General features: G+C 43.4%; 3 protein-coding genes across 8 annotated transcripts; 1 reads left to right on the top strand and 2 right to left on the bottom strand.

The window, feature by feature from the left end:
• Positions 1–201,507: 201,507 nt before the first annotated feature.
• On the bottom strand, positions 201,508–246,273 carry qrsl1 (glutaminyl-tRNA amidotransferase subunit QRSL1). The gene is made up of 11 exons (XM_072246126.1): positions 246,166–246,273; positions 244,712–244,871; positions 241,519–241,617; positions 235,618–235,714; positions 234,107–234,277; positions 231,489–231,664; positions 230,337–230,449; positions 215,603–215,795; positions 214,243–214,360; positions 212,695–212,900; positions 201,508–206,162 (listed from the first exon to the last, which is right to left on the bottom strand). Exons 1-11 carry the CDS (start codon positions 246,196–246,198, stop codon positions 205,951–205,953), a joined length of 1,578 nt encoding a protein of 525 aa, XP_072102227.1. The 5' UTR covers positions 246,199–246,273; the 3' UTR covers positions 201,508–205,950.
• Positions 246,250–304,724, top strand: rtn4ip1 (reticulon 4 interacting protein 1). 2 transcript variants are annotated; one of them, XM_072246127.1, is made up of 9 exons: positions 246,302–246,891; positions 250,106–250,257; positions 252,949–253,017; positions 254,648–254,772; positions 266,041–266,089; positions 274,351–274,487; positions 278,238–278,421; positions 285,848–285,940; positions 304,259–304,723. In XM_072246127.1, exons 1-9 carry the CDS (start codon positions 246,618–246,620, stop codon positions 304,370–304,372), a joined length of 1,197 nt encoding a protein of 398 aa, XP_072102228.1. In that variant the 5' UTR covers positions 246,302–246,617; the 3' UTR covers positions 304,373–304,723. The 2 variants fall into 2 exon arrangements, with proteins under 2 accessions (XP_072102229.1, XP_072102228.1); XM_072246128.1 differs by lacking the exon at positions 285,848–285,940 and having other exon boundaries at positions 246,250–246,891; positions 304,259–304,724.
• On the bottom strand, positions 304,369–548,243 carry crybg1a (crystallin beta-gamma domain containing 1a). Of its 5 annotated transcripts, none has more exons than XM_072246122.1 (22): positions 547,812–548,243; positions 464,938–465,103; positions 390,222–392,113; positions 377,010–380,847; positions 375,092–375,136; positions 374,889–375,007; positions 371,840–371,996; positions 367,995–368,134; positions 354,634–354,760; positions 349,770–349,805; positions 347,255–347,403; positions 341,273–341,399; positions 339,733–339,878; positions 331,554–331,680; positions 328,137–328,169; positions 327,760–327,872; positions 323,946–324,075; positions 321,505–321,644; positions 316,531–316,654; positions 309,734–309,892; positions 306,780–306,942; positions 304,369–305,814 (listed from the first exon to the last, which is right to left on the bottom strand). In XM_072246122.1, exons 1-22 carry the CDS (start codon positions 548,057–548,059, stop codon positions 305,750–305,752), a joined length of 8,244 nt encoding a protein of 2,747 aa, XP_072102223.1. In that variant the 5' UTR covers positions 548,060–548,243; the 3' UTR covers positions 304,369–305,749. The 5 variants fall into 5 exon arrangements, with proteins under 5 accessions (XP_072102223.1, XP_072102222.1, XP_072102225.1 ...); XM_072246121.1 differs by having other exon boundaries at positions 304,369–305,795; XM_072246124.1 differs by having other exon boundaries at positions 304,369–305,795; positions 547,817–548,036.
• Positions 548,244–576,716: the final 28,473 nt, after the last annotated feature.

The raw sequence follows: 576,716 nt of genomic DNA, 5'->3' as shown, positions 1-576,716 counted from the left end.
TATTTGTGAGACATGGAGGTACATATTTCAGAGTGCATCATTCCAGACTATGTATAGCACAAACTGAAGACCATCAGAACTCCATGGAGAACGACACAAAAAATTGAAAAGCAGTTACCTGGCACATGGTCACATAGAAGAACAAGCAGAACAGACATCACGTTTGATGCCTGCAACTTGGCATCCAGTACAAAAATTGCCACAGTACAAACTTTACATGAGGCAAACAAGATAGTGCGCAGAATTCAATCTGAAAAAAGTAGTCTTGAAGTTTCACAGCTTGGGAAAGATTGCTCACTGGCACTCGTTGTCTTCAGTGATGTCTCACTTGGATATCTTCCTGATGGAGGAACTTAAGGGGGACATTTTATTGTACTAATGGGAGAAGAGGGAAGATTTTCACCTCTCTATTGGCAATCAAGAAGGATCTGAAGATTTGTACGGAGTATGCTGGCAGGAGAAATCCTTGTAATGTCTGAAGGTATTGACAAAGCTGTTTTTCTGCTCACACTCTAATTTGAGCTTTACCATGGTGACCCAAAGAAGAAGAGTCTACAGATAACTTGTGTCACAGTCAACTACTCTTTGGTTGATGCCATCAAATCCACCAGGTCAGTTGCAGCATCTTCATCTAGAGATAAGCAGCATCAAAGAACTTGTCCAAGCACAGAAAATTCATCACGTGCTATGGTCAACTAAAAAAGGAATGACTATGTGACTGCCCCACAAAGAAGGAAGCACCAGTTCTTGTGTTGTTAAAGAGACTTAGTGAAGACATTTGGTACCTGAGGAATTGTACTAATTTCAAGGGTTAGAATTCATTCCCATATCCTAATGGACATTTGAGTTGTCCTTAACATTTTATCAAATTTAACTTTTTAAATATATACAGAAAAGGAATGGAAGATTGTTGAGTTTGGCTCGTTTGAACTAGTTAAGTGTTTAGTACCCATGCGCACTCTCCATGTTATGCCAGTGTGCGTGGGTGGAGAGGGGGATTTGTGGGATGTAAAGGTGGCGACCCTCAGGTATTGAACTAAGATGTTAAAAGTAAAGTTGTTTAAACAAAAGAAAAACGAGTCTTAGTCGTCTGGGCATTAACAAATGCACGCATTCTAGCCAGTCTGGGTTCCTTGGTAATTGTATTTAACTCCCTTCACTTAATTTCAGTCTTGTCAAATCTTGATTGAAGCAATGACAATGCTTCCCTGCCTCCCTCATGTATCTGTCCAAACGTTGCTAACACATCGGCTTCCACCACCTCCCCTCCCAGTGAACTCCAGACACCTGCCACTCTCTGTACAACAAAACTTACTCCTTTCAACTTTCCCCTTTGAAACTTTCCCTCATCCATATCTTTCCTGTATTTAACATTTCCACCCTGGGAAAAAGACTCCAACTGCCTACACTGTTTACGACTTTTATGATTTTATGTACTTCTCTCAAGTTGCTCCTCAGCCCCCGCTCCAGACAGAGCAATCCAAGTTTGTCTAACTTCTCAGTATAGTTAAGTACAAGTACAGAGTTTCCTGAGATTGATGACATTGTTCGACATGTTATCAAGAAGGTATGTGGCACATTTGGCTTCATCAATCAAGGTATTGATTTCAGGAGCCAGGACTCTCTGTTACAGCTTTGATAAAGTTGACTGTAACAGCACCTCTCACCTCTGTCTTCGGCTTGCTCGAAGATCTGTCTGTCAATCAGTACTGTATGAAAAGGAAGCATCCTTGAATGAAATACTGGCAAAGCCAAATCCACCACAAACAACTTAGCCACGGGAGGGGTGTGGGACAGGTGGCAGAGAAGGAGTGCCAGGGGTGGGGGTGTGTGGAGCAGGTGGAGACACCAGGCAAGGTCATTTGATTCCAAACAAGTGGATTATTGATCATTACAATCCACCCCCTCTCCCTTCCCCTTTTCCCAACCATAATTCCCCTCTCCCTGCCCCCTTCCCGCTCTCAGTCCACAATAGAGACACATATCAGAATCAGGTTTATCTTCATTTACATGTGTCATGAAATTTGTTTTTTTTTGCAGTAGTACAGTACAATTACTACAGTACTGTGCAAAACAGTTGATAAGTTTAAGGGGAACATGAGGGGAAACTTCTTCACTCAGGAGGTGGTGAGAGTGTGGAACGAGCTGCCAGCGCAAGTGGTGCATGCAAGCTTGACTTCAACGTTTAAGAGAAGTTTGGATAGGTACATGGGTGGCAGGCAGGCCGATGGGACCATGCAGTTTAAATGGTTCAGCCCAGACTAGATGGGCTGAAAGGCCCTTTTCTGTGCTGTGCTTTTCTATGACTCTATATGTGCCTAAGGCTTTTGCACAGTACTGCATGTCTCGTTATTGTCTTGTGTCTATATCGGATAAGGTTTAAAGTCTCCTAGAGCTTCATGTACAGCAAGCCCAATGCATTCACAAAGGTGAAGCCACATCACATCAGTGGTGTGAGACCTTCAGAGAACTAATGAGCAATGGGCAACAATGGATGGCTCAAAAATAGGGAGGTGCAGTAATCCTGAGGAGCATGCCCCATGTATATACTGTACAGTGTAATCGGAGGATAAAGAATGAGAAAACAGAATTCTGTACCCAGTAATATTGGGTTGGAGACAGAGAACCCTGAACTCCCACACAACCATATTACAGAAAAGCTAATTCCCTTCAACTCCAATAGTGTTGTTGTATTGAGGCAGTGCTTGGATTGTTCTGTTTCTTGTGCAGGGTAACATAATTAGTGGAAATGTATGCAATTCACAACAACCTACGTTGAGTTGGGGTTTCACTTTAAGTGGTTGGTCTGACAAGATGAAATAATTACGTAAAGAGTTTTTACACCGCTTTGAGTTCAGTGTTTGGGGTTCAATAAATGAGTCCTTATGGTTTTCCTAAATTTAAAACGCCTCTGCTGTTTTATTTGTCAAAACCTGCACCTGATCAAACCTGCGCAATCCTAGTCGCTGCCTCAGTATAGGAAAGTTATGACAACTTTGACCACTTTCCATACAACGAACTAGGATGCTTTTGTTCGAATTGTATTCTTTTATAATTTTGTTCCTGTATAAATTGTTCCTTTTGTGTTCTCGCACTAATTTTGCAGAATGTGTGTTTGTTTTATACTGTTCTTGTGAATGTTGTGCATCGGCTGGCGTGTGCCCGTAACGTTGCTGCCAGTACGTTTATCATTGCCCCCGTTGCATCCGTGTGACAAATAAGCTCAACTTTAACTCCGACTTTTTGCACACCTGGAGAGAATAATAAGGCCAACACCTGTAGCGACTGGAACTCTATGTACGTTGCAGGGTAAGACAATGAGAGTGGTAAAAGAAAATGAGATTGTAATATCTGGAGAGTGAGCTGCTGGTCTCCTCTCTCGTTGTTGCAGGGGTGACCTCTCTCTCCCTCGATGGAGAGGGGGTGGGAGAGTCTGTCTGAGATACCCAGTGCTGGGCTATGGACTGTAGCTTTTTATGGGCTCTAGATCAAGGTGCCTTTCGGGGGCTTTTGCTATTGCTTGCACGGTGGTGGGGAGGGGGAGATTGCTGCTTCTGCTGACACAAGTGTGGTGAGGGGGTTAATCTGCTGATGCTTGTCAGTGGGAATGGGAAGGGGAGGGCTTTGGGATTCTGGTGTCCTACCATTCATTCTATGGCGTTTCTTGCTTTCTGTCTGTGAAGAGTAAGAGTTTAAGGTTATATATTGTAGACATTCTCTGAAATTAAATTGAGTCATCTGAACCATATGAAAATTGAATTGCTATTGTCACATGTACCAAGGTAACTGTTTGGCATGCCATCTATATGTGTTATTTCAACGTAGGTCAGGGTCAGGGACTGTGATAAACTGTCACTTTCTTGACAACTTGTCTAACAATGTCATCGATTTCAGGTTCACTGGCCCTGCCTGAGCAGACTACTGTCCGGGCAGACACGGAGGGAGGGCATCAGGGAGTTTGCAACTTGCAGATTGTGGCTACCTCTGCTGCTTGCATAAGTTGTTGGTTTCAGTGGAACTACTCAAGGAAGAAAAAGGGATTGAGAATGTTTGATGTGTGGATGATGTATTTCAGAAGTACAGTAACTATGACGCCTCGACTAGAGTTGGTGAAAATCTGGAATAGAAACAAAGAGCTGGGTACATTTGTAATAAAAGCATAAAGTTTTGGAAAAACTCAGCAGGTCAGGCAGTATCCGTGGAAGGAGAAATGGATTAACTGTTTGAAGTATAGTCCACTTTTTCTGACTCTTACTGTACTCAGGGCCTTGGTGTCCTCCCACTTCCTGTCCTCGATGTTATCAGTAACATCCTGTATGGTCCTTCACTTTGAACACATAGGTCAAAATTCTCAGTACATCTGGCACATTTTCAAGAAAACTTTGAATCTATTACTATCTGACTGATAACCTCCTTTCTCAATGAAGTTAAATCTATTACTGCCCAAAAGTGTGGCATGGTAGATAGAGAGATAGATAGATAGATATACTTTATTAATCCTGAGGGAAATTTGGTTTCATTACAGCCGCACCAACCGAGAATAGAGCCTAAATATAGCAATACAAAAAATCCCAACAATCAAACAACAGAATGCAAACTATGTCAGATGGAAAATAAGTCCAGGACCAGTCTATTGGCTCAGGGTGTCTGACCCTCCACGGGAGGAGCTGCACGTTCGATGGCCACAGGCAGGAACGACCTTCAATTTGTGGACAAAGCACCTTTAACTCAGCGCATACAGTTCATTAATTCAAGTTATACTACAGATCCTACAAGCAAGACATTGGACTGCTGATGTTTGCCTGATTATTACAAGTTTTTTTTCTTGCAAAACTTTAAAGGTAGATCATTGTGTAATGACAAGTGACAGGTCAGAAGACTGCAAAAAGAAAAGGAAAGAAAAATTAGAGTGAGAAATTTCGAGCCAGAAATTTGAAAATTGATGGTAGGAGTTTAAAAAGAAAATATTTATTGGTACTGATACTCTATAAAGTGTGTCTAAGGAATTAAAAATGGAAAATAAGGAGCTGGCAGATATATTTTGCTTCAGTCTTTAATTCTGTTGGAGCTGTGGATTGAGGTTTCTGATAGGTACAATGGGATCAGTAAAGAAGAGGTTGAGGGTTCTATTTTCCAATATTACCTGGATTTGGGGATATGATACACAGCACTGTACTTAAATTCCCAAAAGGCCTGTGATAAGGTGTCACAAAAATCAGTCATTTTAGAAAATAATAGTTCATGGTGTCGGAAGTAAGAGATTGCCATGATTAGATTGGCTCGCTAACAGAAACTATGGTAAAAGCATTCATCATTAAGGACCCTCATCATCTGGGACATGCCCTCTTCTCATTACTACCATCAGGGAGGAGGTACAGGAGCCTGAAGACTCACACTCAATGTTTTAGGAACAGCTTCTTCCCCTCTGCCATCGAATTTCTGAACTGTTCATGAACACTACCTCACTATTTTGCAATAATTATGACTGTAAGTTGTAACACCTTCACTGTACCACTCCCAAAATAAATCAAACCTGCGCAGGTAATAATAAACCTGATTTACTGGTTGGCTAGATGCCACAGGGGGTTTTACTGGGCCTTAACTATTACAATGTATATTCATGAAGTAGCAGGAGACTCTGAGTGCATGTTTAACAATGCTATTCATTTAGGATGGAATTGTTTAGTTCTCTGGAATGTTGTCTGCCCTAGGAAACCTAGGATAATTAATGCATCAACAGATTCTTAAATCTACTTGAGATGCACTCAGTTTATACTCTGAGAGTCTGGGGTTCTTCGCCAAAAGTGTGACTGCAGCATATTGAGACCCACGTGCAATCTTTGACAAGTTGTGGAAAGCTGATTAAATATATCGTCAGTTAGTAGCTCAGATGCTGGTCTAATTATTTTTTTCGCTTGTGCATAACATATTCACACTTTTTCCGTTTGTCCCTAGGCTTACATATTCTGCTGAACAGATTTAAGCACTGTTATGGCGTGGGGTTCCTTGTTTTTTTGCTTCTAATTGTTTCAATGTTAAGTCGAGTTCTTGAGCTCCTAAAGTATAGGAGTGCATTTTTTTATTGTTCATCTAATTGGGAAAATATTTTCCGTGTGAGGTCAGCCCAACTACCTCCAGCAGCTTCATCAATCACATGAGTCAGATGCGGAAAATGGTTTTCAATAATCGCCCACGGTTGCGCAGAAGAAGCAGTTTACACCTGCAGCCAACCAAACTTACACAACGTTCAATTATGCACTGAGAAGTAGCAGATTCTATTCACTTCACAGAAATGCTTGACAACATCCATATGCTTTAAGGAAGACTTTCATCTTCCCCCTACCTTCTCAGTCTTAAAGAAGGGTCTTAAAGAACGTTGACTATCTATTCACTTGCGTAGATTCTGCCTGACTTGCTGAGTTCCTCCAGTATTTTGTGTGTGTTGCTTTGGATTTCCAGCATGTACAGACTTTCTCATGTGTTTCAAAACCTAGAGTTGACTCTAAATGACATTAATATCACGGAGACAACTCCATCAACTTCCTATAATATCAGCCAGAAAGTTGCTGCTGTATGTCCTGTCCACAAAATGCATTGCAATGATTCTACTGAGTAGAGGCGCAGTGTCCAAAAGAGGGAAATTATTCTGAACTTTGGCTAAATGCTAGCTAGGCTGCAGCTGGACATTGCATTAGGAAGGGCGTGAATGCTCCAGATGAGAGATTTGCTGAACACCTACGTTCTGTCCGCCAGAGCAAGCAGGATCTCCCAGTGGCCACACATTTTAATTCCACATCCCATTCCCATTCTGACATGTCTATCCACGGCCTCCTCTACTGTAAAGATGAAGCCACACTCAGGTTGGAGGAACAACACCTTATATTCCGCTGGGTAACCTCCAACCTGATGGCATGAACATTGACTTCTCTAACTTCCGCTAATGCCCCACCTCCCCCTCGTACCCCATCCGTTATTTATTTATATACACACATTCTTTCTCTCTCCCTCCTTTTTCTCCCTCTGTCCCTCTGAATATACCCCTTGCCCATCCTCTGGGTTTCCCCCAGCCCCCACCTTTTCCTTCTCCCTGGGCCTCCTGCCCCATGATCCTCTCATATCCCTTTTGCCAATCACCTGTCCAGCTCTTGGCTCCATCCCAACCCCTCCTGTCTTCTCCTATCATTTTGGATCTCCCCCTCCCCCTCCAACTTTCAAATCTCTTACTCACTCTTCCTTCAGTTAGTCCTGACGAAGGGTCTCAGCCTGAAACGTCGACAGTACCTCTTCCTAGAGATGCTGCCTGCCCTGCTGCGTTCACCAGCAACTTTGATGTGTGTTGCTTGAATTTCCAGCATCTGCAGAATTCCTCGTGTTTACGTTTTTAATTTCAGCAGAGACGTTTTTTAGTTGAAATGAAGATGAGATATTTGATAGAAATAAAGAGCAGGGCTGGTTTAAACTGGGAAGACAGAAAGATAGTATAAGGACCAGGGATGCTGATTTAAAATTATGAACAAAACGTTCAAGAAGGATGTGAAGAGGCAGGAACTTGAAACTTGAAGACATCCAACTCCTTTTTGAATGCCATTTGAGTATGCAAACTGGCAGGGCTTCATAGCAATATGGAAATGATGAGGAAGGGAGATCAGGCTCAATAGTTCAATAGTTCCATTTGATATCAGAGAAATGTATGCGATATACATTCCGAAATTTCTGTTCTTTGCAGACAGCCACGAAAGCCGAAGAGAGCCCCAAAGAATGAGTGACAGTAAAAACATTAGGACCCCAAAGCCCCTCCCCTTATGGCCCCCTCCCACGTACACGCAGCAGCAAAGTGACAAACCTCCCCCACCCCCACTTACATCAGCAAAAAAAGCACCAGCACCTTCCGCTCACCAAGCAAGCAATAGCAAAGCCCCCAAGAAAGATCATGATCTGCACTATAACAAAAACTAATGCCAACATGACACCAATGTTTAATCCAGGTCTAACAGTGCAAGGCACGGTCACTGATGGCTATTAATCTAAAGAACTGAATCTGTGCTGGCAAAGTGTGGTTACTAATTGGAGGAGTCAGCCACTAATGAGGTACAACAGGCATTGGAGTTTGGCCTGTTCTTTACCATCATTACTAGTAATGTATAGTCAACAGCTAGGCTTCCTTTATCTATCAAACTCTTCAGAAACTTCCGTCAAATTGGTGAGACGAGCACACCTATCTCTGAAGCCATGTTGTGATTATCTGAAAGCCTTTCTCTGTGTATCTAAGTGGGCATAAAATGTAGTTCTAATAGCATTGGGGATTTTATGCACATTTCATTGAAGGGAGCGGCACCAACTGAGAAAGCAGCTGCTGTAAAAGCCAACAGAATGCTAGATTTAGTAAATGGCCTGAAGCAAGGAACGAGGAGGTAACGCTGAACTTTTATAAACACCACTTGCAAGATGACAAAAGAGGTTTGAGCACAGTAGGGCATTGCACCTGATTCCAGTGATGACATTTCAGCAAGTTCACCACAGCCCTGGAGACGGCGCTAAAGAAATTTATCAGAGCTGTACTGGGGTGAGGGACCTCAGTTATATGAACATTTAAGGAAGCCGCAACTGTTCTTGAGCAAAGTTTTCTAAAGGGAGGTACAATACAGGAGCTATAATTGAGTTTAATGTCATTTTCTCAAGCACAGGTGGAATGTAAAAATTAACTTGCAGCAGCATCGCAAGCACAGAACATCAGTTAAGCAGCATTCACAAGGAAAACATAGATTACCGTGGGTTCTAGTTATTTGGGCCAATGGTTAATCAGTGCAGCCGCTTACTTGGGCCAACTCTTAACGAACAAAAACTAATGCAGAAAATAGCAGGTAATTGGACAATCCAGATGGCCATGGCAGATGGTCCGGGTGGACGAGATTTGCAGTGGTTCTGCAACACGACGTGGAGAGCGAAGGGCATGATGACACACAGAAAAAGTCATGGTCATCCACCCCAAACAGGGGAGACCCCAGTTGTGACATCTGCTTGTACCACTGGCCCTGGACCTCCAAGATTGAGGGAGTGAAATTGCTTCAGTGCAATGTCTTTTCCACTTCCCTGTCACCACCATTACAACTACCAGTAGTAATGGTAGTGTTCTTATCTGGTTGAGTGCTTCACTCAAATACATAATTTGTTGCTCATAATTTTTTATACTCTTAAACTATTTCCATGAAAGTTTGGCTAATTGGGGTGGCTGCTTAAAAATGGGCAAAAATATACTGATCCTGCTGCGTCCAAATTAACTGAAATCTACTGTATGTACAATTTTTACAAAAAAGAACATAATTACAACAAAAAAACACTAAGTCCATCTTAGTCCAAAGTGATCACAGTGATTATATAGTTTTTCTAAACTGAAGTTTAGGATTTTGCTAATTGTTTCAAGAACCCAATGGATGAAAGGAAGTAGCTGTTCTTGAACTTGGTGGTTTGTTTGGGACTTTCTGTATCACCTGTCTGCTGTTAGCTGTGAAAAGATGGCATTGCCTGGATGGTGGGGATATTTGATGATAGGTGTGTCCTTCTAGATAAGGCAAATGCACAATCGTCTCCTGCAGAATGGGAATCAAAAACTGGAGGGTGTAGTGTTCATCTTATGTTGTCATTGTATAAGATGTTGGTGAGGTCGCACCCAGAGTACAATGTTCAGTTTTGATCTCCCTGCTACAGCTGCTGACTCTCCGCACCGCCAATCTCCCTCAATGTAGATTGGTATACGTTAACCCTCCTTCCCCTTCCTGAAGTCAATAATCTTCTTTAGTTCTGCTTATGTTGAATGAGAGGTTGTTTTTGTGGCACTGCTCAACCAGGTGACCTATCTTGTTCCTGTAAGCTGGTTCATCCCCACTTGTGGTATGTCAAACAACAATAGTGTCACTGGCAAATTTGAAGAGGATGTTAGAGCTGTGCTTAGTAACACAGTCACGTGTGTGTAGAAAGTAGAACAGAGGGCTAAGCATACAGCCTTGAGATGCACCTGTGTTAATAATCAGCGAAGAGATGATTTTGCTTCCAGTCATCAGTGATAGAGATAATTAAGAATCAGGTTAAAGAGGGAGGTACAGACTTCATGGGGTGGAGTTACATCTCTGTCAAAGGAGGTGTAAGTTGCTCCTTCCCTCCACTAGTCTGCAGGTCACCCTTGGGCAAGGTATAGCACCTTCTTAGTCCCCAGTGAAGGTCACATGAAGCCATGGGAGCAGATGATGAATGGTTGTATGAGCAGCAGGTGCATATCACAAGTCCTGGGTATGCGACCACTGACACCAGGCCGACAACCTCTGAAGAGTATTGATAACGGCTGGCGTCACCCATTTTGTAAAGACACTGCCAGAAGAAGGCAATGGCAAACAACTTCTGTAGAAAATTTGCCATTGAGACCATGATTGCCTATGTCATACGACACGGCACATGATAATGATGATGACAGAGGCCCAGGTCTTGAAGCATGATAATGAGCTTGCGTTGAACGCCAAGATGTAGTCAATGAACAGCATCCTGATGTACAGGTTCCTATTGTTCAGAGTGAAGAGCATCTGCTGTGGCTGTAGGCAAATTGGAGTGGATCCGGGTTGTCTCTGAGGCAAGAGTTGACTTGCACCATATCAAAACTTTCAAAGCACTTCATTCTGGTTGATGTAAGTGCCACTAGAAAGCAGTCATTGAGTTAGGCAGCCATGCTCTACTTCTGCACTGGTACAATGGATGCCTTTCTGAAGCACGCAGAGGCCACAGACCACCAAAGCAAGTGGTTGAATCTGTCCATAAGCTCTTAAGCCTATTGGTGTGCACAGATATATAGTACTCGACCGGGCACATGATTTGGACCAGATGACTTTCGTGGATTTAGCGTCTTAAAGGAAGCCCAGATATCGGCCTCAGAGACTGTAATAATAGGCTCATGTGGGCACGTCGTAGTTCTCCCAATCAAACCTGCATCCGGGAGTGATGGGTTGTTGCTAGTAAAGCTGCCTGATCTCATCATGTAGCAAGTTGTATTGTGCAAGAACTACCACACCTCTCAAGAGTCCATTAGTGATTCCTTTTTAGTACAGAATTCCCTCTTTACACTCACAATGGTCTTCTGGAGGTCGTACTTGGATCTTTTTATATGACTGTGGTTCGCCAGCCCTAAATACCACAGATCTAGCCTTTAGCGGATAATGTATCTCCTGGTTCATGCAGACCTGGAATGTTTTTCTGGGTGCATGCTGGTCCACACGTGTACTGATGAAGTCAGTGTTATATTCACTCACTGTAGGTCTGCTGATGTCCCAGTCCACCAACTCAAAGCAATCTTGAATACACTTCTCCACTTTTCCTCTTCATAGTGCTGCCCTCCTTAGTTTCCATCTGCATGGAGGCAGAGATATGATTGTGTTAGACAGAGACTCCTTCAAGTCAGCCTAACTAGAGTCTCCCGGTGTTCAGAATTCTGCAGCATTTTGACAACGTTTTTCCCTCTGTTACTACAATAAATAATCAGATGATACTTACTTGCTGTGTGTAACCTAAAGCAATTTGTAGTTACGGTCAAGAATGCACCGTTTGAATGTGTAGCTTTTAATAAAGAATTTGATATACACTCACAAGAGAAAATCTGCATATGCTGGAATTTCAGTTCTACTTCCCATTTCCATTCCAACACGTCAGTCCATGATCTCCTCTGCTGCTGTGATGAAGCCACACTCAGGCTGGAGGAGCAACACTTTATGTTCCCTTTGGGTAGCCTCCAACCTGATGGCATGAACATCGATTTCTCAAACTTTCTGTAATTATACCACCCACCCCTTTTCCATTCCCCATCCCCTTTCCCTCTCTCACCTTATCTCCTTGCCTGCCCCTCGCTTCCCTCTGGTGCTCCTACACGTATTTCTTTTTCCCATGGCCTTCTGTCCTCTCCTGTCAGATTCCCCCTTCTCCAGTCCTGTATCTCTTTCACCAATCAACTTCCCAGCTCTTTACTTCACACCCTCCCTCTCTCCTAGTTTCACCTATCACCTACTACCTTGTACTTCTTCCTCCCCTCCCCAACCTTCTTAGTCTGACTTCTCATCACTTTTTTTTCAGCCCAAAATGTCGACAGTTTACTCTTTTCCATAGGTGCTGCCTGGCCTGCTGAGTTCCTCCGACATTTTGTGTGTGTGTTGGTTGGATCAGTATTAGGTACATCTGTACACCTGCTCGTAAGTGCAAATATCTAATCAGCCAATCATGTGGCAGCAACTCAATGCACAAAAGCATGCAGACATGGTCAAGAGGACATTGTTCAAACCAAACATCCGAATGGGGGAAGAAATGTGATCTAAGTGACTTTGACTGTGGAATGGTTGTTGGTGCCAACCGGGGTGTTTTGGGTATCTCAGGCTACGTCCACACTATGCCAGATAATTTTGAAAACGCCGGTTTCAAGTAAAAACGATAGGCGTACACACCAAGCATTTTTCAAAATATCTCTGTCCACATTAGACGGATATTTGGGCGAATCTCCTCCTACTGGACATGCGCAGGACACACAGAAAACAGACGAAGAGGAAACGATATACTTGGTGCGCGTTTGTCCAGTTACAGAGGAGAAAAACTTAAAAGCAATTGCTCTTGGCTCTCGTGCAGGAGCACTTAAAACTAAAAAAAAATAAATACTGGAGCGTATGGAGGCAACCAATAGGGAGTTCACGGACAGTACGACACAGCTGACGACGAACATTGAAAAACTGACTATGTTGCATTAATAGAGCACCTTGCTAAATGTATAAAACACGTCTGCATCAGTGTTATCTTGTATTTCCATACAGAGTTACATTAGGCTGTTACACATCTATTGTTAGAGAAGTACTTGCATAAATAGGTAAACCCCCTTCATACAAGCAAGGACAGAAAACAGGGCAAAGTGAGTATACTTATTTATTCAGTAAGCTATGGGTCAAAGTATTTGGTGAGTACATTTCTAACTCTTCTGGCTTCAGTTTTGCTGCCGTCTGTTCTGAAATAGTTAGGTTCTGTGAAGCACAGAATCAAATATCGCTGTGATGATTGTATGCTCTAGTATCAATTCTTTGGCGACAATAAAGTAGTAATAATAAGAAGAAAACAATGAAATTCTGCGCTGTTGCCACCTGTTCCAGCACGTCATGACAGCGGTTTTAAAAAGCTCTGGTTACCCCGTACACACCGCAACGGATATTAGGCATTTTCAGATTTATTCACTCTGGAGACCATTTCTGAAAACCTCCATTTTCGGGGGCTGAAAATGCCATTTCAGTGTGGACGGAAGGTCAAAACGAAGAGAAAAAGCTTCGTTTTCAAAATTGTCCGGAGTAGTGTGGACGTAGCCTCAGAAAATGCTGCTCTCCTGGGATCTTCACACACAACAGTCTCTAGAGTTTTTACAGAGAATGGTGCGACAAACAAAAACATCCAGTGAGCAGCAGTTCTGTGGACGAAAACGCTTTGTTAATGGGTGAGCTCAGAGGAGAATGGCCTGACAGGAAGGTGACAGTAACTCAAATAACCACACATTACAACAGTTGTGTGCAGAAGAGCATCTCTGAATGCACGACGTTTTAACCTTGAAGTGGATGGGCTACAGCAGCAGAAGACCGCACCAGTTTCCAGTAATGAAGTGTGGCCACTTTATTAGGTACACTGAGTGTATGATACTGCATAGGTGCACATATATATATATATATATATATATATATATAGCTAGGGTGCCTAAGGCTTTTGCACAGTACTGTATACAGTATTTAAAATGAAAACAAGAAGTTCATGACTATTTGGAAAGAACAGAACATTGGGTAGATCTTTGAAATTAGACAAAGATCTTAAAGATTAGCTTTATAAGCCACATGTACATCAAAATATAGAAACATACAGTACAGTGCATCATTTTGTGTCAACGACTAGCACAGTCTGAGGATGTGCTGGGAGTTGTCCATAAGTGTTGCTGTGTTTCTGGCACCAATGCAGCATGCACGTAATTTACTGACTGTAACCCATATGCCTTTGGGACGTGGGAGGGAACTGAGCACCCAGAGGAAACTCAGGTAGTCAAGGGGAGAATATACAAACTCCTTACAGACAGTGGTGGGACTTGAACTCCGGTTGCTGATCACTGGTGCTGTAATAACATCATGCTAACTGCTGTGCTCCTATGCCGCCACTCCCCTTGCTTCCCATATGAAAATACTCTCGACCACGGGTTCCCAATCTGGGGTCCACAGACCAACCGCACCCACCCCTGGCACTCCTTTCCTGCCACCTGTCCACACCCCCCCACCTCCGCGGCACTCTCCCCTCACCATTCCCAACATCTTCTTCTCCCACCAGACTCGCCCTCCACTCCACGTTGACAAATACAGTACTGTGCAAAAGTCTTAGGCACCCTTTGTACACAGAACTGTATGAGCGTCAGAAGGAAAGTCAGAGTATCTGTTATCACATTACTAACCGCACATAGCATAATTTGGCCTCATTATTTCATCCAAGTTCAGTCACTAACTGTACGTATGAAACATATCATTAAATTGTGCTGTGGGCCAGTTGCTGAATGCTTCATTCTTTATATTGCAATTTCAATCTTCTGAACGACAAACAAGCTGCTTTGCTTTTCTATCAGCATAATCGCCATAAACTGAATCAGAGAGAGAAAATCTGGCATTATTGGTGCACCTGAACCTATCTGTCAGAACCATTTCAAAGTCTCACACATACAGTGATCTGCTTCTGATGGACAGTAATTGTTGTAATCTAAAAATAATTCACTGCAACGACCAAGAGTGGGCAATGAAAGCTGAAATGAAATTATTCCCAAAATCAGAAAATAGTGCTACAGATGGGTGATTAACAACTCTCTGTTTTGTGCACCTACAGGTAAGTCAATTTGGAAAATGCAGAATAGATATATCCTGAAGATGAGACAACTGTAATTGACAATGGAGATCAAAGACAGTATAAAAGCAAAAGAGAGGGCATATCACATAGCAAAAATTACTGGGAAGCTTTTAACAATTAACAGAAGGCAATTAAAAAAAAAAACATAAGAAGAGAAAATATAAATATGAAGGCCAAAAATATCCGAGAGAATACCAACAGTTTTTTTAGCTATATAAAGAGTAAAAGAGAGGCTATTGAACCACGGGAATGTGATCCTGGAGAGGTGGTAATGAGGGACAAAGAAATAATGGCTGAATTTAATAATTATTTTACATCACTCTTCACTGTGGAAGACCCTAGATCAATGCCAGAAATTCGAGAGTGTCAGCAGGAGAAGTGAGTGCAGTTGCCATTACTAAGGAGAAGGTGTTTGGGAAGCTGAAAGGACTGAAGGTAAATAAGTCACCTGGACCAGATGGACTGCATCCCAGGGTTCGGAAAGAGGTAGTTGAAGGGGTTATGGACGTATTAATAGTGACCTTTCAAGAATTAATAGATTCCCAAATGGTTCTGGAGCACTGGAAAATCGCAAATGTCACTCACTCTTTGAGAGGTGAGGGAAGCAGAGGAGAGGGATTTATAGGCCAGTTAGCCTGACCTCAGTGGTTGGGAAGATGTTGGAATTCAATATTAAGGATGAAGTTTTGGGGTACTTGGAGGCACAGGATAAAATAGGCCAAAGTCGGTATTAACTCCTTAAGGGGAAGTCTTGCTTGACAGTACAGTGTGAGACTGGGACTGTTTTTTTCACATTATATGTCAACGATTTGGATGATGGAATTGATGGCTTTGTGGCCATGTTTGCTGACAATAGAAGGGTCGGTAGAGGCGTAGGCAGTGCTAAGGAAGCAGGGCACCTGCAGAAGGACTTGAACAGAAAATGGGCAAACAAGGGACAGATGGAGTATAGTTTAGGGAAGTGTATTGTCAAGCACTTTGGTAGAAGGAATAGAGGCAGAGACTATTTTCTAAATAGGAAGAAAAGTCAAAAATCAAAGGTGCGAAGAGACTTGGGAGTCCTCGTGCAGGATTCCTTAATTGTCATTGAGTATATTTAAAGTGGGGATTGATAGGTTCTTGATTAGTCAGGGCATCAAAGGTTACTAGGAGAATCACAAACAGGAAAAAATCTGCAGAGTTGGGAATCAAAGTAATACACACATAATCTCTGTCCGCCAGATAAAGTGGGATCTCCTGGTGGTCACCCATTTCAATTCTACTACCCATTCCCATTCTGATATGTCAGTCCATGGCCTCCTCTACTGTCAACGATGAGGCCACACTCAGGTTGGAGGAGGAACACCTTATATTCCATCTGAGTAGTCGCCAACCTGGGCATGAATCAGAATCAGAATCAGGTTTATTATCACCAGCATGTGACGTGAAATTTGTTAACTTAGCAGCAGCAGTTCAATGCAAAACATAATCTAGCAGAGAGAGAAAATAATAATAATAAAATAATAATAATAAGTAAATAAGTAAACCAATTACAGTATACGTACATTGAATAGATTAAAAATCCTGCAAAAAACAGAAATACTGTATATTAAAAAAGTGAGGTAGTGTCCAAGGGTTCAATGTCCATTTAGGAATCAGATGGCAGAGGGGAAGAAGCTGTTCCTGAATCGCTGAGTGTGTGCCTTCAGGCTTCTGTACCTCCTACCTGATAGTAACAGTGGGAAAAGGGCATGCCCTGGGTGCTGGAGGTCCCTAATAATGGACGCTGCCTTTCTGAGACACCGCTCCCTGAAGATGCCCTGGCTACTTTGTAGGCTAGTACTCAAGATGGAGCTGACTAGATTTACAACTCTCTGAAGCTTCTTTTGGTCCTGTGTAGTAGCCATCCCACCCCTCCATACCAGACAGTGATGCAGCCTGTCAGAATGCTCTCCACGGTACATCTATAGAAGTTTTTGAGTGTATTTGTTGACATACAAAATCTCTTCAAACTCCTAATGAAGTATAGCTGCTGTCTTGTCTTCTTTATAACTGCATCAATATGTTGGGACCAGGTTAGATCCCCAGAGATCTTGACACCCAGGAACTTGAAACTGCTCACTCTCTCCACTTCTGATCCCTCTATGATTATTGGTATGTGTTCTTTCGTCTTACCCTTCCTGAAGTCCACAATCAGCTCTTTCATCTTACTGACATTGAGTGCCAGGTTGTTGCTGCGGCACCGCTCCACTAGTGGGCATATCTCACTCTTGTATGCCCTCTGGTCACCACCTGAGATTCTACCAACAATGGTTGTATCGTCAGCAAACTTATAGATGGTATTTGAGCTATGCCTAGCCACACAGTCATGTGTATATGGAGAGTAGAGCAGTGGGCTAAGCACACACCCCTGAGGTGCTCCAGTGTTGATCGTCAGCGAGGAGGATATGTTATCACCGATCTGCACAGATTGTGGTCTTCCGGTTAGGAAGTCAAGGATCCAATTGCAAAGGGAGGTACAGAGGTCGAGGTTCTGCAGCTTCTCAATCAGGATTTCTTGAACTTATGGCAATTGCCCACCCTTCACCATTCCCCCATTCCCATTTCTCTCTCTCACCTTATCTTGTTACCTGCCTGTCTCCTCCCCCTATCCTTTCTTCCATGGTCTTCTGTCCTCTACCATCATATTCCCCCTTCTCTGGCTCTTTATCTCTTCCACCAATCTCCATACTTTTGCCTATCATCTACTACCTCGTACTTCTTTTACCTCCCTACCCACCTTCTTGCTCTGACTGCTCACCTCTTTTATTCCAGTCCTGATGAAGGGTTTCAGTTTGAAATGTCGACTGTTTAATCCTTACCATAGATGCCGCCCGGCCTGCGAAGTTCCTCCAGCACTTTGCGCGTACTACTGGGGAAGGCAGGAGAATGGGGCTGAGAGACTCAATGGGCCAAGAGGCCTAATTCTTCTCTTATGTCTTACAGTCTAACTCATTGAATACAGCTGCAAAAAGGTAACATGCCATCACCTCTGCTCAGTCAGAGCGCTGCCATGAGCTTAACCTTTCACCAGCCTATCACAGAACCAATTGTGAGGGACTGCAGGATTAATTATTGCCTGAACTGCTTCACTGACTATACCCTGATAAGGGCAAAGCTCCAACAACACTTTGAAGTCACCAGCCTCACCTCTACATCACCACTAGGAAGGACTTGTGCAATGTATTAATATGCGTTTCAGCCTTTTTCTGAAAATGTTTATCCCCACTTGCCAGGTTCTGAACAACTTGTGGTAAAAGTTGAAGAAGATTTAAATGGGAGAGAGGTGTGTGAAGAATGCAATGTGTGGAAATTGCAGTTTAATGCAAAAAAGTGTAATGGCAACGAATTTGGTGAGAAGACAGAGTGCGTGGTATAACAGAAGAAGTTTAATGGATGAACATGTTTCTATGGTCTGTGCCCATGTTTGAGTTTGCATGCACATGCGTGTGCAAGTTTATGTGCATATGCACATATACTGTCCTGAATATGTTAGAATGTAGGATCATGGGCCAAAATACAAAAATAAGTATGTTATGATAAAATATAGTCATCAATTTTGTTCACCAGACTTTTCTCTGTACAACAAGACCTGGACAGACATAATAGAAAGTGGCAAGTAACATTCATGCCACAATAGTGCGGGGCAATTATCATTTCCTAAAGGAAATAATCTGGCTGAGTACGGTATGTATGTTGTCGAATAGCATATCTATCATTGAGGAATCAACTAGCTGGACGACTTCGACCTCTCGCTTCAGCAGTCTGAGGTACCCACCTGCTTCAAGCAGGCTTTCATCATACCATTGCCCAAGGAGAACATGGTAAATTGCCTTAATGGCTAACAAAGAATAACACTTACACTGTGAGGAAGTGCTTTGTGAAGTTGGTCATGAAGCATGTCAACTCCTGCCTCAGTGGTGACCTTCATCTCGCCAACTTGCCTATCATCAAAACAGGTCAACAGTAGCTGCCATTTCATTGGCCCTTCACTCAGCCCTGGAACACCTGGATAGTGAATATTCATACATCAGGATGTTCTTCATTGACTACAGCTCAATATTCAACACTATCATCCCCTCAAGACTCATCACAAAGCTCCAAAATCTGGACATCAATACCACCCGTTGCAACTGGACCCTCAATTTGCTCACCCCAGTTTGTTTGGACTGGCAACAATATCTCTTCCGAAATCACTATCAGCACAGGTACACCACTGGCTGTATGCATAGTCTCCTGCTTTACTGGCTTTACCCGCACACCAATGATTATGTGGCTAAATACAGCTCCGATGCCATATTTAAGTTTGCTGATGATATCACTGTTGTTGGCTGAATGAAAGGTGGTGATGAATGGGCAGGTGGGAGTGGGGGGGAGATTGAAAATCTAGTTGAATGGTGCCACAGCAAACCTGTCACTCTACTTCAGCAAAACCAAAAACCATTGACTACGGGAGGAAGAAGCCAAAGGTCCATGATCCAGTCCTCATCGGGGGATCAGAGCTGGAGGGGGCTAGCTCTCCCGAGAACTTGTCTGAATTCTGTGCCACACTACTGGAAGTGGTGAATCTGTGGAATACTTTGCCGCAGGCAGCTGCCAAGGCCAATACTTTATGTATATTTAAGGTGGAGGTTGATAGATTCTTTATCGGTCAGGGCATGAAGGGATATGGGGAGAAGGCAGGAGATTGGGGGCTGAGAGGAAAATTGGATCAGCCATGATGAAATGGCAGAGCAAACTCAATAGTTGAAGTGCCCTAATTCCGCTCCTATAACTTATGGTCTTATGGTCTTACAGTCTTTCCAGTGAAATATTAAACAGAAGTTGTGTCTGATCTCTCAGGATCATATCTCCAAGGAAACCAAAGCAGCATCCATCATTAAGGACCTCCATCACTCAGAACATGCTCACTTCTCATTGCCACGTCAAGTAGGAAGCACAGGAGCCTGAATACACACACTTAACATTTCAGAAATAGCCTCTTCCTCTCTGCCATTCGATTTCTCTACAGGCAACGAACCTATGAACACATACTCAGTATTTTTTCCTTTTTTCTCTTTTTTTACACGACTTATCAATTTATCTTTATAACTTACTGTAATTTATAGTTTTAACTTTTTTGTATTGCAATGTAGTGCTGCCACAAAACAATAAATTTCATGACATATGCTGATGATATAACGTCTGATTCTGAACCAAAAAAACGATTACCCAGTATTTCGACTGAGTAATTGATTGCTGTGTGTCCTTCCATGCAATATTAACAGCACTTCACAACCAGCGTTTCATTGGCTGTGAACAATGTGGGACAGTTTGTGGTTCCTAAAAGTACGTTATAAATGCAAGCCTTACTGTTATTTAAATTTCATTTCATTTCATTGGAGCTTCAAAACCTCTCTTGTCTTAATGGAGTTTCAATAAACCCTGAATGGCTGGTATAATTGAGTTTTAATATGCATTGTTGAGATACCTTTCCTATATTGCTCCAGCCTGCCTGTCTGTATAATAGCAGATAAGTTTCTTTCATGTGTTGGGTGACATGCTCTCAGAGCTCGGCATAGTCTATACAGATCATCTAAAGAAGGCTTCAGGCAAGCTGGTAAACTCCTGTCAGCCCCAGTGCTCATTAGCTCTTGGAGGGTGATATTCTCCTTTCCCAATGATCTCTGTGATGTCCTTGATAAAAAAATATAAGCTGTCAGCTGAAAGCAAAGGAACATGTAAACTGGGAGACAAACCAGGCACTTCTGATGCATTTTAAAGCAGACCTGATTTAAACAACAGAATAAAGCATTGAGAAGAAGGAAGAAGGAATTTGACTTGAAGCTTATGTACAGCTCAGAGTGAAATTTTTATATTAAAACTGAGATTGAAAACAGCTTGCTGTAAAAGCCTGATTGAGGGATCGATTGTCAAGTGACGCATGATAATTGAGTTCTGGCCCAGTTCAACTCACTGTCATAATTTCACAAAATAAGCTTGGCATTTGATTCCGCTGACTTCCAAGACCAACTTTGATGTCATCTTTTGTTGGAATTGAATAACCATGGCAACTGGAGATGAAATAACAGCTCACTGTGGCAGACAAATCAACACCTTTGAAAGCTGATGTTCCACGTATTCCCTGATTATGGATCTTCACAGTGAAACAAGGCTTTTCTTGGGAGAAGTTTAGCTGTTCAATTTTATATCTCAGATAGTTTTACTACAGTAATATTTCAACCCACTTCCAGGTCATGAATGATAGCCCTGTATCTTATTTGCGTCAGTCTTGTGCATGGAATTACCCATGTGATCAGATCCAAGCCTTATTATTAATAATTCAGCAATGTAACTAAAGATATTTTTATCCCTCTTCAGCAACATTTGAGCCGTTACCTTGGTAACCTGATGCAAATCTTGACCATCCCAGTTTCAGAAATTAGAGTGAGGACTAATGGAGATGGGGAAGGGGTGGGTGAGGACAAAGTGAATCTAATTTGCACTATGCAAAAACTCCTTCTTTTATAGATTATATGAGTCTTTGATTCATTAGTACTTCGTAAATTGACACCTGCACGTGCTTTGGGTTAATAATTCATTTGCTTATAATGTAATTAAAAGTGCCAGTGGGGTTGAGTTTTTGGGTTTTAGGAAAATCAAGAGATATGGGGTTAGTGCAAGAAATTGGTACTAAGCTGTGATCTTAGTGACTAGTGAAAGGACTTTTACTTCTCTTTCTTACATTCTTGGAGAAATGTGAGGGGGATCAGTTTGAGCAGAACCATTCATGAATGAGCTTTGTGCACACAGCTCACGCAAGATCTTGCGTGCTTTTTGAGATGCTGTGGCATTTTGTTTGTTTATTCATTTACTTATTGCAATACAGCATGTAACAGACCTTTCCAGCCGTACTGCCCAGTAGCCCCTGATTTAATTCTAGCCTAATCACGGAACAATTTACAATAACTTGGACTTTGTGAGGAATCTGGAGCTGCTGGAGGAAACCGGCGCAGTCACTGGGAAAATGTACAAACTCCTTAAAGGCAGCTGTGGGATTTGAACCTGGGTTGATGGTACTGTAGAGCGTTGTGCTACTATGCCCCATTTCTGCCTGAGTAACTGTAGAAGTCCCAAGCAAAAGACTACGGATGATATCAGGAAACATGTGACAGTGATGATTCAGCAAAGTTATGGGACCGGGGGATGTTCAAAATTCAATGTAGTTTTATTATCAGTGTGCATGCAGCATACAACCCTGAGGTTTGACTTCTTCAAACAGCCATGAAACAAGGAAACACCATGGAAGTCGTTCAAAGAAAGACATCAACCCTCACCCACTCACGCACAAAAAAAAACAAATCATGCAAACTACAACAAGAAGGGGCGAGCAAAGCACATTATACAAAAATGTAACATCAAAAGAATCCAATTGAATTACGGTCCAATCCGGAAACCGGAGACTCAGAACTTTAGTATTATCCTCTGCCAGTATCGAGGGAGAGAGAGAGAAGTCACTCGAACGCAGGGACCCTCCTTCAGGAGCAGTGAGTGAGGGGAGAGAGAGAGAGGCCACCACATGCAGGCACCTTCCATCAGCAGCAGCGAGCGAGAGGTTGGTAGAAGGTGCTGAATGCTTGACCATCTTTTGCACTTGCCTCGACGTTGCAATCTTCTTGGCCAACGTACTGAAGACCTGTGGACTGGAACCTGCTGGGCCTCTAGCCAGATGTCCCAGTGGAATTGCCATTCCCCACTGCCCCCGTGGTCCACTGTCCTCTCCTGTCAGATTTCTTTTTCCTCAACCCTTTATCTATTCCACCTCGCACCTCCCAGCTTCTCACTTCACCTCCCCCTCCCCACACCCACCTACCTTCCCCCTCACCTGCCTTCACCTATCACCTGCTAGCTTGTACTCCTTCCCTCCCTCCCACCTTCTTACTCTGGCTTCTTCCACCTACCTTTTCAGTCCTGACATGAAATGTCGACTGTTTACCTGGTTTCCCCCGCCATCTGAAGGTAGAGCGTTCCTATGAAATGGTTTGTAAGCCGGAATGTCGTAAAGCGAAGAAGCAATTACCATTTATTTATATGGGAAAATTTTGTGAGCGTTCGCAGACCCAAAAATAACCTACCAAATCATTCCAAATAACACATAAAACCTAAAATAACAGTAACATATAGTAAAAGCGGGAATGATATGATAAATACACAGCCTAGATAGAGTAGAAATACTTTTCCACAATCATTACTGAACTGTTCTCCGGAGTGAAAATCTCACGCAAGCACCGTTGGCAAAAACACGGCGCAAGCGCTCTCCAGTAATCTTTTAGCTATGAAGCTGCCAAATCATACCAAATAACACGTAAAAATACACAGCCCATATAAAGTAGAAATAATGTATGTACAGTGTAGTATCACTTACGGGAATCGGGACAGCGCCGAGCATACTGATGATGGTGTGTTAGACTGAGTCGTCGGAGTTTGGGCGGTGCAGTGGCCCCCCACCCTCCAGGCCACCAACCGATACATTGCTGCGAAGAATACAGGGGTCCAGCGGTAGCCAGGAGGTACACAGCACATTTTTAAGAGAAAAAGCGGAAACAAACATGCTAATTAATTAGGTGCCACCCGTAATTGTCGGCCCAGATCAGTGCCGATTTCCGATTGCGTCGTCTCTGATCTGGGCCGACAATTACGGGTCGGCAGCACCTAATTAATTAGCATGTTTATTTTGGTTTTTTTCTTAAAGATGTGCTGTGTGCCTCCCGGCTACCTTTGCATTCTCCGCGAATCGGTATCTGTCCGTGGCCTGGGGGGTGGGGTGGTGGGACACTGGGGTGTCATCTCGTCGCCTGTTTCCATTAGAGCAGGCAGCTCATCTTCTCCTATGACTGCCCGCCTCGATGTCGAAGGTCGAGGTTCGTCGTCTGCTGTGGCTGATGTGGAAGGCTTGCTTGACTGTTGAGCCTCGCGTATTTTTCTATCACACAGTTCTTTAATAAGGACTCAAACCATCCTGCAAATATCCTCTAAACCGACATACCCTTTCAAAATTAAAGTTGTACTTTATCATTACTCATTCGGTTTCGATTGTTATCCTTTTTTCTTCCAATTGCATCAGCTCTTCATCTATCAGTTCTTGGTGATGGGATGCCAAAACCTGTTCAACATCATCTTCGTCAACTTCCACAAGCCAAACTCACTTTATCCTTACTTCGTTCACCATGATCAAAACACTTAATTATGTCTAGTTTTACCATAAGTGTAACACCCTTATGAGCTCTTTCAGGCTTTTCCGATACCATAGAACTCATCTTGCAAACGGCTGCTCACAGGCTCGTGTTTAAACAATGCCGGCGAGAATCCGGGGGAGAGCGGCTGCTCGGGGCACGCTGCCTTTTATCGCGCGCTGAATTTTTTTTCGTAACAGTGAAAACACCTTCTGAAAGCGAAAATAGGGTACTAATGTAGGTCTTTCGCAACAGTGAGGTTTCGTAAAGCGAACGTTCGAAAAACAGGGGACACCTGTAGTGGAAAGCTTTGCTTTGCAAACCATCCATACAGATCATTTCATTACCACGTTACATCAAAACAGTGCAAGGGTGGGTGGCAGGGTGGAGATACATCTCTACCAAAGGAGGTGGAAGACGCTCCTTCCCTCTGCTAGCCTGCAAGTCACCCTTGGGCAAGGTGTAGCCCCTGCTTAGCCCCCTTCCCCCCATCCCCCCCCCAACAGGGTCACACGAAGCTGTGGAAGCAGGAGATGGATGGTCTTATTAGCAGCTGGTGTGTATCAGTGTATCACAAGTCCTGGTTATGTGACCACTGACACCAGATAGACAATCTCTGATTATCTTCTAAAGACACTGCCCGGAAGAAGGCAACGGCAAACCACTTCTGCAGAAAACTTTGTCAAGTACAATCAGGTACAACAATGATCGCCCACATCATATGACATGGCACATAATAACGATGAGCACAAGGAAAAAGCAATAACAGAGTGCAGAATAAAGTGTTACAGTTACAGAGAAAATGCAGTACAGGGAGTTAAATAGAGTGCAAGGTCATAATATGGTAGATTGTGAGGTGAGGAATCCACCTTACTGCACAAAGTTACTGTTCAAGATTCCTAAATCAGCAGGATAGGAGCTTTCCTTGAGCCAGATGGTGCATGCTTTCATACTTTTACAATCTTTTTCCTGATTGGAGAGGGGAGAAATGCAAATGCCTGGGGTGGGGGGGGGGTCTGTGATTGTTCGAACTGCTCGACCGAGGCAACAAAGAATGTCGGCAAAGTGTTGGGAGGGGAAACTAGATTCTGTGATGTTCTGGGCTGGGTCCGCAATACTGCAGTTCCTTGCAGTCTTGGGCAGAGTAGTTGCAATACGAGCCATGGTCCATCCAGATTGTATGATTTCAATCGTGCATTGATAAAAATCAATAAGGGTCAAAGGGGACAAGCCAAATTTTCTTAGCCTTCTGAAGAAGTAGAGGAGTTGCAAGCTTTCTTGGCCGTGCTTGGACCTGGACACGTTCACCGCTACGTTCTTGAGGCTCTCAACCCTCTCGACCTTGGCACCACTGATGTGAACAGGGGCAAGTACATTGCCCCACTCCCCCCCCCCCACATTTCTGGAAGTCAATGACAGCTCTTTTGCTGACATTGAGGAAAAAGTTAGTGTACTGTGATTCATCATTATGTGAGATTTGGCTCACTGTGGTGGTGTCACTTGTAGATGGAGCTGGGCCAGAACCTAATGGGGAAGACCATAAATAAATGCTTATCTTATTAAGCCCTCGTAAAAACCCCCATGATTTGATTAGGGAAGGAATTCAGGGTTCATCTCCTGCATAGATATACCATTAAAGACATCTTCCTGCCATTAATTCTGTGTGTTTTATGAGTTAATATTCTACGTTTTCTCATCCAGGTGGAGGAAGGTCAGCGGGGTCCTGGTGGGCAAGGGAAATGCTTCAAAGGTGCCATCAAAATCAGCCAGAGGAAATTGAACATCACATCTAAAAGCTGGGAAGACATTGCACTTGATAGATACACCTGGAGGAAATGTGTTCAAGAGGGAGCTCTGTTAAATCAGAGCAACGTCCATTGCACCGCAGAGAACAAGCGGCAACTGTGAAAGGAAAAAATGAACCACTAAAAGACCCAACCTCTAAGTATAGTCATCACTTGTGTACACACTACATCAGAATATGTGGATCCCGGATCAGCCTCTACAGCCACCAGAGGACCCACCAATAGACAACCCCTTAGGGGAACGTCTTTCTCCACTCGAGTGTTCACACTACTACTGCTACAGTTAAGTAAATAAATATAACCACTGAAACTACACTTAATTTTTACTGATATCATTGTGTTAAGCTGTCGGTGTAGAAATATGAATCCATAATCAGTCTGCTGGAGCATTTCACTGGGTCATTAGAGTCCAGGGTTTCCACCCAAGTGTCAAAAATTCCTTTCCTGCCCATTGGTGCTGTTTGACCTGTTAAGTTCTTCAGCAGATTTTTTCATTCACCAGAAGACCTGGTTGAGTTAAAGAGGGTGAACCCTCGCAAGGTAGAAGGTCCCAATGGAGTACCTGGTAAGACTTTGAAAACTTGTGCCAACCAACTAGTAGGTTCAAGGACATTTTCAACCTCTCACCGCTATGGGCGGAAGTTCCCACTTGCTTCAAAAAGGCAATCAATTATACTAGTGCCTAAGAAGAATAATGTGAGCTGCCTTAATGACTATTTCCTGGTAGCACTCACATCGACAGTGATGAAATGCTTTGAGAGGTTGGTTATGACTAGACTGAACTCGTGCCTCAGCAAGGACCAGGACCCATTGCAATTTGCTTATTGCCACAATAGGCCAACAGCAGATGCAATCTCAATGGCTCTTCACACGGCCTTAGACCACCTGGACAATGCAAACACTTACAGTACGTCAGGATGCTGTTCATCGACTATAGCTCAGCATTTAATACTATCATTCCCACAATACTGATGGAGAAGTTACAGAACCTGGGCCTCTGTACCTCCCTCTGCAATTGGATACTTGACTTCCTAACCGGAAGACCACAATCTGTGTGGATTGGTGATAACATCTCCTCCTCGCTGACAATCAACACTGGCACTACTCTCTCTATATCAATGACTGTGTGGCTAGGCATAGCTCAAATACCATCTATAAATTTGCTGATGATACAACCATTGTTGGTAGAATCTCAGGTGGTGATGAGAGGGTGTACAGGAGTGAGATATGCCAACTAGCAGAGTGGTGTTGCAGTAACAACCTGGCACTCAACGTCAGTAAGATGAAAGAGCTGATTGTGGACTTCAGAAAGGGTAAGACGAAGGAACACATACCAATCCTCATAGAGGGATCAGAAGTGGAGAGAGTGAGCAGTTTCAAGTTCTCGGGTGTCAATATCACTGAGGATCTAACCTGGTCCCAACATATCGATGCAGTTATAAAGAAGGCAAGACAGCGACTATACTTCATTAGGAGTTTGAAGAGATTTGGTATGTCAACAAATACACTCAAAAACTTCAATAGATGTACTGTGGAGAGCATTCTGACAGGCTGCATCACTGTCCGGTATGGCGGAGGGGACTACTGCACAGGACTGAAAGAAGCTGCAGAGGGTTGTAAATTTAATTTGCTCCCTCTTGGATACCAGTCTACAAAGTACCCAGGACATCTTCAGGGAGCGGTGTCTCAGAAAGGCAGCACCCAGGGCATGCCCTTTTCTCACTGTTACCATCAGGTAGGAGGTACAGAAGCCTGAAGGCACACACTCAGCAATTCAGGAACAGCTTCTTCCCCTCTACTATCTGATTGCTAAATGGACATTGAACCCGTGAACACCACCTCACTTTTTTAATACATATTATCTCTTTTTTTTGCATAATTTTTAATCTATTCAATATACATATACTGTAATTGATTTAATTAATTATTATTTTTTTTCCCTTCTTCTTCTAATTAAGTATTGCATTGAGCTGCTGCTGCTCGGTTAACAAATTCCATGATACATGCTGGTGATATTAAACCTGATTCTGATTTTAAATTAAGATGTTTTACATTGAATAACTTCAGGTTCCAGTGGTTCAGACACAATCATGTGACACTTCTCAAGCACTTCCTGTTCAAAGTTCATTTATGATCTACTATGTATACTATATAGAACCTTGAGAGTCCTCACCATACTGGCAGCTACAAAACAAAGAAACCCAAAAGAACCCATTAAGAAAAAGTCCATCAAGTACCCAATGCACAGAAAAAAAGCAAATCATGCAAACAACGAAAGTAAGCAAGTAACATTTAGAACTGAATTTCACAAAAGCGAGTCCACACGATGAAGCCAATCACAGCCGATCCAGGAGCCCATTGGTTGCAGGCCACAGCCTCGGTTCAGTGCAGAGACGTGCAAACTTCACCGAGCAGTGAGCTGAACACTGGATCATCGTTCTCTTCTGGTACTAACACTTTGACCTTTTCAATCTGGCCTGACACTTAATTCGGCTAAAGAAAGGGTTAATCCTCACTCTCGGGCCCAGGACCCACTGCATCGATTATAAATATACATTATAAGATTACCAGTAAAGGCTAAATGAATATACATTTGAAATTGTATTTTTACCATACAGCTTACTTGCACATTGAGAAGCAGGTGCAAAGTAAAGCAAATGTTCCGGATACTTCCCTGCTGATTAAAACGATTTAAATATCTTATTTTCCATTTGGGAAGACTTCCTGTTTATTTTAATGACAGAAAGCCATCCCACCCATTTAGTCAGAAACTGCTGTTAAAGGATTGAGATTTAGCACTTACATGAGGGCAGTTAATCTGATTGCAGAAGCAGCAATAGTTCAATTCATTAAAATAAAATGCTGGGAAGAACACTGCTTTATCACAATCATCTCCCACTCTATGAATGAAACTTACTGAAAGTTATTTATATGTTAGGCTGACTTTACCTCCAATTAACGCTGGAATGAAGAGAATGAGTTATTCTCTCAGCTTGAACAAACAGGGCCTCATTTAGATTTGTGTCTTTGATCAAACCTAGTTGAAAATTAACCAAAGGCAAGTGGGCTGTTCTGAGCACTCTCTTTGTATTTTAAGAATTTTGTCATAGATTCATAAGTCCAATAATCTAAACAAAAGCAAACTGTTTGGACGTACCATCGTTATTTGGAAGCATACCACATTCTTTCATCATTATATAATCCAGAACATGGAGATCCCTTGCTTTAGATTCTTTCTGCCGAGGTACAGGTGCATCATAATCTCCACAACAGCAATTGCACTGGTTCAAGAGAGCAGCTCCTCTGTTATGGGTGTGTGAAACGCTGGTCACTCACACATACCTATAAGAGAATGGAAACAATGTCACATTGTCCTTGCCAAAGTTAGAGGTCAAAGTCAACCTGCAGGATTAACTCTATTTAGTGCATTTTTAAAACATTTAGATGCCAACGTGTGCAAACACCAATCAGCTCCCTGATTTAAAACGAGGTAGGTTATCCATTAAATTTTTCATTGTCATGATTAAATGTTTATTGTTCTTCAACAAAGAACAAAGATTAGAAGTACAGTCATAACTCTAACCCAGTAAAAGGATATCTACAATACTGAATCATTTCTCTCTACACCAAAACCAACCCCCGCCCCCCCCATACACCCATTAACTTGCGAAGGGAGCAAATATCTCTCCACTGTTCAAATGGCTGATATGGAAAACGTCAGGAGTAATAAGATGTGATTTTATTAAAACATATAAGATGGGGGTGGGGAGGCAGGTGTGGGGTGGCTAAGGAAATATTAATAATCTGTGTGCCTGGAGAATATTTAATTATTCTCTATCCAAGACAAAGGGCCTTTAAAAAAATTTTTCCCATCTCAGCCTTGAAATCACAGCAGACGACACTTCTGCTTCTCATAAACGGGAGTCAGTCTTCAGTTCTTTGTGCAAATGGCAAGCAATAATCAGTTTGTAGTCAAAAGGACAGCTTTGCAAACAAGCGCTGTCTACAGAATAGACTTGCTTAAGAGACAACGGGTTCTTTAATTTGGCTTGTTTCAAATTAGACATTGCTAGCTAAGTTGTTTAGTTCAAGGACGCTTGCAAAGCAGATTGATGCTATCACATAGCATATCAAGTAGCTGATCTGTTAATAGTCGGAAGGCCTTGGTATGCAAAGAGTCAACTAACTTCACAGCATTAACCGTGGGGACCTGGGATCTCTGTCTCCAGAAGCTTTTAGACCATTTGAGTTAAAAGGTTGGTTGAGGCCCTCTGTTGATCGTGGGCGACCATGAATGTTGCGTCCTAGCCGTCTATGTCAGACACAAGCTAGTAGGCAAGCCAGGGCAGTACGATACGGAGAGCAAGCTATCGTCCATGTGGCAGGCTCCCTCTCTCCACGCATTTGATGAATCCAAAGGAACAACAGAGACCGACAGAGTTTGGCACCAGCAGTATTGCAGGAGTTGCCTGACATCATTGAACTCAACATAATAGTTCGGGACTTCAGCTCCAGGTTATTCCTTGCGGTTTACTCCCAAAGCCTTCCCACCCATGAGTAGGTATAGCTGCAAGACAGTGGAGGCTTGAGATCGGAGTTTTCCTTCTGCCAACCATGACCGATGAACTCCATCTGCCCAAAGCAACTGGTTTTAAGGCGCTTGTAACCTGCCTTGCTCCTTGTAGAAATGGTCCCACCAGGTTTAGTAGCTAAGCCACACATGAAAGCCAGGAGTTGAACTTGGTTTTCAGTGACTACCGTATCTGAGACACAGACCATTGAGAGCATTTAATAGGCAGTGGGAGCTTATCCCCACTATGTTCCCCCGGCTATAACAACCTTAAAAACCAGTCAAAAGGCATCTGAAAAAAATATGACATGTGTGTGAAGTCACCCAAGTGGCAGAAAAACAGTAGAAATGTAGAGAGTGGTCCAGACATTAGGAATGGTCCAAGAACATCAAGAAGAATGACAGAAAGACAGGGTGAATTAGAATCCATTCCTCTTCCCTTGATTTCTGCAACAGACAATTTGTATATCTGCATATTGTGATGTCTTAAGTTTATGTGCCGTGTCGCATGATGTAGGCAATCATGGTTGTACTTGATTGTACTTGGCAAAGTTTTCTGCAGAAGTGGTTTGCCATTGCCTCCTTCTGGACAGTGTCTTTACAAGACATTTATCAATATTCTTCAGAGATTGTCTACCTGGTGTCAGTGATCACATAACCAGGATGTGATATGCACTAGTTGCTCATATGACCATCCACTGCTGGCTCCCATGGCTTCCTGTGACCCTGATCTTGTGAGACCTGCAGGCTAGCAGAGGGAAGGAGCATCTTCCACCTCCTTTGGTAGAGACATATCTCCACCCTGCCAGTCACCCTTGCATGTTTTGATGTAATGTGGTAATGAAATGATCTGCATTAATGGTTTGCAAAGCAAAGCTTTCCACTTTACCTCTGTACATGTCACAATAATAAATCAATTCACCGGTTTAATGGTTCATACTTAATGTCCCAGTAAGGGTGCAGCCTTGAGCCCCACAGTTCACTGCTCACCCCAGCCTGCCGACTAACAGCCCTTGCAGGCAACCACTCCACACAGAGCACGGGCACTTTGCTGTTGGATTTGCACCATCTCTTATCACAACACAAAGGCAGCAATGAGCGTTAGATTAGGATTAGAATTATATACTTTGAATTGAATTGACTTTATTTCTTACATCCTTCATATACAAAAATCTTTACGTTACATCTCTGTCTAAATGAACAATGTGCAATTTATAATAAATATTATGTATGACTGGACAGTCAACATAACATAGAAATACAGCGGTGTCAGTATGAGTTAATCAGTCTGATGGCCTGGTAGAAGAAGTTGTCCCAGAACCTGTCAGTCCTGGCTTTTATGCTGCGGTACTGTTTCCCAGATGGTAGCAGCTGGAACAGTTTGTGGTTGGGGTGACTCAGGTCTCCAATGATCCTTCGGGCCTTTTTTACACACCTGTCTTTGTAAGTGTCCCGAATAGTAGGAGGATCGCATCTACAGACGTGCTGGGCTGTCCGCACGGCTCCCTGCAGAGTCCTGCAATTGAGCGAAGACTGATTCTGTTAGTGGGAACATATCCCGAGCAGTAAGTGAGGTGTAGATGTGGTGGGACGTGGTACAGTGTGCGTTCCACTTTCTGGGAAATTCTAATGCACTGTGATCAGAGTGGCTTTCAGATAATGAACAGTTATCTCTTGTTTAAAGGATTTTATTTATTTATTCATTCCCAGGAAGTGGACGGCACAAGCAAACCAGCAGTTATCATTCATCCATTGACCCTTGAAGTCAGTGGTTCAGTAACATATTTCAGAGGGCAGTGTCAGAAGCACATTAGCAGTAGAGGAGTCACATGCAGACTGGATCAATTGCACATTTCCTTCCTTGAAGAACGTTAATAAATGAGAGCTCAATGGTTTTGTGCCTACCATCATGGACACTGAACTCCTAATCCAGAATTATTTTATTACTTGTATTTTCCCCTGGTGCTTTGAAGGGATTTAGATCTATTGTGGATCAATAGGCCTGTCCTTATTCCAATAATTTAACCATTCCCTGAAGCAAGTGAGAGCAGTTAGTATCCAATAACTTCTGTTACTCCCTATCCTTCTCCTCCAACATGTTCCAGAAATACTACAGTTCTGTGCAAAAGTCCAAGGGCCCATATATATATTCCGGGAGCCAAAGACTTTTGCGCAGTTCTGTATGTTGGCTAAAATAGGGAGGTGGTTGGGAAACAGAAATAAGAATACTTAACCTCACTACTTTTTTTTTCTCTTTTGGCACTACTTATTTAATTTAACTTTAAAAAATATATATACTTCTTACTGTAACTTAGATTTTATTATTATTTATTGCGATGTAACACCAAATTTCGTGACCTATGCCAGTGATGTTAAACCTGATTTTATTTCTGATTGTGGTTCTGATCAGCTCAGTAGTGTTATTTGGTAACTGGAAAGACATTATATACAGTATGGTGCAAAAGTCTCTGGCTCCCTTGCTTTATATACATGTGCCTAAGACATTTGCCCAGTCCTGTATGTAACCCCTGTAAATGCGTCATTATTGGAAACATTCTGCGAGCCCTTTTCTCTTCTAGCTGTCCCTCAGCCAGTTTTCAGCATCTTTTCTGTTTTAACTTCTGCCTGATCTAGCAGCAGATTAGTCTGTTGGGGCAATGTTCATCTCACATATCAAGCCTCTAATGCAGAGGTGCTGCAAATGCAGAAACAGTGCATATCCACAGGAACTAACCACCGCATGCACGCTGGCGAGGCTAATGTTTGTTGCAGGGTTAATGTATGAGCTAGCAATAACATTCAAAGGAAATTGTCCTCTTTTATGCTGAGACCCTAAGCCAGGAGTTCCCAACCCCATGGTTAATGGGAGGGGCCAATTGTTGGGCTCCCCTGACCAGAGTCATTGGTAATTGGCTCATTATTGTCACATGTACCAGAAGGGAACAAACTGAGCAAATACAAAAAGAAAGAAATACTAATAATAAATAAATAAGCAATAAATAAACACAAATAAACTCCTCTCGGACTTCCAGCCGGTTCTAATCGATACCTGTACCTGGCTGGAAGTCCAGGAAGAGTTTATTTGTTACCTGTGCACTAGATCCTCTATCAATAAATAAACCGTGATGGGAAGATTGGAGATAAGGTCACCAGTTCAAAACTGTTGTCTACCAGACAGGCATTGCTTCCAATTCCATGCACCTGGGGATCTGGGGTGGAGGCTGCTGCACAGAATGATGTCCTGTAACAAGTTCCTCAGTTTGTACACGGATCTCCCAGCTGCATGTCACTTCTGCAGGCTGCAGGAGGCTGTGTACCACATGTACATGGAGTGTGCAAGGCTGCAGCCCCTTTTAGCGTGTCTGCGAGGGCTGCTTCTCGCCTTCTGGTTACATTTCCGCCCCACCCTATTTACATACGGTCATCCAATAAGGAGGGGGGCATAGAGGGATGAGGATGTCTTCGTCAACTTGCTCCTGGGACGGGCAAAAACAGCTATCCATGGATCCTGGAAATGGGTGGTGAAGTGATCTACCTGGCAGTGTTTAGAGGATTTAGGGGGTATGGCCGTGCCTGGGTAACCATTGAGAGGGAGCACACACTGTCCACGGCAACCATAGAGGCACTCCAGGACCACTGGGCTCCGCAAAGAGCCCAGTGGTCCTGGAATGGACTACTCTGCAACCCCATCTCCCTCAGATCCCACTGTCAGCTCCTGGGCCCTCAGAGGGTCCATCTTCCTCTCACCCCAACCCTCCCCTCTCCACTGACACCCCCAGCCACCCCCCTCCCCCCTCTGATCCCAGCTCTCATCCATGCCGGGTCTTTACCATCCCCTCCGACCTTCAACTGTCCGAGGCAGAGCGCTCTGTCCTCAATAAGGGCCTCACCTTTGTCCCCCTTTGCCTACACCTCAGCGAGTTCCGCGTTCGCCATGATGCGGAATTCTTCTTCCGCCATCTCCGTCTCCGAGCCTACTTCTTCGGCAAGGACTCTCCCATCCCCACCGATGACCCCTTCTCCCATCTTCAACTCTCCTCCTCTTCATGGACACCCCACTCTGGTTTTCTGCCTGCTCTGGATCTCTTTATTGCTAACTGCCGACGGGACATCAACCGTCCAGACTTCACCGCACCTTGTCCCCATTCCAACCTCACTCCTTCCGAACGCTCTGCTCTCCACTCCCTCCGCACTAATCCTAACCTTACTATAAAACCCGCCGATAAGGGGGGTGCTGTTGTAGTCTGGCGTACTGACCTCTACCTTGCCAAGGCACAGCGACAACTCGCGGATACCTCCTCTTATTTACCCCTCGATCGTGACCCCACTAAGGAGCACCAGGCCATTGTCTCCCACACCATCACCGACTTTATCCGCTCAGGGGATCTCCCATCCACTGCTACCAACCTTATAGTTCCCACACCCCGCACTTCCCATTTCTACCTCCTACCCAAGATCCACAAATCTGCCTGTCCTGGCCGACCTATTGTCTCAGCTTGCTCCTGCCCCACCGAACTCATTTCTGCATACCTCGACACGGTTTTATCCCCCCTTGTTCAATCCCTTCCTACCTATGTTCGTGACACTTCTCACGCTCTTAAACTTTTCGATGATTTTAGGTTCCCTGGCCCCCACCGCTTTATTTTCACCACGGATGTCCAGTCCCTATATACTTCCATCTCCCATCAGGAAGGTCTCAAAGCTCTATGCTTCTTTTTGGACTCCAGACCTAACCAGTTCCCCTCTACCACCACTCTGCTCCGTCTAGCGGAATTAGTCCTTACTCCTAACAATTTCCCCTTTGGCTCCTCCCACTTCCTCCAAACTAAAGGTCTCACTCCATCCTCCCGCCACCCCACTAGGAATAGGGTTCCCCTGGTCCTCACCTACCACCCCACCAGCCTCCGGGTCCAACATAATATTCTCTGTAACTTCCGCCACCTCCAATGGGATCCCACCACTAAACACATCTTTCCCTCCCCCCCCCCGCTTTCCGCAGGGATCGCTCCCTACGCGATTCCCTTGTGCATTCGTACCCCCCATCCCTCCCCATCGATCTCCCTCCTGGCACTTATCCTTGTAAGCGGAACAAGTGCTACACATGCCCTTACACTTCCTCCCTTACCACCATTCCGGGCCCCAGACAGTCCTTCCCGGTGAGGCGACACTTCACCTGTGAGTTGGCTGGGGTGATATTCTGCGTCCGGTGCTCCCGATGTGGCCTTCTATATATTGGCGAGACCCGACGCAGACTGGGAGATCGTTTCACTGAACACCTACGCTCTGTCCGCCAGAGAAAGCAGGATCTCCCAGTGGCCACACATTTTAATTCCACGTCCCATTCCCATTCTGATATGTCTATTCATGGCCTCCTCTACTGTAAAGATGAAGCCACACTCAGGTTGGAGGAACAACACCTTATATTCCATCTGGGTAGCCTCCAACCTGATGGCATGAACATTGACTTCTCAAACTTCCGCTAAATGCCCCATCTCCCCCTCGTACCCCATCTGTTATTTATTTATATACATACATTCTTTTTCTCTCTCTCCTTTTTCTCCCTCTGTCCTTCTCACTATACCCCTTGTCCATCCTCTGGGTTCCCCCCCCCTTTACTTTCTCCCTGGGCCTCCTGTCCCATGATCCTCTCATATCCCTTTTGCCAATCAACTGTCCAGCTCTTGGCTCCATCCTTCCCCCTCCCGTCTTCTCCTATCATTTTGGATCTCCCCTTCCCCCTCCCACTTTCAAATCTCTTACTAGCTCACCTACCTGATGAAGGGTCTCGGCCCGAAAGGTCGACTGTACCTCTTCCTAGAGATGCTGCCTGGCCTGCTGCGTTCACCAGCAATTTTTATATGTGTTGCTTGAAATTCCAGCATCTGCAGAATTCCTTGTGTTTGGGCTCTGCAAAGGATTAGCACCATCATTGATAGAGATGGAAACATTTTAGTTTAATGTCATTTGTCTAGTAGTTGTGTAGTAATTATGTTAGTCACTAATTTGTATATGTTGTAGCAGTGAATTTGTAAAAATGATATTTTGTAAAAAAAATGTGTTGATAAACTTATTGCATTGACTCCTGTATTTTGGCTCAGTTGTGAAAGAAATATTTCATGTTTATGAAGGAGCAGTCTTCCTTCATCATCATGAACAAATGGAAATTTTCAAACACCCACTAAGTGGTGAACAGCTGCTAAGATTTTGATAGTTTATTGTTGTGTATTTAATATGGCAGTCATATTTTTCTGGTAAGATGGTGGCACCTTCGGATACTGGAGTCTCTCAGGGGCCAACCAAAGGTGCCTTTTACTTTGCTGAGTGTGTTTTTTATGATTGCAAGATGGTGCTGGGCTCCAGGAGCTTCGGGTGTTGCGGGTCTACCCATCAGTGAGCTGTTCATTGATTGGAGGAGCCAGCCGGGGTGTCCATGGTGTCGAAGGAGCTGGGCTGAGTTTAGAGGAACAGGCTTGGGTGCAGATCCTGTTGCTGCCGACATGTCATTCAGAGCCTTGGATGACATATACATGTTTTTTTTGCGTGGGTATAATATTTTGCTCACTATTTTCAATATGTTGTGTATATATTGCATCTTGGCCCACAAAGAAAACTATTTTATTTAGCTGTATTCATATATGGATGAATGATAACTAAATTTGAATTTGAATTTGAATTTGAATATTGTTAATATATTGTTTGATGAAGCATTTGCTGTGTCACATACCCCATGACAGGTTAAAGGTTAGATTACATTATTAGATTAGATTAGATTGAGGACACTCAGTCCTCGTTTATTGTCATTTAGAAATGCATGCATTAAAAAATGATACCATGTTCCTCCAGAATGATATCACAAGAAACACAAGACTAACCAAGACTGAAACTGACAAAACCACATAATTATAACATACAGTTACAACAGTGCAAAGCAATACCATAATTGTTCATCTCAGTTTGGCAAAAGAATAAATCAAGGAAGGTAGTGCACCCGTGGCTGACAAGAGAAATTAGGGATAGTATCAATTCCAAAGAAGAAGCATACAAATTAGCCAGAGAAAGTGGCTCACCTGAGGACTGGGAGAAATTCAGATTTCAGCAGAGGAGGACAAAGGGCTTAATTAGGAAGGGGAAAAAAGATTATGAGAGAAAACTGGCAGGGAACATAAAAACGGACTGTAAAAGCTTTTATAGATATGTAAAAAGGAAAAGACTGGTAAAGACAAATGTAGGTCCCCTGCAGACAGAAACAGGTGAATTGATTATGGGGATCAAGGACATGGCAGACCAATTGAATAATTACTTTGGTTCTGTCTTCACTAGGGAGGACATAAATAATCTTCCAGAAATAGTAGGGGACAGAGGGTCCAGTGAGATGGAGGAACTGAGCGAAATACATGTTAGTAGGGAAGTGGTGTTAGGTAAATTGAAAGGATTGAAGGCAGATAAATCCCCAGGGCCAGATGGTCTGCATCCCAGGGTGCTTAAGGAAGTAGCCCAAGAAATAGTGGATGCATTAGTGATAATTCTTCAAAACTCGTTAGATTCTGGACTAGTTCCTGAGGATTGGAGGGTGGCTAATGTAACTCCACTTTTTAAAAAAGGAGGGAGAGAGAAACCGGGGAATTATAGACCGGTTAGCCTAACGTCGGTGGTAGGGAAACTGCTGGAGTCAGTTATCAAGGATGTGATAACAGCACATTTGGAAAGCGGTGAAATGATCGGACAAAGTCAGCATGGATTTGTGAAAGGAAAATCATGTCTGACGAATCTCATAGAATTTTTTGAGGATGTAACTAGTAGAGTGGATAGGGGAGAACCAGTGGATGTGGTATATTTGGATTTTCAGAAGGCTTTTGACAAGGTCCCACACAGGAGATTAGTGTGCAAGCTTAAAGCACACGGTATTGTGGCAAGGTATTGGTGTGGGTGGAGAGTTGGTTAGCAGACAGGAAGCAAAGAGTGGGATTAAACGGGACCTTTTCAGAATGGCAGGCGGTGACTAGTGGGGTACCGCAAGGCTCAGTGCTGGGACCCCAGTTGTTTACAATATATATTAATGACTTGGATGAGGGAATTAAATGCAGCATCTCCAAGTTTGCGGATGACACGAAGCTGGGTGGCAGTGTTAGCTGTGAGGAGGATGCTAAGAGGATGCAGGGTGACTTGGATAGGTTGGGTGAGTGGGCAAATTCATGGCAGATGCAATTTAATGTGGATAAATGTGAAGTTATCCACTTTGGTGGCAAAAATAGGAAAACAGATTATTATCTGAATGGTGGCCGATTAGGAAAAGGGGAGGTGCAACGAGACCTGGGTGTCATTATACACCAGTCATTGAAAGTGGGCATGCAGGTACAGCAGGCGGTGAAAAAGGCGAATGGTATGCTGGCATTTATAGCGAGAGGATTCGAGTACAGGAGCAGGGAGGTACTACTGCAGTTGTACAAGGCCTTGGTGAGACCACACCTGGAGTATTGTGTGCAGTTTTGGTCCCCTAATCTGAGGAAAGACATCCATGCCATAGAGGGAGTACAAAGAAGGTTCACCAGATTGATTCCTGGGATGGCAGGACTTTCATATGATGAAAGACTGGATGAACTGGGCTTGTACTCATTGGAATTTAGAAGATTGAGGGGGGATCTGATTGAAACGTATAAGATCCTAAAGGGATTGGACAGGCTAGATGCAGGAAGATTGTTCCCGTTGTTGGGGAAGTCCAGAACGAGGGGCCACAGTTTGAGGATAGAGGGGAAGCCTTTTAGGACCGAGATTAGGAAAAACTACTTCACACAGAGAGTGGTGAATCTGTGGAATTCTCTGCCACAGGAAACAGTTGAGGCCAGTTCATTGGCTATATTTAAGAGGGAGTTAGATATGGCCCTTGTGGCTATGGGGGTCAGGGGGTATGGAGGGAAGGCTGGGGCGGGGTTCTGAGTTGGATGATCAGCCATGATCATAATAAATGGCGGTGCAGGCTCGAAGGGCCGAATGGCCTACTCCTGCACCTATTTTCTATGTTTCTATGTTTCTATGTAATTTGATAAAGAGCAGACCATGGGCACGGTAAAAAAAAGTCTTGAAGTCCCGATAGCCTCATCATCTCACGCAGTCGGTAGAAGGGAGAAACTCTCCCTGCCATGAACCTCCAAGCGCCGCAAACTTGCCGATGCAGCACCATTGGAAGCACCTGACCGCAGCGGACTCTGAGTTCGTCCGAAAACTTCGAGCCTCCAACATCGAGCACCGAGCACCATTCTCTGCCGAGCACTTCAACCCCGCTCAGGCCGCCGAACAACAAGCAAAGACAAGGACTCGGGGCCTTCCCCTCCAGAGTTTCTGAGTCACACAGAAGCAGCAGCTGCGAAGCAGGCATTTCAGAAGTTTCACCAGATGTTCCTCCATGCTGTCACGTCCGTTTCCATCAAATCAGGATTGTGCACGGCACCCTACTTGACAGATAACAGACATCACCACTGGAGTGGCCACTGCGAGCTGCGTCGCGCCGCCATCTTCTTCTCCCACCGGACGGATCCAGCAGAATTGGAAAACACTTTGAAGTCCAGTATTGCTATTAACTAATTGTATTTATTAGTAACTACACAATACAGTAATATAAATGCAGATATATCAAATAGGTTAGAAATGATTATATATATAAGTAAGTGTGGAAATATATGAAAACCAAGCTTCAAGTCTAGGGGCAAATAGCTAGTCTTACGATGATGAGTAAAGTTCAGTTCAGTTCATGGTATTGAGTTGAGTAGTGATGGAGAGAGAGAGAGAGAGGGAGAGATTTGAGACTTCAGGTGAGCTGACGTCGTCGATCTTCCCGTTGTCCTCCGAAATCCTTTAGAAGTCACCGACTGTGACCACCACAAAGGGGACCGATCTTCTGTGGTGGAATTAACAACTCAGGCGAGGGTTGGACACATGAATAACTCCCCACCAGTCACACCCTTCTCACACTGCTAGAGCCACTGATTGATCCGCCAGATCGATCCTCCAAAACCCACCTTTTCTGTGGGAACAACAAAGCTCATTCAGTGTCCAAAACCATGTGTCTGTCAGTCTATCAGCTGACCTTCTATGTATCTCACCGTGCTGAACACCAGCTGCCCATCAAGTAGCTCCTCCCTTCTCTCTTCCTGCAAACTCGTTCCAGTTGCAGAAAACTAGTAAGAGTCATTTAACAATACTCAGGATTGATCTCAACTCACCCTTTTTCGGGCTACTGAAAGTTTAAACCAGGACCTCACTCACTGGTGTCTTTCATTGATTGAATCCATCTTGACTCCGAGCATGTGTTTCTCTGGGTCTGTAACTGTCCTTGTAAAAAGTAAACATGCTGCAGAGAAGCCATAACATCGATTGTCCATCAAATAACGCCGCCCTCGGTCACCATGGCGACCCACAAGCTGCTCGGTGCCCTCTCTCTCTGAACTCAGCAGAAATCCAAAGTTAGTCTCAGTTTTTTCTCGTGCCTTAAAGTGACAGTCCACAGAAAATATGAACCTTAGGGGTTCATAACACCATTTCAAAGTAGTCTTCGCCTCTCTCTTTCTCTTAATAACAAGGTGTCTGGTGTTGAACAACTCTCTCTCTCTCTCTTTTTAAAGGTATAGTCCATAAAAATATGACCCCTAGGGGTACATAACAGCTGTCATGTGAATAAAGTCACTGCAGAGAAGTACTGGTAGATATAAAGTAGTCTCTTTATTTGACAAAATGAGTCACAGTAGGCATTATATTGAGACACTTTTCAGAGGAGAAGGCCTGCTCAACCCTATGCTACATGACATTTTATGTGTGTAATGCCCTGGGTAAAATTTTTACTGCTATGCTGTGAGGTATTTTTATTTTAGCAGATTTCTGTAAAGTAATGCGTCCTATTAGTAAGAGTGTTTTGGCTTCAGCTAAAGATGAGGAGCCATGTTGCCCAAATTAGGACTGTTGTGTCAGTCAATCAGGACTGCCTGGGTATGTGTTGTAACTTTCTGCCAGTGGGATGTGAGAGAATTCTAGAGAGTTGGGTGGGATAAGATTTCTGAAGGACAGTAGTCTAGTTTGGGGTCTCATGGTGGGAGCTGTGGAGCGGAGCACAAGGGAAGATGCCTCAGAATGCCATTCAAAGTAGAGACCCTGTTGTCAGAAGTGCTTTGTGCAGACAAATGGCTCCAAGGAGGAGGTGCCAGTACTCCTGAGTTAACCAGTTCATTCAAGATGGTCTTTGAGGGAAGTTTAAACCGTGGCTGATGTCTTTCATGAAGAATGTGGGTTCAATGTTTGAGTACAGTGATACATCCAACTACTTGCAAAATGAGCTCCAATCTTTATGTGCACATTTGGACTGGCTTAACTGTAATGGGCCCTTTTCTCCTTCTTTTCTTTTCCTGTTAACTATGTGATAAAGTTGAAAATTGGTAGATATGCTGTCTTTATAATTTTATGCTGGTGTACGATTTGTCATTTCTTGGTAACCGACAACTGTGTGTGAGCAGTATTTACACATTATTTGCTACAATCAATGTGCCTGAATTGGAACATCCCAACTGACCTGTTTGGTGAAACCTGAGATTATACTAACCCTAGACATATATAGTTTATGAAAGGTGGCATTCTCACCGCTGAGTCACGTGGCTGTTAGCAGAGTTGGGTAACGAACTGAGTTTGAATACGCGTCCCGGTGACAGGGTTACTTGTGCTAAAGATCAAAGGGCAATTCCATATTTACAATGCATCCACAATGCTTCCTTTGAACCACACACAAACTTCACAACTCCCACTTTGCTCCCACACCATAAACACCTAAATGTATTTTTATCAGCATTGTCTGGTCTTCCCGTTAACTTGTGACTCATGGCTTTTAGGAACTCATTGTTCAGAGCTACATTTAAAATTTAATTTACAATCTGTATTCATATTTGAAGATTGGTGGCTGAAGTTACTTGCTATATGTACTAACCCCAAAAACACCCTAACAGTTCTCCTGTTGGCCCTCCCCAGACAAAAGTAAATTTGTGACAGAAAACTTGAAGAGGATCTACTCAAATAGGGCAGCAAAAATGCCCTGCTTTGGAATTTCCCAAATTACATTATGTGTACCTACATCTACCCTATCAGCCCTACTGGCTACCTGCAAGATGCTAAGCAGAGAAGTTATTCCAGAAATTTGAACAACAGTCTTTAAAAATGCAGCTTTGTCATTTGTATGGCTGTTGCCTCCTTCCCTGCTGGCCGATTGCAGTTTAATCACTTTCTTTGTCTTCACCCTTCATTCCCAGATAGCTAAAACTCTCACTTTCCAGCGGCACCAGCAAGGTAAATGTATCAGGCTCATAAGCCTTCTCGTTGATGTTCAGGAAGGGGTTGAGGTGGTCTCTATTTGAATGAATGCAAGATATGTCCCCCGTGGTAACCCCTTCTGAACTGTCCAGTCGATCGCTGGCCTGTCTGCTGAAAGGACCCAGCTCATTTGTATTTACTCTGCATTCAGGCTGGAGGTGACTGCCCTCAGATGCCACGTGCAATTTCTTCCCTTTCTCAGTCTGCCATGCCATTGGAGTTGTGGAAGCTGCTGTCTCTGTCGTAACTTAAATCCTTCCCCATCTATTTTCCCCCCATATCTTCTCTATTCTGTGCTAGACAACTAAGCATCTACCTTCAGCAAGCAGCCTTCATTACAGAGTACCATTACTATTACTCATTAACATGCTATTCTTGGCTTCCTGTCACGCTCTCTCAGTGTCCTCTGCCTTTGCGTTTGCTGTTGGTCTGCTTCCATCAACTGCGGTCAGGTCTGGTGTTCATCTCTTAGGTTCTCCGTAATTACATTGTTACTGGGTACACTTGATCCCCCACTTTGTCTGTGGGGGCAATGCTCTTCCCCCCTCTCATCCCAGCTCTCATCCATGCCAGTTGCCGCTGGAACCCCAGTCCCTCCTTTCCTGCAATCCGTTGCCTCTCAGGTCCCACCACCAGCTCTTGGGTCCTCAGAGACTCCATCCTCCTCTCACCCCTCCTTCCCTGAACTCCCCAACCCTCCTCTCTCCTCAGATACTACCAACCCTCTTCCCCCCTCGGATCCCAGCTGTCATCTGTGCCGGGTCCTCTGACCTTTGCAGAACATTCTGTCCTCAGTAAGGGCCTCACCTCTGCCCCCCTGCCCCCATACCTCAGTGAGTTCCACACCCACATGATGCTGAGCTCTTCTTCCGTTGTCTCCGTCTTCGTGCCTACGTCATTGGCAAGGACTCTCCAGCCCGCACCAATAACCCATTCTCCCGTCTTCAGCCGTCCTCCTTTTCCTGGACACCCTTCTCTGGTCTTCTGCCTGATCTGGATCTTTTCATTGCTAACTGCTGATGAGCTATCAACCGTCTTGAGTTTACCACTCCTCTCTCCAATTCTAACCTCACCCCTTCCAAACGCCTTGCTTTCCACTCTCTCTGCACGGATCCTAAGCTCACCATCAAACCTACACTAAAGTGGGAGCGGGGGTGGGGGGTGCTGTAGTAAACTGGTGGACTGGCCTCTACCTTATTGAGGCCAGGAGACAATTGTCAGATGCCTTCTCTTACTTACCCTTTGAACAGGACCCCACTAAGGAGCACCATACCATTGTCTCCCACACCAACACTGACCTTATTAACTTTGGAAATCTCCCATCCACTATCACCAACCTTATAGTTCCCTTACCCTGCACCACCTGTTTCTACCACCGACCCAAGATCCACAAACCTGACTGTCCAGGCAGACCCATTGTTTCTGCTTGTTCCTGCCACACCCAATATGTATCTGCATGCCTTGGCTGTTTTATTCCCCGGTTCAGTGCCTTTCTATCTACATCCATGATACTTCACATGCTCTTGATCTTTTCAATGTCTTCAAGTTCCCTGCCCCCAGTCATCTCATTTTCACTATGGATGTCCTGTCCCGATACAGCTCCAAACCCCATCAGGAAGGCCTCAAAGCTCTTCGTTTCTTTCTGGACACGAAACCCGACCTGTTCCCCTCCACCACCACTCTCCTCAGTCTGGCAGAACTTGTCCTCACTCTCAATGATCTCTCCTTTGGTTCTTCCACTTCCTTCAAACCAAATGTGTAGCAATGGGTACTCACATGGGTGCCAGCCATGTCTGCCTTTTTGTTGGCTATGTGGTACAGTCTACGTTCCAAGCCTACACCGGCATCACTCTGCAACTTTGCCTACACTACATTGACAACAGCATTGGGGCTACTTCCTGCTCCAACGCTGAGCTCAACTTTGCCTCCAACTTCCACCCTGCCCTCAAGTTTACCTGATCTATCCATTTCCGACACCTCCCTCCCCTTTCTTGACCTCTCTGTCTCAATCTCTGGAGGCAGTTTATCTACTGATCTCTTTTATAAACCCACTGATTCTCACAGCTACCTGGACTATGCCTCTTCCCACCCTGGCAATTGCAAAAATGCCATTCCCTCTCTCAGTTCCTCTGTCTCCATCACATCTGCTCTTAGGATGAGGCTTTTCATTCCAGAACTAATGAAATATCCTCCTTCTTCAAAGCAAGGGGTTTTCCTTCTTCCACCTTCAGCTCTGCCCTCACCCGCATCTTTTCCATTTCGCACCTATCTGCCCTCACACCATGCACCCTCCATTCCACCAGGGATAGGGTTCCTCTTGTCCTCACCTACCAGCCCACCAGCCTCCCTCTGTGTCCAGCACATAACTCTCTGTACTTCCACCATCTCCAACGGGATCCCACCACCAAGCACATCTTGTGTACACATCAAGACCTGGGCCTCAATATCACCTTGTGCAATTGGATCCTGGATTTCCTCATTTGTAGACCCCATTCAGTTTGGATTGGCAAAAACATCCTCTACAGAATCTCCATCAGCACAGGAGCACCACAGTGATGTTAACCTAGCCTCCTGCTTTATTTGCTTTACACCTATGACTGTGTGGCTAAGTACTGATCCAACACCATATACAAGTTTGCTGGTGCCACCACTGTTGTTGGCCGTATCAAAGGTGGTGATGAATCAGCATATAGGAGGGAGATTGAAACTTTGGCTGAGTGGTGTAATAACAACAACCTCTCACTCAATGTCAATAGGACTAAGGAGCTAATTGTAGACTTCAGGAGAGGGAAGCCAGAGGTCCATGAGCCAGTAATCATTGGTGGATCAGAGGTGGAGAGGGTCAGTAACTTTAAATTCCTGGTGTCACTATCTCAGAGGACCTGTCCTGGACCCATCACGTAAATATAATTGTGAAGAAAGCACAGCAGTACCTCTACTTCCTCAGGAGTCTGCGGAGGATCAGCATGTTATCAAAAACCATGACAAACTTCTATAGATGTGTGGTGGAAAGTGTGCTGACTGGCTGCACTATGGCCTGATATGGGAACGCTAAAGTCTTTGAGTGGAAAATCCTAGAAAAGGTAATGGATTTGAGCCTGTACATCATAGAAACATTGAAACATAGAAAATAGGTGCAGGAGTAGGCCATTCGGCCCTTCGAGCCTGCACCGCCATTTATTATGATCATGGCTGATCATCCAACTCAGAACCCCGCCCCAGCCTTCCCTCCATACCCCCTGACCCCCGTAGCCACAAGGGCCATATCTAACTCCCTCTTAAATATAGCCAATGAACTGGCCTCAACTGCTTCCTGTGGCAGAGAATTCCACAGATTCACCACTCTCTGTGTGAAGAAGTTTTTCCTAATCTCGGTCCTAAAAGGCTTCCCCTCTATCCTCAAACTGTGGCCCCTCGTTCTGGACTTCCCCAACATCGGGAACAATCTTCCTGCATCTAGCCTGTCCAATCCCTTTAGGATCTTATACGCTTCAATCAGATCCCCCCTCAATCTTCTAAATTCCAACGAGTACAAGCCCAGTTCATCCAGTCTTTCATCATATGAAAGTCCTGCCATCCCAGGAATCATGGGTAAGACCCTCTCAACCATTGAGTATATCTACATGAAATGTTGCCATAGGAAAGCAGCATCCATTATCAGAGATCCTCATCACCCAGGCCATGGTCTTTTCTCACTGCTGCCATCAGGTAGAAGATACAAGAGCCTCAAGATGTGCACCGCCAGGTTCAAAACCATCTGGAGGGTTACGGGCTGAGTGCAGGTCGGTGGGATTAGGTGAGAGTAAGAGTTCGGCACGGACTAGAAGGGCCGAGATGGCCTGTTTCCGTGCTGTAATTGTTACATGGCTATATGGTTATATTTACTACCCCTCAACCGTCAGGCTCCTTAACAAAAGGGGATAACTACACTCAATTAAGGAGTCTTTTATCTTGTTATTTCATGCTCATTATTTGTTGCTATTTATTCACATCTGCATTTCCACAGTTTGTTTACAGTTCTTGATGTTTACAGTTTATGGATCATGCTTACCATTACTGTTCTATAGATCTGCTAAGTACGCCAGCAGAAAAAAAAATCTCCAGGTTGTAGGCAGTAACAGACTATAACTTTTACTTTGAACTTTGAAATCCCGATCCTTTCTGCTTTCAGCTGGGATCGCTCCCTACGCGACTCCCTTGTCCATTCATCCCGCCCCGCTGAGCTCCCTCCTGGCACTTATCCTTGCAAGGGAACAAGTGCCACAGCTGCCCCTACACCTCCTCCCTCACTACCATCCAGGGCCCTAAACAGTCCTTCCAGATGAGGCGACACTTCACCTGTGAGTCTGTTGGGGTCATCTACTGTATCAAGTAATTGCCCCCTCCTTCACCATTTCGCATTCCCATTTTCCTCTCTAACCTTGTCTCCTTACCTGTCCAACATCTCTCTCTAGTGCTCCTCCCCCTTCCCTTTCATCCATGGCCTTCTGTCCACACCCATCAGATTCCCCCTTCTCCAGCCCTTTATCTCTTTCACCAGTCGACTTCCCAGCTCTTTACTTCACCCCTCCTGGTTTCACCTATCACCTACTAAAACCAGAATCAGGTTTGTTAACCGAGCAGAAGCAGAACACTGCAAGACCTTGTGGGCAGGTTTGCTAAAGCTTTTGGGAATGGCTTAACCCAATAATGCAGGGCGATGGGAACCAGTATGACAGAGCTGAGGATGAGCCAGCAGGTTTACAAGTGGACATCGGATGTAATACAAATGTAAGGACGGACAAGCCAATGATTGGGTACAAATGCAGACAGCGCAAAGAGTTAAATTGTACCACAGAGACAAAATTCAACAGGGCAGATAATGCAGGACTGACAGTGCTGTATTTAAATGCGCGTAGTGTTTGGAATAAGGTGGACGAATTCATGGCGCAGTTTGAGATTGGTCGGTTTGACGTTATGGGCATCGCTGAGTCATGGATGAAAGAAGGTCATAGTTGGGAGCTTAACACCAAAGGATATGCTTTATATCTATAGAAGTTTTCTAGTGTTTTAGCTGACAAACCAATCTCTTCAAAACTCCTAATGAAATATAGCCACTGTCTTGCGTTCTTTATAACTGCATCGATATGTTGGGACCAGGTTAGATCCCTAGAGATCTTGACACCCAGGAACTTGAAATTGCTCACTCTCTCCACTTCTGATCCCTCTATGAGGACTGGTTTGTGTTCCCTTATCTTACTCTTCCTGAAGTCCACAACCAGCCCTTTCATCTTACTGGCATTGAGTGCAAGGTTGTTGCTGCGACGCCACTCCACTAGCTGATATATCTCACTCCTGTATGCCCTTTCATCACCCTCTGAGATTCTACCAACAATGGATGTATCATCAGCAAATTTATAGATAGCATTTGAGCTACGCCTAGCCACACAGTCATGGGTATAGAGGGAGTAGAGCAGTGGGCTAAGCACACACCCCTGAGGAGAGCCAGTGTTGATCATCAGTGAGGAGGAGATGTTATCACCAATCCACACAGGTTGTGGTCTTTCGATTAGGAAGTTGAGGATCCAATTGCAGAGGGAAATACAGAGGCCCAGGCTTTGCAGCATATCAATCAGGATTGTGGAAATGATGATGTTAAACGCTGAGCTGTAGTCAATTAACAGCATTCTGACATAGGCGTTTGCATTGTCCAGGTGATCTAAGGCCGAGTGAAGAGCCATTGAGATTGCATCTGTTGTAGACCTACTGTGGCGATAGGCACACTGCAGTGGGTCCAGGTCCTTGCTGAGACAGGAGTTCATTCTAGCCAAGACCAACCTCTCAAAGCATTTCATCAGTGTAGATGTGAGTACTACTGGACAATAGTTGTTAAAGCAGCTCACACTGCTCTTCTTAGGCACTGGTGTAATTGTTGCCTTTTTGAAGCAGGTGGGAATTTCCAACCATGTCAGTGAGAGGTTGAAAGCATCCTTGAATACTCTTGCCAGTTGGGTGGTACAGGTTTCCAGAAGCTTACTAGGTACCCCATCGGGGCCTGTTGCCTTGCGAGGGGTCGCCCTCCTTAAAGACAGCCTAGCGTCAGCCTCTGAGAATGAGATCACAAGGAAATGGCAGACGAGCTGAGCAGGTACTTTGGATCTGTCTTCACTAAGGAAGACACAAACAATCTCCCAGATGTAATAGTGGCCAAAGGACCTAGGGTAATGGATGAATTGAAGGAAATTTATATTAGGCAGGAAATGATGTTAGATAGGCTGTTGGGTCTGAAGGCTGATAAGCTCCCGAGACCTGATGGTCTGCATCCCAGGGTACGTAAGGAGGTGGCTTTAGAAATCATGGACGCATTGGTAATCATTTTCCAATGTTCTATAGGTTCAGGATCAGTTCCTGTGGATTGGAGGGTGGCTAATATTGTCCCTCTCTTCAAGAAGGGAGGGAGAGAGATAACAGGGAATAATAGACCAGTTAGCCTGACGTCTGTGGTGGGAAAGATGGTGGAGTCAATTATAAAAGATGAAATTACTACACATCTGGATAGTAGTAACAGGATTAGTCTGAGTCAGCATGGATTTATGAAGGGGAAATCGTGCTTGACTAATCTTCTGGAATTTTTTGAGGATGTAACTATGAAAATGGACAAGGGAGAGCCAGTGGATGTAGTGTACCTGGACTTTCAGAAAGCCTTTGATTGTCATGGTCCGGTCCATGAAGTCCATATTCTGGTTCACGGTCAGGTCCAATGACCCTTGCTCCAGGTTTTCCTGTCTACCCTGTTTCTGTTCTTTTTGAGCTCTAATTGAGGCAGCTGATGCTCGTTGGGTCTGGCTGCATAAATACCTTCAGAGACCAGGGCGTGGCTGCAGGATTGTTCTTGTCCTACTCCTTGTATCCCTTCCTCTGCCTTCTGTTTCCTTGCCTGAAGCTTTGCCTGTCTTGCCGGTAACTCTCGCCTCGCCTGAAGTTCTCGTTTCGCCTTGTATTGCCTGAAGCCTTGCCTGGTCTTGCTGGTAACTCTCGCTTTGTTCCGCCTTCAGTCTTGTCCTGGAGCCACCCCGTACCTAGCTCCATTCCTGTCCCTTGCCACCGCCGGGTAAGTCAGGTTGTCTTGCCATTACCCTGGGTTGGTTCTGTCCCTTCCAGTCATTTGCCTAAGTCAGGTAAGTCAGACCGTATTGCCGTTACCTACAATTGGTTCTGTCCCTTCCTGTCCCTTGCCTCCGTCGGGTAAGCCAGGCCGTATTGCCATTACCTATGGTTGGTTCTGTCCCTTCCTAACCCTTGCCTCCGTCGGGTAAGCCAGGCCGTATTGCCGTTACCTATGGTTGGTTCTGTCCCCTCCTGTCCCTTGCCTCTGTCGGGTGGTGATCCGCGCCCTGCCCAGGAGTACCGAGTCCTGCCCAGGAGGAGCCTCCAGCCTCCAGCCTCCTGCCAAGCCTCGCCTCAAGTCTCCAGCCTCCTGCCTCCTGCCAAGCCTTGCCTCATCTCCAGCCTCCTGCCTCCTGCCAAGCCTCGCCTCAAGTCTCCAGCCTCCTGCCAAGCCTCGCCTCAAGTCTTCAGCCTCCTGCCTCCTGCCAAGCCTTGCCTGAAGTCCCTAGTCTCAAGTCTGAAGACTCCAGCCTCGTCCTTGCCTAGTTCTGGGGTCCGAGCCAGAGGCAAGACCCAGGTACTGGGTCCTTGTCCAGTCTCTGGCTCGGAGTCCAAGCCCGGGCTCCTAGCTCTCTTGTCCAGTCCTGTTCCGGGTTCCCGGTTTTCGTGTCCATGTCCTTGCCCTCACACCGTATCCTACTCCTATCCCTAGTACTTCAGTGTCTGTGTCTTGCACTTGGGTCCGTTCCCAGCCACCGCCTTATGACATTGATAAAGTCCCACATAGGAGATTAGTGGGCAAAATTAGGGCACATGGCATTGGGGGCAGAGTACTGACATGGATTGAAAATTGGCTGGTTGACAGAAAACAAAGAGTAGCGATTAACGGGTCCCTTTCGGAATGGCAGGCGGTGACCAGTGGGGTATCGCAGGGTTTAGTGCTGGGACCACAGCTGTTTACAATATATATTAATGATTTAGATGAGAGAATTAAAAGTAACATTAGCAAATTTGCCGATGACACAAAGCTAGGTGGCAGTGTGAAATGTGAGGAGGATGTTATGAGAATACAGGATGACTTGGACAGGCTGGGTGAGTGGGCAGATGCATGACAAATGCAGTTTAATTTGGATAAATGTGAGGTTATCCACTTTGGTGGTAAGAATGGGAAGACAGATTATTATCTAAATGGAGTCAAGTTAGGAAAAGGGGAAGTACAATGAGATCTAGGTGTTCTTGTAGATCAGTCACTGAAAGCAAGCATGCAAGTATAGCAGGCAGTGAAGAAAGCTAATGGCATGCTGGCCTTCATAACAAGGGGAATTGAGTATAAGAGCAAAGAGGTCCTTCTGCAGCTGTACAGGGCCCTGGTGAGACCACACCTGGAGTACTGTGTGCAGTTTTGGTCTCCAAATTTGAGGAAGAACATTCTTGCTATTGAGGGAGTGCAGCGTAGGTTCACAAGGTTAATTCCTGGGATGGCGGGACTGTCATATTTCGAAAGATTGGAGCGATTGGGCTTGTATACTCTGAAATTTAGAAGGCTGAGAGGGGATCTTATTGAAACAGATAAGATTATTAAGGGATTGGACACGCTGGAGGCAGGAAGCATGTTCCCACTGATGGGTGAGTCCAGAACCAGAGGCCACAGTTTAAGAATTAGGGGTAGGTCATTTAGAACGGAGTTGAGGAAAAACTTTTTCACCCAGAGAGTGGTGGATATATGGAATGCTCTGCCCAGAAGGCTGTGGAGGCCAAGTCTCTGGATGCTTTCAAAAAAGAGATGGATAGAGCTCTTAAAGATAGCGGAATCAAAGGTTATGGGGATAAGGCAGGAACTGGATACTGATTGTGGATGATCAGCCATAATCACAGTGAACGGCGGTGCTGGCTCAAAGGGCCGAGTGGCCTACTCCTGCACCTATTGTCTATTGTCTATTGGTCACCGGGTGCAGCAGGGATCTTCACTGTTGTAGTTATATTCTCCCTTTCAAAGCTGGCATAGAAGGCGTTGAGTTCATCTGGTAGTGAAGCATCGCTGCCATTCATGCTATTGGGCTTTGCTTTGTAGAAAGTAATGTCTTGCAAATCCTGCCAGAGTTGTCGTACTTCCGATGTCGTCTTCAACCTTGCTCGGAATTGTCTCTGCGCTCATGAAATAGGCCCCTGCAAGTCATACCTTGTTGTCTTGTACAGACCTGGGTCACCAGAGTTAAATGCCACTGACCTAGTCCTCAGCAGATGATGTACTTCATGGTTCATCCACGGCTTTTGGTTTGGGAATGTACAGCAAGTCTTCACATGCACACTCTCATCCAGACAGGTCTTAATGAGTCGGTAACAACTGCGGCGTACTCATCCAGATTCGAAGATGAGTACCTGAATGCAGTCCAGTCCACTGATTCAAAGCAGTCCTGTAGGCACTCCTGTGCTTCCCTTGTCCAAACCTTCTTGGTCCTCACTTCTGGTGCTGCAGTCTTCAGTCTCTGCCTATACTCAGGGAGTCGATGTACAGCCCGGTGATCAGACTTTCTGAAGTATTGGCATGGGGAAGCACGGTAGGCATTCTTGATGGTGGTTTAACAGTGGTCTGGTGTGTTGCTTCCTCTGGTACTACAAGCAATTTCTTGATGGTAATTATTTAGTGACATTTTCAAGCTGGCCTGGTTAAAATTCCACAAAATGATGGTGAGGGTGTCAGGGTATGCTGTTTCATGCATGTTGATCGTATTGCTCAGATCATCCAGAGCCTGTTCGATATTAGCCTGAGGTGGAATATACACTGCTACCAAAATGATCTCAGAAATCTCCTGCAGCAGGTAAAATGGACAGCACTTACTTGTGAGATATTCCAGGTCTAGTGACGTCACTGATACATTTGTGCTCCAAGAGGAGATGATTAGAACTTGTACTTCTTCCTCCCCTTCCCCCCACGTTCTTACCCTGACTTCTCCTCTCTTTCTTTCCAGTCCCGATGAAAGGTCCCAGCCCAAGACGTCAAATGTTTACTCCTTTCCATAGAATCTGCCTGGCCTGCTGAGTTCCTCCAGCATTTTGTATGTGTGCGTCTTTGATTTCCAGCATCTGCAGATTGTCGCTTGTTTGTGAAGGGGGGGAGTCGTACGCTTTAACCTGAGTGCAGTGTTTCCACTTGCTGCCTTGTCGAGTCTGCACACAGACACAAGTGACATTTGTTGAAAGTGCCATCTGTGGTCCTCTCCATCCGGGAGCAAACCCTGCCTTTTAAGGCAGCGCCCTCACCATGAGTTGGTCACCCGGTTGTGGGAGGACTCTCTCCTTTCCCTCCGGCTCTCTCTGATCAGCAATGTGCTGCTATTAATCTGCTTGGTCCCCCATCCCTTGTTTTGCTTGGTCTTGTCTCTCCTCCTTGCTTGGGGCTGCTGTCTCTCCATGGGCCTTGTTAGCTGCTTTGCTGGTCACACACGTTCGTTGTCCCTGTACTTGTACATGTTAGTTCTCTTCTTGAATCTGTGATCTCAGTGTGTCTATTCCCAGGATCGTACAGCAAGGGTAGATCAGTTATTGATACTGATGACCCCAATATCCACTAACAGTTCACATTGCTGGCCCCCTAATAAGCATCTTGTGTACATCCAAGTATGACCAACACTGGCAACCTCACCTGCTCTATAATCTGGTCAGCAGCCAAATCGGAAAGAAAGGGCACAGCTGTGGATTCTGCCTGCTTTGGTGAGTGACTCTCACACTTTCCTCTCTTTTCAGGACACTGTCCCCACCCCTGACCCGAGGAGCCACTGCTGCAACAGGCCATCTCCTTTACCCTCCCACCTCTATTCCAGCGGTTCCTTGCTACGTGCCCTGGCTGCTGGCACACAAAGCAAGTTCTCTGTGATATCACAGCAGCCATGTCCATTACAGCCACTCTACAACTTCTCTTCCCCCTCTGGCCCACAATACTATCGTAGAGAAGTTCAATCCCACCACTATTCCCACATCTAAAACTTCCTGGTGGGCAGAGCTCAGGCATTCCTTCAGCATTTTCAGGAAAACTGGGTCATCCCTCCCTGGATTATCCTACCCTGAATACTCCTCATACACTTGATATTTACGTTCAGCACATTCCATGGCTGGCCACTATTGCTCAGTTGGATTCTCCTAATTTTCCTGACTTGTGCTTTTCAATAACCTTTTCCTGGAGTTGCCTGGCATGTTCTTTTGTCCTCATGGTGTAGTTTTTGCCAGGATACTGACTCACCAGCAGTTCGACCTTCCCAATACAGGTGTATTTTTACTAGAATCAATTGAAACACCTTGACTGTACACAGGTCTCCAAAAACAGATCTCCACTTAACTAATTATGTGACTTCTAAAACCAATTGGCTGCTCTGGTGACGATTTGATGTGTCTTATGCAATCAATTATTTTGTGTTTTATATTTAGATTAGATTAGATTAGATAATGAGGACACGCAGTCCTCTTTTGTTGTCATTTAGTAATGTATGCATTAAGAAATGATACAATGTTCCTCCAGTATGATATCACAGAAACACAAGACAAACCAAAACTGAAAAAACTGAAAAAACCACATAATTATAACATATAGTTACAACAGTGCAAAGCAATATCGTAATTTGGTAAAGAACAGACCATGGGCACAGTAAAAAAAAGTCTCAAAGTCTCTCGAAAGTCCCATCATCTCACGCAGATGGTAGAAGGAAGAAAACTCTCCCTGCCATGAACCTCCAGCGCCGCAAACTTGCCAGTGCAGCACCCTGGAAGCACCCGACCTCAGCCGACTTTTGAGTCCGTCCAAAAACTTTGAGCCTCTGACCAGCCCTCCGACACCGAGCACCGAGCACCATCTCTGCCGAGTGCTTCGATTCCGGCCCCGGCACCAGGCAATAGGCAAAGCCGAGGATTTGGGGCCTTCCCCTCTGGAGATTCTCGATCACACAGTAGCAGCGGAGGTGAAGTGGGCATTTCAGAAGTTTCTCCAGGTGCTCCTCCGTGCTTCTCACGTCTGTCTCCATCAAATCAGGATTGTGCACGGCATCCTACTTACAAATACGATATCATTTCGGAGTGGCCGCGTGCACTGCGTCGCATCGCCATCTTCTCCTCCCCTCATTTGTAATGAATTTAGATCACTTTAAATCATATTTGTAATTAATTTAGATCACTTTATGGAGATCTGTTTTCACATTGACATAAAAGAGTCTTTTCTGTTGATCAGTGTCAAAAATGCCAAATTAAATCCACCGTGATTCAATGTTGTAAAACAATAAAACAGGAAAACTTCCAAGGGGCTGAGTACTTTTTATAGGCACTGTACTTTCCGCATGCCCATGATTGCTGGAGAAAGGTTATCTGACTGTCAATCTCAAAATAATTGGTTCCCAAACAGAAAAAAAATGAATGCCACTGGCCTATAGTAAAAGACGTATGTATCAGCCTGTAAAAACCTGCATTAATGGATTGCAGAACACAATGGGATATCCTTCAACAACTTGTTAAAATTTAACATAGAAATGTGAATGTTTTCCTCGTCTGCCTGGTCACTGCCTAAGCTGTAAATTTCAGACAGGACTTGTGGGATAGGATTCTAACCTTGATGGCGACCTTGCAGATTGTAACACTTTAACCAGGAGGGACACATGGTATAGCATTTAAATTAGTAAACACGTATGCATGGGCTGGTGACTTATTAATGGGTCAGATCACTGGTCGCGCCTGGTACAAGCTAAATTGGGTGCCTTAGCCTGTTTCACTAAAAGTGGTCAGTAGTTAAGCTTTGCCTGTCCAGTGTGTAATTATGGTACCAAGAGTGAAAAGTTGCAATGGGGTTTCTGCCTGTAAGTCTGAGGACATTTCGAGATCGGGGCACATTTCTCCTTTGTGGGCAGCAATGTTATTATTTGCTGCCAGATGAAGTGTGAAGCAGGTCAATTGCAAGGCATTAGGATTGTGGCTCATTAGGAGTTCATAACTTACAACCTAATAAATTAACTGTGCTTTTTGGAATAGTTCCTCAAAATATTCATGGTATTTCTGTGTCTGACCAACATGTTATTGCATTTGTTACATTGATAGCTAGGAGGGCCATTTTGTTGAAGTGGAAGGATACATCAGCTCCCACTTTGTCACAATGGTTCTCTCAAGTGATGCTGTGTCTAAGTTTGGAGAAAATTAGAAGTCAAACCTTTGAACCTTTATTTGATTTTGAGAAAAGATGGGGCTCATTTGCTCGTTATTATCATTTGAGTTATTTGATATAATTTTTCCACGATCTAATTGTAAATTCTTTTAGTATATTTTCTTCTCTTGCTGGCGGTTTGATGTTTATTTTTAGAAACTTTTTGTATGACGCATGGCTCTGGGGTTCTCTTTTTTTCTCACTTTTCCACTCAGTAGGTTTTTTTTTGCTATCACAAAATTTTGTTTTCAATCTTTAAGATGATGGTTTTTTTTTGAGGCATTGTAAGTGTTGTTACTTTGATGTACTCATGTTATTTTTCCTATATATATACACAATAAAAAGATTTGAAAAGAAAAGAAAAAAAAGAAAGAAAGGAGTTCATAACCTTCGGCTCTTTCACTGGAACAAAGTATGCAAATTCAGTGAACGCTCCAGGCTTCATTTAACAGCGTTCTACACCTCTGCATTATTTACCCCGCCTGCATTACCAAGTGGTAGGCATAACAGTGGTTTTGGGGGTTAGCACAAGTAGCAATTAACTATTGAATTGAATTGACTTTATTTCTTACATTCTTCACATACTTGAGGAGTAAAAATCTTTATGTTACGTCTCCATCTAAATATGGAATGTGCAATCATAGTCATTTATAATAATTTATAATAAATAGAACTGTCAATGTAATATAGACTACACTCAAATCAGCGTGAGTTCATCAGTCTGATGGCCAGGTGGAAGAAGCTGTCCCGGAGACTGTTGGCCCTGGCTTTTATGCTGCAGTACCACTTCCCCGATGGTATCAGCTGGAACAGTTTGTGGTTGGGGTGACTTGGGTCCCCAATGATCCTATGGGCTCTTTTTGCACACCTGTCCTTGTAAATGTCCTGAATCATGGGAAGTTCACAACTACAGATGCGCTGGGCTGTCCGCACCACTCTCTGCAGAGTCCTGCGATTAAGGGAAGTACAGTTCCCATACCAGTCAGGATGCTCTCAATTGGTCACTAGCATTCGGATTTGAATATGCATTGAAGATTAAATTTATAATGGATACTAGACAGACCAGGAAGCAGGCACTTAACTAATTGTCTACGTATGCATGAATCCAATCAACATCCTGTTGCATGGATACGACCATAATTAACGCTTATTTTGGGTGTGAACGTGGAAGGATCCAGGCATTTGAAACTGTTCCATCTTTAGTTCAAGAGGGCAATGTAAGTGTCGTTATTTTGAATTGTCCTAAATTTTCTTTGATCATTAGCACATAAAATGTTGGGTAGCGCTGGGCCAGGCAGACCTTTTCCCCAGCAAGGGTCTTCACATGATGTCTGCTGTATCTTGTTTTGCAGAATAAAGAGGCTGCTTCATGTCTACCAGTACTTCTCTCCAGTGACTTCATTCATGAAACAACAGTGGGAAATAGAAGATAAACTGATTCGGACTGTCTGTTCCAAACAATACAAACTTTCTCTGCTATCACCATTGATCCTTTTGATGAAGGGATCGTTTGCTGAGGATGGATTGAGCACATAAGGTTTTTATTCACTGGAGTTTAGAAGAATATGAGCTGATTTCATTGGGATCTTTAAACTTCTGAAGAAGTTTGATGAGGAGGTTGCTGATAGGTTAATTCCCTGATGACGTAATCCAGAAAATAGGCAACATGTTCTGAGTTAAACCTTAGCCAATAGAGATGGGAGGCATTTCTCCTCTCCATCAGCCTTTGGAACTCTCATCTTTGAAGGGTATTAGATATTTCTAAGCTACAGGCACATAGATATGTAGTAAGCAAGGGGGTGAAAAATAACCATATTTAGATGTGTAAGTGGGTTGATTATTATTGAATGGTGGATTAGGCAGTCACCCTGGGGCAAAGTGTAGTACCTGTTTAGCCCCCTGATCAAGGTCACATGAAGCCATGGGAGCAGGTGGTGGATGACCTTGTGAGCAGCTGGTGCATATCACAAGTCCTGGTTATGCGACCACTCACGCCAAGCGGACCATCTCTGATGAGTATTGGTAATGGCTGTGGATTACTCATCTTGTAGAGGCACTAAAGTTACTGCCCAGAAGAAGGTAATGGCAAACCGCTTCTGTAGAATAATTTGCCAGGAATAATCATGGTCAAAGACCATGACTGCCCACATCAAGGCACATAATGGTGCTGATGGTGGATTAGGTGCAAGGGGTTGTGTAGATTGAGCCCCTCTTGTTTCTAATCCATACATTTGCACATATGTATAGTTAGAGAGCGACGAGTCACCAATCAAAATGGAAATTCTTCTTTTGGAGTATTACAAATCTTTAGAATTGTGCTCTGGAGAGCTGTGGAGGGTATAATGGATATATTTAAGACAGACCTTTGATCTCAAGAGGAAATCAAGGATAAGGAAATAGGCAGAAAGCTGGAGCTGAAACACAAATCAGATCAACCATGATCTTATTCAGTGAGGAAGCCGGTCAAGTCAAGTCGATTGTATTGTCATTTCAACCATAACTGCTGGTACAGTACACAGTGAAAATGAAACAATGACCCTGCAGGACCCTGGTGCTACATGAAACAACACAAAACTGCACTAGACTATGTGAGACAACAGAAAACTACATTAGACTTCAGACCTGCACGGGACTACATAAAGTGCACAAAACAGTGCAAGATAGTACAATAATTAATAAACAAGACAATAGACATAGTAAAGGACAAATTACAATATAATAAATGATCTAAATGTAAATGTAAACAATGTAAACAATGTTTTAGCAGGAATTGAGAAAGAAATGAGCAAAAATTGCAAAGGGAGTAGAGTGGTGTTCAGTTGAGTGTGTGTGTGTGTGCAAGGAGCTACTGATTTACTCCTTCTCCCATTGCTTTTGTTCCTATCCATTTAACCTTTGGGTTTTATGCGGCCTGTGAAAACTGGCCCCCTGCAGTTAATAATAAATTTGCTGTCAAAGTTGCGTACAACTTTTAAATGTTTGCGTTTTTTTTTAATTGGATGTTTTTTCCCCACCAGTTGTGGTACCCAGAGCAGAGAGGGGAGGAGCCAAAACTTTTGAAAAGTTTATCTGGTTGACTGAGTTGCCACATACTTTTTTCAATACAAAGAAGGTAGGGTCAGGCAGACTGGACATTGTGCATCTGGGACGGTGAAGGAGTGGCTAAAGTGCTGTTGCAGGAGTGATGGCTCCAGATTTATGGATCATTAGGCTCTCTTTAGAAGATGAAGATACATGGGATCAAAAGTGAATTGCAAAGTTTGGATTCAGAACTGGCTTGCCCATAGAAGACAGAGAGTAGGGCTGGAAAACTGTCGTTCTGGGAGGAGGTCCGTGACCGGTGGTGCTCCGCAGATATTGATGCTGGGACCTCCATTTGAGATTACTCATCAATGATTCAGATGAAAATATAAGTAGATGGATTAAAAAGTTTGCAGACGATGCCTGGATTGCTGGAATTATGGGCAGTATAAAGGACTATTAAAAGAATACTGTAGGATATAGATCAGTTATGGATGTGAGCAGATGGAGTTTAATCTGGGCAGATGTGAGGTTTGGGAGGTCAAATAGGAGGAAGAAGAATACAGTCAATAGTAGTCCCCTCAATAGCATTAAGGTAGAGGGGGATCTTGGGGTTCAGATCTATAGTTCAGTGAAAATTGCTACTTAAGTAGATAAATTGGTACAGGTTGCTTACCTTCATTGTTAAGGGTGTTGAGTAAAAGTCCCAATGTATGGAGCAAGCCAAGTTATTGAAAGGAGAAAACTTACCTCAAACTCCACAAATTAAACACAAGCAGGATTCTCAAGCAATTATAGTGGAGTGAAAAGGTCAGGAATTTCACAACTGTATTCAGCTTTGTAAGCTGGTTACAATTAAACTGAAATCTCTACTGGTAACATTGATTTCATTCTTGAAACCAATGTAGAAACTTGGTTTAAAAAACAAGATATGAGCAGGGATCAAAGTGAGTCGTGGAGGCATCAGCTAACTCAAGTTTAACACCATCCGGGATAAAGCAATCGGGTAGTTTAGCACCTGATCCACGAGCCTTAACCTCATCTTGTGACTTCTGTGCAAATCAAAAACACTCCAATTGCTCAGGCATAGTTTTATAGGTTCTTGGTGATGTATTTTGGGGACAGCTTGGGAAGTTAGAGGTCAGGTTAAGGTAGGGCCAGGGATGAGGGGAATTGGGAGGTCAGGGCCAGTAAATGAAGAATTAGGGGTAGGAGCTGGAGGTTCCAAGATGAAGGCCAACGATCCCCGAAAACAGAGGTCTGAGGGCAGGGGTCGAGGGACAATGAATCTCAGGACTGGGGGTCCGAGGCTGGTCGGCAGGTCCTGAGTTCAAAGCCTCGTGGTTGGTGAGTTTGGAGTTTGGAGGCATGATGTCTGTGTCACCTGGAGGTGGTCTGTCCTGGGGTCGGCAGCCTCTGTGCGTGTGAAAAGGGGTTTGCTTTGCCGTTGGAGCTTGTTGTATGTTGGCTGTACGTTGTTCTGCTGGACGTTAAGGCTCTGCTATGTTGGCACCGGAATGGTTGGTGATACTTGTAGTTTGCTGCAAACGCATACCCAGATTACGTTGGTTGCCCATGCAAATGACACGTTTCTCTGAATGTTTCAATGTACGTGTCATTAATGAATTAAATTAATCTAAGCAATGGCTCATCCAGGCCTCTCCCAAACATGTAGTCTCTGCAACCAAGAACAACCAGGCCACTCCCACAACACCTGCCAAACACATTGTCTCTACAACCAAACACAACCAGGGCTGTTAGAACACATGAACACCACCCCCAGCTAATTTCTCTCCAAGGCGTGCATGTGTGAGGTGAGGTGAGGGCCTCCGTCTGTCAGAGTTGACTATTGGTATTGTGTCCTAGCTGTCCGGATACGCAAGGCTGGGCAGTACGACATGGAGAGAAAGCTGTTGCCCTCCCCACACTGCTGATGAACCCAAGGGAACAGCAGGGACCGATACAGTTTGGTACCAGCAGCATGGCCGGAGTTGCCAGTCAGCGTGGAACTCAAAGTAGGACTGCCTTAGGGACTCCAGCTCCGGACTTTTCCCTCGGGCTTTACTCCCGAAGCCTTCCCCATGAGTGGGTACAGCCACAAGGCCTCGGAGGTTTGAGATCAGCGTTTTCCCGCTCCTAGATGAGCTGCCAATCATGGCTACGAGCCCCATCTGCCCGAAGTGACTGGGTTTAAGGTGCCAGTAACCCGCCTTTGCCCCTTCTCCTGTCAGTAGCAGCAGTTCTATCAGACTTAGTAGCTAAAGCCACACTTGAAGGCCAGGAGCTGGACTTGGTTGTCAGAGGCTATTTGAGGCACACACCATTGGGAGCATTTAATAGGTAGTGGGAGCTTCTCCCCACTACCAACCCCGGTTGTAACAATCTTAATGAACCAAGACATACATGTACCATTTTGGATAATATGTCAACCATCCTTCATTGTCGAAGAGCATAAATTCTGAAACTTCCCATCTTTGGATGTACCTTTGTCAGGGGGCTACAGTAATTCAGAACAGTGGCTCATCATGTCTCAGGGGCAGTAGTTCCTGGTACTAACATTCACTTAAATGAATGAGGTAAAAGAAGTAGGATGCTATAATCAAGAGCACCTGCAAACACTTATGAAAGTCAAAGTGAGTGCTTTATTAAAAACAAACATGATATAATTTGAAACACTAAAAGGTCTTAAATACAAGTAAGGACCAAGCAACACACACAAAAAATGCTAGCCCTGATGAGGGGTCTCAGCCCAAAACGTCGACTGTACCTCTTCCTATAGATGCTGCCTGGCCTGCTGCCTTCACCAGCACTTTTTGTGTGTGTTGCTCGAATTTCCAGCATCTGCACATTTCCTCGTGTTTGCGTTTTTCAAAAAAAAGTAAAGACCAAGGTTGGGTAGAGGAGAACTTCGTCTTCCTGAGTTCCAGACGTGAGATGGACTGAAAAATAAATAATTGCACAAATTGAGTGTTAGTCCTGACCAGAATCAGTGATGAAAAAGATGTTACAGTGAGCAAGATAAGAAAGCATGCATGGTTGGATTTCCCGGTAGAATTGTACAGATGATAAAGCAGGACTTTACAAAAGAGCAAGTAGAGGATGTTCACCCCATATGGAACGCATTGGGTTTCTCCGGGTCCTCCAGTTTCCTCCCAGTGTCCAGAGACATACCGGGGTGGGTTAATTGGTCATTGTAAGTTGTCCTGTGATTAGGTTAGGGTCATTCGGGTTTGTCTGAGGTTGCTGGGGTGGGACTTTTATACGCACCTTTCACACGTTTCAACCCATTCATTTTAATGCTTTGGCAGTCATCTGTGTGTGCATGCTGTTCTTGTTTCCATACTTTGCACACAAGGCTGTAAACTGAGAATTCAAAGAGAAATCTGCTACCTGCGCCTACACTTCTCAGAAATGCTTTTAATTAGCCGATATGGATGGCTCTCAGCGTCCCTGTGTAAGACTATCAATTAGAAAGGTACAAAATGCGGCTAAACGAGGTGAGTTATTCTGCTGCTTGCTTCCCATAGTTCTCCTTGATATCTTCTTCAGTACAGAAATGAAATGCAATCGCAGCCACTTGCAATTAACCCTCTCTATTAAGCAGTTGTCACCTTTGCCTGCCTTTAAGTTTTATTGCATTAAAATGTAGTCTGAATTGTGAATAGTGGAAGTGTTTTATAAATAAGACCTGGTCCACAAAGAGAAGTGGTATTCAATCATACACTCATCAAAAAGGCCGGATGTGCTAATTGGTTGGCAGTCAAGACGTTAATACGAATTTATTAGCCGGTGAATAAAATAAGGGGGCAGGGAGTTCCTTCTCAAGCTCAAGTTTGAGTTCAAGTTTAATAGTCATTCAACCATACATGAATACAGCCAAACAAAACTGCGTTACTCCAGGGCCAAGAGGCAAAGCACGGTAGTGACAGTCATACTCAGCACAAGTCACATATAGCACATATAAAGCAGTAGTAAAATACAGCCACACAACCAGATGTAGTCCATGTCCCTGAGCCCATGACTTGCAGCAGTCGACGGTCGAACAGCTTGTCATCTGCCGAGCGAACACTGGGGGCAGCACTGATTCCAGCATGGGCGCTGTGCCGTGCTGCCTCCGGGACTCTGATGGGACCATCGAATTCGACGTCTTCCCCGGACAGCTGAAAACAGGCGACACCGCGTCTGGAGGCCTGGTCCTCGCTATGACAGAGGCTACTCAACTCCCTCGCCATCTGCCAATGAACCAGTGAAGAGGATCGCTCGCTGTCAGACTGTGCACTTCCTTCACACAATCTCGTTTTGCTGTTCTTGCGTGTATGTTGGTTGTGTGTTGTCCTGCCTCTCCATCGCAGGCAGCATCACGGTCCACACCAAGTCCAGCTCTTTCAGTTTCTCTACCAATTGGAAAAACCTGCAGTACTTTAAGTTCTTAATGCCCAGTAGGGTCTTGCAATCATAAAAAATATATTTAAAAAAGACTAAAACACCTTTGGTTGACCCTATAGAAGCCAATGCCTCCGAGCACACCGCCATCTTACCGGAAGATTAAAGGTAAATAATTATTTAAGCCTAAGGTGTAATACAGTGTCTACTTGTGAGCACAGAATCACATGAAGATGTGCTGTCACCAGGGAGATTAATGAGATGGTGCTGGGTTTCTCTCTGAAAGGATACTTACCCAGTTCAATAGTTCCATTTAATATTAGAGAATGTATACAGTATACAACCCGAAATTCTTTCTCTTCACAGACATCGTCGAAACAGAAAAACCGCAAAGAATGAATGACAGGAAAAAACGTAAGAGCCCCGAAGCTCCCACCCACCTCCCAAGCACAAGCAGCTCCCCTTCTCCCTCCCCCCCACTTATTCTAGCATAAAGCATCAGCATTCCCACCACCCACAATACCAGCAACAGCAAAGCCCCCTAAGAGAGACCATGGTCCACAGTCCATCAGAAACTACATGCTCACTCCAACATTTGTACATCCCACAGTCTCTTTCCTCTCTCTCTCTCTCACTAACAAGGGAGAGACAGATATCACTCCATCCACTGTGAGGGTGGAAACAAACAGTTGCTGTTTCAATGTTACAGTCACAGTCTGAGGCATCCTTTTTTATTTCGAGTTCCTCGACTTGAGAGGTTGGGGGTTGTTTTCTTAGAAACAGGAGCAACTGGAAGGAAGGGATTGAGGCTTATAAAATCAGCAGAGGTGAACATAAAGAGAATATGAAGAACCTATTTCATGCAGCAGAGAAGTCAGTTATGGGGGCCGGCGGTGGTGGAGGGGTTTTCAAAGCAAAATATTGCAAATGCTGGAAAATTGTCATAAAAGTGAAAATGGTGCAAACGTTTAGCAAGCCCGGTAGCATCTGTCTGGGATAGGACCAACAGTTAATGTTTCAGATCAATGAGCTTGCTTTTTCCTGGAGAAATTTGTTTGATTTAACTGGAAAAAGTTGCTAAAGTTTATGTTTCCTCCACTCTTTATCCAGATACTGCTTTCTAAGTAAGCCTTTGGAAAAGTCAAGGCCCTGAAATGGTGACTCTGTTTCTCCCTCTAAGGAGGGGGGTCCAGCCTTTATGTGCCGTTAACTGAGGGGTCTGTAGACCACTGCTCTACAGACACCATCTGACCTGCTGGGTACTTCCGATGTTTTCTGCCATAAACACACTGTCGATGGAAATATTAACATGGTGGTGAGAAATGTTCTTTTACACTGAGGTACTGGAACTCACAGTCAAAAGTCAGAGTCAGAAACTCTCAACACATTTGCAAAACTGTTGGACACGTACTTGAAGTGTTGCAAACTGCGGGGTAACAGACCAAGCAGAATAAATTTAGATAGCTCTTTTCCAGCCGGTCTGGACTCATTACTTTCTTTTAATTGTTGCCTTTTCATCTATTCCAAGCCTTATTTTTGGTTGACCCTGCTTCTGACTTCCCCTCAGGCTCCCATTTCCTTTTCTGGAGGAAGAAACGTGCTGCGGACAATCATGTTGCTACTGGCAATCCATAATCCCATCAACCTGTTCCTGGTGTTCACTAATTTTAAAGAATTGCTTCTTTGTCAAAAGAATTCTCCAAGGGCTGGAAGTTACATTATTATTGTTTCCATCAAATTAACAACATGACTGGTTTTTCAATTTGGCTTTAAGAATGAAAACAGCAATCTTGCAAAGAAGGCACGCGTTCCAGAGACAACGAATAAATCCTACAGATTGCCGGGTGGCAAAAGTAGCCGCACTATTTAACAGAGGATGTATAGAAAATAGGAAAACATGATTTGTGGCAGGGAGACAATTTAAAGACGATCTGAGGGGAAGGATATGTAGATTATACAGCAAGACGAAGTCGTTGAAGTGGGTACCATTACAATCTTTAAAAAACATCTGGATGAGCTCATGACTGGAAAGGTTTAGGTATAGGAAAGTATTTTTCTGGGGCTTTGACCAGTGCCTAATTGGGAGATCAGAAGTTGGAGAGGAAGGTATTTCACCCAGGCTGGCTAATGGAGTATAAAAAGGCGGCAATTTGCAGTTTGTTTGGAGATCTGACCGTTTGGGATTAGCAGGGACAAATTAAGGGAAGGCAGGGACAGGTGCTGCGCCCATTGTCGGAGTGGACACACTTAGAGTGGTGATTTTGAAACTTCACCTCTTCGAGGCTTCAGTCAAAGAAGCCAAGAAAGAAAAGCTGGAGGTAGAATTTCCCCCCACCTTTACATTTGCTCAGCTAGGACAGTAGAGAGGCCAGACAAGGATAGTTCTCTTGCGGGATGTGGGAAGGCAGGGAGACCTCCAGTATCCTTGATGACTACAACTGCGAGAAGTGCATCCAGCTGTAGCTTCTAATAATTAGATTAGATAATGAGGACACGCAGTCCTCTTTTGTTGTCATTTAGTAATGTATGCATTAAGAAATGATACAATGTTCCTCCAGTATGATATCACAGAAACACAAGACAAACCAAGACTGAAAAAACTGACAAAAACCACATAATTATAACATATAGTTACAACAGTGCAAAGCAATATCGTAATTTGATAAAGAGCAAATCATGGGCATGGTAAAAAAAAGCCTCAAAGTCTCTTGAAAGTCCCATCATCTCACGCAAGTGGTAGAAGGAAGAAAAACTCTCCCTGCCATGAACCTCCAGTGCTGCAAACTTGCCGATGCAGCATCCTGGAAGCACCTGACCACAGCCGACTCTTGAGTCTGTCCGGAAACTTCGAGCCGCCGACCAGCCCTCCGACACCGAGCACCGAGCACCATCTCTGCCGAGTGCTTCGACCCTGGCCCTGGCCGCCAAGCAATAGGCAAAGCCAAGGATTTGGGGCCTTCCCCTCTGGAGATTCTCGATCGCACAGTAGCAGCGGCAGCGAAGCGGGCATTTCAGAAGTTTCTCCAGATGTTCCTCTGTGCTTCTCACGTCTGTCTTCAGCAAATCAGGATTGTGCACGGTACCTACTTACAAATACAACATCATTTCGGAGCAGCCGCATGTGCTGCATCGTGCCACTATCTTCTCCTCCCCTCCATGTTAAGGAGCTGGAGCTGGAACTGGGTGAAGTCTGGATCATTCGGGAGGCTGAAGGGGTGATGGATAGGACATATAGAGAGGTGTTTACACCCAAGGTGCAGCACACAGGAAACTGGGTGACAGTCAGGAAGGGGAAAGGGGTTAAGGAGCCAGTGCAGAGAACTCTTGTGGCCATCCCCCTCAACAACAGGTATACCACTTTGGATACTGTGACGGGGGATGACCTACAGAAGAAAGTCACAGCGGTCAGATCTCTGGCACCAAGTCTGGTTCTGTGACTCGGAAGGGAAAGCGGGAGAAGAGGCATTCTGTGATGACAGGGAACTTGTTAGTTAGGGGAACAGAAAGGAGGTTCTGCGGGTGAGAATGAGATCCCCAAATGGCTCCCAGATGCTAGGGTCTGGGAAATCTTGGATCGAGTCCTCAGCATACTCAAATGGGAGGGTGAACAGACAGAGGTTGTGGTCCATGTAGGTACTAATGACTAGGAGTGGCGAGGTTCTGCAGAGAGTGTTCAGGGAGTTAAAGGGTAGGACCTCCAGGGTTGTGAGCTCAGGATTGCTACCCAGGCCACGTGCTAGTGAGGCCAGAACTAGAAAGATTATACAGTTTAACATGTGGCCAAGGAGTTGGTGTAGGAGGGAGGGCATAAGATTTTTGGATCATTGGGCAATCTTCCAGAGAAATCTTACAGAAGGGACAGTTTGCACCTGAACTGGAGGTGTTTCCGTGAGACTTGGTAGAAAGGTATTCTTGATGGCCAAGCCTACTCCGTGGAGATGTTGTCCACCTGGGGGAAAATTTTTCCAGAAGAAAGTATAACCCATTCCTTCCTCTGTTAAAGAGCCTTTATCCAGGAGCCTGGTCTCACTCAGGGCAGCAATGTCGATGTTGTAGCACCTCAGCAGCGATCAAGGCTACTCTCCGGTGAGGTCTGTCAGAGATGCCATACGAGTCCAGGGGAGTCCTTACAATCCATGTTGCCAGTTTTAGGTTATTTTGTTTCTTATTTTGACTGCAGTATGGAATAACCCGATAGGCACGGTAACCTATCCAGGTGAGTGACTGAATGGGCAATTTTTAGGCTACCTTTCCTAGGCCCTTCCCCAATTGGGGTGAGCAGTGCGGTCCCTAAATAGGGCTGCTCAGTCGCACAGGGTTCCGCCGAAAACAGCTGCTAGTGACCAAATACCCTCTGTCAGTGCTGTGCAGGGTTCTGACTAGGAGCTCCCAGTCCATTCGTACCTGCTCCCGTTGCCAGAAACCCCATCGCCTGGACGAACTGCCTGAACTTCCTCCTATCCACGAACCCAGTCTACCACCAACCTTCCAGGAGATTCTATCAGCTGCAGCTGTCCATTCCCTTAAGAACAACAAGTCCCCCGGCCCTGACAGTATCCCAGCTGAGTTACTGAAGAAATGAGGGTACATGTCTATGCACACCCTCTGTCAGTACATCACCAAGGTCTGGACTGATGCGAACATCCCATAGCAATGGAGAAATCATTGTCATTTATAAAAACAAGGGTGACAAGGCCATCTGTGGCAATAATAGGGCATATCACTTCTTTCTGTTGCTGGGAAGGTCCTGGCTAAAGTGATGCTTCAGAGACTCATCAGCAACATCACCGAGTCAATGCTGCCTGAATTGCAGTGTGGATTTAGGAAGAACAGGAGCACTATCGACATGATCTTCACAGCCCGGCAGCTTCAGGAAAAGTGCCGGGAGCAACATCAGGACCTGTTTATGGCCTTTGTCGACCTCTCCAAAGCATTCGACACTGTGCAAAGAGAGCTCTTATGGGATGTCCTCCTCAGGTTTGGCTGTCCTAATAAATTTGTTAACATCTTCCGCCAGTTCCACGATGGGATGACTGCTCGGGTGACCATAGGAGTACAAGAGTCCGAGCCCTTCCTTGTACGCACAGGGGTGAGGCAGGGGTGTGTGCTAGCGCTAGTGCTCTTTAACATCTTCCTCTTATGTGTTAGCAAGCTTCTCCACAACGAGATTGAAGACAACAGCGGTGTGGTAGTGGATGTCAGATTAGATTACAACCTCTTTGACATCAGGAGGCTCCGTGCGACCACCAAACTCCGAAGGGAGTGGGTCCTGGAGCTGCAGTATGCAGACGACTGTTCTTGTGGCCCATACTCCGAAGGATCTCCAGATTGTCCTTGCTGTGGCGGTGAGAGCGTACAGCAGGATGGGGCTGACTGTCAATACCACCTAGACAGAAGTGGTTTGCCAATGGAGTACCAGTGTCCCACCCACTCTACCTGCCTTCATCGTTGGTGATGAAAAGCTGTCGGTAGTGCCATCTTTCAAATATCTGGGGAGCATTCTCTCTGAGGCTAGCGGCATTGACAATGACATCCAAAGCCGCATTAAACAGGCATCAGCTGCCTTTGGGAGACTTTGGCGTAGAATCCTTCAGAATAGGAGCCTTTGTCCCTCCACAAAGGTTGCAGTATTCCAAGCGATCTGTGTCACCACCCTCCTTTGTAGCTGTGAAGCTTGGGTAATCTAAAGCCGTCACATCAAGTCCTAGGAGCGCTTCCACATAAGCTGCTTTCAGCACATCCTGGGAATTACCTGGCGTGAGTGGGTGCCTCACACTGAAATACTTGTAAAGACCAACTGCAGGAGTATTGAGGCCATGATCACCCAGCGTCAGCTGCAGTGGCTGGGGCATGTGATAAGGATGCCCTCATGTCAGCTACCCCGCAGAGTGTTATACAGCCAGCTACATCATGGTCGACGCTCAGCTGGAGGGCCGAAGAAGCGCTATAAGGGTCAGATGAAGAATGCTTTAAGGAAGTGCAAGATCAGACCCGAGGACCTGGAGGATGCTGCTGCTGACCATACCACTTGGCAATAGCTGTGTAGGGACGGGGATCATATTCTGGAGATGGAAAGAACAACCAGAAGACAACAGAAAAGAGCCAGGAGAAACGCAGCCATGGTTACCATCACTACCACCACCACCACTACCACATATACATGTCCCACTTGCAATAGAGCTTGTGGGTCCAGGAGAGGATTGTATAGTCATCACCGTTAAAAGAGTGGACGTCGTCATTGGATTTCGATGGACAACCGAAGAAGAAGAAGGATGTCAGATGTGGAAAGTCCGGGAGACTCCCAGCCTCCCGGATGGCTATGTCTGCAGCAGGTGTGTCGAGCTGCAGCTCCTTAGGGACCGTGTTAGGGAACTGAAGCTGCAGTTCGATGACCTTCGGCTGGTCAGGGAGAGTGAGGATGTGATAGAGAGGAGTTATAGGCAAGACGTCACATGGGGGCCTGGGGAGACAGATAAGTGGATAACAGTCAAGAGAAGGAAGGGCAAGAGTCAGATACTAGAGAGTACATCAGTGGCTGTCCCCCTTACCAATAAATACTCCTGTTTGAGTACTGTTGGGGAGACGGCCTACCTGGGGAAGCAACAGTGGCCACATCTCTGGCACAGAGACTGGCCCTGTGGCTCAGGAGGGTAGGGAAAGGAAGAAGGGAACTCTATAGTTAGGGGGTCAGACAGGTGATTCTGTGGATGCAGGAAAGAAACACAGATGGCTGTTTGGCTCCCAGGTGCCAGTGTCCGGGATGTTTCTGATCGCGTCCACAATATCCTGATGTGGGAAGACAAACAGACAGAGGTCGTGGTACATATTGGTACCTACAACATAGGTAGGAAAAGGGAGGAGGTCCTGAAAACAGACACAGAGAGTTAGGAAGGAAGTTGAGAAGCAGTTCCTCAAAGGTAGTAATCTCAGGATTACTGCCTGTGCCACACGACAGTGAGTATAGGAATAGAGTGAGGTGGAGGATAAATGCGTGGCTGAGGGATTGGAGCAGGGGGCAGGGATTCAGATTTCTGGATCATTGGGAGCTCTTTTGGGGTAGGTACAATCTGTACAAAAAGAATGGGTTGCACTTGAATCCCAGGGGGACCAATATCCTGGGGGAAAGGTTTGCTAAGGCTACTGGGGAGTTTTTAAATGAGAATTGCTGGGCGGATGGGAACCAAACTGAAGTAACGGAGGAAGGGGTGGTTGGCTCACAAATAGAGAAAGCTTGGAGACAGTGCGAGAGGGTGGATAGGCAGGTAATAGAGAAGGGATACGCTCAGACCGATGGTTTGAGATGTGCCTATTTTAAAGCAAGAAGCATCATGAACAAAGCTTTTGAAAATCCAAATACACAACAACCACAGCCTCTCCCTTGTCAATCTTATTCGAGATTACCTCAAAAAATTCCAATAGGTTGGTGAGGCAGGATCTTCCCTTCATGAAACCATGCTGGCTTCGGCCTATCTTGTCATGCACCTCAAGGTATTTCATAACCTCGTCCTTGAGGATTGACTCCAATATCTTTCCAACTACCGATGTCAGACTAATAGGTCTGTAATTTTCTTTTTGCTACCTCCTTCCTTTCTTTATTAGCGGAACTACATTTGTGACCTTCCAGTCCTCCGGAACTATGCCAGAGTCTATTGATTCCTGGAAGATCATTTCCAATGCTTCCACAATCTCCAAAGCTACCTCCTTCAGAACCTTTGGATGCACCTCATCCGGACCGGGAGACTTATCTATTCTTTGTCCACTTAGCTTCCCAAGCACTTTCTCTCTAGTAATCTTGACTGTACCTAATCCTATTCCCTGATACCTCTGGCCATCAGATATATCCAAGCTACCAGCTTATCCAAGGTAGTGAGCTTGCAGGCCTTTGAAAACTGACCAACAATTGCCATGATGATGGTCTTCCTCTTAGATGGCGGAAGACATGTGACAAAGTCCATGGAGATGTGTGCCCATGGTCTGACCAGAACTGGTCAAGGGTGGAGAAGATCTTGAGGTTGGGCATGGGGCTCCTTGTTCACATGCCTGCACATATTGTTGAGCCTCTTTTCATTCTGGGCCACCAATACCTTCTCTTGATGAACTCGAAAGTTCTGGCAATCCTTGGATGAGTGGTCATTCTCGATGTATGTCCCCACTGGAATACCTGGGACCATCCCCTTGCGCCTGGGCTTTGCAAACAAGTTAACCAATTCCCTAACGAACTGGCACTATCACCTTGGTTTGGAGTAAAATGGACGTAGGCTGCTCCCCTCTTTCGGGTTCGTCGAACTGACAAGGCAAAGCATTGGTTATCTGATTCTTTGACCCCTGATCCATAGGTCAGAACAAAGTGAAAATAGTTATAGAAAAGAGACCACCAGGCCTGCCTGGAATTCAGTCTCTTGGCCTCCTGAATATAAGGTTATTATGGTCTGTCCAGGCAATAAAATGGTTCTTGGCCCCCTCAAACCAGTGACGCCATTCCTCCAAGTCCACCTTAACTATGAGTAGTTTCCAACTTCCGATATCATAGTTTCTCTCAGCCAGGGATATCTGTCTGAAGAAAAATGCACATGGGCTCAGTTTACTGTCCTAAGGTGACCAATGAGGCAATTCTGCACCCACTCTGATGGCTGAGGTATGTACCTCCAGGATTAAAAGAAGGTCCGGGCTACGTTTAAGCCATGACGGGAGCTGATGAGAACCATTGGTTGAGCTCTGCCAAAGCAACCTCCACTTCAGTAGTCCAGACAAAAGGGCCTGTGGACTTCTTAGTTAGAGTGGTCAATGAAGCTGCCACTGAGCTGAAGTTCCTGATGAACTTCTGGCAAAAGCTGGCAAATCCCAGGAATCATTGGACTTGTTTGATTCTGGATGGTTGTAGCATCTCTGACTGCCTGAGTCTTGGTAGGGTCCATCTTGAGATTGCCATTTGGAGATGATGAAACCCAAAAATGAAATGGTTGTTGTGTGAAATTCGGATAAAGGCGTACTTATGGGTTGTATCCTGAAGCACGTCATTTATAAAGGCCTACAAAACTGCTGGAACGTTTACGAGACTGAAGGGCATAACCATGTACTCATAGTGCCCCGTCGATGTATTGAATGCAGTTTTCCACTCCTTTAGCGGACCAGATTGTATGCACTCCACAAGTCCATTTTTGTAAATATTCTTGTCCCTTGGAGAATCAGAATCTCGAAGCCAGTATTCATGAGTGGGAGGGGGTAATGATTCTTGGTCCTTAGGGTTGGGAGTTATGACTGCTTCCATCACAGTTCTCCTGATGGCTGTTGCCTCAGGCATTTGGCCAGCCCATGACCTGTCTCACCACAGTAACAGAAGCAGCCCTGACTCTGACACCGAGACTCCTCATTGGCGGAGAGCCTCATGTAGCCAACCTGCATGGGTTCAGCAGATTCCTGAGCAGGAGATGGCCTGGTCCTGGTCTGGCGTGCTGAGCCTACTTCAGCTTCTTGATGTAACCCCACTTACACTCAGCCAGACGATTATCAAGGCGGTTGGACTGCTCGATCAAGACCTCAAAGTCTCCTGCTGGCTCTCCCAAGGCGAGGGCATCCTTCAGTTTGTCCCAGAGTCTATGGCAGTACAGAGTGGCCAAGGCTCCCTGTTCCAGCTACTCTCTTGAGCCAAAGTCCAAAACTCAATAGCGCAGTCGGCCTCTGACTGACGTCTCTGAAGCATCTTCATTAGACAATCCGAATCTTGGCTTGTTCCGGTGGTACAATGGAACATCTTCCTCACGGCCATCATGAACTCCTCCGAATCCGAACAAATCTGTGACTTTCGTTCCCAGTACGTGATGGCCCAGGTGAGGGCTCTCCCGGTCAGGAGAATCACGAAGGCCACTTTTCCCGCACACCAGAAGGAACCGGGACGGCTGGAGTTCGAACACCAATGAGTATTGAGTGAGGAAACGGGAACAAGAACCCAGTTCACCGTCAAATCTCTCCAGGGGTGGAAGATGTCAGGCTCCTCAGAGCGGCCGATAGCCCCACACAGGTGACTCCGTCTTCCTCTTTGTGATAATTGACACACGGCGACCTGGAGGTCGTGTATCTCCAGGCTCTGTCTCGAAATCCTCCCGCTGTGGCTGGCCACAGCTGACGAAAGATTCTGATGCCCCTCTGGGTCCGCATTGGTTCTATCGTGGCGTGACGAGAGACCTTGACGAGGATGGTAGGTCCTGAATGCTGGAGTGTCTGAGGTTAGGATCGAGACATGGTTTGGGACTGAAGTTAGAACTGAGCACTAAACAAGACACTAGATGATAACTCAAGTTGAGCCTACGATTGAGCACTGAACCTCCTTAAATACTGAAAACCTGGCACAAAGACATGGCAGCCAATTAGCAGGATGGTCCTGAATCCTTAAAAGGGCCAGGCCAGCCATCCATACTCTGGAGTCAGTGTCAGAATTGCAGAAGCTGACACGGTCAGGTGTGTATCATGTCACATCTACTTGAAGAATTCCTGTCACTTCTTCCAATGCAGGTGATTCATCCACGAAAGAGGAAAGGTTAGACCAGGAGTGAATTGCATCACCCGCATCCATTAGCTTCATGACCACAGCTTTGATGAAGGCATCATAGTCCCACTGAGCTCCAGCAGAAGCAAGCCTATTATCAGTGCCTTGATGATGTGAAATTTGTTGCTTTGTGACAGCAGTACAGCAAGGAGGCATAGAATTACAATAAATTACAAAAGAATCTGTGCAACTGAAAGGTTAATGAGGTAGTTTTTGTGAGTTCATAGAACCCTTAGACGTATGGTGTCAGTGGGAGAAACAGTTTCTGAACCATTGAGTGATGGTTAAAATGAGAAGAAGGCTGTTATGAGCTCATCGTGCCTGTGTGGGGCACCGGAGAGAGTATTGTGCTCCGAGGTTTATAGACACCTGAACTGGTTAATTGTTGTTTAATGACAGTTTTTTTTATTGTTTAGAGTTCCTTGCGTTTTTCTTGAGTGACTTGGGACATTGCCTCAAGATTCAGGGGAGAAGATTTAGGACGGAGATGAGGAGAAACTGTTTTCCCTAGAGAGTGGTGAATCTGTGGAGTTGTCTGCCCAGGGAAGCAGTTCAGGCTTATTCAGTAAATATATTAAGAAACAGTTAGATAAGTTTTTACATAGAAAGGGAATTAAGGGTTATGGGGAAAAGGCAGGTAGGTGGAGCTGAGTTTACGGACAGATCAGCCATGATCTTATTGAACGGCGGAGCAGGCTCGATGGGCCAGACGGCCTAGTCCTGGTCCTATTTCTTATGTTCTTATGTTCTCATAATGTGGTCTCATGGTACCTTCTGTTTGAGCTTGTTAAGTTTATCTTGTTAATGGTATCATTTAAGATGATGCCTGATTAGCACTACTGGCAGGGTCCTTGTTTTGAGAATGATTAGGCTCAGGATGTCGCTCGGCCGAGCCACCAGTGTTCTGTTGGAGTTGTGAATAAGCTCTTGTCACCTTCTCTATACTGAAGCCTGTCTTTCCCCTGCACTTGGGTTCTGGTACTGCCTGCACACGTCGTGACAGGGCCAGTCCTGGATGGTCAGGGTCCTTAGTGATGAATGCCACCCTCCTGAGGCACCAGCTCTCGAAGCTACCCTCAGTTGTGTAGAGCCTGCGATGGAGATGTCAGAGACTATGACCCTCTGCGGCCTCTTGCAATCCTGTTCCTCGGAGCCCCCATACCAGGTTGCTATGCAACCAGCCAGAAAGCTCTCCACTATACAGGCGTAGCAATCTGCCAGTCTTTGATGACATACCAAATCTCCTCAGACTCCTTAACAGACACTCATATTTTAGGCCAGGGTAGATCCTGTGAGATGTTGACACCCAGAAACTTAAAGCTGCTGACCCTTCAGTGAGAGCTGGCGTTCTCCCAGCTTCCCATTCCACAAGTCCACAGCAAATTCCTTGGCTTTGCTGACGTGCCGATGTTGTGACACCACCCAACCAGCCGATCTCACTCCTGTAGGCTTCCTCATGAGAGCTTACCAACAGCATTAAATTTGTAGACGGTGCTGAGCTGTGCTTAGCCACACAGTCGTGAGTGCAGAGAGGGTAGAGCGATAGGCTAGCAGAAATCCTGGAGGTGTGTCTGGCTTGGTAATCAAATCTGTTCACTCAAGATCATACAGTGTGCTGGAAGAGCTCAGCAGGTCAAGCAGCAGCTGGGAGATAAAAGGAATTCTAGTCATTTCAGGTTGAAACTCTGTACCCGGACTCTATTCTCCCTAAGAACGTGGCGCAAACCGTCGAGTTCCTCCAGCAGGTTGTTTGTTGCCTCAGATTCCAGCATCTGCAGTCTCCTGTGTCCACTAAATCCACTAACTCTTTTTGTAAGGAGGTCCAATTTAAACTGCCCTCCTTTATAATCATGCTTTTCATTGATCTGACTTCAGCAGGAAATAAGCCCTTCAGTGGAAATTGATTATTCCTGAGAAGTATTGACCTGGCAGTTTATTATGCCACTATGCTGCATGTTCACAGAAAATATTTTGTTTGTACACAGCACGCATTGCTACCTCTCAATTCTCTAAACCCCACCCATAATAAATAGATACATGAAGGTTACTGACAAATGAAGCAGAAAACGACTTTTTCAACTTGGGATGTTTTCACAGAAAGCGCCTCACGCTGGCCTGGTGCCAGCTAGACGGTTGAGAGTACACTAGACGTTGCACGATCCTTTTTGAAATCTTTGAAGACCTGATGTAAACGTCAGTATTTGTACAGCAAGCGGACACTATGAAAATATTATTTAGAAATGATGTTTTTCAATTTTTTAATGATTTAGAAACGTAGAAAACCTACAGCACAATACAGGCCGCTCGGCTCACAATGCTGTGCCGAACATGTCCTTACCTTAGAGATTACCCAGGGTTACCCATAGCCCTCTATTTTTCTAAGCTCCATGTACCTATGCAGGAGTCTCTTAAAAGACCCTGTTGTACCTACCTCCCCCACTGTCACCGGCAGCCCATTCCACGCACTCACCACTCTCTGCATAAAAAAAACTTACCCCTGACTTCTCCTCTGTACCTACTTCCAAGCATCTTAAAACTGTGCCCTCTCGTGTTAGCTATTTCAGCCCCAGGAAAAAAAGCTCTGACTATCCACATGATCAATGCTTCTCATCATCTTAGACACCTCAATCAGGTCACTTCTCATCCTCCGTCGCTCCAAGGAGAAAAGGCCGAGTTCACTCAACCTATTCTAGAAACATAGAAACATAGAAAACCTACAGCACAATACAGGCCCTTCGGCCCACTAAGCTGTGCCGAACATGTCCCTACCTTAGAAATTATTAGGCTTACCTATAGCCCTCTATTTTTCTAAGCTCCATGTACCTAATAAGGCTTGCTCCCCAATCCAGGCAACATCCTTGTAAATCTCCTTTGTACCATTTCTATAGTTTCCACATCCTTCCTGTAGTGAGATGACCAGAACTGAGCACAGTACTCCAAGTGGGGTCTGATCAGGGTCCTATACAGCTGCAACATTACCTCTTGGCTCCTAAGTTCAATCCCACGATTGATAAAGGCCAATGCCTTCTTAACTACAGAGTCAACCTGCGCAGCAGCTTTGAGTGTCCTATGGACTCGGACCCCAAGATCCCTCTGATCCTCCACACTGCCAAGAGTCTTACCATTAATACTATATTCTGCCATCATATTTGACCTACCAAAATGAATCACCTCACACTTGTCTGTGTTGAATTCCATCTGCCACTTCTCAGCCCAGTTTTGCATCTGATCAATGTAACCTCTGACAGCCCTCCACACTATCCACAACACCCCCAACCTTTGTGTCATCAGCAGATTTACTAACCCATCCCTCTATTTCCTCATCCAGGTCATTTATAAAAATCACGAAAAGTAGGGGTCCCAGAACAGATCCCTGAGGCACACCACTTGTCACTGACCTCCATGCAGAATATGACCCATCTACAACCACTCTTTGTCTTCTGTGGGCAAGCCAATTCTGGATCCACAAAGCAATGTCCCCTTGGATCCCATGCCTCCTTACTTTCTCAATAAGCCCTGCATGGGATACCTTATCAAATGCCTTGCTGAGATCCATATACACTACATCTACTGCTCTACCTCCATCAATGTGTTTAGCCACATCCTCAAAAAATTCAATCAGGCTCGTAAGGAACAATCTGCCTTTGACAAAGCCATGCTGACTATTCCTAATCATATTATACCTATCTAAATGTTCATAAATCCTGCCTCTCAGGATCTTTTCCATCAACTTACCAACCACTGAAGTAAGACTCACTAGTCTATAATTTCCTGGGCTATCCCTACTCTCTTTTCCTAAATAAGGGAACAACATCCGCAACCCTCCAATCCTCTGGAACCTCTCCTGTCCCCATTGATGATGCAAAGATCATCACCAGAGGCTCAGCAATTTCCTCCCTCGCCTCCCACAGTAGCCTGGGGTATATCTCATCCGGTCCCAGTGACTTATCCAACTGGATGCTTTCCAAAAGCTCCAACATATCCTCTTTCTTAGTATCTATATTCTGAAGGTTTTCAGTCTGCTGTAAGTCATCCCTACAATCACCAAGATCCTTTTCTGTAGTGAATACCGAACCAAATTACTCATTAAGTACCTCTGCTGTCTCCTCTGGTTCCATACACACTTTTCCACTGTCACATTTGATTGGTCCTATTCTCTCACATTTTATCTTCTTACTCTTCACATACTTGCAGAATGCCTTGGGTTTTTCTTTAATCCTGTCCACTTAGGCCTTCTCATGGCACCTTCTGGCTCTCCTAATTTCATTCTTAATCTCCTTCCTGCTAGCCTTATAATCCTCTAGATCTCTATCATTACCTAGTTTTTTGAACCTTTCATAAGCTTTTCTTTTCTTCTTGACTAGATTTACAAGAGCATTGAGGATCCACAACATCAGGCAGGAGATGAAAGCGCTGAAGTCCCAATACAAGGAGGCAGGAGAAGAGGAGCGCATTGGCTTGGCCCAGCTGATGTGCATACCATGAAAGAAGATCAGGGTCCTCCGCTGGGCAGAACGGCATCGGAGGCGGCGGCGTGAAAGGGCTCGAAAACGTGCTGCCTTTATCGCCATCCCCTTCAAGTTCACCAAGAAGTTGCTGGGTGAGAAGCGCAGTGGGAAACTGGCCTGTTCGTAGAAAGACATAGACCGACATCTGAACAAGATATATAAAGGTCCTGAAAGAGAGCAGGAGTTGGGAGAGTGCGACATCCTAATAGACCCACCTGAACCGGATGTGCAGTTCGACATGTCAGAGCTGCAACTAAAGGAAGTCAGAGAGGTCGTCCACAAAGCAAGGGCAAGCTCGGCTACAGGACCAAGCAACACCTCGTACAAAGTGTACAAGAACTGCCCCAAACTCCTGCTGCATCTGTGGAAGATCCTGAGAATCTTCTGGAGAAGGGGGAAGATCCCAGAACAGTGGAGAATGGCTGAAAGGGTGTGGATCCCGAAGGAGGAAAATGCCACCCAGATAGATCAGTATCACATCATCTCCCTGCTGTGTGTCGAGGTGAAGATCTTCTTCAGTGCAGTTTCCAACCAGTTGTGCACCTACCTAGCAAAGAACACCTATATTGATACTTCAGTCCAGAAGGGTGGCATTTCAGGGATGCCGGGCTGTCTGGAGCACATCGGTGTGGTGACACAGCTCATCAGGGAGGCCAGAGAGAACAAGGGCAACCTGTCAGTGTTGTGGTTCGACCTGGCAAATGCATATGGCTCCATTCCGCACAAGCTGGTTCAGCTCACACTGACCAAATATCACGTCCCCAGCAGAATCAGAGACCTTATCGCTGATTATTACAGCAACTTCAGGATGAGGGTCTCTTCAGGAGCAAGTACATCAACCTGGCACAAGGTGGAGGTTGGCATCATCACAGGGTGCACTCACTCAGGGACACTATTCTCCCTAGCCATGAACATGCTCACTAAGTCTGCTGAACCAGAGTGCAGAGGGCCCAGAATGAATTCCGCTCAACGGCAACCACCTATCAGGGCATTCATGGATGACCTCACAGTCACCATAGAATCAGTCCCAGGTTGCCGGAGGATTCTGCAAGGTCTCGAAAAGCTGGTGGAGTGGGCCCGGATGCGTTTCAAACCTGTCAAATCAAGATCGATGGTGCTGAGGAAAGGGAAGGTGGAGAACAAGTTCCGGTTCAGCATCGCAGGCACAGCCATCCCAACCATCACAGAAAAGCCAGTCAAGAGCTTAGGCAAAGTTTTTGACAGCTTTTTAAAGGACACAACATCCATTCAGGCAACCTGCACCGAGTTGGATGGCTGGCTGAAATCTGTGGACAAGTCTGGCCTACCTGGGAAGTTTAAAGCCTGGGTGTATCAGCATGGCATTCTTCCCAGAACCCTGTGGCCCCTCCTCGTCTATGCAGTTCCGATCTCGACAGTCGAAACCTTAGAGAGGAGGGTTAGCAACCATCTCAGGAGATGGCTGGGACTGCCAAAGAGCCTGAGCAGCATCGCACTCTATGGACACCACAACAAACTGCAACTGCCCTTCAAATCCTTGGAGGAAGAATTCAAGGTAACAAGAGCCAGAGAAGTGCTACAGTATAGGGACTCAAGTGACCCAAAGGTGGCTAGAGCAGGGATCCAAGTAAGTACTGGCAGGAAGTGGAGGGCAGATGAAGCTGTTCAGGAGGCAGAGGCGAGGCTGCGTCACAGGAGGCTGGTGGAAGTGGTCATATGAGGCCGAGCTGGGCTAGGATCCTTTCCAACTCCCGAAATGGACACCAGAGGGAAGGAAAGGCATCGTCTAGTTCAGGAGGAGGTGAGAGCAGTAGTGGAGGAGATGAGAGCCTGCAGGGCAGTGGGAATGAAGTAACAGGGAGCTTGGACAAGATGGGAGAATGCAGTTGAGAGGAAAGTGACCTGGGCTGATCTTTGGAAAGCCGAGCCACACTGCATCCAATTTCTCATCCAGGCAGTGTACGATGTGCTTCCAAGCCCATCAAACCTGCACACATGGGGCAAGGCAGAGTCATCTGCGTGCCCACTGTGCTTCAAGTGAGGAACCCTGGAGCACATCCTCAGCGGCTGTGCAAGGGCACTTGCTGAGGGACGGTACAGGTGGAGGGATGATCAGGTTCTGAAGACCATCGCTGAAGCTGTCAGCGCAGGAGTCGAGTGGGCGAAGCGGTCCCGACCCTCCAAGCAGACCATTGCCTTTGTCAGAGCTGGGAGCAGCCAATACCTGCCAAAAGAACATTTGCAGGCATTCTGACCTCTGCAAGGGACTGGCAGCTGTTGGTGGACCTCGAAGGGCAGCTGAAGTTCCCCAACCATATCGCAGCCACCACCCTGCGACCAGACATTGTCCTAGTGTCTGAGTCTACTAAGCAAGTGGTGCTGCTGGAGCTGACAGTCCCATGGGAAGATAGCTTGGAGGAGGCCTTTGAAAGGAAGCTCTCCAAGTACGCGGGACTGGTCAGCAACTGTCAGCAGGCTGGATGGAGAGCGAGGTGTTTCCCAGTGGAGGTTGGTTGTAGGGGATTTGTAGCCCGTTCTTTAGTGAGAGCCTTCAGCATTTTGGGCATCGAGGAAGAGGAGAGCCATCTGCAGTACCACCGATGCAGCAGAGAGGGCCTCAAGATGGCTGTGGCTCAAAGGAGGGGAGCCATGGAGTCATAAGCAACTAGCCATCTGGACACAAGCTGGGGTCTGATCAGCCCCGGCTGGGTCACCTGGAGGAGGTTGTATGATGTTGAAAGACCCGAAACACCCGATGATTCCAGGAACATCACTGAAGATGTGTCCAGAAGCATCAATAGATGTATGTACACAACAGCCTTTGTATACCATGGTTCCTGTACCCTACCATCCTTTCCCTGTCTCATTGGAACGTACTATGCAGAACTCCAGGCAAATATCCCCTGAACATTTGCCACATTTCTTCCGTACATTTCCCTGAGAACATCTGTTCCCAATTTATGTTTCCAAGTTCCTGCCTGATAGCCTCATATTTCCCCTTACTCCAATTAAAGGCTTTTCTAATTCGTCTGTTCCTATCCCTCTCCAATGCTATGGTAAAGGAGATAGAATTGTGATCACTATCTCCAAAATGCTCTCCCACTGAGAGATCTGATGCCTGACCAGGTTCATTTCCCAATACCAGATCAAGTACAGCCTCTCCTCTTGTAGGCTTATCTACATATTGTGTCAAGAAACCTTCCTGAACGCACCTAACAAACTCTACGCCATCTAAAACCCTTGCTCTAGGGAGATGCCAATCAATATTTGTGAAATTAAAATCTCCCACCACAACAACCCTGTTATTATTACACCTTTCCAGAATCTGTCTCCCTATCTGCTCCTCGATGTCCCCATTACTATTGGGAGGTCTATGAAAAACACCCAGTAGAGTTATTGACCCCTTCCTGTTGTTAAGGGCCACCCACAGAGACTCCATAGACAATCCCTCCACGACGTCTACCTTTTCTGCAGCCGTGATACTATGTCTGATCAACAGTGCCACACCCCCACCTCTTTTGCCTCCCTTCCTGTCCTTTCTGAAATACCTAAAGGCTGGCACTCGAAGTAACCATTCCTGCCCCTGAACCATCCAAGTCTCTGTAATGGCCACAACATCATAGTTCCAAGTACTGATCCACACTTTAAGCTCATATGCTTTGCTCTTAATACTCTTTGCATTAAAATAGACACATCTCAAACCTTTGGTCTGAGCACGTCCCTTCTCTATCATCTGCCTATCCTCCCTCTCGCACTGTCTCCAAGCTTTTGCTGTTTGTGAGCCAACCATCTCTTCCTCCGTCTCTTCAGTTCTGTTCCCACGCCCCAGCAATTCTAGTTTAAACTCTCCCCAATAGCTTTAGCAAACCTCCCTGTCAGGATATTGGTCCCCCTGGGATTCAAGTGCAACCCTTCCTTTTTGTACAGGTCACACCTGCCCCAAAAAAGGTCCCAAGGATCCAGAAATTTGAATCCCTGCCCCCTGCTCCAATCCCTCAGCCACGTATTTATCCTCCACCTCGTTCTTTTCCTATACTCACTGTCACATGACACAGGCAGTAATCCTGAGATTACTAGCTTTGAGATCCTGCTTCTCAACTTCCTTCCTAACTCCCTATATTTATATTAGAAAATTTTGAACGTTCTTTTAAAAATGTTTCAGACTAGAGATGCTTTAGGAAAGAGGGGTGCCAGTGGCTATCCTTCTCAAGGAATAGCCAGGGGTACCCCCATGGGCCCAGGCTATGCCTACCTTTTTATTGGCCATGTAGAACAGTCCATGTTCCAAGCCTTCCCCGGTAATGCTCCCTAGCTTTTCTGCAATATATTGACAACTGCATTGGTGCTGTTTCATGCACCCATGCTGAGTTCATCAATTTCATCCACTTTGCCTTCAGCTTCCACCTTGCCCTTAAATTCTACTGGTCCATCTCTGACACCTCTGCCTCCTTTCTCGATCTCTTTGTCTCCATCTCTGGAGACAGAGTGTTAATCAACATCTTTTATAAAGCTGAATCTCATGGCTTCCCGTAAAAATACAATTCCTCTTTCTCATTTCCTTCATTTCCATCTCATCTGTCGCCAGGATGAGGCTTTCCTCTCCAGGATATCAGAGGTGCCCTTCTTTTTCAAAGAAGGGTTTTCCTTCTGCTACCATTGGCACTTCTCTCACCCACGTCTCTTCCATTTCCTGGACATCTGCCCTCATACCATCTTCCTGCCACCTTAACAGGGATAGAGTCCCTCTTGACCTCACCTAACACCCCATGAGCCTTTGCATCTAATACATCATTATCTACAACTACCATCATCTTCATTGGGGTCCCACCACCAAACACATCTTTACTTGCCCCCCTCTCTCAGCTTTCTGCAGGGATCACTCCTTCCATCATCCCTTGTCCATTCGTTCCACCCCAGTAATCCCCCTCTTGGCACACCTCCTTGCAAACGGCAAAAACGCTACACCTCCTCCCTTACCTCCATTCAGGCTGCAAACAGCCCTTCAGCGGCGAGATTGTGGGAGTTGTCCTTCGTGTCCAGTCTCCAGTTGCGTGCAAACAAAAACTTTGTAAACATTTGCTACGTGTTCTTTTCTGATTCAGCTCAGGGGGTACTTTGCATTTGTGTTCACAAAGGAGATGACACACGTGTTCAAGGCCACAAGGAAACACTTTATTAGAAGTAACACAAAGGCAATACAGAAAGAAAACCAAATCTCTACAGCAGGAAGTAGCCTCACAGCAATCAAAATAATACTTATCATCCTCCAAGTGAGCTGATCTGAGGAATGCCGACAGACTTTTTCTTTTTCCCTCTTCCCCTTCCTCCATCTCCCCCTCTCCCCTTCCCCCTCTTCACCCCTCCCCCTCTCCCCCTTCCCCCTCTTCACCCGTCCCCCTCCCCTCCTCTCCCCCTCCCCTCTCCTCCCCTCCCCCCTCCCTCCTCCTCTCCCTCCTCCTCTCCCTCCTCCTCTCCCCCTCTCCCCTCCCCCTCCCCCTCCCTCCTCTTCCCCTCCCTCTACCCCCTCCCCCCTTTGACATCCTCTGACTCTCTTGATGTACTGTTCTCTCTTATCACCCATCAGCAGCCAAGCCCTAGCATAGAGCAAAACTCCCTCCTCTTGCAACAGGAAGTTGCCATGTTTATACCCTTCCAAACCCCTAACACTGGTACGTTTCCACGCATTTGGTACCAGCACCTGCACAGTGACCTCGCCTTCCTGTGAAAAACATGTTTTTCACCCTCTCCCTCTGTTATGGCTATAGACTTGTACTCCCTTGACTTCATCAAAACATTGCCGTGAACTGGCACTCGTGCTTTCCAAAACAATTCCTCTCCAAGCTGACACTCTGTCTTACAGACTCCCATTTTATGTTAGCATATACGAAGGAGAAATCACATTCAACTTTTTCCTTACAATATGGCCTCCTATACACAGTCCCAATGTAAATTGGAGTACAGTTTTATTGAGCACCTCCGCACCTCCACTCCATCTAACAAAAGCAAAATTTCCTGGTAGCCAACCATCTTATTTCCCATTCCCACATGCCAGTCCTCGGTGTCCTCTTCTGCCGCACACGCTGCTCACACGTGCCGACACGGCCACGCCCCCGAGCAACACATCATCAGGTCTGCTGATGACACAACAGTGATGAGACAGCCTACGAGGAGGAGGAGGTGGAAGAGTCCGAGGCAAGATGCCAGGCAAATAACAAGACAAAGGAGATGGTTATCGACTCCAGGAAAACCCACACTACTCACACCCACCACCCCCCACCCCCCGCCTTTACATCGGCCGCACTGCAGTTAAAACTCTGAGCAGCTTCAAACTCCTGGGGGTGCTTGTCACACACAGCCCTCAGGGTCCTGGGAACACAGTCAAGAAGCTCACCGATGCCCCTACTTTCTGAGGAGGCTGAAGAGAGCTGGACTATGCACGTCTTTACTCGCGTCGTTCTACAGGTGCAGAGTACAGAGCATCCTAACAAGCTGCATCACTGCTTGCTACATGAACTGCACAGCGGCAGACAGGAAAGCTCTACAACGAGTAGTCAAAACTGCCCAAGACGTCAGTGGCACCAGCCTACCCGCCATCAAGGATGTATCTGCAGAAAGGTGCTGGAAAAGGGCCAGTAACATCGTGAAGGATCACACACACCCTGCTCATGGACTGTCTGTACCATTCCCATCAGGGAGGAGGCTATGTAGCATCCACACCATGAATACCAGGCTCACAAACAATTACTTTCCCCATGCAGAAAGGCTGATCAACACCTCCACCACTACTCTGTTATTTCCCATTGGTCACCTGACGTACAACCTTTATGGACATACAATCAATCTATGCATATAAGCTATCCTATGTATTGATATTTATTCTGTTTTTATATTATTGCGTTCTTTATCTTTTGTGTTTTTTGTGCTGCATTGTCTCCAGAGTAACGATTATTTTGTTCTCTTTACACTTGTGAACAGGAAATAACATTGAACAATCCTGAAGCTTGAATTAATAGCAAAACAATGAATACATGTAAATAAGTAACAGGACTCATCTTCTTCCTTAAGGAAAGTCCATAATTATTGTCACTAATTAATTAATCAATGATAATCTCTACTCAAAATTGCCTTGACACACAGAGAAATTTTTGGAAGGTTATCATGAATTTAGGCACACACTCAAAAAAAGGTTCAGCACGCCTGTCCAAGCAATAACGTTTTGTATGTAAATCATGACTGGCTGGAAAGATGGTGAATCTACATACTTTCACAAAGGTGGATGTGGAGCCAAGCCTTCAAAGCTAAGCATCTGAATAAGCAAAGGAGGATCATGAAGTTTATTAGTTATTGCACCTGCAAGTCACCCATAATCTCTAAGGCTGAGTTCAAAAGTCAAGAGGTTATGTTGCAACTTTACGAAACTCTGGTTAGGCCACATCTGGAGTATGGCGTACATTTCAAAATAGTCCCGCTATAGGAAAGGTGTTGAGTCTTTGAAGAGGGTGCAGAAGACGCTGCCTGGCTTAGAGGGTATGTGCTGTCACGAGAGTATCACAGTATCAACCCTGTTTCCCAGGATTGAAATCTCTAATACCAGAGGGCATGCTTGTAGCTGAAAGGGGGTAGATTCAAAAGGAGTAAGAGGGGTAAGTATTTTACTCAGAGAATCACGGATGCCTGGAATGTGCTGCCTGGTGTGGTGGTAGAGGCAAATACATAAGAGGCTTTTAAAAGACATTTGGAGAGGCACGTGAATGTAAGGAAGATGGACGGATATGGAAATGGCGTAGGTAGGAGAGATTAGTGTTTAGGGGTTTTTGATTTGCTTTTTAGCTGGTTCAGCACAACATTGTGGGCTGAATGTCCAGTTCATGTTCTGTACTGTTCTATGTTCTATGTTTCCATAAAGTTTTCAAGTTACCTTATCATTAGGTAACTGCTGACAGCTTTCAGGAGCATGGTATCAGTTAAAAATGATAATTGTTTACAGCAGAGATTATCCCTGCAATTAAAATACAATTGTATATAGAAACATAGAAAATAGGTGCAGGAGTAGGCCATTCGGCCCTTCGAGCCTGCACCGCCATTTATTATGATCGTGGCTGATCATCCAACTCAGAACACCGCCCCAGTCTTCCCTCCATACCCCCTGACCCCCGTAGCCACAAGGGCCATATCTAACTCCCTCTTAAATATAGCCAATGAACTGGCCTCAACTGTTTCCTGTGGCAGAGAATTCCACAGATTCACCACTCTCTGTGTGAAGAAGTTATTACCTACAGTCTTTTGTTTGGCTCGTCGGTACAGATTGACAGTCAATGACATTAAATGGTTATATCAGCCTGGTTTTGCAGGTAAAAGTTTGGCCAGCATCCAGCTGTTTCTAGCTGGCTTGGATTAGAACTGAGTATTTTCCTGCACAATACAGACGGATGATGCAGCTGTCGAGTTAAAATAAGATCGTCATGACTGAGAGGAGAACACACGATTTGTTTCACCACCAAGTTTCATGGGCGGCTTCAAGATGCCGCCTCTGATGGGACAGTTTAGTCTGATATTTTATATTTGATGATAATGATAACGCCAAGGAATTTAAAGTTACTGACCCTCTCCACCTCTGACACCTCGATGCGGACTGGCTGATGGACTTTCAGTTTTCTCCTCCTGAAGTCAATAATCAACTCTCTGATGCTGAGTAAGAGGTTGTTGTTATGGAACCATTCAACCACATTTTCAATCTTCCTCCCATACGCTGAGTCTTCACAACCTTAGAGACGTACTTAGTCTCGCAGTCATAAGTATAAAGTGAGTAGAGCAGGGGACTAAGCACCCAGCCCTGTGCTGACAGAGACTGTGGAGGGGATGTTGTTGCCAATGCAGACTGACTGGGATCTTCAAGCAAGGAAATCAAAGATCCATTTGCACAAGGAGCCCTTGAGACCTAGGTCTAGGAGCGTACTGATTAGTGTCAAGGGGATGATAGTGTTGAGTAGATCCGTAGTCAATGAAGATCATCCTGAAGTATGTATCTTCACTGTCCAGATGTTCCAGGTTTGAGTGAAGAGCCAATGAAGTGGTCTTTGCTGATGATCTGTTGTGACAGTAGGCAAAATGGGGTGGATCCAAGATAATCCTCAGGCAGGAGTTGATATCCTCTCAAAGCGCTTCATCACGGTGGATGTAATTGCTACTGGGTGATAGACCTTGAGGCAGGTTACCACATCCTTTCTGGGCACTAGTATGATTGAAACGTCGACTGTACCTCTTCCTAGAGATGCTGCCTGGCCTGCTGCGTTCACCAGCAACTTTGATGTGTGTTGCTTGAGACAGGTGGTTCCTGTTTTCCTTTTTCTTTTTTTTTTCCCATCTCAAAGTATTATGTATGGCATGGTCTATTGACATGGCACACAGACAAAAGCTCTTCACTGTGACTCAGTACATTGGGACAACAATAAACCAGTACCAAGATGGCTTACACCCATCTGGATGAGCCAGGCATCACTATTAGGATTATGTTCTTTGATTTCTCCAATGCTTATAACACCATATGACCTGCTCTACTAGGGAGTAACGTTCACTGAGATGCAGGTGGATGCTCCACTACTGTCCTGGATTACAGACTCCCTGTCCAGACAGCCACGTATGTGAGGTTGCAGAGATGTGAATCGGATACTGCGGTTAGCCGCACAGGGGCACCTCAGGGGACTGTCCTGTCCTCCTTCCTGTTCACCGTCTACACCTTGGAGTTCAGATACAACTCTGAGCTCTGCCACCTGTAGAAGTTTTCAGATGATTAAGCAGTTGCGGGCTGTTTCAGCTGGGGTTAAGAGGCTCAGTACAGAAGAGTGGTGGGCAACTTTGTTGAGTGCTGTGGGCTAAATCACCAGCAGCTCAACATCACTAAGACAAAGGAGATGTTGATGGACTTCAGGAAGGTGAAAATACCCTGCATTCCCATCTCCATCAAGGAAACAGATGTGGAAGTTGTCTGGGACTACAAATACGTGGGAAATCACTTGGACAATAAACTGGACTGGGCTGAAAATACAGGGGCTCTGTACAAGAAGGGACAGAGCTGACTGTACTTCCTGAGGAGGCTCCGGTCATTCAATGTCTGCAGTACTAAGCTGCAGATGTCCTATGACTCAGTGGTGGCCAGCATTCTATTCTACACTGTTGTCTGCTGGGGCGGCAGGGTGAGAGCAGCTGAGGCCAAAATGATCGATAAGCTCGTCAGGAAGGCTGGCTCTGTTCTGGGGATGGAAGTGGATCCCCTGGTGGTTGTGTCTGAGAGAGGATGTGGCAGAAGCTATGGAGCATTATGGGCAATCCCTCTCATCCCCTCCATGACATACCGGACAAACAGAGGAGCATCTTTAGTAACAGACTGACTCCACTGAGGTGCACCACTGAACCCCACAGGAGATCCTTTCTCCCTGTGGCAATGAGACTCCACAACTCCTCCTCCTTAAGTGTATAAGTACATGGTTTCATTACACATCTGTATTTTGCACTATTACTTTTTAATGCACATTTTGTTTTGTTTTTGTACCTCAATGCTTATATTTTGCAATTTAAAGTATACATTTCTGACTAAGCAACCTTTCAAAAATAGTTTCCTTCCAGATGAATAAAGTTTTATCTTATCTCATATCAATACTAAAACTACAAAAAGCAGTGGAGGCCAAGTCACTGAATGTATGTTAAAAAAGTTTCATACAATACTGTGTAGAGGTCTTAAGCACATATATATAGCCAGGGTGCCTGAGATGCTTGCACAGTACTGTAGCAATTTTATGTATTGCACTGTACCTCTGGTACAAAAAAAAAACAAATTTCATGACATCTGTGAGTGATGATAAACCCAATTCCAATATGGATATCTATGGCGGACAGAGAATGGGAAAGGGGAATCATGGTTGGGAAAAGGGGAAGGGAGAGGGGAGGGAGTGGGAAGCACCAGAGAGACATTCTGTAATGATCAATGAACTAATTGTTTGGAATCAAGTGAACCCACCTGGTGTCTCAGGGCTGGGTGTGTCTACACCTGCCCCCGGCACTCCTTCACTGCCACCCCTCCCGCAGCGCTCCACCCTCACCATTTCCAACATCCTTCGCTCCCAACACATTTACAAACTCACTGTCTGCCCCACGTTGACAAATACCGTACTGCGCAAAAGTCTGAGGCACTCTAGCTACGTATATTTGTGCTCAAGACTTTTGCACCAGAACAGCAGATTTCCGAACATATGTTGTCAGAAGGTAGAGGGAATCATAGAGTGTACAGCACAGAGGCAGCCTCCTTGGCCTATGCCATCCACTCCAACCAAGCTGACAGCTTGAGTGAGTTCCATTTCTCTGTGTTAGGCCCATATCCCTCTAACCTTCTCTTATCCATGCATCTGTCCATATGCTTTATAAACATAGAAACATAGAAAATAGGTGCAGGAGTAGGCCATTCGGCCCTTCGAGCCTGCACCGCCATTCATTATGATCATGGCTGATCATCCAACTCAGAACCCCGCCCCAGCCTTCCCTCCATACCCCCTGACCCCCGTAGCCACAAGGGCCATATCTAACTCCCTCTTAAATATAGCCAATGAACTGGCCTCAACTGTTTCCTGTGGCAGAGAATTCCACAGATTCACCACTCTCTGTGTGAAGAAGTTTTTCCTAATCTCGGTCCTAAACGGCTTCCCCTCTATCCTCAAACTGTGGCCCCTCGTTCTGGACTTCTCCAACATTGGGAATAATCTTCCTGCATCTAGCCTGTCCAATCCCTTTAGAATCTTATACGTTTCAATCAGATCCCCCCTCAATCTTCTAAATTCCAATGAGTACAAGCCCAGTTCATCCAGTCTTTCCTCATATGAAAGTCCTGCCATCCCAGGAATCAATCTGGTGAACCTTCTTTGTACTCCCTCTATGGCAAGGATGTCTTTCCTCAGATCAGGGGACCAAAACTGCACACAATACTCCAGGTGTGGTCTCACCAAGGCCTTGTACAACTGCAGTAGTACCTCCCTGCTCCTGTACTCGAATCCTCTTGCTATAAATGCCAGCATACCATTCGCCTTTTTCACCATCTGCTGTACCTGCATGCCCACTTTCAATGACTGGTGTATAATGACACCCAGGTCTCGTTGCACCTCCCCTTTTCCTAATCGGCCACCATTCAGATAATAATCTGTTTTCCTATTTTTGCCACCAAAGTGGATAACTTCACATTTATCCACATTAAATTGCATCTGCCATGAATTTGCCCACTCACCCAACCTATCCAAGTCACTCTGCATCCTCTTAGCATCCTCCTCACAGCTAACACTGCCACCTAGCTTCGTGTCATCCGCAAACTTGGAGAGGCTGCATTTAATTCCCTCATCCAAGTCATTAATATATATTGTAAACAACTGGGGTCCCAGCACTGAGCCTTGCGGTACCCCACTAGTCACCGCCTGCCATTCTGAAAAGGTCCCGTTTATTCCCACTCTTTGCTTCCTGTCTGCTAACCAACTCTCCACCCACACCAATACCTTACCCCCAATACCGTGTGCTTTAAGTTTGCACACTAATCTCCTGTGTGGGACCTTGTCAAAAGCCTTCTGAAAATCCAAATATACCACATCCACAGGTTCTCCCCTATCCACTTTACTAGTTACATCCTCAAAAAATTCTATGAGATTCGTCAGACATGATTTTCCTTTCACAAATCCATGCTGACTTTGTCCGATCATTTCACCGCTTTCCAAATGTGCTGTTATCACATCCTTGATAACTGACTCCAGCAGTTTCCCCACCACCGACGTTAGGCTAATCGGTCTATAATTCCCCGGTTTCTCTCTCCCTCCTTTTTTAAAAAGTGGGGTTACATTAGCCACCCTCCAATCCTCAGGAACTAGTCCAGAATCTAACGAGTTTTGAAAAATTATCACTAATGCATCCACTATTTCTTGGGCTACTTCCTTAAGCACTCTGGGATGCAGACCATCTGGCCCTGGGGATTTATCTGCCTTCAATCCCTTCAATTTACCTAACACCACTTCCCTACTAACATGTATTTCGCTCAGTTCCTCCATCTCACTGGACCCTCTGTCCCCTACTATTTCTGGAAGATTATTCATGTCCTCCTTAGTGAAGACAGAACCAAAGTAATTATTCAATTGGTCTGCCATGTCCTTGCTCCCCATAATCAATTCACCTGTTTCTGTCTGCAGGGGACCTACATTTGTCTTTACCAGTCTTTTCCTTTTTAAATATCTATAAAAGCTTTTACAGTCCGTTTTTATGTTCCCTACCAGTTTTCTCTCATAATCTTTTCTCCCCTTCCTAATTAAGCCCTTTGTCCTCCTCTGCTGAACTCTGAATTTCTCCCAGTCTTCAGGTGAGCCACTTTCTCTGGTTAATTTGTATGCTTCTTCTTTGGAATTGATACTATCCCTAATTTCTCTTGTCAGCCACGGGTGCACTACCTTCCTTGATTTATTCTTTTGCCAAACTGGAATGAACAATTGTTGTAGTTCATCCAGGCAACCTTTAAATGCTTGCCATTGCATATCCACCGTCAATCATTTAAGTGTCATTTGCCAGTCTGTCTTAGCTAATTCACGTCTCATACCTTCAAAGTTACCCCTCTTTAAGTTCAGAACCTTTGTTTCTGAATTAACTATGTCACTCTCCATCTTAATGAAGAATTCCACCATATTATGGTCACTCTTACCCAAGGGGCCTCTCACAACAAGATTGCTAATTAACCCTTCCTCATTGCTCAATACCCAGTCTAGAATAGACTGCTCTCTAGTTGGTTCCTTGACATGTTGGTTCAAAAAACCATCCCGCATACATTCCAAGAAATCCTCTTCCTCAGCACCTTTACCAATTTGGTTCACCCAATCTACATGTAGATTGAAGTCACCCATTATAACTGCTGTTCCTTTATTGCACACATTTCTAATTTCCTGTTTAATACCATCTCCGACCTCACTACTACTGTTAGGTGGCCTGTACACAACTCCCACCAGCGTCTTCTGCCCCTTAGTGTCACGCAGCTCTACCCATATCGATTCCACATCTTCCCGGCTTATGTCCTTCCTTTCTATTGCGTTAATCTCTTCTTTAACCAGCAACGCCACCCCACCTCCCCTTCCTTCATGTCTATCCCTCCTGAATATTGAATATCCCCGAACGTTGAGCTCCCATCCCTGGTCACCCTGGAGCCATGTCTCTGTGATCCCAACTATATCATAATCATTAATAACAATCTGCACTTTCAATTCATCCACCTTATTACGAATGCTCCTTGCATTGACACACAAAGCCTTCAGGCGCTCTTTTACAACTCTCTTAGCCCTTATACAATTATGTTGAAAAGTGGCCCTTTTTGATGCTTGACCTGGATTTGTCGGCCTGCCACTTTTACTTTTCTCCATAGTACTTTTTGCTTCTACCCTCACTTTACACCCCTCTGTCTCTCTGCACTGGTTCCCATCCCCCTGTTGTGAACTAACCTCCTCTCGCCTAGCCTCTTTAATTTGATTCCCACCCCACAACCATTCTAGTTTAAAGTCACCTCAGTAGCCCCCACTAATCTCCCTGCCAGGATATTGGTCCCCCTAGGATTCAAGTGCAACCCGTCCTTTTTGTACAGGTCACGCCTGCGCCAAAAGAGGTCCCAATGATCCAAAAATTTGAATCCCTGCCCCCTGCTCCAATCCCTCAGCCACGCATTTATCCTCCACCTCATCGCATTCCTACTCTCACTGTCGCGTGGCACAGGCAGTAATCCCGAGATTACTACCTTTGCGGTCCTTTTTCTCAACTCCCTTCCTAGCTCCCTATATTCTCCTTTCAGGACCTCATCCCTTTTCCTACCTATGTCATTGGTACCTATATGTACCACGACCTCTGGCTCCTCACCCTCCCACTTCAGGATATCTTGGACATGATCAGAAATATCCCGGACCCTGGCACCAGGATCAAACGATCAGAAATATCCCGGATCCTGGCACCAGGATCAAACTGGACAAAAGCATAACATGCTGGATATGTCCAGCAGGTCAGTTAGCGTCTATAGTAAGAAAAGAAAATTTATGGTCAGCCGAAAGATCCTTCAGATACAGAGCCTTCGACCTGAAAATTTAACTCTCTTCTCCTCCCACAGATGCTGCCCAGCGTACTGAACGTTTCCAACATTTTCTGTTTTTTTTAAAGACTTACAACATCAGGAGTCCTTTTTAAAATTTTCTTTCCACTTTTTGTCATAACTGGGAGAGGAAGAAGAAGCTTATTAGTAGCAGAAAATGTGGCAATGGGGGTGGATAAAACAAAGTAAATTCTGTGGTAAGTTGAGGCCAAGATTGCCGTGGTATTTGACAATGAAGTGTAATGTGTTGCCAATGGCACAGCAGGGTTTACTAATGAAGAGAGAAAAAAGGCAGTAAAAAAATTAACTAATATTGCGCACAGTAAAAAGTAGATTTTTTTGATTCACAGAGGTAGAAAGTTAACTGAAGTTTACATTTTTGGTATTAAATCTGGTAAACTGCCATATGCTCAGACATAAGATGAGGTGTTGTTGCTTGATCCTCATTACAGATAGACAGTTGATTCCAAAGGAAATTACAATGTCACAGTAATTACAAGTGGTAGATATATAAATGATTAGAAGAGGAGTAAGAAAGAATAAAAAACAAGTTACCTCAAACAGCCTAACAGGAGCGGGGGTCATCACTTCCCCAGCTCTGGGTTGACTCATTACAGAGTCTAATGTCCGAGGATAAGAAAGGCCTCATAACACTCTTTGGAGCAGTTCAGTTGTCTTAGTCTATTATTAAAAGTGCTCCTCTGTTCAGCCAAGGTGGCATGTAGAGGGTGAGAAACATTGTTCAGAATTGCAGGATTTTCTGTATGGTCCTTTGTTCTAACACAGCCTCTGGTGTGTCCAGTTTGACTTCGATGACAGAGCAGCCTTTTTAATCAGTTTATTGAGCCTGTTGACATCACCTGTGTTGATGCCACTGCCCCAGCACGCCACTGCATAGAAGATTGTACTGGCGACAACAGACTGGTAGAACGAGAGTCCTACACACTGCAAAGGACCTCAGTCTCCTCAGGAAGTAGAGGTGACTCTGACCCTTCTTGTACACAGCCTCTGTGTTGGTGCTCCACTCAAGTCTGTCATCCAGGTTCACCCCCAGGTACTTGTAGGTCCTCCCCACATCCATGTCCTCATCATCAATAGTAACAGGGAGCAGTGCAGGCTTAGTCTTCCTAAAGTCCATCACCATCTCCTTTGTCTCACTGATGTTGAGCTGCAGATGATTCAGCTTGCACCATTTAACAATGTCCTCACCAGGGCCCTGTGTTCATCATCCCATCCTTCCTTTATACACCCAGCTATTGCTAAATCATCAGAGAATTTCTGCAGATGACATGACTCAGTGTTACAGTATATCTAAAGTCTGAGGTATACAGGGTGAACAGGAAGGGAACCAATACAGTGCCTTGTGGAGCCCAAGTGCTGCTTATAGCCATGTCTGACACACAGCTCTGAAGCTGCACAAACTGTGGTCTGCCACTCAGGTAGTCCATTATCCAGGATACAATGGAAGTGCCAACCTGCATTGAGTGGAGCTTTTCCCCCAGTAATGAGGACTGGGGATTAGAAGGCTAGGGTAGGAGTGTGATGGAGGATTAAAGTGACTGGAACATGAAGTTGAAGGTCATTCCTGCAGACTAAATGCAGGTGCTTCATAAAGAGCTCAGCTCATCTGCCTTTAGTCCTTCCAGCACTGAGAAAGCAACGTTGTTGCTCACCTGGAATGACCAGTTTCTGGTCTAAGATGGCACCTGTGAAACACAGTGAGGACTTACTGGCAGCAAACAAAACTATAAATTATTGTATTCATCACTTTTTCTCAGATACAAAGCTGCAATCAATAACCCGTAGCTTCCCTTTCGGAGCTGAGCTTTTGAACCACCTGTATGACCTGGTGCTTTCGTCAATCAAATGCCTTGAAGGTGCAGGAGGATTGCGGCATGGCGTGTACGCGCCAAGTCAAGGTGGCGGGGCCCCCTGCCCGAGAGCAGGGGAATGAGCCAATGTTTGGCCATTGGTGGAGCGGTCTTGGAGGCAATTCGATCCAGCAGAATCGAGGCGAGGCAGGATAGGGGCGGCTGAGCCTGGGCCCAGGCCCGAGAGCATATTGAAATTTCAGGGCCCAGGTCCGAGAGTGAGAAATGACCTGAAGTTTGGCTGATTTAAGCGCCCTGCCTGATTTAGAAGGCCAGGGTGTCAGGGCCAGAGGAGAGGTTCAGTTCACTGCTCCACGAGGTTTACTCATCTCTGCACTGAACTGAGGCTGTGGCCTGCAACTAGCGGGTTCCTGCATAGGCTGCAGTGATGACTGGATTCGTAGCTGAGGACTCACTTATTTGATCTTCAGTTCTGAATATTATTTGCTTCCTGTTATTATTTGTACAATTTGTTTTATTTCTGCACATTGGGTGTTTGACAGTTTTATTTTTTAACGGGCTCTATTGAGTCTCGTTGTTTTGTGACTGCCTGTAAGGCGGCAAATCTCAAGCTGTATATAGTATACAGGAGTGTTGTTCCTTTCCGCACCTTGTGGTGCTTTGGGAGGCAACCCTGTTGTTTCTTTAGCATTTTTGTCTTTTTTCACAAGGCCAAGTTGCCAGCTCGACACTCAACCCAGATCGGATGAAAAGCGTGCAAGGAGTCGTCCGGATTTGAACCCGGGACCACTCACCCTGAAGTCTGATGCTGATGCCACTACAGCTGACCTATGTAGTATACAGTAGATACTTCTACCTTCCCCTCTATCTTTTCTAAAACATCGAAACCCTGAGACATTATGAACCCATTGCTCTCCCTCTCATTGAGTGGAGTGGATCCTGCCATTTGCCAAGTGTGTCCATATTCTAGACTCAATTTTATCCTAACAACAGGAATTCTGCAGATGCTGGAAATTCAAGCAACACACATCAAAGTTGCTGGTGAACACAGCAGGCCAGGCAGCATCTGTAGGAAGAGGTGCAGTCGATGTTTCAGGCTGAGACCCTTCGTCAGGACTAACTGAAGGAAGAGTGAGTAAGGGATTTGAAAGTTGGAGGGGGAGGGGGAGATCCAAAATGACAGGAGAAGACAGGAGGGGGAGGGATGGAGCCAAGAGCTGGACAGGTGATTGGCAAAAGGGATACGAGAGGATTATGGGACAGGAGGCCCGGGGAGAAAGACAAGGCGGGGGGAAAACCAGAGGATGGGCAAGGAGTATAGTCAGAGGGACAGAGGGAGAAAAAGGAGAGTGAGAGAAAGAATGTGTGTATAAAAATAAATAACAGATGGGGTACGAGGGGGAGGTGGGGCATTAGCGGAAGTTAGAGAAGTCGATGTTCATGCCATCAGGTTGGAGGCTACCCAGACGGAATATAAGATGTTGTTCCTCCAACCTGAGTGTGGCTTCATCTTTACAGTAGAGGAGGCCGTGGATAGACATGTCAGAATGGGAATGGAATGTGGAATTAAAATGTGTGGCCACTGGGAGATCCTGCTTTCTCTGGCGGACAGAGCGTAGGTGTTCAGCAAAGCGGTCTCCCAGTCTGCGTCCGGTCTCGCCAATATATAAAAGGCCACATTGGGAGCACCGGACGCAGTATATCACCCCAGTCGACTCACAGGTGAAGTGTTGCCTCACCTGGAAGGACTGTTTGGGGCCCTGAATGGTGGTAAGGGAGGAAGTGTAAGGGCATGTGTAGCACTTGTTCCGTTTACAAGGATAAGTACCAGGAGGGAGATCAGTGGGAAGGGATGGGGGGGACGAATGGACAAGGGAGTCGCGTAGGGAGCGATCCCTGCAGAAAGCAGAGAGCGGGGGAGGGAAAGATGTGCTTAGTGGTGGGATCCCGTTGGAGGTGGCGGAAGTTACGGAGAATAATATGTTGGACCCGGAGGCTGGTGGGGTGGTAGGTGAGGGCCAGGGGAACCCTATTCCTAGTGTGGTGGCGGGAGGATGGAGTGAGAGCAGATGTGCGTGAAATGGGGGAGATGCATTTGAGAGCAGAGTTGATAGTGGAGGAAGGGAAGCCCCTTCTTTAAAAAAGGAGGACATCTCCCTCGTCCTGGAATGAAAAGCCTCATCCTGAGAGCAGATGCGGCGGAGATGGAGGAATTGCGAGAAGGGGATGGCGTTTTTGCAAGAGACAGGGTGAGAAGAGGAATAGTCCAGATAGCTGTGAGAGTCAGTAGGCTTATAGTAGACATCGGTGGATAAGCTGTCTCTAGAGACAGAGACAGAAAGATCTAGAAAGGGGAGGGAGGTGTCGGAAATGGACCAGGTAAACTTGAGGGCAGTGTGAAAGTTGGAGGCAAAGTTAATAAAGTCAATGAGCTCAGCATGCGTGCAGGAAGCAGCGCCAATGCAGTCGTCGATGTAGCGAAGGAAAAGTGGGGGACAGATATCAAAATAGGCACGGAACATAGATTGTTCCACAAAGCCAACAAAAAGGCAGGCATAGCTAGGACCCATATGGGTGCCCATAACTACACCTTTAGTTTGGAGGAAGTGGGAGGAGACAAAGGAGAAATTATTAAGAGTAAGGACTAGTTCCGCTAGACGAAGCAGAGTGGTGGTAGAGGGGAACTGATTGGGTTCCCCTGGTCCTTACCTACCACCACACCAGCCTCCGGGTCCAACATATTATTCTCCGTAACTTCCGCCACCTCCAACGGGATCCCACCACTAAGCGCATCTTTCCCTCCCCCCCCCGCTTTCTGCAGTGATCACTCCCTACGCGACTCCATTGTCCATTTGTCCCCCCCATCCCTCCCCACTGATCTCCCTTCTGGCACTTATCCTTGTAAGCGGAACAAGTGCTACACATGCCCTTACACTTCCTCCCTTACCAGCATTCAGGGCCTCAGACAATCCTTCCAGGTGAGGCGACACTTCACCTGTGAGTCGGCTGGGGTGATATACTGCGTCCGGTGCTCCCGATGTGGTCTTCTATATATTGGCGAGACCCGACGCAGACTGGGAGACCGCTTTGCTGAACACCTATGCTCTGTCCACCAGAGAAAGCAGGATATCCCAGTGGCCACACATTTTAATTCCACATTCCATTCCCATTCTGACATGTCTATCCACGGCCTCCTCTACTGTAAAGATGAAGCCACACTCAGGTTGGAGGAACAACACCTTATATTCCGTCTGGGTAGCCTCCAACCTGGTGGCATGAACATCGACTTCTCTAACTTCCGCTAATGCCCCACCTCTCCCTCGTACCCCATCTGTTACTTATTTGTATACACACATTCTTTCTCTCACTCTCCTTTTTCTCCCTCTGTCCCTCTGAATATACTCCTTGCCCATCCTCTGGGTCCCCCCCCACTTGTCTTTCTCCCCGGACCTCCTGTCCCATGATCCTCTCATATCCCTTTTGCCAATCACCTGTCCAGCTCTTGGCTCCATCCCTCCCCCTCCTGTCTTCTCCTATCATTTTGGATCTCCCCCTCCCCCTCCCACTTTCAAATCTCTTACTAACTCTTCCTTCAGTTAGTCCTGACGAAGGGTCTCGGCCTGAAACGTCGACTGTACCTCTTCCTAGAGATGCTGCCTGGCCTGCTGCATTCACCAGCAACTTTGATGTTAATTTTATCCTATTTCAATTCTGCAAATAGATTATGGAAAGATGGCAAGATGGTGACATATGATGTCTGCAGATAGACTTAGGCAGATTAGGAGAAATGTGCAAAGAAGTGGCAGATGTAATGTATTGTAGGGAAGTGTATGCTCATGCCCTTTGGTTGAAGGAATAAAGCATAGTGTCTTTTCTAAACAGGAAGAAAATTCAGAAATCAGAGGTGCAAAGGGACTTGGGAGTCCAGGTGCAAGATTCCAGAAAGGTTAACTTGCATGTTGAGGCAGTGGTAAGGAAGGCAATTGCAACGTTAGCATTCATTTGGAGAGGATTAGAATGTAAAAACAGTAAAAATAGGCAGGAGCAAAGTAATAGATATGATGGGGATGGCTAGTTTGAAGCGTATGTATTTTAATGCTAGGGGCAAAGATGATGAGCTTAGAGCATGGATCAGTACAAGGAACTATGATGTTGTGGCCATTACAGAGACTTGGATAAGAGTGGGAGAGCAATGTGTGTATAATATCCCAGGGTCCTGATGTTTTAGAAAAGATGGAGGGGGAGGTAAAAGAGGAGGTGAGGAGTTGCATCACTAATTAGGGACAATATCACAGCTGCATTCAGTGGGGACATGATGGAGGGCTTGTCTACTGAGTCTATATGGGTAGAACTCAAAATTAGGAAGGGTGCAATCACTATGATGGGATTGGTATGACAGACCCCAGCCCCCATAAGCCACCAAGACGTTGAGGAACAGATATGCAGGCAGATTAAGGAAAGGTGTGAAGCAATAGGGTTGGTCATGGGAGACTTTAACTTCCCTGGAATCTTTGGAGTGCCAGAGGCTTAGATGGGGTAGAATTTGTTAGGTGCATCCAGGAAGGTTTCTTGAATCAATATGTGGATGGTCCAACGAGAAGAGGAGCTGTGCTGGACCTAGTGTTGGGTAATGAGCCTGGGCAATTGACCGAACTTTCAGTGGGTTGACAGTTAGGGAACAGTGACCACAACTCCTTAAGTTTTAAGATAGCTATAGACAAGGATAAGTATGGACCTTGTGGGAGAGTATTAAATTGGAACAGTGCAAATTGGGCAGGAACTAGGGATAGTTAATTGGGAACAGTTGTTTTTGGGCAAATCCACATCTGACATGTGGAGCGTGTTTAAAGATCAACTGCACAGAGTATAAGAGTATGTTCCGATCAGAAGGAAGGTCAAAGGTGGCAAGGTAAGAGAACCTTGAATGTTGAGAGAGGGGATGAATTTGGTCAAGGAAAAATGGAAAAGTATGTAAAGCTTTGGACTCTAGGATCAAACAGATCTCTTCAGCATTATAATGAAGCAAAAAAAAGAGCTCAAGAAGGGAATTAAGAAAGACAAGAGTGGCCATGAAAAGTCCTTGGCAAGTAGGATTAAAGAGAATCCCAAGGCATTCTGTACATACATCAAGAGCAATAGGATAATTAGGTAGAGGGTAGGACCACTCGAGGATAAAGGGGGGATCATTTGCTTGGATGCGGAGGATGTGAGTGAAAGCCTTAATGTATACTTTACAATAGCATTTACCAAGAGGAAGGATGTGGAGGACAGGGAGATCTGCGCTGAGCATAATGATATGCTGGGGCATTTTAAAGTCACAGAGCCATAGAAAGGTACAGCACAGAAGCAGGCCCTTCGGCCCATCTAGTCCATGCCAAACCACTTAAGTCTCCTACTGCCATGGGCCAGCATTGGGACCAGAACCCTCCATACCTTACCATCCAATGTACCTATCCAAGCTTCTCTTAAATGTTGAGATCAAGCTCACATGCACCACTTGTGCTGGCAGCTCATTCCACATCCTCATGATCATCCAAGTGAAAAAGTTTCCTCTCATGTTCCCCTTAAACTTTTCTCCTTTCACCCTCAACCCATGACCTCTGTTTGTAGTCCTACCCAACTTCAGTGGAAAAAGCCTGCTTCCATTAACCCTATTTATACCCCTCATAATCTTGAATATTTTGAGGTAAAAGAGGAAGGAGTGTTGTGTTTCTTAAAGAGAGGCAAGAGAAGCAATTATTGGGGCCTTGACCAATACCTTCGTGTCCTCTCTAGCCACAGGTGAAGTTCCAGAGGACTGGCAAGTAGCTAAAGTTCCATTATTCGGGAAGGGAACCAGGGATAACCCTGGAAAGAATAGCCTACTGAGTCTCATATCAGTGGTTGGGAAGATGCTAGAGACAATTCTTAGGGAGAGGATTTATGAGCATTTGGAAAACCATGGCCTAATTAGGGAGAGCCAGCATGGCTTTACGCAGGGCAAGCCACGTCTCACTAACTTGATTGAGTTTTTCGACGAGGTAATGAGGGTGATTGATGAAGGCAGAGCTGTGGTTGTGGTCTACATGGATTTTAGTGAGGTTTTGGACAAGGTCTGTCATGGGAAGCTCATCCGGAAGATTAAGATGCATGGGATCTATGGTAAGTGGCTGTTTGGATTCAGTATTGACAGAAGGTAGTGATTGAAGGGACTTATTCCAGCTGGAAGTCTGTGGTTAGTGGTGGTCTTCAGGGATCTGTACTGGGATCGCTGCTGTTTGTGGTGTATTTTATTCAGCAGTACAGTGCAGAGTAGCCTTCCTAGCCCTTTGAGCCACAATGTGCAACCCCCAACAAATCCAATCAACCCTATCCTAACCACGGGACAATTGACAATGACCAATTAAACTACCCGGTACGTCACTGGAATGTGGGAGGAAACTGGAGCACCCGAGGTGAACACACAGATTCCACGGAGAGGCCGTACAGACTCCTTACGGAATGGCACCAGGATAGAACACTGAACTCCCGAACACACCGAACTGTTACAGGATCGCTCCAACGGCCACGCTCCGTATATAAATGACCCAGATGAAAATGTGGGTAAGTAAGTTTGCAAATGAAATGGAAGTTGGTGATGCTGTGGACAGCGTAGAAGACTGACAAAAAATACAAGAAGATATAAATCAGTTGCAGATATTGGCGGGGAAATGGAAAATGAAGTTTAAGCTGCCCAAATGTGAAGGGCTGCACCTCAGTAGGTCAAATGTAAAGAGAAAGTTCACTATTAAGGCAGAGCCCTTAACAGTGTTGTTGAGCAAAGGGTTCAAGTTCATAGTTCGCTGAAATGGCTACATAGGTTGATAGGCTGTTTCAGATGGCATATAGCATCCTTGCCTTTATTAGCTGAGGCATTGCGTTCAAAAGTGAGGAAGTTATGCTGCAGATTTATAAGACTCTAATTAGGCTGCATCTGGTCGCCCCATTATAGGAAGGATGTCGAGGGTTTGGAGATGGTGCAGAAGAGGTTCACCAGATTGCTGCCTGGATTGGAGGACGTGTGCTATATTGAGAGGTTGAACAAACTTGGGTTGTTTCCTCTGGGGCAGCGGAGGCTGAGGGGAGATCTGATAGAGGTTTACAAGATTATGAGAGGCAGAGATAGAGTAGACAGTTTTTTCCCAAGGATTGAAACGTCTGAGGGGCATGCATTTAAGGTGAGAGGGGGTAATTTCAAAGGAGATGTGAGGAGCAAGTTTTTTTATACAGAGAGTTGTGGGTACCAGGAAAAGCACTCTATGGGGTGGCACTAGAGGCAGGATCATTATAGATTTTTAAGAGATGTTTAGATAGGCACATGAATGTGTCGGGCTTTCACTATACTAGGTGGACTGTTAACTGTTGATCGCTTACTACCAAAATGGCTTCTCTGAAGTGTTATATTAAAATGGCTTCTCGTAATGTTAACTGCTGAGCAAGGGGTTCTCTGTAACTGCAATGTTTGGGTTATACAGGGAGATAATGGTAATTGTATTCGTTTGTTAGCCAATAGAAGTCATGTTCTGTTATCTTGTATATGTGTGCTGAGTTGAGGAGCGCGGACTTTTCCAGGAGACGAGCGAAGAGGACGGACGTGTGAGGAACGGACGGCGGTTCCTGGGCGGCGGACACCGAAGCTCGGGGGTTCGGAGGGTGGCCGGAGTCTTGGAAGGACGTTGTGGATGGAATTGGAGGCGCGAGCTCCAACGTATTAAAATATTATGTGCACGAGACTGATAAGTTACTTATGTGGCGCCTTTTCTTGCAGTTGTTTCTACTAACCCAACACCAAAAATTTGCTATAAAGTATAATTCTTTGCTCGCACTTTGTATATTGTTTCATATTTGTGTCATGGCTGATCATTAGGTGACTCACACCTTATCCACACCAAAGCAATTGTACTGTTTGGCAGGGTTGACTACTATTCACCCTAGGCAATGGGAGGTCAGTGGGGCAAAGACCCTTGTGAGGAAAATGGAAGGATATAGACAATGTGTAGGCAAAATAGATTAGTTTAGTTAGCTATATGCCACACACAAAAATGCTGGAGAAACTTTGCAGGACAGGTGGCATTTATGAAAATGAATAAACAGTAGCTATTTATACAGTAGCCGTGGAACTAAGATGTTGCTGGTGGGCGGCTTCTTTGAGCTCATCTGCGAAACAGCTTAATTTGACACTGCAGTTCTTCACAGCGGGTGAGTTCCTGCTTACTGACCAGCCATTTTTGATAGCTGAACCATCGAACCATCGATATTTTGGGCCGAAACCCTTCATCGGGACTGGAAAGGAAGGGGAAAAACACCAGAATAAAAAGGTGGCGGGAGGGGGAGGACGACAAACTCAACGGTGATAGGGGAAGCTAGGTGGGAGGCAAGATAAAGGGCTGGAGAAGAAGGAATCTGATAGGAGACAGGAGTGGAACGTGGGAGAAAGGGAAGAAGGAGAAGTACCGGGGGAGATGTAGGCAGGTGAGAAGAAGTAAGAGTTCAAGAAGAGGGAAGTGGGAAGGGAAAAGAAAATAAAAAAGTTTTATTTAGCCATTTGATTACTAATTTAATTGGTTCAGCTCAACATTGCGGGCCAAAGGGTGTGTTCCTGTGCAGTACTGTTCCATGATGTTTTTCTTTAAATGGGTTCCATGGTTTTCTTTGTTTTATGGCTGTCTGGGGGGAAGACGAAACTCTAGATTGTATACTGCATACAGACTTTGATAATAAAAGTATTTTGAACTTTGAAAGAAAGGATGTAATGCTAAGGCTTTAGTCAGACCTTACTTGGAGTATTTTTTTGGGTCCCTTACTTAAGAAAGGATGTGCTACATTGGGAAGGGTCCAGAAGCGGTTCACAAGAATGATCCCAGGAATGGAAAGGTTAATGTATGAGTAGCTTTTGATAACTCTGCGTCTGAACTCACTGGAGCTTAGAAGAATCGGGGGTGGGGGGGGGGAGATCTCATTGAAACTTATTGAATATTGAAAGGCCCAGGTAGAGAGGACATGGAGGGTGGACCAGAGGGCACAGCCCCAGAACAGAAGGCTGTCCCTTTAGAACAGGGATGAGGAGGAATTTCTTTAGGTGAATCTGTGGAATTCAATGCCACAGATGGCTGTGGAGGCCAAGTCATTGGGTATATTTAAAATGGAGGTTGGTAGGTTCTGGACTAGTAAGGGTGTCAAAGGTTATGGGGAGAAGGCAGGAGAATGTCATTGAGAGGGATCATAAATCAGCGGTGGTTCAACGGTGGAGCAGAGTCGATGGGCTAAATGGGTGTAATTCTGCTCCCATGTCTTATAGTCTTATGTTTTATATGGAGTTCCTGATTGCAAGCCATTTTAATTCCCCTCCCCTTTTCCATACTGACTTGTCTGCCCTCAGTCTCCTCTGCTACCAGAGTGGGGTCAAATGCAAACTAAAGAAATTGCACCTCGTATTCTACAAGCGAATGGTATGAGTGTTGAATTATTCTCCACTTTCAGGTGACATGTTTTCTTTCTGTCTGTTTCTCTACCTTCCTGATTTACCCATTTTCTCCTGCACACTCCTGACTCTACCTCTTTCCACCTCACAAGCTGTCCATCTTTGGGTTTTCTCACCCACCTCTACCGAACTACATCTGCCCATCAACCCTCTCACTCCGACTTCGCTCTTCCCACCGTTCCTATGCTCAATCTTCCTTTCCCATTATCTACAGCCCTTTGTTGCCTCAACCTAACAGCATCTGTCACTTTTCCTGCCCTTCCCTCCATCTGCAATTCACCCCTCCTCAAATAGATCCACCTACAGCTTGCCATCAAATGCCTGACCCTTCCCCTCACCTCTTTCTACTGGCCATCTCCCCATCTCTCAGCTCAGATGAAGGATCTCAACCCAGAAGAGCACAGGATCCCTCCACAGGGTCCACCAGACCCTGTTTGCTTTCTTTTCCACATTCTAGCATCTACAGTCTCCTTTGTCTCCAGAATCTGTCTGTGTGTGGAAAAGCAAGGGCTGATTAGAGAAAATCAGCATGGCTTTGTGTGTGGGAAATTGTGTTTGACAATTTTGACTGAGCATTTTGAAGAGATAACCAGGGGATTGTTGAGGACAGGGTGGCAGATGTTGCCTACATGGACTTCAGCGAGGCTTTTAGCAAGGTAATGCCTGCTGGGCTGGTGAGGAAGGTTCGAGCACATGGGATCCAGAGTGAGTAGCCAATTGGCTTGGTGGAAAGAATCAGAGAGTGGTAGTGCGGGGCTAGTTCTCAGGTTGGAGGCCTGTGACTAGTGATGTGCTGCAGGACCCGGTGCTGGGCCCCAGATTGTTTGCCTTGTTCATTCATTTTGGGTGAGAATGTAACTAGCATGATTAGCAACTTGCAAATGACAGCAAAAGTGAAAGGCACAACGGAATCTAGTTGAGGGATTCCCAACCTTTTTTATGCCATAGACCCCTACCATTAACTGAGGGGTTGAGAACCCCTGATCTACAGCAACTAGGAAAGTGGGCAAAGGAGTGACAGGTGGAAATTAATTTAGCCAGGTATGGAGTGATGCATTTTAGAAAGTTAAACCCATTCAGGATATAAAGAGTGAATGGCCGTGCCCTGGGGAGTCCGGTAGAACAGAAAGAACTGGAGGCACGTGGTTCCCTGAAAGTGGTGACACAGGCAGGGTGGTGAGGAAGGCTTAGGGTATGTTTGCCTTCATCACTTAGGGAACTGAGTCAAAGGGTTTGGATGCCATGTTACAGCTTTATTAGATGTTGGTGAGATTGCATCTGGAATATTGCGTGCAGGTCATTGTACAGTAAAAATTCACGAGGGTTTCTCTGGGATTCCAGGACTTGAATTATGAAGGGAGACTGGATAGCCTGAGACTGTTTTCCCTGGAGCAGGTGAGGTTGGGGGATAACCTTACAGAGGATCATAAAATCATGAGGGGAATAGATGGCGTAGATGGTCTCAGGATAAGGGATTCTAAAACTAGAGGTCATAAGTTTAAAGTGAGAAAACGATTTAAAGGGATATGCAAGGCAACATTTTTCACAGGGAGTAGTGGGCAGATGGAATGAGCTTCCAGAGGAAATGGTATTTAAAAGACCTTTGGACAGGTAGATGGATAGGAAAGATTTAGAGTGATATAGAACCAGATCAAGAAGGTACCTTGGCTGGCATAGATGAGTTGGGCAGTAGGTCCTCTTTGTGTGCTGTATAACTCTCTAACTCTACGACTCTGCTCTGCTGTCTTCAACCTTTCTGTTCAGTGAGATTTAACCACTGTACTTTGCTGGATTTAACTTGCGTGATCTATAGGATTTAATCTGTGTTAATTGGCTGGATTTATTATGTCTATTTTACTGGATTTAATCCGTGTACTCTGTGGGACTTAGTATGTGTGTTCTGTTGAATTTAAGCTGCATTCCCTGTTGGATTTAACCTGTGTGCCACCCTCTTTCTCAAGAAACTCAAAGATGTCGCTTTACATGTTTTGGAATGAAATAAATGGAAGTCAAGGTTTATATCGTTCAGTGACTTTATGGACTAAACAAAACAATTTGTCAGCTACCGGGAACCAGTGACTGGTTTACCCTTACTCGACATTTGGCACTAGTAATAAAATACACAATGTAATGACCTGTTAGCTAAATTTCAGAAGGGGTCAGTCAATCAAAATGAGAACAGACAGTACTGTACTGCAATGAATAGAATGAAAAGATTGTTTGCTATCCAGAATCTGTAACTTATTAAGAGAATTACGATATTACTATAAAATCTAACATTAAAGTTCAAGGAGTTCACCAACACCACTTTAATTTTTAAAAATATTACACAATGACTTGTTTCCTAAATGTGCTGCATATTGTTATGATGTTGGAAAAGTGGCAGTCAATTCGCAAACAGGGAAGTCCAATTCAAGAAATACGACGCTGGTCCGATTTTAGTAGATATTACTGGAGTCGAATGAGGGAGGTCTTTGGCAGGACACCTGGGGATTAACTTCCTGCATCCACTTCAAGAAAGGACTGTCACCAGCTTCTGCAGGACCATGGCCCGGTGGGGACCAGTGTCACAGAGTCAAAGGTTCACAGTGCATTGATCAGTTTACAATAGAGAACTCAGTTTAGAACAGAGTGTGCAGGCAATTTAAGCTGTAGGAGATCCTCCTGCTACTAGGTTCACAGCCCTCTGCTGGTCAATACTTTGAATATAATCGGTGCAGCAGGTCTAACATTTACTGAGAAAAGATGAGAAGGACATCAATAAGCTATTTTTAAAAGTAGCAACGTTCTTTCATGACTATTTAAATCCAGATTTTCATTTGATTGAGTTGAGATACTTGCCTACTATGGTGGTGTTTGGACTTCAGCCTTCAGGTCAATTGGCCACGTCTCATGCAATTCCAGCTTCCTACCTGCTACAGCTATCTACAAGCTAATTTCACATTATTATTAATTGAAACTACTTTGAACAGGACAAGAAACCTGCGGCCCAGGTCACAATAAAGCGGGGGTGTTGAGTCAGGTGCCATGGTTTATAATTCAGACCCAGAGCTTGTGTTCGTTTAGGCTTCAGTGGAAGTGGGAATGTTTGGAATTTTTTTTTGACGACTGCATTGGGTGTTACTGAGTCCAGGCGAGGCAAAGAATATACAGGCTACAGACTGATGAGAAAAAGGTGCAGGGTAGATCTCAGTAGGGACCGAAATGTTTCAGACACTCTCCATGAGTAGTTGTCTGTGCGAGCAGTGATGCATTTTAGGTTTAAGTCAGCACTGACAGAACCTAAGTACATACCTTGGCTTCAGGAAGAAGATTTATGACAGGTTGAATTTGCCCGTAGAACAAATTAGAAGAAATGAAACACATCAAGTAACTTTAAAGCTTTTATTTTAAACAAAGGCAAGGTGAAACAAGTGTACATTTTATGGAGAAGTTCATTTTTTACCCAGAGAGGATGATTTTAATGAATTGTTTTCATTTCTTCTCAGTTCTCAGGCTGATATTCCTTTGGTACACATTTTACTACTTTTGGGTGAGAAAGCATGCCCTCAGGAACATGGAGTTAGTAGCAGACCACTCAGCCCATTTGGTTCGTGCTTGAACAGTACCAACTAACTTTGCTCCACTTTTTGAGTCTCCCTGACCCAACAAGTGTCTTTAATGTAGATAAACAAATAAGCAAGGTGGGTGAAAAGGGTTCATTTCTGTTCTATATCTCTCTATGACTTTATGCCAAGACCTCAGTCCCTGAAAACTCCAATTGTCTCAACATCACTGACTACTGGGGGAGAAAAAGATTTCCATATTTCTTCTATACTATACCCATGAAAGATGCTTCCTTTTTTCTCCACAAGAATATCTGGTTCTGGTGTCAGGTTCTTGATCCCTGCATCACAGGCCCTCAGTCTGGTCAATGGTTTGAATGCGATCAGACAGCAGGGCTGACATGTGCTGAGGAAAGGTGTGAAGGATACCAATACGCTCCTTTTTTAAAGTGGCAGCCAGCTCTGTCATGGCTCTTTAAATCCAGACATTGTTCGGTTGAATTTGTTATTGTATTTGAACTTCAGCCTTCAGATCAATTGGTCAGGTCTTTGGCTATTGGTCTAACATCTTGCCAAATAGATTTAGATTTGTATCCAAGTTCCTGTTAGATTTGTATCTAACTTCTCAAATAATTTTAATACAAACCTCCAAAGATCATCTGGAGATTGGCTATAATTAAGGAAATTCAAAATATACTGTATGTAACATTGATTAAGACTCCAGGCAACTCTCAGAATTACAATTTTTTTTTGGCAAATCACCTAGAGTGATGTAGAAACCAGGAGATTTGGGGTTTCAGTGATAACCTCTCAGGACAGAGCAGTCTTGGGACAGATACCTGCCAGAGCCCTGAGTGCAGGAAGTCAAGATTCTCTGTCACCTCAGAGTTGGAAAGCAGTAATCTTCCAAAACACTGCCCTTTGAATAATTCACCATAAACACTCACAGGGAGACTGGGGAATAGGACCTAAGGATATGTGTCTTCCCTCTGCTTCTCCCTAAAGCTGGCCAGACACATCTGCCATCACTTGCTCTGTTCCCTAGGTCAAGCATGGGTGTCCAGCGCAGAGTACCAATGGTAACAACAGCAGTGTATCTCATTGCTAGAGATGGTGACCAGCTTCTGAAGCCTTGATTGCCTCTGCCGTGTAGTGCAGGAGTGCTCGCTCAGTAGTTTAGCTGCAGTTTATGGAGTGCACTATATTTGATAACTGTCTCTCACCAGCTGAGGCAATCTATGGCCTTAAGAGGGTAGCTATCGAGGGAAGAGAAGGAATTTAGCACTGAAGCAGTAAGTACATAGAGAGACATTTCTATGTTGATGATGGTTTTAAATCATTTTCTAATGCAGAAGGAGCAATTAAAGCAGGGCAAGACATGTTGGTGCAGTCTAATCTCACACAGCACAAGATCGCATCCGACAGTGTTGAGATCACGCAACATTTCCCATCTGAAGATCTGGCCAAAGGTCTACGGAATCTCAGTCATGGACCAGACCTCGCTCCTATGCAGTGCAGTCTGGGCCTCAGATGGGACCTTGTTACCGACACCTTCTAGGTCACTAATATTGAAAGACCGTTTATGTGTCGTGGTGTGCTATCGAATATCCGCAGTCCATTTGACCCGCTTGGATTTGCTACTCCAGTCAGTATCCAGGGTTGCCTCATGTTAAGAAAGTTGGCCTCAGGCACTTCTGCACGGGATGTCCCACTCCCAGCGAGAACACAAACTGTGGTAGCAGAGCTATTCTTCCCTTTAGGATCTTAAAGGTTTGAAGGTTCCAAGAACCTACACAACAAATCCGCTATCTGCAGCTCAAAGGAAAGAGGTCTGCATCTTCTGGGATGCATCAACTAAAGCTATTGCTGCTGAAGGTCACAGACGCTGCTGGATGTAGTGAAGTTGGATCCATCCTGGGCAAGGTAAAGCTTGCTCCCAAGCCAAAGCTCACTTCAGAGATAATTCACAAGATCATTATTCCAAGTAAACATCATGTCACTTCTCTGCTCATTAGATTAACCACAAGAAGATATACCATCAAGGCTGGCACTTTCAAAGCGAGAATGGTTAAAAGTTGTGTGAAATAAGACTTCTCAAGAGCAGTTTCTAAGATTATCCTAGTTTTGCAAAAGACTTAGTGGAATGATCATTTGACTTTTACTTTCAGTAGTTGAGTTTGACATCCTATGGATGTCACGTGGGATGTGTTCTGGCCTCTAGAGGCCCAGTTTGCTTGGTATGAACATCACTTCCTGTGTGTAAGCTGTTTTTTAATATAATCTCCTGTGTGAGTTAATTTGCATTCGATCTGAAGCCTACAGTGGAAACACATCTATTTCCATTCCATCCTTAATTGCCCTTGAAACAGTAATATTGTTTTACAAGTAAGATCTCATTAAAAACCCAAAAGAAAACTTCAGTCTCAGATGACTTTTGGGAAGGTGTTTAACTCACTGCATCGCTGTGTACATGCACACGAGGGCAGCAGAATGCCCAACGCCCTAATTATCAATTGCGAGTGATTCCACCACACTGTTTGCTCAGCACCAGACAATGCAGAGTGAGGAGAGGAAAACATCTTTGAGTTCTTTCACCCAAAGTGAACTTGTGATTCAAACCCATCGGTTTAGGCCTCTGAGTTGGAAATGAACCAGGGCAGGGTGGAACCTGAAAGTTCTGGTTGTACTATAATTCTAATCAAACCTATTACCAAATTCAAGAACTGTGACTCCACACATCCCTCTGAAACTGGATCCTTGACTTCCTGACCAAGAGACTTGCAATCAGCGGGGAAAAGCAGCAAAAACCTCTGCCACAAATATTCTTTCTACACTGGTGCTCCACAGGGTTGCATCCTCAACCTCCTACTCCACTCCCTGTTGTCCTGTGGGGTGGGGGGCATATTTTCTGGTTGAAAGCCACTTCCGTCGCAATTGGTTACTTTAAAACCTGCGGCTGCTCTTTCCGTTGGCTGTCCTGTGTGCCATGGCGCCTCGGGGATGTAAAGAATAGCATGTGTGAGAGATTCTCTGTCTCCTTTTGTCCCTGGAACCATTGGGAAGGCTCGCTCAGAGCACACTTGTAACCAAGTATTTCTTTATTGAATATTTATTTAGTAGTTTGTGTAATTTGTTGGGACTTAAATTTTGGTCGTTTTTTTTACTGTTTGTAAATAAATGGTTAATATACTTATTCACTATCAGTGTTTTCTGTCTCACTTGCGAACTGCTTCAACGTTACACCTATACCCTCAGGACTGCAGGCCAGATTTTGTTCTAACTCCATCTTCGAGTTTGCAGATGATGTCACCGTCCTGGGCTGCAGCTTTAGTTTAGGAGCCGAGAGGTAATGTTACATGTTATATAGGACCCTGGTTCGACCCCACTTGGAGTATGTGCTTGGTTCTGGTCGCCTCACTACAGGAAGGATGTGGAAGCCATAGAAAGGGTGCAGAGGAGATTTACAGGGGTGTTGCCTGGTTTAGAGGGAATGCCTTATGAGAATAGGTTGAGTGAACTTGGCCTTTTCTCCTTGGAGAGGCGGAGGATGAGAGGTGACGCGATAGAGGTGTATAAGATGGGACGCATTGATCGTGTGGATAGTCAGAGGCTTTTTCCCAGGGCTGAAATGTCTAACATGAGAGGGCACAGGTTTAAGGTGCTTGGAAGTAGGTACAGAGGAGATGTCAGGTATAAGCTTTTTACACAGAGAGTGGTGAATGTGTGGAATGGACTGCTGGCAATGGTGGTGGAGGCAGATACGATAGGGTTGTTTAAGAAAGATCTGGATAGGTATATGGAGCTTAGAAAAATAAAGGGCTATGGGGAAGCTTAGGTAAATTCGTAGGTAAGGACATGTGCAGCACAGCTTTGTGTGCCGGAGGACCTGTACTGTGCTGTAGGCTTTCTATGTTTCTATGTTTCTATCTCAAATAATAATGAGTCACAGCACAGGAAGGAGATAGACAGCTTAGTTAGTTTACTGTCATGACAACAAACACCAAGCCAGCAAAACAAAAGAACTGGCGGTTGACTTCAGAAAGGAGGGCGGTGCACATTCCCCTGTCTGTATGAACCATCCTGAGGTTGAAAGCTACAAGGTCCTAGGAATGAATATCACTAATAACCAGTCTTGGACCAATCATACATACACCATGGCCAAGAAAGCACACCAACAGCACTATTTCCTCGGGAAGCTAAAGAGATCTGGCATGCCCTCACCTCTCCTTACAAATTTTTATTGAAGCACCATTGAAAGTATCCTGCTTGGATGCACCATGGTCTGTTATATCAACTCATAAACACAAGAGATCCAGCAGATACTGGATGTCCGGAGCAACATGCACAAAATGCTGGAGGAGCTCAGCAGGTCAGACAGTATTTATGGACGGGAGTAAACAGTCCATGTTTCTGGCTGAGACCGTTCGTCAGGGCTGGAAGGAAGGGGGAAGAAACCAGGACAAAAAGTGGGGGGGGAGGGGAAGGTGTACAAGATGGCAGGTGATAGGTGAATCCAGGTGAGGGGCATTGTGGGTAGGTGGGGGCTGGTGGGATGAAGTGAGAAGCTGGGAGGCGATAGGTGCCGCCGCTGTTGGTAAGGAGTTTGTACGTTCTCCCCGTGACCGCATGGGTTTCCTCCGGGTGCTCCAGTTTCCTCCCACAGTCCAAAGATGTACTGGTTGATAGGTTAATTGGTCATTGTAAATTGTCCCGTGATTAGGCTAGGATTAAATTGGTTGCTAGGCAGCATGACTCGAAGGGCTGGAAAGGCCTGTTCCATGTTGCATCACAACAAATAAATGAATAAGCAGATAGGTAGATAGATAAGTAAATAGTAGGTAAAGGGCAGAAGAACAAGGAATCTGATAGGAGAGGAGAGTGGATGTTGGGAGAAAGGGAAGGAGGAGGGGCATCTGAGGGAGGAGAAGAGTAAGAGGGGAGTGAGAATGGGGAAATGGGAAAAAGAGAGGTGGGGGGGGGGAGAGAAATGACCAGAAGTCAGAGAAATCGATACTCCTGTAGTCAGGTCGGAGGCACCCAGGAGGTGTTGTTCCTCCAACCTGAGAGTGGCCTCATTGTGGTAGTCATGGAGGCCATGGACTGACATATTGGATTGGGAATGGGAAGTGGAAATAAAGTGGGTGGCCGCGGGAAAAGCTGACTGTTTTGGTGGATGGAGTGAATGTGGAGTGGCAACTGCTCAGACTGTGACTACAAGAAACGGCAGAGTTGTAGACACAGCTCAGCACATCACAGAAACCAGCCACCGCTGAAGGAATTCTCCAGCCGTCCCTGAGTGAACCCTTGCCTACACTTCCTGCTGCCCAAGTAAAGCTGCAGCAAACCAAAGGCTCAACCACCCTGGGCATTCTCTACTCCCCTCTCCCACTGCACAGACCAGATAAAAGCCTGAAGTCACACACCACCAGCATCAGTTCAATTCTCGCTTGACCATACACGAATACTCATGAATGCAGACAAATGAGACAGCGTTACTATGGTGCAAAAGCACCTTGCCAACGGTCAGACATAGTAAGCACACACAAGATCACGATCACGGAATAGGAGCCCCGAGGCCCCACCTCTCCCACTCCACACCCCTCCTGAAGAGACTCCACACGCCACGGCTTCATACATACAAGGCAATAAACACATATAAAATACAATGATGCAGAAATATAGATTTAGATATATAGATAGATAGATGTATACAGATTAGGCCAGACCCCTCCAGCCTACCAATGTCATCTGTTGACTGGCACCCAATGCTTGCTAGGCCACACCATGGGTTTGACGCTCTGTCCTCACATATACAAGCATATATAGAATATTAGTAAAAACACAACGAGACAAATGTGTGTGTGTATATATATATATATATATACGTGTGTGTGTGTGTGTGTGTGTGTAGTCCAGCCCCCTCAGTCCATTTTAAATCTTCATTTGCCACAGAAGTGCTACGCTGACCCCGGTAGAGTGCGATGGCTCCAACGCCTTTCCTCTGACGGCTGAAAAGCAGGCTACCCCACAGCTTGAGGCCCGAGTCCGTTGAGCACCGCTAAAAAGAAATCTGCAGTCGCCCACAACTGAACTTGTCTGCTGTTCCTGTCAAGGACAGTAACAAGGTTATAGAATGACTCACGAGCAAGATAAAATGGACTCTTGACCTCACAGTCCCCCTTTGTTGTGGCCTTGCATCTTATTGTATTGCAGTATTGCATAACTGGATAAACGTTAACATTTCAGTGCTCTGAGGCAGGTTGTCATGCCTAGTTTAGTGTTGGTCAGTATACGCTTCATTCTCGTAAAGGTGTCTTTTGCCATCCCTATTCTTCTTTTGATGTCCAAATTGCACCTGCCAGCTGATGTCACCCAGCTTCCTAAGTAGCAAAGGTTCTGTACTTGTTTTATGTCTTCCCCGTTTATTCTCAGCCTGCAGATAGGATTCTCCTTCTTTTTGGATATCAACATACATTCTATCTTTTTGCAATTGATAGATAGACCCATTTTTGCACTTTCTTCAACAATAATATCAATTAAGTTTTCTAGTTCTTACTCCGTACTTGCAATTAACACAGTGACATATATAAAAACTGATGATAACTTCAATTTGAACTTTGAGCTTGGAACAGTTTACTTTTTTGTTGCAGAGAGACTCAGGGGAGATGTAATACAACACTTGATCGCGTGTTACCTGGGGTTGCTTAGGTGATAATCTATTGGTGAAGTTATCTAGTTGGTAGGTTAATGAAGGATGTTAAAGAGAAAGAGAGAGAACATGAATGAATCAATGTAAGGGCACTGAAATCCCATAGTGTAGGAAATGCCTAGCATATTGGACCATGTCAGGGGACGGCAATGTCAGTTTTCAGGCACCTCCCTATACAGCACATCCAAAATGCTATAACCGTCCATTGAACATCACAAGGTTCCATCTGGGAGTTTGGTCCAAAAGGTTAGAACCAATGGGATACAAGGCAAATTGACAAAATGGATCCACAATTAACTTGTTGATATAAGCAGAGGACTATGGTAGACGATGGTGACTGGGGATGTGTGTTCTGTGGTGTATCACAGGCTGGGTCACTTCCTGCACATCTTATTTGGATATACCCACAGCCCATATATATTTATTTGCTAAGTATAAATTCTGTTTTGAAAATTATCATTGATCCTGCTGTTTATGTTACCCAGGCTTCTTTTGGTGCTGTATTACACAATAGCATGCCATTGAGTACACTTCCTCCTTCCTTCCACCCTGACATCTACATTCTTAAATGTGTCATCCCTCCCGCTCACGGCAACAGTTTCTGTTGCCTTACCCTTAACAACTCATCATTTCCACAAAGCAGGATTTGTCCCAACCCCAAAGAGTCTTGCAGATCATCTGCTCCCAGCAGTTCATAAACTAGAACCACAAACTAGTTTTAGCACAAATACATGTGAACACATTTGTAGCAAATATTTCGTCAGACTTCTCCTTTCACAGAAAATTCATGTACACATGATTTATATGTGAAACTTTTCTACAAGGAAGTTTCTAAGAATTATCTGACACAGTGCGTTTCTGGAAAATCGATATAGGTTTTCCTCAATTAACCCACAGTGTATGTTTCTATCTCAAATTTGCTTCACAGTTGACAACTCATTTCCTTTTTGTCCACCTCAAAATCTTTTACAGAGCACATTTACGTCACCCCCATTTTAGAAACATAGAAACATAGAAACATAGAAAATAGGTGCAGGAAAGGCCATTCGGCCCTTCGAGCCTGCACCGCCATTTATTATGATCATGGCTGATCATCCAACTCAGAACCCCGCCCCAGCCTTCCCTCCATACCCCCTGATCCCCGTAGCCACAAGGGCCATATCTAACTCCCTCTTAAATATAGCCAATGAACTGGCCTCAACTGTTTCCTGTGGCAGAGAATTCCACAGATTCACCACTCTCTGTGTGAAGAAGTTTTTCCTAATCTCGGTCCTAAAAGGCTTCCCCTTTATCCTCAAACTGTGACCCCTTGTTCTGGACTTCTCCAACATCGGGAACAATCTTCCTGCATCTAGCCTATCCAATCCTTTTAGGATTTTATACGTTTCAATCAGATCCCCCCTCAATCTTCTAAATTCCAACAAGTACAAGCCCAGTTCATCCAGTCTTTCTTCATATGAAAGTCCTGCCATCCCAGGAATCAATCTGGTGAACCTTCTTTGTACTCCCTCTATGGCAAGGATGTCTTTCCTCAGATTAGGGGACCAAAACTGCACACAATACTCCAGGTGTAGTCTCACCAAGGCCTTGTACAACTACAGTAGTACCTCCCTGCTCCTGTACTCAAATCCTCTCGCTATAAATGCCAGCATACCATTCGCCTTTTTCACCGCCTGCTGTACCTGCATGCCCACTTTCAATGACTGGTGTATAATGACACCCAGGTCTCGTTGCACCTCCCCTTTTCTTAATCGGCCACCATTCAGATAATAATCTGTTTTCCTATTTTTGCCACCAAAGTGGATAATTTCACATTTATCCACATTAAATTGCATCTGTCATGAATTTGCCCACTCACCCAACCTATCCAAGTCACTCTGCATCCTCTTAGCATCCTCCTCACAGCTAACACTGCCACCCAGCTTCGTGTCATCCGCAAACTTGGAGATGCTGCATTTAATTCCCTCATCCAAGTCATTAATATATATTGTAAACAACTGGGGTCCCAGCACTGAGCCTTGCGGTACCCCACTAGTCACCGCCTGCCATTCTGAAAATGTCCCGTTTATTCCCACTCTTTGCTTCCTGTCTGCTAACCAATTCTCCATCCACATCAATACCTTACCCCCAATACCATGTGCTTTAAGTTTGCACACTAATCTCATGTGTGGGACCTTGTCAAAAGCCTTTTGAAAATCCAAATATACCACATCCACTGGTTCTCCCCTATCCACTCTACTAGTTACATCCTCAAAAAATTCAATGAGATTCATCAGACATGATTTTCCCTTCACAAATCCATGCTGACTTTGTCCGATGATTTCACTGCTTTCCAAATGTGCTGTTATCACATCTTTGATAACTGACTCCAGCAGTTTCCCCACCACCGACGTTAGGCTAACCGGTCTATAATTCCCCGGTTTCTCTCTCCCTCCTTTTTTAAAAAGTGGGGTTACATTAGCCACCCTCCAATCCTCAGGAACTAGTCCAGAATCTAATGAGTTTTGAAGAATTATCACTAATGCATCCACTATTTCTTGGGCTACTTCCTTAAGCACCCTGGGATGCAGACCATCTGGCCCTGGGGATTTATCTGCCTTCAATCCCTTCAATTTACCTAACACCACTTCCCTACTAACAAGTATTTCGCTCAGTTCCTCCATCTCACTGGACCCTCTGTCCCCTACTATTTCTGGAAAATTATTTATGTCCTCCTTAGTGAAGACAGAACCAAAGTAATTATTCAATTGGTCTGCCATGTCCTTGCTCCCCATAATCAATTCACCTGTTTCTGTCTGTAGGGGACCTACATTTGTCTTTACCAGTCTTTTCCTTTTTACATACCTATAAAAGCTTTTACAGTCAGTTTTTATGTTCCCTGCCAGTTTTCTCTCATAATCTTTTTTCCCCTTCCTAATTAAGCCCTTTGTCCTCCTCTGCTGACCTCTGAATTTCTCCCAGTCCTCAGGTGAGCCACTTTCTCTGGCTAATTTGTATGCTGCTTCTTTGGAATTGATACTATCCCTAATTTCTCTTGTCAGCCACGGGTGCACTACCTTTCTTGATTTATTCTTTTGCCAAACTGGGATGAACAATTGTTGTAGTTCATCCATGCAACCTTTAAATGCTTGCCATTGCATATCCACCATCAATCCTTTAAGTGTCATTTGCCAGTCTATCTTAGCTAATTCACGTCTCATACCTTCAAAGTTACCCCCCTTTAAGTTCAGAACCTTTGTTTCTGAATTAACTATGTCACTATCCATCTTAATGAAGAATTCCACCATATTATGGTCACTCTTACCCAAGGGGCCTCTCACGACAAGATTGCTAATTAACCCTTCCTCATTGCTCAAAACCCAGTCCAGAATAGCCTGCTCTCTAGTTGGTTCCTCGACACGTTGGTTCAAAAAACCATCCCGCATACATTCCAAGAAATCCTCTTCCTCAGCACCTTTACCAATTTGGTTCACCCAATCTACATGTAGATTGAAATCACCCATTATAACTGCTGTTCCTTTATTGCACACATTTCTAATTTCCTGTTTAATACCATCTCCGACCTCACTACTACTGTTAGGTGGCCTGTACACAACTCCCACCAGCGTCTTCTGCCCCTTAGTGTTACGCAGCTCTACCCATATCGATTCCACATCTTCCCGGCTTATGTCTTTCCTTTCCATTGCGTTAGTCTCTTCTTTAATCAGCAACGCCACCCCACCTCCCCTCCCTTCATGTCTATCCCTCCTTTTACTTTCTTATATCTGTGGACAGACTGGGGTTCAGCGGGACCATGAAGGGGATGAAGCAGGGCTTAGCCAAGTGGCAGAGGGGTCTGAGTTTCAGGTGGGCACGAGTGATAGACCAGGGGAGACCTCGCCATGTTGACCACAAGTATCCCAAGGAGCGTCTAAACCTGAAGTAGATGATGGGGTAAGGAGGTCTCAAAGAATCAGGAGCCCCCCAGACAGGCTGGCCTATGTAGCACCGGGGGGAACAGAGTGTGGCACCTATTGCCCTGGTGAGCTATGTCACTGCCATTTACACCTGGATTGGACTTCGTGCTTTGTATGAAGGGGTGGCAAATTATCTCAATGTCATGAGGACATGATTAATTTTGGTAGGGGGAGAGCGTAACACCCTGGGAAAGGTTTCACTGCTAATGTAATAGTCTTTCTGTAGAAGCAGTGTTTGGGTTATAGTTAGAGATAATGGGTGCTCTGGAATGTGAGCCATCCAACGAAAAGAGTATGTTTTCTGTGTTGTGTGCCTGAAACCGGTGTGAGCTGGGTCTTTAGTTTGGTGGGATGTGAAGGGAGAAGACGGTGGAGAGAAGAGGTCGTAGGACTGAACCCAGAGCGGGACCATGATCCGATGAATTCCAGGAGATCAAAGGAGGATCGGCGAAGGGGAAATGGTGAGCTCCAACTTGTGCGCATCAGACTGTTCCGTTAAAATGGGCCTTTTTTTTTGTTTTTTCTTTACTAACCCTTTGGTCAAATTAAGAATTATAAAGCTAAATCATTTAATTGTATGTGGAGTGCTGTCTGTAATTTTGTGGTACTGATTTGTAACAGGGTAACGAATCACGCAGCATCCACAGAAACATGGAGTTTCGGGATGGGCTTGCGCCTCAGTCTCACACGCTTGGTGGGGCCGGAGATTCTCTTCCTTTAGAGTTACGCGGCCAACCGAACCAGAGTGTTTTATTACTTCTTAGCTATTTCTGAATGTTTTTTTTGTCTTGTTTATATTCTTTTGTGTTATCCTCCCTAAGTTATTCAGTTGAAATCACACTCTATTTTACTGACTTTATTTGCCTCTGGAGTTTTAAGTTGTTCCGACTTTTCTGTGTGAAAATATCTGAGAGCATTATTGTCTTGTCCTGTTTGCCTCTAATTGAATGCTACTTGATTTGCCAACTTCCTCACTCCCAAATAAGGGACAAAAGTAGCAGTCAAATACGGGACACGTGTTTACCCCGAGAAAGACTATGATGACCATGAGGGCTTGCGGGGGCATGTGTGTGCGCTCATACGTGTTGTTCACATACGTGATGTGTGCATGCATGTACATGTCGATTTTTTTCTACATATAGGTTTTGGCTTAATCTTCCTGTTTCTGTTAAGTGAAACTACACTGCACATACATTATTTCTACTTTATATAGGCTGTGTATTTATCATATAATTCCTGCTTTTACTATATGTTAGTGTTATTTTAGGTTTTATGTGTTATTGGTATGACAACTCATTTCCTTTTGCCCAACCCAAAATTTTTTACAGAGCACATTTACCTTACCCCTATTTTACTTTCTTATATCTGTGGACAGACTGGGGTTCAGCGGGACCATGAAGGGGATGAAGTGGCAGAGGGGTCTGAGTTTCAGGTGGGCACGAGTCATTTACTTTCCAGCCAAGTACCTTTGTCTGTTTATTTATTTATTGAGATACAGTGGAGAGTAAGACCTTCTGGCCCTTTCAGCCACACCACCCAGCAATCCCTGATTTAATTCTGGCCTAATCCCAGGAGAATTTACAATGACCAATTAACCTACAAACTGGTAGGTTTTTGGACAGTGGAGGAAACCAGAGCACCTGGAAGAAACCCATACAGTCACGGGGAGAATGTACAAACTCCTTACAGACAGTGGCGGGAATTTTGATGATTTTACTACCTAATTTTCGTATCAAGCCTTACATTACCATTTGATACTGTGCCTCAATTTCTAGAACTCAATTCAATGTCAGTTTTAATTACTGAACTAAAATCATACTAATGCAGAATCCAGCCTTAGGAAGGTTGGAAAAACTGGAGGGAAATGGGCAGTCAGTGTTATGGATGGAGATCCTTCATCGATCTTGAAGGAAACCTGTCTCTCTGACTGCAGATTTAGAACAGCCCTAGAAAATGGCCACTTGTTGCATTAAAGGCAGACAGACAACCTGGCATTGGCGTGGACTTTGAACTCAATAAAGACTGAGTTCAGCCAGTGTACTCCTCTTTTAGTAAATTATGGGCTTATTGGGGGAGTTGCCAAGCACAGCCTCACATTACTATATATTCAAGGAATGAACGCTTTTAGGCGGAGTTAGAGATTTCCACATCATGTTCTCCAATTTCCTGTCTTCCTCCTTATACTTTGTCTTGTTAAGCAATCCCCTTTTCATCCCTTTTACAGAGGAGGGTTTTTTTTTCTGTGATTAGAGCATCATATACTTGCAATCCTTTAATATTTTATGATTTACAGTCAACAGCTTCATATTAGATCATAATGATCTCAATCCAGAGACTACTCGAGCCCCTGTGGTATCCACTAATCCCAGAAATCCCCCCGTGTACCATGGAGTTAAGCAATCCCTTGGAATTACTTCCACTCCAGTCTCATGTGTTCTAAGGTGGCTAGTGAGACCAATGTGGGAATCCCACAGCATCCAGCAACCTCATGATCTCTGTCACAGAGGCTGATATCCAAACATCCTTCAAAAGGATAAACCCTCACAAGACATCAGGCCCTAACTGTGTACCTGGCAGGGTACCGAAAACCTACACGAATTAACTGGCTGGAGTGTTCAAGGACTTCTTCAACGTTTCACTGCTGCAGGCAGAGGTTCTCATCTGCTTCAAAATGGCAGCAATTATACTGGTGTCCAAGAAGAGCAGGCCGAACTACTTCAGTTACTATCGATCAGTAGCGCTCACATTTACCGTAGTGATGTGGTTCGAGAGATTGGTTATGGCTAGAAATAACCTCTGCCTGAGAAAGAACCCGGAATTACTGCAATTTGTCCACTACTAAAATTGGTCAGCAGCGGACACAATCTCACTTGCTCTCCACTCTGCTTTGGAGCATCTAGGCAATAGCAAAACGTACTATATATCGGGCTGCTGGTTATCAATTACAGCTCAGCGTTCCATACCATGATCCCCATCTATTAATCATCAAGCTTCAAAATCTGGGCCCCTGTACCTCTTTCTGCAACTAGATCCTCAACTTCCTTATCGGAGACCACAGTTAGTACAAGTTGGTAATAGCATCTCCTCTTCACAGACAATCAATGCAGGTGCACTTTAGTGGTGCATGCTTAGCCCACCCCTCTACTTTTTTCACACCCGTGACTGTGTGGCTAGGCACAGCTCAAAGGGCATCTCAAAAATTTGCAGGTGATACAATTGTTGTTGGCAGAATCTCAGATGGTGATAAAGAGTCATACAGGAGTGAGCTAGATCAGCTGATTAAGTGGTGTCGCAACAACCTTGCACTCACCATGAGCAAGACCAAGGAAGTGACTGTGGACTTCAGGAAGGAGAAGTTGAGAGAACACACACCAGCCATCATCGACGGGTCATCGGTGGAAAGTGTGGGCAGTTTCAAGTTCCTATGTGCCAATGTTTCGGTAGATCTATCCTGGGCGCAGGACACTGATGCAATCACAAAGAAGGCATGCTGATGACTTTGTTTTGATAGGAGCTTGAGGAGTTTTGGTACGTCACCAAAGACTTGCAAATGTCTACATGCACAACACGCTGGAGGAACTCAGCAGATCGGGCAGCATCTGTGGAAACGAACAGTCAACGTTTCCGGCCAAGACCCTTCGTCAGGACTGAAGAGGGAGGGGGCAGGGGCCCTATAAAGCAGGTGGGGGGAGGGTGGGAAGGAGAAGGCCGGTAGTTGTCAGGTGAAAAACCAGTAAGGGGAAAGATAAAGGGGTGGGGGAGGGGAAGCAGGGAGGGGATAGGTAGGAAAGGTGAAGAAGGAATAGGGGAAAGCGCAATGGGTAGTAGAAGGAGGCAGAACTAAGAGGGAGGTGATAGGCAGCTGGAGGAGGGGGCAGAGTGAACCTGGGATGGGGGAAGGGAGGGAGAGGGAATTACAGGAAGTTGAGGAATTCAATGTTCATGCCAAGGGGCTGGAGACTACCTAGACGGTATATGAGGTAATGAACCTGGATGCATTCTGACTGTAGGTCAGAAATATACATTCCCCCTTCTTGGCTGTTTCAGTACAGTAAAACCAATGGCATTCAATATGCTATGGTTCAGGTTGTTTGTGGGATTGTTTTCCGAGCCCAGAGGTTTGGTCACAAAAGTTTCATCACCATCTGAGGCGACGTCATCAGTGTCCAATTGAGTGTTGTTTCTGCCGGGTGCACGCGTTTATTTTGGTCCGGCTCGTTGTTCTGGTTGGACTGCTGTCACGCTGGTTGCTCATCTCCATTGGGTCCCAGCCAAGTGGGTAACTGAGTGATCTCCGCTGGCCCGTATATCTGGTTATCGGTCGCTATGAGCGTTTGTTCCTAGGGTGTCTGCAGCTCATCCCTTGGCCCAAATCCTGCCGACGCTTCGGTTGGTAAATTGCATCCAGTTCAATATGCTTGTTCATAGAGACTTCCACTGAGAAGCAAGCTTCTAAAAATTCTTTTGATCTCCTGTTTTGTGCTTCTGCCAGGAGTTTTGTAGTTTCCCAAAAGAACGTGTGTCCTTCTCAGTCTTCATGTACTGAGATGAGTGGCAGAGGATCGTGGCTTCTTATGGCTAGCTGATGTTCGTGTCGTCTCCTGGATAGTTTCCTTCCTGAGTGTCCTACATAGGGTTTGGGGCAGTCTCCACATTGGATTTGGTTCAGGCGTTTATTGTAGGATTAATTTCATCTGGTTGTATCAGCCTGCTCCTGACCGTCAGTAAAGTAGTGCAGCATGTTTTTTTTATCACTATGGAGTAGGAAGATTATCTGTCCCTCTAGATCAGTACTGACTCTCAGCAGACCAATCCCATCAGTCCCTTGTTATTTCCCTGTATCTTATTGTCTCTCACCTGCCTACCATCCTCCTTTCATTCATTTGTCACAGCGGGTTATTTACAGAGGCTGAATAACCTACCAGTTTGCGTTTGGGATGTGGTTGGAAACTGGGATCCACAGGGTCACAGGGAGAAGTTGCGAACTCCCCCCCAGACACTACTGTGGGTCAGGACTGAACCCAGGTCACTGGAGGTGCAAGGAAGCTGCATTACTTTCTGTGCCATGTTGCTAACTGTGCCATCAAGCATCAGTTACTTAGTGAAAACCTGCTAATTGACACTAAGTTTGACCACCCTCTGAACCTTATCGCAGCTTTTGAAATCATAAGACCATACGACATAGGAGAAGACTTAGGCCAGTCAGCCTATCGAGTCTTTACGTCAAGATCATTAATAAGATCTGGGATATCACACAACATGCCGGTGATAATAAGCCTGAATCTGATGACACAACACCCAGTCTAAGATAGCCTTTCCCGAGTAGGCTCTAGCACAAGCTGCTCTAAAAAGCCATCTCATAGGCGTTCAACAAATTTCCTCTCTTGCGATCCGACACCAACCTAATTTTTCCAATCCACTCGCCTATTGAAGTCCCTCATTACAATTGTGTCATTACCCTTTCTTATATGCTTTTCCAATCTCCCTTTGCAGTTTCAACTCTACATCTTGGCTACTATTTGGAGGCCTATACATGATTCCCAAAATGGTTTTTAACCCTTGCTGTTTCTTAACTCCACCCACAAAGATTCCACATTCTCTGATCTTACGTCACCTTTTCCTAAAGATGTAATTCCATCTCTTACCAACAGAGCCACACCACCGCCTATGCCTTCCTGCCTGTCCTTTCAATACAAAGCATATCCTTTGATGTTAAGCTCCCAACTATGGTCTTCTTTCTGCCGTAACAGTGATGCCCACAACGTCATACTGACCAATCTCTAATTGCTCCACGAGTTCATTCACCTTATCCTGAATGCTACACGCGTTTAAGTACAGAACCTTCAGTCCTGCATTCTTTGCCCTTTTGAATTTTGCCTCTGTGGTACAATTGAACTCTTTATTCTGTCTGCATTTGTACCCAATCATTGGCTTGTCCTTCCTTACATTCATGTTATACTCATTATCTACTTGTAAACTGCTGGCTCATCCTCAGCTCTATCATCCTGGTTCTCGTCCCCCTGCTATGTTAGTTTAAACCTCTCCCAACAGCTCTAGTAAATCTGCCTGCAAGAATGCAGGTCCCCCTCAGGTTCAATTGCAACCCATCCCTTTTGTACAGGCCCCACCTGCCCCAGAAAAGGTCCCAATTATTCGGAAATCTGAATCCCTGCCCCCTGCTCCAATTCTTCAGCCACAAATTTATATCTGCCACTTCATTCTATTTCCATCATCACTCTTGTATGGCACAGGCAGCAATCCTGAGATTACTACCTTTGAGGTCTTGCTTCTCAGCTTCTTTCCTAACTTCCCATATTCTTCTTTCAAGAACTCTTCCCTTTTTCTTTGGGGAACAAAAGGTGGGAAAAAGACCCAAATTCCTGAGGTGAGATAAGAATGACAGAGATCTGACACAAAGATTTGTTTGTTCATTATGTGCCTTGTCATATGATGTGACCAGTCATGGTCTTTCCATGATCATGATTGTTCTTGGCAATTTTTTCTATAGAAGTGGTTTGCCATTGTCTTCTTCTGGGCAGAGTCTTTACAAGATTGGTAACCCCAGCCATTATCAATACTCTTCAGAGACTGTCTGCCTGACGTCAGCGGTCACATAATCAGCACATGTGATATGCACCAGCTGCTCATACGACCGTCCACCACCTGCTCCCATGGCTTTGCCTGACCCTGATCATGGCTAAGCAGGTGCTACACCTTGCCGAAAGGTGCCCTGCAGACTAGCAAAGGGAAGAAGAGCCTTACACCTCCTTTGTTAGAGACATATCTCCACCCCGTCTTCCTGACACAAAGATTGTGCTTGATTAAAAATGCCTTTAAGGAACTTTAGTAAGATTGAAAATTGTGGTCCGTGGAAACTCTGCACTGGCTTGCCGGATCTCACACAAAAAGTAGGTGCTGTGATCATTGGAGACCAATTATCCCATTCTCATGCTGTTGGTGTGGACAATGTTCAAGATCTGATTATCTTCAGCTCATGTCCTCTCCACCATGACATCAGAAGTGTGGACGTTGGCTGATAGCTGATCAGTAGCCAGTTCTAATCGTTACTCCTCAGATAACAAAGCAATTCTGCCCACGTTCAGCAAGATCTGCGTGTTGAAGCAGAAGCAGTAGCACCCGAGTGTTGAATATTGAGCACATTCGAGTGCTGAATATTATTTGCAAATAATATAGCAAATACGAACACATGATAATACGAGCAAGAAACAAGACACTAAAGAGACTTCAGTAGCTGGAATTTGGACCAACAATCTGGCGGAGGATTTCAATGGGTTGAGCAGCATCTGTGGGAGAAAAGGAACTGTCCATGTTTCAGGTCAAGCCTTGCATCAGGATAGTTCCTTTCCTGCCACAAACCAGGTGTCGTTCCACACACTGAGGTCCTCCGGCAGATTGGTTGTAGGCTGCCAGATTCCTCAGACTTGCTCTCCCTTTCAAGATCTACATTGGGTTCAACTTTCCTCTTCTATACCAGTTCATATGACCCTGTTTCCCCTAGTCTCTCAATTATTTATCCACCTTCACCTTAAATGGAATTCCAAAGGTTCATCACACTCGGCAAAAAGTCCCTGTCTGATCTCTTTCAGCTAACAAGTGGCTGCTTAAACAGCAAACGTGCACTTAATATCTTTTGGAAAAAGGAAGAGAAGGAAACCAAAGTCCAAACCTAGTTTCTTCTCCACCTTGCTTGGGATGGACCCCATCCTCACCACATTCTACGGAGGTTGTATTGAGAGCATTCTGAGCAGCTGCATCACTGCCCGGTTCGGAAATTGCACCATCTCAGATCGCAAGACCCTGCAGCGGATAGTGAGGTCAGCTGAGAAGATCATTGGGGTCTCCCTTCCCGCCATTACAGACACTTAACACTATACGCTGCATCTGTAAGGCAAACAGCATTATGAAGGACCTCACGCACCCCTCATACAAACTCTTCTCCCTCCTGCCATCTGGCAAAAGGCACCGAAGCATTCGGGCTGTCAAGACCAAACTATGTAATAGTTTCTTCCGCCAAGTCATCAAACTCCTCAATACTCAGAGCCTGGACCCACACCAACCTACTGCCCTCTACTGTGCCTATTGTCTTGTTTATTATTTATTGTAATGCCTGCACTGTTTTGTGCACTTTATGCAGTCCTGGGTAGGTCTGTAGTCTAGTGTAGTTTTGTGTTGTTTTTACATAGTTCAGTGTAGTTTTTGTATTGTTCATGTAGCACCATGGTGCTGAAAAACAATGTCTGGTTTTTACTGTGTACTGTACCAGCAGTTATGGTCGGAATGACAATAAAAAGTGACTTGACTTGACTTGAACAGTGTGCTGCTTTTGTTCGTGGCATAGGAGGATAACCAGTTACCATGGACACTGTCTCTGTTGCTTCCAGACCAAAGCAGATTCAACATATGTGGGATTGCAATGTTCTAGCAGAGATCAGATTGCAGTACCAATGCAGTCATTGTTGTTTTCTACAAACATTTCATCATAATCTTTGAGCAAAGGTTGTCAATAACCCTTGCACCTGAGAAGGATAGCTTGGCTGCACTGAATGGGGCCTAGGTTCACTGGGGGTTGTAAAAGGATTATGTGAAAGATAGTTCCTGCTGTAACAAGGGTGCCTGGTCTCCCAGAGAGTAGTCAGCCTAGTAATTAGGGCAGGATGATGACGAGTGAAACTCGATGCTCTCATCTGATTTACATTCACCATGGGAACAATCAGCATATCTGAGTACACCAGCCATTATTTTGACTCAATAACATTTATCCAATTAAAGAAGTTTATAATCTGTTGAGTATATGGTATTTATAAAGATATTGGTTGACTATTGTTTGCCAATCAACAAGGAACTTCTGTATTTGCACAGGACACCTGTGATACATTTGTGAAGGTCAGTATGCTTTTATGATAATTGGATATCAGTTAGCTTCAGTATAATTACTATCAAAATGTATTAAACTATGATTTTTTTTGCACCCAATCAAATTCCACGTATCTTCTTTAAAGACACCAGGAGTATCTATGAATTCAATAAATCTGAGCAATTTTCAGTGCTTATTGTGATCCTTGGTGTGGTGGGGGCGGGTCACTACCTTTCATGGACATAGTAATTCAGAATATCAGTCATCTGCAACAACTTGATCTAAGAAGTTTAATAGGACAGTGTAGGTGTTCACAAGAGCTCAAAAATTATATGCCAAGGAGTTGTTTCTTTATTTTTCTTCACACTAACCTTTCCCTGACAGCGTTCATTCATTCATTATGTGCCATGTCTTATGACGTGGGTGATCATGGTCTTTCCATGACCATGATAGTTCTTGGAAAGTTTTTTCTACAGAAGTAGTTGGCTGTTACCTTCTTCTGGGCAGTGTCTGCACAAGACGGGTAACTCCAGCCATTATCAACACTCCCCAGGGAATGTCTGCCTGGCGCCAGTGGTCGCATAACCAGGACTTGTGGTATGCATCAGCTTCTCAGACAACCATCCACCACCTGCTCCCATGGCTTCATCGGACCCTGCTCGGTGGGGCTAACCAGGTGCTACACCTTGTCCGAGGGTGACCTGCAGGATAGCAGAAGGAAGGAGCGCCTTTTGCCTCCATTGGTAGAGACGTATCTCCATCCCGCCACCCTCCTGACAGTGTGCTATTCCTAAATAATGATTTACCCCTTCACCAACTAATGTTGGCAGAACATCAGAATGATTGAAAATGCTGAAAGGAAAATTAATCTGCAACGCGCAGCACCCTGTTTTCAACCAAATCTCAATTTGCCGCTCCCCAGCATCTGCGTTACTTGTCCTTGAGTGATGGTTGGGAGCAGGCGAGGAGATAGGTCCCAGAAACCTTTGCAAAGTCCTATCTTTCTGTGGCTAAAATAGGAGTTAGGAGATGATTGGTAGTAATCCCTCTTTGGCTCTATGAGATAATGCAGTAATGACCTATAAAAGCTCCAATCATTAAGTGGTTAAAGTCCAATTTGCATTGAGAGGCCGACATTAGCATGCTCTTTGGGTCTTTATTTCAACTTTAATGTTGGCTCCAACCACACTGGGTGCTAGTTACAGGTGAGGTACAATCCTCTCCTCAGAGCAGTAAGCAGAGATGTTGCTCCATCCATAAGACCATACGACACAGGAGCAGAATTAGGCCATCTGGTCCATGGAGTCTGCTCCACCATTCAATCATGGCTGATCCTTTTTTAATCTCCTCCTCAACCCCAGTTCCCAGCCTTCTCCCCATAACCTTTGATGGCATGTCCAATCAAGAACCTATCCCATATACTGGACAGGCTCAAGGAAATGGAGGAAGGATATCCCTGAGTGTTCTTATCAGTAATATACTCCCAAAATAACGGGTTCCAACAGATTTACTATAGACATTAATTAACCATATATGCAATGGACATAATTATGATAAAGGTTTATGAATATTTGTTGAAACAATCAAAAATGTTACAGATGAAACTCAGTGTACATGTTGTTCAAACCTTATCTCTATCAAAACACTCTTGTTATAACCCAGTCTTATCCCATCCACTTCTGAATGCATGTGTTCATCTGAAGCATTATTCAGCAAATGTGGTGAGGTCTTGGCATTCAAAAGGAATTGAAGGGCAGTACGTCCTTGACACATCCACCTAGAGCTCCGTCGTGGTCCAAATAGAGGCTCTGATGCTGAAACTTGCAGGGAAAATTGCTCCTCTCCAAAGACTAATCCTAACTGGAGTGAAGATGAGCAAGGCCATGATATAATCACTGAGGTTATGGATGTCATAGATACTGACATTTTTGCTAATGTTCATGTTTTTGAAATTTTCAAGAGAAATACTTTTGTTTTAATTCGGCGTTTCCCTATTTTTAACCTACTTGGCCTCCTTGCTGTGCCAAAAGGCAGAGTTAACTATTAATTTTCTTTTTAAAGAGAGGGAAAGGGCAATATGTATTGTTAATTAAATTATGAAACAAAGTTATTTTATCAATTGTTAATTCAGTTCAACATTTGTGTTTGTGAATCTATAGTTTTATGCTTACTGTTCCTGGAAACTGTTCATTACACAGACTGTATGCAAGTTGGAAATACAGCCATGAACCAAGTTCTTACATGGCAGAGACACCTGCAGGTCAGTCACAGCTGTCCAATCCACCCTGTGCATACATGCTTTGCCCGAGTACTGTTTCTCTTGGCACTTTTCTCCCTTGTTTGCTTAATTTTGTTCCCATTGTTTGATGTTGGACTGTTGCAGACCTCAGAGTCTCACACACACACACACACCTTTCAACATCTGCATGCGTAACAGGTGGATGATCTTGCATTAGCTATACATTCGGTTGTCACTAACATCACTGAGCCCACTCTAAACAGGAATGTGATCATGAGCGAAGGCTTCAGGAATTGGGGGTTCGATCTAGATACCAATAAAACAACAGCTCCTGCTTTTGAAATTGGTAACCGAAATGGCAATAAAAAGCTTGAATGCATATTTCCACATCAACAATGTGAAGTGAAAGCAAAGTGGCAGATGCTGGTATGGTGAATTGATCTGAAATTAGTCAAAGCAATCAGCACAATAGGATTGAATTGGCAATACAACCATTATGGTAAGAAACGCAAATTACTTTCATCTCTCCTTCTGTCCGCTCTGGAGCCACACGCATATTCTCCTGTAAGGCAATTTCAGTTCTGCTGAAAAGCCAAATGGGGCTCATGGGAGCTCATAAATAAGATCCAGGCCAGAGCTGTTGATCTCCCACAAGGCTCATGCCCCTTTCTGAATCACTTTGCACAAACCATGGCAGATGCGGCCAACTGGACAAGCGCGTCTCCAATAATTGACTGTGGTGATCAGGAACTGGCCATGGACCACGCTACGCTGCAGCGTACAATTCATCAACGTGAAGGAGGTGATATAATCTGCCTCTGATACAATTACCTGGGTTCAAGATGACAGTGTAAAATTATAGTTGCTGCTCTGCATTTACAGCAGCTCCCAGAGCGATCATTGAAAATTCACTGCTAGTTTGTGCCTTTCTCTGAGTAATGAGTGCATAGCAAACTTTACAGCCTCTCTTCCCCATCTATGCTTCTTTCTGTAGAACATGCTATCAGCTAATTAACACTCTGAAATACATTTTCATAAGTACATTTCAATTAGGTTTTCTCTCTAAACCACCCGCTGCTTTACAGTTCTCTTTGCATCAACCTGCCAAGTCTTAACTTGACACTGGCTAATAAACAAATTCCCCTGCAATATCTTGCTCCTACCAGCCTCAATTCCCCGTAGCTCAGTATACTCACTGGGCCTGTGACTGCTCGCTCCCTGAGGCATCACCTTCGTTGTTCGTAGCACATTTTAATGCTCGCTTCCTACCCTGCTTCTGGCAACCCCTGCCATTCAGTCCCCAGACTCTGTCCCACATCCTGTGAAAAATGCCATGCAGAATGTCCCAGAGAACTGACATAATAAGATTAAAAGATATATAATGATACATTAGCATTATTATCAACAATAATAATATATAAGACAATCCATAAAAACCACCTGGATATAATAATATAGGATAAACAGGCAAGAACAACTTACTTCATAGATAGAGCCATTCCAAACACACATAACATACAAAAATCAGGAGGTGAAAAACACCAGAAATATGCTGAATTAAAAGAGGAAATTGAAAGACTATGGAACATGAACAGGGTATACATTGTCCCAATAGTAATATCTACAACTGGTATCATCTCAAAGGCACTATGCATTAGCATTAAGCAGTTAGGGCTACACAGCAGTATTTATATAAATCTCTAAAAAGCCCCAATTCTAAACGCTGCTAGAATATTCTGAAAGACCTTCATTATGTTGTATGAGCTGATCAGGCTTGAAGATGGGGTTACTTGCTACATATCATCCCATGCAAAGTTGCCTGGGTCCTACTCACGCAAGCAGTCTCCCCAATTTCACAGCTGTTTGCTTTATGTCTGAATCAAGCTTATAAATGTACGAAGTCAAATGTAAGATCTTCACTTGTAAGAAAGCACAACATACACAGAACTGTGGAGCCATAGAGAGGGAAAAACAGTCTCTTTGCCCCAGTGCATTTACCTGAAAAAGGATATCATTCTACCTCCATATCTCTGAGCTATGCTACATCTATTTGTCCAATTAGCTGAGGATTGAAGAGCATTACTTATTAAATTAACAGTTTTTCTTCTCACACTCATTGTGTTTAACTAAACTAACCACTATTCTTGTACAAGTAGGGTAGAAAGACACATTGCTCACTGACATAAAGACAGGAGAGACTGTAGATGCTGAAATCTGGAACATAAAGCCTGATATTTGAAGAGTAGCAACTGTTCCTGAGCTTAGCAGTGCTCATCAGGAACCCCCACCACCCAGGACATGCTCTCTTTTCACTGCTGCCATCAGGATGAAGGTACGGGATCCTCAGAACTCACACCACCAGGTTCAGGAACAGTTACTACCCCTCAACCATCAGGTTCTTGAACCAAAGGGGATAACTTCACCTGCCCCATGACTGAAATGTTCCCACAACCAAAGGAGTCACTTTCAAGGACTCTTCATCTCACGTCCTCAATATACAAGCCTGAGATTCATTTTCTTGCAAGCTTACTCGATAAATCCTAACAGAATAATAACCATAATAAAATCAATGAAAGACCACTCCAACTTGAGTATTCAACCAGTGTGCAAAAGACAAAAAAACTGTGCAGATACAAAAAGAAAATAATAATAATAATAATAAATAAATAAATAAGCAATAAAGATTGGGAACATGAGATGAAGAGTCCATGAAAGTGAGTCCATAGGTTGTGGGAACATTTCATTGATGGGACAAGTGAAGTTGAGTGAAGTTATCCCCTGCCATCAGGAAAATGGAAGTTTTGCACACAGCGAGCGGTTGGTGCTCGGAATATATTACCAGGGTGTTGGTGGAGGTAAATACAATAGAGACATTTAATAGTCTCTTAGGTAGGCACATGCTGTGTTGAAAATGGAGGGATATGTGCAGGAAGAGGGGATTATCATTCCATTTTATTAGCTTGGTTAGTTTGGCAGAACATTGTAAGCTGAAGGGTCTGTCCTGTGTTCCATTGCTCTATGTTGACAGTTGCACTCTCTCTTTTTTTACAGCCAAATCATGAAGTAACTGCTGTAGAAACTCTAAAGCCAGTTTGGGCTTTACGGTTCAGTCTGTCAGTGTTTGATGAATGCCTTCTCTACTCGGAGCGTGACCTGTGAGAACAAATACCGTGATCCCGGTGAGCATCTGCTCGATTTGTTCTCTTACCAACAATGTTATAGTTTTAAAAACAATTGTTCTCCTCTGATGGGGCAGAGTTTCCTTTTAGCATAACAACCATCATGTCCATGTTGGTAAACAGACAGGTGAATGGGAGAGAGAAAGCTAAAGTCACAGTGCATAGAAAAAAAGGTCAGGCACACGCACACACACACACACACACACACACACACACACACAATGACAACAGTCTGGTTTACATCGAACTGCCTGTTGTTCACAGGCAGTTTTCGTTCACAGCATGAGATTTTGCAGATGTTGTCACTTTCGATTAGAGATACAGTGGGAAGCAATTTCACAAGCTGACAGGGGCATTGTGTTGCTGATCTTTTTCTGATCTTGTGCACAGTGGAATTGAAGTCACTGAAACCCACCACTGTGGAATAATCACTATTTAATTAATTAACGGTATCCATCAGAGTTCCCACTGCCATCTGTAACAAGTCTGTACCCCATGACCATGAGGGCATCCTCCCACAGTCCAAGGGTGTAGGTTAATTGGTCATTGTAAATTTTCTTGTGTTTAGGCGCGGGTTAAACTGGGGTTGCTAGGTGGTGTGGCACAAAGGGCCGGAAGGCTCTATTCTACGCTGCGTCTTAATAAATAAATTATTACCGACTGAACATCTCAGAATATTGGTCCAATAGTGTGCACCGTGATCATAGCCAAACTCTCAGCTGCAAACTGAAAAGTTATTCTGCGTGGTACTGATGGAACGACACATGAAACTATTCGCAGGCTCAATTCTGCCTGCCAAAGCTCATTTTTAGCCAATGATTTAACACCTTCAGAGAAGCAGCAGTCAGATGTCTTTTATGGGAGCATGTTGACATGTCCACGTGATTTTCTGTCAGCACTGATTCACCACGTGAGACCTATCATATTCTAATCACAATGCTTCACCAAAGGTGTTTACTAATTCCCATAACAAGGATGACACTCTCAGTGCTTGCCTGCATTATGCTTCCTAGCACTTCTGTCAGTGCTGTGTTTCAGCCTGGGGTTTGATCTGCTACTTTGTCCCAGTTATGCTCACCAACACTGCCAGGCTGGTTTTCGCTGCTTTCTACTTTTCCTGTGCCTTTTGAGGCATCTGAGTTTCTTTTTGACAATTAGAAATCTTACCCTTAGGGGCACCATCTTACAAACGGTCTATGATCACAAAAGCAAATGCTTCATCAGGTTTGCCCACTCATTGCTGGTTAAAGTGTTGACAATTAAATATTACATTCATTCCCTCATCTCTCCCACCCGCCCTTTGCCCTGCCAGAACACCAACAGCTGTGTAATCTCTAAAGAGAAGGATGATTAGGAAATAAATTGACCCTCAACAATTTTGATCTATTTTGCATAGAAAGCATTCCATCGAGATTCATCACGGATAGGTACGGCAACTTCTCTGCCCATCACCACAACAGGACCATTTCTGCTTGGCTGACAGTGACTAGTGGCGTTCTGCAGGGGTCATTTTTCGGACCACTTCTTTTCATGTTTTATATCAGTGATCTGAATGACGGAATTGATGGCTTTATGCCAAGTTTGCAGACGATACAAAGAATGATGGAGGGGCAGGTAGTGATGACGATGCCAGGAGACTGCAGAAGGATTTGGACAGATTAGGAGAATGGGCAAAGAGGTAGCAGATGAAATACAGTGCAAGGAATTGTACCTTCATACACTTTAGTAGAAGGAATAAAGATGTAGACTATTTTCTAAATGGGGAGAAAACTCAGAAATCAGAAGTGTAAATGGACTTGGGAGTCCTCGTACAGGATTTCTTAAAGGTTAACTTGCAGGTTGAGTCAGTGGTAAGGAAGGCAAGTGCAATGTTAGCATTTTCAAGGAGACTAGAAAAGAAAAGCAATGGTGTAATGCCAAGGCTTTATAAGGCATTGGTCAAACTGCACATTGAGTATTGTGACCATTTTGGGCTCCTTATCTAAGAAAGGATGAGCTGGCATTGGAGAGGGTTCAGAGAAGGTTCATGAGAATGATCCCGGGAATGAAAGGGTTAATATACGAGGAGTATTTGATGGCTCTGGGCTTGTACTCACTAGAGTTTAGAAGAATGAGGGGGAATCTTATTGAAACCTATCGAATATTGAAAGACCTGGATAGAGAGGATGTTTCTGTAGTGGAGGAGACTTGGTCCAGAGGAACAGCCTCAGAATACCAACAAGTTCCTTTAGAACAGAGATGAGGAGGAATTTCTTCAGCCAGATGGTGGTAAATCTGTGGAATTCATTGCCACAGATGGCTGTGCAGGCCAAATCTCTGGGTGTATTTAAAGAGTAGGTTAACATAGAACATCATGGACCAGTACAGCACCCGAACAGGCCCCTCAACCCACAATCAGCCAAAAACCTAAAAAGTAAATTTTTAAAAGCCCAAAAACTCATCCCTCCTACCTACACGATGTCCATAGCCCGGGCGATGAAAACTGTATGCAATACTCCAGATGTGGCATAACCAGAGTTTTATAAAGTTGCAACATAACCTCTTGACTTTTGAACTCAATGCCTCGACTAATAAAAGCAAGTATTCCATCAGGCTTCTTAACCACCCCATCGACCTGTGTAACCACTTTCACGGAGCTATGAACTAGGATCTAAGATCGCTCTGCTCAGCAACACTGTTGAGGATCTGGACCTCAATGGTACTGTCTCCTTGCATTTGCCCAACCAAAATGCATTACCTCACATTTATCTGGGCTAAACTCCACCTGTCATTCCTCTGCCCATACGTACAACTGAGCTATATCGCGCTGCATTTTTTGCTAGTCTTCTACACTATCCACAATCCCACCAAGGTTGATAGGTTTTTGATTAGTAATGGCATCAAAGGTTAAGTGGAGAAGGCAGAAGATAGGGCTAAAAGGGATAAGAAACCAGCCAAGATGGAATGGCAGAACAGATTTGATGGGCTGAATGGCATTTCACTCCTATGTCTTATGTCATTATGGTCTAAACTGAAGAGAGTTAGGGACACAGCTCAGCACATCACGGAACCAAAAAAGACAAACATTTTAGAAAGGGATCAGAACTTAACTTTCGGTAACATGGAGACACAATTGAAAAGGGTGATGAATACAAGACTGAAGGTGTTTTCTGTCAACACGCACAGTACATGGAATAAGATAGACAGTCTTGTACAGTTAGAGATTGGCAGGTATGACGTTATGGGTGTAACTGAGCTGTGGCCGAAAGAAGATCATATTTGGAAACTTAACATCTAAGGATATGCATTTTATTGAAAGGACAGACAGACGGGGTGAGGTGGCTCTGTTGGTAAAAAAATTATGCCAAATCCTTAGAAAGAGTTGACATGGGTAGGAAGATGTAGAATCCTTGTGAGTAGAGTTCAGAAACTGCAAGGGTAAAAAGACCCTGATGGGAGTTATATAAAGGCCTCTGAGTAGTAGCCGGGATGTGGGATACAAATTAAAACAAGCTTTAATTTGGATCCCTTTTGAAAGGCATTTCAGAAGGGCAATGGTACAATGGTCATGGGAGATTTCAATATGGAGCTATTTTTGGAAAACCAGGTTGGTGCTTGAATTTGTAGAATGGCTACGAGCAGCTTGTGGTTGAAACCATTAGGGAAAAGGCAGTTCTAGATTGGACGTTGTGCAATGAACCAGATTTGATTCAGAAGCTTAAGGTATAGGAACCCTTAGGAGACAGTGATTATAATGTGATAGAATGCATCCTGCAGTTGGAGAGGGAGAAGTTAAAATCAGATGTATCAGTATTACAGTGGAATGAGGGAACTGCAGAGGTGTGAGAGAAGCGCTGATCAAAATGGATTAGAAGGAATGACAGCAGAGCAGCAATGGCTGGAGTTTCTGGGAACAACTCAGAAGGGGTTGGATAGATTGTCCTAAAGAAGTACCAATTTTCTCGAGGGAGGATGAGGCAATTATGCCTGACAAGGGAAATCTAACGCAGCACGAAAGCGAAAGAGAAGGCATGTAATACAGCAATGATTCATAGGAAGCTAGAGGATTGGGAAGCTTTTAAAAACCAACAGAAAGCGACTAAAAAAGCAATAAGGAGAAAAAAGATGAAATATATAGGTAACCTAGCAAGTAAAATGACAGAGGATACCAGAAGCTTTTTCAGATATATAAAGAGTAAAAGCCAGGCAAGAGTAGATATCGGACTGCTGGAAAGTGATGCTGGAGAGGTAGCAATAGGGGAATAAAGAAATGGCAGACAAATTTAATAAGTATTTTGCATCAGTCTTCATTGTAGAAGACACTGGTAATTTGCCAGAAATTGAATAGTGTCATGGGGCCGTTGCTATCGTAAGTTTTTACAAATAAAACAACGCAGGTGTTTTTTGTTTGAGAAAAACTGTAGCAACTCAATTATTAAACATGAAAAACTGAACACAAAGCACGGTAAAAACCTTTTATGTAATTACCTCATCATGTCAGACCAGCCTCTTAAAGCAATCCCCAACCCAATGTCGGTGGTTGTGGATTCTGTACATCTCCACCAATTACGTTACCCTCCACAGCTACCCACCCCCGCCCCTCAGAGTTCACTAAAACCGAAATTATGAGCCAGTCCGGAGCTCGGAGGAGCTGTCTGGCTCAAGTCCTGTGTTCGATAGGTGGAGGAACAGCAGGTGCCTCTGACTTGTCCAGACTGTGTTGACAATGTTCACGGTCACGTTGCGACGGCAGGGGAATGGTAGCAGAACCCCCCAAATCTTGGTGAGCCGATTTAAGGTGATCTACCAAAACACGTTCAGGTTTACCCCTCCCCCCCACCCCCTTGTCTATGATAAAAGTCTTTTCTCCCCATTCCAAATGTGGAACAGCCATCATAATGGTCCTAAGGGGATGTTGATGTGCATCATGGCAGATTAAAACAAATGAGGGGGAACATAGGTCAACAGGAACACAAGAGTGGTGTAAACCATGATGGGAGGCAGGAATAGGTGCAAAGGAATTGAATTTACTGAGGAGGGTGGAATGCTGTTGAGAGGCTGACCAGGCGGTCGTGGAATAAAATCACCTGGCACATGTAACGGCTGCCTGTATACTAATCCCACCACAGATGTCTGCAGGTCCTCTTTTGGAGCTGTTCTGAGCTCCAAGCAGGACCCACAGGACACGATCATACCAACACTCATCTGTCAGGGAAGCCTTGAGAGCAGCCTTTAAGGAACGGTGAAGCATGCTCAATGGGCCTTTGGATTATGGGTGATTAAACATGGTGTGATGTAGCCTAGCACCAAGGTTCCAGACCATCGCAGCCCAGAGATCTGATATGAATTGGGGACCGTGGTCGGAGGGAAATATCAGATGGGGTGCCAAACGGAGCAACCAGGTGATGAGCACCCGAGCCATGTCTGCAGCCATTGTCACTGCTAGAAGGATGACCTTTGGCCAAATGGACGTGCGATGCACCATGGTAAGGAGGTGCATGAAACCGTGGGGGGGTGGGATGGGGATAAGATCAAACTGTCGCTCAAGCCCCTCAAAAGGTGCCAATGGCATCTGGACAGACAGTTTGTTTTTGCCCACTGGCATTGCACACAAGCTGCAGTCCAATCACACACGTTCTTTTTAAAGCCGTGCCATACAAACCTCCGTGCAAACAGCTTCTGTGAGGCCTTCCTGCCCGGATGTGAGAGGCCATGACTGGAGTTAAAAAACAGTCCTCCTCCAGATTGCGAGCACTATGAGGCGAGGGTGACTGGCTGAAATATCGCACAGGAGAGAAATTCCAACATCCCCGAACTTACTGTCAGCCAACTGTAGGACTGTGACTGCTCTTCAGTAAGCCTGGACCTCTGGGTCAGTACTTTGGTCAGCTGCCATGCTGGCATACTCAATCCTTATATATATGGCCAAAATGGCTGGCAGGAGAGGCAATCAGCCACAGCATTATTTCCCCCCGATATGTTGTATATCCATTGTAAGCTCTGGTATGTAGGGCAGCTGGTGCTGCTGCCATGCAGACCAAGAGTCTGTTATTTTGGCCATCACATGCACGAGATGTTTGTGCTCAATGAATACTGTGAAATGGCGACCCTCTGGAAGAAAAAGAAAATGGTGGACAGCCAGCTAGAGACCGAGAAGCTCACGGTCCAACGTGCTGTACTTCCTTTCGGGGAGACGGAGCTGCCGGCTGAAGGAGGTAAAGGGCTGCCATAGGCCTCCAACCAACTGTCTATGCACAGCACCTGCAGCATAGTCTGGAGCATCCCCACTCTTCTTTACAAAACTGCTCAAGCTCTGGTAGATTGCATGGGGATCATGAGTGAGTCCAGCCACAAATTCTCATTTGAATTGAGGTCTGGACTCTGACTTGGCCACTCCAGGACAATAAATTTGTTGTTTTTAAGCCATTCCTGTGTAGCTTTGGCTTTATGCTAGCGGTCACTGTCTTGCTGGAAAAGAAATCTTCTCCCAAGTTGCAGTTCTCTTGCAGACTGCATCAGGTTTTCCTCCAGGATCTCGCTGTATTTTACTGCACTCATTTTACCCTCTACCTTCACAAGCCTTCCAGGGCCCACTGCAGTGCAACATCCCCACAGCATGATGTAGCCACCACCATGCTTCATGGTAAGGATGGTGCGTTTTTGATGATGTGCGGTGTTTGGCTTATGCCAAACATAGCGTTGAGTCTGATGGCCAAAAAGAACCTTCTTCCAGCTAACTTCAGACTCTCTCACATGCCTTCTGGCAAACTCTAGCTGAGATTTCATATGAGTTTTTTTCAACACTGGCGTTCTCTTTGCCACTCTCCCATAAAGCTGCAACTGATGGGGCACCCAGGCAACAATTGTTGTACGTGCACTTTCTCCCATCTCAGACGCTGAAGCTTGTAACTTCTCCAGAGTTGTCATCGATCTCTTCGTGGTCTCCCTCACTAGTCTCCTTCTTGCACAGTCACTAAGTTTTTGAGAACAACCTGCTTTGGGCAGATTTACAGCTGTGCCATATTCTTTCCATTTCTTTATGACTGACTTAACTGTACTCCAAGGGATAGTCACTGACTTGGAAATTTTCTTGTATCCATCTCCTGACTTGTGCTTTTCAATAACCTTTTTGCAGAGTTGTTTTGGAGTGTTCTTTTGTCTTCATGGTGTAGTTTTTACCAGGATACTGACTCACCAGCAGTCGGACCTTCCAGATACAGGTGTATTTTTACTACAATCATCTGGAACACCTTGACTACATACAGGTAATCTCCATTTAACTAACTGTATGACTTCTAAAACCAACTGGCCACACCAGTGATGATTTGTTGTGTCATATTAAAGGGGGTGAATACTTATGCAATGAATTATTTTGTGTTTTATATTTATAATTAATCTAGATCACTTTGTACAGATCTCTCTTTTCACTTTGGCATGAAAGAGTCCTTTTCTACTGATTACTGTCAAAAAAAAGCCAAATTAAATCCACTGTGTTTCAATGTTGTAGAACAAAAAACATGAAAATTTCCAAGGGGGTAAATACTTTTTATAGGCACTGTATTTCATCCAGGTGAACAAAAAGAAAATATAAGTCTTTTAATATAGATTCCTGTCATAAGGAGGCTGGCTAGGAACGGACCCAAGTGCAAGACACAGACAATGATGTACTAGGGACGGGACTAGGATACGGAGCGATGGCAAGGACATGGACAGGAAAACCAGGAACCTGGAACAGGACTGGACAAGAGCTAGGAGCCTGGGCTTGGACTCCGAGCCAGAGACTGGACGAGGACCCAGTACCTGGGTCTTGCCTCTGGCTCAGACCCCAGAACTCGGCAAGGACGAGGCTTGGCAGGCAGGCAGGATGAGGCTGGAGTCTTCAGGCTTGAGGCTAGAGGCTAGAGGCTTGGCTTGGATGGCAAGAGGCTAGAGGCTAGAGACTTGCCAAGAGGCTAGAGGCTAGAGGCCTGGCAGGAGGCTGGCGTCTTCAGGCCTGAGGCCTGACAGGAGGCCGGAGGCTTGAGGTTAGGCTTGGCAGGAGACCTGAGACTTGAGACTGGAGGCGAGGCTGGAGGCAGGAGACTTGAGGCTCCTCCTGGGCAGGGCGCGGTACACCGGGGCAGGGCGCGGTACTCCTGGGTAGGGCGCAGATCACCACCCGACAGAGGCAAGGGACAGGAAGGGACAGAACCAACCCCAGGTAACGGCAAGATGGCCTGGCTTACCTGGGCGGAGGCAAGGGACAGGAAGGGAGCTAGGTACAGGGTGGCTCCAGGACAAGATCGCAGGCAAGATGAGGCAAGAGTTACTGGCAAGGCAAGGCAAGGCAAGGCAAGGCAAGGCAAGGCAAGGCAAGGCAAGGCTTCAGGCGAGGAAACAGAAGGCAGAGGAAGGGATACAAGCAGTAAGGACAAGAACAATCCTGCAGCCACGCCTGGCTCTCTGAAGGTATTTATGCAGCCAGACCCAACCAGCATCAGCTGCTTCAATTAGCTCAACAAGAGGAGAAACAGGGTAGATAGGACAACCTGGAACAAGGGTTGATCGACCGGACCGTAAACCGGAATACGGACCTCACGGACTGGACCATGACAAGTCCATCAACTGTTACATTTCTGCTACGCTTTTCAAACCAAACAGCATGCACAGAAACTCAAAGAGGCCATAAAGAGTTACCACAGCCATTTTGGTAATGTCCTCAGAGCGTACAGGTACTGGATGGTAGCCCCTAAATAGATCATCTTTGGAAAAAATTAACTTTCCATCTAAACATGCTGAAATGTCCTAATGTGTGGGATCAGGTAATTAACAGCGGTAGTGTCCTCGTTAAGGCATTGGTAATCTCCACAGGGGTGGCAAGCACCATCGGACTTTAGGACCATATGGGGGGGGCAAGCTCAGGAGCAATTGGACAGCCTTTGCGGTTGCCAGCTTTTCTGTGCCCAGTCTACACACGCAGGCATGGACTATGGGAATGTGGTGCTCGACCCCATGTTTTGTGACTGTCATGGAGAATGTGGGCTTGGTGAGGTTTGGGATTTCTCCCAGCAGTCAAGTAAACTCACATGTGGTGGTGTATGTGCTTGACAGAGTCACTGTGGGGGACTTACTGGGGGAGCAGGGTAATGACCCAAAGTCCTTCATATCCACAAGGAGGTAGTTCTTAAGTTCAGCTAATAGTCATTGGGCACACAGGAAATCTGCACTGAGCAGAGGTCTAGCCACTTTAGCCAAGACCAAGTTCCATGTGTAACGTCACCCACTAAAGTGGAGCATCTCCCGTCGTGTCCCGTAAGTCTAGATCTTGTTGCCATTGGCAGCCTCCAGCAAGGTTTCATCACAGACCATGCTGGCAGCACACTTACTTCAGCACCCATGTCACACAGGAAGCATCGCCCTGAAAGGGTGCCCGTTAGGAGCAGTAGGCGACCCTGGCTCCTGGAACCCACAGTGCTTACTGACCTCTCATGTCCCAATGTGCTGGCACTGTCGCAGCTACAAGGCGGTCGCACTACCTAGTGTTTGTACGAAAATGAGCGCAGTAAATACACAGGCCCAGTGTCATCTGTTTCACAACGGCGGGCGTCTCTATGTTGGGAGAGCAACTCTCGCAGCTGTGGAGTTACTGAGCGACACTACCACATAGAAATATTTAGTGATGCTGGTGGAGATCTCTCACAGAGCGAATTGGGCCTTGGCTTGTACAAACCAAGCAACAACATTTTCCTCCTAAGACTCCAGCAGTTTCAAAGTGACCGTGTTGGTGAACATGTTCAATAACTCTGGAATGGTCCTATAGCATCGGGGTCACCAATGTATGTTGTCAGATGTTAACTTTAAGAAAAGCCATAGCAACTCAATAAATTGAACACCAAAAACTGAACACAAAGCAAAGAAAAATCTTTTACATGATTACCTCATCATGTCAGACCAGTCTCTTAAAATGAACCCCAACCCAATGTTGGTGGTTGTGAATTCTGTACGTTTCCACTAACTACATTACCCTACACTATTTCTGAGAAGAAGGTGCTTGGAAAGCTGCAAGGACTGAAAATAGATAAGTCAAACTGGACTAGATGAGCTACACCCCAGTGTACTGAAAGAGAAAGCTGAAGAGATTACGGAGACAGTAATAGTGATCTTTCAAGGATCACTAGATTCTGGAATGGTTCCGGAAGACTGCAAAATTACAAATGTCACTCCACCCTTTAAGAAGGGATGGTGGCAAAAGAAAGGAAACTATAAGTCAGTTACCCTGACTTCACTGGTTGGGAAGATTTTGGAGTCCATTATTAAGGAGGGGGTTTTGGAGGTATATAGTAAAATAGGCCAAATTCATTATGGTTTCCTTAATGGGAATCTTGCCTGACAAATCTGTTGGAATTTTTGAGGAAATAACAGGCAGGATAGAAAAAGGAGAGTCAGTGGATATTATTTACTTGGATTTTTGGAAGGCCTTTGACAAGGTGCCACACATGAGGCTGTTAAACAAGAGCCCATGGTATTACAGGAAAGATTCTAGCATGGATGGAAGATTGGCTGACTGGAAGGAAGTAAAGAGTGGGAATTAATCTGGTTGGCTTCTGGTGTCTAGTGGTGTTTACAGGGGCCTTTATTTGGATTGCTTTTTTCATGTGATATGTCAATGACTTGGATGATGGAATTAACTATAGACAATACAAAGATAGATGGATGGGCAGGCAATATTCAGGAAGCAGGGGCCTACAGAAGGACTTAGACAGATTAGGAGAATTGGCAAAGAAGTGACAAATGGAATACAGTGCCAGGAAGTGTATGGCTATGCCCTTTGGAATAAATGAATAAAGAAATATATGTGTAGTCTATTTTCTAAAGTAGAGAGCAAATTCAGAAATCTGAGGTACAAAGGGACTTAAAAGTCTTCATGTGTGTCTCCCTAAAGGTTAACTTGCAGGTTGGGAGAAAAATGCAATGTTACTATTCATTTCGAGAGGACTAGAATATAAAAGCAAGGATGTGATGCTGAGGCTTTTTAAAGCACTGGTCAGACAGAACATGGACTATAATGTGCAGTTCTGGGCCACCTATCTAAGAAAGAATATGCTGGCACCAGAAAGGATCCAGAGGAGGTTCACGAGAATGACTCCAGGAATGAAAGGGTTAATGTATGAGAAGAGTTTGATGGCTCTGATCCTGTACTCACTGGAGTTTAGAAGAATGCAGAGTGGGGGGTTATTGAAACCTGTCACATATCGAAAGGGCTAGATAGAGTGGACATGGAAAAGATATTTCCTTTAGTGGGGGAGTCTGGGACAAGAGGGCACAGCCTCAGAATAGAAGGAAGTCCCTTTAGAACAGATGAGGAGGAATTTCCTTAGCTTAAGCGTGGTAAATCTGTGCAATTCATTGCCACAGATGGCTCTGAGGGCTAAGTCATTGGATATACTTAAAGTGGATGTTGATGGGGCATCAAATGTTACAGGTACAAAGCAGGAGAATTGGGTTGAGAGGGACAATGAATCACCCATGAAGAAACGGTGAGGCAGACTTCATAGACCAAATAGCCTAAGTCTGCTTCTATATCTTATGGAGACCAGCTCCCACCCATGGACTACAAATATCTCTTGGTGCCTCGGTAAAGCAGTCAGCATAGTCAGCATTCCCCGTGACCCCAGGCATTCCTCCTTCTTCCACTTCCCATCAGGTAGAAGGTACAAAATTCTGAAAGCATATACCACCAGGCTCAAGGATAAGACTATTGAACAGTCTCCTCATATGCTAATATGGATTCTTGACCTCACAACCTCTCCTGTTATAGCCTTCCACTTTACTGTACATCTGCACTGCAATTCTCTACAAGCGTAACATTTTATTCTGCATTCAGTTATTGCTTTCCCTTGTACAGACTCAATGCACTTTGTAATGAAGTGATCTGTATGGATGTCATGAATAAGGAGTTTTCACGGCACCCTCATAAATGTAAGAATAATATACCAATTCTATTCAGTTCATTTCAATTCAATTCAGAAGATTCTTCTCCAGCCACCTCTCTTGATCTGATCAGTGGCATTTCTCCTGCATCTGGTTGATACTTCATATCTGGTTAATCCCTAACCCTTGTCTGCCATCTCTGTAGACAGATTGGTTCATTACTGGTGAGCCCCCGTTGTGATGGGGTGAAGTGTGTGGTTAGTGGGAGATTGTTTTCCCAGCAAAATTCTTGCATTAAGATTTTCCATTTTGTGCTGCACACTACCTGCATATACGAGGGGTGATTGATAAGTTTGTGGCCTAAGGTAGAAGGTGGGGGGAACTCAGACCATGAAAGACCTGCGTCGGGTATTTTCATGCCTTACAAGGTGCAGATTGGAAGTCTGCGTGGGGCGCCACTCCTCGCACAGACTAGAGTCTTGCTCAAGGACACAAACACACTGCCAAAGCTGAGGCTCAAACTAGTGACCTTCAAATCACTAGACGAACGTCTTAACCACTTGGCCACGTGCCCAACACATGGCTATGGTAGAAGGAGATGAGTTATTAACTTCAGTCTTTCTGCATAATCACTCAAAGAGTTGACCTGCACGTAACGAGAGCTGTGTAACTCATCCCCTTCTACCTTAGGCCACGAACCTATCAATCACCCCTGCTGTGGACCACTTCTACAAAGAAGGGATGCGTATGCTCCATGACCGCTGGACTAAGTGTGTACATGTAGCAGGGGACTATGTTGAAAAACAAATGTGCTAGGTCTTCTAAAATTGACTCCTTCTACCTTAGGCCACGAACTTATCAATCACCCCTTTGTACATCAAGAAACGTGAGTTGAAAAATAAACCCCAAAAATCAGCACATAATTTCCATGAAGGACAATTTTTATTCCATGGTGGATTACTGCACACATCATAATATTTGATATTGTATTTATTATCACAGGTTGAGTAACCCTTATTCAAAATTTCAAAATCCAAAATCCTTCACAATCCAAAAATTTTTTGAGCATTGTCACATGATGTCACAAATGGAAAATTTCACAAGGTGCTGGGAACGTTCCCAGGCGATGTGCAGATCTCTAAGCACCACAGAAAGCTCTGAGAAGTGACCTCACATATGTAATGAACAGGTTGATAAAAGATCAAACAACACTGTCTAAAGCAAAAAATGGAGATCTGAATCATATATTGAAAGAGTGGACTCATCTGTGTTGGAGTGAGCATCTGCCACTTAATGCATGTAGATCATGAAACAGCAAAGATCCATCACAATGGACTGAAAATTGAAGGTAAGTGTATATATATTCAGCAGACTGGTTGCAGAAATTTAAAAGACATGGCATTAAATTTTTAAAGATCTGTGATGATAACGTATCTGAGCAGCAGAGAGATGCATTGTTGTGTTTGCCAAGATCATTGCTAATGAAAATCTAACAAGCTGAACGGCTGCATCAGTACGTGTGTGTGATCAGCAAGCATAAGACAAAGACTGCTTACCAGTAGCACATCAATTCAAAGTCGAAATGGTGGTGATCCCAAGCTATCCCATTAAATATTCCAAAATCAAAAAAACCCCTCAAAATCAGAAACACTTCTAGCCCCAAGCATTTCAGATAAGGGGTACTCAACCTGAATCATGATTAATCTGTGAACTTCATGCAAACAAGAAATTCCACTGCACCCTGATAAATCACTGATCCAAATCTGAACCTTTGGGTAGCAAACTGTGAATTCCTTAGAAGTACATTTCTATAATCCAAACTGCTACAACATGGTGGGAGGGCATCACCTGTGCTTATCATAATGACATTTATTGACCTTGTTCACAAATTCTTTGCTGTTGGATTGTTCAGAATGAATGAAAGGAGTCAGATAAATGCAAGTTCCTACTCTTTTTCACACAGCTCAAGCTGATCACAAAAGAACCCTCTGCTCTGGCTCTTGTGAGACGCAAAGTTGTCTCCAATTTTATGGTTCAATTGCGGCTGCTTTTATAATCACAATCCAGATTCCTGCGACTTTCTGAAAGGCTATAGAGACAGACAGCTGCACCACCTGAAGTTACGAGATCATCACATGTATCCCATTCATAAAATCTTGGGCAGATAGGTCACCAGCGGCAACATTCGCTCTGTATGGCATTCCAGATAATATCTCCTTTCTCTGCTTGTGATCCATGCTTTGTTGTAAACATAGCAGGTACCAATGATCCCTTTTCTGTCTACTTATCTGATGAACAGATAAACATTGGAATGAAGGAAATCAGTTTCTATGGCAGCATTTGTCCCCTTGTCAGGGACTCTCTCTCTCTGGCATCTGTCTGAAAATGAACCTTGGTCACATGTTAGAATCAACACTTTTGTCACTAAGCCCAGCAATTTCCACTGCTACCAAGTTTCACTCATCTCCACGTTAACTTTAGGCTTGATGATTCTAAAGCATGTAGCTTGAATCATCCAGAACTGCTACCCACAGCTTGACTTGTAAAGTCTCATTCACTTATTAGTCCATCAGAAACTGCTTGTTCACACCAACATTTCAACATCCCACAGTAACAAGGAAGAGACAGATATCACTCTGTCCACAGCGAGAGCAGAGACAAACAGTCACTGTTCAATGCTACAGTCAGTCTGAAGCGTTGATTTTTTATCAAGTTCCCCGATAAAATCGTAGTCTATATGGATCTCAGCAAGGCATTTGACAAGGTACCCCATGCAAGGCTTATTGAGAAAGTAAGGAGGCATGAGATCCAATGGGACATTGCTTTGTGGATCCAGAACTGGCTTGCCCACAGAAGGCAAAGAGTGGTTGTAGATGGGTCGTATTCTGCATGGAGGCCGGTGACCAGTGGTGTGCCTCAGGGATCTGTTCTGGAATCCTTACTCTTCATAATTTTTATAAATGACCTGGATGAGGAAGTGGAGGGATGGGTTCGTAAGTTTGCTGATGACACAAAGGTTGGGGGTGTTGTGGATAGTCTAGAGGGCTGTCAGAGGTTACAGCGGGACATTGATAGGATGAAAAACTGGGCTGAGAAGTGGCAGATGGAGTTCAACCCAGATAAGTGTGAAGTGGTTCATTTTGGTAGGTCAAATATGATGGCAGAATATAGTATTAATGGTAAGACTCTTGGCAGTGTGGAGGATCAGAGGGATCTTGGGGTCCGAGTCCATAGGACACTCAAAGCTGCTACACAGGTTGACTCTGTGGTTATGAAGGCATACAGTGCATTGGCCTTCATCAATCGTGGAATTGAATTTAGGAGCCGAGAGGTAATGTTGCAGCTATATAGGACCCTAGTCAGACCCCACTTGGAGTACTGTGCTCAGTTCTGGTTGCCTCACTACAGGATGGATATGGAAGCCATAGAAAGGGTGCAGAGGAGATTTACAAGGATGTTGCCTGGAATGGGGAGCATGCCTTATGAAAATAGGTTGAGTGAACTCGGCCTTTTCTCCTTGGAGCGAAGGAGGATGAGAGGTGACCTGATAGAGGTGAATATGATGATGAGAGGCATTGATTGTGTGGATAGTCAGAGGCCTTTTCCCAGGGCTGAAATAGTTGCCACAAAAGGACACAGGTTTAAGGTGCTGGGGAGTAGGTACGGGGAGATGTCAGGGGTAAGTTTTTTACTCAGAGTTGTGAGTGCGTAGAATGGGCTGCTGGCGACAGTGGTGGAGACAGATACGACAGGGTCTTTTAAAAGACTTTTGGATAGGTTCATGGAGCTTAGAAAAATAGAGGGCTATAGGTAAGTCTAGTAATTTCTAAGGTAGGGACATGTTCGGCGCAATTTTGTGGGCCGAAGGGCCTGTATTGTGCTGTAGGTTTTCTTTGTTTCTATGTTTCTATGAGAATCAGCAACAAATTCTCATTCACTGTTGAGAGAGAGAGAGATAGAGCAAGTGTTTGATCACCAAGCGCAGAGGCCTCCGACAGTCGCTCTTGCTGTCTTCGATGTTCCGGCTCCTGATACTTGTCTATTCACAACACCTGCATAGATTCGTGTCCACAAGGTCGTGCAAGGCTGCACCCTGAATGCGCCCGACTTCAACCTGGACATATCGAAAACACGTCCGATTGGTGAGCTCCAAGCACGGGAGCGCACTATCGTGCAGATCCACAGTTTGAGTACCACTGTGAATCAAAGACCCCAATAGGACCCCAGCCACCCTGAAAATGAAAGCAGAGACATTAGAAGAGGAAGAAGTTAACCATTTCACTGATGGGCTGGGAGAAGTTGCCATTTGCCGCCATCTCCAGCTCTACCCCATTTAATCTACTTTCTTAATTAGACTGAAGCAAATCTAATTTTTCATTCTTTATATCAATTGAAGTTACAGTTTAAATCTAATCTGTACAACCAAAGATATGTGTGTGTGTGTGTGTGTGTGTGTGTGTGTGTGTGTGTGTGTGTGTGTGTGTGTGTGTGTGTGTGTGTGTGTGTTGGGGGGATGGGGGTAGCTGAGCAATTCACATCCTCAAATTCTACGTCTGTCCCCTACAGAATTCCTGAGACAACTCTGATGCAAGAATTTGCAAATATATTGAAAAATTAAGTTGCTTTCCTATAACCCCATTAACATCCAGTGTACTTCATTGAGAGGTCCTAAAAAAATAACTCTGACCTACATAAGGAACTACTAAAGATTCAAAGTACATTTATTATGAAAGAATGCAGACAGTATAAAATCCTAAGATTCATCTTTCTGCAGTCAAGCACAAAGGAAAGAAACACCATGGAACCCCTTCAAAGAAAATATCAAAAGCCCAATGCGCAAAAAAAGAGAACAATTCACGCAAGGAACAAAAAAAACAAGCAAATAACACACAGAATACTAAACATCAAACTTCAGGGTCCCTGAAATAGTCCAGGATTGCTGATTTTAGATCAGTTCAGCTCAATTTAGCAGTGTGTTGTTTGTTGACTGCTGGCTGCAGAGCCAGTCTGCCCCAAACAAAATTGTGCAAAAAGAAGCAATCAGAAATCAGAAACATATATAATATGGACTGCAGAGTCGTCTGCAAATGAGTCCAATCAACAAACGGTGCCGATCAAGCCCTGAATGGAAGCTTGGCTGTAAAAGTGCAAGGAAAGTGAAGGCATAGAATCTATAGACTGCAGTATCCAGAGTAAACTACCAATGGGAGAACAATTAAATTTGGGAATAACAAGAGTCAAGAGTTTGAAGAATTAAATGTCATTGATGCTATTTTCTAGTGTTTTCACAGCACTCCCATGACATGATGGTGAATATGAAGAATTTTCAGTGGTAAAATAGCTGTGCATAGAGAAATAATAGAGGATCTTCAATCTGTGAGTTAGTTCAGTTTCACTTTCTCCATTGTTACTGCATGACTTGTTTCTAGCACCATCTATTCATTTTTATTTCAGATCAGAGTCAGATCAAAGTCATAGACAAGTACAGCATAGAGACAGGCCCTTCAGCCCATCTAGTCCATGCTGAACCATTTAAGCTGCCTAGTTCCATTGACCTGCACCAGGACCATGGCCCTCCATGTCCCTACTATCCATGTATCTATCCAAACTTCTCTTTAACGTTGAAATCCAGCTTGCGTTCTCAGGGAGTAAGTCAACTTTTCCATTTTAAATATTTCCAAGATAATTTCGTACCAATCTTCTAATGTAGGTGGTATTGGATTTAGCCATTTTCTAGTGATTGATTTCTTACTTGCCGCTAAGAGGGCCTGTAGCAACTTTATATCTTCCTTCTGTTCAAGGAACAATACATGCCCCAAATAGAGCGTCTCAAAGTTCAGAGGTATCTGGGACCTAAGTACCTTAATTAATGTTCTATGAATACCTTCCCAAAATAGACTTAATTTAGGGCAATCCCAGAAAATATGAAAATGATTAGCCTCCTTGGAGCCGCACCTTCTCCAACACATCACATTTGTATCTTTATATTTTTCCTGATATGGGGTCTTGAAGTATCTTATAATGTTTTTCCAACAATGTTCTCTCCAAGTCAAAGAATTAGTCGAGGACCATTGAAAGCTGCAGATTTTCCCCCAAGCCTCCTCTGAAAGTACCAACCCCGCTTCTTTCTCCCACTTCTCTTTAATATACAACATTTTGGACCAGTGGAAATGGTCCAGAAGGGTTGTGTGGAAACTATTATTACCATTTTTCTTAACAACTAATTTCATTACTTAGCCTAATAGGTTAGATTTACCACAGTACATAATTATCTATTTAAATGTTTATTTTCCTTTTATATCATCTCAATGTGTACTTAAGAATGTATAAATAATTGTAGTTTTATACATATAAAAAAATGGAAAAGGTTATATGTGTGAAAAAAGTACATGATATTTGTGAATTCCTTATCCAAATAAAAATAAAATTAAAAAAAAGAAATCCAGCTTGCATGCACCACTAACAGCATCATCTGCAGTTTCTATGAACTTTTACCCCATTTCCAGTAGAGTATAAAAATTACACAATTATCATTGAATTAAAATTGCATACTAAAGGAAATATACTGCCTATTTTACCTTTTAACACATTGACAGCATCATCCGATCAGTTTCACTCTCCTGCCCTTTATCCATAGTACTGTAAGCTGCTCCTTTATAAATATTTATTCAATTCTCTTTTCTTTCAAAGTTATTATTGTGTCTGTTTCTATCACCCTTCCCTTCAGTGTGTTTCAGATCATAACATCTTGCTGCAGAAACAAAATCTCTCCTCATCTCCTTACTTGCCATTCTCTTTAAAGGCAGTGAAATTTTAATTCCAACCAGGTTTTCAAACTGAAGCAAACTAATGAATTTATCTCAAATTAAATTAGAGTCGAAGGAGCAGAGTAATTGGCAAATACCAACACGTAAAATAATCAAGGGTAGATGTAGTGACTGTCCCAGAGGATTTCATTTACTTTTTCAGTGACTTCTGAAAAGCTGGAAGGTTATTTGTAATCAGAACAGTGGTTCAGTGGGGAACTCGAGCTGCGGCTTTTATGTTGAATAGAATTTGTGTCGCAGCACATTTCACAGGTTTGAGCCTTTGCTGATCAATCTTAGAATGAGCGGCTGTGTCATTTCAGTGTACATTTTAAAATAGGACAATCCTTTTCAAATGTGACGGGATTAAACTGTACAAATACAAAACGATAATACTGCACAGCCAAGATGGATCTCTGATTGTCTGCATTTATTCAGTGGCTGAACCTAACAGGTCACACCCTTTGGGATTCAAGTTCCAATTGGCACGTTATTTGTTTCAATGAAATTAATTTTAACACATTACCAACACAGAAAAACACATTATAAAGTTGGTAGCCACTTAATTTTTGTATGTGCGTAGAAAAGCAAAGGGTGAAACCTCACAAAAATTTCAGACTGCTGCTGCTGTTCCAGGTTTAAATTAGACGAGAGATGAAAATGGGAGCATTGGTGAGAGTGCGTGTGGAGAAACTAGAGAGGATGCAGAAACCATTCACCAGGGTGTTTCCAGGGTTGGAGGGCCTGAGTTATAATGAGAGAATGGGTTTCTCAATGAAGGGGGCTGAGTGGTGACCTTACAGAGAGGTCCATCAAATTATGAGGGTCAGATACAAGGTGTATCCACATAGTCTTTTTCCCCAGAGTAGTTGAGTAACAAAAAAGGGTACGTAGGTAAACAGAGATAGGGGAAAGATTGAAAGTGGAGCAAGGGCAGGCTGTTCACACCGAGAGTGGTGTGCGTATGGAACGAGTTACCAGAGGAAGTGATAGAAGTGGTTTCATTTTCAAATGTTTAAAAGACGTTTCAACAGGCTGTGGGTAGGAAAGATTTGGAGGTTTACTGGTCAAATGGAGGTAAATGGAACTAACTTGGAAAGATGGCTTCCTCGACAAGGATGAGATGAGTTAAAGGGCCTGATTTCATACTGCACAGTTCCAGGGTTAGTGTAAATGGATGCCTGATGTTGTGTGTGGACTTAATGGAGTGAACAGGATGTTTCCGTCCGTTATGGTGAATGTCAGTGCATGCTCGACTCAAGTTGCACGCTGGCAGTTCCCAGCCCAGCCTTATCACCGCCCTTAACAATCGTTCCATTCTTCCTCTTCTATCATGCCCCTAGCTCTCTGATATTCACTAATGGATGAACAAAAAAAAAATCTCAACAAGTTTACAACACTTAATAGGACCTTATTGAATGATAGGAAAGGTTTAGAGAGATGTGGTCAAATCAGGTGGACTGAGGTGAGAATCTTGGGTGAGCATGGACAAGTTGGGCCAAATGGCCTGGTTCTATGCTGCATGACTCGGTGACTGTGTGACTGTAAGAGAACATGGAACAGCACAGCATACTACATGCCCTTCTGCTCACCATGTTGTGCGGCCTTTGAACCCATTCCAATTTCCACTTCACCCCTCCAACCCACATAGCCCTCCATTTTTCTTACATCCATGTCCCTGTATAAAAGTCTCTTAAATGCCCCTGATGCATCTGCCTCGACCACCACCCCTCTGCAGTGTGTTCCATTCACGTAGCCCTCTCAGTGTAAAAATATCTACCTCAGACACTCCTCTAATACGTTCCCCCAATGACCTTAAAATTACATCCTATTGTACAAGGCATTGCCACCCTGAGAGAAAAACACTGGCTGCCAACTCTATCCATGTCTTTTCTCATACCATACACTATACCTCTATCAAGTCACCTTTCACCCTCCGTCACTCCAAAGAGAAAAGCCCGAGCTGGCTCAAACTTTTGTTATAAAACATTCTCTCTCATCCTGACAGGTAACCCTCCTCTGCACCTGCTCCAGAACCTCCATAACCTTCTTATTATGAGGTGACCAGAAATGAACACAAAACTCCAAGTGTGGTCTAACCAGAGTTTTCTAGAGCTGCAGCATTACCTCACGGCTCTTGACTTCAATCTCCCAACTAACGCACCCTATGCCTTCTTAAATCCCCTATCACCTTCCTCAGCAACTTTGAGGGATCAATGGACATGGACCCCATGATCCCTCTTTTCCTCCACACTGCTAAGAGTCCTACCATTAAACATATTCTGTCCTCAAGTTTGATCTTCCAAAGTGTAACATTTCACATGTTTCCAAATTGGATGACATCTGCTTTTCCTTAGCCCAGTTCTGCATCCCATCAAAGTCCCACTGTATCCTACAACAACCTTCTACACTATCCACAACACCACCGACCTTTGTGTCATCTGCAAACAGCACACTATCTTGCAGAACACCACTGGGCATCAGCATCTATGGCAGAATATGTTCTGTCTGCTACCACTCTCTGCCCTGTGAGCAAGCCTATTCTGATTCCATACAGCCAAGTCTCCCTGGACCCTGTGCCTGCAGACTTACTGCATAAGCTTACCATGGGGAACCATGACAAGTGCCTTACTAAAATCCATATACTGGTCTGGTGGTTGTCCATCGTGCCCAACAGTGACAGGAAACCTGTGCAGGAGAGCTCTTAAAGTGGGAAAGCAGTTCCACTGGAGCAGTTCCACTCTCTCGAGCTCAGAAGTCTTCGCCCAGTGGTCTTGTCCAATAGTTTGCCAACCAAACTTTTTAAATCGTGATCGTATTGGAGCCAATGCATTCATTCAGAGGTCATGGGTATATCAGGCAAGACTAGCATTTATTGACCGTTCCTACCCAATCTAATAAAGGTAGCGGGAGGCTGATTTCCTGGGCCCTTGCTGTCCATTTGGTGTTGATTTCCAATGAAGTTGTTACAGAGAGAGCAGCAGGATTTTGTCCCAGCAGTAATTTGAAGTGGCAAGGGATTTCGGGGTGCCTCAGTGTAATATCTGAAAGAAATGTGGAGGCCGTGTTCAGGCTCTGAGAATATCGAAGCAACAGGACCCGGGCCATAGAGCAAGGAACAAGCTGATATTTGGATGATCTAAGTGCTGGGCCAGGTAGATTGAAAAGGCAGGGTGTCGGGACCGGGGGCAAAGGTCCGTGATGTTTACTCTGCTCTTTGCTGCACAGAGACCGATGCTGTGGGCCTGCTTCAGCTACTCCAGGCTACGTACCTGCAGGCTCCGCAAAGTTTACTCCGCTTTGTGAAGAACTGAGGCCGATGCTGTGGGCCTGCTTCAGCTGCTCCGGGCTATGTACCTGCGGGCTCCACGATGCCTGTAAGGAGGCAAATCCCAAGGTTGTATAATGTAGACATACTTTGATACTGAATGTACTTTGAACTTCGATGTTACCTCTGATAATGCAGCACTCACTCTGTACAAAAGGGGTGGTCTAACTTTCATGCTCAACTCCAATTAAGTGGCCTTAAAATAGAAATAGAGATTTAGAGATAGGAGTGCTACCAACTGAGCCGTGACTGGCAGTAAAGATGAGAACATCTCATTTGATTCAATGGAACGACAATTCATTTCCAAGGCTGTTCTTTTCTCCATGAGTCTCCCCCACGCACTCAGTGTTTCTCGGGTTCAAGTTTGTTTGAGCTAACTGAACAGCTGATACTGTCTTCTGCTTCCAAAACTACACTTCAAAAACAAAGAACAATCTGCAATAGTTAATATATTGAAAGTTTTCACAAGTTACTGAAGGCAAATGCAACTTGATTGGAAACGGCTGCAGACTGAATTGTAGATTAGTCCCTGTGTGGGTCTTGATGTAACAGAGAAACAAAAGAAATGTGATTCAATTACATTTGAGAGATGTTACTGTTGTCTCCTGAAAAAATGCTTGAATGAGCCCAGTTCAGGGCCACGGTGACCTGACACCCACTTTGGACATGCCAGAGCAGAACACCAGCAAGAGGCTGAGGTGAGTCATCCTGTGCCTAGCTGGGAAACCATGCTTACTGAGACCCTTGCTCTGAAATCCTGCTCCTGACTGCTTTGTTCTGTAGGCCTGTAGCCTCCCCTGCCCTCTCCACTCTGCTGTCTGCCTAGATGCTGCTCCTCGACAGATGTTTCTGCCCCTCAAGACCAAACAGAACATCTACATGCTTGTAGAATCAAGGAAGAAATTACTTAGTCAAAACACCATCCCAAGTTCAGTTCAGTGAAATGGTCATCAAATGTACCGTTGAACATAACCACTATAGACTTATTCAATTATTTAGAGATACAGAGGTCCTTCTGGCCCTTCGAGCTGTGCTGCCCCGGCACCCCCAGCAACCACAATTTAACCCTAACCTAATCACAGGACAACTTACAATGACCAATTAACCCACCAGGACTGTGGCAGGAAACCAGAGCACCTGGGGTTAACGCACGCATTCCACAGGGAGAACTCCTTACAGTGTATGCCAGGATTGGACTCAGGACTTTTGGCACCCTGAACTGTAACTGCAACAATACTACGATGCCCCATTGTCTAATAGCTCATTAAATCCGAACAGTTACCTTCGTGGAGGAAAGCGCTATTTTTAAGTATTCGTTCTGACACACTGTGATGGTTTGCTATGGCTGGGTTTCAGATCCAATAAATCGTGAGCAAACTTTGCAAACAGTTCGTTATTCTAGCGCAAGGCTCGACAAGGTAGCGCAGAAGGAAAGTAGGATATTGACTATCATTAGCAATGGGATAAAATATAAAAGCTGGGAGTTCATATTAAAACATTGTAAATCACAAACATGATAAAATCTGCAGATGCTGGAAATCCAAAGCAACACATGGAAAATGCTGGAGGTCAGACAGCATCTATGGAAAAGAATTAACGGTTAACGTTTTGGGTCCTGTTGGCCCGAAACGCCGACTGTTTACTCTTTCCCACAGATGCTGCTAGGCCAACTGAGTTCCTCCATCTTGTGCCTGTTGCTTTATAAGATGCCGGTTTGACCACAGTTGTGGTCACTACACTATGGAATTGTACTGGAGATGAGTTGCCTGGATTAACCATTAACCAGCCATTTACAGTAATCCTGCACTAAACTCATTTTTAATGCCCTCCATATTCCATAGTTACAGACATATTAGGAGCAATTTAGAGTGGTGGCAAAGGTTCTGAAGAGAATTATTGGGCTAGAAAAACCTTCGCTATGCTCTATGACCCATCTAACTTTATCATTATTCTGTTAATTATGGGAATTACGATACAACTGAAAGCCTTGCTGAACTAGTTCAGAATCAACCACAGGTTGATAGATAAGCTATTAACCTGCTCATCATTAAGATGTGAGAAATCCCACAATCTCATAGGGAGAGCGTGAAAATTCCACGCAGACAGCATCTGAGGTCAGGAGGAAATTTGGGACTAGAACTGGAGGTCATGGGTTAAGGGTGATAAGTGAAATAAGTAAGGGGAACTACCTTCACTCACAGAGTGGTGAGAGCGTGGAACGAGGGGCCAGTGGATGCCAGCTTGATTTCAACATTTAAGGGACGTTTGGATAACTATGTGGATAGGAGGGATATGCAGGACTATGGTCCAGGTGCAGGTCGATGGGACTAGGCAGAGCAGTAGTTTGGCATGGACTAGATGGGACGAAGGGCCTGTTTCTGTGCTGTAATGCTCCATGACTCTATGGATCTGTGACACAGCAGCTCCGCCACCTATGCCATTGTGTTCTTCAAGGAAGTCTCAGAACTTCAGATTAAGTTATTAGAACTATTCTTTAAGCCCCTAACTGTACATGCAAGTATTGTGAGTGATTTAATAGTTGCCTATGCCTTGACTTCAGCTGATTGAAAAGCTTGTCTCACTGTAGAATCTGAACTAAAATAAGGTTTATTATCACAAAGGTGTATTATGAAATGTGTTGAGTGGCAGCAGCACAGTGCAAGACATACAAGTTACTATAAATTGTAATAAATAATTAGTTCCAAACAGGAAAGATGATGTACTGTTCGTGTGTCTGTGAACCTTTTAGAAAAACTGATGGCAGAGGGGAAGGAGCTGTCCCTAAAACGTTGGGAATGGGTCTTTCGGCTTCTGTACCACCTCCCTGATTGCAGTATCAAGAAGGCACAAAGCTACCTTATTGAATGCACTTTATTTATCCGTGAAACGTAGCATCTGCAGAGAGAAATACAGAGGGAATGTAGTTTTGCAATGACTATCATCACTTTTTCATGGCCTGGGTGCAAATATATAGCTCCAGGACTTGTGTAAACCATCTGGAGCATTCTCCATGTGGATGGCTTGCAAGTGGGATGTGATCAAGACCGATTAGAAAATAAAATCTTTGGCAGTTGACTGATACACAAAATGTCGGAGGAGCCCACCAGGTCAGTCAGCATTTATGGAGAGGAATAAAAAGTTAATGTTTTGGGCCAAGACCCTTCATCAAGACTGGAAAGGAAAGGAGAAGATGTCAGAATAAGAAGGCAGGGGAAGGGGAAGGAGTACAAGATAGGTGAAGCCAGGTGAGGGGCGAGGTGGGTGGGTGGGGGAGGGGAGATGAAGCAAGAAGCAGGGTGATGATAGGTGGAAAAGGGAAAGTGTTGAAGAAAAAGGAGTTTGATAGAAGAGAGTGGACCATGGGAGAAAGGGAGGGAGGAGGGGAAACCAAAGGGTGAAGAGAAGAGAAGGGGTAAGAGGGGAGCCGGAATAGGGAATGGATAAAGAGAGAAGAAGGAAGGAAGAGAAATCAATGTTTATACCATTAGGTTGGAGGCTACCCAGACAGAATATGAGGTGCTGTGTCAGGCCTGCATAGGCAGGCACCTCCCAGTCTCCACCCAGTGAACAGGATTCATCTGCCACTAGTCTCTAATTCCTCACCTGTAACCTATTTAAACCCTGCTGTCATCCATGATCCTTGTTCGCTCATACAAACCAGGCAGCCTCAGCCAGTTACTCCCAGCCTTCACTTACCTTGTTACCTGTGAGTTCAGTATCTGTTCTGTCATATTTTGTGTCCCCTCCTGGCTTGTTATTTTGCAGCGTATCATTGAAGTGATCACTCAGCTAAATTATCTCTGCTGCTCTACCCTTGGGTCAAGCCTCCAGGCAGGATGTGTGAACCTCGATTAACTCGCAGAGTTTGCTCACCTAAACACAAGTACACAACCCAGAAGCAGCAGGAAACCATTGACCATCTGATCACCACTCTCCCTACCAAGCCTACTTCTCACCCCTTCCGCATCACGGCCATTGACGGGCGTCCTTGGGGTATGGGATGGTCGGAGCATGAGCACAGCCTATGCACATGAGCATCGGAGAGCACCAGGATTCCGTCCAATTCCTCTTCATTGACTCATCCGACATTCCGCTTATCTTAGGCTACCCCTGGCTCTCCACTTATAGCCCTCAATTTGCCTGGTCACCCGGTTCTCTGCTCTGTTGGGGACCCACCTGCCCGCAACCTCAATTGACCTTGCCCCGTAAATCTGTGGAGATAAAAGGAACCCTCGACTTCGCCAAACTCACACAGCAATACCATGATCTAATCACTGTCTTCAGTAAAAGGTAAGCCAGCACCCTGCCACCTCACTGCGTGATTGACTAACTCCCGAGCACTTCTCCTCCCCAAGGCCATCTGTTCTTTCACTCCTCTTCTGAGACGCAAACCATGAATGACTATACAGTATAGCAAAGCACTACAGCATGGTTTCACTTGATCATCCTCCTGCTGAGAGCAAACCACCATCAGCGCCTGTTGTAGCATGGATGAAATCAGCGGAGAGACAGAGTCACTGGTAGATACAAAGCAGCTCCTTTATTCGACACAACAAGGTACAGCAGGCATCATACGGGTGGAGACGCTCTCAGTAGAAAGATCTGCTAGCCCAATGTGGGCTTGATATTTATATGCTAAACACAAAAGTCAATCACTACTTACAAAACATCACATCTTCTGACTTCATCCTTTCCTCCTGACGCCAACATGTCTGGGTTGGTACTCACAGCCTTTAGGAATGCAAGACAAATCCACAATACATTTATTTGGTATTTTACATGCTAACATAGAGGAAATTAATATTTATAAAGTATAGATAATACTGTCTTCAAAACTGCAGCATCTGGTCAAACTACGGTGTCCGCAGCGTCTGGCATTCATAGCTTTTGGGAAATGCATTGCTGTGAACTCAATCCACAGTACTTTGTCAAATAGAAGGCTGGTGGCCAGAGTCATTCAAGTGTAAATGAATCAGCTACCCAAAAACTCACTCTAACAGTGCCCAGCCAGTCTACTCTGACCTGGGGTCCATGTCTGGCTGTCCACCCGGAATCTGCCCCTGTGCAGCGACTCCCACAAGCTCTTGTCCCAGTTAATTGGCCCTGCAAGATTACCAGTTGCATGAACCAGTCACTTACTGTCTCCTGCTTCCACCATCCCTCTGGATTACACTTACCTTCTATGTGTCCTGCCTTCATCTTGCTTGTGGATCACTCAATCCATCTGACCCCCTGCACCTTCGGAACCTAGGATGGTGGAACTGTACACGGTTCATCCATTGGTGAATTCACATCTTCGTGGATAGGCAGTGGAGTTCCTGGTTGACTGGGAAAAGTACGCCCTGGAAGAGAGATCCTGAGTGCCGACCAGTCAGATCTTTGATCCGTTGCTCAGATGAGATCCATCGGACCTGCCCAGATTGTCCTGGGCTATCAGGGCCCAATCGCAGAGCAGAGGGGTCCTGTCAGGCCTGCACATGCAGACTTCTCCCAGTTCCCACCCAGCTAACAGGAGTCACTGCCACTTGTTTTCTGCTCATCACCGGCAGCCTATTTAAACCCAGCTCTCTCCCACAATCCTTGTTCACCCATTGAACCAGCCAGTCTCAACCAAAAATTCAGCTACCTCGTTGCCTGTGAGGTTGGTATCTGCCCTCTCTTGCTTTGTGGCTCCTTGTGGCTTGCTACTTCACAATTTATTATTAAAGTTATCCTTCAGCTAATTCGTCTCCACTGATCTGCTTTTGGGTCAAACCTCCTCTACATTCCCTGACATGTTGCTCCTCCAAGCTGAGGGTGACCTCATCGTGGCTATGGACTGACATGTCGGAATGGGAAGTTGAATTAAAAAGGGTGGGCACCAGGAAGTCCTGTCTATTACAGATGGTACAAATGTGCTTGGCAAAGCAGTCCCCGAGTACAAGTCGGGTCTCACTGAAGTAGGGGAGGTCGCACTGCGAGAACCAGAATCAGTAGGTGACCCCCAACAAACTTGCGTGAGAAGCATTGCTTCAGCTGGGAGGACTGTTGGAAGGAGGAGGTTTGGGAGCAGGTGTATCACTAGTCGCACTTGCAGGGAGAAGTGCCAGGAGGAAGATCAGTGGGGAGGGATGAATGGACAAGGGAGTCATGGAGAGCTCGATAACAATAAACTCAACTTGATTTAAAAATCACATTGAAAATGTCGGTATTTTTAGGACTGGAACCATTGTAAGCCAGTTTTGAGTGAGTTAATGAACACAGGAGAGATGAGTCAATGGGTCTTTGTGAGAATTAGGATAGGGTAGCAAAGTTTTGAGTGTTAATACCCTTTTAATTTCTGCAAGATGTCACCTATGAGTTTTAAACTATTCCAGGGATCCAAAGGAACCACATTGATGAGTCAATTCCCTACTTTTACTCATTGGAGAACATACGACATAGGAATAGAATTGGGCTATTTGACCCACCCAGTCTCTCTGCCATTTTACAATGGTTGATTTTTACACCATTTTTCCTGCCTTCTCCCAGTAATCTTTTCACCCATTTACCAATCAAGAATCTATCTTTCTCTGCCTTAAATGCACCCAATTCCTCAGCACTCTGTGGCAACAAATTCCATAGATTCATCATCCTTTGGCTGAAGAAATTTCTCCTAATCTCTGTTCTAAAGAAACTTTTATCCTGAGGCTGCACTTTCAGATCTTAGAATCATCCTCTCCATATCCACTCTATCCAGGCCTTTCAGTATTCAGTAAGTTTCCATGAGATCTTCCCTCATTCTTCTGAAAACCATAAAATGCTCCACACACTTTACTCCTTCATTTCCCAGATCATTCTTGTGAACCTCCTATGGACCCTCTCCAGCTTCCCTAAGAAGCAGAGCCCAAAATTGCTCACAATATTCCAAATATAGTCTGACTATTGCCTTATGAAACCTCAGCATTACATCGTTGCATTTATATTCTGTCCTCTCGAAATCAATGGACACATTGCATTTGCTTTCCTTAACACTGACTCAACCTGTAAGTTAACCTTAAAGGAATCCTCAACTCCGATTTCCAGTCCCTTTGCATCTTTACCCCGCAAGAGTTGTATCTCCATCGACCTAGTACCTCACAGGTATTTTTCACAGTACTGTAGGAGCAGATTTTTTTAGAAAAGGGTTTCTGATTTATTATGAGCATTTTCATATGATCAGTACAACAGATTTTGTTTAATAATGTTAGTGCATTAACTCTATGAACCCTATATGCCTAGATAGCAAAGCCTGTCCGTCATTCATGTCTCCAAACAATACTAACTGCAGAAATTGGTCTGAAACGGGGCAATATAGAAAAATTGTAGAATGCAAAGATCAGAGTACTGTGTGTTGGAAGTGAAACATGCTAACAAAACATGGTACCTGAAACAAGTAAACTAAATTACCCAGGACCATACTAATGAAACAAAAGAACCAAAGGAAATAACTCAGGAGCAGAACACTGATCAAGAGTTGGAGAGAATAAAGGAGGGATTAAAATATTCCAGGGACATTTTGATTGAACTAAGACATCTGTCACAGAACACTTTGAGCCAATGTGCTGGAAAGGTCAACTCTGAACCTTTAGAAATGTACAGTACTGGGCAAAAGTCTTAGGCATATATAGATAGATAGATAGATAGATAGATAGATAGATACATAGGGTGCCTAAGAATTTTGCACAGTAGTGTATTTGTCAATGTGGAGTAGAGAATGAGTTTGTCAATCTGGCGGGAGCAAAGGATGTTAGGAATGGCGAGGGTAGAGTACAGCAGGAGTGGCAGAGGAGTGCTGAGGCGAGCGGTGGCATGGGCACAGGCGCATCCATCATTGGGACACTAGGCAAAGTCATTTGATTCCAGACGATTAGGTTATTGATCATTACAGAATGCACCTCCATTGTTTCCTGCTCCTTCCCTCTCCCTTCCCAATCCCCTCTCCCTGCCCCATTCCTATGCTCAGTCCACAAAAGAGACCCATATCAGAATCAGGTTTATCATCACTCACATATATCATTAAATTTGTTTCTTTTTTTTTTGCAGCAGTAGTACAATGCAATACATGAGCTAATACAGGGAATGTCAGTGAGAACTTCAAAGCGAGAGACCATAACTTTTGAAGTTTTAAGCTTGTAAAGGTGAAGTGCGTTAATAGATCAGAAATTAAGATCCTGAAATGGGAGAAAGTTGATTTCTATATGATAAGACAGCAGCTGAGAAATTGGAGTGGAAGTATTTACTTGTAGGCAAGTCTACAGGCGAGAAGAGGGATTTATCCAAAAGTAAAATGGCGATAATTCAGAATCAAAATCAGGTTTAATATCATCGGCATATGTCGTGAAATTTGTTAACTTCATGGCAGCAGTACAATGAAGTGCATGATAAATATAGAGAAAAAACTGAATTACACTAAGTATAGGCAGTATATGTCTATTAAATAGTTCAGTTAAAATAAGTAATATAAAGAAAAACAGAAATAAATAAGTACTGAGGTAGTGTTCATGGGCTCAATGTCCATTTAGGAATTGGATGACAGAGGGGTAGAAGCTGTTTCTGAATCACTGAGTGTGTGCCTTCAGGCTTCTGTACCTTCATCCCTACAGTAACAATGAGAAGAGGGCATATTCTGGGTGGTGAGGGTTCTTAATAATGGATGCTGCCTTCCTTGAAGATGTCTTGGATACAATGGAGGTTGGTACCCATGATAAAGCTGACTAATTCTACAAACTTCTGTAACTTAATTAAATCTTATGCAGTGTTCCCCCCCCCCACATACCAGATGGTGATGCAGCCTGTCAGAATGCTCTCCACAGTACATTTGTAGAAGTTTTTGAGAGTTTTAGTTGACAAACCAAGTCTCCTCAAACTCCTAATGAAATATAGCCTCTGACTTGCCTTCTTTATAGTTGCATCAATGTGTTGTGTCCAAGTTAGGTTCTCAGAGATATTTTGCACCCAGGAACTTGAAATTGCCCTCTCTCTCTCTACTTCTGATCCCTGTATGAGGATTGGTTTGTGTTCCCTCATCTTACCGTTCCTGAAGTCCACAATCAGCTCTTGGTCTTGCCGACATTGAGTGCAAAGTTGCTGCTGCGATACTACTCAACTAGCTGGCATACCTCGCTATTTTACGCCCTTTCATCACCATCTGAGATTCTGCCAACAATGGTTGTATCATCAGCAAATTTATCGACAGTATTTGAGCTGTGCTTAGCCACACAATCATGGGGTTAGAGAGAGTAGAGCAGTGGCCTAAGCACACACCCTGTGGAGCACCAGTACTAATTGTCAGCGAGGTGGAGATGTTATTTCCAATCCACACAGTTTGTGGTCTTCTGGTTAGGAAGTTGAGGATCCAGTTGCGGAGGGAGGTACAGAGGATTAGGTTCTGTAGCTTATTGATCAGGAATGTTGGAAATATGGTGTTAAACGCTGAGCTATAGTCTAAACAGCATATATAGAGCACAGCAAGTGAAAGAGAGACCATTCCATAGTCATTTGGAGAAGGAGCATGTGGGCATTTGAGGAACAGACAATGACTATTGTTTTTGTTCATTGTTTGTGCTGGACACCTGTAAGTTCCTATAAAGTCAGTAAGTCCCTTGTAATCAATGTACTAGTACCTACAGTAGATTATTATACACTGTCTTCATTATTCATGTACTTACTGTAGGAAGTCCACCCATACCTTCACTTCATGTTTTACAGAGACACTAAAAGGGTGGAAATGTATTTGTAAATTTGATCTGCTGTGTGCTTGCAATGTGTGACTGGCCAAAGTCTGGACCGTGAGCCAGGCAAGCAGCAGGAGCCATTGCTCAGGGGTTCCCAAACCAGGGCCCATGGACTCCTTGCTTGGGCCCATGGCATAAAAAACATTGGGAAGCCCTGGTCCAGAGTATGGGCCCAATGTGTAGCTAGAGCTGCATTTGGAGTTTTGTGGACTGACACAAGCTAAAACTTACATAATTACCTGTGGCGTCACTGCCAGCAACCTAAGTGGCACCAGCTTTTATTACCCACGGTAAGCCCATAACTTGATTTTGACTGCCTGTACACTCAGTCTCCATTTCCTCTGTCAGATCAACACTGACCTGCAGTTTCACAGAGTGGCACTTGTTCGTTACCCGATTATATGTAAAATCGCAGGCTCACAACAAAATGTTCTCAAATGCTCCCACAGTTATATCTGTTATTACCTATTTTAATTTTAATCTGTAATTTACATTGTCAGTGTAAATAACATTATTCTTGAAATCAGATACTGAAAGAATTTACACTCCATTATGATCCAAATCCTCCTTAACATAAGAACAGTCACCTAACTAATGTACTGAACTGTACTGAAATATGCATTTTGTGTTTTCAAGCTTATTTTTGTTGCTGTTTCCATGATTTATGGAAACGTGTGGGGGGTGGGGGTAGGGGGTTTGATGTTTGATGTTTTTCCTTGAACAGGTTGGTTCTATAGTTCTTTTTTGTGTTGTGACCGTCTGTGGGGAAAACAAATTTCAGGGTTTTATACTTCATACATATTGTGATAATAAATATACTTTGAACTACCACCCAATGTGCTTAGCTTTCAATCACCAGCAAACCAGTGGAGACTGTCACTGACTGCGCTATCAAGTGATACTTAACTCACAGACAAGCAGATCACCAGTGGCGACCTTGGCCATTGCCCGGACCATTCAGCTCCAAACCTCATTACAACCTTGATCCATTTTAGAAGCAGAATGAAAGTCACTGCCCTTAACATGAAGGAACTCTGGTAGGATTAAAATCAATGGCCATCACAGAGAAAATACTCCAATAATTGGAGATGTACCTTGCACAAAGGAAGATGATGGCAGGCCCATCGTGCCACTCCCAGGATATCACTGCAGGATTTCCTTAGGTGGAGGCTCATCTTCGGCTACTTCATCAATAACTTCTTTCCCTGAGGTCAGAAGTGGGAATAGTTGCAGACGAGTGCACAATTCCTCTTGCAACCCATCAAATGAAGACAACATGCAGGTGCAAGTGTCAAGAAAAAAAAGTCACAGCAAGCAATGAACATCTACAACATTATGATCACTTTGATCACATTGCACTAAAATGGACCTTGTTTTTTGTGTACTTTCTCTTGTAAAAATTGTTTAACTTGTTTCTCTTGTGGAATGGTGCTGATATGATCTTAAATGCTACTGCAAGTTAAGATTTTCATAGCACCAGTATATATGGGGAATGTCGACTCAGACCATGAGAGGCCTGCGTCAGGCATTTTCATGCCTTACAAGGTGCAGATTGAAAGTCTATGTGGGGCGTCACTCCTCGAACAGACTAGAGCAATGTGTGGTTAAGTGCCTTGCTCAAGGACACAAACACGCTGCCACAGCTGAGGCTCGAACTAGCGACCTTGAGATAACTAGACGAACGCCTTAACCACTTGGCCACGTGTCCAACACAAGTACATATGACACAAATTCATCTTTGACTGTAATCACCCAGCCTTGACATTCGATGGTGAGACCATTGTTGAATCCCACACCATTGATATTCTGGGGGAAAATCAACAACCAGAGACTCAAATGGACCACATAAATGCTCTGATGAGGGGCCAGGTCAGAGGCTGGGTATATCACCTCCTGACACCTCAAAGAGCTTTGATCGGTTGTATCATGGTTTGATATGAGGCGCCAATGCACAGGATTGGAAAAAGTAGCAGAAGGTTATTGACTCAGCAAGTTCCATCATGAATGCTAGAATCCTCACCATTGAGGATATCTTCAAAAGGCATTGCCTCAACAGCATGCCCTCATCTCATTACCGCCAGCAGGGAAGAACTACAGGAACCTGAAGACGTACTCTCAATATATTTGGAAAAGCTTCTTGCCCTCCTCCATCAGATTTTTGAACGGTCCATCAACAGCACCACACTACCTTAAGTATTGTGAGTGGTTTTGGGCCCCTCATCTAAGAAAAGATGTGCTGGTATTGGAGAGAGGGTTCAGAGGAGGTCCAGAAGGATGATTCTGGGAATGAAAGGGTTATCATACGAGGAACGTTTGATAGTTCTGGGTCCATACTCGCTGGAATTTAGAAGAATGAGGAGGGATCTCATTGAAACCTTTCGAGTGTTGAAAGGCTTAGACAGAATAGATGTGGAAAGGATGTTTCCCATGGTAGGGGAGTCTAGGACAAAGAGGGCACAGCCTCAGAATAGAGGGTCGTCCATTTAAAACAGAGATGCAGAGAAATTTCTTTAGCTAGAGGGTAGTGAACTTGTGGAATTTATTACCACAGACAGCTGTGGAGGCTAGATCATTGGGGGTATTTAAGGCAGAGATTGATAGGTTCTTGACTGGACACGGTATCAAAGGTTATGGGGAAAAAAGCTGGGCAATGGGGTTGAGGAGGGGAAAAAATAATCAGCCATGATTAAATGGCAGAGTCAACTTCATGTGCCAAATGGTCTAATTCTGTTCCAACGTCTTATGGTCTTAATGATGCAGGCTGTCGGAGAAACCTATAGAGGTGGATACAATTACAAGGTTTAATAGATATTTGCAAAGTACCTGGCTAGGAATCGTTTAGAGACAAAAGGGCCAAATGCAGATATATGGGACAAGCTCAGATATAATGGACAGGTTAACTGTGCTGTATAACTCTGCAATTCTATGCTAGGAATGTTTGTGTAGGAGAGACTACGATTTTGGTTTACGAATCCTTACACGAGCTTTGTGCAGATCGATGGGACTAGTCAGTTTACGATGAATCGACAAGGACTAGGTGTTCCTGTACTGTAGTTTTCTATGCCTCCATGGATACTGAGCCAGCAATGTGAAAAGATCTCAACACCACTCAGAATAAATCAGCCTGCTTGATAGGCTCCCTGTAGGATTTTGAGAGTAAAGCATGCGAGAGTCGCATTTTGTGAAAAAAAATCATGCAAAAGATGTTTTATTTGCTCAACAAAAGCTGCAGCCTTTTACTTCCATTATGACCAAACCAAAAGCAAGCACATTACACTGACGTCACTGCGTCAGACACAGTTTCTTAAAAGCGAACACAACAACTGAATGACAGCGTTTGTGAAGTACAGTGCCTATGAACAGTGTTCACCCCCCCCCCCTTAGAAGTTTGCATGTTTTACTGTTGTACAATATTGAATCACTGTGGATTTAATTTGGCTTTTTTTCAGACACCAATCAACAGAAAATGACTTTTTTGTGTCAAGGTGAAAACAGATCTCGACAAAGTAATCAAAATTAATTATAAATATGAAACACAAAATAATTGATTGCACAAGTATTCACCCACCCACCTCAAGTCAGTATTTAAAGAAGTCAGCCTTCAGTCTGTGTGAATAGGTCTCTATAAGTTTGCACATTTGGATACTGCAATTTTTCTCCATTCTTCTTTACAAAACTAGTCAAGCTCTGTTAGATTGCATGGGGAACGTGAGTGAACAGCCCTTTTCAAGTCTAGTCACATATCTTTGATTGGATTGAGGTCTGGACTTTGACTTGGCCACTCCAGGACATTAACTTTGTTGTTTTTAAGCCTTTCCTATGTAGCCTTGGCTTTATGCTTGGGGTCATTGCCTTGTTGGAAAGCAAATCTTCTCCCAGGTCACAGCTCTCTTGCAAACTGCATCAGGCTTTCCCTATATTTTGCTGCATTCATTTTACCCTCTCCCTTCACAAGCCTTCCAGGGCCTGCTGCAGTGAAGCATCCCTACAGCATTATATAGCCACCACCATGCTTCACGGTAGGGATGGAGTGATTTTGATGATGTGTGATGTTCGGCTTATGCCAAACATAGTGTTGAGTCTGATGGCCAAAAAGCTCAATTTTGGTTTGATCAGACCATAGAACCTTCTCCCAGCTGACTTCAGAGTCTCCCACATGCCTTCTGTCAAACACTAGCTGGGATTTCATGTGAGTTATTTTCAACAGTGGATTTTTCTTTGCCTCTCTCCCATAAAGCTGTGACTGGTGAAGCACCCGGGCAACAGTTGTTGTATGCACAGTCTCTCCCATTTCAACCACCGAAGCTTATAATTGCTCCAGCGTCATCATAGGTCTCTTGGTGGCCTCCCTCACTAGTCCCCTTCTTGCACGGTCACTCAATTTTTGAGGATGGCCTGCTCTGGACAGATTTACAGCTGTGCCATATTCTTTCCATTACGGTACTCCAAGGGATATTCAGTAACTTGTAAATTTTCTTGTAACCATCTCCTGACTTGTGCTTTTCAACAACCTTTTTGCAGAGTTGTTTGGAGTGTTCTTTTGTCTTCATGGTGTAGTTTTTGCCAAGATACTGACTCACCAGCAGATGGACCTTCCTGATAAAGGTGTATGTTTTTCTGCAATTACTTGAAACACCTTCACTGCACACAGGTGATCTCCATTTAACTAATTATGTGACTTCTAAAACCAATTGACTGCACCAGTGACAATTTGGTGTGTCACGTTAAAGGTGGGTGAACACTTATGCAATCACTTATTTTGTGTTTTATATTTGTGATTAATTTAGATCACTTTGCAGAGATCTGCTTTCACTTTGACATGAAAGAGTCTTTTTCTGTTGATCTGTGTCAAAAAAGCCAAACTAATTTCATTGTGATTCAATGTTGTAAAACAATAAAATATGAAAATTTCCGAGGGGAGAGGCGTGAACACTTTTTTATAGGCACTGTATGTAGAACAGTGCTATTATGAAAAATACGTATAATCTGTCACCCATAATATTACCCTACATCCCTGCCAGCCACATAAACATTCATTTTCACCAGCACGCTGCACAGTGCCTGCGGTGTACGCATCTACAAAATACACAGCATCTTCTCACCCAAAGCCTCCAACTCCTCTGCCAAGGGCCAGGGCAGCAGGTTCACCGAGCATCACCACTGGCAGGTTCCTTTCCAACCTGCTTTGCGCCATGTCTTAGAAATATATCAGCAGCCATTCATCATTGCTGGGTCTGGAGCTTTAACTCCCTGCTCGATCGCACTGTCCGACGGCCTAAAGCAGTTTGAAAGGGAGGCATACAACGGGCTTTCCTCAGGACTACAACAAAATGCTGCTTTCGCCTTGCACCACCTCAGTGCACTGATGTGATTCAATGTTCTGTATGAATGGCAAACAAGATAAAGGTTTGCACTGTATGTTGGTACATTTGGTAATAAGGCAATTTACCACTCTAACTTTTTGTCATTGGCAAACCTATGTTATATCTTGAGCTAACTTACTGCTATAAAAAGAATCCTGCTAACAATATTCTACTAACCTGCAACTGACCTATTTATTCCCACTCATTGGTTACCTACAATTTAACAAAAATATCCTTATGCTAACATACTGTACATTGCTCTCAATACCATGACCCATATTTTCAGAACATCCACATATTTACTCTGCTACTTCCATTCTCAAGCAACTCCAGAGATCTGTAAAACATGACATTCATTTTTTTAAAACTATGTTATTGCTGCATCATTAAGTCAGGGTATCAAGAGTCTTCAGTTATGGTGGCATTTATTTTTCATGGTGAGGTCCAGGTACAATGAAAAATTTACTTGCAGCAGCATCATATGGTATAGGCAATATACAGAATATAAGTTATGCACAATCATAAGTAAAATTGCACCATAGACTAAAAAAAAGACCTTTGGAGTATACGGGCCTCTCCCTCACATGTTCTACCAGTCTGTTGTCACCAGTACAATCTTCGATGCAGTGCTGTGCTGGGGCAATGGCATCAACACAGGTGATGACAACAGACTCAATAAACTGATTAGAAAGGCTGGCTCTGTTACAGGAGTCAAACTGGACACACTGGAGGCTGTGGTAGAGCAAGTGACCCTACGGAAAATCCTGGCAATTCTGGACAATGTTTCTTGCCCTCTGCGTGCCACCTTGGCTGAACAGAGGAGCACTTTTGATTATAGGCTAAGACAACTGTGCCTTTTCCCCATAACCCTTAGTTCCCCTACAATGCAAAAATCTATCCAGCCTTGTCTTAAATATATTTACTGAGGTAGCCTCCACTGCTTCATTGGGCAGAGAATTCCACAGATTCACCACCCTCTGGGAAAAGCTGTTCCTCCTCATCTCCATCCTAAATCTACTCCCCCGAATCTTGAGGCTACGTCCTGTAGCTCTAGTCTCATCTACCAGTGGAAACAACTTTCCTGTCTCTATCTTATCTATCCCTTTCATAATTTTATATGTTTCTATAAGATCTCCTCTCATTCTTCTGAATTTCAGCGAGTACCGTCCCAGGTGACTCAATCTCTCCTCATAGTCTAACCCCCTCATCTCTGGAATCAACCTGGTGAATCTCCTCTGCACCGTCTCCAAAGCCAGTATATCCTTCCTCAAGTAAAGAGATCAGAATTGCTCGGAGTACTCCAGATGTGGCCTCACCAGTACCCTGTACAGTTGCAGCATAACCTCCCTGCTCTTAAATTCAATCCCTCCAGCAATGAAGGCCAACATCCCATTTGCCTTCTTGATAGCCTGCTGCACCTGCAAACCAACCTTTTGTGATTCTTGCACAAGCACTCCCAAGTCCCTCTGCACAGCAGCGTGCTGTAATTTTTTTAACATTTAAATAATAATCTGCTCTTCCAGTATTCCTTCCAAAGTGGATGACATCTCACTTACCAGCATTGTACTCCATCTGCCAGACCTTTGCCCATTCACTTATCCTATCTACATCTCTTTGCAGTCTCCGTATCTTCTGCACAATTTGCTTTTCACAGCAAACTTAGATACACTCTGTCCCCTCTTTCAGATTGTTAATGTGTATCATGAGCAGTTGCAGATCCAGCACTAACCCCTGTGGCACACCGCTCACCACTGATTCCCAACTCTCTGTTTTCTATTAGTCAACCAATCCTCTATCCATGCTAATACATCATCCCAACCCTATGCATCCTTATCTTATGGATAAGTCTTTTATGTGGCGCCTTATCGGACGCCTTCTGGAAATCCAAGTAAATAACGTCCACCTGTTTCCCTCTATCCACTGCACTTGTTATATCCTCAAGGAACTCCAGTAAGTTTGTCAACCAGGAAGGCCTTTGCTGAATCCATTTTGTATCTGCCTGATGAATCTATTTCTTTCCAGATGCCTTGCTATTTCTTTCTTAATGATAGCTTCAAGCATTTCCCCAACTACAGATGTTAAACTAATTGGCTTGTAGTTACCTGCCTTTTGCCTACATCCTTTTTTGAACAGTGCCGTGACATTCGCCATCTTCCAATCCACGGGGACCTGCCCAGAGTCCAGAGAATTTTGGTAAATCATCACCAAAGCCTCTACTATAACTTCTGCCATTTCTTTCAATACCCTGGGATACATTGCATCAGAACCAGGGGACTTATCTACCTTTGGGCCCACAAGTTTGCTCAGCACTACCTCTTTAATGATAGTTATTGTATCAAGGTCTTCACCTCCCATCGCATCCATAACATCGCTCTTTAGCATGTTAGATGTGTCCTCCACATTGAAGACCAACATTTGTAGACTATAAGACACAAGATATAGGAGCAGAATTAGGCCATTCAGCCCACTGAGTCTGCTCTGTGAAGACGTAGGATGAAGAGACTATGGTTGATAAGAGAGATGGAACATTTAGTCAAAAGGAAGAGGGAAGCATACTTCAGGTTTAGGAAGCAAGGATATGACAGGACTCTTGAGAGTTATAAGCTAGCCAGGAAGGAGCTTTAGAAGGGACTTTTCAGAGCTAGAAGGGGACATGAGAAAGCCTTGTTGAGTAGGATTAGGGCTAACCGAAAGGTATTCCACACATACAGTTGTGAAGAACAGGAGGATGACTAGATTTAGGGTAGGACTGATCAGGGATGAAAGAAAACATGTGCCGGGTGTGGATGAGGTAGGGGACATCCTTAATGGATGTTTTGCTTCAGTGTTCTCCAGTGAGTGCGCAATTGACAAAAGTGAGGTCAGCGTAGGACAGGCTAATGTGCTGAAGCATGTTTAGGTTAAGACAGAGTCAGTGTTGGAACATTTGAAAAGCATTAGGATAGATAAGGACACGGGGCTGGACAGAATATATTCCACATTACTTGGGGAATAAAGGAAAGATACGGTTGCTGCATTAGCAATGATCTTTGTGTCCTCATTGAACACAGGCGTGGTACCTAAAGATTGGGAGATTGCAAATGTTATCCATTTGTTCAAGACCTGAGACATGATAGAGGTGTATAAGGTGATAAGTGTCATAGATACAGCAGACAGCCAGCACTTTTTTCCCCGAGGTGGCATTGGCTAACATGAGAAGACATACCTTTAAAGTGATTGGAGGATGATGTCAGAGGAAGTTTTTTTCCACAGAGAGTGGCAAGTGCACGGAGGACACTGCTGGGAGTTGGGCAGAGGCAGATGAATTAGGGACATTTAAGAGACTCTTGAATAGGCACATGGGTGAAAGAAGAAAGGAGAGCTATGTATGAAGGAAGGGTTAGATGGATCTGGGAGTAGGGTGAAAGATTGGTGCAACATTTTGGGCTGAGGAGCCTGTACTGTGCGGTAATGTTCTACAATCTATTAATGACTTAACGTTCTTTATTTTATTAGAGCTTTGATTCCAGCTCAGTTTTACTGCTAAATATTTATTGAGGCCAATCATTTAAACAAACAGCTATTCCTTTGTACTCCATTACAATGGAATACATATGTTGGCTCTGACCATTTTTTATTTTCTTTGCACTCTTCTTATTTGTAGTAGACCTCGCAATGGTTTTACATATTTCCTGCTAATTAACTCTCATAATCTATTTTCTCCCATTCTGTTATTTCACCAGTCCTTCCTAAAACTCTCCCTATCTCACAACCTGCAACTTTACAGCATTACAAGATTCCTATTTTAATCAATTACCAACCTTAACCTCAAAGCAACACACACAAAATGCTGGAGGATCTCAGCAGGTCAGGCAGCAACTATGGAGGGGAATAAAAAGATGATGTTACAGGACGAGCCTCCAAGAGGACCACAACCATGTTGTAGTTAGGAGGCTTGCGTGCCTCAATGACCCGGACAGCTATGTTGGCTGGAGTCAGGGCCTTATGCTTTGGCTTATGTAGGGTCACTCATGCCAATTAGGTCAAAGGGTATAGGTCAGACTATGAGTGGTCCACTGAACTGCCAGGTTTGGAGATTCAGCTCAGGGTTAACAACCTTGACTGGTAAAACAAAGTTGTTACAGAAACAGCGAAAAAGAATCCTTCTACATCTGGGTCTGAGTTTCCACCCGGGACGTGCGTGACTGACAGTAGTGAATCCAAGAGGAAGCTACTGACATGATGAAGGAAGCCCTGAACACCACCTGAGATGGACCTTCATTGCTGCCCCCAAACACCAGCAGCATAACAGGCAGTAAGCAAGGAAGAGGACTAGCTAGGAGGTAATAGGTGAACCCAGGTGGGTGGAAATGGTAAATAGCTGGAGGGGAAGGAATCTGACAGGAAGAAAGAGTGGACAATGGGAGATAGGGAAGAAAGAGGGAGCACCAGGGGGAGGAGAGAGGCGGGTGAAGAGAACAGGCAAGAGACCAGAGTGGGGAATAAAAGAAGAGGGAAGGAGGAGGTGAAAAAACTACTAGAAAGAGAAATCAATTGCCATTGGGTTGGAGGCTACTTAGATGGAATATGAGGTTCTGCTCCTCTACCCAGAGAGTGACCTCAATGTGGCAAAACAGGAGGGCATGGACCAGCTTGTCAGTATGGGAATGGGGAGAGGAATCAAAATGGTTGTCCACTGGGAAATTCCACCTTTGACTGATGGAGTGGAGGTGCTCAACAAAGCAGTCCTCCAATTTATGTCAGATCTCACCAATGTAGGGGAGATCGCATCAGGAGCACTGAATACCAGCAGATTTGCAGGTGAGGTGTTGCCTCACCTGTAAGGACTGCTTGTGACTCTGAGTGGAGGTGGTGAATTTGCAGGTGTAGCATTTCTGCCACTTGCAGCGATATGTGCGGGGGGGTAGATTAGTGGGAAGAGATGAGTGGACAAGGGAACCACAGAGGGAGTGATCCCTGTGGAAAGCAGAGAGTGGGGAAGGGGCAGGTAAAGATGTGCTTGGTGGTAGGATCCCGCTGAAGATGGCAGAATTTGTGGAGAATGATCTGCTGGATATGGAGGCTCATGGGGCGGTGTGTGGGAACAGGAGGAACTCCAATCCTGTTAAGGCAGCAGGAAGATGGGTTAACCACGGGTGTCTGGGAAATGGAGGTGATGCGGGTGAGGGCAGAATCAATGGTGGAGGAAGGGAAACCCCATTCTTTGAAGAAGAGGGGCATCTCTGACAACTTGGAAAGGAAAGACTCATCTTGGAAACAGATGCAGTTCAGACAAAGGAACTGACAAAAGGGAATAGCATTTTACAGGAGACCAGCAGATCGGGCAGCATTTACGGAAAGGAATAAACAGTCAAAGTTTCAAGCAGAGACCCTTCACTTTCCACGTCCATGCTGATCATCAAGTGCCCATCTGTACTGATACCATTTACAAGCACTTGGTCACACATGTCTTTGCCTTGGCAAGTCCAGTGATGGGTCTATTTATTTCCCAAATGTCACGAGACCACTGTTTCACTGCTGCTTGTGTGTTGGGGGGGGGTGCTTTGGGGTTCTAACGTTTAATTGTCATTCATTCTTTGGGGCACTCTTCTGTTTTTGTGGATGTTTGTGAAGAAAAAGAATTTCAGGATGCATAGTATGTGCATTTCTCTGACATTAAATGTACCTATTCAAACTAAAGTAGTTCGAAATTTTAACCACCCTCTGGTGCAAAAATTCTTCTTCACATCCTCCCAAAAAACCTTATCTCACCGTAATCATTTGCCTTCTAGTTTTAGACTTTTCTATTAGAAAATGTTTCTTACTCTCTATCCCCTATGCCCTTAAAATTCTATATAGCACTATCAGATCTCCCCTTGGCCTCCTCTGTCCCATGGAAAACAAACCTAGCCTACTATCCCTCTCTTTAGCAGTGAAACATTCCATCTCAGACAACATCCAGGTGAATCTCTTCTGCACACTCTCCAGTGCAATCACATCCTTCCTATAGTTTGGCAATCCAAACTGTTCACAGAGATTAAGAAACAGGTATTAAAACCTCTTCATCTATTGGCAAACTCTTTGATTTAATTTTCCAACCTCCCTGGCCAATTTGCATTCTTTCCTACACAATTTGCTGGCCCAACTTCAAGGCAGTCTAAAATTCTACTATATTTTGCTGGAACAGCTGTTGGAGGAAAACAAAAACAGAAAATGTTGGCAGCACTTAGTGGGTCAGAAAGAGAAATGGAGCTTATGTTTCAGATTGAAAGTTCCTCATAGAACTGCAGAAGAGAGAAAGCAAGTCAGTTTTAAGCTGGAGAGAGGACAGAGGAGGGGTGGAAAGAATAAATGAAATCTCTTTAATTTCAGTTGAAGGAAAACTCTGATGTTTGCCCTCATGTCTACACCTGAGATGCTGATGGGCTCTTGCTATAAGCAGTATGTTCAGCTGTTTTCCTTTAATAATATTAATGGAGTTAAAGTAAGAATCATAATCAGGTTTATTATCACCAACACACATCCTGAAATTTACTGTATTTTGGAGGTACAATATAATAAATAAAAAATTACTACAATTTATAATAAGAAGTACTCTCTCTCTCTCTCTATATATATATATATATAAATGCAAAAAGAGAGGGAAATAGTGGGTTCATGGATGGTTCAGAAATCTGATGGTGGAGGGCAGGAACCTGTTCCTAAAACATTGAGTGTGTGTCTTCAGGCTATTGTACCACCTCCCTGATGATAATAATGGGAAGAGGTCACGTCCTGGGTGGTGAGGATTCTTAAGGTTGGATGCCGCCTTGTTGAGGCATCATTGTTGGAAGATATCCATGATCATGGGGAGACTAGTGAACATAATGAACTGGCTGAGTTTACAACCCTCAGCAGCTTTTTCTGATCCCGTGTATTGGCATCTCCATATACCAGATGGTGCTGTAACCATTCAGAATTTTCTCCATAGTACATTTGTGGAAATTTGCTACAGTCTTTGTTGAGATATCAAATACTGTTAAGCTCTTAATGAATTATAGCCACTGGCATACCTTCTTTGTAATTCCATCAATATGTTGCCCTCAAGATAGATCTTCACAGATGTTGACACTCAGGAGCTTGAACCTGCTCACTCTCTCCACTGCTGATCCCTGTGTTATTATGTGTGTACATAATGAAGAACTTCAGTTCCCAGTGGTTCACCTGGAAGTGACCATAAGTGACGTTGGTGAACAGACCTGCTCGTGGAGGCTGGAGGTCCAGATTAAAATGTGGTGAAGCTGAAGCCATGACTATAATTTTCTGTGCATAAAATAGTTCCAGCATTTATGCCAAGCCAAGTTAGTCTTTGTTAAAAAACAAACATAACATGGTGACAGAAGTCAGCATGAGGTCTAATTATGAAGCATAACTGAATACAGTGAGCAGCTAAGAAAGAGACACTATTACTGATGGAGAGAAGCTGATGGCAAGCGAACATGCTGTCTTGAAGTTCACCAAAAAATTGACATGCGAGAAGCCCAAAAAGTTCTGTTATGAATAACTTAAGTCCACTAGCACCTATGCAGTTTACTGGCAATCTAGTGGACAATTGGAAACATTTCAAACAGTGATTCAATATACTTTTAATGGCAAGCAGAGCCAGATGTGTGAAGGAGAAAATAAAAGCATTTATCTTTCTACACATAATAGGTGAAAATGCTTTGGACATCTACAACAGCTTTCAAATTTATGAGACAGACTTGACATCGGACACTCTGATGACAAAGTTTGAGGAGTATTTTGTCCCAAGTAAAAACATCATGTTTGAGAGATACAAGTTCTTCTCCAGTGAACAGAAACAAGGTGTTAACTTTGACCTGTACTGTGAGTTTGGAGACTCGAGAGACTCACTAGTCAGAGACAAAATAGTCTGTGGAATCCTAGATAATGGGCTGAGAGAAAGATTGCTCCATTAAATAGATTTAACGTTGGAAAAAGCTGTGAATATGTGTAGGGCAGCAGAGACTACACAAGCACATGCTAAGGAGCTGTACAGAACAGAAACAACAACACATACTGTGAAAACAGAGGGGCAGAGCACAAGGCATTTCACAAAGCAACCGCAAACCAAAGAGAGAGGCTCAAACAGTAAATGCAGCAAATGTGGAGCTAGGCACATGCCAAATAAGTGTCCTGCTTATGGAAAGCCCTGCAATAATTGTGGGAAGACAAATCATTTCACTAAGTTCTGCAAGGCTACCAAGGGAAAGGTGTACACGGTTGCTGAGGAAATGGAGGAAGTTGTTGTAGATTCTCTACAAACTGCGGGTCCTGGTAAAACAGGATGATTGTACCAGTGACTCTGAATGAGATGGTAATTCCATTCAAGCTTGTCACTGGAGCCCAGATGAATCTGTTGTCTATGGATAATTACAAGACTCTCAAAGTAAAGAGCAAGATTTAACCAGTGAAGTTCAAAGTGACTGGCTATGCTGGATAGAAGGTTCCAATAAAAGGAGGCTCTATAGTGACCTTCAAGCACAAGGGGCAGCACCTGAAAGCACTACTACTGTTTTGTAGAAAAGAGAGAACAGCCAATCTTAGGTCTGAGTGCGTGTGAAAAGCACAACCTGGTAAAGAGTTTTCATAGTGGCTTCACAGACCAAAGATGACCATGCAACGCTCAAGGAAGAGTATGCAGATATCTCTGAGGGACTGGGATATTTACCTGAGGTAATTCAAGAGACTCATAACAGCATCCATATGTGGTTGTGCAAGAGAAGCACAAGAACTCCACCTTCCATAGACACCTGTATCAGCTACACCAGCATGAAAGTCGGGATGCCAGTGCCGAACAGAGTGATCATAATAAAGAAGTTGCCAGTCTTGCTTCCACATCATGCAGCTGTGGTCAAAATCTGTTTCTCATCGACTTCCAGTTACAGACTGGAGATCAAAATAATCCCACAATCCTCGGCGAAGTTGAAGAGGAAAAATAAAAAGGAAGATGGGGAGAACACATAATCCCCAATGTCAGAACAACATCACCAGTTCAACATAAACCAACAAGAACAGTTGCTATCTATGAACAGCAGCCAACAGAAGGAGCTCTGTGAATCAGTTGAAACTCGTACAAAGACTCACTGATCACATGGATGTAGTCCCGGGCTCCATTACGAAGCAGGTGGAGCAAACAATGGCCACACAGCAGGAACAAGATCATAGCAAATGAAAGCAAGACGTCTGTGGAAACTGAAAGGGATCATTAAACCACCACAAAGATGGATTGAGAATGGTTGAGTGAATAGGGACTGTATTTGCTTATTACGAATGAAGCTAATATAAATACCGTTGTTGGAAAGCATTATTGTGTCTTGCAGGTAGATGAAGACATACTATTGCATTTGTTTTCTTTAAAAGGGGAGATGTGTTATTACATGTGCACATATTAAAGAACTTCAGTTCCCAGTGTGCCATATGGGTGTTTCACCTGGAACTGGAAGTGACATTGGTGAACAGACATGCTCTTGGTGGCTGGAATTCCGGAGTAAAATGTGATCGAGCTGAAGCCATGACTGTAGTATTCTGTAAATAAAAATAATTCTAACACTGTTAGCCATGCAAGTTTGTCTTTGTTAAAGAACAAATATAACAATCCCTCAATAAGGACTGGTGTGTGTGTTCCCTCAACTTCCCCTTCCTGAAGTCCACAATCAATTCCTTGGTCTTTCTGATGTTGAGCACAATGTTGTTGTTGCAACACCACTCAACAAGTCAATTTATCTCACTCCTATACGCCTCATCATCACCACCTGAGATTCTGCCAACAACACAAAAGGTTGGTTTGCGGGTGCAGCAGGTTATCAAGGCAGCAAATGGAATATTGGTCTTCATTGCTAGAGGGATTGAATTTAAGAGCAGGGAGGTTATGCTGCAACCCTGCAGGGTACTGGTGACACAGCAACTGGAGTACTGTGTGCAGTTTTGGTTGCCTTACTTGAGGAAGGATATACTGGCTTTGGAGGCGGTGTACAGGAGATTCACCAGGTTGATTCCAGAGATGAGGGGGTTAGACTGTGAGGAGAGATTGAGTCACCTGGGACTGTATTCCCTGGAATTCAGAAGAATGAGAGGAGGTCTTATAGAAACATATAAAATTCTGAAAGGGATAGATAAGATAGAGGCAGGAAAGTTGTTTCCACTGGTAGGTGAGATTAGAACTAGGGGACATAACCTCAAGATTCGGGGAAGTAGATTTGAGATGGAGACGAGGAGGAACTGCTTCTTCCAGAGAGTGGTGAATCTGTGGAATTATCTACTCAATGAAGCAGTGGAGGCTATCTCAGCAAATATATTTAAGACAAGGTTGGATAGATTTTTGCATAGTAGGAGAATTAAAGGTTATGGGGAAAAGGCAGGTAGGTGGAGATGAGTTCATGGTCAGATCAGCCATGATCTTATTGAATGGTGCAGCAGGCTCAATGGGCCAGATAGCCTACTCCTGCTTCTATTTCTTATGTTCCTGTACGTTCTTAACAGTGGTGTCAAATTTATAGATGGTGTTTGAGCTGTGCCTAACCCCATAGTCATGCACGTGGAGAAAGTAGAGCAGTGGGCTAAGCACACATCCTTGAAGTGTGACGGTGTGGATTGTCAATGAAGATATGTTATTTCTTATCCGCACTGACTGTTGTCTCTCGATGAGAAAGTCAATGGTTCAATTGCAGAGGTAGGTACAGAAGGCCAGATTTGTAGCTTGTTGATTAGTACTGAGGGGATGATGGTGTTCAATGCTGAGCAGCTTGACAGAAGGTATTGCTGTTACTGTGGTAAACCATATATATATATATGTTGTAACTGGGTTACCTGTCTGGACACACCCCTCTGCTGACTGCCCCTGTGGCTTCTCCAACAGACCCCTGAATAAAGGCGATTTCACCATTGCTCCTCCTCCTCAGTCCAGGGGCAGACACTCAGCATGCTGGAGGTCACATTTTACTGCGAATAAAAGCCTTTCAGTATTTACCTAATTTCCGGACTTTTGGAGTTATTGATGGTGCATCAATTTTACTCACAGTAATTTTAAAGCATGGAACGCACCCTCAGACCCGACAAGTTAGACCTCGACCCGCAAATGCCTGAAGCTGGAAACGCTTCTGAACTCTGGCTGGCCTGCTTCGAATCGTACCTAGAGGTGATTGAAGAGACCGACTTCACAGCGAAGCGCAGAGTTCTACTCTCCAGGGTCAGTCCACGGGTCTACTCGTTGATCAGAGACCAGCCGAGCTACGACAGCGAGATGAGCGCACTAAAAGGACAATACCTGCGGCCGGTAAACACCATCTACATGCAGCATCACATAGTGACTCGGCACCAGCGGCCCGGGGAATCGAGTGCTGAATTTGTCCGGGCACTACAGACGCTCGTGCAGACCTGCGGCTGCCAGAGGCTGATGGTAGGACAGCATGCAGAACTCCTAGTCAGAGACGCCTTCGTCACGGGGACCAGGTCAATGTATGTGCACCAGCGGCTGCTGGAAAAAGCTGATCTTACCTTACGCTCGGCGATCGAGTTGGCCGACACGCTGGAGGCCGCTCTGCACAACTCTGAGGCTCTCCAGGCACGCAATCTCCCGATGGCCTTGTGGGCGCTGCAGACCCCGCAACCCGCCGGCGAATCGACCTTGGCTGCTGCCAGTTGTGAGTCCACAAAGTGCTACTCCTGCGGACTCGAAGCACTCCTGGAAACGAGAAGCTTCCAGCTCCAGCTGCGGAAAGAAGGGTCACTTCACCAAGGTCTGTGAGTCCAAACCGCGAGCAGGATCGAGCAGCACCACGTGCGAGACATGGGGGTCGCCATCTTGCCTGCCGCCATCTTCCCTGCACGCCGCCACCACGTGCGAGACATGGGGGCGGCCATCTTGGTCGGTGCCCCCTCCCATCGCCTACGACCAACGGATGCTCATGGGGCACCCCACCGCGCCAGACCAAGACAGTGACTCAACCCTGGCCTCCGTGACCCTCGATCAAAGCGCCCCCCACCAGTTCGCAAGGTCAATGATGGACATCCTGGTGGACGGGCGCAGGACAAGCTGCCTGTTTGACACGGGCAGCATGGAGAGTTTTATCCACCTGGACGCGGTGCAGCATTGCAGACTCGCGATAGGGCCGGTAAGTCAGAGGGTTGCCATGGCTTCTGGGTCGCATACAACAGACATCCGTGGGGGTTGTGTAGCGATGCTAGTGGTGCAGGGCACAGAATATCGAGACTTTACGTTACCGGTCATGCCTCAACTGTGTGTCCCTGTGCTATTGGGGCTCGACTTCCAGAGCCACCTGAAAAGCGTGACAATGGAGTATGACGGGCCCCTCCCACCAATCACTGTCATAAATCCCCAGTTTTGTAGGGATACGACACATACCCTGTTACTGACCACACACACACACACCGACCCGCACATCCCACCCAACACCATGCCAACAGCCACACTACTGACACCACTTGCAGCCTCTCCACCCTCAAGATCCCTCCCCCACCACTGTTCACCATTCTGACCCCCGACTGTAAACCTGTGGCAACTAAAAGCAGGAGGTACAGTGCGGGGGACAGGGCTTTCATTAAGTCGGAGGTGCAGCGGCTGCTCAGGGAGGGGGTCAATGAGGCAAGCACAAGGACTTGGAGGGCGCAGGTAGTCGTTGTTCAGAATGGGGAGAAAAATAGGATGGTCGTGGACTATAGCCAGACCATCAATAGGGTCACGCAGCTCGACGCGTACCCTCTACCCCGCATCGCGGATATGGTCAATCAGATAGCACAGTACAGGGTGTACTCGACCATAGACCTAAAATTCACTTACCATCAGCTCCCCATCCGCCGGGAGGACCGCCCTTATACCGCCTTCGAGGCGGACGGCAGGCTTTATCACTTCCTGCGCGTCCCCATCAGTGTCACGAATGGTGTATCTGTCTTCCAGAGGGTAATGGACCAGATGGTAGACCAATGCCAACTGAAGGCCACGTTCCCATATCTGGATAACATCACCATCTGTGGTCACGACCGGCAGGATCATGACAACAACCTCCAAAAATTTCTCCAAGCGGCCAAAGCTCTCAATCTCACCTATAACAAGGACAAGTGTGTGTTCGGGACCACCCGACTTGCTATCCTTGGGTGAGTTGTGGAGAATGGAATCATTGGCCCTGACCCCGACCGTATGCGCTCCCTGTTGGAACTCCCTCTTCCCAACACCCTCAGAGCCTTCAAAAGGTGCCTGGGCTTCTTTTCCTATTACGCCCAATGGGTCTCTAACTATGCAGACAAGGCCCTCCCCCGGTCAAGTCCACCACATTCCCCCTCTCAGCTGAGGCCTGTGCGACCTTCAGCCGCATAAAAGGGGACATTGCCAAAGCAGCAATGCATGCGGTGGAAGGCCATTCCCTTCCAAGTAGAGAGTGACGCCTCTGACTTCACACTGGCTGCTACCCTCAACCAGTCGGGAAGACCGGTGGCATTCTTCTCCCGTACCCTTCAAGGCCCTGAAATTCAGCACTCCGGGATGGAGAAAGAGGCCCAGGCCATAGTGGAAGCTTTTAGGCACTGGAGGCACTATCTCGCTGGCAAAAAGTTCACCCTGCTAACTGACCAGCGCTCAGTCGCATTCATGTTTAGTAACCAACAGCAGGGCAAAATCAAAAATGATAAAATTCTGAGGTGGAGAATTGAACTCTCCACCTTCAACTATGACATCATGTACAGGCCTGGGAAGCTCAACGAGCCCTCCGATGCCCTATCCCGGGGAACGTGCACCAGTGCGCAGATCGACCAGCTATACGCCCTACATGTAGATCTTTGCCACCTGGGGGTCACCCGGCTTTTCCACTTCGTGAAAGCCCGGAACCTGCCTTACTCCCTTGAGGAGATCAGGACGATGACCAGGGACTGCCAAGTCTGCGCAGAGTGCAAACCGCACTTCTACCGACCCGAAAGGGCACAACTCATCAAGGCCACCCGCCCCTTTGAGCGACTGAGTGTTGACTTTAAGGGCCCCCTTCCCTCCAGCGACCGCAATGTGTACTTTCTTAACGTTATCGACGAGTACTTGCGGTTCCCCTTCGCCATCCCCTGCCCCGACACCACTACCACATCAGTTATAAAAGCCCTGCGCAAATTCTTCACTCTGTTCGGATACCCATGCTTTATCGACAGTGACAGAGGGTCCTCGTTTATGAGTGACGAGCTGCGCCAATATCTACTGGCTAGGGTATTGCAACTAGTAGGACCATGAGCTATAATCCCTGGGGGAATGGACAGGTGGAGAAGGAGAATGGCACGGTGTGGAAAGCCACACTCTTAGCCCTCAGGTCAAAGGGACTGCCAGTCTCCTGCTGGCAGGAGGTCCCTCCCGAGGCACTCTACTCCATCCGCTCCCTGTTATGCACAGCCACCAATGCTACCCCTCATGAGCGGCTCTTTTCTTTTCCCAGAAAGTCGACCACTGGGACCACCCTACCAACTTGGCTGATGTCCCCGGGGCCAGTGCTGCTCCGGAAACATGCCAGGAGCAATAAATACTCCCCGATGGTCGAGAGGGTTCACTTACTTCATGCCAACCCCCAGTATGCCTACGTGGTTTTACCTGATGGGCAGGAGGACACAGTCTCCATCCGCGACCTGGCGCCCGCAGGAGCTCTGGGCCCCTACCCTGAACACTCCATGGTGACTATTGACCCCATACCCACCAATGTATGTACCCATGAGACACCATGCACTCCAAGCCCTACACAGATACCACACGACACTCCCATACCGGGCGCGACGCACACGCACGAGGGATTACCAACGCCTAACGTGCTGACACCTCAAGTCAGGCCGGAGCCAGCACAACCGCCATCGCCGGTGCTACATAGATCACAGCGATGGACTCGACCGCCTGATAGACTTGACCTGTAAATATACTTGTTTTAAATATTGTCAGTCGCTTCACCCCGTGGGACTCTTTTTAAAAAAGGGAGGGGTGAATGTGGTAAACCATATATATATGTTGTAACAGGGTTACCTGCCTGGACACACCCCTCTGCTGACTGCCCCTGTGGCTCCTCCCACAGAGCCCTGAATAAAGGCGATTTCGCCATTGCTCCTCCCCCTCAGTCCAAGGGCAGACACTCAGCATGCTGGAGGTCACACTTTACTGCGAATAAAAGCCTTTCAGTGTTTACCCTTCTTCCGGCCTTTTGGAGTTTTTGAAGGTGCGTCAGTTACCCAGCTGGTCGATAGGAGAGTGAAGAACCAGTGAGATTGAAGCAGTTGGGAAAATGCAGCAGGTCAAGGCTGAAGTGGCTTATGGAGACCACAGGAGATGGATCCTTCACTCAACTCTACTTGAAGAAGGTGCCAGACACCACAGCTTTGTTTATTCTGCTTTCTATGTCTTCAGCCATCCAGGATGTGAATGTTTATGGAGCATGAGTTGTTTAGTTGTGTACAATTCGCAATCAGTCACAGCAGAATTGCATTCATCTAAACCTATCTGCAGTGTGCTTCTTCTGTTTAGCATCCTTGCTGTTCTGTGCATAGAATCACCTGGCTAGCATCTTATTCTCAGATATACTTGATCTTGCTCTTTGCCTGCAGGTAGACATTACTCATTGTACCAGAATTAGTTCACTGGATTAATGGTACTGGTAGAGTGGGGAATATAGCTCACAGTGAGGTAATAGATTGTGGAGGAACACAACACAATGGAGGGCACTTGTGACGTGAAGGCAGGATTTGGTCCCCACAAGGACTGCTCTTCAATCATGGACACATGCATCTGGGACAAGAAGAGCGGTGAAAGCGAACTTCTTCAGGTTATTACTCTCGAGTTAATTGAAGATACAAAAAAATGCAAATGAAAAAGCAGAATGCTTAGCAGATCATGCAGGTCTCGTGAAAAGTGAAACAGTTAAGGATTCATGCTGAGTGGGTAAGAGATTTGCAAGCACTTCCGCTCAGTTCACCGGGGAACCCTGAGCTTTCAATAGTTTGTCTCGTTAGAGACTCACTTCCACTTCAGTGGACTGACTTGCACTCTGACATTGTGTGCTGTAGCCTAGTGCATTGCAATAATGATGTTCCACAACAGCTTTAAAGCCAGCATTGCATGTTCCGTATGGTGACGTACCAACCTTCCGGACTCAGAGTCATTGAGAGATATGTGACAGCATAACACAGACTATCACAAGAACCATACGCCCCTCCAGTGAACAATGCACCAAGTGCTGGAATAGCTCAGCGGGTCAGACAGCATCTGTGGAGGGAAATGGATAATTGAAGTCCTTCACCTGGTCGAAGTGCTTCATCTGAACTCGAAGAGATGAATCCAGCCTCTGCAGTCTCTTGTGTTTCCTCTCCTTCGCCTCTGTCTCCACTTCCCACTGCCTTAGGACAGCACCCAGCACAATCAAAGCCCCCTCCCATCCTGATCATTCTCACTCCTCCCCACCTTCCATTGGTCTGAAGATACACAAGTTTGAAAACACGCTCGGCCAGATCACGGATAACTGCTTTCTGACTCTAGTAGCACTCTTGAATGGACCTCTTGTATGATAAAGGTGATCTCTTAATCTCTCAGCTTACCTCTTAATGGCCCTTGCACTTCATTCATCTCCCTGCTCTGCACTTCCTCTAAAAATGTAACACTATATTAACTTGTTCATTGCCAAATGTGAAGTCACAATCTGCAATTGCAGAGAAATCAAAAGCTGACCATTCTTGCACCTCATCTTCAGGAAACCTTTCTTCCAGTGGTCGCCAACCTTTTTAAGCCCAAGATCCCCTATCTCGGCCTTAGTGAAAGGCAAGATCGACCTACTAAATCGTTTAGTCACACGCATGCGCACCGGGCAGGAAAGACCGGAAGTAAAACCCTGCAACCCGGAAACAACCTCTCTTTACAAATTGCTTTCCATAGCACAAGTATTGCTATATTACCATTATCTTAATTAGTATTACTTATTTTAATGCTCACATTACAACACCTTTAATTCTATGTTTCATTATTTAATTTTATTTCAACATAAAAAATAAATGAATAAAAATTGACTATTGCACTCAGTGTAATAACTGGGGCTGAATACTTTCTGCTAGTTCCCTGAAATTTGGCTCATAACTACTGACAGCCAGTTTAAGACAGTATGTGAGGTGTCTGTTAATAAGACAGCTCCTGTACTTAGATTTCATAATTTTCATCTGTTGCAGCACAGCGCCCTCACAAACCTCCTGACAGACTGAATATTTGAATGGACAGCTTCCTTTGTTAGACTGAATGTTGAATCTGCCACGTTTTTCAGGTGTTTTGTATTGGTAAGCTGTTACTGAGACACTAGTACAGTATAAGTTTCAGAGGTATGCAAGATAATGACACCACTGTTTTTTGTTTCCCAGTTATTTACATTTGGGGAATGTTGGAATTTAAAGGGGGAGAAGTGTTGTAATGTGAACATTATAAAGATAAGTTAATACAAATTAGATAAAGGTAATATAGCAATACTCCTGCTACGCGGCTACGGAAAGCTGTTTGTAAAGAGTGGCTGCTTCCAGGTTGCGGGGTTTTACATCCGGTGTTTTCTACCGTGGTGCAAGGCGGCCGGGGGGTGCTATACACACATGCACACCAGGCAGAAAGAACGGAACTAAAACCCCGCAACCCGGAAACAATCTCTCTTTACAAACAGCTTTCAGTAGCTGGAGTATTGCTATATTACCATTATCCTAATTAGTATTACTTAATTTTTAATGCTCACATTACAACAGTATTTGTGTATTTATTTATTTTTCAGTTTTTTTCGGGACCTCTTGGGAAAGTCTCAAAGATCGACCGGTTGGTGACCACTATGTTAAAGCTTTTCCCTTTTTATCTCTGAATGTTATTTTGTTCAGCATGACCTCAGAACAAATGACGTTTTCCCTCTGTACCTTGGTACATGTGACAATAAAGAACCAACTACATCACGAAAACGTGCCTTGCAGACCATCGAGTCCATGTCAACCATCAATCGCTCATTTAAAAAAATATATTATTTATTGAGATTCATCATGGAACATGCCCTTCCAGCCCATCAAGTCATGCTTCCCAGCAATCCCCCAATTTAATCCTAGTTTAATCGCAGGACAATTTACAATGACCAACTAACCTACTAAACCAGCAAGTCTTTGGACTGTGGGAGGAAACTGCGGCACCCAGAGGAAACCCACGTGGTCACGGGAAGAACATAAAAAATCCTTACAGGCAGCAGCTGTAAATGAACCCGAGTTGCTGGCAGTGTAAAGCATTGCGCTAGCCACTGTGCTGCCATGCTACCCTCCCACTTCCCCACACTCTGATCAAGTGTCTCCTAGATTGCACCCTTCACCTGAACTCGAGGAGAAGACTTACAGTGGCCAATTAACTTACCAACCCACACATCTTTGGGAAGCCGGCGTTCGACTGAGTGATAAGGCAAAACCCTGGTAAGTGGAGCTTAATGTCGGGCAGTTGAGGTCATGTACTTTGATAATGAGAATAAAAATGCAGATTATTATCTAAAATGGGCAAAAACACATTTCTACTGCTTGAATAAGTTTGCAGGGAGGTCCAAGAAGCATTTGGGAATGCAAATGGCATGCTGGCCTTTACTGCAAAGTGGTTGGAGCTTAAGCAGAGAGGTTTTGTTACAGGTGCACAGTCCACATCTAGATAGATAGATACTTCATTGATCCCAAAGGGATTGCAGTGTTCAGAAGCATTACAAGTGCACAGATATAAATATTAGAAGAGAAGTATAAAGAATACAAAATAAGTTCCCTCAAACAGTCTAACGGGGGGGGGGGGGGGGGTCATCACTTCCCCGGCTATAGGTTAACTCATTATAGACCCTAATGGCTGAGGGTAAGAATGACCTCATATAGCACTCTATGGAGCAGCATAGTTGTCTTAGTCTTTTACTAGAAGTGCTCCTCTATTCAGCCAACGCGGCATGCAGAGGGTGAGAAACATTGTTCAGAATTGCCAGGATTTTCCGTAGGGTCCTTTGTTCTACCACAGCCCCAGTGTGTCCAGTTTGACTCCGATAACAGAGGCAGTGTTTCCAATCAGTTTATTGAGCCTGTTGGCATCACCCGTGTTGATGCCATTATCCCAGCACAGCACAGAAGACTGTACTGGTGACAACAGACTGGTAGAACATGTGAAGAAGAGGCCCGCACACTCCAAAGGACCTCAGTCTCCTCAGGAAGTAGAGGTGACTCTGGCCCTTCTAGTACACAGCGTCTGTGTTGGTGCTCCACCCAAGTCTGTCATCCAAGTGCACCCCCAGGTACTGTGCACCCCACAATTTTTGGCCCTCACATGAAAAAGGATGTTGTTGTTCATCCATTGTTGTTGTCGATGAAGAACTCGACACATCATGATGGTGTCGAGACTAGCGCTTGATTTGGATTTAAGTGAGGGGGAGTTGCACAGCATCAGCCTCACTGTCTCTTCCCAGTTCCCATCTGGATCCAATGGCAAGATAGAAGTCGAGACGGCTGGAGATGGGACAAGGCGCAGTGGATGACCAGGAGGTCTTCTGTGTCGTGTCGTGCTCTACACATTGCACGACGCTTGCAGAGACCACCTTCTTGACCGTTGGACCTTCCATTGGTCTCATCGGCTCAATCTGCCGGAGTCTGTCTTCACCATGCTGGGATAGACAAGAAGTGTTTAAGAAAAAGGATACAATAGCATTGGAGGCAGACCAAAAGAGGTTAATTCCAGTTTAATTCCTAGGATGAGAAGGTTATCCTACCAAGAAAAAGCTAGACAGATTGGGTCTATATTCCATGAGGTTCAGAAGAATGAGAAATGACCTTTTTGAAACATAGGGGAGCCTAAGGGGACGACAGGGTAGATGCTGAGATTAGGGAAGAGTCACAAAGAAGGGGGCACAACTATAAAGTTAGGGCAGTCACTTAAAACTGACATGCATAGTGATTTCTCCTCTCAGAGGATAGTGAATCTCTGGAAATCTGTACAGATCATTAGATCTACTTAACATAAAGATGGAGAAATATTTTAAAGATCAAGGAACTGATGGTTATGTGGGAACTGGCACTAAAGAGAAGTTGAGGCCAGCATAGATCACCATGATCAGGAGGTTGAGGTCAGGACTCATCTGGGTCTCTGCCGTACCACTCTGCTACTCACTCAATATTGGATTCAACAATTTCAGCTAACACGCTTTTTCTGGTTTTATCTGATCTGGTCAGTTCTGTAAAAAGGTTATCCATCTGTAAAACTAACTTAAGCAATGTGAGACCATAAGATGCAGAAGTAGGATTAGGACATAAAATATAGGGGGTAAATTAGGCCATTCAGCACATCAAATCTGATCTGCCATTCAATTATGGCTAATTGGTTCCCAACTCCATTCTCTTGCCTTCTACCTGTAACCCTTAACCCCTTTATTAATCAATAATCTATCAATCTCTGCCTTAAATACTCATAGTAACTTGGCCTCCACAGCCCTTTATGATGATGAATTCCACAGTTTCACCACCCGTTGGATAGAGAAATTCCTACTCATCTCACTTTATTCTGAATCTGTGCCCCTGGCTCCTGGACTCTCCTGCTAATTGTATCATTTCTTAATGCATGTATGCATTTCTAAATGACAATACAAGAGGACTGAGTGTTCTCATAATCTAAAAAATAATGGAAGCTCCTCTTCACATCCACTCTATCTGGGCCCAGATACAGTCAATCAAACAGCACAGCTCAGATCTGCTTTATAAAAGAAAGGGTCGAATAATCTCCACTGGAAATGGTGCTTTGTTCTTTTAGGGTACTAAAGCAAGTAAGCATTCATCCACAGACAGAATCAGCAAGTTTACTGATCTCAGTGGATCAGCCAAACAGATCAGGGATTCATCCACGTTAACTTTCTTCACACTGTTCATCAATGAAGGCCATGATGTACCTTTTAGTTTGGACCAGAGTGTCTGGAATTCTCTTCCTTCTCATTATTGATTTAACAATGCACCTACTTCATTACAGCTGAAAGTAACAACCAGTCAATAGAACAATATATAAAACACAACACTGCTTTCTCAAAAGGAACCTTGTAACTGTTCTAATGTGGATGATTAAGAATCATTTTAAACAGATAAATAATTACTGCTTACTAGAGAAATAGGTTTCAGAATGGTTTCTAAGGTATTGCTATGCATCTCAAGTGCTCTATGGTGATTACTGAAACTCAAGCACCATCAAATCAATGCTTGTATATATTACAAGTTGTACTCTAAATTAATACTAATATATTTGATGAAGCACAGCATTAATGTGCCCTAAGCTAGCCAGTATGTTTGTATAGTATTATTTCATCCACTACATTAAAACTATGATGTAGCATTTGGGGATGGATGCCTTCAGAGGCCTGTCTTTCCTCAGGTGCTCAATTGTTCTCACAGTGGCCTGGCTGACACAAATCCCTTGATCAAGATTACTAAACACAGATGCAGGAAACCTGCAGGCCAGGAAATGTCCTTGGAGAGACAAGCAGAGTTGATATTTCAAGTCAAATATCCTTCAACTGATGGTTGTCACCAATTAAAATGAAGAACCACAAGGAAAACGATCTCCAGATTACTCCCAGTGCCATGTGCTATAACGAGTCCAGGAATAGAAAGATAGGGCAGATGATTGTGTGACTGAGGAGGTGGTGCAAGGGGCAGGAATTCAAGTTCTTGGATCATTGGGATCTCTTCCATCTTCGAGGTGAACCTGTGTAAGAGGGATGCACTTGAACAGTAGAGGTACCAATACTCAGGTGGGAACATTTGCTTTTGCCACCAGGGGGAGTTTAAATTAGATTGGTAGGTCCATGGAATTCAAGAAAGTGAAGCCAGAGAGAAGATTGGGCTACATGCAACAATCAAAGAGTTCAAGCTTAGCAATCAGGATAGCCACATTTACAGTAAAAGGGTAGATAGGAGCCGTGCTTTAAATTGCATCTGTTTCAATGCATATAGCTTGGTGGACAAAATGCAGGCATTGATTGTCTCTAGCAACTGGGATATTGCGTTCATAACAGATACTTGGCCGAGGGAAGAGCAAGACTGGCAGCTCAATGTTCTGAGATACTGATGCTGTAGGAACAAGAAAAAGTGGAAGGTTGTTGCCTTTTTGATTAGAGAGGAGATAGCAGCACTGTGCAAAGATGGTATTCTTGAGGATATTGATGATATCTAATGAGGATATTTGAGTAGAACTTAGAAATAAGAAGGTGATGATCTCACTGGTACTCTATATTATAGCAACCCCCCCCCCCCCAATTTATTCAGTGAGAACTTGAGGAGCAGAAGTGTTAAGCATTTCCGTACAGTTATGAGAATAGTAGGGCAATGCTAGTGTGAGATTTCAATTTCCCCAGTATCAACTGGACCACCCAGAGTGCAAAGGGCCACGATTACATAGAATTTGTGTAGAGCATCCCAGACAACTTTCTCACACAAATTGAGGGGGATTTACTCAGGAAGGAGAATCGCTGGATCTCCTCTGAGAGAATGAGGCAGGCCAAATAAACGAAGTGGCATTTGAGAATTTGCGTCAAGTGATCCAATTCCATTAGTTTAAAAATAGTTATGGAAAAAAATAGAACAGGTCCACAGGTTAAAATCCTGAACTGGAGCAGGGCCAACTTTGAGAGCATCCAGCAGGATCTAGCTAAGGTGAACTGGATGACTCCATTTAAAGGCAAAGGCAAGTGGGAGCCTTTGAAAAGGGTCTTATCAAGAATCTAGGAAACATGTGCCTTTTAGGGTGAGGGATAGACATACCAACTTCAGGGAACCCTTGCTGATGAGAGATAGAGGTTCAGATCATGGAAATGAAGTGAAGTTTTAGGCAGCTGTATACAAAGAATCCCTCGATGAAAAAAGTTTAAGAGCAGGCTTAAGAAGGAAATCAGGAAGAGAGAAAAGAGATTGTAAGGTGAATTTGGTAGGCAGAGTTAAGTATATTCCGAAAGAGGTTCTTCAGTAATATTAATGGTAAAAGGTGACTAGGGAGGGACTGGGTACTCTTGAAAACAATCAGGGCTGCCTATGTGTGGAGTCACAGGAAATGGCTGAGATTTTTAATGTCTGTTTCTCTTTGCTATCTACTAAGGAGAATATCGTGGATATGTGGCTAAAAGGTAGTGAGTTTTTGGGTTGTGTGCATATTACGAGGAAGGAGATATTTGCAGCCTTGAAGCATGTTAAGGTGGACACATCCTCAGGGGGCGACCAAATGCACCTCTGGACCTTATTAGGAGTCTAGGGAAGAAATCACAGATACCCTTATAGAGGTGCTCATTTTGTCGTTAGCCATTGGTGAAGTTCCAGAAGACTGGAGGGCGGCTAATGTTACTCCACTGTTCAAGCTGAGTAGCAAGGACAGCCCAGGGAACTACAGGTTGGTGCATTTTATTTCCGTCATAGGGAAGTTACCGGAAGGAAGATCTACCATCACTTGGATAGTCAAGGCCTGATCAGGAATTGTCAACATAGTTTTGTGCATGGGAAGGCATGTCTGATGCATCTTTTGGAGTTTTTTGAAGAGGTAACAAAGAGGGGATAGATGAAGGTAGGACAGTACATTTGTACATTCAGTGACCACTTTATTAGGTATACTTGTAATGCAGATATCTAATTAACTAATCACGTGGCAGTAACTCAATGCATAAAAGTATGCAGACATGGTCAAGAGGTTCAGTTGTTGTTCAGACCAAACATCAGAATGGGGAAGAAATGCGATCCAAGTGACTCTGACTGTGATATGATTGCTAGTGCCAGATGAGGTTACAATGAATTGCAAAGAGATCTTGATCAGTTAGGGAGATGGGCTGAGAAATGGCAAATAGATTTCAACTTAGAAAGGTATAAAGTGATAAATATTGGACAGGGCACTGGTGAATGTTGTGGAACAGACAGACCTGGGAGTACACGTGTACAGCTTCTGAAAGTGGCCACACAAGTACACAGGTTAGCAAAGTAGGCATTTAGCATTCTGGCCTTCATCAGACAGGGCACCAAGTTTAGGAGCAGGGACATTATGTTGCTGTTCTACAAATCGTTGATGAGGCCATATTGTATCCAGTTTAGATCTCTTATAGGAAAGACGTTGTCAGCTGAAGAGGGTATGGAAGAGATTTATGAGCATGTTCCATGGACTAGAGGGCCTGAGTTATGGGGGGAGGTTGGCCATACTGGATTTTTAGTCCCAAGTGCACAGGAGAATGAGGGGTGACCTTGTATGAGATAATGAGGTCAAAAGTGACATAAAGTAGATAGTCTTTTCCCCAGGTTTTGGAAGCCCAAAACTAGAAGACAAAAATACAAGAGTGGAGGGATATAAAAGAGTTCTGAGACATAACCTCTTTGCACAGAGGGGAGTGAGTACCTGGAATGAGCTGCCAGAGGAATTGATGGAGGTGAGTACAATTCCAACAGTTGGATAGATACATGAAGGGGAAGGGCTTGAAGGGCCATACGCTGAATGTGGACAACTGGGACCAGCAGGAAAAATAATGTGGTCTGCATAGACATAGTGGGCCGAAGGGCCTGTTTCTGTACTGCATTACTCTATGTCAGAAACAGTGGTTTGGATTAGCCTGGACCCAGCCCGCTACCCCTGTCACCTGCCCAGATGCAGGTTCCCTATTGACTGACCCTGTACACGTAAGAGGCATCCTACAAGGCAGAGCAAGCTCTGGGCAGTGGTACACCCTGATATCCTGCCTCTGGAACGTCCAACCAACCTTCACTTTAGAGGTGGTCTGAAATGCCTCTGGTACCAGAAATACACAATGCAGTTCAAATTGATACACAACAAAATTCCTCTAACCTGGCACACGTAGAACATTTCTTTAAGAAAAATGCTCCAGCAAGCTTTAAATTCACTTCTGATAGATGCAGAATAATACTTTTTCCAGTGAACCCAGTAAGTTTCAAGGCAGCATAACTTCATGAGTTTAAAGATGAGAGAAACAGTGGAGGGATGGGAGAACAGGAATCAAAATCAGAATCAGGTTTACCAGCATTTGTCGTGAATTTTGTTAACTTTGCGGCAGCAGTAAAATGCAATACATAATAAGTATAGAAAAATGAATCAGAGCAAGCAAATATATGTATGTTAATAGTCAAATTAAATAAAAAAGTAATGAGGTAGAGTTCAGCCCTTCAGGGTAACAGTGAGCATGGTAAATGTCACTTGATGAGCCACTGGAATTTCTAGAGTCAATAGACAATAGACAATAGGTGCAGGAGGCGGCCATTCGGCCCTTTGAGCCAGCACCACCATTCACTGTGATCATGGCTGATCATCCACAATCAGTACCCCGTTCCTACCTCCTTCCCATATCCCTTGACTCCACTATCTTTAAGAGCTCTATCCAACTCTTTCTTGAAAGCATCCAGAGAATTGGCCTCCACTGCCTTCTGGGGCAGAGCATTCCACAGATCCACAACTCTCTGGGTGAAAAAATTTTTCCTCAACTCCGTTCTAAATGGCCTATCCCTTATTCTTAAACTGTGGCCTCTGGTTCTGGACTCCCCCTACATCAGGAATGTGTTTCCTGCCTCTCGCATGTCCAATCCCTTAATAATCTTATATGTTTCAATCAGATCCCCTCTCATCCTAAATTCCAGTGTATACAAGCCCAGTAGCTCCAATCTTTCAACATGACATTCCTGCCATCCCTGGAATTAACCCAGTGAACCTATGCTGCACCCCCTCCATAGCAAGAATGTCCATCCTCAAATTTGGAGACCAAAACTGCACACAATACTCCAGGTCGGGTCTCACCAGGGCCTTGTACAACTGCAGAAGGACCTCTTTGCTCCTATACTCAACTCCCCTTGTTATGAAGGCCAACATGCCACCAGCTTTCTGCACTGTCTGCTGTACCTGTATGCTTACTTTCAGTGACTGATGAACAAGGACACCCAGATCTCATTGTACTTCCCCTTTTCCTAACTTGACACCATTCAGATAGTAATCTGCCTTCCTGTTCTTGCCACCAAAGTGGATAACCCCACATTTATCCACATTATCTGCATCCGCCCACTCACCCAACCTGTCCAAGTTACCTTGCATTCATTCTCATAACATCCTCCTCACATTTCACACTGTCACCCAGTTTTGTGTCATCTGCAAATTTGCTAATGTTACTTTTAATCCCTTCATCTAAATCATTAATGTATATTGTAAATAGCTGCGGTCCCAGCACTGAGCCTTGCGGTACCCCACTACTCACTGCCTGCCATTCTGAAAAGGACCCATTAATCCCTACTCTACTAAGTCAGACCAGCTCAGCCTGGAACACCGACTGGTTAGTCATTTCCATAGATGGTGTCTGACCTGCTGAGTTCCTCCAGCATTTTGTGTGTGTTTTAGGGGGTTATCAAAGTTTTGCTGTAGATATAAACAGTCATTTAGCTTTGTTTGCCTTCTCTTTACACTCAACTGCTTAGGCATTATGCGATTCTTCTGATTTTTTTTTAAAACAGTATTTAAAAATCAAACAGATAAAGAGACTGCAGATGCTGGAATCTGCAGAAACAATCTGCCTAACGAACTCAGGGAGTTGAGCAGCATCTGTGGGGGGGGTGGGGGAGGAATGGTTAGTGTTTCCGAACCTGATGCAGGGCTTCTAATCTGAAACGGTAACAATTTCTTTCCTCCCTACATATGTTTCAGAATCAGCTGAGTTTCTCCAGCAGATTGTTTGCAGTTGCTGGGATGTATATGTGATGGACTTGGAGCTGCTTTTCGTATGACCGAAACACTGACAAGAGCAACCACTCTGTAAGTCTGCCCGAGTTTGTTTGTAAAATTGTGCTTTAAAAACAACGGTAATGCCCATCCGTATGTACACACCCCATTTCCAGAAAAGTTGGGATATTTTCCAAAATGCAATAAAAACAAAAATCTGTGATATGTTAATTCACGTGAACCTTTATTTAACTGTCAAAAGTACAAAGAAAAGATTTTCATGGTTTTATTGACCAACTTAATTGTATTTTGTAAATATACACAAATTTAGAATTCAACGTCTACAGTATGTAATATTGTGAAAAGATTCAGAGAATTCAGAGGCATCTCAGTGCGTAAAGGGCAAGGTCGGAAACCACCGTAGAATGCGCGTGATCTTCCAGCCCTCAGGCAGCACTGCCTAAGAAACCGTCATGCTACTGTGACAATTATAGCCACCTGGGCTCGGGAGTACTTTGGAAAACCTTCAGAAAACCATTGTCACTCAACACAGTCCGTCGCTGCATCCAGAAATGCAACTTGAAACTGTATTACGCAAGGAGGATCAACTCTATGCAGAAATGCCAGCAAGTTCTCTGGGCCCGAGCTCATCTCAGATGGACTGAAAGACTGCGGAACCGTGTGCTGTGGTCAGATGAGTCCACATTTCAGCTAGTTTTCGGAAAAAACGGGCATCGCGTTCTCCGTGCCAAAGATGAAAGCGAACATCCAGACTGTTATCAGCGAAAGGTGCAAAAGCCAGCTTTTGTGATGGTATGGGGGTGCATCAGTGCCCACGGCACGGGTGAGTTGCATGTATGTGAAGGTACCATTGACTCTGAGGCGTATATTAGGAATTTAGAGAGACGCATGTTGCCATCAAGGCGACGTCTCTTCCCGGGACATCCATGCTTATTTCAGCAGGACAATGCCAGACCACATTCTGCACGGGCTACAACAGCATGGCTTTGTAGACACAGAGTGCATGTGCTTGACTGGCCTGCTGCCAGTCCAGATCTATCTCCTACTGAAAATGTATGGCACATCATGAAGAGGAGAATCAGACAACAGAGACCATGGACTGTTGAGCAGCTGAAGTCTTATATCAAGCAAGAATGGACAAAATTTCCAATTGCAAATCTACTACAATTAGTATCCTCAGTTCCAAAACAATTAAAAAGTGTTATTAAAAGGAAAGGTGATGTAACACAATGGTAAACGTGCCTCTGCCCCAACTTTTGTTGAGTGTGTTGCAGCCATCAAATTCTAAATTTGTGCATGTTTATAAAATACAATTAAGTTGGTCAGTTAAACTATTGAAAATCTTTTCTTTGTACTTTTGTCAGTTAAATAAAGGTTCACGTGAATTAACATATCACAGATTTTTGTTTTTATTGCATTTTGGAAAATATCCCAACTTTTCTGGAAATGGGGTTTGTATAAAGACACTACGTACGTACTTGATTTGTTGCCAAGCTTCTGACAGTTGTTGGTCGCAAGTGATCTTTTCTGGTGTGTTATTGCATACCAGTGTATAATAGCAGATTTTATGCTTGCAGTCAGCTTCCAGATCCAGGTGTAGTGTTCGAAGGGAACTAGTATATTTGAAAGGAAAAAGTTCGAAGGTCTACGTGGAGAAGGCAGGGAATGGGACTGAGAATTTCTCTTACGTAGACCATGGTAGACTCGCCAGATGGGACCTTTCTGCAATGCAACCATTCCATCCATGATTTCAGGAATCTTCAAGTGTCACCATATAGTTACCTTGCATTTTCCTTTATTGGTAAGAACCTGTTTTCTTCCTTCTATTGTACATAGCCTGGATAATCACTCTCCTGAATAAAACTGCAATGATTTTTCTGCCTCTGCCTCTGCCTCTTCTCTTCAAATCCTCACAGACCAAAGTAAACTACCAAAATAGAGTTCAATTTGAAATTCCTCTGCAGGAAATATAACACCTTAAACTTGGATATCCCATTATTAGGTTCAGTCTCTTCCTCAGCTTTGCTGTTGGGGGTGAAGAGGAATAAGAGAAAGAGGGGAAGGAGGGAAAGGCCGATGGGAGGGAGGGAGAGAAGGTGGGGGAGAGAGGGGGAAGAGCAAGGATAGGGAGGACAGAGAGAGAGAGAGAGAGAGAGAAAATGAGAATGAATATGTATGGACACTCCATGGCAAAAATCTCTGCAGAATGAGATGTTTTGGAAAATGTTTCCATTTGTTTTTATGACGGCAGCGTAAGGTTTGAAAAGGTAGATATTTTTTAAAACTGTTAAGCATTAACAAATGTGTAGAACTCCTGTAAATGCTTAACAGTTTTTAAAACTTTTTAGTGGAAGCTTATCAGTTCTTTATTAGTCAGGGCATCAAAGGTTACGGGGAGAAACAATGCCAAAAGGCTTTTGATCAAGTGAAGAATATGCTGACGTCTTTATATCCCATCCACGTTCAAGCAGTGTACTCAGTGCTCTATGGCAGCTAAGAGTCCAAGTAATGCGATCCACAACCGTGGCCTCAGGCTTTCAGATGTTGGAAACAAGTACACAGTTACTTTGCTGGCCCAATCAACCTTCCTTGTCCTGACTGATACCTACTCCAAGCAGTCAGGAGTATTACCTATGAAGTTCTTGACGACAGAGGCCACCATTCAGCAAATGCTGCAGATCTTTAGCCATCTTTGGATGTCAGATGTTTCTGACAATGGCACTCAATTCAATTCACAGCAGTTTGCTGCATTATGACAGAACAGCGGAATTATCCATTCATCCCCAAGCAGAGAGGTTTGTGAATACTTTTAAATGATACTTTATCGTCGCCAAACAATTGGTACTAGAACGTACAATCATCACAGCGATATTTGATTCTGCGCTTCACACTCCCTGGATTACAAATATTAAATATTAAAGATATTAAAAATAGTTAAAATTAGTAAATATTAAAAAAAATTATAAATCATAAATAGAAAATAGAAAAATGGGAAGTAAGGTAGTGCAAAAAAAACTGAGAGGCAGGTCTGGATATTTGGATTGCTTTTGAAGTCAAGAGGGAGCATTGCTCGAGGCTCTCAATACATTTCTGCTGACATTGAATTACAGCCCATCCAGGGTTCCAGGGAAAGTTCCAGCTGAAGTGGTTTTAAGGAGGAAACCGCGCAATGCTACACACACTGCTGCCGTAGTGTCCAGCATCTGAGACAGTAGGTGGTCACGCGCACAAAGGCAGCCACACAGATCTTGGTCGACGGGCGAAGTCATTCAAGCCCAAATCTGCAGTGTGGCCCAGACAGTATTGCAATAGACAAGACCACTTGGATACCAGGCCAGATTGTCAAATGAATGGGTAAAGTCTTCTACTAAGTTGTCATAGATGACATTGGCACATCAACCAGTTGTGGCCACGTGGTCTCCACGGTATAACAGGTTCATCGGGCAGATCATCTAAACACAGAACTGGACCGTTGTCTTCTTCTGGAAGGGTTCTTTTTCGCCCAACCAAACCAACCACCAGCACAGCCGCAAGCAACATCATGACAAGAAAGTGATAGCCTGCAGCCACTACAAAGGGTTGATCGCCAGCACAAGCTGGTTGTTCCAATCCAAATCAACATTCAACTAAAATCCTGTTGGTACTCATCAAGAGGGAGGAGTTATGGCAAGCTGAAACAACCAACGCGTTTTGGTCAACTGACGAACAATCCCAGGTTGACTTTTGCTGATTGATTGTAATTCCTAACAGCATCTCGAAAATTCTTGGGTCAGCTGCTTAAATAGTCGTCTTTAAGATTTTTGTAGCTATGTAGTTTTACTGAATAAATGTTTATTTTCTGTTCGAGCTTTGTTCCATCTCCTGGTTTAGGATCCCATTAGTTATAGGTGAGTGAATACAAAAAAATGCTAACATTTTTTAAAAAGTCTGTCCAACTGCTTTTGCTCAGAGCAAATTTTACAATTGATGGCATGCAAATGAGATGAAACTGAAACTTGAGGAAAAAAATATTAAAATTGGCACAGTTTACACCAACTTTTTCTCGTGCAGTTAAAGGACTAATCACCTTTGAACTTTGGAGCTTAGATTTAAAATACATTGACTGGTTTTACAGTTGACTCAGAGTTACAAGAATTTTAATGTCAAAGTGTGGATAAATTTGAATTAATATCTGCATTTCTGGGATGACTGATTCCAGCTTATCCACTCTGTATAAACATCAACATTCAACTAACTTATGTTGTAATATCAGAAAAATATTTACACAATATACCCTAATGCAAATTTAATTCTTTTTCTTTCTCAATCTTATTAGTTTCATAATAATAGACATACCATGGTAATGGTGCGGTTATTGGGAATACATTGTTATAATTAGCATAAGTAATTATAGAGCCAGTTGACACTTAAATAATAAAACTCCCAATCAAATAGGATACAGATAAACAAGATAAAACAAGGAAAAATATCTAAAATGCAAATTTAATTCATCCATTCAAAATTCTGCTTAGATTGTGGTAAAAAATTAAGAATATTTAGAAATGATTACTTTGTAATTTTTACATTTTTGAAGGATTATTTATACAGTGTCTTTCACAACATAGGATATTCTAAAATACTGTCAAAGTGCAGTGCCTACTGGAGAAAATGCAGAGGTAAATTTGTGCACAACAGGTTCCTGCAAATAACAAGGATATCCAATGGTATATCTGTTTTAACGATATTGACCCGGAGACTGGAGAGAACCCCTCCACTTTTCTGCAATTAAGTGTAAATAATCCTGATTCCTCTGTATAACTGCCCACACCTTTGGCTTGCTCCTTAAATGCCCACCATCTAAAGAGCCAAACTTCAGCCAATTCCATTCACTCAAGGAGCTGACAGCACTTGATACAGACTGCAAAGGCTATGGGATCAGCTAACATCTCAGCTGTAGTACTGAAGGCCTGTGTCTCAGAACTAGCTGCATATTTATCAAGCTAGTTCTGAGGCATGGCATTTATACAATAACATGGAAGATTTCCCATGAATGTCCTAACAAGAAGAAGCAGGGCAATGTCAATTGGCTAATTACAACCTAATCACACCCATTCATCAGCAAAATTTAATTAAAATCTTCTGATTTGTTTCCAATTGTTGTTAATGTTCTTTAAAAGGATTGGGTGCTTTCTCTGTGTATTCAGTCCTTCTGGATGAGAAACTAGTTACTTTCACTCCAGTTCTGAGTACTGGAATACCAGAGTGTGAATTCTTTCATCACAGGACTGTTGTTGTACATCAGCTATCATACTCCTGACGGAGAAAAATCTTGGTCTAAATATTTATGTGGTCTCACACATATATTCACACATTTGAAGCGGAAATACTTTGATGCATAGAGCAGGCATGCAAGATGTTACCCACATCCACTTCTTTCCTGCTTCAGTCTCCCCTTTATGTCAGGATGCTGTTCATTGACTATAGCTCAGCATTTAACACCATCATTCCCACAATACTGATTGAGAAGTTACAGAACCTGGGCCTCCGTACCTCCCTTTGCAATTAGATCCTCAACTTCCAATCTGTACGGATTGGTGATAACATATCATCCTCGTTGACGATCAATACTGTTGCACCTCAGGGGTGTGTGCCTAGTTCACTGCTCTACTCTCTCTATACCCATGACTGTGTGGCTAGGGCATAGGTCAAATACCATCTATAAATTTGCTGATGATACAACCATTGTTGATAGAATTTCAGATGGAGATGAGAGGGTGTACAGGACCGAGATACGCCAACTGGTGGAGTGGTATCACAGCAACAAACTTGCACTCAACGTCAGTAAGACGAAAGAGCTGATTGTGGACTTCAGGAAGGGTAAGATGAAGGAACACATACCAATCCTCATGGGGGATCAGAAGTGGAGAGACTACACAGTTTCAAGATCTCTGAGGACCTAACCTGGTCCCAACATATCAATGCAGTTATAAAGAAGGCAAGACAGCAATTATACTTCATTAGGAGTTTGAAGAGATTTGGTATGTCAACAAATACACTCAAAAACTTCTATAGATGTACCGTGGAGAGCATTCTGACAGGCTGCATCACTGACTGGTACGGGGGGGCTATTGCACAGGACCGAAAGAAGCTGCAGAGGGTTGTAAATTCAGTCAGCTCCATCTTGGGTACTGGCCTACAAAGTACCCAGAACATCTTCAAGGAGCGGTGTCTCAGAAAGGCAGCGTCCATTATTAAGGACTTCCAGCACCCAGGGCATGCCCTTTTCTCACTGTTACCATTAGGTAGGTGGTACAGAAGCCTGAAGGCACACACTCAGCAATTCAGGGACAGCTTCTTCCCCTCTGTCATCCGATTCCTAAATGGACATTGAACCTGTGAACGCTACCTCACTTCCTAAATATATATTATTTCTGTTTTTGCACAATTTATAATCTATTCAATATACGTATACTGTAATTTATTATTATTTTTCTTCTTCTATATTATGTATTGCATTGAACTGCTGCTGCTACATTAACAAATTTCACGACACATGCCAGTGATAATAAACCTGATTCGGATTCAGATTCTCTGCTATCTTCAATCATCTCCTTTACTCTTGCCTGTCAATTCACCCAGTCACCTCTTCCCAGAGTGTGGCCACTCATAACCATTCTCATTCACACTCATCATCATCCAGTCTTATATATTGGTCATAAAATGCTGAGGCATGTGCTGTCTTTCAAAACACTGGGCCTGTGACTCCAGTACTGCCTTTCAAACTTAGGGGGTTAGAATGGAAAATGGTTTGGTTTCCAGGGTCTGCTTTACCAGAAAAAAAACATACACAGCAGAATGAAAGCCCAAAGATCAGTACCATCAGAAATGTGGTGCCAAGAAAAGGGCAAGGAGTTCACTGCTGATAAGTCAGACAAGGCATAACCACTCAGAACCAAAGACGAGTTGATATTTCTTCAGGAATACAAAGCGTCAAAGCCAAATGGAAGCAATGCTTCAATACAACAGTTGAAGGTGTGTCATTGTTGAACCCAACTCATAAGATTTCAAGAAAATGCCCAGAGTTCGCACTGGGATCTTCAAGTTTGTCTCAGGCTTCAATGTGACTTTGGCTGATCATACTGCTCAGATCTCACCTCTTCTTCTGTGTCAGGATTCAAAAAGAGATGGGAGAATTAGGCTATTTGGTCTACTGATTCTGCTCTGCCATTTCATCCTGGCTGATATATTATCCTTCTCAAACCCATTCTCCTGCCTTCTCCCTGTAAACTTTGACACCCTTACTGTCGAAGAACCTACTGACCTCCCCTGTAAATATACACATTGACTTCTAGAGACTTTTTAAAATATACCCAATGACTTCTAGTGACTCTGTTTTAAATATACCCAGTGACTCTAGCTCTGAGTAGTGGAAGATACCCAAGTGGCCTCCACAACTGTATGCACAGATGGACCACACTCTGGCTAAAGAAATTCCTCATCTTTGTACGAAAGGGATGTCCTTCTATTCTGAGGCTGTACCCTCTGTTCTTAGACTCACCTACCACAGGAACTATTCTCTCCACATCCACTTCTCCATTGGCCTCAATGCTCTGATCTTTCAAAAATGTATCCACCTCTTCTCTCAATATCCCCAGTGATCTAGTCTCCACAACTCACCAAAGGAGAGAATCGAGAATTTCCCATTTTGCAAAGAAATTCCTTCAGACCTTAGCTTTAAGAGTCCACCCTGCTTCAAGCCCACCACAAACACTCCACACTCCCAATCTTGTAACCACGTCCTTTCAATCATCCTGAATGTTCTGAAAGGGTACTTCTCAAAAGTCAAGCACAAACTATCCTCCCCACTATTTCATTCTTACAAACAGGCAAGCCACCTATAGCATGACAAATCCTTACTTGTATTCCCTCAAACAGACTGCTTCCCATTGCTTGGTGAATTCTGTTGAAATTGACATGCAGTTTTAGACCATGCAGATTATGAGCCATTATTTCAATGGACTGACATTTAGAAGTACTCTTCTGTTTGAATAGCATGCATTAGTGCATACTACAGGAGAGAGGCCATCTTTTCTTTCTTGTATCAGACTTTTAATCATAATGCCATGAATGCACTTTGAAAATTAAAATGCTCGCTTCTACCATTCCACCAGTGCTCCTATTTTTTTTTAATTGAACAGCATGGCCAGATCAGAGACCATCAGAATTCTTGATAGGGTAGACAGACACAATGGCCATATGGGAATTGGCACTAAATAACTATCTTTCCAGTGATACACAAATCTAAAAAAAAAAGGAGAAGAAAATAATAATCGTGTGCACCCCAGAACTGCTCAGCTGTCGTGATTTAGGCAGGAGTATCGCTTTGACAAAGCTTCCAAAAGAGGAAATAGAAAATAAGCTGATAAAACAGAAAGGTAGAAGTACATCTGGATAAGATGCATTGTACTATTCTTTGATACATTATTAAAATGTATAAGTTCCAGTTTTAGCTTCACAGTTGAAAGTCCTTCCCAAACATTTATGGTTTAAGCCACTGTGCTTTTGGAAAAAATATCAGGAGACACCAACTGAACTCTGAGGTTTAACAAGATCGCTACAATTATTTAACAGTGCCTGGAGATTGAGAAGTGGAAAATTCATTTGTTGTTCAAACCATTTGGCAACAGTCAGTAGTTGCTTATCACAGAAGGCCCGTCCAATGAACTGAAGGCTAAGTGGCAGTCCTCTTCCTGACAATGTGGCAGGTACAGCTATAGCTGGCAAACCTGAAATGAAAAATTATGATAAAGTAAGGTAGAGCTTCCACTAATAGGAAAACAAAGTTGAATTCTGACACAAGACTCTTAAATTCTTTCCCTTCTTTGCTTTGCTATATTCTTGATGATAAAGTCAGTGTGGGTAAAATATACGGAACAGACTGGAAAGGGGATAAGAAAGCTCCTAATTTTCAGACCACAAAAACCATATTCACCACTTAATTAATTTAAATCAGGAAAAATATACCACTCACACTTCTTTTTCACTGGTGGCACAACAGTAAAAATTGCTAACAGTTTCAAACTCCTGCGAGTGCACATCTCCTACAATCTTTCATGGTCCAAAAACACATCCTCCACAGTAAAGAAAGCTCACCAAAGCCTCTACTTTGTGGAGAATGAAGAGAGTTGATCTACGTACATCAATACTCATGACCTTCTACAGATGCGTCACTGACAGCATCCCAACATGCTGCATCACTGTGTGCTACAGAAATTGCACTGTGGTGGACAGAAGAGCTCTACAGTGGGTCATTAAAATTGCAACTCTACATCTACTCTGTACAACCCCGTAAGGATTTTGTACTTTTCAGTGAGATTACTACTCAGTCTTCTAAACTCAAGGAAGTATATATCTCCTGATATGACAAAACCACCATTCCAGGAATCAACCTCACTAAATTTACCAGACTCTTCTATGTAGGGGAAGATTGGACTTCTACACAATATTCTAGTGTTCCGCATATTTGGAGCACAGTGCCTCTATGTATGGATTAAGATCTCCATACTTTTTGACTTTAACTTTTTCACTGGACCTACAAGTTAATTTTTAATTATTATGTTTCTCTGTACATCAACAATGATCAATTGTTCACCATTAAAAAAAATGACTTCTACAGTACTGTGCAAAAGTCTTAGCTTGGTCCAGGTGTCAATTTTAACTGGCATTTTGATGACAAACTCTGCCATCTTCATCGGGCATGATGCCTAGACATGTCTAGGCCAGTGGAATATATACTCAACTCCCGTTGTCTGTCCCTCCTGATTGGTTACTCCTTAACCAATCAGGTTTCCTCTGTCCCACCTTGTTTAAAATCAGATTCCAGTTCTTACTTAGAGTGAGACGTTCGTCTTTGTAGAAATTCTTATTCTCTAGTCTTATTTCAATGGCTTCCTTCACCAAGCGGTCCCAAAAGCCATTGGTATGGCACTGCAGTATTGTGCTGAAGACAATCCTGTGGTCACTGCATGTGCTACATTCCACCGTGCACCCCATCTTGCTGATATACACTGTACCACATTTAGAAGGGATCTTGTAAGCACTAGCCGCCCTGAGTTTTTGACCTGCATAAGCTATAATTTGAGCTTCCTTACAGGTATGTGGATGGTATTTTCTAGTACTTCTTCAGGATTCTGGCGATTTTTCCAGAACCTATGGAAATATAGGGAAGACAAGCAGTAGCAATGGTTCCTCCTTGTTGTTAGTTTTCCTGGTCTTTCTGTCAGTCCTTTTAAAGGTCCAACTGATTTCCTTTGCCTTGTAGCCATTCTGAAAGAACATTGCACGTAATCATCTTATCTCCTCATGTAGACTCTCCGGGTCCGAAATAGCTTTTGCACGGTTAATCAAAGTACAAAGAACCACTCTATGTTGGAGGCGTGATGGTGGCTGTCATTGATGAGGTACAAGTCCGTGCATGTGGGCTACCAATAGATGCCACGTCCGAGGCTACCATCTAGTATGTTCAAGAACAAGAGGCAATCATTCTTCCCCATCGTAAATGTTTGAATGTATACTGTTCAGATGGTCATGGAACTGTTGGAGTGGCTAGAGTCCATGTGGCCACACTACTAAGGGTGATGAACTCAGTATTCTCTCCTCAAAGTCCTCCATGTAGAAATTAGCAATGGTGCCACTCAGTCCAATTGTTCATAGTAGTTCCCCTTACAGAGGAAGTACATCGATATAAAGATGTGTTCAAAAAGGTCAACAATACACTTTAACAAACCTTGATTGCAGGAGGACCAAAGTGTCCTTAATGGGAACCCTTGTGAAAAGGGACACCATGGCAAAACTGATCATTATATCCTCTGGGACTTGTACCTCAACAATGACAGCCACCATCACACCTCCCAATATACAGCAATTCTTTCTTCTTTGATTAACAGTGTGAAAACTCTTTTGGATCCAGAGAGTCTCCACGAGGAAAGAAGATGATTACGCATGACATTCCTACAGAATGGCTTCAAGGCAAAGGAAATCAATCAGGTCCTTAAAAGGGCCAATGCAAAAACCAGGAAACTTAACAACGTGGAGGAGCCTGTTTTTCCTATATTTCCACGGTTTCTGGAAGGATTGCCAGGATCCTGAAGAAATACTGGATTAATACCATCCACAAATTCATAAGGAAGCTCAAGTCACAGCATATGCAGGTCAAAGATGAGCTGGGACTCAGGCTGGCTGGCATTTACAGGATTCCCTGTGAATGTGGAGGAGTGACAGGGCACATGGTGGAAAACCGCATCAAAGAGCATAGGATGTGTATCTGCTTAGGTTACCCAGAGAGAACTGTGGTAGCAGAACATTACATACAAAGTGACCACAGTATGGACTTCGACAGCACAAAACTACCCTGCTGCGCCAATGGCTTTTGGGATCGCCTAGTGAAGGAAGCCATTGAAATAAGACTAGAGAATAAAAGTTCAAACAAAGACAAAGGTCTCGCTCCAAATAAGAACTGGAGTACAATTTTAAACAAGGTGGAGTAACAAAAACCTGACTGGTTGAGGACCAACCAATCAGGAGTGTCAGATGATAGAAGTTGAGCATACATGCAACCAGACTAGACATGACTAGGCATCATCCCTGATGAAGATGGCAGAGCTTATCATCGAAACATTGGTTAAAATCGATATCTGGACCCGGCTGGAAGCCTGAGAAGAGTTTATGTGTCGTATACACCGGGAAAGCACTAGATCCTTTTTCTTAGGCACACACACACACACACACACACACACACACACATATATATAGCTAGAGTTCCTAAGACTTTTGCACAGTACTGTAGTAATTTTATATACGGCACTGTACTGGTGTCAAAAATTTTATGACATATGTGAGTGATGATAAACCTGATTCTGATATGGTCTCCATTGTGGACTGATTATGTAATGATCAATAACCAGTTGTTTGGAATCAAATGACTTTGCCTAGTGTCTCAGGCTGGGTGTGTGTAACCCATGTCACCCCACCGCCCCCTATCTCTGACACTCCTCCTCTGCCACCTGTCCTATGCTCTCCCTACTGAGCTCCATCCTTGCCATTCCCAACATCCTTTGCTCCCACCAGATTTACAAACTTACTGTCCACTCCACATTGACAAAAACAGTCAATACGTGTTTAGTTTCATCTTACAGTAAGACATCATTTGGATGAACAGAAAGGAGCAGAGACCAGCCTGAGGAACAAAACTGGGATCTACTGTCTCCCCTGCTGATGACAGTATAAAGGTAACACCTGCCTATGAGTGCATCAGAGAGAGAGTACATAGGACATTCTCCAGGATGCTACCAAGATTGGAGGGTTTTAGTTATGGGGAAAGATTAGCTAGACTGGGTTTGTTTTTCTGGAGTGAAAGGGCAAGGCTAAGTGATGATCATAGATGATAAAAGATTGAGCGGCATATATAGGGTAGTTAGCATCTTTTCCCCAATATAGGGATATCAAAAGTAGAGGACATACTTTTTAGGAGACTTGAGGACTTTTTTTTAAAAACATAGAGAGTGCTGATAACTGCAAAGCACTGACAGAGGAGGTGGTGGAATCAGATATTATTGCTAAATTTTGGAGGCATTAGGCAGATACTTAAACAGGAAAGACAGAAAGATACAGTCCTAATGTGGACAATAGAATTGGTATAAGTGGGTAAAAAGGTTGGCATAGATATGATGGCTCCTGAATTGGCTGCTGGTTTCGTTTCAGGAGTCACTTTTATGAACTTCAGTTCTGAATACTATTTGCTTACTTTTATTGTTTACACAATAAAAGTACATTGGGTGTTTGGTGGTTTTGTTTTTTTTTTAATGGGCTCTACTGGGATTCTTTGTTTTGTGCCTGCCTGTATACATACATTGATAATAAATGTACTTTAAATTTAACTGAGGGGCCCAATTGTGCGCTGTGTAGCGACGACTATAATTTGAAGACAGTGCTGTCCATGCTGTACTTGGAAGTCCACATTTAATGTTTTCTTTACTTCCTGTGTCTCTAACAGGCTTTGGAATTTTTGAGACTTCGACTCTTCTATTAACTATCCATATAACTTTAAAACAAAATGCTTGGTACCATGGCACAGCAGGCAGTGATGCATCTCACAGCAACCTGGGTTCAATCCTGTCTCTGTGAAGCTTGCATGTTCTCTCTGTGACCTTGTAACTTTTACCTGAGTATCCTTGGTACGCCGCCCCCAAACTAAAACATCCCAAGGACATGTTGATTAGTATTGGATACTGTAAGTTGCCCCTCATGTAGGTGCATTGTAGGAGAAACAGAGGGTGGAAGGAGAATCAGGAGGAGGTCACTGGGAAATAACTGAGGAAACAGGATTGCTCTGAGAGGCAGCACAAGCTGATCAGGCTGAATAGCTTCCTTCTCTGTAATAAGGAAACATGGAAATGTTTCTGTTCTGTAATTCTATCCACATTAAAGCCTGAAATTATGTTGTTACAATTTGAAATTGGGTGGCAGGGTGGAGATACGTCTCTACCAAAGGAGGTGTAAGGCACTCTTCCCTTCGCTAGCCTGCAGGTCACCCTTGGGCAGGGTGTAGCACCTGTTTAGCCCCCTGAAGCCATTGGAGCAGGTGGTGGTTGAGACTACTGACACTAGGTAGGCAGTCTCTAAAGAGTATTGATAATGGCTGGGTCAAAGGCACTGTCCAAAAGAAGGCAATGGCAAACTACTTCTGTAGAAAAATTTGCCAAGAACAATCATGGTCATCATGATCGCCTATGTCAGCAGTCCCCAACCACTGGGCCGCAAAGCAAGTGCTACCGGGCCGTGAGGAAACGATATGATTTGGCGATATGAGTCAGCTGTACCTTTCCTCATTCCCTGTCACGCGCACTGTTGAGCTTAAACGCACGCGAGGTCATTACTCGCACGTCATCCATGTCAGCGTGGGAAGGAGATCAACTCCTCGAGCTTGCAAATGACGACGGGCTGAAAAGTATGTTTGACATAATATCTTGCTGGCATTCTGGATCAAAGTCAAGGCTGAATATCCTGAGGTAGCCACGAAAGCACTGAAAATGTTGCTTCTATTTCCAACATATCTCTGCAATGAATGCAACGAAAACTAAATTGCGGAATAGACTGGACATAAGGAACCCCGTTCGAGTATCTCTGTTTCCCATCACCCTTCGATAGGACCATCTTGTTGCAGGAAAACAAGCCCAGGGCTCCCACTGATTCAGTGATATTGGTGTGTTGCAATGATTTTATATGTTCATATGGGGAAAATATGTGCTGTGTGTTTCATAACCAAACGTTACTTAAAATGTTATGATGCTATTGACTTACTTATATAACCATAAGACAATTATAGCACGGAAACAGGCCATCTCTGCCCCTCTAGTCCGTGCCGAACGCTACTCTCACCTAGTGCCACCGACCTGCACTCAGCACATAACTCTCCGTTCCTTTCCTGTCCATATAGCTATCCAATTTTTCGTTAAATGATAATATCGAACCTGCCTCTACCACTTCTACTGGAAGTTCGTTCAACACTTACTTCAAGCTCCCCTGTCCTCCCTTGATAATTGACTTATCACTATATTCATGCGAGGAAAATATGCGCTGTGTGTTTAATATTAAATTCGTTAGATAAACCCTTTAGAAACGAAATTGAGTGTATTAGCAACTTATCACCTATATTCCGGTCGTGATTAACACCGCCCCCCCCCCCCCCCCACACAGAATCGCCAAAAACGATTTGTAGAGAAAATTCGGCACGTTACATGTACGCGCATGCGCACTGGTGCACACGCATGGCCTCATGGTTATTGTAGTCTTTCTCGGGGTAAACCCAACGTATTTGACTACTACTCTTGTCCGTTGGCAACTCTACCCCGCTCCCCCGGATCGGCCGGTCCGCAAGAATATTGTCAATATTAAACTGGTCCGCAGTGCAAAAAAGGTTGGGGACCCCTGGCCTATGTCATGTGCCACAGCACGTAATGATGACAATGATGGTGATACTGTGAAATACAATGTACAATAACACACTTGAGTTTTGTATTGTGTACAGAATCCATCTAAAGCCATTCCAGTCTAAACCACAGCAATACTTTTAGAATTTCAGCAGGAACGCTCCTTTCTTTGATAGAGATTTTTTTTTCAACTTTGAAAACTTTTACACAAAGAATACTGAAATGTTTCCTGAGAACAGGATTATCGGTAAATACATAACCAAGTAATGAGAGGTATAGTGCAAATACAAAAAAGCTCTCTATTTTCCATTATAAAGGATGCATCGTATACCTGCTAGGTTCACTGGCTGTGTAAAAACATCCTCTTGTGCAGTCCTCGTCCGGTTATCTTCTTTGATAAACTCAAGATATGTGGAGGCATCACTTAGAGTTGTGGGTGTAAGGAGGACATCAACGCCTGATCTGAAAACCTTCAGAAAGTCATTTGCAATAAGGCGTCTCACTTTCTGGGCTTTAACAAAATAGTCATTGTAATTCCTAAGAAAAGACAAAAATAAGGGAAGAAAAATAAAGTATTCATCTTTAGTGTGAAAACAACTAAGAGAGCAGGACAATGTTTTAACAGTAAACATCTTTACAGGAACCAAGTCCTAGATCATTCTTCTCTTATTGATAATGACAAAGCTAAATGGCAGCTAGAAATTGATCAAACTGAGTTAGAGGGCAGGGGAAGGGAGAGGCCTTGGTAAATTTAGTAAGAAGTAATGAACTAAACTCTGTTAATGGCTCATTGTGTGCAAAGGTTTCATTCATAAAAAAACTTCAATAATCCACAGTCTGCCGATTTAGAAATTCCAATGGTTTAGTATCTGATCACTGTGTAAGATCTGCTATATTCCCTTCCATTCACTGAACTCCAGTTTCCACACTCTATTTCCACTCACTGGAGCCACAGATTCCACACTTTCTTTCCCACTCACCAAGCCCCGATGGCCACATCTTACTTCCTCACACCAGGACCTGGGAACTTAACTATTTTTACAATTATTTAAAAAATTCTATTTAGAGTTACATCGCAGAACAGGACCCTCTGGTTCAACAAGTTATGATGCCCAACAACCCACCTATTTAACCCTACAGGACAATTTACAATGACCAATTAACCCACTAACCAGTACGTCTTTGGACTGTGGGAGGAAACCAGAGCATCTGGAGGAAAGCCATTATATACTGGATAACATCTAAAGTAATATCAATTTCTAACATTATGTGATAACTAATAGAAATGACATCCAATAGTTCAGAATAGCTAGTGCAGCATCACCACAGTGCCAAGTTACTGGAATGTATTGTAACATGAATCTTATATGATCAAGAGTGTATAATGGTTGAAGAGATAAACATGAAGCAGCTGCTAAGGTTTTAGATAAAGCCAAAGGCTTAATGTAATATGGCAGAGCCTATTAATGGAAACATCTGTTCATAAGTAAAATGTTGGATTCAATAAAATTAATATGATAGAAAAATCAGTGTATTAGACACAAACTCTGTGCGACTATAGTAAGACAGGTGGGGCAACAAGAATACTTTTCAATGAGTGACTGAACATGTTGAAAACTTAATACTACCTGGTGGCCTTGCTCTAAATTATGTTCCCGCAGTCAAGTCTTTGAGACAAGTGTTCAACCGAAGAAGATTTAACATATAAATTAGGGGCACAGTGCAAATTAAAACATCAGTTTTCATTGAAAGAGAGTGTTCATGAAATGGCATCCAGCGTAATGAATGTGCTTGGAGAGACCCAATACAAGATAAACCGCATTAAAGCCAAGAAAAATATAGTAAACTCAGCACATCAGCTGATTATTCAGTGTCTTACTGTTTTAGAAGAAAGTAATTGCCTGCCAGGATTCTTCCTCGAACCACATCATTAAAGCCTTCATGCCTGGTTGCTGCATACATGGATTCTGTTGAATTTTCCACTTTACTGCGGTGCCCTTTAATTAAAAATATTCTAAATCAATTACAGAGGCTGAATGCCTAAGTATTTCATTTTGTCAAGTTCTAAGAATACCCCAGAAGACTGCATTTAAATTGGAAAGTGAGAAAATAACATTAGTGGATAAGGGACATTATTGGTTTATATTTGTATGTCTGTCCATCATTTCTATATGCTTTCAGAAGTCTATTTTCTAAGATCTGGAATTCTCATTCAAAACCTCTGACTTTCCACCCCTCATTCCTTTAAAACCTGTGTCATTAACTAAGATTTCATTGAGTTTTATTTTGCTTTGATTTTATTTTATCCCTGTGAAGTGCTTTAATATACTTTATGATATTAAGGATGCAGATGAATGCAAGTATTTATTGTAATAGAAGTGCAACATTGAATTACGAACACAGAATATTATATTTCTAACACAGAATAGCCAATTTAACCCAAGTTGTACTATTTAATTTTAGTCTTAAAAAAACACAGAAAATTGATGGGTGAAAAACATTGCGTGCATGTCTTGTAGTTTTCTAGGATTTTCTACATGAATTCACATCACATTTAGCTGTTACTGTTCAAGGTCGTGTTTCAAACTACACAGAGCACACATTCATCACAATCGACCATTTAAGTCAACATATTCACAACCACTTAATTCCTTTGTTTCACTTTTGATTGCCAATGTGATCCGAACCTGCTTTATTTGATTACACCTTTACAACAGCTCCAGAGACCAGATTCCATGTGACTTACTCTATCCCACTGAGATTTGAGCAAGATTGAATTTCATCTTTGTAACTAAATGTATGCCATCTGCTTTACTGCATAATTTTGTACCATTTTATATAGATTTTAAGGTCATTGCAAAGTTATTATCTTTTTAATATCAATTCCCATTTCAGCACATGTACTGTAAATGTTGATTATTTATTTATTTGACATACAGTGTGGAACAGGCCCTTCTGGCTTCATCGCGTTGTGCTGCCCATCAATCCGCAATTTAACCCTAGCCTAAATCATGGGACAATTTACAATGACCAATTAACCTACCAACCGCTATGTCTTTGGACTGCGGGAGGAAACCCACACAGTCACGGGGAGAATGTACAAACTCTTTACAGGCAACGATGGGAAGTGAACCTGGGTCACTGGTACTGTAAAGCATTGTGCTAAGTACACTACCGTGTCCTTAATTGATGCTACCCACTTAATCAATTTCTTGGGTATCCATACAGTAGCCCCATACCATATTCCAGTCCATCGAAGCGAGCCATATTGGATGCTACTTCTGTAGTGCACAGGACATGATAGCATACATTTGAGTATTGGGTGTGAGGAACAGAGACTTCAACAACTCTGGCACCTGCGTTTTCAAACAGCTCAGCTGCCTTTGTCCACACTTTCAATGTTTCACTGGAAAGTCCAGGTGCATGATACTCCTTTTAAAAAAAAAGAAAGGTGTTGATTTAAATAAAAGTCCAATCTCCTGGGTCAGATTAGTGTAACTAAATTACAGGTTTAAAAAAGTTTATATTTAACATTTTCAAAAATAGAGAACCAACTATTGGGAGAGTGTTTTCAAGGTTAATATGTAGCCTGATCCATTCCTGAAGACTTGAGGGGCATTATAACCATAATAAATAAACTGTAAAACTATTTTCAAATCATGGTTTGAGGAAAGTTTTTAAAAAATTTCTCTTATTACATAGGAGTAGTCCCTGGTGGCCCACGAATTTCTTCTCTAATGTGGACAGACAAGCTCTCACTTGGGCTTCCCTCAGTCTCTCCCAAAAGCAGTCTTTCAGAAAAAAAATAATGTGAGAATCAATCAACAGAAGCAGAGCGAAGCAAAAGCAAATGGGGTAGGATCAGATCTGGAGACCATTTAACAACTAATAAAATGGTTCTATGGTGAACCCTGGTGTAGCATCATGCATCTAACCTGAACACAATATTACCTGGCTACTATGCAGCACAGCTTCACAAATTCCAAAACATAGTATTACAATGATCCACACCCATCTACTGCAGAAGTACACATCAGCCAAACTAAAAACATAAAAATGTAAGAAAATAGGAGCCGTCATGGGATACAAAGCCGCACAAATTTGCCCCGCCATTCACTATGACCATGGCCGATATTCCACAAGCCTCATCTCCTCTCTTGTGCCAATTTCCCTTTCCTCTCATTTCTCTGCTTTTTCAAAAAAAAATGTATTTACTTCCTCTTTAAATTTCCTCAATGTTACAGCTGCAATTGCCTGGGCTACAAAATTCCACAGATTCACCATCCTCTGCGTAGAGTTCATACACACCTTAGTTTTAATTGTCTACCCCCTAATTTTATAATTATGCCTCATTTGAGACTTTCCATTAGTAAAAGCATCTATTCTGCCCTGCACCATAAGATCACCCCTCCTACCCACAGGAATATGTAATATAAACCCACTTATTCTCAACACTGCATTGCATACTTACTCCAATGTGGAATAGACATATCTAAACCCAAACTTTATTACATAGCTAACAAGAATGAACCCACTAATAGTTGTGTATAATTAAATACACTCATACGCATTGGCACTGGAGTATCTAACTCAGAAAAGGCATTACACATTCACTGTGTGGCTGAACAGATCCCAACATGACAAATGATATGTATTATATGCTACAATATTGACACAACAACAAAGCACCATTTATTCACAGACATAACAATGCAAACTGATATGACACTAACAATGTCCTCATACAATTACACTGGGTATTATAGCAACACACACCAAAGTTGCTGGTGAACACAGCAGGCCAGGCAGCATCTCTAGGAAGAGGTGCAGTCGACGTTTCAGGCCGAGACCCTTCATCAGGACTAACTGAAGGAAGAGTGAGTAAGAGATTTGAAAGTTGGAGGGGGAGGGGGAGATCCAAAATGGCAGGAGAAGACAGGAGGGGGAGGGATGGAGCCAAGAGCTGGACAGGTGATTGGCAAAAGGGATACGGGAGGATCATGGAGGTCCGGGAAGAAAGACGGGGGGGGGGGGAGGGGAACCCAAAGGATGGGCAAGGGGTATATTCAGAGGGACAGAGGGAGAAAAAGGAGAGTGAGAGAAAGAATGTGTGTATAAAAATAAATAACAGATGGGGTACGAGGGGGAGGTGGGGCATTAGCAGAAGTTAGAGAAGTCGATATTCATACCATCAGGTTGGAGGCTACCCAGACGGAATATAAGATGTTGTTCCTCCAACCTGAGTGTGGCTTCATCTTTACAGTAGAGGAGGCCGTGGATAGACATGTCAGAATGGGAATGGGATGTGGAATTAAAACGTGTGGCCACTGGGAGATCCTGCTTTCTCTGGCGGACAGAGCGTAGGTGTTCAGCAAAGCGGTCTCCCAGTCTGCGTCCGGTCTGGCCAATATATAAAAGGCCACATCGGGAGCACTGGACGCAGTATATCACCCCAGCCAACTCACAGGTGAAGTGTCGCCTCACCTGGAAGGACTGTTTGGGGCCCTGAATGGTGGTAAGGGAGGAAGTGTAAGGGCATGTGTAGCACTTGTTCCGCTTACACGGATAAATGCCAGGAGGGAGATCAGTGGGGAGGGATGGGGGGGGACGAATGGACAAGGGAGTCGCGTAGGGAGCGATCCCTGCGGAAAGCAGAGAGGGGGGGGAGGGAAGGGTGTGCTTAGTGGTGGGATCCCGTTGGAGGTGGTGGAAGTTACGGAGAATAATATGTTGGACCCAGAGGCTGGTGGGGTGGTAGGTGAGGACCAGGGGAACCCTATTCCTAGTGGGGTGGCGGGAGGATAGAGTGAGAGCAGATGTACGTGAAATGGGGGAGATGCATTTAAGAGCAGAGTTGATAGTGGAGGAAGGGAAGCCCCTTTCTTTAAAAAAGGAGGACATCTCCCTCGTCCTAGAATGAAAAGCCTCATCCTGAGAGCAGATGCGGCGGAGGCGGAGGAATTGCGAGAAGGGGATGGCGTTTTTGCAAGAGACAGGGTGAGAAGAGGAATAGTCCAGATAGCTGTGAGAGTCAGTAGGCTTATAGTAGACATCAGTGGATAAGCTGTCTCCAGAGACAGAGACAGAATGATCTAGAAAGGGGAGGGAGGTGTTGGAAATGGACCAGGTAAACTTGAGGGCAGGGTGAAAGTTGGAGGCAAAGTTAATAAAGTCAATGAGCTCTGTATGCGTGCAGGAAGCAGCGCCAATGCAGTCGTCGATGTAGCGAAGGAAAAGTGGAGGACAGATACCAGAATAGGCACGGAACATAGATTGTTCCACAAAGCCAACAAAAAGGCAGGCATAGCTAGCACTTTGGTGGTGCTAATAAAGCAGCGTGTCTACAGCTATACAGTGGCATGCAAAAGTTTGGGCACCCTGGTCAAAATTTCTGTTACTGTGAATAGCTAAGCGAGTAAAAGATGAACTGATTTCCAAAAGGCATAAAGTTAAAGGCAACACATTTCTTTAATATTTTAAGCAAGAAAACTTTTTTATTTCCATGTTTTACAGTTTCAAAATAACAAAAAAGGAAAAGGGCCCGAAGCAAAAGTTTGGGTACCCTGCATGGCAGTACTTAGTAACACCCCCTTTGGCAAGTATCACAGCTTGTAAACACTTTCTGTAGCCAGCTAAGAGTCTTTCAATTCTTGTTTGGGGGATTTTCACCGGTTTTTCCTTGCAAAAGGCTTCTAGTTCTGTGAGATTCTTGGGCCGTCTTGCATGCACTGCTCTTTTGAGGTCTATCCACAGATTCTAGATGATGTTTAGGTCGGGGAACTGTGAAGGCCATGGCAAAACCTTCAGCTTGCGCCTCTTGAGGTAGTCCATTGTGGATTTTGAGGTGTGTTTAGGGCCATTATCCTGTTGTAGAAGCCATCCTCTTTTCATCTTTGGCTTTTTTAAAGATGGTGTGATGTTTGCTTCCAGAATTTGCTGGTATTTAATTGAATTCATTCTTCCCTCTACCAGTAAATGTTCTCCGTGCCACTGGCTGCAACACAAGCCCAAAGCATGATCGATCCACCCCCGTGCTTAACAGTTGGAGAGGTGTTCTTTTGGATCAGCAAATTTGCTGATGATACAAAGATTGGAGGTGCAGTAGACAGTGAGAAAGGTTTTCAGAGCCTGCAGAGGGACTTGGAGCAGCTGGAAAAATGGGCTGAAAAATGGCAGATGGAGTTTAATACAGACAAGTGTGAGGTATTGCACGTTGGAAGGACAAACTAAGGTAGAACATACAGGGTTAATGGTAAGGCACTGAGGAGTGCAGTAGAACAGAGGGATCTGGGAATACAGATACAAAATTCCCTAAAAGTGTCGTCACAGGTAGATAGGGTCGTAAAGAGAGCTTTTGGTACATTGGCCTTTATTAATCAAAGTATTGAGTATAAAAGCTGGAATGTTATGATGAGGTTGTATAAGGCATTGGTGAGGCCGAATCTGGAGTATTGTGTTCAGTTTTGGTCACCAAATTACAGGAAGGATATAAATAAGGTTGAAAGAGTGCAGAGAAGGTTTACAAGGATGTTGCCAGGACTTGAGAAACTCAGTTACAGAGAAAGGTTGAATAGGTTAGGACTTTATTCCCTGGAGCGTAGAAGAATGAGGGGAGATTTGATAGAGGTATATAAAATTATGATGGGTATAGATAGAGTGAATGCAAGCAGGCTTTTTCCACTGAGGCAAGGGGAAAAAAAAACAGAGGACATGGGTTAAGGGTGAGGGGGGAAAGTTTAAAGGGAACATTGGGGGGGCTTCTTCACACAGAGAGTGGTGGGAGTATTGAATGAGCTGCCAGATGAGGTGGTAAATGCGGGTTCTTTTTTAACACTTAAGAACGAATTGGACAGATACATGGATGGGAGGTGTATGGAGGGATATGGTCCGTGTGCAGGTCAGTGGGACTAGGCAGAAAATGGTTCGGCACAGCCAAGAAGGGCCAAAAGGCCCGTTTCTGTGCTGTAGTTTCTATGGTTTTCATGAAATTCTGTACCCTTTTTTCTCCAAACATACCTTTGCTCATTGCAGCCAAAAAGTTCGATTCAAAATGTTCAAAGGAACATCTAAACAAGCCTGACACATTTTGGAAACAAGTCCTGTGGACTGACGAAGTTAAAATAGAACTTTCTGGCCGCAATGAGCAAAGGTATGTTTGGAGAAAAAAGGGTGCAGAATTTCATGAAAAGAACCCCTCTCCAATTGTTAAGCACGGGGGTGCATCGATCATGCTTTGGGCTTGTGTTGCAGCCAGTGGCACGGGGAACATTTACTGGTAGAGGGAAGAATGAATTCAATTAAATACCAGCAAATTCTGGAAGCAAACATCACACCGTTTGTAAAAAAGCCGAGGATGAAAAGAGGATGGCTTCTACAACAGGACAATGATCCTAAGCGCACCTCAAAATCCACAATGGACTACCTCAAGAGGCGCAAGCTGAAGGTTTTGCCATGGCCCTCACAGTCCCCCGACCTAAACACCATGGAGAATCTGTGGATAGACCTCAAAAGAGCAGTGCATGCAAGATGGCCCAAGAATCTCACAGAACTAGAAGCCTTTTGCAAGGAAGAATGAGCGAAAATCCCCCAAACAAGGATTGAAAGACTCTTAGCTGGCTACAAAAAGCATTTACAAGCTGTGATACTTGCCAAAGGGGGTGTTACTAAGTACTGCCATGCAGGGTGCCCAAACTTTTGCTTCGGGCCCTTTTCCTTTTTTGTTATTTTGAAGTTGTAAAAGATGGAAATAAAAAAATTTTCTTTCTTAAAATATTAAAGAAATGTGTCAACTTTAACCTTATGCCTTTTGGAAATCAGGTCATCTTTTACTCCTTTAGCTATTCACAGTAACAGAAATTTTGACCGGGGTGCCCAATCTTTTGCATGCCACTGTATTTGTTCAGCTACTGAACAATGATGAGAAACAAAATGCATAGTCAATCTACTTATTTTAAAATGCACTTAAATTGCTAGTAATAATGATAATTAAACATACCCCCATTCATTCCCACATAATACTGTGAAAACCACATGATGATCATATTCTTGATTAAGGAAGCTCTTGGAACAATATATAATATTTTACTTCTCTCTCAGTAAAGCTAGTAACATGAAAATAAAATCTGTCGTTTGTTTTCTTTTAATAATACTGGAGGGTAATGTTAAAAAAACAAATAAATCCTACAACTAGGTATCAATGGCTGGAACCTTTTTAACCAGATGGTGAATATTTACACGGACAGCAGTTCCATTTCCTGCTGCTGTCATCTGCAATAATTTCAGGCAGCCTGACAATCCCCATTCAGGGCAGGGATGGAATTGCTGGGAGTGTTAATATTTGCACTAAGGAGTTGTAAATATTTGCTGAAGACATTTTGAAAAGCTGTTGAGTTAATTAAGATAAATTATGGTATCAGAATTTAGAAATGTCGAAAGATGAAGGCCATGGGAGATGGGGGAAGTGGTGAAGTGGACACTTCATCAGTTAATTCTGTCAAAAATGTTGTGCAGTTAACTCATATGGGTTTTAGCGCTCTGCATCGTCACAAAAGCATGAGGGCCACTGGCTTCAACACACACAGTGTGATCATACTGCATTCTTTGGACTATCTTCCTGGTACCCATCTGCTGCAGTTCTCACTCACTCTCAGCTCTCCCTCCCTTCACTTGACTCTTTCATTCCAACTCTGCCTTCTTTCCTCTTCAGTATGTGAACTGAAGCAGTATTATTACCCTCCAGTATTACTAAAACAGATGACAGATTTAATTTTCATGTTACTAGCATAAGGAAAGCAACCTGAAGGATAATGGCTGTGTGTATCTCTTTCTCCGTGTAATGTGTGTATATATATATATATCCATAACCATATGTAGATAACGATATACAGCATTGCTGTGTATAAATGTGAGAGATCAGAGTGTGCTTCTTTCAATTCCTCTGTCTTCAGCCTGTCCCACCTCTTTGCTGGTTTCTCCCCAATTGTTCAATTGTCAGCCCTTTTCTTTCTTTTCTTCTCTCTCTCTCTCAAAAACTGATGCCACCGTTTCAGGATTATTTCCAGATTTTCAGTCACTTGAAACCCCAACCATCCAGCTTTATTGCCTGAAGCCTGTGGCCTAACCAACATCATCCAGACCTTTCCCAGAAAACCTCAGGAGTTTATTCAGCTGGCTGCCTGATGCTACCCGATGTCAGCAGATTGTGATCTGCCATTGCTCCAAAAAATGGGCTGGAGGGTGCCCGGATATGAATTCCCAACCAACCGAGGTGGATTCACCTGACCATTATGGTGGGTATGACAATACCTCACCTCCCACACTTCCCTAAACTCACAGGGTCTCTGATTTCTCCACATGGCCCTTAAATTCATGAGCTTACCAACTCTTACACTGCCCCTAAATGCAGACAGTCTCCTGTATCCCATGTGGGCTTCAAATCTTTAGACTGCTATGCTACCTTTTCAACCATGGGCCTGGGTCTTTGCTACTGACTTTCAATCTATCAGCCTGCTTGACCAAAAAATATTTCTTTCCATCAGAATGATGAACCAAATTAAGATGGCAGCTCAAAGGAAGACGACAGCCATCGGAAAAAAAGGGTGACAAGAAAAGGACAGTGTTTGTTGGTAAGTATGAGCTCGATAAGAAGAACTTTGGGAAAGCCCAAGCTCCTTGATCCCACAGCAGTCAGGTACAAAGATGAGTTGATGGTCCTATGCTCCTTAAGGAAAATAAAGCATCACTTCAAGACAGTCCTGAGTTTTGAGGCTCGTAACTGATGCCACTGATGAATCCATCCTCAATGCTCTGAAAGGGAATCTCACATAGGCAACTTCAAAGTGAACCCTCAACAATCTCCAAAGAATATAGAGAAATCATTATGCAAACAAGATCAACAATTCTGCAGGATGAGATGGCATACTAATGCAAGTCTGATGGTACAAAGTACAAAATATGTTCCCACAGGTGCCGTATTACAAAAAACTCCACTGAACTTTAGATCTGCCAACACTGCTACAATCTTTAACAAGGGAGATGTTGGAGTGCAGGAATGATCAAGGTATTGCTTTGCTCTATAGGCCATATTCTCTTAACTATTTATTTTCCTTTGCTAAGTGAATCCTGCCAGAACAACAGTGAGGCTTCAAGACCATCCCATGGGCAACCAACATAACCTTTGTTGCTGCCAAATCTAGGTTAAGTATAGGGAAGAAAGTAAGGACACGTTCATGGCCTTCATTTATTTCACAAAGGTATTTGACTCTGTCTTTCATGAAGATGTGTGGACAGTGCTGGCCAGATCTGACTTCCGCAAAAGTTAGGGCCTCGTCACAATCAGATAAGTGCAAATTTACTGCAATGGATGGAAGTTCTATTGGAATTGGCCTCCAAATGTCGATATGATGTTACTTCAGCGCGTTATCAGTCATTGAGATAAATACTGTTAGGCTCTCTTTAACATCGGGAATAGTGTGACAACACAGATAAAAACTTAGCCAAAAATTAGACACCACATTTCTTGTCAGAGGCAATAATTTTGATTTATAATGAGACGAAAGATGGTCAATAGCAAATCAAACGTGAAGGGCACATTCGTCATGACATTTGTAATTTAATCGCAGAAAAATGGGACAAAGCAAAGTACTGTTAATGGCCCAACATTGTCCTCATCTGAAGTCAGTCCTTCTGGCCTCACTAAAGACGGCCTCTCCACTGCAATTGATTGGCAGCTTTTAAAATTTTCATCCACGAGAATATTGGTGTTCAAGGCATCCTTTACGGATCTTCAATATACCACTGACTGAATGAGGTGCTGAATATTTTTGTACAACATCAAGGGCTGCCAAGTCCATTAAGTCGATGCTTTCTAACGGTTTAATCCCATTCAACCATCAATTTCCCTATAATCTGTTCTCCCCACTTTCCCACCAGATTCTACCATTTATTTATACACTAGGAGTAATTTACAGTGGCCAATTAATTTGTCAATATTTATGTCTTAGGAAACCTTCACAAGGCAGTTACATACTGTATATAGTGCATTATCAGAGTTACATACAGGCCTCCAAACAGTAGCCATTTGTGGGTTAAAAATTACACAGGAGGTAGAAAACCCATTTTAAAAAAGGGCAATGCTATGAAGGCCATGGGAGATTTCAATATGCAGGTAAATTGGGAAAATCAGGTGGGTGCTGGATCACAAGATAAGGAATTCATGGGATGTCTATGAGATAGCTTTTTAGAGCAGCTTGTGGTCAAGCCCAATAGGGAAATTCTGGATTGACTGTTGTGCAACGAAGTACATTTGATTAGGGAGCTTAAGGTAAAGGAACCAGTGATTATAATATGATAGTATTCACCAGTATGAGAGGGAGAATCTAAGATTAGATGTATTGGTATCACAGTTGAGTAAGGGTAAGTTTAGAGGCACGTTGAGGATCTGGCCAAAGTTGATTGGAAGGGATGATGGAGGAGCAACAATGGCTGGAGCTTCTGGGAGTGCTGGGGCGTGACACTTTACAGCTGGCAATAGGGGGCTCAATTCCTACTGCTGTCTGTAAGGTATTTGCATGTTCTGTCTATGACTGCGAGGATTTTCTCCGGGCACTCATTTCCTCCTACATTCCAAATATATACCGGAATGGCTAGAAAGCTAAGGCATGTTATAAGCATGGCAATGTTTTGGGCTGCCCATAGCACAGTTATAGGGAAGTACAGAACAGAAACAGGCCCTTTGGTCCATTTAGTCCATGCCAAAACTATTTAAGCTGCCTACTCCTAATGACCTGCACTAGCACCATACCCCTCCATATCCATGTACCTATCCAAACTTCCCTTAAATGTTGAAATCGAGCTCACATACACCACTTGTGCTTGAAGGTCATTCCACATTCGCATGATCCTCTGGGTGAAGTTTCCCCTCATGTTCCCCTTAAACTTCTCACCTTTCAACCTTAACCCATGACCTCTGAATGGGTCCCACCCATTCTCAGTGGAAAAAGCCTGCATTTGTCAGTATTAAATTCCATCTGCCTTTTTCCAACCCATTTTTCCAGCCGATGCACATCCTTCTGCAAGCCATGATAGCCTTTCTCACTGTTCACTACACCCCCAATCTAGATGTCATCAGCAAATTTGTTGATCTAGTTAACCACATTATTATCCAGATCATTGGTATAGATGACAAACAACAAAGGATCCTGCACTACTTCCTACGGCAGATCACTAGTCAAAGAGGCAACCACCTATTACCACTCTCTGGCTTCTCCCACGAAATCAATGTCTAATCCAATTTACTACCTCATCCTGAATGCTGAGTGACTGAACCTTCTTGACCAGCCTCCCATATGGGACCTTGTCAAATGCCTTACCAAAGTCCATGTAGACAACATCCACTGTCTTGCCTTCATCCACTTTCCTGGTAACTTCCTTGAAAAACTCTAGAACATTGGTTAGACATGACCTACTACACATGAAGCCATGCTGACTATCCTAAACCAGTCCATGTCTATCCAAATACTTATATATCCGGTCCCTGAGAATACCCTCCAATAACTTTCCCACAACTGATGTCAGACTCATTGGTCTATAATTTCCTGGTTTCTGTTCGGAGTCTTTTTTAAACAGCGCAACAACATTGGCTATCCTCCAATCCCCTGGTATCTCTCCTGTCGCTAAGGATGTTTTAAATATCGCTGCTAGAACCTTGGCAACTTCTGCACTTGCTTCCCACAGTGTCCGAGGGAACACCTTGTCAGGTCCTGGGGATTTATCCACCCTGATTTGTCTCAGGGTAATAAACATCTCCTCCTCTGTAATCTGTACAGGGTCCATAAAATTGATGCCACTTTGCCTCACTCTGTATCCCGTCTCCTGAGTAAATGTAGATACAAAGAATGCATCCATGAACTATGTTGGTCGTTGATGCTTTTGGTGTATTTCAGTGTACATTTCAATGTACATATGATAAATAAAGCTAATCTTTAATTAGTAAGACTTTAACTAGTTCATCCCAGTGAAGAAGCATTCTAAAGGATGAGTCAACTGTCACTGACAACAGTGGCCAACGACAGCATAAAAACAATAGAGCCAAAATCAGTGGGAACACAGAGGACTGGGAAACAATTAAAAACCAGCAGAAGGCAACTAAAAGAGCAATAAGGAGAGAAAAGATGAAACTGCTACCAATAATATAACATAGGATACCAAACGTTCTTTTGAGATATATTAAGAGAAAAGGAGAGGCGAGAGTGGATATCAGACCACTGGAAGATGATGCTGGAGAGGTAGTAATGGGGGAACAAAGAAATGACGGACTAACTGAATGACTATTTTGTGTTAGTCTTTACTGTGGAAGACACCAGCAGCTTGCCAGAAATTTCAGAAAAATGTGCAGTCACCATTACCAAGAAGGTGCTTAAGAAGCTGAGAAGTCTGAAGGCAGATAAGACATCTGGACTAAATGGACTACACTCCAGTGTTCTGAAAGAGGCAGCTGAAGAGGTTCTGGAGGCATTAGTGACCTTCCAAGAATCATTAGATCCTTGCAAACTGCAAATGTCACTCCACTCTTTAAGAAGGAAGGGGGACAAAAGACAAGAAATCTTAGGCCAGTTGGTCTAACTTCAGTGGTTGTCAAGATGTTGGAGTCCATTATTAAGGGTGAGGTTTCAGGATACTTGGAGGTACACGGTAAAACAGGCCAAATAGTTTCCTTGGGGGGAAATTTTGCCTGATAAATCTATTGGAATTTTCTGAAGAAATAACAGAAAGGGTAGACAAAGGAGAGTTAATGTATGTCCAAGCAACACACACAAAGTGCTGGAGGAACATAGCAGGCCAGGCAACATCTATGGAAAGGAGTAAACAGTTGCCATCTTGGGCCGAAACCCTTCATCAGGACTGGAGAAAAAAGATGAGAAGTCACACTAAGGAGGTTGGGGGGAGGGGGGGAAGGGAGGATGAAGTACCAGACAGTAGGTAAACACAAAATATTCTGCAGATGTTGGGGTCAAAGCAAAACGCACAAAACGCTAGAGGAACTCAGCAGGTTGGGCAGCATCCATGGAAACAAACAGTCAACATTTCCGGCCAAGACCCTTCGTCAGGACTGAAGAGGGAGGGGGCAGGGACCCTATAAAGAAGGTGGGGGGAGGGTGGGAAGGAGAAGGCTGGTAGGTTCCAGGTGAAAAACCAGTAAGGGGAAAGATAAAGGGGTGGGGCAGGGGAAGCAGGGAGGGGATAGACAGGAAAGGTGAAGAAGGAATAGGGGAAAGCACAATGGGTAGACAGAGGTGGAACCATGAGGGAGGTGATAGGCACCCTGGGGGAGGGGGCAGAGTGAAATTGGGATGGGGGAAGAGAGGGGGAGGGAATTACCAGAAGTTGGAGAATTCAATGTTCATGCCAAGGAGCTGGAGACTACCCAGACGGAATATGAGGTGTTGGTCCTCCAACCTGAGTCTGGCCTCATCATGGCAGTAGAGAATGCCATGTGTGGACACATCTAAATGGGAATGTGAAGCAGGGTTGAAATGGATGGCAACTGGGAGATCCCGTCTGTTGTGGCAGATGGAGCGGAGGTTCCACCTCCTTCTACTATCCATTGTGCTTTCCCCTATTCCTTCTTCACCTTTCCTGCCTATCCCTCCCTGCTTCCCCTCCCCCACCCCTTTATCTTTCCCCTTACTGGTTTTTCACCTGGCACCTACCAGCCTTCTCCTTCCCACCCTCCCCCCACCTTCTTGCTAGGGCCCTTGCCCCCCCCTCTTCAGTCCTGATGAAGGGTCTCGGCCCGAAACGTTGACTGTTCGTTTCCACAGATGCTGCCCGACCTGCTGAGTTCCTCCAACATTTTGTGCGTGTTACAAGACAGTAGGTGATAGGTGTAACTGGGAGAGGGGAAGGGGTGACGTACAGAGCTGGCAAATGGATTGGCGAAAGAGATACAGGGCTGGGGAAGGGGGAACCTGACTGGAGAGGACAGAAAGCCATGGAAGAATGGGAACAAGGATGAGTACCAGAGTGAGGTGAGGGGCAGGTAAGGAGGTAAGGTGAGAGAGGGAAATGGGAAAGAGGAATGGGGGGGAGGCAATTAGTGGAAATTTGAGAAATCTAACTTCATGTCATGAGGTTGGAGGCTACCCAGACGGAATACAAGGTGTTGCTCCTCCAACCTGAGTGTGGCCTCATCATAGCTGGATAGGAGGCCACGGACTGACATATCGGAATGGAAATGGGAATTAAAATGGGTGGCCACTGGGAGATCCCGCAAACACTGGGAATAATAGGGGTCTTCTCTGGTTGGCTGCTGGTGACTGGTCTTGAAGAAGAGTCTTGGCTCAAAATATTGACTGTTTATTAACTTCCATAGATGCTGCCTGACCTGCTGAGTTCCTCCATCATTTTGTGTTTGTCGCTGGTGACTCATGGTGTTGGGCCCTCTGCTGTTCATGTTATATGGTAATGATCTGGATGATAGAATTGCTAGCTCTGTGGCCAAGTTTGCAGACCGTACAAAGATAGGTGGAGAGGCAGGTAGTGTTGAAAAGAGGTTCTAGAGGAAGTTTATCAGAATGATCTCAGGAATGAAAGGGTTAACATACGAGGAGAGTTTGATGGCTCTGGGTTTGTACTTGCTGGAATTTAGAAGAATGAGTGGGTGTCCCATTGAAACTTAATATTGAAAGGTCTAGATAGAGTGGACATGTAGAGGATGTTTCCTATATTGCAGGAGTCTAGGACCAGAGGGCACAGCCTCGGAATAGTCCTGAAAGGTTTGTGCCCAAAATGTTGACTGTGTTTTCCTTTCCATAGATGCTGCCTGACTGGCTGAGTTCCTTCAGTATTTTGTGTGTGTTGCTCAGAATAGAGATGCCCCATTAGAACAAAGGTGAGGAGTAATTTCTTTAGCCAGAGGATGGTGAATCTGTGGAATTCATTGCCACAGACCACTGTGAAGGCCAAGTCATTGGGTATATTTAATTTAATGTTGATAGGATCTTGATTACTAAGGCTGTCACAGGTTATGGTGAGAAAGCAGGAGAATGGTGTTGATAAATCAGCAATGATCAAATGGCCAGGCAGACTCTATGGGCCAAATGGCCTAATTCTTATATCTAAGCAGTCAAAGGGAGAACATACGAACTTCATATAGTCAGCACCCAAGATTGGTAAGGATCCTGGATCACCACAGTGGTGATGCAGTGGTTCTATTAGTAGCTCCACAGTGCAGCCTCCTTTTTAAACCTGTAGGGACCAGAAGAGAAGTTTGCTTGATGGTGAACTTTCACTTAAGACCTGGCTTCAATTCCAATTCATGGTGACAGGAAAGTTTCGTGTCACTGGATGGAATGGAATTAGGCAGCATCCACAAATATGGTGTTATTTCACCTAATACAAATTGGCAATCTACTTCAGAGGGAAATGATTACAACATTTGTAAATTCTCAATGCCTGGTGTCATGCCCGATGCAGGGTCTTAACCTGAAACGCTGACCATCCCTTTGCCTTCATAGAGCCTGAATGATCTGCTGAATTCCTCCAATAGTTTGCTCGTTTTGCTTGTGCTATATTCTATAACCCACAACTGCCTGTAACAAGTTTGTACGTTCTCACCGTGACCACGTGGGTTTCCTCCTGCAGTCCAAAGATGTACTGGTTCATAGATTAATTGGTCACGTAAATTGTTCTGTGAGTGGGCTGGGCTTAAGTTGGGGGTTGTTGGATGGCAAAGCTTTAAGGGCCAGAAGAACCAATTCCACGCTGTAGCTCAATAGGTAAATAAATAAAATTTCTATTACTATGAAATGTTCTGCAAATTTCATGCAATCTTTTCTATCATCCTATTGTAATACCTTCCTTTGATTTGTACTTTGTAGGTGACAAAGTGCCGTGCTGTGAAACAAATTAGCGCTTTTTTTGTTTAATTTCTAACAGTTAATTTACAAAAACCCAAGTATTTATAGGACTCACCTTTGGAATTCCAACACATAGATTTCTTACATCGATCTCATCAGGTAACTCAAAGGGTTTGAATGGATCTTGTACAGTGGTGGAGTCTTTGGGATCATGGCCAGCAAGCACACCTAATGCAAGATTTATAGACAAGTTAATGGAATCATATTCCAATGCCAGCAGTCATACAGTACACACAACAATTAAATGAATAGCTGGGTTTGCAACCCGTAAATATAGAAGACTGCGTCCATTGATCTTATGTCTGAATGCTCCTCACGATTTTACAAACCTCCATGATGCTATTCCTTGGGCTATACTCCAAGGAACAAGTCTCAACCTATCCTGTCTCTCCTTATAACTTAAGCCTTCCAGTCCAGTTAATATTATTCATGAGATGCTGAGATCACTAGCAAGGTATGAAATGAGAAGGAAGTATTCCAGTGACATGATAACTACGTTACTTCCCAACCTTCTGCCTGTTCCATTACCAAGTGAAGTATTACCCTTGGCTTGCAGGGATAAGACATCTGACTTACTCAAACTTATGTGCCATTTTTAAGTAGTTTGTCACCAATCTTCCATTCTAGGCACAACAGGCTTGATACAAACTTAAACTTATAATTTAGGCCAGTAGTTAAACGCAAAGCTGAGGGAATGTTTGCATTTTGGAGTTAAGTATGTGCCTGTCACTCTTATTACACCCCATAAATGCTTGAAAAACAGCAGGGTGCTTAATGTTCCCCTGCATGGAAGATTTATATAACAAACAGTGCAAATGGGATAAATAAATTCAACTCAAGAAACTGGTAATTAAAAAAGTAAACAGATTTAAAAGCAGCACATAGTTTAGTAGCTAGTTTATTTAAGAGTGGAGTAATAACCTTCAAAAGTAACCCATAAAAATTTGATTAAAAGGTTTCCACATTTGGCCATAATTGCACAAATAGGCATATGAGTTGTTTAAAGATGAGAGATTAAATAATTCATATGTTTGCAATCAATCATTTTGTAACATTATTTAATCATAATCAATAAAAATTCATCCAAGCTTTTGAAATGTTATTTCACAGCATTGATTGTGCCTGGCCCACTCTCATTTCATTTCAAAAGTCAGTGAAATAAATACAAACATGAAGAGTGTTTGGAGATGCTAGTTATGTAACCTACCAAATACAGTGCTTACATCGTCTACACATCTGCTCATAATGCCAGGAACATCCATAGAATTGACCAACGGTATGAGGCCATGGCGAGACAGCAATCCGTAAGTACTCTTAAAGCCAACAAGCCCACAATGCGCTGCAGGATTACGCGTGGAACCACCTGTATCTGAACCTAAAGAACTGGAATAAATGTTAGGTGATTAATACTTTGCCTTTTAATTGATTCAATTAATTATATTATTAACCATTCACCATTGAAGAATTTCTGATAAAAGAAAGTAAACTTCAACAAAACTAGTAAATGAGAAAATAAAATAAAACAGATAAAACCAAGTTTTATAAAATTTGTAAAGAGGCCAGAAAAGACTTGAAAATTAGACAATGTATAATTTGAACAACTGTTGGTTCTAACATAGCCTGATCATAATCCTATCAGTGAAACTGCTTAGAGACTACAAACAGGTAGCTCAGGATGGCTATATCATTATGTTATAGTGATAAGGTCTGCTGCATCAATAACTCATTCAATGTGGACAAATAAATATCCATTACATATTCATAGATCTTTCTGGTAAGAATGATATGTGACTTGTAGTGTTGCACACAGTGAGCAATACGGAATGTGACAGGATCAAAGTTATCGAAGATTGCTTATATATGTAAATGGACCACGTAGAAACAAGACAGGTAAATTGGTTTATTATTGTCACATGTACCAAGGTACAGTCTTACATACCACTCATACAGATCAGTTCATTACAACAGTACATTGTACAGATTGTATCAAAAGATACAAAGTAGGCAGAAGGTGGTGGGGTGACTGTTGGTAAAACATGAAATCAAACCCTTTAGAAAGAGGTGACATAGGATAGGAAGATGTAGAGTCCTTGTGAGTAGAGTTAGGAAACTACAAGGATAAAATTCCTCTTGGGAGTTATATACAGACCTCTGAACAGTAGCCAGGATGTGGGATATAAATTACAACAGAAAATAAAAAAGGCATGTACAAAGGACAATGTTACAATAGTTGTGGGAATATGCAGGTAGATTGGGAAAATCAAGTTGGTGCTGGATCCCAAGAGAGGAAATTTGCAGAGGATTGGAGGATACCCAATGCTGTTCCATTGTTTAAAACAGGCTCTAAGATTAAGTCAGGAAATTATAGGCCAGTGAACCTGACATTATTAGTGGGCAAGTCATTGGAAGGTATTCTATGGGTCCGAAAATGGAAGTATTTGGATAGACAGGGACTGATTAGGGATAGCCAATGTGGCTTGTACATGGTTGTTTGTGTCTAATCAATCTCAGAGTTTTTCGAAGAAGGTAAGGCAGTGGAAGTTGCCCACAAGGCACTTGACAAGGTCCTGCACGGGAAATTGATCCAGAAGGTTTGTCACTCGGGACTCAAGGTGCTGTAGTAAATTGCATTTTCAATTGGCTTCTTGGGAGAAGCCAGAGATTGGTGTTAGATAGTTACTTCCCTGACTGGAGGCTTGCGACTATTGGTGTTGTTGTTTGCCCTCAGTCATCTATATCAACGAACTGGAAGATAATGTATACTGGAAGTATGGTAGAACAGAGGAATATGGGAATACAGATCTACAATTCCCTGAAAGTGGTATTACAGGTAGTTAGAGTCATAAAGCCTTCATAATCAAGGTATTGATTACAGGGGCTGGGATGTTATGTTGAAGTTATATAAGAGGTTGGTGAGGCTTAGTTCGGAGTAATGTGTGCAGTTCTGGTCACCTTTTTACATGAAAGATGTCAATAAGATTGAAAGAGTGCAGAGAAAATTTACAAGGATGTTGCCAGGACTTGCAGGAGCTGATTTGCAAGGATAGGTTGAATAGATTAGGACTTTATTCCCTGAAGCACAGAAGAATAAGGGGAGGTGTGATAGAGATATACAAAATTATGGGGGATATAGTTAAGGCAAATGCAAGCAGACTTCTTCCACTGAGGTTGGGTGAGACTAGAACATGGGTTAAGATTGAAAGGTAAAATGTTTAAGGTGAACTTCAGGGGAATTTCTCCACGATGAGGATGGTGGGAGTGTGGAGCAAACTGTCAGCAGAAGTTGTGGACACAGGTTCAATTTCAACATTTAAGAGAAATTAGGATGGAAGTGGTACGGAGGGCTATGGTCCGGGTGCAGATCAATGGGACTAGGCAGATTAATAGTTCGGCATGGACTAGATGGGCTGAAGGGCTTCATAGTGTTCTATGACTTTGTCAAGAGTCACTGAGTGATAGTTACTAAGGGACGTTACCTTGCTTTTCTTAGGTACCAGGAGGACAGTGGTTTCTTAAATAAGGTGGGAAGCTCATACTGAAGCAGGAAGGGATTAGAAATGCCTGCAAATACCCTCACTAGCAGATCTGTGCAGATTAGAAATGTAGCACTGGATAAATGATAAATAAGTCTGCTGCATTCCTAAGCATGCTAATAAAAAACATACTGTAGGTTTAACAGCTGGTCTGGTCAGAAGATTTACTCATTCTGTTTTATTGATGATTTTGAAGTTCTTTTATTTCCAATTTAGCACTGCATTTAAAAATCCACACCTTGATACTGAGGAACAGAAACTCAAGGAAAGAAAGTAATACAGGAATACTCACGCAAAGCATGTCAGTGAAGCAACAGCTGCTGCACTACCACCAGAGCTGCCACCTGCTACCACCCAGTTGGAGTCTTCCACATCACCATCTTCAACATGCCGTTCTCTGTATTGTTCAGAATACCCCCAAGGATTCCTTACTGGCCCATAGATGCTATCGACACTTCCACTCCTAGGAAATTGGAATGATTTACAGTGACAGTATTAGGTGCAGCAGCACATCATAGTTAACACTTCTGTGGTTTATTAAGCCTGGAACCTGTCAATTCCAGCTGAGACATAACAGAATAAATTATAGCTGTAATGATTACAATGTCTTTAGTATAGTTAATCTAATAGATTATATCACAGTCTACAAGAAATGTCTTTGGGGAAAAAAGTTTATGCAGTGACAAGAAGACGATTGCACAAGGTAGATCAGTTGTGAAGTTTCCACAAGCACCACTAGTTTATTCTTGACATCAGAAACCATCTTGATAGGGTTTTAAGAGTATAAAATGTCGCCAGAATACCTATTTCTTAAATATTGTGTAGTCGTATCAAAAAATAGTCTAGGTGAAATGTAATATCAAAAGAGGAACTGTAATCCAAAAGAGGGATATTTTTGTGCATGGTTTTAAGGAACATACAGGTTCATGAAATACTAATCATCATATAACCAAGAGAAAAAGGATAATGTGTGAGTTTATATCTTTGGGCATTGGTTCTTGTTGGCCTAGTGAATTCAAGAAAAATAATTTGTACTTGGATCTTTCATCTGAGTGCCGAAAGCTCTACTGCTGTCTTAAGTTAGCTGCATTAAACATCTCAGTGTTCCTCTGACGAATCTATGCCCTAACTTGAAAGGATCAACACAAAAATTCCAGATGTGAAGCTAATGTAAAATACAAGTCTAGTACTGGTGCCATTGATATTTGACACCAACCCTATCTGCCTATTATGGATGCTGTTCATAATTTTCTGATGAATGTTGCTTAAAGAAATGCTGAGAACAACAGCAGATAAATTCCTGCTCCTGAGGCTGAAATTACAGAGTTAGTAAATTACATTCCAAAAAGTTTCTGCACATTTCTGCCTGCAGGTTAAAGTACAAACTCTTCTCATCATGAATTTAGCTTTCTTCCTGTTACTGGCTTGCTTTCTGAAAGGTTTGCTGGAGAATCACACATACATTGTTATATTCCAAACGGGGAGGGAGGGAACGTCGACTCAGACCATGAGAGGCCTGCGTCGGGCATTTTCATGCCTTACAAGGCGCAGATTGGAAGCCTGTTTGGGGCGCCACTCCTCGCACAGACACTAGAGCAATGTGTGATTAAGTGCCTTGCTGAAGGACACAAACATGTTGCCACAGCTGAGGCTTGAACTAGCAACCTTCAGATCATTAGACGAATGCCTTAACCACTTGGCCACATGTCCAAATGGGAATGCGTGTAAAAAGTTTTGAAAGGAATGGCAAAACATCCTAAAGGAAGCTTTCAGTCAGGTAACCAAGGTGTGAAATCTTCTTACCCCATTGCAAATTCATCGAGATTGGTCTTTCCCATCAAAACAGCACCTTGGTCCAGTAACCGCTGCACTACTGTGGCATTAAAAGGTGGAACATAACCTGGAAGCAACAACATTGCCTTATTAGATACAATATGAGGCTATGCATTACTTGTAAAACTAGAGTGAGTGGAAGCTATAGAATCAAATATAAATGTTTAAAGAATGATTTAAGTCTGTGAACTGCTCTGTTAGTGGAGCAATTGGTGAGCTGATCAAATCTGAATCCATTAAGCTAAAAGCATAAAGCAAAGGTTTAAAAGCTGTAAGAAATGTTGCTGCAATTTGTGAGATGAGTTAATTTGTGTGACTGAAGTCAGATAAAGTCACCTTAACATCAATAGATGTAAAATGAACAGAAAACACCGCCATGTAATGAGAAAGATTAATTAATAGCTAAGGGAACTTGAGGAAATGGTGATCATAACATAGTAAGATTTTTTTATAGAAATTGTAAAGTTCTTTAGTTCGAGTTGCAGCCAGGGTCTCAAAAGCAGTCTATGAGGGGGATGAGGTTTAAGATGGCTTGAGTACACTGGGAATCTGCAGTCAAAAATATTACAGTAAACAAAGAAAAGCTAGTATTAGTTATTGAATAATTAACAAAACATACAAATCCCTTTCAGGCACAAAAACATCTGAAAATTCAGCCATGGGAAATAAGAGAAATTATAAATATCATTACAGTAAAGGAAAACCCTTATAAATGTTCCCCCAAAAAAATACAGCAAGCTTGAAGATCGAGAAAATTTCATAATTCAAGAGAACCAAGGTATTTATGAGTAAAAGGAATGTAGAAATATATCATAACTGAGCAAGAAACATATCATAAGAACTTCTATAGGCATAAAAAAAGGGAAAAAATAAAGTTAATGTGGATTCCCAGGAGCAATTGTATTGGGGAATAAGGAGTTTGCTGAGAATTTGAACAAATGCTTGGTGTTAATCTTTGAAGAAGATAAAGAGATTATCTCTGTAATAGTGGAGCAGCGCAGGTCTAGAGGGAATGAGAGCACAAAGAAACAGGTAGAAAAAAAGATCAGGAATAAGTAGGTCATTTTTGGGTTTAGCAGTTGTAACTAGCAGTGTGCCACAGGATGTGTGCTGAGGCCTCAGCTTTTTAGTCAATGATTTAGATGAAAGGATCAAAGAGAATGCATCCAGATTTACTGATGACAGAAAGACATGTTGAAGTGTGGGAATGAGAAGAGGATGAAGAGAGATTTCATGATGGATGGAGACACATTAAATGCATGAATAAAGACATGGCAGATGAAATACAATGTGGAAAAATGCACGACCATCCACTCTGGTAAAACATTATAGAAGTACTGAGTTTTCTTTGAAAGGTTTGTGGTGTTCAGGGAGATCAGAGTGTCAATGCATATAAGTTATTAAGTTAATATTTAGGTACAGCATGCAAATAGAAATCAAATGGCACGATGATATTTATTGCAATAAGGTTTGAGTATAAGAGTAGGAATCAGGGATGAATTACACAAGACATTGATGGGATTGTGTTGGAAATACCATACATATCCAGCTTTCCTATCTAAGAAAGGTTGTATTTGCAAACGAGGGATTATAGAAAAAGTTCATCAGCTTGAAACATGGAATAGTAGTAAAACGACTAACTAAACAGAATGGCCTTGTACTTTCTTGAGTTTATAAGAATGAATGGAGCTTTACACAGTGTATGAAGGGATAATGCTTCCTTTGGCCATAATGTCTAAAAAGAGGGAGTAGAGACTCAAAATGCAGGGTCAGGAATTCAAAACAGGGTGGAAAAGCAATTGCTTCTCCATGACAATAGTGAATCCTTGTAAATTGTCTACCAAAGATGTTATGGAGACAGTCACTGAGTATATTCAAGAAAAGGCAGGTAGAGTTTTAGATGTTAAGAGAATCAAGGAATAGTAGTAAAGTAGTGCTGTGAAAGATCAACCACCACTTTAATGAATGGAAAGCAGGCACGATGGGAAGAAAGGTCTAATTTTTCTTACTTTCTTAAATCAGTTCCATTAGACAGACAAGCTTTATTTATTTATTTGACATACAGCGCAGAGAAGGCCCTTCCGCCTTCAAGCAGTGATGCTCAGCAATCCCTCAACTTAATCCTAGTCAAATCACGGGACAATTTACAATGACCAATCAACCTACCAACTGGTACATCATTAGAATGTGGGACGAAACCCACACGGTCACTGGGAGAACGTACAAACTCCTTACAGGCAGTGGTTGAAATTGAACTCGGATCACTGGCACTGTACAGCACTGTGCTACCATGCTGCTTAAAATGTACAGTGGCATGCAAAAGTTTGGGCACCCCTGGTCAAAATTTCTGTTACTGTGAATAGCTAAGCGAGTAAAAGATGAACTGATTTCCAAAAGGCATAAAGTTAAAGATACACATTTCTTTAATATTTTAAGCAAGAAAGCTTCTTATTATTTCCATCTTTTACAATTTCAAAATAACAAAAAAGGAAAAGGGCCCGAAGCAAAAGTTTGGGCACCCTGCATGGCAGTACTTAGTAACACCCCCTTTGGCAAGTATCACAGCTTGTAAACGCTTTTTGTAGCCAGCTAAGAGTGCTAGGCCTCCTGTCCCATGATCCTCTCATATCCCTTTTGCCAATCAACTTTCCAGCTCTTAGCTCCATCCCTCCCCCTCCTGTCTTCTCCTATCATTTTGGATCTTCCCCTCCCCCTCCCACTTTCAAATCTCTTACTATCTCTTCTTTCAGTTAATCCTGACAAAGGGTCTCGGCCCAAAACGTCGACTGTACCTCCTCCTATAGATGCTGCCTGGCCTGCTGCATTCACCAGCAATTTTTGTAAGAGTCTTTCAATTCTTGTTTGGGGGAGTTTCGCCCATTCTTGCTTGCAAAGGGCTTCTAGTTCTGTGAGATTCTTGGGCCGTCTTGCATGCACTGCTCTTTTGAGGTCTATCCACAGATTCTTGATGATGTTCAGGTCAGGGGACTGTGAGGGCCATGGCAAAACCTTCAGCTTGCGCCTCTTGAGGTAGTCCATTGTGGATTTTGAGGTGTGTTTAAGATCATTATCCTATTGTAGAAGCCATCCTCTTTTCATCTTCCGCTTTTTTAGAGACAGTGTGATGTTTGCTTCCAGAATTTGCTGGTATTTAATTGAATTCATTCTTCCCTCTACCAGTAAATGTTCCCTGTGCCACTGGCTGCAACACAATCCCAAAGCATCACACGGTCTGTAAAAAAGCTGAAGATGAAAAGAGGATAGCTTCTACAACAGGATAATGACCCTAAACACACCTCAAAATCCACAATGGACTACCTCGAGGCGCAAGCTGAAGGGTTTGCCATGGCTCTCTCAGTCCCCTGACTTAAACATCATTGAGAATCTGTGGATAGGCCTCAAAAGAGCAGTGCATGCAAGATGGCCTAAGAATCTCACAGAAGCCTTTTGCAAGGAAGAATGGGCAGAAATCCCCCAAACAAGAATTGAAGGACTCTTAGCTGGCTACAGAAAGCATTTACAAGCTGTGATACTTGCCAAAGGGGGTGTTACTAAGTACTGCCATGCAGGGTGCCCAACTTTTGCTTCGGGCCCTTTTCCTTTTTTGTTATTTTGAAACTGTAAAAGATGGAAATAAAGATGTTTTCTTGCTTAAAATATTAAAGAAATATGTCACCTTTAACTTTATGCCTTTTGGAAATCAGTTCATCTTTTACTCGCTTAGCTATTCACAATAACAGAAATTCTGACCAGGGGTGCCCAAACTTTTGCATGCCACTGTATAACTTAAAATTTATCATGCTTTCAACATTTCAGTCCATCCTTCTGTTAAACAATCTGTTAACTTGGGATTTATTTAGATTATCTCCACATCTCAGAATATAATTAAAGGAAACTTTCAGCCTACCTTTTAGATTCAGTATTTAAAGTCTAGTATCTCAAGACAGTTGAGAAACAATTCTGAACTCTTAAGTGAAATTACTACAGAATGAATGAGATAGTCACAGGATTTATTTATTGTAGTATATCTGACATATTTTATACTTTGAAAGGCTATGCATTAAGTCATTAGCTAAGCATCAACTTAACTGAATATAGTTCATTGCAGAAAAGGTTAATAACTTGGACTGATAAAGAACTTTATTACAGTTTGAAAAAAGTAATAGCTTCTCACCAGTTCAAAAATTCAGAAATGACTCTAATTTGGTCATATTTAAACTGAGCTCAATCTTAGCTGCATGACAGTGGAGTTCTGCACTAATGATGTTTCTCAGTTATTGGGAGGATCGGGTAACAAAAGGAGAAATTTTCATAATGAATAAAGGCAATGATATTCATTCAGTCTCATTGATAGCCAGCAGCTGTGGGTAAGAACAATGCAAAGCCCAACTATGACACATCCCTCTTCCACTCCCCCCCGCCTCCACCATTTCTTCTGCAAATATTGACTTGCTCATTACTGGTTGGCAGCAGTTTATAAGCACATCTGGAGGGCTATGAAATTTGCCTCAATACCTGAAGTGGTGGGTCGCGGTAGAAAGAAACCAAGCCCAGATTTCTTTTGGAATCAACTGCAGCTATTTTTCAGAATATTTCCAACCTTCCTTCACAATTTTTTTTTAGCTCATATACCAACTATCACTGGGGAACTCTGGGCTTCTGGCAGTAACATTCTTGAATGAGTCACTAGGACTAGTACAGAGTTGACAGATCACATGTGTTAACCCAGGTCTCGGCAATCTACAGTAATTAAATGCTTTCAGGTGTCTGAAATAGCACTTGGTAAGAACTGAAAAGTTTAGAAAACAGATTTAAAAATTACATGCAACAGCTCCTTTCAACATATCTTTAAGTTAGAAATAGAGGGTTGTTTCAAATCCTGGCTCAATGTTTTCTCCTTATTAATCTTGACAGTGTAAAACAGCAGTGCTTTATCCTTCTACAGAATAGAATTCGTCAAATTGGAAGCTGTGAATATTTGTTGGGACATTTGGATCAGGATAATAAACTGCTTAACATTATGAGCTTTTCCATCTCCTGACTGGTTAACACCTGACATTCTGCTCACTGTAGCTCCATAAAGCTGAAGTCACAATGTTTTAAGAAACCAGTAGTTAAGTATAATATTTCCGGAACAATAGCCAAAAAATTCTGTTACTGTTGTTGCGTAAATGAAGTCACTGGAGATAATTGCTGGTAGATACAAACCAGCTTCCTTACTGTTCCAAAACGAGGTACAGCAGGCATCGGTCAAAAGGTCTGGTTGGTCCAAAATGGGGCTCGATCTTTTATGTGCCAAACATTAAAGGACAACTCCATATTTACCATGTATGGACAGTGCCTTCTTTGAAACCACATACAACCTTCACACCTCCTGATTCACATCCCCACCACAGACATACAAATGAATTTTAATCAGCATTGTCTGGACTGGGATTCATAGCTTTTCGGAACCTGCTGTTCAGAGCTGCACTGCAAATTAAAAGCACAATACATTTTCAGATGTGAAGACTGGTAGCCACAGTCAACTGCTAAAGGTACAAGCTCTAAACTGAAAAAGAAAGTCACTCTGACAGTTACAAATATGAATGATGGACTTTGTAGTGTTAAATTGTTAGCTGCAACATTCTGAATAACAGGTAATTTCTAGAAAGCAAATACTGCTCAGTAGAACATTGGTAAATCAAATATAGTAATGTACTAACTCTTAAGGACAGATTGTGAACAGAATATTCAACCACAAAGAATACATAAGACATTGAGGATTACATATCTATTAAAATTGATTCATTGATGCCATATTTTCCTCCCACTGCTTATTTCAATTTGATTGCTTTAAATGGATTCAAACTGACTTTTAAACATCTTTACCTTTTAACATATTTGATGCACATGTCGTCTCAATACCATCAGTGCTGAAGTTATCTTTAACAGCAACTGGAACTCCATCTAATGGACCTAAAGGATTTCCTGAGTGCATATTAATAAATAATGTTAATACGATGAAACACAGATTACCTGGTCAAAAATCATTATTTATCGAAGTTAAGAAACAAATGTTAGAAGATGCCTTAAGCACAATAGCTGAAAGCAGCAGTTCCTTTTTTCCTGACTGATTAGTAGGACGTGGAAACATAGAAAAGTAGGTGATTCAGCCCTTCACAGTTGATGTACTATAAAATACAATAAAAATCCTCTGTTTCAGTACTGTATTCCCGATCTCTGCCCTACCCAAATCTACCTCCTTTTTAAATAAATTCAGAAACATGTGCTCCGCTGCCATCTGTGGTAAAGAATTCCACAGCTTCACCACTCTGAATAAACATTTCCTTCATCTCAGAGCTAAATATCTTACCCAATATCCTAACCCCTATCAGAGGAAACATCCTCCCTGCATTACACCTGCCAGATTTTATATATTGTTCTCCTTACTCAAGAAAGGACTTTTTTTTTTTTACTTCTGAGGGAGTTTAACCAAGCTTGGTTGGACTGATTCCTATGATGCAAAACTGTCATACAAGAGGAGATTTGGTTAACTTTGTGTTCATTAACGTTTAGAAGAATGAAATCAAGTCATCAAGTTTATTTCCACATGCACAAGTAGGTTTTAAATGTGACTGTAGCTCACTGACTTGATTCTTCTACACTTTAATAAACCTATCCAAAGTTAACCAAAACTCTCCCTTTGCAGTTCTCCATCCTATGAATCAGCCTGATCAACCATTGTTAAACTTCCACTGTGGTAAATACATCCTTCTTGGGGAAAGAGAGCAAATCCACACGTTACTCTGGGTGTGGTCCGCCAAGGCTCTGTGCAACAGTATCCTTGCTCCTATACTCAAGATATCATGTAATGAAGGAAAACATCAATTTGCCTTAACTGCATGTTTACTATTAGCAACTGGTGTACGGGGATACTTAGAGCCCCTTGTAGATCAACACTTAACAGTTTATTGGTATTTAAATAATACTCTGCCTTTCCAATATTCCTATTGAAATGAATAAATTCACACTTATCCATGTTATTCTGCATTTGCCAGTTACTCAACTTGTCCAAATTGCCTTGAAGCCTCTTGGATTTTCTTGCAAAATCCCGAACCAGTGTGGCATCATTGGCAAATATAGAAATATATTTAGTTCCCTCATCTAAAAAAAATGATATACTTTGTTAATAGCTGGGGCCCAAATACCAATCACTGCAGTACCCTATTACTAACACCTGTCACCCAAAACTAGTTCCTTTTATTCCTACTCTGAAACTTCTGTCAATAAATTTCAATCATACAAGCATATGACCCCCTCAAAACACAGGCTTTCCTTTGGCACACTAACATTTTAAGTTATAATTTATCTAATGCCTTCTGAAAATTTAAATGTACTACTTAAAGTGGTTTCTAATATATTCTACTAATTACATCCACCTAAAACAATGGTAGATTTGTCAGACACGATTTCTCTATCATAAAATCTATCTTGACTTTATCTAATCCACCTGATGTCCTGTTATCACAATATTTATAATTTTCAACCAGCATTTTTCCCACTTCAAGTTAGCCTTTATTAATTTGTATTTCAGTTTTTCCTCTCTCCTGTCTTAAATATTGGGGTTACATTTTCCACCCTCTACTCTGCAGAAATCCAAGGCAGCTTAGAAGGTGACACCTAATGCATCCATTATTTCTATAGCTACTTTTTTGGATATTTAGGATGCAGATCATCAGCTCATGGTGATTTTTAGTGTGGTTAATTTCTTCAGAACTTTTTTTGACTGATTCTAAGTTCCTTAAATTCTTCCTTTCACTCTTTTCTTGTTTCCTTAATAATTTCTGGGAAGTTACTGGTGTCCTCTTCCGTGAAGACAAATTAAACTATATGGTTAATTGTTCCGCTATTTCTTTATTTCCAATTATAAATTTCCCAATTTCTGACTGCAAGGCACTTGCATCTGTCTCCATAAATCATTTTTTCTCTACACAACTTTATTAAAGCTTTAACAGCCCACTTATGGTTCTAATCACAAACAAGAAAATATGCATTTGCTGGAAATCCAAGCAACACACACAAAATGCTAGAGGAATTCAGCAGGCCAGGCATCTATGGAAGAGTACAGTCAATGTTTCCGGCTGAGACCCTTCAGCAGGACTGGTGAAGGGTCTTGGCTCGAAATGTCGACTGTACTCTTATCCATAGATGCTGCCTGGCCTGCTGAGTTCCTCCAGCATTTTATGTGTGTCACTTATGATTCTAGTAAGTTTATTCTCACATGATCTTTAGTTACTGGCATTCCAGCTTTTTGCTTAAAAGAATGAACAGTTGCGGCTTCAAGCCTCACGACAGGACTGAAGGTTCAAATATAGTTACAGTGAGCACTACATTAGTGGTGCTTCTAAGCTTTGATGAAGTTCTGCCTGCTTTTTCATAAAGATGTGAAAGATAACTGTGTGAATAAAATATTGTGTAGTGTAATTAGAAGATGCTGTTTTTTTTCCCTGTTGCTTCGGTCAACGTTTCTTTTAGAACTAACACTACAAAAAAAAACATTATCCAGTTAATTGTCTCCTGGCACCGTTACACTTGCAAATGAAAAACAGGGCTGTGTTTGAAAAGTAATTAACTCGACTGATCTTCTGACATAAAAGTTACAACACAAAGGAGCTTTTCTCTCTTCTAACATTTCTGCATTTCATCTGTAGTTATTTTAAGAATGTGTAAAATTAGTATTAATGATTGAAGTCTCAATTGCTAGTAAATAAATTGACTAGAAACAAAAGTATCAAATATCCTGATGAAGGATCTCGGCATGAAGTGTTGACTGTTCACTCTTTTCCATAGATGCTGCCCGGCTTACTGAGTTCATCTAGCATTTTGCACATGAACCTTTTACTTTGACAAGCACGGTCACAGAAAACAAAGTGAAAATTAAAATTGCACTCAGTCAAACATCGATAAAGTGAAAGTATGGCTTGTTCCAAAAACATAAGACGGTAAGTTTTGAAAGGTTAAAATTAAGTGTATATAAAAGAAATATTCATGCAATCAAGTTGGGGATAAATTTTGAAATTACCTCTCCGCAGTCTGTTCTCTGCACCTGCAGCCTGTTTCAGGGCTTGCTCCTCAGTGACAGTAATATAGGCATTCAAAACTTTTGTTTTCCTGATTAAAGACAGACATCTCTGGCATAGCTCAGTCGGACTAATTTGCCCTTGCCTTAAAGCCAGGGAAACCTAAAATTTTAATAAGAATACATGTTAATAGGCTACATTAACCTTACATATTAACATGGATAGGATAAGAAAACACCATCTAAAAGCTTAATTTTCCTCTATCCAATAAGGTTTCATAGCAGCCATTTCTCAAAAGGCTTTTATTTAAGTCCCCAGCATTTTGTATATACAAAAAAAATTTTTTGAAGTGGATAATTTTAGATTTCTTAAAAAGGGGGAAATTGGCAATGAGGCCCATCATTTAGACACAGACATAGAAGAGTACAGCACAAGAAAAGGCCATTCAGCCCACAATGTTGTGCCAAACCACCTAGAAAGCAAATTAAAAACACCCAAACACTAACCCCCTTTTACGTATACAATGTCTATATCTCTCCATCTTCCTCTCATCCATGTGCCTATCTAAATGTCTCTGCCTCTACCACCATACCAGGCAGCACATTCCAGGCATCGACCACTCTCTGAGTAAAAAGCTTACCTCTCACAACCCCTTTAAAACCTTCAATGCATACCCTCTGGTGTTAGACATTTCAACTCTCGGAAACCAGATACTCCTTGTCTATCTATCTATTCCAATCATAATCTTATAAACCTCTATCAGATCTCCCCTCAGCCTCCACCTGCTCCGAAGAAAACAACCCAAGGTTATCCAGCCTCTCATGCCAGCGCATGCCTTCTAAACCAGGCAAAACAAGCCCATAACAAATCCAGCAGCTTGTATATTTTGTTGCATAATAACAACCTTGAGTGTACTCAATGATGATGCATTCACATTTCTAAAGGAGAATTCCCAGCCATTTGAAATTTTAAAAAACTGCAGCTCATAACATGAGATGAAGCCTTAAAGAGTTCTAGATTCTCCAGGTAGGAGAAATAACCTTTATGCATCAATCCTGTCAGTTGCTTACAGATTCTTATGCTGCAATGAAATTACACCTGTTTTGTAAACCTCTGCTAGTATGGGCCACTCTCAGTTTCTCATCGAAGGACAATTCCCCAACCCAGAAAGCAAGCAAGTGGAGCAGTACTGCCTTCTGCGGACACAGAACTTGACTCTATGTGATCGCAGACAATTCTGAAAATGGGTACTCATAAAATCTCTGTACAATTGTGGGGGAAGCGTTAGAGGAGGGGACGAGGGCAGGGGAAGTGGGGAGAGATGTTGGACTGGAGGAATACCAGGGCAGTGAGAGATTTTCTCGTTCGGTGTCAGCACGGGGAAACGCAGTTGCTGCGAGCGGCTGAACCAGCCCAGCGACGATTAGGTGAAGAGCGGCGGAGTGTGGACGCTCACCTCCCGCAGATTCCAGCCTCTCATGGTCATCATTCACCTTCTCACCAGCCGGTTACTACGACCGCTGCCATGCAGGTTTTTTTTGTCAGGAACCCGTCAACAACGGCTCTGCTGATTCGACGCGGCCCGTAGGAAGTGGCGTGTGATTGGACGTCTGTTGGAGGTCACTGAGGTCGAGGAAGTGGGTACAGGAAGCTTGGCATTTGGGAAAGTGGTACGACCAAGAGAGATGTAGAAATTATTACTCAGTGTAGACACTAAACACGGTTATCGGCATTGCACTACACTTGGAACTTGTGGGCTTCTGTATCATACGTAAAGTCTGCTGCGAAAGTCTATTATTGGGGATTTCAGTTTAGGAAAAGGATTAGACAAGTGGTTGTGTAAGCGATCATTGGTAAATGAAGGGTTTGATATACCTGTAGTTTCACAGTTTGGTTACGTCCCTCATCATGTTGCATTCTGTGAGGAGAAAAGTTGGTAGTGGATCTTTAGGCACGTCAGCAAGAATCGGAGTAAGTGTTTTAATCCAGGGTTTTTGTAGAAAGATTACCACTTCTTCATGCAAGCAGACAGTAATGCCAGCCTGGGTAATAGATAAATATGGGAATAACAGTATGCTGCGTTTGACAAAAAATTCTCTCTTTCCAATCATACACTACCCCAATGAAGTTATAATAAAAGTTCATGCTTCCAGCTTAAATCCTATTGACATTTCCATGAGAAGTAAGTGCATGTTTTTGTGTGATGTTAAAAATGCTAATTATCTTTAAATGGTTTATGTTACAAATGTGCCTATTATTGTAAATTTGGATATGGGGAAACTTCGAATATTTTGGGGTGGGTCTGTTTTATACTTTTAAAATATTTTAATATTTTGGCAAATCTTGGTAATGTGAGTGGATCCATACAGTATGTGTAAGCAAACCGATGTGTATCAATATAGTTAATGTTTGCCAGTATAATTTGTAAATGATCAATGTTTTTCATGAAGGTGATTGCTGTTGTTATTTTTTCAGTTTCTGTTCTTGTTTGTGGCTTGTTAGGTAAAAAAACAGACAATCCAACAAAGTGTTAAAATAGTGCTTGCAGCTCAGCTTTTCTCTCTCCTTGTCCTCTCATCTCTGCTTGCCACCAAGCCAATTAACTGAACATTAATGAAAGCCTGAGCATGAAGGTAATTTGGGGCTGATGCAATTACTGATGTGTAGGGAGATTGATGGCCCATGGAGTATTGCAAGGATTGGAAAGTGCTGAATTGTAATTGAGTATTTTCATAAAACTGAACTTGTTTCAATTTTTAACATTTCTGAGAGTGGCCGTGTTTTATTGTTATGATAAAAGTCCCTCATTGAGAAATAATCTTTGCCGTAGATTTCTTTTGTCGTCTTCTCCCTAACTCCACACTGCCTTGCCTGATAGGCAAGCAATAATATGATAATGATCACAATTCAGCTGCAGAACTGTTATTAATCTATAAAATAGCTAATATAAATCTGACTGAATATGGTGTATACCTAAGAGAGTACAATATAGTCACAGAATTAAAAAAAAGCAAGGAAACAGGCCTTTCAGCCCATCTGGACCATGCTGGCCACAGCATCCTCCCTGCTAGTCCTGGTTGTATGCACTCAGGTGATAACTCTTGAAGCCTCTCTCCTGCATGGACCTATCCAAATGCTTTCTCAGTGTTGCAGTTGCATCTGCCTCAAACACTTCCTCTGGCAGCTCATCCAAGTACTCACCACCCTCTGTGTAAATAAGTTACCTCTCAGTTCTCTTTTAAATCTCTCCCTTCTTATCTTTTGCCCACCAGTTTTAGACTCCCCAACCCTGAGGAAAAGGCTATGACTGTCCATCTTATGGATACCTTCGTGATTTTATAAACTTCCATGAGGTCACCCCTCATTTTCCTGCCTTCCAGAGAATAAAAACGCAGTGCGGTCAACCTCTCTCAAAAACTCGGACTCCTTTGTAATTCTTTTCTGCTTCCTCTCCAGCTTGACGATATTTATCCTATAACAGAGTGCCAAAACTAGGCACAATCCTTGCAAGTATAACCTCACTAACGACTTGCATAATTACAGCATAAAGTCCCTACTCCTAAACTCATCACCCTGACTGATGAAGACCAGCATGCTTAACACCTTCCTCACCACCTTGAGTATTCACGTGACCACTTTTAGTGAACTGTGCACTTGTACTCCCAGAGTCCCTCCATGACACCTGTCAATGCCCTGCCATACACTCTGCAAGTCCGACCCTGATTTGACTGTCCAAAATGCATTACCTCACATTATTCTAAGCTGAAATCCATTTGCCATTCCTCAGCCCATCTCCCTAACTTATGAAGATCTCTGTATTCATTATAGAGGTCTTCATCATTATCAACAAGATCCCCCTCCCCACATGAATTTAGTATCGTCAACAAACTTGCTAATTTTGCCATGTACGTTCAAATTCAAATGATTACGCACAAAATGAATAACAGCAGTCCCACCACTGACTCCTAAGGGATCCCAATTCTGAATCCACCTGGCCAACTCCCCTGAATCCCATGTGACCTAATCTTCCAGCTCAACCTGACCTACAGGACCTTGTCAAAGACCTTACTGAAGTCCACCTAGACAACATCCACATCCCCACCTTCATATACAGTATCCCCTTAGTTACCTCTTTGGAAAACTCCCAAGAGATTTGTCAGACATGACCTCCCATGCACAAAACCATGCTGACTATCCCTGATTAGGCCTTCATTATCCAAGTGATGGTAAACCTTGTCTCTCAGATTTCCCTTTAATACCTTCCCCAACAACTGAAGTCAGGCTCAGTGGCCTGTCCTTGCACAATGGAACAACTTTAGCTCCTTCTTGGCTTTGAACCAAATTGGTATTTTTTACTATCTGAAATTTCAGAAATTGTATTTAGATTTTTCTGGATTTCGGATAGAGAGGCTGGACTGCTGTAAAAAGTGAGTGATGTCGTCGTAACATGGTGTCCTTTATTACCAGGATTATGTAAGCAACTCCCAAGTCAGATTGTAACTCTGCTCTTCAAATCCTGTAACATTCTTCCCGAAATAGTTGTGTTACAGTAAGCAAGGTTCTGCTAGTGCTTTGTAAGGTGAGAGTCAAATGGCTCTACAAGCTTACTGCTGGCTTTGGGATAGGAAGCTCATCTAGGGCGATTTCTACTCAGTGTTTCATTTCTCTTACTAATCTTACAACGTGGAGGGAAGGAGGAGCCTTGCTCTGTCTTTGTAGTATCTCAAGGTTGTTTGTATTGGACGATATTGTTTAAATTGTAAATACTGATTGAACAAGCAGGAATATAGAAACTCTCTTCCACAGTTGATAATTGAACTCAGTTCAATTGTTAATTTCAAATCTGAGGATGATAGATCTGTAGTTAGTGAAAGCTACATAGTAATTATGAGTGCAAAAGAGTTCAGGCCAGATGTGACTTCATTGAATAACACACGAGGAGTAAAATGACCAATTGCTGTTCTTGCACTCAGTGGAAACTTGAAAAAATTTCATTCCCTGTGTTGAAAAAGAGAATAATGTCTGCAGCTGCCACTTCTTCTCTCTCCACCCTTTTCTCTAATCCATGTGTCAGTTTTGGGCTTAATGCTTGTTCCTCTGTGCTGCGTCAGTGGTTTCATTAAACAGTCTAAATTCAAACCTATAAGATTAATAGGATAACTTAATTTTCAGAAAAAAAACAATTTTGACACTTGATTCAAGCTATGTCATGCTAGTGTTGTGTTTAACGTTGTTCCAATGCCTTTTGGTGAAAGAGTCTGATTACTGATGGAAATTTTGTTTTACTTTTCCTACAATGAAATCTTAACTTGCATCATAATTGCAAGTGATGCCGGGGGTTTTTATTGAGTCTCTTTGCCATCACCAACAGTCTGCATGTTTGTTGTGTCTTAAAGATGGTTATGGTGCTACCGTGCTAAGAATGAAACGTGACCCCTTACATTTAAAATCTGCTGGGAGTGAATTTCCTTTGATTTTGGGTCGTGATGTCTCTGGTGTCATCATGGAAACTGGACTGGATGTATCTTATTTTAAACCTGGAGATCAGGTAGCTGTTGGATTTTGTTTCTTGATATGCCTGAGAGAAGGTTGTGTCTGAACACATTAAATGATGGTTATATTTTTCTTGACCTACATTATAAAAGGGATATGAGGGAAAGAGAGAACTTGCATTTACATAGTGCCTTTCATGACCTCTAGATGTCACAAGACTGCTTCACACCAAATGAAATAGGTTTTCAGTGCAGGTTACTCAAACAGCAATGAGAAAATAACTATTTAATCTGTTTCAGTGAAGAAGGTTTTAAATGAATATCATTTAACACTCCTTATATGATAAGTTTTTCATTTTTAGAATCACTGTCATGAACCTGCTTTGAACCCTCTGCAATATCGGCACATCCTTTCTTAGATAAAGTGCCCAAAACTGCTCACAATGCTACAAGTAAGGCAGCATCCATGCCTTATAAAGCCTCAGCATTACATCCTTGCTTTTATATTCTAGTCCTCTTGAAATGAATGCTAGCATTACATTTGCCTACCTCACCACAGGCTCAACCTACATGTAAACCTTTAGGGAACCCTGTACAAGGACTCCCAAGTCCCTTTGCACCTTGAACTTTTGAAATTTCTCCCCATTTGGAAAATAGCCTACGCTCTATTCCTTCTGCCAAAGAGCAGGACCGTGCAGTTCCCGACACTGTATTTCATCTGCCTCTTCTTTGCCCATTTTCCCGATCTGCCCAAGTCCTCCTGCAGACCCCCTGCTTCCTCAACACCACCTGCCCCCTCCACCTACATTTGTATTGTCCACAAACTTGGCCACAAAGCCATCAATTCTGACTGCCAAATCGTTGACATTCAACGTCAAGAGAAGCGGTCTCAATGCCGACCCCTGTGGAGTACCACTTGTCACCAGCAGCCACTCAGAAATGGCTCCCTTTATCCCCACTCGTTGCCTCCTCTTTGATTATGCTGGCTGCTTAACTGAGGTAACGAGGAGTGTAGACAGAGTCCATGGAGAAGAGTCTGGTTTCCATGATGTGCTGAGCTGTGTCCACACCTTTGCAGAGCAGTTGCCCTACCAAACCATGGTGCATCTGGAAGGCTACCTTCTATGGTACGTTGATAAAAATTAGTGAACTTTAGCGGGGACATGACAAAATCCTTCAATGAGGAAGTAGAAGTGCTGTTGAGCTTTCTTATTCATGACTTCTATATAGTTGGACCAGGACAGGTAGTGTTCACTACCAGGAACTTGAAGCTCTCAACCTTCTTGACCTCAGCACAGTTGACGTAAAAGCATGTGCAACTGCCCCACCCCACCCCACAACTTCCTGAAGTCAATGACCAACTCTTTTGTTTTGCTGACATTAAGGGATAGGGTGCGTCATGACTCCACACTATTAGTGTATCTTCTTCCTCATCGTTATTTGAGATACTGACTCCTACAGTGGTATAATTTGCAAATTTGTGGGTGGAGTTAGGACAGAATGGTCACACAGTCATGAGTGTAGAGGGAACCGAGTGTGGAGCTGATCACGCAGCCTTGCGGGGCACTGGTATTGAAAATAATAGTTGTAGAGGTGGTGCCGCCTATCCTTACTGATTGCAGTCTATTGGTCAGGAACTCGAGGGTCCAGTTGCAAAGGGAGGTGTTGAGTCCCAGACCTGGGAGACCGGAGATGATTTTGTTTGGTAGAATAGTATTGAAGGCGGAGCTGTGGTCAATAAGTAATAGTCTAATACAGGTGACTTTATTGTCCAGATGCTCCAGAGATGAGTGTAGGACCAGGGAGATGATGTTCACCATTGGCCTTTTTCAGCAGTAAGGGTGTTGCAGATGGTCCAGGTTGTCTGGGAGGCTGGAATTAATGTGTGCCATGGCCAGTCTCTCAAAGCACTTCCTGATGCACCATTAAAGCACGTTATCTGAAGTATCAGGACAATAGTAGTCTTCTTAAAGAATGTCTGAACTTTATATCGAAGCAGACCCTCACACAGGACCTAAGGACACAACCAAGGACACCATCGGGGGCCATGCTGGAAATCTGAAATAAAGGCAGAAAGTATTTGAAAGACCTGAGTTAGTTTACACAAATGGTGAGACAGTTAATGTTTCTGGTCAATCACACACTGACATGAATGGTGGAATTAGGAATGGGTGTAATCCATCAGCACTATTCTGATGAACAGACTTCAACTTGAAATATTAATTCTGTTTTTCCTTACACAAACGCTGTCTGGACTACTGAGTTTTTCCCACTATGTTCTGCTCTTATTTTCAGATTCCCAGTTTCAAGTCAAGTGTTTGGGTGGTGGAGTAGGCTCTGTGAATATTTGGAAAACATTTTGTAAGTGGTGCACACTGTACTGAGGATGGTATTTACTAAGTGTAACAATATTTGTAAGATGCTTTGGGACATCTTGATGTCATGAAAGGCTGAACAAAAATGGTTTCACTTTACAGATTTTAGTGTCGTAAAATATTTGCTCTCTTTGGCCTTTGGATATGTTCTAGTTTGTCATCATGGGCATACATACCCAGGGTATAAATGGTGGGAAAATGAACCTTTTGCACAGGGCGTGACAATTTCTCTGTCAATTACAGATGTCTGTTTCTGCCTCATTATGCTTGTCAAAGCTTCGCTCTGTTAATGGAATTATGGCAGTTGTCACTGATAATTTTCACAGAATCTCACAAATGCAATTTCAGGTAGATTATTTGCTTCTGTTTCAGGTATGGGCAGCTGTTCCGCCCTGGAAACAGGGAACATTGGCAGAATTTGTGGTAGCAAGTGCGAATGAGGTAAGCTGAGAGAGCAGATGATCGATTTGTTGTGTGGAATGGACATGTACACACAGGGTGGTCTTTTTAGTGCCTAAAGAGTGAGCACTGAGTGAATGTTCCTGGTCTTCTGCTGCCGTAGTCCATCCACTTCAAGGTTTGATGTGTTGTGCATTCAGAGACACTTTTCCGCACAACACCGTAACTATTTCAGTTACTGTTGCTTTCCTGTCAGATTGAACTAGTCTAGCCATTCTCCTCTGATCTCTTTCATTAACAAGACATTTCAGCCACAGAACTGCCGTTCACTGGATTTAAAAAAAACACACACCATTCTCCGTAAGCGTGCGTGAAAATCCCAGATCAGCAACCTTACCGTCTGGCATCAACAATCATTCCATGGTCAAAGTCACATAGATCACGTTTCTTCCCCACTCTTGATGTTCGGTCTGAACAACAACTGAACCTCTTGACTATGCCTGCATGCTTCAATGCATGAATTGGTGCCACGTGATTGGCTGATTAGATACCTGCATTAACGAGCAGGTGTACAGATGTACCTAATAAAGTGACTCACCATTTAATGGCTTGCAGTTCTCACCCAACAGTTATGCAATCGTAAAGGCTCCAGGATATACTGAAAGGCCCGGGCAGATCTTGTTGGCCCAGCTCTGTCAGCTCATGCTCACATGTACCTGGCCATGATGCAGAGTTTGTACCTTTCTGGCCTGAAGCACCTTGGACTGCAGAGGTGTCCTCTGAGCAATAACAGAGCCACCAATCCCCAAAACTCCCTTGAAAGGTGAAATGCCTGGCAGCACCCCATCTCCAGCTCTGAATTCCCAAACTTTTCATGAAGTTTAAATGGATCAAACATTTTCAAAATAAAAAGTAACGGTACCCAAAAATTAAAAAGCTAAAATTAAAAACTATGCAAAAATTACTTAAAAATGAACTTGTCTTGTCCTTTGCTGCCTTGTGTGCAATTCTACAATCCCTACTGTAGTCTGCAGACTCAAGTCTAACCTGGTTCTGTGTGGAACACTGCCAATTACCAGCAAAATCTGGGACAATTTACAAGAATGTAATAGGGCATCTGATCCTGTGATGATTTGAGCTGGGAGATTTCCCCTGAGGCTGACACTAATCTACATCTGTGGCCTTTAATTGGCATGGCTGTTTCATTTTAAACTCCAAGGTAGAGTTTGTGTAACAACTACAGTTCCACTAATTAAACACAATCATTAGTAATCTGAAGAATGCAATAGGTAGAGAATTTATATTTTCTGCTGGTTGATGTTGAAATGTATTTGGTTGGGATACTGTAGAGCATACGGTGAAAACAGAATTAAAGCTGAAAGGCTTGACAGACACAGACAGACAGACACACATACACACACACACACACACACACACACACACACACACACACACACACACACACAACCTCCCTGTAGTTTGGGGAGATGACCCTTTGCCCCAGTTCACTTGGTACAATGACACTTCAGTTGAAACACTTTAATCGATTCTGCCTGATCTGTGGAGTTCCTCCAGCATTTTGTGTGTGTTGCTGTGGATTTCCAGCACCTGTACAATCTTTCATGTTTAAAACTTGGTTCGCTCTTCTCACCAGAGGGTTTGTTCTCATTAGGTGTCCCATAAGCCGAAAGCTCTCAGTCACAGCCAAGCTGCAGCTTTACCCTATGTGGCTCTGACAACATGGTCGGCCCTGGTGAACACCGGAGGACTGAACAAAGATAACTGCAGAGAGAAACGGTAATGTTGGCTTCATTCTTTGTATGTGGCAAATGGCGTGTCTCCTGCTGCTTTTGGAACATAGAGCTGAGAGCGTAGTAGGACATTACACGCAAATCCATTGCAGGTAGAGCCCACCCACCACTGACCACATCTACAATGAGTGCTGTAGCTGGAAAGTAGTGTCCATTATCAAGGACCCCGCCACCCCCTCCACCACCATCCAGGCCATGATCCCTTCTCGCTGCTGCCATCAGGAAGGAGGTACAGTCCCACACTACTAGGTTCAGGATAGTTATTACCCATCAACCATCAGGCCCTTGAACCAGAGTGGATAACTTCACTCACCCCAACAGTGGACTGATTCCACGACCTATGCACTCACTTTCAAGCACTCTACAACTCATGTTCTCAATATCTTTATTTATTTATGATTCTGTTCTTTTTAGTTTTTTTTTGTATTTGCACAATTTGTTGTCTTTTGCATATTAGTTATTTGTCTGCTTTTGTTTTGTGCAGTTCTTCATTGATTGCATTGTGTGTCTTTGTACAATGGATTCTGGTTAATGAGGACACATCAGGACCACTACATTTTGGCTGAATTAAATGGCTGCCCCAATTAGCCAACATTTCATGGAAATAGTTAAAAAGATATTAAAAAGACAAACTACTGTTTAACTGTACAAAAATGATTTAAATGAAAGACAGAACAAATTAAAACACTACCAATACTACCACAGTACTGTTAGACTGTGTATTAGTTCCTAATAGTTAACGAAGTAACGTGTTCTTTCGATTGACAGTGAATGAGCAAGCACAGACCCCTAGTGCAGATGACAGACTGCCTTCACACAATGCTATTGATGATTGCATCCTCCAAGTCTTCATTCTCATTGTAACATTCAAGATGATTGTTGATTTTATTACGTCAGCAAGTTAGGAGCTTCAAGTTCTTTGTAGGACCTAACTTGTTGAGGTAGTGAAATTGTTTCATTTTCACACTGCCTCTTTCTGGCATCTCCAAGCCTGAATGCTGGAATCCGCAGTGAGCAAAACAGTTCTGAATTGTTTTACTTCTTACTTATTGCCAACTATCAGTGACAACAATCGCTGCTTTTTGAACCCAAACACACACAATGGACGCTATTAAAAAACACTTCGCTCTAAGTGACCATACCAGTGCAAGTGTCTGACGCTAGTCAGAAACTGTTCGGCAATAGTCTCCTGTCCCAGTTAAGCAGCATAGTGTTCCAAATAGATGAAGGGAATCCTGGCTCTTTTCTCTATTTATTTTTGTTCTTTGAGTTGTACCAAATAAGAGGCTGTCCTGATTAACCGATGGCCCAGTTAACTGGAATCGGTTAATTGGTTATTTCCTGTGAATGCCTGCAAGAAAATTAATCTCGGAGTAGTATATGATGATATATATGTACTTTGATGATAAGTTTATTTTGAACTTTTGAACTTTGAATATGGATTATCAGCTGGGTTTGAGGTGTGGTCTGAAGGGAAAGATAATTTAACAGAGGATATGGATAATTTAAGGTCTGACCTCAAGGTAGCACTTAAATTCATCTGACAATATGTGTTGCAGGTGGACAACTTGGTGGGGGTGTTGCTGTCTTTTATAGATTCTCGCAGTACAACCAAGGCCATTTGGCCCATCATTGCCTCTGCTGCCCAATTCCTCCTGCATCTCCGATATTTCTTTCAGAGACTTGCAACTGGAAACCAGCCAGTAGGCATCTTTGAGCTCTAGATAACTGTGTGGCTCGCAGGCCAAGGGGCTAAGAAGCCCCTTTGAGCCCCTGCTGTACTCGCTTTACAACCATGACTGTGTGGGTAAGTATAGCTCCAACACCATATTCAAGTTTGCTGATGACACCACTGTTGTGGACCATATCAGAGATGGTGATGAATACAGGAAGGAGACTGAAAACTTGGCTGAATGGTGTCAAACAACAACCACTCACTCATTGTTAGCAAGACCAAGGAATTGATTGTGGACTTCAGGAGAGGGAAACCAAAGATCCATGAACCAGTCTTCATCGGAGGGTCAGAGGTCAAAATCCCTGGCTGTCACCATCTCAGAGGTCCTGTCCTGGACCCATCATATAAATGTAATTGAAAAGAAAGCACGACAGTGCCTCTACTTCCTTAGGACTCTGCAAGGATTCTCATGTTATCAAAAACCTTGACAAACTTCTATAGATGTCAAATAAACTCTTCTTGGGCTTCCAGCTGGGTACATGTGTTGATTATAACAGACATTTCAATACCAAACTCTGCCATCTTCATCAGGGATGATGCCTGGCCATGTCCAGACCAGTGGTATTTATACCTCCTCCTGATTGGTTAGCTCTCATCCAATCAGGTTTCCACTCTCCCACCTTGTTTACAATTGAAATCTAGTTCTCACTGAGAGTGAGACCTTCATCTTGGTAAAAATTCTTTTCCTCTGGTTTTATTTCAATGGCTTCCTTTACCAGGCAGCCACAAAAACCATTGGTGTGGCATGGTAGTTTTGTATTGTTGAAGTCAAACCTATGGCAGTTGCCACCACCGATTTCTCTGGGTAACCCAAATGGATATACGTCCTGTGCTCCTTAATACGCATTTCCACCGTGCGTCCTGTCTGGATGTTCTAATACAATGGAAACCGGACGGTAGCCTTGGACATGGTGTCTATGGGAAACGCACTCACATGGACTTGTACCTCAACAATACCAGCCTCCGTCGTGCCTCCCAGATATAGATCAGTTCTTTCTACTTTGATTAACCATGTGAAAACTATTTCAGATCTAGAGAGTCTCCCTGAGGAAATAAGATGATTACACACAGTGTTCCTACAGAATGGCTACAAGATGAAGGACATCAATGGGGCCCTTGAAAGAACCAATGGAAAAACCAGGAAACCTAAAAATATGGAGGAATCTGTTGCTACTGCCTGTCTTCCCTATATTTCCTTGGTTTCTGGAAGGATTGCCAAGATCTGGAGGAAATACCAAATTAATACTATCCACAAACCTGTAAAGAAGCTCATGCAGGTCAAAGATGACCTGGGACTCGGGGTGGCTGGCATTTACAGGATTCCCTGTGAATGCGGAGCAGTGTATATCATCTAAGTGGGACACACGATGGAAACAAGTATCAAGGAGCATAGGAGGTGTACCTGTTTGGGTTACCCAGAGAAATTGACAGTAGCAGAACATTGCATTCACAATGGCCATAGTAGTGACCTCAGTGGCACAAAACTACTGCGCCTCATCAATACTTTATACTTTATTGTCGCCAAACAATTGATACTAGAACGTACAATCATCACAGCAACATTTGATTCTGCGCTTCCCACTCCCTGGAGTACAAATCTATAGTAAATATTAAAAATTTAAATTATAAATCATAAATACAAAATAGAAAAATGGAAAGTAAGGTAGTGCAAAAAAAACCAAGAGGCAGGTCCGGATATTTGGAGGGTATGGCCCAGATCTGGGTCAGGGTCTGTTCAGTAGTCTCATCACAGTTGGAAAGAAGCTGTTCCCAAATCTGGCTGTATGAGTCTTCAAGCTCCTGAGCCTTCTCCCAGTGGGAAAGTGAGTCCAAGGACGGAAGATTGGTTTGTGTGATGTGCTGCGCCGTGTTCACGATCTTCTGCAGCGTTTTCCGGTCTTGGACAGGACAGCTTCCATACCAATGGAAGTATTTATTTTATTTTATTTATTTATCTTATTTCAATGGCTTTTGAGACTGCCTGGTAAAGGAAGCCATTGAAATGAACTAGAGGAAAAGTATTTTAACAAAGATAAAGGTCTCACTTTAAGTAAGAACTGGAATTTGATTTGTAAACAAGGTGGGTAAGCGGAAAACTGATTGGATGAGGACTAATCAATCGGGTGGGGGATGGGCTACGGGGGGTATGAATACCATCGAACTAGACATCTTGGGCATCATCCCTGATGAAGATGGTGGAGTTTGTCATCGAAACGTTGGTTATAGTCATAGGCATAGTCATAGTCATTGTCATACTTTATTGATCCCGGGGGAAATTGGTTTTCGTTACAGTTGCACCATAAATAATTAAATAGTGATGTGTAAATTATGCCAGGAAATAAGTTCAGGACCAGCGTATTGGCTCAGGGTGTCTGACCCTCCAAGGGAGGAGTTGTAAAGTTTGATGGCCACAGGCAGGAATGACTTCCTATGATGCTCTGTGTTGCATCTCGGTAGAATGAGTCTCTGGCTGAATGTACTCCTGTGCCCAGCCAGTACATTATGTAGTGGATGGGAGACATTGTCCAAGATGGCATGCAACTTGGCTAGCATCCTCTTTTCAGACACCACCATCAGAGAGTCCAGTTCCATCCCCACAACATCACTGGCCTTACGAATGAGATTGTTGATACTGTTGGTGTCTGCTACCCTCAGCCTTCTGCCCCAGCACACAACAGCAAACATGATCGCCCTGGCCACCACAGACTCGTAGAACATCCTCAGCATCGTCCGGCAGATGTTAAAGGACCTCAGTCTCCTCAGGAAATAGAGACGACTCAGACCCTTCTTGTAGACAGCCTCAGTGTTCTTAGACCAGTCCAGTTTATTGTCAGTTCGCATCCCTAGGTATTTGTAATCCTCCACCATGTCCACACTGACCCCCTGGAAACAGGGGTCACCGGTACCTTAGCTCTCCTCAGGTCTACCACCAGCTCCTTAGTCTTTTTCACATTAAGCTGCAGATAATTCTGCTCACACCATAATTCTGCTCACACCATGTGACAAAGTTTCCTACCGTAGCCCTGTACTCAGCCTCATCTCTCTTGCTGATGCATCCAACTATGGCAGAGTCATCAGAAAACTTCTGAAGATGACAAGACTCTGTGCAGTAGTTGAAGTCCGAGGTGTAAATGGTGAAGGGAAAGGGAGACAAGACAGTCCCCTATAGGGCGCCCCAGTGCTGCTGATCACTCTGTCGGACACACAGTGTTGCAAGCACACGTACTGTGGTCTGCCAGTCAGGTAATCAAGAATCCATGACATCAGGAAAGCATCCACCTGCATCGCTGTCAGCTTCTCCCTCAGCAGAGCAGGGCGGATGGTGTTGAATGCACTGGAGAAGTCAAAAAACATGACCCTCACAGTGCTCGCTGGCTTGTCCAGGTGGGCGTAGGCACGGTTCAGCAGGTAGACGATGGCATCCTCAACTCCTAGTTGGGCTGGTAGGCGAACTGGAGGGGATCTAAGTGTGGCCTGACCATTGGCTGGAGCAGCTCCAGAACAAGTCTCTCCAGGGTCTTCATGATGTGGGAGGTCAATGCCACTGGTCTGTAGTCATTGAGGCCGCTGGGGCCCGGCATCTTCGGCACAGGGACGAGGCAGGACGTCTTCCACAATACAGGAACCCTCCGGAGCCTCAGGCTCATGTTGAAGACATGGCGAAGTACTCCACATAGCTGAGGGGCACAGGCTTTGAGAACCCTGGTACTGACACCATCGATTATAATTGATACCTGTACCCGGCTGGAAGCCCAAGAAGAGTTTATTTGTCATATATGCTGGGAAAGCACCAGATCTTTTTTCTATAGATGTGTGGTGGAAAGTGTGTTGACTGGCTGCTTTACACCCTGGTATGGGAACACCAATGCCTTTGAGTGTAAAATCCTACAAAAGGTAGTAGATTTGGCCCAGGCCGTGCTCTTTTCTTGCTGCTGCCATCAGGTAGAAGGTACAAGTGCCTCAGGATTTGCACCACCAGATTCAAGAATAGTTACTACCCCTCAACCATCAGGCTCCTGAACAAAAAAAGTTAACTATACTCATCTGTTGAGATGTTCCCACAACCAATGATCTCACTTTAAGGTGTTACTTCATGGTTTAATTATTTATTCCTATTTATTTATTTTTGCATTTGCACAGTTTGTTATCTTCAATGCTCTTGCTCTTTCAATGATCCTGTTTACAGTTACTATTCTATGGATTTCCTGAGTATGCCCGGAGGAAAAGGAATCTCAGGGTTGTATGTGGTGACATGCATGTACTCCGAAAATAAATTGTTACTTTGAACTTTTGAAGATGAGTGCAAATAAAAATAATACTAAGAACATGAATTATAAAGAGTCTTTGGAAGTGATTCTGAATTACAGACTCCATTTCAAGGTCTCTTTGCAACTCATGTTTTCAGTAGTGTTTTTATTTGCACTTTTTGTCGTCTTTTGCACATCAGTCTTTGTCGGGTTATGTATAGTTTTTTCAAAAAAATCTATTGTATTTCTTTTTTCCTGTCAATGCCTGCAAGAAAATGAATCTCAGAGTAGTATATGGTAAGATGTATGTACTTTAAAGAGTAATGGAATTATAGAGCACACCAGTACAGAAACAGGCCCTTCGGCCCAACTAGTCTGTACTGAACCATTAATCTGCCTAGTCCTGTTGACGTGCACCCAGACCATAGCCCTCCATATCCTTCCCATCCATGTACCTATCCAAATTTCCAAATTTCTCGTAAGTGTTGAAATCATACTCACATCCATCACTTCCACTAGCACCTTGTTCCACACTCAGTACTCTCATTTTGAAGTTCCCCCTCAACATTTCACCTTCACACTGAACCCATGACCTCCAGTTCTAGTCTCACGCAACCTCAGTGTAAAAAGCCTGCTTGCATTTACCCTATTTCAAAATTTTGTAGAGCAAGTCTCCCTTCATTCTCCTACACTAGGGAATGAAAACCTCACATATTCAGCCTTTCCCTATGATTCAGGTCGACAAGTTCCAGCAATATCCTTGAAAATTTTCTCAGCATTTTTTCAATCTTATTGATATTTTTCCTGTAGGTATGCAATTAAAACTGTACACAGGACTCCAAATTAACTTCAACATAACATACAAATGCCTGTACTCAATACTTTGATTTATGAAGGCCAATGTGCCAAAAGCTCTCTATGACCCTATCTACCAGTGATGCCACTTCCAATGAATTATGGATCTGTATTCCCAGACCCTTCTGTTCTACTGCGCTGTTCAGTGCCCTACTGCTCATCATGTAAGTCCTAGCCTGGTTTGTCCTCCCAAAGTGCAACACCACACACTTGTCTGCATTAAATTCCATCTGCCATTTTTCCAGCTGGTCCATATCCAGACACAAGCTTTGATAGCCTTCCTTGCTGTCCACTACACTTCCAAACTTGGTGCCATCCGCAAACTTGCTGATCTACTTTACCACTTTATCACCCAGATCATTGGTGTAGATAACAAGCAACAATAAACCCAGCGCCGATCCCTGTGGCGCACCACCGGTCACAGTCCTCCAGTCAGAGAGGCACCCGTCTACTACCACTCTCTGGTTTCTCTGCAAAGCCTAATCCAATTTACTGCCTCAGCATGAATCCCAAGTAACTGTATCTTCTTGAACCATCTACCATGTGGGGACTTATCAAAGGTCTTGGTAAACTCCATGCAGACAACTTCCACTGCCTTTCTTTCATTAACTTTCCTGGTAACTTCCTCAAAAAACTCTATAAGATTGGTTAGACAGGACCTACCACTCACAAATTTGTGTTGACTATGCCTAATCAGTCTCTCTCTATTCAAATACTTTAAATATCAGGTATCTTGGAATACCTTCCGAGAACTTACCCGCTACTGATATCAGGCTCACTGGCTTATAATTTCTCAGTTTATTCTCAGAGCCTTTCTTGAACAACAAAATAACATTAGCTGTCCTCCAATCCTCCAGCACCTCACCCATGGCTAAATACCTCAGCTAGGCCTCCTGCAATTTCTGCACTAGCCTCCCCCAAGATTCAAGGGAATACCTTGTCAGGTCCTGGAGATTTATCCATTTTAATTTGACTCAAGATACCAAGTACCTTTTCCTCTTTAATCTCTATACCGTCCATGACTTCACTGCTGTTTTGCCTCACTTCTATAGATTCTGTGTTCAGCTCCCGAGTAAATACTGATGCAAAAAATCCATTTAAGATCTTCCTCATCTATTGCGGCTCCACATATAGATTACCATAAGCGGCCACTGTGATCTCGATGGGAACTGATTATGCCCCTTGCTATCTATTTGCTGTCAATATATCTGTGGATGTCCTTGTGATTCTCCTTCAGCTTGTCTGCTAGATCAACCTCATGCCTTGTATCAGTCCTCCTGATTTCCTTCTTAAGTGTTCTCTTGCATCTCTTATACTCCTCAAGTACCTCATTTGTTCCTTGCTGTTCACATGTGCTATGTACCTCCTTCTTCTTAACCAAGGCTTCAATACCTCTCAAAAACCAAGATTTCTCAAACCTGTTTTAATTGTCTTTAATTTTGATAGGAACATAAAACTCTTATACTCTCAAAATTTCACTTTTGAAGGCTTCCCACTAATGGTATTAAGATCCTAGATCCAAAGTGTTACCCTACACCCCTGCCTTTCTCGTTCCCTAATAGGAGATGCAGTGTTGCTCCCTCTATATAAAGATTAAGGAAACTTTCCTGAACACATTTGACAGATTCTTTTCCATACAGCCCTTTTACAGTAGTATCGGCGTCTCAGTCAATATGTGGAAAGTTAAAATCACCTACTCTCACAACCTCATGTTTCTTGCAACAGTCTGTGATCTCGCTACAAATTTGCTCCATTAAACCCTGCTGACTATTGGGTGGTCTATAATATAATCCCATTAACATGGTCATGCCTTTCTTATTCCATGATTCCACCCATAGAACATGAGCTCTCCAGTCTGTCCTGCCTGAGCATTGCCATGCCTTTTCCCTGGCCAGTAATGCCACCACTCGTTCTTTTATCCCTCCCACTCTATCACGTCTAAAACAACAGAACCCTGAAACATTGAGTTGTCAGTCCTGCTCCTCCTCCAACCAATGGCTACAATTTCGTAATTCCAGGTGCTGATCTGTGCCTTAAGCTCATCCGTCTTTCTGCCATGTTCAACCTTTCTTTTCTTGTCTTTTTATGTCGGCATAGCATCATCCTTTCCACTATCCAGCCTAGCATTCCCATTGCTCTGACTGTGCAAAGAAAAAAGCAAAGAAACTACATGAAAAATCTACCTACAGCTTCTGCCTCTTGCTGAAGCCCCAACCACCCCCCCACTCTAACACTGGTCCACTCCCACAATGGCCGCTCCACTTAAACTTAACTTCTTGTTGGCGCTTACCCCACGATCTGTGGTGCACAGAATGTCTCGACTGCCCTGCTTTTTTTTTAAAACTTATGTTAATAAATTTACTTTAAACTTCAATGGATTTCAACAACTTTGAAACAGATTCAAGCATCAGAGTACACTATATAGTTTTGAACAACATGTTGCTTTTGTACTATTACGCAGGCAGTGATGCTTTGGTTAACATCCATCATCCTCTGGTTTATGTGTGTATTGGCTTGGGAGTAGGAGACAGTAAATGGATCTGATTGATCTCTGTACTTCCTAGCTACTACAATCATCCGGGCAAGATTATGCCCAAGAGAATCCTTTGAAATTAGATGCAGGCCAGTAATTGCCTGAATTGGGTAAAGTGGAAAAATTACATTAAAATGTAGTTTAGATATTAGATTAGATTATGAGGACACACAGTCCTCTTTTATTGTCATTTAGTAATGCATGCATTAAGAAATGATACAATATTCCTCCAGTGTGATATCACAGAAACACAGGACAGACAAAGACTGAAAAACTGACAAAAAACACATAATTATAACATATAGTTAGAAACAGTGCAAGCAATACCATAATTTGATGAAGAACAGACCATGGGCATGGTTAAAAAAAAGTCTCAAAGTCTCTCGAAAGTCCCATCATCTCACGCAGACGGTAGAAGGAAGAAAACACTCTCTGCCATGAGCTTCCAGCGCCGCAAACTTGCTGATGCAGCATCCTGGAAGCACCCGACCACAGTCCGACTCTGAGTCCGTCTGAAAACTTTGAGCCTCCAACCAGCCCTCCGACACCGGGCACCGAGCATCATCTCTGCCGAGCGCTTCGACCCCGGCCCCGGCTTCTAGCAACAGGCAAAGCCTGGGGCCTTCCCCTCCGGAGATTCTCGATTGCACAGTAGCAGCGGCAGCGAACCGGGCATTTCAAAGGTTTCTCCAGATGTTCCTCCATGCTTCTCACATCTGTCTCCATCAAATCAGAATTGTGTACGGCATCCTACTTACAAATACGATATCATTCACCGGAGAGGCCGCACGCGCTGCGTCGCACCGCCATCTTCTCCTCCCTCCTACTTATTTGAGAATTGTCTCAGTATTGCAGGTAAATAAAGTTGCAATAATCTACACTTTAGTATTTAATAAAAAAAAACCTTGCTGTTTATTTAATGGTACTCCAAAATCAACATAGTTTCACTTTATCTCTGCCAGAAAACAGTTCCTTTTCAATGATTATTGTTGAAATGATAGAACTAAATGTATTATTACACACGTTAGTAAACCTTGTACCAAAACCGCACAAAGCAGTAGCATTTAAGATATGGTTCAAGTGCAGAATAAAGGAAGAGCTGGATAGACGTTTCAGAACATTTAAAGTCTAGTTTTTTTTTACTGTAGAGTTACTACTTTAAATCCTCTTGAGGTCATTTTGAAGTTTCTTGACAATTTTCTCCTTACTCCCATCTCACCTCTGTTTATTTTCTAAATATCCACTTCTGGTACAGAATTTTATATGATGGGAATGTGAAATTATAAAACTTAATCCCACCAAAATTATAAAATATAATCCCACTAATTCAGAGTCAGCAGTTGTTGATATTTTTCCCAATATGTGTGAATTAGGGACTGCCTTAGAAACAGCTTAGCCACAAAACAATATTTTTCTAAATTATCAGTATTCAGAGGTATCATTAACTAGAAATTTAATCTAATCTCTGAACTGAAATGTAATCTACTACTCTGAACTGACTCTATGACCAACAGACTCACTTTCAAGAAGTCTTTGCAACTCATGTTCTCAGTATTTTTAAAATTTGTTGTTTGTCTTCTTTTGCATATTGGTTGTTTGTAGTCTTTGTCTGTTCATGTATAGTTTTTCATGATTTTTTTTGTTTTCCTGTAAATACCTGCAAGAAAATGAATCTCAAGGTAGTATATGGAAACTTTGGTAATTTTGAAATATCTTTAACAATTCTTCATGTCTTTGTGTAATTGGGAGGTTCATAAGTGATTACTGCAAACATTTTGAACACAATACAATTTCATGCAAGACCATTAATATTCAAGAGCTCCTGAAATGTTGAATGTGTGGTTTATTGGTTTTTGTAATGTTTTTGAAACTTCCTCAATATAGGGTTTTGATCCTTGGAGGATCAGGAGGAATCGGTACCTTTGCTATTCAGGTAAGTGAATGTACTGTATGTTATTAACTTGTTTTATTTATTCTCAATTCTGATTCTTAATGATTGTACTTATTATATTCTAGTTAAGTTAATTGAATCATTTAATCATACAGCATGGTAACATGCCATTCAGCCCAACTTGTCCAAACCTTATCAATCTCATCTCCCAGCACTTGATTGATTACCTTCTATGCCAAAACAATTCTAGAGCTCATGGAGACACTTCTTAAATGTAAGTGATCGTGTCTCATGAATGTCACTGAGTTTTTTGAAGAGGTGACCAGAAGATTCATGAGACCATGGTTCTAGAGGTTGCTTATGTGGACTTTAGCAAGGCCTTTGGCCATGTCCCGCATGAGAGACTCGTTCAGAAGGTTACATCACATGCGATCGTTTGGTTGCAAAGTTGTCTTCGCAGCGGCTCAGATGGTAATAGTGGAGGCATGTAGTTTAAATTCAAAGCCTGTGACCTGTGTTGTAAAGTTTGGTGCTGTGTCTCTGGTTGTTTGCCACCTGTCTTAGCAATTTGGCTGAGAATATAGTTGACAAGATATGTAAGTTTGCAGATGACACCAAAATTGGTGGTGTGTGGACAGTGAAGATGATTACCTAAGACTACAACAAGATTTAGATCAACTGGGAAAGCGGGCTCAATAATGGCAGATGAAATTTGACTCAGACAGGTGTGAAGTGTTGCATTTTGGGGAGTTAAACCAGGACAGGGCTTGCATAGTAAATGGCAGGGCCCTGAAGAGTACTGTGGAACAAAGGTACCTAGGGGTACCACTACAAATTTCCTGAAAGTCGCAACACAGGTAGACAAAGTGATAATGAATGTGTTTGGCATGTTTGCCTTCATTGTTCAGGGCTCTGAGTACAGCTGCTGGGACATCTGTGTAGCAGCTTTATAAGTTGTTGGCAAGACCACACTTGGAGTGTTGTGTGCAGTTGTGGTTGTCCAGCTAAAGGAAGGATTTGATTGAGCTAGAGAGGGTGCAGAAAAGATTCATAAGCTCATTGCTGATACTCGAGCTAGAGTTATAAGGAGAAACTGGACAGGCTGGAGTAAAGGAGGCTGAGGAGTGACCTGATGGGGGTTCATAAATTCATAAGGGTCGTACTGTAGATAGTGGCGCATGGCCAAGTGTAGGGCGTTGGGCTCACGATCTGAAGGTCGTGAGTTCGAGTCTCGGCCAGGGCAGCATGTTGTGTCTTTGAGCGAGGCACTTAACCACACACTGCTCCAGTCCACCCAGCTGAAAATGGGTACCAGCAAAATGCTGGGGGTTAACCTCGCGATAGACTGGCGTCCTATCCAAGGGTGAGTCTCGTACTCTCAGTCGCTTCACGCCACAGAAACCGGCAAAAGCACCGGCCTGATGGGCCACAAAGGCTTGGGACAGACTTTAACTTTAACTAATACTGTAGATAAGGTGGGATGGTCATGTTTGTTTTCTGCAGGGTAGCGTAAAGTCAGAGTGCACAGATTTAAGGTGAGAGAGGATAGATTGCACTGATAAAGGTGACCCTGCGAGACACATGATGTCCTACAGGCAGCAAACAAAACTATTAATTACACATTATGATCACTGCAATCGGTAGGCTGTAATTTTCCGATGGGAGGTGTGCTATCGAATGGTCCGCACGACCTGGTGTTTGTGGTATTCTGAAGGATTTGGCGAACTGGGCTCTTGTAAATGGCTACGGCGGCCACTGCTGGAGCAGACTCGGGGCTGGGTCGAACCGGTGGGCCTGGGCTAGGGAGTGAAAAATGAACTGATGTCTGACCGACCTAAGTGCTGAGCCAGATGAAAAAGATCAAGGCATCAAGGTAGAGGGCAAAGGTCAGCCGAACGCTGAGTGAGTGTACTTGCCTCAGTGCTAAACTGACTCTACACCTGTGGCCTGCAGTCATCAGGCTCCTGAACCGGCTTCATTCGCCTCAGCACTGAACTGGCTCCATGACTGTGAACTCACTTTCATGGACCCTGTGGTTCATGCTCTCTGTGTTATTTGTTTACTTTTTTATTATTTGCATGATGTGTTCTTTTTATCACACATTATGTGTTTTTACTGTCTTTGTTGTGTGGGGTTTCTTAATGAATTTGCTTTTGTGGCTTTCTGCTAGAAGATGAATCTCAAGGTTGTATATAATATTATGCACATACTTTGATAATAACTGTACTTCGAATTTTGATTTAAAGGAGACTTGAGGGGTACGCTTTCACTCAGAGAATGGTGGATAAATGAAACAAGCTGCCAGAGAAAGTGGTATAGGCATGAACACTTACACTGTTTTAAAAAAAACATTTGCACAGGTATAGGGATAAGAATGATTTAGAGCGATATGGTCAAGATACATGCAGATGAGATTGACTCAGGTAATCATCTTGATTGGCATAAACAAATTGAGCTGAAGGCCCTGTTTCCATGCTGTATGACTTGCTGACTTGAAATGCTGTCAGCGACTCAGTTTAAACCACTCTCTCGAGCACTGCACTCCAGGTACCATAAGTCTATAAGATATAGGAGCAAAATTAGGCCACTTGGCCCTATGAGTCTGTTCCACCATTTGATCGTGGCTGATCCATTTCCCTGTCAAACCCATTCTTTTGCCTCCTCTCTATAACCTTTCACAACCTGACTAATCAAGAACCTATCAACCACCACCTTAAATACACCCAGTCACCTGGGCTCCACAGTTGCACGTGGCAATGAATTCCACAGATTCATCACTCTCTGGCTAAAGAAATTCCTCCTCATTTCCATTCTAAATGGACATCCCTCTATTCTGAGGCTGAGCCCTCCAGTCCTAAACTCCCCCACCATAGGAGGCATACTTTCCACATCCACTGTATCTAGGCCTTTCAACATTTGATAGGTTTCAATGAGACTCCCCTTTTTCTTCTAAATTCCAGTGAGTAAATGCCCAGAGCCATCAATTGCTCCTCATTCGATAACCCTTTCATTCCCGGAATCATCCTTTCAGCCCTCTCCAATGCCAGCACATATTTTCTTAAATAAGGTGCCCAGGACTGCTCACAATACTCCAAGTGAGGCCTCACCAGTGCTTTATAAGGTCTCAGTATTACATCTGTGCTTTTATTCGTTCTACCAAAGTGCATGGCCATATACTCCCTGACACTGTATTCCTTCTGAAACTTCTTTGCCCATTCTCCTAATCTATCTAAGTCCTTCTGCAGCCTCCCTGTTTCCTCAAAACTTCCTGTCCCTCCACCGATCTACGTATCATCTGCAAACTTGGCAATAAAACCATCGATTCCGTCGTCCAAATTATTGACATACAACATAAAAAGAAATGGTCCCAACACCAACTCACGTGGAACAACACTAGTCACCATCAGCCAATCAGAAAAGGCTCCCTTTATTCCCGCTCTTTGCCTCCTGCCGATCAGCCACTGCTTTATCCATACTAGAATCTTTCCTGTAATACCATGGGCTTGTAGCTTGTTAAGCGGCTTCATGTGCAGCACCTTGTTAAAGGCCTTCTGAAAATCCAAGTACACAACATCCGCCGATTTTCCTTTGTCTATCCTGCTTGTTATTTCTTCAAAGAATTTCAACAGATTTGTCAGGCAATATTTTCCCTTGAGGAATCCATGCTGACTTTGCCTAATTTATTATGTGTCTCCAAGTACCTTGAAACCACATCCATAACAATTGACTCCAACATCTTCTCAGCAGCAGAGGTCAAGCTAACTGGTCTAGAATTTCCTTTTTTCTGTCACCCTCCATTCTTGGGACCATGCTAGAATTTATTGATTCTTGAAAGATCATTATTAGTGCCTGCACAGTCTCTTCAGCTATCTTTTTCAGAACCTGGGGTGTAGTTCATTTGGTTCAGGTGACTTATCTACCTTTAGACCTTTCAGTTTCCCAAGCTGCTTCTCCCTAGTAATGCCATCTACACTCACTTCTCTCCCGTGGCACTCTCGAACATCCAGTATATTGCAAGTGTCTTCCTCAGTGAAGACCGATACAAATTACATATTCAGTTCGTCTGCCATTTCCTTGCCCCCCATTACTACATCATAATTTTCTAGCACTTCAATGTCTATTCTCGCCTCTCTTTTACTTTTTATATATTTGAAAAAAACTATCCTTGTATAGACCACAAACATGGCCACAAAGCCATCAATTCCATCATCCAGATCTTTGGCATATAATGTGAATTCTTCATATTCCCTCTAAATATTTTGCCGCTTACCTTAAATCTGTGCTTTCTAGTTTCATCTACCTCTGATATTGAAGAAAAGTTTCCTGCAGTTTCTACCTGACTGTATCCCTCACAGTTCTTTCTGTCTTTCAACCATAATAATTACGTCTTACCTTTCATCTTCCCCTCCTCTTTCTTTCAACTTGGAACATCTTGTTTTTTTGTTTTCCCACAACCTTTTCTTTGGACATGTTCATATCATACCAGACTTCTCCCTCACTATTTTAATGCTTCCCTGATACAAATGCAGTGTCTCTCAATTTCTTTGCTTTCATCAGCCTTTCCTCCCTTTCAGTTCAGTCTCCCTTTTTGATTTTGCTTCAGTAAAGCATGTCCTCACTCAGTTCAAAAGTCAAAGGTGAAAAGGTCCTCCCAGACCTTTTCCTTTAGCTTCACTGATGCCTAAATATTGTGTAAAATATTTCATGGTTATTCATGTTGAAGGCATATTGTAAATTTAATATAGTAGCGAAGTTAGAATGGAACAAAAACATTTTTTGTGCTATTTCTTTTGCATAATTTAGTTTTGTTTGGATCAAAATCACTTCTATTCCCCTGACTCCTCTGTGTTTTGATCTTTCAATACAACAGGCCATCTGGGGTTGGAACAGCTTCATGTTTTTCTTAGTATTGATGCAGAACTCATTAATAGTCCCTGGTGTCAAGCCATAGAAAATTAATGAGTACCAATCCTGGCTGGTGAAATGGAAATGAACCTGCCTAATGATTATTTATCATATATAATCCACTCAAACGAATGTGTTGTCGTTACTTAATGTTGCATAAACTGATTTTAGTTTAGTTTAATTGGAGCTATTTTCTGCGAGTTCTGATTTGGTTTTTTCGCCATTTCAAGCTTTTTGTTTGTTATCATATGTTTGTTATATTTGTGGTAATATTATTTCATTAAGCCTCACCTATTATTCGAGCTGTGCTTTACTGTCTGTTCAGTCAGAGAAGACAGGCAGGACTGGTACTTCGTAAAACACTATTTGTTTGTCATATCTGGTGTAAGGGGCGTATCTGGTATACAAACAGAGAATTGAGGGGCATTTTAACTCCTCAGACCCCCAGCGCATGTGGCATGGCATTCAGGTCATTCCAGACTTCAAACCACGTAGTACTGTGCCCCCTTCCAGCTCTGCTTCCCTCCCTGATGAGCTCAATCACATCTACGCTCGCTTTGATCGAGAGAACAAGGTGGTCACCCTCAAAGTGGATCTCCCACCTGGTGAGCTGCCTCTCTCACTTTCCACCTCCGATGTTTGCGCCACCCTGAGCAGGGTGAATGTACGGAAGGCAGCTGGTCTGGATGGAATACCTGGCCGTGTGCTCAGAGTCTGTGCAGGGCAGTTGGCCAGGGTCTTCACGGACATTTTTAATCTGTCCCTGGCCCAGGCAGTCGTCCCCACAAGCTTCAAGATTGCCACCATCGTGCCAGTGCCGACGCATTCCACTGCCACGAGCCTGAATGACTTCCGCCCAGTTGCACTCACCCCCATCATTACAAAGTGCTTTGAGAGACTGGTTCTTTCACATCTGAAATCCTGTCTGTCCACTACCCTGGATCCCCATCAATTTGCCTATCGCACCAACAGGTCAATGGAGGACGCCATCTCCACGGCACTTCACTCTGCCCTGACCCACCTGGACAGCCCCAGCTCTTACGTCAGAATGCTGTTCATTGACTTTAGTTCGGCATTCAATACTGTGATCCCCTCCAAGCTGATTGCCAAACTTCGCCAGCTTGGTATCAGCTCATCCCTCTGTAATTGGACCTTGGACTTTCTGACTAACAGACCCCAATCAGTTAAGTTAGACAACCCCTCCTCCTCCACCCTCACCCTGAACACCAGTGTGCCTCAAAGCTGTGTGTTGAGCCCTCTTCTGTACTCCCTTTTACCTATGACTGTGTTCCTGTACGTGTTTCTAACTCCATAATCAAGTTTGCAGACGACACCACGGTGGTTGGCCTGATCAGAGGGGATGACGAGACAGCCTACAGGGATGAGGTCCAGCACCTGGCCGCGTGGTGTGCCGACAACAACCTGGCCCTTAACACTCAGAAGACCAAGGAGATCATTGTGGACTTCAGGCATGCTAGGAGCCACACTCACATCCCCATCTACATCAACAGAGCTGTAGTGGACCGTGTATCAAGCTTCAAATTCTTTGGTGTCCACATTTCCAAGGGTCTCACCTGGTCCCTGAACTCCTCCATCCTGATCAAAAAGGCGCATCAGCGCCTTTATTTCCTGCGGAGCATCAAGAAAGCTCACCTCTGTCCCAGGATACTGACGGACTTTTACCGCTGTACCATTGAGAGCATACTCACCAACTGCATCTCAGTGTGACATGGCAATTGTCCCATATTGGACCGCAAAGCACTCCAGCGTGTGGTGAAAACTGCCCAGCGGGTTATCAGCACCCAATTGCCCACCATTGAGAACATCTAACATAAATGCTGCCTGGGCAGGACAAAAAGCATTATCAAGGATGCATCTCACCCTAACCATGGACTTTTTACTCTCCTCCCATCCAGTAGATGCTACAGGAGCCTCCGCTCCCACACCAGCAGGCACAGGAAGAGCTTCTTCCCTGAGGCTGTGACACTGCTGAACCTCACATCACAGCGCTAAGCAGTATTGCACCCATATTGTACTGTCTCAGTACTTTTATATTTGTGTGCTGTAACACTTACCTTTTATTCACAGTTATTTATTGTAAATAACACTATTCTTTGCATTTCTGGTTTGATGCTAACTGCATTTGTATCTGTACTCGGCACAATGACAATAAAGTTGAATCTAATCTAATCTAATCGCCTGTTCCTAAACTGTTTTCCTAGTTGTGATGCCTTAACAGTGTAAACCCTGAGCTCCAAGATTCCCTCCGTATATTCTTCTGCCCCATTAAGGGCCTCCCATCCCTCAGTTATCTTTATTTATTTATCTCTGCCACTCGCTGCAGGTTGGGAAACTTTGCACTGTGACTGGGAAATGTTGATGCGGAGCTCATATTGGTCACTGTCGACGTATAGCTCATCCGCTGAAAGAGTATGTACAGAACACATATATGGTTTAGGCTTCATTTTAATTCATCCTCTGTCTGAATTGTGGAATCATATAGTGCAGAAGATGCCCTTTGTGTCTATGTCAGTCAGTGTCCATACTGCCACTGATTAATCCCAGATCCCCATCAATCTTTGCCATGCTATATTTGTGCAGCTAACCTTTGAGGAACAGAAGCTTGAAGTCCCACTCTGCCCTGGGTTTAAGGGAAGCTACTTCGGTTACTGAACCAACCTGCGCAGCCCTATTCACTACTTCAGTATAGCAACAGTATGACTATTTTGCACTGTAGTAGTTCATTTTCTTTGTTCTAATTCTGTTCTTTCTCATATGATTTTGTATAATTAATGTTTAATTTATGATTTTCTTGTGAATCTTGGGCATCTGATGTTATGCTTTTGAGGCTGTATGTAGATGTTTTTTGTTGCGCCTGTGCATATGTGTACTTTTACATGTGGGGAAAAATAGATTTTTCAACTTTTACTTTTTGGCTCTTATTCTTTCCTCATTGCCGTGTAATATTCCCCCAACTGTTTTTATCATTCTCTTTTGAATATCCTTGCACCATCCTTTTCAGGCATTTTCCAAATGGCTCAATGATTGTCCATTCAAACTACTAACTACATTTGTATGGCCTTATTTGCTCAGCAAACACTTGGGAAGAAATGATGCCTCCAGCACTGGACAGTAATTGTTCCACTGATTTACTTTAAACTGCGAACCTCACCTGCAGCTATCCCCAACCCCATCTGTCCCTCCCTTCTGCAGTGAATGTGTTAGATAAAATTACAGTGATGGATACATCACGGCTCCTTAAATTGACGTACTTCTGGACACACTGATAGAAAATTATTTGCCTAATCAAACCAGTGATCAGACTCTGTATACAGTATATAGTGGTCATGTCCGGTATCAGGTCTCATCATTTCCTTTGGAATTTTCCTCCTATATAGCTTTTGAAAGCCTGGGGAGCCCATGTGACCACTACCTGTTCAGCAGATGCTTTCTCACTCTTAAAAGATTTGGGTGCCAATCACGTCATTGATTATAGAGCTCGGAGTGTGGAGAAGCAGCTCAAGGATCTGGAACTGTAAGTGATTTGCTGTCGTAACCATGAAATTGGAAACGTTCTGCTGACCTGCGCAGTTGACTCTTTGGTCGGTACACTCAGCGATCCACACCGTGCCAGAGGCAGAGCCTCGAACCCTGAACCCGAAGTGTGATGTTCTGAGTTTGTGCAGAATAATACTATCAAACTGTAGGAAGTGAATGCGCAGGCTGGAATTGGTCCTGGAGAATCCTGTTGGTGCATTCTGCAGTCTCACTATGCTGCCACTCTCCACCACTCTAATCACTGCCCACGTTCCACCATTAACCCTTCCTTGGGAAGGGAACTAAACGGTCATGCACCTCAACGAGCATTGCTGGAAACCAGTGCGACAGATATGGCACAGTGAGGGAACTTTGAAAATGTGTTGTTTGGGGAAGGATAGAGTGCTGAGGGATGTGCCATTACCTTTTCAGGAACTGTGCCTGCATCAACAATGCTGTGCTATATATGTGGTTTACTTTAGGTGTTCTCTTTTCATCTTGTCCGTCCTGTCCACAACAAGAAACTTCTTGTGAAACTCTTCTTTTGCCCATTACGTGGCTGGCGTTGAGGCCAGCAATGAAGGTCCTCCATCTCTGCTGGTGTTCACAGCTTCTTTCACTGTGTCAGTAGCTTCCTCTCAGTTTTCACTACTGTCACTCTTGCAAATTCCGGGTGGAGATCAGGAATACTGTTGCATTCAGATGTAGGAGGACTCTTCATTTCTGTTTCTGTAACAATTTTGTTTTACCAGTCAGGGTTGTTAGCCCTGAGCTGAACCCCCGAACCTGGAGGACCGGTGGACAACTCTTAGTCTGTCCCCTACCCTTTTGGTCTATCTCCTACCCTTTGACCTGTCTGGCATGGGTGCCCCTACCAAGAGCCAAAGCATAAAGCCCTGACTCCAGCCAACATAGCTCTCTGGGTCATCAAGGCATGCAAGTCTCCAAACCCTGACACGGTAGTGGTTTTCTTGGAGGTTCTTGTGAACTAGTGTACCACTGTTCCTACTTTGGGAGCTAGAAGAAGTTATACCATCAAAGTCTGAGCAATTTTTGCATTCTCTTCTGAGGCATCTTTGTTTGGAAGCAGACAACCCTTGCTCTTTGTCTGTGTATCCTACCAACTGGTGTCCGTTGTACACAACAGACATTTGGTGCTTACAGAGTTTGATCTGAGTTGAGGGTAGTATTTCTGCATCGTTCCCTCACTGTGCCCCATTCTTTGCAGGGGCTTTCAGCGATGCTAACTGAGGTGCATGAACGTTTATCTTCCTTCCCAAGGAAGGGTTAGTGTTGGAATGTGCACAGGTGCTGGATAACTGTCATGGAGAGCTGCTCTTGACAAATTCTGACAAGAAGGCACAAGAGATTAGAGATGCTGGAATCTAGAGCAACAAATAGTCTGCTGCAGAACTCATGGGTTAAACATGAGGGTGTGGTGGGGGGGGGAGGAAATGATTTTTGTTTTGGGTAGAAACCCTGTATCAGACTCGAAATGCCTAGGATTCCTTCCTCTCACAGATGCAGCTCGACTCAATGGGTTACTGCAGCAGCTTGTCCAAGTTAGGGTTTTGTTGATAATATTTTGTACTGGCATGAGAATGGTATTGATGATTGGAATTTATTTACGTGCAGTGATTAGATTTTCTATTCCTTTATCTCATTACTTTTCTACCAGAAGGTGCATGTATGTCTTGTGCTCCTATGAACATATCTTTTTATGTTAGGGCTGTAGTTCAGCTTGCAGATTTTGAAGATGTAGGTTTGCTCCTTGGAGAAAGAAGGGCAGACAATATGTTTTCACCCTCCTGTGCATGTCATGAGTTAAGCCAGTGACAAGAGTAAACCATTCCTCTCTTGGCAGATTAAAGATTAGCTTTACTTATTAGATGTGTATTGAAACATACAGTGAAATGTGCTGTTTGCATGCAGAGTGTACAAGGGGCAACCCACAGGTGTGGACGGGCTATATTCCTCAATGTAGTTTGCCCACGAGTTACAAACCCTAACTCGTACGTCTTTGGAATGTGGGAGGAAATGAGAGCTCCTGGAGGACACCCACGTGGTCATGGGGCCAACTTCCAAACTCTTTACAGTGGGAATTGAACCCCAGTCTTGCAGCTAGCGCTGTAAAGCGTCACGCTAAGCGATAAAGAGATGTAGAGTGGTGAGGACCCATTCCTTTCTCTGCTGACAGCGCAGTACTGAAATGGACTGTCCGTAACCATCGCATCATTAGAGTTAGGTTTTGGAACGTGTATCTGTGCCATCATTTGGAGATCTTTTCTATTATCTGAGTCTGCCCCAACCTCAGCTCATCTGCCAGTGAAACCCCTCCAAACTTGAATGTTACAACATATTTCTGGTCAATGATCCTTATTTCACCCTCTGGAAACTTAAGGTCAGCTACAATGTGTTATCTCCCTTCACCCATCACCTCTGTACCTGCTCACCTGCACTAATCCTGGTTAAGCGATGCCAAGAACTCAAAATTCTTTGCTTGATTTTCACTTCTCTTTACCTCTGTAATGCTGCCCTCACTCGTTTCCTCCATTTCCTGGACATCCACGCTCACCCCATCTTCCCACTGCCTTAACAGGAATAGAGTTCCTCTTGTTCTAATCTACCAACACACGGGCGTCCACATCCAACACATCATTCTCTGCAACTTCTGCCGTCTCCAAAGGGATCCTACCTCTAAACACATCTTTACCTCCCACCCGATTCTCTGCTTTCGGCAGGGATTGCTCCCTCCGTAATTCCCTTGTCCGGTACTTATCCCTGCAAATGGCCAAAGTGCTCCACTTGCCCATTTACCTCCTCCCTCACCTCCATTCAGAGCCCCAAACTATCCTTCCAGGTGTGGCAGCACTTCACCCGCAAATCTGTCGGGATTGCCTATTGTATCCGGTGCCCCCAGTGCGGCCTCCTCTACGTTGGTGAGACCTGTCATAAATTGGGGAATCCCTTTGTTGAGCTGCATCTGCCAAAAGCAGAACTTCCGGGCAGCCAAACATTTTAATTCCTTTCCCTGTTCCTGTTCCGACAAGTTGATCCGTGGTCTCCTGTTCTGCCACAATGAGGCCACTCTCAGGATGGAGGAGCAACAGCTCATATTTTGTCTGGGTAGCCAACAACCTGATGGCATGTACATCGATTTCTTCTTCCAGTAATTTTTTTGTCTCCCGTTCTCCCTTCTATTCCCCACTCTGGCCACTTAACTTTTCTCACCTGCCTATCACCTCACCCTGCTGACCTGCTTTCTCCCCTTTCTCCTATGGTTCACTCTCCTCTCCTATCAGATGCCTTCGACTGTTTTTTTAAATTCTGTAGATGTTGCCTGACCTGCTGAGTTCCTCCAGCATTTTGTGTGTGTTGCTTTGGATTTGCAGCATCTGCAGAATCCCTTGTGTCAGGAATCTCCAGCAGCGTTGTTATCACTGTTTCACTAATTCAGTCCTCTTGAGTTTTCCTCAGTTTAATTTCTCCATCCTCATCAGTCGGAGGGGGAGGTCTGCGGCAATGGCGAGTGAGCCTCTCTTCTACAAAGTATCCCTCTTTTGGCATTGGCTCCTAGCATAAATTCTGCTAAATGACCGTGTTTTGAAGGTACAGATCCAAGTCCCATTTAATATAGGATGCTAGTAGCAACCCTCTCCACTCCTTTGAACCCTACTTCTGTTGCTTTCAGTGGGAACGTATAGATGTGTTTTCCCAGGATTATCATAACCATGTGTCTCTTGTCCAGGTTTGACTTTATCTTGGATAATGTGGGTGGACAGACAGAGCAGTGGGCACTGAACCTGCTGAAGCCGTGGTTGGGAGCTACGTACGTAACATTGGTGACACCATTCATGCTCAATATGGATCGACTTGGAATTGCTGATGGAATGTTTCGCTCAGGGGCCACCATAGGCAGCAAAGTCCTAAAGGTAAAATTATTTTCGGAAATATGCCTCACTATACGGACATGAGCATAGAATATGTGCTGACTCTCCAATACTTCCTGCAACTGTGACCACATTTCTAAAGCACTTTATTGGCTGTAAGGTGCTCTCTGAGATGCTGTGCTGATGTAAGCCACAGTCTGAAGCTGTGCAAAGGGAAAAGCTAAAGTGACAGTAGCAGAATGAATAATGGTGGCAGGATTAGATCTGTCTTCAAGGTGAAGGTTTGGGTAGCTTCTATTCCAGCAGAATCTCCAGCATCAACAGTCCACCAGTACTTAAGGTCAGAATAGGGATACGTACTGTAGAGCAGTGCTCCTCAGTGGGCTGAGAAAGCAAAGGCCTCAAATGGACCAGCCTGGTTCGTTGAATACTGCATCTGCTTTGGACCTCAGCAGCACTACAAGGAATTTGGTAGTATGCATATAGAAGAGAATAGAACAGAACTTTATTGTCATTGCCCAAGACACCGAGACTGCGGTGCTACTCCAGTCTGTGCAAAGCAGATATTTACAATGCATGCTGTATGGCTTAATTTGAATTTGCTCTGTTCCTTACTTAACTCCTGAATGTCAGGCTTTACTGTGTGGTGAGGTTGTAAGTTGAATCCAGTATTGGATAGGCAGTGGCTTACTTAGTATTATAGAGTCATACAGCATGGAAGCAGGTCCTCTGGTCTACCAAATCCACTCCTAATTGCACTAATCTACACTAATACCGTTTTATTTACCCCATATTTTCATCAGCTTCCTCCAGATTCTTGCCATTTGCACAAATACCTTCAGTCTACCCATGCAGATGTGTTTGGGATGTGGGAAGAAACTGTAGCACTGCACCGTCACCGGGAAAGTGTATGTGCTACACACAGGTAGTGTGTGAGGTATCAGCTGTAGCAGCTCTGCCACCTGGTGGCTGTCGTCTGTTCATTTCAGAGACACAGTCCGGTAACAGTCCCCTCTGGCCCAATGAGTCTGTGCTGCCTTATTATAACATGTATCTTCTGTCTGGGCAGCATCCTGGTAAAATTCTGCTACACACTTTCCACATTCTTCCTATTTTGGAGCGACCAGAACTGCACACAAACAAGTGAGGTCTGACTGAAGTTTTAGAAAACTGCAGCTTGACTTCCTTACTCTTATATTAATCTCATGAAGCTCCTTTTTCACCACCTCAAAAAACTTGCTTACGTTTGTAAGGTGTGACCTGCCTGCACAAAGTTATGCTGACTTTCCTTAAGCAGTCAGTGCCTTTTCAAATGTGCATACATGCTACCCCCCAGCTTCCTCTCCAGTAGCTTCCCTGTCTGGATGCACCTCAGCTTGATATGAGTCACTCTGTCTGTGACTGCAGGAAGCTGCAGAGAGCTGTAGACGCAACCCAGCACGTTACGGAAATCAGCCGTCCCATGAACTCCTGTCAACACTTCTCGCTGTCTTGGTAATACAGCCAGTATAATAAAAGGCCCACTCGCTGCAGCCAGACTCTCTTCTCATCCCTCCCATCAGGCAGAAGATACAAAAGCTTGAAAGCACATCCCACTAGGCTCAAAGACTGCTTCTATCCCGCTGTTGTAAGACTATTGAATGGCTCCTTAGTACCGTAAGATGGACTCCTGACCTTACAATCTCCTCGTTAAGACCTTGCATCTTATTGTCTACCTGCACTGCACTTTCTGTGTAACTGTTACACTATTGTAATGAATTAATCTGTATGAACAGTATGCAAATGTTTATCACTTTACCAAAGTTCAAACTAAATTTATGATCAAAGTGTGTATATGCCAGCATATACAACCCTGAGATTGATTTTCTTGCGGGTATTCACAGTAAAGACAAGAAACACAATAGAATCAATGAAAGACTGCCCCACAGGACTGACAAGCAATCAATGTGTAAAAGACAGCAAAATGCAAATACTGAATAAATAAGCAATAAATATCATGAAGAGTGCTTGAAAATGAGTCCATAGGTTGTGGGAACAGTTCAGTGATGGAGTGAGTGAAGTTATCCCCACTAGTTCAAGAGCCTGATGGTTGGGGGGTTAATAGCTGTTACTGAACCTGGTGGTGAGAGTCCTGAGGCTTTTTCCTGATGGCAGCAGAGAGAAGAAAGCATGGCCTAGATGTTGGGGGTCCTTGATGAAGGATGCTGCTTTCCTGCAACAGTGCTTAGTGTAGGTATGCTCAATGCTGTGGATGACTTTACCCGAGATGGATTAGGCTGTATCTACTGCTTTTTGTAGGCTTTTCCTTCCAAGGGCATTGGTGTTTCCGTAGCAGGCTGTGATGCAGCCAATCAATATACTCTTCACCTCACATAAATACTTCAGATGACCTTGGTGCACATGATAATGATCAGCCAATTCACCAATACTCTACAACTGAAGTGAGGCTCAGTGGCCTATTATTACCTGGATTATCCCTATTTCTTTTTGTGAACAAAAGCACAACATCTGCTGCTCTCCAATCCCCTGGGACCCTGCCTGTTGCTCTTCAAGACACAAAGTCCTTTGTCAAAGCCTCAGCAATCCCGTCACTTGCTTCTTTCAATATTCTGGGATAAATGCCATCGGGCCATGGGTATATATCCACTTCAATGTTTTTCGGAGGACCCAGCAGTACCTACTCCTCGATCTCAAAATGTCCCAGCAAGTTAGTAAACCCCACTCTGTTTTTGTTGTCCTCCCATTTCTCCTCAGTGAATACAGATGTGAAGTACTCACTTGGCACTTTAGCCTCTTGCTCCGAATCCAATCACGAGTTCTCTCCTTAATCCTTGACTGGACCTACCCTCTCCTTAGTTATTCTCTTTTTCTTAATATAAGTATCAAATGCCTTGGGATTCTCCTTGATCCTGCTCACCAAGGACATTTCATGATCCGCTTTGGCTTCCACACTTTCCTGCTGTCTTTATGTTCTACAAGGGCCCAGTCTGAACTTAGCTTCCTAGATCTATGTATACTTCTTCTTCCTGACTAAATTAAGGACCTCCTGGGTTGTCCAAGGTTCCCTTACCTTACCATCCTTGTTCTTACCAGAAGATGCCAATCCTGAACTTGAACCTGCTTGTCTTTACTAACAACCTCCACATGTCAGATGTGGACTTGCCTGACAGTAGATGCTCCCAGTCAGTGCCCCTTAGTTTCTGTTCTATCCTGTTGTAATGCTCCATCCCCGAACTTAGTATCTTCCTGCAAGATCTGATTTTACCTTTACTCATGATTAATGAGTTTTGGTCACTATTCCCAAAATGTTCACCCACTGTCACGTCTGTCACCTGGCCTGGATCATTTCTTAAAACCAGGTCTAGTATTTTTTTTCCACATATTATTTCAAGGGCCCTTCTTGGATGCACTGAAGAAATTCTACCCCATCTTAGATTTATTAAGGAAGTTCTGTTTAATGCTGGGGAAGTTAAATCCTCCCCCTTTGTGACAACTTTGTTGTTTATGTGCCTTTTCAGAATCTGTGTACATTTCTGTTACTCTACCTCTCAGTGGCTATTGGAAGGCCTGTAGTATAATCCCATCAGCGTAATTGCAACTATTCTACTTCAGATCTTTGCCCAAATCACCTCTGTGAATGGGTCTTCTCTGAGTACTATGATGACACTCTTCCTTATCATAAACACAAGAAACTCTACAGATGCTGGAAATCCAAAGGAACACAAAAAATGCTGGAGGAACTCAGCAAGTCAGGCAGCATCTATGGAAATGAATAAACAGTCAATGTTTTGGTGTAAGACCCTTCTTCAGGATTGAAAACGAAGGGGAAAGATGCCAGAATAAAATGATAGGGGCAGGAGAAGGGAATAGCTAGAAGGTGATAGGTGAAGCCAGGTGGGTGGGAAAAGGCTGGAGAGGAAGGAATCTGACAGGAGAGGAGAGTGGACCGTGAGAGAAAGGGAAGGAGGAAGGGATCCAGGGAGAGATGATAGCCAGGTGAGAAGAGCTAAGGGGTCAGATTGGGGAACAGAAGAGCGAAGGGGGAGGGAGGGATTTTTTAACAGAAGGTGAAATCGGTGTTCATGCCATCAAGTTGGAGGCTCCCCAAACGGAATATGAGGTTTTGCTTCTCCACCCCGAGGATGGCCACATCATGTCACAGGAGGAGGCCATGGACCTGACATATCGAAAGGGAATAGGAATAGGAATTAAAGTGGTTGGCCACTGGGGAATTACTCTGTTGGTGGATGGAGTGGAGGTGCTCGACAGAGTGGTTCCCTAATCTACGGTGGATCTCACCAATGCAGAGGTGACCACACTGGATAAGGTAGACAACCCCAACAGATTTGCAGGTGAAGTATTGCCTCACCTGGAGGTGAGGGAGGAGGTGATTCTCCCTCACTAGTTGTGCAACTCTCCACCTCTTTTAACCCCACCCCCCAATAATGTCTAAAGCAATGAAGCCCAGGAATGATGAGGTGCCAGTCCTGTCCCTCACGCAACCAGGTCTCTGTAATGGAAGCAACATTGTCATTCCATGTACTGATCCTGGCTGTTAAAGTTCAGCCTCCTTACCTATAATACTCCTAATGGTGAAATCAACGCAATTCAGCCATCAGTCTCACCATGTTTAATAAGGTACCTCGTGCTTTCCCTTACTTGTCATACCACCTTTCTTGCCTGCAAGCATACTGCCCTGTTTCCCTGCTGCTGTGGTTCCCATCCCCCTGTCAGTCTAGTTCAAACCCCCCCGAGCAGCACCAGCAAACCACCCAGAGAAGATCTTGTTTCTCCTCCGATCTTGCCCTGGAAGAGAGTCCAATAATCCGTAAATCTGAAGCCCACCCTCCTACATCAACTCCTGAGCCATGTATTGAACTCCATGTAGCATGGGTAGTAACCCTCAGACCTTTTTCTCTTTTTACCTAGCTCCCTGAAACCCCTTTGCAGGACGGCATCCCTGCCCCTGGCTATGTCACTGAACCACAACGTCTGGCCGCTCACCCTCCCCTCTCAGAGTGTCATGTACTTTGGTAGAAAATAAAGGTGCAAAAAATATGTGGTTAAATGGTGAGAGTTTTAAAAATGCTTCCATTCAGAGGGACCTGGTTGTCCTTGTTCACAAGCTATTAAAAGTTAAAATGAAAGTACAGCAATTGATTAAAAATACAAATGATACAAAAAAAAACAAACTGCTGAAGGTTCTCAGGGGGTACAAAGGCATCTGTGGGGGTAGGGGGAAGAATTGACAATGGTTCAGTTCAAGAGCCAGCAATAGAATTTAGAGTGGCAAGAGAAGATAGCCAGTTTAAAGAGAAAAGCAGGAGGGATGAGGCTGGATCGGGTAGGTCCTCGGTGGCTGGGAAAGGGTGCAGAATGATGGGCAGATGGATGTGTTTTGTGGGAGAGAAAGGGTGCATTGGGAGATGGAAGCAGGTGGATAATAGGTGGAAGTGGACAAGGGGCGAGAAAGGGCGGATAAGACTAGGTGGGGGTGGGGAGACTGAAGGTGGAGACAGCGGGGTGACCAAGTGGGGGATATAAAGGGCTGTCAGTGCTGGAATCTGATAATGGGAACTATTAAGGAAGATATGAAGGCAGATGCAGGAGGGGATCCAGTGGGTGACTTTTGTGGGTAGTAGATGGATGGAATCAGGGGGAAGAAATAAGGGAGACATAAATAGGTCAAGGAAAGGTTCTGGGGTGGGGGAGTGGAGTATGATTAAGGGAATAAAAATGTGAGAACTGGAGACAAATCAGAAGGAGAGAGTTGCAGGGAGTGGTTTGGTGGGAAGGGGAAATATGAGAGTGAAGGTCATCTGAAACTGAGTTGCAGACTGCCCAGGCAGAATATGAGATGTTGTTTCTCTATTTTGCATTGGGTCTCGCTCTGGCATTGGAGATGGGAAAATTGGTGTGGAAATGAGAAAAGGAGGTGAAATGACATGCAACTGAGAGCTCCAGATGTCCGTTGCCGTCAGAGAACGTGCTTGGCAAAGCAGTCACCAAGTTTGTGTTTGCTGTCACCAATGTGGAGAAAGCCACATTGCGCGTGCAGTAGACTGGAGGATGTGCATGGGAATCTTTGTCTCACCTGGAGATGCTGTTTGCTGGTAAGGGAGGAGACGTAGGGGCAGGTGTTAGACCTGCTGCTCTTGGTGGGTAAAGTGCCAATGGACAGGTAGAGGTAGGTGGGGAAGGATGAACAGATTAGGGAGTTAAGAGAATGGTCCCTGCAGAAGATGGAAGGAGTCTGATATTGTAGTTTGTCATTACAAATACTTGTGTGTCTGGAGGAAACAGATAGCACCCCAGAGTTTTCTTCTTTTAGCGCACTTAGAGTCATCACCCAATCACACAGTTTACTTAGTACTTCCCACATTACCTTATTCTGCAAAAACTGCTGAAAGACATAACCTGCATTCATAGAACATAGAAAGATATTGCAAATCACAAACCAAAGTATTATTCATAAGGTAGGCTGTGGTAGCTGCCTTTATTCACACAAGTTAACGCATCAAAATCTGAAAATGTACCAGTTAATTTGAGGTAGGTATTCACTGGTTCCCTCCATTTATGTTAGAGAGTTTTGACAGCCAAGCAATCATACAATCTATACTCACTAATTAATGCCTTTACAAAGGCATTTGTTGTTGTCAACACCTCTGCAGTATCCACCACAAGTGGGACTTCCTGGTGGACAAACGTTTTAATTCCAGTTCCTATTCTTGTTCTGACATGTTGGACCGTAGCCGCCTCTTGTGCCAAGGTGAGGCTATCCTTAGGGTGGAGGACCAACATCTTATATTCTGTCTGGCCACCCTCCAACATGATGGCATGAATATCGATTTCTCTTTCCGATGAACAAATTACTCCCACCCCCTTCCTCAGTTTTCCATTCTGACCTTTCTCTTCTTCTCACCTGCCAATGACTTCCCCCTGGGACCCCTCCTCCTCCCCTTTCTCCTACAGTCTACTCTCCACTCCCATCATATTTTTTTTTCTCCAGTCGTTGACCCTTCCCACCCACCTGGCTTCACCTATCAACTTCCAGCTAGCCTCTTTCCCTGACCCCCACTTTTCAATTCAGGCATCTCCCCACTTCCTTCTCAGTCCTGAAGAAGGGATTCAGACTGAAATGTCAACTTTACTCTTTTCCACAGATGCTGCCTGACCTGCTGAGTTACCCCAGCGTTGTGTGTGTGTTGCTGCAATTATCTGGAGAAGTGTAGAACCAGTTCCTCAGTAAATTAGAGGCCTTGCTTACTTTTATTCTGTTGTCTCTGAAGTACTTGGATGCTAATTTTAAAATGATGAGTTGCAGAGAAAAGATTTTTTTTGTGAACACTGAGCTAAATGGGTTCATCGTGGCATTGAGTCCTGTCCTAACAGGTTTAGAAGTATTGTTAATGGAGATAACTGGAGGGTCTGCATCCTGTTATAACATTTTCCGTCTTCTTCCTTGTAGCATATGAGCAAAGGTGTTCACTATCGCTGGGCTTTTTTTGCCCCGAGTGGTCCAACTCTGGATGAAATAACAAAGCTTGTAGAGGAAAAAAAGGTAGGTCTGGATAAAGGAAACAATGCCCCAATATTAGAAAAACTTTGCACACCCTGCAAACCATTGTGTTTGCTGAAATGGAGGTTTCTTCCTTTCTCACTCTATCAGCAGTCTGTTCCCTCATTACCCCATGTACTTATCTAACCTACCCTCAATGTTGTTTATCTCACCACCCTCTGTGGTGGCAAATTCTCATTTCATCACCTTGTGGGTAAATAATTTGATCTATTAGCAATGAGGATATTGCTCTGGCCCCCAACTCTGAGTTTTGCTGTGAATGAAATCATCTTCTCCTCATTTAACTTGTCATAATTTTTAAAACCATCCATCCAGTAGGTTAATCCTCTCTCTAGGACAAATGCATTTTCTGGTTCCTTTACTACCATCTGGCTGCAGGTGAATTTCTTGCATTTTGCAGGACTCAGAAATTGTACAACGATTTGCATCTTTCAAAAGGCAAAAGCTACTTGTGATACTTTGATGTGTAGCTTTAATTTCTGCTCCCTTTAACACCCTTTAGCATCCCTTTAAGCTTACTGCAATAGATATTGTATGTTCTTAGAACTGACTGCCTTATTGGTTGAGAGAGGTAAGTTCCTAGGGCACTGAGACATTATACCACACCACCCACCACCGTCTCCCCCCATCAGGATTTAAGATGGGTATTTTAAATCCTTCACCCACTGGCAGTCTTGGGCAATGCTGCCACCCATTGGTTCAGCCTGGTAAAAGTGCTTCAGCTGCAGACTGGAGATCAACTTTTGAACCTTCTGACTCCAATGGGACTATACATCTACCCGAGTTAAGTGGAGCACAGGAAAAACATCTATAGACTACTGTGATGTTTACTGGTGATTGTACACTATTCAATTCCTGTTACAACTCCTCAGCAAATAAAGCAGCCCATGTCATATGTAGCAAGACCAAGATGGCATTCAGACTTGGGCTGATAAGTAATAAGTACTACTTCTGCCATAAAAACTCTAAGAAATGACCATCCACAGAACAAGAGAATATATTCACTTATCTTTGACTTCAGTTTAATTGCTATTGCATCGGTCTCTAAGGGAATGCCATTGATGCACACTCAACTGGACCACCCGGATTTTCCTTTTTACTTTATATGTCAATTACGTTATATGGTTTTGTGGCCAAGTTTGCAGGCAATGTGAAGATAGGTAGAGGGGCAGATAGCATTGAAGAAGCAGAGCGGCTGCAGAAGGATTTAGACAGATTAGGAGAATGGGCAGAGAAGTGGCAGATGGAAAATGGAGTCAGGAAGTGTACAGTCATGCACTTTGGAAGAAGGAACAAAAGCATAGACCATTTTCTAAACAGACAGAAAGTTCAAAAATCCAAGGTGTAAAGACCCTTGTGAGTCCTTGTGCAGGATTCATAAAAGTTTAATTTGCAAGTTGAATCCGTGGTGAGGAAGGCAAATGCAATGTGAGCATTTGTTTCGAGAGGACTAGAATATAAAAACAAGACAGTAATGCTGAGACTTGATAAGTCACTGGTGAGGCCTCACTTGGAGTATTATGAGCAGTTTTGGGCTCCTTACCTAAGAAAGGATGTTCTGACATTGGAGGGGGTTCAAAGGAGGTTCATGAAAATGATTCCGGGAATGTAAGTCTTATCGTATGAGGAACGCTTAATGGCTCTGGGTCTGTACTCGCTGGAATTCAGAAGGATGTGGGTAGGCTGGGATCTATTGAAACCTATCGAATGTTGAAAAGCCTAGACAGAGTGGATGTGGAGAGGATGTTTCCTATGGCGGTGGAGTCTAGGACCAGAGGGCACAACCTCAGAGTAGACAGACGTTCACTTACAACAGAGAACAAAAGGAATTTCATTAGCCAGAGGGTGGTGAATTCATTGCCACAGGTGGCGTAGAGGCCAGGTCATTGGGTGTATTTATGGTGGAGGTTGATAGCTTCTTGAGAAGTCAGCCTGTGAAAGGATACAGCGAGAAGGCAGGAGAATGGGGTTGAGAGGGAAATGGTGGAGCAGACTCGATGGGCCAAATGGCCTAATTCTGCTTCGATGTCTTATGGTTTTGTATAGGTACAGTAGCTACAAGGGCAGGTGAGAAACAGGATCACATTTAGCAAATAACTTGCTTCTGATGCCCCAAGGTGTTTCTACTGCACATATGACACACATCAGGAGTGTAGTCGAATAGTTGTATGAATGCATGCAGTGTCTTCAATAGTCAGACAACTCAGTACCCTCCAGGACAAAGCGGTTAACCTGACTGGCATTTTGTCACTCCGCTGACAACCATCCATTGCCTCCATCACTAGCTGTAATGTCTACCATCTACAAACGTGCTGCACTTGCTCACCCGGGCTAACTTGACAGCATCTCATACTCTCACTGCCAAGGACAAGGGCAGTAGGGGCATTGCAACACCACCACTTGCAGATCCACTCCCAGCTGCATGTCACTCTGACTTGTAAATATACAGTACTGTGCAAAAGTCTGAGGCACATGTATGTAGCTAGGGTGCCTAAGACATCAGTCTCCATTGTGGACTGAGAGTGGGAAGGTGATAGGGAGAGAGGAATCATAGTTGGAATAAGGGGAAGGGGGGGGGAGCAGGAAGCAATAATTTTGTAATAATCCATAAACCAATTTTTGGAATCATTGACCTTGCCTGGTGTCTCAGGTCTGGCTGTGTTAGCACCTGTGTCACTCCCTGCCACTGGTACTCCTCCTCTGCCACCTGTCCCACATCCCTCCCACAGCCCTCCACCCTCGTCATTCCCAGCGACAATTGCTCCTGCTGGTTTTACAAACTTGCTCTCAACTCCACATTGACAAATACAGTATTGTGCAAAAGTCTTAGGCACCCTGGCTATATAATATATATATGGCTAAGACTTTTCCACAGAACTGTATCACCAGTTCTTCATTGTTGCTGAACCTGAATTCTGGAACTCTCTGCCCATTGGCACAGCGGGAATACTTCCTTCAGGAGGACTATAGCAGTTCAAGAAGGGAGGGAGGGAACACCGACTCAGACCATGAGAGGCCTGCGTCGGGCATTTTCATGCCTTACGAGGCATAGATTGGAAGTCTGTGTGGGGCATCACTCCTCGCACAGACACTAGAGCAATGTGTGGTTAAGTGCCTTGCTCAAGGACACAGACATGCTGCCACAGCTGAGGCTCGAACTAGCGACCTTCAGATCACTAGATGAACGCCTTAACCACTTGGCCACGTGTCCAACAAGAAGATGGCCTATTAACACATTCTAAGGCATTTAAGGATGGACAATAGATATCGCACTTGACAATGATGCCCAAATATTGAAAATGAATATTTTAAAAAGTAGTTTCTCCTGAGACAGCACCATTCATCATAATATACCTTCTGGATTAATCATTCAACCATCAGGCTCTTGAACAAATTGAGGATAATTACACTCATCTATTGAGAAGTTCCCATAACCAAAGATCTCACTTAAAGAACTCTTTATCTTGTGATTTCATGCTCTTCTTATTTATTGCTATTTATTTTTAGATGCATTTCAATAGCTTGTTGTCTTCTATGCTCTTGCTTTCATTGATCCTGTTTATAGTTACTGTTCTATTGATTTGCTGAGTATGGCCACAAGGCAAAGAATCTCAGGATTGTATGTGGCGATAAGTACATACTCTGATAATAGAGTTCACTTTAAACTTTGGAGCTTTGAGTTGCTCCTCTCTGTCTTGATGCATTGCTCTTTTCATTGTCCTTTTACTTATTTCAAACTTTGTTCAAGGAAAAAATATGGTGAAAAGTTTAGACTAGTGTGTAACTTGGAAGGTTATTTAGAGATTATGATGCTTCAATGCACTTGCTAATTGGCAGAGATTGCAGTTTTGTAAGGTGTTGGTGAGTTATAGCAGTGCACAGCATAGATGGTGGACACATCGCAGCCATAATGTGCTGGGCCTCTTGGACCTCAGTTCCACTCACTTTCATCACTCAACTTCCATTTAGTTGTTGGAGAGTTTTCAGTTTGGTTAATTCCTTAACAACACCAGGACAATGAAAGGATAGCAGTGAATGAAGTGAATGTATTGTGTTCAGAGGGACTTGCTGTATGAGATGAACACAGTGAAAATTCCATTCAGCAGTTTCAAAAACCTCTACGTTGCATAATTGCTTTAAACTAGACCAGTGAGGGGTGAATTGTGTTGAGTAACTGCATAACTGAAATGAGCCGGCATTTGAGTCATGCCATCTCTCATTGTTCTGGATTACAGTTCAGTTCAGGATGTTAATGGCTGCTTTTGGGCTTGGCTTGTTTACTTAGTTTATACAGTATTTTGATTCAGATTCAGATTAATTTATCACATGTGCCTCGAAATGCACAGAAAAAAAACGCGTTGTTTGTGTCAACAACCAATACAATTCGAACAGGATGTGCTGGGGGCTTTGGCACCAATATAGCTTGCCCAGCATGTTTGGCAGGCCAACACAAAACAGAACACAACAAGCATCAAGAAACAACAACAGCAAAACAAGCCCCTTTCCTCCCTCCCACCGATCCACACACGCAGACAATCGTCCGCTCTTAGGGCAGGTCTCCAGACCTCCAGTCTTCGCCCAGCGGGACTTCTGATCAACTTTCAGGCTTTGATCTTCTGTATCCACCCCCAGACTAGCCAACAACGGAACCCCAACTCCAAAGCTCAAACGCCAGGCTCTCTGACTGACTGATCCCAGGACCTCAGACAGCCCGAGATCCACATATGTCTTTTATCCCCCCCCTCCGCGTCGCTGGCCTTCGAACGCTGACTTATTGCAGACATATTGCTAATGAAAATTGGATTGGCAATTGCAGAAGTGAAACATAGCACTGATTTGTTGCTATCCACTACCCAGTTATTCTTACATACAGACAGGTGCCTAATGTTTCGAGCAGGTGTTGCATTCACTGATGCTATTTCTTCTGCTCCAATCCTTTCTTCACTTTTCTTTTATTCTATCTCATTTAAGTACAAAGCAGGATAAGTACCCAGAGCAATAGTTAGGAGACAATTGGCAAAAATATAAGAGGGAAGATTTTTTTTCTAAATGCAGCATATTGTCATGATTTTGGACGTTATTCCTAGGACTTGGTTGGGAAAGGATGGAATGGCAATTCTAAAATGCACTTGGTTAATAGGTTTTAAACATGGGAGAGACATGGGGCCAGAAGGTAGGTGACTAGATACAGTACTGTGCACAAGCTTGGGTGCCTAAGAATTTTGCACAGTACTGTAGTAATTTTATATATTGCACTGTACTGCTACTGCAAACAAAAACAAATTTACTGACATATGTGAGTTATGATAAACCTGATTCTGATATGGGTCTCTATTGTGGACTGAGAGCGGGGAGAGGGGAATCATGGTTGAGAAAAGGAGAAGGGAGAGGAGAGGAGAGGAGAGGGAGTGGGAAGCACCAGAGAGACATTCTGTAATGACCAATAAACCAATTGTTTGGAATCAAATGACCTTGCCTGGTGTCTCATGGCTGGGTGTGTCTACACCTGCCCCACCAACTCCACTCCTGGCATGACTCTGCCACCTCTCCCACACCCCTCCCCCAGCGCTCCACCCTCGCTATTCCCAGCATCCTTTGCTCTCACTAGACTTACAAACTTGCTCTCCGCTCCACGTTGGCAGATACAGAACTGTGCAAAAGTCTTACGCACCCTAGCTATGTCTATGTGCCTAAGACTTTTGCACGGTACTGCAGATGACTGTTCTACGGTGGCCACCAGGCCTCCTGTGTGAACCTGAAGAATGACCCTTACACATTGGGAGTGGTTTGGGCTTGATTTCTGATTGTACAGTCGGTGGGTCCATTTACTTTGTAAGGCTGGAAAGGTTGTGGATGCGGCAGCAACGGACAAAGGAAGTGGTGAAAGGACTCAGCAGATCAAGCAGCATCCATGGAGTGTGTTCACACTTTGGATGCAGGGTCTCAGTACCAAATGTTGACCGACACCCTTTGCCTCTGCAGATGCTGCAAACTCACTGAGCTTTTCCAATGTTCCCGTTGTTCGTTTTGGATTCCAGCACCTGCAGTCTCTTTTGTCCAGAGACTTTGTTGTTAGTCAGGCTGTGGAATGGCCATTGGCCCTCGGCAGCTGAGGAAGTCACCACTAACAAGCCAGTCGTTTCGCCATACCCAGAATCTTTGATCAAACAATATTCACCTGGTCCCATTAAAGTGGCTGCTCCCAGAAAAGCATCATCCTGTGCTCTGTGCAGAGGGTTTTTGTTTCTCTCTCCTTAGGTTCCCCATTGTTACTGGACCTGTCAAACTGTACTGAATTACAGTAGGTTCTGGCCCACTGCAGACACTGGTATGGGTCTTGGTTCTACAGTCACAACCTGAGGTCTGATCTCAGCTGGTCTGGATGTGAGGAGTATACTTACTGAGACAGGTTGTCCTGAATTTCAACATCTGGTCTGGATGGTCACAGGACCACACAATGAAAGAGTCACTCCCTAGAAAGCATTGATGGCTAATCAACTCTCTGATATTCAACAATATCAGATTTTAAAGGAAGTAAAGACCAAATTTTATCTTCAATGTTTAAAACCAGCTTTATACCTAATCTGAAGCATTGCACATTTTGGCTGTTCCGCACCTTTCAGTGGTATAAATGAGCAAAACATCTGAAATAATCGTTGGGTCTGTTGGAGGCTCTGAGGAGAGTTTTTGAGCCATAGCTGCAAGATAGAGGGATGTCATTTAAAACTGGGGTCTGGAGAAATTTATTTCTCAGTGGAAAGTGGATGCCTGAAATTCTGCATCTGTGGGCCTGATCATTAATATAATTTAAGATGGAGATAGATAAATAATTGAAAGATTGAGGAATTGAGTGTTCTGGGCAACTGGCAAAGGGGTTGAGGCTGGTGTTGATCTGCCATGATCAGGGGAGGCTGTCTCACTCCTATATTCTTGTTTTCCTGCTTTGCTGCCTGTCAAAACTGCCAAGCAGTTTGAATGTCTGAATATCTCCAGTAATACAGTGAGGAAGGCTGCCAAAGCTTACAGCAGGATGTGGATTAGCTGGAAAAATGGGCTGGAAAATGGCAGATGGAATTTAATGCAGAGAAGTGTGAGGTGTTGCACTTGTGGGAGTACCAACCAAAGTAGGGCTTACACGGTTAGTGGTCGGGCACTGATGAGTGTGGTAGAACAGAGGGATCTGGGAATACAGATCCATAATTCCTTGAAAGCAGTGTCACAGGTAGATAAGGTCATCAAGAGAGGTTTTGGCACGTTGGTCTTCATAAATCAGAGAACTGAGTACAGCATTTGGGATGTTATGTTGAAGTTGGAAAAGACATTGGTGAGACCAAATTTGGAGTATCGTGTGCAGTCACCCACCTACAGGGAAAATATCAGTAAGATTGAAAGAGTGCAGAGAAAATTTACAAGGATGTTGCTGGGACTTGGACCTGAGGTTTTAGGAAAGGTTGAATAGGTTAGAACTTTATTCTCTAGCGCATCAGAGAATGAGGAGAGCTTTGACAGAGGTATACAAAATGATGAGGTGCATAGGTAGTGGTAAATGCAAGCAGGCTTTTTCTATTGAGGTTGGCTGAGACTAGAACTAGAGGTCATGGGCTAAGGGTGGAAGGTGAAATATTTAAGGGGAACATGGGGGGAACCTTCTTCACTCAGAGGGTGGTGGGAGGACGCACAGAACGATGCGCCAGTGAGGAAGGTCCCCCTTCCCCCCTGAGCAGCACACACTCTATCTGTCACGACAGATGAGAGAAAGACCTTAGCCAGGGTCAACCCACGTAAAGCTCTGGGGCCTGGTAACATACCTGGTCGGGTGCCGAGGGATTGTGCAGCCCAGTTAACAGAGGTTCTAACAGACACCTTCAACATCCTTCTGGAACAGTCCACTGTCCCTGTAGACTTCAAGGTGCCCACTATCATTCTGCCCAAGAGGGTGACAGTAACTTGCCTTAATGACTACTATCCAGCGGTACTGACCTCAACAATGACAAAGGCTGGTTTGGATCATATTAAATTCCATCTTCCTGTTACGTTGAACACTTTCCAGATCACTTATCACTCAAAACGGTCCACTGATGATGCCGTAGCCTCTGCCCTCCACTTTCTCCTGTCTCGCCTGGAAATGGTGCCTCACATGCCATGGTTTTGTTTATCGACTTCAGCTTGGCATTTCATAGAATCATCCCTCAGAAGCTGGTGGGTGAACTGTCCACATTGGGTCTCAGCACTCTCTCTGTAACTGGAGCTTGGATTTCTTGACAAAAGGGCCCCAGTCCGTGTTGGCAGCTGTATCTCTAGCTCCATTACGCTGTGCATTAGTTACCCCCCCCCTGGGCTGTGTGCTCAGCTGCTGCTCCTCATACTGCTGGTGCATGACTGCACTGCATGATGTAGCTCAAACTGAATCATCAAGTTCTGTGATGACACAACAGTGGTTGTCGTCATTGACGACGCTGAGACGGCGTACATAGAGGAGGAAGAGCGGCTGGAATAATGGTGTAAGCACAACAACTTGAGTCTCAATGTGGACAAGACCAAAGAGGTAATTGTGGACTTTAGAAAGGTGCAGCCTGATCACTCACTGCACATAACTGCTCTTCTCTGGAGAGAGTTAGGAGCACTGTTTCTGGGTGTGCACATAATGGATGATCTCACCTTCTCCCTCAACTGGTGAAGAAAGCACAGCAACGTCTCCACTTGCTAAGGAGATTGAGGTGAGCAAATCTTCCCCCCCCACCTTCATTCTAACCAATTTATGCAGGAGCACCCTCGACAGTCTCCAGACCAGCTGCATCATCTTCTGGTACAAGAATTGTGAGGCATCTGACCACAGGTCCCTACAAAGGATTGTGAAGACTGTGAAGAGGATCATCGGCGTCTCTCTTCCACCCATTAGAGGTATTTATCAGGAGCACAGTGTATGTAGGGTACTTAGCGTTGTCAATGATCCCTTGCATCCATCCCACAATCTCTTTGACCCTCGACCATCAGGCAGGAGGTATTCTTGCATTATGACAAGGACTGTTAGGATGAAAAACAACTCCTTCCCCCAGGCCATAAGACTACTGAACTCCCTGCCATTACCTAGATATCATCATGTATGAAGTGCCAGCTCCGTTATACTGTTTACTTTTTAACATACAGTGCCCTAAAAAGTATTTACTCCCCTGGAAGTTTTCATGTTTTATTGTTTTACAACATTGAATCACAGTGGACTTAATTTGACTTTTTTGGCACTGATCAACAGAAAAACACTTTTTTGTTTCAAAGTGAAAACAGATCTCTACAAAGTAATCTAAATTAATTACAAATATAAAACACAAAATAATTGATTGTACAAGTATTTGCCCTTTTAAGTCAGTATTTAGTAGATGCACCTTTGGCAGCAATTACAGCCTTGAATCTATGTGGATAGGACTCTTATCAGCTTTGCACATCTGGACACTGCAATTGTTCCCCATTCTTCTTTACAAATCTGCTCAAGCTCTGTCAGATTGTATGGGGATCATGAGTGAACAGCCCTTTTCAAGTCCAGCCTCAAATTCCCAATTGGATTGAGGTCTGGACCCTGACTTGGCCACTCCAGGACATTAACTTTGGTGTTTTTAAGTCATTCCTGTGCAGCTTTGGCTTTATGCTTGGAACCATTGTCTTGCTGGAAAACAAATAGTCTCCCAAATTACAGTTCTTTTGCAGAGTGAATCAGGCTTTCCTCCAGGATTTTCCTGTATTTTGCTGCATTCATTTTACCCTCCCTTCACAAGTCTTCCAGGGTCTGCTGCATTGAAGCATCCCCACAGCATGATGCAGTCACCGCCATGCTTCACAGTAGGGATAGTGTGCTTTTGATGATGTGCAGTGTTTGGCTTGCACCAAATGCAGCGTTTCCTCTGATGGTTGAAAAGCTCAATTTTGGTTTCATCAGACTATAGAACCTTCTTCCAGCTGACCTCAGTGTCTCCCACATGCCTTCTAGTAAACTCCAGCTGAGGGTTCATGTGATGTTTTTTTTCAACAGTGTCTTTCTCTTTGCCACTCTCCCATAAAGCTGTGACTGGTGAATTACCCGGGCAACAGTTGTTGTATGTGCAGTCTCTCCCACCTCAGACACTGAAGTTTGTAACTCCTGCAGAGTTGTTATAGGACTCTTGGTGGCCTCCTTCACTAGTCCTCTTCTTGCACGGTCACCCAGTTTTTGATGATGGCCTGCTCTAGGCAGGTTTATAACTGTGCCATATTCTTTCCATTCCTTAGTGATTGACTTAACTGTACTCCATGGGATATTCAGTGACTTGGAAATTTTCTTATCTCCGTCTCCTGACTTGTGCTTTTCAATAACTTTTTTATGGAGTTGCTTGGAGTGTTCTTTTGTCTTCATTGTGTCGTTTTTGCCAGGATGCAGTTTCAACAGCAGTTGGACCTTCCGGATACAGGTGTATTTTACTACAATCAATTGAAACACCTTGACTGCACACAGTGACCTCCATTTAATTAATTAAGTGACTTTTAAAACCAATTGGCTGCACCACTGATGATTTGGTGTGTCATATTAAGGGGGGTGAATACTTATATACAATCAATTATTTTGTGTTGTATATTTGTAATTAATTTAGATCACTTTATAGAGATCTATTTTCACTTTGACACAAAAGAGTCTTTTTCTGTTGATCAGTGTAAAAAAAAAGCCACATTAAATCCACTGTGATTCAGTGTTGTAAAACAATAAAACACAACAACTTCCAAGGGGGGTGAATACTTTTTGTAGGCACTGTATACACACCTTATTATTTGTTAATTTATTTGTGATATTACTTTGTGTTGTATATGTGAGCTACATTGCTGCATTGTGCACCTTGGTCCGGAGAAACGTCATTTTGTTTGCTGGTATATATGTGTACGGTTGAATGACAGTAAACTTGAACTTGAGTGCGGAACGAGCTTCCAGGGAAGTGGTGGATGCAAGTTTGATTGGAACACTTGAGAGAAGTTTGAATATGTACATGGATTGGAAGGGTAAGGAGGGGTAAGGTCCAGGTGCAGGTTGTTGGGACTAGGCAGAATAACAGTTTGGCACTGACTAGATGGGCAGAAGGGCCTGTTTTTGCATTGTAGTGCTCTATAACTGTATGACTCTGAAGTGTTAAAAGAATCACAGTTTTAACTAACAACTTTTCATCAAAACTGTTTGGAATCATGGCCTGGTTTAGTCTAACTTAATGTGAATGTCAAATGAAATGCCCTGGAGAGTTTCTTCATGAAAAGAAATCATTAAGTGAACTTATCTCATTTATGAGTGATGTGTTGTGCAGCTTACTGCAACTAACAGCTCTTGTTCCAATAGGTGGCAATACAGTCCTTACTGAACAGCAGCTAATAACCCTATGTAACGTTAACACTTGCTCTTCCCTCACGCCTGTTCTGCCTTTCTTTCACTTTCTTTCTCTCCCTCTCCCTTCTCTTGTCTTTCCCTCCCGCTCCCTTCAACCATCTTTTCCTCCCTCTCTTCTCATCTTTTCCTACTTCTCTCTCTTCTTTTATCTTTTCATCACTCTCCCTTCTCCTGTGTTTCCCTCCCTCGCTCTTCTCTTGTCTTTCCCTCCATCTTCTGTCTCTTGCCTCTTTGGCTCTGTTTCCCCACCCCTTCCCTATCCTTCCTCCTCTTCCCCACCCCCATCGGAACCATCATTTTGTCAGCCTGTGTGAAACGAGACCCTTTCGGTGTGCAAGGTGGGTTACAACATGAGTCACCAGAGGCAGGAAGGAGAGCATGTTCCTTCATCAGTTGTGCTGCCTATGCACTTCTGCCTAGTGATATGAATTGAAAATCTACTGAGCCTTCCCATGTGATCTTTCTCGGGTAGATGAACAGGTGATCTTCAAAACTCTTTCAGAAGCCCACTACCAGCATCCCAGTTGGCCTCCTTTAAGAGCCACTGTGGACATTGGCATTCAGAAAAGCTGGCTCATGGGTGAGGGAAATCCAGGTCAGAGTGTCGGTAGGCTGCTCAACTGCTGCATACTGTCCCTGATTCTACCTCTGGCCAATTTTTGTACTGTGCAGCTTTGAAATGGAGTAGGATTGTGGATGATATCCTTTTGTCTCACCCAGTATTGCACAGGCAATTATGCTTCAGTGCCCTGGGACCTGTATATCACAGTAGCACAGTGACCTCTGTGTGTAGGCTATCACTGCAGCACAGTAAAGTCCCAAAAACCTAATTGATCAACTCAGGGAATATTCTAGTAACCTTTGCTACAGCCCTTACATGCAAATAACAAAGTAGTCAAAGTAACAATTTATTATCAGAGTGCATACATGTCACCACATACAACCCTGAGATTCTTTTTCTGTGGGCATACTTAGCAAATCTATAGAACAGTAACCGTAAACTGTAAACATCAGGAACTGTTAACTGTAAAAAAAATGTGCAAATGCAGATATAAATAAATAGCAATAAATACATAAAATAACAATATAACATAGTCTTTAAATGAGTGTCCCCTTTTGTTCAAGAGCCTGATGGTTGAGGGGTAGTATCTGTTCTTGAACCTGGTGGTGAGCCCGGAGGCTTTTGTACCTTCTACCTGATGGCAGCAGCGAGAAAAGAGCATGGCCTGGGTGGTGAGGATCTTTGATGATGAATGCTGCTTTTCTATGGTAACGTTTCATATAGATGTGCTCTGTGGTTGGGAGGGTTTTACACATGATGTACTGGGCCGAATCCACTACCTTTTGTAGGATTTTCTGCGCAAAGGCATTGGTGTTTCCATACCAGGCCAAAATACAGCCAGTCAGCACACTTTTCACCACACATTTATAGAAGTTTGCCAAGGTTTTTGATGACCTGTTGAACCTCCCCAGACTCCTGAGGAAGTAGAGGTGCTATTGTGCTTTCTTCGCAATAATATTTATATGATGGGTCCAGGACAGGTCCTCTGAGATAGTGACACCTAGGAATTTAAAATTTCTGACTCTTTCCACTTCCAATCCTCCAATGAGTACTGGCTCATGGGCCTCTGGTTTCCCTTACCTGACGTCTACTATCAGTTCCTTGGTCTTATTGACATTGAGCAAGAGGTTGTTGTTATTACACCACTCAGCCAAGTTTTCACTCTTGATTCATCACCCCCTTTGATACAGCCCATAACCATGGTGTTGTCAGCAAACTTGTATATGGTGTTGGAGCTGTACTTAGCCACACAGACATAAGTGTAAAGCGAGTAGAGCAGGGGACTAATCCCTGCGGTGCTCCCGTGCTGATGGGGATTGTGGAGGAGATGTTTTTGCCAATCCAGACTGACTGGGGTCTACAAGTGAGTTAATCCAGGATCCAATAGCACAAGGGGGTATTGAGGCCCAGGTCTTGGAGTTTATTGAATAGTTTTGAGGAGATGATGGTGCTAAATGGCTAAAGAGCATCCTGATGTATGCATCTTTGCTGTCCAGATGTCCCAGGGTTAGAAACATAGAAAACCTTCAGCCCACAAAATCGTGTCGAACACGTCCCTACCTTAGAAATTACTAGACTTCCCCAATGCCCTCTATTTTTCTAAGCTCCATGTACCTATCTAAAAGTCTCTTAAAAGACCCTATCGTATCCGCCTCCACCACCGTTGCCAGCAGCCCATTCCATGCACTCACAACTCTCTGAGTAAAAAACTTAACCCTGACAACTCCTCTGAACCTACTCCCCAGCACCTTAGACCTGTGTCCTCTTGTGGCAACCATGTCAGCCCTGGGAAAAAGCCTCTGACTATCCACACGTTCAATGCCTCTCATCATCTTATGTGAAGAGCCAATAAGATAGCATCTGCTGTAGACCTGCTGCTTCAGTAGGCGAATTGTAGCAGATCCTTGTCACCATTCAGACAGGATTCAGATTTGGATGCCGCTTTCAGAGACCAGACCTATACGCTATATTTCAGGTGGTATTTAACCAGTGCTTTCTATAACTGGAGCAAGAGACTTGTAGAGAGGCATATTCCAGATCATAGGCACCTGGTGGATTGATAGGTGTCCTATGATCACGGGTATGTGGTGTTTCAATGTGGAGACACGTGTCTCTTCAGTTACATCTTTTCTTAGCCTGGTTTTGTCTTTTCCACAATTTGATTTACCTGCACTGTTAATCAGACTTTTTGATGGTTTTAAGTTTTGATGGAGTCCCTGATCTCAAATCTAAATTGTTTATGTGAACAATGGTCTGATGTTATCCCTGGGTTGGAGGGCAATGGGGAAGAGGATGGGACAGGACTCAGAACATACTGTTCAGAGAAGTTCTTGTTCTTTTACCCAACTTCCTCTCATCACTGCTTCTGATGTTTGTGTACAATTATTCCACTAGTAGCATTCTGGCATGTTCTCAAATGCTTGTTTGAGAGAACGTAATTGTGACATCTGCTATATTTTTTATCACTAGTACTTTACTTGCAACAAAATCATTGTGCTTTTGGTTTCTTTCTTAAGAAATTGAAGACAATTTCTGTGAACATCATTGCCTCGCTGAATTTTGGCCGTCTTTCTAAGGGACATTGGATGAAACCCTGCCAGTCTTTCCTGGTTGATAGCCTTGTGTTAGACTTTGTCCATGAGTGGCATTTTTGTAGAAAAAGTATTTTTCCTGTATTTTTTTTTCAACAGTGAAGCAACTATCATCACCTGCATGCTCGCCACCAGTAAAGAGAGCAGGAATTGAGGCGCAGTGCAACCCAGGCAAATGTTTGATCAGCACATTGTTGTCCATTGCTTTAATGCTATCCAATCTGTCAACGAGCTCTCCACGAGTGTAAACAGCAGTTGGCATGTGCATATTCTATTTGCACCATAAGATATAGGAGCAGAATTAGGCCATTCGGCCCATTGAGTCTGTCTTGCCATTCCATCATGACTGATTTATTAACCCTCTCAACCCCATTCTCCTGCCTTCTCCACGTAACCTTTGACACCCTTATTAATCTAAAACCTATCAACTTCTGCTTTAAATATAGCCAATGACTTGGCCTCCATATCTGTCTGTGGAAATGAATTCCGCAGATTCACCGCCATTCTGGCTAAAGAAATCCCTTCTTAACTCTTTTGTAAAGGGAGATCCATGCATTTTGAGGCTGTGCCCTCTGGTCCTAGCCCATCATGATGGAAAACATCCTTTCCACATCCACTCTATCTAGGCCTTTCAAAATTCATTACATTTCATTGAGATCCCCCTCATTCTACCTAACTCCAGTGAGTGCAAGCCCAGAGTCATATGTTAACCCTTTCATTTCTGGAATAATTCTCATGAACCTCCTCTGGAATCTCTCCAATGCCAGAAAATCTTTTCTTCGAAAAGGGGCCGAACCTTCTCACAGTACTCTGTGTGGTCTGACCAATGCCTTATAAAGACTCAGTATTACATCCTTACTCTTATATTCTAGCCCTCTCGAAATGAATGCTAACATTGCATTTGTCTTCCTTATCACTGACCCCACCTGCAAATCAACCCTTAGGGAATCCTGCCCAAGGACTCCCAAGTCGCTTTGTATCTCTGATTTCATCTGGTCCAGGTGACTTATCCACCTTCTGGACTTCTCCTTGGTAATAGCATCTACACTCATTTCTGCTCCTGACACTCTCAAATTTCTGGCATACTGCTAATGTCTTCCATAGTGAAGACTAATACAAAATACTTGTAAGGTTCTTCTGCCATTTCTTTTTCCTCCATTACTAACTCTCTAGTGTAATTTTCCAGCCGTCCGATGGCATGAACATCGATTTCTTGAATTTCAGGTAATGGCACCCCCACCCAATCACAATTCTCCATTCCTATTTCCCTCTCTCTCCTTATCTCCTTACCTGCCCATCACCTCCTTACCTCCTTCTGATGCTCCCACCCCTTCCCTTTCTTCCATGGCCTTCTGTCCTCTCATATCAGGTTCCCCCTTCTCCAACCCTTTATCTTTTTCACCAATCCACTTCCCAGCTCTTTACTTCAGCCCTTGCCCCCAGTTTCACCTATCACCTTGTATTTCATCCTCTCCTCCCCCCACCTTCTTACTCTGACCTCTCATCTTTTTTTTTCTCCAGTCCTGATGAAGTCCTGAAATGTCTACTGTACTCTTTTCCATGGATGCTGCCTGGCCTACTGAGTTCTTCCAGCATTTTGTGTGTGTGTGTGTGTGTTGCTTAGATTTCCAGCTTCTGCAGATCTTCTCTTGTTTATGATAATAATGCAAGTTAAATAATGAAATGTTAGAAAAATATTACATTCCATAAGATGGTCTCGACCTCATAATCTATCCTGTTATGGCCTTTCATCTTATTGTCTTGCCCACACTTTCCCTGTAACACTTTGGTCTGCATTTTGATATTGTTTTCTCTTGTACCACTTCAAGGCACGGTCCTATTGAATTAATCTCCATGGATGGCGTGCAAAACAAAAGTTTTTCACCGTACCTCCGTACATGTGACAATAATGAATCAATTTACCCAATTTATTGTGGCAATAGGAGCTCTGCATGACAGGACATCTAGGCAGAATATCAACATTTAGTATTTAATTATCAAGGTAAAGATTTGAAAGTTCTAATAGCCATTTTTGTCAGCTGGATTAATAATATGTACTGGGACAGGTATAAACCACAATAGAGCTGAATTCGTGAAGCAACACCATGCCTATTGGTGACTGTCGTCCAGTGTTGAGAAACCAACAAGAGATGTACTCAGTGGCCACTTTATTACGTCCACTTGCTCATTAACGCAGCTACCTAAATAGTCAATCATGTGGCAGCAACTCAGTGCATAAGAGCATGCAGATATGGTCAGGAGGCTCAGCTGTTGTTCAGACCAAACATCAGAATGGGGAAGGAATGTGATCTAAGTGACTTTGACTATGAAATGCTGGGAGGTTCAGGTATCTCAGGAACTGCTGATCTGCTGGGATTTTCACGCACAACAGCCTATAAAGTTTACAGAGAATGGTGTAAGAAGCAAAAACATACAGTTAGCGGCAATTCTGTGGGCGAAACTGCCTCATTAATAAGAGAGGTCAGAAGAAAATGACCATGTAACCTAATCTAGAAGCTGCCGAGAATTTCCCTACCGCACAACCCTCTATTTTTCTAAGCTCCATGTACCTATCCAAGAGTCTCTGGGAAGACCCCATTGTTTCCAGTCTGGTTCAATCTGACAGAACGGTGACAGTAACTCTAATAATCATGCATTACAGCAAAGGTGTGCAGAAGGACATCTCTGAACGCAGAAGTCGAACCTTGAAGTGGATGGGCTACAGCATCAGAAGACCAGAAACGTACACTCAGTGGCCACTTTATTAGGTACAGGTGTCTAAAAGGAGGAGGAGAAGATGGTGGCGCGACGCAGCTAGCACGGCCACTCCGGTGAATCATATCTGTAATCTGTCAAGTAGGGTGCCGTGCACAATCCTGATTTTATGGAGACAGACGTGAGAGCACAGAGGAACATCTGGAGAAACTTCTGAAATGCCTTTTTCGCTGCCGCTATTACTGTGTGATCCTGAATCTCTGGAGGGGAAAGCCCCGAATCCTTGGCTTTGCTTGTTGCTTGGTGGCCGGGACGGGGTCAAGGCACTCGGCAGAGATGGTGCTCGGTGTCAAAGGGCTGGTTGGAGGCTCGAAGTTTTTGGACGGACTCAGAGTCGGCTATGGTTGGGTGCTTCCAATGTATCGACAGTTGTCGGTGCCTGAAGGTTTATGGCAGAGGGAGTTTCTCCCTTCTGCCACCTGCTATCGGGGACTATCGGGAGTCGATCGGAACTTTGAGACTTTTTTTTTACCGTTCCCATGGTCTGTTCTTTATCAAATTATGGTATTGCTTTGCACTGCTGTAACTATATGTTATAATTATGTGGTTTTGTCAGTGTTAGTCTTTGGTTTATCCTGTTTTTTTTTTGTGATATCACCTGGAGGAATATTGTATCATTTCTTAATGCATGCATGCATTTCTAAATGACAGTAAACGAGGACTGATGATCAATAATCTAATCTAATAAAATGGCCACTGAGGGTACATCTATTACTTTATGGGACGACGTATACGTTGCCCAAACCAGATGCATCCTTACAGCCCCAATTCCCAGTTGTTACTGGCTTGATGCCTTGATCTCCTGAAGCAAATCTGGCAAAATATTTGTTTCAGGAAAGGACTGCATGGAGCCAATGATAAAAGATGAGCTTTATATTCAAGCTTTAGCCTACTTTTTTGTTGTGCGGTTATTTTGTTGGTTCAAGGCAGTGAATAATTGCCAGAGGTAATTCCTTTATACTTTCTCTCTTGTGTTTCAGATCCGACCAGCTGTTGAGCAGCTCTTCCCATTTTCTGAAGTACCCCAGGCTTTCCTAAAAATGGAACGAGGTCATGCACGAGGGAAGACTGTAATCAACAGGAGTGGAGAATGAGTTATTTTATTTTGCAGTTTTTGCATAAGCATTTCAAAACAACAAACACAGTAGTACTGTTGCTGATTGTAGCAACTATGTACTGTACAGTGAAAAGGAAATAAAATATTGTCCATTTTTCATATACCAAAATAACTAAATAAGATGGTTATACAAGTATTTATCCAAGTTTACGTCACAAACAAGTGTTGAAATAGTTGAGTTGATAAAAGTGAGGAAGAGGATAATAAAAGTACCATCATACCCAATATTAAAGATAATACAGCCCCCAGTTCATTTGTTAAAGTACGAAAAGGAATGTATGAATGATTAAAAGGTCACAAAACCTTTAAGGTGAAAGTGTTTATGATGATCCTTGATGCAATTTATCAAACAATACCATCATTTGAACATCCACTGTCTCCGTAACGTAGAAGGAATTGCTGGGCCTGCCCATAACATCTCACAACATCCTACAAAGATACTAATGATATGATATCCACATCACCATGTTAAATCGTCTTCAGGTGGTCAGTATGAAATTTACTTTTTAAAGTCTATATATTTGCAAGTTGTGGCTGTGTTGTCCAGCAACTGTATCTCAGTTGTTGAAAAGCTTTTTCAATGAAAACGATAAAAGGGTTGGATTTTAAATTGAACCCAAGTTCAAAATTCAGCCACAAAGTGAAAGTCATAATAAGGAACTAGAACCACTTGCAAAAAAACGGTTCTTAAAACTGTAACATCAATTCCATTTTCAATTTTTTTCCCAAAAAACTAGAACCATCACAGTAGCAATATGTGCAGAGGAAGTAAAGCATCCATCTCTCACACTAAAAATACATCCTGAACTTTTAATGGTTTGTACAAGCCAAGGTAGCACAAAACAGTTACAAACATCCAATATTACGCATATTCAATTCTGCATGTGTACCCTCATATTTATGACCCACCATCAACAGCAATTACAATGTCAAGAGGGGATCATTGCAAAAATTCATCCCAATGCATTAATTCACAAGAGAAGTTACTATACCCATTTCCTGAAGAGATTTCCAGTGTTCAGTAAAACCAATGAGCAAGGTTAGTCAATTATAAATAGTATTTAGAAATATTTCAGCATATTTTGCACCAGGAATGAGATTTTCTCAGTTAAACAGAAACAGCCAGTTACCAACACATGAACTAAATGTAAGAATGCTTATGACCTTATGAAGATTATAATGTAACAAAAAGCAGATGGCAGTTGTTACTGAATTTGAAAATATAACATTGCACTGACAGTAGACAACTCATATGCACAGTGTTTAGAAAGTGCTTCACGATTTTTCATTTCTGTTTCTACCCTGAAAGCATCAAACGATATCCAGGTCCCACCTCTGTGTTGGCCGAACCTCATCAAATCTGCTGAGAATAGCTTGATTCTTGTCGTAATGCTGACCTCCTTGAAAAAAAGATTACACCTTTTAAGGCATATTGACATAATGTTACTACTTAACCTTTCATCAGTGAGCACCTGCTTACAGAAGAGCCAAGTTTTCATTGTGACTAAAATCTTGTGAACGCTTCTGCATCCTTGATTTTTCTCCCAGCCACTGATGCCTCGTGCAGCACATTTGGATTTTCTTATGTGCTAATGGGCTTCCAGCTTCTCAGTGGCAGGTGTGAAGAAAAGAAAAATTGACAGGATTATGGCTAAAATTCTCTTTATTTTTAGTAGATGCAAATCTGAAGGGTCATAGATTACACTGGAATACCATCTTGCATGCCATCTCTGAAAATTACATTATGCAAAAAAAGATATGAATTCTATTCCCATCTTAGGGTACACCAGATGGACATTTCCTGCTCTCCAGGTTGAGATTTCTCACTGAAAAAGGTAATACTGATTTAAGTGAAAGCAGATGAAGAGTCATTTATGTGCTGAAATATATATTCTGTGATCGCACTGACTATAAACTAAGCATTTTATAAGGGTTTCCACATTAATTACACCCCCTTTCCCAGTAATTCATTTAATGCCTTTCCTGAAGTTAGATACTGACATACTCCTAATGAAAGGAAAGAATGACATATTTAATTTAACTAAATCTCACAATACAATGACTGAATTTGGTTAATGATTAATAAAACAAATTATATCAACACATTCCTTAAACTAACAAATTATGCACTATATCTACAAAACAGTCACCTATAGGGAACACCATCACTCCCTACTTGAAAAAAATCACCTATCTGACATTGGTTTGTGTTTTAACATAGAACCTGCATAAATACTCTGCAGCTCAGTCCAAACTGGTGTCCAAAGGATGGAAGGGAGAGTATTATTGCCTTGGGTTCACATTGCCAATGCAAATATCATTAAGCGTTGGAGAGGAATGTACTGACAAGAGCATGAGAATTAGAAAATGGATCAACTCCTCACCTTTTATGTCGATAACCAAGTCAGTCCTAATACAATTCCATATGACTCCATTGTAATCGATGCTCCAGATGTGAATGTCTTTACTGTGGAGTATTGAAATCCCCAGTCTTGAACCTATACCAAGCAAGCTTCCTGTTATATCCAAACAATAATCTTCACCCATCTGTGGCCAGAGAAAGGAAGGGAACAGTTTCAATCAATTCCATCCAAATAAAGGGAGAGTCACTGAATATGAATGAAATACACAAATGAAGTACTGATCGGTTGCATACGCAGTTTGAAATGGTCATGACTTTGTGATATAAATTGGACTATTTTCGTCTCAGAGGAACACTGTTCAGAACTTAAGATGATGAAGGGCCGTGGTCCAAAAAGTTGACTGTTCATTTCCCTCCTTTGATGCTGACTTCCTCCAGCATTTTGTGTTTATGTGTGTGTGTGTGTGTTCCTTAAAATGAAGCTCTACTACCCCTGGGAGATCTGACTGGGCATCTTCAGACCTCACTGAAGACTGCTTCAACACACTTCAAAGTCTACAGCAGGGTTTCCCAATCTTCTTTATGCCATGGACCAACACCATTAAGCAAGGAGTCTGTGGACCCCTTGTTGGGAATCCCTGCTCTAGAGAGTGAGCTAGAGTAAGTGAGAGCTTCTGTTTTTAACCCGGTGAAATGATCACTTATTGAGTGTCTTCTCGGTGGTGACACCACTGGCAGTACTCCATTACTGGAGGTATTGTTAGGGCCAGGATTATTTATCTAGGATGGAATCAGAATCAGGTTTAGGGTGATGATGAGGATGGCTGGTTCTTCACTTGTGAAGAAGAGGTTTTAAAATAATTGGAATATGTCATATAATTTGTAAACTTAGCGGCAGCAGTATGATGCAAAACACGATAATACAGGAGAGAAAAACTCAATTACAGTATTGATTTACCTATAGATGGGTCAGGGACTTTAGGACAGGAAGCAAAGATATTACCATACCAACTCTTAAATCTCTCTCTCTCTCTCTCTCTCTCTCTCACTCACTACCGGACCTCCCTCCCATGAGCAATGTGCGTCACAATAGTGGAGCTAACAGATGTACTGCCTCACAGCTACAGCGATCTGCGTTCAACTATGACCTCCAGTGATACTTGTGCTTCCTCTCTCTCACTGCATGGTTTTTCTTGGGTGCTCTCGTTTCCTCCTGCATCCTAAGGACACGCAGATTGGTAGGTTAATTGGTCACAGTTAATCACTATTATTCTGTGGGTGAGTAGTAGAATTGCTTAGGATGTGGGGAGAATAAAAAGGGAACACCCTGGATTAGTCTGAAAGGGTGCTTGATGGTAAGTGTAGACGATGTGAGCCAAAAGAGGTTTCAATGTTCTATAAACTTCTTCCAAATAACTGACAGGAATAGAGAAAAATATTCAAACATTGATGTGATACTGTGATTTTCATTTTTACAAATAACTTAATCCTCGAAAATACAAAGGACACAGCAGAGCATGTGGTGTGGCAAAGTTGTATACATACTACATAATCAGAATCAGGTTTAATATCATCGGCATATGTCGCGAAATTTGTTAACTTTACGGCAGCAGGGCAATGAAATACATGATAAATAAATGAATTACAGTAAGTGTATACAATATATGCCTATTAAATTAAAAGAAGTAGTGCAAAGAATAAAAAAGAATTGAGGTAGTGTTCACGGGTTCAATGTCCATTTAGGAATCGGATGGCAGAGGGGAAGAAGCTGTTCCTGAATCGCTGAGTGTGAGCCTTCAGGCTTCTGTACCTCCTTCCTGATGGTAACAGTGTGAAGAGGGCACGTCCTGGGTGGTGGGGGTCCTTACTGATGCACGCCGCCTTCCTAAGGCTCCGCTCCATGAAGGAGTCTTGGATACTACAGAGGCTAGCACCCACGATGGGGCTGACTAATGTTACAACTTACTTCAATCCTATGCAGTAGCACCCCCCCCATACCAGACGGTGATGCAGCCTGTCAGAATGCTCTCCACAGTACCTTTGTAAAGTTTTTGAGTGTTTTAGTGAACAAACCAAATCCCCTCGAACTCCTAATGAAATATAGCTGCTGCCTTGCCTTCCTTATAGATAATAAATAATAAAAGCACATTGAACTTTGTAGAAAAGGTGAAAAAATATTATCACGAAGCAGAAAAGCTACAGTGTGAGATGTTTCAAAAAAATGCACGTAATTATTTTTAAAATCAGCTTTTTTTTTAAATGAACTATCAAGGTATCAGAACATTACAAGGAAGAAAGGGAAAAATTTGATAGATTTACTGAAGGCAGGAAGGGGATAGAAGTTGAAGACACAGAATGAATGCAGCGCATTATCAAGACACACCACCTAGCAAGTGGACCAGTGTAACATGCAGCCACAATATCAAAATTCATGTTGCTTATTAAATAAACATTCAGAACATAAGAGGCCCCACGGGGATATCAGAGCAACACACAAAATGCCGGAGGAACTCAGCAGGTTAGGCAGCATCTATTGAAATGAATAAACAGTCGACGTTTTGGGACAAGACCCTTCTTCAGGACTGAGGTTATAAAACGTTTTAAACTATGCCTCACTGTCATTGAAGTTTGAAGCCAAAGAGTGATTCTGTTCTGACAGCTACATGTACAATGCAGCTTCTTTTTCTCTCTCACTGGGAAGGGTACAAAGACAATCCTTTCTCATCTAAAAATATCAAATGCTTTATTCATTAAACAAATACAGAGATGAGGGATTGATAAAATCACAAATGGATGGGACAGGGATTAAAGAGATAAAATTAAACTGATAAAACATTGAGAATATGCTTTAATAATTAACCAAAGAGTATTTGGAAACCTTTGCCTGATCATAAAAGCTGCCTGATGCATATTTTAATCAAATGCATCGCTACTTTAAATTTAAGTTTTATTTCTCGGAATCAACATCCTAAGTACCTTGCTTTTAATGTACCCCTCCTGGTAGAACCAGATTTGATCATCCATTCCGGTTTCTTCCAAAGCCTGTATTCGAATCATTTTCACATCAGTCAGTTCTCCAGTCAAAGTCAAGAATGCTCCAGTACCTCTGTTTCGTACCCTGAAGTATGCTCGCCTCTGTGAAGAAAACAGATTATCTGTATAAATTATTTGGTTTAAGACGGTGCTACTTACTGGTTTGAACGACAACTTACCAGTGACCAACTAAACAAAAAAAAACAACTAAATACTTTGTTATTCCGACTTTTAATGGTGTGTAACCACTGCAACAATGGCCTGTGGCTTCTCTGTCGGAGTTGAGCTGAATCACTTGAACAATCGAGCATTTTTGCTGTGTGGCTGGAGTCTCGCTGGGGAAGGATGGTTCTGGATGGGGAAGGGTGGTTCTCGCTGTTGAAGTTTGTTTCTTCCAGAATATGATTCTTTATTAGTAACCCACAGTACATATGAATATAAAGAACACAACAACAACCAAACCATGTTTTTGCAGTACCATGTTCTTGATCATTCTATCATTTCTGCGCATGCTCAGAAACTCTTTCCAATCACGAGCTTACACGTCATATCTCCACACTCCCTGGGGAAGGATGGTTTTCGCTGGGGAAGGATGGTTCTCGCGGAGAAGGATGGTTTTCGCTGGGGAAGGATGATTCTCCTGGGGAAGGATGATTCTCCCTGGGGAAGGATGGTTCTCGCTGGGGAAGGATGGTTCTCGCTGGGGAAGGATGGTTCTCGCTGGGGAAGGATGGTTTTCATTGGGGAAGGATGGTTTTCGCTGGGGAAGGATGATTCTCCTGGGGAAGGATGGTTCTCGCTGGGGAAGGATGGTTCTCACTGGGGAAGGATGATTCTCGCTGGGGAAGGATGATTCTCGCTGGGGAAGGATGGTTCCCCCTCGGGAAGGATGGTTCTCGCTGGGGAAGGATGGTTTTCGCTGGGGAAGGATGGTTTTCGCTGGGGAAGGATGACTCTCCTGGGGAAGGATGGTTCTTGCTGGGGAAGGATGGTTACAGCATGTTGGGGCTGGAGTTGCTGGAGCAGACTTGGAGGCATTTTGATGTGGCAGCGCCAAGGTGAGGTGTGGAAAAGGTCTGAAGTTTTTATCGACTTAAGAATCGATCTGAATTGGAAAATTCGGTACTGACTGTATCGTGGCAATGGAGCCTGAGACTGTGGGTGAGGAACGACCTGAGGTTTAGACGACTTAGGTGCTGGCCAAGATTGAAATTGTCCTGGTGTCAGGGTCAGAGGTGAGAGACAGCCGGTTCGGCTCGCAGCTCTGCAGGGTTTACTGCACTCAGGCTGTGGCCTGCAATGAGTGGATTTGTGAATCAGCTGCAGCAATGCCTGGTGGGTGAAAATCAGCTCTGAATGCTGTTTGCTTGCTTTATTGTCTGCACAACTTGTTTTTTGTGTTTTTCTTTCTCTGCACCTTGTGTGTTTCACAGTCTTCTTTTGGGAGACAAATCTCAAGGTTGTATAAATTACACATACTTTGATAATAAATGCACTCTAAACTTTGAAATGTTCCTCAGTTCTTTTTTTAAACACTTGCAATGTTGTAAGTTTAAACTACAATGTTGATTATGCATTAGTTTATGCCATGTGGCTACTTGTATCTTCTGCAGTTAAACTAACCAGAAATAACTGAGAAGAGGTAGGCCAAAGAGTTCCTAACATGTACCAATTAGTAACTGACCTACATTTTCTTTTAAAAATGCTGCTCCAGACAATCCCACTGCTCTAATTGACAAAACACTTACTTATAAGTTCCATTGTCTTATACAATACAGTAGTTAAAGAAATTTAGCAAAGAAACAAGCCCTTTGGCCCATCGAGTAGTTGTTACCCATCAACCACCCACTAGCACTAATCCAATATTAATCCCAGTTTTTATTCTTCCCACAATTCTCAGTTCTCTCCCAGAATATACTTTTGCACTTGCAGCAATTTACAGTGGACAATTATTTCCAATAATTGGGTGGAAACCAGGGGACCCCACAGATACCCAAAGAAAGAGAGAACGTGCAAACTCTACACAAATGGCTCCTGAGTTCTGACCTGCAAGGAGACCAGTGCTGTAAGGAACACTGTAAGCCCCTGGCTCTCAGCTAAGGAATTCCTGATCATCTCTCTGGTACACAGGACAGCAAATCAGCAAAGTCTAAGTTTTTATAAGGGGGAAAAGGAAAAGGTACTGTGAATGCAAAATCAGTCCGAAAGCAGCTGACACCAGCACCCTGCTGATGGAACGCTGCATTTGAGGCATTCAAAGACATAGGTAGCCAAATATTTCCAATTTTTAAAAAAAACTGCAGGACTGAAAACAGCGAGGAAAGGATTGAAATTTGTAATTAAAACAAAAGTGAAGACACTCTAGATGAGACTTTTGAAGAGGGTGGTCACACCCAGAGTACAGGCTTTGGACAGTAGATGGGTGACCACCAGAACATAAGAAATAGAAGCAGGAGTCGGCCATCTGGCCCATCGAGCCTGCTCCACCATTCAATAAGATCATGGCTGATCTGGCCATGGACTTATCTCCACCTACCTGCCTTTTCCCCAGAACCCTTAATTCCCCTACCATGCAAAATCTATCCAACCTTGTCTTAAACGTATTTATTGCTTCATTGGGCAGAGAATTCCACAGGTTCACCACTCTCTGGGAAAAAGTAGCTCCTCCTCATCTCCATCCTAAATTTCCTCCCCCGAATGTTGAGGCTATGTCTCCTTGTTCTAGTCTCTCCTACCAGTGGAAACAACTTTCCTGCCCCTATCTTACCTAACTTTTTCATAATTTTATATGTTTTATAAGATCTCCCTTCATTCTTCTGAATTCCAGCGAGTACAGTCCCAGGCGACTCAATCTCTCCTCAAAGTTTAACCCCTTCGTCTCTAGAATCAACCTGGTGAATCTCCTCAGCAGTATAAAGCCAATATATCTTTCCTCAAGTAGGGAGACCAAAACTGCACGCAGTACTCCAGGTGCGGCCTCACCAGTACCCTGTACAGTTGCAGCATAACCTCCCCGCTCTTAAATATATAGTCATAGTCAGACTTTATTGATCCCGGGGGAAATTCAATCCCTCTAGCAATGAAGGCCAGCCTTCCATTTGTCTTCTTGGCAGCCTGCTGCACCTGCAAACCAACCTTTTATGATTCATGCACAAGCACCAGGAGAGGTAAGGGGATTAAAAATTCAGCACAAGGTTCCCCTATGGCCATTCTCCTCAGCAATAAGTATATATCTTTGGATACTGCTAGTGGGGGCAGGGGGGGGGTGACCCATCAGGGTACAGCTGCAGCCTGGCTAGTGGCACTGTGGCTGGCTGTGAGGCTCAGCAGGTAAGGGGAAAGTCGGCAAGTGCGGTAGTGATAAAGGATTCAATAGTTGGGGAGACAGATATGAGATTCTATGGCCATTTTAGAGGCACCAGGATAGTGTGTTGCCTCCTGCGTGCTAGGGTCCAGGACGTATCGGAGCAGCTGCAGGATATTCTCAAGGGGGAGGGTGGACAGCCAGAGGTTGTGGGGCATATTGGCACCAATGACACGGGCAGAAAAGGGTAAGAGGTCCTACGCAGTGAATATGTAGAATTAGAAAAGAGGCTGAAGAGATGGACCTTCAAGGTTGTAATCTCCGCATTACACCTCTGCCACAGGCTCATGTAGGTAGGAGTGGGTTGATAGCACGGATGAATGGGTGGCTGAGGAGATAGAGCAGGGGGCAGGGTTTCAAGTTCTTGGATCGTTGGAACTTTTTCTGGGGAAGGGGTGACCTGTACAAGTGGGACGGGTTGCACCTGAACTGGAAGGGAACCGATATTCTGACCGTTAGGTTCGCTAATGCTACACAGGAGGATTTAAACTGGGTTTGCAGGGGCTGGGAACCAAAGCGCCAAGACAGTAAAGTAAAGGATTGGACAGGTAGGTAGTGTCAGGAAAAGTACTGAAAGGCAAAATTGAAACAACAGGTATGATGCGTCAGATAGTCTGAAGTGTGTATATTTTAATGCTAAGAGTATTATGGGTAAAGGTGACGAACTTAGAGCATGGATCAGTACATGGAATTACGATGTTGTAGCCATTACTAAAACTTGGTAGAGAGGGGGTAGGAATGGGTGATTAATGCACCAGGTTTTCAAAGATTTAGAAAAGATAGATGAGGAGGTAGAAGAGAGTGGTGGGGTGATGAGTTGCACTACTGATCAGGGACAATATCACAGCTGCAGTCAGGAGACATAATGGAGGGATCAGACACTGAGTCCATTTGGATGGAACTCAGGAACAGGAAGGGTGCAATCACACTGATGGGACCATTCCTCCACCCCCCCATTAGCCACTGGGACATTGAGGAACAGATATATAAACAGATTAAGGAAATGTGTAAAATAATAGGGTTGTTGTCCTGGGGGATTTCATCTTCCCTAATATCAACTGGGACCTTCTCAATGAAAGGGGTTTAGATGGGGCAGAATTTGTTAAGTGTATCCAGGAGGGTCTATAAAATCAATATGTGGGGGTCCAAAAAGAGGAGGGTCTGTACTGGACCTGGTGTTGGGTGATGAGCCTGGCCAGGTGACTGACCATTCAGTGGGTGAGCAGTTAGAGAACAGTGACCACAACTCCTTAACTTTCAGGATAGCTGTAGGTTCTTGTGGGAGAGTTTTAAATTGGAATAAGGCAAATTATGAGGGCATGAGGCAGGAACTAAGAAGAGTTAACTGGGAACACCTGCTTTCCGGCAAGTCCACATTAGACATGTGGAGGATGTTTAAAGATTAATTGCACAGATTACAGGAAAGGTATGTTCCTGTTAGAAGGAGGGACAGGGATGGAAAGATAAGAAAACCTTGGCTCTCCAGAGAGGTGATGAATTTAGTCAAGAAGAAAAAGAAAAAGTATGTAAAGCTTTGGAAGTTGGGGTCAAATGGAGTACATGAGGATTATGATGAAGCTGGAAAATAACTAAAGAAGGGAATGAGGAAAGCCAGGAGGGGCCATGTAAAATCCTTGGCAAATAAGATTAAGATGAATCCCAAGGTATTCTATACATACATCAAGAACAAGGGGATAACTAGGGACAGGGTAAGACCACTCAAGGATAAAGGGGGGAAACATTTGTTTGGATGCAGAGAATGTGAGTGAGGTACTTAATGAGGACTTTGTTTCAGTATTTACCAAGGAAAAGAACGTGGAGGGCCAGGAGATCAGTGCTGAGTGTACAAATACATGAGGGCGTTTACAGGTGAAGGAGGAGGAAGTGTTGGACCTCCTAGGGAGTATTAAGGTGGGTAAGTCCCTGGGGCCTGATAAGATTTACCCCAGGTTATTGAGGAGGCAAGAGATGAGATTGCCAGTATTTTTGTGTCCTCTCTAGGCATAGGCAAGGTCCTGGAGGATTGGCAAGTGGTTAATGTTGTATGTTTATTTCAGAAGGGAACAAGGGAAAATCCTGGGAGCTATAGACCGGCGAGTCTCACATCAGTTGTAGGGAAATTGCTGGAGAAAATTCATAGGGATAGGATACAGTATATGAGCATATGGAAACCCTTGGTCCAATTAGGGAGAGCCAATATGGCTTTGCGTGTGGCAGGTCATGTCTTTCCAACTTGATTGAGTTTTTTGCCAAGCTGATGAGAGATATTGATGAAGGTAGGGCAGTGTTTGACAAAGTCCCTCACGGGAGGCTAATCCAGAAGAATAAGGTGCATGGGGTCTCCAGCGAATTGACTGTTTGGACTCAGAACTGGCTTGCACATAGAAGGCAGAGGGTAGTGGTTGAAGAGGTTTACCAGGATGCTGCCTGGATTAGAGGGCATGAGCTATCATGAGAGGCTTTACAAACTTGGTTAGTTTTCTCTGAAGCGTTGGAGGCTGAGGGGAGATCTGATAGAGGCTGATAAGATTAAGAGAGGCATAGATAGATAAGACAGGGAATATCTTTTTCCCAGGGTAGAACTGTTTCATAGCAGAGGACATTCATTGAAGGTCAGAGGGTGTAGGTTCAAAGGGGATATGAGGGGTAAGTTTTTTTCCACAGTGGTGGATGTCTAGAATGCACTGCCTGGTATGGTGGTAGAGGCAAATGCATTAGAGGCTTTTAAGAGACATTTAGATAGGCACATGAATGTGAGGAAGATGGACAGATATGGAGGGATTAGTTATTGGGGGGTTTTGATTTGCTTTTTAGCTGGTTCAGCACAACATTGTGGGCTGAAGGGCCTGTCTCTGTGCTGTACTGTTCTCAGATCAGTGGAATTCATTACCACAGGTGGCTGTGGAGGCCATGTCATCGGGTACATTTAAGGCAGAGGTTGATAGGTTCTTGATTAGTCGGGGCATGAAAGAGGGAGAAGGCAGGAGATTGGGGCTGAAAGATAATTGCATCAGCACAATGAAATGATGGAGCAGACTTGATGGGCCAAATGGCCTAATTCTGCTCCTATGTGGTTTAAAATGATTGAATTACATATTGATTTAATGCAAGGAAAACAAAAAAATCTTAATTTTGAAAATACATTTTTTCATTTCCTGAAGAATCTGTTTGGGGTTGTGTTTGAAGATGTATTTTAACCCCTGAAGAAATTAGGCATTTCCCTTTCTATTGAAAATTCATTAATCTACAAGAGAATCAGTTTTCTTTTCTTCATTAGTGTTTCAACTACTTTTGATTGGATGGGCAACAGTGATGATGTCCCAGACACATTATTCAAAAGTTCACACGACAAATCTTTATAGCTACATGTCCTGACCTGAATTAGCGGACGCAGAGAACCGATCACATGCCATCCAGTGTGCTGATGCCAATTGGGTATCTGACTGGGCTGTAGCAATATCTGTCGACCTCTGAAGTTACTGCCTTCGTAAACAACCCACCTGTTTTTCATTTAAAAAAGACAAAATATATTTTGCACATTTACAAAATACAAAATACCTGCAGAATATTACACTAATATTGAGCATTACCTGAAAAACCTAAAGTTCTGCAGACAGAGGTTATTTCAGTAAAACATTAAGGATCCATTAAGATTGTGATACTGCGTTGATTTCTAAGTTGGTTTAAAGACACACTGAAAAGTCACAACATAAAATGATCCACCTTCGAGCATTTTAGTGAGGTGACAAGACAATGTTTTTACCTTTAGGAAGACTAACAGGCAGAGCGACCAAAAAGTACTGAACCAGCTCAGAATGACACAACGTCAGAAAAGCAGATGTGTTTCACACTGGAACATTCCAGCTGGCTATGAGTTGTAATAAAAGCGAAAATGCTGGAAACACTCAGCAGATCAGACTGCATCTGTGGGAACAGACCACACTCCTTAAGGATTGGCAGCAACACCTCTGCTACAATTATTCTCAACACTGGTGCTCCAGAGTTTTGTGGCCCTATTCTACTCCCTGTACATGCGACTGAATGAGAAAATTTTGCTCTAATTTTTAACACTTATTTTATTTAGAGCTGCAGCACACAATAGGCCCTCTGGCCCTTCAAGCCGCACCGCCCAGCAAATCCCAATTAAACCCCAGCCCAGTTAGGGGACAATTTACAGTAACCAACTAACCTCCCAACCGGTACGCCTTTGGACTGTGGAAGAAAACCAGAACACCCAAAGGAGACCCACATGGTCAGCATAAGACCATTAGACCACAAGACATAGGAGCAAATGAGACCATTCAGCCCATTGTGTCTGTTCCGCCATTCCATCATGGCTGATCCTGGATCCCACTCAACCTCATACATCTACCTTCTCGCCACATCCTTTGATGCCCTGACTGATCAGGAGCTGATCAACTTCCACCTTAAATATACACACGAACTTGGCCTCCACTGCAGTCTGTGGCAGAGAATTCCACAGATTTACTAAAAAATTCCTCCTTACCTCTGTTTTAAAGGGTCACCTCTCAATTTTGGGGCTGTGCCCTCTAGTTCAGGATACCCCCACCAATGGAAACATCCTCTCTACATCCACCCTACTTAGTCCTTTCAACATTCAGTAGGTTTCAAGGAGATTCCCCCACATTCTTCTAAATTCCAGCAGTACAGGCCCAAAGCTGCCAAACGCTCCCCATATGTTAACCCCTTCGTTCCTGGAATCATCCTCGTGAATCTCCTCTGGACTCTCTCCAATGACAACACATCCTTTTTGAGATATGGGGCCCAAAACTGTTGAAAATACTCCAAGTGTGTCCTGACTAGTGTCTTATAAAGGCTAAACATTATTTTCTTGCTTTTATATTCTATTCCTCTTGAAATTAATGCCAACATTGCATTTGCCTTCTTTACCACAGACTCAACTTGTAAATTAACCTTCTGGGAGTCTTGCATGAGGACTCCTAAGTCCCTCTGCACCTCTGATGTTTGAACCTTCTCCCCATTTAGATGTTGTTCCTTTTATCAAAATGCATTGTAATACATTTCCCAATAATGTATATGATGGGAAGGACGTACAAACTCGTAGCAGAGGATTTAAACGCAAACAACAGGAATTCTGCAGATGCTGGAAATTCAAGCAACACACATCAAAGTTGCTGGTGAACGCAGCAGGCTGGGCAGCATCTGTAGGAAGAGGTGCAGTCGATGTTTCAGGCCGAGATCCTTCGTCAGGACTAACTGAAGGAAGAGTGAGTAAGGGATTTGAAAGTTGGAGGGGGAGGGGGAGATCCAAAATGATAGGAGAAGACAGGAGAGGGAGGGATAGAGCCAAGAGCTGGACAGGTGATAGGCAAAAGGGGATACGAGAGGATCATGGGACAGGAGGTCCGGGAAGAAAGAAAAGGGGCGGGGAACCCAGAGGATGGGCAAGAGGTATATTCAGAGGGACAGAGGGAGAAAAAGGAGAGTGAGAGAAAGAATGTGTGCATAAAAATAAGTAACAGATGGGGTACGAGGGGGAGGTGGGGCCTTAGCGGAAGTTAGATAAGTCGATGTTCATGCCATCAGGTTGGAGGCTACCTGATGGCATGAACATCGACTTCTCTAACTTCCGCTAAGACCCCACCTCCCCCTCGTACCCGAACTGTTACTTATTTTTATGATGTCTATCCACGGCCTCCTCTACTGTAAAGATGAAGCCACACTCAGGTTGGAGGAACAACACCTTATATTCCGTCTGGGTAGCCTCCAACCTGATGGCATGAATATCGACTTCTCTAACTTCCGCTAAGGCCCCACCTCCACCTCGTACCCCATCTGTTACTCATTTTTATGCACACATTCTTTCTCTCACTCTCCTTTTTCTCCCTCTGTCCCTCTGAATATACCTCTTGCCCATCCTCTGGGTCCCCCCCCCCCTCTTGTCTTTCTTCCCGGACCTCCTGACCCAATATCCTCTCGTATCCCCTTTTGCCTATCACCTGTCCAGCTCTTGGCTCTATCCCTCCCCCTCCTGTCTTCTCCTATCATTTTGGATCTCCCCCTCCCCCTCCAACTTTCAAATCCCTTACTCACTCTTCCTCCAGTTAGTCCTGACGAAGGGTCTCGGCCTGAAACGTCAACTGCACCTCTTCCTACAGGTGCTGCCTGGCCTGCTGCATTCACCAGCAACTTTGATGTGTGTTGCTCGTAACAGAGGATGCTGGGACAAGTGGACAAGAGAGCCATGTAGGGATCGATCCCTGTGGAAAGTGGATCCTGTATATTGGAGAGACTCAACGTAGGTTGGGAGACCATTCTGCTGAGCACCTTTGCTCTGTCCACCAAAAAAGCAGGATCTCCCAGTGACCACTCACTTCAAGACTATTTCCCATTCCCATTCCAAGATGTCAGTCCATGGCCTACTCGACTGTTGCAATGAGGCCACACTCAGCTTGGAGGAACAACACCTTACATTCCGCCTGGGCAGCTTCCAACCTGACGGCATAAACATCAATTTCTCAAATTTCCAGTAATTGCCACCCCCTCTCCTTTATCATTCCTCATTCCTGTTTCCCTCTTTCAGCTTATTTTCTTACCCGCGCATCACCTCCCTCTAGTGCCCCTCCCCCTTCCCTTTCTTCCATGGACTTCTGTCCTCTCCTATCCCTTCTCCAGCCCTTTATCTCTTTCACCAATCAACTTCCCAGCTCTTTTCTTCACCCCCTTCCCCCCTCATTTTCACCTATCACTGGCCACTTTGTATTTCTCCCTCCCCTTCCCAGCCTTCTTACGCTGCCTCCTCCCCTTCCTTTCCTGTCCTGTTTACTCTATTCCATAGATGTTCCCTGGCCTGCTGAGTTCCTCCAGCATTTTGTGTGTGTGGCTCCAGATTTCCAGCGTCTGCAGAATCTCCTGTGTTTGAAATTGGTAGAGTTGTGAGGAGGGTTGTCAATGAATACAGCAAGGTACATTATCAGTTGGAAATTTGGGCAAAGAATGGCAGATGGTGTTCAATCCCAACAAGCCTGAAGTGATGCATTTTGGCAGGTCAAATGCAAGGAGAAAGTATACAGTAAATGGCAAGTACAAGTTCATGTTAAAGTCTGTCCCGAGCTTTGTGGCGCATCAGGCCGGTGCTTATGTTGGTTCCTGTGGCGTGAAGCGACTGAGAGTACGAGACTCTCCCCCAGATAGGACGCCAGTCTATCGCGAGGTTAACCCCCAGCATTTGCTGGTACCCATTTTCAGCTGGGTGGACTGGAGCAGTGTGTGGTTAAGTGCCTTGCTCAAACACACAACACGCTGCCTTGGCCGAGATTCAAACCCACGACCTTCAGATTGTGAGCCCAACGCCCTAACCACTTGGCCATGCGCCACACAAGTTCAAGTTCATAGCTCCCCGAAATTGGCAACACCTCTGTCTTGAATGGTAAAGAAACTGTGTTGTAAGCTTACATTCATTGATCAGGGCACGAAATGTAACAATTGCAAATCATGTTGCATTGAGGTCAGGCCACATTTAGAGTATTATGGAGACAGAAGATGTTTCAAATACTGGAATCTGGAGCAACAAACAATCCCTCATAACCCACTGAGTTCCTTCAGCAGATTGTTTCTTTGGAGTATTGTGTGTAGTTCCAGTCAATTCATTACAGGAAAGATGTGGAGGCTTCAGAGAGGGTGCCTTGAGTCTATTAGCTATAATGAGATGTTGGACAAACTAGACACAGTTGTGTCAGAAGCTGAGGGTGTGTGACCTGATAGCAGTACAATTACAAATAGTATAGATAATCGAGTGCTTTTTCCAGAGTAGAAATGTCAAATACCAGAGAGCATAATGTTAAGGTAAGAGAGGAAGAGTCTAAAAGCGATGTTCAAGGCAATATTTGTTTTCAAGAGCACAAGATGAGATAGGTACCTGGAACACATTACCAATGGAGCTGTTAGAAGCAGATAAGGTAGCAATGCTCAAGAGATCTTTAGGCAGACATATGATTTTTTATGCTTCAGACACAACTGGGAAAACCCTGTCAGATGGTTGAGGCAGAGTTAGTGAATTTTGTTCAAGAGACTCTTCCCAAGCATCAAAAATGCAAATTTACATCCAACCTGCCATCTTCAAGAAATGTAATTTACATATACAGTGATTCACGTTGCCTCAAAAACAGGTATTTTATTCAAATCTAGTTAGCATATTAGGTAACTGGATCATTTGGATTTGTTTTATTTAATTTTTAAAACCAACTTAAAGATAAAGATAAATATTGTATATAAATAATAAATGCACAATCCAGATAATTTTTTTCTAATATCATAGTAGATCGTTCTCTTGCATCAAAAGTTTTGGAGCAGCTTTTCTTTTACTTACGTTCCACCATTAACTTTGAGTGAAGAAACACGAGTATTATATCCTTCTAATTTCAGATTCAACACTTCCGAGTTCAACTCAACTCTCTTTCCTTCAAATTTCTCTCGCATAAAGAGTATTATGCCTGGCATTGAGAAACACTGAAAACAAGAAAAAAATACTTTTCATAGGAAGAGGGAGAAAAGGCAATTACAGCTATTAAGAACAACTAGGAAAGTGTTGCTGGAACAAATACAGTGTATGGACTGACTGGCCATGACAGCGAGCAATTACGGAGCGCTGTGGACATTGCTCAGCCCATCACAAGATCCAGCCTCCCCTCCATGGATTTTGTCTTCATCTCCCATTGCTCCAGGAAAGTAGCCAACAGAAACAAAGACCCCTCCTACCTTGGGCATTTTTTCTTCTTCCCTCCCCCCTTGGGGGAACGTTGACTCTGACCATGAGAGGCCTGCGTCGGGCATTTTCATGCCTTACAAGGTGCAGATTGGAAGTCTGTGTGGGGCGCCATTCCTCACACAGACTAGAGCAATGTGTGGTTAAGTGCCTTGCTCAGGGACACAAACACGCTGCCACAGCTGAGGCTCGAACTAGTGACCTTCAGATCGCTAGACAAACGCCTTAACCACTTGGCCACGTGCCCCTTGCGTTAGGCAGAAAATACAAAAGTTTGTAAACATGCAATACCAGGCTCAAAGACAGTTTCTATCCCATTATATGATCATTGAAAGGACCTCTTTTCAATTAAGTTTATCTCATAACTTCACAATTCATGTTGTAAGGCCCTTGCCCCTCATTGTTTGACTACTCTGCACTTTCTCTGTAACTGGAACATTACACTTTGCATTTTGTAGTACTCAAGTATATTATGTATTGACATTATCGCATAGAAAACAAAATTGTATTTATTTTATCTTATTTTGATATACAGAGAGGAATAGGCCCTTCCGGCCCTTTGGTCCGCACCACCCAGCCACCTCTGACAGCCCCAATTTAACACTAAGCTGATCACAGGACAATTTTTACAATGACCAATTAGCCTATCGGGTACGTCTCTGGACTGTGGGTGGAAACTGGAGCACCTGGAGAAAACCCATGCATTCCACGGGGAGGACGTACAGAGACTCCATACAGAGGATTCTGGAATTGAACACCAAATTCTGAAGCCCTGAGCTGTAAGGTGGCATTAACCACTGGGCTACTGTGGTGCCCCATATGGTATCGTGTGTATTGTATCTCACTACACGTGATAATGATAAGCCAATTACCAATTACAATTATTTTTGATTAGTGTCAGAAAGGTCAACAGCATTTTTGAAAATAACATAAGGGATCGCTACCTTTATAAGCAAATCGTACACAAGGAGATTATAGTATATGTTTCTAAGAACACTGGTGGTTCATAATATAAATCACCAAAATTTAAAGCTAACAGAGATTTATGAGAATGATCCTGAAGTCAAAAGATGAGCTATTTGGAAACCCTGAATAAAATAGACTTATTTGCCTTCACAGAAAGCTTAAAGGAAAGCATGAATTTTACAAAATAGTGATGGATTTTCTACTGGCAATAAGGTCAGTAACAAGAGCTCAGAAACTGGCAGGAAGAATAACAGATAATATCATGAGAGAATGAAATTATACAGCAATTGCTTTAACATTGTGAATTGGGAAATGAAAACATATTTAATAAGAACTTCTAAAAAGAATACTTGGTGAATGCGTGGGAGAAAGCTCACAGGAAAATGGAGACAGAGCAGAAGGGTTAGACAGTGGATATATTTTTCAACAGAAAAATAACTCAGACATAATAGGATTCTGAGCTATGGGTTTCTCTCTTAGTTTCTTATCACATCACTCATGAAATCTCCTTAGAGGAGTCAAAATAGAAAGTTAACAATCACATATAGTATCACAATCTAATCAGCAATTCAGCCTTGAAAATGAAATAACACATATTATATATAACAGTTCAGGACATTCCGATACAGGAGTTATAGGCGCTAAATGTAAAAGTTATAATTTCGGAAATTATCTTTCCACACATTTAGAGAAGAAATTTTTAAAGCTTTACATAAAAGGACTTGAGTTCCACCAGTGCCAATCACATTTTTGGAAGATAACATCATTGTTTGAGAAGAAGGCAATGACAAACCACTTCTGTAAAAAACTTTGCCAAGAGCGATCATGGTCAAGACTACGATCACCCACGTCATACGACCTGGCACGTGATGATGATGGTGTTTACTGTTTGACTTGCTGAAGCACAAAGAACAAATTAGGATCTAATATTGTGACCATCTGCTGATGCAGAAAGAACATGAAAAAACACCAGCATGCGTTATGTATCCTTCAACTTCTAAAAGAAACTTGGGCTCTTAGACATATCAACAGCATCTGAAATTTCTCAACTGGAAGTTAAATATTTAAGGGATACTTACAAAGTTTACTGTCCTTGCGGATTTGATACACGTATCAACTATACAGCCCATAGCTGCCAAGTCAGGGTAAGTTCCTTCCTCAAGTACGTATTGTCTCCCAGTGAAATTCTCTGCATCAAAAACTACCCAGCTGCAAAGAAACACAAACCATGAATCAATTAGTTTTGCCTGCCTTCTGACCAGAAAGGTTCAAAGTATTACAGTTATTTCAAAAGTCAGGCTCATGGAGGGATTTCAGTATGCAGGTAGATTGGGAAAATCAGGTCAGTACTGGATCCCAAGAGAGAGAACCTGTAGAGTTCCTACAAGATGGCTTTTTAGAGCAGCTAAAATAGGGGATCAGCTATTCTGGATTGGGCATTGTATAATGAACTGGATTTCCGGAGACATGATGCAGAAAAGGCTCTTCCAGTCCTTCGAGTCGTGCTGCCCAAGAATCCCTCGATTTAACCCTAGCCCTAATCACGGGACAATTTACAATGTCCAATTAACCTACCATCCGCTATGTCTTTGGACTCTGTGAGGAATCCCGAGCACCTGGAGGAAACCCACATGGTCTTGGGGAGAACATACAAACTCCTTACAGGCAGTGTCAGGAAATGAACTCAGGTCTCTAGTACCGTAAAGCATTGTACCAGGGAAGCTATGGTAAAGGAACCCTTAGGAAGCAGTGATCATAATATGATAGACTGCAGTTTGAGAGGGAGAGGTTAAAGTCAGATGTATCAGTATTACAGTAGAGTAACGGGAATTACAGAAGCATGAGAGAGGAGCTGGCCAAAGTTGTTTGGAAGGGGACACTAGCAGGGATGATGGCAGAACATCAATGGCTGGTGTTTCTGGGAGCAATTGGGAAGGAGTAGGATAGATACATCCCAAAGAAGAAGTATTCAAAATGCAGGATGAGGAAAACATGGAAGTCAAAAGCAACATAAAAGCAAAAGAGAGGACATATAATAGAGCAAGAATTAGTGGGAAGTTAGGGGATTGGGAAACTTCCAAAAACCAGTAGAAGGCAACTAAAAAAAAAAATAGGGAAAAATTGAAATATGAAGGTAAGACAGCCAATAATCTCAAAGAGGATACCAAAATGTCTTTCAGACATATAAAATTTAAATTCAGGTTAGAGTAGATATCGGACCACTAGAAAATGATGCTGGAGAGGTAGTAATGGGAAATAGCAGATGAACTAAGTAAGTATTTTGCATCAGTCTTCACTGTGGAAGACACCAGGAGTATGCCGGAAGTTCAAGAGTGTCAGAGGGCAGAAGTGAGTGCAATTGCTATTGCTAGGGAGAAGCTGCACGGGAAGCTGAAAGGTCTGAAAGTAGATAAGTTACATGGACCTGATGGACTACACCAAGAATTCTGAGAGAGTTGAAAAGATTGTGGAGCCATTAGTAATGGTCTTTCGAGAAGCACTAGATTCTGGAATGCTTCCAGAGGACTGGAAAACTGCAAATGTCACTCTACACTTCAAGGGAGGGAGGCAGAAGAAAGGAAATTATAGACCAGTTAGCTTGACCTCAGAGACTGGAAAGATGTTGGAGTCTATTGTTAAAGATGAGATCTCAGGGTACTAAGAGGCACAAGATAAAATAGGCCAACGTCAGCGTAGTTTCCTGTGGGGAAATTCTTGCCTGACATATCTGTTGGAATTCTTTGAGGAAATAACAAGCAGGATAGATGAAGGAGAATCAGAAGATATTGTGTACTTGGATTTTCAGAAGGCATTTGATCAAGTGCCATGAGGTTGTTGAACAAGATAAGAGCACATGGTATTACACAAAGGATGCTGGCATGGATAGAACATTGGCTGATTGGCAGGAGGCAAAGTGTGGGAATAAAGAGATTCTTATCTAGTTGGCTGGCAGTGACTAGTGGTGTTACACTAGGGGTCAGTGTTGGACATGCTTCTTTTTACGTACATGTCAATGATTTGGATGACTATATTGATGGCTTTGTAGCCAAGTTTGCAGATGATAGAAAGATAGGTGGAAGGGCAAGTAGTGTGAGGAAGCAGGGAGTCTGCAGATGGACTTTGACACCTTAGGAGACTGAGCAAAGATATGGCAGATGGAACACAGTGTTGGGAAGCGTATAGTCGTGCACTTTGGTAGAAGGAATAAAAGTGTAGATTACTTTTAAACATTCAAAAATCTGAGGTGCAAAGGTAATTGGGAGTCCTTGTGCAGGATTCCCTAAAGGTTAGTTTGCAGGTTGAGTCAGTAGTGAGGTAGGCAAATACAATGCTGGCAATCATTTCAAGAAGACTAGAATACAAAAGCAGAAAGGATGAGCTGACATTGGAGAGGTTTACGAAAACGATCCCAGGAATGGAAGGGTTACATATGAGGAGAGTCTGATGCCTCTGGGTCTCTACATGCTGGCATTTAGAAGAATGGGGTGGGGGGGGGTGAGGTTATCTCATTGAAACTTGTTGAATGTTGGGAGACCCTAGGTAGAATAGATGTGGAGAGGATGTTTCCAATGGTGGGGGAATCAGGGATCAGAGGGTGCAGCCTCAGAATAGAGGGACGTTCATTTATGTGGAGATTTAGCCATAGAGTGGTGAACTGTGGATTTCATTGCTGTGGAGGCCAGGTAAATGGGTGTATTTGAAGTGGAAGTTGATAGTTTCTTGATTAATAAGGATGTCAAAAGTTACATTTAGAATGGATGAATAGGGTCTGGAGGGATAATAAATCAGCCATGATGGAATGGCGGAGCAGACTCGATGAGCCAAATCGCCTAATTCTGCTCCCATGTCTTATGGTTTCTTTGAAGAGCAGGCCAAAGTACTCCAACCGTGCTGCTGGATAGGGAAATGCAGGATTTCAACTCACTAACTGTGAAGGGCTTATGATACGCTCAGGATATAGGCAACAGAGGGAAATCTACCCTTAATGGTGTTAGACTCCTCCTGATGTCTTGACCTTCATGATGGTTTGGAGGGAGCTGCTGGAGTAATCTGGACTAGTAACTGCAATGCATTTAATACCATTTACACCCTTCACTCATTTCACTGGGGTGTGCAGGCAGCTTGGATGCAGTGTGGACAATCGAAGTATTGTTCCTTACTGCCTCATGGAAAAAGTCTGCTGGACCACCTTTAGTTATTAGTTATACTCTTGACTTCACCTCACCTCTCGATAGAAATCATCCTGCAACTTCTGCACATTCACAAACCCAACTTATTTCAATAGAACATAAGATTTTTAATTTGTTTAGTGAAATCCAGAGGGGGTGAGAATAACAGCAAAAGTAATAGGAACAGAGTTAAGCCATTTGACCCAAGTCTGTTCCAGCATTCAATCAAGGCCGATTTATTATCCCTCTCAACCCCATTCTCCTTCCTTCACCCCATAACCTTAGACACCCTGACTAATCAAGGACCTTTCAACCTCCACTTTAAATGTACTCCATGACTTGGCCTCCACAGCCATCTGTGGCAATGAATTCCACAGAATCAGCACCCTCTGGCTAAAAAAGGTTTTCTTCATCCATGTTCTAAATGGAAGTCCCTCCATTTTTTATATTTTCCAATTATAATGAATAGGGCTTTCTCATTTACTGAAACAAAATGATAGGTATTGTTTTTTGGAATGGTAAGGTAGCTTTAGCTTAAAATAGGGCATCAAGAGGGAGTGTCAAAATTTAACCTCAAAAAGGATAGGTGTTAAAAACCATAAAAGATATTGAAATAGACTACAATATTCTATTTAACTGACTATCAGTTTAAAGAACTGCCACTGTAATCCATAACTACCCCATTAAGTCTTTATATTTTCAAGATCTAGATTAATTTGCTCACCTGCCACTTAGAACTTCACAGGACTTGGATGAAAAGCCATCAGGAAATTGGACTGCATCCATGTCGAAGATTTGTACGCTTCCTTGAAATTCAGGCTCAGAAAAGAATTTCACCTGCTCACAATAAATCACATAAAACACATGCAATATGCTTAAAAATATGATACAGAGCTAATGCTGTGTAAAATTTACAATTTCAATGTATCAACAATCTTATTTGCTTTAAACTATAAATAACATGGACGGTAAAAATGGTCTTAAAGAAATTACAATCATAATTGAGCAAATCCCCATGGCAATTTAGCTCAGACTCTCAAGATCCCTTAATAATTCCTTCGACAGAACAAGTCAATGAAAACATGGAACTTTATTCTTTACCTTAAATTTAGACAGTTCGCTATCCACTGCATCCTGAAATTAAAAAAAAGGCACAGATTATGAAGATTTACCAGAGAACATCACTGAACCATATATCACTCCCAAAGAAAGATAATAACTACTTACCTAGCTAATAAGATGCTCTTAACCTATAAGCTCAGTTAAAAGTACAGATTGTTTAGGGTCTTTAAGGTCCAAGCTAATGTACAAAATCTTATTATTTCAATTTGAAATTCATAGGATTCCAGACACATTTTTAGCTTCTTACCATCATTTCATTAATCACTGCCAAATGGCCTAAGTTATTTTTATTTAAAATGAATTAAACTCAGGATCGGATACTAAAGGAATTCTTCTATGGCTCTTTGCATCAGATGAAATCTCCTTGTCTCCAGTTGCTTCAGTTATCCAGTACTGTGTTGGATTCTGTTGTTTAAATCCAAGGTTCTTTTAGAAGTCAGAGACGAGGCATAAAGCTGGCTGCTTCATGTTTGTTTTATTAAGAGCTGATAGAACAAAGGGAAGTTGAAACGAAAAAGGGACGGAAATCTGATACTTGAAGGAGAAGAGAAACTAAAGATGGTGCCTAGCATAACATAGCTACCTTGACACTCAAAGGTAAGAAAAAAAATCCATTCTAATTTATAGACAATAATAATCCAATTAGAAAATACTTAGTCAATACTGCAGTAAAAACTGAACAACGAGAAAATACTTATTCACTTAATGCAAAGCACCCAGAACTTCCCAGAATTATACTTCGTATAACGGCTAGAGACATATTAAACAATATGTATATTATAACAACTAGGAATCATAGTAAGGAGTTACTTGTTTATAAGTAATTACATAATATGCAAGAAGATAATTAACTGCAAAGAAAATGATAATGAAACAGTTAATCCAACAAATGCAATTGTACAAATATGGCAGAACTGTTGAGATTTGGCTTGCTCTGATACTTATAAAACCTTAGCTCCATCCACAGCATGCTGCCTCCACTGTTTGGTCTTCTGCAAGTTGGCCGTTCAATCTAAGTATATCTGGTGCTGTTACTGGAATAATCCTCTCTAATTCTCACTGAATCTAGGCTAGTTCCTTGGATTTATGGCGAACAGTAAAAGTAGAGCAAACAACAAACAGTCTGCTGGAGGAACTTGGCAGGCTGAGCAGCATCTGTGAGAGGAAAGAAATTGCCAATGTCTCGGGTTGGATCCTTGCCTCAGGACCAAGAGTGCCGGCATAAAAAGGACAAGGGAAGAGGTGAGGAGCTGGTGATTGGTGGATTGAGAAGGGATGTAGGATGGTGCAGGCAGACTGCACCAGGTAGGGGGAACTAGGGTGGATTTGGGAGACAAAGCAGGCAAAGAGGGAAAGAGAAACCACGTGGATGGAGAAAAGTATGAAGGTGAGAAACAGTTGCTGGAGAGAGATAAACAAAACTCTAAAGGTTACCAGTGCTAAATACCAAAGCAGATGATGGGAACCATTAGGGGAGAGGTGAATAGCAATTGGTACCAGAACCAAACCCATGTTTTTTGCTCCGGATTCCAGCATCTGGATCTTCTTGAGTCTCCAGTAGAGAAAAGCCGAGCTTCAATCACATGGTCATATGGCACAGAAATAGACCCTACAACCAACCCAGTCTATGCCAACCATCCATTACGCCCATCTACCCACATTTCCATGAAATGCCCTCTGATAATTCAATTTACCTACATCTTCAAGGTATTTTGAGACAGGCAAACAACCCAACAATCTTCAGCTTTGGATTTTAATCCAAAGCTAGAGCTTTTGTTTTTTATCCAGGGAATTTTCTCACTCAACTTCTTTGTCTCCCTATCTTCCCTTTTGATGCTCTTTAAAACCTGTCTCATCTGTTCCAGTACCTCTAGATGTAAGGTTACAGAATGTTTAGGAATGAAATTCTATTCTTGTTCATGGTAACCTTAGGTACCCAGTCTGTACATTTTAGTTGAAATCTAAATCTTAACTATTGGGCATTGTGTGAGCATCTCACTGAGAGTAAACCAGAAAAGGCTCCCTTTACTTCCACTCTTTACCTCCTACCAATCAGCCGATCTTCTATCCACACTGGTTTCTTTCCTGCAATACCATGGGCTTTTATACTGTTTAGCAGCCTCATGTGCAATACCTTGTCAAAGGCCTTCTAAAAATCCAAGTAAACAACATCCACTGACTCTCCTTTGTTTATCCTGCCTGCTATTTCCTCAAAGAATTCCAATGGGTTTGCCAGGCAAGATTTCCCCTCAAAGAAACCATACTGCCTTCAGCCCATTTTATCGTGTGCCTCCACGTACCCCAAAAGAGGATCCTTAATAGTTGGCTCCAAGATCTTGCCAACCACTGAAGTCAGGCAAAGTGACCTATAATTCCCTGTCTTTTGCCTCATCCCTTCTTAAAGGGTTGAATAACAGCCCTCAGGAACCATTCCAGAATCTAGCGATTCTTGAAAGATCACTACAAATGCCTCCACACTCTCTTCAGAGTTTTTAGAACTCTGGTGGGAGGGTCCAGATGACTTATCCACCTTCAGACCTTTCAGCTTCCTGAGCACCTTCTTCATAGTGAAATCAACTACACCTACTTCTGCCCTGACACTTCCAGATTTCTGGCAAGATGTTGGTGTCTTCCACAGCAAAGACTGATACAAAATATTTATTCAGTTCATCTGCCATTTACTTGTTCTCCATTACTGTCTCTAGCATCATTTTTGAGTGGTCCGATGTCCACTCTTACCTTTCTTTTATTCTTCATAATATCTAAAAAAAAACTTTTCATATCCTCTTTTATATTATTGGCTGGCTTAACTTTATATTTCATCCTTTCTCTCTTTATTGCTTTTTTAGTTGCCTTTTTTTTAGCCATATAAAAACCTCCCAATCCTCTAGCTTCCCACAAATTTTTGCTACATTGTATGCCCTCTCTTTTGCTTGTCAGCTATGGTTACTTCACCTTCCCTTTAGAATGCTTCTTCTTTTGGATGAACCGATAGAACCTCTTCCGAATTATTCCCTGGAACTGCAGCCATTGCTAAGCTGCCATCATCCCTGCTAGTGTTCCCTTCCAATGAATTGGGCCAGCTCCTCTCTCATGCCTCTGCAGTTACCTATATGCAACTGTAATTCCAATACATCTGATTTTTTCTTCTTCTCCTCAAACTGCAGGGTGAATTCTATCATATTATGGTTACTGCCTCATAAGGATCCTTGGCCCCAAAGGGTTCCTTTTCTGTGAAGCTGGAAAATATCAAGGTGGAATATGAGGTATGATTCCTCTAAAACACATCGCACCTCAATGTCACAGCCTGGATTAGAATACCTTTAAGTTATTATCACGGTCTGTTCAATTCCTGGATCAAACTTAAATAAGCAAGAGATTAACTCAAACACCCACCACTAAAACAGGCTGAACTGAAGCGATGGTACAATTTCTTGCTCCCCAGTCTTCGAAGGTAGTGTATAGCCCCTTTTCCAGAATGTACTGTTCTCCTGTGAAATCAGAATTCTCGTATGCAACCCAGCTGCAAATTAAGCAGAGAACAGACTGGTTACTTCTACTGAGCTTTATAAATAGAGTTGTATTAAAGTGGAACCGTTGAGTGTGACTCTTAGGAGTTCACTGCTGAAATAAAAAAGCAGCACGGAAAGAACGATGGGTTTCAACAGCCAGCTGAGGCTTGTATATTGGGACCTGAGGACTTTTAAACCCAGGCTAATTTCATACAATACTGTGCAAAAGTCTTAGGCACCGTATTGCTAGGGAGATATGTAGCTAGGGAGCCTATTACTTTTACACCGTAGTCAATGTAGAGTGGAGAATGAGTTTGTAAATCTGGTGGGAGCAAAGGATGCTGGGAAACGTGAGGGTGGGGCACCACAGGAGTGGTTGTGGGACAGGTGGCAGAGAAGGAGTGCTGGGTGGTGACGCAGGTACAGACACACCCATCCCTGAGGCACCAGGCACACATTAGAGATACCTATCAGAATCAGGTTTATCATCATTCTCTCTCTGGCTATCCATCCCATAGGATGATGATGGCTCCTTTCAGTCAGTTAGTAGGGTAACTACCCCACTCCTCAGAAAGGAACAGCGTGTGGGTGAATGGATTTTAGGTGAGTTGGGAGTTGCACAGGTCCAGACCCACCCCTCTCGACATCTCCTCCCGGATCCAGCAGCATGGTGGGAAGTTCTGTTGCAGTGGATGGCCAGACCAAGCTCCGAAGCAAGGGATGCCCTTTCTGCGCTTCACGGCACGTGTTTGCTAGACGGCCGTTGACCCTACGAGAGGGTTCATCCGCCCTTTGACAGGTCTTGTCTTTCGTCCTGCAAGGTGTCTAGCCACCCTCCTCACCAAGCAAGCCTGGTGGGGGAGCCAGTTTAGTCGCCGACCACCCAACCATGCGACAGGTAGTACTGGGTTACATGGTACCAGTAGCACTCAGACGAGTGACCTGACAAGATCATCACTCACATATGTCATGACATTTGTTTTTTTTTGGGTGGCAGCAGTACAGTGCAACACATAAAATTACTACAGTACTGTGCAAAAGTCTTAGACACACTAGCTATAAAAAGTATTTCCCCCCACCCCCTGGAAGTTTTTATGTTTTATTGTTTTACAACATTGAATCACAGTGGATTGAATTTGTTTTTTTTTTGATGCTGATCAACAGAAAAAGACTCTTTTGTGTCAAAATGAAAGAGCATCTCCACAAACTGATCTAAATTAATTACAAATATAAAGCACAAAGTAATTGATTGCATAAGTATTCATCCTCTTTAATATGAGACCCCAAATCATCACGGGTGTAGCAATTGGTTTTAGAAGTCACATAATTAGTTAAATGGAGATCAGTTTTTGGAGACCTGTGTGCAGTCAAGATGTTTCAATTGATGGTAGTAAAAATACACCTGTATCTGGAAGGTCCAGCTGCTGGTGAGTCAGTTTCCTGGCAAAAACGACACCATGAAGACAAAGAAACACTTCAAGCAACTCTGAGAAAAGATTATTGAAAAGCATAAATCAGGAGACGGAGACAAGAACATTTTCAAGTCACTGAATATCCCTTGGAGTACAGTGAAGTCGATCATCAAGAAATGGAAAGAATATGGCACAGCTGTAAATCTGCCTAGTGCAGGCCGTCCTCAAAAACTGAGAGACTGTGCAAGAAGGGGACTAGTGAGGGAGGCCACCATGACAGCTCTGGAGGAGTTACAAAATCTTCAGAGACTGCGCATACAACAACTGTTGCCTGGGTGCTTCACCAGTTGCAGCTTTATGGGAGAGTGGCAAAGAGAAAGCCACTGTTGAAAAACACTCACATGAAACCTTGGCTAGAGTTTACCAGAAGGCATGTGGGGGATTCTGAAGTCAGCTGGAAGAAGGCGCTATGGTCTGATGAAACTAAAATTGAACTTTTTGGCCACCAGACTAAATTCTATCTTTGGCTTACATACATCATCGAAAAGACACCATCTCTACCATGAGGCATAGTGGTGGTTGCATCATGCTGTGGGGATACTTCACTGCAGCAGGCCCTGAAAGGCTTGTGAAGGTGGAGGGTAAAATGAATGCAGCGAAATACTGGGAAATCCCGGAGGAAAACCTGATGCAGTTTGCAAGAGAACTGCAACTTGGGAAAAGATTTGTTTTCCAGCAAGACAATGACCCCAAGCATAAAGCCAAAGCTGCACAGGAATGGCTTAAAAACAACAAAATTAATGTCCTGGAGTGGCTGCGTTAGAGTCCAGACCTCAATCCAATTGAGAATCTGTGGCTGGACTTGAAAAGGGCTGTTCACTCATGATCTCCATACAATCTGACAGAGCTTGAACGGTTTTGTAAAGAGAATGGGGAAACTTTGCAGTGTCCAGATGTGCAATGCTGATAGAGACCTATCCACACAGACTCAAGGCTGTAATTGCTGCCAAAGGTGCATCTACTAAATACTGACTTTAAGGGTGTGAATGCTTATGCAATCAATTATTTTGTGTTTTATATTTCTAATTAATTTAGATCACTTTGTAGAGCTCTGTTGTCACGTTGCCACGAAAGAGTCTTCTTCTGTTGATCAGTGTCAAAAAAGCCAAATTAAATCCCCTGTGATTCAATGTTGTAAAACAATAAAACATGAAAACTTCTGGGGGGGGGGGGGGAAGTAAATAGTTTTAATAGGCACTGTACGTGCCTCAGACGTTTGCATAGTACTGTAGCTTGTGACTAACCTTGCAGATTCCATGTCTCCACTGCCAACTTCTATGAATTTAAACCAATCTCTGGTTGTTATCTATGGTCTTACATTGTAAGCTTACAACCCTTCCTCCAGTTAACTAGTTCCTTTTTAAAACATTTTTTTCTTAAATTGCAGAGATTTCTTCACTTTTAAACAAAAGATATTCCGATATGGCATGTGGATGTCACTGATAAGTTCAGAATTTATTGTTGATTTCCAATTGGTCCTTAAACAGAACAGCTTGCTGGGTTATTTCAAAGGAGAATTAAAAGTTAACACTTCGATGATTTTGCAATCTCGCATGGGCCAGACCAGGTAACCAGGGACAGACGTTACAATGAAGGATGTACACTCCGTGGCCACTTTATGAGATGCCTCCTGCACCGAATAAAATGTCCACCGAGTGTATGTTCATGGTCTTCTACTGCTGTAGCCCATCCACTTCAAGGTTCAACGAATTGTGCATTCAGAGATGCTCTTTTGCACCCTACTGTTGTAACCTGTGGTTGAGTTACTGTCGACTTCCTGTCAGCTTGAACCAGTCTGACCATTCTCCTCTGAGCTCTCATTGACAAGGCATTTGCACCTACAGAAATGCTACTCATTGGATGTCTTTTTTTTGTTTGATTTTTGCTTCATTCTCTGTAAATTCGAGAGACCGTGGTGTGTGAAAATCTCAGGAGGTCAGCAGGTTCTAAAGTACTCAAACCACCCCATCTGGCACCAACAATCATTCCACTTAGATCACATTTCATCCCCATTCTGATATTTGGTCTGAACAATAACTGAACCTCGTGATCATGCCAGCATGCTTCTATGCATTGAGTTGCTGCCACAGGATTGGCTGATTAGATATTTGCATTAACAAGCTGGTGAACAGGTATACCCAATACAGTGGGCACTGAGTGTAGGTATGCCAGTAGTTTCATGCTCACTGTTAATACTGCTGTTTATTTTTTTTGCTTCTGTACTACCTCAGTGTATCTGTCTGGATGGCATGCAAATAAAAGCTTTTTGCTGTGCATGCGACAAAAACAAACCAATTACTTGCCTCCTTTTCTCCACCTTATCATGCAACAAAGGATCGAGAACAACGTGAGAGGTTTAACTTGTCCACGAGATGACTGAAGACTGCAAACTCCTTGATCCAACCCCAGTCCATAGTACTCGAGTACAAGCGACTCTCCTGCTAGATCTATTTTACAGCAAGTCACCAGAAGATTTCTACACACAGTTAAATTGCAGATTGATTTTTCCTTCTCACCATTAAAGGCACATACAAAAGTACAAACTGCCAGTCTTAATTATGAGCCAAAAATCAGGAAAACAAAAGTACAAAGAAATATGTTGATTTCTGACTCACAGGAAGAGCACAAATCAACATTAATTGGGTTGTGACTCACTAAACTAGGAATCTAATTTACTCTTTTAACGGTGACACTGTCAAGGATTCATTTACTATCTCTGCCTAATGTAATGATGCCTTTTCCTTGAGGTATTGTTCTGTGGTGCTTACACCTTTGCAAAGCAACACACACAAAATGCATGAGGAACTCAGCAGGTCGGGCAGCGTCGATGGAAATGAATAAACAGCAGAAGTTTCGGGTCAAGACCCCCCTTCAGGACTGGAAAGGAAGGGGGAAGGCGCCAGAATAAAAAGGTGGGGGGAGGGGAAGGAGGACAGGTAGAAGGTGGTAGGTGTAGCCAGGTGGGTAGGAAAGATGAAGGGCTGGAGAAGAAGGAATCTGATAGGAGAGGGGAGTGGACCATGGGAGAAAGGGAAGGAGGAGTGGAGCCAGGGGGAGGACACACTTACAATACTGTTATGTGCTATCAGGATATCAGTCCAGTGTGGAAGGAAAAAGTGAATAATATCACCTCAAATTATACAGGCAAGAGCAATATGGAACCATACAGGAAACAACTCAATTAGGATTTCTCGTGACTGGATTAATATCTCTTATGAACTTCAGAGCATTCATAGAGTCAGAGAAGTAGATAAAAAATGTGCAGGGTTCCCTAAAGGTTAATTTGCAGGGTGAGTCTGTGGTGAGGAAGGCAAATGCAATGTTAGCATTCATTCCAGAAGGACTAGAATATAAAAGTAAGGATGTATCGTTGAGAATTTATAAAGCACCGTTGAGGCCTCGCTTGGAGTACTGTGAGCAGTTTTGGGCCCTTTAGCTTAGGAAGGATGTGCTGAAACTGGAGAGGGTTCAAAGGAGGTTCACGAAAATGATTCCAGGATTGAAAGACTTGTCATATGAAGAGCATTTGATGACTCTGGGCTTGTATTCACTGGAATTCAGAAGAATAAGGGGTGACTTAATTGAAACCTATCGAATGGTGAAAGGCCTTGATAGAATGGACGTGAGAGGATGTTTCCTATGGTGGGAGAGTCCAAAACCAGAGGACACAGCCTCAGAATAGAGGGGCACCCTTTTAGAACAGAGATGAGGAGGAATTTCTTTAGCCAGAGAGCGGTGAATCTGTGCAATTCTTTGTAACAGGCAGCTGTGGAGGCTAAGCCTTTATATATATTTATTTAAGGCAGAGATTGATAGATTCTTGATTGGTCAGGACATGAAGGGATTTGGGGGTGGGGGAAGGCAGTAGATTGGGGCTGAGAGGGAAAATGGAGTGGCCATGATGAAATGGTGGAGCAGACTTGATGGGCCAAACGGCCTAATTCTGCTCCTGTATCTAAGGGTCTAAATACAGCAGAGAAACAGGCACTTTGGTTACTGAGTCTACAACAATCATCAGTCACCTACTCCCACTAATCTTCTATTAATCCCATCTCTTTTTCTCCCCACCCAGACTGTACTGCTCCCCTGCATTCTAGGAACAATTTACCCAAAAGCCCACACATCTTGTGAGAAGAAACTGCAGCATCCAGAGAGAAAACAGAGTGTCACAGGGAAAATGTGCAATCCTGGGCCGAGGATTGAGCAGCAGCTCGACTAGTCTCTCCAGTGCACTGCCCATCAACAAACACTATTGCATACATAACACTCAATGACTAGAAACACCCAACAATGCAAGGTTAATTAAAACGTGCTGTATTTCTCTACGACTTTGTGAAATCTGCCATTGCTGCTATCAGTAGGATTCAAGAAGAGGAGGAGAGAGGAGGGGGTAAACAGAACAATCTTCCCCCTGAGATTAAAAGTGAGGTCCTGGGAAATGCAAATTTCACCTTGGCTTCATCGACCCCTCTAAGTAAAGATAAATATCCATAAAGAAATTCACATGGCTTCTGGTCTTCCAAGGAAAAGAAAGCTAAAAGATCAAGACCTCAAGCAAGCACGATGCATATAGTCTACCAAGTATCAGTAATCTCTGCCCTTCAAAATGTTTCCAAGATAGTTATTACAGTGAAAGTAATAACTTAATGCATTCAGAACTTTAATGGTGCCAAATGAGCAGATTTTCTTAACTATTTATTCATAAGTTATATTAATGTTACTAATATTGCTCGGGAGGGTGACATAGTGAAGATACGTCTCTACCAAAGGAGGTGTAAGGTGCTCCTTCCCTCCACTAGCCTGCAGGTCACCCCTGGGGAAGGTGTAGCACCTGCTTAGTGCCCTGATCAGGGTTGCATGAAGCCATGGGTGCAGGTGGTGAATGGTCATAAGAGCAGCGGAGGCATATCACAAGTCCTGGTTACATGACCGCTGATGTTAGGCAGACAGTCTCTGAGGAGTATGGTTGGGGATGCCTGCCTTGTAAAGACATTGCCAAGAAGAAGACAATGGCAAACCATTTTTGTAGAAAAATTTGCCAAGAACAATTATGGTAACGTGCTAAGTAGTTGTAGGGTGACAAGACCCTGCTTTGTCCTTACAAGTGTCCACAACACACCTCCCTCTTTCACACGTAAGCTTTATTATTCTTTTGACTTTCCAACTGCAGGGGAGAAAAAGCACTTCATTTTAAAGAACATCTTCAACATTTAATCTGAAGATCTATCTTCCTACAATGTGTTATGGTATTCTAATTTTGTCCAAAGACAACCAATGAGGTCACAGCAAAAGGCTGGGTAACTCTAGTTCACTGAAAGATGTCAGGGGTCAAAATTTGTCTCACAGCACCATGACAAAAGTCAAGAATGCCATTTAGAAATAGACCGTCGCCCAACAACTGCAGAACACTGGATTCTTCCCAAGAGAATTTTCCCCCTCATCTCTTGGCTAATAAAGCTCACACTGGAATATAAAATAATGCACTCCAAATCCAAATCCAAAAGCGAGATCCAAAAGTTTGAACACTTCATTGATTACTGATAACGTACATATGTGCTGATGAAACAATGATCCAATCCTATGTATTTCAGTCAAATTCAAGGACAATGGGACCAGTACCTACTTTATTTCTGGTAATGTACATATTTACATGGACATCTTTCACAACTTCAAATCTCAAACCAACCCCAAATTCATTATAGCAAATGAAGCATGTTCAAAATGTACTGTACTACATTACAGTATACTCTGTTAGTATAATGATATAGTTATAAAGAAGGCAAGACAGTGGCTATACTTCATTAGGAGTTTGAAGAGATTTGGTATGTCAACAAATACACTCAAAAACTTCTACAGATGTACCGTGGAGAGCATTCTGACAGGCTGCATCACTGTCTGGTATGGTGGGGGGGGCGCTACTGCACAGGACCAAAAGAAGCTGCAGAGGGTTGTAAATCGAGTCAGCTCCATCTTGGGTACTAGCCTACAAAGTACCCAGGACATTTTCAAGGAGTGGTGTCTCAGAAAGGCAGCGTTGAATTATTAAGGACCTCCAGCACCCAGGGCATGCTCTTTTCTCACTGTTAGCATCAGGTAGGAGGTACAGAAGCCTGAAGGCACACACTCAGCGATTTAGGAACAGCTTCTTCCCCTCTGCCATCCGATTCCTAAATGGACATTGAACCCTTGGACACTACCTCACTTTCTTTTTAATATACAGTATTTCTGTTATTTTGCACGATTTTTAATCTATTCAATATACGTATACTGCAATTAATTTACTTGTTTATTATTTTTATGTTTTTTTTCTCTTCTATATTATGTATTGCAGTGAACTGCTGCTGCTAAGTTAACAAATTTCACGTCACATGCGGTGATGATAAACCTGATTCTGATTCTGATATTGACAGGATTGCCTTCTCAAAGTGGCAACCACCCATAGGTTAATAATACTAAGTTGCCGAAACTATCATTGGAGTGAAATTACTGAGCTGAATTGACTGAATTCTTCAAATACTCATTTTGTTTTAATTGCAGGAGGAAAAACTGAACTTTTGGCTATTTGTTTTAGTGTGCTTAAGTTACACTTACGTTCCACTGAGAACATTTATGGACATTGTCCTCAATCCGTAGTCAGTCTCTTCCAAGACGGGGACAGGCCCTAGTACTTCAATGCTTCCACTTTTTTCAGAAAAGTTTGTGTCACTGTACATTATCATGGCTGGATTTGACAAGTCCTATGTATTAAATGAGGGAAAAAAAAAGAACAGGATTTAACCCGATAGAGAATACTACCTCCAATATGAACAATAAATCATAAAAATAAGATTTTAAAAACCACAGATTTTGCAAAGTGGGCAAGAAAAATGGACAACAACCTTGAATATGGCAAGTTCATTGTTTATTTGGCTGATTATAATGAATATCAGAACATTCTAAATCCTTCTGTGTGCCTGTTGACCATGGCTTGTGATTGAATTTAATTAATTTTATTATTATCACACTTATTTTTAAATATCTACAGTGCTGCCTTTTTCTGTAACTTCTGCCAGCCTCAGTCATTTGAGATGCTTGAACTCCTCTGACTTTTACAACACAGAACAGTACAGCACAATATAAGCCCTTCAGCCTAAGATATTGTGTCGACCTTTTGACTTACACTAAATTCTCCTGCAGAACTCTCCTTTTCTTTCATCCATGCGCCCACCTAAGAGTTTCTTAAAAGTCCCTATTTTATCAACCTCTACCACCAACCTACCTCTGAAGTCCACCCTGCCCCCATACTCTCCTCCAATCACCTTAAGTTATGCCCTCTCGAATTAGCCATTTCTAGCCTAGGAAAAAAATGCTGGCTCTCTACTCTATCACTGCCTCTTATCATCTTATACACCTCTATCAAGTCAACCCTCATCCTCCTTTGCTCCAAATAAAAAGCCCCAGCTCACTCAACCTTTCAGTAAAAGACAAACGTGCTCCCTAATCCAGGTAGCATCGTGCTAAATCTCCTAGACACCCTCTCGGAAACCTCCTCATCATTCTGATAATGAGGCAGCCAGAACTGAACGCAATACTGCAAGCGTGATGTAATCGGAGCTTTATAGACTATAAACAGCTATACATCTTTGAATTTAACTGATGGAACTATACATAGCCATGTCTTCAACTATCCAAGCCCTAAGTTAAGAAATTCTCTCTTTACCTCACTCCCAACCTTCAAGATACTCTTCAGCACCTATCCCTGAACGATTTTGGTTATCTGTCAAACTATCTGCATGGCTTCAATATATTTCCTTTGATAAAGCTCCAGTGAAGCACCTCTGGACACTTTCATTACAATTAAGGTGCTCTATATAAAAGGATGTAATTGCTGCTTATTATCAACAAGTTCTTTACTTCATGGGTCACCTTCCTCCAAGTACAACTGAACTATACATCAGCACTCATACTCTTCTCAGGACGAGGCACAGACAAGAGACATTCTTCTTCCACAAGTCATTTTCTGGGATACTTTTTGGTGGGGGAGGTGACTGCAGGTTGGTATAAAGAAAGCAAACAATTGCAAGTATATTTTATTTAAGGTCACAAGATCAGTTCATTTGCAATTATATACATTCAAACAAGGAGTACTCACAACATGGATAAACCGCAAAGACTGTAGGTGTCTGTTGTAGCCTCCCCATTCATTCCATGCTCTGTACTGTCCTTCCTCAAGCGCATACTGATGACCTCGAAACCCTGGTTTCTCATAACCAACCCAACTAGGAGAGTTTGTAAACATGGGACAAAAGTCAAGTCATTCATGTGTCAACAAGTAGCGCAAAAATAGTTATTTATTAAGTGAAGTAAGTGTCCCTGTCAAATGCAAAATTCAGAAATCCAATTGACAATCTTGTAAAGCATGCCTAAAATACCTGCCAATTAAAATGTTAATAACGCACAAAAAAGGGTGAGTGCCTGTTGCATTTCAAGGGTGAGAGCCTGACATGCCTATTACTTTTGCTCTATGTGCTCACATCAAAATCTGCAGACATTTAAGGATTTGCCTTTGCAATGTGATCCACTACAAAATATTATCACAGAACACTACAGCACAGAAATAGGTCCCTCAGCCCATCTAGTCTGTAGCAAATCATTAATCTGCCCAGTCCTGGCAACCTGCACCCGGACCGTAGCCCTCTGTACCTCTCCCATCCATGCACCAACCCAAACTTCTCTTAAGTGTTCAAATTGACCCCGCATCCACCACGTGCACTGTCAGCTCACTCCACTCCCTCTCCACCCTCTGAGTGAAGAAACTCCCCCTCATGTTCCCCTGAAGCACTTTACCTTTCACCCTTAATCCACGACCTCCAGTTGCACTGTCACCCAACCTCAGTGTAAAAAGCCTGCTTGCACTTACCCTATCTATACCCCTCATCATTTTGTATAGCTCTATCAAATCTCACTCAATCTTCTACGTTCCAGGGAATAGGGTCCTAACTTATTCAATCTGTCCCTAAAACTCAGGTCCTTGAGTTGCAACAACATCCTTGTACATTTTCTCTGCAATCTCTCAATCTCATCCACATCTTTTCTGTAGGTAAGTAAACAACAATGCACACACTACTCCAAATTAGGTCTCACCCATATTTTACACATCTCCTGTACTCAAGACATTGATTTATGAAGGCCAAAGTGCCAAAAGCTTTCTTCACAACCCTATCTACAAACGTACCTGTGACACCACTTTCAAGGAATTATGGATCTATATTCCAAGATCTCTCTGTTTTACCACACTCCTCAGTGCCCGACAGCTTACTATGCAGACTGACCCTGGCGGTCCTCCCAAATGCAACATCTTGTACTTGTCTGTATTAAATTATAGTCGGCCCTCGGTATCCGCAGGGGATTGGTTCCGGGATCCCCTGCGGATACCAAAATTCGCGGGTGCTCAAGTCCCTTATATAAAATGGCGTAATATTTGCATATAACCTACGCGCATCCTCCCGTATACTTTAAATCATCTCTAGATTACTTATAATACCTAATACAAATATAAATGCTATATAAATAGTTGTTATACTATATTGTTTAGGGAATAATGACAAGAAAAAAAAGTCCGTACACATTCAGTACAGATGCAACTATCGCAGCTCTTGTGGGAACGCTGATGGTGCCTCAGCGAAAACAGCATTCAGCACTTGTTTTGCGCGAGCTGTTATAGAGGCAGTGCGCACGCCGTAGCTTTGAACTGCGTGAGATTTTCGCTACAATTGACAGTACTGCAGTGATTGCAGAAAAGTATGACTTTAATTTTGAAAGGGCACATAGGTTTAGGGCAGGTTTGCAGGATGCTTTGAGTGCTTACAAGGAACTGTATGATAGAAAAATGCGTGAACCTTCTAGTGTGTTTGCTGTCTTTCCGATTCCGGTAAGTGAAACTAAACTGTACATACATTATTTCTACTTTATATAGGCTGTGTATTTATCATGTCATTCCTGCTTTTACTATATGTGAGCATTATTTTAGGTTTTATGTGTTATTTGGTATGATTTGGTAGGATCTTTTTTGGCTCTGGGAACGCTCAAAAATTTTTCCCATACAAATGAATGGAAATTGCTTCTTTGCTTTACGCCATTTCCGCTCTACTTTCAGATAGTGGGGGAAACCTGCACAGTATTTTCGATCCGCGGATACAGAGGGCCAACTGTACATCTACATTTTTTAGCCGAGTTTTCCGGCTGGTCCAGATCTTGCTGCAAGCTTTGATAGTCTTCCTCGCTGTCCACTATACCCCCAATCTTGGAGTCATCTACACATTTGTTGATCAATTTTACCATATTATCATCCAGATCGTTGATACAGATGACAGGCCAACGATGGACCCAGCCTGCAACACACCACTAGTCACAGACCTGCAGTCAGAGAGGCAACAATCTACTACCACTCTCTGGCTTCTCCCACAAAGTCAATGTCTAATCCAATTTACTACCTCACCTTGAAATCCGATCAACTGAGCCTTCATGACCAACCTCCCATATGGGACCCTGTCAAAGGCCTTGCTAAATTCCATGTAGACAACATTCGCTACCTTGCCTTCCATCAACTTTCCTGGTAGCTTCCTCAAAAAACTCTAAGATTGGTGACACATGACCTACCACGCACAAACCATGTTGAATATCCCTAATCAGTCCCTGTCCACCCAAATACTTATATATGTAGTACCAGAGGGCACAGCCTCAGAAAAAAGGGACATCCATTTAGAATGGATATGAGGAGGAATTTCTTTAGCCAGAGGGTGCTGAATCTGTGGAATTCATTGCCACAGGGGGCTGTGGAGGCCAAGTCACTGGGTACATCTAAGGTTAAGGTTGATAGGTTCTTGATTAGTCACTGCATGAAAGGTTACGGGGAGAAAGCAGGAGACTGGGGCTGAGAAGGAAATGGATCAGCCATGATGAAATTGCGGAGCAGACCTAATGGGCCAAATTGCCTAACTCTGCATCTGTATCTTATGGTCTTATCCAGTCCCTTCGAATACCATCCAATAACTTTCCCACTACTGATGTCAGGCTCAATGGCCTAACTTTTCCTGGCTTATTCTTAGAGTCATTCCTAGAGAATGGAAAAACATTAGCTCTCCTCTAATCCTCTGGTATCTCACCTGTGGCTAAGGATGTTTTAATTATCTCTGCTAGGGACCTGCAATTTCTGCACTAGCCTCCGAGGGAATATCTTGTCAGGCCCTGGGTATTCATTCACCCTAATTTTCTTCAAGACAGCAAACACCTCCTCCTCCGTAATCTTTCTAGGGTCCACGACCTCACTTCTATAGACTCGGTGTCTGTCTCCTGAGTAAATACAGATGCAAAAAAATCCAGATAGTACTGCCTCATCTCCTTCGGTTCCACGCTTAGATTATCACTCTTATCAGCCAGAGCACCAATTTCGTCCCTTGCTATCCTTTTGCTCTGAATATATCTGTAGAAGCCCTTAGGATTATCTTTCACCTTGTCTGCTAGAGCAGCCTCACACTTTCTTTTAGCCCTTCTGCTTTCCTTCTTAGGTATCCTCGTGGATTTCTTATCCTCCTCAAGTACTTCATTTGTTCCTACCTGCCTACATCTGCAATGTATTGTACCGCCTCCTTTTTCCTTGTTATTGCCACTTACAGATGGAAGCTGCAGACTATAATTCGGAAATCTTGAGGACCCCCTTCCCAGCTTGAAGAGGAACACGAGAAATAAAAGGCAACTAATTTAAAAGCAAACGGAAAATGAGAAGCAAACAGGAGGGACACACAGAGATGACACTATTAACGAGAGACACTAGATAAGAGGGGCACTGCTTGCACCATTTTTGAAGGAGCCACACTCCGGAGAGGGCAGCATCGGGAGAGGAAGAGAAGGCAGGATCCAGGGGGGAAGAGAGGGCAGCATCGGGAGAGGAAGAGAAGGCAGGATCCGGGGAGGAAGGGAGGGCAGGACCTGGAGAGGAAGGGAGGGCGGGATCTGGAGAGGAAGATAGGGCAGGACCCGGAGAGGAAGGGAGGGCAGGATCAAGAGAGGAAGAGAAGGCAGGATCCGGGGAGGAAGGGAGGGCAGGACCTGGAGAGGAAGAGAAGGCAGGATCCGGAGAGGAAGGGAGCGCAGCATTGGGAGAGGAAGAGAAGGCAGGATTCGGAGAGGAAGGGAGGGCAGGATCCGGAGAGGAAGGGAGGGCAGCATTGGGAGAGGAAGAGAAGGCAGGATCCGCAGAGGAAGGGAGGGCAGGATCCGGAGAGGAAGGGAGGGCAGCATCAGGAGAGGAAGAGAGGGCAGGATCCGGAGAGGAAGGGAGGGCAGGATCCGGAGAGGAAGGGAGGCCAGGATCCGGACAGGAAGAGAGGGCAGGATCCGGAGAGGAAGAGAGGGCAGGATCCGGAGAGGAAGGGAGGGCAGGACCTGGAGAGGAAGGGAGGGCAGGACCTGGAGAGGAAGGGAGGGCAGGATCTGGAGAGGAAGGGAGGGCAGGACCTGGAGAGGAAGAGAGGGCAGGATGCGGAGAGGAAGGGAGGGCAGGATCCGGAGAGGAAGAGAGGGCAGGATCAAGAGAGGAAGAGAGGGCACGATCCGGAGAGGAAGGGAAGGCAGGATCCGGAGAGGAAGGGAGGGCAGGATCTGGAGATGAAGGGAGGGCAGGATCTGGAGATGAGGAGAACAGCTCAGTGGCTCAGAGTTGGAACACACAAAACAATTGAAAAAAACTGCTCTCATGAATAATCACAGATAAGAATGAAACAAGATAAATACAAACAAGTTCACTATATAACAATCACGATGTCCCCTTTCCCCATCATGATTTACGTGAGGCAACACACACATTTACATCTACATGGGTAAATGTGCACTGAGGGTAATGCATAATTTAAATGACAGCATTACTCAGCTAGAATTTCTGTTTTGCTAAGTGTTGTATTACGAGGATAAGGGCAAGGTGACACACCAAGAATGATTTATACCTCAGATACAAATTTCAAAAGCATACAGAAGTTCCAATGCATGCAAGTTCAAATTCTTGTCAAATTCAAAATACCTTACACAAGATTCCATGTGCAATACTTACAGCTTTATATAAGCTTATTGCTCTTTTTTTTATAAACCCCATCAACCAAAATACCTTTCATAAGACTGATAATATCTCATTTACATCTGCTACTATCCAAGATCTTCCACTCTCCCCTCCTATTAGATTCCTTTTTTGGCCCTTTATCACTTCCACCTATCCCCACAGAGCTTCTTACTTCATCCCCTCTCCCCCACCCACCTATCTACCTCCGAACTGGCTTTACCTATCACCTGCCAGCTTGTACTCCTATCCCTCACCATCTCCAGCCTTCTTATTCTGCTTTCTGCCCCCTTCCGTTCCAGTCTTGATGAAGGGTCTGGGCCCGAAGTGTTGGCTGTTTACTCGCCTTCATAGCTGCTGCCTGACTTGCTGAGTTCTTCCAGTATTTTGTGTGGGCTGCTTAAAAAGGTTCCAGCCTTCGCAGAATCTCTTGTGTTTATGACAACAAATCATTCCTCTGAAACTCTGCTTGTGCACAATAGTTTATTCTCTGATTGAAAATAACTTATTGATAACCTCCTGCCAACAGTCTCCTTTACTCCAATGTCAACATATTTTAAGTGCCTGAAGAACTTTTATTTCTATTAAGTTAGTTGCCTTGTTTATACAAAAGTTCAAAGAGAAATAGTAAATGTAAATAGATCATTTTCCATTTAATGGATGAAATCACTTGCTACTCAACTCCATAATCAGTCTATGGCTGCATTACCAAACCTGGGGTCCTCAACCACCTTGCTTAACGGTGCTGGTCTATGGCATAAACCCTTGCTATAAACCATATAACTAGCATATTACACTGCATTTTATATCATGGACTTGTTGACCAGTAAGGTTAGATTATCAAAGAGAAATCTACTAGGAAATTTAGTACAATGTTTAAACCAAATTAGGAAAATGAACAGGTGCGATATTTCCATCAGGTTTAATTACTTCTATTATATACCCCTCAGATAATTTGTGATAGTAAGATTCAAGCTGCAAGCAAAACAGAGATCTAGTACTAGCCAGTGTTTATATACAACTTACAATCCTCCTAAGACCTTCATTGATCCAATATTTGCAAACGGATATGTGTGGCACAAAGCTGACACTTCATCATCTTCAGTGAAGCTGAATACATCTGTTGTTATTTCCAGCTGTTTGCCTTCAAACAACGGTTTTTCATATATGATTACCTGCAACAGCAAATGCCTAAATGAGGGAAATGAACATTTTCTTGCATTTATTGCAGATGTTTATTTACTGAACACTGACTTACTGCCCATTACGCTGCTGATGTTTAGGGCAGCAATGAAGGTCCTCCACCTCTGTCTGTATAGAAGGATTCTTCACTGCTGTTTCCATTACAATTGTCTGTAGACCACTCAGGGTTGTTAGCACCGAGATAAACCTCCGAATCTGGAGGACCAGGGGAGCACACTTAGTCTGGACTCTACCTTTTGACTTGTTTGGCATGGGTGACTCTATGAAGCACCAAAGCAAAAGGCCCAGACTCCAGCCCACATAGCTCTCCGGGTCATGGAGGCACGCAAGCCTCCAAACACTATGGTGAGGTCGCGGTCTTCGTAGAGGGCTGAACACAGAAGCACAACATTAAACACCAGCAGCAAAGCTACCTGAGTATGATCACAGATTCCTAAGGCAGTGGCAACAGGATTTGCTCTGAAATTTGTAATGACTGATTGTTTCAACTAACTCTGAGTGTCAAATGTCTTTTAATCTCGATTTTGTTTACACAATTTGTTCTTCAACCCTAATTAAGTTTAGGACATGCTCCAAGTATATAATCCATAACTCACACAAATTTAACATATCATAACTCCATAGCAAGCAAGTTAGCATTGGGAAACACCAAAAAAAAACTCTTCTAAAAAATTCTTTTTAAAATCAAAAATATTAAAATGAAGGGTGCAGTGACACTTAATCATTCCAAACAGCACAGAACAGGAGAATATGCATCAGGAGAGGGGTGATGAGGCCATCGAGGGATAACAAGTAAACTGCTAGTGGGTGTGGAAGCAAATTCAATAACCTCCAACGGAGACTGAATTCAGAGGATACAAAGGGTTTGTACACAGTATTGTTGTGTTTAAATATGCTTCATGTGCCAGTTTTAGGAATTTGAGATGCTGGCTATGAATCAGTAAATGCAATAAAATGGCCTTTGAATCTTGAAGGGTCATACTTAAGGAAATAAAAGAGTGCAATTTGGATCTGTCAACTACAGCACTGAAGTAAAAACAACCAACATTCTGATGCGTCAGGCAAATGGACCAAGAGGTGACAGAGAAGCATTGACCAAGTGAAAAATAAAAAAAAACTGCAAATAATTGACAGATAAAATAAAATTTTAAAAATGCTGAAAATAATTAGCAGATCAGGCCTAAACTATAGGAGGAGAAATGGTGTTAACATTTCAGGTTGAATTACCAAGCTTTGTACAACTGGTAGCAGCTGTTACAAATGCATAGATTCAAGTGCTCTGACATGGAGCCAGCAGGCCGAGGACTTGGTTCTTCAGTCAACTCAGTGTTTCATTTATGTTTTCCTTATGAGTCCTGCTTACTGACTGTTAAGTTCTTGTGCTGATGCTGCAGGGTTTTCATTGCAACTGTGCTTACATCACTTGGGCATATGTCACTAAACTTGACTGTGAATTCTCCTGCCTGTCACTATATGGAGAGAAACTGGCAAGGGTACAAAGCTCCATGTTGCTAATAAATCTGGAAAATGTCAAGGATTAGGGTAGGATATTTGATAAAAGAATTCTTTTTTTTAATTGAGATACAGCGTGGAATGGGCCCTTTTGGCCGTTTGAGCCACGCTCCCCAGCACCCCACCAATTTAACCCTAGCCCAAGCACGGGACAATTTACAATGACTAATTAGCCCACCAACCAGTGCATCTTTGGAGTGTGGGAGGAAACCCGAGCACCTGGAGGAAACCCACGCAGTCATGGGGAGAAGGTACAAACTCCTTACAGACAGCAACGGGAACTGAACCCGGGGTACTGGTACTATTAAGTGTTCTGCTTATCACTACCTTGCCATAACATTAGGCACACCAAGTGTGAAACACCTTCTTAAAAAAGGAATGAAAAATGTTTTTGAGCTCAAATAACAAAATACCAATTACTGTATACAACAATCTAGTGTTGGCGCGTGGCCAAGTGGTTAAGGCGTTCGTCTAGTCATCTGAAGGTCGCTAGTTCGAGCCTTGGCTGAGGCAGCATGTTGTGTCCTTGAGCAAGGCACTTAACCACACATTGCTCTGCGATGACACCAGTGCCAAGCTGTATGGGTCCTAATGCCCTTCCCTTGGACAACATCGGTGGCATGGAGAGGGGAGACTTGCAGAGAGGGGAGACTTGCAGCATGGGCAACTGCCAGTCTTCCATATAACCCTGCCCAGGCCTGCACCCTGGAAACCTTCCAAAGCACAAATCCATGGTCTCGTGAGACTAACGGATGCCTATATATAATGCAATCTAGATACAAGACTTAACAAAATTATGGGAGGCTGTACTGCCAGAAAATCTTACCTTATGTTCATGAAGGTTTTCTACTTTTAATGCACCCTGCAAAAGAAGTATTACTTTTTTTTTAATATTTGTCTTCTTCTTGGTAAAATAGTAACAGATCAACTCTTCAAAGGTGCCAAAATGTAAACCTTTTTTAACTAATGAATTAATGGGACAATAAACAGAAAAACAAATATTTTGAGAACTGAAGTCAAAGGTTGGTGCGATTAAAAATATCACATTGGCATTACAAGTTTCCAGAGAGGTACTGTATACTGATCAGATACTCTGAAGTAACCATGCCAAATATCACTGTTTTCCCTTGAGTTATTTTATGCAGATAAGCTGAAAAAATATAAATGCAAATGAGAAATTTAGGTAAATATCATTTAAATGAAGAGGGAACACTTCCTAAAACACCCCCACAGAAAATACCTCATATTTATATTCATCTCAGGCCAATATTTATTGATCATTTTCAGTTATCCCTTGGATGGCAGAGAAAATATAAAACCATATAGTAGAAATACATTAAGGGACACCTAAGGTCAGGTTCACAGCATTCTTAAGGGAGGGTCAGCAGCCAGAAGTCCTGGGACATACTGGTACCAACAACATAGGTAAGAAAAGGGATGAGCAAATATAGGGAGCTTGGTAGAAAGCTGAAAAGTAGGACTTCGAGGATAGTAATCTCTGGACTGCTGCCTGTGCCACAGGTCAGTGTGAGTAAGCACAGGATATGGTAGATAAATGTGTAGTTCAAGAATTGCTTCAGAGGTTAGCAGGGTGACTAGAGTGAGGGTAGGAATGACCATGAATAAAAGGGGAAACGTGTCCCTAGAGTCAGAGCAGATAGGGGAGGGCAAGTTTCATATTATGTTTCAGTGTTCACCAGCGACGAATGTAAAGACAGCATAAAAGAGCCTGACATCCTCGAACACATTTATATTAAGAAAGAGGATGTGCTGGAACTTTTGAAAAACATTATGATAGATAGGTCCCTGGAGACAAATAGGATAAACCCCAGCTTCGTATGGAAAATGAGGGAAAAGCGGCTTTGGTGATGATGTTAATTTATTTACAGGTATAGCACCATAACAGGTCCATCCAGCCTGACGAGCCCGTGCCACCCAATTAACCTATCAAACATGTGACCAATTAACTTGTCAACCCGTATGTATTTGGAACAGGAGAATCTGGTGGAAACGCATGCGGAGAGAGGGAGAAAGTTGTTGAAGGTTACAACCAGTCTGAAAAGTGGTAGATGGAGTTCAATCCTGTAAAGTGTGAAGTGATACACTTTGGAAGGTAGAACTTTAAGTTAGAGTTCAGGGTTAATGGCAGGATTCTTAGCAATGCTGAGGAACACTGGAATTTCAGGGTCCACATCCATAGCTCCCGCAATTTCCATGCAAGTTGATCAAGTGGTGAAGAAAGCATATTGTGTGTTGGCCTTAGTCATGGGGAATTAAGTTCAAGAGCCTTCAGGTAATGTTGGAGTTCTATAAAACTCTGGTTAGACCACACTTGGAGTATTATGTTCAGTTCTGGTCACCTCATTATAGGAAAGATGTGAAAGCTCTAGAGAGGGCGCAGAGAAGATTTACCAGGATGCTGCCTGTATTAGAGACCGAGAAAGGTTGAGCAAGCCAAGGCAATTCTCTTTGGAGAAAAGGAGGATGAATGTAGACTTGATCAAGGTATATAAAGTGATCAGAGGCATTGATAGAGTGAACAGCCAACACCTTTCTCCCAGGGCAGAAATGCCTAATACAAGGCAGCATAACTTTAAGGTGATTGGAGGAAAGAATAGGTGGGATGTCATAGGTATTTTTTTTAACACAGAGTGTTCCTCCAATGCACTGCCAGAGTAGGTAGCAGAAGTGGAGCCATTAGAGACATTCAACAGACTTTTAGTTAGGCACAGGACAAAAGAAAAATGGAGGGAAGTATTAGATTGATCCTGGAATAGGTTAAAAAGGTCAGTATAACATTGTTGGCCTGCACTGTTGTATGTTTTATGTTCTAAAGGAAAGCTTCCGATTGTACTTTTTATTCAAAAGTTTATTTTAGCCCTCATTCTAGTAGAGGAATTGATCCTCGTGAATGACTTTGTTGCTAGAGCTGGAAAAGTTGCATTCTTCCAGGTTAGTACATTTGCAGATGATACGATGATTGGTGGTGTTGTGGATAGTGTAGAAGACTGATGAAGGATGCAATAGAATATAGATCACTTGCAGATATGGGCAGAAGAAGGCAGATGGAGTTTAACCCGGCCAAATGTGAAGTGTTGCATGTTGGTAGGACAAATGTAAAGAGGCAGCATTCTGTTAATGACAAGACCATTAACAGTGTTGATGAGCAGAGGGATCTTAGGGTCCAAGTTTATAGTTTACTGGCTACACGGTTTGATAAGGTGGTTCAGAAGACATGTGGTATGCTTGCCTTTATTTGTCAAGGCACTGAGTTCAGAACTGAGGTGCTAATGGTGCAGCTTTATAAAACTCCACTCTGGTTAGGTCACATCTGCGTACAGCTCTAGTCACCCATTATAAGAAGGATGTTGAGGAATTCGAGGGTGAAGAAGAGGTTTACCAGGATGCTGCTTGGATTAGAGGGCACGTGTTATATTGAGAGGCTGGACAAACTTGGGTTGTTTTCTCCAGAGTGGCAGAGGTCAAGGGGAGATTTTACAAAGGTTTATAGGATTATGAGAGGCAGCGATAGAATAGACAGATGGTATCTTTCTCTCAGGGTCAACATGTCTAATACCAGAGGCCATGAAACCGGGAGGGGGACGGATGAAGTAAAGAGCAGGGAAGTTGATTGGTGAGAAAGGATCAGGGCTGGGGAAGGGAGAATCTAATGGGAGAAGTCAGAAGGCCATGGAAGAAAGTGGGGAGGAGCACCAGAGGAAGGCATATGCAGCAGAAGAGGGGATGGGGAATGGTGAAGGGGGTGAGGGGCATGACTGGAAGTTTGAGAAATCGATGTTCATGTCATCAGGTTGGAGGCTACCCAGACGAAATATAAGGTGTTGTTCCTCCAACCTAAGTGTGGCCTCATCTTGACAGTTGAGGAGGCCATGGATTGACATATCAGAATGGGAATGGGAAGTGGAATTAAAATGGGTGGCCACGGGGTGATACCAGTTCTTCTAGTGGATGGAGTGTAGGTGCTTGCCGAAGCAGTTTCCCAATCTACATCTGGCCTCACTGATATACAGGAGGCCGCACAGCAAGCATCGGACACAGTATATGACCCCAAGAGACTCATAGGTGAAGTGTCGCCTCACCTGGAAGGGGCCCTGAATGGTAGTGAGGGATAAGGTGTAAGGTGATGCCGCTCTTCTTCTTCACCATTCCCCAACCCTTTACCCCTTTCTCACCTTATCGCCTTGCCTGCCCATCACCTCCCTCCAGTTGTCCTCCCCACTTTTCTTTCTTCCATGGCCTTCTGTCTTTTCTCTAAGATTCCCCCTACTCCAGTCCTGTATCTCTTTCACCAATTAACTTCCCAGCTCTTTACTTCATCCATCCCGGTTTCACCTATCACATTCTGTTTTTCTCCCCCTTCCTCCCACCTTTTAAATCTGCCCTTCATCTTTTTTTCTTCAGTCCTGATGACAGGTCTCGGCCCGAAATGTCGACTGTACTTTTTTTCCATAGGTGCTGTCTGGCCTGCTGAGTTCCTCCAGCATTTCATGTCTATTGCTTGGATTTCCAGCATCTGCAGACTGTCTCTTGTTTTTTGTAGTTCAGTTGGCCATTTGATTATTAATTTATTTGGTTTAGCACTATATTGTAGGCAGAAGGGCCTGTTCCTGTGCTGTACTGTTCTAGGTTCTGGAAGGCAATTGTCAAGGAGGGAGTGGGGAAACTTAATTACAGTGGACTGATAAAAGGAAAGTAAGGAAACATGTTTCAACTCAGTTCACTCAACTAGGAAACAGTGCATGTGTATATCAAATAGTAATACCAGACAAATGAGTTCTTTACCCTAAGACCATAAGACGTAGGAGAAGAATTAGGCCTTTTGGCCCATCGAGTCTGCTCCACCATTTCATCATGGCTGATCCATTTTTCCTCTCAATCTCCTGGCTTCCTTCACCGCACATTACCCACCCCCCCCACCCTGCCGTATCCCTTCACGTTCTGACCAATCAAGTATCTACTCACCTCTGGCAATGCACACCACAGATTCACCACTCACTGACTTAAGAAATTCCTCCTCATCTCCTTTCTAAAATGATGCCCTTCTATTCTGTGGCTGTGTCCACTGGTCTTATAGTGTTCTACCACAGGAAACACCCTCTCCACATTCACTCTATCAAAGCCTTTCACCATTCAATAAGTTTCAATTAGGTCACCCCTCATTCTTCTGAATCCAGTGAAAACAGGCCCAGAGCCTTCAAACACTCTTCGTATGACAAGCCACTCAATTCTGGAATCATTTTTGTGAACCTCCTTTCAACCCTCTCCGGTTTCAGCACACCCTTTCGAAGATAAGGTACTCACAATACTCCAACTGAGGCCTCACCAGTGCTTTATAAAGTCTCAAAGTATATCCTTGCTTTTATACTCTAGTCCTCCTGAAATGAATGCCAACACCACAGACTCAACCTGTAAATTAACCTTCAGGGAATCCTAATACTGTTTGAATTTATTTTTAGGTATGTAGATTCAAATAGGATTAAATTGCTATCATTCATTGAGCTGGGTGCCCTCTGCAGAATACAACCCAGCAAATCTCAGACTTTTTAATTCAATTTTGAAATAGAATATCACCATGTAAAAAGACAACTAGCTACTCTGGTCATTTTGCACTGTTTTAAATATCAGTATTCAAGTATATTCACATTTCAGATAAGCTTCTTTGTACATACCATTTTTAATGGTCTTAGCGAGCCGATGTATGGATCCGTAGCTTCCCAAGATTCTGGACATGGATACTGACCAGGTTCCACAATGTAAGAATTTCCTTGATAAAAGGGCTCTTCGAAGAGCAGCCATCTGTGAAAGAAATACAAAAATGTCAAGAGTCTGGCTACAGCTTTTCCAAAGAAAGCAAAATCTTGAATTACTGAAAACTCGTTGGTAATCTTGACTGGAATGAAACAATCACAAACAAAAGAAAAGCTGCAGTTGCTGGAAATCCGAGCAACACACACACATACACACACACACACACACACACACACACACACACACACACAAAATGCTGGAGGAACTCAGCAGGTCAGGCAGCGTCTATGGAAAAGAGTACAGCTGAAGTTTCGGGCTGAGATCCTTCATCGGGGTCTCAGCCGGAAACATACAGACTATTCACTTTTTTCCATAGATGCCGCCTGGCCTGCCGAGTTTCTCCAGCATTTTGTGTTGTGTGTTGCTTGGAATAAAACAATGATACATTGAGAATTGTTGCATTTTATTGACACACAGGAGAATCTATTTGGATATCTGACATTCCTTCATTTGTCCTTTTTTGACTTTCTACCATCAGACAGAAGACTCTGATGCATAAAGACAAGAACAGTCAGGATGGGAAACAGCTTCTTCCCTCAAACCATTGGGCTTCTGAACTCCCAGCTGCATCGCATTCGAAGTGTCACTGGATAATTTGTATTGTACCCTACAAGACTTAATTTATGCACTTTACTTTGTTTATCTATGCGTAATTCACTTGGTGGATTTAATTCTTATTTTCTTAAGTTATTGTGTGTTACGTGCACTACAGTGCTTTACTCCTGGAGAAACATTGTCTCATTTGGCAATACACATGTACAAAGTTAAATGACAACAAACTGGATTGACTTGACGCGACTTGAGTGTATATCAGGTCCGAGAAAAATAATTGTGCTGTTCTCACACCATCACTTTTTACCAACAGCTCTGGAAATGCCAGTTATTTCCCTTCAATTAATCCTTTATATTTTACACAGTTGCATGCACTTAGTAATTTCTCTGCATTCAGTACCAATCAAGATTGCAAAAGTTGTGTTAAAGTTACTATTGTCCAACCAATTCAACTAACAAAAATAAAACTAATTTAGACATGCAATTTTCAAATACTCTTCCCAAAAGGAGGATAATGAGAGGGCTCACATTCTCTACAGAGTAAGATTTGTGGAAGTACTGCTCACATTGGTGTTAAGAAAAGAAAACTTCTAAATTGTTTTTTTTATCCAAAGGTTGATTTTAGTTTCTTTAACTAATGGAGCTCGATGTAAAATTGATCCAATGGTTATGTACAAGAAAACTATTATATTGGAAATTGCAATGGCAATTAATTAACATCAGTTCTAGAAATTTAGCATCCAACAAACTTTGCACCTAACCAATATTCCAAGCCTCCAACATGATGAGCCAAAACATACATACAATCTGCTGCTTCACAAATCTGCTCAGGAATAAAATTAAAACCTGACTTGACCATAATTTATGCTTGCCCAAGGGTGCATGAATTCTTTTGATACCCAAGTCCGAACAACATATACTTGGATTACATGCAGCTTGCCATGTTGTTAAACTAACAAATAAAATTGGGACAAAATGCCAAGCCTCAAACAGGCATTTAGTATCTAACATGTTTGACTAGCTTGTTTGACTTGTTATCCAACTAAGGTGTTTCTTCCCGGTTATGCCAAAGTTCTCCCAGATAACATCAGATGCTACTTAAGGGAATGACAAGATCAGAAAAAAAAGTTAACTGTCTGACCAATAATTACTGCCACAAAATCTCGGTGCTTAGGGCACGCTACAGTGTCCATCGAAAAGTGGTGGGGGAAATAAGGACGCAGCATTGAAATAAAGAATTAACACGATCACATTGAATCAAAGGACAGCAGATACCTGGGAACACCACCACTTGGAAATCCCCCTCCAAGTCATTCACCATCCTGACTTGGAAACCTATTGCCGTTCCTTCATTGTCGCTGGGTCAAGATCATGGAATTCCCTCACTAACAGCACTGAGGGTGTACCTACACCTCAGGGACTGCAGGGATTCAAGAAGGCAGATCATCACCACCTTCTCAAGGGCAGCTAGGGATGGGCAATAAATGCTGATTTAGCTGGCGATGCCCACATCCCATAAATAAATAAATAAATAAATAAATAAGCAAATAAACAAACAAATAAATAAATAAAAGGGTGAAATATTCTTCTACATTTCTACATACTAGACAACGTCCATTGGCAGGAACTGGAAGCATATAATACTGTGACTAAAGATTATGAGTGAAACAAAGTAGGTGTAATTTCTAAAAACACATTTTTTAGAGGAAATCAGCTTGTCAGGCAACGTTGCTGAGGGGAAATGGACAATTGATATTTCAGTTTGAGACCCGTCATCTGGGTGACAATTTCTGGTACATTTCACATCATTCCAAAAAGTTAACCGCGAGATTCCTGTCATTGGTCATCTTTGTAACCCTAAAATCAGATGTGCATAGAATGATATCATACACTGTGTAATGTGTCCTTGGAGTAATAATTTGCATGTTGCTCTTGATCAGATTATGAACAGATGGACTGAGTATATTCAGGAATTGTTTGAAGACAATTGAGGCGAAAAACCAGAAATTAAGAAGAACATTGAAGCTCCAAGTATTTTAAAATCTGAAGTTTGTAATACAATAAATAAGATGCAATAAGGAAAAGCAAGGCAGCAGGTCCTGATGAATTAGTAGAAACCATAGAAACCATAGAAAAACTACAGCACAGAAACAGGCCTTTTGGCCCTTCTTGGCTGTGCCGAACTATTTTCTGCCCAGTCCCACTGACCTGCACACAGACCATATCCCTCCATACACCTCCCATCCATGTATCTGTCCAATTTATTCTCAAATGTTTAAAAAAAACCCACATTTACCACCTCGTCTGGCAGCTCATTCCATACTCCCACCACTCTGTGTGAAGAAGCCCCCCCTAATGTTCTCTTTAAACTTTTCCCCCCTCACCCTTAACCCATGTTCTCTGGTTTTTTTCTCCCCTTGCCTCAGTGGAAAAAGCCTGCTTGCATTCACTCTATCTATACCCATCATAATTTTATATACCTCTATCAAATCTCCCCTCATTCTTCTATGCTCCAGGGAATAAAGTCCTAACTTATTCAACCTTTCTCTGTAACTGAGTTTCTCAAGTCCCGGCAACATCCTTGTAAACCTTCTCTGCACTCTTTCAACCTTATTAATATCCTTCCTGTAATTTGGTGACCAAAACTGAACACAATACTCCAGATTCGGCCTCACCAATGCCTTATACAACCTCATCATAACATTCCAGCTCTTATACTCAATATGTTGATTAATAAAGGCCAATGTACCAAGAGCTCTCTTTATGACCCTATCTACCTGTGACACCACTTTTAGGGAATTTTGTATCTGTATTCCCAGATCCCTCTGTTATACTGCACTCCACAGTGCCTTACCATTTACCCTGTATGTTCTACCTTGGTTTGTCCTTCCAAACTGCAATACCTCACACTTGTCTGTATTAAACTCCATCTGCCATTTTTCAGCCCATTTTTCCAGCTGGTCCAAGTCCCTCTGCAGGCTCTGAAAACCTTCCTCACTAGTAATAGAACAAATTATCGCCCTTGAAGATTATGGAATTGAAAAACTTACTGATTTAATTAATAACATTTATGAGACTGGAATAATACCAGAAGAGATGAAAAAATCAGTATTTATCACTCTTCCTAACAAACCTGGAGCAATAGAATGTGAAGTACATAGGACCATAAGTTTAATGAGTCATATCACTAAGATACTTCTAAGAATTTTGATGACAAGAGCTAAAAGTAAGATACAAGCTGAAATAGGTAAAGAACAATGTGCAAACACGAGGAATTCTGCAGATGCTGGAAATTCAGGCAACACACATCAAAGTTGCTGGTGAACGCAGCAGGCCAGGCAGCATCTCTAGGAAGAGGTACAGTCGATGTTTCAGGCCGAGACCCTTCATCAGGACTAACTGAAGAAAGAGCTAGTAAGAGATTTAAAAGTGGGAGGGGGAGGGGGAGATCCAAAATGATAGGAGAAGACAGGAGGGGGAGGGATGGAGCCAAGAGCTGGACAGGTGATAGGCAAAAGGAGTATGAGAGGATCATGGGACAGGAGGCCCAGGGAGAAGGAAAAGTGGGGGAGGGGGAACCCAGAGGATGGGCAAGGGGTATAGTCAGAGAGACAGAAGGAGAAAAAGGAGAGTGAGAGAAAGAATGTGTGTATATAAATAAATAACGGATGGGGTACGAGGGGGAGGTGGGGCATTAGCAGAAGTTAGAGAAGTCAATGTTCATGCCATCAGGTTGGAGGCTACCAAGACAGAATATAAGGTGTTGTTCCTCCAACCTGAGTGTGGCTTCATCTTTACAGTAGAGGAGGCCGTGGATAGAAATGTCAGAATTGGAACAGGATGTGGAATTAAAATGTGTGGCCACTGGGAGATCCTGCTTTCTCTAGCGGACAGAGCATAGGTGTTCAGCAAAACGATCTCCCAGTCTGTGTCGGGTCTTGCCAATACATAGAAGGCCACATCGGGAGCACCGGACGCAGTATATAACCCCAGCCGACTCACAGGTGAAGTGTCGCCTCACCTGGAAGGACTGTCTGGGGCCCTGAATGTTGGTAAGGGAGGAAGTGTAAGGGCATGTGTAGCACTTGTTCCGCTTACAAGGATAAGTGCCAGGAGGGAGATCAGTGGGGAGGGATGGGGGGGACGAATGGACGAGGGAGTCGTGTAGGGAGCAATCCCTGTGGAAAGCAGAGACGGTGGGTGGGGAGGGGAGGGAAAGATGTGCTTAGTGGTGGGATCCTGTTGGAGGTGGCGGAAGTTACGGAGAATAATATGTTGGACCCAGAGGCTGGTGGGGTGGTAGGTGAGGACCGGGGGAACCCTATTCCTAGTGGGGTGGCGTGAGGATGGAGTGAGAGCAGATGTGCGTGAAATGGGGGAGATGCGTTTGAGAGCAGAGTTGATGGTGGAGGAAGGGAAGCCCCTTTCTTTAAAAAAGGAGGACATCTCCCTCGTCCTCGAATGAAAAGCCTCATCCTGAGAGCAGATGCGGCGGAGATGGAGGAATTGCGAGAAGGGGATGGCATTTTTGCAAGAGACAGGGTGAGAAGAGGAATAGACCAGATAGCTGTGAGAGTCACAGAAAGAAAGAACAATGTGGTTTTGTGAAAGACAAAGGTACAAGAAACGCAATATTGATGTTAAGGCTACTATCAGAACGAGCTATTCAAGTGCAAAAAGATTTGTTCGTTTGCTTTATCGACTACACAAAAGCATTTGATAAAGTGAAACACAACAAGTTCTTTGAAATATTACAAGAAACTCTAGATCTGGATTCAAAAGACCTCCGCCTAATCAGAAATCTGTACTGGGAACAAACTGCCGCTGTAAGGATAGATGGAGAAGTGAGTCAGTTTATGAAAATCAAGAGAGGCATTAGACAAGGGTGTGTTTTCTCCCCTGATTTGCTTAATGTGTACAGTGAAACAATATTACAAAAAAAATAAGAGACATCTTGGGAATCAAAGTTGGCGGTGAAAACATCAATAATTTCAAATATGGGGATGACACTGTGTTAATTGCAAGTATGGAGAAAGAACTACAAAACTTAATTGATATAGTTGTTGAAGAAAGTGCAAAAATGGGTCTATCTATCAATTGCAAAAAGACAGAATGTATGGTGATATCCAAAAAGAAGGAGAATCCTATCTGCAGGCTGAGAATCAACGGGGAAGACATAAAACAAGTACAGAACCTTTGCTACTTAGGAAGCTGGGTGACATCAGATGGCAGGTGCGACATGGACATCAAAAGAAGAATAGGGATGGCAAAAGACACCTTTATGAGAATGAAGAGTATACTGACCAACACTAAACTAGGCATGACAATCCGCCTCAGAGCACTGAAATGTTACGTTTATCCAGTTATTTTATATGGCTCAGAATGATGGACAATATCTAGTAACATGAGGAAATGAATTGAAGCAGCAGAGATGTGGTTTTTGAGGAGGATGCAAAGAATATTATGGATGAAACGAATATCTAACGAAGATGTCATGAACCGAGCAAACACAAAAAGAGAAATAATGTATGAGATCATGAAAAGGCAATGTAACTTCATTGGACATGTGATTAGGAAAGAGGAGTTAGAATGCACGGTAATTATGGGAAAGATTGAAGGGAAGAAAGCAAGAGGAAGACAAAGACAAATGATAATGGAGACAGCAGCCAGAGAACTGGAAACGAATACCAATGAATTGATCCACTTAACCCGAAGCAGGAGTGTGTGGGCCAAGGCAGTCAAAGCTCAAACTGGGCATGGCACCTGATGATGATGATGATGATGTTGCTCTTGACCTGCAAGATATATACCTTTATCACCCTGATTTCCTGAGCAATTCTTACAATTTACATGGGTCCACAAATTCCCCTGAACCAACGTTGCTGCTGAACCCAATCCTCTCCAACATACTCCTGATCTCTTGATTCACAGACTAGCTTCATACACGCCTCACCCTTAAACAAATTTCTGGCTTCTGAAGCACACCTAACCACAGTGATCACTCCCGTCTTTCAGAGGCCACAGACTACCGGGAAGATTTCAAATAAACATGAGAGCTCTGTAGATCCTTTGGTACCTTTTTCTGTCATATTTTCATGACAATAAAAGCAGTCACCGAGCTCTTCATTTATGCATTTGTGCTTTCTCATCGGCTCCGTGACTATGCTTGGCTGGAATGCTGACAAGCAAGGTATTTCTGAATAACAGCGCAAGTAATTTCCTCCAAACACTTTCATGTCTTTTTCCCCAATAATCTATTCTCTCTCAGATGTCCATCAACTTCCCCCTGGTTCTCTGGCACCTAGGTACTTTGGGGACAAGTTACACGGGTCAGTTACCCCGCCAGCATGCCTTCAATATTACTTAGCAGGGTGTCTCTAACAGGGAAATAAACACCAAAGTATATCAGACAAGGCACGAAGCAAAAAGATTGCACAAGATGTTTTGTTTGTTGGTTGCTGTGGCTAAATACAGAAACACACCAAACCTGCAGTGTGGCCTCTGAGTTTTATGGACAAGCTTTTGACAGTACGAAGCAAGTTTGTCACTGTATCACATTCCATCACATTCAAGAACAAGTCAGGAAGGAAAATGCCACTGAGAAAGAGACCATTTGGGAAGGATAAAGGTACTATTTGGGAAGACGTCACAATTTACTGATGCTTCAGCATAGAGCCCTCCACACATGTACAACATAGATATTAACAATGGGCAGATGTTCTGCACAAAGGATCTTCAAACTGAAACTGTCATGAAGCTTCTGCTTCCACAGCTTCATAACTTGACAGTATTTCTATCATTCTCTGTGCTTATTTCAGATTTCTAACAACTGCTGTTTTTTTTAAATTTTCAAAATAAATTTGCTTCCTTGAAGCTTCTACATAACATCAAACAAACATAAAGGTGACCAACTTGAGTTGGAAACTATCACCCACCAAATGCTGGGGGGAGCTCATGTTTGGCTGGAACGCCGACAAGCAAGGTATTTCTGAATAACAGCGCAAGTAATTTCCTCCAAACACTTTCATGTCTTTTTCCCCAATAATCTATTCTCTCTCAGATGTCCATCAACTTCCCCCTGGTTCTCTGGCACCTAGGTACTTTGGGGACAAGTTACACGGGTCAGTTACCCCGCCAGCATGCCTTCAATATTACTTAGCAGGGTGTCTCTAACAGGGAAATAAACACCAAAGTATATCAGACAAGGCACGAAGCAAAAAGATTGCACAAGATGTTTTGTTTGTTGGTTGCTGTGGCTAAATACAGAAACACACCAAACCTGCAGTGTGGCCTCTGAGTTTTATGGACAAGCTTTTGACAGTACGAAGCAAGTTTGTCACTGTATCACATTCCATCACATTCAAGAACAAGTCAGGAAGGAAAATGCCACTGAGAAAGAGACCATTTGGGAAGGATAAAGGTACTATTTGGGAAGACGTCACAATTTACTGATGCTTCAGCATAGAGCCCTCCACACATGTACAACATAGATATTAACAATGGGCAGATGTTCTGCACAAAGGATCTTCAAACTGAAACTGTCATGAAGCCTCTGCTTCCACAGCTTCATAACTTGACAGTATTTCTATCATTCTCTGTGCTTATTTCAGATTTCTAACAACTGCTGTTTTTTTTAAATTTTCAAAATAAATTTGCTTCCTTGAAGCTTCTACATAACATCAAACAAACATAAAGGTGACCAACTTGAGTTGGAAACTATCACCCACCAAATGCTGGGGGGAGCTCATGTTTGGCTGGAACGCCGACAAGCAAGGTATTTCTGAGTAACTGTACAAATAATTTCCTCTGAAAGCAGCAGCTTATCCAGACACTACATACTTAGTCTCAAGGGAAGAAGGGCTCAGTTCACCGAGTTTACAGGTTAATAGAAGAGAAGAGAAGATGAAAGTGATTATCTATCAATGTAGAATGACATCAAAAGGACAGAGAAGCGGAGAGGTGCAGAGAGAGCGGAAGGATTGGGGGTGGTGCAGGTTAGACTCAGGCAGCGAGGGCAAATAGAAAGGGAGGGAGGTGTCTGGGCAGAGAGAGAGGGAGTGCACAGGCAGAGGGAAAGGGGGCCTACAGGCTGAGAAAGAGGTCAGTGCGTCAGCAGAGAGTGAGGGAGGGAGCGCAGTTACAGAGAGAGAGGCTGCCGTGCATGCAGAGGGAGAGGCACCACGCGGGCAGAAAGAGGGGTCACGCGGGCAGAGAGGGGTCACGCGGGCAGAGAGAGGAGTCACACAGCCAGAGAGCGGAGGGCACGCATGCACAGAGTGGTAGGATAGACATTTCATTCTTTATCTTACTTTACTTACTTATTCCCTTTGGTGCGGCTCTCGTCTATGGATTTGGAGGCGGGGGGGTGGTAGGAATGGACCATATCGGATAAATTACAAGAACGCTCAAGAGTGCATATGGGCAGTTAACCATACAGTGAATCAACCGGGCCAACTATGCCCAGAGGGCTGGTCGCACCAACACTGTAAATTGCCCAGCATGTCCCATAGCTGACATGACTGTGTAAAGACCCTACTACTTCATTGAAGTCCTGGCTCCACACACGTGTAACAGGCAGACAGGCAGATGGAGAGAGGGCAAGCAGTGGGGGAGTGGGGGAGAGAGAGAGGGAGAGGGAGAGAGAGAGGGAGAGGGAGAGAGGGGGAGAGGGGGAGAGTGGGAGAGGGGGAGAGGGGGAGAGGGGGAGAGGGGGAGAGGGGGAGAGGGGGAGAGGGGGAGGGGGGGAGAGGGGGAGGGGGGGAGGGGGGGAGGGGGGAGGGGGGAGGGGGGAGGGGGGGAGGGGGGAGGGGGGAGGGGGGGAGGGGGGGAGGGGGGAGGGGGGAGGGGGGAGGGGGGAGGGGGGAGGGGGGAGGGGGAGGAGGAGGGAGGAGGGAGGGAATGAAAAAGAGTTATATGGCTTTAAACCTATCTATATCAACAAGTTCTGATTGACCCAATGCTGAAAAGTAATGGACCAGATATAAATTGTAGTTGACAAAATTCTAAGAACTCAACACTGAAAGGGTATAGTACAAAATATAAACGCATTATAATTTTAAAATCCCATTGAAATGAAGTTCAGTGGCACGTGAAATCATTTTGATTAGCCCAAAATGTTAATGAATAAAATGATAAAAAAAGAGGCAAATTATGTGTAATTAGCCACATTATATTTTGCCAGGCCATGATATGATTAAACTGTTAATATTCAAGAAATAATTCATTCAATAAGTTTGTAGTACTTGACAACAATATGCCATTTGAGCATCATAGGAAGTCATTCCTGCCTGTGGCCCTCCCTTGGAGGGTCAGACACCCTGAGCCAATAGGCTGGTCCTGGACTTAATTCCTGGCATAATTTACATATTGCTATTTAATTATTCACAGTTTTATTACTATTTATTTATGGTGCAACTGTAATGAAAACCAATCTCCCTCGGGATCAATAAAGTATGACTATGACTATTTGTTGGCACTGTATTCCAATCAGCTTCCCTCAAGCTGGAGACTGGTACACTTCCATTCTTATCTGATATTATGTGCAAACAACTGTATCATGGCACTTCCACAACGGATTATTTACAAAACATTAACATTTTAATTAGCCCTTGATCAACTTTATAACAATTGATTATCAACATACTTTCCTCTTCAACTGACTCCTTCCTTTTGCTCAACCTGGCATTGGACCTGATGCATGCTGCATTCTTAGAAACCTGGGGCAACAAAGCGCTAGAGGAGGCCCAGGCATTACCTGTAAAGGGAAATGGACTGTCCACAGTTTGGTTCAGACCCTCCGCCCAGAATAACTCAGTTCAGGAGAAGGATCTTGACACAAATGACACTTCATTTCCCTCCACACATGCTGCCCAGCCCATAGAGTTCTTCCAAGATATTGCTTGTTGCTCCAGATTCTAGCATCCGCAGTCCCTTGAGTCTCTACTCTTAGATACCTGATGTTTACATTTGAGTCATCCAGTGCAGAAACCTTGCACGTTGTGTGAAGCCAGTGGATGAGCTATATTGTGTTCCATCTTAGCAAAGTAAACCACCTATTTATATAAACAAACATGGACATCTAAAACTTTGACAAACTTCTATAGCTGTGCGGCAGAGAGTATATTGACTCGTTGCATCACAGCCTACTATGGACACACCAATGCCCTTGAATAGAAAATCCAGTCCATCACGGGTAAAGCCCTCCCCACCATTGAGCACATCTACATGAAGCGTTGTTGCGGAAAGCAGCATCTATAACCTGGGACCCCCACCACCCAGGCCATGCTCTCTTCTCGCTGCTGCCATCAGGAAGAAGGTACAGGAGCCTCAGGACTCACCACCGCAAAAGCTGAACATACATACGTCCACCTTACCTCCTAAAGATAGGAGATTACTTTATTGTTATTCTCCAACATCCTTATGTGAACTTTAACATTAGTCTCTTCCATGTAGTCATCATGCTGCATTTAATATCGCAGTAATATTTGAGTAATCTTGTCAATATATTGTTTGATTGAGAATTCTTTGTGGTGTACATAATTCATTATGGTTATTGATAGATAGATAGATCCTTTATTGATCCCCCACAGGAAATTATAGTGTCACAGTAGATTTACAAGTGCACAGATAGACAAATATATAAAATTAGAAGAGAAGTTAGAAAGAATAAAAAATAATTTACCTCAAAGAGTCTAACAGGAGGGGTCATCACTTCCTCGGCTATAGGTTGGCTCATTATAGAGCCTAATGTAGCACTCTTTGGAGCAGCACAGTTGTCTCAGTCTATTACTAAAAGTGCTCCTCTGTTTAGCCAAGGTGGCATGCAGAGGGTGAGAAACATTGTCCAGAATTGCCAGGATTTTCCATAGGGTCCTTTCTTCTACCACAGACTCCAGTGTGTCCAGTTTGACTGCTATAACAGAGCTAGCCTTTCTAATCAGTTTATTGAGCCTGTTGTCATCACCCATGTTGATGCCATTGCCCCAGCACAGCACTGTATAGGAGATTGTACTGGTGACAACAGACTGGTAGAACATGTGAAGGAGAGTCATGCACACTCCAAAGGATTTCAGTCTCCTCAGGAAGCAGAGGCGACTCTGGCCCTTCTTGTACACAGCCTCTGTGTTGGTGCTCCACTCAAGTCTGTCATCCACGTTCACCCCCAGGTACTTGTAGGTCCTCACCACATCCATGTCCTCACCATCAATAGTAACAGGAAACAGTGTGGGCTTAGTCTTCCTAAAGTCCATCACCACCTCCCTTGTCTTACTGATGTTGAGCTGCAGATGATTCAGCTTGCACCATTTGACAAAGTCCTCCACCAGGGCCCTGTGTTCATCATCCCGTCCTCCCTTGATACACCCAACTATTGCTGAGTCATCAGAGAGTTCCTGCAGTTGACATGACTCAGTGTTGTATCTAAAGTCTGAGGTACGCAGGGTTAACAGGAAGGGAGCCAATGCAGCCCCCTGTGGGATATAAATACGTGAACTACGTATGTCATCACATCAACACGTGATACGTGCATGTCTTGCTTAAAGTAAAACAGGAGAGTCAGGCTCACATTTCAGATTCCTCAAGATTCAAGGTTCAAAGATTCAAGATTCAAAAAACTTTACTGTCATTCTAACCATACATCAGCTCTGCAGGGCAGAATGAGACAGCGTTTCCCAGGAGCAGTGCAATCATAACATAACAAACGCAACACTAAATAATAAACATAACAATAAATAGTAAAACGCAACAGCCACATGTCAGTTAAAATCAAGTTATAAGTGTCCAATGCAAGTTAAAAGTGTCCAAATCAGAGTCAGGTGGAGCAGCTATTTAGCAGTCTGACTGCCTGTGGGAGGAAGCTGTTCAGTAGCCTTGTGGTTTTAGTTTTGATGCTCCTGTAATGTTTGCCTGATGGCAGAAGAACAAACAGATCATAAATACACAGCAGGGAAACAGGCCCTTTGTCCCAACTGAGATGCCTATTTACACTAATCCCATTTTCTCACACTTGGCCCACGTTATTCGAAACCTTACCTACCCAGCTGCCTGTCCAAATGCCTCTTAAACATTGCAGTTTAGCCTACCTTTACCATCTCCTCTGGATCACTTGGACTTATCTGAGGAAAATTCCATTAGCCCTTGCCCTCCTCCACAGTTGACGTAGATCTTGTTGTGACCTTAGACAACCTTCTCCACTGTCCATTATATTTCATATCTTTACCGATCATCCCATCAACACTCTCTTCCCAGTCACGTTAATATACATGATCAATAATAGACTTAGCTAAAATCCCTGTGGCACACCACTGGTTACAGTTTTTCAATCTGAAAAGCAATCCTCCAAAGGCAACTTATAATAAGCAGCATCACATAATCATCTACATAAAATATTTTCTGCAGATGCTGGAAATCCAGAGGAACACATTAACACAAAATTGATGGAGAAGCTCAGCAGCAGGGGAAGCAGCTAATCCTGATGAGGGGTCGTGGACCAAAGCATCAACTGTTTATTCATTTCCATAGATGCTGCCTGGCCTGCTGAGTTCCTCCAGCATTTTGTGTCTGTGTGTGTTACATTGCAGTTCTTACATGCAGTCATGTGCAGGACATTTAATTGTAAGTTATGTCATCAGTTCAATATTAACAATGATCAGAATTTAAATATTCTGCTTACGTGCTCGAAATTACTTCAAGGGATAATGTTGGTTCCAGGATCCCAAATGTCAGTATCTCCTCCATTTCATCAAAGTATGTTGTTCTTCTTCCCAAACCATCCAGCTCTGTACATAAACTTATTTCAGGCAAACACCATTCCTGGAAGGTTACACATTAGATCTTTGATTAATGAAGTTCTCTGTTTGGAAGTTACAAAAATACTACTCCCAAAAGATCTTTTATTACATGTTCTTTTTGAATAATTATCAACATTGTAAAATATTGCCAGAGTACAAAAATCCATGTAACACTTACTGCCTTTTCTGCTTTATTATTAAAGGCTTGTTAATAAATGTTGTCACGAAATGCTTCTGAATTTACACTTTTAATCTCATAGCTGAGGAACTTCAAGTATACTTCTGTATCACAATCAGGTTTAATATCACAGGCATATGCTATGAAATATGTTGTTTTGTGGCAGCAGTACATTGAAAGACATGATTAAAAAACGACAACTTACAATAATATATTTTAAAAAATTAATTAAATAAATAGCGCAAAAAGTGAGCTATAAAATTATTGAGGCACTAAACATGGGCTTATTGTCCATTCAGAAATCTGATGGCAGAGGGAAAGAAGCAGTTCTTAAAGCATTGAGTGTGTGTTTTCAGCCTCCTGTACCTTCTCCCTGATGGTAGAAATGAGAAGAGGGCACGTCCTCGGTGATGGAGGTTCTAAATGACACATGCCACGTTTTTGAGGCATCGCCTTTTGAAGATGTCTTTGATGCCCTTAGCTGAGTTTGCAACTTTCTGCAGCTTTTTCCAGTCCTGTACAGTTACCCCTCCATACTAGCAAGTGAGGCAACTGTTAGAATGCTCTCCACGGTACATCTGTAGAAATTTGTGGGAGTCTTTGGTGTCAAATCAAGTCTGCTCAAAATCCTGATGAAATATGGCTGCTGCCGTGCCTTCTTGGTAACTGCATCAATATATTTTGCCCATGATAGATCTTCAGAGATGTTGACACCCAAGAACTTCAAAAAGCCCACCCTTCCCACTGTTGATCCTTGAATGAGGACTGGTGTGTGCTCTCCCTTGACTTCCCCTTCCACCATCAATTCCGTGGTTTTTACTGACGTTGAGTGTAAGGTTGTTGATGCGACAACACTCAACAAGCTGATCTATCTTGCTCCTGTACACCTCATCACCATCAGTAATTTTGCCAATGGTAGTTGTGCAGTTGGCAAACTTATGGATGGCACTTGAGCTCTGCCTAGCTACACAGTCATGGGTGTAGAGAGAATAGAACAGTGGACTAAGCTCGCAACCTTGAGGTGCACCAGTGTTGATTGTCAGTGAGGAGGAGATGTTATTTCCAATCTGCACTGACTATGGTCTCCAGATGAGGAAATCAAGGAACCAGTTTCAGAGGGAGGTACAGAGGCCCAGGTTTTGGAGCTTGTTGATTAGAACCGAGCATACGACGGCATTGAACGCCAAGCTGTAATCAACAGACAATAGCCTGACATAGGTATTGCTATTGTCCAGGTGACCCAACGCCAGTGAAATATAGACCTATTATGGTGATAAGCAAATTGCAAAGGGGTCCAGGTCCTGGCATAGGCAGGAGTTTATTCTTGCCGTGATTAACTCCTCAAATCACTTCATCATAGTAGATGTGAGGCCACTAGGCAATAATCATTGAGGCAGGTCATCCTACTCTTCTTGGGCACTAGTATGACTGTCATACTGCAGCAGTGAGAGGTTGAAGATGCTCTTGAACACTCCTGCCAGTTGGTTGGGATAGATTTTCAGTGCCCTACCGTGTATACCATCAGGGCCTGAAGCATTGCCAGGGTTCATACTCTCAGAAGATGTTCTGATATCTGAGGCAGAGATCACAGGGTTGCCAGTTGCTGCAGGGATTCACACGGGTGTAGTTTTATTTTTCCTTTCAAAGTGTGCATCGAAGATATTGAACTCATCTGGGAGTGAAGTGTCACAGTCATTCATGATGTAAGGTTTCGCCGCGTAGGACGTAATGGCCTGCAAACCCTGCCAGAGTTGACGTGCATCCAATTCTGTCTCTAACCTTAACTGGAATTGATTTTTCACTCTTAAAATAGCCTTCCATAGGTTGTACCTAGACTTTTTGTAGGCTCCTGGATCACCAGTCTTGAATACCATAGATCTAGCCCTCAGCAGACTCCGAAACTGTTTAACCTCTGCTTCCTTTTTCACCTTTTCCTTAATCATCAGCCAACGCAAATAAACATGTACATTTTTTTCTACCAACCACATCTGCATCTCAACCTACAAACACTAACGATTGTATTGTCTCGCATTCTTTATTTCTCTTTCACAGGTTATGTAAAGCTTTAGGTTTATTTTCCCTGGGGGAGCATGCAATATCGAGAAGAAAGACCTTTAACAATCCCTCATTCACAGTTACACCAATTAATAGGTCCTAATCTTATGGAGTCATAGAAACACATAGGAAACGCAGCCCAGTCTGTCCAGGTCAGTTGAGTAAGAGCTCCACAGCTTAATCCCATGAGCACACATTCCTCTGGACCTTTCTATCCAAATATCTTTTACATTCTGTAAATGTACCTGCTTGTAATTATAATATTGTATCACTAACGTCTCAAGTTATTACAAATATTCAAGAGAATGACGGCTCAGTTCATTAAGATGAAGTTAGTGGAGACAAGACTCGGCACAAATGCAGATATATCCAATAACCAGAGTTATTTTTTACAACTTAATTCATTGTTTTCTAAATTTATTCCTACTTCCACTGAATCCACCTTTTTCACTTTATAGTCAGTTTCAGTGTTTCTTGATAATATTTTTCCAATTAAATATTTATCATGTTAGTCCCTTTCTTACCTATCCACAATTTTACCATTGTTGATTCTCCCCCTTCTTTCCTACTATTTCTTTCTACCTACATGCACTCATAATAAACATCAACACTTTGTTTTACTATTGAATTATTTCAATAGTAAAGGCTTGCCAATACCATCATTTATTGTCCAGACCTAATTCTCACTGAACTGTGGAGGCAGGTAGAAGTCAAATGAGTTGCCAGGTCACAGGTCAAATATAGACCAGAATGGGGAATGAAAGCAAGCTTCCTATTTTGTTTAAGGATATGAAGTGAACTAGTTCTAATCACAGCCTGGCGGTGGCTTCATTGTAAAAAGAGAAACTGCTGGGACTACTCAGTAAGTCAAGGAGTATTTGTGGGAAGAGAAACAGGGCTAACACTTCAGCATGAAGATCCTTCATCAGAACATAGGAGGAGGCAAAACAAGCCTGCTCAACTGTGGGGAGGTGGGGCAATTAGATACCCGGCATATGCGGTCTATTTTCAATAGTTTCATGGTTGGCATCATGAACTTGTTCTCATTCCAAGTTACTTTCGTTTTTATTCAAAATCAATTCCCTAGCTGCCTTAATGAGACTTAAACTCATGGCTCTGAATCACTGGCTGTTATTACAACAATATAGCTGGTACTTCCCCTTTATATAAATAAAAACAGAGTTCCTACTAATCTTTTCATGCAACTTTTCTGTTGCATTTTAGTTAGCACAACTCTGTCTTCATCATATATTCATATGGCCTGTCTGGAATTAGAGAAAAATTCATCTTACTTCTCTTACCCTCAGAGTTCACAGAAGGTATCTATGCCTTTAAAATTAAAGCATTCCCCACAGGCCAAAACTTGCATAACCCAGATGTACAGTACTATCAACAACTTACTACTAAATTGTTGAAGAAATTGTTAGCTCCTTTTTCTACCTCCAAAGTAATTTGGTTATTACTTTGACCAAAATAATTATGAAGGAGACCTACTTTAGTTATTCTTCTTATCGATCCAATAACAGATTCATTACAGGTTGATGTATCGCCTTCGTTCTCCTCCCCTCTCCAAATATCTGTCAGCTCCACTATACCTTCCTCCAAAGCGACTCTGCCACCTTCAAAGTTTGGTTTCTCATAAAGAAGCCAACTGTTTGGGGAAAAAAATGAAATTAATTTGGAATATTATTACTAATATTGTCAAAATCAGTCACATTATTACTTTGTAATTCTACTTGTATTTTGATGCATTTCAGCTCATTTTGGTCTATTTCTTTGGTATTTAGAATCCATGTTTCAAACCAAAGACATGAGTTCATCTTGTTTACACTTTGCCATTGATTCAAAGACAGCCAGTACCTCACCGTTACATGGTACTTAAATGCACCTCTCATACACAAAAGGAAGAATTCTTGATCTCACTATCTGCTTTGTTGTGGCTCTTCTTCTGCATATTGTACATTCACTGCATTTTTCTGTATAATAGATTTTTCTGAATTACTTTCCTTTTACTATCTTGATGTAGTTACGTTTCTAATGATTTGACTGGATGGCATGTAAACAAAAGTTTTTCACTGTACATGTGACAATAATCAATATTATCAATATGTTGAGAATTCACAGCCACTCGTGCATTTACAATCAAGTTGTGCCAAAGCAAATCAAAACCATTTTCAGCCAATGCTGTTATCATCATGGAACCATCCCACATTAAATATAGCAGCCAATTGAATTTGCTTCTGTAAATGCAATAAAACTATCTTGGCATTTCAGTGCAAACAACAGGAATTCTACAGATGCTGGAGTTTCAAGCAACACACATCAAAGTTGCTGGTGAACGCAGCAGGCCAGGCAGCAACTTTGATGTGTGTTGCTTGGCATTTCAGTGAGCACACATTACAGAACAGGAGCAGAATTAGGCAATTCAAACCATCTTTCGGTCATGGCTAATTTATTTTCCCTCTCAAAACTATTCTCCTGTCTTTTCCCCATAACCTTTGATGCACTTACTAATCAACAACCTTTCAACCTTCACATTGAATATACCCAATAACTTGGCCGCCACAGCGGACTGTAGCCAGGAATTCCACCAAATTCACCACTTTCTAGCTTAAAAAAAAATCCTCTCCATTTCTGATCTAAAGGGACATCCTATTTGGAGGCTGTGCCCTCTGATTCTAGACTCCCCCACTATTGGAAACATCCTTTCCACGTGCACTTTAGCCAGTCCTTTCAAAATTCAGTATGTTTCAGTGAGATCCCCCTGATTCTTCTCAAGCAAGTACAGACCCAGAGTCATCAAATGGTCCTCAGACATTAACTTTTTCATTCCCGAGATCATTCTTGTAAACCTCTCTGGATGCTCTCCAATGCCAGCGCACCCTTTCCTAGACACAGGCCTCAAAATTGCTGACACTACTCTAAATGTTTTCTGGTCAACATCTTGTAAAGACTCAGCACTACATCCGTGCTTTTATATTCTAGTCCCCTCAAAGCCATCTCAAAGGAATTCTACAAAATCCTTCTCTTGGGATCCAGTACCAACCTGATTTTCCTAATCTACCTGCGTATTTCCGGAATGATGGCGAAACGTCTGTATGCAGTGGCTTCTACAGAACCAACCAAAGGTGTTACTGTCTTTTAAAGTGTATTTTTAACAATTGCAAGACCCAGTTGGACATTAAGAACCCCATCACCAATTTGCCTGTTGGTGGATACATTGAAGGAGCCGGACTTGGTGAGGACCGCGTGAACGTGGTGTGCAGTCTAACAGCAAGTGATTGCCTTAATCGCAAGACTCTGTTGGACACTGGTGAATGGCAGTAGGGGAGCTGCACGATTTCAGTTGTGGCGAGGACTAGGCCTTAAGCTGCAATGTCACCTGCTTGCAGCCATCCAGGGGAGAGGCGGCGCAGTTGGTGCACTCCATGGGAGTGGCGGAGGTGGCTGGAGGGTGTCAGTTTTGCCCTCCATGTTCACTCAGCAGAGACAAGCTGTATTGTGCCTGACTGCAGACTGTTGCAACATACATGGACTCAGGGACTTGGGCTATATTTTTTGTGTCAGTACTTTACTGTTGTTTTATATGTGCTTTGTCCTTGACCCTGGAGTAAGGTTGTTTCATTTGGCTACATTCAAGAGTATTCATGTATGGTTGAATGAAAATTAAACTTGAACTTGATATTGAAATTCCCTATGAGCATCATAGTATTGCCTTTATTACATGCCGTTATACCTGTGGATTTCTTGTTGCTCTGTAAGCTCATCTGCCTTATTTTGTACACTGTGTGCATTCAACTAAAACACTTTCAGTTCAGTCTTTATTCCACCTTCCTTTGCAGTTTTGTCTCTATATTGCTTGAAGTGAAATTCTAATCCCTGTCAAAACTTTGTTTTATTCTTTGTCCTTCAGCAACTTTGCCTGCACTCTCTTTCTCTTTTACTTCATCCATGCTCTTCCAAACTGTTGAAACCCCCCCACTCCCCCAGTATTTAGTTCTACAGCCCTTGTTATGTGCTTCACCGGGACCCTGGTCCCAGCACGGCTCAGGTGGAGCTTGTCCTTCTCGACTCCTCCTCCAATTTTTCCCTTTGCTCCCTCTCCAGCTCTTCCTCCATCAACTCTAATATAGTTTGCTTGTTTCTTATGTGCTGCATTGTATGACATGGGCAATCGTGGTCTTTCCATAACCATGATTGTTCCTGGTAAATTTTTCTACAGGTGTTTTGTCATTGCCTTCTTCTGGGCAGTGTCTTTACAAAGACGGGTGACCCCAGCCATTATCAATACTCTTCAGAGACTACCTGGCGTCAGTGGTCACATAACCAGGACTTGTGATATCACCAGCTGCTCATACGACCACCCACCACCTGCTCCCATGGCTTCACAAGACCCTGATCAGGGAGCTAAGCAGGTGCTACACCTTGCCCAAGGGTGACCTACAGGCTAGCAGAAGGAAGGAGAGTCGTACTCCTCCTTTGGTAGAGACCCCACCACCTGGAAGGTAATATAGCGAAGCACTCAAATGCAAACATGTCTTACCAGCCTCTTACTACTCTAATAGAAATTTCAGAGGACAACTTTAAGGACGTAGCATCTTGAACATCATGAAAGTATTCAGAAGCTTCTCCATTAAGTCTGGGCTCACTATAGATGACAATCTGAAAAATACAGAAGAGTTTAAACACGTTGCCTTGTGTTTCAGCAACAAACTACTGAATTAAATATTTGCAAATGTTTCCTACCTTTCCAGGTCTAGAGTTTAATCTTACATTTTCCTTTTCAGGTATCTATTAATAAAATTTTTAAATAGTTAGATTTTTTTTTGTTGCATATATTCTAACATTTCATTATCTGTTGAACACGCTTTGCCCAAAAATTAAGGGAATTCTGGCCACTGACCATTCTAATTCAATGTCAATTTTGGCGTGATATTTTATGAATCAACATATAGAATGGCAGCTGATCACAACACTGAAAAAATTACAATTACTATGAAATGGACTCTTGGATGGAAGTTAATGAAAATAATGTGGGAATTTTCCAGCTCCCACAAACAATATGATGATCATTTTGTACTCGAAGGGACAAGTGTTGCCCTAGCTACCGGGAGAAAGATGCTTCGTTATTTTCCAAAACTGAACAACTGGATCAAATCCCAGCCATGCTGTTGAACATTCAAACAGCCATGAATATTGAATTGCCTTTATCAGTCTTGTCATCTGAACTAAAGCTTTGTTTTGAAAATCATTTGTTCAAGCAAAGTGAACATAACTGGCAAGATCAGGATTCGTTACAATTTCAGGGCTGGGATGCTGAATGACTGCAGTTTAATACCTCCCTCTTTTTTCTTTCATTTTGCTTATTACCACACCATTCCTGTTATCTTGCCAAGATAGTCAGTCTCACAGGCCATTTGATCACGAGCATCGTAGCTACACCTTAACACTGACTTTAAACACGCACACACCCCTACCATCACTGGAAGGCAATGACCACAATTTCATACAACAGGCAATGAGAAATTATACTTTCAAATCTGTAACGGAATATATTGAACTGTCCAGTAGTGACCAGACTAATTTCTCAATCGGGAAACTTCACTTTCACCATGCTTTTCTAGCATGTGGTAGGAAGTTGGCCTGCAAAACCACACATCTCAAACATCTGCCAAATGGGTGGAGATGGCCTACAATACAGTAACAGATGGGCACTAAAAACACCAAGTTCAACTTAAAAATTAAAAACCTCAATTCAATTTATATCAAGTTAATGAAGACGACTGATGAATGGAATGGAAGGTTGGCCAGCAAAACTGAGGCCTATGAAATACAGGAGCATCAGTAAGGATGTGGCGAATGGACTAAAAACCTCGTTGTGGTAATGATAATAATTCCAAGTGGGAAATTATTTTGCAACATTTAAAAAACACTTAGCAATAATAATCAATAATAATAAATATATTAATAATAATTAATAAAGTAACAAAGTAAATTTTAATTTACCAATGTGCAATAATAACATATGAAATAATGAAACAGAGACTATTGTACTATGGTGTGTGTTCTTCTGTCAACGCAGAGATGAACAGGCTCCCAGTTGGGAATGGAGAATGGAGAATGGTAGACAGATGTGTCACCCAGCTGTCAGCACTGAGGTGCTACTCTCTTTTCAAACTGCCTAGGTAACAAAGTGTGCAAATGACATAAAATGTGAAGGTGTGGTAAACAGTCAAGAAGAGAGTAACAGGTTGCAAGCAGATATTGATATGCAGATGGAAAATAATTCACACCCGTGTGAAATGATACACTCTGGCTTAGAGTAAGGAGATACTGTAACGCTGACTCATAGCTCTAAAAGACATGCAGGAGTAGAGGGATTGGGATGCAATTATTTTTCAGTTAATGAAATGTATGCATTCTGCAAAATACACTCAGTCGTCACTTTATTAGCTACGTTCCTATTTCACTCATCTCTTTTCCCACATTGTATTTTTTTGAAAAATAATGATTTTTGAAAAATACTCTAGCACCATAAATCCCAAGCATAAAAAACTGAACACGAATGATCGCCATTTTAAGGTCATAACACTGAAGCAAGACATCAATGTAAATTCTATCTAATTTAGGATGCCAGACATTTATCCCCAAAAGAAAACCTTACCTCAGTGTCCAGTTGATTGGGAAAATCACTCTTGGGAGTAAACAGGTCGGTACCGAATAAGTTTGGAGGATTTTGATCACGATGCAGAAAATCCAGCCCCTGGAATGTGAGTTCACTAACTGGTTCATTTGTGTTCACACTAGCCCCAAAATTTGTATTAATTTCGAAGAGATTCGGTTTCAAATTAGGGATGGTTGAACCATTTTCCGTATACTTTTCTGATACAGAAAGAGAATTACTTTCATTTTCAGAGGTATGGGATTTCAAGCATTTTTCTGTGTCAGCTGGTAATGGGATTTCTGAAGAGGTTGTATTTGACAAATCACATTCAAGTTCTTTATCAGTATAATTTTTCTGTAATGATGGAGAGGTAGCATCAGATGTCTCAGGTTCAGTTAATAAACTGGATGTTTGGCCAAGTGTCTTTCCCATCTCTAAACGTGATCTCTTGTTGTCAGATGCAGAGGCAAGATCATCCTGCACACGATCATGTTTTTTAAATAGCGGCTTCTTATTAGTTAGAGTTTTAAAGAGCAAGCTCTGCTCCGCTGATGCACGCTTAATTACTTTCGATTTGGTTTCTATTTGTTGCATTTTGAGGACACTGGAGGGAGCTTCACCTTGTCGGATACTTTTTTTCATTAAGCCAAACTTAAATGTACTCGGGTCAAATTTCTTCTCCTTTTTTGGTGATATTTGATCTTCCTGGATTGGTGGCATGGCGAACGGTGGTGCTAAAGGCACCTTAGGAACCCGCTGCCTCTTTTGGATTTGAATGGGATTGCCATATCGACGAATTGTTTCTGTAAAGCTATCCATGTCAGAAGAGCTGTCCAAGCTACTGCTTTCATTGAACGAAACAGTGATTTCAATTTCTTGCTGGGAAGTTGAGCCTGCCGGTTCTATAGTGGTCGTAACGCCATTTGTTATTGACTGCAGGTCCACGTTCACTTTATCTGTACATGTATCAATGACAATGGAAGATTCCTTTACAATAGCTTTGCCTGGGTGTGATACTTCTATATTTTGTGCATTTGTCAGTGCACCGACCTCTGTCCTTTCCCCAAATGCCGCTGTTGCAAAGGCATCTTTTTCTCCGCATAAATTTCTTGCAGATGCCTCCAAATTCAAAGCTGAGTTTGCACTCTTTGATTCCACCTCCCGATTTATTTTAGGTGTGCTTGATAAGAGGGGCAGGCCAAACTTGCTGGGTGTCCTGTCTGAACTACCATTTTGCTCCAAAGAACCCCCATTCTGGTCAGATGCTGCAGTTCCAGGTGGTAGTACACTCTGGGAAGAGGCTGTGCTATTTTTATCAATACCCCTGTTTTCTAATATGGATAGGTCTTGGACAAGTTTTGTTTCAGTCGGGCCCAATTTTGTGTCACCACCGCTATTAGCAGGGACAATTGCATGCTCTGTGGTAGAGGTTTGTAAATGAACAGATGCATCATTTGCTTCACTCTCTCCAAGTGGCAAGTTGACCATCCCTTGATTAATTGGTCGATTACTGTCAGCACTGATCAACATATCTGACACTTCTACACTCTGAGGTAATGTCTTCATTTTTTCAATTTCTCTTTGGACTGTCTGTCGGGAAGCTAACCCTGCAGGCAATCTGCCTTCTAAGCTTTCCTGCTGCTCAAGAACAGTATCTGGATTCCCGCCATTTTCCATTTCAGACGCAGCACTTTTAAAGATTTGTCTCGACTCAGGGGATGCATTTGTTTTGCAGTTGGTAACTTGCTCCTTAGAAAACCCCACTGATTCCTCGTTGCTAATTTCAGCCTCCATAGTTTCAAGAGCTTGTGTATTTTGAAATGATTCTGCCTTTGCTATTTCAGAGTCATTACTTTGAATTGTTGGAGTGATCTGTTGTAAAGGCAGTGCAGACTCCAGTATTACTTTACTGGACCCTGATTCAATGTCACCAGCAGCATTTGCTACAGTATCAGTCTTAATTTTAGGGGCTTGATCACACACATGTGTCGTGTCATTCATTTGCAAAGCTGGGGCAGCTTCCCCTGGTAATGTGCCTGATCTTTGATCATTAAAACAGTTTGCTTGTGCTTCATTCTGTGTTTTGGGTATTTCAACACTTTGAGGTGAGCTATCCTTTGCCTCAGATTTTCTCAAATTCAACTTTACAGGCACGGCATCATCAGTTGCTGCAGTACCCAAGGATTTCTGCTGTTCAATAACACTATTTGTTGTTGTACACTTTTCTGCCTCGGACACACTGCTTTTAATAGTTTGTGGAGGCTCAAGGGATCCATTCTTTGTTTCAGAGTTATCAGGTTGCTCATTAGAACTCCTTGCCGATGCTTTGTCAACTACAGCCTCCGTGGTTTTCAGTGTTTGCGCAGTTTGGAGAGACGTTTTCTCTTTCGGTTCCGAACCATGATTGTGGAGCATGGACACATTCTGCTGTGAAGGGGAATCAGGGCCTATTTCTGCTTCAGTAGATCTTGGTTTGCTGTCAGTAATAACACCTGCAGAGATGTCAGTGTTAATTTCAGACGTTTGTTCACATAAAGATGAAGCAGGACCTGTTTCTTTTACCTTATGCTCTGAGCCCACTGGGTCCACTTGCAAAGGTAAGACACCATCAGCTGCAAGTGCATCTGATACTGTATCCTCTTTCTCAGTCAAATTCACTTTGACACCTGATGCTGAACCACTTATTTTCTCAGTTTCTTTTGCCTGCGTCTGTAATGAACTTAACTTGATAGCTGAGTCACTTTCAGCTGCTGAAGTATCCAGGCATTCTTGTTGCTCAATAGTACAGCTGGCATTTGTGTCTGTCTTGATTTCAGATTCAGCTTTTCCAGACATTTCTTTGGGCTGAGGAAGTGAGTCCTGTGCTTTGCAGTCACTAACGTACAATGCTGGCGCACGCCGTTGAGCAAGCTTACCCGGGTCAGTAGGCCTCTCATCGGCAGCTTTCATGTGGCCTTTCTCCTCAAGTTCCGACATGATGGTTTCAGAAGCCTGTGACAAAGCTACATCGCCTGCTGATGGAGATGTTGGTAGATGCTGCTGTGCAGATACCACAGTTCTGACTACTACATTATCTGACCTCTTCCCTTGATTAAGATCATGGCTTGCATTCTTGTCCTTATCAGACAATAAAGTTGTGGGTGCTTCCACATTCTGTGGTGCTGCTGGGTCTAGAGGACACTTGGCTGTATCTATCTGGTCCTGATGTTTCTTAAAACTTTGTGAGGAGACTCCTTTCTCAACGTCAGATAAACTCATTTCAGAAGTTTGCATATCCACAGAAGATGACTGACTTCTCACATCACTGTGTCCACACAACCCTGAAGGCACTCTCTCAACTGAGCAGCTTTCCTCTGATCCATCAGTATCCATCGCATAAAAGGACTTTAAAGGTGCAGCTTCAACATGGACACCTGCAGTCTTCTCTCCTTCAATTCTGTGCACTCCGTCAGAAATATGCTGTGCACCACCAGCTTTTACTTTGGATATTTCATCGGTCTGAGGTCTTGCGTCTGCCTTGACTCCAGTAGCTGCCTCAACATTCTTGGAAGTGTGTGGCTGTCTTTTACCAATTACAGTTAAAGTGCCATCTATCCGCCTGGCAGATTTATTTTGTAGTTGAATCTTTAGACTCCCGACACACGTTTTATTTGAGGCAGGAGCTAAGGGCAGATTTTTAGTGGTGCAGAAGTCAACTTTGTGGTGGCTTGTGGCATTCTTTTTTTTAGGTAGAGTAATTCTAATGGTCTCCTCTTCCTCAGTTCTGATTTCAGTGCAGCTCCTCAGCTGGCTTGATTTGATCTGGGCATCCGATTCGCCTTCCTTTTCATTTGATAGACTGCCAAGGGAAACAGAGCAATGTCAAAAGTAGCTTGCTCAATATTCTAAATAAAAATCTACATAGATTCGGAGAAGGTCATGGATTCAGACTGTCTCTCAGGGAAGCCTTCTCCTTCTACTTAAGGGGATGAAGACCCAAGGAAGGAATACATTTCTGTGCTTTTCCAAAAGTAGAAAACAATTCTCACAAAAGTCAGGGGTTCCCCAACCTTTTTCATGCCTTGGACTCTTGCCATTAACTGAGGGGTCCGAGAACCCCAGGTTAGGAACCGCTGGTCTAGGTTGGGATTTTTAAAAGCAATATCTCTCTCATGCCCAGACTGCCCCAGTAATGTTAGTTATGACAATCAATCCAGAGAGTGAATCGTTCTGGACTACTCACAAGCAATGAAACAGAAAAAAGGAAGTTAATTTTGTTAATTGTTTAAATGTGGAAATAGAACGCCCAACGGTAAAACTTCTGTTTGGTGCTGAGTGGTTACATTAACGAAGCGACCTTCTCAAACTCAGAATGTCACTAAGGACTACAAAGCCAATAGCATACTTTCGGAATTTACAGAAATGCCCTTATAAACAACTTTCCAGCGATTGACAAGTAACTAGGCTAGGGTTAAATTGGGGCGTGAGGGTGGGGTGGTGGGATTGCAGGCAGTGCAGCTTGACTGGCCGGAAGAGCCAAAACCATACAGCATCTCCAAATAAATACAAAATAAATAAGTAAACTGCTGCAAAAGGAGAGTTGAGACTTAGGGCAGATCATCCATGCTCATATTGAGTGGCAGGATAGTGTTCCGACGTTCCACAGACATATTGAGGACCCATTCCACACTGTATCTCAATAATTAAAATAAACAAATAAAAATCACACTGGCATGGAAATCACAGCGGTCTCCTCCTTTATGGAAGGTTGCAAATATACTGGACGCGGTTCAGAGAAGGTTCAGTGTAGTGACAGCTGAAATGGGTCAGTTGTCCAACAAGGAACGATTGGACAGAATAGGATTTGGAACAGCATGAAGTGGCTTGGCTGTATCAAAAATTGTAATAAGTCTTGTCAAGGTGGATGTAGAGAGGATGTTTCATATTTTGGGAGAAACTAGAAGTAGCAAACAAAGGGGTTAGTCACTTAAGACAGATGAGGTAAATACCTTCTCTCTGAATATTTTCAAGACAAGCCCTACATAAATAATGGGGTGAAATGTTTCCTGTGAAGGTGGAGTTCATGTTACTATCAGGCAGATCATCATCTCATTGAATGATGGAGTCAATCTAGGAAGCTCCTCATTCATACGTTTGAACCAGCAACCAAAGGGCAACAGCGTCAGACACCCTGCTGGTAAAATATTTAACAAACCTTTGTTCTTTTGAAGAATTTTCCTATGGGTTTTTGAGAGACAGGAATCCAGTGAGCATTAGTTAAAGTGAAGTAATTGGCTCAGGATAATGCAAGTAATGTCCAAAACAAAGGAATGGAAAAAGACTGGAATTTAGTGCCTGAAGAACATCCTGGATATCCATTTCAACCACTACATTTTCTGAGAACTTTTTTTTTTAAAAGAGATATGGCAAGGTGACAAGTCCTTCTGGTCCAATGACGCCATGCTACCTAATGAATCCTGCGTAACCTGTATGTTTTTGACATGTGGGAGGAAACCAGAGCACCCGGAGGAAACACAAGCAACCATGGGGAGAACATACAGTTTAAATTCCTTACAGCCAGTGGTGGAATTGAACCAGGATCGCTGGCAATCGAATAATGTTACACTAGCCACTTTGCCACTTTGCCACCCTAACTGAGAGTTTGTCTTCTACAGGTGTCTAAAATCAGCAAGTAGTCATTTGCACCAAGCAACACACACAAAATGCTGGCAGAACTCAGCAGGCCAGGCAGCAACTATGGGAAAGATGGGAACTATGGCAACTATGCAGTTGACATTTCGGGCCAAGACCCTTCGGCAGGACTAGAGAAAAAAAAAGCTGAGGAGTGGATTTAAAAGGTGGGGGGAGGGAGGGGAGAGAGAAACACAAAGTGATAGGCAAAAGCTGGAGGGGGAGGGGTGAAGTAAAGAGCTAGAAAGTTGATTGGTGGAAGAGATACAGGGCTGGAGAAGGGGGAGTCTGATAGGAGAGGACAGAAGGCCATGGAAGAAAGAAAAGTGGGGGAGGAGCACCAGAGGGAGGCGATGGGTGGGCAAGGAGATAAGGTGAGAGAGGGAAAAGGGGATGGAGAATGGTGAAGGAGAGGTGGTGGGAAGCATTACCGGAAGTTTGAGAAATCCATGTTCAAGCCATCAGGTTGGAGGCTATCCAGATGGAATACAAGGTGTTGTTCCTCCATCCTAAGTTGCTACCTACATCTGTGACACTTCACATGCTCTGGATCTTTTCAATAGTTTCAGGTTCCCTGGCCCCCAGTACAATGGACGTCCAGTCCCTATACACCCCCATTCCTCACCAGGAAAGCCTCAAAGCTCTCCGTTTCTTTCTGGACACCAGATCCAACCAGATCGCCTCCACTACTACTCTCCTCCCCCTAGTGGAACTTGTCCTCACAATAATTAATTTCTCCTTTGGCTCCTCCCACCTCCTTCAAACAAAAGGTATAGCCATGGGCACTCGTACAGGTCCCAGCTATGGCTGCCTGTTTGTCGGCTACATAGAGCAGTCTATGTCCAAGCCTACACTGGCGACTGCCCCACAGTTCTCCTATGTTACATCGACAACTGCATTGGTGCTGCCTCCTGTACCCATGCTGAACTCCTCGACTTTGCCTCTGACCTCCACCCTGCACTCAAATTCATCTGGTCCATTTCCAACACCTCCCTCTCATTTCTCAGTCTGTCTCTATCTCTGGAGTCAGCTTATCCACCGATGTCTATTACCAACCCACAAACTCTCACAGCCACCTGGACTTTACCCCCTCCCACCCTGTTATTTGTAAAAACACCATCCCCTTCTCTCAATTCTTCCGTCTCCAAAGGACCTGCTCTCAGGATGAGGCTTTTCATTTGAGAATGAAGATGTTCTCCTTCTTCAAAGAAAGGGATTCTTCTTCCTCCATTATCAACGCTGCCCTCACCTGCATCTCTTCTGTTTCACACACATCTGCTCTTACCCCATCCTCCCGCCACCCTCCCAGGGATAGGGTTCCTGTTGTCCTCACCTACCACCCCACCAGCCTTCGCGTCCAGCACATAATTCTCCGAAGATTCCACCACCTCCAATGGAAGCCCACTACCAAGCACATCTTTCCCTACTCCCGCAACCCCTCCCCCGCTTTCTGCTTTGGTGGGATCACTCCCAACATGACTCGCTTGACCATTCAACCCTCCCTACTGATCTCCCTCCTGACACTTATCCATATCCTTGCAAGCAGAACAAGGGTACACATGCCCCTACACCTCCTCCCTCACCACCATTCAGGGCCTCAAACAGTCCTTCCAGGTGAGGCAACACTTCACCTGTGGGTTTGTTAGGGTCATATACTGTGACCAGTGCTCCCACTGTGGCCTCCTGTAGTTGGGAGACTGCTTCGCCGAGCACCTATTCTCCATCCACCAGAAAAAGTGGGATCTCCCAGTGGCCACCCATTTTAATTCCACTTCCCATTCCCATTCCGATATGTCCATCCATGGCCTTCTCCACTGTTGCGATGAGACCACACTCTGGTTGGAGGAACAACACCTTATATTCCGACTGGGTAGCCTCCAACCTGATGGCATGAACATCGATTTCTCAAACATCCAGTAATACTCCCCACCCTTTCACCATTCCTCATCCCCTTTTCCCCCCTCTCACCTTATCTCCTTGTCTGTTCATCGCCTTCCTCCGGTGCTCCTTCCATCTTTTCTTTCTTCCATGGCCTTCTGTCCTCTTCTATTAGACTCCTCCTTCCCCAGCCCTGTATCTCTTTCACCATTCAACTTTCCAGCTTTTTACTTCACCCTTCCTCCTTCAGATTTCATCTATCACCTTGTGTTTCTCTCTCCTCTTCCCCCATCTTTTAAATCTACTCCTCAGCATTTTCTCTTCAGTCCTGCCAAAGGGTCTTGGCTTGAAACATTGACTGTACTTTTTCTCATAGATGCGGCCTGACCTGCTGAGTTCCTCCAGCATCTTGTGTGCGTTACTTGGATTTTCCAGCATCTGCAGATTCTCTCTTGTTAGTTTTTGTTAGTCATTTATACCAATCAGGTTTTAGCTAAGCAGACTTGATTTAGCCAACCAATAACTTAAAAGGGATGTTATGATTAAACATAAAACATCAGGACTGTTCTGATCTGCAATTGCATTTTTAACATAATGAATGAAAATACAGAACTATGTGATTGCTCAAAAGCGGCACATTCATCTCTCAAACTCGTTTACAAATAAATATTACATACAAGTCCTCCGAACTTACAAATGGCCGACTTTATGCACAGGACGTAAATAAGCATTCAGGAGATCAGTGGGATTGATTTGCTGGCTGTTGTGTGGGGACTTGGTCCATGGCCACACTTCTGACCTGCAGACTGCTAAGATTACGAACAATGCATGGGAAGGGAAGCCTGCATAGCTGGGGACAATGCATACAGTAAAACTTTGATTATTCAGCATTCAATCATTTGGTTCAGCATCTGACTCAATGGGCAGTTTTTAACCACACTTTCTCCTGAGTCACCAGGGCCCCATTTCCCACACTCTTCAGCTTGCCTGGGCCTTGCTCCCAATGATTTCTTCCATTCTACAGGGCCTTGCTTCCCCTGCTCCCTTCCACCCACTACAGTCCTTCATCCCGTTCTCCCTTTCTATTCGCCCACTAGAGCCTTGCTTCAAATGGTACCACTTAATATCAGAGAATCAATACAACATACAACCTGAAATTCTTGCTCTTCACAAACACCCACAAAACAGAAGAGCACCCTAAAGAATGAGTGACAGTAAAAACGTTAGAACCCCAAAGCTCTGCCCCCACGCACAAGCAGCAGTAAAGCATCAGCTCTCCCCTCCCCCGCTCATTTCCATAAAAAGCACCAGCACCCACCAAGCAAGCAATAGCAAAGCCCCCAAGAGCAACTATAATCTGCAGTCCAACAAAAACTAATTGTTCACCTAATTCAACATACCACAGGCTCTCTCTCTCTCTCCCTAACGAAGGGGCAGAGAGGTGTCACACAGTGAGAGGGGAGAAACAAGCAAAACAAACTCACTGATTTCTGGTGTTAAAGTCTGCCGCATGCATCCCCTCTCAACTAATGGTGACGCTAGTCCCATGCTGCCAGTCAACTCACCATGCTGATTCCTATCGATCAGGGTTCCATTCCACACACACCCTTTACGCTAGCTGGATTCACTGGGAAATGTATTATGAGACAACACAAGGAAAATCTGCTCGCCCAGCATCACGAAAGTCTAAGCTATGACAGATTACTGGAGCTTCAGTTATCTTACATGGCATAATAAAATTAATTTCTATCTGCATAACACATAGGGAGCTTACACTTGGGCAATACAATGACGAAACTTGGCCCCAGCACCAAAGCATCACTAAAGTTCACAGAGTTTGGCATTTACCAAAGGAAAAAAAGTGACGATAAGGATAAGCTGGATGGAAGAATAACCAACAATGCAGGTGCTGAAGAGGTGTAACGTGCCAAAAAGAGGAGTTACGGAAGCAGTGAGGGGTGTGCACCTCAATAGAATCGCTGTCACCAAAGAGACAGTGATGAGCAAATTAGTTGGCCTGAAGGTAGACAAGTCCCCTGGTCCTAATGCATCCTAGAGTACTGAAAGAAAGGGTGGAGGTTACAACAGCCATGTTTGTGATCATTTATCAAACTTTCCTGGACTCTGGATAGGCCCTGGCAGTTTGGAAGACAATGAATACATGCCACTGTTCGAAACAGGAAGTAAGCAAAAGGAAGTAATCGGCCAGTAAGCTTAACGTTTGTAGGAGGGAAATGCTTGAAGCTAGCATTAAGGAAGAAAGAGTGGGACATCTGCATGCAATGGTTCCGTAGCGATGCGACAAACACGGCGATATTACAGCTCAGGGCGTTCCGGAGTTCAGAGTTCAATTCCGGCGCCATTCACGAAGCAGCCTCTGTAACGTCCTCTCTGTGGAACGCCTGGGTTTTCTCTGGGTGCTCTGGTTTAGAACATAGAAACATAGAAAACCTACAGCACAATACAGGCCCTTCGGCCCACAAAGTTGTGCCAAACATGTCCCTACCTTAGAAATTACTAGGCTTACCTATAGCCCTCTATTCTTCTAAGCTCCATGTACCTATCCAAAAGTCTCTTAAAAGACCCTATCGTATCCGCCTCCACCACCGTTGCTGGCAGCCCATTCCATGCACTCGCCACTCTCTGAGTAAAAAACTTACCCCTGACATCTCCTCTGTACCTACTCCCCAGCACCTTAAACCTGTGTCCTCTTGTGGCAACCATTTCAGCCCTGGGGAAGAAGCCTCTGACTATCCACACGATCAATGCCTCTCATCATCTTATACACCTCTATCAGGTCACCCCTCATCCTCCGTCACTCCAAGGAAAAAAGGCCAAGTTCATTAAACCTGTTTTCATAAGACATGCTCCCCAATCCAGGCAACATCCTTGTAAATCTCTGCACCCTTTCTATGGTTTCCACATCTGGTTTCCATATCCTTCCTGTAGTGAGGCAACCAGAACTGAGCACAGTGCTCCAAGTGGGGTCTGACCAGGGTCTCATATAGCTGTAACATGAAGGTGCTGTGAAGGTGGGACCGATAAAGGTGGGAAGATGTGCCTGGAGGCTGTGGAAGTGAGTGAGGTCCTCAATGAATACTTCTCTTCGGTATTCACCGATGAGAGGGAACTTGATGACGGTGAGGACAATATGAATGGGGTTGATGTTCTGGAGCATGTTGATATTAAGGGAGAGGAGGTGTTGGAGTTGTTAAAATACATTAGGACAGATAAGTCCCCGGGGCCTGACGGAATATTTCCCAGGCTGCTCCACGAGGTGAGAGAAGAGATTGCTGAGCCTCTGGCTAGGATCTTTATGTCCTCGTTGTCCATGGGAATGGTACCGGAGGATTGGAGGGAGGCGAATGTTGTCCCCTTGTTCAAAAAAGGTAGTAGGGATAGTCCGGGTAATTATAGACCAGTGAGCCTTACGTCTGTGGTGGGAAAGCTGTTGGAAAAGACTCTTAGAGATAGGATTTATGGGCATTTATAGAATCATGGTCTGATCAGGGACAGTCAGCATGGTTTTGTGAAGAGCAGATCATGTCTAACAAGCCTGATAGAGTTCTTTGAGGAGGTGACCAGGCATATAGATGAGGGTAGTGCAGTGGATATGATCTGTATGGATTTTAGTAAGGCATTTGACAAGGTTCCACACGGTAGGCTTATTCAGAAAGTCAGAAGGCATGGGATCCAGGGAAGTTTGGCCAGCTGGATTCAGAATTGGCTTGCCTGCAGAAGACAGAGGGTCGTGGTGGAGGGAATACATTCAGATTGGAGGATTGTGACTAGTGGTGTCCCACAAGGATCTGTTCTGGGAACTCTACTTTTTGTGATTTTTATTAACGACCTGGATGTGGGGATAGAGGGGTGGGTTGGCAAGTTTGCAGACGACACAAAGGTTGGTGGTGTTGTAGATAGTGTAGAGGATTGTCAAAGATTGCAGAGAGACACTGATAGGATGCAGAAGTGGGCTGAGAAGTGGCAGGTGGAGTTCAACCCGGAGAAGTGTGAGATGGTACACTTTGGAAGGACAAACTCCAAGGCAGAGTACAAAGTGAATGGCAGGATACTTGGTAGTGTGGAGGAGCAGAGGGATCTTGGGGTACATGTCCACAGATCCCTGAAAGTTGCCTCACAGGTAGATAGGGTAGTTAAGAAAGCTTATGGGGTGTTAGCTTTCATAAGTCGAGGGATAGAGTTTAAGAGCCGCGATGTAATGATGCAGCTCTATAAAACTCTGGTTAGGCCACACTTGGAGTACTGTGTCCAGTTCTGGTCGCCTCACTATAGGAAGGATATGGAAGCATTGGAAAGGGTACAGAGGAGATTTACCAGGATGCTGCCTGGTTTAGAGAGTATGCATTATGATCAGAGATTAAGGGAGCTAGGGCTTTACTCTTTGGAGAGAAGGAGGATGAGAGGAGACATGATAGAGGTGTACAAGATAATAAGAGGAATAGATAGAGTGGATAGCCAGCACCTCTTCCCCAGGGCACCACTGCTCAATACAAGAGGACATGGCTTTAAGGTAAGGGGTGGGAAGTTCAAGGGGCATAATAGAGGAAGGTTTTTTACTCAGAGAGTGGTTGGTGTGTGGAGTGCACTGCCTGAGTCAGTGGTGGAGGCAGATACACTCGTGAAGTTTAAGAGACTACTAGACAGGTATATGGAGGAATTTAAGGTGGGGGGGGGTATATGGGAGGCAGGATTTGAGGGTCGGCACAACATTGTGGGCCGAAGGGCCTGTACTGTGCTGTACTATTCTATGTTCTATGTTAACGTTACCTCTCAGCTCCTAAATTCAATTCCACGATTGACGAAAGCCAATACACCGTATGCCTTCTTAACCACAGAGTCAACCTGCGCAGCTGTTTTGAGCGTCCTATGGACTCGGACCCCAAGATTCCTCTGATCCTCCACACGGCCAAGAATCTTACCATTAGTACTATATTCTGCCATCGTATTTGACCTACTAAAATGAACCACCTCACACTTATCTGGGTTGAACTCCATCTGCCACTTCTCAGCTCAGTTTTGCATCCTATTGATGCCCTGCTGTAACTTCTGACAGCCCTCCACACTATCCACAACACCTCCAACCGTTGTGTCATCAGCAAACTTACTAACCCATCCCTCCACTTCCTCATCCAGGTCATTTATAAAAATCACGAAGAGTAGGGGTCCGAGAACAGATCCCTGAGGCACACCACTGGTCACCGACCTCCAAGCAGAAAATAACCCGTCTACAACCGCTCTTTGCCTTCTGTGGGCAAGCCAGTTCTGGATCCACAAAGCAATTTCCCCTTGGATCCCATGCCTCCTTACTTTCTCAATAAGCCTTGCATGGGACACCTTATCAAATGCCTTGCTGAAATCCATATACACTACATCTACTGCTTTACCTTCCTCCCACAGTCCAAAGAAGTAAGGGAGAATTTACAATGACCAATTAGCCTATCAATGACCCATCCCATATCGCACTATCTCTACTCTACATTCTTCCTCTCAACCTGAAATATTCACCTTTTTGCTCCACAGACGCTGCTTTACCTGCTGAGTTATTCCAGCGGTTTACTTTTTGCCTGGCGTTATAGTGAAACCATAGGATGATTTCAGTATTTTAACACCAATAAACTCCGGGGAAAGAAAAGATACACTTACAGCCTTATTCTTGCCGTCACTGTGGAATGGAGTTCTGAAGTAATTACATTCTGGTGGTTACTTTTTCCTTTTGTGAAATTTATATTCTGAGTTTTCAGCCTTTCCACGTCAGCACGAGATTCCTCTGTAATCAGACTGTGGTGAACATCGCTGTTTCCATCATTTTGTTGGGTGTCTCCACTTGATGTCTTTCCCGAAGAACCTATCTTTGGGGATTCCGCCTCATTATCTGGAGATGGACTGAAAAATGTCCTTTCAGAAGACTTCTTTCTTGATACAACTGGTTTGGAAATAGCTTCTGCAGATCCTTCAGCAAGCAGAACAGATTCTGGTAATGCGTTACTGCTGACTAATGGCAGAGTGCTTTGCGTTGGTGACGGCAACAGTTTATCTGGGACTTCAGGGGACTGCTGTGTCAGCTTCACCTCATTTACGTCAGAGTCATTCTGTTTAAAGCTTTCTTCAATTGCATCAGCTTCTGCATTCCCAGTGTTCCTACCAGACTGATTAGATTTCATAGACCGTCTCCTTTTTCCCTTTTTTCCACCTTGTTTCCCATCAGAGGGTGACTTATCCATTTCAAAGGAATTAACCAGTGTTAATTCAATGCCTAACTCCAAACTATTTGACCTTCCCTCTGTACTTTTAGAAGTTTTTGCATTGGTATGAGAATTAGAAACAGGTTTATTGGTATTTGATTCTTCTCCTGATGGGTTATCTGCAGCGTGACTCTCAACTTTGAGTAACTGTGCTGGATCTTCACCGATGTGTGTTATGTAAGAGGACCTCGCCTTCTCCACTTCAGGTTTATTTGCTCCTGCTGCGAGGTGGTCCTCCTTTGATGAACACTGTTGCTTCACCACGTCAGGTGTAAACTTCGTTTTTTCAGAAATACTGTGATTTCCGGTGTCCTTTTTAAACCCTGGAAGTGTGGAATAGTTCAACTGTTTGTCGTCTTCTTCTTTCAATGGCTTTTCCAACCCTTTGAATTCCACACCAATGCTATTAATGGGCAATGAAACAGATGCTTCTGACAACTTTATACCGGAATCTACTTTGACTTTAGGTGGGTTTATGTCAATTTCAGCAACTTTGGCTACCTGTTCAATTCTCACAGTCTCAGGTATTGGCAAAATATATTCCTTTTTGGCTGGTAGATCTATACATTTCTCATCCCCTTCACAATCACACCGGCCTTCAGTAAGTCTGTCACTATTTACAAATTTGTTGTCATTCTTTGGTTGGGTGTGCTGGGATTTATTTTCATTGACAGAGGTGTCACTGAGTTCAGCAACTTCACACTCCTTTATAGTTCTGTCAATACGTTGCAAACTTGCATCTCCAGAACTAGACGTGAATGAAGGTTCCACCTTATTTGCCAATGTATTTAACACATCACTTCCAACTTCTTTTGTTGGGTTACTATGCACAACTTCAATAGAGAACTGCCCTTTAAGACCTTTGGGCTTAGGGTCTCTATTTGAGCTTTGCAGGCTGATATCAATTACTGAGACTTTCCGATTTTCAGACAAACTTGCAGACTGTTTACCTGGATCGCTTGAGACAGCAATTGGGCAACTTTCATCTGGAGAAGCTGAACATATCTCTGCTAGATTGTGGTCAAGGACATCAGCCTCAGTCAGTCCTTCACTCTCATGGTGTTTGGAAGATGCTGAATCCTGAATGCTACTTGAGTTTTGTCCAGGAGCGCTTAACTCTTTTGCTGCTGGAGTAGATTCCTCAACAGAATTACCTGGGCTTAAAGGCACTGCAGATGATGCTTTCAAACTTTTTTTCCTACCAGAAGTAAAAATCCCTCCCAAGTAATCCAGCACTTGGTTTCTTTTGCCCTCTTCTGCCTTTCCGGAGCTGGGAAAACGATTATTTTGAAACTAGAATGGAACAAGAAACAAGAGTTAGAGAAAACATAGGCCCAGAAACGGGGTAAGTACAGTCCAATAAGGCAAACATTTTTTTTTAAGTATAATCAATAGTAGAACTGTGTCATCTATACAACTGGAATGCAGAGTTACAACCAAAGGAATTGCATTGTTTTATGGTCAACGCACGGCATGCAGCATGTTGTTATCAATGAACGTACACTGAGCAAAGAGACAGCTGTAACTAGGCAACTGCAAGATAAATATGATGCAAAGCTCTGAAGACTCGCCATTGCTTAATCTTTACAGTAGAGCACTGAGTGATTACTCTTCCCCTATTCGACTGTGGAAACACCGTGCTCCCCTGAGGGAGCAGCAGTATCTGCAGAATGCACCTGGCTCCAGGTGACCTCCACCCACGGCAAAAGCACTCAACCATCCCGGACAACTTCCACCCATTCCTCCAGCACGCGCTCCGCTGCAGATGAGGATGTGTGAAGCAGCGTGCTTGCCTGCCTGCCAGTCAGCTAAGTACAGTAGGTAGTAAGACAGCAGACACCTGCAGGCAGGCAAACCAGAAACAAGGATTTTTCATGTTAAGCAAATCCTAACAAGGAAATCTCACGTACGATCCTAAAGGGCAGTTTTCTGAAGGAACTCAATGGGTCGAGCCACACTGGGGAGGGCAGGGAGGGAATCCTCAGTGTTTGGAGTCCAAACCCTGGATCAGGTCTCTTGTATGCAATAAACATGAGAAAGTCTCCAGATGCTGGAAATCCAAAACAACACACACAAAGTGCTGGAGGAACCCGGCCGGCCGAGCAGCATCTATGGAAATGAATAAACAGTCGACATTTCTGGGCAGACACTCTTCTTCAGGACTGGAAAGGAAAGGGGAAGACACCAGAATAAAAAGGTGGGAGGAGGGGAAAGAGGACAGGTAGAAAGTGATGGTGAAGCCAGGTGGGTGGGAAAGGTAAAGGACTCAAGAGGAAGGAATCTGATAGGACAAGAGAGTCTGGGCATTAGTGGGAGGTGATGGGCAGGTGAGAGGAGGTAAGAGAGAGTGGGGGATTGAAGAAGAGGGGAGGGGGAGGAAAATTATTTTCACTGGAAGGTGAAATTGATATTCACACCATCAAGTTGGAGGCTACCCAGATGGAATATAAGGTGCTGCTCTGCCAACCTAAAGGTGGTCGCATCTTGGCACAAGAGGAGACCATGGACTGACATGCTGGAATGGGACTCGGAATTGAAATGTATATAATTGTACTTTTGAAAGTAGAAAGTTCTAAATAAAAGCAGAAAGCCAGGTCTATGCTGGAATTAGTCAACAATAAATAATAAGATGCCTTAAGCAGAAAGGCCCAATAATAGGTAGCTCTGTTATTCATTCAAATCACTGCTCAGCTCCATTTTGCTCTCCTATTCACATCTCTCTTTATTCTCTTAATAACCAGAAATACATCCAAACCTGTTTTAAATTAACTCTATGACTGAGCAGCCACTTCCTCCAGCGTATAGAATTGAGATTCACCAAATAGTATAGGAGTTTCTCCTGGGAGCAAAGGATGTTGGGAATGGTGAGGGTGGAGTGCCGTGGGAGGGGTGTGGGACAGGTGGCAGAAAAGGAGTGCCAGGGTGAGGGTTTGGTGTGGGTGTAGACACAGCCAGCCTTGAGACAGCAGGCAAGGTAATTTGATTCCACACAATTAGTTTATTGATCATTACCGAATATCTCTCTAGTGCTTCCCGGTCTCTCCCCCTCTCTTCCTCTTTTCCCAACCATGATTCCCCTTTCCCTGCCCACTTCCCGCTCTCAGTCTGTAACAGAGACCCATATCAGAATCAAGTTTATCATCTCTCACATACGTCATGAAATTTGTTTTTTTTTGTGTGGCAGCAGTACAGTGCAATACATAAAATTACTACAGTACTGTGCAAAAGTCTTAGGCACCCTAGCTATAGATATGTGCCTTAAACTTTTTCACAGTACTGTACACTATCTCTGTCTGGCAACCTTTTTCCATCAAATTTAATCAACGTCGATAAGTTATCTATTCTAACTCCATTACAAAACTGTTTTAAACGATTAGTGTCCAAAACTTTTCACCTGACTAAATTATTTTTAACTTGGTCGATAGATACACCTAGAGGCACTCCTGAGATTTCTCTCCAAAACCATCATCATTTAATATAACTCCTTGCTGTTACTTTCCTTCTTCCTACAGCTTGTAACCCCAAAGCCTTCTCACATTGCTTACTATCTTTACAAAATATTAAGAGTATCACATCTCTTCAAGGCTTTGTGTCCGCAATATCTCCTAATGGTTTTTTCATATCTTTAGTGAGTCTAACAAGATTGATATCAGAAACAGGTCCACATGTAAAACTTGACTAAACCTTAAACTCATCCTTCCTGCTTTTATTTAAATCCTGTCTACTGGCTTCATCACTGGACAATCTTCAATTGTCTGCTTACTTTTTCCATTTCCCAGAAGCCTACCATTCACATTCCTCTACGCAACTCCAATCACCCAATACCACCTCCTGTTCGTTCCTCCACCTTCTCCGTCCACCCCCTCCTCCCTTCCAGAGAGTAACTCCCAACAGCAGGCTCAGTCCTTTGCTCCCACCCCACTCAGCTGTTCAGAGTCATCTGCGCTCGAGCACGCTGGTGCACCATGTGCCTGAGTGCGTCACTCAGCCCCCAACTGAACCTCTTGTCCACATCTGCATGCTTTAATGCATTGAGTTGCTGCCTGATTCGCTGGTTTGATATTTCCATTAATGTACCTGATAAAGTGGCCACCATATACTACCTTGAGATTTATTTTCTTGCAGGCATTCGCAGTAGAATGAAGAAATATGATAGAATCAATGAAAAAGTACACAAGAAACGAAAACTGACGAACAACCAATGTGCGAAAGAAGACAATCTGTGCAAGTATAAATATGTCAAACAATACTGAGAACTTGAGTTGCAGAGTCTTTGAAAATAGATCCTCGGGTTGTGGAATCAGTACAGAGTTGAGGAGAGTGAAGTTATCCACACTTGTTCAGGAGATAAGAGTATAAACGTTAATGTTATTTTTTCCTGAACCTGGTGGTGTGGGACCTGATGCTGCTGTAGCTCGTTCCCAAGGGCAGCAGTGAGAAGCGAGCATTGCTTAGGTGGTGGGGATCCCTTGACGATGGATGCTGCTCTCTGCCGGGAGTGCTCTGTGTAGATGTGCTCAATGGACTGGGCTGCATCCACCACTTTTTATAGGCTTTTCTATTCTTGGGCATTGGTGCTCCCATACCAGTTCATGATGCAATCAGACTGGACTCTCTCCAGTCTGGACACCTACGGAAGTTTGTCAAAGTTTTTGATAGCGTGCCAGACCTGTGCAGGGAAGTAGAGGTACTGCTGAGCCTTCCTTGTAATGGAATTTACATGCCTGTCCCAGGAGAGATCCTCTGATAAGATAATGCCAAGGAATCCAAAAAGTTACTGACCCTCTCCACCTCTGTTCCCCTAATGAGAACTGGCTCATGGACACTTCCTTTCTTACTCCTGTTCTCAATCATCTGATGTTTGGTTTTTCTGATGTTGACTGAGTGGTTGTTGTTGTGGTACCATTCAACAAGATTTTCAATCTCCCTTCTGTATGCTGAATTGTCAACACCTCTGATACGGCCAACAACCGTGGTGTTGCTGGCAAACTTGAATATGGCATTAGTGCTGTGCTTAGCCACACAGTCATAAGTATAAAGCCAGTAGATCAGTGGGCTAAGCACTCAGCCTGCACTGACAGTTATTGTGGGGGAGATGTTGTTGCCAACCTGCACTAACTGGGGTCTACAAGTAAGGAAAATGAGGATCCAGTTGCACAAGGAGATGATGAGGCCCAGGTCTTGGAGATTAATGATTAGCTCTGAGGGGATGATAGTGTTGAATGCTGAGCTACAGTCAATAAAGAGCAAACAGATGTGTACCTTCACTGTCCAGATGTTACAGATCTGAGTGAGAGGAGAACTAATGAAATAGAACCTCCTGTTGACCTGTCGTGACAGCAGGCAAATTGGAGCAGATCCAAGTCACTCCTTGAGTAGGAACTGATGTGCTTCATGACCAACCTCTCAAAGCACTTCATCACAGTGGATGTCAGTGCTACTGGATGATAGTCACTGAGACAGGTTACTCCAATGTTCTTGGGCACTGGTATAATTGCAGCCTGCTGGATGCAGGTGGGCACCTCAGACTGCCGAAGTGAGAGGATAAAGATGTCAGTAAACACTCCAGCCAGTCGATTACCACAGGTCTTCAGTACTTGGCCAGGTAGACTGTCTGGGTGGGATACTTTCCATGGGCTCACCCCCGCCCCCCCATGGATGCTCTCACATTGGCCTCAAAGACCGAAATCACGGGGTTATCGTGGATGTGGAAGTTTGTGAAGCTTTAACAAAATGTTACATGATTGGAGTGTATTAGCTGTAAGGAGACTGGGTAAATTTGGATTGTCTTCTCTGGAGCATCGGAGACCGAAGGCTGACCTGACATAAGTATGTAAAATTTATGAGAGGCATTAATAAGGTAGAGAGTCAATCTTTTTCCCCCAGCGTGGAAAGGTTAAATTCCAAAGAGCGTAGGTTTAAGGTGAGAGGAGGACCGTTTAAAGGAGATGCTCAAAGCAAGTTTTCGTTTCACATTGAGCGTGGTGGCTGCCTGGAATACGTAGCCAGTAGAGTTGGTAGATGTAGACATGACAGTAATGCTGCAGGGGCATTTCGACACACCCACGACCGTGCAGGGAATACCGGAAACAGACCACATCCAGCAGTGGCATCAAGGCTGGAGCATAGATAACAGGCTTAAAGGGCCAGTTCCTCTGAATGACTGGTCTATTTTTATAAAACAGGAAACAGTCATTATGGCCAACTCAGTGTATCTAGATTCTAGCACTCCCATAGAAGACGAGTGGCAGTTTGCGATTGTCAATTAGTGAGACAGATCAGCTGATTGAGTGGTCTCGCAACAACAAACTTGCTCTCACTGTCGGTAAGACCAAGGAATGGACTGCAGGCTTCAGGAAGGGGAAGTCGAGGGAACACACACCAGTCCCATTGAGGGATCAGTATTGGAAAGAGTGAGCAGTTTCAAGGTCCAGGGTGTCAACATCTCTGAGGATCTATCCTGGGCCCAACGTATCGATGCAATTATGAAGAAGGCATGTCAACGCCTATGTTTCAATTCAGAGTTTGAGGAGATTTATTAGGTCATCAAGTACTCTAGCAAATTCTACAGATGTACCAAGGAGAGCATTCTCACTGGTGGCATCACCATCTAGTATGGAAGGGCTACTCCACACAATCAGAAAAAGCTGGGGTAAGTTGTAAACTCAGCCAGCTCCATTATGAGGTCTTGTCTCCCCAGCATTGAGGACATCGTCAAAAGGCGATACCTCAAAACGTGGTATCCATCAGTAAGGGCCCTCATCACCCAGGGCATGCCTCTTCTTATTACTATCATCAAGAAAGAAGTACAGGACCCTGAAGACACACACTCAACATTTTAAGAACAGCTTCTTCCCCTCCAGCAACAGATCTCTGAATGGACATTGAATCCACCCATGAATGCCATCTCAATATTTTTGCTGTCTTTGTACACTACTTATTTAATTTAATTTTTAAAAAATATATTTCTTATTGTAATTTCTAGTTTTTGAAATATATATTGGACTGTACTGCAAGCAAAGAACAACAAACTTCATGACGTATCAGTCTGTGGTATCAGGCCTGAGTTTTGTCAATTTGCTTGCCTTTTGGAGCGTGCACAGCAAACTGAAATCGTGACAGGGAAACATCCAATTCTTTGCACCAGCGCTCAGGCTGAACGACAGACTCAGGCTTCTCAATTTCTCCTTATGTCTCCGTACACCGTAACTACAAAATATGAAACCAGTCAAGGGAATCATTTCTCCTTGGCAGGCAGGCCAGACCTATGCAGTCTCACCAGGACAATGAGAGCAAGAAAGCTCGCAGAGAAAATTTAAAAGGATGTTGCCACAACTAGAGGGTTTGAGTTACAAGGAAAGACTGAATTTCCTTGGACTTTTTTTCTCCCACAGAGTAAAGGATACTGAGGAGTGATGTTACAGAGCTACATATAATCATGAGTGGCATAGATAAGTTGGATTGTCACAGACTTTTCCCAGCATTGGGGAGTCCCAAAGTAGACAGCTGAGATTGAAGGTGAAAGGGGAAATATTTAAAAGGGATCCGAGGTGCACATTTTCTACACTGAAGGTGGTGCATCTGTTGAATGAGCTGCCAGAGGAAGTGGTAAGTACAACTGCAACATTTTAAAAGGCATTTGGACAGTACATGATGAGAAAAGGTTTACTGTGATATGGATGAAATGCAGGAAAATGGGATCGCTCAGTTAGCATGGCCTTTTTCTGTGTTCTTTAACTCTGTAACTCTACCCGTTCTTTCATGCATCTCTGGCAGGCCCCACTCCCAGCTTCACTCTCTGCCCACTGCTCCCAATCACACATCTGTTCATACTCCAGCCAGGAGGTGTAGTCCAAGTTCATCCCTTCCTGGTGAATGGGAACCATTGATCTTCTTGCTAGCAACAGCTCAGGCCTCTGACTGGACTATTCAGCAGACCGTGCCATCCACTGCTATTGGCAGAGCTGGTGGGTGGCACATTGGCACAGTGGTTCGAGCTGCCCCACAGGCCCAGTGCTGACCTCCACAGCTCAATATGTGGGGTTTGCACCCTTACCCCTGTGACTGCTTGGACTTAGGCTGGCTGCCCTGGCTTCTTCCCAAGCGCAGGATGTTAGGTTAATCAACCCCAATAAATTGCCTCTCATATGTAGATGAATGACAGAATTCTAGAGTTAATTGATGAGAATGTAGGGAGAGAAAAAAAATGGGTGAGTGTAGGGTTAATGCAAATGGAATTGAAGGTCAGCACGAGCTTGGTGGGTTGAATGGCCTCATGGTTTTACATCTTGAGGGGCACAGGTAATCAGCAAGCTTTTCACTGTTCCTCAGTGAAACTCCAATCCTTTATGAGGTCACCAGCAACTAAATACCGAAATATCAAAATCATTGTCCTCTCATCTCCCCTTTAGGATATTAAAGATGTAAAATAAAACTTTTGAATACCTTGGTTCTTTATTGTCACATATACTGAGGCACTGTGAAAAACCTGTCTTGTGTACCATTCGTACACATCAATTCATGACAACAGTGCATTGAGGTAGCACAATGTGAAGTAAAGGAACGTAGGGAGTAACAGAGGAAGTGCAGCACAGGTAGGCAATAAGGTGCAAGGTTATAACGAGGTAAATTGTGAGGACAAGAGTCCATCTTTTTCACCAGGGTGCCACAGCAACATAGCGGTTAGCATGATGTCATCATACCCCGGGCTGTCAGAGGTCAGAGCTCAATCCCGCCACATTCTGTAAGGACGCAAACACGAGGAAATCTGCAGATGCTGGAAGTTTAAGCAACACACACTAAAAATGCTGGTGAACACAGCAGGCCAGGCAGCATCTGTAGGAAGAGGTACAGTCGACGTTTTGGGCCGAGACCCTTCGTCAGGACTAACTGAAAGAAGAGATAGTAAGAGATCTGAAAGTGGGAGGAGTCTGCACATTCTGTAAGGAATCTGTAATGTTCTCCTGTTTCCTCCTGCATTCCAAAGAGATAACCGGTTGGTAGCAGATTACTACTTAAATGGTAAAAGACTGCAGCACACTGCTGTGCAGAGGGACTTGGGAGTGCTTGTGCATGAATCATAAAAGGTTAGTTTGCAGGTGCAGCACGCTATCAAGAAGACAAATGGAATGCTGGCCTTCATTGCTAGAGGGATTGAATTTAAGAGTAGGGACGTTATGCTGCAACTGTACAGGGTACTAGTAAGGCCACACCCTGGAGTACTGCGTGCAGTTCTGGTCTCCTTACCTGAGGAAGGATATACTGGAATTGGAGACAGTGCAGAGGAGGTTCACCAGGTTGATTCCAGAGATGAGGGGGTTAGACCATGAGGAGAGATTGAGTCACCTGGGACTGTACTCGCTGGAATTCAGAAGAATGAGAGGAGATCTTATAGAAACATATACAATTATGAAAGGGATGGATAAGATAGAGACAGGAAAGTTGTTTCCACTGGAAGGTGAGACTAGAACTAGGGGATATAGCCTCAAGTTTCGGGGGAGTAGATTTAGGACAAAGATGAGGAGGAACTGCTTTCCCCAGAGAGTGGTGAATCTGTGGAATTCTCTGCCCAATGAAGCAGTGGAGGCTACCTCAGTAAATATATTTAAGACAAGGTTGGATAGATTTTTGCCTAGTAGGGGAATTAAGGGCTATGGGGAAAAGGCAGGTAGGTGGAAATGAGTCCATGGTCAGATCAGCCATGATCTTATTGAATGGTGGAGCAGGCTCGACAGGCCAGATGGCCTACTCCTGCTCCTATTTCTTCTGGTCTTATGTTCTTAGTAGGTCAATTGGTCATTGTAAGTTGTTCTGTGATTAAGCTAGGCTTAAATTGGGGGTTGCTGGCGGCATGGCTAGAAGAGCCAGAAGGGCCTATTCCACACCGTATCTCTAAATAAAACAGTAAGCGTAGCTTTTATCACAATAATCTACAGATAATTGGGAATGCAGTTGGGAATTCCAAAGACAAGTAGCAAAGAAATTCAATGTAACTAAGGCCAGAACAAAATCTGGACGCTGGCAGGTGACAGGTGAAGCAGATGAGGGGGAAGGTAGGTGGGAGGGGGAGGGGAGATGAAGTAAGAAGCTGGGAGGTGATAGGTGGAAAAGGTAAAGGGCTGAAGAAGATAAAATCTGATAGGAGAGGAGTGTGAACCATGGGAGATAGGGAAGGAGGAGGAGCACCAGGGTGAGGTGATGGGCAGGTGAGAAGAAGAAGGGAGCCAGAGTGGGGAATTAAAGAAGAGTGAGGGGGAGGGGAAAATAACCAAAAGTTAGAGAAATTGATGTTCATGTCTTTAGGTTGGAGGCTACCCAGACAGAATATGAAATGCTGGAATCGAAATTGGGGGCCACCAGAAAATCCTGCTCATTGTGGATGGAGCAAAGGTGGTCGACAAAGCGGTGCCCCGGTCTACACTGGGCCTCACCAATGCAGAGGAGGCTGCACTGAGAGCACCCGATACAGTAGATGAGCCCGACAGACTCGCAGGTGAAGCGTTGCCTCACCTGGAAGGACTATTTGAAGTCCGAATGGAGGTGAGGGAGGAGGTGAATGGGCAGGTGCAGCACTTCCTCTGTTTGCAGGGATAAGCATCTTCCAGCTTATACACCTTCCCCTCCCCCCACCTTCTCATTCTGAATTCTTCCCCCTCACATTTTTAAATGTAGCTTTTACAATCACAAGACCCTGCTGGGCGTCAAGAACTTGAAGTACTGCAGGTCTTCCCCAACAGTGAGTTGCTAGTTGATGGAGAAAGTGAAGGAGCTGGACTTGATGTGGATCGTGCTGCTGCCTGCGTCGAAGGAGTTGGCACACAAAAGCGGTGTGAGGTCTAACAGCGTGTCATTGTCTCAGTCACTTTTCTAGTCATCGCAAGACCCTGGTGGACATTGTTAACGTGGGATGCTGCAAGTCCGATTCACTGATTTATTGGCGGACGGAAGGGGTGGATGGTGGGGAGCTGCTTGCCCTCAGTCGGAGCGAGGACTATTCCTCAAGCCATGGTGCCACCTGTTTACAGCCTCCCAGAAGAGAGGCGTTGCAGTTGGTGGGCTCCAGCGGAGCGCCGAGGCAGTGTGGCGCCACACTCGAACTGGTATCGGTGCTGCCCCCCCAGAGTTCGCTCAGCAGAAGACAAGCTGTATTGCGTCCGAATGCAGACTGCTGTAACATACATGGACTCAGGGCCTTGGATTGTATACTGCTTTTTTTTTGTGTGACTGTATTTTACTGATATCGTAAATGTGCTATCTGTGCCTTGTGCTGTGAATAATTGTTGGCACTGTGCTTAGCTCATTGGCCCCGAGTAATGCTGTTTTGTTTGGCTGTTCATGGGTATTCATGTAAACTTGAACCTTCCAGTCCTGATAAAGGGTCTTGGGTCGAAATGTCATAGATGCTGCCTGACCTGCTCAGTTCCTCCAGCATTTTCTATGTGGTACTCTGGAGTTCCAGAATCTGTGTTATTAGTCTGTTATCTGTGTTTGGGATCATCAGAAAGGTAGATGAACTTACTTGCAAGTGGCAGTTCCTGTCTTTTACCCCAGGGGTTTCCAACCTGGTCTCCACAGACCTCTCAGTTAACGGTAGGGATCAATGGCATAGAAAAGGTTGGGAATCCCTGTTCTACCCCAAGGGCCAGTATGGAGGGACATACAAATAAAGAAAAATATTCTTACTCCAATTTAGGTGACAGAAGTGGTTAGTTATTTTTCCTGGAGCTTGTAAAAACCTTTCTCAGTTTTAATCATTTGCGCTCATTAAGCTATCAGTAATTTATTTATCGAGGTACAATGCAGAATAAGCCCTCTGGCCTTTCGAGCTACGTTGCCCAGTAATCCCCCGACTCAATCCTAGCCTAATTATGGGACAATTTACAATGACCAATTAACCTTCCAACTGGTACGTCTTTTGGATTGTGGCAGGAAACTGGAGCTCCCGGAGGAAACACATGCAGTCACGGCGAGAATTTACAAACTCCTTACAGACAGCGGCGGGAAATGAACCCGGGTCGCTGGCGCAGTAGAGCACTGTGCTGACCACTACGCTACCATGCCACTCCAAAATGAAATAAGGGAATTTTATCAAATCTGATTAACTACCCACACCAAGTACTGTGTTTTCATTTTTAAGTGGTAACTAACCCATATTCCCTGTTTTTAAGTTCAAGTTTATAATATTTACAGTCTCTCTTTTATTTTCCTTCTCAATCATATGCCTACAAAGCAGTCTTTCATTTTGTAACAAGGAGGTACTTGTTTGGAAATCTGAAGCAGATCATTTATTTGCACATTACACTTCTATGGCTTGTCAATTTTAAGGGGGAGAAAAGGTAACCATTAAGTTGCTTGGAAACTGGACAAAAAGTTGGGAGGAGGAGATTGTTACAGTTGGGCATGGATTGGTGAGCCAGCACCTGGAATGCTGTGCCCAGTTTTGGTACATCTTAGGAAAGAAATGATATCGTACCATTGGAGGCAGTCCAAAGGAAATTTTCCAGGCCAGTTCTTGGGATGAGAGGGTTGCCCTATCAAGAGAGGCTTACTTTTTGGCTCTGTGCTTCCTGAAGCGTGGAAGATAAAGGGGTGAGCTTGTTTAATTCCATAAGTTCCAAAGGGAGCTTGACAGCACAGATATTGAGATGTTTCCAGCAGTGGGAGAGTCACAGACAATGTGGTGTGACTGCAAAGTAAGAGGCCAGTAATTTAAAATGGAGGTGCTTAGAAATATCTTCTTTCAGAGAGTAGCAAATCTCTGGAAATCACAGCCCAGTGGGTAGTAGAGGGTCATTAGATGTACTTAAGGTGGAGATAGATAAATATTTGAAAGATCGACAAAATAAGAGTTGTGGGGAAGTGGTACTGAAGAGTAGTTGAAGTCAGCAATGGTCAAACATGATCATATTGAGTGGAGGGTAGGTGGGTTACTCCTGCTTCTATTTTCCTGTGTTTTCTTTTGTGCGGTCATCAAGCTCTGAAATTACTTGAATTTCTGATTTATGATCAAAATGGCGCCGGTGAACCACGGAGGCTTTCTGAGGGCGATGTATATTGCTTATTCTTTTATTGTTATTCTTCTCTTTCTTTTTGTATTTGCACAGTTTGTTATCTTTTGCACATTAGTTGAACACCCAACTTCTTTCATTGATTCTGTTATGGTTATTATTCTATTATGGTTTTATTGAGTATGCCTGCAAGAAAATGAATCTCGGGGCTGTATACGGAGACATATATGTACTTTGATAATAAGTTTACCTTGAACTTACTGGTGCATTCTCTGGGTACTTTTTCGCCATGTCTGCTTAAGTAAAGAGAATTCTGGATCAGGAAACAAGATTGACCGCTAAAGACATTTTGAGATCATTGCAGCTACCTTGCAAACTACAAGGAAATTCTACAATGAAAATGTTTAAATGACTGCCCAACTTTTCTTTCTTTCATTTTCTCTACTCAGTTTGACAGATTCACACCCCCTTTGTTATTCTTGCTCTTTTCACAATTATTGAAGCACAGTAGATAAGGAGATGCATTGTTCACCCCAGTATTCCCGAATGTTCATGCCATGCCTTTATCAGTTCACAGCACAAGATTCAATCCGGACAGTGAAAGCAAAATATTTAAAAAATATTGTGGTTGGTGAGTTGTACCTCTCCAGAAAGATCAGCCTGAATATGTTCTATGTTGGTCAGTGAACATATCGTACTAGTTGTCAAGTGACCAAACACAATTTTGTGTTAGAGAGAAAGGGAGTGCAGTAAAACAATAATATAAGGGAACCACAATGAGTTAGATTGCCAGGTCAAGAATTCAGCTTTAACATATCAAGGTCCATTCAAGAGTCTGATAACAGCAGGACGGAAGTTGCCTTGAATTTGGTGGTACATGCTTTCAAGCTTTTGTACCTTCTGCCCAATGGGAGAGGAGAGAAGAGAGGATGACCAGAGTAGGAGATGTCCTTCATAATGTTGGTTGCTTTACCAAGGCAGTAGGATATGTAGATAGAGTTAACAGGTTGGGTGGCATCTTCTACTTTAGCTTTCTGAGGAAGCTGAGATCTCTGGTGTGTCTTCTTAGCAATGGCGTCCATGTGGTTGGACCAGGACAATTTGTTTGTACTGAGGAACTTTCAATTCCCTACCATCTCCACCTCAGCATCATTGATACAGACAGAGGTGTGTGCTCTGCCTTGCTTGCTGAAGTTAATGATCAGTTATCTTGTTTTGCTGACAAAAGGCTGTTTATTCACACCATACTGCTAGGCTCTCAATCTCCTTCCTATTATTGTTTTGAGATCCAGCTTACAAAAACTGATCAGAATCAGATGTGCTATCACTGACAGATATGGTGTAATTTGATGTTTTGTGGCAGCATAGTGTAATATATAAATATACTATAGATTACAATAAGTATATATAAAAATTAAATATGTAATGCAAGGAAAGAGCAATGAATGGGTTCAATGTTCATTCAGAAATCTGATGGTGCAGGGGAAGAAGCTGTTCCTACACCATTGAGTTCTTGTCTTAATGATAGCAATAAGAAAAGGGCAGGTCCTTGGTGACATAGGTCCTTAATGATGGATGCCGCCTTTTGAAGATGTCCTCGATGCTGGGGAGGCGAGTGCCTATGATGGTGCTGGCTGAGTTTGCAACCTTCTGCAGCTTTTTCTGATCCTGTGCGGTGGCCCCTCCACTAGTTAGAATGCTCACCATAGTATATCAGTAGAAATCTGCTAGAGTTCTTGGTGACATACCAAATCTCCTTAAACTCCTCATGAAATGTAGTCCTTGGCATGCTTTCTTGATGATTACACCGATATTTTGGGCCCAGGATAGATATTCGGAGATATCGGCACCCAGGAACTTGAAACTGCTCACCCTTTCCACTTCTGAACCCTTGATGAGGATGGGTGTGTGTTCGATCGACTTCCCTTTTCTAAAGTCTACAGTCAATTCCTTGGTCTTACTGATGTTGAGGGTAGAGTTGTTCTTGTAACATCACTCAATTAGCTTATCTATCTCGCCTCTGTACATCTCCTCATCACCATCAGAAAATCTGCCAACAATAGTTGTGTCATCAACATATTTATAGACGGGATTTACATCGTGCCTAGCCACACAGTCACGGGTGTGGAGAGAGCAGAGCACTGGGCTAAGCACACACCCCTGAGGTGTGCCGGTGTTGATTGTTATCTGTTAGCTAAATGAGATCTACAGAAAATTACCTGATCCCATCAGGGTGGTAGTTATGGACAACAAGTCCAAAAAACCCTGGATGTAAAGGGATATCAAGTGTTGGATAAAGAAGAAGGAACATATGCCAGGTAGAAAGAACTAAAAACTGTTCAGGCACTTCAAAAATATAGAAAGTGTAGGGAGGAAAAAGTAATTTCAAAGGCAAAGATGGACACAAAATAACACCAAATGGAAAGATGAAAAATGGAGCATGAACTATCAAGATAAACAGTCCTTAAATGAGTGTAGCTATCCCCTTTTGCTCAGGAACCTGATGGTAGTAACTATTCTTGAACCTGGTGGTGTGAGTCCTGAGGCACCTGTACCTTCTACCTGATGACAGCAGTGAGAAAAGGGCATGGCCTGGGTGGTGAGGGTCTTTGACAACTGATGCTGCTTTTCTAGGGCAACGTTTCATGTAGATGTGCTCAGTGGATGGTTTTATTGTGATTGGAGCAGGAGATGAAATTTGACTGAAACTCTGAGGAACACAGATAGGGCAGAACGTGACAAAGAAATGTCTACAGATTAAATCAACTGTCAAAAGAATGCAAAATGGTGATGGAAATTTGTTCTTGGCCATATTGCCATAAACCTGTGTGCAGATGCATGTAATACACTACTTCCAAAATTCATTCCCTATAAATATAAGATGCAGAACAAATTTGTACCACTGGAATACATCTAGAGCTGAGATAATCCACTTTGAATCCAAAAAAAAGAAATGGTAATATTTTCCGAATGGTGAGGAAATTGGAGTTATGAAACAGCCGGGATGTCTTGTATATAAATAACTAAGTAATTCTTAAGACAAGAACATAAAGTAACTAAAAGGGCAAATGGAATGATGTAACTCAAAGGCATAGAAAACAAAGGAGACGAAATATGCTTCAGCCCAGTGTATCTGTAAGATGTGAACTTCCCCTATTCAGGACATTTACAGAGACAGGTGTGTAAAAAGGGCCCGAAGGATCATTGGAGACTCGAAAACACAAAATACTCTGCAGATGTTGGGGTTAAAGCAACCCACACAACACGCTGGAGGAACTCAGCAGGTTGGGCAGCATTCATGGAAACATTGACTGTTCATTTCCACGGATGCTGCCCAACCTGCTGAGTTCCTGCATTGGAGACTCGAGTCACCCCAACCACAAATTGTTGCAGCTACTATCATCCGGGAAACGGTACCCCAGCATAAAAGCCAGGACCAACAGGCTCCTCACTACGACCAAGGCCAAGGCCACGCAGCGCCGCCGCCATCAATCTCATCAGTAAACCAGTGAACTAGACTTGCGGCATTCCACATCACCAATGTCAGACAGGGTCTTGTGATCACGAGAAAAATTTCTCTGCCAGCGAGAAACTCGCTGATGGGGTAGACCTGCGTACTTTAAGTTCTTAATATCCAGCAGGGTCTTGCAATCATAAAAAACTACCCTTAAAAAAGGACAATAACACTCTTGGTTGGCCCCCTAGAAGTCGCTGTGACTGAACACGCAGTTATCTTACTGGAGGAAATCATTGTGATACCAAAATTAAAGAGTTAAAATTCCAAGACAAGTGAGCATGGAAGCTTATATTTTTAAATGATGAAAACATTAGCTGAGTTACATAAAAGAAAATTATTTCCAGTGGGAGAATTTGAAAAAAGGCTGCATAATGTTGTTCAAACTAGAACACTTAAAGGTTCAAAGGTTAATTTTATTGTCAATGTATGCACGTACTACAGAACTCTGATATATGTCTTCTCCAAATAGCCACGAAATACAGAAAGGCCATGGGAGTTGTTGAAAAGAAAGACATCAACTCGCGCCCTCCCCCCCCCCCCCGTGACTGGCATGAAAAAGAAAATGAAACGAGACTCACAAGCCCCCAAGACCCTCCCCTTCACTGAGGAAAGAAACAGAAGCACTTCCTTGCTTGCAGAGTATTAGAAACCTTCAGGCTTTTCGATGACAAAGACCCTAAATTTAAAGTCATTTGAAAATGTCTACAGTTGTTAATATGTACATTAATTTTCAGTAAGAGTATTAATGGATATGGCTGAATTGCCAATCAGCCACTATCAGATATAGACCGAAGAAGGAATTACATAGCTTTCTATTTCACTCCCTAATACATTGTTTGAATGATTATTTCTCACGTGTCTGCTTTGACAAAGTATCAGAGGACGGTTTTATCTGCAGGAACCCATAACTCACCATATTTCCAGCGTCTCTGAACAACAGGGAATTAAGAACTGTAAAAGTACTTATCTTTTCCTCCTAAAAGCAGGAAAAATAAGGGCCGCGGTACCATACAATCAATCACCATTCCATATGAAATCTCACTTTGCAAGATGTTACTGATCAAACAATAGACTTTACACCATAAACTCACTGACTACAAAAAGGGTCTGGTGCACAGGAACCCCTCATCACCAATTATCATCAAACATTTTAAGGATGTACATGTATGCATCTTTTTTGTAATATGTGTGTTTACCAGCATTGCTCCATAAGCGATCAGTTGCATTACAAAATATATTCTTGACTTTCAAGAAAATGGCTGGAACCACTTCAAGAGTTAAATTCTGTCATAGCAAATCAGCTCTCTGGAATCCAGAGCTACCAGTTGAATCTGCCCAGACACAAATCAATGAATACTGGAATATATACTATTATTGAACTTCTGAAACTGATATCCCAGTCAACTTCTAGCATTCAATACAATTTCAAAGTTTAGACAACATTTACTTTGTATCTCTTACTTACCATTTCTTAACAATGTGCTGTTCATATCAGTTTGCGTGGGCTTGTGAGCCTGAGGGTTTTGATGGATTGGCTACACTGCACTCAACTGCTGTGTTACATGCAAAGCTTAGTGACACATACCTTATTATTCATACGCCCCACCCTTTGGGCTACAGTCCAATTGCCTCACTTTCCTTTTACATAGGAAGAGATCTTCTCAGCTTCAATTAATTTGCTAATAAAGAACAAGTTGAAAGGCAGAAAAAGTTTTACGTTTTTTTAAGATTCACTAAGGCTTATGCACACTCTCACTATATGCAAACATAAAACACACAAATACGGAAATGCATACGTACATGCATATATACTCAGTGAAGCACGCACACACACACACACAGATTCATGTCATTCATCAAAATCACTGAGAAGGAAGTCACGAGAAAAGCCTGTTGAGTCCCAACGATTTCAACAAGGGCTACTGAGGTTAATTTTAGCCCTTTGAATATCTTCCTTTAATGCTCCTTGTTTCAACACACAGATTTTGCTCTCTGCTAATAATGTAAAATGCATAGTATTGGTTCAGCAATTAATTCCATTGAAGTAAATAGAACTTAATATTGGAAGGGGCGCGCATTTCATGGGTGATCTATTACTCATTTTACTCCATTAATCAGAGTAACATTATGCCAACTTATTACAAACAGATCTTCACTACAAATTGCTGAAACTGCCTAGCAATTATGTAAATTCTTTTTATTAAAATGTCAAAAATAGAGACTTCTCAGCAAACCATGAAATGATAACACAGATTTTTAAAAAGTCAGGAGATATCTGTGTGCAATATAATCTTACATTGATTTGCATGCAATTTACTTTGCTGTTTTTTAAGGGAATATAGCAAAGAGGAAGTTTTGAATTGGTTACTATCCTGAAGCAAATGACACAGACATTAATCAAAATTCAATTTTACTGACACAGTGTTCTGTTTCTTGGGCACAACTTGGATTCGGGGCAGATTATAACCTTCCTTCAGTCTGTGTTCCAGTCTACCCAGCAGCCACTTTTTTTTCAAATAGCAAGCAGCAATGGGAAACTTTCTGTTTCATAGCTACAGGCTAACCCATGCAATTGAAAGATCAAGTGTACTATAAATTTCTGTAGTCAAAATGCATCTTATAGTGCTCACATTTTTTTTGTAAGTCTTGAAAGTGCATCTGCTGTTATCTATAGGCGACTCATACAATCGATTCAGTCTGGTATTCAAACAGCAAACACGAGGAAATCTGCAGATGCTGGAAATTCAAGCAACACACACAAAATGCTGGTGGAACGCAGCAGGCCAGACAGCATCTATAGGAAGAAGCACAGTCGACATTTCGAGCCGAGACCCTTCGTCAGGACTCCGGTCTCGGCCTGAAACGGCAACTGTGCTTCTTCCTATGGATGCTGTCTGGCCTGCTGCGTTCCACTAGCATTTTGTGTATGTTTCTTGGTACAGTATTCAAACAGAATCTTTCTGTTGAGCAAGTATTTACATAATCCCTTTTATTTACATTTACATAATTTCTACCCTTGGGCTTTTGTTCCAGTCGTTTATCTGGTTAGCATGTTGTCATGTTGTTACTTGTATCCTGACTGAAGAAGCATCAATTTAATAATAAAAAGCTTAATTTTCCAGTAAGCATGTAATTCTGTTTTTAGACACTCAGTGCTAAATATTGTCCGTTATACAAATTCGAAGTAGGAGTTGGCCACCTAGCACCTCGAGTCTGCTCCGCCATTTAATGAGATCATGTTTGCTGAGTGTAACCGCAGCTTTACTTTACCATGGATAAAGCAGTGGCTGATTGTCAGGAGGCAAAGTGTGGGAATAAAGGCAGCCTTTTCTGTTTGGCTGCCAGTGACTAGTGGTGCTCCACAGGGGGTTGTGTTGGGACAATTATTTTTTTTATGGTGTATGTCGATGACTTGGATGACAGTATTGATGGCGTTGTTGCAAGGTTTGCGGACAGTACAAAGGTAGGTGGGGGCGGGGCAGGTGCCTTTGAGAAGTACAGAGGCTATAGAAGGATTTGGACAAATGTAGCAGAATGGGTAAGTAAGTGGTAGATGGTTTATAGTGTCAGGAAGTGTATGGTCATCCACTTTGGTTGAAGAAATGAAGGAGCTGACTATTTTCTAAATGCAGAGAAAATTTTAAAAAACTGAGGCACAAAGGGACTTGGGAGTCCTTGTACAGATTCCCTCAAGGTTAATATGCAGCTTGAGGCTGTGGTGAGGAAGGCAAATGTAATGTTAACATTCATTTCAAGAAGATGTGATGTTGAGACTTTATAAGCACTGGTGAGGCCTCACTTGGAGTACTATGTGCAGTTTTGGCTCTGTATCTTAGGAAGGGTGTGCTGAAACTGGAGAGGGTTCAAAGGAGGTTCATGAAAATGATTCCAGGATTAAACAGCTTGATATATGAAGAGAGTTTGATGACTCTTGGCCTATATTCACTGGAATTTAAAAGAATGAGGGTGATCTCATTAAAACCTATCGAATGGTAAAATGCCTCGATAGAATGGATGTGAAGAGGATGTTTCCTATGGTGGGAGAGTCAAAGACCAAAGGATACAGCCTCAGAATAGAGGCCTAGAATGAAGATGAGGAGGAATTTCTTTAGCCAGAGAGTAGTGAATCTGTGGAATTCATTGCCACAGGCAGCTGTGGAGGCCAAGTCTTTATGTATATTTAAGGCAGAGGTTGATAGGTTCTTGATCGGTCAGGGCATGATGAGATATGGGGAGAAGGCAGAGAGGAAAAACGAATCAGCCATGATGAAATGGCGGAGCAGACTCGATGGGCCAAATCGCCTAATTCTGCTCCTTATATCCTATGGTCTTATCTACTCACTGGAAGCTTTCAACCCCTCATCAAATGTCTATACAACCAATGCTAAAATTATTCAATGACTTCTTAAGTATGAAGAAATAAGTATAGATGGCATGCACATAGTTAGCCAGAGGGCCTGTGTCTGTGCTGTGTGAATCTACTTATAGGACACTCTACTCATTCCCAGGAGCCAACCTGCTTAGATGTCACTGTATTCCCTCCACCACAAGTACATCTTTCCTTCAGCAGACCTGTTCCCAATAGTCTAAATCGAGAGTTCCCAACCTGGGGTGCATGGACACCTTGGTCAATGGTAGGGGTCCATGGCGTAACCCTGGTCTAGGTGCAGTCCACCATGATCCTACATAATTTCTGGAAGGCATTGTAAACCTTATACTCAAATCACCTTGCACTACAAGCCAGTATTCCATTTTCCCTCTTTATTAGTTTGCAAATTAATGTTCAATGGCTTTGCTGCAAGGACTCCAGGGTGCCCCCAAGCACCAATATCTTTTAATCTCCCACCATAAAATAGCCTGCTTTTCTCATTTTTGTATGTAAGTGAACAGTTGAATGTTTTTTTCACGTTACATTCCTTTTGCCATATCTTTGCTCATTCACTTAACTTGTCTATATCCTGTCTCTACAATGACTTCACAACACACACAGCCACCCATGTTAACAAAACATGTACACTTGATTGTTCTACATCCTCCAATTTAAAGTTCAAGTATCAATTAACTCCATGCCATGACATCATGACATAATTGTCATGGGAGATCTGGTCAGAGGGACCCTATTTCCACACCAAGAAGTCCACAAACTGGAATGGTGCTCACCCAATGGATGGAACAAGAACCAGATTGACCACTTAATGACCAATGGAATGTGGGGACGATCCTTGCAGGATGTAAAGGTGAAGAGAGGAGCAGATACAGGAACACACATAAAAGTTGCTGATGAATGCAGCAGGCCAGGCAGCATCTCTAGGAAGAGGTACAGCCAACTTTTCGGGCCAAGACCCTTCGTCAGGACTAACTGAAAGAAGAACTAGTAAGAGATTTGAAAGTGGGAGGGGGAGGGGGAGATCCAAAATGATAGGGGAAGACAGGAGGGGGAGGGATGGAGCCAAGAGCTGGACAGGTGATTGGCAAAAGGGATATGAGAGGATCATGGGACAAGAGGCCGAGGGAGAAAGAGAAGGGGGAGGGGGGAAGCCCAGAGAATGGGCAAGGGGTATAGTGAGAGGGACAGAGGGAGAAAAAGGAGAGAGAGAAAAAGAATGTGTGTATGTATATAAATAAATAAATTACGGATGGGGTACGAAGGGGAGGTGGGGCATTAGCGGAAGTTTGAGAAGTCAATGTTCATGCCACCAGGTTGGAGGCTATCCAGACGGAATATAAGGTGTTGTTCCTCCAACCTGAGTGTGGCTTCACCTTTACAGTAGAGGAGGCTGTGGATAGACATATCAAAATGGGAATGGAACGTGGAATTAAAATGTGTGGCCACTGGGAGATCCTGCTTTCTCTGGCGGACAGAGCAGATGCAGGAAGTGATCACTGAGAAGCACTGGGACTAGAACACATGGACAAAGACATTTTTGATGTTGAAAAGCTCGAGGACACCAGTACAAGATCTGCCTTCACTATTCAGCTTAAGAACACGTCCTAGGCCTTGCAAGACCTTGACGAGGACCTTGACAGGATCGACACAATGTGGAAACAGATTTCCTGAGTCTTCATGGGGAGCAGTGAGGCTTCTCTAGGTTACAGAACTGGAAAGAAGACAAAGAATAAATACAGCAGGAAAAGCGGACAACCTTAGAAGAAAGGTGTAAAATTAAGGAAGTGTGTCAGATGCAAAGTCAATACGAATTAAGGAGAAACTTCAACTAGCATATACTGAAGCTACCAAGAAAGTGAAGAGTCTTGTTAGAAAGGATAAGAGAGTCTACATGGAAGACTTTTCAGAGGAGGCTGAAGCAGCAGCCAGTTGAGATGATCAGGGAAATATATATAAGATTTCAAAGTTGGTATGTGGAAAGTTCCAGGCCAGATCCAGTGAGAGATAAGAACAGTCTGCTTTTGACAACTGAGAAAGACCAAGAAGCATGGTGGATGGAATATTACAGAGAATACTGAATAGACCACCACCAAATGAAGAACCTGACATATAAGAGGCAGCAGAGGACCTAAGCATCAACATGGATCCACCCAAGAAAGAAGAGATTGTTGCTGTGATTAAATTATTAAAGAACAGCAAAGCAAAGTTCCAGGACCTGACAATTTGAAAGCCGAACCATTCAAAACTGTACCAAAATTTGCATTAGCCATCCTGCAACCACTGTTTACTATAATCTAGGAGTGGGGACAAGTACCCAAGAACTGGACAAAGGGAGTTATTGTTAGGATCCCCATGAAAGGAACACTAAGTGATTACAATGACTGGCGTGGCATCACACTTTTGTCAGTGCCTAGCAAGATTTTCACCAACGTCAATGTTCAACGGTTTACAGATGCTGTCGATATGTGCTTGAGGAAAGGGCAAGCTGGCTTCAGGAGAAACAGAAGCTGTGTGCACCAGATCTTCACACTGCATAGCATCATAGAACAGAGCACAGAGGGGCAGAGACAACTGCATGTGAATTTTGTGGACTTTGAAAAGACTTGTCCGTGACAATATAATGTGAGGGTATACGGAAAGAAACAGCAGGAGACTGGGACTGGAGAAATTCATCTGCTGGGACACAAATCTATTGCGTAAATGGTCTCCTTCTTTGTCTTAATAAATGGAGTCCAGGTGGCAGCAAGGTTGAGAAAATTTTGAGTGTTCAGATTTATTGGTGGAGGAAAAGCAGGAATACGTCATCCGGATTCATGAAAAGGAGAATCTGCCTTGGACCCAATCTTTTTGCAGCCTTTCTTCTTCAGTGCATCTTTTATATCAGATTTTAAACTCAATTGCATCCACTTTATGCTTCCCTACAGCCGTACAATAGTCTCTGATGCTGGGGATGACTGTCGCCAAAAGACTTATCTTGAGGGAATGGAAATCACCCTCTCTCCCTTCCTTCTGGAGATGGATGGCTGACATGATCTCAGTCATACAGATGAAGAGACTCAGGTTCTTGAGAACCAATTCAATTATAACATTTTCAGCTATCTGGGATCCATTTCTTGCCTACCTAGACGAGGCCAGGGGCAGAAGAACAATTTCCCCCTAGCTAATCTCTCACGGCCCTCATTTATAATTTAATGTTTAGCATTTTTGAGCACTCTGTATAACAGGCATCCCTCTAATGTTATGTCCCTTTTTTTCTTTTTTTTTGCTTATTTTATTTATACCCAATATTGTTGATTTTATTGTTTTTTGAAAGTTTTGAAAATAAAGTATTTAAAAAAAAATTTTAGAAAAAAAACTCAATTTCACTAGAGTCTTAAGAGAACAGGGACAAAATGAGGAGCACCAACCCAATGGGAGTACAACATCTGAATATTCAGTACATTCCAATATTTCAGGCGACTGATCAAGCCATTAAACCAGGGGTTCCCAACCCAGGGTCCACGGATCCCTGGGTTAATGGTAAGGGTCCATGGCATAAAAAAGGTTGGGAATCTCTGCATTAGACTGATTTAGTTTCCTCTTGGAAGAGTCACCATTGTCTCAGATGACTACATCTACTGTCTCTTCAAATTTTGTCCATTAAAATAAACTGCTTCATTTATCTTCCAGCCTTGGACCCCAGCAAAATTGCCTGAGGATTTGCTGCATTTCCAGCTTTTAATCCCCTATAAGTAGTGGAAAACCAAGAACTCTTTGGAGACTTATATACATCAAAGAATCTTGTATTTATTGTCAGACCTCCCAGCTGCTATTTTGTATATACTGAAGGCTTCATCTGCCAATATTTTATATACATGGCCTGCTCCTTCAGTTCTGGTGGAAGGTCATGGTCCTGAAACATTTAACTCTCATTCTCTCTCTGCAGGTCTGTCTGACATGCTGTTTCCAATACTTTGAATTTTTATTGCTGCTTCTTGATATTTATTATTTTTACAATTATTTATAGTCAAGGCAATTGCTCATAAAAACAGTTATGCTTTTGATAAGATAACATTCATGATTTTATTAGTAATTATCAAGGTGACTAATTTAAATCCTGCAGATTCAGAACCATTCTGTTGATTTGATTTTTCTTGGTATTTAAAAACTGTTGCTCATTTTGTGCTTGATCATTACGGGGTGAAGTCAACACCTTTTTGCCCATTTCTGAAACGAGCAGTTTGCAGTGTTATTTCTGAAGGCACTTAAAGAGTCAGTCACATTGCTGTGGATATGGAGATGCATGAAGCACAGCAGATGTGCAGCAACACTCCGGCGAGCATGGTTGATACTCACTTCAAACTCCAGTGATAAATAGCTGAAAAATCCACCACTTGTGAACCTCTCATTTGTCATTTCCAGATTTCTGGATTGCAGGTCTAGTAACGTAAGTGCTTCATTACTATATTTACCAACTTGTGTAGAATGCAAAGGATAAGGGAAATAGAGCAAGCCCATTTGCACCCTCTATTCAATAAGACCATAAATGTTCTATCATTGGCTTCCTTCCATTTTCCAATTTAAACTCTATAACCTCGACTCCCCCCCAGCTTAACAAAGATCCACAGAGAATGGTGTAGATAATACAGCAGGTCTGCAGGCTTTGCACATAACTATTGGATCCAATAAGCATATTCGTTAATATTTTATCCCAAGCACAGAACAACATGCCCGAATCTTCTGACAGCACACTACAAGCACAATGTCTAAACAGGTATCAGCATCCTCAAGTTTAAATCCATGCACGTTAATTTGTCCTGGCAGTGCTCTGCTTAGCACAAGAGTATCAAGCGTTTCTGCACTGTTTGAAAGCAGATGGCCGGCTTAGTCCCAGTGGGTGAACGGGGACTTTTTCCACGCCATTTGATTCTCTGACTTCAAATAGGGTGATGAGAGCTGAGGGTGGTGTTTGACTGAGTCAACTGCCCAGGCGTGGGCAATGATCAAATGGTATGTTAGCAAAGACTGTGACAAACTTCTATAGATGCATCACAGCCTGGGATGGAGTCTCCACTGCACAGGACTGCAAGAGGCTGCAGAGGGTTGTAGACTCTGCCATCTTCATCACGGATACAAGACCACCACCCCCCCCCCCCCATCATCAAGGACAGCCTGAAGAGACGATGCCTCGAGAAGATGGCATCCATCACTAAGGACCCCTCACCATCAGGCACCTGCCCTCTTCGCACTAATACCATCGGGGAGGTGGTACCGGAGTTTGAAGACCTATTGATTCTGTCTTTGTCACAGTACAACAAATCTCATGTGATACGTCTATAAGAAGAAATGTGATTCTAAGAAATAAAGTATTATTAAACTCAGATATCACCTGCCACTTGGGAAGGAATCCAAAGCTCTGTGGTTCCTAACAGTGCGACTGTTTGTCATTCCCACAGGTCCGAGACTCCCCAGGCCAATGGAATAAGTCTGCAACTTTTTAAATATTCAATGCTCCCAGGCTAGGCTATGCATTATTATCATAATATGAGCGACTACCGGCATGTTTAGTGAAAGCAGGATATGATTCACCAGCAGTAATAAATTAAAATTAATTTAAGCAAATGCTATATGACAGCTTAATCCCAACTCACAACCTGCCCCAGCCCCTAGCCTCTCTCACCGCCCCCACACCGCTACCCACCCCCATTACTTCTCACACTTATCCACCTGAATTTAGGCGAGTACTCGTGCAAGACATATCTTAGAATGCAGACATGGTATATCAGGGAAAAGAGCCACGCTGAAAATAAAGTAATGAAGTGACTCCCTTCAAGTAAAAACAGGGTGTGGTTTAATAATGTGAGCATCAAAATGCACAAGGAATTAGATGACTCTTGCATGCCTGGGCATTCTGGACAATAGTCCTGCAAACATGCTGTCAAGTCAATCCAGATGACTAAGGATACCAATCAAATCAAGGACTGCCAAAATCTGTAACTTAAGTACGTCGCACCAGCGAGCTGGAGCAAAAAAGAAATCGCTAGAAGATTTTCTACCAGTCTCTCAGTTCAGGCATGTTTGCTAAAGCTGACCATTTTACTGAAATGCTTCCTTCCAGAAAGGTTTGCAAAGATATTCTCTATCCTGGGCAGAGGGTATTGATCTCCTTTCAGAATGGGGTTGATGGTGACCTTAAAATCACCACAGATCCTGACAGACCCCTTCTTCTTGGCTACTGGGACAAGTGACATTGCCTATGGGCTCCACTTAGCCTTGAAAACAATTCCTTCAGCCTTCATGCGATCTAGCTCACTGGCACAGATGGTATGAGGAACCAGACAGGCTTTGCAAAGCCTGGCTGTGGCATTTTCATTTAACACAACTTTCCCCTAGATACGTTTGAGTTTTCCAGTGCCATCCTTCAACGCTGCTTTAAAAATAAAAGTAACTCACCAATTTTTTTATTTCTTATTTTTTGCACCATTTAAATTAACAATTTTATATATATACTTACTATAATTCAGAGTTTTCTTTTTCTTATTATCCTGTATTGCATTTAACTTCTGCCGCAACCTAAACAATTTTCCCGACGTATGCCTGTCATATTAAAACCAGTTTCTGATTCTGGTCTCATCCAGTACCTTTCTTAAATCGCTTTCTGTTGACTCTCTTGCAGGAGATGTGGCATGTAAATGGTGGATGGATGCTTAATCGAGTTGTATTTGTCTCAGCCAATCACAGCTCCACAATGCTGGCCTTCCTGTTTTTAACCACATGTGGCTTGTATGACTGAAACAACCAATCCGGTGTCCAATTCCATTTTGATTACTTCTGGTGTAAGCCATATTGCTTGTCCCTTGTTAGTTTTCACATTGTAAATCTTAGGGCTACCAGTCCTCTACCACTCTCATCATTATCAGATTTTCCATCAACAGCATGCAAATTAGTGCTCTTTTTGAAACTGTAACTTGACTTTTTTTTATCTTTTTCTCTTCTCTGTGCAGTCCATTTATTTTTGTCTGCCAAACATGCTCTTTGTACGCGTCGTAGTTTGTTGTGTTTTCTGTAAGTTTTGCATTTAAATCTACATAAGTCTGGTGTATGTGAGCCACTGCCACAATGTTAACACAAACTGTACCGCCAGGCTGGTCTCTGTTTAGACGTTTGCAATTTAGTTCACACTCACTTTCATTCCTGACTGCAACTCATTTGCGTCTGTTTGCTGTTTCCATTAATACAGCTATTTCACTGCTCTTTTAAATGTAAGTTGTGCTTCAGTCAGGAGCAGTTTTTGAATGGTCTCTTGTAAGATTTCACAAAATGGTTCCTCAGTGCATCACTAAGCCCATAACTGCACAATGTTCAGATACCCTCTATAATTCAGCCACATACACTGAAATGGTCCCATTCCTTTTGATTCCACTTATGAAACCTAAAGAGTTCTGCAGTCAACAGTAGTTTTGGTTCTGAATGTTCCTTCATTACTTTTATTACATCAGCAAAGCTCATTTCTGCTGGTTTGGTTGATGCAGTCAAACTTTGAAGCAACCTGATTGCCTTTAAACCCAATGCACTCAGCAAAACTGGTACTTGTTTCTCAATGGCTATTTCATTTGCTTTAAAATGCTGCTCAATTCATGCAGTATTCAAAATCCAGTTATCTCTTGTGCAATCAAACAAGTCAATCTTTCCGATGTAGCCAGACATTTCTGCTCTTACTTTTATTTATGATTATTATCAGCTGCTACTCTGTTTATAAAGCCGTGAATTTGTTTTATGCTTTTTTTTTAACTGGACCGCTCTCCTTTCTGAAAAGATGGGCAGATACGACGATGAGGTCATCACTGAGTCGTGGCTGAAAGATCATAGTTGAGAGCTTAACATCCTAGGATACACATTGTATCTTAGGGATAGGCAGGTAGGCAGGAGTGTGGTGGCCCTGTGGTGAAAATTAAATCAAATCCTTAGAAAGAAGTGACATAGGATCAGAAGATATAGAATCCTTGTGGATGGAGTTAAGAAACTGCAAGGGTCAAAAAACCTGATGGGAGTTATATTGAGGCCAGCAAATAATTGCCCATATGTGGGAGACAAATTACAATGGGAGAATCAGAATCAGGTTTATTATCACCAGCACGTGACGTGAAATTTGTTAACTTAGCAGCAGCAGTTCAATGAAATACAAAATCTAGCAGAAAGAAAAAAATAGCTGAGAGTGTGAGATAAAAAAGGCATGTAAAAAAGTTAAATGTTATGGTAGTGATAGGGGATTTCAATACACAAGTAGATTAGAAAAATCGGATTGGTGATGCATTCCAAGAGGTGAAATTTGTAGAGTGCCTATGAGATGTTTTTTTCTAAAAGGACTTCTTACAAGAGGAGCTTGTGGTTGAGCCCAAAAGGGAAAATGGTGTTTTGTAATGAAACAGATTGAATTAAGGAGCTTAAGGGAAAGGAACCCTTAGGGAAGAGTGATCATGTGATTTGATTCAACCTACAGTTTGAGAGGGAAAAGGTAAAGTCATTACTACAATAGAGCAAATGGATTTACAGAGGCACGAGATAGGAGCTGTGCAAAGTTGATTGGAAGGGTACACTAGCAGGGATGACGGTAAAACAGCAATAGCTGGAGTTTCTGGGGGAACTTGGAAGGCACAAGGAAGCCTGAGAATAGTTTATTCATCATATGCACTGGGAAAGAACTAGATCCTTTTACACTTACCTCCACGGGGAGGAAGTTCACCGCAATATTGAATTAATGTATTAATGTATTAAAGAGAAGGCAAAGCTTCCTTGTTCTTTAGACTTCGTTCTGAGATGCTGGAACAAGGACATCATCCCTAAGTTTGTGAGATTGCATTCTGTGGTGGTTTCTCCAACAGCTAAATGCATCCTACGATGAGTTAGCCAAGCATTGATTAGGGAGTGTATCCATTGCATTAGATCTGCTCTGAACATCAACGCGAACAGACTACTGTCTTTCTTGTCAGAGCTCTTCTCTCCTAGTGATTGGTCCACCGCTGTCCAAGATGAACTAGTTCACGAAGGAACATCGTGAGGCAGGTCAGGAAATAACAAGGACGGAGGTCTTGCTCCAAGTAAGAACTGGAATTCGATTATAAACAAGGTGGGACTGTGGAAACCTGATTGGATGAGGACTAACCAATCAGGAGGGATGGATGACGAAGGTATAAATACCACAAGACATGCCCAGACTAAATACTTTGTTCTTCAAATGTTTTTCTGGCAAGCGATCATCACAAGTAATAGTCTGTAATTTTCTTTTGGAGTTGAAGGCAATTCGATGTGGCAGAACCAAGGCCAGGCAAGGTTTGATCGATGCGGAGCCATGCCAAGCCGTAAAAGTCAGTTACAGGCTGAATTGAGCCAGCGAGGTCCAGGCACCCGAGCGGACTGGGCTACTGAACCCAATGTTCGGACGGTGATTTTGGCGCCAGGCCAATTTGAAAAGGTCAGGGTGTTGGGGCCCGAGGCAACGGGTGAGCTAAATCAGCTCCACGATTCGGCTCTGTGCTGAACTATGGGACTCTCTTTGCAGACTCCAGTTCAGAATGCTTTTTTGCTTCTAGTTATTGTTTGCATGATGTGTTTTTATTCTCCGCAAACTGGGTGTTCGACAGTCTTTTTTTTAAATATATAGGTTCTTTTGGGTTTCTTTGTTTCATTGCTGCCTGGTAGGAGATGAATCACAAGGCTGTACAATGAATACATAGTTGGATAATACTTTGAACTTGGAATGGGATTGAGAAGGATAATAAATCAGCCATGATGGAATGGCAAAGCAGAACTGAGGGTCTGATTGGCCTAAATCTGCTCCTATGCCTTATTGCCTTATGGTCTAAGAACTCAGCTGGTTAAGTGATGGACTGAAGCAAGGTCTCGACTGAAATGTCAAACATCCCTTCAGCTGCACAGATTCTGTTTGAGCTGCTGAGGTGTTTCAGAAGTTTATTTTTTGCTCTTGTTTTCACAACATATGGATAATTTGGAAGGCAAAGTCATGAAGTGTGCAGAATGTGAATAACTGATTCCACAGCTTGCAATTTATGTGGCATTTATTATTGTGACGAGAATACACTTAAATTAAGATGTTTGCTGGCCTGGGCTAGCAACAGTGGCATCAGCAGTTGGTCTGCCACCTGTCCTCAGGGGAGGGAGAGATAAGGAACAATGAAGCAGCATTTGGAGATGTTAATGAAGGAGCCATCAGTCTGGGTATTGTCTACAGCAGCTCCCCCTTTGAACCCTGAACTGTTTGAAGTAATGGACAGGCGATCTGGAGATGTGTAATGAAGGGACGGGAGAGAGAGCTGTCTAGAGCGGCTCCCCCTTTGAACCCTGAACTGTTTGAAGTGATGGACAGGCGATACCCCAGCAGGGGGATAAAAAGGGACAGGTTCGCTAAGGCAGGACACACACACGACACTCGAGGTAACGAGACCCTGGAAGCGGTGCGCATCTCACAAGTCGGTGGGAAGCTCTTGGACGGCTGATCGGGGGATCAGCCTTAAACACACAGGGTGGAAAGGTACGATCAGCGGGAACCCGGTGTGTGTCCGCCCTCGCTTGGGTGCCGGGTTCACTGCAGAGGATCGACCGCATCTGGAGGAGGGGTCACAGTCAGTGACCTCAGGTGACATCACAAAGGACTCGCCCGAAAGCTGCTTGTGAGCAATATCGTCGGTCTGTGAGTGGAAGCCGTTTTGAATGATCAGTCGTTCTCATTCTGTCTCTCCCTCCCCACACGTTGTCCATCACCATGGCAACGATTACTGCGAACTGAACTAAATTGGACTGAACTTTGTGTCTCTTTGAAATTGGTCATTTACCCCTAGACAACGATAGAGCTTGATTGATACTGTTATCTTAATTTTGTGCACATGTATGTTTATCATTGCTGAACTGTTGCATTTATTATCCTTTCGATTACTGTGTTGCTTGTTTCTTTAATAGAACTTTCTTAGTTCTAGTAATCCAGACTCCAACTGAGTGATCCATTTCTGCTGGTTTGGCAACCTAGTTATGGGGTACGTAACATAAGTGGGGTTCTCGTCCGCGATTTTGAACGCTAAATTTGGGACAGAGTAAATTGATTGGGTTAAAATTCCTGAAAGAAAGAAAAGACTAACAGCAGAAATGGAGGCTGAGGAATTTATAAAGGCGCCAACCTTGGAGGCATTAGAGGATGCCAGGAAATCGGAATTGGTAGCTGTGGCCAAACGGTTGAATCTTGCTAAGGGGAAGTCGACAATGAGGAGAGAGGAGATACACAGAGCTATTGTAGAGCACTATGTATCTAGAGGTGTGTTTCCCCAAGGTGAGCTGGGGGTGGTGTCTATTGAAAAACCTGCTGGAGACACGGTACAGGTGCAGCTTGAAAAACTGAGACTCGAGCACGAGTTCCGGGTACGACAGTTGGAGCGAGAAGAGAAGGAGAGAAAGTTAGAAAGGAAAGAGAAAGAGAGAGAGAGAGACAGTTGCAGCAGTTGGAGAAACAGAGGGAAAGGGAATTCGAGCTGGAGAAGTTAAGGTTAAGGGCAGAGCAGGGGCTCGTGCCGAACCAAGGTGAAGGGTTCCGGGCGACCCAGGAGGTTAGGCTGGTTCCCCCATTTGACGATACCGACGTGGATCGGTACTTCCTCCATTTCGAAAAAGTGGATATAAGTCAGGACTGGCTGAGGGATAAGTGGGCTGTGTTACTTCAGAGTGTACTGAAAGGGAAAGCCCAAGAAGCTTACTCAGCTTTGTCCGCAGAAGATGCCCAGAGGTATGAGGTGGTGAAAGAGGCCATCCTCAGGATTTATGAGGTGGTCCCGGAGGCATACCGGCAGAGGTTCCGGAATGCGAGGAAGCAGTGGGACCGCACGTATTTGGAGTTTGCCCGTGAGATGCAGACATATTGTGAGCGTTGGTGCGCCTCAAAGGGGGTAGGGGGGATTACGACAGACTGCTACAGCTGATCCTGATTGAGCAGTTTAAAGGTTGTGTCCCTGAGGGTATGAGACCCTACCTAGATGAGAAGGAGGCAGCCACGTTAGCCGCAACTGCTAAGTTAGCGGATGAGTATGCGTTGATGCATAAAATGAAGTTTGCCCCGAGTAAAGGCTACCAAAAGGGTCGTCAGGACGACGGGGAGAGCCCACCAGAAAAGTCAGTATGTAAGCCGGGGACTAGTGAAAAGGATAAGGTAGACCGGGAGCAGTCTGGTAGGAAGTCCCCTGGAGTCGTCTGTTATAATTGTGGGAAAGTCAGACACTTTGCGTCCAGGTGCTTTGCTCCAAGGAAGGAGACGGGGAAAGGAAAAACGGGGGTTCCGACTGGCTGTATTGAGCCGGCAAACCCACCCCCAAGGGAGAGGAGGTCTCATAAAGTTCAGGAAGGGCGCGAGAGGTTTATCTCGGCCGGATTGGTGTCAGTGAAGGAGGGGTTAAAACCAGTTCCAGTGCGGATCTGGAGAGACACGGGAGCGTGTCAGTCACTGATACTGAAGAGTGTATTAGAGTTTAGCTCAGAGACCCAGACTGGGGAGGTCAAGGTAAAAGGTGTTGGGGAAGGGACAGCGTCAGTCCCTTTGCACCAGATACACTTACAAAGCAACCTGGTCTCTGGACTAGTCACAATCGGGGTGAGGTCCGAATTACCGATGAAAGGCGTGGAAGTCTTGCTCGGTAATGACGTCGCCGGGGGAATCGTGTTCCCAGCAGTGAGATTGACAGGTCAGCCTGCCAGCATTGAGGCCCCGCCCATGGACTCACAGGTTCATCATGGGGCTGCGGTGGTAAATTTAGCTGAGACGTTTCTGCCAACCTTGTACAAGAAAGGGGTAGAAAATGAAAAGAAGGAGTGTAGTGAGACAAGAGGTAGTGAAGGAGCTGGGACAGATGTAGCAGTAGCCAGGAAAGAATTTGTGCAGACGCAGGAGCGAGATGAGGGGCTGATGGTTTCGGCAGAGACAGCTCTCTCTGACACAGCTTTAACAAGGGAACTAGTAGGCTATTGTGTGGAGGAGGAAGTGCTAAGGAAGAAAGGGAAATCAAGTACAGTACCCGCAGATGAGGAATGGGGGGTGGTGCAAAAGAGTTATAGGGATGAGGTTTTTAACATGGCCCACGAGGTACCCCCCGGTGGACATTTTGCGGTGCTGGAGGAAACAGTTGGTGGAATCATGAAAGAGGTTTACCAGCTGCCCAGGGGGGAGGATGTTATTGATTATGGCCGACACGAACGGAGACGGTCACAGGCTTTTGATATGCTAACAAACCTAGTCGGGGTTAGCGTGGAAATCAATGAAGCTAGGGGCCCCCTGATAAGAGAAAAAAAACATTTTGAAAAGATGAGTATGGGATCGATCAGATGGGAGAAGGCTATTGTTTTGGCCAGGTCTACTGATAAGGTCTCTCCCTTAATCCCCGAACAAAGCTGCTCTTTAGCAGAAGTAATTAAACGACTCGCACCCGTGTGTTTGACTGTCCCGAGGCGATGCAAAGAACTGGGACGTTGGGTGATGTCTGTTACAACAGGCCAGCCTAGTAGACAACAACATTATATAATGAGTAATTCAGTGACTAAAGGGCTGATGAACACAGAGGTGTGTATTGGCAATTTAATACGGCTGTCTGAAGCCAGCTTGATAGTGAACCTTGAAAAAAATGAGTTTGGCCCCACGAAGGTCACTTACCTGGGAATTGTGGTGACACAGGGGCAGCTGGCAGCGATGCAAGCTACAGTGCAGGCTATCGCTGACCTCCCAACCCCGACAGACAAGAGGGCCCTCAGAAGGCTCTTGGAGATGGTGGGGTACTGTAGGAAGTTTTGCAATAACTCTGCGGTCACTACCCCTCCCCCTCCTACTAAGCCCTTGCGAGAGAAAACTGAGTCGGAATGGGACGACCCTTGTTATTGTGGTCCGGGACAAAACCAAATGAGAGGTTACATTGATCGCAATTCATCAGTGTTTTTGGCCACTATGAAATTTGCTAAGTTGAAGCCTGGTCTAAGGGATTATTGATAACACATATAAAAGGAACAGAAAATGTGATGACTGTCTGTCAAGGTGTTGACAACTTCAAATTCTCTGTATTAGCCAAATAACTGATAAAGATGTATATTTGTGTGTATCAAATAATGTATTCATGTTTGTAATTTTTACCTCCCGGTAAAAATCCTTAAAGAGGGGAAGTGTGACGAGAATACACATAAATTAAGACGTTTGCTGGCCTGGGTTAGCATCAGTGGCATCAGCAGTTGGTCTGCCACCTGTCCTCAGGGGGAAGGAGAGATAAGGAACAATGAAGCAGCATTTGGAGATGTTAATGAAGGAGCCATCAGTCTGGGTATTGTCTAGAGTGGCTCCCCCTTTGAACCCTGAACTGTTTGAAGTGATGGACAGGCGATCTGGAGATGTGTAATGAAGGGACGGGTGAGAGAGCTGTCTAGAGCGGCTCCCCCTTTGAACCCTGAACTGTTTGAAGTGATGGACAGGCGATACCCCAGCAGGGGGATAAAAAGGGACAGGTTCGCTAAGGCGACACACACGACACCCGAGGTAACGAGACCCTGGAAGCGGTGCGTCTCCCACAAGTCGGTGGGAAGCTCTTGGACGGCTGTTCGGGGGATCAGCCTTAAACGCACAGGGTGGAAAGGTACGATCAGCGGGAACCCGGTGTGTGTCCGCCCTTGCTTGGGTGCCGGGTTCACTGCAGAGGATCGACCGCATCTGGAGGAGGGGTCACAGTCAGTGACCTCAGGTGACATCACAAAGGACTCGCCCGAAAGCTGCTTGTGAGCAATATCGCAGGTCTGTGTGTGGAAGCCGTTTTGAATGATCAGTCGTTCTCATTCTCTCTCTCCCTCCCCACACGTTGTCCATCACCATGGCAACGATTACTGCGAACTGAACTAAATTGGACTGAACTTTGTGTCACTTTGAAATTGGTCATTTACCCCTAGACAACGATAGAGCTTGATTGATACTATTATCTTAATTCTGTGCACGTGTGTTTATCATTGCTGAACTGTTGCATTTATTATCTTTTCGATTACTGTGTTGCTTGTTTCTTTAATAAAACTTTCTTAGTTCTAGTAATCCAGACTCCAACTGAGTGATCCATTTCTGCTGGTTTGGCAACCCAGTTACGGGGTACATAACATTATTTACTACAAAAATATTTCTTTCTCTCATCACTTTTCTAACTATAATACGCATTTTGTTTGCATGTCTGAGATATACTAAAACAGGGCAAGAATCATCTCTGCAACAGATACAAAATGCTGGTGAAACGCAGCAGGGCAGGCAGCATCTATAGGAAGAAGTACAGATGCTACCTGGCCTGATGCGTTCTACCAGCATTTTGTGTGTGTTGCTTGAATTTCCAGCATCTGCAGATTTCCTTTTGTTTGCATTTTTAAGAATCATCTCTATTGTACCTTAAGTGCTGGCTTTTTCAGTAAGAGGAGTTATAGATTTGCAATGTGAAATTTCTAATCAAGGCAATATCATTTTGAATCACATTTTCCAACAGATGCCTCTCTTCTGGGCTATCTGTCAAAGATAGCGCGACTGTCGGATTAATTTTTAATGTCTAACTGAAAGATTTATCAAAACTTATCAACCCCCATGTTCACAACAAACTCTGTCATATTGAAAAGAGGCCTTTGAACGAACAGCGTGTTTTTCCACATTACATTCAAAAAATAAAGACATAACGTCAAAAGATGTTCCACCATGCCTAAGCTAGCTGTTAGAAAGACCATTTTTTTTTTATTCAGAGCCCTGCTCATGTTTTCTGTTCAAATCTATATCTTGTTCCATTTTGATATATTACTGTATCTGCATTTTTAGGCCATGCATTGTATCAACTTAGAGAAAATAAAAACATATCTCCTTATGTAGCCCAATCACAAACAAGAGAAAATATGCAGATGCTGGAAATCCAAGCAAAATGCTTGAGGAACTCAGCAGGCCAGGCAGCATCATCAATCCCGATGAAGGGTCTCAGCCCGAAACATCAACTGTTGGACTCTTTTCCATAGATGCTGCCTGGCCTGCTGAGTTCCTCCAGCAATTCGTGTGTGTTCCTTATGTAGCATCTGTCTCTCAGACGATTGTTTTGAATCTGTCTCCTTTGGTTAATGACCCTCCTGTGTATAGAATTATAGTCTCTTCTTCCTTTGTAAAACCATGCACAACTGAGAGGCATTGATAATGTGGATAGCCAGATCCTTTTTTTCCCAGGGCTGAAATGGCTAACATGAGGGTGCATAGTTTTAAGGTGCTTGGAAACAGGTACAAGGGGGAAGTCGGAGGTAAGTTTTTCACACAGAGGTTGGTGGGTGTGTGGAATGCTGTGCCAGCGACGGTTAGAGCCGGATACAATAGAGTCTTTTAAGAGCCTCTTAGGTACATGGAGCTCAGAAAAATAGAGGACTGTGTGGCAGGAAAATTCTAGGCAGTTTCTAGAGTAGGTTACATGGTTGGCATAACATCCTGGACTGATAGGCCAGTAATGTGCTGTAGATTTCTATGTTTCTATGTAATTCTATTAAACCAGCCCTCAGCCATCTTTGTTGTCTTCTGTACTCTAAGTGACCTGTCACTGAGTCTTGTTATAATTACTATTCTATGGATCTGTTGAGTATGCCCGCAGGAAAAGGAATCACAGGATTGTATGTGGTGAAATATATGTACTCTGGTAATAAAACTTACTTTGATATTTTTCAAAGTGCATACCGATTTTCTCTAGTCACTATGTAATACACAAGTCCCTCATCCTTGTACAATGGCCCCTTGGTCATGACTTGGGGCCAGCACTTCAAGCTCTTCATTCAGTACTTCAATAATAAAGAACAGGTAGCGGTCACAATAAAACAAAAAGCACTGGAAATACTCAACAGGTCGGGCTGCATTTGCTGGGAGGAAATGTAGCTAACCTTTCAGATCAATGACCTTTCATCAGAACGGCAAGCTTTAAAGAAGTAGGTATGTTTTAAACTCCTGGAGTGGGAGGGTGATGGGGTAAGGGAAAAGAAGAGCTACACTGATGCTGTAGCCAATATAACACACCAACACCTCGACTTCTCAGAAGAGTAAAGAACTTCTGTATGTCCCAGATGACTCACCACTTTTTACAGGTGTACCTTTCCTTCCTGGATACATCACAGCTTACTAAGGTATCTGCTCTGCCCAAGACCACAAGAAACTGCAGAGAGCTGTGAGCACAGTCTAGTCCACCATGCAAACCAACCTACCCCCCATTGACCCTACCCATTGCCTCGGTAAGTTATCCAATATCATCAAGGATACCTTCCTGATCCAGGTGATTCTCTCCTGTCAGGCAGAAGATACAATGGTCTGAAAGCACATACCACCTTCTATCCTACTGTAACCAGACACTTGGACAGCCCTCTCAAACACCGAAGGTGAATTGTTGACTTCCCAATCTCCCTTTTTGTAGCCCCTGCACTGTATTTGTTTCCTGCACTGCACTTTCTCTGTTATCGCTACACCTCATTCTGTTCCCTTTTCCAAGCTCAATGTATTGGGTGGCAGGATGGACATATGTCTCTACCAAAGGAGGTGTAGGGCACTCTATCCCTCTGCTAGCCTGCAGGTCACCCTTGGACTAGGTGTAGCCCCCCCCCAAAGTCCTAGTTATGTGACCACTGATGTCAGGAAGACAATCTCTGAATTGATAATGATTGACATTGGCTGGGGTCATCCGTCTTGTAAAGACACTGCCCAGAAAAAACCAATGGCAAAGCACTTCTGTAGAAAAATTTGGCAAGAACAATGTGGCTTGTTGGGCTGGAAGGGCCTATTCAACACTATACTGTATCTCTACATAAATAATAAATAAATAGATGGGCAACAAAAAAGTAATTGATTACTCCAGATGTGGCCTAACATATAAAACAACCCGCATAACAATTGCTGGTGAATGCAGCAGGCCAGGCAGCATCTCTAGGAAGAGGTGCAGTTGACATTTTGGGCCAAGACCCTTCGTCAGGATTAACTGAAGGAAGAGTTAGTAAGAGATTTGAAAGTGGGAGGGGGAGGGGGAGATCCAAAATGATAGGAGAAGACAGGAGGGGGAGGGATGGAGCCAAGAGCTGGACAGGTGATTGGCAAAAGGGATATGAGAGGATCATGGGATGGACGGGAGGCCTAGGGAGAAAGAAAGGGGGAGGGGGAAGCCCAGAGGATGGGCAAGGAGTATAGTGAGAGGGACAGAGGGAGAAAAAAAAATTAATAATAATAATAAACAAATAAATAACGGATGGGGTACGAAGGAGAGGTGGAGCATTAACAGAAGTTAGAGAAGGCAATGCTCATGCCATCAGGTTGGAGGCTACCCAGACGGAATATAAGGTGTTGTTCCTCCAACCTGAGTGTGGCTTCATCTTGACAGTAGAGGAAAACTACGCTCTGTCTGCCAGAGAAAGCAGGATCTCCCAGTGGCCACACATTTTAATTCCACATCCCATTCACATTCTGATATGCCTATCCATGGCCTCCTCTATACTATACTCCTTGCCCATCCTCTGGGCTCCCCCCGCCCTTTTCTTTCTCCCTAGGCCTCCTGTCCCATGATCCTCTCATATCCCTTTTGCCAATCACCTGTCCAGCTCTTGGCTCCATCCCTCCCCCTCCTGTCTTCTCCTATCATTTCGGATCGCCCCCTCCCTCTCTCAAATCTCTTATTAGCTCTTCTTTCAGTTAGTCCTGACGAAGGGTCTTGGCTTGAAACGTCGACTGTACTTCTTCCTATAGATGCTGCCTGGCCTGCTGCGTTCACCAGCAATTTTTACGTGTGTTGCTTGAAACTCCAGCATCTGCATATTTCCTTTGTGTTAACATATAAAACTGCAGCTTGACTCTTGAACTCAAAGCCTCAATTAATAAAGATAAATTTTCTCAATTTTTGCTCATTTAAAATTATCTAAAATCAAAATTATCTGCTCTCTCTATAAAAGAAACACATGGACATAATATACCTATATACGTAATGAATAACTAACTTCAAAAGTATTAAACCTTTTAGTTGCTTTTTAGTTGAAAAGTAGTCAATTTTCAGCAGGCTTCAGTCATCAGAAGCAGTCGTTTGTTTTGATGAGCCAGTGTGAGCCTTAAAAAATGAGAACAAAGCCTTTTGGGACTTTCTGATTTATTGGGCAATTGGCAAAGGCCAAAATAAAAAGGTTAGCTTTAAGCAGAGCAGCAGTTGTGGGAGCGGCCACTGTTGAAGTGGAGCAGTTTTAGAGTGGACGGCTTGAGGCTTAGGTGAGAAGAGGTAAAGGCTTAAGGTAAGTTTCTTCCTTTGTCTGTTATTGCATAGCTAGTTCAGTGGGAACTTGTCCAGGATCAACGGTGTGTTCTTCATGTCAGATATGGGAAATCTGGGAGACTGCCAGTCATCCTGATAACTACACCTGTGTGAGATGCATCCAGCTATAATTCCTTCTAAACTGTAAGAGAGAAATGGAACTACCATTGGATGACCAACAGCTCAATAGAGAGGAGGAGGAGGAGGAAGAGATCAATATGATCTACTGAATGAGTGTCTCCCCTAAGTGGAAGAGTCAGGTAGCTAGGTGATGGTCAGGAGGGGGAAAGGTAATAGGCAGGTAGAGCAGGGTACCTCTGTGGCTGCTCCACTCAGTAACAAATATAGTGGATTTCACAACTGGGGCACTTTGAGCCCAGTACATCTTATCCCAATTAAGCAGCTGCCCCAATTATCTTAAGTTTCATGGAAATAGTTAAAAAGGTATAAAAAAAGCAATCTATCATTTAACTGAGTAATAAACTATGTATTTAAATGAAATACAGAACAAACTACAACACCACCAACACTTCTACAGTACTATGAAACTGTTTAATAGTTCATATTGGTTACTGATGGAAGAATGCATCGGGTGAATGCATTCACTCTTAAATCCTTAAAGCATTTTCCCAATAACCAATCTTTTAATCAGTTCTTGATGTATTTCAACAGCACAACACAGTTATGTGATCTATTGCTTTCTTTGTACCTGATAGTGTTGTGCATTTGTAGGAAAAGGAACCCTCCGGCATGGCACGATAAAAAAAGGCCTGTTTTATCAGCACAAAAGCTTTGAAGCAAGCCGAGGAGATTTGTAGATTTCCATGTTTCAACACTCACAGCATCAATACTACCTTTCTCGCATGTGCTTTCTTGAATTTAATGTGGTGCCTACATTTCACTCCAGACAACCAGCCATCTGCCGAAGGTTTCAGCCTAAAACGTTGACTGTACTTTTTTCCATGGATGCTGCCTGGCCTGCTGAGTTCCTCCAGCATTTTGTGGGTGTTGCTGAGATTGCCAGCATCTGCAGATTTCCTCTCATTTGCAACCAGCTACCTGTTGTTTTAAAATCTTTGTGACCCAGCTTTTTAGCTAGCCTCTGACCTGTTTTTTTTTTAACATTGGTTCACTGACATGCACATCTCATCCAGCTACAATGGAAAACCACTGACTTTGGCATTATGAAGACTTGGCTGTCGTAAAGACAGGAGTGACTGCTGGATGACGTTCCGGGGATTAGACATTTCAAAAGGGACAGGGAGGGAGTGGGGGAGTGGCATTGCTAATCAGAGATAGTATCACAGCTGCAGAAAGGAGGATGTTGTGGAGGGATTGTCTACTGAATCAGTGTAGGCGAAAGTTAGAAATGGGAAGGAAGTAATAACTCTATTGGAAAGAACCTGCACATTCTATGGTCTAAATTTATAGTTCAAAGTGCAACATGGGTTTTAATGCACCAACTTTAGTAGGAAGTCACAGCAAAGTCCTAGTATTCAACATTTCATTATAATTTCTTTGAAGTCCGAGGACAGTGTAAGCACTTTTGAATATTTTCTGACATAATCTGGCTCCTTCAACAAGGACAGAAGTATTATGTTTCAAAGGCAGGCGCAGAAAAAGACTGGCATGCTGACAATTCAATGAGAATTTAATGAAGCTACTTTATAATTTAATATAATTCACTTGCACAAACTGGCAGCTGGCACACCCAATGATGGGCCTTTTGCATACAGTCGGCAGTTTGGTGGTGAGCGAATTTTAACGGTTGGCTGATGCACTGTAGGCAGAGGCAGTTCAGTATGCCTGTAGGGTGGGAATGAGGGAACGCAGTAAACAGGAAGTTGTGGACCAGGCAGGATGTAGAAGCAATTAAAAAGAGCTCCAGGCAAGTCCACTGTTGTCCATGACCTCCTTGCCACACTTTCAAATAAGTATATTTTTATGGGGCTTCCAGCCCGTTTTTCAATGATCACCGGGCGGAAAGCTTAGTGATGGTACTATCCAGAAAGCTGCACGGTCTGGTCAGGGTCAGGGTCAGGTTTGGAGACAATGCTAATTTGATGTCTGGTATGCAAGACCAGGCTATTTAGGGTGGCCCAGTCTCGCACACACAAACTCAAAGAGGTATTGCCCCCCATTCAATGATCTGTTCAAGGCAAACACCATGGAGTTCTCTTCCTCAATCTCCACCCCTCCGGTAGGCAGCGCGTTTGACTTGATTTCCTAAGGTGGTGACGCACCGGATTGCAGCAGGGAACAAAAGATGCTATTGTCCTTTTTAAATGTTTTTTTTACGATCGCAAGATTCAGCTCGACATTACGAACTTAGAAAACTGCAGGTCCTCCCCAACAGCGAGTTACCCTTTGGCGGAGAAAAAGAAGGAGCTGGCTTGGTGCGGAATGTGCCAGCATGAACGCAGTGTGCAGTCTAACGGCCGATGATTGTCTTAGTCGCTTTTCTTGTGATTGCAAGACACTTTTGGGTATTATTAATGTGGGATGTGGCAAGTCTGATTCAATGATTTATTGGCAGACAACGGGGCGGATGGTAGGAGAGCTGCATGGCCTCGGTCGGAGAAAGGACTAGGCCTCAAGCCATGGTGGCACCTGTTTACAGCCACCAGGAGAGAGGCATCAGAGCTGGAGTCAGTGCTGCCCCCCAGTGCTCACTTAGTAGAAGACAAGCTGGATTGCAGTCTGCTGCAGATACTGCAATGTTCATGGACTAAGGGTCCAGACTATATTTTTTTTTGTGTGGCTGTATTTTACTGATATCTTACATGTGCTTGCTATCTTGTATGTGCTATGTGTGGTTTGTGCTGTGCGTGACTGTAAACTGTTTTGCAACTTGGCTCCAGAGTAACACTGTCTCATTTGGCTACATTCATGGGTATTCATGTATGAAGACTTAAAATTGAATTCAATTCAATTTCACTTCTCAGACAATTCCTAGAAATGAAAACAGCCTACTTCTATTCTGAGTGTGGTTCTGTAATGGTGACTCAGGCCAAAATGGAAACTTTCAAGCAAATGAGGCAGCAGATGGCTGATGAGGCAGACAGCCTTTTAGATTATGGGGTGATGCATTCAGTCTGCTGCTAACTCAGGATCTTTGTGAGCTTCTTCTACATGGTTAAAAAAGTTAAAGTCTGTCCCGAGCCTTGTGGCCCATCAGGCCGGTGCTTATGCCAGTTTCTGTAGTGTGAAGTGGCTGAGAGTACAAAACTCTCCCCCGGATAGGATGCCAGTCTATTGTGAGGTTAACCCCCAGCATTCCCCAGTACCCATTTTCAGCTGGGTGGACTGGAGCAGTGTGTGGTTAAGTGCCTTGCTCAAAGACACAACATGCTGCCTTGGCCGAGACTCAAACCCACGACTTTCAGATCGTGAGCTCAACGCCCTAAACACTTGGCCACACGCCACACTTTTCTACATGGACACAAGACTATTAATGTCGCCCTGAATATTTCTTCTCAACTTTGAGCTATCATAGGCTGGAAATTTCCAGGGGACTGACAATTCACACACCATCAGCTACTCTCTACAACCATTAACATAGAAACATAGAAAACCTACAGCACAATACAGGCCTTTCAGCCCACAATGCTGTGCCAAACATGTACTTACTTTAGAAATTACCGAGGGTTACCCATAGCCCTCTATTTTTCTAAGCTCCATGTACCTATCCAGGAGTCTCTTAAAAGACCCTATCGTATCGCCTCCACCACTGTCACTGGCAGCCCATTCTACGCACTCACCACTCTGTGTAAAAAACTTACCCCTGACATCTCCTCTGTACCTGCTTCCAAGCACCTTAAAACTGTTCCCTCTCGTGCTAGCCATTTCAGCCCTGAGAAAAAGACTCAGACTATCCATATGATCAATGCCTCCCATCATCTTATACACCTCTTTCAGGTCACCTCTCATCCTCCATCGCTCCAAGGACAAAAGGCCGAGTTCACTCAACCTATTCTCATAAGGCATGCTCCCCAATCCAGGCAACTTCCTTGTAAATCTCCTCTGCACCCTTTCTATGGCTTCCACATCCTTCCTGCAGTGAGGCAACCAGAATTGAGCACAGTACTCCAAGTGGAGTCCGACCAGGCTCTTATATAGCTGCAACGCTACCTCTCGGCTCTTAAACTCAATCCCACAATTGATGAAGGCCAATGCACCGTATGCCTTCTTCACCACCGAGTCAACCTGCGCAACAGCTTTGAGTGTCCTATGGACAGGGACACCAAGATCCCTCTGATCCTCCACACTGCCAAGAGTCTTACCATTAATACTATATTCTGCCATCATGCTTGACCTACCAAACTGAACCATTGCGCACATCTGGGTTAAACTCGATCTGCAACTTCTCAGCCCAGTTTTGCATCCTATCAATGTCCCACAGTAACCTCTGACAACCCTCCACACCATCATCCACAACACCCCCAACCTATGTGTCATCAACAAATTTACTAACCCATCTCTCTACTTCCTCATCCAGGTCATTTGTAAAATCACAAAGAGTAAGGATCCCAGAACAGATCCCTGAGGTACACCACTAGTCACTGACCTCCTTGGAGAATATGACCCATCTACAACCACTCTTTGCCTTCTGTGGGCAAGCCAAATCTGGATCCACAAAGCAAGGTCCCCTCGGATCCCATGCCTCCTTACTTTCTCAATAAGCCTTGCATGGGGTACCTTATCAAATGCCTTGCTAAAATCCATATACACTGTAACTACAACTCTATCTTAATCAATGTGTTTAGTCACATCCTCAAAAAATTCAATCAGGCTCGTAAGGCACGACTTGCTTTTGGCAAAGCCATGCTGACTATTCCTAATCATATTATGCTTCTCCAAATGTTCATAAATCCTGCCTCTCAGGATCTTCTCCATCAACTTACCAACCACTGAAGTAAGACTCACTGGTCTATAATTTCCTGGGCTATCTCTACACCCTTTCTTGAATAAGGGAACAACATCTGTAACCCTCCAATCCTCTGAAACCTCTCCCAGAGGTGATGATGCAAAGATCATCACCAGAGGCTCAGCAATCTCCTACCTTGCCTCCCACAGCAGCCTGGGTATATCTCGTCAGGTCCAGCTGACTTATCCAACTTGATGCTTTCCAAAAGCTCCAGCATATCCTCTTTCCTAATATCTATATGCTTAAGCTATTCAGTCCACTGTAAGTCATCCCTACAATCACCAAGATCCTTTTCCATAGTGAATACTGAAGCAAAGTATTCATTAAGTACCTCCGCTCTCTCCTCTGGTTCCATACACACTTTTCCACTGTCGCACTTGATTGGTCCTAATCTCTCACGTCTTATCCTCTTACTCTTCACATATTTGTAGAATGCCTTGGAGTTTTTCTTAATTCTGCTTGCCAAGGCCTTCTCAAGGCCCCTTCTGGCTCTCTTCATTTCATTCTTAACCTCTTTCCTTCTAGCCTTATGATTCTCTGGATCCCTATCATTACCTAGTTTTTTTTAAACTTTTTGTAAGTTTTTCTTTTCTTCTTGACTAGATTTACAACAGCCTTAGGACATCTTGGTTCCTGTACCCTACCATCCTTTCCTAGTCTCAACGGAATGTACCTATGCAGAACTCCATGCAAATATCTCTTGAACATTTGCCACATTTCTGCCGTACATTTCCCTGAGAACAGCTTCCCAACTTATGCTTCCGAGTTCCTGCCTGATAGCTTCATATTTTCCTTTACTCCAATTAAACGCTTTCCTAACTTGTCTGTTCCTATCCCTGTCCAATGCTATGGTAAAGGAGATAGAATTGTGATCACTATCTCCAAAATGCTCTCCCACTAAGAGACCTGACACCTGACCAGGTTCACTTCCCAATACCAAATCAAGTACAGCCTCTCCTCTTGTAGGCTTATCTACATATTGTATTGGAAAACCTTCTTGAACACACCTACCAAACTCCACCCCACCTAAACCCCTTGCTCTAGGGAGATACCAATCAATATCCCTGTTATTATACTTTATTGTCTCCAAACAATTGATACTGGAATGTACAATCATCACAGTGATATTTGATTCTGCGCTTCGCAGAATTGTATCTTTCCAGAATCTGTCTCCCTATCTGCTCCTCGATGTCCCTGTTACTATTAGGTGGTCTATCAAAAACACCCAATAGAGTTATTGGCTCCTTCCTGTTCCTAACTTCCACCCACAGAGATTCAGTAGACAATCCGTTCATGACTTCTTCCTTTTCTGCAGCCGTGACACTCTCTCTGATCAATAGTGCCATGCCCCCACCTCTTTTGCCTCCCTCCCTGTCCTTTCTGGGACATCTAATGCCTGGCACTCGAAGTAACCATTCCTGCCCCTGAGCCATCCAAGTCTCTGTAATGGCCACAACATCATAGCTCCAAGCACTGATCCACACTCTAAGCTCATCCACTTTGTTCCTGACACTTCTTGCATTAAAATAAACACATCTCAAACCATCAGTCTGAGCATATCCCATCTCTATCACCTGCCAATCCTCCTTCTCGCACTGTCTACAAGCTTTCTTCATTTGTGAGCCAACTGCCCCTTTCTCTGTCTCTTCAGTTCAGTTCCCACGCCCCAGCAATTCTATTTTAAACTCTCCCCAACAGCCTTAGCAAACTTCCCCACCAGGATATTAAGTTGAGAACTGACCTGCACAACACTAGTGCTGAATCAGCAAATGAACACCATGGGTCACCTTTTGCCCTGCCATGGACTTGTTTCTGATGGTGTTTTAGACCATAAGATATAGGAGCAGAATTAGGCCATCTGGCATATCGAGTCTGCTCTGCTAATTCATCATTGCTGATCCGTTTTCCCTCTCAGCCGCAATCTCCTGCCTTCTCCCCCATCGCTTCATACCGACTAATCAAGAATCCACCAACCTCTGCCTTAAATATACTCAATGACTGGGCATTCACAGATACCCGTGGCAACAAATTCTCCACTCTTTGGCTAAAGGTATTTTTCTACATCTCTGTTTTGGATGGACATCCTTCTATTCTGAGGCTGTAGACTCTTCCACTATAGGAAACATCCTCTCCACATCCACAATATTGAGGCCATTCAACAGTTTTCATTGACGTTACCCCTCATTCTTCTGAATTCCGGTGAGTTGAGGCCCAGAGCCATCAAAGGCTCCTCATATGGCCATCCTTTCAAACCTGGAATGATTGTCATGAACCTCCTTTGAACCCTCTTCAATGTTAGCATATCCTATCTGGATAAGGGGCCCAGAACTGCTCACAGTTCTCCATGTGAGGGTTAGCAGTGCTTTATAAAACTTCAACATTACATCCTTGCTTTTATATTCCGGGCCTCTCGAAATGAATACTGACATTGCATTTGCCTTCCTCACCACTGACTGAACCTGCAAAATCCCACATGAAGACTCCCAAGTCCCTTTGCACCTATAATTTTTAAATTTTCTCTCCATTTAGAAGATAGTCTACGCTTTTATTTCTTCTACCAAAGTGTATGACCATACACTTCCCAACACTGATTTCCATCTGCCACTTCCTTGCCCATTCTCCTAATCTAAGTCCTTCTATAGTTTCTCTACTCCACAAAATTACCTGCCCCCTTCATATCTTTGTATCAACTCAAACTTGGCCACTAAGCCATCAATTCTGTCATTCAAGTCATTGACATATAATGTAAAATGCAGTCCAAACACAGATTCTTTGGAAAACCACTAGTCACCAGCAGCCAAACAGAAGAAGCTCCCTTTATTCCCATTCTTTGCCTCCTGCCAATCAGTCAATGCTTTATCCATGCTAGTATCTTTGCTAGTATCCATGGGCTCTTAACTTGTAAAGTAGTTCAAAGTAAGAACTGAAATCTGATTTTAAGCAAGGTTGGACAGCAGAAACCTGATTGGTTGAGGACTAACCAATCAGGAAGGACGAACAATGGGAGTTGAGTATACAGTATATACCACCGGAATTGATGTGCCCAGGGACAGTGGTCAGTGTTGGGAGCGCTTCTTTTTTAGATTATAATGTCAATGATTTGGATGACAGAATGACGGCTTTGTGGCCAAGTTTGTAGGCAATATGCATAAAGGTGGAGGATCAGGTAGTACTGAGGAAGCAGGAAGTCTGCAGAAGGACTCAGACAGATTGAGAGAATGGGCAAAGAATTGACAAGTGGAATATAGTGCAGGGAAGAGTATGGTCATGCACTTTCATAGAAGGAATAAGGTGTAGACTATTTTCTAAACAGGGAGAAAATTCAAAAATCAGAGGCGCAAAGGATCTTAGGAGTCCTTGTACAGGATTCCCTATAGATTAACTTACAGAAAACAGAGATAAGGAAGAATTTCTGTAGCCAGAGGGTAGACAATCTGTAGAATTCATTGACACAGGAGGCCAAGTCAATGAGTATATTTAAAGCAGAGATTGATAGGTTCTTGATTAGACAATAAGGCCATAAGACATGGGAGCAGAATTAGGCCATCAGCCCCATTGAGATTGCTCTGCCATTTAATCATGGCTGATCCTTCTTTTTCTATCTCCTCCTCAACTCTACTCCCTGGCCTTCTCCCCGTAATCTTTGATGCCATGTCCAATCAAGAACCTATCAATCTTTGCCTTAAATGCACCCAACGACTTGGCTTCCACAGATGCATGTGGCAACAAATTCCACAAATTCACCACCCTTTGGCTAAAGAAATTTCTCCGCATCTCTGTTTTGAAAGGGCATCCCTCTATCCTGAGGCTGTGCCCTCTTGTCCTAGACTCTCCCATGATGGGAAACATCCTTTCCACTTCTACTCTGTTTAGGCCTTTCAACGTTCGAAAAGTTTTAATGAGATCCTCCCTCATCCTTCTGAATTCCGGTGAGTATAGACCCAGAGCCATCAAACGCTGCTCGTATGATAACCTTCCTGGAATCATCCTCGTGAATCCTCTCCAATATCAGCACATCGTTTCTAAGATAAGGGGCCCAAAACTGTTCACTGTACTCAAGGTGAGGTCTCACCAGTGCCCTACAAAGCCTCAGCTTCACATCCTTGCTCTTGTATACTAGACCTCTTGAAATATGGCTATATGGTTATAAATGAATGAGAACATGTCATTTGTCTTCCTCACTACCCATTCAACCTGCAAGTTAACCTTCAGGGTGTTCCAAACAAGGACTCCCAAGTCACTCTGCGTCTCAGATTCCTGGATTTTCTCCCCGTTTAGAAAATAGTCCACATTTATTTCTACTACCAAAGTGCATGACCATGCATTTTCCAACATTGTATTCATTTACCACTTTCTTGCCCATTCTCCTAAACTGTCTAAATCCTTCTGCATCCTACCTGTTTCCTCAACACTACCTGCCCCTCCACCAATCTTCATATTATCTGCAAACTTGGCAACAAAGCCATCTATTCTATGATCTAAATCATTGATAAGCATAAAAAGAAGTGGTCCCAATACTAATCCCTGCAAAACACCACTAGTCACTGGCAGCCAACCAGAAAAGGATCCTTTTATTCCCACTCACTGCCTCCTACCAATCAGCCAATGTTCTAACCATGCCAGTAACTTTCCCGTAATACCATAGGCTCTTACCTTGGTAAGCAGCCTCATGTGTGGCACCTTGTCAAAGGCTTTCTGAAAGTCCAAATATATATCAACTGCGTTCCCTTTATCCGTCCTACTTGTAATCTCCTCAAAGGATTCCAACAGGTTTGTCAGACAATACTTTCCTTTAACGAAACCATGCTGACTTTGTCCTATCTTGTCCAGTGTTACCAAGTACTCCATCACCTCATCCTTAACAATTGACTTTAACATCTTCCCAACCACTGAGGTCAGGCTATCTGGTCTATAATTTCCTTTCTGCTGCCTTCCTTCTTTCTTAAAGAGTGGAGTAACATTTGCAATTTTCCAGTCCTCTGGCACCATGCCAGAGTCCAATGATTTTTTTTGAAAGATCATTTCTAATGCCACCACAATCTCCAATGCTATCTCTTTCAGAACCATAGGATGCAGTTCATCTGGTCCGGGTGACTTATGTACCTTTAGATCTTTCAGCTTTTTGAGTACCTTCTCTCTTGTAACTGTACCTACATCCACTTCTCTTCCTTCACACACATAACTTGATTAGTCAGGGCATCAAAGATTACGGGGAGAAGCCAGAAGAATGAGGTTGAGAGGGACAATAAATCAGCAATGATGGAATGGCAGAGCAGACTCGATGGGCTGAATGGTCTACTTCTGCTCCTATGTCTTACAGTCCAAAACTTGGAATGTTGACTTGGAAGAGGGTATGGACATTAGTTCCTAAATGGTGGAGCGCCTGGAGGAAACTCAAGCAGTCACGGAGAGAACATGCAAGTTCCCACAGACAGTGACGGAATGGAACTCGAGTCGCTGGCGCTGTCATGGTGTTACGCTAGCCACTAGGCTACTGTGCCCGTCCCTTTATTTCTGATTTCCAGCAACTGCTGTGGCCGGTCTGAGCCCCAGCGTAGCCGTATTCTCACCGGTTTGGGTTTGTCTCCTCACTTCACGCGTGCTCCAGACAGGTGAGCTGTCACGAACAAGCCTACTCCGCCACACTCAATCTGTCCATACAAATCTATCGTTCAGTCACTGTTGGTTGGCACTCTTGTGTAAATGTTCCATACCCTCTCCTTTCTTCAAGTTAAAACGTGCCCACTTTCTGAACTTCCCCATATCTGATGAAGGATCATATTAGCTCAGTTTCCCTCTCCATAGCTGCTGGCTGAACTGTTGCATACTTCCAGCATTTTTGATTTCAGCTTTGTAGCATTTGCTCGTTGTTGATTTCTGACCAACCAAATTGTACGGTTTCATACAGACTATTAATAACATTCTCATTCATCTACGGGCAGCCATCCCCTCAAATATATCAGGAACTGTGCGGGAATATGGACTAAAGATGCCCAACAGGAAACATGAAAGATATGTAAAATAGTTCCTGTTTTTTTTAACTATTTCTAAGTTTTTCTTTCAATTAACTAAACTTTTCTATATTTTACAAAATTATAACTTTCTTAAGTACTTTAGTTTCAGTGTCTGAATGCCAGAGGTATTTGAAATCTATAAGTTTCACCTTTGTCACTTTCCTGACAATATCTGGTGCAAACTTCATCTCTGTCAAAAACAGTCAGGGATGTTTCATCGGCGGCCCGTTGGCAACCGAGCCCAAGTGATTCATCAGACCACTTCTTCAATTGATAGCGCACATCTAGTAAGTTGGCACTCTGAAAACAAACTACATCTGTATGAGTGCATTCATTTTGGGTACTAGCACAAGGGGGGGAAGAGGGGGGGAAGGGGGAAGAGGGGGGAAGAGGGGGGAAGAGGGGAGGGGGGAAGGGGGAAGGGGGAAGGGGGAAGGGGGAAGAGAGGGGGAGGGGGAAGAGAGGGGGAGGAGTGGTGGAGGGGTGAAGAGAGGGGAGGGTGAAGAGAGGGGAGGTGGAGGGAGGGAGGGGAGGGGGAGAGGCAAATGGGGAGGGGGAGAGAGGATAGGAGGGGAAGAAGGAGGGGAGAGGGAGGGGATGTTGTATATTTAATATTTCAGTAGTATTTGAGTAATATTGTAAATATATTCTTGATTAAGCATTCTTGTTCATCTAAATAATTCATTACGGATTATATGTAAGAATAAGTGAGTTGCATACACCATAACACTACCATGTGATACATGTGCATCTCGCTTAAGGTAAACACCAACTAAGACTCACATCATTGCCTGGCCTGCTGCGTTCACCAGCAACTTTTATGTCTGTTGCTTTCATTTCCACTCCCAACTTTTTGTTGCAATTAGTTTTTTAATGTTTTGGAGTTATGAAACGTAGCAGTGGTGATGAATTATTTTTAAAACAAATTCAAGATTACTACCTACCTGCTGAAGTACAGCAAGACATTTATTTTTAAAAATCGCAGTGAGAAATGGTTGAGTTTTTAAAAAAAGCAGAGTAGTACATGTTCTTCGGAAGGAAAGACACTACTGAGTTTTTTTTAAAAAGACAAAATGAAAGAAATCACAGGTTCATAAACAGTGCGTACCAGGTGATAATAATTGTTTTTAAAAAAAGAGCAGAAGTGGCTAGCTACATTGGAAAGGTTGATGCCTTTGATAGACAACATTTATTTGGATTTTATATATTGAATGGATTGAGCAGTAGGAGAAACAAGTACCAAATTTGCTGAGTGCATTGGATTTAAAAGCATACAATTTACTTTAAGTTTGATTGTTCCAACCAAACAAGCTGAAATGAGCTTTGCTAATATCATGAAAATAATGTGGGAAGATTTCGAACTGAAACGCTTTAAGTTTCATAAGCGGAATCAAAAAGAAGGGGAGCCCATTTCATCTACATGGCTGAATTGAAGGTATTGTCTCAGCATTGTCAGTTCAGTGATGGACTTAATGATGCACTGAGAGATCATTTTAGTTCTGGAATCTTATTAGAAAGCATCCTAAGACAGCTCCAAACTGAGGCACAACTTGCATTTAAAAGAGCAGTTGAAATTGCCTTATCGATGGAAACAGCAGGCACATACAATGGAAACAGTATGCAGAGACAGAATTGAGTTGCAGTCAGGAATGAAAGCGAATGTGAACAAAATGTCAATGTCTAAACGAAAACCTACCTGGCCAAACAAATTGTGTTACTGTTGTAGCAGAGGCTCATAGACACCCGACTAATGCAGATTTAAAAGAAAAAATTGCAGAATCTGCAACAAAGTAGGACACATACTGTATAAAGAGCATGTCAGGCAGACAAAATTCAATGGACTGCACTGGAAGGGAAAAAGATATTAAGTCAAGTTGCAGTTTGATGAAGAGCACTAGTTTGCATGTTGTTGATGAAAAATCTGATAATGATGAGTGTGACACAGGATGAGTAGTTTTGAGATTTACAATGTGAAAACTAGCAAGAGGCAAGCAATATGGTGTACACCAGAAGTGAACGGCAAATTAATTCATCCACCATTTGTATGCCATATCCCCTGCAATAGATTCAACTGAAAACGAATTAAGAAAGGTACTGGATGATGCCACAATTGTCTCCATGTTGTACACCATGAACTGTTGTCCAATAGAGGTCAAACAGGTATTGATGCCAACATCTGCGCCTCTGGTTGGAAAGCATATTGGACAAATGAAGAAACGAGCTGCTCAGAATAATCATGAAAGTGACGAAAGCAGTGGTCCGACTACAATAGTTTTTGTAGACAACATAAATGAGAAAGCTTCCGATATGTTAACCAGACATTTACCTGCAAAATGGGTCTTGGTTTTAAGCTGGAAGAAAGTTCAAGGAGGTTCAGGACAGTTGCATGCATTCGGCTTTTGTGAGTATGAAGAATCAAAACCTACTCTGCGTGCATTAAGGTTATTGCATGAACTTCAAAAAGCTGCTTGTAAAAGTTTTGTCTCACCTGCCAAACACAGTGATCCCTCCTCGTCAGGAAAAACGTTATCCCACAAGAGTAAGAAATCCTCCACAGCAATTAAATCTGAATGGGACAGTTTAAAATTTACTTTGCTGTGGATGTCGGTATAGTAGTTGTATTATATAGTATTCTGTGAATGCAATTGAATTTCATTCTCTATTGAGTTGGATTTCATAGCTAAGCAGGGAGAAGTGTTGTGTATTTAATATTTCAGTAATATTTGATTACTATTGCAAATATGCTGTTGATTAAGCATTCTTGTTTGGTTAAATACTTCATTACCGGTTATATGTAAAAATAAGTGAATTGCAAACATCCTGATCTACCACGTGATATATACTTGTTTCAATTGGAGTAAACACAAACTGAGAATCGCATTAGTTTGGACTCAATCTTTTATTGTTTATTAGTTGTTTTATGTTTTGGAGAGAGAATGAGAGAATTTTTGTCCAGTTAAGTGGCTGCCCCAGTTAGCTGAAGATTCATGGAAACAGTTAAAAGGAATTGAAAAAACGCTTAAATAACAAAATACAAAATAAATTAGAATACTACCAATACCTCTACAGTATGATAAAACTGTGCATTAGTTCCTAATAGTTATCAATGAAGGAATTCAGCTGCTGTGTTCTGATGATTGACTGTAAATGAACAATATCAGTGCAGACACCTCATGCAGACAATGGACTGCCTTCATACAAAGCCTTCAATTAATGCATCCTCCAAATCTTCATTTTCTTTGTAACAACTAAGACGATGGTCAATATCTTCATTTTTGTCATTAGGTCCTACTTGTTGAAGTAGTGAAGCTGTTTCATTTTCACTCTTGCGCGTTTGTGGCATCACCAAACCTAAATGCTTCAAACCGCGGTGAGCAGAACAGTTCCAAATTGTCTTACTGCTTATTTCTCACCAACTGTCAGTGACAAAAATCACTGTGCTAGCAGCCACACAAGTTTATGGGCTGATGCTAGCTAGGAACTGTTCGGCAACAGTCTCCTGTCTCAAATAAGTGGCACAGTGTCCAACACCTCCAAGAGGACCACGGCCTACTAAGATAGGTGGAGTTGTGGATAATGAAGTAGGTTTTCAAAGCTTGCAGAGAGATTTAGGCCAGTTAGAAGAGTGGGCTGAAAGATGGCAGATGGAGTTTAATGCTGATAAATGTGAGGTGCTGCATTTTGGTAGGACTAATCCAAATAGGACATACATGGTAAATGGTAGGGCATTGAAGAATGCAGTAGAACAGAGGGATCCGGGAAGAATGGTGCATAGTTCCCTGAAGGTGGAATCTCATGTGGATAGGGTGGTGAAGAAAGCTTTTGGTATGCTGGCGTTTATAAATCAGAGCATTGAGTAAAGGAGTTGAGATGTAATGTTGAAATTGTACAAGGCATTGGTAAGGCCAAATTGGGAGTATTGTGTACAGTTCTGGTCACCGAATTATAGGAAAGATGTCAACAAAATTGAGAGAGTACAGAGAAGATTTACCAGAATGTTATCTGGGTTTCAGCACCTAAATTACAGAGAAAGGTTGAACAAGTTGGGTCTTTATTCTTTGGAACGTAGAAGGTTGAGGGGTGACTTGATAGAGGTATCTAAAATTATGAGGGGGATAGATAGAGTTGACATGGATAGGCTTTTTCCATTGAGAGTAGGGGAGATTCAAACAAGAGGACATGGGTTGAGAGTTAAAGGGCAAAGGTTTAGGGGTAACATGAGGGGGAATTTCTTTACTCAGAGAGTGGTAGCTGTGTGGAACTAGCTTCCAGCAGAAGTGGTTGAGACAGGTTCAATATTGTCATTTAAAGTTAAATTGGATAGCTTTATGGACAGGAAAGGAATGGAGGGTTATGGGCTGAGTGCAGGTCGGTGGGACTAGGTGAGAGTAAGAGTTCGGCACAGACTAGATGGGCCGAGATGGCCTGCTTCTGTGCTGTACTTGTTATATGGTTATATATATGGTTAAAAGCCTGCTCCACACTGTATTACTCTATGACTCAATAACTAGAAGCAATTTAGGAACAGCACAACTTGGAAAATAATCACAAAATTCATGGGTGATATTTTAACTGTTTTTATATCTAAAATATCCCATCACGCGAACCTTTTAAAAATGGTTTCCTTTGATATAAATGTTTTATGATCTTACAAAAAATTTCCAATAGCTCAGTTGAATAGACTAATTCTGAACATCTCACAGTTTTATCATAAGAAAAGTCAGACCGTCAGTACTATGAAGCAAGACAACCAATAATTTATAAGGGGTAGCTGTGTTCCTTATTTTATATGATACCTCCATTGCATGCATACAAACAACTCTCAATGGATTATGTGAATTACTGTTGATGTTTCTTTTCAATCCTAGACTGTATGAAACATGATGTTTTCCCTTCTCAATGTTTCCTACATAAATCAATTGGTAATTCATTGAGAAAGGGCATGTTCTCAGAGACTGGGTTCCATGCCTAGTTTATAATGGCAAAAGACACAGTTGAATATTTTAAAAAAGAACATGACATGGAGAAATTTCCAAGCAATCCAAAGGTTATCAATTATTTTTTGGTCAAAAACAGAGTTCTCTGTTCATCAGTCTATCAGCATAATAATAATTGTAAACTCAGTTCTTGAAGGTGTACACCTTCTCATAATGCTGCTTCCCTTTATCGTCACTGAACAGTACAGCACAGAAACAGGCCTTTCGGCCCATCTGGTTTGTACCAAACCATTAATCTGCCTAGTCACTGGCAGCTCATTCCACACTCCCACCATCCTCTGATGAAGAACTTCCCCCGTAAAACTAACAAACCCACAAAAAGCATCAAAGATTCTATCAACACTCATTACTCTACCATCAGATAACTGCCTACATGCATGCAATTGTACATTGAATTAATGATTTACAGAAACGCATTTACATTCAATTTAACTAAACACAAACTCACTGAGTGTTCCATTTCTTTTCACGGTAAAACTCTTCACATGGGCTGTCCTAACATTTGAGCGCAGGTTCTGTGCATGGATGTGGTGGAGCAAAGAGCCCCATTTCTATGCTGTGCGACCCTAACAAGTTCTGATAATTTCAGTGGAATGTTTCTCCACAAAGACTTCATACCCACTTGGCCTCACACACTGTTCTACTATTGCCATAGAAACATAACTTTCTCCTTAATACTAGAAAGGCCAACGGCATGTAAAACCTATCAACCGTCTGGTACATATAGGATGCACTGTATGAGTTTACACGGACAGAATTTAGCTAGTTCTGCAATCTTCCAGGTATCTGTAAGTTCAGAGGTTGTATTTGAGGACTGAGAAAGTGTAAATATTTAATTCTTGTTCAGCCGAGGATAAAGTCTGTGGATGACATCATCGTCACTGGACTAATCACCAGAGGCGAGGAATGCAAGTAGCAGTAGCAGGAAATAAAGAAGCTGATGTCCTGGTGCAACCACAACGACTTGGAGATGAATGCCCTCAACACTATGGAAATGCCTATCGACTTCAGGAGGACTGTGTCCCCTCTGCACCCACTCACCATTACCAACTCTACAGTTAGAATACTCGGCCGCTGAGCATCATTATTTCACAGGACCTCATGTGGGAGAATCACATCTCCTTCATTAACAGAAAGGCTCTGCAGAGAATATACTTTTTGCAACAGTTGGTAAAATTCCACCTTCCCCAGGAACGTACCTCCAACATGTTAAGCAGCCTCACATCAGCCATTACTCTCTGGTTTTGGTATAGCATCCTCTCACAATATTCAAATTTTATAGCCATCATGAAGGAGATACAGGAGCCTCAGGGCCCACAGGACCCACACGGCCAGGTTCAGGAGCAGTTACTACCCCTCAACCATCAGATTCCTGAACCAGAAGGGATAACCTCACTCAACTTCGCATGCCCCTCTTTGAAATGTTCCCACAGCCTTTGGACTCACTTTCAAGGACTCTTCATCTCACGTTCTCAAGAGATATTGCTTACTTATTTATTGTTGTTGTTATTATTTTGGTTTGTTCTTTTCATAATTGTACAAGTTGTTTTCTTTTGCACATTAGTCATTTGCCTGCCCTGTTGTGTGTGGTTTATCACTGATTCTATTGTGTTCCTTTGCATTTGCTGAGACTACCCGCAAGAACATCAATCTCAGGGTTGCATATGGTGACATATACGCAGAGTGCATTGTTAATAAACTTACTTTGAACAATGAACTTCGAAGGTTACTGGCTGCCATCCACCATCACAATATCTGTCCAGGACAAGAAAAGTCGGTAGGAAAAATCATTGCGGACATGACCCACCCAGAAAACTGTTTTTCTTTCCCAAATGCTCCCTTCCGGAAAGCACTCTAGGGCCACTAAAACAAAAACTTCATGCCATTTTAAAAGTTTCTTCCCCCAGGCAGTTCACCTGATCAACCATTCTAGTTAGACCCCACACCCCACTACCTCAAAGATCAAACAACTTTTTTAAACTTTCGACATGGAGCACTGTGAGCAGTTTTAGGCCCCTTGTCTAAGAAAAGTTATTTTCTAAATGGGGAAAAAAAAATTCTAAAGTCTGAGCTGCAAAGGGACTTGGTCCTTGTGCAAGATTCCCTGAAAGGTTGACTTGCAGGCTGAGTCGGTGTGAGTGGTTTTGGGCTCCTTATTTAAGAAATGATGCGCTGTCATTGGAGACGGTCCAGAGGAGGTTCATGAGAATGATTCTGGGAATAAAAGGGTTAATGTGCAAGAAGCATTTGATAGCTCTGGGCCTGTACTAACTGAAGTTTAGAAGAATGAGGGGGGAATCTCATTGAAACCTATCAAATATTGAAAGGCCTAGATTGAGTGGATGCGGACAGAATGTTTCCTATAGTGGGGGAGTTTAGGACCAACGAGCACAGCTTTAGAATAGAGACACATCCCTTTAGAACAGAGATGAGGAAAACTTATTGAGTCAGATGGTGGTAAGTCTGTGGAATTCATTGTCCAGACAGCTGTGGAGGCCAAATCATTGCTTTTATTTAAAGTGGAGGTTGATAGGTTCTCAATTAGTCAGGGCGTCAAAGGTCATGAGGAGAAGGCAGGAGGATGGGGTTGAGAGGGATAATAAATCAGCCATGATGGAATGGCGGAGCAGACCAAATTTGCTGAATGGTCTAATTCTGCTCCAAAGTCTTATGGTGGTGTAAGTTCCAGAAACAATAATCTGGGACAGAAACTGGAGTCATTTCAATGAGTGTGTGCCAGTACATAATCGTTAAATGCACACTATGTCGATGTAACAGTGAAAGCAGAAAGTAGGAGCAGGAATAGGTCATTCAATCCTTTAAGCATTCAATACAATCATGGCTTCATTATTCAAGGTCAGTCCCCAACCTAGCTTTTTCCCCATATCCCTGATCCTCCAACTATAGAAAAATATCTTGCAAATATTTAACAGTTTGGCTTCACCTGCTTTCTGTGATCTAGCATCAGGAGTAACAGTCTACCCCAGGTCCTGGACTTCTCAGGCACCAGGAACATCATTTCTGTCTCTACCCTGCAGCATCCTGTTAGAATTTCTCATCAATTTCTACAAGATACACTCTCAGTCTTCTCAGCTCAGCTGAATAAAAGCCAGGTAGAAACAACCTTGCTTCATAAGTCAGTCCTGCCATTCCTGGAATCACTGTGGCAAAAGCTCGCTGAACTCGCTCCATAGCAAGAACATCCATCCTCAGCAAATCTGCACACAGTGAGCAAGGTGCAGTCTCACCAAGGTCATGGGCAATTGCAGCCAGACCTTGTTGCCCCCATACTCAAACCTCTTGCCATGAAGACGAGCCTTCTTCTATCCGACAGTGTCAGCATGTTTGCCTTTAGTGATTGGTGCACGAGGATACGGAGGCCATCTTACTCCTCCCTCTTTCCCAATTTATCACCATGCCGATGAGAATCTGCCTTCCTGTTACTGCAGCCAATGTGGATAAACTCACAGTGATCTACATTTTACAGCACACGCCTGCTTCATCAACCTGTCCAAATCTATCTGGAGCTTCTATGCACCTAACTCTGTGTTATAAACAAATGTAATGCTATTACCTTTACACCCCACATTTAAATTAATAACACATATCATACACAATATGGTTGATCTTTTTGATAAAATAATGGAGAACTGATAAACCGCTGTTTGGTGATCCAGGAGGAAGGGACATAAAAATGAAGGAAATGGGCAAAGCCTTTTTCTAAAAAGCAAGTGATTAAGTTTTGAAGTGGAGCTGGTTGAGATTCGCTGGGGTGACGGATTGGAGCTGCATCTTTACCGAAAGAGGTGTAAGGCTCTCCTTCTCTCTGCAGGTCACCCTTGGGCAAGGTGTGGCACCTGCTTAGCCCCATGATCAGGGTCATGTGAAGCCATGGGAGCTGGTGGTGGATGGTCGTATGAGCAGCCAGTGCACGTTACTAGTCCTGGTTATGCGACCACTGATGCCAGGCAGGCAACCTCCGAAGAGTATTGATAATGGATCAGGCTTGCCTGTCTTGTAAAGACACGGCCCAGTAAAAGAATTTCTGTAGAAAAATTTGCCAAGAACAGTCATGGTCATGTAAAGACCATAATTGCCCACGTCACATAACCAATGAATGAACAAACAAACAAACGAAGGATTCGTCAGGTTAAGTGGTGTGCTGTCTGGCATTTAGTTCATACTCCTGCATTACACAACTCTTTATGAACACAGCTATCTTTAAATGCGACATGAGCTTTTTGTCTCTCACACCCTTTTGGTCGGGAGTCCTATTCTCCTCCCACCATTTAGCAGTAAAATGTCCCTTCTGAGGCCTTCTACCAACTACTTTAAATCTATGCTGTTTGACTTCTGATCACTCCAGTAAGTGAAGGGCGTATTCAAATGATACTTTTGCTACAGGTAAAGTATTTTTTTAATCAAGCATACAAATTGATAATAATTTTCCAAACCTGTAACAGTTCATTCACTCCAGAAAACAACCTTTTTCATGAAAATATATCAATTACACCTTAAGCAGAAAACGATGCATATTCTATTCACACTTACAGTAATGTGCAAACGTCTTAGGTACAGATATATAAAGCTAGGGTGCCTAAGACCTTTGCACAGAACTGTAGCAATTTTGTGTATTGCACTGTACTGCTGCAGCAAAAAAAATTTCATGACATATGTGAGTGACGATAAACCTGATTCTGATATGGGTCTCTTTTGTGGACTGAGAGTGGGAAAGGAGCAGGGAGAGGGGAATCATGGTTGGGAAAAGGGGAAGGGAAAGGGGAGGGAGACATTCTGTAATGATCAATAAACCAATTGTTTGGAATCAAATTACCTTGTCTGGTGTTGTAGGGCTGGGTGTGTCTGCACCCGTGCCAAACATCCCCACCCTGACACTCTGTACCACACCCCTCCCGTGGCACTCCACCCTCACCATTACCAACATCCTTTGTTCCTGCCAGATTTACAAATTTGCTCTCCAGTCCACACTGACAAATACAGTACTGTGCAAAAGTCTTAGGCACTCTAGCTATATATATGGGCTTAAGACTTTGGCACAGCACTGTAAGTCTTATGCCTAGCTTCTTTTAAAGAAACTTAGTTTATCCAATCTTTCCTTATAGCCAGAGTATTCCAATGCTAGCCACATCTTTCCAAATCTCTCTGTACCCTAGAGTGTCAACACATATCCTCAAATGTACTCAGTAACCCAGTTTGAGGCTTAAATAGTACTGTATGCAAACCTATCATAACCTCACTGCTACCTTGGCTAACAACGAAAGCATTCCTTTGCCTGCGTAACCATTTCTTTTTAGCTATCCTGTTAATTCTTTGCCTTTCTCTTTGTTCCTGAACACCACTCATTTAGGATTTCAGAGGATGAGAGAAGATCTGATATAAACATATGAAATTATGAAAAGGATAGATAAAATAGAGGCAGCGAAGTTGTTTTCACTGGTAGGTGAGACTAGAACTAGGGACATAGCATCAAGATTCGGGGGTGTAGATTTAGGACGAAGATGAAGAGGAACTGCTTTTCTCAAAGAGTGGTGAGTCTGTGGAAATATATTTAAGACAAGGTTGGATAGATTTTTGCATAGTAGGGGAATTAAGGGTTATGAGGGAAAGGCAGGTAGGTAGAAATGAGTCAATGGTCAGATCAGCCATGATCTTATTGAAGGCAGAGCAGGCTTGATGGGCCAGATTGTCTACTCCTGCTCCTATTTCTTATGTTCTTATCTTCTTACTCACTTCCTCAAGAATTCAAACATCCGTGGAAGAAGTAACAAATATTTCAGGTCCAGGGCCCTATTTAACAGAGTGATTTTGGGACCTTGATGATGTCTGAAATCAATACATTGTCATTCTCTGATCTGCACTACAGTGTGCTATTGTCTGAAATGGGCTTCTTTGTCATCCCGTTGTTTGACTTGAATACACAAGAAATCTCCCATTTATTCTGCATTCATTCCTGCTGGAGTCATACATGTTCTCTCCTCCCTCCTTCCCTCCCTCTCTCTGTCTCCCTCCCTCCCCTCCCTCTCTCTCCCTCCCTCACTCTCTCTCCACTCTCTATCTTCCTCCTTCACTCTCTCTGCCCTCCTTCCCCCTCTTGTTCTCTCTCTCCCTCCCTCCTTCACTCTCTCTCCCCCTCTACACTCTCTCTCTCCCCCTCCTCCCCCTCTCCCCGTCTCACCTCTCCTCCTTCCCCCCTCTTTCTCTCTCTCCGTCCTCACTTCTATGTCTCCCTCTCTCCCGCTCCTTCTCACCGTCCCCCCTCCCTGACACAAGAATCTTCATGGGTAGTGCCACAATCTCAGATACACCCTGATCATATGTCAACTGAGGTCCATGCTCGTCAGGCCGCATTGGGTTACTGTAAGATGCCGACAGCAGAACGGGTGATGTTCACCTCATTATTTGTTTCCCTCTCCAGACAGCAAGCTTACAGTTGAATGTGATTCACTGTACACTGAAACTTACAAAATTGTAAAGGAATGATTAGTGTACAATTGTACTGTATTACACCCTCCATCACAAACATAAAATTGATGGGCAGGAAGTGACTTGCTGACACATCAAATTTCTCTTCTCCCAGCTAGGATCTCACCTAGACAGACTTTATTAAATACCACACCATTACATCCCTTCCCTCTTTTCCCTCCATCCTACTTCGTTGTCACAGTGTCCTTCTGCTAGAGGAAAAGAAGACAGAAAAACTGGAAAATCATTTATCAATCCCACCCTCACCTCAAAAGCAGTTGCAGAGTCCAGCTGGTGTTTTTACCTAGTTAAGAACTAATCCGAGCTCCCGTTTGGAGGGACGCTTAACTCACTTGAATTACATTAATTGGCTCGGGCTATTTTTGGGCAAAATCTCACACAGTACAGAAGAGCTGAAACAACCCAAATCAAACGAAAGCTGTCAGTAAACTTGTTTATAACTTTCAGACAAAGTAGCCTCATAACTAAAAAGTACTGCAATAATCCATTTTCCAAATCTGCACAAGGTGAGTGATCAGAGCCAATCTTGAGTCGTGCAGCAATGTCAATAAGCAAATGTCCTCCTGGAAGTTTTTACATATACTACAAATACATTTTTTATTAGGAGAGTTTTGTTCTTACCGGTCTCCACAGATCCTTGCTCGACTGAGGAAGCAGCTGCAGAAATCCAGTAGAATATGCAAACAGTATCACCTGGCGCATGAGTCATAACCACAATTAGCTGATAGGTTAATGGATACGTTGGGGCAGGGCTACCATACAGCAAACTAGGTGCCTTGTCTAAGCCTACCATGCTGTACAATGAGAAGGACATATACAGAAGCTAAAGGAAAAATAGTCAGCCGAGATAGAATAACAGACGAGACAGTGCAGATCCATGTCAAGTGATCCACAGGTGTTAATATTCTCTCTCTGTTTAAAAGCGCAAGTTTATGGTACTGATTGATAGATTTTATTCTATTATGCTGGAACTAAAGGACTGAAATTTATCTTGGCTGGTCGTGGAAAGTGAATCAGTTAGCCTATGCTCCGTTGGAAAAGAGAGGATTTGGCGGGGAACGCCATGACTCACCACTTCCTACTTTGTGCGACTAACCAAGATGAACATCACCCTGATTTTTATGAGTTGTTCCGGAGCTGACACACTGCTCAATGCATCTGCAGTTGCTCAAGCAACACTTCTGCGCCAAGTCTGCTCGTGCTCTGAAATGGACAGCTGCAGCACTTGCATGCAGTCATTTCATCAACGGTGTAGGAGCGCTGTATGTCCTCTATCTGCTTTGTATTCTGTCTTGTTTATTACAGCACCTAGGCACGTTAGTGGGGGCGTGGTGAGAGCAAAAGCTCCTTGTTTATTTTGTGGCCGTTCGTAGCTTGGGCCGGCGGAGGCCATATCTTTGCTGACCACTTCATATTGGTGAGATAACAACTAACATTGCTGAGATAACGTTCAATAATGCTTAATTGTACATTTGCTAATTGCTAATAAAGGATCAAAATAAGGATTTCAACTCTTTGGAACAGTGATTTCATTGGAATTGAGGGTGTGACATCCAAGTATAACAACCCGATGGCAGTCGCAGGCCAACTGCAATTGTTTTGATTTTGGATTCGTTTTTGCCACTACAAATGGCATGTTCTGGGTGCATTTACTCAAGGGTTTGGCTACACTTCACTGCAAGAGTTGTCCTCAATAATGACAAATCCTGGGTCATTATTGCAACTTGCCTTCCTATATTACCATATAACCATATAACAATTACAGCACGGAAGCAGGCCATCTCAGCCCTTCTAGTCCGTGCCGAACGCTTACTCTCACCTAGTCCCATCTACCTGCACTCAGCCCATAACCCTCCAATTCCTTTCCTGTCCATATATCTATCACTTCTACTGGAAGCTCGTTCCACACAGCTACCACTCTCTGAGTAAAGAAGTTCCCCCTCGTGTTACCCCTAAACTTTTGCCCCTTAACTCTCAACTCATGTCCTCTTGTTTGAATCTCCCCTACTCTCAATGGAAAAAGCCTATCCACGTTAACTCTATCTATCCCCCTCATAATTTTAAATACCTCTATCAAGTCCCCCCCTCAACCTTCTACGCTCCAGAGAATAAAGACCTAACTTGTTCAACCTTTCTCTGTAACTTAGGTGCTGAAACCCAGGTAACATTCCAGTAAATCTCCTCTGTACTCTCTCTGTTCTCTCTATCCTCCAAATATTCCTTTACTATTTTTAAAAGACGGCCCTCTCTTTGACCCTGCAAACAAAATAGCGCAAGGCCACTCCAGAGCGGCAGTTCTCCAGCTCGCTAGAGTAGTCCGTCCTGTCATTCATGAAGCAACCATCTGCTTAACCTGAGATCGCCACAATGTAGGGATTGTGATGGCTAAATAAAGCACAACAAATGTGATTTCCTCAGTGGATACTTACTTACTGCCGTATGCCACTGGCGTTTAGGGCACCAGTGAGGATCTTCCATCTCTGTGCAGAAGGATTCTTTCCTGCTGTCTCCATATCGATTTTTTTGAGCAGTCAGGGATGTCAGCCCTGAGCTGAACCTCCGAACCTGGAGGACCAGTGGACCAAGCTTAGTCCGGCCTCTACCCTTTGACCCTTTTGGCATGGGCGACTCTACCAGGAGCAAATGCTGAAGGCCCGGACTCCAGCCAACATAGCTCTCCAGGTCATTGAGTCAAGCAAGCCCCCAAACCCTGCAACGAGGCTGTGGTCCTCTTGGAGGATCAGTGGGATAGTTGCCATGTAACTGAGCAGATGGAGTGGGGGGGGGGGGGATGGAGAAAGAGACTGAGTAAATAGCAGCCAAGACATTAATACCAGGAGGCTTCAGGCCCACTTCTATCTGATACTGTGTCACCTGGCTTGGAAGTGGAATAACAATAGCTGCTCGGGAGATTCTGTTACAACAAGTTGCCAGGGATGGAGAGGGTTACGATCACGGGGAGGAGTGATCTCCCTGAGGGTATTTAGTCCATGGCACTCAATGGGAGAGGTGCCAACAAACAGTGGCTCAGGGCCGGTCAAGGTCTTGCCGACGTACAGTGTAATCTTTATCACAGTGAGAGTCAATACTGTCAGCAGAGGAGCGCTAGAGCACACAACAGCACTGGCAGAATACCAACAGGAAGGTGCAGCGTAACACAGTGGGCAGAAGAGATTAGGTTTAGGTAAGGTAACTACTACTTGAAGCACATTTCCGACGTACGCATCTGCAATTGTGATACAGTACTGGGTTAACCGATTATGTAGATTCCACCATTATTACAAGTCCAACAGTGAACATCAAAATAAATAAATTCTCCTCAGATAATGCAGCAAACCAGTCCCAGCATGAACCAGCACGTGAATGTTTTGTTTTCGTTGTGGGTAAACGTAACCCAAAAAGCGCGCAGCTTCCCTGTCTGTCAGTGTATGTTAATTCATGTTTATCTTTACAGCGGTGTTGGGATGAAAGATTTTGAGAAACTATTTCACTTTCTTTGTTTCCGCTTCCCTCACCTACTAAAACTCCAGGTGTTATTATCCTGCTACATTGCCCCATAGTGGATGCTCTCTACCTTACCCTTCCCTCACGTTAGCATATTATGTTCCTTGTCACTTCCTTTGGAATTAATCTTCTTTCACTCTCTCCTCCGTTACCCCTTTTTGCTTCCTTTAGGCGGGGGCTGATGGAAGGTATGGTGCAGCGTTGCAAGGCAAGGAGCTGCCAGCCACCACTGGCTCTGTTTAGATTTGGAGTCAGAGGGAGAGATACGGCACCAAGCAAGGTGCTGCAGCATAGCAGGACCACGGCAACCATGAAGCACCCACTTACACTCATCTTGTGTTAATAGATGATATATTTTTCACCATCACCATTCCCAATCCCTTATTCAGACACATCCTCTAACATTCTACCTTTCCAGTGATGCGTTTCTCTTCTAATAACAGACCCACTACTTCTTCCTGCCACCCCACCCCCAGCACATAACTCCTTCAATTATATATTATACTGAAGGTGACCATTCATCCAAGTATGTACAACCAGGACCCTGGCAGAGACACTTAAATCATCTTTAGTGACAGGGGAGGTACTAGAGGACTGGAGGATAGCCAATGTTGATCCACTGTTTAAAAAAGGCTCTAAATATTAACCAGGAAATTATAGGCCGATGAGTCTGATATCAGTTGTCGGAAAGTTATTGGAAGGTATTCAAAGGGAGCAGATATAGAAGTATTTGGATAGACAGAGACTTATTATGGGTAGTCAGCATGGCTTCATGCATTGTAGATCATGTATAACCAATCTTGTTTTTGAAAGTTATCAGGAAAGTGGATGAAGGCAAAGAAGTGGATGGTGTCTATATGGACTTTAGTGATGCATTTGACAAGGTCCAGTATGGGAGGCTGGTCAGGAAGGTTCAGTTGCTCAAAATTCAAGGTAAGGTAGTAAATTGTATTAGATATTGTTTTTGTGGGAGAAGCCAGTGAATGGTAGTAGAGGGTTGCCTCTCTGACTGGAGGCCTATGACAAATGGTGTGCCACACTGATTGGCACTGGGTCCTTTGTTGTTTGTCATCCGTATCAATGATCTGGGTGATAATGTGGTTAAAACTGGATCAGCAAACTTGTGGCTGACACCAGGATTGGGGGTGTAGTGGACAGTGAGGAAGGCTATCATGGTTTGCAGAGGGATCTGTATCAGCTGCAAAAAACCGGCTGAAAAATGGCAGATGGAACTTTACACAGACAAGTGTGGGTTTTGCATTTCGGTAGGGCCAACCAGGGTAGGTCTCATACAGTGAACGGTAGGGCACTGAGGAGTGTGGTAGAACAAAGGTATCTGGGGGTACAGGTACATAGTTTGCTGAAAGTGGCATCACAGGTAGTTAGGGTTGCAAAGAAAACTTCTGGCACATTGGCCTTCATAAATCAATGTATTGAATACAAGAGATGGGATGTTATGTTGAAGATGTACAAGATGTTGTTGAGGCCTAATTTGGAGTATTGTGTGCAGTTTCAGTCACCTACCTAGAGGAAAAATGTAGACAAGGTTGGAAGAGTACAGAAAAAATTTACAAGGATGTTACCAGTTCTGGAAGACTTGAGTTATAAGGAAAGATTGAATAGGTTAGGCCTGTATGCTTTAGAACATAGAAGATTGAGAGGAGATTTGATAGAGGTATACAAAATTATGAGGGGTATGGATACGGTAAATGCAAGTAGGCTTTTTCCTCCGAGGTTGGGTGAGATTATAATCTGAGGTCATGGGTTAAGGGTGAAAGGTGAGAAATTTAAGAGAACATGAGGGGAAACTTCTTCACCCAGAGGGTCATTAGAGTATGGAATAAACTGCGAGCACAAGTGGTGCATGCAGACTTGATTTCAACATTTAAGAGAAGTTTGGATAGGTACATGGATGCTAGGAATATGGAGGGCTATGGTCCCGGTGCAGGCTGATGGGAGGATGGTTTTGCCATGGACTAGATGGACTGAAGGACCTGCTTCTGTCATGTACTTCTCCATAACTATCTCAGATACTGATTGACCAACTCGCAACCTGTTTTCTTCCTTCCTCTCTAAGAATGGGTGGTCTTCAGGCGTTGTTAACCTTTGCTGATTTCTCTTCCTAGCCTCGGTCCTCTCTTACTTTGCCGACATTCAGAATTCAAGTTGTTTTAAAGAAACTTTACTAGGATGACAGAAAGAACGTTCTAAGTTCCATTCAATGGAACTGCATCATACTCAATGTCTGCATCCATCTCATGGACGTTAGAAATTATATCTTTCAGATCTAAAGTTGACCTAACTAGAATTGATGAGTCAATGAGTCAACTTAACTGACTTTAAAATTCAACTGCAAATTTTTTAAACCAAAATTAACGCGCAGATTCTTTTGAATCTTAACAGGTGCAACACATAGTGACCGATTGCAACACTAAAGCGGTGCACAGAATCTGGTGACTTTACTACCTGGCTCCTCTCCTCTTGGTGTGTAGCCATTCCACTTCAAGAGGCATGACTTAATATTCAATGGAAGTAAAACGCAAAATGTTTGTGGATGCCTACGGTGCACAAGTATAGTAATGTTCTTTGACCTTGAAGAACAAGAGCAGACATCTTAGTTTTTTAGGTAAAGGTTATAGATAAATGGATAGATACTTTATTGATCCCAGAGGAAATTACAGTGTCACAGTTGCATTATGAGTGCACAGATATATAAATATTAGAAGAGAAGTAAGAAAGAATAAAAAACAAGTTATCTCAAACAGTCTAACAGGAGACAGGGAGGTCATCACTTCCCAGGCTATAGGTGACTTATTATAGAGCCTATTAGCTGAGGGTGAGAATGATCTCATACAGTGTTCTTTGGAGCAGTGCCGTTGTCTTAGTCCAGCGGTCCCCAACCACCGGGCCGCAGAGCATGCGCTACCGGGCCGCGAGGAAACGATATGATTTGGCGATATGAGTCAGCTGCACCTTTCCTCATTCCCTGTCACGCCCACTGTTGAGTCATTATGCATGCGAGGTCATTGCCCGCGCGTCATCCATGTTAGCGCGGGAAGAAGATCAACTCCTCGAGCTTCCAAATGACGGCGGGCTGAGAAGTATGTTTGACATCTCTGCCAGCATTCCGGATCAAAGTCAAGGCTAAGTATCCTGAGATAGCCACGAAAGAACTGAAAACGTTGCTTCCATTTCTAACATATCTCTGCAATGGATGCAATGAGAACTAAATTGTGGAATAGACTGGACATAAGGAACCCCGTTCGAGTATCGCTGTCTCCCATCACCCCTCGATGGCACCATCTTGTTGCAGGGAAATAAGCCCAGGGCTCCCACTGATTCAGCGATACTGGTGCGTTGCAATGATTTTATATGTTCACACGAGGAAAATATGTGCTGCGTGTTTAATACCCAAACGATACTTAAAATGTTATGATACCATTGACTTATATAACTATATAACAATTACAGCACGGAAACAGGCCATCTCTGCCCTTCTAGTCCGTGCTGAACGCTACTCTCACCTAGTCCCACCAACCTGCACTCAGCCCATAACCCTCCATTCCTTTCCTGTCCATATACCTATCCAATTTTTCTTTAAATGATAATATCGAACCTGCCTCTACCACTTCTACTGGAAGTTCGTTCAACATTTACTTCAAGCTCCCCTGATAATTGACTTATCACTATATTCATGCAAGGAAAATATGCGCTGTGTGTTTAATATTAAATTCGTTAGATAAACCCTTTTAGAAACGAAATTGAGTGTATTAGCTAATTATCTATATTCCGGTCATGATTAACACCCACCCCCCGAACAGAATCGCCAAAAACGATTTGTAGAAAAAAATCATACACGCGCCCGCAAGTTACGCATGCGCACTGGTGCCCACGCAAGGCTTCATGGTCATTGTAGTCTTTCTCAGGGAAACCCAACGTATTTGACTGCTACTCTTGTCCACTAACAACCCTTACCCCTGTCCCCCCCCCCCCCCCACCCGGGTCGACCAGTCCACAAGGATATTGACAATATGAAACCAGGCTGCAGTGCGAAAAAGGTTGGGGACCCCTGTCTTAGTCTATTATTAAAGGCGCACCTCTGTTCAATCAAGATGGCATGCAGAGGGTGAGAAACATAGTCCAGAATTCCCAGGATTTTCCATAAGGCCTTTTGAATCTAGTGTTGGGCACGTGGCCAAGTGGTTAAGGCGTTCGTCTAGTTATCTCAAGATCGCTAGTTTGAGCCTCAGCTGTGGCAGCGTGTTTGTGCCCTTGAGCAAGGCACTTAATCACACATTGCTCTAGTCTGTGCAAGGAGTGGCGCCCCACACAGACTTCCAATCTCTTCCTTGTAAGGCATGAAAATGCCTGACGCAGGCCTCTCATGGTCTGAGTCGACGTTCCCTCCCCTTCCCTCCCCCTTTTGTTCTACCACAGTCTCCAGTGGGTTCAGTTTGACTCCTATAACAGAGCCAGCCTTTCTTATCAGTTTATTGAGCCTATTGGCATCACCTGTGTTGAGGCCATTGCCCCAACACAACACAGCACAGAAGATTGTACTGGCGACAACAGACTGGTAGAGCATGTGAAGGAGAGGCATATATTCTCCAAAGGACCTCAGACTCCTCAAGAAGTAGAGGTGACTCTGGCCCTTCTTGTAAACAGCCTCTGTGTTGGTGCTCCACTCAAGTCTTTCATCCAGGTCTTCACCACATCCATGTCCTCACCATCAATAGTAACAGGGAAGAGTGCAGGCTTAATCTTCTTAAAGTCCATCACCATCTCCTTTGTAGTAAGGAGTTGGTGAGGTATCTTTCTGTGAAGAGCGGAGCAGGCTCATTCTGTGTTGTAAATATCCAGTATTGATTGCACAAATGAGCCGTGTTTAGTGTTGGAGACAGAAAAGACTGCAGTTGTTGGAAACTAGAGCCAAACACAATCTGCTGGAGGAAGTCAGCAATGAGTGGACAATGTTTCAAGCTGAGACCTTCCATCTAGATTGTTTAGCAATGTGTAGATTATGCTTGCTGAAATCCCATCAATATTGAAAACTGAGTCCCAACTCAGCCACAGAGGATTTTAAATTAATATTATCTCAAAAAATAAAATTGCCATTCGTAATTTTCAAAATTAAGGAAAATTGTTGAGTGAAAAATGGATGCAACCAGAAGACCTTATTCCAACAATACCGTTGACCGAATGGTACTGGTATATGCTGGAAATTAGGTTTGATGTCTATTGGTCAAATTGATGAAATAAGAAACATCAAGGAACTCAGTTCACCAGATAAATATCATCAGACTCAAATGATATATGAAACTGTCCAGATTGTTTAGAAAGTCTTTCAACACTTATTTCAATATTAGAAATTTGAAAGGAAAGATGCCATGATAAAAACAATTAATTTTAGAGTGGTTTGTTGAAACATTTTCGGTCAGTGGGGTAATCCCAAGGTGAAAGATGCTCAGAATGAAAAACTAGTTGTTGAATATGACATGCACTTTGACACAGAAGTGTGACTATTTGATGTTATACTTCTCCATAGCAACATAACTTCAGTGAATTATGGGTACAATTTGATATCATACCTCTCCATGGCAACATCATCTCGGTGAATTATGGGTACTATTTATATTATACCTCTCCATAGTAACATCATCTCAGTGAATTATGGGTACTATTTGATATTATACATTACATATGCAATAAATAACAGAATACTCAAATATTCAGCAGCATCTGGTACAGAGAAACTGCAGTAACATTTTGGGTTTGTGACCTTGCACGATAACAGTATTCAAAGCTTGAATAGCTCTGATTAGCAGTTGTTACTTGCCCGTTGCTCTGAGAAAGGGTCATAGACTGAATCAGGAAACTGTTTTCTTCTCCACAGATGCCGTCTAACCTGCTAAACATTCCCCACTTTTCTTTCAGCTTTTCAGCAGCTGCAGTGTTTTGTCACAAGCATCCTAGTCATTTTAGAAACATATCCAGCTAACCACATTGCTCAAAGGCAGCCTCTACAATAAACTAAACATGCTTATGCCATCTTGGCACAATCTGATGGAAAATTACAGATGCCCAATGGAAACAAATACAATATAAAAAACACGGCATGAATATCATTCAGGAAACACAAGTGATTAGTGTATCAACAGGCAAGTCACTATTGCATTGTGTAGTTTATGGGTAATATATAATAACAATAATAATAATTCATTGTTATAAAATTGGTGAACAGATGGGAAAGCAATCAGGAGAAAAAAAGAATAAATGTCTCTTTCTCTGATTGTTGCACTGTGATTAGTGGGAAACTGCAGGGATTGTGCTTGGGACCAGAACAGTGATTTGGCTGAGTGGACCAACTGTTATATACAGTATCTGTGTTTGCCGATGGTACAAAACCAGGAGGACTGTGAATAAAGGGTGGTGGGGTGGTGAAGTGGGGGATGGGGAGATGTAAAGTGCTTTCGGGGGAATGGACACGCACAGTGTTATAAATAATCCACATTGGTGTACAGAAATGCAGGCAATTTTTTTAAAATAGTGACAGGGCAATTATGAAGGCAAATGAGACAAATGGTATACTGGTCTTTAAGAGTCAAATATTCATAGAGCATCCTGCATAGAAACAGGCCCTATGAGCCATCTACTCCATGCTAACCACTTACTCTAATCCTGTGTTAATCCCATTTTTTATTCCCACTTTTTTATCAATTTACACCCCTTCCCCTTCCAGAGTCAACTACTATACACTGGGCAAAATTTTCAGTAGACTGCATTACAAGAGGATTTGAATACAAGAATACGGATGTCTTAAACTAATTCTATAGACACTAAGTGATACCGAAACCATTATAGTCTATCTTTTGTTGATTTTTTTTTACTTTAAAAAGCATAAACATATCATAGGGGGACTGACACAAGGATGTACCAATTTCGTTCCAAGAAGGGTAGGTCTGATGTCTGATAAGAGATGAAGTCAGCTAGGTACCTGTGCTGTAGAGTTCAGCAGAACGACAGGTGAATAAAATTCACACAAGGTGGGTACTTCACTTGGGCTGAGATGTGTGGAACTAAGGTTCACAGATTTAAAGAGCATATTTAGGACTGAGATGAGGAAAAATGTATTCACTCAGATTGAGTTGAATCTTTTCATTCCTCCACCCTGGAGGTGCAGTCATTGAGTTTATTCAAGATAGATGAAGGATTTCTGGATAATGTGAGAACTAGGGATACAAGGAAAATTCATGACAATTGAGCTGAGGAAAAGGATTGGCCTCAACAACCCATCACAGTTCTTTATCTTATATTTGTGAAAGCACTTCTATCTAGGATAAGCGAAGTAAATAATATAGACCGCAGGACAACTGAGGTATCGTATAAGATCTAGTAGCAGAATTAGGCCATTCAGCCCCTCAAGTCTGCTGATTTATTATCCCTCTCAACCCCATTCTCCTGCCCTCACCCCGTAACCCTTCATGCCCTGATTAATCAAGAACCTATCAACCTCTACCTTAAACATACCCAATGACTTGGCCTGCACAGCCGTCTGCGGCAATGAATTCCACAGATTCACCACCCTCTGGCAAATTTCTCCTCACCTCTGTTCTAAATGGACGTCCCTCAATTCTGAGGGTAGACCTTCTGCTCCTAGACTGCTCCACTGTAGGAAACATCCTCTCCACATCCATTCTAACCAGATCTTTCAATATTCAATTGATTTCAATTAAGATTCCACTCCCCCCACCCCCATTCTTCTAAACTCCAGTGAGTCCAGACCCAGGGCCATCACAGGAAAAGAAAATGCTAATGTATGCATCTCATGTTTCTCTCTTGAAGATTTTGGCAGGTTAAATTAATGGTATTTTATTACAATCGTGAAGAGAACAAACAAACATTTGTATTCAATACTGAACATGATGTTATTTTCCTTACCTTGCTAGATTTTCCAGTTGGGCTTTTGGGGCTTTTGGGGCTTTTTGGACTTTTGGGTTCCAGCTTTGTGCTCCGAATAGTGTCTGCTACCTGTTCATTGTTGTACACCACTTTAGAGTCCCGTGTGACCTGTTCATCTTGATTGCAATCATCGGTTTGGACAGACCTGTAGCAGAGTAATAATATTGTTCCAAATCAAATGCTTGAGCCAAATACCCTTCAATGCTTCCTACGAAGATGCTACGGCAACTACGAAAGTGACATACTGACCATTGCAATTCCAACAGCAGGCTTACCTTATGAATGCGCTCAGTTCATTGTTTATGAGTAGTTTGTTGTTTCTGCTTTATTATTAGTGGCAGGGTGTTTAAGTAACTAAATCATGCTGCAGTTATATAAAACTTTCGTCATACCATACTTGGAGTATTGAGTGTAGTTCTGGTCGCCCCGTTATAGGAAAGATGTGGAGATCGTGGAAAAGATGCAGACAAGGTTTACCTAGATCAGCAGTGGCCAACCTTTTACATTCCATGCATCAATCTTTTCGTGCACGAGTTCAGATGCACCATACAACTCTTGTACCCCCATTCAATTCTTGTAAATATAGGTTAACCCTTTTCCTTTCCGTGCGTAAAAAAATCGCATCTGAACTTGTGCATGATAAAATTGACGCATGGAATGTAAAAGTTTGGCCACCCTGACCTAGATGTTGCCTGCATCAGCGGGTATGAGCTCTGATGGACAAAATTGGGCTGTTCCCCTTTGACTGTTGATAACTTTAAGGAGGGATGTGATGGATAGGTTTTAAAAAATTATAGGAGGTATAGATAGAGCAGACAGTAAAAAAAAAATGTTCCCCAGGATAGAAATGTTGAACTCCACTGGATGTGCTTTTAATACTTGGGGGGGGGGGGGGGGGGAGAGCTTAAAAGCAATCTGAGGGGCACTTTTTTTTTTTGCGGAGAGTGGTTGGTTGTCTGGATTGTTTTTCCAGAGGTAGCAGTGGAATCAAGCAGTTTAGAGAAATTTAGATAGACACATGAATATAAAGGGAATGGAGGGATGTGGGTGATAAATGGGACCATAAATCAGCATCAAGACTGGCACAATATTGTGGGCCAAGTGGCCTGCCTGATGCTGTACTGTTCCATGTTCCCTGTCTGATTCCATAACCTTTATTGTTTCCTGTTGAATTTTGTCACAGCAAGGCCAGATAAGGCTGTTTCCTCATCGGCTGATAAGATGCAAATAAAACACTGTTGAACAAAGTCCACGCCGGCATTGTACAAGCTGGATGGGATATTTTGCAAGTTTTAATACATATCCTCACGGGTACATTGACAGTTCATGAAAGCAATGAAGACTCAGCAAAGTTCTAAGCACAACATTGAGTGCTTTGGACTGAGAAGGGTCTCCAAGATAAGATGATAAAGCAGCAGAGGACAGGCTTTTTAATGGGACCAGCTGGTGAGGCTGAGTAGACCCCCTGGGCTTCTTACTTTGGGACAACTGTGCACCATACAAGTACTGCAGAAAAGTTTGAAGTTCAGTCACTTGATCTTCAAAATTACTCACACCACTTCTAAGTACATTTTGTGGATGTGTGGATGTAATTTACCAAACCACACAAAGCAGCACACCTCGGCTGTGAAGAAGTCTGATCCTGGAGTTCAGCTGTGACTCAGTGAATAAGCACAAAGGCTCAATGCATCAGGCTGAAGTGGACAACACTGCAGAAACGGGAGATCTGAAATACTCTTGGAAAATACCCACAAACAAGAGCTCATGTTTCAGATTAGGCAACATCCAGTTGACCCGAAACATCAACTCTGGCCTTTTTCTCCATCCACGGTGCCTGACTTGCTGGATATCAAGAAAGGTTTTATTTCAATCTGTTGTCTCGCCTGTGTAAAGCAAACATTGGAACCACACTTGCATGCAAGAGATGGAGCCTTGTTAGGTTAACAGTCTGAATTTCTGGTTATAGCACAATTCAAGAAGAGACAATCTCGCTACTCTGCCAATTGTCGATGACTGCTCTCTCTCTCTCACCAATGCATTAACTCTACTCATTGTCCTGAGGAGAAAGCAGTCCTAATGTTGTTGTAGCAAAATGTTATCTTTATTTTATTAAGGCTGCTTTCATTTGTAATTCTCCAACCTGATTAAACACAGAGAAAGAGACTTTACACACTCAGGCAGATTATATTTACAGAGTCTGCGATGTTGTGAAAGACCTGGCTTACAGTAAGTGTCAAAGCACTCATGTCCTCTCAAGTCAGAACGTGATGAATTCACCCCCACCCATGGATTTCAGTGCCCTCCACATCTCATTTCTTGGTGAGCCTGCCCTCACCTGTCAACTGCAGCTGCAGCTGCAGAATTTATCACCATGGATTTTCTTCCAGTCTCTCAGTGCCACCTCTGGAATTCTGAAAAGATCTAGCCTTGGCTCCCCTCAATCTCTCATCAGCTTCTCGCTATACCATCCTTTTTTACTTCGGCTCAACTTGTCACCACTTCTTCCTGGCTCCTCTGTGAAGCCAGGCTGTCTCGTCTGATAACCATTACTGGAAGAGCAGGAATTTGCTCCATTTTGATATAGGACAGAACAAAGCCGTTGAGTCCCCGCTACAAGTTCCATTCTTTGCGCCTGGCTGAACCAGATTGCTCACAATCTTGCTGTTGTAATTGTGCCTGAGCTGAGTTGTCAGCTTGAAATCTTCTACAAATTCCGTCTGCAAGCCCATGTCATATTTGACCCCACAGTTTCAACTATACATCGGCACCTTCATCAAGACTGTCTACTGCCCCTGACAATGTTATCCAGCACTGCCCCTCTGAAATCTCTTTCCCATACCATGTCCAGACTTCAGTTTCAGGACGGCTCCCCACCTTTGTTTGACTTCCTGCATGGCTGACTTCCTCGTTAAACACCATGAAAGCAAGCATGTCATACACCTTGACCACTTTATCCACTCTTGCATAGCCACTTTCAGTGAAATATGGGCCTGGACCCCAAGATCCCTCTGTACCTCAATGCTATTTAAGGGGACTATCATCACCTGTAAAATTTTCCCTTCCATTTCGACATCGCAAATTGCAAAACCCCTCCTCCTTACCCTTCTTCCATAGTCCACTGTCCGCTCCTATTAGATTCCCATACCTTCAACCCTCTACCTCTCCCACCTATCACCTCTCAGCTTCTTCCCTCCCTCCCCACTTCCCCCTTACTTGGCTGTACTTATCACCTGCTAACTTGTACTCTTTTCCCTCCCCCCACCACCTTATTCTGGCTTCTACCCCCTTCCGTTGCAGTCTTGATAAAGGGCCTTGCTCTGAAATGTCGACTGTTTATTCCCCTCCTTAGCACTTTTTCCATCTTGAGCAAAGGCAAAGCATTTGCTATTCTAAACCCCTTCAGGATCTTGCCTGTTGCTTGTGAGAACACACAGATCCTCGTCAAAGTCCCAGTAATCTCCCCACTTGATTCCTTCAATATTCTGAGGAAAAACATCACCATGCTCTGTTGACATACAAGCCTTAATGCTTTCTAGAAGACCTACAGTACCTCCTCCTTAATCTCAAAATATTCCAGAACATAAGCACACCCCACTCTGTTTTCACTGTTCTCTAATTTCTCTTCAATAAATATCAACACAAAAGTACTCATTTAGTACCTCAGACACCTGCTCTGACTCCAAACACAAATTCCCTCCTTTATCCTTGAGTGGAGCTACCCACTCCCTCTCCTTGGTTATCAGAATCAGAACAAAGTTTATCATCACTAACATATGTTATGAGATTTGTTGTTTTATGACAGAGTATAGTGCAAGATATAAAACATTAATGATGCAATAAAACATGCAATAAAAAAGTATGATTATTAAAGAGCGCAAAAGAAGAATAGAGAAGTAGTGTTCATGAGGTCATGGAACGCTCTGGAATCTGATGGCAGAGGGGAAGAAGCTGTTCCTAAGACGCTGAGAGTATGCATCTTCAGACTCCTGTATCTCCTCTTTTTCTTAGTATAGGTATCAAATTCCTTAGGATTATACTTGAGATCCTGCTCACCAAGGGCACTTCAAGATCACTTTTGGCTTCCTACTTGGCTGCTTGAGCATTTTCCCGCTATCTTTACATTCCACAATGATTTTAGCTTCCTAAGCCCTACATATGCTTCCTGTTCCTTCCTGAATAAATTTTGGACCCCTGGGGTCATGCAAGGTTCTCTTACCTCACCGTCCTTGCCCTTACTCCGCAGCAGAACATGCCGATCCTGAGCTCTGATCAACTGGTCTTTACACAACTTCCACACATCAAGTGTGGACTCGACCGACAGCAGCTGCTCTCAATCAATGCCCCTTAGTTCCTGTTTTATCTTGTCATGATTCAGCCTCTCCCAATCTAATACCTTCCTACAAGATCCAGTTTTATCCTTACTCATAATCGTCTTAAAACATAAGGAGCTACGGTCGCTATTCCCAAAATGTTCAAGTCTGTCACATGGCTAGGCTCAATTCCCAAAACTAAGCCCAGTATCTTCTTCCGGAGTTTCCACGTACTGTTGCAACAGGGGAAGAAGCTGTTGCTCCCTTTTCAAGTAACCGCCGCCTCTAATTTGAGTTTCCACATCTGTTCTGGGAACCCTTCTCTTCGTGATTTTTATAAATGACCTGGATGAGGAAGTGGAGGGATGGGTTAATAAATTTGCTGATGACATAAAGGTTGGGGGTGTTGTGGATAGTGTGGAGGGCTCTCAGAGGTTATAGCGGGACATTGATAGGATGCAAAACTGGACTGAGAAGTGGCAGATGGAGTTCAACCCAGATAAGTGTGAGGTGGTTCTTTTTAGTAGGTCAAATATGATGGCAGAATATAGCATTAATGGTAAGACTCTTGGCAGTGTGGAGGATCAGAGGGATCTTGGGGTCCAAGTCCATAGGACACTCAAAGCGGCTGTGTAGATTGAGTCTGTGGTTAAGAAGGCATACGGTGTATTGGCCTTCATCTATCATGGGATTGAGATTAAGAGCCAAGAGGTAATGTTACAGCTATATAAGACCCTGGTCAGACCCCACTTGGAGTACTGTGCTCATTTCTGGTCGCCTCACTACAGGAAGGATGTGGAAACCATAGAAAGGGTGCAGAGGAGATTTACAAGGATGTTGCCTGGATTGGGGAGCATGCCTTATGAGAATAGGTTGAGTGAACTTGGCCTTTTCTCCTTGGAGCAGCGGAGAATGACAGGTGACCTGATAGAAGGGCATAAGATGATGAGAGGCATTGATCGTGTGGATAGTCAGAGGCTTTTTCCCAGGACTGAAATGGCTAACATGAAAGGACACAGTTTTAAGGTGCTTAGAAATAGGTACAGAGGAGATGTCAGGGGTAAGTTTTTTCACGCAGAGAGTGGTGAGTGCGTGGAATGGGCTGCTGGCAACAGTGGTGGAGGTGAATATAATAGGGTCTTTTAAGAGACTCCTTTATAGGTACATGGAGTTTAGAAAAATAGAGGGCTATGGGTAATTTATAAAGTACGTACGTGTTCGGCACAGCATTGTGGGCCGAAGGGCCTGTATTGTGCTGTAGGTTTTCTATGTTTCTAAGAACTGCACTTGGATGCACTGAAGAAATGCCACTCCATCTAAATGTTTCTTCTATTAAGGGAATACCAATGAATACTGAGGGATTTAAAAGCCCCCTATTATGGCAAGTCTGTTGTTTCTGCATATTTCCATAATCTGTCTGCTTTTCTGTTCCTACACCTCTCAGTAGCTATGGGGGGCCGAGAGCATAATCCCCTCAGTATGACAGCACCTACCCATTTCAAAGCTTCACCCAAATTGCCTCTGGTACGTCCTCTCTCGAGTATCATTGTGATATTTTCCCTTACCTGCAATGTAACCCTCCACTTCTTTTACCCCATTTTCTATCGCATCTAAAACAGTGAAACCCATTGAGCAGCCAGTCCTGTTCTTCACACGTCCACCTCTGTAACAGCAACTACACTGAAATTCCACGTACTGAACCTCCTCACTCATAATACTCCTGACATTGCAATTAATACACTCCAGTCCATCGTACCATCTTTAATTGCCTGTTCCTTGCTAGCCTTTCTTTCAGTCTTACCTGACATACTATTTTTCTTGCATTAAACCTTACCAGCTTGTTGTTTTGTTGCTGTGGTTGTTGTTCCTTTGCCACACTAATTCAAACCCTCTTGAGTAGCACAAGCCAACCTTCCAGAAAGGATACCCTCCAGTTCAGATGTAAAAAAATCTTGTTTTTACAGCTTCCACGTGCCCTGGAAAACAGCCCAATGATCCATTAATCTGAAGCTCTCCTTCCTGCATCAGCTGATTAGCTGCAAAATTGAACTGCACTTTTCATCTAATTATTACCTCATGAAGTAGCTTAAGTCATTTTAAACCACTTAATTTTCTTGCCGTTTAAGTAATTGACTTCAGGAAGAGAGGCAGCACTGAGGCTACATCCCTACTACGCCCGATAATTTTGAAAACAAAGCTTTTCTCTTCGTTTTGACCTTCCGTCCACACTGAAACAGCGTTTTCAGCCCCCGAAAACGGAGATTTTCAGAAACGGTCTCCAGAGTGAATAAATCTGAAAACGCCTAATATCCATTGAAAGGTCGAGGTCTTCAAATACCAAGGAGTGCCCTGGTCCGACCAGCTAGGTCAAGAAAGCTCACCAACAACTCTACTTCCTCCGGAGGCTAAAGGAACTTGTTATGTCCCTGTCGACCCTCACCATTTTCTACCGATGCGCCATTCAAAGCATCTTATCTGGATGCATCACTGCTTGGCATGTCAACTGCTCTGCCCATAAGAAACTGCAGAGTTGTGGACACAGTTTAATACAAGACAGAAACCAGACTCCCTGTAATGCTGAGGCTTTTAAGGCATTGGTCAGCCCGCACTTGGAGTATGGTGAGCAGTTTTAGGCCTCATAGCTAAGAAAGGAAGTGCTGACATTGGAGAGGGTCCAGAAGAGGTTTATGAGAATAATCCTGGGAATGAAAGGGTAAATGTATGAAGAGCATTTCATGACTCTGGAAAGGTATTTGCTGGAGTTTAGAAGAATGAGAGAGGAGTGTAGAAGATGTGGGAAAGTCTGGAAACAGAGGGCACATCAGAATCGAAAGATTTCCCTTTAGAACACAGATGAGGAGGAATTTCTTCAGCCTTAAGGCTGATTTATTCTTGTGCGTTAACCGTATGCCGTACGTACGGCATAGCCGCGAACCCTACACTGTATCTACACTGAACCCTACGCCATAGCCGAATGCGCACCTCTCCCAAAATGTAACTACGCGTCACGGCGTCGCAGACCGCAACAACTGTGATTGGTCCGCTTGGTAGCATCACATTTCCTCCTACGCTGCAATAGCTTCCCATTGGGCGACTGAAGGGCAGGGAAGCAACTCCGGCTGCAATGCTTTCCATAAAGCTTTACAGACCTCCTTTAAGTGACACTACACTGTACATATAGAAAATTCACCCTCCTTCAGTTTCAGTCGCCATTGTTTGAAGTTTGAGTTTCTTCGTGTTGAGTTTCAACACGAAGAAACTCAACACAGTGGCTTAGAAACCCCACCACCAACTAGCGTTTTGGCAGTGAATTGCAGAGTGACGCAGAACACCAACGCATAAGTATAAATGCTCACAACGGCGCGGCCCACTTCCATAGGCTACGGCGTAAGCTAGTACGCACGAGTATAAATCAGCCTTAAGGGTGCTGAACCTGTGGAATTCATTGCCAAAGACGGCTGTGGAGGCCAAGGCATTACGTATATTTAAAGCCGAGATTGATGGCTTCCTGATTAGTAAGAGCATCCAAAGTTACAGAGAGAAGGTAGGAAAATGGGATGGAGAAGGAAAATAAGCCAGCCATGATCGAATGGCACAGCAGACTTGATGAGCCAAATGGCCTAATTTGCTTTTAAGTCTTATCTTAAGGACTCAGTATACTTACCGCTGCCTTGACAAGGCAGCCAGCATAATCGAAGTCCCCACCCACTCTGGGTATCCTTTGTTGTTACTGCCCCCCCTCCCCAAATGGGCTGAAGATACAAAGAACTGAAAGCATGTACAGTACCATCAGGCTTCAGGACAGCTTCTACCTCACTGTTCCGAGACAATTGAACAGTTCCCTAGAACACTACGATGGATCTTGAACTCACAATGGACCTTGGTATGATCTTGCTCCTTATTGCCTACCTGACCTGCACTTTCCCTAAAGCAGTTACACTTTATTCTGCATTGTTATTGTTTTACCTTGTACTACCTCAATGCACTGTATAATGACAGTATGCAAGACAAGTTTTCCACTATATTTTAGTACATATGACAATAATAAACGTGACCCATTTCTAATTTCCACCCCATGACAATGCTGGGAGAGAGGCTATTTTAAGAAGATGGCAATGGATGCAAAGCCAGCTTCAATCTGAATTTCATACATGTTGTTAAGCACAGATAGGGTCAAAGGAAAAGAGTTATGAACTAGGTCACAGGTCAGACCTCTGGAGCTTTCTCTGAAACTCCTACTCCCTTCCCAGTTCCTGGTTTTGTGCAGATTTGTTCAGTTGGTAGATATTAACATACTGCTAAGGCACAAGATGCTTTGCCACAGAAAATAACTGAAGTAAAGATGGTTTCATAGAATAAGGCACAATTAGATAACTAACTGAAGGAGAGGAAGTTAAGGGCTTCTGGCAGCAGGATAGATTTTGTCTCACTGGTACACTAGGGTAAATATCCTTACACACTACCTTCAATAATTCCACAATAAGATAGAATTAAGGAATTGTGTTATGACAGAGGCTGAAACAAAAACCAGCTCTTCCTTATGTAATATTCAGTAGCCTGTGCCTTTATCACTTCTTTTGATCTCCTGTTTACTGTTTCCAGTGAAGAAAAGCATTAATTATTATTGAACATTACAAAACCTACTTGCCTTATTACTTCTTGATTTACAGAAATAATATCACAAGTATATATTATACAGCTTTTAAACGAAGCCCTCCAGTTTCACTTTATTAATGTTCAACTCTTTCATGAATTAACTATGACCTATTGTTTGTAGACAGCACTTTCCGGTGCAGACAATTCAAGATAAAAATGAGTTTTAGTAGAAGACTTCAGATCAAAGCACAACGACAGTTGAACCTTGTGATGTTTCGCCCTACTCCTCGTAACTCATGAAGGCACACTCCTCCAGTCTCTCCCATATCATCATTTATGGCAAAAAGCACAGCCAAGTATCTCCAGGTTAACTCAAGAATATATAGTAATGGATTGGACTTAGATACACGAATTATAATTTCCAAAAGTTTGTTGATGATTCATACATAACAATCAGTGATAAGTCACCTGCACATGCAGTGTATAGAATAAGGTAAATGACCTCATGTGCAGGTAGAGATTGGCAGATATGACATTGTGGTTGAAAGAAGATCAAAGTTTGGAGTTTAATATCCAAGGATACACCTTGTATCAAAAGGACAGGCAGGTAGGCAAAGGGACAGGGATACCTCTGTCGTAAAAATGAAATCGAATCCTTTGAAAGAGGTGACATGGGATCAGAAGATGTAGAAGCCTTGTGAGTAGAGTTAAGAAACTGCAAAGGTAAAAAGACCCTGATTGGAATTATATACAATCCTCTGAGCAGTATCCGAGATATGGGACATAAATTACAATATGACATAGAAGGGGCATGCACAAAGGCCAATGTTATGATAGTCATGAGGGATTTCAATATGCAGGTAGCTTGGGAAAAACAGGTTGGTGCTGGATCCCAAGAAAGGGAATTTGCAGATTGCCTATGGCCTCTTAGGGCAGCTTGTGGTTGAGCCCACTGGTGGAAAAGCAATTCTGGATAAGGTGAACCAGATTTGATTAGGAAGCTTAACATAAAGGAACCCTTAGGAGGTAGTGATCATAACATGATAGAGTTCACCCTATAATTCGTGAAGGAGAAGGTAAAGTCAGATGTATCAGTATGACAGTGATGCATAAAGGGAATAATAAAGTTGATTGGAAGGGGACACTAGCAGGGATGATGGCAGAATAGCAATGGCTGGAGTTTCTGGGAGCAATTGGGAAGGTACAGGATAGAAATATCCCAAAGATGAAAAAGTAGTCTAAAGGCAGCATGATGCATCCATGGCTGACATGGGAAATCAAAGACAGCAGAAAAGCAGAAGTGAGGACATATAATATTAGCAAAATGCAGTAGGAAGTTAGATGATTGAGAAGCTTTTGAAAACCAACTTAGGCAACTAAAAAAACCCATAAGGCAAAAGAATATGAAATACGAAGGTGAGCTGGAGATTACCAAAAGATTTTTCAAATATATAAAGAGTAAAAGAGAGGTGAGAGTGGATATCAGACAGCTGCAAAATGACGCTGGAGAGGTAGCAATGGGAGACAAAGAAATGGTGGATGAAATTATTGAGTATTTTGAGTCAATTTTCACTGTGAAAGACACTAGCAGTATGCCAGACATTCGAGAGTGTCAGGGGGCAGAAGTGAGTGTAGCTGCTATCACTAAGGAGAAGGATCTTGGGAAGCTGAAAGCTCGGAAGGTAGATAATTCACCTGAAGCAGATGGACTATACCTCAAGGTTCCAAAAAAGATAGCTGAAGAGATTGAGGAGACATTAGTAATGATCTTTCAAGAATCACTAGATTCTGGAATGGTTCCGGAGGACTGGACAATTGCATATATCACTCCACTCTTTAAGAGAGGAAAGCAGAAGAAAGGAAGTTACACACCAGTTACACACATCAAAGTTGCTGGTGAACGCAGCAGGCCAGGCAGCATCTCTAAGAAGCGGTACAGTGGACGTTTCAGGCCGAGACCCTTCGTCAGGACTAACTGAAGGACGAGCTAGTATGTTAGCTCTTCCTTCAGTTAGTCCTGACGAAGGGTCTCGGCCTGAAACGTCGACTGTACCTCTTCCTAGAGATGCGGCCTGGCCTGCTGCGGTTACCAGCAACTTTGATGTGTGTTGCTTGAATTTCCAGCATCTGCAGAATTCCTCGTGTTATACACCAGTTAGCCTGACTTCCATGGTTGGGAAGATGTTGGAACTCATTATTAAGGATTAAGTTTCAGGGTACTTGAAGGCAGATGATAAAATAGGTTAAAGTCAGCATGGTTTCCTTAAGGGGAAATCTTGCCTTACAAATCTGTTGGAATTCCTTGAGGAAATAACAGGCAGTAAAGACAAAGGAGAGTCAGTGAAAGATTTTCAGAAGGCCTTTGACAAGATGCCACACACGAGGTTGCTTAACAAGTTAAAAGCCCATGGTATTGCAGGAAAAATACTAGCATAGATAGAAGATTGGCTGACAAGCAGGTGGCAAAGAGTGAGAATAAAGGGGGTCTTTTCTGATTGGTTGCTGAGGACTAGTGGTGTCCCACAGGGACCATTTTTAGGACCACCTCTCTTCACATTATATGTCAATGATTTTGATGATGGAAGTGATGGCTTGTGGCCAGGTATGCAGACGATCTGAAGATAGGTAGAGGGGCAGGTAGAGCTGAGGAAGCAAGGAGTCTATAGAAGGATTTAGATTGGGAGAATTAGCAAAGAGTGGCAAATCAAATACAGTATAGGGAAGTGATGCACTTTTGTAGATGGTATAAAGGCTTAGACTCTTTTCTTAATGGGGAGAAAATTCATAAATCAGAGGGTCAAAAGGATCTGGAAGTCCTTGTGCAGGAGTTCCAACTGGTTAACTTGCAGGTTCAGTCAGTGCTAAGGAAGGGAAATGCAATGTTAACATTAATTTCAAGGAGTCCACAATATATAAGAGCAAAGATGTAATGCTGAGGCTTTATGAGATATTGGTCAGACAGCACTTGGGAGTATTGTTAGCAGCTTTGTGCCCTTTGGTGTGCTGGTGACGGAGATGGCCCAGAGGAGATTTACGAGAATGAATCCAGGATTGAAACAGTTAACATATGAGGAATGTTTGATGCTCTGGGCCTGTACTTGCTGGAGTTTAGAAGAATAAGGGGAACAGATTGAAACCTATGGAATATTGAAAGGTCTGGATGTGGGGAAGATTTTTCCTATGGTGGAGACCAGGGGGCAAAGCAGATTAGAGGGATGTCCATTTAGAACGGAGATGAGGAGAATTTCTTTAGCCAGATGGTGGTGAGTTTGTGGAATTCATTGCCACAGACGGCAATGCGGGCAAAGTCATTGAATATTTTAAAGTGAAGGTTAGTAGGTTCTGAATTAGTCAGGGCATCAAAGGTTACAGGGAGAAGGCAGGAGAGTGGTGTTGAGGGGAATAATAAATCAGCCATGATGGAATGGTACAGAAGACTTGACAGGCTGAATGACCTAATTCTGCTCCCATGTCTTATGAACTGTGACTTCCCCTCCAGCACATCCACAAAAGCTCTTGTTGATATCTCATCCAATTCCTACACCTCTGTATTCCCCTCCTCTCCACCATGGCAAAACAAGGATGGATTTCCACTGGTCATTAGCTTCTATCACACCAGGTTCACATTATCTCAAGTAACCACCCCCAGACAGATGTTCCTCTTCTGAGAATTTCATAGGATCCATTCTCTTTGGGATTCTCTGATCCATTTTTCCATCCTCACATGCCACTTTCCCTTGCCATTACTGGGAATGCAACACTTGCCCTTTCACTTCTTCCCTTCCCACAATCCTAGGGCCCAACCAGTCTGTCCAGGTCAAAAAGCGATTGAACTTTTTCCAGTCCAGTGCACTTCATTCAGAGGTCACAATGTGGTTCCTTCAACATTCAGAGCACCAAACACAGACTGGATGACCAACCTGCCTAGCAACTGCCTGTAGGTGTAACACCAAGGTTTCTAGTTTCACACCTGTAAGGGCAACACTGAAGTTCCTGCTGCCTGAACTCACCTGGGAGTGAAACTGCGAGGGACTGTGATCTCAATCTCTGAGGCTGACGTCAGAGCATCCTTCGCCGGGGGGGGGGGGGGGGGGGTGAACCAACGGAAAGCATCTGTCCGATACTGTGTCCCTGGCTAAGTACTAAAGATCTGTGCTAATCAACTGGAGTGTTTACTGACATTCTTAACCTCTCGCTTCAGTAGTCTCTGGTACCCACCTGCTTCAAGCAGGCTTCGATCATACTGGTGCCCAAGAAGAACACAATAACCTGCCTCAGTGACTATCATCCAGTGACACTGACATCCACTGTGATGAAGTGCTTTGAGAGGCTGGTCATGAAGTATATCAACTCCTGCCTGAGGAGGGACATGAATCTGCTCCAATTTGCCTACCATCACAACAGGCCAACAGTAGATGTCACTTCACTGGCTCTCTACTTAGCTCTAGAACATCTAGGATAGCGCCGATGCGTACATCAAGACGTTCTTCAGGATCAGAATCAGATCTAATATCACCGGCACATGTCATGAAATTTGTTACTTTACAGAAGCAGTACAATGAAATACATGATAAATAAATACAGAGAAAAAGAATTACAGTAATATATAAACAAGAGAAAACCTGCAGATGCTGCAAATCCAAGCGACACAGACTCTTCAGTCCTGCTAAAGGGTCTCTTTCTGAAACATCGACTGTACTCATTTCCATTTATGCTGCCTGGCCTGCTGAGTTCCTCCAGCATCTTGTGTGTGCTACACACACATGTCTATTAACTAGTTAAGTTAAAATAAGTTATGCAAAAAAAAAAAGTAGTGAGGTAGTGTCCCTCTGCAACTGGACCCTTGTGTTCCTAACTGACAGACCACAATCTGTGCGGATTGGAAGTAACATCTCCACCTCGCTGATGATCAACATTGGTACTCCACAGGGGTGTGTGCTTAGCTCACTGCTCTACTCTCTCTGTACCCATGACTATGGTTAAGCACAGCTCAAATGTCATCTATAAATCTGACGATGATACAACCATTGTTGGCAGAATTTCGGATGGTGACAAAAGGGTGTACAGGAGCAAGATATACCAGTTAGTTGAGTAGTATCACAGCAACAACCTTGCACTCAAGGTCAGCAAGACCAAAGAGTTGATTGTGGACTTCAGGAAGGGTATGACAAGGGAACACAAACCAATCCCCATACAGAGATCAAAAGTGGAGAGGGTGAGCAATTTCAAGTTCCTGTCAATATCTCTGAGGACACAGCATGTTGATGCATCTATCAAGAAAGCAAGGCAGCAGCTATATCTCATTAGGAGTTTGAGGAGAAATGGTTTGTCAACTAAAACACTCAAAAACATCTACAGATGTACCATAGACAGCAATGTGACTGACTGCATCACCATTTGGTGGATACAGTCCAGTTCATCACAGGGAAAGCCCTTCCCACCGTTCAGCACATCTACAAGAGCTACCACAAGAAAGCAGCATCCAGAACTACCAGTCTCCAGGCCATGCTCTCTTTTGCCTGCTACTATCAGGAAGAAGGAACAGGAGCCTTTGGTTGCACACCACCAGGTTCAGGAATAATTATTACCCTTCAACCATCGGGCTCCAGATCTAAGGTGGATAACTTGACTCACCTTGACACTGAGCTGAAGACTAAACACAACCTACAGACTCACTTTCAAGAGCTCTACAACTCATGCACTTAATATGATTTATTTAATTATTTGTATTTGTTTCTTTTTTTGCATTTGCAGAGTTCGTCTTTTGCACATTGGTTGTTTGTCAGTCTTTGTGTGTAGTTTTTCATTGATTCTATTGCAATCCCTTGTTCTACTATGAATGCCTGCAAGAAAATGAATTTCAGATCACATGCACCTACTTTGATAATAAATCTACTTTGAACTTTGCATTGAAGTCTCCATCCAAAGTTGCCCTTCTTGGTTTACTGTCTCCTGCACCATCACCAATTTCAAAAGCACCTGCGAACCATAATCTGAATGCCTGCAAAGTGCTAATTTTGGTTCCAACAATGCAAATCAACAAGACTAATATTCTGACTCTTGGTGCTGGGGAGTAACTTTTGACCCTGACTGCCACCTAGTGATCTCTGAGAAAAGGACACACGAAAAGCTGAGGGAACGCGACAGGTCAAGCAAGCAGCATTCCAAGGAGGGAAATGGACAGTCGACACCCTTCATCAGGTTTGGAAGATAGTGGGGAGATAGCCAGGATAAAAAGGTGAAGGGTAAGGATGGCACAAGAGCTGGCACGTGATAACGGATCCAGGTGAGGTAGTGAGGGGGAGAACCATTGAAAGGACTGTGATGGGCAGATGGGGAGGGTGGAGGGGGTAAAGGGAAGACAGAGTGTGTACACAGAGAAGGAGTCACACTGTCTGAGCCCCGTCTCAGTGATGTAGAACAGGGATCCCCAACCTTTTTCGCACAACGGACCGATTTAATAGTGACGATATTCTTGCGGACCTGCCGACGGGGGGGGGGGCGTTGTTCAAGTAGGGTTGCCAACTTTCTCACTCCCAAATAAGGGACAAAAGTAGCAGTCAAATACGGGACACTTGTGCTTACCCTGAGAAAGACTACCATGACCGTGAAGCCTTGCGCGGGCACCTGTGTGCGCATGTGTGTACGTGCCGATTATTTTCTACAAATCGGTTTTGGCTTAATCTTCCCGATTCTGTTAAGTGAAACTACACTGTACATACACTATTTCTACTTTATATAGGCTGTGTATTTATATCATTCCTGCATTTACTGTATGTTAGTGTTATTTTAGGTTTTATGTGTTATTGGTATGATTTGGTAGGTTATTTTTGGGTCTGGGAACGCTCAAAAATTTTTCCCATATAAACTAATGGTAATTGCTTCTTTGCTTTACGCCATTTCGGCACGAAAGGTTTCATAGGAATGCTCTACCATAGCGGGGGAAATACGGGACAAGGGCGGTCCCGTATGGGACAAACCAATTTAGCCCAACTTTAGATTATGAGGTCACGCAGTCCTCTTTTATTGTCATTTAGTAATACGAGATGTCTCGGCTAATACGGGACAGTTGGCAACCCTATGTTCAAATTCAACAGTGCGTGACAGGGAATGAGGAAAGGTGCAGCTGACTCATATCGTTTCATATCGCCAAATCATATTGTTTTCTCGCAGCCCGGTAGCACATGCTTTGCAGCCCGGTGGTTGGGGACCACTGATGTAGAAGAGGCCACACCAGGAGAACCTGAAGCAATAAATAACATTGGGGATTTCCATGTGAAAGTTCCTCTCCTGGAAGGGCTGCCCATGACCCCCGGTGGCGGTGAAGGAGGAGGTGTTACACCTTGTGGTTTTGAGAGCCTGAAGAGGGAGAGGTCTGGGTGGGTGGGTTTAGCAGACCAAGGAGCCTCAAAGGGAGTGATATCTACTGGTGAGGGAGAGGGAAAAATTTTGCCGCGTAATGGGATTAATTGAAACTGGCGGAAGTTGTGGAGAATGATGTGCTGGATATGTAGGCTGATGAATTGGTAACTGAGGGCCAGGGGAACTCCACCCCTGTTCTGTCTGGAAACTGGACTGCGACTGGACAGCCACCTTGCCAAGCAGCTGAACTCTGGCTGTCTGAGTCTCCTGGTTACCGGCCATTTTAATTCTCCTCCTCATTCCTGCAAGCCAGTCCTCACCTTCCTCCACTGTCAAGATGAGACGAAATGCAAAGTAGGGGAACAGCACCTCAAATTCCACCTGGATAGTCTACACCGGCAGCATGAACAATGAATGCTCCAACTTCTAGAAATCTGCTTCCCCTCTGGGCCTTTCCTCTCTCTGCCAGATCTACCTGCACCCCGCTACCCCGCACCTCTCCCCTCCACAACTCTCTCCACCTGCTCATTTGGGTAAGTGTGAATTGGTTGGAGAAAGTTCCTCCCGTTAGCCCTCACACTTCTATGCCATGCTCTACCTTCCACTCCTATCAGATTCCATCATACTCAGGCCTTTGTCACCTCCACCAATTACCTTCCAGCTTCTGATGCAATTCCCTTTCTCCCATCCCACATCTGCCTATCAGCTTCTCATCTGGATCTAACTTCTGCCCACCAGCTCTTGCACTGGCCCTCTGCTCCATTTTTTTAATATACTGGCAATCTCTCCTCTATCTTCGAGAGGTCACTAGGTGGCAGTCAGGGGCAAAGCCTACTCCCCAGCAACAAGAGAACTGGAATATTGTGATCTTGATGACTCACAAAATTGACACTGGCAGGCTGCAGGGTTACGGTTGACAGGTGCTTTTGAAACTCAAAAGGGTGTTACTAGGGAGGTTCTTGCAGCACTCCTGGCTCAGCCCAGTGCTCTTTGTATACAAATCGAGCTGAGGTCTCGACTCAAAATTATCAGTTTGAGATGTGGACAAAACAGACAACTTCAGTAATGGGCTTGCGTTCATTGTTGTAATTTTCACATGTCTGTAGGCGCATTCAATCTGGTGGTAAAGGGAACAAAATTAGTTTAAACTAAATAGGCACCTTCCACATCTTAAAAATAATCTGTACTACTAATCAGAGGTAGGCAGGAAATGTCTTCCAAGTGTATCCAATTTCAAGGGTGGCGATTAAAAATGCATTTCTGCAAACATTACATTCAAAACAGGTGCAGGAGGAAACAGACCAGCCACCTCTTTGATGGAGGGGAATGTTATTGAAACAATGATTAGAAACAGAATTAATGGTCGTTTGGGACAAGTGTGAATTGTTTGGAGAAAGCCAATGTGGTTTTGTGGTGGCATGTAAGGCGGCGCTGCGGTTAGTGTAAGGCTTTACAGTGCCATTGTCCAGGCTCATTTCCCACCACTGCCCGTAAAGAGCTTGTACATTTTCCCCGCGACCGTGTGGGTTTCCTCCAGGTGATCTGGTTTCTTCCCACATCTCAAAGATGTGCCGGTTAGTGGATTGACCGCTGGAACTTGCCCCGAGGGTAAAACCATGGGGGTGGGTATTGGTGGGAATTTGGGGAGAATAAGATGGGATAAATTTAATTTTAGTGTAAATGGTTGGCAAGGATTCAAAACCTGTTTCTGTTTCACCTCTCTCTATCACCCTGAGACAGAATGTTGGATATCCTGCATCTTCTACAAAATCGTACTTTGTACAAGAATAAAGGTGATAGGAGTGACTGAAACAACTACAGGGGTATCTCCCCCAAGTATTGTCGGCAAAGTCTTTGCTCGTGTAACTCTGGTACGTCTACAAACTCTGGCAGAACGGATCTACCCTGAGTCCCAATGTGGTTTCCGCGCAAGGAGGTCAACTGTCGACATGATTTTCTCACTCCATTAACTCCAGGAGAAGTTCAGGGAACAACAGAAACCCCTCTATGTCATTTTCATCGACTTCACCAAGGCATTCGACTAGATGGACTCCTTCAGATTCTCAAGATCGGTTGTCCCCCAAAACGCCAAAGTATCATCAAGTCATTCATGAGGGCTACTCTTCAGTATGATGGCAGGTCATCAGAACCCTTTGCTATTTGTAGTGGAGTTAAACAAGGATGCGTGTTGGCTCCAACATTATTCAGCATCTTCTTCTCTCTGCCATCGAAGCACACGTTCGGGACGTCGACAGAAGGCATCTACATGCACACCAGGTCTGATGGGCGGTTGTTCAACCCTGTGCGCCTGAGAGCAAGAACAAAGGTGCGAAAAATCTTAATACGTGATATGCTCTTTGTCAATGATGCTGCTATAACCTCGCACATCAAACAGCAACTACAAACTCTCATGGACCAATTCTCTAAGGCATGCAAGGACTTCGGGCTTACCATCAGCCTAAGGAAAACAAATGTCCTTGTCCAGAACGTAGTGGAGACACCAGTCATTACCATCGACAATTACGATCTAGAAGTGGTCTACGAGTTCACATACTTGGGGTCGACCAGTAGCAACATTCTCTCCCTCAATGCTAAAATCAATAGGAGTATCGGCAAAGCAGCATCGATCCTTGCTCGACTCCCCTTGCGTGTCTGGGAGAATCCAAAACTCGCTACAAAGACCAAGACTGCCCAGTACAATGCATGCGTTAACAGCACCCTCCTGTATGGTAGCGAGACTTGGACCACCTACTCCAAGCAGGAGAGGAAACTCAATAGTTTTCACCTGCGTAGCCTTCGCCGCATCCTCAACATCACCTAGAGAGACAAAGTCTCAAACTTTGAGGTCCTCTCCCACGCTGGACTTACCACAACGTTCATGCTTTTAAGACAACGCAGACTGCGCTGGCTGGGCCATGTCTGTCATATGAAGGATGGTAGACTGCCAAAGGACATCCTTTACAGAGAACTAGCAACAGGCAAGGGGAACGTTGGTAGACCCCAGCTTCGCTTCAAGGACCTCTGCAAGCGCGACAAGAAAGCCTTGAAAATCAACACAGAGTGCTGGGAGGATACAGCAGATAACTGCAACAAATGATGAAGTACTCTTCAGCAACACCTAGAGCAAGGCGAAAGAGTGATCCTGAGTCAGTTTGAGGAGCAGAGAGCTAAACGGAGAGCACAGCAGACAGCGGACAACAATTCCACGACACCCTACACATGCAGCAACATGTGGCAGAGCCTGCCGTTCCAGGATGGCCTCAATAGCCAAAGTCGATGCTGCTCGACAAACCAGTGACTACCAGAGGCGCAGTACCCATGGTCCACCACGACTAACGGAGGCCACACACACTACAGGCTAGCAAGAAACAAAAAAAAATGAATTTATTTCACACCAAACTGATTGCAATTGAGTATTCATCATAGTTTAAGTATTAGCCTCTTTTGTGTTATAGATGAGATCAATGTCAAGTAGTTAAGGAACAGTGGAAAAGATTGCTCACTGTGGAACTTAACTGAAATTGGCTGACGGTGAGCATCGCCTTGAGTACAAAAAAATTTAAAAATCTTTGCCAATCATTTTAACCTCAAAACAAGTCCGAAACAGTCACACCATGGCAACATAGCCAATGAAAAATGTAGCCAGTTTATTTTAGTGCTTCACTTTATCAACAAACTTCCATTCTGTAAAGTAACATGTGCAGACTTGATTTCAGGTCAGTTGAACCTCAGCTTTGTGTAATGTGGCGGTTTAATGGGACGTTTTAGTCAAGAAAGTATGACAAACAGTTTTCAACTCTGACCCCGCTGCTTTAAAATACCCACCAACATTTGAACTGCCAACTCAATTTGATTGATATTACATTGACTTCAGATGCAAAGGTTGTTGATTAACGCCTCAGAATTGAACACATAAATCTCAAAAGGCCGCTAAACACCACAGGAGTTCTGCACTGCCAGAGATGGCTTGTTTCAGGCAATTGTTCAGGTGTATCAACAAAACTGTACAGCCAGGGATTAGACCACTGGCTATTGTATGGACACGCTCTGTCAAAGGGCTACTCAATTTCATCCAGCCTTTTTCCCTATGATTCTGAAAGTTGATGCTCATTGCTAATTGGTTTTGTGTGGAATCTGATTATCACTACTCTTACATACAATCAGAATCAGGTTTAATATCACTGGCATCCGTCCTGAAATTTGTTATTCAGCAATACATTGCAAGACATAATAATAAGATTTGTAAATTACTGTAGTACAAGTATTTTTAAAGTTAAATTAAATAAGTAGTGCATAAAGAGCAAAAAAAGTAGTGAGGTAGTGTTCATGGGTTCAATGTCCATTCAGAAAACTGATGGAAGAGGGGATGAAGTTGTTCTTGAATCATTGAGTGTGTGTCTTCACGCTCCTGTACCTCCTCCCTGATGGCAGCCATGAAAAGAGGGCATGCCCTAAGTGGTGGAGGCCCTTAACAATGGATACCACCTTTTTGAGGCATTACTCTGTGAGGATGTCCAGGATGCTGGGGAGGCTGGTGCCAATGATGGAGCTGACTGAATTCACAACTTTCTGCAGCTTATTTTGATCCTGTGCAGTAGCCCCCCACCATTGCCCCACCATATCAGACAGAGATGCAACTGGCTGGAATGCTCTCCATGGTACATCTATAGAAATTTACGATTGTCTATAGTGAGACACCAAATCTCCTCAAACTCCGAATGAAGTATAGCTGTTGACATGCCTTCTTTGTAACTGCATCGATATGTTGGGCCCAGGATGGATTGTCAGAGATATCGACATCTAGGAACTTGAAATTGCTCACCCTTTCCACTTCTGATCCCTCAACAAGGACAGGTGTGTGTTCCCTCATCTTAACTTTTCTGAAGTCCACAATCAATACAATGTGTAATAGATGCCACAATCTCCCAACAGTGTCTCCTACTTTCTGGTTCTCTTGCTCAGTGTCTTAAAACTTTTTCTGTTTCCAGGCCCAATGGACAGGACATACTACCTCCTTATTTGTGATATCAGACATATCATTTGCTTTGACAGCCCCATAAGTTCTCAGCATTTTCTCTTCTCATCCCTGGTGCCATCCCTGTAAACCTGCTCTGAACTGTCCGCATGAGGTCATCTTACCTGCAAAGTGTGGTGCCTGGAACTGAATTCAAAACTCCATCTGATGTCTAACCATTGATGTGTGAAAAAAATAATAGCATGGTTTATAATTTTTTTCTATTCAGTGGATTTGTTTATGAAGCCAACTATCCCCCTAGGCATTCTAGATTACCCTATCAGATTCTTTTTTAATCAAAGTACACTATTTCAAACATTCCAATTAAACTGTATTTGCCCTTTAACTGCCCCTTACACTAGTCTGTCCATATAATTATGAAGTTAGCCTGTCATTCATCATACATAGAACAGTACAGCATAGGAGGGCCACAATATTGTGCTGAATCAGCTAAAAATAAATAAATAAAACAAGAACTAATCCCTCTTACATGGACAACCCCAATATCCCTCCATCTTTCTCATACCCATGTGCCTATCCAAACGTCTCTTAAAAGCCTCTAATCCATTTGCCTGTACTACCACCATGCCAGGCAGTGCATTGCAGGCATCTGAGTAAAAGCTTACCCCTCACATCCCTTTTGAATCTACCCCCTTTCACCTTCAATGTGTGCCCTCATCATCGTCATTATGGGCCGGCTGAGAATTTCAGAAGTTCTAATCTGAGAATTTCTAATAAGCTCTTTAAAACATTTGCCTGTCTATCCCTTGATAGAACTTAACTGCTTATTGTTCTGCTCATTATTAACCACTTTGCTGAATTGGTTTTTAATGTGCAAAATATTAAATTAAATTCCTTTGTCCAAGTTACTTGCATACAAAGCAAAATAATCCTAATTTATGGGCACAGCTGAATACCTCTTTCCAGTGCATCTCTCCTTTTTCCCTTTTGTTCCAAACTCAATTCCAAACCAACACAACTTTGTCCAACTTACGTCACGCATTTCCATTTTCGATACAAGTCCACGTCTGGTACTTAAAGATTCTTTAAAATTCATTCTATGCAATATCCAAAGCATTTTCTTTCTCGAAACTTTTTTGTTGTTTCTTTAAAGAACTAAATCATATTAGTCAGACTACTTGACTTCCAAAATATAATAATTCCAAAAATAAGCATGCATTTCCTTTCGAAGTCCTGGCCAATATTTCTAAGCAGATTGATCATCCAGCTCATTTACTGCCCTTGGGATCTTGCAATACGCAAGTTGACTGCCAAGTTTGTTTGTCGGAAAATGTATTTCATCAGATGAGATTTGTTGTGATCTTTCACTTCACCTAATGTAGATTCTTTAATACTGAATAGATTTCCAGAAGAAATTACACATCTGTCACATGCAACAGTACAATAACATGTCAGAAATGGAGTACAGCCTAAAGGCTAATTTATACTTGTGCGTACTAGATTGCACTGTAGCCTACACAAGTGGGCTACGCTGTTGTGAGCATTTATACTTGTGCATTGGTGTGTCTGCGTCGCTCTGCAATTCACCGCCAAAACGCTAGTTGGCAGTGGGGTTTCTATGCCACTGTGTTGAGTTTCTATGCCTTTGTGTTCTCAACACGAAGAAACTCAAACTTCAAACAATGGCGACTGAAACTGAAGGAGGGTGAATTTTCTGTGCTTGTCCAGCCACTGAGAGACATGGACGAGTAAATGCATTTCAAATATTTTCGGATGTCGGCAGGTAGATTTGACAATTTGGTTCATCGCCTCCTACCATTTATTTCGCATCAGTGTACACACAGTATATTCAGAGACTGGCAATCACCATTCGAGTTTCAGCTTCAGGTGGAAGTCAACAGGCTGTAGCAGCTAGCTACAAACTGGCATCAAGCACAGGGTCCCCCATAATTCCGGAGGTCTGTAAAGCTTTATGGAAAGCATTGTAGCCAGAGTTGCTTCCCTGCCCTTCAGTCGCCCAATGGGAAGCTATTGCAGTGTAGGAGGAAATGCGATGCTACCAAGCAGACCAATCACAGTTGTTGCGGTATGCTATGCCGCGACGCATAGCTACATTTTGGGAGAGGTGCGCATTAGGCTACGGCATAGGGTTCAGCGTAGATACAGCTTAGGGTTCACGGTTACGCCGTACCTACGGCGTACATTTGACGCACAAATATAAATCAGCCTTAAGGCAACCAAAGTCCTGTGAAACCTGAATGTCTAGTTACACAATGAACAAAAGATGTAATGTGCATATATGAAGAAGGCCCTTCTAATCAATTACATCTATGGATGAGGGCTTTGAGATCTGGCTGTCATTGGTAGTTAGATTTCAGAAATGCTCTTCTGAAGAGCTGTACATTCATAGAGCCCATTCAGGCCACCTGGTGCATGCTGAACAAGACGTCAGTCTAACTTCGACGCATTTTGCCCGTATCCCTCGAAACCTTTCCAATCCGAATGCCTTTTAAATTCTGTTAATGTTCTTGCATTATCTGCTTTATCTGGAAGCTCATTCCATAGGTACATCATCCTCTGGTGAAAATGTTGCTCTCCTCAGGCCTCTTTTAAATCTTTCCTCTCGCATCTGAAAGCCATGCTCCCTCGTGTTAGTTGCCTTTCTCTGGAAAAAGATAGTGCACATTAACCCCATCTAAGCCCCTCGTGAGGTCAGCCCTCAGTCTCTTATGCTCCAAGTAAAAAAGTCCTAGTCTGCCCAACCTCTCCCTGTAACTCAGGCCTCATGTCCTGGCAGCATCCTCATAAATCTTGGAACATCAGGTGCTAGAAACAGTTCTAATGGGGTTTTTTCCCAACACTAAGGTAAACTGTTGTTGTTGTTGTATGAAAGGAATGAGTAATTGAAAGAACATTAGCGTTACTTTAGTCAACGGCTTTATCCAATTTGTCCAAAGGAACCACCTTGGCATTTAAACAATACTAACATATGAACAATGAGGTTTCAAATTACATGGAGTAAAAAGTAAAGCAGCATGCCAACAGTATACATTGAAGGTAAATCTTTCTACTCCCTCCTGAACTAGAACAATGTTCAGCTGGGATAAACACAAATAGATCCATCTGCACCGAACAGCTTCTTTCTACATTCAGATTGGTACTTTGTGCAATTGGGTTCCTCGTGGGGCAGAAAATTGCGACACTAAGTCGTGAATTACACAGTTGCTCAATCCTTGGCTCAGAATAATAAATATTGTGTCACATCTGATTTCAAATGTGCTTTTGGCCTCCTTGAGTTTTGGAAATGAAAGGCTTGTAAATAAGTGATTTTAAAAAGACACTAAGCCGAATTGAAATGCTGGCCACCAAACATAGAAATCTGCCAGACTGACACACACCCGAGAAAATCTGTTTAAAATCGTCCTCCCTGGCTTCTCCCCGAGTAAGCAAGGCCACGAGAAGCTGGAGATGACCCCCGATTAGCCCAGAGAGGGCTAAGAAGATTAAAAACAGTCCAAAATTAAACCATCCAACCACAAGACATTGGAGCAGAATTCGGCCTATTGGGTCTGCTCCGCGTTTGATCTTAACGGATTTATTTTCCCTCTCAGCCCCATTCTCCTGCTTTCTCCCGTATAACTTTTGATGCGCTAATTAATCAAAAAGGGATTTTTAACTAGGCGAAAATAAATTCAGATAAATTTAATTATACCTCTCCAGAATGCTAACTCCATCATCTTCACCATTAAATGGATTTAGTAGTTAGGGAAAACAAGTGACTACAGATGCTGGACGTACATGGCGAGTCAGGCAGTATTTGCAGTGGGAAAAGTCACCACTTCAGGTCAACACCCTTCACCTGGGATCTGGCAGTGTGCTTCAGGGGGTATACTTCCAGTCATTTGATTTAAGCATGCTCTGGAAGCTGTAGGTTTTGGTCCAACTACGTCCCTGGATCAGAAGAATTACTTCGAGATCATTTCATTCTTTTTGCTCTTATACAATGTTTCTCTGTCAGTTCTCAAGACTGGAAACCATCAGCTTATCAAGGTGTTTTTCACAGCTAATGATTATTTCATTCTTTCTACGTCATACTTACATTCTGGATAGCATCTTCTGTGCCAGGATATGAGTCCATTAGACAAGAGTAATACCTGTGAATTCTGACCTGTGGCAACACTGCCTGGTCATTTGAGAATATAAGCCTGTAGATCTCAATGTATGGAAAACGTTCAACAAGTTTCTAACAACAGCAAGATTCCTTCATCTTTCTTCCCTTAGGCTCGATGATTCCAATGTTCTCTCCTACCGTCCTTTGAACCACAATTTACAAAGCCATAGAAAGCTTTGCTACCCAAACTAACTTAAATTGCACTGTCCTTTTCAACCAAAACCTGGACAGATGCTGACCCATTGTTCCTCCTGGGCAAGCAATTTTTCTTTATTTTCTAATGTTTTCATGTTAATCAGTCCCTTGGTGATAGCATTCCTTAACTATGTAATCTCCGGAGAAAGTTGAAGCAAAATGAGCCTTGGGAACTCAAGACATGGCTACCTGTGTTACAGCAATGAGCTGTAATTTTTAGATGGAAAACAGATGCAGCAGTGGTTCCCAACCTTCTTTGCACCGCGGACCAGTTTAATATTGACAATATTCTTGCAGACCGGCTGACCGGGGGTGGGTGGGGGGCAGTGTTCAAGTAGAGTTAAACTCACCTCAACATGTCTTTTATAGTTAGGGTTGCCAACTTTCTCACTCCCAGATAAGGGACAAAAGTAGCAGTCAAATCCCGGGTCACCTTACCCCAGGAAAGACTACCATGACCATGAAACCTTGCGCGGGCACCTGTGTGCGCATGCGTGACATGCGCGTGTGATGTGTGCATGCGCATACGTGCCGATTTTCCCCATAGATCGGTTTTGCCTTCATCTTCCCGACTACACTGTACATACATTATTTCTACTTTATATAGGCTGTGTATTTATCATATCATTCCTGCTTTTACTATATGTTAGTGTTATTTTCGGTTTTATGTGTTATTTGGTATGACTTGTTAGGTTTTTTTTGGGTCTGGGAACGCTCAAAAATTTTTCCCACATAAATTAATGGTAATTGCTTCTTCGTTTCACACCATTTTGGCACGAAAGGTTTCATAGGAACGCTCTACCTTAGCAGGGGAAAACAGGACAAACCGATTTAGTCCAATATACGGGATGTCCCGGCAAATATGGGACAGTTGGCAACCCTATGTTCAAGCTCAACAGTGCATGACAGGAAATGAGGAAAGGTGCAACTGACTCATATCGTTTCCTCATGGCCCGGTAGCACATGCTTTGCGACCTGGTACCGGTCCAGTGGTTGGGGACCGCTGTGTCGTCAGGTAGTGGAAAAGACCATGTTGGGATCTATAAACAAGGATAGGGGAAAGGCCATGGAGAGGTCTGTAAACAAGGGTAGTGGGAAAGGCCTTGTTGGGATCTGTATACAAGGGTAAGTGGAAAGGCCATGGAGAGATCTGTGAACAATGGTAGGGGGAAAGGCCATGTTGGGATCTGTAAACAAGGGTAAGGCGAAAGGACATGTTGGGATCTGTAAACAAGGGTAGGGGGAAAAGGCCATGGAAAGATCTGTAAACAAGGGTAGGGGGAAAGGCCATGTTGAGATCTGTAAACAAGGGTAGGGGGAAAGGCCATGTTGGGATCTGTAAACAAGGGTAGGGGGAAAGGCCATGGAAAGATCTGTAAATAAGGGTAAGGGGAAAGGGCATGTTGGGATCTGTAAACAAGGATAAGGGGAAAAGCCATGTTGGGAACTGTAAACAAGGGTGATTTCTTTAACATTGAAGAAATTATAATGAAGCACTCTGTAGGTGGTACTGTTAATAAGTTTGGAGATGGCACTAAAATTGGCGATATCATGCAGAGTGAAGAATTTTACCAAAGATGACAATGGGATATTGATGTAATGAACCAGTGGGATAAGGAATGGCAGATGGAGGTTAATTCTTATAAATGCATTTTGGTAAGACAAACCAGGACACAGCAAATGGTAAGCTCCCGGGTGTGTTGTAGATAGAGGTGCACCTTGAAAGTGATGACACATTAGGCAGGATCGTGAATACGACATTTGGCATACTTGTCTTCATTAGTCAAAATATTGAAAACAGATGTACATGATGTTGATAAAGCACATTTCAAGTACTGTGTACTGTTCTAATTTTCCTGCCAAAGGAAAGATGTCACCAAACTAGAAATGATGCAAAAAAGATTCATGAGGATGTTACTGTAACTTGAGGGTTTGTTGTAATGAAGGTTAGATAGGCTAAGACTCCTGGAAGAAGAAGTGGATACGGCCCAGTCCATCACAGGTGAAGCCCTCTCCACTACTGAGCACATCTACCCACGCATTGTTGCAGGAAAGCAGCATCCATCATCAGGGACCCCCACCACATAGGACATGCTCTCTTCTCACTGCTGCCATCAGAAAGAAGACACAGGAGCCTCACACCACCTGGTTCGGGAACAGTTATTACCCCTCAATCTCAATTTGGCTCTTGAACCAAAGGGGATAACTTCACTCAACTTCACTTACCCCATCATTGAACTCTTCCTACAACCTACAGACTCACTTTAAAGGACTCTTCATTTCATGCTCTTGATATTTATTGGTTCTTTATTTATTATTATTTCTTTAATATTTGCATAGTTTGTTTTTTTTAAAACACACTGGTTGAACTCCCAAGTAGATGTGGTTTTGTCATTGACTCTATTATCATTATTATTGTGTTATAGATTTATTGATTATGCCCGCAAGAAAATGAATGTCAGGATTTTATATGGTATCATATATGTACCTAGATAATAAATTTACTTTGAACATCTGAGGCTGAGGAGTTATCTTACAGGTGTTTCTAAAATAATGAGGGGCATAGATAAGTTGAAGTATTTTTCCTCCAGGTGAAGGAAATCTAAATTAGAGGCCATGTATTTAATGTAAGAGGTGAAAGATTGAAACAGGATTGAGCAGCAACTTTTTCACACAGAGGGTGGTGAGTATGTGGAATGAACTTCCAGAAGAAATGGTGGAAGCAGATAAAATAACAATGTTTAAAAGACAGAAAGGAAAGCTTGAAAGGAATATGGACCAAGTGCAGGGGAATGGGACTAGCTCCTTTCCTTTCCCTCTCTCAATACTCCAGGCTATAGTTTGTCTGTTGCAATGTATCTGTTAGATTTCAGTCCCTGAACCGCACCAGAACTGGTTTATTAGAATCAAATCCCTTGATATTACTTTGTCAATACACTCCTTGATTAAAAGGAAACAAGGAATCATTTCGCTATTTACTTTCACTGAGGACCCAAATATTCTTTTGGCTTTTTTGCTTAACCACGTCACTAGTCCTTTTTTTGTTTTGGTATTGAAGCAGTAGCTCAAATTTGTGGCAAAAATGGCTTAATTAATTAATTCTTATTAGACTCCAGTGGCTATTAGACTCAGAAAGGCAAAATTAGAAACAGATGTTGGAAACACTCAGCAGGTGAGGCAGCATCTCAGGGAGAAGAAAATTGCAGGTCGAAAACCTTTCATTTGAGCAACGCTGAAAGAGATCCTCAATTTAAAATCTCAACTTTATGTTTCTCTCTCCATAGTTGCATCCTGGCTTGTTTGGACTACAGAATTATTTCAATATATTTATTTTTATTTCAACCAATCCCATCTCTGTAATTTCCTCCACACAAAGTTGGAGAAATGGCAAGTGAAGGTATGACTGCCGGTGTTGCTGCAATTAAATTTGGGGGCCCTCGTGAGGCCAGAATTGTAGCCTTGCTTCTCCATTGTTGCCTGATTTGTTGAGTTTTTCCAGCTTTTTCTGATTCTATTTTGGACTTGCACCCCTTTTGCAATCTAATTAAAGAACTAGGCACACCTATTGTTTTTTTCTCCAAAGTAACCTAACAAAATCTAGTTATCTTGTGAATTGTTTCTTATTTTGCAGTGACACAGAAAGCATACAAAAAGTGAGACAGTTGGGCTGTTTGACTGATGTCGCAGCAACCTTCAGTCTTCATCACCAAGACCAAGGAATTGATTGTGGACTTCATGAAAGGGGAAGTTGGGTGACACACAGTATTCCTCATTGATGGGTTAACATTGGAAAAGCTTCTGCTATTTAATGGATGAGCTTTAATTTTGTTGATAGCAGATATTACAAGAGTCATGCTTGAAAAAGGTCGCCGGCGGAGGTTTTTGGCTGCAAGATGTTGATGATGAATTACACAACGGATTGCAAACAGACTTGGAATTTATTTTTTCATACATGTCACTAAACCAGTATGGTGACCTGTCATACATGGTGCTCCATCTGTTGCACAAGGAATCATGTTCCTAATTGAAAATACTTTTATCCTCAAAATACATTTTGAACTCTTTGTAGATTGATTCTCTATTGATATTTATTTCAAAACTTTTTACAAAGGAGTATCTCTTCATAAACTTCTCCATTTTTGATAAACCATACATATGCCATTAGCAATGCCTTGTGTCACACGGTTGACTCATCCAGATGTATCCCAAATTATGTTTTTTGTAACTGTACATGGTTGATACTAAATGTCTTCACTCATTTCATCAATATGACGAACTACAGAGATATTATTCAGAGGAATTTATTTTAAAATATTGGTATCCATTTTGAGAATAGTGGTGAGCACTTCTGATTCAGCAGGCATTATTAATCTTTCATCAGTTGTATGAGATTTTCCACACTTTGCTATCATTTTGGAAATGTAGTAAGAAGCAATGAGACCACTATCAAGGTCTTGGCAAATGACTTGAGTGTCAACACTTTTCAAATGCTTCTTTCATCTTCTGGAACCGAGTAATACTATAAGTAGCCTTTTCAGGGTGTCTTTTACGGAAATGTTCCTGCAATCTTGATGTTTTCATGGCTTCATTAGACAGTACAGTACTATAAATAAGGCACATGAGGCGTCACTGATCTAACGGGAATGGAATAAAATCGTACTCCAGGTATGTAACATTATATTGATGCAGTTTCTGTTTCCTAGCAGGATTAGAATTCAAGGTTTCACCCGCCTTTGGACTCATAGAGATTGTGCAGTACATATTTATCCATCATTAACAGGGTTAAATTAAAATTAAAAATTAACACAAACTGGGAATGCCTATCAGATTTTGACAACTGCAGCAAGTTGACACAGATGGAGCGATGGTGGCAGCATGCAAAGGAACGGCGAGGTGAAGATGAAGACAATCACAACAGTGAAAATTACGTTGACAAGGATTCAGATTGGAATCTGAATGTTAGTCGGGATAGAGCTGGTGTTCGGCAAGCAACCTTCACTGTATTCCAGTTAGTGCGATTGACCAATCACACAAGGTCTCGTAATCCCCAAAGATGGTTCTTGATCGCACATATGAAGCCGAAGCCACTTTGAACACTTGGGGTTGGCAGGTTTACTGATTGGCTCTATCTCACCATTCATCATTTGGTTCTGGCCAGCGCTGTATCATTGCATGACCTGTTTTCTGTAGATCTGTACTGAAAGTTGAGAGGGTATACTTGACCTACCAACTGTTAAATTGCATGATCTTGTTCCATGCTGTGAGTCAAGAGGAAATGTTGGGCACTCTGGTTGCTAATTTATGCACCCCCAATAATGCCTGTTTGGTTTGTAAGGTCGGATGTGATTGCAGTGTTTCAGACGTGTTGTAACGACGAGTGCTCACTGCTTGCAGAGCTATGGTCTTGTGTTTCTGTGCCTCAGCTTTTTTTTGGAAGTGCCTGCTCTACTAACGATTAGTCAGGTCCTGTGCCTCAAGTTAGAGTGCCACTCACCCCCCCCCCCCCGCCAAGAATCTTGAATGCCCTCCTCCCAACGATTTCCATTTCCCCTAATGCCTCCTGAGGATACGTATCACCCCTGTTGGGAATCATTACTCTGTGAAGTCTCCCCTCAGCTCCCAATATTGCAGAGAAAACAACCGATATCCAGCCTCTTGTGTTAGCACAGGGGCGTCAAACTACCGGTCTGCGGGATGATTTGGGGGAAAAGAAAGTATATTCACGACCATTTATTATGTATCTGTACGGCAGCCGCTCGCTCTCCCACCGCTGTCTGTGCCGCCTGCTGTGCCGGCAGCTTGTTGTGTACTTAAAAAACGATAGGCGGCAGTTAACCACCCGCTGTGCATAAGCACCTACCACCCTGCACTGAAGACCACTAGGGCCCCACGTACATCGTCAGACACACAGTATAAGCACAAAGAGTAACTCAGGTAGGTAACACCTGTAGCAAAGCTGAGACTGTTTGCTGCTGTGGTTCAAAATGCTTTCCAAGAAAAGAAAAGTTGACATCGAAGGTCGGATATTCAATGATAATTGGAAAGATAGTTTTTTCTTCTGTGAGGTCAACAGCAAACCTGTGTGTCTGATATGCTCGCAACAAGTGGCTATGGCAAAAGAGTACAATATTAAACAACACTATGAGACGTCACACAGAGAAAAATATGATAGGTACGCAGGACGACTCCGAACACTAAAGGTAAACGAGCTTGAAGCAGTTCTGAAAAAACAGCAATCAGTTTTCACCAAAAGTCGAGAGACTCATGATGGAGCTATCAAGGCCAGCTATATTATTGCCAACAAAATAGCTGCTGCGTCGAAGCCATACTCAGAGGGGGAATTCATCAAAGCATGCATACTGATGGCGGCTGAGCTGGTGTGCCCTGAGAAGAGACAGGCTCTTGGTAATATAAACTTCTCAAGAAATACTGTGGCAGAGAGAATCGGGGACCTTGCAGGAGATTTGAACAGTCAACTAAAAGATAAAGTGAAGTCATTTATTGTCTTTTCTATTGCAATTGATGAGAGCACCGACGTGACTGTTGTAGCTCAATTGAGAATATTTATTCGTGGTGCTGAAGCATCTTTGACCGTCACCGAGCAGTTTGTGGAGATGATGCCCATGACAAACACCACAACGGCGAACGACGTTTTCTCCAGTCTCGTCGAGGCCTTGGACAGACTGGGAGTTGACTGGAGTCACACTGTCGGCGTGGCAACAGATGGCGCACCGTCCATGGTGGGGAAAAGGCAGGTGTTGTTACGAAAGTCAGAGAGAAAGTTCAGACAGGGAATCCACAGCAGGAGTTCTGGAATTTTCATTGTATTATACATGAAGAGGCGTTATGTAGCAGGAGCCTGAAAATGGGCAATGTCATGGATGTAGGAAGCAAAATGGTTAATTTTATTAGAGCCAAGGGACTCAACCATCGGCAATTTGACACTCCTTTGTCCAAAAGTAATATTGGACACGGCCTACCCTACCACACTGAAGTCCGCTGGTTGAGCAGAGGGGTTGTGCGCAAACGTTTTTTTCCAATTACGTGCGGAAATTGGACTATTCATGAACGAGAAAGGGAAGCCAGTGGCAGAGTTGGATGATCCAGACTGGCTTCATGATCTTGTATTTTTGGTGGCTGTAACAGAGCACTTAAATGTGCTTAATGTTAATATGCAAGGCCGCAACAAACTTGTTACGGAATGCTACGTCAGCATTCGTGCCTCCCTGTGGGAGATGCAACTATCCTGGAGCAACCCAGCTCATTTCCCCTCTTTGCAGTCTGTGTGTCACTCATGGGAATAATGACAATATGGACAGGTACAAGGACAAAATATCATGGCTGAAAGGCGAGGTTCAGAATCGTTTCCAAGTCTTCACTCAGCTCGAGAAGGAATTCTCACTATTTTACTTGCCATTTGCTGTCAACGCTGCATCAGATGTGCCGGAGGAACTCCAACGGAACTAATTGAAATTCAGTGTAACTCAGCTTCAAAGTATAAATTTGAGACTGTGGGTCTGGACTCATTCTATCAATACCTGGGACCGACGTACCCCAAGATGACAGACTTTGCCTCAAAGATCCTTTGCATGTTCGGAACAACATATCTCTGTGAGCAGGCAATCTCCGTAATGAACATTAACAAATCCAAACTGCACTCGCCGCTGACACACAGACAACTAAGTGACATTATGAAAATCACAACCACCCAGAAACTGGTCCCTGATGTTGACAGGCTGGTTAAAGCCAAGAGATGTCAGGTGTCTGGAAGCAGCAAGTGAAAAGTGAGTGACACTGTTCGATGCACTACGATATGTAAGCAAAATGCATTATGAAATATTGAGTGTCATAATATTGTGATTCATTCATTTTCTGACTATTCTATTATTGTAAATGTGATCACTTCAATAAAAGTTAGAGGCTAACTGTGTTCGTTGTCTGAGTTTGTTTGCTGGAAGCAGGCTAATAAAAATTAGGTGCAGTTGTGTAGTCTACATTTACGATTTGTTTCATTAGGTCTACATCTGTATCTGCTAATGTTCAATTTCAAATGGTTTAATAATGGAAAAGGTATGGCTCCCAAAACAATCTTAGCCAAAATAGCATTGTTTTTTCTCTCTCTCATCACAACTTTCTTGTAGCCTACGACTATAAGTTAATACCAATCATAAAAATAATGCTTGCTAGGCAATCTTCTTCATAAGAAACGAAATTCCTAAAGTGAAACACCTTGTAGTAATAGCAGAGACTGAGACACATGAGAGCAGGTTAAAAGACGAAGGCAACGAAAGCTGTGGGAGCACGTGCGCTCGCGCGTGCACAACTGATCCGGCCCGCATGAAGTCGCATTTTGCCCAATCTGGCCCATGACCTAAACTGAGTTTGACACCCCTGTGATAGCACATGCCCTCTAAACCAGGCAGCATCCCAGTAAACCTCTTCTGCACCCTCTCGAAAACCTCACCATCCTTTCTATAGTGGGGTGACCAGAACTGTATGCACTACTCCAGATGTGGCCTAACATAACCTCCTGACTCTTGAACACAATGACTTGCCTAATAAAAGCAAGCATTCCATAAGCCTTTTTAACCACTTATGTGTAGCCACTTTCATGGAGTTACGAATTGGATCCCAAGGTCTCTCTGCTCAACAACACTGTTAACGATGTTGCCCTCAACAGTGTACTGTCTCCTTGTATTTGCTCCACCAAGGTAAACACCTCACATTTATCTTGGATAAACTCCATCTGCCATTTCTCAGCCCATATCTGCAACTAATCTACATTGTGCTGCATTCCTTGCCAGTATAACACTGTCTATAACTCCACCGATTTTGGTATTATCCACAAATTTACTAACGCACCCACCTACATTTTCATCCAGGTCATTTATATACATCACAAACAGCAGAAGTCCCAACACAGATCCCTGTGGAACTCCACTAATTACAGATCTCCAGCTGGAGCAAGTCCCTTCAACCACTACCCTCTGTCTTCTATGTGTAAGCCAGAAACGAATCCAAACAGCCAATTTGTCGCAGACCCCATGCATCTTAATCTTCTGGACTGGACTCCCATGAGGGACTTTGTCAAAAGTCTTACTGAAATCCACGTTGACAACATCCACTGCCCTACCCTCATCAATCTCCCTTGTCACTTTGTCAAAAAACTCAATCAAGTGGGTGAGGCACAACCTGCCAGGCACAAAGCCAAGCTCACTCACCCTAATCAGGCCATGGGTTTCCAAATGCTCATATATCCTATCCCCAAAAATTTTTTCCAGCAATTTCCTTATAACTGACATGAGACTCGCCGGTCTATAGTTCCCAGGGTTTTCTCTTGTTCCCTTCTTAAAAAGAGGTACAACGTTATCCACATGCCAGTCCTCCAGGATCTCGCCTTGCTAGACAAGACACAAAGATGCTGGTCAAGGGCTCACCAATCTCTTCTCTTGCCTTCTTCAATAATCAGAGATAAATCTCATCAGGCCCTGGGGACATCCACCTTAATACTCATTAGGATGGCCAACACTTCCTCCTCCTCGACCTCAAAATGCCCTAATATGTTTATACACTGCAATACATAAAATTACTACAGTACTGTGCAAAAGTCTTAGGTACCCTAGCTGTATATATGTGCCTAAGACTTTTGCACAGGACTGTACATATCATCCTACTGTGAAAAAGTTGCCCCTCAGGTTGCATGCATTAAGAAATGATACAATGTTCCTCCAGAGTGATATCACAGAAAAACAGGACAAACCAAAGACTAACACTGACAGAACCACATAATTATAACATATAGTTACAACAGTGCAAAGCAATACTATAATTTGATAAAGAACAGACCATGGGCACGGTAAAAAAAAGTCTCAAGTCCCGATCGACTCCCGATAGTCCCCGATAGCAGGCGGCAAAAGGGAGCAACTCCCTGCCATAAGCCTCCAGGCACCGTCAACTGCCGATGCATTGGAAGCACCCGACCACAGCCGACACCGAGTCCGTCCATCCGAAAACTTCGACCCTTCGATCTTTCCCCTCTTCTGAGGAAAAGGCGTTAGCTACTCACCCCACCGATGCTGTACCATTTTATAAACCTCTGTTAGGTTACCACTCAGCATCCTATGCTCCGGAGAAAAAGACACATGTGTTTTCCGAAGGATAGCCGGAGGAATGCCTCTGAAATATGTGTTAATAAAAGGCATGCATCCACATTGTAAAAGTACCAAAATCTCTTAGGTTAGATTTTTAAAAATCCAAAAGGCAGGTAGGCACTATATTAATAAATTCAAGATATCCATGCTCCAGCATTCTCGACCTTACTTAAAATAATCAAAATCACCCATTAATAATTTGTATTTCACTCTGCTAATATCATGGAATTGTTGTTTTTCCTTGTTCTGTCTTGACATACTATGTTGTCCTTCGTTCACTTCTCACATTCAGGAAGACCATACAGTGACTAAACTACCTTAAGCTCCCATATATTGATAGAGTTGCATTTATAGCAACCCTTCATCACTCTGTTCCACCTTTTCCAAGAACAACTGTGTTTACTTTAACTCTCATTTTCCTACATGAGTCAGAGCCACCTCCTATATGTAGACAGTCAGCTCACCAAGCCAAAAAGCTCTGGCTGGATCTCATCCATTTTGGGCTCTCGTCCTTTCACTTAACCATCGCTACACAGGAGATCATTGAGTCAACTCACGTTTATTTCCTCGCTTATTTCTCTGAAGTGCTAGAAGGTTCTTTTTTTCCCTCACATGCCCATCAACTCCCCTTTGATTATTTTGCCACCTACCCACACTGCAGCACCGATGAACCTACCAGTACACATCTGGGAAGCAACCAGAGCACCTGGGATACATTCACACTGGATTTGCTTGCAACAATATTTAAAAGTGTTTTAGCGATTTTTGAAAACGATTTGGTAATAATCTGCAGGCACTGAAAGCCTTCAGCAGTTTTGACAGATGGCAATACTGGTAGCTTGGATTTGCTGTCAGAGGTTGTTGTGGGTGAGGTCTATTTTGTTGCATCCGTGGGAGACCTTGGCAGCACGAGAGTCTCATCACAAAGCTTCCCAGACAGTAGGATTACCTTTGCAGATTGAGATTGGATTTATCTCACAGAGAGGGGTTCAGGGACTATTCTGTAAAACACAATCACTATAATGCCATATTCTTGAGCAATTTTTGGCCAATCTGACCAAATTGACTATTTTTACCTGCAGTTATGACTTGAACTTTCCTGCAATCAACTGACTGCTTAGTAATAATTTGGTCATTTGAAAGAAAGTTAATCTTTTAAAAGCATTCATTATAAGCATCATAACTCAAAAACTGTATGCAATTTAAAAATAAATCTTGCGTCTCCCCATCTGTTCTAAAAAAGCCCAATGTAAACTCATGGAACAGCATCTCATCATCCCTCTAATTCCAAGGCAAGACCCTCACACTTAATTCAAAAATTTCAATTCAATTCAAGTTTAATTATCATTCAACCATACATGAATACCCATGAATGTAGCCACACAAGACAGTGCTGCTCTGAGACCAAGGTGCAAAACACAATACCAACAGTCACTCACAGTACAAAGCACACACAGCACGTACAAGATAGCAAGCACATGTAGGATATCAGTAAAATACAGCCACGCAAAAAAAATGGCCAGACCGAGTCCATGTATGCTGCAGAAATCTGCTGTTGACCACAATACAGCTTGACTTCTGTCAAGTGAACACTGGTGGGTGGGGGGAGGGGCTGCACAAACTCTAGCCTCTGGGTGCTGTGCCATACTGTCCCCGGCTCAAACATCAGCCTTTCTGGGTTATGTCAAAACTGACCAATTCTGATAAAAATCAATCTGTAATACAAACTCTTTTTTCTTCTCTCTGTGATTCCACCTGCCCTACTGAGTATTTTGCAACATTCAATTTCAGATTTCCAGCAAATGCCATTTTTTATATCTCAGTTTTGCCATCTTCTTTCCCTCTCCACAAACCTGATTCATCTCCTTCCATTTTCACGTCCTTCAGATAGAACTGTTAGCCTTAGCCAGACTTTTCTCAGCAGAACTACCCTTTGCCTTAATCATTCACTCCATCAAAGATATTCCCTCTGAACTCTCCAGCTTAAAACATGTTCAATTTCGAAGTTAGTTTGATCAAAATCTGATTTTGTTTTACTGGCCACTGAAAGAGGCACAGGAATGGTAGTCAGCGGAAAAACTCCTCAGAAGGTGTAAAGGTCGTAGTTTAAGGGTAGGGGGTTTAGAGGGATCTAAGGAGGAAGATTTTCACCTAGAAGGTGTTTGGAATCTAGAGTGCACAGCCTGAGTGAATGGTGAAGGCAGGTATCTCACAACATTTAAGAATTATCCTACAAGGCATAAGATTCTAATCACAAACGCAAGAAAATGTGCAGTCGCTGGAATTCCAGAGCAACACACAGAAAATGTTGGAGGAACCAAGCAGGCCAGGCCGCATCCATGGAAAAGAGTAAGCAAGGAAACATAGAAAACCTACAGCACAATACAGGCCCTTCGGCCCACAACACCGTGCCGAAGGTGTACTTACTTTAGAAATTACCTAGAGTTACCCATAGCCCTCTATTTTTCTAAGCTCCATGTACCTATCCAGGAGTCATTTAAAAGTCCCTATCCCTTCAGACATCGATCCGGACTTGAGGGAGATTTTCATCTGACCAGCGAAGGCTAGATATGAAACCAGACTCAGAGACACGTTGCTGTCAAGTGGATCCAGTCTATGCAGAACAGTCAGGTGCAGTTTCTTCAGTACAATATGCCAGACTGGAATCGTCGATTGTTAAACTGAGAAAATAGCTCTGGAGCTGCATTTCCCCATCAAACAGATGTTCACTGAAGTACTTGTTACGCCTCACAAACAAAGCCACAATGGAATGGAATTTTATGAAATATTCATTTATGAATTCAGTAGGTTTCAATGAGATTGCCCTCATGCTTCTGAACTCCAGTGAGTACAGGCCCAAAGCCATCAAGCACTTCTCATATGTTAACCCTTGCATTCCTGGAATCAATCACATAAATCTCTTCCAGTCCCTCTCCAATGCCAGCATATCCTTCCTTACATAAGGGGCCCAAAGCTGCTCACAATATTCCAAAGCGCTCAGACCCTTATAAAGCCTCGGCATTACGTTGTTTTTATATATATACTCATCATTGCAAAATTAATGCCAAAATTACATTTGTCTTCATTAATACTGGATCAACCGGTAACTTAACCTGTAGGAAATTCTGCTCTAGGGCTCTCAGGATGGTTGCACCTCTGATTTTTGAATTTACTTCCTGTTTAGAAAATAGCTTCCCCCTTTATTTATTCTACCAAAGCACATGAACATGCACTTCCTTACGCTGCCACTTCTTTGCCCAGTCTACTAATTTGTCCAAGTCCTTTGCTTCCTCAATACTATCCGCCCCTCCACCTATGTTTGTGTCATCCACAAACTTGGGCACAAAGCCATCAATTCCATCATCCAGATCATTAACATATAGCATGAAAAGTGACAATCACAACACTGATCTCTGTGGGGCATTGGTAATCAACCAAAAAAGGCCTCTTTATTCACACTCTTTGCCTTTTCCATTCAGCCAACCTTCTATCCATGCTAGTATCTTTCCTTTAAACCATGGGTCTTATCTTGTTCAGCAGCCTCATGTGTGGTGTCTCAAAGGCCTTCTGAAAATCCAAGTACACAACATCCACTGACTGTCCTTTGTCTGTCCTGCTTGCTATTTCCTCAAAGAATTCCAACTGATTTATCAGGTAAGATCTCCATTTAAGGAAACTATGCTGATTTTGGCCTATTTTACCACGTGTTTCCAAGCACCCTGAAACTTCATCCTTAATGATGAACTCCAACAACTTCCCAACCACTGAAGTCAGGCTAACTGGCCTATAATTTCCTTTCTTCGGCCTCCCTCCCTTTTTAAAGAGTGCAGTGATATTTGCAATTTTCCAGTCCTTCCAGAATTGAGTGATTCTTAAAAAATCATTCCCAATGCCTCCACACTCTCTTTAGCTACCTTTTTCAGAACCCAACACTAGGGTGTAGTCCATCTGGTCCAGGTGACTTAGCTACCTTCAGACCTTTCAGGTTCCCAAACACCTTCTCCTTCGGCGACTACCCTCTTGAACTTCTGACATGCTGCTGGTGTCTTCCACTGTGAAGATGGACTCAAAATACTCATTCAGTTTGTCTGCCAGTTCCACCTGTTTATGTCATACTGCTCTCACATCACAACTCCATTTTGAGCCCTTAGTTCATTCCCTTTCCACCTACGTCCACGACTCTTCGCACGATCTCCTCCACTTCGACAACTTTCGGTTCCTGGCCCTGACCGCCTCACTTTCACCATGGATGTCCAGTCCCTATACCAGACATCCCATCCTGCAAAAACTCATTTCAGGGAGGTAGCACAATCAATTTGCGGGAGACTTCCGGGAGAGGTGGGATGTCTGCAATAGAGTAGCTCCTTAGCAGCTGGCCAACTAGTTTAAATAACGTAGCTATGCTACTGAACGAATGACACCTGTTAAACTCACCTCAACATGTCTTTTACAGTCTTAACCCACCATGGGCAATAGAAAAGTCACTGTTGCAAACAGTGCAGCGAGCAACACTGTCATTATTTTGACCCCTATTAGGCAGGGGTACACTTAGTGTAGTCTGGGGTGACATACATTTTATTTTTTTTTTGGAACACTCTGCAATGGTGTGCTCTCGCTCTCTCTCTCTCTCTCATGGTCGCTCGCACGCTCTCAAGCACTCTGGCTTGCTTTCTTCCTCGCTCGCTCTCTCTCCCTCTCTCGTGGTCGCTCTCATGCTCTCTCTTGCTTTTTTCTCGCTCGCTCTGAAAAAAATTGATTTCCGTGATATTATATATAATTTGCGGGCATCAGGCAGCCACTATTAATATGCGGGAGATTCCGGAAGAGGTGGGACATCTGCTATACTCTTCCAACCCCAACAGGAGGGATTCATTCAGGGCTCTCCACTTTATTTTTTGATAAAAATCCCAACCACCTCCCCTCCTTCACCACCCTCCTCTGTCTGGTGGACCTGGTACTGACTCTCAACAATTTCTCTTTCAGCTCTTCCCACCTTTTCCAGACCAAGAGTGTAGCCATGGGCACAGGGCTGAGCACCAGCTTTTCGTCAGCTACTTGGAACAATTCAGGTTTCACACCTACACCAATAATGCCCCCTACTCTTTCTCCACTACAACGACAACTGCATTGGTGCTGTTTCCTGTATCCATGTCGAACTTGTCATTTTTATCAATTTCATTGCCAACTTCATCTACATCTCACATTCACTTTGCTCACCTCCGACAGCTCTCTCCCCTTTCTTAAATCTCTCTGTCGACATCTCCAGAGGTAAATTATCTACCAACGTCTTTTTCAAGTCCACTGACTACCAGTTACCTTGACCACCCCACCCTGTCACTGGCAAAAATGCTATTCTTTTCTCTCACTTCCTCTGTCTCTGCCACATCTATTCACACGCTAAGGCTTTGCTTTCCAGAACGTACGAGATGTCTTCTATTTTCAGAAATTGGCCTCCCCCTCCACTGCTACCAATACAGCCCTTAGCCACATCTCCTCCATTTCCTACACGCCTGCCCTCACCCAATCCCACCCTCCTGACAAAACAGGGATAGGGTTCCCCTTATCCTCACCTACCACCCTATGAGCCTCCACATCCAAACGTATTATTCTCCACAACTTCCGTTATCCCTAACAGGATCCCACCACCAGGGACATCATCCTCTCCCTTGTCCTCTCTGCTTTCCACAGGGATCACTCTCTCCAACACACCAACAAGGGGTGAATAACCAAAGAAATTCTAGATCTGATGGAACAAAGAAGGTTAATGAAGAATAATGCAGTACAATACAGAGAGCTAGCCAGACAGATCAGATAATTGTGTGATATTGCAAAGGAAGAATGGCTGAATCAAAAATGCAATGAAGTAGAAGGCCATATTAACAACAGCAAAGAAATGCACAAGAAAATTAAGGAAATTACTGGAATTAAGAAAACCTCCTCTACTGGATGCATAAGATCAGCAGACGGATCCATACTAACAGATCCAGATAAAGTATGTGAGAGGTGGATTTAGTATATAGGGCAGCTTTTTGAAGATAATAGAGGGGAACCCCCAGATATTAAACACCATAATTCTGGCCCACCTATAACCAAAGAAGAAATAACTAAAGCAATGAAAAGCATGAAACATGGTAAAGCCACTGGACCTGATGAAATTTCAGTGGAAATGATACAAGCCCTAGAAGATCTGGGCATAGATATTCTTTTTGAACTGTTTAATGGCATATATGAGTCTGGTGTATTGCCTGATGATCTCTTGAAATCGGTATTTAAAACTTTGCCAAAAATTCCTGGAACTATTAACTGCAAAAATTATAGAACGATCAGTCTTATGAGTCACATAATAAAGGTTTTGTTGAGAATTGTTCTGAGTCAAATTATAAACAAGTTAAGACAAGAAGTTGCAAACTGCAATATGGGTTTATTGAAGATAGAGGAACTAGGAACACAATTTTCATACTACGAATGCTTTCAGAAGAGGCAATTGAATATCAAAATGATGTCTTTTTAATGTGTAAGGGGGTTTCGATTTTTATGTTACTGCGGAGGCTAATTAAAATGGCGTCTTTGTTATGTTAATCTGGGGGATGCGGCTTTGTTGTGTTAAACACTGAGAAAGTTTGCGCTAGCAGCTTGTTGTGGTTTAGAGGGTGATAAAAAATACGTTATTAACCAATTGGGATAGTTGTTATGGTTTTGGTGTATTTGAAGATACTGTATGCGCGGGGCTTTGGGGGAGAAGGCGGGAGAGCGAGACAGAGGATGGACCAGGTGCTGTGATGTCCGGTAACGGGGTCGGACCCCGAGCGGGATGTTCGGCGAGGAGATGGAGACGGACTCGTGTGGAGCGTCTGGTCGACCACCATTGTTGGTCCCAGGCAGCCGGTCGAGGTGGTCCGAGGGGTCGCAGGGTGAAGAAGAAGGTCCTTGAGCTCCAACGGTTTTTGTGCACGAAGAGATTTAACTTTGATAAGTGTGGCGCCTTTTATTTTCGTTTTATATTTTATTCTCTTTTAATTATATAGTTCCAGTAATATCTATAAACTGTAAATCATTTAATTGCATCTGGTGTATTGTCTGTTATTTGGGCGGGGTTGGGGTACCTCACACAGCATCCACACAAATGAATTACCCAGTTTGCCGGGGCTGAGGCTGTTTCCCTAGACGACAGCGAGACGAGCGACCCTGAGGGTGGCCAGGGGGGCTACACATGTGTTATTGATTTCACTAAAGCATTCGACAAAGTGCAACATGAAAAATTATTTCAAATTCTCGCTAAATTAAACAGTGACGGAAAGGACCAACAACTGCTTCAAAAATTATATTGGAGTCAAATGGCGGCGGTAAAAATTGATGATAATATAAGCAGTTGGACTAACATTCAAAGAGGAGTTAGACAGGGATGCGTTGCCTTACCGGAATTATTTAATATCTATAGTGAAATGATTCTCAGAGAAATAGAAGGCCTAGATGGGATAAAAATTGGAGGTGTTAACATCAACAATATAAGATATGCTGACGATACCACCCTAATAGCAAGTGCTGCAGAAGACCTACAAATCCTCCTAGATAAAGTAGTACAAACAAGTGCAGATTTTGGTCCAACCATCAATTGTGAAAAAACCAAATGTATGGTAATATCAAAACAGCAGGATACTCCCAACTGCCAATTGTACATCGGGAACCAAGAGATTGAACAAAAGGCCAGCATTAATTACCTTGGTAGCTTTATATCACAAGATGCTAGAAGTAAAGTAAAAATAAAAAGAAGAACTGCCATTGTCAAAACCAACTTCCAAAAAATAAACCCATTTTTACCAACAGACACATTTCTATGACAACAAGGCTTAGGCTACTAAAATGTTGCATCTGGTCAATCTTGCTGTATGCTTCCGAAACATGGACTATAACACCAGAACTCCAAAGAAACTTGGAAGCAACAGAAATGCGGTTTCTTAGAAGAATGTTGAAAATATCATATAGAGATAGGGTAACTAATGAGACAGTACTCCAACGTGCCCATACAAAAAGATCTTTAATGAGAACATTAAATGAGAGGAAACTTAAATTCCTAGGCCATGTCATCAGAAAGGGAGAAATAGAATGCCTTACGTTACAAGGCTGTATGCCTGGGAAACGCGGAAGAGCAAGGCAAATAAGAAGATATATGGACACTGTGAAAGAACTAACAGATCTAAGTGTGCGAGATATCATTGACGCTGCGAGGGATCATTCAATGTGGAGAACCATGATCGCCCAAGCCAGTAACGTGCAAGGCGTATGAAGAAGAAGAAGAAGATTGGATTAAACAGCTTAAGCTATAAGGAATATTGGATAGGCATGTCTGTTTTCCCTCAAACAAAGGAGGCTGAAAGGTGACATAGCAGATATTTAGAATCGTAACAGACAGAGAGAAATAATATGTTTCTCATGATATGAGTGCATGAAACTGGAAGGCACAAATTTATGGCGAGAGGGAGAAGATAAGTGGGTCTGAGGGATAATTCTTTCACACAGAGTTGGTAGTATCTGGAATGAACTGGTGAGGCAGGGACAGTAAGAACATTTAAGACACAACAGAGCAGTTACTTAAGTGATCAGGGCATTGGGGAATATGGAGTTAATTCAGGTATACAGGTTGGGATTGTCATAGTGGTGTGTAACAGCTCACTTCTATGCTCTGTGACTCCACTATGTGAAACTGGTACGTCTTTGAGATTTCCCCATTGCTTTTTGCCGAAATCCAAGAGCTGCTGACCGGGATTTAAATTGCAAGCTACTGTCTATTCCATCACAATCAAGTTAAGTAAACAGGGTAAAGCAAGCTTAAGTTATTTATGAACAAGCATGTTCATGAAATACTGTAAAATTATTTAATTAGTTCTTATTTATGATGATTACTGATTTGAAAACTATCAGGACCTAATGTGATGGATATTCATTTTCCAGGCTCTGAGAAGCTTATTGCTAACCTCAGCTTTCCAGCACACAGCATGATCTTTCCAAAGGGTTATAATTGTGATAAAGTTAAACTTCTAACCAACATTCCTTGCTCAGATTCTTGTTGTAAACACGTAAAAGATGAGGTCTTGTAGGCCTATGTTGAATCAATGTAAAACAATGGGCTTCTGTTAATTGGCCTGCATCAAACCAGACAACATTGGCTAAGTTATTTGCACCATTGTGACTGAGTTCAAGGAAGCTAGTAGACCAGATTGACTTCATTACTTAGCACATCAAACATGGTCACAGGTTCATTTCAGCTTCAGTTTCCACGTTGAACAGACCTATTATTGATGCAGGCCTCCAAATTTTCTTTCAAAGATAAATTTTAAGTTCTTCCCTAGTAAGCTGAATGGGACTGCTCTTTATACAATAGGCCATTCGACCAGCTCGATGACATCAGAACTGCCCTGCGTCAGATACCCAAATAAACTGAACTCTCACAGTAGGTATAGGAAAAGGGCACAGTTCTTGCCACGAGGTTGGTGTGTAGAGCTTTCATCCAGATCTCAAGAACTGTCCTTACACCATTGATGACAAATTCTGGGCCTAAGTGTTTCAATCTCTAATAATCATCAGCCAGCAATAAAATACATACGAATTCTAGTTTAAATACCTGTCTTCTCATGCCCTTCCTCCAAGATTGCTGACAAGGACAATGTAAAACTTAGCAAGATCCTAAACTCCAGAATGAAAATGGTAGCTACCTCTACTGTCCCTTTGATCGAGTCATAAATACTGTCAATGAAGTTGTGAGTCTTCATGTTCCTCCCACATTGTGACAGAATTTCAACTCCTTGGGGGAGAATAATTGGCAGAATAATCCTCTCACCCAGAACAATAGTGATCTGACAATGCTTCACTCAAGGATCACTGAGTCTCAATTCCCTGCATGTAATGGCATAAATTATACTTCTAAGCATTATTCTACATATTCTTCTCCTTTATTAGACTCTTTGAAATTTTCAGGGTTTTAACTATTCCAGGAGTTGGCAACCTTTTTGCCTCTGTGGGCCAAATCGTGTATTAATGAGCGGACAACACACATCAAAGTTGCTGGTGACGGTGGGCCAGATAAATACCATAAAAGACTTGAAATATGGGAATTATCCATTTAAATACATCTGGTTATGTTTTACCTCAAATTAATGAATAACGCATGCTAGAAAATCACTTGTGCTTAACCAAGGATGCCAATTAGTAATCAAAGAACTCAGTTTAGTTGCAATTTATTTCAATCAAGGCATCTTTTGAATCTTTTAAAAGGACACAAAGGATCTTTAAACATAAAATGTATGAACATGATGCATTGAATGGTGGTAAATTAAGTTTAATAAAAAGAAAATTTTAATGCAAACAGTCGATAAATCAATGTGAAACTTGATGCTGTTTGTTGCTTGAAAGCTTCTCAATATTGGGTGTCAGACCTGTTGCCAAGAGCAAGACATTATCCAGATGGGCATCAGTCAGTCTTGTTCTCAAATGGTTCTTGGTGTGCTTCATTTTTGAAAATAATTGCTCACACAGATAAGTGCTGCCAAACAATGATGCCACCTTTTTTGCATGGTCCAGTAAGTTAGGATACCTCCCACGTGGGTGAATATATTTTCTATAGAAGTCAAGCACTGACACATCTTCAGGATGAAATTTCGATCTCAATATGTCGTCACACTGTATCTCAATCAATTCCATTTGAAAAAGTTCTGATGCAGTGCCCACTTTTTGAGACAGTACGTTTCGAGACTTCATAGCTTGCACGGGTATTCCCTTCATTTTCACTGCTTTTCTTGGCAAAAAATGACGTTTGTTTTCCAAAACTAGCCTTCATTCGCTCAACTTCATCTTTCCTTGCTTGCCCACTAAACTTGTTAAAATTTCCACTGTGGTGTGTCTCGTAATATCGCCTGATATTTGCCACCTTCTTCAAAGCAACATTTTCTAGGCAAATGAGACAAACTGGTTTCCCAGCTTGCTCGATGAAGAAGTAATCTAGTGTCCAAGTGGCTTTGAAATTTCGGCACACAGTGTCTACCTTCCCGTGTTTTGCGTTCATTGCCATTGGAATTTTTTTCTTCGATTTTATTTCAAAACGCAAGTTATTCAACAAGTATCGTAGCACATGTAACTATCTGGATATTTAGCGTGGATTTCTTGTTAAAACTCAGCGACGTTGCTTCTGTTCACAAATTTGAATGATCCCATCTGAAAACCTGTGCATGCATGGAGAATACCTAATACAATCTAATAAGGCAATCTGACTTCCCGTCATTTGTATATACCAGTGTTTGGTTTGGAACAAAACGGAACCTGGGGCCAGTGTAACAAGACGCCATGCATGTCCATCAGTGTGGTCGCGTGGAACCATCAGAATAAGGAAAACAAATCACTCGCAGACTGGATAAGCATAGTATCCCAATATTTGCTCACAGGCCAGATCTGGCCCGCAGGTCGTAGGTTGCGTACCCCTGAACTACTCTTTGGCTCTGCAGATCTGGCCAGTGTAAGACTTATAAAAGATTTCAAAAGTTCTAAGTACAATAGTGATCACCAAGTCAGCAAAACCTTCACATGACTGTGAAATAATTCTCCCACTACACAATGAGCTCTGAAAGCAATTTGGTCTGTGTCAACCACTCGGAAAATTCAGTGATGAATTCTCACAGATAAATCAATGATTGTAAGATTGCATCTGAAGGAAGATGAACAAAATGTTGATGCATATTTATTTGCTCACAGTGCTGCTAATGCTTTCAGTTCACACAGGAGCACGCAAAAAAAGTCATTTTCAATTCCACACACTTAGCCCCGTAAATGAAGGGAAAGGCGATTGGTACAGATAAAGTAGTACGCATTGCACGGATAATGGCCTACTATGTCCATTATGACTATCAAGTACTCCTCTGTCTCAGCACTTTGTCCATTTGCTTCAACATCTTAGTAATTCAAGTAATGATCTAAATACTTCTCTTCTATTTTCACGCTGTCAGATTGATCCTGTCCCTCAGTTGCCTTTTTTTTCTGGTGCTTGCCCTTGTTGTCCTGTTTGAATAAAGGTACCAATGCTGCTATCCTCCACTCATTTGCCATCTCCTCTATGGCCAGCAAAGATTTAAAACTCTCTGGCTGCCATGTCCTTCCTGGGATCCAGCTCAGCAAGCCTGGGGGATTTATCCACCTTTAAGCCTGTGTTGGGAGGGTGGGTTAGGGTCAAAGGCAGACATGCGGGAAATGGGGGAGATGTGTCCAACAGCTGTATCGGGAGCCTTGGGGATTGATCCACCTTTAAGACATCTAATAACTCCACCTTTTCAACTATAGCATACTTTTACCCTGTACTGCTGAGACCATTCCGCTCGAAACCGCTCAACAACTTTTGTCCAAATACAAGCAAACAAAAAAGCTGAATTTCAAAAGTGGGAGTAAGAGTACTTGATTTCTTGGTAACGCTTGTCTTATGACCCATCAAGAGTCAAAGGAGAAATCCCTTCACTCGTTCGTATCAAGGGGAGTGGACAGCTTATAAACAGCTAACTGGTCAAATGGCTCCTTCTGTGCAGGATGATTCAATAATTTATTCCCAGTCGTCACTGAGTATCTGCCAATAATGTTGCCAATTTAATATCTCCATTCATCCTTTGGGACAATCTGCTGCTGAGTTTACAAAATGGAAATCAGGCTCCAAACCACCCAATTTAAAGCAAAGGATCATGCTCCACCACATTGGCCTTCAAAGACGTCGAAACAGGGTAATCAACAAGAAAAAGAATTTCAGGATGTATATTGTATACATTTCTCTGACATTAAATGTACATATTGAAAGACAAGCGGCACTGAACAGCAGGCTTTGGTTTACGGAGCCTAATCACCAACTCGGGATGTCTGAGCTGGAGATGCCTCCCTCCCAGATGCACTGAACAACTTCTACGCTCGTTTCAAGGCGGAAAAAGACGTGGTGGCAAGGAAGACCACTCCTTCTCCCAATAACCAGGTGCCGTGTCTGACTGTGGCCGATGTACCCTGTGTAGGGTCAACCCACGGAAGGCTGCTGGACCAGACAATATTCCTGGCCGAGTGCTCAGAGGATGTGCAGACCAGCTGGCAGATGTTCTCACTGACATCTTCAACATCTCCTTGAGCAGCGCCGTCGTCCCAACGTGCTTCAAGGCTGCCACCATCGTCCCCGTGCCGAAGAAGTCTTCAGTGTCCTGCCTCAACGACTGGCGTCCCCTTGCACTCACATCCGTCATCATGAAGTGTTTCGAGAGGCTCGTCATGAGGCACATCAAGACCCTGCTGCCCCCCTCACTGGACCCCCTGCAGTTTGCGTATCGCACCAACTGCTCAACAGACGACACCATCACCACCACCTGGCCCTCACCCACCTGGACAAAAAAGACACGTACGTTCGAATGCTGTTCATAGATTTCAGTTCAGCATTCAGCATAATCATTCCTCAGCACTTGATTGGAAAGCTGAGCCTGCTGGGCCTGAACACCTCCCTCTGCAACTGGATTCTAGACTTCCTGACTGGGAGACCTCAGTCAGTCCAGATCGGGAGCAGCATCTCCAACACCATCACACTGAGCACGGGGGCCCCCCCAGGGCTGTGTGCTCAGTCCACAGCTGTTCACTCTGTTGACCCACGACTATGCAGCAATACACAGCTCGAATTACACCATCAAGTTTGCTGATGACACAACCGTGGTGGATCTTATCAGCAAGAATGATGACTCAGCATACAGAGAAGAGGTGCAGTGGCTAATGGACTAGTGCAGAGTCAATAACCTGTCTCTGAATGTGAACAAAACAAAAGAGATGGTTGTTGACTTCAGGAGAGCATGGAGCGACCAGCTCCGCTGAACATCGATGGCTCCTCTGTAGAGATCATTAAGAGCACCAAATTTCTTGGTGTTCACCTGGCAGAGAATCTCACCTGGTCCCTCAACACCAGCTCCATAGCCAAGAAAGCCCAGCAGCGCCTCTACTTACTGCGAAGGCTGAGAAAAGTCCATCTCTCACCCCCCATCCTCACCACATTCTACAGAGGATGTATCGAGATCATCCTGAGCAGCTGCATCACTGCCTGGTGCAGGAAATTGCACCATCTCGGATCACAAGACCCTGCAGCGAATAGTGAGGTGAGCTGAAGGGATCATAGGGGTCTCTCTTCCCGCCATTACAGACATTTACACCACATGCTGCATCCGCAAAGCTAACAGCATTGTGAAGGACCCCACGCACCCCTCATACAAACTATTCTCTCTCCTGCCATCTGGCACAAAGTACTGAAGCATTTGGGCTCTTACGACCAGACTTTGTAACAGTTTCTTCCCCCATGCCATCAGACTCCTCAAGTCCTAGAGTCTAGACTGACACCAATACACACACTCACTCACTCAGCTGAACACTACTCCATTCCCTTTGCAATTTTTGATCATTTCTTTCTCAATTCCTGCTAAAACATTGTTTACATTTACATCATTATATTGCAATTTGTTCTTTACTGTGCCTATTGTCTTGATTATTAATTATTGTACTGCCTTGCACTGTTTTGTGCACTTTATGTAGTCCTGTGTTGGCCTGAAGTCTCGTGTAGTTTTGTGTTGTTTTATGTAGCACCATGACCCTGGAAGATTGTTGTTTCGTTTTTACTGTGCACTGTACCAGCAGCTATGGTTGAAATGACAATAAAAACGACTTGACTTGATCTGATGTGGTAACAATATGCAGAGCTAAAGCAGACAGACTGGCCTTTCACATACCTGAAAGTGTTTCAGCCCATTTAAGAAGCACTCAGATGGGTACTTGGGGATGTGGGGCTTAAGTCGAATGCAGGAAATTGGGACTAGCTGGGTGGACAATATGGTAGATATGGACAGGTTGGGATGAAGAATCTTAAGGTTGTATACCCTTGAGGTACGCTTGCTATGTTGCTGTATGACTCTATGGAAAGATCAAGCACTCCACTTCAGGAAAGTCATGATATACTCATCCATCCAGTTCAACAAGAAACCTCCAGTGATACAAATAGATGCAATTATTAATGTCCACATTTATCCCAGCAAGATTTAATTGTATTCTAAATATATACATGAACGCACATTTTAACCACACACTACATACCTATTAATAGAATTTGTCAAGATATCAAGTACATTACCAAAGTGCAGGTGTTCCCCTGCTTTTCGAACGTTCGCTTTACGAAACCTCACTGTTATGAAAGACCTACATTAGTTCCCTGTTTTCGCTAACAGAAGTGTTTTCACTGTTACAAAAAAAAGCAGCGCGCGATAAAAATCAGCGCGTGCCACGAGCAGCCACTCTCCCCCGAATTTGGAACAGCATTCTCGCCGGCATTGCTTAAACACGTTCTTGTGAGCAGCCGTTTGCAAAATGAGTTCTAAGGTATCGGAAAAGCCTGAAAGAGCTGGTAAGGGTGTTATACTTAGCGTAAAACTAGACAAAATTAAGCTTTTCGATCATGGTGAACGAAGTAAGGACAAAGTGAGTTTGGCTTGTGGAAGCTGACGAAGATGATGTTGAAGAGGTTTTGGCATCCCATGACCAAGAACGATAGATGAAGAACTGATGCAAATGGAAGAGGAAAGGATAACAATCGAAACCGAATGAATAATGATAAAGTATAACTTTAATTTTGAAAGGGTCTGTCAATTTAGGGCGTATTTGCAAGATGGTTTGAGTCCTTACAAAGAACTGTATGATAGAAAAATGCGCGAGGCTAAACAGTCAAGTATACTGTACTGTCGTTTTTCAAGCCTTCCACATCAGACGACGAACCTCAACCTTCAACATCGAAGCAGGCAGTCATAGGAGGAGATGAGCTGCCTGCCCTCATGGAAACAGATGACGATGAGATAACACCCCAGTGTCTCACCACCCCAGGCCCCAGGCCCTAGACAGATACCGATTCGTGGAGATGCAGTGGTAGCCGGGAGGCACTCAGCACATCTTTAAGAAAAAAAGCCGAAATAAACATGCTAATTAATTACGTGCCAGGCGGCACCTAATTAATTAGCATGTTTGTTTCGGCTTTTTTCTTAAAGACGTGTTGTGTGCCTCCCAGCTACTGCTGTACCCCTTCATGCTTCGTGGATCGGTATCGGTTTGCTGCCCGGAGGGTGGGGGCCACTGCACCACCCCAACATGTGACGACTCAGCCTAACACACCACCATTAGTGTGCTCGGCAAGCTGACTTCCTGATTCCCGTAAGTGATACTACACTGTACATACATTATTTCTACTTTATATCGGCAGTGTATTTTTACGTGTTATTTGGTATGATTTGGCAGCTTCATAGCTTAAAGGATACTGGAGAGCGCTTGCGCCGTGTTTCTGCGGAGAGCGCTTGCATGAGATTTTTGCGACGGAGAACAGCTCAGGCAACGATTGTGGAAAAGTATTTTTACTTTACATAGGCTGTGTCTGTGAACGCTCACAAAATTTTTCCATATAAATAAATGGTAATTGCTTCTTCGCTTTACGACATTCCGGCTTACAAACCGTTTCATAGGAATGCTCTACCTTCGGATGGTGGGGGAAACCTGTATGTATGTATTACACAACCTTGAGATTCATCTCCTTACAGGCAGCCACAAGACAAAGAATCCCAAAAAGAACACATAAAAAAGACCGTCAAACACCCAACATGCAGAGGGGAAAAAAAACAAATTGTGCAAACAATAAAAGTAAGCAAATAGAATTCAGGAGGACAGTGAGTCTATAGACATGAAGCTCAGAGCAGCTGGAGCAGGCTTTGTTTGGAGTCTATTCCAAGAACATACTTCTTGCCAAACTTAAGCATCTTTCAGATTCATATAATTTTCTCATTCCGTGCTCAGCTTCGGGTTGTAACATTCTTGTGTACATTAATTATCATTTTTCTCAATATTGTCTGATCAGTGTTATATCATATCTGAGCCTTTTCCCAGTACTTAAGTGCAGATTGGCAACTTTGTGAAATCACAATGGTTCGCTGAAAAATTCCTACAAATATGGTGAAGGTCAATGATATGTCTAAAAATAATTATTAGAGGGGAAGAGTACAATGAGATAGTTCTGATTCTACAATATTCCAATGAGTAGTCAAAGCAGAAAGTATGAAAGATTAACAAATGTTTCCATCTTGGTGACATTTTTGCAATGATAATAATTTTCCACACACCTTACTGAATTATGACAGGTGTTCCACATTCTGGAAAGAACTTATTCATTTCAGTCTAACCTCTTGCTCCAGGGTTCACAACCTGCGGTCCACAGACCGCTCAATTAATGGTAGGGGTCCAAGAAATTTAAAAAAAAGTTCAAAATCCTTGCTCTAGCTAAAATTTGACATTTGGTATTACATCTGCCCCTGCAAATTATTTTTTTTCCCAAGTTTCATCCAATTCCTTTGTCATCTGGCCTTTGTAAGAACACAGAAAGGAGGTGATTTAGCACATCAGCTCCCAGGGGAACAAAATAGGCTCAATCCCCTTTTTCTTCCTTACTCTCCCCCCCCACCATGGGGGAGGGGAGGGGAACGTCAACTCAGACCTTGACAGGCCCCACCCCATCCCATGAGAAAGAATAAATTGTAAATGAATATCTTTACAGGTGAACAAGGGGTCAGATGCACCATATCTTTCCATTGCTAACTTTTAGAAACATAGAAAACCTACAGCACAATACAGGCCCTTCGGCCCACAGAGTTGTGCTGAACATGTCCCTACCTTAGAAATTACTAGGCTTACCTATAGCCCTCTATTTTGCTAAGCTCTACATACCTATCTAAAAGTCTCTTAAAAGACCCTATTGTATCCGCCTCCACCACCGTTGCCAGCAGCCCATTCCACGCACTCCCCACTCTCTGAGTAAAAAACTTACCCCTGACATCTCCTCTGTACCTACTCCCCAGCACCTTAAACCTGTGTCCTCTTGTGGCAACCATTTCAGCCATTTCTGAATCAGTTACTTTAAACAGCTGTTCTTTCTCAACAAGTTAATCTCTGGCTTCTTGGACATAGAGTTGTAGAGTCACACAGCAAGAAATGAGGCTCTTTATCCATGCTGACCACCAAATGCCCACCTTTGGAAATTCCATTTACCAACACTTGGTTCACAGCCAAGTCCACGTCTTGATAATTCAAGTGTTCATCATCTAAGTATCTTTTTCCACCACCACCATCGGTCGTGTATTCCAGATTCCAACGCGTGGCCTCTCTGGTGCTGAATATCTGTAATCTGTTAAGTAGGAGGCCGTGCACAATTCTGATTTGCTGGAGGCAGACGTGAGAGCACAGAGGAACATCTGGTGAAACTTCTGAAATGCCTGCTTTGCTGCTGCTGCTACTGTATGATCCGAAATCTCCAGATGGGAAGGCCCCGAATCCTCGGCTTTGCCTGTTGCTTGGCGGCCAGGGCCGGAGTCGAAGCGCTCGGCAGAGATGGTGCTCGGTGCTGGAGGGCTGGTCGGAGGCTCGAAGTTTTCAGACGGACTCAGAGTTGGACTGTGGTCGGGTGCTTCCAGGATGCTGCATCGGCAAGTTTGCAGCGCTGGAAGCTCATGGCAGGAAGAGTTTCTCCCCTCTACCGTCTGCACGAGATGTCGGGGCTATCAGGACTTTGAGACTTTTTTTTTACCGTGCCCATGGTCTGCTCTTATCAAATTACGGTATTGCTTTGCACTGTTGTAAATATATGTTATAATTATGTGGTTTTGTCAATTTTAGTCTTGGTCTGTCTTGTATTTCTGTGATATCATACTGGAGGAACATTGTATCATTTTTTAATGCATGCATTTCTAAATGACAATAAATGAGGACTGAGTGTCCTCATAATCTAACTATCCTCTGTTTTTTTTTTGCACTCTTAACTCTAATTCTATAGCCTCCAGTTTATTCATCTCTAAAGAGGAAAATTTCCCACTATCTGTCCATTTGTACATCTCTAACAGGTTCCCCACAGTCATCCGCATTCCAAGGGAAGCAGACCCAGTCTATCCAGTCTCTGTCATCAGTGAAACACTCCGTCAAGTGATTCTGCTCTGCACTTTTTAGTCCCATCAGGTTACTAATCTCAAAATCAACTCACAAAAAAGCCTTATTCACATCCCAAGTCCAGCAGAAATCCAAGCCCATGTGAGAACAACTCTACAATTCCTGAGCAGTATGCACAACAGAAACAGACCATCTGGTACCCTCCATAGATTTCAGCAGCATTCAGCACAATTAATATAGAATAGAGCAGCCGTTGACAACAAGGGACAGAGCAATTACTCAAATGTTCTACTCTCGAAACAAAACAAACTGCAGAAATCTGCAATAAACATGGAAAATGTCGGAAACACTCGAGGCCAAACAGCATCTTTGCAGAGAGAAATGCAATTAATGTTTGTACTTCTTTCCTTGAGAGGAATTTTCAAAGCTCAACGCATACTATATACGACCTTGAGATTCGTCTCCTTACAGGCAGCCACAAAATAGAGAAACCTCCCATGAAAAAAACACCCAGAAAAAAAAACAAATCATGCAAACAATAATAGTAAGCAAATAACATTCAGTACTGACGTTCACGAAAGTGAGTTCACAGCCACAAAGCCAGTCGTGGCTGATCCAGGAGCCTGCTAGTTGCAGGTTACATCTCAGCTCAGCACAGAGATGAGTGAACCTCGTGAGCAATGAACTAAACACCAGCCCACCTCTCACATCCGGCCCCGACACCCTGCCCGGACCTTTTCTATCTGGCAAAAATATTGACTTCACCATTGTAACTTCAGCAGCATATCAATATACCGGAGAAGCTGCAAGGCTGAACCAGGCCTTGAGCTGCCGTGCTGCCAAATTTATGAAAATAATCAAAAGGAATCACTTTGAAATTTCTGGTGCTCCCAGTGTGGTCCCCTATATATCAGTAAGACCTGACACAGATTGGGAGACCACTTCCTCAAGCACCTTTGCTCCATCTGTCACAAAAAGTGGGATTTCCCGGTGGCCACCCATTTCAATTCTACTTCCCATTCCCATTCTGACATGTCAGACCATGGCCTCATCTACTGCCTCAATAAGGCCACACTCAGGTTGGAGGAGCAACACCTTATATTCCATCTGGGTAGCCTCCAACCTGATGGCATAAACATTGAATTTTGAACTTCTGGTAATTTCCCACCCCCATTCTTCACCATATCTCCTCACTTTACCTCCTTACCTGCCCATCATCTCCCTCTAGTGCTCCTCCCCCTTCCTGTTCTTCCATAGATTTCTGTCCTCTCGTACCAAATTCCTCCTTCTCCAGCCCTTTATCTCTTTCACCAATCGATGTTCTAGCTCTTTACTTCAACCCCGCCTCCTGTCCCAGATTCATCTATCACCTACCATCTTCTACTTCTTCCTCCCCTCCCCCCCACTTTCATTGTCTGACTCCTTCCCCCTTCCTTTCCAATCCTGATGAAGGGTCTCGGGCCAGACTGTTGACTGTTTACTCTTTTCCAGAGATGCCAAGTTTTTCCAGCATTTTGTGTGTGATTTGGATTTCCAGCAACTGCAGATTTTCTCGTGATTTTGAAAATGAGATTTGGTATGAGAGGTATACAGGATCATGAGGTTTGATGGATCTAGTCTTTTTCCTACAGTAAGGGAATCTAAAAACAAGAGGGCATAGGTTTAAGGTGAAAGGAGAAAGATTTAAAAGAGGGCAACTTTTCTCACACATACAGTGCCTATAAAAAGTACTCACCCCCTTGGAAACTTTCGTGTTTTATCGTTTTACAACATTGAATCACAGTGGATTTAATATGGCATTTTTTTAAAACACTGATCAACAGAAAAGACTCTTTCATGTCAAAGTGAAAACAGATCTCTATCAAGTGATCTAAATTAATTACAAATATAAAACAGAAAATAATGATTCACCCCTTTAATATGACACACCAAATCATCACGGGTGCAGCAATTGGTTTTAGAAGTCACATAATTAGTTAAATGAAAATCTGTTTTCGAGACCTGTGTGCAGTCAGGGTGTTTCAATTGATTGTAGTAAAACACATCTGTACCTGGAAGGTCCAACAGCTGGTGAGTCAGTGTCCTGGCAAAAACTACACCATGAAGACAAAAGGACACTCCAAACAACTTCACAAAAAGGTTATTGAAAGATACAAGCCAGGAGATAGATACAAGAAAATTTCCAAGTCACTGAATATCCCTTGGAGTAAGTCAATCATCAAGAAATGGAAAGAATATGGCACATCTGTAAACCTGCCTAGAGCAGGCCGCCCTCAAAAACTGGCTGACCGTGCAAGAAGAGGACTAATGAAGGAGGCCACCAAGAGACCGATGACAACCCTGGAGGAGTTACAAGCTTCAGTGGCTAAGATGGGGGAAACTGCACATACAACAACTGTTGCCTGGGTGATTCACCAGTCACAACTTTATGGGAAAGTGCCAAAGAGAAAGCCACTATGACTCAATAACTTCCAGATCCAGATTAACTACACAATACCAACTCTAGAAAATTTATGCATGACTTGAAAGGGAGAATAACACAACACCTGTGCAAACCTTACAACATTCAGTGGCACTGCAACCTCAGTCTCGGAGGCTAAGATCCAAATATCCTTCAGGAAGGTGAACCCCCACAAGGTATCAGGCGCTGGCGGTACTCCCGGCCATGTACTTAAAACCTGTGCTGACCATTTGGCTGGAGTATTCAAGGACATCTTCGACCTCTCACTGTTGAGGTCTGGGCTTCCCAGCTGCCTCAGATGGGCAGCAGTCACACCATTGCCCAAGAACAGGGTGTCTCACAGACTACGCTCAGTCGCACTCACATGTACTGTAATGAAGTGCTTCGAGAGGATGGTTATGGCTAGAAATAACTTCTGCCTGAGCCAGGGTCTGGATCTGTAACAACTCTACTGTGGATACAACCTTACTGGCTCTCCACTCCACTTTAGTTCACCTGGGCAAGTGCAAGATGTACGTCAGGCTACTGTTATTGATTACAGTTTCGTGTTCAACACCATCATCGCTTCAGTATTAATAGTTAAGCTTCAAAACCTGGGCCTCAGTCCCGACTCCTTCAATTGAATCCTCAGCCTCCTTACTGGGAGGCAGCAGTCAGAACAGTTCCGAAATAACATCGCCTCCTTGCTGACAATCAACACAGGTGCACTTCAAAGATGAATGCTTAGCCCACTGCTCTACTCTCTCTACACTCAAGTATGGCTAGGCACAGCTCAGACATCACCTGCAAATTCACTGATGGCACCACTGTTGCTGGCAGGATCTCAGAACATCGTGAAGAGGCATAGAGGAGAGAGGCAGATCGGTTCGTTGAACGGCATCACAACAGTCTCACAAGTATTCAAAACCAAGACGCGTACAAACTTCTTTTTGCAGAAGGTGGTGAATATCTGGAATACACTATCCCAGAGAAATGTGGAGACTGCAACACTTAATAACAGAGATAAATACATTTCTGAAAGGTGATGGAAGAGAGTGCCATGGAAAACTCTCACACACAAGGGTGTAGATCAGTCATAGTCATATTGGATGGCAGCGCAGGCTTACAGGGCCAGGTGGTCTACCCACATTTTATTGCATTCTCCATGACTTGGTAGCTATTACTCCTTAATTTATGTCACCAAATTGCATATAAGTGTACAGGAGGATGATTCCGGGAATGAAGGGGTTAACATATGAGGAGCATTTGGCAGCTTTGGGCCTGTACGCACCGCAATTTTGAAGTTTGCAAGGCGATCTTATTGAAACCTACCAAATGTTGAGAGGACTAGACAGGGTGGATGTGGAGAGCATGTTTCCTGCGGTGGGGGTATCTAGAGCCAGAGGAGACAGCCTCAAAATTGAGGGGCAACCTTTTAAGAACAGAGGTAAGGAAGATTTTTTTTTTAGCCAGAGAGTAGCAAATCTGTGGAATGCTCTGCCACAGGCTGAGATGGAGGCTAAGACCGTGGGTATATTTAAAGCAAAAGTTGATCATTTCCTGATCGGTCAGGGCTTCAAACGATATGGCAAGAAGGCAGGTGTATGGGATTGAGTGGGATCCGGGATCAGCCATGATGGAATGGCAGAGCAGACTCGACAGGCTGAATGGCCTAATTCTGTTCCCATGTTTTATGGTCTTAGGACACAATTTCTAAATTAGCAAATGACACCAAACTTGGAGGTGAACTGTGAAAACGATAGTAACAGATTTCATGGAAATATAGACAGAACAGTAGAATAAATGGTAAAAATGGAAGATGAAATATAATATTGAGAAATTAGCAGTGTTACATTTTGGTAGGACAAATGAGAAGAGGGAGTACAAATCTAAGAGGTCTAGGGGTATACAGTACACTGCAAAAGTCTTAGGCACTTATATATATCTAGGGTATCTAAGACTTTTGCACAGTACTGTATTTGTCAACACTGAGCAGAAAGCGAGTTTGTGAATCTGGGGGAGCAAAGGACGTTGGGAATGACAAGGGTGAAACACCACGGCTGTTGAGGGGTTATGGGACATGAGGCAGAGAAGGAGTGCCAGTCACCTGTGGTGTTCCACAGGGGTCATTCTTAAGACCACTTCTTTTCTTTTATGTTAATAATTTGGATGTCAGAATTGATGGCTTTGTGGCCAAGTTTGCAGACGATGCAAAGGTCAGTAGAGGGGCAGGTGGTCTGGGAAGTTGAAGTTAGTGGTCAACAATGGAAGAACTGCAGGAATTGGAAGCTTAGCGCTGGTCAATTTGGAGACCAGATTCAGAACATCTGTTCCAGCTTCAGACAGTGAATAGATGGCAGCCACTGAACAGGTTATGTAAGGCCTGTGTGATTTACCTAGCAAATTAGAATACAGGATTATAATCCGTTATCCACCCATTCAGAATTTGTAATGGTTTGACATCTGGCTTACCAGTTTACATTCCAACTCAGTTGGGCCATGGTCCTCACACTCCCATTCAACTCCCTGGAATTTCATTTCCCATGTACCTTCTTGAAGGTTCAAAGTTCAAAGTAAAATTCTTATCTAAATTCATATTTGTCACCAAACACAACCCTGAAATTCATTTTCTTGAATGGGTTACTTTGTCTGTGATTCCTTTAAACTTAGAATTCTCACTTGGAAAACTATCATAACATCTCATGAAGTGATTTTAAAAATGTTTGAATATTAATAAGGAATGTTTCAGAAAATCTGCTTGCCCAGCACCTTAGTCCGGACCATGGCAGATTAACTGAGTTTTATTGCCCAGAATTAGAGCTCCAGTTGTTGACAGATGAAACAGGTGTCCTGCAGTCTGTTCAGACACTATTTAGAAAGTAAATACGGAGACAATTTATAGCTCAGATTATAGCACACCCCAGACAGAGAGCTGAAAGTGATAGACGAGCAGCACCTCATCAGCTTGTGCAGTATTAAGCTATTTGTCCGCTGGTTGAAAAATCCTACAACAACTGAATTTTTGTACAAACATCTTACCGTGTTCACTCACATGGTGAAATACAACCTCCCAGTGGCCATGTTATTAGGTACATCTTAGGAACTGCTGATCTCCTGGGACTTTCGTGCACAACACTCGCTAGAGTTTACAGAGTATGGTGCAAGAAAGAAACATCCAGTGAGTGGCGGCAGTTCCTGTGGGCAAAAACACCTTGCTAATGAGAGCAGTCAGAGGAGAATGGCCAGATTGGTTCAAGCTGACAGGAAGGCAACAGTAACTCAAATAACCACTCACTACAACAGTGGTGTGCAGTGGAGCATCTCCGAATGCATGACACGTCGAACCTTGGAGTGGAGGGGCTACAGCATCAGAAGACCACCAGTGTACACTCGGTCGGCAGTTTATTAGGTACAGGAGGTATCCAATAAAGTAGCCACTGAGTGTATATGGAACATGCTACCAGAGAAAGTGATCGAGGCAGGTACAATAACAACAATGAAACGATGCTTAGGCGAGTGTATGAATAGGAAAGGTTTAGAAGGATATCTGTCAAATGTGGACAAATGGGACAAGTTTAGATGGACACTTTGGTCAGGATGGATGAGTTGGGTCAAAAAGCCTGTCACTATGTGTACGGGGGCACCCATGTCTCTTTGAACACAACAATACCCTATCTCTGACCATATAAAATAGTCTGTATTTGTGTCTTCTTCCACTAATGTGAATAATCTCAAATATTCCCAAATCTGTTAACTAACCGGAAGCTAATTTGGATCAATATCACATCCCACATGGCTGCTTAGCAAGTGTGGAAATGATACATTCATTCCCCTTGGCCAAACCTTTGACATAGATTGTGGAGCCCAAGCACTAATCCTTATCAAGTTCCACCAGCTCCATTCTGTTCTTTGGGTTCTACATCAGTGTATTACCCTCAATTCTACGTCAGTGTATTACCTTCAATTACCAGCCTCTTGTGTCAAAAGCTTTACAGACAGGGATTCTGACTGTATGCAGTCTTGTTCTGGTCTGTCTGCACTTTCTGATCTCTGCTACAGTGGAACAGTTTGGAGGTCTAAATGAGCAGTAAAAATGTCCTAAGAGATTGAAGACTTCGGAACAGAGAAATGCCACTCACGAATAGACCACTGCGTAGATGGGATGCTCTAAGGGAGCTGGTTCCTTAGATTCAGAATCAAAGAGCTCTCTGAAATCGAGTATGATCTTCTCCCAAGGGGTTGTCTATTGGTGAGCCCTCAGATGACTGTAAAGGCTGACCCAGGACCCACATATTCTGGTGCAGTGTGAGCAAGAGTAAGTGGTGGCTGGGTCTTTTGATTGTTCAGCCTGCCACTTGTTCTCTGCATCACAGCAGAGGTCACTCTCATGCAGTGCAGCTCCCTCACGACAGATTTCCTCCCAGTGTAATGTCTTGCCAGTTTTGAGATGCACTGTTGAATTTCTTCAGGATTATCTTGATGCCATCTTTCAAGTGCTCCCCCTGCCCACCAGGGGCTCGCTGACCAGCCTTCAATTGAGAGTAAGGGCTCTGTTTGGAGAGACGTGAGTTAGGCATCGGGGTGATACGACCTATCCATCGGAGCTGGTGTTGCTTTATCATGGTGCGGATGCTGTGCACGTTGCTCTCCTCCAATACGCTGGTGTCAGTATGTCAGTCCATCCAGCTGGTTCTCAAAATCAATCCTAAGGATCTTTGTCCAAGGACTTTCAGGTGCCTACTGTAGGTGGTCCATGATTCAGCTCCATACAATAGTGTAGGAAGGATGACTGCTCTATAAACCAAAAGTTTTGTTCAGACCTAGAGGTCCTGCAGTAAAAGAGCTATGAAGCACAGATACAGGCCCTCCAATGAGTCCCAATTTCCTGTATTCAGCCCATCCCTCAAAGTCATGCCCCTGCATATAACTTCCAGGTGCTTCTAAATGATATTGTTCAACAGCTTTTGTTAAAATAAAAGCTAAGTTTGCAGATGGTATGAAGATTGATGGAAAGGCAGCTGGTGTTGAGGAAGTGGGGAGTCTGCAGAAGGACTTAGATTGAGAGAATAGCGAAGAAGAGGCGGATGGAATATCGTGTAAGATCATGCACTTTGGTAGAAAGAATAAAGGTGTAGACTATATCTGAATTCGAAGCCATTTGCAAATGTGAAGTCCACTTATGATCAAGATCACCCTGTAATTTTTGATAACTTAGTAAACAAATTACTGAAAGTTAATATAGAGAATCAGCAAGCTACTAAAAAAGTAAATGTTATTCTGGTCCTTACCGTAGTACACATTTTACTGTAATTACAAAGAGACTTGGTGAGACTACACCTGGAATATGCTGCAGTTTTCGTCTTCTTATCTAAAGGCAGAGGTACTAGCTGCAGTGAACATTCACCAGAGTTGTTCTTGGGATGGCAGGGCTGCTGTATGAGAAGAGACTGAGTAGATGAGGGCTCGATTCTTACAGGATAATGAGAGGGGACCTCAATGAAACATACAAAGGCTTTGATAAGTTCAATGTGGAAAAAATATTTCTCCTGTCTGAGGGAACTACATTTAGTAATTGGTAACTAGTTTATCTTCATTACACATACCGAGATACAGTGATAACCTGCTGTTTGCATGACATTCAGACACATCATTCTATACATAATTATGGAATATATTGTAGAAATATTGGGCAATATGGCAGTGTAGTGGTTTGCACAACGCTTTACAGTGCCAGCAACCCAGTTTCAATTCCCGTTGTCCTGTAAAGAGTTTGTACATTCTCCCCATGATAGCGTAGATTTCCTCCAGGTGCTCCGGTTTCCTTCCAAAGTCCAAATATGTACCGGTTAGTAGGTTAATTGGTCATTGTGATTGGGCTAGGGCTCCTTTGGGGGTTGCTGAGCGCTGCGTCTCAAACGGGTGGAAAGGCCTATTCTGCGCTGTAGGTCAATACAATAATTTTTTTTTTAAATATCGAAGTAGTACAAAGTAAAAACTAACAGACTATAGTGTTGCAGTAAGAGAGAAGCTCAGTGCAGGGTCACAAATAAGATGAAAAAGCAACGACGAGGCAGACGGAGAAAGCTCATCTTAAAGTATAATAGTGCAGTTCAATTCTTACAGTAATGGGATAGAAGCTTCCTTGAGCCTGGTGGTACATGTTCTCAAGCTGCTGAATCTTCAGCCTGATGGGAGAGAGGAGGGGGTGATTAAAGACAGAATGAGCAGAGTAGGAGGGATCTTTGATTATGTTGTGTAACGAGCTCTCCCGACTGTAAAGGGAGTCAGAGAACATTTTGCTCCTACGTCTCCAGAGTACCTTAATTAGTTAATCGTTGTTTAACCGGTATTATTAACTGTGTTAACCTTGTTAAATTTATTTGATAGGCTCGAGTTTGTGGGTTTTCTGTACCATTTAGGTGAACGTTCCTTTGGGCTTATCATGGGGTCCTAGTTTTGGAGATCGTTTTATCTCGCGGTGTCACTTGTTTAAGCCACCGATGTTCCTTTAGGATTCCATTGTGCCTGCTTGCCGTCTCTACGTAGGATTCTGTCTTTCCTCTGCACTTGGGTTCCATCGTGGCCAGCACACACTGTTACAGAGTTGGCCGCTTTCCCAGGTGTCGAGAGCCCATGGTGGGGAAGGCTGGTTTTCATGATGGACTGGGCTGCATTCGCAACCTTTTGAAATTTTTGCAGTCTGGGACAAAGCTGTTGCCATACCAAGATGTGGTGCATCCGGACAGGGTGTTTTCTATGGTGCATTTGCAAACTTTGTTGAGAGACGCCAGGAACATGCTGAATTTCCTTAGTCTTTGAGCAAGAGCGGGGAAAAAAAAGTCCCAGCTGAGGTTTGCCAACCCTGGCTGGGGTTGCAGGCCATTACTTCTAACAAAGTGAAACCAAACATCATGAGTAGCTGTGATGCTTCTCTCCCAGATAAGCTCAAAGCCTTTTAAGCACACATTGAAAGGGAGAATAAAACTACATCTGTGTGAGTCACTGCAGCATCCGGGGACCCTGTGATCTCTGTCTCAAAACATCTTTCAAGAAGGTGAACCCTCGTAAGGAGCCAGTCCCTGGTGATGTACCTGGAAGGGATGTGAAACCCTGTACCAACCAACTGACAGGGGCGTTCAAGCACATCTTCAATCACTCATTGCTGCAGTCAGAGGTCCCCACCTGCTGAAAGGGGTGACAATTATTCCATTGTCCAAGAGGAGCAGGTTGAGCTTCCTGAACTACCACTGTCCAGTGGCACTCACATCTATTGTGATGAAGAGCTTTGAGAGGCTGGTCATGGCCAGAATCAAATCCTGCCTAAACAAGGACCTAGACCTGCTGCAATTTGCCTATCACCACAATAGATCTACAGAGGATGCTCTCCACTTGCCCATGGATTATCTGGACAATGGTAATATCGATGTCAGGCTGCTCTTTCTTGGTTACAGCTCAGAGCTCAACATAATCATAGACTCAGTTTTAATCAAACCCCAAACCTGGGCCTCTGTACCTCTCTCTGCAACTGGATCCTTGACTTCATCAGGAGACCACAGTCAATGCGGATTGGAAATAACATCTCCTCCTCACTGACAATCAACACTGGTGCACCTCAAGGCTGTGTGCTTACCCGACCCTTTTACTCTCCCTACACCCGTGACAGTGTGGCTGGGCACATCTCAAATCCCATCTATAAGTGTGACGATGACACAACAATTGTTGGCAGAATTTCAGGTGGTGACAAGGAGACGTACAGGAGTGAGATAGATAAGCAGTTGAGTGGTGTCGCAACAACAACCTTGCACTCAAAGACAGTAAGACCAAGGAATTGGTTGTGGACTTTGGGAAGGGGATATCGAGGCAACACTAACAAGTCCTTATCAAGGGGATCAGCAGTAGAAAGGGTGAGCAGGTTCAAGTTCATTGATGTCAACATCTCTGAAGATCTATCCTGGGCCCAAATAATGATGCAATTACAAAGAAGGCACCACAGCAGCTATATTTTATTAATAGTTTAACAAGACTTGATATGTCACCGAAGACATTCGCAAATTCCTACAGATCTACCATGGAGGGCATTCTAACCGGTTACACCATCATTTGGCACGGGGTCAGAAAAAGCTGCAGAAACTCAGCCAGCTCCATCATGGGTACTAGCCTTCCCAGCATAGAGGACACTTTCAAAAGGTGATGCCTCAGAAAGACAGCATCCATAATTAATTAAGGACCCTCACCACCCAGGACATGCCCTCTTCCCTTTGCAACCATGTAGGTGGAGTTACAGAAGCCTGAAAACACATACTTAACAGCTTTTTCCCTTCTGCCAGCAGATTTCTGAATGGACATTGCGCCCATGAACACCACCTCAGTATTTTATTTTCTCTCTTTTTGAACTACTTATTTAATTTTTATATATACTCCCTGTTGTAATTTATAGTTGTTTTTAGTTTTAGGTATTCCAACATTATTATGTACAACAAATTTCATGACATATGCCAATGATATTAAACCTGATTCTGATGTTTGTGTGCATTCCAGGGTGTAATGTTCACGTGGCTGGGCCAGGCAAATTATTGGAGAATTTGAAGCTCTCAATCATCTCTTCTCATTACTCCATGATATACTCCAACCCTCCTCATTGAGTGAATGACAAGCCCTCTTGTTTTGCTGACACTGAGCAAGAACTATGTGTCACAGTCAGAAAAGGCAAAAGTCATTTCAGTTTGGGACCAAAATGAGAAAGAAGTTCTCTCAAAGGGAGGTGAGCCTTTGGAATTCACTACTCAAGGCAGATGGAGATGAGCATTATTCAAAACTGAGATTATATTTTCCAGTTTTAAAACATTAAACTAATTCAAAGGAAAACAAGAGAGTCCGCGGGTGCGAGTCTTAGTTCGTCTTTTACCTTAAGCGAAGCATACATAAATGATGTGAGAGTGTCATGACGTATGCAATTCATACATATAACATGTAATGAATTATTTAAACAAAAATATATAATACACACACACATTCAAATATTACTGAAATATTAAATACACAACAGAGATGGATATATGCTCAGTGGTCACTTTATTGGGTACCTCCTGTTTCTCATCAAGTGGCCACTGAATGTATGTTGGTGGTCTTCTGCTGCTGTAGCCTGGCACCACAATCATTTAATTGTCAAAGTCTCTTAGATCACATTTCTTCTCTGTTCTGATGTTGGTCTGAACAGCTCAACCTCTTGACCATCTCCGCATGCTTTTATGTATTGAGTTACTGCCACATTACAGCTGATTAGATATTTGCATGAACAAAGTGCACAGGTGGACCCAATAAAGTTGCCACCGAGTGCATTTGTGGATATTGGAGTAACTAAAAGATATGGGACAGGTCAATAAAACAACGCAAAGATAGGTCATCAGCCACGATTTTATCAAATGGCAGATTAAGCCAAATACCTTCTCCAGCTTCTGGTTCTTTATGTTGTTACATTAAAATTTTATTAGACATAGTGAACAGACTAAATTGCATTGCTTGCCGTGTCATTTGTACAGAGCAATAAAAGGAAATATCTCTTTTGTGTCATCTTGCTATTGTCTTTAGGCAACTCAAGAAAGCTTCAATTGAACCTGTCTTTTTTTAAATTTCAGTATGTTCCCTTGTTCTTAATTTGTTCTCCCCCTTCAGTTCCTTTGTCCTATTTGTTACTGCCTATACAGCAAGCCCTCCGTCAGCTCTTTCAGACTTTCTCTTGCCTTCATATCCTCAGTGTCACTGCCTTCCTTGTTCCCTACTTTGAGCAGTTAAAAGAATCTCCTTTCCTCCCCACCAATACATTTCTTTTCCTCCTCCCTTTCATGACCAGCCAAACCTTGCACCCAAATCTTGAAGGGCAATTAAACAAATTTTGAAGCACAACTGGCATCACATCTACTCCTTATCTCACCACACTGCTAACACTACCCAGAACCAAATATTGGCTTCAACAATGTTTGCGTTGTCACAAATTGGGTTGATTTGCATATAGTACAACTTCTTGCTCACATCGCTTGCAGTGAAGCTATTTGACAAATGTAACCTGACTACAGTTTAGCACAACTCTTTACAGCACCAGCGACCCAGGTTCAATTCCTGCCGCTGTCTGTAAGGAGTTTGTACCAGCTCCCTGTGACCACGTGGGGTTCCTCCTGGTGCTCCAGCTTCCCCCCACAGTCCAGAAACGTACCGGTTGGTAGGTTAATAAGGCATTGTAAATTGTCCTGTGATTAGGCTAGGGTTCAAGTTCAAGTTTAATTGTCATTCAGCCACACATGAATACAGCCAAATGAGACAGCGTTGCTCTGGGGCCAAGGGGCAAAACACAGTCCCAACAGTCACTCACAGCACAAGGCACATAGAACACATACAAGATGGCAGGCATATGCAAGATGTCAATAAAATACAGTCACACAAAAAAAATACAGTCCACGATGCTGAGTCCATGAACTGGGGGCCGCATCGACTCCAACCTGGAGGCCACAACGCACCTCCTCTGGTGGAGTGCACTGACTCAGACGCCTCTCTCCTGTGCAGCTGTAAACAGGCGACACCACGGCTTGAGGCCTAGTCCTGAATTTGACCGAGGCCATGCACCTCCCCTATCGTCCGCCAAAAAATCAGTGATTCGAACTTGCAGGATTCCTCATTAACAATGTCCAGAGTCTAGCGATCACAAGAAGAGCAACCAGGATGATCGTTCTCAGTTACACTGCTCACCCCCTTCACGTATTGACTCCTCCGACGGCCCTATGTCACACTGGCAGAATGATTCGCCCCGGGCCCAGCTCCTTCAGTTTCTCTACCAGTGAGCAACTCGCCGATGGGGGAGACCTGCAGTGCTTTAAGTTATTGATCTCCAGCAGGGCTTGCGATTGCCAAAAAAAAAAACATTTAAAAAAGACAGTAGCACCTTTGGTTGACCCTGTAGAAGCCACTGCGATTGAATGTGCCACCAGCTCACCAGAAGGTTAAACTAGGGGTTGCTGGAGCACGGCTCGAAGAATTGGGAGGTCCGATTCCACACTGCATCACAATAAATAAATAATGGAGGCAGAAGAATTGCAGATACTGGATTCCAGCACCTGCAGCCCAATGTCACCCACCCCCCCATCAGCTGCCAGCTTCTGTTGCCATTTCCTCTCTCTCTCCCCTACTCCTCCTCACCTGGATCCACCCATCACCTGCCAGCTCTTGCCCCAATCCTTTCCCCTCAACTCTTTATGTCGGCTATCCCCCCTCTATCTTTCAGTTAAGGTGATGGGGTTCGACCCCTAAACTTCACCAGCCCAGTTCCTGCCACAGATGCTGCCTGATCTGCTGCATCTGCCAGGCTTTTGGTTGTTAAGCTACTTGCAAGTTCAGCAGTCTCGATTTGAAGCGAAGTTACAATGACCCAGCGCTGATGAAGGGTCCCGAAATGTCTCCTGCTTATCCATTTCCATTGACGCTACTGGCCTGTTGAGTTCCCCCAGCCTTTTGTGTGTGTCACTCTGGATTTCTAGCATCTGCAGAATGTCTTATGCTTATAAATGTGCATGCCTGTTGACTTCATATTTACCAGGCACAACAATGCTTCAAAGCCAAGGCATGTGTTTGTATTGGCTGCTTACATTCCAGTATGTGTTAACTTAGAGACTCCAACTTTGCAATAAAATACCGAAACGGTGAACATCCGCAAGTGTTGCCTGGACCCAGCTGTTACAAAAAGCAGAAGTTGCAACAAGCTGCCCAAACATTCACTCAGTGGCAGTGATCCAGGTGCTTCACCAGCAGCGCATGACATTGTCATCTCTGTGTAAACTGTGCATTCGTCACCTACTGAGCCAGATGACGGTGCCCAGTAGCTGTTCACTTATCTGCTTGCATTCAGCTTGGCCAGCGGGGTGTTGCAAAACAACAAGCCAACACTCACCATTACCTCCTTCAGCATACTCAAGATCGTTCCTCATATACCATGTCGTATGACGTGGGCGATCTGATTGCCCTTGGCAAATTTTTCTACGGAAGTGGATTGCCATTGCTTTCACCTGGGCAGTGTCTTTACAAGATGGGTGACCCCCCCCCCCTGACCCCCAGCCATTATCAATATTCTTTATAGAGACGTCTACCTGGCGTCACAGCTCGCATAACCAGGCTTGTGATGTGCACCAGCTGCTCATACGACCGTCCACCGCCTGCTACCACGGCTTCACCTGACCCTGATCCGGGGCGGGTGCTATTCCTTGCCCGAGGGTGACCTGCAGGCGAGCGGAGGGAAGGGGCGCTTTACATCTCCTTTGGTAAAGACGTATCTCCTCCTCGCCGTCCATGATTTCTTTATCACTGTTTATTGATCAGATCACAGGCGCCACATTAGTTCACGTTTAATTTTAATTTTGGTAAGTTCAGACACCCAGTCTCCGGGTGTCATACTTCATTCATGTCTTGTACGTCTTCGTTACGATCAGAAAACGCTGCTGGCTATTAAATATTCTGTGAACAGCAACTCCACCTCGCTGGTGAACTGCTGGGCCGCAGAGAAGCTCCGCAACTCGGGGCTGCTGCGCACGCCATTGACTGCTAGTCATCCGCGGGAGACGCGGGTCAAAGGCGGTGTGCAAGAAAGCCAAGGAGGGTGAGGCAGACTGGGATCCGGGAGAGGTTCAAATCAGAGCCCTTCTGGCCAGCTCTCCAATCCTCACTGGCAAACTTGCGTTCACTTGAAATAAACGGGACTGCCTGCGCCTGAGACTGAACCAGTGAGAGGAGAAGGACAACCGCACAACACACACAAAATCTGCAGATTTCCAGCATCTTCAGATTTTTTTTTCTTGTTTAGGACAATTGCGCATTCATTCTCATGGGAAAAAAATGGCTTCGGGGAACCATCCTGGATGCTGTCATCCAGCGCGTTTCGGGCCGAGAGGATTTGCAACGATCTCAGACGGTATCTGTATTTCCGTAAATAAGAACTGGTGTGTGGACCCTTCAGCGGCGGCACCCGGTTGTTCACCGATGATCGAGTTCGTTTTTGTGACATGCAGGCCGTCTTATTTACCGAGGGAGTTAACTATAATTGTTCTGATAGCCGTATATATTCCTCCCTCTGCTAATGTCGACAGGGCACTGCATGAACTCTATAGTGACTTTCAAACCGAACTCTCCGACGGTATCTTCACTGTCGCTGGTGTCTTTAACCATGAGACCTTATAAACAGAGTTCCCGAAATTCCACCAGCATGCTACCAGAGGTGAAAATACACTCGACCTGGTTTATGCGAACGTACCAAGCGCATTTCCCGGCCTCTCAGATCGATTATCTATGATGTTAATTCCAGCATAGAAACCGCTGATTAAACGGGCCAAACCAGTTCTAAAGGTGGTGAAAATACGAACTGGAGAATGTTCAGGAAGGCTGCTACCTTTGCAACCACGTTAACACTGAGGAATACGAGGATTCTGTGTACTGAGGACGTTACCATCACGAAACCTCACGCGAGTGAGGACCACGGCTTACTGCAGAGCTCCATGCGCTTCTGAGGGATCGGGATGCTGCCTTTCGTTTGGGGGACGCGACAGCTCTCTGGGAAGCAAGAACTGTGCTTTCCCGCTCCGTCTAGAAGAGACTATACAGGCATTTCTGTGATACCGAAGACAGGAGACATATGTGGCAGGGGATTCAGAGGATCACAGACGGTGTCAGCGACCAGGATGCCTCACTCTCTCGCAGGCTGAATGTCTTTTTTTTTCCCCGCCCAGTTTGATGCACAAAACAAAGTGCTGGCGAGGAAGGCACCCCTCCCCTCAGGGGAGCAGACGTTCCGTCTGGCTGAAGCTGAGGTGAGGAAGACCCTGGTCAAAGTCAACCCAACCAAAGCTGTCGGGCTGGGTTCTGAAAGACTGCGCAGCCCAGCTGACGGAGGTGCTGACGGGTATATTGAACATCTCTCTGGGACAGTCCATTGTCCCCTCGGTTTTCAAGGTGGAAACCATCATTCCAGTGCCAAAGAAATCGTCAATAACCTGCTGAAATGACAATCGTCCGGTGGCATTAGTATCAACTATTATGAAATGCTTTGAGCTGCTGCTTTCCAGTTTGCTTATTGCTCAAATTGATGCACTGAGGATGCCGTAGTTTCTGTCCACCTGGAAAATGGGGTCCCATATGCCAGGCTGCTGTTTATAGACTTCAGTTCGGCACTTAACACCATCATACCCCAAAAACTGGTGGGGAAACTGTCCTTAAAAACGCAAACACCAGAAAATCTGCAGATGCTGGAAATTCAAGCAACACAGACAAAATGCTGGTGTAACACAACAGGCCAGGCAGCATCTCTAGGAAGAAGTACAGTCGACGTTTCCGGCCGAGACCCTTCGTCAGGACTAACTGAAAGAAGAGATAGTAAGAGATTTGAAAGGGGGAGGAGGGGGAGGGGGAGATCCGAAATGATAGGAGAAGACAGGAGGGAGAGGGATGGAGCCAAGAGCTGGACAGGTGATTGGCAAAAGGAAAACAAAGCTGGAGACACGGGGCAAGAAAAGGGGGAGGGGAGCACCAGAGGAAGCTGGAGAGCAAGCACAAGGGGTGATTGTGAGAGGGAAAGAGAAAGAGAAAAAGGGGGGGAATAATAATGAATAAATAAGGGATGGGGTAAGAAGGGGAGAAGGGACATTAGCAGAAGTTGGAGAAATCAATGTTCATGCCATCAGGTTGGAGGAACAACACCTTATATTCCGTCTGGGTAGCCTCCAACCTGATGGTATGAACAATAATTTCTCCAACTTCTGTTAATGCCCCTCCTCCCCTTCTTACCCCATCCCTTATTTTATTTATTCATTTATTTATTATTTCTCCCTTTTTTCTCTCTTTCTCTTTCCCTCACAATCACCCCTTGCGCCTGCTCTCCACCTTCCTCTGGTGCTCCCCTCCCCCTTTCTTGTCCCGTGTCTCCAGCTTTGTTCCCCTTTTGCCAATCAACTTTCCAGCTCTTGGCTCCATCCCTCCCCCACCTGTCTTCTGCTATCATTTCGGATCTCCCCTCCTCCTCCCACTTTCAAATCTCTTACTGTCTCTTCTTTCAGTTAGTCCTGACGAGGGGTCTCGGCCAGAAACGTCGACTGTACCTCTTCCTAGAGATGCTGCCTGGCCTGGTGTGTTACACCAGCATTTTGTGTGTGTTGCGGGAAACTGTCCTTGCAGAGTCTCAACACCTCCCTCTGCAACTGGATCCTGGACTTCTTAACAGAAAAGCCACACTCAGTCTGCGTGGAAAGCAACACCTCCAGTCTCACTACACTGAGCACTGGCACTCCCCAGGGCTGTGAGCTCAGCCCGCTGCCGTTCACACTGCTGGTGCATGACAGTGGCATGGAATTCAGCCCCAACTGAATCAAGTTTGTGGATGACACAGCAGAGCTTGGCCTCGTCGACAACGATGACAAGGATAGGGGGGAAATGAAGCGACTGGTGGGCTGGTGTGAGAACAACAACCTAAGTCTGAATGTGGAGGAGGAGGAGGAAATGATTCTGGACTTTAAGAAGGTGCAGACGAACCATCCCCCTCTGTGCATACATGACTCCTCCGCAGAGAAAGTTAAGTGCAGCAAGTTCCTGGGAGTCCACATCACTGACAACCTCACCTGGTCCCTCATTATCACCTCCCTGAAGAAGGGACAGCAGAGCCTCCACCTCCTGAGGAGATTGAGGCAAGCGAGGCTCCCCCCACCCCCATCTAAACTGAATTTTTGAGCACCTTTGCGAGCGGCCTGACAAGGTGCACCCCCATCTGGTACGGGAGCAGTCGCGCGTCGGACCACAAGTCCTTACAAAGGACCGTGAGAACAGCTGAGAAGATCATAGGGGTCTCCCAACCATCCATTGGGGACATTTATCAGGAGCGCCTCATATATAGGGCCCTTAGTTTATTAAAGATCCCACCCATCCACCCAGCATCCTCTTTGACTTTCTGCCATCAGGCAGGAGACTCCGATGCATAAAAGCATGAACAGTCAGGATGGGAAACAGTTTCTTCCCTCAGGCCATTAAGCATCTGAATGCCCGGCTGCATTGTATTCAAAGTACCACCGTATAACTTGCACTGTTATACTAATATTTGACTTGTGCGCTTTACTTTAACTATGCATTATTCATTTGTAGATTTAATTCTAACTTACTTTCCTAAGATATTGTGTATTATGTAGATGGCTGTGCTTTACACCCTGGTCAGGAGAAACATTGTCTCGTTAGGTGGTGTGTGTGTGTATATATATGTTAAATGACAATAAACTTGACCTGACGAGAATTGTCATTCAACCATACACATGAACACAGCCAAACGAAACAACGTTCCTCTGGGGCGAAGGTGTATAAAACACAGTAACAACAGTTCACACACAGCACAAGGCACACGCAGCAAGTGCAATTTTGATAGCAGAAAAAAAGAATTCAGTTACCAATAAAACAATATTTACAAAAAAAATAATGGAGCCCAAGTCCCTGACTGTCATGACCGGTAGATTGCTGGTGCACTGTTCTTGTCCTGAAGCCATGTTTCTGCACCTGAGAAAGTACGGGGAAATTTTTATCACAATGTTGCCTGGAAAGGAATATTTCAGTAACTGGATAAAGTGAGTTTGTTTTCTGTGGGGCAGTGGAAGATAGAGGTACAGTATACAAAACGACAGTACAAGGAGTATACACAGCGTAGAGACAAGGGAACCCATCTCCACAGCAGAGGAGTCTAAACGCAAGAGGACAAAGATTTCAGGTAGCAATGAGAAGGACTTTTCCCACTCAGAACCTGGAATACATTGATAATGAGTGGAGCAGAGGCAGCTTCCCTCACAATAGCTCAGTAGAATCCAGACGAGCACTTCACTCACCAGGGTTTAAAAGGCCAGGTGCTGAGAGACGGGATCTTTTCAGATAATGGTCTGCATGGAATTGGTGAGCGAACCAGCCCACTTCTGTGATGTACTGCCCTGTAAAAAAGGTCTTAGGCACATATATATAGCTAGGGTGCCTTAGAACTGTCCACAGTGCTGTGTTTGTCAGCATGGAATGGAGGGCGAGTTTGCAAATCTGGAGGAGCGGAGGATGTTGGGAGTGGCAAGGGTGGAGCGCTGCAAGTGTGTGGGGCAGGTGGCAGAGAAAGAGTGCCAGGGACAGGGGGAGGTGCTGCAGTTGCATACACACCTAGCCCTGAGATACCAGGGGAGGTAATTTGATTCCAAACAAATGGTTTATTAATCATTTGTCAGTACCTCCAGTTGAACTTTGTCTTTTTGTGTGTTTTCCCCCAGCCATCAGTCTGTGTTTTTGTATTGCCATGTGCTGTTGTCTGTTTTCATGCCTCATGTGCTCCTGTCACTGTTCCTGCTCTACTCTGGCCCCTGTATCACTGAGTACTCCACCTCTCACCTGTTTCTCATTAATACCTGCTTTGCTGCCACTTCTGTCTCATCTCCACCTATCACCTGCCTCTCTGTTTATTGTTCAGTGTGTTTTAGTCCTGTGTTTTCACCTGTCTGTTGCCAGATTGTGCCAGAGAGTTTTCCTGAGCCTTTCCAGCATTTGTATCTGTACTCTGTCCTTCTGAGTATCGACTCTGCCTGTTTCCCGATTCTGGTTTTTGGATTTCTCTGGATCTTTTGATCTCTGCCTGAACTTTGATGCCAACTTTGTTTGCACCTTGGGATTTGTTACTCAATTAGTATCACTGTGTGCACGGTACTGGGTCTGTGATTGGAGCCCTGCTCCAGTGTCCTGGCATCATTACAGAATGTTTCTCCAGTGCTTCCTGCTCCCTTCCTCTCTCTTCCCCTTCTCCCAATCATGATTCCCCTCTCCCTGCCCCCTTCCCACTCTCTGTCCATAACAGAGACCAATATCAGAATCAGGTTTATCATCACTCACAGATGTCATAGAGTCATTGAAAAGTACAGCACAGAAACAGGCCCTTCAACCTGTCTAGTCCATGCCAAACCATTTAAACTGCCTACTCCCACTGACCTGCGCTGGGACCATAGCCCTCCATACCCCTGCAATCCACGTACCTATCCAAACTTCTCTTAAATGTTGAAATCGAGCTCACATGCACAACTTCAGCTGCAGCTTCTTCCACTCTCACAACCTTCTGAGTGAAGAATTTTCCCCTCATGCTCCCCTTAAACTTTTCACCTTTCACCCTTAACCCATAACCTCCATTTATAGTCCCACTCAATCTCAGTGGAAAAAGCCTGTTTGCCTATCTATACCCCTCATAATTTTGTATACCTCTATCAAATTCCCCCCTCAATCTTCTACATTCTAAGGAATAAAGTCCTGACCTATTCAATCTTTTCTTATAAGTCAGGTCCTCCAGACTGGCAACATGCTTGTAAATTTTCTCTGTACTTTTTCAACCTTATTTACATCTTTCCAGTGACCAAATCTGCACAGAACATTCCAAGTTAGGCCTCACCAATGTCTTAAACAACTTCAACATAACAATCCCCTCTCCTGCGCTCAATACTTTGATTTATGAAGGCCAATGTACCAAAAGCTTTCTTTAAGACCCTATCTACGTGTGGCACCAGTTTCAATGAATTATGGATCTGTATTCCCAGATCCCTTTTGTTCGACCACACTGCTCAGTGCCCGACCATTCACCGTGTAAGACCTACCCTGGTTGGTCCTACAGAAGTGTAAAACAGCTCACACTTCTGCATTCGATCCCATCTGCCATATTTCAGCCCATTTTTCCAAATTGTCCAGATCCTGCTGCAAGTTCTAATAGTGTTTCCTTGCTGTCCACTACATTCCCAATCTTGGTGTCATCCACAAATTTGCTGATCCAGTTAACTACATTATCATCCAGATCATTAATATAGTCAAAGGAACAGAGCAACATTTTGTGGGTGCAATAGAGACGCCTGGATGGTATGTACCTCCCTGGTGCCAGGATCAGGGATGTCTTTGATCATGTCCTTGGCATTCTCAAGGGGGACAAGCAGCCAGAACTCCTGGTACATATTGGCACCAATAACGTAGGTAGGTAAGTTGAGGAGGTCCTGAAGAGAGATTTTAGGGAGCTAGGTAGAAAGCTGAGAAACAGGACTTCCAGGGTAGTAATCTCTGGATTGCTGTCTGTGTCACATGCCAGTGAGGGTAAGAATAGGATGATTTGGCAGGTGAATGCATGGCTGAGGAACTGGTGCAGGGGTTAGGGGTTCAGATTTATGGATCATTGGGATCTCTTCTGGGGAAGGTATGACCTATATACAAAAGTGTTGGGTTACACCTGAACCTGAGGGGGTCCAATATCCTTGCGGGCAGTTTGGGTAGAGTTGTTCAGGTGGGTTAAACCTAATTTGGCAGGGGATGGGAACCGGAGTGATAGTGCTGAAGATGAGGTAGTTGGTTTACAAACAGAGGCAATGTGTAGCGCAAATCCTAGGAGGCTGGTGATAGGGCAAAATTGCAGTCAATAGGATAAGTTGCAACACAAAAGGTGGACAAAATTGAAAAGGATGAATTGAGATTTGAAGGTGTTATATTTCAACGCGCGCAGCATACGGAATAAGGTCAAAGAACTTGTAGCACAGTTGCAGACGGGCAAGTACGATGTTACAGACGTCACTCAATCATGGCTGAAAGAAGAACATCGTAGGAGCTTCATGGCCAAGGAGACACATTGTATCGAAAGGATAGGCGGGAAGGCAAAGGGGAGGCGTGGCCCTATTGGTAAAAACTGAAATCAAATCATTACAAAGAGGCAACATAGGATCAGAAGGTTTTGAATCATTGTGGATAGAGCAAAGGAACTGCAAGAGGAAAAAAAGATCTTGATGGGAGTTGTCTACAAACTCCCAAACAGTAGTAAGGATGCGGTCTACAAGCTACAATGGTAGATAGAGAATGCATGCCAAAAGGAATTGGGAAGCATTTAAATACCAACAGAAGGCAACTAAAAAGGTCATTAAGAAGGTAAAGATGGAATACAAAAGTAAACTGGCCAATAATATTAAAGAGGATACCAAAGGTTTCTTCAGATACTTAAAGTATAAAAGAGAAGAGAGAGTGGATATCGGACTGTTGGAAAATGATGCTGGAGAGGTAGTAAAGGGGGACAAGGAAATGATGGATGTGCTGAATAAGTATCTTGCATCAATCTTTAGTGTGGAAGACACTAGCAGTATGCTGGAAGCTCCAGATATCAAGGGTCATGAAGTGTGTGAAGTTACCATTGCTAGGCAGAAGGTTCTTGGGAAGCTGAAAGGTCTGACGGTAGATAAGTCACCTGGACCAGATGGTGTACACCCCAGGTTTTTGAAAGAGGTGGCTCAAGAGATTGTGGAGGCATTAGTAATGATCTTTCAGGAGTCACTTGATTCCGGAATTGTTCCAGAAGACTGGAAAATTGCAAATATCACTCCACTCTTCAAGAAGGGAGTGAAGGAGAAGAAAGAAAATTATAGGCCAGTTAGTCTGACTTCAGTGGCTGGGAAGATATTGGAGTCGATTGTTACCAATGTGGTTTTGGTGTACTTGGAGGCACATGATAAAATAGGCCATAGTTAGTATGGATTCTTCAAGGGAAAACCTTGCCTGGCAAATCTGTTGGAATTCTTTGAAGAAATAATAAGTGGGATAGACAAAGGAGAATCAGTTGATGTTGTGTACCTGGATTTTCAGAAGGTCTTTGACAAGGTGCCACACATGACACTGCTTAACAAGCTACAAGCCCATGGTATTACAGGGAAGATACCCGCATGGATAAAGCAGTGGCTGATTTGCAGGAGGCAAAGAAAAGGAATAAGGTGAGCCTTTTCTGTTTGGTTGCCAGTGACTAGTGGTGTCCACAGGGGTCTGTGTTGAGACTGATTCTTCTTACGTTACATGTTAATGATTCGGATGATGGGATTGAGGGCTTTGTTGCAAAATTTGTAAGCGATACAAAGATATGTGGAAAGGCAGATAGGTTAGAGGAAAAAGGGAAGCCACAGAAGGACAGACAGATTAGGAGATTGGGCAAAGAGGTGGCAGATAGAATATAGTGTTGGGAAGTGTATGGTTATGCATTTTGATAGAAGAAATGAAAGGGTTGACTATTTTCTAAATGGAGAGAAAATACAAAAATCTGAGGCGCAAAGGGATTTGGGAGTCCTTGTGCAGGATTCCCTAAATGTAAATTTGCAGGTTGAGGCAAGGAAGGCAAATACAGTGTTAGCATTCCCTTCAAGTGGACTAGAATATAAAAGCAAGGATATAATGTTGAGACTTCATAAGGCACTGGTGAGGCCTCACTTGGAGCACTGTGAGCACTTTGGACCCCTTATCTTAAAAATGATGTGCTGAAACTGGAGACAGTTTAAAGAAGGATCACGAAAATCATTCCAGGATTAAATGGTGTGTCATATGAAGAGCGTATGATGTCTCTGGGCCTGTATTCACTGGAACTTAGAAAAATAAGAGGGGACCTAACTGAAACCTATCGAATGGAGAAAGGCCTTAATAGAGTAGATGTGGAAAGGATATTTCCTGTGGTGGGGGTGTCTAAGACCAAAGGACACAGCCTCAAAATAGAGGGATGTTCTTTTAGAACGGAGATAAGCAAGAAATTCTTTAGCTAGTGAGTGGTGAATCTGTGGAATTCATTGCCACATGCAGCAATGGAGGCCAAGCCTTTATGTATATTTAAGGCAGAGCTTGATAGATTCTTGAATGGTCAGGGCATGAGGGGATACAGGGAGAAGGCTGAAGGTTGGGGGCAAGAAGAAAAATGGATCAACCATGATGAAATGGCGGAGCAGATTCAACAAGCCATTGGCCTAATTCTGCTCCTACATCTTATGGTCTTATATAGATGACAAGCAACAATTGACCCAGCATTGATGCCTGTGGCAGTCCACTAGTCAAAGGCCTCTAGGCAGAGAGGCAACCGTCTGCTACCACTCTCTGGCTTCTCCCACAAAGCCAATATCTAATCCAATTTACTACCTCATCTTGAATGCCGAGTGACTGAACCTTGTTGACCAACCTCCCATGTTGGACCTTGTGAAATGCCTTGCTGAAGTCCATGTAGACAATATCCACTGCCTTGCCTTCATAAATTTTCCTGGTAACTTCCTCAAAAAACTCTGCAAGATTAGTTTGACATGATCTACCACACACAAAGTCATGTTGACTATCCCTAATCAGCCCATATACTCAAATATACAGTCCCTTAGAATATCTTACAATAACTTTCCCACCACTGATTAAGCCTTATAATTTCCTGGTTTTTTTAAGAGTCTATCTTAAACAGAACAACATTGGCTATCCTCCAAACTTCCAGTGCCTCCCCTGTTGTTAAGGATGATATAAATACTTCTGCTAGAGACCTTGCAAATTTTACGCTTGCCTCCCACAGGGTCCAAGGGAACACCTCGTCAGGCCTTGGGGATTTATCCATCCTAATTTGCCTCGTCAGCGGACACCCCTTCCTCTGTATTCTGTATAGGGTTCATGAAGTTAATGCAGCTAAGCCTCACTTCTTTCAACTCTGTGTTCCTCTCCTGGAGTAAATGCAGATACATAAAAATCATTTAAGATCTTCCCCATCCCTTTTGGTCCACACATTCGTTACCATTCTGATCTTCCAGAGGACCAATTTTGTCCCTTGCAATCCTTTTGCTCTTAACATATCTGTAGAATCCCTTAGGATTCTTCTTCACCTTGTCTGCTGGGGCCACTTCATGCCTTCTTTTAGACCTCCTCATTTCTTTCTTGTGTTCTCTTCCATTTCTCATCCTCATAAGGGCCTCAATTGTTCCTACCTGCCTGTACCTGCTTTTTATTCTTCTTAACCAAGGCTTCATTATCTCTTGAAAACCAACATTCCCTAAACCCGTTGTCTTTACCTTTTATTCTGACAGGCACATACAAGCTTTGTATTCTCAAAATTTCACTTTTGTAGTCTTGCCACTTACCCAGTGCACCTTTACCAGAAAACAGCATGTCCCAATCCAGATTTGCCAGATCCTTTCTGATAGCATCAAAACTGGCCTTTCTCCAATTTATAATGTCATGAAACGTGTTTTGTTGTGACAGCATTACAGTGCAATACATAAAATTATTACAGTCCTATGTAATAGTCTTAGGCATCCTAGCTATATTATATATATATATATAGATGATTAACATAGCTTGCATACAGCGATGTTCAGTTCATGGTAGCTTGTAGATCTTACTACTCAATTTTACAAAGTGTCATCAGTCGAATCAATGGGATAGTATATCAGATCTGATCTACTGTCACAACAGGTCAACAGCAAATGCCATTTCACTGGAACACCTGGACTCTGAAGATGAATACAGCAGGATGCTTTTCATTGACTACAGCTCAGCATTCAACACTACCATCCCCTCAGAATTAATCACAAAGCTCCGAGACCTGGGTCTCAACCACTCACTGTGCAACCAGATCCTTGAATGTGGATTGCTGAGGACTTGTTCTTGCCGACAACGGCCATGCGCCATCAATTTACAAGACAAGTCACTCAGGGACTTGGGCTATTTATTTTTTTGTGTGTAACTGTATGCTTACTGCTATCTTATATGTGTGCTGTGTGCCTTGAGTTGGGTGTGACTGTTGGTACTGTTTTGCACTTTGGCCCAGGAGGAATGCTATCTCATTTGGTTGTATTCATGGTTGAATGACCATTTTAAACTTGAACTTGAACAGTAGTTAATGAATTGCGTAGCAGATGATTTAGGCTTTTGTACAAGATATTATCTGTGAATTACACAATGTATGTTAAATATGTTAGGTACAGTTTTCTTCAAGGAAGTAATAACCCCACAGTGACATACTGTCATTGATGGTGCCTTGTTTGTGGTACAAGAATGTTGATGAGCAGAATGTCCTTCTCTTTAAAAAATTGCTCAACAACCTGAAATATTGACACCCCCTTCATATATGTTTCTCATCTCCCTGCAAATAACAAATCTTGAACCAACCTTCCCCATTCTCAGACATTTCATTTATCCATCTTTGAACAGAGTAATGACTGAGCAGAATCGCTCTAATTATTTGGTCTGATGACTGGTATGCAAAACCATACTCAGAACCTCCTTACTGCTGGCAGAATCAGTTCTTCTCCAGTTGTATGGGGCCTTCCAGATTTAGCAATGAGATACTGTATGAACCACATAAACCACAACAGCCCTTGCTCCAGGACCATAACTGTTCAACCATCTCCACAATCCCCTTTCCCTCTCTGAGTCCTTTAATGACAAAAAAAAATGTTAGTTATGTGACTACTGTCCTTCCCTCTCTTACCACCTCTCTCCTTCCTGTCCCTGTCATGGTCCATAATCTCTCCAACTTCCCTCATTACAGTAATACCAACCAATGCCACTTCTGCTGCCGCATGCAACTTCGGCCAACGAGTTCATTGCTCGCTACGTGACGCCGCTTATGACATCTTGTTGTTGCCGTGGCTCGATTTAGCCCAATCTCTCCAAAGAAAAAAAACCTGCCAGACACCAGGGTTGAACCGGTTCAAGGTAACCCATTTCGTAAATTATGCCTGAAGTCCCCCAGCTGCCCTCTTGCTACCAAGCACCACCCCCCACTTCTTCATCTTCATTGCCTCCTTAGAAACTTCCAGCTCCCCCAGAGGGGTCGATATCACCCACTTTGATAACCAAGTCTAGAGTCTAGATACTAGTATTCCAGTGAAGCGCATCTAACTAACCATTGGAGGTTTCTTACTTTTGAATAATCCAGTAAAATTGATGATACTGGAGTCACCTGACTCCTGTATGTATTTAACCATTTTTTGAAAAGTTAGATTTCTGAATGCATGATGATCAAACATCATCTGCAGCCTTCACTTGCTCCTCAACACTTGTTCTTTATGGCCCCACAATGTGACACAGTAAATTATGAATTAATATTCAAATTGTTTCATGCTAAAAGTATGCAAAACCCGAAACACATAACAAACAGGCTTTAACAACTGGACTGAGAAACAAGGAGAGCACAGCCAACCCCTGATCCTCTCCTTTCCCAGAGGTTCCCTGACATGGGTTGCTGGAGACACCAGCAGCTATGCCCCCGCCCCCCGTTATCGCTTCGAGACGCAACCTTGGCCGATTCCACCGTCTGAACAGTGCGGACTGGCGGCTTTCTGCGTTGTGTCATTAATCCGAGCTCCCACGGATGAAAAGCAACCAGTGACCAGTTCTGCTTTTTTATTTGGGAGCTGGGAGGAGCGAGGGTCAAACTTTGGCCGAATGTTTGTATTTGAGTGGGAACGCTGGTAGATGTGGGGCGGGGGTCGATTCTATCAGCCCGTCCATATCCATAAATAGTAACTTGTTATTATACATTTAAAAACAATTACTCACAGAACACTGTAATAACTTCAGTCTTTATGCCATATGTTAGTTATTGATCCAGTGACCTGGTTATCTGAGTTCAGTTTAACCCGCCTGTTTATACATTAACAATATGCTGTAAGTAAAAACTCGTTCTCGCGCGGAAGAAGGTGGAAATGAACGGCCGCAGTTAGAATAACGCCTTTTAAATATATATATGTATATAAATGAAGCCGTGGCGTGATAAAGTCCCTGGAGAAACATGGGGAAAGAGGTAGAGTGGGGGGGGAAAGAAGAATTAGCTCACGTTACGATGTTTGTAGAGGCGAGATCGCGCCTGTCTCCTCCAGCCAGCAGTGGGGTGGTGGGCGTCCGAGACTTATTCTGTCGCCAGGATCCCCAGCTTCTCTTCTTGTGGCTGGCAGCCTGCGAGTCCTTGCACCCGCGCTGGGCATCTTCCTCCTGGTCTCCGGTTGACTTGCTGCGTTGGAAGACCCGGCCGATTTTCTTTCTGAAGCCTTTCGGCGGCTGCTTCCCCGCCTGCGTCTTTTCCATGCCGAGGGCTGAGAGGTGGACGGTGTAAGTGTTTGGATGTGGGAGGGCCGATTCAGGGCCAGCCTGCACTGCCTGGGCTGACCCCCTGGTCAACTACAGCGGAGCTGGCTGAAAGAGTGCCTCGCTCACCTCACTGGTTTGATTGCCAGCCGAGCTGGTAATTGTTGCTCAAACAAACACAGCAACACCATCCATCCGGTAGAGGGAGAGTTAACTTTCTAATTTCCCGGTTACCGCTGTTTTCCGATGCTCTCTTCCAACAGGTTTCCCTCAGGCTCACTAAACTGGAAAGTGCCGCCCCCATACGTCCAAGGGCTATAATAACAAAGATTAAGCTGTATGTTGCTCTGTACACCTTGGCTTAGACTCAAAAGATTCATCCAAGAATGAGCACAGGTTTATTCCTTTAGGATAATTCGGTGAGCTACTGACACAATTAAGGATGAAAATAATAACACGTTTTAAAAATAGTGAGGGTTTCTCTTTCCAGTATTTTCCAGGCAGCGAATTCTAGATTCCTACCTATATTTTAGTGGAAAAAATAGTTCCTCCGGCCCCATCCTCTATATGTGTCCCTGGGTTTGGCACTACACCGGAGGAAATGGGTCCTTCCTATTACTTTAAACCACCTTCCCAGCATTCTCCTCTAATCTGTTTTATCCAGTATGTTCTCATCACCACGAGGTTCAAATCCTGGTTGAACCTTGCAACCCGCCTTTCAGTACAGTCAGTTCTTTACCGTAGGGGAGTGCCCAGAACCAATGTATTACTCAGGATGTAGTCTAGCGAGGAACTAATACAGTTCCAGCATAACCCCGTACGCACAGCTAATAAGGAGAAGAAGTGTTCCATGTGCATGCTTAAATCCTTATTGACCCATTGTGCTGCAAACGTCCCTCTGATCTTCCAGTCCAATCAATATCCTCCCATTTATTGTATGTCCCTTGTCTCATTGAACCTTCTCAAGTGCAGTCTCAGACCTATTAGGTGCACTGATTTTCAATTGGTTGACTTTTAATTGTGACCATTTTTTGTAATGTAGGAACCAACAACCATCCAGGGCCTAATACCTTGCAGCAGTGTGAAAATAGCCAACTAAGTCATTTCCCGGACGATAAGTGCAGGTCAGAGAGGTGGACATTTCATTAAGTGCCTTTGCATCTCTCTGATCCAAATGAGAGCAAAGTCAGCACTTTTGACAACACTGTCATTGCCAGGCTTCAGAGGAGCTTAAACCCACAAAGATGTATGAGGTTGTATAGCAGACCATAGTCCTTGTGGGCATTGGCTGACGAAACACGTGAGGCAACTCGTCAAGAGAAAGAAGAAAGCATATGTTAGATATAAGAAGCAGGAAGCAGGAGAGGATCATGAGAAATATAGGATAACCAGGAAGGAGCTTAAGAAAGGACTTAGGGGAGCTCGAAGGAGACATGAGAAGGCCTTGGCATGTAGGATTAAGGAGAACCCCAAGGCGTTCTATGCATATGTGAAGAACAGAAGGATAACAAGAATGAAAGTGGGGCCACTAAAGGATAAAGAAGGCAACATGTGCCTGGAGGCGGAGGAGGTTGGGGAGGTCCTAAATGAATACTTTGCTTCAGTATTCACAAGTGAAAAGGACCTTGATCAGGGTGAAGTCGAAATAAAACAGACCTGTGTGCTGGACAATGTGGAGAATAAGGAAGAAGAAGTATTGGATCATCTTAAAAACATCAAGATTGATAAGTCCCCAGGGTTGGACATGATGTACCCCAGGTTGCTGTGGGAAGTGAGAGAAGAGATCGCTGGAGCAGAAGCTATGATCTTTGAATCCTCTTTGGCTGCAGGGGAGGTGCTGGAGGATTGGAGAATGGCAAATGTAGTTCCCTTGTTTGAAAAAGGTAATAGGGAGAATCCTGGGAACTATAGACCGGTGACTCTTACCTCGGTGGTCTGCAAACTATTAGAAAGGAATCTTAAGGATAGGTTCTACGAGCAGTTGGAGAAGTACAGTCTACTCAAGGACAGTCAACATGGCTTTGTGAAGGGAAGGTCATGTCTCATGAGCCCAATTGAGTTTCTTGAAGAGGTAACAAAAGAAATTGATGAGGGTAGGGCGGTAGATGTAGTCTACATGGATTTTAGTAGGCATTTGATAAGGTCCACCACAAGAGACTCATCCAGAAATTCATGAGGCATGGGATCAGTGGAACCTTGGCTGTTTGAATAAAAAATTGGCTTACAGGAAGGAAGCAGAGGGTAGTAGTGGAAGGAAAGTATTCTGCCTGGAGGTTGGTGACTAGTGGAGTGCCGCAAGGATCTGTCCTGGGACCCCTGCTCTTTGTGATTTTTATAAATGACCTGGATGAAGAGGTGGAAGGATGGGTGAGTAAGTTTGCAGATAACACAAAGATTGGAGGAGTTGTGGATGGAGCTGTAGGTTGTCGGAGGTTGCAAGAGGATATAGACAGGATGCAGAGTTGGGCAGAAAAGTGGCAGATGGAGTTCAATCTGGATAAGTGTGAGGTGATGCATTTTGGAAGGACAAACCAGAAGGCTGAGTACAGGGTTAATGGTCAGTTACTTAAGAGTGTGGATGAACAGAGGGACCTTGTGGTTCAAATCCATACGTCCCTCAAGGTCGCTGCACAGGTTGATAGGATGGTTAAGAAGGCCTTTGGGATGTGAGGGTTCATTAATAGGGGGATTGAGTTCAAGAGTAAAGAGGCCATGTTGCAACTCTACAAATCTCTGGTGAGACCACAGTTACAGTATTGTGTTCAGTTCTGGTCACCTCATTATAGGAAGGATGTGGAAGCTATGGAGAGGGTGCAGAGGAGATTTACCAGGATGTTGCCTGGATTGGAAAACAAGTCTTATGAGGCAAGGTTAGCTGAGCTGGGACTTTTCTCTTTGGAGCGTTGAAGGATGAGAGGGGACTTGATAGAGGTCTACAAGATTATGAAAGGCATAGATAGGGTGGATAGCCAGTACCTGTTTCCCAGGGCACGAATAGCAAACACCAGAGGGCATGTGTACAAAGTTAAGGGAGGGAAGTTTAGGGGAGACATCAGGGGTAAGTTTTTTTTTACACAGAGGGTTGTGGGTGCCTGGAATGACTTGCCAGGGCTGGTGGTGGAGGCTAAAACATTAGGGGTATTTAAGAGCCTCTTGGACAGGCACATGAATGAAAGAAAAATCGAGGGTTATGGGGTAGTGTGGGTTTAGTACTTTTTTAAGGCACTCGGCACAATATCGTAGGGCCTGTACTGTGCTGCAGTACTCTAGTGTCTGGTGTGTTCTAGTGTCTAATTATAAACCAACTTATCTTGCCTACCTCATATTGTATGCATTGGCACAATTTCCCAACCTCTTTCTATTTTTCATATAGAAAGATGTGTTTTTAATTCCAGAAGTTATTGCATTTTGTTTCAATTTGTTAATTCATTGAATTGCTTCTGTGAGCTGACAAGATGGTCTGTATCATGTCCTTAAGGATGAATTTACTGATTTTATATATTCGATAAATCTCGACTGATTAGCATGTTATAGACATAAATTTCTGTTCTTCTGCAGAAACAACCTCTGTGTTTGGATATTTATGATGATACTTTAATGTTCTTTATTTGATGGTTAAAACCATCACTGATGTTGCCCTGCAAGAGGGGTAAATCTTGTGACTTTACAGGGGCATCTCGCTATCTTATCTGGGAGCAGTGTTCCAGTGAATTAAACAACCAAGCTTGTAGTGTGGAGTGAGAATTCATAGTCTGCAGAATAGTTCTCTAGACCAGGAGGTTGAAACACCAACTAGGGAAAGGATTATACCTAGTACTGTATAATAGGAACGTCTCATTAAATTTATTGATAAGTCTGTAATTAAGGGGCCTTTAGGGAAGAGTTGTGGTTTCTGAATATTGAAATACGAGTTGGAGTCCATTAAAATTATATTTCTATCTTCGCACACCTATTGAATGGTGAGTGAAGATGGAAATATAATACTTACTCCTCACCACAGAGGTAATAAAGAAGGTTTTTGGCCTACTGGCCTTCATCACTCAGTATAGAAGTTGGGATGTTACGTTGCAGTTGTACAAGATGTTGGCAAGGCTGTGTTTGGAATATTGTGTTCAGCTTTGTCTACCCTCATATAGGAAAGATACTTTTCAATTGGAAAGAGTGCACTGGAGATTTACAAGGATGTTGCTGGGACTTGAGGGTCTCACTTCTGGAGAGAGGTGAGCTGGTTGGGACTCTGCATTTGATGGTAAGAGAATGAAGGGTGATCTTATACAGACTATTATGAAAATTTTTGAGGGGCATGCATTGGCTAACTGCAGAGTCTTTTTCCCAGGGTCTGAGAATCAAGAAAGAAAGGGTAAAGGTAAGGGAGACAGACTTAATTGGATCCTGAGGTGCTACTTCTTCATCCAGGGAGTGGTCAGTATATGGAATGAGTTGCCAGAGGAAGTGGTGTAGACAGGTACAATAACAACATTTAAAAGACACCTGGACAGGTACATCAATAAAAAATGTTTAGGGTGATATAGGCCAAATATGAACAAATGGGTTGAGCTTAGAAAGGAACCTTGGTTATCATGGACCATTTGGGCTGGGGTCTATTCCTGAATGACTCTATGACTCTGTGACTGTGATATTTTAAAACTTTATATCAAGTCTGAGTTCAATTTTGTAAAAACAGACTGCAAAATTACAATATAAGGTGTGGCAGTAGACAAATAATGGCAAACACTCAAAGAAATAATGCATGACTTACAATAAAAGAATATATGCGTCTGTATCCCTTCAAGGCACAAAAAAAAAGGAAAACTATGCCAAACACGAGGTGGTAAAGAGACCATCCGATTAAAGGAAACTGCTTAAGTCCTGATGCAGGGTCTCAACCCAAAGCATAAGTGCGCTGTATCTCAATAAATAGATAAATTATCCCTTTGCCTCCACGGATGCTGCTTGAATCACTGGGTTCTTCCATTAGTTTACTTTCTTGTCCCTATTCCAGCATCTGCAGTTTGCTTGTGTCTCCAGAAGAATTATAACTTTGCCCAAAAGACCATCAAACCTAACAATTGCATGGGATTGCCTCATGGGTGTGTGCCCTATTCTCCCTCTGTACTCATATCTGTGTGGATAGGCAGAGCACAAACACCATCTATAAATTCACTGATGACACCACTTTGTTGGCAGAATCTCAGATGGCAATGAGGAGGCGTACAGGAGTGAGATCGATTGGCTGGTTAAGTGGTGTAGCAACAACAATAGCCTTATGAGCAATGTCAACAAGACAAAGGGAATTATAGTCACTTCAGGAAGGAAAAGTTGGGAGACCACATACCAGTCTCATCAAGGGGTCAGCAGTGGCAAGGGTGAACAGCTTCAAGTTCCTAGGCTTGAACATCTTAGAGGATTAATCCTAGGCTGAACATATTGATACAATCACAAAGAAGACACACCAGTGTTTCCATTTCATTTGGAGTCGGAGGAGATTTAGAATGCTACTGAAGACTCCTCAGATTTCTACAGATGTACAATGGAGAGCATCCTGACTGTCTATACCACAGCCTTGTATGGAGCCTCCAATGCACAGCATCGAAAGAGCCACAACCCCCTGTCGTCAAGGACATCGTCATGAGACAATGCCTCAAGGAGGGATCATCTATCACCTAGAACCCTCACCATCTGGGATATGACCTGACCATCATTGGGGAGGAGGTACAGGAGCTTGAAGACCCAGGCTCAACATTTTAAGAACAGCTTCTTCCCTTCCGCCATAAGATTTCTGAATGGTCCACAAACTCATGAGCACTGCTTCATTATTCATCTTTTGCATTATTTATTTATTTCGTGACTTATACTGATTTTTATGTCATGCACTGTACCGCTGCTACGGAACAACAAGTGTCACAACATTCGTCCACACAATAAAACTGCTTCTGTGTCTGATTCTGAATTAGAGAAATTTCAGATTCAGTAGAGGTAGATCAAGGAGGCATTGATCAGTAAAGTGGAAAGTAGGAAGGTCTTCTACATTGGTGGAAAACATCGGCTATTTTCAAAGGTGAAATACAGAGGTACTGATTTCAATGTTCAGAGTAAATATACTATCAAAGTATGTATATGTCATCATATACTACCTTGAGATTCTTTTTCTTACGAGCAATTCACAGCAGATACAAGAAAAAAAATTAATAAAAAATGCACACAAAGATGGCAAGCACTGAATGTGCAAAACAAGCTGTACAAATACAAATAATAATAATAGTAAATAAGTAATAAATAATATTGAGAACAAGAGTTGTAGAGTCCTTGAAAGTGAGTCCATTGGTTGTAGAATCAATTCAGAGTTGAGGTGAGTGAAGTTGTCTAGGCTGGTCAGGACCCTGATAGTTGAAGGATGGTAATTGTTTCTGAACCTGGTGGTGTGGGACCTAAGGCTCCTGTGCCTCCTTCCTGATGGCAGCAGTGAGAAGAGAGCACAGCCTGGATGGTCGGGTGCTTGATGGACGCTGCTTTCTTGTGGCAGCAGCCCTTGATGTGCTGAATGGTGGAGAGGGCTTCTCCTGTGATGGAATGGGCAGTATTTTTATAGGATTTTCTGTTCCTGGGCGTTGGTGTTCCTATACTTGGACATGATGCAGCCAGCTAGGATACTCTCCACCGTACATCTGTAGAAGTCTGTCAAAGTTTTAGCTCACATGCCAAATCTGTGAAAGCTTTTATGAAAGCAGAGGCGCTGCCATGCCTTCTATATGATGACACTTGGTGCTGGTCCTTGGACAGATCCTCTGAAATGATTAATGCCAAGGAATTCAAAGGTACCTACCCTTTGCACCCCCTTTTACCTGATGAGGACTGGTTCATAGATCTCCGGTTTCTTCCCTCTGTTGTCAATAAACAGCTCTTTGGTTTTGTTGACGTTAAGTGAGAGGTTGTTGTGGCACCATTCAGCCAGATTTCAGAGTGAATTAGTCCCAGTTTTGATGAAGGAATGCTGATAAATTTCCAAGGCGAGATGCTGTTCAAGGGCGTGTGTGGGGAGAGGGACTACCTGTAGGTGATGGTATTCCCGTGTGCCTTCTTTTTTTAGATTAGATTATGAGGACACTCAGTCCTCGTTTATTGTCACTTAGAAATGCATGCATTAAAAAATGATACAATGTTCCTCCAGAATGATATCACAAAAAAAAACAGGACAAACCATGACTAAAACTGACAAAACCACATAATTGTAACATATAGTTACAACAGTGCAAAGCACTACCATAATTTGATAAAGAACAGACCATGGGCATGGTAAAAAAAGTCTCGAAGTCCCGATCGACTCCTCATCTAACGCAGGCAGCAGAAGGGAGAAACTCTCCCTGCCATGAACCTCTAAGCACCGCCAACTTGCCGATGCATTGGAAGCTCCTGACTGCAGTGGACTCTGAGACCGTCTGAAAACTTCGAGCTCTGACCAACCCCTCCAACCAGCCTCTCCGAGCACCATCCTCTGCCAAGCGCTTCAACCCCGCCCTGGCCGCCGAGCAACAAGCAAAGCCGAGGACTCGGGGCCTTCTCCGGAGATTCTGGACCACACAGTAGCAGCAGCAGTGAAGCAGGCATTTCAGAAGTTTCACCAGATGTTCCTCTGTGCTCTCACATCCGTCTCCATCAAATCAGGATTGTGCACGGCACCCTACTTGACAAATAACAGACATCACCACTGGAGTGGCCGCTGCGAGCTGCGTCGCGCCGCCATCTTCTCCTCCTTCTTCTTCTTGTGAAAGTTGCATGTTTGCCTGATGCTCTTGGTGTGTCCTAGATGAATAGCTGCAATGCATTTTGTCTATAGTACAGACTACAACCACTGCGTGCTGCTGGTGGTAGGAATGATCAGGGTGCCAACTAACTGGGCTGCTTTGTATTGAATGGTATTGTGCTTGTTGAGAGTTGTCGAGTCAGGCACACACTACAGGATACCTAGCATGTGTTCACTCTTTGGTGAAATATATTTATTTAGATGCACCAGATATGTTTCTAGTCAATGGGTATCCATAGGAGGATGAACATTGGGGTTGCAGTGATGGTAGTGCCATTAAATATCTGGAGCAGGTGATTTGGTCCATCTCTTTGGTCCTTCACTCAACCCTGGAACAGATGGACAGCAAAACTGCATGCATCACAATGCTCTTTATCGACTACGGCATTCAATGCCATCATTCCATCAAAACTAACCCTTGACCTCAATATCTCCTTGTACAATTGGATCCAGGATTTCCTCACTTGTAGACACCTGTCAGTTTGGATTGGCAACACCATCTCCTCCACGCTCTCCAGCAGCACAGGTGCACCACAGGGCTGTGTGCTTAGCCCCCTGTCTACTCACTTCATACCTATGACTGTGTGGCTAAGCACAGCTCCAACACCATATTCAAGTTTGCTGATGACACCACTGCTGTTGGCTATATCAAAGGTGGTGATGAATCAAAATACAGGAAGGAGATTGAAAATTTCATAACAACCTCTCACTCAATGTCAGCAAGACCACAGAACTGATTGTAGACTTCATGAGAGGGAAACCAGAGGCCCATGATCCAGTCTTTATCAGAGGATCAGAGGTGCAGGGGGTTAGCAATATTAAATACCTGGGTGTTACTGTTTCAGAGGGTACCGATCCCAGCACGTAAGTGCAATTGCGAAGAAAACATAGCAGCATCTCTACGTCCTTAGGGGCCAGCAGAGATTCGGTGCGGCATCTAAAACTTTGATGTGTAGTGGAAAGTGTATTGACTGGCTGCATCATGGCCTGGTTTGGAAATACCAATGTCTTTGAATGGAAAGTCCTACAAAAGGCAGTGGATTCAACCCAGAACCTCATGGGTAAAGCCCTCCCAACCACTGAGCACATTTAAATTAAATGCTATCGTAAGAAAGAAGCATCCGTGATCAGAAATCCCCACCACCCAGGCCATGCTCATTTCTCGCTGCTGCCATCAGGTAGAAGGTACAAGAGCCTCAGCACTCCCACCACCAGGTTCAAGAACAGTTACTACCCCTCGACCATCAGGCTCTTGAACAAACTTTTACACTCACTTGCCCAACATTGAGATGTTCCCACAACCAATGATCTCACTTTAAGGAATCTTTATCTTGTTATCTCATGTTCTTGTTATTTATTACTGGATATTTGTATTTGCGTTTGCACAGTTTGTTTTCATCTGCACTCTGGTTGATCTTTCATTGATCCTGTTATAGTTACTATCAGTATGGCTGCAGGAAAATGAATCAGGATTGTCTGTGGTGATACATGTGTACTTTGATAATAAAATTTATTTTGAACTTTACTTTTAACTCTCCTTTGTTAGATCGTGAATCTCAACAAGCCCTCTCATCCCAGGACTAAGGTGAGAAGAAGTTTTCAAGGCATTTGGTGAATGTTGACAATTCTCTTTGCTGGGGCGCTGTGGAGGCTCACTCATTTGGTTTATTCAACGCCAAGATTGATAGCTTTCTGGCTATGGGAGGAATCAGCAATATTGGGAATAATGTCGGAAAGTAGACTTGTGGTGAGGCATTGTTGATTAATTGTAGGGCAGACTCAAAGGGCCAAATGTTTCTTATGTTCTCCTTTAAAATTCTTAGCTGCTTGTAGGAGCCCTTGTCTCAGAAGTGGACATAAGTATTGTAAGAGAGGACTATGCATGATATATTACCTGTGAGATACTAATCAAACTAACATTGGAAGTCGTATGAGATCATTGCCAGAATTTCATGGCAGTTACACCACACATCTCAATTATTTGACAATCATCTTGTCTGCAGCAGTGAGGCTATTAAGCAGAAGCATCAATTAGTTTCTGGTACCAATCATCGTAATGCTCAAACAAATTCCCCAGGGTGTGCAGTGCCACTTATCACTGCACAATGAACTACAGTACGTGATTTGTCGTAAATGAGGACCCATTTTAACAGTGCAAATGCCTTCAGAATGATTTATGACGATCCAGGACCAAACCATCCATGAATAATAAACCATTTTATTCATCTTTAATCTTTCACACCCAATTAACTATCCGGTAGATGGATTTCCATGTTACAACACTACATTGCCTTGTTTTGTACATCAGCAGTCCGCCTGCTCAAAGGCTGCTTACTCCATTTCTTGCTGAGTCTGCACGTTGTGCTCCTGCTATCAAACTTGAAGTGCAAAATGAGGCCAATCATGTCTGGGACAGTTTTAATAAAACGGCCACCTAGCCTAATCTCTTCCTGAGTTCTAAATCTGTAAATTTATAGGGCATGGTTCCAAGTACACATGTAAGGTGCCGGCATCAGGGAGCTCGTTATCGACTACAGCTTGGCATTCAATACTAAAATTCCCTCAAAACTAATCAATAAGCTCCAAGATCTTGACCTCAATCCCTCTTTGTCCAATTGGGTCCTCGATTTCCTCACTTGCAGATTCCAGTCAGTATAGACTGGCAACAACATCTCCATAGTCACCATCAGCACAGTTGCACCACAAGACAGTGTGCTTAGCCCCCTGCCCTACTCACTTTATACTTATAACTATGTGACTAAGTGCAGTTCGAATGCCATGCTTAAGTTTGCTGATGACACCACTGTTGCTGGTCAAATCAAAGGTGATGATGAGTCGGCATACAGAAGGGAGACTGAAAATCTGGCTGAGTGGTGTCACAGCAACAACCTCTTAATCAATGTCAGCAAGACCAAGGAGCTGATTATTGACTTCAGGAGGAAGAAACTAGCATTCCTCATCGGGGGATCAGAGGTGGAGAGGGTCAGCAACTTTAAATTCCTCGGTGTTATCATTTCAGATAACCTGCCCTAGGCCCAGAACATAAGTGCATTTACAAAGAAAACACAGCAGCACCCCTACTTCCTTAGAGGTTTGCAAAGATTCTGCATGACGTCTAAAACTTCGAAGAAACTTCTATAGATGTGTGATGGACAGCATATTGACTGGCAACCTCACAACCTGACATGGAAACACTAATGCCCTTGCATGGAAAATCCTACAAAGAGTAGTAGATATGGCCCAGTCCATCACGGGTAAAACCCTCCCCACCATTGAGCATACCTACATGGAGTTTAGTTGCAGGAAAGCAGCATCCATCATCAAGGACCCTCTCTTCTCACTGCTGCCATCAGGAAGAAGGTACACGAGCCTCAGAACTCACACCACCAGGTTCAGGAACAGCTATTAGATGTTTAGATTATGTGAACACTCAGTCCTCTTTTTTTTGTCATTTAGAAATGCATACATGCATTAGGAAATGATACAATGTTTCTCCGGAGTGATATCACAGAAAACAGGACAGACCAAAGACTAACACTGACAGAACCACATAATTATAACATATAGTTACAGCAGTGCAAAGCAATACCATAATTTGATAAAGAACAGACCATGGGCACAGTAAAAAAGTCTCAAAGTCCCGAGTCGATCGACTCCCGAGTCCCTGATAGCAGGCGGCAAAAGGGAGAAACTCCCTGCCATAAACCTTCAGGCACCGTCAACTTGCCGATACCTTGGAAGCAGCCGACCACAGCCGACACTGAGTCCATCTGTCCAAAATCTCCGAGCTTCCGACCAGCCTCTCCGATACAGCCTCCCGAGCGCCATCCTCTGCTGAGCGCCTTCGACCTCTCCCCGGCCACTAAAACACGCAAAGCCGAGGATTTCAGGGCCTTCAGCTCCGGAGATTCCGGTTACCACACGGTAGTAGCGGCAGCGAAGCCCCTCAACTGTTAACTCTTGAACCACAGCGGATAACTTCACTCGCCCCAACACTGAACTGTTTTCACAACCTATAGACTCACTTTCAAGGACTCTTCATCTCATGTTCTTTTGATATTTATTGCTTGTTTATTTTATTTTATTTTTGTATTTGCACAGTTTGTTGTCTTTTGCACACTGATTGTCCATCCTGTTGGGTGCAGTCTTTCAACCAACACACATAAGAATTTCCAGTGAACGCAGAAGGCCAGGCAGCATCTCTAGGAAGAGGTACAGCTGACGTTTCGGGCCGAGACCCTTCATCAGGACTAACTGAAAGAAGAGCTAGTAAGAGATTTGAAAGTGGGAGGGGAAAGGGGAAACCTGAAATGATAGGAGAAGACTGGAGGGGGAGGGATGGAACCAAGAGCTGGGCAGGTGATGGGCAAAGGGGATATGAGAGGATCATGGGACAGGAGGCCCAGGGAGAAAGAAAAGGGGGAGGGGAAAGCCCAGAGGATGGGCAAGGAGTATAGTGAGAGGGACAGAGGGAGAAACGGGAGAGAGAGAAAAAGAATGTGTGTATATAAATAAATAATGGATGGGGTACGAGGGGGAGGTGGGGCATTAACGGAAGTTTGAGAAGTCAATGTTCATGCCATCAGGTTGGAGGCTACCTAGACAGAATATAAGGTGTTGTTCCTCCTTGATTTCATTATGGTTGTTGGAGTTACTGTGAATGACCACAAGAAAATGAACCTCAAGGCTGTATATGGTGACAGATAGGTACTTTGATAATAAATTTACTTTGAGCTTTGAATTTTGAATAACAATTTTTAAATGTTTTGCCCTGTGGTAAGGTCTAGGTGGGTCAGACCAAAGAAGCAGATTTGAGATTGCCGGAGGAGGGGGAAATCAGGTTAACCTGCCACCTGAGAGGCCGTGGTAGGAGGTGAACAGGTCTTCCTGAGGGCCAGTGGACTGAACAATGGATGGCCTCTCGGGCTGGATGACGGTCCATCTAATCCAGAACCACTCCACCATCAGACGCAGAGCTGAGCTCCCGATGACCTCCAATCCACACATCTGCCCCCCGTCCCCTCTTCACTCTTTACCTCAGAGTCAGCCAAGTGCAATCTGGGCACAGTGCTGCTGATGGTGCAGAATAGTGTGAAAGGGGAAGGCAACAATCAGGCAACAAACTTCGTGCCTGCACCAACTCGATACATTCCCTGATCCTGGAGAATGGTGACCTATTCACGTGAGGCACCTCTTTGCTTCTCCACCAAAAGAGTAGTGGACAAATCATGGGCTGTAGATATTCGGAGAAAACACATATTTGAGAGGTAATGTGATAGAGGTGTACAAGATGATAGAGGCACAGATAAAGTGGACAGCCAGAGACTTTCTTCCAGGGCAGAAATGGGGTCTAATAAGGAAGCATAATTTTAAGGGCAGAGATAGTTTTTAAACACAGAGTGGTAGGTTTATGGACTGTGCTGCCAGGGGTGGTGGCAGAGACAGACACATTAGGGGCATTCAACAGACTCTTAGATAGACACATGGATGAAACAAATATGGAAGGTAGTGGAGAAGATGCGGGGGGGGGTGGGTTAGACTGATCTTGGAGAAGGTTAAAAGGTCGGCACATCGTGAGCTGTGTTGTACTGTTCTCAATCATGGTAACTCACACAATGCTGGAGGAGGTCAGGCAAGAATAAGCAGTTGACGTTTCGAGCCGAGACCCTTTATTCGCACTGGAAAGGAAGGGGGAAGAAGTCAGAATAAGAAGGAGGGAGGGAGGGGAAGAAGTACAAGCTGGTGAAACCAGGTGAGGGGGAAGATGAGTGGGTGGGGGAGGGCTGATGAAGTGAGAATCTGGGAGGTGGGAGGTGGAAAAGCTCAAGGGCTGACTAAGAAGGCATCTGATAGGAAAGGAGAATGGGATGGAGGTGGCGGACCAGAGAGAGGTGATGGGCAGGTGAGGAGAAGGGAAGGGCTGGCAAGGGAGTCAGATGAGGAATAGAAAAGAGAGAATGGAGAGTCATTACCAGAAATTAGAGAGATCGATGTTTATAACTGTCAGGTTGGAGGCTATCCAGACAGAACACGAGATGTTGCATTCTCAATATGAAGGCAGCCTTAACATGGAAGTAGAGGAGGTTATGAACAGACATGTCTTTATGGGAAAAGGAAGTAGAATTAAAATTAAGAATGAGGGGTGACCTAATTGAAACCTATCAAATGGTGAAAGGCCTTGATAGAGTGGATGTGGAGAGGATGTTTCCTGTGGTGGGAGTGTCTAAGACCAGAGGACACAGTTTCAAAATAGAGGTATGCCCTTTTGTAACAGAGATGAGGAGGTATTTCTTTAGCCAGAGAGTAGTGAGTCTGTGGAATTCATTGCCACCAGCAGCTGTGGAGGCCAAGCCTTTCTGTATATTTAAGGTAGAGGTTGATAGATTCCTGATTGGTCAGGGCATGAAGGGATAGAAAAATGGATTAGCCATAATGAAATGGAGGAGCAGATTCTCTGCCTATATCTTATGGTCTAAAATGGGTTGTTGCTGGGAATTCTTGCCTGTTGTGGCAGGCAGAATGAACGTGTTCAGGGAAGTGGTCCCCAGTCGACGTTGGGTCTCACCAATGAAGAGGCCACAGCACTAGGAGCACCGGATACAGTAGATGACCCCGACACACTTGCAGGAGAAGTGTTGCCTCACCTGCTCTATGGGGCCCTGAACGGTGGTGAGAGTGGAGGTGAAGGGGCAGGGGTAATATTTGGCCCCAGGGATAAATGTCATGAAGGAATAATTCCAATCCCCGTTCCACTCTGATATGTTGGTCCATGGCCTCCTGATTTCTGGCGGTTTCTCTTCCTTTCTCTTCACTCTTTACGTACCTCCCTTGGCTTCCAGACCACATCACCGATGCCCCCCACCTTTCCCTTTCCAGCTATTAGATAAAAACTATAAAGAATTTTGACTTACTATGCACAATCAAGAAAACAGGAACTGGAAATTCAAAGCAGTGACATATTTTAACTTGGAACTCAATGACAAGGAGGAGACTGTTCAGTCCAACAAATCTCTGTCAGATCCAGCAGAGCATTCTGCCTTTCCTTCTATTCCCAGAGGTTCTTGCAACCTATTATTCCCCCTGAGCAAGAAGGCAGAGCAGTGTCTTCACCTCCTAAGAAGACTGAGGCAAGCAAAGCTCCCCCCAGCTTCTCCCGCCCTCTCCATCTTAACTAGATTTTACCGGAGAGCTATTGAGAGTGCCCTGACAAGTTGCATCTCCATCTCGTATGGGAGCAGCCAAGCACCAGACTGGATGTCCCTGCGAAGGACTGTGATAACATAGGGGTCATCGGAGACATTTATCAGGAGCACTGCATACGCAAGGCCCTTAGTATTATTAGAGATTCCACCCACCCATCCAGCATCCTCTTGACTTTCTACCATCAGGCAGGAGACCATGATGCATGAAAACAAGACCGGTTAGGATGGGAAATAGTTTCTCCCCTCAGGGCATTAAGCTTCTGAACTCCCTGCCACTTCGTATTCGAAGAGTCACGAGTTAATCTGTTCCATACCTTACAATATTTAATTTATGCACTTTAGTTTGTTATTAATGCATAATTCATCTGTAGATTTTAGCATCTTCATAAGTTATCATGTGTTATGTGCACTACTGTGGGATAAACTCTTCTCAGGCTTCCAGCCGGGTGCAGGTGTCAATTATAACCAAAGTTTCTATGACAAACTGCACCATCTTCATCAAGGATGATGCCCAGACATGTCTAGTCTGGTAACATTTATACCCCTGTAGTCCATCCCTCCTGGTTGTTTAGTCCTCATCCAATCTGGTTTCCACTCTTCCAATTCTTACTTAGAGCAAGACCTTCCTACAAACCTTCGTATATTGACATGGTTTACGTGGAAAGATTGCCAGGATCGAGAAGAAATATCAGATTAACACCATCCACAAACCTGTAAGGAAGCTCAAATCACAGCTTATGCGGGTCAAAGGTGACCTGGGATTCAGATCGGCTGACATTTACAGGGTCTCCCGTGAATGCGGAGCCGTGTATATCAGCCAGTCAAGATGCACGGTGGAAACCCATATCAAGGAGCACAGAAGGTGTAAGCGTTTGGGTTACCCGGAGAAATCAGTGATAGCAGAACATTGCATTCGCAATGGCCACAGGATTGACTTTGATGGCACAAAACTACTGCGCTGCATCAATGGCTTTTGAGACTGCCTGGTAAAGGAAGCCATTGAAATAGAAATAGAGGAAAAGAATTTTAACAAAGACAAATGTCTCACTCTAAGTAAGAACTAAAATTTCATTGTAAACAAGGTGGGAGAGCAGAAACCTGATTGGGTGAGGACTAACCAATCAGGAGGGACGGACTACAAGGATCTAAATATCACCAGTCTAGACATGCCCAGGAATCATCCCTGATGAAGGTGGTGGAGCTTGTCATCAACACGTCGGTTATAATGAATACCCGTACCCAGCTGGAAGCCCATGGAGAGTTTATTCATCATATAGGCCGGGAAAGCATTAGATCCTCCTGTACCACAATGCTATACACCCTGGTTCGGAGAAACGTTGTCTCGTTTCTATATACACTATATGATTATATACATGGTATGTACGTGTACTGTATATAGTTAAACAACAATAAACTTGACTTGACTATCTCTCACATTGCTGTCAATTCTTTGATTCTTTTGAATTTTCTACATGAGAGGTAATGTCTAGTACTCCATTGCCTATCAGCTCCTCTTTGGGAGGAAACTGGAACACCTATGGGGAACCTAGACGATCACAGAAAGAGCATGAAAACTCCACGCAGACAGCCTATGAAGTCAGGACCAAACCCAGTTATTGGAGCTATTGGGGTATTTGCTCTGAAATGTCTTGAGATCGTGCCATACATCAAAGTCAGACATTTTTCGGCTATCTTTCACGTTGTCCCATCATATTTTACATGCAATGAATTACTTTGCAAGTGTATTGGGAAAGCAATTTAGAGGGTGCTAGACCTGGAGATGTTATTGCATTCTCCTTGTTATGTGCGATTTGAAAATTCAGATCACTTGATTTGATTCAGATCACTTCAGCGTGAAAATATACAGGAGCTCAGACATTGCAAAAGCTTGAACTGCAATGAAATAACATTGAAAATACAACAGAATGAACAGTACAGATCACTTGCTGTGTGATGAAGTACCAGGCACATATATTATCTGAAATTAATCTGGCTTGTTTCCTAAGTACCTTGGCCTCTGTAGTACTGAGATATATCAATTGTGGTTTATAAAAGAGGCTAAGCTCAGTCCCAAGTCAGCATTATGTTAATAAACTTAAACCTAAATATTAATTCAACTTACTGCAGAGATAAGTGCTGTTATACACCATATTTATCATCATCATCAATATGTGCCATGTCGTATGACATGGGCAAACTTGATCCTTTCAACATCATCGTTCTTGGCAAATTTTCCTACAGAAGTGGTTTGCCACTGCCTTCTTCTGGTAAAACACTGTATTAGGTGGGATAAATTGCCTATTTTGGGATTTGTGCATGGGGAACTTTATGCATGATTAACTTTCATTAAACGATACTTCACTTGTGTTCACTGTTTAGCAGTTGACACAGAAGGTTACTTCTCGTGGCATACATTGGCACAGCATCTTCAGCCAGAATTTCTGTACACCAGTTAAAACTAGCCAGCACTGATTAAAGTTAGCTACAGGTTGTGGATGAGAGGAGCAGAAATATGTAGTCGTGCAGCCAAAAGGAATGTTTGCCAGCAATTACTGAAGAAAGATAAACTGGGAAGAACATAGCTTCTAAGACTTATAGTCTGTGCATTGGAGGATTTGGTTCAGAAGGAAAGCAGAATGAGAGACATCCTATATCCACCAGGGTCAAAGGCCCTTAGTTATCATTGATCTATTTGTGCTCATCAGTTAGAAATTAGAATAAAAGAACTGAATTCCAGAAATTGGGTTAGAGTGACACCATTTAATCCAATGTAGTATGAAAGTGCTCAAACAAAACTGGGGTCAGTAGGAATCTCTGTGTAGTACAGGGGAAGATGGTATTGTGGGGCCATTCATCACTGCTTCAAGATATTGTTGTGGAAATTCCCTAATGAAGTGTCCTTGGTATGGAATAGGATTCCCAACCCGGGGTCTACGGACCCCTCAGTTAATGGTGGGGGTCTATGGGATAAAAAAGGTTGGGAACCCCTGGTAGAGAATATCATGCCTGACAATCGTATGCCTCAACACACCCTCACAGAAATAATGCCCTGCATGTTCACATCTCATGTAAACTGTTAGCAATAACCATCAAGTCCTATCACCATGCACACCAGGAGCAATTTCATTCACTCTCACAGGAAAAATTAGTTCTCAGCAAGAGGGATGAACAGTTAACTAGGCAGGGGGAGTGGGGCTCTGGATGTCCTATGTGGCAACAATGCTAGCCATTAATTCAATGCCTAATGTTGAATCTTTGACCAGAGTCCTGGCATTGGTTGAAGGCATTAATGGCATCCTCATAATCTTTTCTGATGATACAGGCATGCAATCCTTATTTGATGTCGCTCTGGGCAAGGGCTGACGGAAAAAAAAGGTGCCAGAGGGCAAGAGTTGATCACATCTTCTGATGCAGAGGATTCAAGAGGACTTTGATAACGCAGGTTAGGTAAAAAGGACAATGCGAGGGCTCATTCAAAAAGCTGGAGTAGTGAAAAGCCCATCAATAAAAAGCATGCGTTCAGAATCAACACCACGGTAGCACAGCGGTCAGTGTAACACTATTACAGAGCCGGGCGTTCCAGAGTCTGGGGTTCAATTCTGGCACCGTTCTGTAAAGAGGCTCTGTGCATCCTCCCCATGGAATGTGTGAGTTTTCTCCAGGTTCTCCGGTTTCCTCCACAGTCCAAAGATGTACTGAGTAGATTAATAGGTCATTGTAAATTGTCCCACAATTAGGATAGGGTTAATTGAGTTTATCGGGGATTGCAGGGATGGTGGGAAGGGCTGAAGGACCTACTCTGCCTTGTATCACTAAACACATAAAATAAATAACTAATCCAACTGTTGTTTTTTTACTCATGCTGTCAATAAGCATTTAGTCTCTTTATTTCTCCAGTAATGTTTTTTTCCTTTTTTCATTTTTAAATCTTTTTATTAATTATTATGGAGAATCAACAACAAAAAACATTAAAATAATCAAATCAACGTATCAATATGTATAATAGTTAAACTATCAACCAAGCTAAACAGTATAGTAATAATAATAAGAAAAAAACAGAATGTTAAAGCTATTTTTTTTGGAAAAAAGAACCCCTACCAACTAAAACAAGAAAATCCTACTAACGAAAAAAAACGAGAAAAAAAAACCCATTTGGAGCACAAACCTGGAGCTATACGCCATACAAGCTTCCATTAAAAAAAGACATCAATCTGCCAACCAAATCGATTTACCCAAGAATCAGAAACGGACCATCTTAATTAACTCAAATCAAATGATAGTAGCGGCAAAAGAGCCCCAACTTTTCTCAAAGTCAAATCGAGGATCAAAAGTTCGACCTGATTTTTTTCAAACTAAGACAAAACATCACCTGAGAGAATCATTGTATCAAAGTGGGAGCAGAAGCATCTTTCCATTTTAATAAAATAGCCCTTCTAGTCAATAACATGACAAATGCAATTACGTGTTGGTCTGATAGAGAAATACTGTGAATATATTGAGGAATTATACCAAACAAAACTGTCAATTTATTAGGTTGTAAATTAATTTTTAAAGCTTTAGAAATTGTAGAAAAAATAGATTTCCAAAACTGTTTCAATATAGAACATGACCAAAACATATGTGTCACTGTAGCTATCTCAGTTTTACATCTATCACACTGACTATTAACATTAGGAAATATTTTAGACGGTCTCTCCTTTGTCAAATAATAACGATGTACAATTTTAAATTGAATTAGAAAGTGACTGGCGCAAATCGAAGAAGATTTAACCAACTTCAAAATTTGCAACCAATCCTCTGTTATCAAGGTCATGTTAAGCTCTCTTTCCCAATCTTGCTTAATCTTAAGTAAAGGATAATTATCCTGTTGTAATAGTAAATTATAAATTTTCCCAATGAAACATTTTACTAAAGGGTTCATTTTTAAAATAATGTCAGAATCTTGTGTATATGGAAAATTACTTAAATATTCTTGTAAGAAATGTCTGACCTGAAGATATTGCAAAAAGTGTGAATATGAGAGAGAATACTTAGTTGCTAATTTCTCGAAGGACATCAATCGGCCTTCTTGAAACAGATCCATAAAGGAATAAATTCCTTTATTCCTCCAAAGGGAAAAGGTAGGATCACTAAGTGAAGGTTTAAATAAATAGTTTCGATAAATTAAACTAGGAAGGTTAAATTTTTTAAGATTAAAAAACTTACGAAACTGGTACCAACTTCATAATGACTGCTTTATATTTTCGGATTTTAGGATTTATATTTAGAATAGAAATTTTGGCTAGTTGTACAGGTAAAGAAGTTCCTAATAACGCAGTTAAGTAAAATTGTTTCACAGCTTTCAATTCCAGATCAACTCATGGTGGCTGTTCATTTTTATCAGTTCAATATAACTAAGAACATGTATAACGTGTATTAACTGCCCAATAATACATTCTTAAATTAGGCAAAGCAAAACCTCCATCCTTTTTTAATTTTTGTAAATGACATTTTCCAATTCTTGGTCTTTTATTATTCCAAACAAAAGATGAAATAATAGAATCAACCTGATCAAAAAACTTCTTAGTTAGAAAAATAAGAATATTTTGAAATACATATAAAAATTTTGGTAAAATCATCATTTTAACTGCATGAATTCGACCAGCTAACGAAAGTGTAAGTGGATTCCATCTGGAAAATAATTGCTTCGTAAAATCCACTACGGGAACTAAATTAGCTCTATAAAGGTCTCCATAATTTTTAGTGATGATAATAACTAAAAATTTAAAAGAATCCATAACTTTAAAAGGAATGTCATCATATATAGAAGCAGAATCATTTAAAGGAAATAATTCACTTTTATGCAGGTTTAATTTATATCCTGAAAACTCTCCAAATTCATTTAATAAATTCAGTAAACTAGGAACAGATTCTTCAGGATTCGAAACATAAACTAAGAGATCATCAGCATAAAGGGAAATCTTATGAATAGTCCCATTTATGGAAATTCTTTGAATATCTTTACCTTCACGAAGTGCAATAGCCAAAGGTTCCAGCACCAAATTAAATAACAAAGGACTTAACGGACATCCTTGTCTCGGACCCCGTGAAAAGTAATGTTGCTTTTAATTTCAATGTTATTGGACTAGCATATTAAAACATGTATCTCATCTTAAAACCTCCTACAATCTTTATCATGGCTAACCATACATCTTTGTGTAATCTAAAAACTTTGCATTGATTCTGGCTTTTGTACCAAAGTCCACATCATTTATGAACACAAAGAAAAGCAACGCATCACAGACTGGCTTTTAAAGTCATATGTGTTCACATCGCTCCGGGCCATCAAGTTTCAGAATCAGGTTTATTATCACTCACATATGTCGTGAATTCTTTTTTTGGTCTGCAGTAGCAGTACATTGCAATACATTAAAAAAATCACTATTATTGACAATAAGAAAGATGTAAAAATAAAGAAGAAGCACAAAAAGAGAGCCAGAAAGTGAGATAGTGTTCATGGGTTTCAGAGTCTGATGGCAGAGGGGAAGCAGCTGTTCCTAAAACATTGTATGCACGTCTTCAGGCTCCTGTACCACCTCCCTGATGGTAATAAGGAGGAAAGGCATGATATTTCCTGTTAAAGCTGCCTTAAAAGACATCTGCTTCAATTTTTCTTGTAATTCCTCATTAAACAAGTACATCTTTCTTGACTGATGGAGATTGAGCAGAGGAACTGGGACATTTTGTTGCAGCTGTATAAGTTGTTGGTGAGGCCGCAATTGTAGTACCGTAATTAGAATTGGTTAATGATTGTAATAGACACTGAGAATAGTGAAAAGCTGTTTAGCACGCTGTTTATACAGATCAAATCGTTACACAGTGCACTGAGGTGGCACAAGGTAAAACAAAAACAGAGTGCAGAGTCAGGTGTAAAAGCTCCAGAGAAAGGGCAGGGATCACACATAACAAGGCTGGTTGAGAGGTTAAGTCCATCTTATTGTACGATGGAGCCATTCAATAGTCTTGTAACAGCTGTCTTTGACCTTGGTAGGACAGAGGCATCTGTGATTATGTTGGCTGCTTTACTAAGGCAGTAAAAAGTTTAGGCAGAGTCCATGGAGAGTAGGTTTCCATGATATGCTGAGCTGTGTCCATAACTTTCTGTAGACTCCTGCAACCACATGCAGAGCTATCGCCATACCAAGCTTGATGCATCCCAATAGGATGCTTTCTGTGGTGCACCAATATAAATTGGTAAGGGATGATGGGGACATGCCAACTATTTTAGCCTCCAGAGGAAGTAGAAGCATTGATCTTTCTTGGTTCTAGTGTCCATGTGGTTGAACCTGGACAGGCTGTTGTTGGTGATGTTCACTACCAGCACTCCTAGGAACTTAAAGGTCTCAACATACTCAGCCTAAGCACCGTTAATGCAGACAAGCACTGCAACCCCCTGAAGTCAATGACCAGCTTGAGTGCCTATTTATTCTTCTTCTTATTATTTCTTTCTTTCTGTATTTGCACAGTCTTTTGTCTTTTGCACACTGGTTGAATGCCCAAGTTGCTGCAGTCTCTCATTGATTCTATTATGGTTATTATTGTATTTTGGATTTATTGGGCATGCCTGCAAAAATGAATCTCAGTATATGATGCTTTGATAATAAATTTACTTTGAATTTTGGACTCTGGGATGCAAAAGGAAACTGAACATGTGGAAGAAAGCCACATGCTGTAGGGAGAATGTGGAAGTTCCAAACAGACAGCACCAGTGGTCAGGATTGAATCTGAATCGCTGAAGCTATGAAACAACAGCTCCACCTGATGTGACACTGAATGGGCCCTTAGGCTCCTCAGTGAGATTGACTCCGAAGTGCTTTTCGTTTAAGGGCAATTAGGGGTGGTCAGTAAATGCTCGTCAATCCATTGAGGTCCACATCATGTTAACAAACTCTGAATGATTTTACCTTGGAGAGAAGGAGGATCAAATGTCGCAATAAAATGAAATATGGTACTTGTGCCAGTTCTGATCGAGCAACCATTCAAAACCTTTTCACGCCGAAGATGTTTAGAATATAGAGCACAGAACAGTAGAGCACCGTACAGGCCCTTCAGCCTACGATGTTGTGCCAACCTTGTAATCTACTCCAAGATCAGTCTAACCCTTCCCTCCTACATAGCCCTCCATTTTTTCTTTCATCCATGTGCCTATCTAAGAGTTTCTTAAATGTCCTACTGTATCTGCCTTTACCACAACCCCTGGTAGTGCACTCCATGCACCCACCTCACTGTGTAAAAATGCTTATCTCTGACAACCCCGCAACACTTCCCTCCAATCATCTTAAAATTATGCCCCCTCATATTAGCCATTTCCACCTGGGAAAAAGGCATTGGCTGTCCACTCAATCTATGCCTCTTATCATCTTATACATCTCTGTCAAGTCACCTCTAGAGAAAACCCCAGCTCACTCAACCTCATAAGACATGCTCTCTAATCCAGGCAGTGATTTGGCAAATCTCCTCTGTGCGCTCTCTAAAGCTTCCAAATCCTTCCTATAATAAGGCGACTAGAGCTAAACACAAAACTCAGGTGTGTCTAACTTAAGTTTTATGGAGTTGCGACATTACCTCATGGCTCTTGAACTCAATCCTCCAACTACTGAAGGTCAACATGCCATAAGCCTTATTGACCACCCTATCAACCTGCATGGTAAACTGAGCCTTTGAGTTTGATCTACCAAAGTGTGTAACTTCACATTTTTCTGGATTGAACTCCATCTGCCACTTCTCAGCCAGTTCTGCATCCTATAGATGACACACTGTAACCCATGACAATTTTCTGTTGCAGTTGTTGAGTGCTGTTGAGTCATGGACTCATGGATAGTGCAGTTGTCCGAAGGGTTTTTGTGGCAAGATATGGAAGTAGATTGCCAGGCCGTTCTTCCATGCAGATTCTGCTGCAGCCCAGGTTGGGACCCGACCGGATTCAAACTCCAGATCATCCATATCGATGTCCAGTGCTAATGCCACTACACCATTAGCACACCTCCTACAGCATCCAAAACACCACCAACCTTCATGTCATCTGCAAATTTACTAACCCACCCTTCCACCTCCCCGTCTTTTATAAAAATCACAAAAATCAGGACGCCTAGAACAGCTCCCTGAGGAACATCACTGGTCACCTACCTCTGGGCAGAATATGTTTTATCTACTACCACTCTCTGCCTTCTATGGGCAAGCCAATTCTGACTCCACTCAGCCAAGTTCCCTAGATCCCATGCTCCTGACTCTCTAGATGAGCCTACCATGGGGTACCTTACCAAACATGTCCCTAAATTCCATACACACCACATCCACTGCTCTACCCTCATCAATTTGTTTTGTCACTGCCCTGAATAATTAAATAAGGATTGTGAGGCCGGACCTGCACTTCACAGAGCCATGCTGAAATCCCTAATCAGACTCTGCTTCTCCAAATGGTCATAAATCCTGTCTTTCAGTATCTTTGCCAATAGTTTGCCCACCACTGATGTAAGACTCACTGGTTTGTAATCCCCAGGTGTTTTTTTTCCAAATACATGGTTGAACAGGGTAGAATTTACTCAGCTTTTCCAACTTCTTCCCAGATATTCCATGAGACATGCAATGTAATAAAATCATGCAGTACTCCGCCAAAGTTTGAGCACAATGATCTCTTTTAATTTTCCTTTATTTCTGGGTAGCCTCCAACTACATAATCTAGAATTGAGGTAATCATCAGTTCAACCAAGATCTTATTGAACCAGCAAGGTGAGTTTGTGGGACAGGTGACCTATTCTTTTGTTTCAACCTGTATCTGGATTACAAAAGAGGAGGTGCTTATTGTCTTGAGGCAAATTAGGGGGCATAATTTCTCCTTTATTGACAGTGTCCCTTCGAACCTTGTGGGAGATTATTGCAGAAATTGCTCAGACCCTGGCAGAGGTATTTAAAATGCCCTTAGTTAATAATAATCAAGAAATGACAGGCTGGTGAGCCTCATGACAGTCATGGGTAAATTAACAGAAGGTATCCTAAGGGGTAGGATATATAAGGGTTTAGATAGACAATGCCCTGATTAGGGTTTGTGCATGGTAGGTCATGTCTAACCAACATTATAAAGATTTTTTGAGGAGTTTATGAGTTTACTGATGGAGGAATGTTGATGGATGTTGTCTAAATGGACCTCAGCAAAGGCTTTTCATGGGAGGCTGGTCGAGAATGTTAAGTCACTTGACGTTCAGAATGAAGTAGTAAATTGGATTCAGCATTGGCTTAGCTGGAGAAAACAGAAACTGGTCAGAAGATTGTTAGCTTCTGACTGGAAGCCAATCACAGTGATCAAGGCTGGATCCGTTGTTGCTTACCATCAATATTAATGATTTAGATCAGGGGTCCCCAACCTTTGTTGCACCGCGGACCAGTTTAATATTGACAATATTCTTGCGGACCGGCTGACGGGGGGGGGGGGGGGGGGGGAAGGGGTGTTCAAGTAGGGTTAAACTCACCTCGACATGTCTTTTACAGTTAGGGTTGCCAACTTTCTCACTCCAAATAAGGGACAAAAATAGCAGTCAATTCCTGGGACACTTGCGTTTACCCCAGGAAAGACTACCATGGCCACGAGGCCTTGCGCGGGCACCTGTGTGCGCATGTAATGTGCGCATGTGCGTACGTGCCCATTTTTTCCCCACAAATCGGTTTTGCCTTCATCTTCCCAACTGTACTATACATACATTATTTCTACTTTATATAGGCCGTGTATTTATCATATCATTCCTGCTTTTACTATATGTTAGTGTTATTTATTTTTGGTTTTATGTGTTATTTGGTATGATTTGTTAGGTTATTTTTTGGGTCTGGGAACGCTCAAAAAATTTTCCCATATAAATTAATGGTCATTGCTTCTTCGCTTCACACCATTTCGGCACGAAAGGTTTTGTAGGAACGCTCTACCTTAGCAGGGGAAATAAGGGACAAAACAATTTAGCCCAATATATGGGATGTCCCAGCAAATACGGGACAGTTGGCAACCCTATGTTTAAGATCAACAATGCGTGACAGGGAATGAGGAAAAGTGCAGCTGGCTCATATTGTTTCCTCGCAGTCTGGTAGCACATGCTTTGCGGCCCGGTGGTTGGGGACCACTGATTTAGATGATAATGTGGTAAACTGAATCTGCAAATTTCCATATGACACCTAGATTGTGGGTGTAGTGGACAGTGAGGAAGGCTGTCAAATTTTGCAGGGTGATCTGGACTAGCTAGAAAATAGGGCTGAAAAATGGCATATTGAATTTAACGAAGATAAATGTGAGGTGCTGTACTGAATTCTAATCTTATGGATATCATCCACAAGATTTGTACTTTGGCAGGACAAACCAGGGCAAGATTTACATAGTGAATGTTACAGCTCTGGTGTCTGTGGCAGAACAAAGGGATCTGAGATTACAGATCCTAAATTCCTTGGAAGTGGCATCACAGGTAGATAGGATCGTAGAGACAGCTTCTGGCATATTGGCCTTCCTTGATCAGAGCACTGAGTACAGGTGTTGGGATGTTATGTTGAATTTGTGTAAGACATTTTTGAGGCCAAATTTGGAATATTGTTTGCAGATATGGCACCTACCTACAGGGAACATTTCATTCAACTTGAAGGGGTGTAGAGAAAATTTGTGAGGATGTTGCCCAGACATGAGGACCTGAGCTATAGGGAAAGGTTGAATAGGACTTTATTTCCTGGAGTGTAGGAGAATGAGAGGACATCTCATGGAGGTATACAGAATTACATTCCAGATGGGAGTCTTTCCCACCTGGGGATGGGTGAGACTGGAAGTAGAGGTCAGAGGTTCAGGGTGAAAGGTAAAATATTTAAGGGGAACCACTTCAGAGTGTTGTATCTGTATGGAAAGAGCTGCCAGAGGAAATGGTTTGTGCAGGTCCAACTTCAACATTCAAGGGAAGATTGAACAGGTAAAATGGTAAGAGGAGTATGGAGGGCTTTGATCTTGGCGCAAGTAGATGGGACGAGCCAGGAAAAATGGGTCAGCATGGACTAGATGTCCTGAAGGGCCTGTTCCTGTGCTGTAGTGCTCTATGATTCAATTAATGTGTGTAAACCGGGAGGAGCGGAAGCAGCACGCCGTGCGTGCGCAGCCCTCTGGTGAAAAATGATATCGTATCCGTTAAATAGGGGCTGTGGACAATTCTGATTTGATGGAGATATATACGTGAAAGCACAGTGGAACATCTGGAAAAATTTCTGAAACGCCAGTTCGCTGCTGTTGTTACTGCGTGGTCGGGAATCTTCCGGAGGGAAGGCCTCAAAATCCCCGGCTTTGCCTGCTGTTGGCAACCGAGGCTGAGGTCGAATCGCTTGGACAGAGATGGCGCTCAGTACTTGGCGTCGGAAAGCTGATCGGAGGCTCAAAGTTTTCGGATGACTCAGAGTCCGACTGTGGTCGGGCATGGCAGGGAGAGTTTTTCTTCCTTCTCCCGTCTGCGTGAGATGTGGGACATTTGAGAGACTTTGAACTTTTTACTGTGCTCATGGACTTCTTCATCAAGTTATGGTATTGTTGCACTGTTGTAACTATATGTTATAATTATGTGGTTTTGTTAGTTTTTTCAATCTTGATCTGTCCTGTGTTTTGTGAGATCACACCGGAGGAAATATTGTATCATTTCTTAATGCATGCATTACTAAATGACAATAAAAGAGGACTGTGTGTCTTCGTAATCTAAATCCTTGTGGCTCCGCTCACAGACCATCATTCTGGCCACTTGTTAGGTGAACTGGTGACCTCAAAAAGAGTAAGTTCTCAACAGAGTGCCTTATGTTGGACTCACCAGCTTCATTGCACTGGGGTCGACTTAATCAAAATAACAAATGAATTCTAATCTTGTGGATGATGTCCAGCTCAGACACCAGATTCACAATTTCATTTTGTCTCAGCAGCTGCAGTACATGACTATAAGAACGATTTAAATCAGTAGGAAAATATATTAATTTGAAACCGCTTACATGGTTTTGTATTGCTCAATTTTTGTGGAAATTGGCCAGAAACTCTGAAATTCCACAAGGCTTCTGAGTGGGATATTTCTAAATCTACAGGCACTAGCTTTTGAATGAAACTCAACATCACCAGAACTTAACTTTTAAAGTTAACCATAACTAAACTGGCAGTAGGTTTTATCTTTACCACATTGCTTTAGTGATTAACAAAACATTAATGCGTAACTACATTTCCCCTCGTTTTACAAGGTTATTGCTATTACTTTAGTTGTTTCATTATCCTTGAGCCTCAAATAAGATATTGTTGTGAAATGATTTGCAAATCAGACAATAATAACAGAATAGAAAGAACAATAACTAAACATATGTTTTTTATGGTTGTTAGCAGTGCACCCTGAGTTATAAAAGCAATAAATTACAACAAATCTGGAAGAAGTATTTGACTCGACCGTTGAACTAAAATGTGTTCTGCAGTAGGACTTAGCAATGGTTCTCCCCCTCCCTCTGCCAGAGGTTTTTGCAGACCAAGGCGATTTCTTCCAGGTCATCCAAGAAAAGGCTTATTCTTCTTCCCCTCTGTCTTTTCTTTCTTTTCAAGGTGGCTGGGGTTCTGTCAGAGTCTGTGATCTACAGTTCAAACTAT

Source organism: Mobula birostris, chromosome 2 (assembly GCF_030028105.1).
Source record: "Mobula birostris isolate sMobBir1 chromosome 2, sMobBir1.hap1, whole genome shotgun sequence".
Lineage (NCBI taxonomy): Eukaryota > Metazoa > Chordata > Chondrichthyes > Myliobatiformes > Myliobatidae > Mobula > Mobula birostris.
Note: the sequence above shows the minus strand (reverse complement) of the source record. Positions and strands in the feature narration are given on the sequence as shown.

Excerpts from the sequence above, each read along its gene's own strand:
- qrsl1 (XM_072246126.1), bottom strand. The coding sequence starts at position 246,198 with ATGATGACCATGAGAGGCTGGAATCTGCGGGAG. Across the intron at positions 234,278-235,617 it reads CTCGATGAATTTGCAATGGG|GAGTGGAAGTGTCGATAGCA; the intron begins GTAAGAAGATTT and ends CCAATTTCCTAG. Across the intron at positions 214,361-215,602 it reads CTTCGATGGACTGGAATATG|GGCACCGCAGTAAAGTGGAA; the intron begins GTATGGGGCTAC and ends TTTTAATTAAAG.
- crybg1a (XM_072246121.1), bottom strand. The coding sequence starts at position 548,059 with ATGGAAAAGACGCAGGCGGGGAAGCAGCCGCCGAAAGGCTTCAGAAAG. Across the intron at positions 371,997-374,888 it reads ATTAGAGTAGTAAGAGGCTG|TTGGCTTCTTTATGAGAAAC; the intron begins GTAAGACATGTT and ends TTCCCCAAACAG. Across the intron at positions 321,645-323,945 it reads CCGCAAGGACAGTAAACTTT|TGTTTCTCAATGCCAGGCAT; the intron begins GTAAGTATCCCT and ends TCTTGTTTTCAG.
- rtn4ip1 (XM_072246127.1), top strand. The coding sequence starts at position 246,618 with ATGTTGCATTCTGTGAGGAGAAAAGTTGGTAGTGGATCTTTAGGCACG. Across the intron at positions 266,090-274,350 it reads TCGGTACCTTTGCTATTCAG|CTTTTGAAAGCCTGGGGAGC; the intron begins GTAAGTGAATGT and ends CCTCCTATATAG. Across the intron at positions 278,422-285,847 it reads TAGGCAGCAAAGTCCTAAAG|CATATGAGCAAAGGTGTTCA; the intron begins GTAAAATTATTT and ends TCTTCCTTGTAG.